This window comes from Agelaius phoeniceus, chromosome 9, assembly GCF_051311805.1.
Source record: "Agelaius phoeniceus isolate bAgePho1 chromosome 9, bAgePho1.hap1, whole genome shotgun sequence".
Taxonomy (NCBI): domain Eukaryota; kingdom Metazoa; phylum Chordata; class Aves; order Passeriformes; family Icteridae; genus Agelaius; species Agelaius phoeniceus.
Window position 1 is genome coordinate 7,319,759 of NC_135273.1, and position 576,716 is coordinate 7,896,474.

Below are 576,716 nucleotides of genomic sequence, written 5' to 3' on the forward strand. Positions count from 1 at the left end.
AAGGGTGCCAGGACCCTTGGTAAGTGTGACTGGTGCTGTCACAATGCAGAGGGCTCCTTGCTCTGTAGTTGAGATTCACGACACAACACCCACATTTGTGTGGCCATGCTTTGAAAATGCCCCTTGCAGAAGTGGGCAGCCAAAGCAGCTCTGAGGCTCAAATCAACTGCACAGTGGCATTTTCAGCACTGTCAAGAGCTGAGCCCTGAGTTTCCCCAAAGCCCACCCTCAGTACCCAGGGACTGCTGGAGATGCAGGCTCCATTCAGAGCTGGCAGTGGCTGGACAAAGGTTCAAAACACTAAAACTGGGCTTGGAAACTTACAGCACCAAGATGGGGATGAGTCTTAGCACACACATCTTTCAAAGAAGGAGCACAATCCTCTTGGGTGCAATGGGCAGGTCACAGAGCTGCTTTTTGTCCTTATGTAAAAGGAGATGATAAACACCATAGGCCTTTAATTGAAAGTTGTCACTGGCCATATGGTGACATCTGGCTGGGGGGGGTGAGATTATTCGACCAAGCAAGTGGTGCTGAGGCCAAGTCAGAGCTTGTTTCAAAGCTCATTCCTCACATTTGACAAGGGTTTGTGTTGCCAGCTTCATTGTTTCCTCTCTGTACCTTCATTTCTTTCTACTATTTTCATGGCTTTGTACTCAATTACTGGATGGCACAGTATCTCTAGCTTTAAAATAACAGTATATAAATGCTGTAAAATCACATTTTAGAACAGATTTCAAGTTATAATATTCCCTACACTTACCCAGAGAAAAAGCTCTATATTTTAATCCCCTTCAGTTTTGAAACACTTTCAGTCCATTAGAGCCACATAAATACAAGGCACAAAACAATAACAGGCTACAAATCAATACATTTGCACAGCCAGCTCTAAATAAATATGATCCAATCGCTGACTTGGAAAACTGAAAAGAGTCCAAAGTTTCCAGAGTGAAATGCTGGTGGTGAAACAACATTCAACTGCATTCAGGAGACCCCGACCCTCTTTTCAGGTGTACATTCAGTCCAAGGTATCAGAAGGTATTTACCAAAAAGGGGGGGCAGTTTTCTGAGAAAGTAATGGAGCATTTAAAATTTACCCTGTTGGGAAGTGTGTTCAGCATTACTGTGGACAATGTGCTGATAAAGTGGGTTGTTAAGTGGTATGAGACAGGTTCAGCTCAAATATTCAACAGTGATCTCTCCTGAAGCAAGCATTAGGCCTAGCAGGAACTTTATAAATAATACACAATAAAATCATGGTCTTCAGCTTGGAAATTGGTGCTAAGCATCCAGACATAATCATACTCACTGTAATCACACATGGTTGGTGTGGCTGCAAGGGCACCTCAGAAATCCTGCAGGAAGAGACAAACCAGAAAGGATGACAATCTTTATCAATTTTGCCTTGTACATCTCATGTTTCAGCTCTGCAGCTGCTTTTGTGATAAATAACAGAGGATGCTCCAAAAGATCTTGTTTCCAACACCTGAGGAAAAAACAAACAAAAACAGCAACAACAAAACAAAAAGAAACCAAACCAAAAACCAACCCAAGAAAAGAAAGCACTATTTTAATTTTCTAATTTCAAGCAATGAAGCCCATTGGATTTAAGCCTAAGTAAAAATTTAAACTTCAAGATATTTTACACCATGATATTCCTTTCTTTCTTGGAGTTAGGGCTTTCTAATCCTGCCACAAATGAAGAATTTATTCCTTTAACCAGGCACAAGCACAGTAAGTCCACACACAAGTAAAAGGCAAAAGACAAAGCGGGTGTGAGAGGAATGGCTTCTCTGTACCTCTGCTCTTGCATGAACAGCCAAAACTCATGTTTGCCCCTTCGTCAGTACAACAAATATGTTCTGCCCAAAAAGTAGATATTGCCATGTTTCACACTAGTCAGAGTCTACAAGCACATATCATGGTGTAATAATTGGTGGATTTGGATGAAATAATTTGTGTAAAAAACCATGATCGTTTTTTCTTCTCTCATTCAACCTTCTGTTTCTGTGGAACTATTCCATCACTTTTGGAATCCAAAGCCCAAAGACAGCAATCTGAGGCATCAGATCTCTCCTGAGTGCAGCTGACTCTACTAGACACTTCTTGCTGTGAAAAAAAAATGAAAATAAAATAAACCAAAATAAAATATAATAAAGCATTTTATACAGTAGTTCCTTAGCATGAACATCTTGGACTGCTGTATGCATATTTATGCATGCACCTTTATGTTTGATAGATTCTGGCCCCACTCTTTCCTACACAAAATGTAAAGGTTTCTACTGGAAAAAACCCCTCATAAGTGACCTTAGAGATTCAGTTATTTTCAGCAAAATGAAGAAAAGCCCCTGTATCATTTTAATCTAGATGATTCTCATTTACAGTACTCATAAGAGCTCATTAGTGTTAAGGCACATATCTTTGCATGCTTACCCAGCTGCCTTGAAAGGCAGGAAAATGCTGTTAAATCCATTTTATGGATGAGAACATAAAGATTCAAGCAGTCTAAATAGGGATTAAATTGAAGTTAGGAGCCAGCCTCTCAGATGGTGATGTACAGTATTTACTCTCTACACTGCATAGTCCCAAAGATGATTTAATTCAGTGAGCACCTTCATCCTGGGCTCCAGAGCTCATTAAGCACTTTTGCATGCTGGAAAATCTCCCTGGGTGGAGCAGAAGGGCGCCTGTCTCCAACCCAAAGTGCATCACATTCCAGGGTTAGATGGGAAAACACCTCAAGAGCCTGCCCAGGTTCTTGGTGCTGGGCTGGAGTGCTGAGCTCATGCTGCCTCCATTGCCTGATTTCCATTTCTTGAAGACATCTGCAAAATATGGGAAACCCAGAATCAGGCCCTGCTTGGCCCCTAAGGTGCCCTTCAGAGGAGTACAAAGCACAGGGCTGCAGCCAAAGCCAGGCTGGCTCCTGTTGTGCTCCTGTGCTGAAGCAATTCTGCCTGAGCTCGTTGTCTTTCCCTTGTAGCAGGTAACCCTCCATGAATTCCTCATCTGGCGCTTTCAGAATTCCCAGAAGCCCCATGGAATTTCCCCTGAAATCAGGCAGAACATGAACAAGTGTTAATCAGTGTTGTAAGTGTTGTACAAGCCACAGCAAGGTTAGAACCACTGCCTTTTGCCTTCTCCTGGGAGAAAGGATTCGGATACATTTAAAGTCGACTGACTGACGCCTTCAGTCTCACCTTGTTTTATTTCAGTTTGCATGACTACACATAAGGGATGGTTTGTCTGCTGTGAATTGTGTCTCTAAAAGATCCCCAGAGTGGCTATATCCTACAGAAGATGTAGTTAAAGTGTGTTCTAAAATGATAGTCCAGACAAAGAGCACAACTATCTCTGGTGTGCACTGCAACCACTTTAGGAAAATTATCTGGTAGCACATAACTCATGTTACATGACAGCATTTTGAAAAGGACAAGATAGAAGGTTAACTCATGAAAATCCATTATTAACAGACCTCTGAGAGTCTGACCCAGTGACAGATAGTTTCTCTCCTTTCTTCTAAGCTTTATACACCCCAGGCTCTCCCAGTTTACTCTTACCTTCTTGATACAGTAGAATTAACCTGACCCTTTCTAAATAATAATTTAAAAATCACAAGAATACATGTCTTTCATCAAGATAATGGCTGATGGCATCAAAGGCTGAGGAAGTCCCACTGTGTTTATTGATTAGTGCACAGCTACAATTCCCCAGTTGTCTTGGAAGAAACTGTACTGGATGATCAACAACTAAAATGCATTAAAATATTACATTTTCTTGTACAAATAATCTCTTAATGAATCTCCTAGGCTTGAGATACACTAAAATTTTTGCTCTATGTGGAGAAATTGCCCCATTTGTAGTGAACTGTTGTTACTACTGGAAAATCCCCTCTGTGAAAAGGGAAGGACACTGTGTTTAGTAGTAGAGCTCATCTTAATTTCAGAAAAGATGAGGTGTAGCAGCATGTCCATGCACTTAACTCTACAGAAAACAATGCATTGGAGTTCTGGGAAGTTCTCAGTGTTGTGTGAGGCTGTACTTTATTTCCCTATCCTTCCCCTTTTCAACAGAGAAAGTTTTCAGAAAAATTTCCCTTCTTTTCCTTTAATGAAACCACTCATCAGGAATAATTTGCTACAAATCCATACTTTGAACTCTCAAATTAGGAGCAAGAAAGGAATTCCAAACAGTTAAGCGCTCTCAGGAAATGAGGCGAGATGAAAGGACCACAGGCACGATGGGGAAATGCATTGTGAGAGGACCTGTGGGACAAATGAAGTCACCAGCCCAAAGAGAAGAGAGCACTCAATGAGCAAACTTCAGACTGAAGATAATTTTGGCTCAGGTTTGAGACATCTTAAATGCTTCTAAATCTTCAGAGGTTAGACAGACAAAGCTAGCTGAAAGCCAGATCTTCTTCTAGGCCCCTCTTATCATTAGTCTGTTCTGAGAATTCAGCCTTGTTCTGCTCTTTTTTTCCTGGCCTTTGATTCTGCCAGTTTTAGTCCCCATGTTCCACTGTGAGACTGTTAGGCACACCATTTGTCAGAATGGTGAGCAATTTTTCTGCTCAAAAAAAGCATGGATACATACATTTTCAAAGAGTCTGGAAGTTACTCTATTCACAATAGTCAAATCAAGTCTAGAAGCCCAGGATTAATGACATAACTGACAAAAAGTTCTTTCTACCCTTGCTGATGAAAGGAACTAGACAAATAGGCATACAATTCTATATAATTTGTAAGAGATTAAATGTTCTCCTAAATTTTCAACTAAGAAAGAGAAAATTAATACAAAGAGAAGCAGAAACAGAAAGTTGTTAATGGGCTTATCTCCACAGTTTTTGTTGGGAAGAATAAATTTATCAGTATTCTCCTTGTGAAGTTACTTCCTTCCTCCCTCCCTCTGATGGTAATTTTCATAGCATGTATCCCCAGGTATGCCTTTTTTTTCCTGATTAAAAAAGTGCTTGCTGGCATTGGCCAATCTGTTCATCAACAGGTGTATCCATAGTAGCTCACAGACTACTTTTCCTGCATGGAAACTGAGGTTCCATTATTCATTATCCATTCATTCTGATTCCAGGCAGCCCCAAATCTCAACCAGTTTGTCTATGGATACAAAACAAATGGATCTAAAAAGATGTGACCTTCATATATCAAAACAGCTGCCATCTGGAGACCATAAATGCTCTGCTTCTACCTAACATAAGCTTCTGCACAAGCATGCAAATTGAAGTCAAGTTTTGGTTACTCAGGCAAAATGAGGTTCAACAATGTTTTAGTAAGGTCACTGTCAAAATTGTCTCTTACAAGCCATAAATTGAGCCACCATCCCCATCCATTCACCCTCAAAAGAAGAACAAAAGGAAAATAAAAACTCGTGAAATGTCACCTCACATAGTTTTTCTTGTTTGATTCCCCTCACTATGATTTCTCAATGGTCTGTGTTAAATGCCCCCATTATCACAGTGTGTCACAAGTTTTACATTTCCCAGCATTGACTCAAACTCCTCCATACTGTGAGACAGACATTTGAATTAGCACATTCTCCCAAGGAGCGCTGCGCCACGAGGAACCTCGGGAATTCACTCCGCGCCCAGCTCCTTAGGAAAGCGCACACGCTCATTCCCACACAGTGCACAGGACACCAGGCTGCTCCCAGTGGGGCCTGGGTCACTGCACAGCAGCCTGGCACAGCAGCAAGCCCAGCCTGACCAGTCCCTGCTCCCAGCTGCACATCCCATCCCAACCCGCATCCCACACGCCTCGCTTGTGCCGCCAGGAGCGTGGGGCTGAGCCCCAGCCTGCACTCCTGAAGGGAATGTCTGAAAATGGTGTTAATAATAAACTGTTGTATCAACACAGCTGAGGGGCGATGAACTGCAAGGAGGAGGTGGGATTTGGCCGGGGGAAAACGCGTCCTTGGCCAGCTTTGCTGAGGAAATCCACATCTCTCTGATTGCTCCTTTCGGATACAGCAGGGGTGTGAGGGAAGTGGCATTGACAGGATATTAAGAAGCTGGTTCGTGGGGACTTTTAAACATTTTACTGCTGCTACAGCTGTGAATTTAAAGAGCATATCCTGTTCTGCTACATTTTCTTACAGTACCTTTGAGGACGACAGGGAATGCAATGGCAGATCACCCTGTGATCCCTGCAGTCCAGTGCCTTGTTGTAAACTCTGGCCAGCAAGACCTTCCTAAAGAAACTCCTTACCCAAAGCTGCAGTTGCAAGTGAACCTGCTGCTGGGAAGTTTCTTCCCATCTTCAGTGGTCTGAAAGTAGTTTATCACAAATTCCTGTTCTATACTAATGGGCTCATATTTTAAAATCCCAATTTTTAATGGATAAAGAAGGATACAAATAAGAAAAAGAATCAGTAACAGAGAGCAGATATACTGTGCTGATTTTGAAGCTCAGGAACAATCTTGCATGTTTGCATTCCTGTCATCATGCTTTGAGAGCCATAGGTGTGGGTGTGTTTGCATCCACACCTAATGCCAAGGCTTAAAGAGCTGACAAATAGACTAGGAAAAGGAAAAGAAATACCCTTATTTTACAGATAGAGATCTAAGACAGAGAGAAATGAGGGACCTACCTCAGGTCATGCAGGGAGTCAATAGCAGAAATTGAAAAAAGTTGTCTGAATCCTGCCCAGTGCACTAATACCTTGACCTTTCTACCAAGGCATTTCCACTTCCAAAAGAAAGAGCTGTACAGATGGCTCAGGGAAAGCAGGGCACAGACAATTAATTGCATTTTACCTGCCATTTTTCCTTCCACCCAGTTACCTCCTGGCCCTACAGCCTGAATCATGAATTCTTGAAGAATTTTGTTCATTCAGGGAATCTATACATAGATGATAAATAGAAGCTGGAGGAAAAATACCGAGATGATAGAGTAGGTGGAGGAGGTTTTCTGTGCTACTGATGTATTTCAATATAGCTCTCCCTGAGCTCTCTGCAGCTACTCTGAAGAAAGAGAGAAAAAGCCTGAATACTTGGCTTTTTACTCTAGGTGACAACTGCAGACAGTAGGTGTGAGAGAGTATCTCAGCTCTTTAAAGCATGACTGATAAAGAGTTTTGTTGAAAATAACAGGAGAAGAAAGACCTTCTGCTTCTTTTCTTGCCCTGAGAACTTCTAGGCATTTCCTGTAGGTGCAAAAGATTCCAGGTGACATGGGCAGTGGTAACTGCAATGGTTGAGGGGGCCAGTGAGGATTTTTTTTTAAAGCACTGATGGGATTTAAGAGCATAAGTCCCACTGACAGGTATTACATTCCTTAGCTTTGCCTGAAATGCCACACCACAAATAACACTTGGAACAGCAGATTTGCTGCATTATCCTTCATAACTGCAGGTGATGTTGGATTAGATTTAGGTTTTTTGTTACACTAAGAATCTTTTTCCTTCTGCTGGGAATGAAGATCTGCTTGGTCACCTCTTCCTGGCCTGGTGTTTCTGACAGTGCTTGGGCTCTGAAACAAGTTGTTCTGTCACAAGAAATTCACACTTCCAGCCTTCTTCCATATTTTCTCTCCCTGGTGATACCATCCCTCTAATGTCTCCCCCAAAGACATTGAACTGAATAACAACATATGCCACCCTCAGTACTCACTGTGCTGAATTTTGTTGGGTGCCGCTTTTTTGATTTACAACTTTGTGTAAATAAATTCAGCACAGGTTTTAGCCTGCACAACCTCTTTGTGTGCTCTCACTTGTGTGGATGGGAAGCAGGAGATCCACAAAGGCAGCCACCAGTGCCACTGACTAGAACAGCTTGTTAGAAAGTTCACATCTGGCACAAAGGCACACGTGCAAACTGCACTCTGTGCTCCTGGTAAAAAGCACATTTGGGAACAGAGAATGACTGAAACAGAAGAATGAGTGCTTAGTCAGAGTCTTGCCCTTCCCATAGGGAGCCACAACTCCTTCCTGCCAGCAGTCATCTGTACACTGGAGAAAGCTTTGAACAGCTACAACTCAGACACTGATCCTGCTTATCCTGCTAATCCCATGCCCTGGTGTGCTCCATTAGCCTGTGAAAGACTCAAACTTCCCCAAGCAGGGGCACTCTGAGCTTCAGAAAGGTGGCTCACACATCTCCTCAGGCCCAGCCAACGGGGAGCAGTAAACACAGCAGCCAAAGGACCTGCACAGCCATTGTGCCAAGCAAAAACAAACTCCTTGGAGACCCAAAGATGGTCTGGTTTGAATCCACACACCAAAAGTCACTGTTGGTCTCTGTACATCAGGTCTGGCCTTCACTTAATCCCACTGGCCTCAGCAACAGCTTTAACACACAGCCAAGAGAGCCAGGTACAGCAGCTACAGTAAAGGAGTGAGAAAAACATTTTCATTTCTCTTTTGTCCCTCAATCAGCACTGCCAAGAGCAAGTTTGTATTACCTTAGCACACAAATACGGCAAGCTTTCAATTAAAGATGACAACATCCACGTGGGAATAGTCACTGAAAGAATCCTCTAATCCTACAGAAACTTGTAGGTAGCTAAAAAAAGTGGCAAGATGGTGTGTGTGGATGCACACGTGTATGTCTGAGGAAAGGCACCCTTTGTACCAATAAACTTTAAAATATGATTTACGCTGTGCAGGCAGCAGCCTCAGACATCAAAGCTTCAGACTTAGTGCAGTGTCAAAAAACCATGAAGCTTTAAGGCTCGACCAAGCATCAACCCCAAGCTGAGGCAGAAGCTTTTACTCTTGAGACCGCTGACTGAATGGATTAGATTAAAAAAAAAAAAAAAATCACAAACTCCACAACTCTCTAAAACTGCTGGTAGAAAAATAAATTACTAAATGTATGTTTGCTCAAGTATGTCTTTATTCATCCTGCTGTATTCTACACGTAATGCTTAAACTCTCTGCATTTTAAATGGAGGCTAAAACCAGCTGTATATGCCCTAGCCAATGAATAGTGACACCAAATGCATCCAGAGGGACAAAGGTGTGCTTTTAATCAGAGAAATGAATAAAAAAAGACTGAGGTAATACTGTGTTAGGCATTTTGTGCCATGCTGCTGAGTGGCCTGGCTCTAGGCAGCAAGGTACAGCCCTTCCCTTCATGCACGTGTTTTTCCAGAGCCACGGGCAAGGCACCCAGGGGTGTTGTACCAGATGTGTGGTCAGGAGTGGATCCAACAGAGAGAAAGTGCTCTGCTGTGCTGAGGTAGATCCTGGTGACTCAAGGACTACAGCCTTTCTGTCCAGAGAGCAGAGCTGTGCCTAAAACTACTGTGGTGCCCAAAGATGGGATCTCCTTGCACTGGAAAAAGCTCATTCAGCAAGGAACTTATGGGTCTAAACAGGGAAAAAAAAAAAAAACCTGGAAGTTTTATAATTTCTCTTTTATATATCAAAAATATGTCATGACAGAGCTACTAAACAGTTATTTGAGGCCTCTCCCCCAGTTTCAGTGGGAGTTCCATACCTGAGTGGCTCACAGAAACTGTACCAGACACACCCATGGTCTGTGAGAGAGGGGAAATTACTACAAAGCCCTCTAGTGGGATTAAGGTCATATATTCCCCATATAAAGCCTTGTGGCTCCATCCTTAGATTTTGCCATGCTCTGGTTGCCAACACAACTGAACATTTCAGCTTTTTGAACTTGTGGCAGCCTCTGCTCCTACTGTTTCTGTCGAAAAAGGCACATGGAATCAGTCATCTGGATTCCATACTCGTCTGAGAAGGTGACTGGACTGCTGATGGGGGGACACTGCCTCACTTTCCACAGCACCCTCAGCTTTACAGCCTGCACCAGCTGGAGGGCTGCAGCTGAAATCACAGCTGGCATTAACACTGCTTGCACAGCTTATCTACAGGTCTACTTCAAGAAGATTTCATTATTTGGACCAGCATCAGGCTCCTCGTGTTCTGCTCAGAAAAGGATTCCCTTCTCTCCATCAGGATTTCACAGGCCCGTTTCCTGTTGAGGGATGCTGGTTACTGCTTCCCTCAGCTCCACTCCCCTCTCCATGTGCTCACAGACACCAACCCCTTTCTGTGTGTCTTTGTGGCAAATTTGCACACTTCAGAGCTCCTCACCCCCAGCCTGCCTGGGGCAAGTTGGCAACAAGAATAAAATGCAAACAACAACAGCAGTTGTTTTGTTACAATACAAAAAAGCAAACTGAATCTCCTCCTGTTGGTAGCTAAGCCCTGCTGCTGACAAGCAAGATGGAAGGAAAGACAATGAGAAAGATGCAGGATGGGATGAAGATCCCAGGTAGGAGGCTGAGGGGCTGCAAAACACCCTCTCTTCTGCCACTCATAAACACTAAGACCATTAAAGGAGCACTGCATTGTAATTTCAGTAACAGGGCAGCAAACCAAGTTTAGTGACATGGAACAAGTTGTCAATAGGCCTACAGATCTGCAGGAGGACTTTAATTGGGTGAGAACATATCTCAGGAGCAGGGGGGGAAGCTGAATTCTTTGCATGAGCAAAAGATGTTACTAGGTATGGTAGCTTTTGAGAAGGAAAAAACTTTTATTCCTTTTGTCTCTTTTATCATAAAAATCTACTAAACCACAAACTGTTCAGCTTTGCAATGAGAGTGCCTTTTGTGTCATTTATGTTACCCCACTGTGCTCTTATTATTAAAAGTCTTATGCTTAAGAACAGCACTTGGAAAAACATGTTCTTAAGAGCTTGAAAACACTCCCTGCAATGCTTTCTTCTTTTACTCCCACCCCAGAATCCCAACCAACAAGTGAATTTTGTATTCAGGCTCCCCGCTCCACCCACCCATTCACTTTTGTGAAATATTAATTCCTTCTCAGGTTCCAAAAAAAAGAAACCTAACAAACCAAAACAAAAAAAAAAACCCCAACCTATTGAAAAACAGCTTGAGACACTTTACTCCCTCTGGGAAATGCCATCCAAGACCCTTTGGGTGTCTGAGGAGCAGGAAAGTTCCAGGGTGAGAGGTAGGAAAAGCTATTGCCCTTTATAAAGGAATGGTGAATCTGAAAGACAGTCAAGAAAAGTCTGTCAGGACATGCAAATGTGCCTCAGCACACTGAAGTCTCTGAGAGGAGTGGGGACTATGGCAATCCTGACTCTTTTGGGAGGAGCTGCCTGAGCCTGTGTGCAGTTTGAGTTCCCAGATTCTGTGCAGCTGAGCAGGGTAAGCTGCCACAAGCTCTAGACCAGAGCAGACATCAGAGCACTCTAATTTAAATTATTATCATCAGTGAAAAGTGCTGGACTACCTGAACATCGTGGGATAGACCAAATTTGGGAGATCTACCCTAGGCCAAGAAACAGAGGGGGAAGAGGGTCCACAACTGGCAAGTGATGATCTCTACACATTAAAGATTCAAGTAAAAAAGAGTAGAAAGTTTTCCAATAGCATCCTACAAAGTACTCCTTAACAGAGCTGCTCCATTCAGTAAAGCAGGGCAGTTCTGAGCTGCTCAGTCTGTGGAGAAGTTTTGGTGCATGAAAGCTCCAGAGCTTTTGGAGGCAGCTAAATCTGAGGCTCTGGTCCAGCCACAGACCAGACATGGCCACCACTGAGGATGTGACAGTCTGCACCAACAGCAAGGCCTTGGAGAGATATTAACATCATCCTTGGTGGGAATTCCAGCCTAGGAGACACAGAAAGCATCCAAAGAAAAGCCCTCCAGCAGTGAACTGTGTAGAGCTTGTGGCTCACCTGACTCTGCCAGGTAAATCCTCTGGTCCATCTGCCCCAAGGAAGCCAAATTATTGTGGTACCCAAGGCCACAGCAACTCCCCTGTGGCAGGAAGGAAGCCTAAACATGAGGCTGTGTAGAGGACCATGCAGTCTCTGTGGGTTTTTCAGGCTGCAGATAGGGAAGCCAGATGCCAGCTGTCAGTCCTGTGCCACTTGAGACACTGAGGAGCAGTGGCTCTTGCCATGGTCTCCTCAGAGGACTGACAGAATTTCTAATCTGCCAGAAATGAATGCAAGCATATGAAAGTAGAATGAGCAAACACAGCTGCAATGAAAAGAGAACAGGAAAAGGATTGATGTCTTGGGGATCTCTCTTCTGATACTGTCCATCTCTCACTGAGAGTTTCATAGCAAATGATTTTTAATTTCCCAGATGTACATTCATTTCCCCTGAGAGTATCTTTTCAGAGACTCAGATAATACAAGCTCCTGTGTATCTCTGGGTAATATTTTGCCCTTTTTAGAAAGGACTTTAGACATGCAGATCTGAAGTCAAAATTGCATGCAACTGATCAATGTTCACAGTCAAATATAATCAAATAAGACATTTCTCCTCTGATTAATTTCAAGTGCATTGTCAAAGGTGGTACAGATAATATCAAATTCCCATTGCAAGTGGAAGGAGGCAGCACAATGTCTCCATACTTTTCAGCTGTCTGGCTTGATGAGAGGGTAAGGATTGCTCCACTCTTGGCAGGGAGGAGCACCTCTCACAAAGCCAGAAAAAAGGAGGTGGTTTTCTTCATGGTTCACCAATAGGGGACAGCCTTTTGCATATTCGTCAGATTAACATATTCTCGGATGGCATTTCCCAGGGGGAATAAAGTGTCTCAAGCTGTTTTTCAAGCTCCTGTGCACTGTCTGAACAGATAGTTATGAAATTGCATTGCTAATGCTTGCAGTGGAGAGGCTTCCTATTCTCTGCTACAATAAAAAACATTCAAGACATTGCTGCATGGCTGTCTCTAAAGGTAGAGAAGAGCTTGCTGTGTCCTAAGTAGAATGCCATGCACTTAAATGATGGGGCAGCAACCAGAGGATATTTCATGTGATGGAGGAGCCAAATTTCATTGTGAAAGCACATGCCAGCTCACCTCAGCCAAACTGGTTGTGGTGCACTCTGCTTACAGCACATCAGCAATACATCTGCTCTGTCTCTCTCAGAAATTTTCAAATCACCATCTCTGTCCCCCTCTCAGCTCATCTTCACTGTTTCCTTCCTCCCTCAAATGCTGCTTCCCAGCCTTTTGCAAAACATTGTAGTTCTGCACCAGGAAAAACAGAAACATTTCAGCCTCTCCAAAGCCATCCCCTCTCCCCCTGCTGCTTTCCCCTTTCCCTCCATCCTATTGGTATTTATGAAGGGGGGGTGGGAACACTCTCAGGTGGTGATATTAAAATGTTTAATGTTTGCTTGGGCAGATGGGTTTCACACCTTTAATCTGTCCCAAACTCAGAAGCTAATAGGGTGACAAAGATACCAGCCCAAGCTCCTCACAGGACAATTTCTCCTTCCCAGTTCCCCCAGCAGTGTAAATCTGTCCAAAATTCCTGTTTGTCATTCCTTAGTAACATGGCTCTTTCATTACAGCCATCACTTTCAATTTCTAAGTCATTTTGTTCAGAGGTCTGTTTACAGGCTCGACATGAATATAAAGGGACAAGGCTTAGTGCTTTAGTTTAGTATATATTTTTATGAAACCTATATGTCAGTAACAGTTGTTGCTTTGACTGATTAGACAACATCTAAGTAAAATGATTAAATATGAATAACACAGGATATTTATTCAGACTTAATCTCCCTCTCTCAATCCTCAAGACATTATCTGTTGAGTGTTGCTAATGCAGAAAATGTTGCTCCTATCATCCAGATAGCAATATGAGCTATCCCATGTAAAATTTGATGGATATACTTCCTCACACTGAGGTGGGAGGTGGGCAGAAGGCAGGGTTTCCAAAGAGCAGGTTTGAAACCCCATGCATCAGAGTTGTCAGCTAACTGCATATCAGATTTACTAACAGGACTTACCAGGGCAGGGATTTCTAATTTATCACTGTCTCACACTGGAAGGAATGCTCAAAATACATGACTATTTTAGGTAAGATCTGCAAATTAGTCTCCATCTTATTGCATCCCCCAGATCTGTACAGTGAAAACACCTGCAGTGTCTGAGGGTGACAAAAAGCTGCCTGCTTCAGATCTGCAAATAGCAAATAGTAACATCCCACTCCATTAGTCCAAACCTACCTTAATTTCATAATAGAAAATGGCCCATGTTTTGGACAATAAGCATCCACATCCATGATAGGTGCCCATTACGCTTTTCAGTGTAGTTCAGTTCAGCGCCCACCATTCTGTTTCTCAGACAAAAATGTTTACAGATCTCTTTGCCTAAAGGCTTCTTAGAGCAGGGTGGAAACTGTTATCCAGAAAGCTCCTGGCCAGAAGTTTTGTCCTGATTTCACAGCTCCTCACTGACACTCCTTCCTCAGAAACCTGGGGCTGGTCAATGTGCATTTAGGGTTTTGCAGATGCTTGCTTCCAGCCCCCAAAACAACCCTCAGAAGATAAACTGATAGAAACACAGGGAAGATGGCCCCTAAACACCCAAAATGCCTTAAAGTTGTGCTCAAATTCTCCCCCCAAGGGTATTAGCTGAGCCTCAAGCTCTAAGTGCAGCACAAGAGCCAGGTCTCCTGCTCCTTCTCACCGTGCTTCAGCAGCGGATCTTGGTGTTTGATCTCTTGTTGAGTGATTGAAGGCAGAAAAAATGTGGTCACCCTCATGTTATTTAATGCTGTTTTTCCTCAGTTTAGCAATTAGCACAGTCACTGAGCTGTTTTACAGCAGGTGTTACCACTCTGAATTGTTCTACAGCTGTGCAGGATCAAAGAGTCACAAAGGGAGCCCAGTGTGAAGATCTGCCACATGTTCCTTTAACTCGGCCTTGCTTGGTATTAATAGTTCTGATGTGGTCATTAACTCTCTTTCTCTGTAAGATTTTTTATTTCTTGCAACATATCTGAGAGCTTTGTTCCAGACTAGCAAGCCATGACAGTGAGCCAGGGAAGATGAGACTGATGGAATATAGCCAAGGCTGTGGCACTGTCCTGCAGAAATATTTTAGCCAAGAAAGGAAAGATCTCTCGCTGCTTCAGTTAACATTATCACTCGTGTACTTAAGAGCCCTTAAGGATGTTTTGCTTGTTTTCAAAAGTCTAAATATGACTACATAGCTAGGGAGCCTTAAGAATTATAATATATCCTAAGGAAGCATTAACAGAATTGGCCCAATAAGGAGAAAACAAGTCAAAACTGAAACTGTCAGCTGAGAAAAATAATAAAAGCCTCCTCCTCCCTCCCAGAAATATTACAGCTGTAGTTGTTCCCATGTTCCTCAAGTTTAAAATTTCCTCCTGTAATAAAGGTTTTGCATCAATAGCTCTATCTCAAATTGGTGTAAGCTTTCAAAGGCACCAGTGATAGATATGACATCCCAAAAGCTTTGGCAAAGGGCTTTCCAGAGCTTTATGAGCAGGTGCTGCTGCTTGTCTCTCAGAACTAGGACTCCAAAACATAACACACTCCACAGCCTATGGTGAGAGACAGGGAGGAACAGAAGGCAATGCTGAAGGGAGAGAGAGGGGAAGAAGAGGAAAACAGTGTCTCCAGTTACAAAAGAGAAGTGGGAGAGCAGTGGTTTGAGAGCACCAGCACACAGGGAGGACAAAGAAAACACACTAAAGTTACATAAGATAATATGCAGCAGATAGTGCATGAGTACAGCCATGAGCTACTGCTTTAATTGTTTTGTCAGCATAAAAATGAATACATATTTTACCCACTTAAGTGGCACTATTAAGACTTCATAGAACTCAGGCCTTCCTCAATTAACCCCATCAGGCAATATGCATTCCAACAGCAGCTTCAAAGGTATGGATTTCCACTCTATTAAACTCTATTAAGCTAGTACAGATCATAAAACTGTAAACCTGACAACCTGATGATAGTTCATTTTATTTTTCTCTTTCCCCTAAGCCACTATTCCTTTGCTCCTGTGTTTTGCCACTTGACATGATAGGCTTTGTTCTCTTACTTCAAGGCCTGACTTTTTAGAGATGCTCTATTGTCCTGAACATCTTGATAAGATTGGGAAATCCAGAGTCTGTGGCTGGGACTCAAAGACAGAAAGTGTCTGCTTGCAGTCTGTCCTCTCATGTAGCTCAAGAGGCACCTTTGATTGAGAAACAATTTCTTTAAACCTGAACAGTAATGAACACAGAAAAGGGTTGAGGGTTGTCTGGGAGTGATATAAAATTCTCTCAGCAGTAAGGCAGAGTGTAAATTAAAAATTGTAGGGATAAGTATTCTTTGGTTTAGGAAGGTTAATTCTTGTTTCTGTGGCACACCATGATTTCTCCCACAGAACATGCTCACAGTGAGACTCATGCCTTCCTTGGGGATGACTTGTCAAAGAGGATATGGATATGGATTCTATCATTTTTCCTCACTGTAAGGACAGATGCTTGCTCTGACTGGCAGATCTAAAGAATGAATTATTTTTCTCTCTGCTGAGATAGATATACTCCCTAGATAAATTTAAGCATGATCAACAGATATCTTCTTTAGAAGACTGACACAAAACTTGAAGAATGATGAACATGTCCCCTGGCAGGAACATCCTCTCTGCAAAGTAGTGACATAGAACTGGAAAAAAAAAATGATCTATGCTCCTTTCCCATTCCATCATTTTATTCTGTGCTCTACACCTCTATCAAGGCAATCATAAGATGAAGGCTTGAGACAAAGTAAAAATATGGTATATTGCCAAATAGTCTTTAATCGTATTTTTGGCTTCTCAGTTGTCCATTATTCCTTAGGAAGAACTTTGTTCCCTGGCAACTGGAGATTGAGTGTTATTTCCATGCTGTACAGGGAATTAAGACTTTTGTTTGTAACCTCTTCTTAACTCCACAGATTCAGGGCAGCTCAGAGAATAATGTTTCTTACATTGTAGAAACACCAGAGGAAATAAAACGTGGGCCAAATCCTTCTGTGCTCCCTATGAGCCAGGAGACCTTGCCAGAGCTCCACAGCCTGCCTGGGTTCTGCTCCTGAAGAGAAGAAATCAGCTGTGATAGGAATGGTCCCAGGAGCTCCTCCATGGTCACCATCCTCCACTGAAGAGGACATGGCCAAAAATTACATGGGAAATGTCACTTCAGCCATTCAACCTCCAGCACCTCCTTCCTAAACAGGACAGAACTTCCCCCTCCCACCACTAAAGGAAGGAAGGAGAGGTATTAATGAAACCCCAAAAAACCAAAACCAAGAGACTCCACCAAATCCCCTCAAGGCTATGACAGTGGACAAAATTATAAACCCTAAAAACAAGGAGGGAGGGAGGGAGGGAGAGATGAAAACCCAGTCAGATAATGGTCTGAAAATGGACTGATAATTCTCCTACTCCATTGCCTCCTTGGCCACCTGAGCACACACCTGGGCTCATGTTCAGCTGCTGGTCACCAGCACCCCCAAGGCCTTTTCTGCTGGGGCCACTTGCCAGCCACTGAAGATGTGATGCAGCAATACCACAGCAACCTGCACACTTTCAGCAGCCTCCCTGAAGCACTGGAGTACCACCAAAACCCTGGCTTAACAACCTCTCTCTTATGTTTTATTTGGTCATCATTTGCACTGATTTTCATCTGTTTCAATTCATATTGTAAATAGTTCTGAACATAAGATATCTTTATTTGTTTCTAACACTCACTGGGTGCCCAGCTCTAATGATCACCACAGCCATTAATGACTCAGAGGGTTCTGAGTTCTGGCTGTACTTAAAAGAACTTCAAATATCTCAAAGCACAGAAATTGATAGTTGGGGCTTTCAAAATATTAATTAATATCTATCCCACTGCTAACCCCTAACTTTGTCCATTCCCCCTTACTTTTTAAGGTGTGTTTATTCTCTCCAATAAGTGCCTTTGCTCTGGTTGTGTTGGAAGGCTGCAGCAATATACCAAGGATACATTCCACACAGAAAACCACTGTACTTGTACCAATTATTTGCGCACCACGGAGCTTCCCTTTTATAATTGACTTCATACATTCACGTCTTCAATGCTAAGTGTGTAGCTTCATCACTGCACTAAGCTATGTTCTGCTCAGAAAGCAAGGGCAATAATTTCCTGATCTGGGCCTGGGAGGTTCATTTGTGCAGAGTCCTGAAGCTGATGACATTTGTGTAACTGGGGGCCCGTGCAGAGGGAGCATCAGAGCTGCTGGAGCCCTGCACAGAGGCTGAGGTTTGAGCTCCTCTCTGCCTCACTCACTGTTTGCACAGCTTCCCAACCCAGCATGCTGATCCCAGCTCTCCCTCCTCCACGACCAGAAAGCTTCAGGAATCACCCCAACATCTCCCTCTCATTCTGTTCTGTGCAGAGTCCAGCAGGGAAGGAAATCTTGCTGAGCCCACTGCTTCACTGAAAGTGAATGTGGAGTGTATAGCACCTATTTTTCTTTGTTCTGCATCTGCCCATAAAGAAAATTAAGGTTGGCAGAACTCTACTACAAGATTTAAAGTAAGTCACTGATAAAACAAACCTGTTTGTAATGGAAATATGAGATTTAAAGTACATCACTGATAGATAAAATCAGTCTGTTTGTAATGGAGATAAAAGCTATTTATATTGCTGTGGTACAGGGTAAACATTTTTTTTTTTTTCAGTCAACAATAAACTCACCAAGAAATGCATTTTCTCTTGTCCAGAAGCTGTTCCTGAATTCAGGTCAAATTTCCTGATGGTTCCATCTGGAAAAAAAAAAAAAATGGAGCCAGGACTCTCAGAAGTGCTGTAGATGGTTCTGTTACCTTTGACCCAACAATTTCATGCAGACCACTTAATTATTTTTTACTGAGGTCCACTTCCTCTATGCAGAAAGCATGGAACTAAATAAATTACTGCATTCTGTAAATGTTGATGATTTTTCACATCGTTTGGTTCAATATTTCAATTTTGATTTCTTCTGCCTGACACAGCCCTACATTGCACTCATCTTGACATATTACTTCATTTTATACAGGGCTGGATGAATTACAGAGATGCTTTTAATAGCAGTTTTCACACTTCCAGTGTCTAAATTTTGGAACCATTCCCGATAATTAGCCTTACCTTTGAATTTTCTCATCTTACTGTTAACTGGAATCTTAAAAAACCCAAGCCATATAAAATCTGAAAAAGGTTTTTAAAACAATCTTGTCAGAAGGAGCATTATATTCTAGAGGGAATGTCAGGACAAGCTGCAGGGTTATGGCTTCCCAGTCTCTGTGAGTCATCTGGGATTCCTCTCACCTCTTCTCCAGTTCCATAACCAGCTGTTGCAAATGTAACAGCTCCAGAAGAGGTTGAAATACCACTAATAAAAAAATCTGCCAACAAAATCCACTCACCTGTGCTGACCAAACTCATATCAAGGTTTGGTCTCCCTTTCCAGTGAATTTTTCCAAAGTCTGTTTACTTGAAACATTTCTCCCAGCTTTTATTAAATGCCTAAGAAAGGGAGAGGCTGAGAACTGAGACAGGCAGGGAGAGCTCAAGAATGCCTAACTTTGGCTCTGCAGGTTTAGGTAATATTAGGTAAGGACAATACTGGAGAGCCTGAGTGGTCATCTGAGATCTAAGGCTGGGCTGAGCAGCAGCCACACAACAAAACCCTTTGAGTCCATTAGCCTGGAGCTGTGCATGAAGAATGCACTCAGCAAAACACTGAGCTCAGTGAAATGGGAGGGAAAAGTCCCCTTTTCCTCTGAAGGGGAACAAGCAGGTTACAGTGGTTCACCTGGGATATTGTATTGCCTGTGCTTTTCAGATGGGAGGCCCCTTTTGTTTTAAGACCAATGTGCAAGAGCTGAAATTGAGCTGGCAGAACCTGCCTGGGGAACAAACTCACCTTTTATTAAAACAAAAGAAAACTTGCCAGAGCTGCTAGGCTCAATGCAGCTTGATTAAAGACATTGGGGAATTTACCAATCAAGGAAAGGGCAGAGCATGGGAAAAATAAGAAGTTCTATACCAGTTAAAAGTAGCTAGAGCAAACCCTGAGGCTCTGCAGCTGGTCATTGCTGATGCAAGAGATAGGCTGCCTCGTGGAGAAGGGATGTGATGGGAGAAGAGGAACCCATTAATCTGCAGAGCTCGGCATTAGGGCTGACTAACCACACACAGCCCCTTCTTATGGCAGGGCTTGGCTGCAGATCCCTGTCTGCCATGGGAACACCATGTCTGTGAGCCCTAAACGAGGCAGCTCGCTCCCACCCTGCCATGCCACAGAGATTGGTGTGAAAAGCAGCTCCAAAATGTGCCCACACCCTCTGCAAGCCGCAGGTGCTGCAGTGAGTAGTGCAGGTTATCACCAGCCCTGCTGGAAACCATTATCACTGGAGAGGCTTCAGCGAAAAAATCCCTTCTAAAGGCACTTGAGTGCAACAATGTTAATTGCTGATTGTGATTCCCTGCCTCTGACAGGACAGCAGGAGAGAGGAGGTAAGGGGAGGATGCACCAAGTGAGCTCCCTGAGGCAGGTGAGCAACAGGTGTGTGTATTTATCTAGACAGAGATAAAGGCATAAAACATAGCCAAGTTCTTTTCACACTTTCATCAGTAGCACTGGGATAAGGAATCCAAGGTTTCACCACACAGAATCCATTTCTGCCTCGTTGAAGAACTGCCTGACTCACATTCAGGCTGTGAAGAAACTGATTAATAACAGGACTTTGGGGCATGTGGCTGCACACCAGGTCAGATCAGAGTTTCACCAGGCTTGCTGTATGAGAGAGAGAAAGAGCTGAGGCTCACCAGGGCCTCATATAACTCAGCCACTGTCCATGGAGACAGCTCTGCAATCTGTGGATGTGTTTTCAGGCCTGATCTCTGCTGCCAGGAAGAACCTGCACCAGTGTAAGCTCAGTGTAACCTGCCTCCTCCTCACAGCCAAGAAACCCTTGACTGTGCTAGAAAGCAATTAATTGATATTTTCCAGTGTATAACAATACAAAAGAATGGCAACAAATCTTTCGTGCCCTGCTGCACCTCAGAGCTTTGAACAAAAGTTTCTCCCCCTCCACCTCTCCTCCTGTCTGCCACGAGAAGTGACAGAAAACGTCAGATTCCAATGCCCAAATTAAATGTAGTAATCTGATCAGAATCAAATGCCAAATGAGTCATCTCTTGCAGCAGCCTCTGTGCCACCTGCCCTTTGCTCTGCCTCTTAGCTTTCATAGTTTGCTGCTCAATACAATGTCCAAGATAATAGAAAATGGCCCTGATAAAGAAGGAGCTAATGGATAAAAACACCATGAGACCTCTCAGGTGGAAGAGTGCACTCTAAGCAGATATAAGTGATGACATTTGTGGGGAACCTGCCCTATACTCTTCCTTTCTAGTGGAAAAAGTGATGTTGATAGAATAATTCTGAATTTTTCACCTCTCTTCTAAATGGCACATCAGTGAGACAGTGACAATGTCACCATTAAACCTGACAGAAAAATGTGTGTTCCCTGATTCCAGAAGGCTGCAATAATGTAAAAAGTGGTATGAATCTGAACCAGGTGACCAGATAGAGACCTGGACACAGAACAATGTGGCACCAATTGTTTTTAATACACTTGCTGAATTTGGTACCAGTTCTTGCTCCTGAAAATCAAAGAAAAAACTAATTTAAATAAGTTATCTTCTGCCTTTTTTTTTTTTTGCTTTTCCTTTTGCTTCTTAAAAAAGGTAACACACCCATGAACCCTGAGCTTGTGTCCTAACTGGGAAACAGAAGGAAAACTTCAGCCAAGGGCCATCTATAATTTCTTTACACTCTCATTCCATCAGCAAGGCAAAAGAAAGAGTTCTGCCCTAAAATTTAAGAGAAAACTCAAAGATAGGCTCTACCCCATCCTCCTATTCAACTACTTTTCTCCTTGTTTAAGGTCAGAGTAACTCACTGCTTAGGCTTCCTAAAGCAGGACATTCAGTCAGACACTAGCATGCCTCCCAGGCCATCCAAAAAAGCAGATCCCTGTTGAGAAGTTCTTCTTCCAAAGCAAGGTATATCCAAAATAACACAACCAAAATAAGCTCCCAATTCCTCAACTCTTAAACACTGGGGCTTTTCTGCTTAGCATACCTGTTCTCCATGACTGAGCCTCAAGTCCTCAACTCACATGGCCAACACCTTCCATGCCAATCAGATTTTATCAGCAATAACTTACCAAGGCTAAGATAAAAGGCAAAACAAGAAGAGGACTAAATAGTGGGAAAGTCTGTTGAAAGAAAAGATGGATCCAGTAGAAAAATGGGCTGTGTTAGGGGAAGATGAGCTGTTCACATTGCATACAGCAGTTTACCTTCTTTGTGTTCTTTGTCCTTTTCCTGTATCTGTCTGGCTTCCTAAGGCTTGAAACATCTGATAGCAGGAAGGTAAAACTGTCCTAAATGTCTCCAGAAATCTGCTTGCCTATTAGGAATTCCCTAGAGAAAATATAAAGAAAATCAAACACCAGACTTCACATCCTGAGCAAGCCTGGTTATGCATATTTAATAAAAGGAAACACACATTAAGATAAAACTGGGTGTCCATGGAAACTGCATATCTATCTTTTAAAAAAACCCCAAACAACCAAACATATGAAATTTTACATATGATTTTCTTTTACCTACAGTCTCCCTCTACCACTTTAGGTGTTATGTATTGGCTGTCAGAGATCATCCCTGCCTGCCTGTTGCTTTGGCATCTCCAGGATGATCTCAGCACTGTGCAGCTCTGAATCTGTCATGTACCATACACAGCTTGGGCTGCACACAGGCTTTTCTGCAAACAGGGGCTACAGCAAAACCCTGAGCAGGATGCCTTGCCTCCAGAATCTAGAGCTCTTCAGTAACTTCTTTTATTGGGGGTTAGAGGAGGGGAAAAAAGCCCAAAATGGAACAAAATGGCACGGGGAAGGCAGAAGCAACCTGCGCTGAGCAAAGTGAGAAGGAGGAGCTGTGCTCTGAGCTCTCTCTCGTCCTGGTCCTCACTCTCTGGAGGCACAGGGAATAGACAAGGAGTATGGATTTATGGCATGAGGATCATTCACAGGTTATTTAAAGCAGTACCATGAAGTCATGGTGCTGTAGCAGTTCAAAGCTACAACCAGCAGCTGTCCTGGTGCTTTGTGTGGGGTATCTGGGCTGCAGCTCTGAAAGCTGGGCTTCGTGCTCAGGACAGAGCATCAAGCCCTTGCATGTGGGGGATCAACAAACCCTGAATTATCCTGTGGTTCTCTGAGCCTCAGCTCCCAGAGCAGAGCTGAGCACCAAGCAGTGCTCAAAGAGCCTCTTTGTTCCCAGCACCAGCTGCTGGGCAATGTGATGAGATCTGCAGCAAGCAGAGGTTTGCAAGAGATGTGAGCATGGAGACAGCAAAAGAACAGTGCTACAATTAGCACAGGGTGTACAATCAAACTTCTATCAAAATGAAAGCAAAAGCTGGCTTCTTCAACATTTTACCCCTAACAAACAGGCAAATATGCCAAGTTTATCAGCTGGCACTAGTGCAGCTCTGGGAAAACAGTGAGTTGTACACACTGGGACGTGCTGAGTGATACTCAAAGGCACCACCTAATTTGTGGTGACAGCAAAGGTCACCATGGAATATCTGACCTCTTCCAGTGTGTTTCCATATGGATCCTCCTGTATAAATTGCCACAGCACTCAGCAGCTTTGAGGACCAAGACCTTACCAGAGAGAAGCAGTACCCTGAGCTGTCACCCTTATTACCATTGTTTCCAATGGAGTCGTGATGTTCTCCTCTTCAGGAACTGGGAAATTAAGTCCAGTCCCTACTGCATTTTTAATGGCAGTAAGAATTTCCACAATGGGATCAGACATTTAAACAAAGAGCAGTAGTTTCTCACCTCACTCCACAGAGCACTAGCAAACCTAACCTCAACCCACCTCATCCTCCTCTTCAAGTCTCTGCACACATTCTCTCTGTAGCTGCTGCCTTTCTTTTCACTTGCTCTCAAGGAAAGACATCCCAGTTAACCAATTTCTAGACAACCACACACAGCTAAACAATGCAAATATGTTCCCTGTTTCATCCAGTTCACTTACTCCAGGCTTCACTATGCACTCATGAGCACATCTGGTTTCCTCCCTCCTCCTCTTCTGTGTTACAAGAGAGATGTTCTATCCTGTTCCCATTATCACGCCAAGCATCCATAAATTCATTCCATGGCTTGGTTCTCCTTACATTCCTGACACAAGGCACCTGCAAAGTCTGCATGTTGAAGCTCCACTGCTGCAGGTGGAGCCATTCACGAGCAGACCTACAAGCTCAAGCAGCAAGCAGAGGCTGCCTGGCACTGTCCATTTCATCCTGCTGTAGTGCTCCCACTTGTGCTGCTCAGATCTCTGACTTCCACACTCTTTTCCAACAGTACTCTCAAGCTTTTCTGGAAAGTACTCTGGCCTGGAGAAGATGATGTGGCCCAGATAATTGCATGGGAAACCTGCATATTCCACACGCCATGGATTTCATGTCTGGCATCAAGCATCATACATGGACAAGGCTGATTGATAAGGGCTGCACAGTCAAAGCACAAACCTGTAGGTGGTTCCATGCATCAGGTGTGGGATCACCCACAGACCAAACACACTGGCCTGTTCCAGGAGGTGATGAGTCCCGTGGAAAACAGGGATCAAAATGCTTCAGTGCAGCAATACCAGATCTGCTCAAGTGAACGTGGTAGCTGAGGAGGATGGGAGCAGGAGGAAGGGAAGAATGTGCTATGTGGCCAGCAGCAAGGATACAAAAACACCCAGGAAGCTGCTGGGAATCCAGAATATTGAACCATGGGCTGGCAGGCACCTCATTCCAATTATTATTCCATTTGCAATTTTTTTGGTCATCTGTTTTGTCCCCAGCACTGAGTTCTTTCTATGTGACTTGCCAAGGACACATTCTAAATATATTTCTTCCTGCAAGGGTAAGAAATGGGTTAAGTGAGCTTAGAAGTAGGTTTATTCTCCAACCAGCATCTGTATGCCATTATAAAGTCAGATAACTGTATTACTGGGGTAGCTTGAAAACAGACAAAATCTGCTTTCTGTTTTTGCTAAATCCACAGCTAAATGATTTTTGAGGGGGATGTTTTCATGGGAGATAAAAGACTAAAATCAATGATAGGACTGTCTGAAGACTGAAGTTTCATCTTATCTCCACAAAAAATCAGGAGTCAGCTATTCCAGTCACTCTCTATTAAGTTTTGGTTCAAAAATGTCACTTGTACTCACAGCAGTGCTGAAAAGACTATTTATCTGAATCCAACTGTAGCATAAAGATTCTCTTGGAATCTTTTGTTTATTGAATGAGATAAGCATACGTAAGTAATGCCATTTATTGCAAAAAAAAGGACATGTAGGTGATATGAAACTGAAACTGTGATATGTGACAAAAATTAATAACAGTAATCATAAATGGTTATGAGAATGGTATGAGGTCTAAAGATAACACAGGCATGCACTTAGATATCAATCTGTGATTTAGAGAATTTAGGAGAAAAGTGCCTGACAGTTCAAAAAAGGAAAATGATCATCTCTTTCAAACACTTCAAGAATGGCAACCAGAGTTTAATGCTCTAAGTAATCAACTTTGCTGTCATAGCACGGTGATGGGTCTGTAGCACTTCTAAATCTGAGTAAGAACCCTGAGAAGTGAGAGAGCAGTACAAGATTAAACTTTACACAATCTAAATGTATGCATATTACAGAGTTTCACCTTCCTGATTTCACAATACTGTGATATTTTTTCCAGAAATAAAATCTTCTATAAAATGCCCTGAAGGACTTTGTTTTGGCCCAGGTAGGCAGTGAGTGGTTCCTCAGTTCTGTTTCCATGTGGCCATTGTAGCCCAAGAAGAGTTAACAAGGGTTGGGCAACGTCGCTGTCTATGGTACCTGGGTGACTGGAATAGACCCTCCTTGACATGCTAGTCCTAAAATCCTGATTTTCCAATCAGTCTTCCTTTGCAGCTGGCTCTGTCTAGAGCCTCCTGAGAGAGGAATTAGGATTAAATTTTTCTTTCTAGACACTATTCTCTTTAAACACAGATCTAGCTGTAAAGCGCAACTAAGTAGAAATGAACCCTCTCTCATTTTCTCTTTGTAACTAACTTCTTTTATAAAGAGCTTAGTCTCCAGTTCAGCTAAGCCTTTAATTGTGTGCTTAACTTTAAGTATGTGCTTAATGTCAATGGGACATATGGGTAAGTATGAAACTGTGTGTTTCATTGAATAGACTAACTTACCTCAAACACTTTAATGTTTTTGCTGAACTGAGGCCCTGGCAAACAGAACAAGAAAAAGCATTTAATGGGATATTGAAAAGTTTCCTAGTATCAGTTTGTAAAACTAGTATTTAAAGTTTTTTTCTCCTGAGTGGTATAATTACATCAATAACTCATTTCAGTTCAGCCTAGAAGGAAAGATTTCTTTGAACGTTAATTGAAATGTGGGAGCTTAAACTAAGCAACTGAACTCTTTGCTTTTGGGTGTCTTTGATCAGAATGTCAAAGATGCCTGGATAGTTACTGCTATTACATCAGTGCTCACGACCTTGCTATTAAAATATATAAACACATCCTCTCTCATTCACTGCATTTCTAGGATTACTCCATTCCTGTAGGTATTCAGCCAGAAAAGTGATTGAGTGTGTATCACACATCAGAATGCCATAAACCCAAGGCATGTGCTCACCAGGGTTCCAGGGCTGCTGTGAAGGCACCCTGCTGAGATCCTTGCCCCTGATTTATGTACACTCTCGTTACTGAGCAGTGTTAATCGTGGCTCTAAAGCAAAGGAGAGCTGTGAAATGATGAACACCCTCTCATTGCTGCTTCTGTTCTTGAGTTCAGGAAATTTATCTTTCATGAGTTTCTGTACTTAAGTACTTTCTTTCACAAGTAGTTCAGTCACTGCATTCAGCATCGTTTGCTCTGAAACCAACACTACCCTGAATCAACTGAGGTGAGCAGTTTCTGAAAAGCTATACCTGGCAGGCAAAAGCATTCTGCCTTTTGGCAGCTCTCTTTCCTTTCCTGTCCCTGAGCTCACCCTGAAGCAGAATGAGGTGTTACCCTGTAAAAAAGAATAAATGCTGTATGCAGGAAGAGTGTTTCTCTTCTCTCTTGCCTTATCCCAATGTGTCCTGCTCTTGTCTCTCCTATAGCTATTGCATCATATTCAGCCTCGGCTTGTCCTCTAAATCTTGCCAAAATCTACATTTTGCTCTTCAACTAAAATTAATGGCCACACCTATTCATCCTTCTGACATGTCTGTTCTCATTACTCCTCCATCCTTTGACCCTTCCTGGTGTCATTTCCATACTAATATCTTTTACCTTGTGTGTCTTCAGCGACGGGAGCTGTTCTCTCGCATGACTTAGTGCAGAGCAGTACTGGAGAGTCAAACATATTCTAATGGCTCACTAATATTTTTCTTCATTTCTTTCCCATGACAGGCCACAGAAATATAGAGCAGTTATTCCAATATTTCAAAAAAGCCTCAGCAACACTCTTTTATCTAATGGCTACAGTTTTATTTCACAATCTAGGCTACATTTCAGTGAAAAGAGAAAGTTAGTGGCAAGTTAAAAAGGACCATAAACAAGACCTATTATAAGCAATATGCCAATAATTATGCTATTACTGAATTCAGTTTTTAGTGCCGTGCCTTCCCTGTTTGTTTTCTTCAGCATTTTGGGACAGCTTAGACAGTTAGCAGAAACTCATGTCACTTCTCCTCTGTTTTCCCTTTTAAATTCTGATACTTATTATTTGTGTTGCAGCTCTCACTAGAGGTTTCTTGGTTCTTTTAAACACTTCTCTTGGAGATTTAAAATTGAATGAAGCACATATTCCTATAGGTCTTTCATTTTGTAAACATTTTCTTCTTCAAACAAAAATCTGCATTCTGGGTCATATTTGGAGATTTGTAATGTCTCTTTAATGGATTGTAGAACCAAAGGGATCATTACGATAATCTATTTTAAATTAACTTCTGTTTAAACAATAGTACATTTTTCAAAAAGATATTCAGAGGGGGAAAATACATTCTGATACTAGATAAATTGTTCTGGTAATCAATTACCCTGCCTTTTAAAACACTGAGGTTCTTTAAAGTCTGTATTTGTTTAGCTCCAGCTTCCATCCACAAGATCCTGTTAATCCTTTTAGTGATGTGTTCAGACATATTCAGAATTGTGAAACAGGTATTTTATGTAGATATTGAAGACTGGTATCAATTCACCTATTAACCCACTCTTAGATAAATTGGATAGATTAATTTTCTTAAATCACAGGTTATTGGAATTTCTTTTCCACAGGCTTAGAATCATTCCTTCGTTCCTCTCTGAACCTTTTATCTTTGCTGGTTTTTTTTTCCTTCAGATTTTTTCTTCATGTGAGACAACAAGATCTGGACAGAGAATGCAAGCAATTATCTCAGTCATGCCATGAACTCATCTCCCTCCTGCTTGACATTCACTGCTTACCCATTCAGAGCTAATGTTTTTCTCTCAGCCATTATATTGCACAGGGAGCTCACATTCAGACACCACCTATCACAAACTCTAAATCTTCATCACTATCACTGTATTTCAAGGGTACTTTTCTGCTCTTCTGTGTACATGTGACTGGAATTTTTTGTTCCCAGGCATATGACTTTGTATTTGTCTGTATTAAAATGCATATTGTTCAGATGAGCTCACCTTATGAAATGATGCAAATCCAGAACACTGAAATGATCTCTTCTGTCATTATTTACCACTCCACTAATTTTTATGTCACCTGCAGTATTTACTAGCAGAGATTTTGCATTTTCTTCCAGATTAGTATTAAAGAATAACTAGCATTAGGCCAAGAACAGATTACTGCAATAGGATGCAGATTTTCAGCCACAATACTTTTGAAATCCATCTACTAAGTACATCTTTCAGCCAAAGCATAAAATGGTTTAGAATGAGCTCAATATACTCTATAAAATGGTAGGGAAAGGTTAAGCTGTTTTAAACAATAAAAATCCAGCTGACCAGGCAATAGATTGCAAGCTATTGTTGCCATCTAATAACATTTTAGACTATCCAGTCATAAAGTTTGAATATCATCATGGGAATAAAGACAAAACCACATTGTGCAGCTAGAAAAAATCCAGTCCCTTAGAAATAATGCAAGACAGCTTTCTCCTTCAAATGCATTAATCTGAGCAGCTCTGTGATGAATGTGACATGGTAACATTCAGTTAAAACACTTTAAAATCCTATTTATTGAGTAGAGAGAGGCATCTGCCTACTTTGAGCCCAAAATACAAGCAAAACTTGGAGAGTGTTTTCACTCTGGATGCACAGAGGCAGCACCAGGGATGCATCTCTTATCCCAGGAATGGCCTAATATATATGGTAGCATCACAATAACCTAATTCTGTCCTTTCTTTTTCTTAGTCAGCACAGCCCACAGTAATCTCACATGAGCCTGCATCTTGCAAGTTGTGCAGGGGTTTGGCAGAACTGTCACTTCTCTTACAATACAATGCATTTGGGGCTTGTGTTCATTATTAAAGAAGCAGCATTTGTCCAGGATTAGTCAGTCCAAATGCAACGCTTTAGGTTTAATTTTTAGTGATATATCTGGGTCATATATCTTTGTGTGATATACAACAGAACTGTATATTTATCTAATCTTGTAGTAGGAGGGATAAAATTATTGTGATATCAGAATAACTCTTAGAAACTCTGTGTTTCCTCTGGCTCAGACACAACTATTTAGGAAGAAAAATCAGTTGAAAAAAATAATTGCCAGAGGTTTTGTATGGATTTCAGAAATGCTTGCCAAGAAACTCCTCTATTTCCACTCCTCCAGCCTTTCAGGCCGAGTCTCATCTTATTATCCAAGAAAGTAAAATACCCCGGATTCTTATTGCCTTCTATTTTAGTCACTTTAAATGGACAAATAAATATTATTTCCCTTTTTGGCTTTGCAGCAATTTAGTCAAATAGCTATGATCTGTCTTGCTTGTTATTGTGATCCACATGCTACAACCCAGACAAATCAATCTGCTCCCGTGGTACTGTTGCAAGAGAGGTCACAACTTGCTCTTTGTCTCAGTCCTCTGCATTGATGTAGGACCTGTCATAATGTATTTTAAACAGGGATCGAAGACCTAAGCCTTTGTACCTTAACACCATAGTTTTGTTCACAGACTCCTGAAGTTTTAACAGGTTAGATATATGCAATATTTCTTCCCTCTTCTATTTTTACTTGGTGTTACAGGATTCAGCCAGTAATCTATATGCTAAAAGGGGGAATACAGCATTTGTAACAGCTCTTTCCTTCCCATATAATGTACATCTAAAGAAAATTATTATCATGAATGAAAACATTTGAAATATGACTTGAGAGTCTCCTGCTCTTAAATATCACAGACTTTCTTATTGCCAATAACACGACGTAGGTATTTAAGTATTCTTCAACTTTACAAGCTTTTACTACATTAAATATTTTTGCTTAAGGCATATAATATATGTTTTAACAACTCCAGCATGTGCAAAAAACCATTTTATAGCCCAGAGCTTCACGGAAGTAATGAAGGTTTAAAGGTAATAAGTCTCATCCGTTTCATGAAGGGGAGAACTACCTTGACACGCTCACATTTTGCAGGTACTAGGGTTTCCAGGTGCAAACAGCATTAGACAGATGGGGTGGAACTGTTAAGAAAACTGACTGAATTTAGTCACACGAATTGGATTTTCTAAAAGGGGAAACATAAAATCACTCTTTCATTATCCTTGCATCTGACAAAATGCATTATCATATGCTTTTGCTTGAACAGTGTAAAGACCGCTCACAACAGATACAATTGCAAATCAGGAAAGATCACACTTATGTGGAGCCCTGACAACGTGATCTCATCAAGCTAGAACTTGAAATTGCAAGTGTCACTTCAGATAAGATCAGAGAACATTTCCTGTCCCAATGATGTGACATTATCAGGTTTGAGACTGGAGCAAAGGCACATGCACAATTTTGTGAACTAACAAGGCAGATTGAGAACACACTGGTTGGCAGGATATTTTAGATCCTGAGATTGCCTTGAGCTGGGCATAATTACAGCTCATTTTTTGCACATGGGAGAGCCATCTCGAAGAGGAAAAGAGCAGGGTATTCACTGAGGAAAGAAAAATGTTGATCTTTCAATTAGCATAAGTTCAAACATCTGAACTGTGCTTCACAGTGTACAGAGAGCTTTTGGTGAAAAAAGCCATCTTCTGCAAGGCAACTCTTCAGTGGCTGTGCTTCCATTTGTATGGGAATCATTTAACATACAGAATTCTACTTTAAACTGTTATATATTTAAGCTTGCTTGCAAGAAAAACCACAAACAAACAAACCCCTGCTGTTATTAAACTGCTTAAAGTTCACCCTTAAGATAAAGCATTAGGAATTTATTAGAAGGATTTTCTGTTCATTTCAACTTCTCAACTACAAAACAAACACACTGTTCACAGCCACAAAGGAAGGAGGGCAAAGAAGCCAGTTAGAGTTCTTGTCTCTCTGCCTATTTTTGGCACTGTTTAGAGCCAAGTAGACAGGTACTAAGAAGGTAGGTACCAGTCCAAAACAGGTTTCATGCATTAAAAGCAGTGATAGGGAAAATGCTGGAGGTCACATAAGAATCAGTAATCTGAAAATGTTTCCCAGCACTAAAAACCTCAAAGCCATTAAATGCCTCTCCTGATCTGAAAATTTCTTAGCACGTACAATTTACTTTTAATTGAATCGTTGCTAAAATACTGCTTGTTCAGGAAGATTCACTTTTTGGATTTAAGTGTTCTTCATGGCTTTAACTCCAGCACATGGCTAAAGATCCCTGGAAGTCCAGGCTTGGGAGCACCTCCACTCTTTTGAAGCTATAGGAGTAGAACACATTGGAATTTCCATGATGGAAGACACAAAGTCTATCATGGTAAAGCAGCTGGAGGAGACAGAACTGTAAAGTGCTTTTCCCTCAAAGCTATAAATAAATGTACTTAGGAATAAAACATTATTTTATGGAGCTTATACATGGTCTCCTCAGAAACCATGTCATTTCCTGTAGCATAGGCTGCAGCATTTGAAATACTAATTCCATGGGCAGAAGTTTACAGTAGGTTATTTTATCCAATGTATGCATGTAGTATGATACCAAAATAATTTTAAAATTAACATTTAAATGGAGAGCATCCAATCCCCCACAAACCCAGTGGTTTTTTCCAGTGACTCCCCAGCATATTAAAACCACAATGATTGACAACGTCCTATATAATGTTTGACAAAACAGAAAACTGTACTTCAGTGCATAACTAAAAAACCATGATGAATGTGTCTTAACATCATGGTTCTTATTTCAGCTCCTCATTTTAGCACAAATGTTTACGTCAGATGAAGAAAAAACCACTATGCATTCTTCATATTCACAAACTTTCTTGCATTGATTAACGCAACATTTTATGAGACCTGAAAGAACAAAGTTAAATGAACAAGAAGTGAAAACTTACGATGGATGTGTCCCTCATAGCATTTAGATCTTTTCCACTTGATTAAAAATTCCTAGTTCCTCTTCACTGAATTGTTTAGTTTTTTAGCAGTCTCTGTCCTGATTAAAACAAATTAGCATCAAAGATCCCCAGCTGAATGAGGAATCATTAATTGAGAAACATGCAATGCTCCTTAATTACCTCAGAACAGTCAGAGAACAAATAATCTTGGGTTTCAAAGGGGTTTGCATGCACTGTGCACCGTGGGCTTATTCTCTGTGTCTGCTGGAATAAAAGTAGACTTGCCTATACCACTGAGGGGTATCAGTACAAGCCTCAGTAAACACATTGTAGATTGTTTATCTAAAGTGGAGAAAAAACACAGCGAGGCAGTGGCTGACTGGAAGAGATAGATGTTTCCATTTATTATGTTGACCATAGCTTTTGATTTGCTTTGCATATTCCAGCATTGACTGGGAAAGAATGAAAGCTGTTCCTTATTGATACAAATTAGTAACGTGGGAGCTGGAGCAGGAGGGCTTTACTCAGAAGCACCTAACAAAATGTCAGACATGGAGGTGCAGAGGGTAACCATGTACTTTGAAACAGCAGGGGAAAAAGGCCAAAAAAATCAAGGAAGCTGGCTCAAAAGGAATCTAAGGATTATTTGCTCTGCCTTGGTCACTTGTTCTTTGTGATACAGTTCTGATTGTTGCTTTTTTAAGATATGACTCAGGCCAGTTAAAGACAGCCTTCACAGGAGAAGGAGTAACTGACTTTTTTAAGGGCACAATATACTTACTAATATGAATATCCTAACATTTGTTTTGCTTCACTGGCTCATAGAAGAAATCCTGCAGGAAAATGTCACTCAATGGCACTGAGTGTACTCCTGGAGTGGGGCTGTTATTTACATTGCTTTGGCACTAAAGGTAACTGAACAAGTGTTACTAACCTCAAAACTGGACAGGAAAATGAAATACTGTGCAGAGCTACCAGGCTCCTGTGCTCTCTCCTGGAGCTAATTAGCTCTGCAGAGCAGCCAGCAGGGGTGCAGGACAGTGCTGATGCTGCTGCACCCTTCTGGTACCCAGACTAACTCCCCTAGAATTAGCTGGAGAGATTTGCACCACACTACTGATGCTATCCAAGGGTACCCACACAGCCAAAGGGAAAACCAAAGGCAAAGGGAAACAAAACCCTGATGCAATGGAATATGTTTGCAGCTGACATAACAAGATGATCCCAGTAAATACAAACACCAGAGTAATAAGTTTAAAAAATGAGTCCCTACACCACAGGAAAGGTTTGGGCTTGCTCCCAGTTTCTATAAATCTGTGCCATTACTCTGGATTTCACAATGGCTTTTTGCTGATGTGGTACCTCAGAAGGGCAATTTTAACATAATTTGATCTCAATATCACATCCTGCTGCTGGCAGTCTAGAACCTGAGGGGCAGATGTGGCACATCCAGCCACTTACACTAAAACCACCTTGCTTGACCTCTTTTCAGTTCATAGACAGGAAATTTCTGTTCAACTGGGAGACTGAAAGTCTCAGAGATTTCACTGGGGCTCATTCTTCTCCTGATAAGGATAGTATCCACTCATAAAGCACAACCTCCTTCTAGCTATTTGATGTAAAACTAGAAAGGAAGGTTGGAAAACTCCTGAAGCCTTTAGAAGACACCACACTCTTTATGCAGAAAGACATTTTACATACTTGCAAGCAAGACCACTGACCTTAATCCAAACTAGTACTTTTATTGGTGAGATCCATATATATATATATATATATATATATATATATATATGTATGTTTTTGTGTGAGCACAAATGTACCATTTAGAGTAAATATGAGTTAGATAAGCACTTTATTTTGTCTCTTCTCCTGTGAAAAAGACCTTCACCTGTATATCACACTCCTAAGAGCCATGGGAGAAATCAGAAAGCTGAATATTCTGATGTTCCCTGGTTTAACTTTTACTTATTTAGAATTTAGTGATGCTGGTTTTGTTGTTGAAGTTGTAATCTTAATGGGTACATCTACTGATGCCCTTCCAGTTGGCCTTCATTTTTAGAGACTATAAACTGAACAGGTTGATATTCCCAGACAGCAAAACTATTGCTTGCACATTGCACCGTCACAGGAACACAAATTAAGAAACCTTTGCAGTCCTGTGATGTTTGCCATCAAAGCAAGGTTTTGCAAAGCAGGTGAAAGCCACCCAGGCCTCAAAGCACTCCTTGTGGGTTGGTAATTCTTATAAAAAATGCAGTTTGTTGTAACAGAAGGCTGAAAAATGACAAGGTAAATGGCAAGTTCTGAGTGCTTCCATTTCGAGGTACCATTAAGCTGCACAATTTTAAAGGCCTCTTTTGAAAAATTGATTAGTTTATTAAATAAACTAAATGATAACATAGTCCAACATTAGCAGTTTTAGTGTCTCAGTCATGAAGAGGGCACAAAGTTACATGTTTTCCTTTTTATGGGACTGGGTGAGGCACAGTGAGAGGCAAAACCTATGAAATGGCAATCTGGTTAAGTAATAAAAGAACACCTTTACAGTAATATGAATCATTGGCTTAAAATATTTCGATTTCTCAAACATTCCCCTCTAACCTTCCAAATATTGCAGAAAACAGCCCCCAGATCTATTGCACCACAGAAATTAGGCAATGACTTAGCACACCAGCTCTAGTTAGAGTTGCTTGGACCGTGGCATAAAGCAATACCTTGGACACACATTTGACTATTAAAGCTCTGCTGACTGTAAAATCCTGGGCAGGCTAAAGGAGTGGGGTCACATTAAAGCAATATTACTTGGAATTCAAGGCCTTTTCCTCATAAAGAAGAAGAAATTCTTAGAAAATGCTTGACTAAATCTCAGGGAGGCAGATAATAGAGAGGTCTCAGGAAAGGGTGGACCCTGAGGTCATGGAACACTTTGAGTGCATGTGGTACAAGAAAAGCCCCAAAACTGGGAGCAGCTGGCTAGATATAAACCTGTAAATGTCTCTGCAGGAGACAGCCTTGTCCCAGCAGAGACAAACATATATGCTACAAGTAAAACTAACACATTCTGAGAAATTAGAGAAACTGAGTAGCAACTAAGGACAGGTTTGAAGCTTTGGAAGATTTCTATTTGAGTGTGCAGATGAAGTGTAAGATGATTGGAGATGCTTTAGGAGAACTGCTGAAGAAACCAACAGTATTCTCCCAAGAGGCAAGATCAATGATTTTGGAAAGGAATCAGGACCAGAATGTGGAAAGGACTGCATGTCTTCAGAAGCTGGATCAGGTTCATGACGAGATTGAATCAAAAGGAAATGCCAAGAGACAAAGCCACTTCAAAACATTTGGAGGGCATGGTGGAGAGGGTGGGACAGAGAAAGAACATGAATGCCTGAGAAGAGAGCAGAATCTTCACCTGGAGCAAAGAGCATCATTCTTTTGCCAATCTGATGAACAATGCAAATCCTTTCTTTTCAAAGAAGTTACAAAGGGATGGGCCTGAGCTGTTTGTGGAGCTCAGCTCTGAAGGGATCCAAGAGGCAATTACAAGCCTTTGGGAAGAACTTGGCACCGTGTGTTGACAGGGTTGCCATTAAATTATTAAAAGCAGACGGAGGTAAACAAAGCCAAAGGCTGTACAGAATAATTCTGCTCATTTCAGATAGCTGAAAAAATTTCAGAGCCGTGGAAAGTGGTTTTCAGAAATGCAATGTAAAAGCCAGTGGAGAGAGTGCCTGTGTTTTCCTGAAAGATGAAAAAGCTTTCTCAGAAGGGTTTATATTTTTGGGGGGTTGTTTTTATTGGGTATTTTATTTGTTTGTGTTTTAATAAAGCAGGAACATTTCAGTAACACCAATTTGGATTCTGGAAAAAGAATTTTTCCAAGTATTGAATAATCATGATGTATTTGAAGACATTTAACACTATAGTCAGAATGAACACACACACTTCAAGATTTTAAGAAATCTTACAATGCTATATTGTGGCCTTTGAGCCACATTGGAGGCATTTATAACTCCATAAGACATTTTTTAACAGGCATAATCACAATTTGCAATGAAGAAGATGGAGCACGAAGAAGGTGTAAAATCTCTGGCCCATTTAATACAAATGAGGGATTAAGGCATGGAAATGCATTATCCCTGGTAGTCTTCAATATGATTAAAATGTTACATTCACTGACATTTCCAGACTACAGTGGACAAAATAGTGGAGCACCTTTGGGATCTTATGGTCTGGGCAGCTGGGAATGAAGCAGAAGGTGCTGAATAAAAAATGGCTACTTGAAGAAGAAAAACAAAGAAGAAATAATATAAAATCAGACATCTAATAAGCCCAAATAATAAAAATTACCAGTAAATTGAATAGACTAGTAAAACACTTACCCAGAAAAGGAAAATGACATTGATAAGCAGAACCAAGAACAAATTCTGTGACCATTGTTATATGAAAAGTCACAGAGTTGGAGTATCTGCCAGTAAATAATTTGGTTTGGTTGCTGTTTTTTAAAACTGTGCTTTTTAAAATTGTGTCTCGAGTTGTGGTATAAAACACTAACACCTAGCATTATAGAATGAACCTAATACTAAAAAACTTCGTAACTAAAATACACTCAGCACTCTTACAGTGACTGTTATTTTTAGATCAGTAAAGAGCTCTGAGTACTCTCTATACATTAATTCATTAATCTTAAATATTCCCATGTTATTAGGTTAATTTTAATTTTATTTTAATTTTATAATTTAATTTAAATTTAATTTAAATTTAATAAATTTAATAAATTTAAATTTAAATTTAATTAAGGTTAATTTTATCATGCCTACATATTCAGTTAGGAAACCTTTTCTGGCCATACCTCCACCCTCTATTTAGAAGAAGAAACAAATTTACCTGTATTCATATATTTAAAATATTTTCATCCCTGACTGTTTGACTCTTAGTGCTTTGGAAAGGGATGGGGAAGAGGAGACTTGCAGGAGTATTGACAAATTTCATGTCTGAGAGGAAGTTTTAGGAAACAGACAATTTGTGTAGAGTTCTTTCATGAAAACATCCATGCTGGTTATCCTAAATATTGTGTTCTAAAACTATGTTTATTTTTTCTCAATTATATTTTATAACTGAATGTCTTAAGAGACCATCAGGACTTCACATGAAAAAATAAATTTTGCTTCATGTCAATCTCTAAGAATCATAAAGTAAATATGACTTTTTACAAATACTGACCTTAGAATAATTGTTAAAAAGACACAAATCCTCAGCAGAATGTTTCTGATATCTTTTAGGAGTATTTGAAGAGCTTCATCTTACTTTTTTTCTTGCTTCTTATCCAATGAAAGGTCTTTTAGAAAAAGGCATTTACTAAAATTGGAAAATAGCATAGCTAAGCATTGTTTTGATAATATCATAGAAACACTTATTGTTAAGTGAATAGCAATTCTGTCAAAAATAATATTTTTTCTGTATCATTGACTCTGATCTTATCACATAAGAACTGCTACAGGCAAATAAACTAGAAAAGGAAGGATACAAAAGGACAGGAGTTGCCTCACCTCCTGCACTCAGTCTTGGACATTCTGAAAATACTGATACCCAATTGATAATAATTGATAACAACTGATAGTTGACAACATTTTCTATACAGTGTTTCAAGCACACTTCTATATCCTCATTCAGAAGGACTTAAGATTTTATTTCTGTAGAAAGGGCTGTTATTATGTACATAAATAGTCACTGAGTTAGCCTTCACATAATTCAATGTAATATGTGAGAATATGTGAGGAAACAGAGAATGTTCTGATTTAGGTCAGCTGTGAAACCAACTACACAATCCATTATATATAGATCTATATCTATATATATCTATAATATATACACATAGGCACACCCACACACGTAGATATGCTTCAAAAATAATTGTTTGGTTTCCCCATTGGTTCCACTCTTGCTTCCTCATTTTAGAAAGAGGCAGTCTTTAACATATCAGCCAGGGCACAGAAATGTTTCAAGACACAAACGAGTTTCAGCATAGATGACCAAGCCTGGGGTGACATTAGTCCCTTTTCAGCCTCACAGTAAATTTCAGAGAGCCACTAGAATTCCAGTTATATGTACAAGACGATGATTTTCCAGATCAGAAATACCTGCAGCCATGGAAATGGCCACATGTGGCCCTATAGGCAGTCATATAGAAATACAAACAATCCTTATGAAAATAAAATTGCATTAAATAAGGAAAAGCTAAAACAACATTTGTATGGCCCTGAGTTATACAAGCCCAGACTGTGCAAGGACTTTTTTTGCCATTTTTGTGCTCTGTTATTAGTATTTAATGAGGAAGTACAACCGAAGAGAGCACGGGAAGTTCTGGCCACCTGCAGACATCTCTGGGCTTGTTATTATTTGTTATAAGCACCTAAAATAGCCTTGGATATTCCATACTTTATTCTAGATCTGGAATAAGTATCAGGAAACTACAGTTTTTCAGGTAATTCTGCACCTTAGAGGGTGGAAAAAATACAGTTAATTTATTTAATTTTCCCCAGTAATGTTGAATATTCTGAACAGGACAACTTTGCTTATAAAAAAGAGGGATTGTCAAATCACCTTTAACAGAGAATTTTTCTTTATTGTCAAGAAACCTTTCAGATGCTTTTTAAAAAATTGGTAATGAAATTAGATACATAGTGATTTTATAATTTCTATGAATCCAGGAAAGTTATAATGCATGAAGATTGAACATCTGTTAAAGTGATCCCAAACTAAAATTCTTACCATCAGGATTCCAGCCTCTACATTAAATTATTTTGAAAATAATTATTGCTGCAGATTTTACACATAACAAATTCCATGCCCCAATCTGAAATTGCCAAAATGTTTTTGATTCGGGAAGATGAGAGAAAACTCTATGTATAAAAAGAGCAGTCAGCTGTGAAAATTCTCAAATCAGATGAATTTGAATGTTTCTTAATGGTATATTCATGCCTTAACACGTTAAAAAATTGACCTTTTTATTAAATAATTTCAATAGTGGCAACATACTGATAACCTTTTTTTTTTTTTGTACAGGTGAAAAAACATTTCATTACATTTCATAGGAATGTAATGAATGGAAACAAATATTCTGAAGTGTGCAAATTCAATTGAAGTCGTTTCAGGATTTTATATAAATACCGAAATACAAACCCATGTTACCATGGACAGGCTATCTCATATTTGGACAGTAATTTGTAGCTGCTGGATTTCCCTCAGCAGAATCCACAGACTGAGGAGGGGGAGGTTGAATCCTGACAATCAGAACTTCACTGGGCCTTCCTTACCAGAACAGCACTTATTTATTTTTCATCCAATATAAATCACATTAAGAGTAAAACAGGCCATTCAACACTTTCTGACTATAAGAAAGGGTTCCAAAGTTAAATTGGATAACAGGGTTTAAAAAAAATATGGCCTTTTCTTGACACAATCATAATGGGACTGTTCATAAAACATCTCATCTGATGTACAGTGGTCGTTACCAAAAAGTTTGCACTTGTCAACAACTAGCAAAATGTAGTTATCAGACATTTATGCTATTTATACCTTCCAAAAAGAAAGCTTTGGTATGTATTTGCAAACTCCTTGTTTTTAATTGTGGCCATTATATAAGTATTTTTATTTACTTCATTATTATATGAATTTACTAATTTGCATGCAATCAGGGATCCTGGGAGTAGAAAGACTCTTCAGAAAAAAATTCTCAAAGTGAAGGGAAATGCTGAATGATCCCATGACAAACATGCTTTTCTTGTACAGTAAAATAACATTTTTACCTGAAAACACAGTAAAATGGCTGATTGCTATTTGCCTATTTTCAGTGTGCAGTAAACTATTTTAATCCCTTTAAAACTCACACCTGATTTTCAAGTATTTTTCAAACTCTGCTTGAGACACAGAGGAATATAATCCTGTATGAGTGAGCACAGTCACAACTCTCCTACAGGACTGGATGGTCTTTCTGTGGATGGGGTTTCCAGTACATTCACAAAACACACTGTACAATTCTTATGTGAAATGCTTAGACTGAGGATTAACACAGAGTTTGGAATATATTCCAGACAAGTGGCTCTTTCTTTTTCCTAAGTGTTTGCATCATGTAAGCCAGTCCCATCAGTTTATATTCACTTGAACAGATTAACTTTAAAACTGGCAGAAAGGGCTGTTTTCAAAGGACAATTTTTTCACTAGGCTAAGTAGCACTGGTTCAAAGTTCCCAACAGAACCTTTAAAAATGAATTTTTAAAGTTTTAGGTTATATGAGGTCAGAATAGGCAATAAAAGTCACAAGATGGTATTATTTTAAGATAATAATCTTATTTTAAGATATGAAAATACTGAAACAATCATGCCAGTATAAGAAATAATTATACCATAATTCATAAGTGCATAATTTATCAAAACAATAGAGCAGTCATGGTTAGATGCAACCTAATACTCCTGTATAAGATATAACTACATACTGTACAATTGTTCCTTTTTTATAATTATTTTTTACATTTAGGCCTCATCCAAATTAAGCTGAGTACTTCTATGTATGAATGGCTTTAGGAAATAAACACAACTCACAACAGGGCTTTATTACTGCTACTGCACCACCATGGCATGCAAGTAACTATGTAGTCAACTATAAACAGTAAAATGTCATCGTCTTTCTGAAATAAAAAGAACATAAAAAATACAGATAAAGTAGTAAACATCAATTATCTTTTTTATATCTTTCATATTTACCAAAAGTCTATCATTACATGAGACATTTATACCTCTGTATCACTCTCCTGTACTAGGATGGTGGCAGATTTGGAGCTGAGAAACTATACTTTCAACAAGCTTGTACAAAACTACAGGTTTCATATTACACTCTGTCAGTGTGCAATGCATAAATGAGAATATGACACATCTGCTACCTGCCCCTTACATTCTCTTACTCTTTTCTGTGTGCATGATTTCTGAGTAAATAAGAAGACCAAGGGCCATTAAAGCTGGTTGCCAGGTTATCTGTTGTGGTTACTGAGCCCCCACAGGACCAAAGTCCTTCACAAAGGAAATTCTTTCATCTGGTTTTTGTTGTTGAGTACTGATTGTGAGAGGTTCCATACTGGTTGTGGAATTTGACAGCTAATGTTGGAAGCAAGATGGATTTTTAAACATTTATTTATTTATATAGGGTGCTGAAGTGGCAATGAGATGAAATTCTGCAGTTGTGAGGGAAAAAAATATCCATACTTTATTATAAAAACAAGAACCAAAGTGCTGACTGGGATTAATCTCTTCTGCTTACAGGTCAGGACAATGTATAGATACCAGCAAATTTCAATATTGGAAAGGGAGCAGGTCGAATAACAGCATGTTTAACTCTCCTTAGATTTGCAGTCTTGGAGACTCTTGGGAAAAAATATTGTAAAGCAGCTTTTCCATGCTTATTTAATTTTGCTGATCATTTAGCTGGCATGGAGAACCCTCTTTGTAAAATATCCTAATTCAGGACAAACTCTGAGGTTCAGAAAAGAAAGCCCACCCATCACTCTTCTGCAGTCCAAATTATGTTTATGAGGGTTTTTTCCAATGTAAAGAAAAATAATCATTAAATGCTCAAGTAATAGTATTTAATAGAATTATCTTTCAAATATTACATGTGGTGTTCTTGGGATACACCTTTGCTAAATTCAAAAGCTGCCTACCTCTTCTGGACAATGAAAAAACCACTTAAATCCAAATGATTCTCTTTAGTTTCTGCTTGCTGGAAAGAAATCTTAATGCCAATTACAAGGAAAGAACTGTACAATTCCCATTGTTACATTAAGCTATACAAAGATTTCCTTTAGATTCCTGGAATTTGCTCAGTTTTCAATTATACAATTTGTTTCCACATTACAAAAAAAATGTGAAGTTTCTCCTAGTCCTGTCCAAGGATTTTCCCTGGTCTGATATGTTCAGAATCGAGAATACTCGGTATTTTATTTTGTATTTTGTTGACACCAGGATCCACTCTTTATTAAAGCTCATCAAGCATGCTCATACCTAGCAGAAGTTAGTCTGCTTTGGGGGATAGCAGGCTGTGTGACTACAACAGAGCACAGTACCTCATGTGTTCATCCACAGATTTGCCTCCATAAAAACTGAGGCTGTAGTATAGCTTTCAATGGAAGCCATTTAAAAAGAAAACATTACAGAATATACAATTGTAGTTTTTGACTCTCAGACACAAGTTCCTTGACGTGTTGAAAGGTGATGTTTTCGATTTCTGACTCCTGAACTCTTATCTTTACAGTCCGCAGGCTTCTGTTGTGAAATGTCTATCAGAGCACTTGCAATTGCAAGACCTGCAAGGTAAATAAAAGAAAAACAAAATTTAATGCTCAGCTTTCCTGAGAAGAATTCCAGAGCAGCGTGATGGTTTCTTTCAAGGCAAGTTTATGTACTTTCCCAGAAGTGATCGGTTTCATTTCAAAGTCAGATAACAAGTTCTCACTTTCTTAAATGCCTCTTGGTAACAGTGAAGAGACAGTGGAAGGAAAAAAATGCAGTTAAGACACCAGACTGGAAATAAGGAGAACTGAGTTCCATTTGTGTCTCTTATTGATTTGCTGTGTGATCTTAACATGACCTCTCTTTATGACCATTTCCTGGTTATGTGGACCAGAAGCTTTCTGACATGAATTTTCTCATATTAAATGTATGTGCTTTGCATTTAGAAATTGATAAAATCAAAATCAAATCAGAAAATAAGAGAGAAACAGAAAGTGCACCTAGGATAACATTGAATATTTGCCTTTGTAATATATATATATATATATATATATGCCTCTTTAATTGGGGAATATCTAGAGGTTAGTATTTACCACAAAAAGATATGAAAATATCTTTCTAGAAAGCACAGATCTCTAAACAAGTAGTGAACCAAGATGGCCTGAGCACATTCTAAATGTTTTCAACTCACCAAAACTCTTCTGGTTTGGATTCTGGTTAATTTGTTGATATTTCATGACCTGTTGTAACCTTAACAGGGTATTGCCAAGGGCATAGACCAGCATGCTTAGGAATCACAGAAACACAGAATATTCTGAGTTGGAAAGGACCCACAAGGATCATCAAGCCCTACTTCTGGCCCAGAACAGGACAGTGCCGAGAACCCCACCATGTGCATTGTTCACATCCCTCTTGAACTGTCAGTGCTGTGACTACTGCCCTTGGGGAGCCTGTTCCAGTGCCAGCCATCCTCCAGATGAAGTATTTTTCTCTAATATCCAACCCAAAGCTCTCCTGACACAACTTCAGGCTGTTCCCTCAGGTCTTCCCCTCACAAGGAAGCTGGAACTGCAGTGAGGTCTCTCCACAGTCTCCTCCAGGCTGAACAGACTGGAGTGTGACCTCAGCCACTCCTCATTCAGCTTCCCTTCCAGACCTAAGAAGCTAATATTTTAAGAATTTACTCTTCCACTTCCTTGCTACTGCATCCTTTCTAGAAATTAGTGACTTCTGTGATTAACAACACACTTAATACAGGGCAGTTCTAGGCTTTTAAATTCACACAGGTGATACTGCAATCAAATAGATTGGGAGTATTCACATCATTTATATTTTCTACTGCAAACAAACCACAAATCCACATTTACATTTACCCAAAATGTAGATAAGGATGGTGCTGGTTCTCCATTCAGTCCAAAACTTTTCATTCTCCAACCAATAACACCACCACTGTCCCAGGAAACCTTTGAAAACACTTTTCACCATGTTTAACTCTCTATTCCTTATCTCAAGCCAATATCAAAGTCAATTTATCTATTGCACAGATTCCAATTTTGCAATACTTTTCATGCAATCCCTCATTACAGCTCTTATCTACTAAGAAACTGTGCAAAAATTGTTTTTCACTAACAAGTGTTGCTACAGTCTCCCTTCATAGTATTAGATTTATGGTCAGATTTAGTTCAGGTTTCCAGTATCCTGAAAAATCTATGCTATTGCACACTGGTAACATCACCTTTCTTAAGTCACAAAAAAGTTGCAAGCAGTAATTAATGAGCATCCAGATTTTAAAAATGCACGATGCTGTAAAACACTAAGTACAATTATCATTGATACATTTCAGGACGTGTAAGAGCCAAGATTAATCAAGTTGTTTTTTCTCACATACACAAATATTTTGTGGCATGAGCCAGTGATGCTTAAAATTGGACTCTGACAAATTAAATTGTTGAAATCTTTGAGGCACCTTTAAAGTTTAAGCAGTAAACTCAGGTATTAGCTAATTCAGGGATAAAACCTAAATATCTTTTGATGGTTGCTTATATGTTATCCCATCTTCAACAGATAGGCTTAGAGACTATGCTAAACAGAAGGAGTATTATTAGTAAACAGATTTTTTTAAATTTAATAAGCTGTTTGAAAACATATTTGGATGTATTAAGCTAACCTCACTTAATATACCAACTAACAAAAAGGAATCCTTAGGTCTAACACTGCATACTGGGATGTACTGGCATGTTGATAGAATCCCATTAAAATCAGGTTGCTACAGAAGATCATTTTTCAAAATGCCACACAAATCATCTGATGAAATTCATTTATTATGTTCTCTACGCCCAGCATAGTTCCTTGTTATCAAAGCAATACAATTAACTGGGGGAACAATTCATTATTCCAGACTGGCAGTCTAAAGGAATTTCATTTACCAAGTCAAGCTTGTGCACAGACACTTCGAGCAAGGAGAATTTACATCAAAATAAAACAGAAGAAAATGCTGTGGCTTAAATATTCATTAAAAAAACCCACCAAACCCAAAACATTCCCTTGATGTTACAGGTTTTTTATCTAAATAATAAATGTGAATACATTTAGAGTCATTGAAGTTGGAACTGTAAATTGTACAGTGCTCTATATGTGATACCTCAACTCCTAAGTTAATACATTTACGCTCCTTGTCTGAATGCTGCTGGTAAAGTATCCTACCTAACATCCAAACTGGTATTTTCCAAATCAGTACATGGTAAATTCCAAGTACATGGTCTCTGGTTGCTTCTGACTCTTGAGCAACATGGCAGAAAGGAACAGTGGAATCAGTAAGGTTCCCACATGGAGACTCAACAGGTCACCTCTAATTTCTCTAAATTCAATCTTAGTTGCAGAACCAGCACTATTTTTAAATTTAGTTTGTTTTTCTACAAAATGTTATAGAAATAACCTGACCTAGTTCTATGCAGCTCAAACAACCTCTAGCTGGCTTTAAGGATATGCACATACAAGTCATTAAGAAGTAAGCCCAGTCAAATTGTAAGTGGAAAGTATATTTTTGTAGGAGATAATTGCATCCACAATGAGGAAAACACCAGAGGAAGCAATATGAACTTGGTTATCTTTAGCAGAACTATTGTCTTTCCTAATGGAAGTTAAATGGTAACAGTTTATTCTCAGGAAGTCTCTAATCATAAAATTACTGGGGTGTGAATTTTTTCCCTTTATTTTTTTTTTACAATAATGCAAAGCTATTAATAAGTAGAGGGATAAAATACAGCAGATCAGAGATTACCTTGAAAAGCGCATTCACGGTTTATATACAAACAGCCCTTTAATCCTGCATTCAAACAACAGCATCTGAAAAAGTCATTCATTCTGAGATACTCTCCTCCCAGTCTCTGTAAAAACAGGCAGTACTATATATTTTAATTTTGCAGCAAAACAGCTTCATTAGGCGTGAAAGGTTAATTGCAGGTTTAAGTGCAGTTCGGGGAACAGTGCACGGGTCTGTGGTGAATAGCACAGTCTGCTACAGGAAGGCTGAGTGCTATAAACTGTTTGCCCTGCTGAAATGTTTTACTACCTCATTTACTAACTGTCTTCTTTTACTGCTTGTATTTGTAGTTCTTCTAAACCTTTAATAGCTACAGTTTTATTTCACTGTAATCAGATTTAAATGGAAATACCCATGCTGGGATGTTTAAACATTTTTCCTCTGATTGTATACAACTACATTTGAACTGATGTAAGGCTACACTATCTCTAAAAGTAGAAAAAAAACCCCTACATTGAAAAAATTAGTCTTACATAATGGTGTGCATATTTAAAACCTTTTTTTCCTCCTCTATTGTTCATTTTAATGAGAAATACATGGAATTCTTACTATCTCGTTTGTTAAAAGTAAGGGAACAAAGAATGACCTCAGATTAGGCAGGTAACTGGAAATGTTTCCTTTCAATTTGAATATGCATTATTCAGACATAACATTTGGATAGATGTCTTCATTTGATTAAATTTCTACACGTCATTGTTATGCAGAATCAGAACATTCAGAAACCTGAAGACAATAAAATAACTACGAGTCAGGTAGATCAATTAGATTTGTTTGACATTTCAACCAAAATTATAGTCATTGTTTAAGGTGACTTTAAGCAACGAAAATAAAATGCCAGCTGCCATACAGAGAGACTTAAACAGAAAAGACTGGGTAAACACTATATTATTAAAGTCACAGCTTCACCCTTCAGTGCCCACAAGTCTTTGTGTTCCTTCCATCTGTTAATTCTTTAAAGAGTGGCATTACTGTACATGCTCACCCCATTCTGGACACACTCCTTTTATCATAAAGGATCTCTCACTCAAAATATGGCCATTGTGGAAGACTTATTGCCCATGGAAGTCTGTAGAAATGGATCAGAGCTGTTTGAAGATGCACTTAGTGATGAGAATCACAGACTGTGGTGCCTCATGAAAGTCACCACAGCACACAGTGAAACCAATGAAGGCAATTTCATGCTCATCAATAAAACTATCAGTTATAATGTAGGGAATTTTAATGAATTCTGCCATTTATCAATATTTAAAGTCTATAAAAATACTGTTTGAAAAGTACACAATGTATATCATATGTGACTTAATGGTATATGCATATGTATATATATATATATATATATATATATATATATATATATATATATACCAAAATTATGTAATAATGTAACATAAATATGCCATTATGTAACAATTTTATATATATGCACACACACAAATTATATACAACCCCCCTAGTTAATAATGAAGTTTTGTATTACCTACTTCTTAATTTGAAGAAACAGATCACATAGACCATCATGTTTATGGAATGCACACATTTATTCGTCATAGAAAAAAATATGTTCATTATAATGTCTGTCATAGTGGGAGAGCATAGCATCCTAGAAGCAGCCTAACATTCTAGAAGATTGTTACTAGGCAGTGTTCTGAGTACCCATGGAAGAAATTCTCTCACTTTTCTGTGAGATACTGTGCTAGAAATAGTCATATTTGATTTAGTTGTTTAGCAATAGTTTCATGATTTTCTGGTTGTTCCTGTGTTCTCAACCAAACTGCCTCCAAGCAGACCAACTCAGGCTTCATTTTCATGACTGAAAAGGCCAGCCTGTTCTTTGTGCTGCATACTCCTCTGCTGTGAATCAAGGCATGCTGGGAGATATCCAAAAGGCACATAAAACAGAACCAGAACAAAATTTGGTATTTAAAAACTTCATGCACAGAGCCCCCTCCCAAGCAAGTACAAACCTGATACTCGAGTACTTTCCAGGAGAAAAATTAAGAGTCATCTGAAGTTCAAGACTGTATATGGCTAGAAGAACACAACAGATCTAAGTTCATTTCAAAGTCAGAAAATAGTCAAATCCTTCATGTGTATCAGAGTTTCCTGATCTGGCAGGTGTGCCTAGACAGTATCCAGAGATCGCAGACTTAGTCACAGAGAAAAATAATCATAAGCATCTGCCAAGAACAATAAGTGTCTTCATAGCCTGTCATATTGAATGTTTTTTTTATTTGAATTAGATTATTTTTAAAAGGACAAGCTGACAGCACCTCAAATTCACAGTCTTTTTATGGGCTTCTCTTCCTGTTTGGTGCAGGAATGTGTATTTTAAGTTGACACCGCTCTTACTTTCGGAAAGATATATTAAACAAACTAAACTAACTAGGAAATTACTTTGGGAAAGTAACCCCATCATTTTTTTTTTCAGTGATATTTTTTGCAAGATGGGAAGACAGCCAAGAGGCCAGGAGGTATGTTTTCCTTTTTTTTTGCATATAACTTAATTAAATAAGTAAAATATGAGACAGAGCTTAAACCATAACAATAATAACCTAAATAATGATTGTGTGGAATTAAATAGCCACACATAGTAGAGAGAAGATGTCATGCTCCTTTTTATTACACCTTTGCTACTTAGTAATAAGGGCTATCTATAAGGGACTAAGAAATTCTTATTCCCAGAATAGACTTATAAATTACGTGCTGTCAGTTTGTGGGAAATGCAGACTATACAATAAAGGATCCTACAAGAAATGTTCATCCTTTCCCAAATTTTCTCATTGTGAAAAGGAAATGGCCCTACATATTTGTGTGAAATATTTATATTCCACGGGGCCAATAGGGATTTTTTTTTTTTTTAATGCAGTCAGGCAGTTCTCCTTTCCTTTCAGAGTGAGATATCTGTAGTTTGGTCTGAAATCCAGGTCTGTACAACATCTGGTGCCTTTCAGCTATCCAGCCTGCCAGTGACTGAGAGCCAGCATGGGTTGCTTGGCCTCTCTGGATATGGACAAAGGGAAGGTGACAATGCACTCTGGGGTGCTTCAAAAGGCGTCCTGGTAAGTGGACCCAGTGGGGAGCTGGAGACTCTACAGTAATGGAATGGGGCAATCTGACATTGATTCACTGGAGCTTTTTTCTCCCACCCTCTTTTCTCAACTCAAGCCCTCCTGGAATACAAGAACCATGGGACCATTAAATTGTTTAGTTTGGAAAAGACCCTTATGATCATGGGGGTCCAACCATTAACACCGCAAAGCCCACCAATAAAACATGTCCCTGAGTGCCACATTCACACGTCTTTTAAACACCTCCAGCAATGGTGATTTCACCACTTCCCTGGGCAGCCTGCTCCAGGGTCTGACAACTCTTTGGGTGAAGAAGTTTTTCCTAATAGCCAATCTAAACCTCCCCTGGTGCAACCTGAGGTCAAATCTTCTTGTCACATTCTTTTAAACGGAATGATAATAAAAACGCCAAAAAAGGAATAATCCACTTAGAATATGTGCAAATCTCATGCAGATTAATTCCTTGCTGCTCTGCCACTGTATATTACACAACATGCATTAAAATGCAAGTAATTACACATTTTTCTACAATGGACAGTAATATTTGAAACATTTGGATTACATTTTCAGTTTGATTACATCTCACTTCCATTGAATCATTTATCCATATGCTATGAAAAACATCTCTATTCTTGTGATGTTGTGCAGCCGTTTAATTTGTTTTCAAGAAAATCACTATAAACTAATTTGCTCCTCTGCAAGAATTTGGTGAGATGCATTAATCATGCCAGAATCTAATTTGGTCTTGTAAACCTATTTCTGCAGAAGAGAGAAAGTCTACTCAGACTATTGAAGAAGCTCTATTTTCACTTACTTTTAGCAATACCTGGTTTAATACAAACAAAATCATAATTGGTTTTTTTATAGAAGTCAGTATCACAGTTATGGCCCAGGTGGGGTTAGTTTATGAAACCCTCTATAGTACTTAGACAAGTCTGGATTGCAAAAGTCTCCTCCAGCCTGGCACACTCAAGGTTGCCTGTATAGCATCATTTCACTCTTTGTCTCTATCTTCAGCAAACTCTTTTTACTTGGACCATGGATGCGAATCAGAGCAAAATGAAGATATGAAAGCTGTAAAAAATTGTGAGCATGAGTTACAACATTTTAAAAGCTCTTTACCCAAATCCATTCATGCAATTGGATGCTTTAACCGTTGTGATGAAAGTTAAAGCCTTACTATACATCATGAGAGGGATGAACACCTGTGGGACAGAGATTTATCATCCATATAAACAGAGTGTGATTGGCCATTATTACAGGGCTGAATTATATTTCATGCAATTCAGTAATCAGAATATCTGTGTGTGCCTGAGTATCTGGGAAACAGAGCAGGTTGGAACACAACTGAGCAATCAGGAGAACACTCAGAAGGAGAAAAGGCAGCAGTAGTCACTGGGGTTTGCTTCCCTCCAGAGGGGCCTTTCTGGCAGGGGGTGATTTAAAGCAGATCTCTTTCTGTCTGTAGAGGAAATCTGGGGTGATAAACCTCACCAGGTGAAATTCAGTTTTTATGAATACCTCCCTAATGTTTCATCTGGGTGATAACATACACTGTCAGATTTGCAGCTTTACTACTCTCCTCCTCAAGACAAAACACACCACCTTAAAGACAATAGGTTTAAGGGCCCAAAAGGGGCCAATTCTGCCCACACTGGAGATAAAACAATACTACTTACATTACCATTTGCTTTTAGGGAAGAAGATTAGAACAATAATCCTCTAAGATCCTTCTTCTCTCTCTTGCACCCTTTATGTTGCAGGTGCCAGGCTTTTTTTCCCCTTGTCAAAAATTTTATTTAAGCCAGAAAGTACTGAATATGTTAATGCAAAGAAATTATTGTAGTTCACCAGAAATTCAATAGGATTACAGCTTAATCGGCAGTAGGCATGATATATGCAGTACTCTTCTATAGAGAATTCTCATTTTAAAGTTTTGCTTTCAAAGTACTGGGCTTGTTTTCCATTTCCAACATACTGGTGCAATGTATCATCGCTCTAACCACTGCTTTGATACAAATTTGTTTCTGCCCAAATAGCAATGCTAATTTTTCAGTATTCTGCTGATGTCCAATTAGACATTTAGAACATCCCCAGCTACATAGCCAGGAGTCACTCTGACAAAACAAATGATCTTGGGAGGGAAACACAGAATTAAGTCAACGGGACAGAAAGTGTGCTGAGAATTTTGAACCATATTTTGAGTATCACCAAAGTGACAACTTCAGGGTCCTCAGGATCTCTAACAAGGTTATTTGTAGTTTCAGTAATATTAATGTTTGAGAACAATGAAAAAGAAAAGAAAAAGAAAAAAGAAAGATAAAGTCACAAATGCCCTGCTGTCAGTATTAGGTGGCTCCATTAGCAAATCTAGCAGCAGCATACATAGAAAATTGATTTTTGGCAAAAGGCTGAAAAGCTCACACCATAAAATAAACAATTTAACCCCCAAACATTTTGTACAAATAGCCCTACCACAATTATGGTCTGCACTGACAGAGAATAATTCTGTATGGGATTCCAGTATAGACAAGTAAGCTACACAGCTACTCATTTATTCTTTACTGAATCTTCTATTTTACATTGAAAGCACCATGTTCTGACTATAACAGGCAAAATTACACACTTAGACCTGTCAAATTGTATGGAAATAGGTTTCCATTTTAAACACTTCATTACATACACTTACTTGGTCCTGAGCAGTCAATATAGATAAATATCAGTAAAATGATAGTAGAAGAGCACTGTTGCTGCTTGTGTGACACATTCAGATACAGCAAATGCCTGAAACTGAGAGATAGTAATACAATGGCTGCATATCACTATAAATTATTATATTAAATGTCCTGGGCATGTGTCCTAGTTTGGAGAGGAAGCACTGGAAAACTGATAGTCCACAGTCACAGCTTGCCACCTACCTCTCTGTGTATCCCCAATCCAACAAGCGGCACTCACTGTATCATTCACCCATTAAATAAATTAAATTAAAAAAAAAATGAACCCACAACACCAAGACCCCAAAAATTCTTGCAAAAAAAGATTACCAAACTATAACTATTTTAAACAATTTAAAACATTTCTCTAAATGCCTGTGGAAAAAAATGAGAAAGATTCTGCTGGCACACCAAATTCAGATTCCACATTTCTCCTGTAAGGATCAACATCCTTCAGAAATACAGGAGCTATGAAAGATTCCTCTTGGGATCTCATTTGGCATAAATCTCAGCCTGATTTGCACACCTGTTTTTAATTCAACAAAATAAGATCTGTAACTCATGGTCTATTGAGCAGAACTCAGTACTAAATGGATGTGGGAAAAAAAAGGCAGAAACCAAGTGAAAGATACAGTCAAGAAAATCTCACAACATCCATTCTCAGCAATGTCAGGAACCTGAAGATGCACTCAATGAAAATTCACTTTCTGACACTAAAGGGTTACTGCAGCAGCCCATTCTCATTAATATTCATGTGAGCAACAAATGGAAGAAATGGAACCATGGACAAGAAGATGTAAGAGATACACAGAGCTTGGAGTTTTCCAATGTCAGGATGGTTCTTTTAGACAACAGCAAAATTCAGAGCAATTCTGTGCATTGTTCCCAAAATTTTCATCAGAAATAGCTGTGCTGTACAGAGCATCATGCTGTCTTTGTGTTTCTAGGATGTCATTAGGAGCTAGTTTTCATTTAAGCATTTTCAAAAAAGCTTTTACTATGTGATGAAGGAGAAACGAACCTTCAGCAGGACATTAGAACTCCCTCGCTGCAATTGTGCTAAATCTCCCATCTGTTTTTTAAAAGCAGAAATTGCATTGAGGCTTCTATTTGCTATTTAACTGCTGACCTTTTTCCCCCTCTATTTTTTCCCATATGCTTTTTGATCACATGTGAAAAACTTAGCTTTGGTTCTCTTATTTCCTGATTTTCTATATTTCAATTAGACTTTAATGGCTGTATATACAGTGATAATGATCCAAGAGTGTTTTGAATGAAATCTGTTTTGTATTTCCCAGCTTCTGAGAGCTGCCACAATTTGAGAAACTTTCTTCTGTAGCCCCTGAAGTGCCTTCTATAACATAATAACATAATAAACCATGGATCTGCTCTCCCTTTGCTGTGCATTCTGTTTCCTACAGCCTGCTGCAGTATGATTTGCCACTATAAATAATTATCCTAAGTTATAAAGATGTAATATAAAACTATAAAGCAATACCATTAGACGCCATACACTGGAGACTCTGAAGAAGCCATAAGAAAACATTGATTTTCATAAAGAATAAGAAAAAAGGTGACAATGAAAAATGTGGTTCATGCTTAGGATTAGCTCATTAAAAGCCTGCTGCAATTTTGGGTACAAAGAATGAAAATAGCAGGTAAACTACCTGCAGTGGCAAACTACCTTTTTTCTGAAAGGTGGGACTCCACGTTTTATGACATCTGTCTTAAAAGGTGAGAGGAAAACAAAAGCTGTGGTGGGAATGAGACTTGAATATGTGTGAAGTTCAGAATTATAAGGTATTATCCCCCAAAAGGGGAAGAGCCAGACTCCAGAGGGATTCATGTAAATCTCTGTAAGGTTTGTGTCCAGATGTGTGACCCTGTGAGTTGATTTTTGTTTGCTCTGTCTGGTCTGGACAATACAACAAGAGGCACATATAGGATTTCTGGCTTTTTCCCACATTATTTTCCAATGCCTTCCTTCCAAATAGCCCTTCATTTTCCATTCTTATTTTTGCTGCTTTTTTTTCTGTTGAGCTTCAGTCAGCATCATTTAACTGCCTTTACAAAGTATTCAGTATATAGACCTCCAATAATCATGGATTTTCTTTGTGAATCTGATGTTAGCAACTAAGACTAATCTAATTCCTCTCAACTTTCTTTTATCTCTTTGCATTGCACTGGTGTAAGAAGGTGGTATGGTAGTTTAAAAAGTTGCAAACATCCTCAAAATCATTTATATTACTTTTTCTTCTCATGACTTCTCATTTTAGTGGGCAATTCTTTTCTATGATACACACACCCGTTATTTGCAAAGAGAGATAAAAATAGATGTTCACATTTGAACTATGACCTAATCATTTCTTTGGGAGCAATGAAGTAGATTGTGAACAATCTAAATGCAGCCAGCCTTATTTCATTATTTGAGTCCCACTTGTGTTATAAGAAGAATATTTACATTCAAGATTTTAAAAACTTTATGCTAACTAGTACACATTTCTCATGCAACTTTTCATCTTTGATGTGTCTAACAGTGCTCTCTCTACTCGCACTGCAAAAGGGACAATAAAAATGTGTTTTCCTCACTGGGGTGGCCTCAAGGATGCAGCTATCCTTTGTGCCAGTGTAAGCTGTGCATGGAGCTGCTAAACATCCACAGGGGCTGAGGCAGTGGGGTTTAAATCCTCTCCAGATCCACTGGGATGGGTTGCAAGGGGAGGGAAGCAGGGCCAGGAGCCCTTTGCAAGAACAAACAGCCTGCAGAATGAGGTATGTCATTTCTGAGACTGTTAAGAGATCTAAAGATTGGTAGGAGAAATCTGAACCCCAGAATTCATGGTCTGACTTTAACAAGTGGAATTTTCACACTTTTTTTTCTCCTTCCAAACATTAGCTCTTTCAAGTCCTATTTTAGAGCTTTCATTTACAAAATCAATGTTTACTGACCTTTTCATAGTGGTTTAAAAATGAAGACAAGATATGGGTCCAGGGAAGAGAAACTGTATTAAAATATTGAGCTTGTTATCTCCAAAGTGCTACACACAAATTAACTAATACATGCTAATACAGTAATTAGATAGTTTGCCTAGCTTTAGTGCAATGACTGTGTTTCCTAAAGCCACCACTGAATGAGAGCTGGAGTGACATCACCCCATAGCCAACAGCTCTCCTCAAAACATAATGTGCTTAATCTGTGTGTATTTCTGTTTGAAAATAATGTAAGTCTATTTAGAGTACTGACACGATTTGCAAAAAAAACATTTCGAAATCAAGGTATGTTTTGAGTTATTGAAATACTGCAATATAGACCAAACCAGAATGGGTTGTTGTTGGCTGGCTGGGATGAGGATGAAGCTACAGACATTTCACCTGGAATGACTCCTGTGTTCTGCACATACATCACAGGCAATGACCCCTCACAGCTTCTTCTCTTCTCAGGAGCAAATAGCACAGAAAATACTTGAAAGTGTTAGAGGGCAGGGCCATCCCCTCCACAGGGCTGTCCACAGGCTCCCTCCTCCTTTGTGGAAAACCATAAGAGACCAAACAGGCTTCACCTGTGGCTTCCCAGAGCATCACACTCCATGGACACTTGACTTGCATGTCCAGGCTAGATTAGGTACATGTTTGTACACCTCTCAGTGTAATGAAGTCCCAGACACAGTGAGGACTCTAAAACCTTGAGAATAGGAATGACAAAAAACCCAGTCATGAAAAGAAATCAAACTGGTACCATCACAGGTACCCGTGGAGCTTTGGAATTATGACAAGAAAGCTGGCACAGGATCACTGGCATGATGCATTCTGAACCAGATTGGAAAAAGCAACCTGGAAAAAAACCAGTATGATTATAATGAATGAGCCTTTATTCCACATATGAAAGTGCTTCTGATGCTGACAAAAGGAGGAACAATATTTATCATTCTAGGATCTAAGGGGACAAAACAACAATATTAAATCATGAAAGGTTTTGCTTGTGAATTGGCATTGTTTTCTGTCCCTTGTGTTACCAGAATGATAAATGCTTTCCTTTGTGTAGGGAAGAAAGGATACTGCATGTTGTTTATACATATATTTATGCCATATTTTTTGAGATGGTTGGTTAGATTCTCATTAATAAAAATATTTATATTAAAGGTGCTAATAAACATTTGGGGGGGTGGGGGTAGTGGTTTCCTCATCTGCAGTTTTATTTGAGACTCTCCTTCATGACATTTTAGTTTCTAGGACAGATGTAACAAGATTCAGTTATCACAGTTCTTAGGAAAACTGGTGGGAATATTCCAGAAGCACAATGTGATCAAAGTGGATGGAAAAGCAATACCCAAATGACTAAAGGCAAAACTGTGCCAGTCCCAGAATTACAGAAAGAGATGATATGTATAAGACATACTAAACACTTGCATTTGAATTTTTAATATAGAAAATAAATGTCACAGCATTTTCATGAAGAATCTATTAGTCCTGAATGCAGCTCATCTGCTACTCATTGCTATGGCTTATACCTTGTACTTTTTATCCATCTTTAACTCCTGCTGAACACTCGAGCAATTGCAATGTCTGACAGGAGGTTATGGATTTTTTTTCATATTATCATATTTTTCTTACATTTTATATTTTCAAAGGCTAGCACAGAGCATTCCAGTGAGCACATGAGAATTAACACACTTTGTTGCCAATAATTTCAAATGCAAGCAGTATCTCCTGGTTTGCACAGTTCAGGATGAATATGGTGCATCACTGTGCCATCTAAAGTGACTCAGCTCTGAGAGCTTCAGGGCTTGGCTCTGCCTTCACTGCACTGAGAACACAAGGCTGAATTTTTTAGACGTTAAAAAAAAATGTAAATAAATTTATAACTAGTAATCTGGTCTGCAAAGATACATATGAGCATGACTCCAAGAAGGGATTACTTTTGAATGGTATAATTCTGTGCATGCTCTGAGTGCTGGGCAAAAGTTCCTAGAGCACAGCCAATTTTCCTGCACGGATTTCAATTGCTAGGTTAGATGCACTTCAAAATAATATTTAAAATTGCAGAGAAATGTGCTTTATGTCTGTTAGATATTACAGCGAGCATGGATAGAATGGCTCTTCAGAAGAGCATGACGGGTTTCATTTTCTTTTTGGGTGTAATTGCTGTTCCTGTTACTCAGCCCCCTCCCTGCCACCTCCATCAGGGACTCAGCTTCACTGCCTTGAGCCTGATGGGTGAGCACTGCCCCACAGAGCTCACAGCACAAACACTGAATTAAATGTCCAGGGGAACAGAAACATACTCTCAGACCTCCTTCACCCACAGACCTTTAAATTCAGCCCAAATATGCAGATTTTGGTGGATTTTTCTTTCATGCAATAATGGACTAAGCAATGAGAGCTCTGCAAATCACTACCAGCTCTCAGTTATGCTCTGTACTTCAGAGGTTTCAGGTGAGATTTCTGACACCCTGTTCCACAGCTATCACCAAGCAGCCCTTTGTGAATGGCTACATTAATGGTGTGTAATAAAGAACACCACCTACTTTACGCCTATCTACATTGGCAGCTCCCACACAAGTAAAAAATGATACAGCTTGATGTTAAAAACTGTCAATGCAAAAGCTTCATAGATCTATGGAGCAATAAGACTGCATTAACCAACTGGTTTGGATTGTTTGGGGTTTTTTGACAGAGACAACTGAGTTAAATTATTTTGAAAACTAATACATGAGTAAGCTGCAAAATTTAATTACTTGAATTAGAACAAAATTTTCAGGGAACTTATAACACATGTGCAAAGGTTTGTGTAGAAAATGACATGTACAGGCGTCAACGTTGAAAAGTCAGGAAGTTCACAGATTTTGATAGATTTCAGGTTGGATGTGTCAAAAGATAAGCCCTGATGCTGGCAGGCAGTCTCCCTTGAAAATTTAGATTCCATATACAGAGATTTCAGGTAAACCAATTTTTACTTTCACCTCTGCCTCCAAGTACTGGTCTCAAAGGACTTCATTTCAGCCAAGACCTGTCAAACCCCAAATGCTTTTCATTACTGAATTCCTTCTGTATGTTCTGTCAGCTGTGTTAAAATAATAAATTCACAAGCAATTGATTTTTGCAAAAGGAGAGAACCAATTGAACTCATCTCCTGATTTTGTTATTTCAGCAGGTAATTTTTTTCTTTACATATTTAAAATTGTAGTTTGAAGTCTTTCTTTTCTGTTCCCTTTATGGGGTTTAAAGTAGCAACAGGTTCAGAGAACTTGTAATAAAAAAAACCTTCTCAGTACAATGACTCTGAGACATCAGGGGCGTACTCCAGTCAGTACATACCCTCTCAAATCATTAATATTAATGATAATTCACTGACAAACATCCAGCACATACTAGGTGCCCTGGTGATCTTAACTGGTGCTATGAAATAATAAAATGATTTCTTACATTCTGATGTATGTGGGGAGAAATTGAGGACATTTCTGAAATTCCTTGCAGAGGTGAATTTGTACAGTTTTTGTCATTATTAAGTGAGGATAACAAAAAAGCCATAGTGATGGATTAAGAAAGCAACAATGGTTATTTCACCTAAAAAGTTGAAAAGAGTCTTTTCAAATTGTGTGTGTGGGGAAAAAGAGCACAGTTTGGATGAAGCATTTGTATGAACACCTTAATAGGGGACAAGAAAGCAATTAACAATGAAAAGTCACTGATGCAAAAGATAGTCCTAGAGATTAAAATCTTATTGAAACAAATGCTTCTCCATTTGATCATAATGAATTGAGCTGAAAGATCTGCAAAAGCAGTTCACTGAACACTAGAAGAAAATAATAATTTGTTACCCAATTATGGTACAAAGCTTTCTGACCAACATACTGCTTTACAGCATTACTTAAACAGAAATAAACTGAACAACACCATAGTAGAATTAGACATAATATTATTTGAAACTGCAATGTGATAATTAAGAAAAAAAAATACAGCTATATCAATTTTTAGAGGGCTCTAAAAACACAAGAAAATGCTTTATCCCAGTGGAAAAAAAAAATATTCAAGGGAAGAAGAGATGAAATGGGCATAGCAGGGACAGATGAAGCAAATAGTGCAGGGAAGAAAGGGGCAGTGGTGGAGCTAAGCTGTGCATGGGGCAACAGGGGAATAGTCTGAGATGAAATAAATTGCAGAGATGGAAGTGGGAAAGGTGGGGAGAGAACATTAAGAAGTGATGATTGAGAGAAGTACATTACAGTGTGGGAACAGATTGCTTAAATTAGAGAAATCCATCAGATCAAGGTAGATTGGGTTTTTGTGATGGGCATGAAGATCTCAAATTCATCCCACCTGACTTCAGACACTTAGCTGAGACATCCAAATGTGGAAGGGTTCCTGTCACAATTTGAAAAATCAGCAGAGAGGCCTGTCCAAAGAGGAATCAAGGCTCCCAGTGGGCTCAACTGCCCTCTGACAGAAGTGTTAAAGGATAGGAGTGATCACATTGGTAACACGTTTAAAAGAATATGCACAGATTCATGAAACGTTTGGATTTGATGGGACTATATAAAAGGGATTAAAGAAGGACAAAATAAACATAAACAACTGCCACAGGAATTGTTATTGAATAGGTTTTTTACAGGTCCCATATTTTTCAATCTTGCCATTTATGGGAAAATGTGGCAGTGATGGGGTGGGCACAACAGAATGGTCAGCAGTGGTGAGGATGGCACCCACAGGAAAAAAAAACCTCCTAAATTTTCATTTTCTTGCCAGTTGCTTTGCTACTGGAACAAAATATGAAGTCACATGTCTGGGACAACAATGTGGGATGTACCAGAATCAAAGCAATGGCTTCAGAAAGGCTCTCTACTTTATACTCGGGGAGGAGGAAAGGGTTTAATTACATTTTAGAAGTTCTGAGGAAAGAAAGATCATGTGCTAAAAACTCTCTTTCACCCTTTCAGTAAGACAGGTTTAACACACAAGTCTAAAGCCTGAACTCAGAAAACCTAAAGGACAGGAGCTTAAAGGAAATGTGATAAAAAAATCATCAGAGTAGGTAAATTAACAATTCACATCTTAAACTCTGTGAAAATAAGGAATTAAGCAGACAACCTGGAAAGACAACAAAGTTGGAGTCGGTTGTCAGAAAAACCAATATGACAGAAAGGCACTGGAAGGAACACACATAGGTGTGAGCAATTACAAAAACAAATTATCTGAAAATATGGATTTCTTCACTGTCTAGTAAATAAAGTAATTTTAGCAAATGAGACAAGCATCTAGATGAGAAAAACATCAAAATCATCAAACTGTCTATGTATTTTGTGTTTGTTGGTCTGTAAAAAAACAATAAAAAATCATATCTGAAATTAAGCTGTAAATACCATATTTTTTCAGATCATCATCTACTTGAATTTTAGTAACAAAATCTTGAAGAAATTCAGTTGTGTGTTCCCACTGCAACAATGTTTTCTAATAGTCCTAGTGGTGTGCTGAAAGCTGTGTGTAATTAGGCCTGATGAACCTTAGTAGGGACAAACCCAATGTGGTTTGAAACTTAAGTATGAACAAAAGACAGGGTAAAATGAAGCAGAAAATGTATTGCCTACAATAGGTCTTCCTAGACTTAAAATTATGGAGAAAAGCTTAAAATACACCTAAAGATGTAAAAAAAAAAAAAAAAAAAAAAAAATTATGTTTAAAAGAAAAAACCCTCAGGACTGCAGCCTTTCTGAGATCCTTTACCTTCCTGAGTGTTCTGCTGGGAAAAAAGCAGTGTTCTGCTCTTGTCATGCCAGGAGTGTACAAACCCTGCACAGGAACCAGACAGTGAACATACAGTCGGACACTGTGGTTCTTACTGCCTTAACGAAATTATGCTTTAGACATTTTCTGCATGACTAATCTCTCTTGATTACATTTTGAAGCTTTGCAGTGAATTGTGAATTATGGATGCACAAGGCCTCCTCTTTGTGGTTCTGCTGCTTCCAGTACAGAAGGACCACTGGACTTTGGTGCACAACTTCTGCTGTCTCCACCCAGCACTGTTAGATCATTCCTAGTCTTCCCTGGGAGGGATATGAGAGATCCAGAGAACCTCCACACTGGGCTCAGTGCCCTCCCCAGGTGAGCTCCATTTCCACCCTTGAACAGGGACACAGGGCTCTGGTGCTGTCCCAGACTAACATCACCCCCAACCTGCCACACCAAACAAATTGGGTTTTCAGCACTGAAGGAAAGGACAGGTCTCTGTAGATTTCCTATCTCTCAGACTTTTCCCTCTTGATTTCCAAAATATTCCTCATATTGCTAAGCTTTTCCTAAGGTGTCCACACACATGGCTACCCTCACATCAATGCACCCACTGCACCCTTCAATTTCTACTCAGATGTCTGGACTAGAACTTGGCAGAGACTCATCCTGTCAATAAGGAATGGTCTATCCCTTAATAGAAACATCTACTAACACTCATGGGAGCTTCATGTGATTTTTTTCTTTCCCTATGGTCGTCTTCCACAAAAATATTTGTGGAAAGAAAAGATGTGCCCGCAGGTTTCAGGACACTGAACACCAGAAGTGCAGAAAGGCTCCCAGACAGAGCAGGCATTGCTTCAAAGCAATTTTCCATCAGCCTTAGAGCAACTGTGCACACAATATTCTCTTTGCAAATCTCTTCCACAATCTGAGGCTAATACCTGCAGCATCTAGACCAGAGATGCACGACAAGGATGTGAAGCTCTTTATAAAATCTGACTGACGGGAAATCAATATTACAAACAAACCCACAACCAGGGATCCATTACTGCTACAACATATAAACCAGCTCTGTGCTATTCAGCAAACACTTGCAAAGTATGTGTTAGCAGTGGGAAATCCTTTTTTCAACTCTCTGGGAATACACAGTGACACAATATCCCTGAAACTAGGAAATATTGTAAACAAACCCATAGGCTCATAACCTTAAACAGAGTTATCCACTGCAGTATATTCTCCTGTGCTTTGGTCCTGTTATGGTAAGGTTTACTTTAGTCTTTTAATCTGATCATGCATACCCCAAATTGTTTAAACTATAATTATAGATGTAAAGTTGTTTTGCCTTCTACAAAAAAAAAAATGTGCTTTGGAGAGACCAAAACAGAAATTAAATGCATGGAAAATAATAGAACAATTTCAATGGCACTAATTGCAAAGCAGTTTAAGAAAGCATCTTTTGATTAAATAATTGTTTTAATTATACAGTATACTTAGGATTACCAACTATAAACACTTCAGCTTTTAGCATTAGGATAATTCCACATATACTTTTGCCAGACTTTCTTTCAGAGCATGAATAAACTAGAAATAGAAATCACTGTAAAAATACATCCAAAGAGAAGGAAAAAGGGTGATTTCTCCACAAATACCTGACATCTATCATAATACATTGTTAAAGGCTATAGCTAAATGCAAAAAGTCAATTCATGAATTGCTCAGGAGAAACCATTGTATTGGGGGAGACCAAACCTTGGGTCATTCAGAAATGATCTCTGCCCAGGGAGGGCTCTGAGCAGAGCTCAGCAATATCCCTCTATTGTAGAACTGCACCAAGGCACCTCCTCTGCCAGGGCATTTTCCAAGTGAAATCTTTGCAAAGGACAAGGTTCCCATGGCTGCCTGCCTTAAACTCACAGATTCATGGAGGGCTCCTTTCATGACCAAAACGAGATATTTCTTGACTTCACACTGTGGTAAACCACAAATTCACCATGGTGCATTATCCACCATCTCAAGAAAAAATAAACTCAATTATTCTTATCTACATGGCAGCAATTTTCCACTGAGTTGGTATTAAAGCTTTCTTTGAGAGTAAGATGCCTAGAAAAGGCGTTAAAAATCAAATACTGTTGTAGGGAAAAAATATTCTATTTTATCTATTTAATATTTATATTAATATAAAAATATTCTATATTATCTATTTTACTATCACTATTAAAGGCAATTAAATGATATCCTCAGACAAAACCCTCAAGTTTGCTACTGTTTTTATGGTCAAGGGGATGTAGACAGAGTAAATGTATTCTGACATTTGGTAGTAAGGGGAGGAGAGAGATTTGTGATACAGAATGGATGAGGAAAGGAGATGTTAGTGAGGCATTGCACATGCAGCCATGCTCTGACAGAATTGCAAAGATTTTTACAGCTATAAAACACTCAAATCTCTCCTCAGTTTAAAAATATGCCTGTAAACAAGTACTTTATATCATTCTGTGAAACAATGACAGTAACAACTGCTTGTACTCTGCCTGCAGTGAAGGGGCTCCTGCTCCAGTAAAAATCACAGTATTACCCTTATGAAATTTCAGAATTATTGGCCCTTCACAAGACAAAGAAAAATCTTTGCGTGCACTGACTGCAGGATCAGTGTAAATAAAACAAACCCAGCAGAACTGCTTGGCAGGAGTTTCAGCAGTCTCTTATCTCTACACTGCAGTTCTGCTTGTACTGCACCTCACTACATGCACAAGACTTTTGTGTTGGTCTTGCTCTCACCTTGTAATCCACCAATCAAACTGGTTGAAGGCTGCCAGAAACTTAACACATCTGTTTAAACTTTTCCACCTGGAAATTGCAATTCAATTTTTTTTTTTTTCTAGCTTAAAAATTCATTGCATTGATACTATTTCAAATATCATTACTGATTAAGTTGTATTTTCAACTCAATGAATTTTCACACTGCTCTCCAAATTTGTTCCATTATGAGGAAATATATTTTATTTTGAAAGATAATGTTGAAGTCTTCAGAAGAGCTGTGTGTCATATCTTCAACTGGTGTTAATGAATGGTCTCTTCCACGTGAAATAGGTTAATCAAAAATTTGGCTGTCTAAATTGGGTTCTGGTTCTCTTTCTCCCTGACTAGCAATATATGCAAATCCAATTGACATTACTTACAGTATGTTGGTATTAGAATTTTATATACACATATATATAAGACTAAACTTTGATAAGAAAATGTATCATTACTGTCTTTCACCTGTTTTCTTTAAGGATTATAATCCCAGAGAATTTGTGCCCCAAAGCTTTTTGACCTTTCAAATATTGTCAAATGTTTGTCAAATATTCCTTTTCTTGAATTATGTAACACTGGTCAAAAACACATAACAAAAATTTTGAAAAAGAAAAGTGTCCTAAGGCTGATACAATGTCTTTGCATAGACAAAAGCATCTGATCATTATGGGGCACATTTTCCCCACTAACGAAAGTTTATTGGCTGTATCTTTAAAACTGACAGTGTCTTTCAGGATCTATCAAATGTATCATAAGATAAGCCATCAAAATAAATAAAATATAAAGTGCATACTTCTTAGGGACATAATTTCCAAGTACATAAACTTTTATCTTACTTTTGAAAAAATGTCAAATCACTCGGAGCAGCACTTTAAAAATATGATTTATGAAAAAGTCTTCTTTTACAGGCTCTAAGAACTCTATAAAAAGTCTTTCAAACAGCAGGGCTCTAAGAACTTTTAACAGAAAGTTATAAAACAGATTATGGATGAGAGCAGGTGAGACAGAATCGTGGTTGCTGCACTCAATCAAATGCATCTGCATCTGGCAAGTAGCTCTAAGAATTAAATATGTTACATCTGAAGAAAGGCTCCTGCAAGTTCTCAGTTTGCATTCCCCAGATCCAACCTTTGCAACACAATAGATGCTGCCATGCTGCAGTCAGCAGGAACTTCAAGCACAGGAGATGCTTTGGGTACTCAGGTGAGGACCTCACGGATGAAGCAAAGAGATTGATATGAGAACAGTCCAGTCATGCAAAAAAAAACCAATTCTCCTTTTTTAAATAATGCCTCTTCTTTATGTCAGAATCCCTGCCTGTGAGACCATCAATTATTCACACAGCACTCAATACATGGCACTGGGGTTACCTGACACCAAACAGAGCTTCTCAAGGCTTTCCTGTTCCAGCTGGTGGTCACCGCTAGCCTGGGCAGCCCTGGAGCTGTGAGCCTGCCAGGGTAAGTGATGCAGCTATTCTGTCCTGGCTCTGCACAGACTCTCACTCTCCCCAGGCTTGCTGAGCAGAGATGTGTCTGTGAACTGCAGCACCATGGTATATTTGACAGCCTGAAATAAAAGGCAGTTCAGCTCAGGTTCTAAGGTTGTTTTTAATCTCCTCCAACTCCAGCTGCCTAGAGTGAGGTGAGGAGACTAAGCTAATCACCTAGGCTCCCTCTGTAGAAGAGGAACAAAGATACCTCAAGAGTGAGATTTAATAGATAATTTTATTTCAAAGTCATGTAATAGAACAGGACAAGATGTCCTGTCCAAGTGCTTCTGTTGACTCGCAAGGAAACTTGGATAAATTCAGATGAAAAACCTAACTTCTGGATGAATGTGAGACAGCTCCTGGTTATTTTGATATAGAATTGCTTAAGAGCAGCTGTGGGAGCACCCTTATACAGACAGCATTAAGGATAATTCTTGCTTCTGGCAATTCACAAATTAAGCTAAACTAAAATCCTATTTCAGCTATAAAACTGTTCTAAAAGATGCTTTCTGGGTTCATATTATACATCTTAATGGGAGAAGGGTGCCATATGGAGGGATTTCATTTTGTTAAGAGATACTCAGTGCTCTTATCTTCTTTATGTTCTGCACAGAAATTGAAAGCAAACAATGCTTATATATATTTTTTGAAAACAATTTTCATTTTAAATACAGAAAACTTTATTAATAAAGCAATGGGATACTGAAATACTGAAATACTAAAAGGAGAGATCTGAGTGCAAAGGATCTTTTAACTCAGCTAACACCATCTAGCTGTATGTAGCTATCTTGCATTTATTCATTTGCATATATGGACCATGGCACTTTAAAATGTCATGTATTATTTTCCAAGGATCATTTTCAAAGGGAAATTGTAATTTGCCAAATACAACTGCCATATAAAATAATAGCTAATGTAACCATAAGATGAAACTGCTGTCAAGTTGTTTACCAACTGTCCAGTACAATCAAACACGGTCTTGTGATTATTTTTCTGTTCTGTTTGAGAGGAAAAAAAAAATTATTTGACTTCCAAATCCAAGCTTTTGAATTCTGGGAGTTCAGAAGTGTTCTGTAGCCTCTATGCCCAAACAAAGTATTTTATGTGCTCAAAAGTGAATCTCATCAAATTCTCTGTGGCCAAGAAGTGTCTGCTGATACAATGGGGGAGAAGTCCTTCAGTGAGGATAAGAAGGAGCATTCTTCACAATCTTCCTCACTTACAAAATGGATCAAAGAAACCCAGCTTTAGCTCACTCCTACCTATACAGAATGCTGCTGCAAAAAAACCTCATGTACTTATCTAATATTTTTGGTGATATCGCCACTATCTGAGTGTTTTCTGCTTTATTTCCCGCTTTCTGTGCCCTAAAACACAAAATGTTTGTCTTTACTTCCAAAGCCCTTCCCCACCAAACTGCTTCATTCTGAGGAGGAGTTCCCTACAGCCATCTGCAAAGCTGTCTTAATTATCTCATTTCAGATCCTTCCTTTGCTATGTTGCTTATAGAAAGCTCATAGCTGGCCTGCTGCTCTCCCTTGAACACTGACTTTTTGGCTGCCCAGTACTGTCACATTGTTTCCTTATGCTCCCCCGTCTGTCTAGACCCATCTGTTGTCTCTTGTTTTATACTTAGATTATAAACTCTATGGCAGCAGAGCTGCCTCTTTGTTCTGAGTTCATTTAGTGCCTAAAACAATGCAGGCTTGACCCATGATTAAGGCTTCCCAGCATTAGGAAAAACACACAGAAAACAGCAAACATTCTAACAAATAACCCAGCTGGAGTGCCGGAAACAGACGCTGCCTTGCAGACATCACAACACAGAGGAATCAAATTCCACCAAAACTGAATTACTCAGCAATACTGCTCCATTTGATCACCACTGAAAAATAGCCTTCGTGCTTCTTTTGCTTTTCAATCTAGCTCACAGTTGTGGCTTTTAGCTGAATAATGTCTTCCCTGAATAAAACTTGTCAAACTTGCATTGTGTGCTTTAGGTACTAGGGCTCTGCTTACTTTGTCTTGGCTCCTCTAAGCAGGCTCAGAACTCCTGTTTCTCTCTTTTACCAGAAAAAGCTGGAGTTTGAAACCAGTTTCCTTGAAGCCAACTTGGGTGCAAGGAGATGCTCACCCACAGCTTCCCTGGTTTGAGGCATCATTGGCTCCTGGTGTGTTTTACTGTGCTGTGATCCATAGCTCATTCAAGAATCACAGAATATGCTGAGCTGGAAGGGACCCACAAAGATCATCGAGTCTAACTCAAGATCTCAAGGGTGGCCCTGCTCAACCCCAAGAGTCACACCATGTGCCCATGAGCGTTGTCCAAATGCTCTCTGAGCTCTGTCAGGCTTGGTGCTGTGACTTCTCTCCCTTGGGGGACTGTCCCAGTTCCCAGTATCCCAGCCCTCTGGGATAAGAAGATCCTTAGGAAGGAACAGCCTCAGGGGGTCCTGCTCTCTCTGCTCCAGCTCATGCACTGGATTTTGTCTATCTCTGGCCAGCTTGTATTCCAAGCTCCTCAGGTTCCTCCATCTAAATCCCCACAGCAGTGCAAAGAACGCTCATGATGACCCAGCCAGCTCTGCTGTGTGACAGGGGACATAAGGACTAAGAAAGCAACGTGGGCAGATCCCAGAGGAAAACAAACCACCACACATGTCTCTGGATACAGCAAATGATGAATCCTACAACATCTCCAAGGCTCCACAGATGCAGAATCTGAGTCCACTGAGACTGACCAGCACAACAGGAGAAGGTCACAATGCTCAGAGCACCCCCACAGGTCCCTGCAGATTCTGGCAAGGGACACAGTGTGGTAATGTCCTCATTCCCATTTCAAGGCTGTCTGTATACAGAATTTGGGACAGGATTTCTCTTGTGGTTCTTGAAGTGCTGATTAGTTTAATTAACTTTTCCATGAAAGTAAAATAGGGCATAAATTTTAGCTGTATTCTTTTGAGATTACTGACAGACTTCTTCAAGCACCTCTCTTTCATATTTTCAGGATTTTTGCTGATTTGATTACACAGAAGAGGTGGCAGCATGATGACTGCTAATTAGAACTCTCAACTTATTATCAGTCCATATATTTATAGGTTTCATATTAGCAGATCAATACAAAAACATAATCTGTGTACAGCTGCATTTACCTCTAACACTGAAATCACCCTAGTTCACCCATGTCACCTTTAAAATCTTTTAGCCTGAAGAATTGCATTTAAAAAAGGAAAAAGGAACATAAGAAAATCCAGCTCTAAAGGGGGGTTTTACTACAAATAAAGTTTTATAACTCTAGTGATCAGGAATGTCCTTGAGCTGGGAGTTTTTGATGATATCATTAACAAGCAGTGGCATTACTTCTATGAAGACATCAGCTATAAATTATGCTTTACATACAGTCACTGTATATTTCCCAGGGATCCAGGACCTCATCTAGGAGGTTTTGGAGATACTCGGCACCAATGGACTTGAGAATGAGCTGAGAATACTCAGCACTCTGCTCTACTATGACCACAAACCATAACTGTGCAGAGCATGCTGAAATAATCATGAGGTAAGTACCTGGTAATTTCTCTTTTCTAGCCAAAGTGCTCATTACACGTTAATTACAGTTAAGCCACCTAAGCATAATCGTCAAGTATTCTACAGAAACAGAAACGTGCAATTTCTATGCAGATTGCATTTGGCTGAAAACTCTATGAATCTACTGTGTTATTCTATCTTGCCATGTAGATGTGGACAATGCAAACCAAGCTATTAACAAAATAACCCTGAAAGAACAGGTAATTTTTACTGCTGCCAAAGACTCACCTTTTAAGAATGCCAAAGTAGCTCAAAGAATGGAAAAGGGTAGATTATGAAGGACATAAGGACACATTTCTTTATCTGACAACCACAATGCTTCAAGAAGCCAACTCCAATACTCTGGTTTCCCATCAGTTATTTCTGAATGTTACAATAAAATAGTAATGATATATCCAGGTGGCAAAATTCTGTTTTAACAGCTGCATCAACTGTATAAAACTCAAAAGCAGCATCTTAACAGATTAACAGCTCTCCATGATATTATCTTTGTAGCATGCAATTTGTTCCCAGTGATAATTAGGTATTTAGAGACATAACTAATTAGAGAAAAATGACTGGATGATTTTTCACTTGCTCAGAAATCTACTGTCAGGAATGAAGATCCACTATGGGGACTAATGTAATTCTGGTGCTAGAATTAGTGTCAGAAAGATAAGAGAAAATGTGGTTTAAACGATGTAGATGGTAAAATAATGTACCTTCACAGACCTCCACACTGTCAATATGTGCACTGATACACTTCTCCAAATGGAATGATTCTCTTCCTAATATGCATTTTTTAAGTGTGAGTGCTGAGGAGGGGAATATACAAGATTTAGTAAAAGATGAGCAGAATAGGTTTTTTTCCATTAAATAGATCTTTCCCAGTCTAATTTGGGATAACAGATAAAAGATTCAAGGGATCATTAGTTCTTGAAGGCATTTGTTTCCTCTTATTTTCATGTACTAACTGCAGGACTCTATCTCTGTTTGCCTTTGCTGCTGCATTGCCTGTCAGTAAAACACATCTTTAACTGTGTATCATTTTTCCTCTGGATTTTATTTACCATGTCACTCACCAGCTAGACTCATATAAGTATACCTCAAGCTACTAGAAAAGAGCATTCTCCACATTCACTACTAATATCATTCCACAGATTGAGTGGAGTGCTTTGTGAGAGATGCTGCTATCATCCAAAGACAAATCGTGTCTATGACATATTCAGCCAGCTTTTACCCAGGGCTTAAAGTCATACATCTACAGCACTAAAATGTTTAAACTGGCCCTACAGCATTCTTCTCCTGGGAAATTGATAGTTCTTTTTGTGCAGCACCAGAAAGCCCCTCATTTCCTCAATTCCAGGTGTACATGCATGTCTTTGCACACACATCCCCCACCCTTAAATGTGCATCCAACAGCATTCACATTCAGAAGAAAACCTTACAATATATGTGAGTGGCCAGAGCAAACCTTCAAACATTGCAGCTGTTTGTTCAAACATAATTTTATCCTTTCTTATGGTCCAGCCTGTGCAATGAACATGGCAGCTGTTCTGCATAAACACACAATATCACAGCACTGAGGTTTGTATGACAATGCACTCACCCAGGGGAAGGGAATAAGACAAATCTTGCAAACCATTACTTGCAAAAACTTACTGGTTTTTTTAATTTCCTCTTAAAATAATGCCTGAAGTAATTCCCCCCCCCCCCCCCCTCCATTTTTCTGTTTGTTTGCTTTAATGAATAGATTTAAAGGTTTGCTAGCTCAGCAGCAATGCTCTCCCCAGCTCCCAGTTGATACTGGACACAACCCTTCAACTTTATGTTCAGGACCAAATTGTCAGCAGTAATCCCATGGGTGAAAATTATATTTTCTATGGCCTCCCAGATGTGGCAAAGGGATAATGTTCCATGACAGATCTGGAGGGTGTGGCTGAGGAGCAGAACCTTGACTGCTCCTCCTCTTTCCCCACTGCTCCAGCAGCACCAACGCTTCACAGTGCAGCTGCTCTGGTTAGAAATCTGGACCTGAATTCTTAAAACTGTTTGAGCTCACCTATTATTTTGGCCTGCCACCAATTTTTTCTATGAAATGCAACTAAAAGAAAGAAAACTGTAATGTTCTACAGTTTATAAGTCCACCAAACTGGACTGAATTCAGGGAACAAAGAAATGGCATTTCTTCAGTTCATGGTTGGGTTTTTTTTTTAATTTTTTTTTAACTTTACCAGATTTAAAACTATTCTGTAAACAACTGAAGTGTGAGAAATTGCCTTTGAATGTAAACATATTTTTCTGCGAAAACCTTTCATTCCACTGAGCTGGGAAACTTAGCACATAGACCTAAGTTTGTCTGAATATATGTTTCATATCTAACTAGAGAAACACTTCAAAAACAAGGTTATAAATAGGACAAAATGGCCACCCATATGGCAGCAGTTACATTTAAACTTGTTAATTGCTTGAAATAGCTGCAGACACAGACAACCTTATGTATAGGCACCAATGCCTGATACACAGCCTGACTGAATCATTAGTAGTATTAGAAAATAAACGTCTCCTTGGTATCTAAGCAATCAGAATTTAGGTATAAATAAACTAGATCTTATATTTTAAATAACAGGGATAATTCCCACAGCAGGTTCAGATCAGCAAAGTTCACAGCCAATGTGTTTCTGACCATTTATTCTGAGCATTTCTCTCAAGTCTCTAAATTTTATTGTTGCATATCTCAAATTTCTTCATTTCCACCCAACTCCTATTTAAAAGACCAGCATCACAAACTATTTCAATCCCTTCTTCCCACTGTGGAAACTTATTGGCCAAGTTTGACAAGTCTTTATGTACAGTGAACAAAACTAAATCCTGCAGCACTTACATAATCAATGTTAAATATTTAATGATGCATCACAGTGATACATCACTGAATGACACTCTACAGAGAGATGGTATTGACCAGTTGATAAATTTGAAAAAACACAGATTTTCTTAAACAGCACCATTTCTACAGATTTGAACTTTCTAAAGAACGGTTCTCAAGCACGTTATATTCAGCTGACAAAAAACAATGAAATTTTATGCTCACACATGCACACAGAAACAGATTTAAAATACACTTAAAGGGCTCAACATTTCTAAAACATAAGTTATTTTGTGAGTAGCAAAAAAGCATAGAAGGAATGGCACAATGATATGCAAATAACTTCTAAAGTATCTGCTTAAGAGCTCTTAAAACTTCCTAACTTATTTTTTAGGGCCACATTTTCTATCATGTTCTCAAAAAAATATGCACATGCATTTTTTTCATATGCAAAAGACAGCTGTATATGTGGGAAGAACAGCTAACTCACTAATACCAAGTAACACTGTAAGAATCTTGTCTTTCCTTTTAAATAATAAAAATAACTGCTTCCACAAGCAAAATGTAGTAAATTACATTTTCCCATATGTTTACATGCAGCAGCATCTACCTCCTCAGAGGAGCAGTCATTTTCTTGTCATTTTCAAGTAATATGTCACACAGAACTTGCACAATCTCTTGAATGCTATTTTCCATAATCACACCTTGAAGTGTCCTAAAAGTCTGGGAGAAGTCAGAATATTCTGCGCTGTCATATCAGCACAGCACTCTATATGCAGACAATGAAGAATTAAATCTGCTCATAAAGGAATGGTACATACTGTAAGGTTGACTTCATTTTCCATTAATGCTTCTGGTTTTGTTGTTAAGAAATACAAGAGGCATTAGCTTGAAAAATATTTGTGAGTGCAGGACAGCATCAGAAGTTTCTCTCCAATTAAATATTTCTCAATACAACCATAATATTGACTTTGAAAAAACCCATAACAGCCTACGGCTTTCGATTGCACTGTTACACTCATGGGCAACCTCACAGTTAAAAAAGCTGTCTGCTCTAACAGTTTGAGACCATTTCAGCATCTCAACCTTTAAATGGGGTATTTGTTTTTCCAGCCTCATCTAACAACCCCCTCTCACTGAATCAAGGAGAGATCCAGGAAATCAAACTGTGGCATATCTGTCTTCCTTTGTGCAGTCAGTGCATGTCAGACTGGAGGCTTTTTTTAATCTTGACTAATAGGAAATGAAATTGGCTCCAACTGTATCTAGACTGAAACAAGCTACGAGCAGACCTGCAACTTCAATCAGGTTCGTTTCTTCCCATTTCAACCTCACCAGTCTGGAACAAGAAAACCTTATTACAGCATGCTCAGTCAGAGTTTACAAGAAAGGCACATAACTATGGAGACAAAACCAGCCAGTTCTTTCATTCATGGCTGGTCAGGTCATAAATGAGTGCAATTCACAGCCTTGCTTCCAAAACAAAGAACATGCTAAAGTAGGATTCCAGATAATGAATAGTCTGCTCTTATTTCTTTCATAGAGATCTATTTCTCTACACAAATTGTTTGGCTTGAAATGCTGAAAATGTTTTGAACAGGAAGAAAAGCTTCCTTTCGTAGCTCTGGCAACACAGCATTGCAGTCTGTAGGAAGATGGTATAAGTGGCATCCAAGAGCCAAGATCAGAATGTACTTCATGAAGCATTGCCAATAAGGTAACATCCCCACCTTTTTAAAACTTTTTTTCATTTCCTAATAGTTGATTTCTTGAGAAATCAATATTCCCTTCTCTTCCCTATACTTTGGAGAATGCTTACAACTACTGATTTGAAGTTGAGGCTTTTATTCACTACTGATTTTTCAATGAGGCCTTTGTATTGCAATCCAAAAGATATAAATAATAACAAAAGGAAAACAAAGCCAACAAACAGTTAAGAGCTCATAACTTGAAGTCATACTCAGTTCAATCTAACAAGTACAAAGCAGATTACGTGCTTGGACACGGATCTCCTCTTCATCTACAGATCATTACCATCTGATTATGAGCTTGATATGAATGTGGCGTTTTTTCCATTTCATTCTAATAGAAAATATATTACAAGAACCACGACAGCCCTCACCAACTTCCATATTTGCTAGCATTTTCTCTAGGAGCATTAAGGAGCAAGGGGAAACATCTCCCTTCAAAGTAAGGGAGCAGGCACTTCAGTGAGCCCTGCTGGGAAAACTGCACCACTCCTGCCAGTGCTCAGCTGAGTAAACAAAGTTTCAGCTCCCAGAGCAAGAAATGCAGCAGTAAAATTCAAACATGCAATTCGATATTAAAAGGAAAATAATTTGGGAAAGCAAAGTGTCTCAACTTTTGCTTTTCAAAATGTAAAAGAAAATGCATACAGTGGCTACTGAGGTTGGGTAGGGAAATTTGAAGAGGAGAAGGTAACAACTATTTTTATCAAAAGTACACAAGCAACACAGCACAAGGTAACCCAGACAGGTACTGGGATAAAAAGGATGTATTGAAAACACGGAACAAACACCAGGAGGAACAGACAGAAATAATTTGTTTTATGAAGTTTCTCGAGACTTCTTTCTCTAAGACCTTTCTGTCTTATGGCACTGGTATCACTGTAGTGATGCAATTCCTCACATGGAATAGGATCTGGAGGTGTATCCATAGATTTAAGTATGGCCATAGCACAATATTTTACTTCTGAAAAAGAAAGCTAATAATTTTTCTCAGTATATGGTGCATTTGCACACTTTTGTTCATACAGGCTGCACTGCAACTGGCGAGCAAAGATCTTTTGACTGGAATTAATATTTTCAATCATAATTGCTTTGTTAAATTATTGACAGTGTCCATGCTCAGCTTTCATTATTTTTGTACCATTAGTGAGTGTGAAAATAAACAACAATTTTCTTATAACTGTGTTCCATCTCTTAGACAGCTACAGGGGTTATGACTGAAGGGACATCAGCTTTTACTAGAACAACTGAAATAGGCCAAAAACCCACTCACAGGTACACCCATACATAGAAGATGAGCTTGGGAACTAATTTCATAATTTTCAGGCATCTAGACATCTTTCGTCGACTGAAATCACTGATTTAACCTGAGAGCACCCCTTTTCATCTGAATAAACTCACATTGACTTAATTCAGGACTGGGAACTAGAATTTGTAATGTATATTATTTTATTGGTAGCCAGGAATTTCTGTCCTTTGTGGATTGTAAGTTCACTCTGCTGCACTGGGGTGTTCTAGTAACACCTTTATGTACCCATACAAATAAATGGATTTAGAATATTTGAGGATATAAAAGCACAGAATATATGGAAGGTAATGACAGGAGCAGGGCATTTGCTGAAGTGAGATATTTCATGTTACCTGTACCTCCTAGAAAGTCACTGTCCTTGTATCAGTGTCCAGCTTGATGGCTAAGGGACAGCTACAGGCCTTGTGCAGCAATCAGTCAGACACTCCATTTCCATGCTTCCAAACTGGCATTTGCTAGCATGTCCAAGTTTGGACATTTTGGGCAGGATCTAATGAGGGAATTGCTGCCCAGCACCCCTCAGAGCTGCTGAGTGGGATTTGACTGTAATTGGTACAAAGGATGAGCTGCCTCTTCCCTGAGCTTTGTGTCAGGATGCCCTGTGCTATCAGCTGATGGAAACTCTCCCTGGGAGTTGGGCTGCACATTCTGAGTGGGACAGGCTGTGACTATGGGAGTGGTTGTTGATTGTTACAGCCTTCACACTCTATTCCTGCTGTAGCAATTTGTCTCAATTGGGATTAAAATCCTGCATAGCTTGAATTTTTCATAGGGTCTGTCACGGGCCAGAAGTGCAAAGTGGCCTCCCATAAATGTAGAAGAATTACCTATGCTAAGGATGGTAAAACAAAATTCTGTATCAGGTGAAAAAACCTGGATCTTAAACGCTTGACATGGTTTCTGATTGTTTATTTGAGTATCTGGAATATTTTCATGTACCTACCATCAAATAAAAAAACCAATAATTTATGATGAGATGATGCAGGAGAACAGTGCTTTCTAAAAATCTGTTTTCATATCACTATTGATCAATGGAGAAGAATCAGAAAAAGCATCACTGAAGCATAATATCAAGGAAACAGCATTTGAATAAAGCTCTAGTTGCACAATAACAAGTAGTGAAAGTTTATTACAGAATTTCTTAGTATTATCAGACAGAATAAATTATCAGATTATAAAGTTATATGAGCTTCTTAGGGGACAATATTTATCCCACAGGTAAGGATTACTTGAATAATTTACAAATTCCCTGGTGAATGAATTATGCATCCTTGTAAGCAAAATGCACATCACACACCCTAAACTGCCATGCACCACTTCTGCTGGGATGCAAGCCACACTTGATTCCTAAGACAAATTTCTCTTCATTAAAAGGAATTTCCATTGCACCTTGCTACAAAGTGCCACAACCCTGCAGGAAGAAATAACTGATCCCTGCTGGCTGAGTGTACCAGACGTGAATCATTGACTCCACTGTGGATGGAAAGAGATGGGCATGTGTGTGGGAAGAAGGAATTAAAGCTCAGGGCCAAGATCTCTGCAGGAAATCCTAAAAATAGCCAAACTTAGAAGAAGCATGGAGTAAGCTTTCTGGTTTCAGTATCAAGTCACTTAGTAAAATTAAGATTTGCTAAGGTGAAAATCTGAATCAACCACAGCTTTGATTTTCCTGTTACTCTACAGATCCTGCATATTGCCCAGGTTCAGAATTACAGTGCCCCATATCACACACCTCTCCTTTTAGGCATGCCAGCCTTTGACTGTAGCAGGGAACAGTAATTAACAGTGTAGGAAGGAAGGATATTGTGCATATATAAAGGGGAAATTGAAGAAGAGGCTGAAAGATAAAGTGGTACTCAAAAGAAAAAAAAAAGCTGCTGAATGATTGGTACAATTTCAGTAACATTTTCTTGTAAAATACTCAGTTTGCCCCTCCATCCCTCAGTATTCCACCCTCCTGCTGTACCTGTCTTTGCACAGGCATAATCTAGGGGACTAATACAAAGCAGTCAGGTCTACAAAACATGACCTTCACCAGTTTGGATGAACTGGGATTATTTTGATATAGAGAAAGGTGATAGAGTGTAAGCAGAAAAATATAAATGTCTGCAGAGAAAAGGAAGGAAGGAAATAATCTTTTTTTCCATGCTCATTTTGGGCATGATAAAAAGTAATGGGCTTAAAACCATAGCAGAGGAAATTTAGGTTAACCATTGGGAAAGCTTTTCTAACAGGAATGCATGGGGCAAAAAAATTTCCTAGGTAAAAAGCAGAAAGTCCATTTTTGTAGGCTTTTATGAACAGGTTAGGCAAACATCTGCCAGAAATAGTTTACATGCAGCTGATACTGCTATGAACAGGAGAGATGGGAGTAAATGATCTCTAAAAGTCCTTTCCAGCCTTATTTTTTTTATGATTCTGTAATCAACTTTGAAAGGAGCTTGGCATCACTCCTGTTGAAAATAATGGGAGATTGCAGAGTGTTCTGTAGTGGCATTCCAGATTTCCTCCGGTACAAACCAAGGTGGAACTGTGTTTCTGCATTTCAGTGGAGGGAAGGGGGACCTCGAGCTCCGGTAGCTGCAAGAAGGGTGGTAATTTATACCTAACTGCATTTGTCACACTCAGTATCTTGCATTGCCAAGGTCTTTAAAAAGCAGAAGGAATTTGATGCCTCTTTCAGGCCATTCTTCAGATTCTGTTCTGAACTAAAGCTGATGAGTAGCTGATAATGTTTCTTAGGTGGATGAGTAACTGCTTTTAATGCACTGTTTCACATAAATTAGAGCTTTCTCTACTCTGAATATTATTCTGAGCATATACTCTTAAATCATCAGAAAACAGTAAATTAAATGATAGATTTTAACTTTAATCTAAGGCACCATTTAAAGCTACACATAATTCTTCTCCCATTTCAGTGAGAACAATGCTCTGACACAGCTCAGGATGTGGCTCCCTGTGCTGCCAGCCATGGTTTGCTGTTTTCTAAAAAAACAACCCCCGGTTATTTTCATCCTCTACATAGACAAATAGAATTTATTCAAAGGCTATTTCTTCAGCATTTAACTTTGAAATGTAATAATTACAATCCAGAAATTGTGAAGAAAATTTCATCTGAAGTTCACATTTATACTTAGATAATTTTTTACTTTATGACCAGCATTCTTTGGTGGCTTCCTCAGGAAAAGATACAGCCTATTCTTGAATTGAATATGTTATACTGTAATAATTTGTAGTGTAACTTGTTACACTTTTTGCATATTGATACATTTTCAGGTAACCAAAATATCTCTACAAAAACTTCATTTTGTACTCCCAGCTGCAATGTGCTATCAAAGATTCTTTATCTATTCCATCATGATGACTAATCAGTATTTCTGCATTGTGGACAAAGATTCCTGCATGAGTATATTTGACAGGAATCATTTATCTGCAGAAAGAATAACAGATTAATCTGCTCTTCCCTGAGAAAAAAAACCAAACAAAAACAAACAACAAAACAGAACAACAGAGTATCTTATATATTTAGATACTGATCTGAAATTTCATCAACAAATAGTGAAGAAGAGTCCTTATCTTTGACTCAAACATTTCTGCTGAGGCAATGAAGGGATCTGGAAATTAATGAATAGTATTATGCACTAAACCGAGCTATGAACTATTGCTTGAAGTTTTTTCTATTACACTTAGAGCAATGAATCTGAGAGTAACTCAAACATTGTTCATTTATTCCCATAACATCCCCACGAAGTTGCATTCCCATTTTGCAGAGAGCATGAAGACCATGTATCCAAAACCACACGGGGATCTGGTTAGCAGCACAAGGGCTAAAATCTACTCTGGGTGCAAATTCCAGTAGATCCAAGGCCCCACAAGAATTTTCTCACTTTTTGGTAAGATTAACTACAATCAGCCACCTAAAACTTCCACCTCCAGTCAGTGAAATCGTTTCACTACGGAGTAAATTCTGCTGAATTTACTCAAATTCCACTGTTGTGTGAATTTGAGCCTAAGGAGCCAGATACAGCTGCAAACACTCAGGAAGAGGAAGGGCTATGGGGGAATGGACAACACAAGCCTGAAGCAGTTTTGTGCCTGGAAAAGTGTCCTGAATGATGCTCCCAGGGACAAGTCTGAAAGCCTTGAAGTGCAGTTATGGTTTCATGCTGCTACATCACTGTCAGAGGGCGAGGATAAGGAAGGTTACCCTTTGATCAATGCAATCCAACTTATTCTGCCTTCCAGGGTTTGCCCTGTGGCAAGGCACCAGATATTCTATGTCCCACTTATAGTCAGATGCACTCAAAAGAAGCTGAGGACACTGAGGACTTGATAGAAGACACTTCAGATTGTGTATCACTGGATCGTGAATTATAAGTAATAAATATATATATATATAAATAGTACAAATGAAGATAGATAGCTACACTGTCATTCTAAACTTTCCTTCATCATTTCATGTTGAGTCACTCTCAACCCTAAATATAGTTTGCCATTGTCATTTTCTTTTTAATTTTTCCCTTACACCCTAGCATGTTTTGAGCGCTCAAGACAACCTTCTTGAAATGAAAGACTTAAAGTGACAAGAGTATTTTTCAGCTACAGTTCAGATCCATACTTCCTGCTTAGGAATTTGGAGGATTCCCTTAGTACTAATGTTTTTCGGACCCAAACATTTTAGAAACAGTAGGTTTATCAAGAGGGGATTCTTTTAGAAGTGATTCACATACAGGTATTAGTTTAAAATGTCCCTCTTTTGGATGGATTATTTTGTCTGTCCTTTTCCAATATTAACAAGCTATCAGTAATTTTCGAGCTCATTTTCTCCAGTATGAAAAATATATGCAGTTTAGTGTGTGACTCACTTGCCAGGTCCAATAACATTCAGAGAAGCCTAATTTCATCTCATGTTATATTTTACTTATTTTCATGTTTTAAATAGGTTTAATTGATCCTTGGATTTTTACTTATTTTTTATTTTTAAATAATTCTTTTCAACAGACCGGTTTATTTTATGAACCTGCTAATTTTGTATTCCTTCTCATTGTTCCTGCAGCACTATATTTACTGTATTTTTAAGAAAGAGCAGAAGACAAATCAACTTCCAACTTTTTTGTTGTTGTTGTTATTATTATTATTATTATTATTATTATTATTATTATTATTATTATTATTATTATTATTTTTAACCTAAGGAATTGCAGATGTGATATGAGAGGAACCCACCCATCTAGTGCTAGTATAAGTAGTGCATCCTGCAGAAATTTTTTAAGTAGCTCTGGACTCAGGCATGATTCACCAGGCTGTACAAGTTCTGACAGCCTTGCTGGGATCCAAATCATTCCCTAAGCAGCATTTGGTAGTTTCCACACTGTTCCCCATTTCATGTCCCACAAAGACTTAGTCATGTGGATGCACCATTTAGCTGGTGCTGTGTGCGGGCACAGTGCCATTCTGAGATGCCAAAGGATGGTGCAGAGAGAAGCAGAACACAGCCCTGGGCTTGCACAGGCACCACTGACCTGCATCTACAGGACAGGAGCTGACATGTGGGTCTCTCTGGAATATATTCCCTATATCTCTCAGTTCCAAAATTATGAAGCAGAACTATGCAAGGCATACAAACAAGAGAAGCTGAGAATTTATCACAGTAAGAGATTTGTCACAACCAGCATTAACCCTTCTCTCATAGTCATGACCTAGTTAACACAAAGCCAGGGCTCTCAGCTACCTGTGGGTGCTCTGAGTTAAGATCTTTGCTGAGTTCAGACCAGTTCCTTCAAAAGGATTTCACTGACAGAGCAGTTCATCCACACACAGAAAGGATGTGGGCAATAATTGAGTTCACTGTTGCAAACTCATGGAACTGCAGGGACTGAAGTATCCCTTTAAGAGGCACAGTACCCCTAAAGTATTCCTTTAAGATGTATATCCTCATTTTGCTATTCAGTTTTATTAACAGAAAGATCTGAACTTTAAACCTTATTTCTATTCGTTTGTACTTGCAACAGTAATTGAATACATAGAGCACAAGAGGAGTTCATTCCCCATCCTTCACCTTAAAAATGTTTTATACTTACTAATAATATTAGTTCATTTGTGCCCATAAGCTCTAAATCCTTCTACAATAGTTGTGCAATATTGATTGAAAGGGGTTAGATCAAATTATTCCAGAAATTGAGCAGCTCCAAACTTTTAAGAGCTACTTTCAAGTAAGAACCGTCCCTATCATGCTTTTAAACTGCTAACAACAGAAAGCCCTGACATTCTTCTGTCAACATTTTCCTGAACCACAAATTGCTCATGCATTAGAAATTCACTTGAAATGGCATAAAAAGGCTGTGAAGTAAATGTATTCCTGAAGCCTGGGTCTGCAAGCCAGTGTAATTTCAGAAAACACCATACAGGCTGTAAAGACAGCAGATGCAAGGACTGAATTTAACTACATATGATAACTCAATTTATTTTCTCTGTAGTCTAGTAACTCAATAAGTCTTTAGCAGCTTTGTAAATAAACAGATGGATGCCATCAAACACCAAAGAATGATAAATCTGATTGGTCTCTGTATAATTTTGGACAGCTTTATCCCAAAAATAGGCAGTGGAAGCATCTTACTCCAAGAGTGTGATAAAACAAACATGGGAAGGTAGATTATGGGCAATTGCTCTGTCCCAATAATGAATGAAACTTTCCATGATGCCAGGACTAAGAATCAGGACAGATCTCAATGTAATTATTTTCAGTTGAAGATTGATTTCTATTGATTAAAGAAAAAAAAATCTGCTTTTCCAGGGATTCAATGTTAGAGTAAGGAGAAATAGGTGATGGGACCCCTGCTGAAAGATTTAATTCATATACAACTTTAACTTTGAAAGGTTTATGGTTCTAATTTAGCTGTAAGCCATCTGCTCCACATAGTATGTGTTGACAATACAAAACCAAACCACCAATTTCACATAGGAAGGACACTTATCATCCAGTGCACCACTTGTACAGGGATTTGTTCACTTTCCCTAATTTTGCACCTCTAAGTAGACATCTGTTGAATTCTCAAAGTTTAAGAGCACAGAATTGAAAAGGGGGCTCTGTTAGGTTGAGGTGTACATTCACATGGGCCCTCCTGCTGCCCATTTTCCCCATAAGAAACCCTGTGGTTTTGTGCCAGGAGAAGGAGAACAGGATGCTGCTTTACAGCATTATCTGAGCATCAATGTTTCCATTTGTGTAAAATATTAAAATATTTTTTCCCGTGAGATTTCCAGTAAAAGCTACATAAGTCTTGTACAACCTCTCGCAGCAAAATTCTGAAGTGAGAACTTCCCATGTTTGTTAGTTGCCTTTATAATTTTTTTTTTCTTTTCCTTTCCTTTGTCAACATCTGTATCATTCATATCAAAAGCAGAAAAGCATGCTATGATTTCTTTCAACCAGGGAAAGCTTAGCCTTCCAAAGGGCCTAAGGCTCTGCCTGGGAGACAATCAAATTTGAAGACCTAAGTTTATGGCTTTTTAAATTCAGAAAGCCTATGAAAATGGCTAAAAAGCATCAAGTAACAAAGTAGGCTGTCGTTTGCAGGCAAAGACATGAAAGAGCCAAATAAGAATTGTCAAAAGTCAAGATGAGTTACACCTGGCAGAGGTTTAGTGAAACAAACATCCAAGGACTTTCACTGCATATAACTGAGAGACCAACACAGGACAGAGTCATTACATAGAAAGAATGAAGAGAGATCAGGTATTTTCTAGATATTGTCCCAGGAGTGAATTTGGAGGTTTTCAAGGAGGGAGATAATGTTAATCAAAGAGGGTACCATCAATACGGATAATGGAATGAGGATATGGAAATAGACAAAACAGAAGTTTTATGAAATGACATTAGGGTAATCAGAACACTAATTCTGTAAGAATACCAGAAAACAAAGGCTGATAACAGGGAAATTTAATAATCTGTCATGTCAGATGCATACAAATTGAGAACAGTAACTGCTGTTTCTTTCAAACTAAATATTGTCTAGATTCAAGGAAAAATATATTCAGTTATTTACCGATCTATTAATCAGACTCTATGAGGTACTTTGCCAGAAGAAATAATTAAAGGCAGGTAAATGGAAATCAAGTCAAAATGCAACAACATTTCATCAAAGATTGTGCCAGAATCCCCTGATAGTTTTCTAGAATAAGTTAGATGATTTTCTTTGAAAGAGTATGCAGAATATTTTCTAGATTTCTGAGATCTTATAATGTGAAAATTTGTCAAGAGATAAATTATCAAAAAAGAAGGTTATGATAAAGGAGTTATGGAGAGTGAATAATGGCATGAAGGAGAGAAAAAATAGTTTTGAAGAGAAAGAAGGCTGATGAAGGTGTAACATGGAAACAAGAGTCATACTTTTTACTGTTAATTTTTGTGTTCATTAAAGAGCTAGGCATTAATGTAATTAAATTCAATCATGGCAAACATCACTATGTACCATCAATACAGAGAAGGCTTAGAATATAATCCAGAAACAGATGCATGACCCCAAGAACTTGAGGAATATACATGTACTCAGATTGAACAAGAAAATTCAAAGCCATGTATTTTGGAAAAAAAAAAGAAACTTATACTCTAAGAGTTTACAGTTCAAGGAAGAAAGTAAGTTGGCTGCAGAAATATCAAGTTGGAAAGGGGGAAAAATGTTTTTAAAAAGTAAATGTTAAAAGGAATAGAGTAACAAAATGTTAATGCCACAGGGCAATGCCAGATGGGCCTTCACATGGCTCTTTGAGTACAAACCTGGTCATGCAAGGTAAAAAGAGATGAGCTGAGGCTAAAACTGGGACAAAGCACTACAAAGGTGTTCAGAAGACTGAAGAGCAGGTTCAGAGCAGACCTCATTTACCTTGGCAAAATGAAGGTGGAGAAAATATCTGATTGCTGTGTTAAAGCACTGTGGGTGATGGATGAAAATAGCAGAGCCCCAAGTACTGCAGCTGATGGTGAGCAGGCAGGTATGGCTGAGGATGGTGCTTCTTTCCAGGTTAGAGCCTTTGATCAGAAGGTTTGGATCCTAGTGCATCTGTTTGTGGCCAGAAGCTTTGCATCATGAGCATTCATCATTGCTTCTGCATTCCCATGACAACAGGAGAGAGGAAACCACTAAATTGTCACCTGGATGCAACCTGACGACAGCTCAGACAACCTCCCCACACAGGGGAAGAGATGGACATGGCTGCACTTACACTTCACAGTGTTCAGAATTTTACAGCCTCTTCAGACATCCTTTGAGTTCCCCTTATCTGACTAAAACTGCAAAAACCCCAAAAGAAAAAAAGTATTTCTAATACTCTGAAGAAACAGTGACAGTTTTGGATTGAAAAATGAATAACTGGTTGTCAAAGAAATGTTCACAGTACTTAACAGTTTTTATTAATATGTCTCATTTTATTGAGTCCCTCTAGGGCAGCAAATCCAGTGATAAAGTTGTAAAACAACCATCTCCACCTCCTCTATTCTCCTGCTCTTTCTCTTTTTTTTCTTATCTTTTTACCTTTTTCAGCTGATGGCTCCACAGCATGCAGGTTTTACTGTCCAATCAATAAGTTACTTTTGCCAAGATGTGTGGAAGACACATTGCTAGCATTATACTGCATGTTCTTCATATTAAAATGTTTATGTCCTTTCCAAGTATATTCTTCAGAATTTAAAGGAATCAAATTTGTATGGCTAGAATGATGTAAAAGCTAATTCATTACAGAACCACCTAAAATTCTGTAAAAGAGCAGACAAAATCAATACCTCATTCTTCATCACTTACAAAGCCTTCTGTGCTAGGAACCTCTGTAGTTTTCAAGTAAACTTTATCCTGCACGTTGCAGAAGTAACTGCTCTGGCTTTGGGCTGGAGTAGGGGTGGTGGTGGCTAGCAGGTCTTATGATCTCCTTTGTTTTTGCTATTGCCATCAATATTTTTTAAGTAATCATTGGCACCATCTGCCACTTACCACTGTGTTCTTTTTACAGTGTCAATACTATAAACACAGTCTGCTCCCTCATTTGATGCAGTGCAGAAGGATGGAATTAGGCAGAAAATAGTCACTCCAAAAATAGGCCTTACTGCTCAAAAGGAAGCAACTCCTTCAGTAAAATGATCTTGGGAAGAGATGATTTTAGTTTACATCAAGTCTTAGAGCTATTTCCTTAAGCATCTCCAGCTAACTGAAAAGAACCCCAGATTTTACAGTCTCTCATTGCCAGTAAGTTGAAGATACTGCTTAATATACTAATTAGGAGTTTAGTTTGAGTTCTAGTCATTAAAACTCTTACAAAGACTATTTTGATTTTCTCCCACAATGTTAATGTTTTCTATTTTGTTTTCTTTTGAGCATTTAACTGGCATCATGTTCGTAACTAATATGGAATATCCCTCAACAAATTACCAAAACTACATTTCTATACAAAATGCTCTAGGTGTGCCTTAGATTAAAGAGAAAGATTAAATCCAGTCTTCACACAATCTAAAGAGTAAAAGGAAACTCAAATATTTCTGTTCCCCACTGAGTCTTTTATAATATTTCAGCTTATCTTTAGAGCTTCTGATCAAATGAACATGACTGTGCAACTTTGCATAATAAATAAAATGTCTGACTCACCCCTGTATTTTAACACAGGTTCTAGACATCTGCACCATTTTTGTGTAATATATAGTTTCACTTATTTCCAGTTGTATGTTGGGACTTCAGAGGAAATAAGAGAACTGAGATGTTTTTGTTTTGATATTTCATTATTTGAAAAATCTTGCTATTCATGATGGATGGAGGTGTCTCTTCTAGAGGTGTTGTAGTTACTTTTGCTCATGTTTTTATAATCTTTTCTCTGTTTACATGCCATTTTACCCTATCTGAACAGTACTTTTAGATTACAAATATAAAATGTACTTTGGTGAATCAATGTCCATAAAACAGCAAACAATGAAAGCAAGCCAAGTTCTGTCTCCAAAATTACAAAGGAGAGACAACATTCAATCTAGAGATGTGGATTGCTATGGAGCAAACAACAGCATGATGCACAGAAATAAGTTTGCTTAAATAAAAAGTAGGACCTTACTTTGTAGGGCCTAATAGGCCATCTGGGAAAAAACAGAATGCAGAAGTATGTTTATTCTGATCTAGACATCTATCACTTTTCAGAGTCCATTTTTCCTTTTGCAATACCAATTTTAGGTTTCTTTTTCAGATGTTTAGGAATCTAAATAATCAGTTGTGAATATCTTCCCGTTTCTATGTCTACCCTCACTTTTCTTCTCCCCCCTTTCAATATTTACAGTTTTTCTTCAATAAAGCAGAGATTCAACCCTCCTCTGTGTGTCTTAATGACAGTGTATTTTCTGCTACAACTTTTACTTATATTTTTCTACAGAAAAATCTATACTCATCCTTGTAGCACTACTGACTTTATTGGGTTATTTTGCAAGTATGAAAGGACTGTGCAAAGGAATGAGTTTTTAGGAGGTAGAAATTCATGAGACTTACATGCCCCAGTGTATGTCTGCAACCAGTTCTGCATACTGAGATAGGTACACATATGAAGCCATTCTACAAATGAAAAGCCATAAGCTACGGTTTTATTTCCAAGGGTCAGAAAAATTGAGCAATATAATTAAATATAATACTCTATAAAAACTATTAGTTAATTCATATTTATGTTAATGTGCCTCTTATGATATGCATTAGTTTTTTTGTATTTTAATCAGAGAAAATTATAAATACAATCAGGAAAGCCTTGTTACTGTTTTCAACCAGAGCTAATTGTCTTGTAGAACACTTAATGAGCCATTATTCATTATGATGGTGAGGACAGGGAAGGCAGATGGCATGGTAGTTTTATTGATTCTGTGATCCTACTGTAGCTTGCTGATTAAGTAGGATTGAACACCACAGTTAGTGTGTGTGGCCAGAATTACACAAAATTCTGTTTTGAGTCAAGGATATCAGACAGGAACTTTCAGACATCACTGTTTGGAGGCCTGCCATCCTAATTTGTATTGTAACAACGGAATATTGCACACAGTCTTCCATTTCAGCTTCCATTCAATTTCCAAGTGTTATTTTATGGCTTAAGTTAGATTCACCTCATCCTGTCACAGCCATGGAGGTGTTAAAAGATCTACTAAGGAAGAGACCATTCAGCTCACTGCCTCAATAGGGAATTTCCTCTACTGGGTGTTCTATCACTTTTACCCTCTTGGTAGACAGGCAAGTGCTGCTGTGTGAAAGTCAAATAACCTGTAAATAAGTCAGAAATTACACCCCTTGATTCTGAATTATTTTGAAATGGTTTAATATTCTCATTTCTCTTCGTGCTTTACAGCACAAAGTGGCCTTATCCCAGAATGATGCAAGCATTGTTTTATAAACTTATTGTACAATAACTCAATACCTCAAAGCATGAGATTTAGTTGGTTTTAGTAGTAATGATGACATGGTCACAGTTCTTTTAACAGAATTTATCACATTACCAAGCTATTCTTTCTGTATTGCCCAATATATCACCGGAGCTGTATGAAGACCTTGAAGGAATTATTTTTGGGCCTTCCACTGGTGATAATTCATAGGCACTTTTTTCTGCATTAAGGTGTATATTATCCTCTTTTTTTCTGGTCTAACTTGTTTTGTTCAATCCTCTTTACAATGTATAATTTAGTTCTTTCTAGAGAACTAAAGCAGCTGCTCTCATTATTAGATCTGCTTTGATATTAAGAAGAGTTTAAGCTATTTAAATCATGGGGTCAGACACTACAGCAATAAAAGATGATCTCAAGCTTCCAGTGCATCATAAAACTTGCAAGTCACATATGAACTACACTGATGCATTTGTACTGATAGACATGTGAACCCTACAGACAATTGCTATTTTTTGGACCCTCTAATTTTGTTTTCATTACACAGGTACAATGCAGTGAATGAGATAACTGAAGAATGAAGAAAGCACACGCTCTATCAGTCAATCCAAACTGAGAAATTTAACTTAATGTTTTGCATTGATCATTCTAATTTATACTTTGTCTCTAATTTCTTTCACTTAAAAACAATTACTTCAGTTATCTCAGAGAAGTATAATTGAATTGTTAGCTTGCACCCAAAAGAAAATGTAAGGTCTGCTATGAAACACCTAACCTACCATGATGACAATGTTCTGTGACTTTCCAGATCTTCAGGATATTTAATTCTAAAAATAGGTGGGTCATTGAAAATATCTCTTTTTAGGACACGAATCACAATGACTAGTGTTTATTTTCTTTTGCAATAAATTCATTTTTATCAATATTTTGACTGAGTCTACATGATCAATCTGTATAAAATCTATTTTAAATAACAGATTAATTTTAAGTTGTTTAACTGTTTAACTTACAGAACTAGGCCTGAGTGCTAAACAATGTTATTGAAAGTCTGTAAAGTTGTGAGTATTTTCTGCAGGAAGCAGAGAACACACAGACCTGCACTGGGACATATGGTCTCTCCTAGAGAAGGTTTTTGCCATGCATAGCCTTTGGCCAAAGCCCACCATCTGTAGCTTCAACTTTCTCTCCAGCTGCTGGTAAAGGTGAAGTATAGAACATATGCTGCACAAAGAGTAACCTTTACATTAGGGTTTAGTTTATTCTTTGGTTTGTTGGGTTGGTTTTTTTGTTTTGTTTTTGTCTTTTCTTTTTTTTTTTGAACATTCAGAGACATTTTTCAACAAAATATTTGTTAATGTAAAACTCAGAAAAGAAAACTCAAAATCAGAGCTTAAAAAGTTATGTATACACCTAAGAGCTCCAGTGGGGCATAGATTAGTTATTTATGTAAAGAATTTTCTTCCTCAGTTTTGGAGAAAATGCAGGACAATAAAAATACAGGCATTCCCTTCTTATGTTTGGGATGTATGCACAGAAGGAACAAATGTCACATTCTCCCAATGTGAACTGGGAATGAGCATCCTTGAGGTATGATTTAAACAAAGGTGCTTGACCCACTGTCATTTCTACCCTAGAACGATCCCAACGAGCTGGAAAATGGCTGTGTGCGAGTAATAGAGGATTCTAATATTACTTGGCAAGACATAATTACTGAACACACGACTTCCACCTCCATATCATTGGTTTTGTCTAACTTAGGTCATAAGGGAAGCCAACTGCATAGAGAACGTGTGTGTTGCCCAAAGTTTCCACATCATTTCCAAAAACTTGGCAGTGTTCACAGCATCTGCTCCCAGGCAGCCCAGGGTGCTTCAGGACAGCAATGGAGTGAGCAGAACTACAGCCATGCCAACAAACTCGCATAATAGCTCCTGCCCAGCCCAGGCATGGCTACAGAGAGCAATCCATGAGCACCAAAACTCACCATACACAAGAAAAAATGTACATAGCCACGTAATCTGATACACTCTACTGGCTGAACACCTCAAGCATTTCTATTTGCTTTTGACCCCAAACAAAGTGAAAGTTGTTGGACTAAATAATTTACGTATTTTGAAACACTAAGTGGCTGACAGGTACCATAATAGCACATGGAAGAACAGCATTCCAAATATATGCCTACACAGCTAGTGGAGGGTAAAGCAATGAGAAGACAGAACATAACAGGAGGATAAAACATGTTTAAAAAGAGGTGCATTCTTTCACAGGTTGAGAAACGTGCAGAGTGACACAACTGGTGCGTTGTTGAACCCAGGTCCTGTTTCTAAACACCCATACCTTCCATGATTTACACACAGCAAAGATCAGCAATTACTTTTCAAAGAGTTCTTTATATGGTAAATAGAAGCTGATTATAAAAACCTAAACGAATACATTTTTACTGTCAAGATGCACATCATAGGTAAATTTGAAAACAACAAAAATAGTCCCTCCAAAAACATTTTAAGCTTCAATTTCAACAATTACTTTTAATTTCCTTTCATAATGTTTTTTCTTGTTGCAAGACTATAAACACCTTCATTTCTTTTTCATTTCCTTGAAACATGAGCAGGGAATAAGCTAAACATCCTTACTCTCTCATTGCTCTCTTCAGAGCACTTACATTTATATATTTCTTCCAGGAAATGGATTTGACAAAGCATCAGTAACACTTTTATTTTCATAGCACTTCCAAAAATGATATTCCAAGCCATAAACAGCATTTTAAGAACTAAGTCCTCATCTCAGAACTCAGAGGGAAAAAATTTAACACCCCTCACCCTCAAAAAATGAACTAAAACTCCCAAATAAATAACAGATAGTGATCAGGCCAAAGGAAGAACACCCAGCTGAGCTTATTTCCAACATAAGTCAACTGAGTTTGCCCTCATCATTACTCAATACTTTTTAATCTCTTAAATGGATTTTTGAAGGTTAAAAGGATATCTTTTCTGGCTCTTAATGATAAAAGTTAGCCTGAAAGCATATTTTCTGGTTTATTCCTGCATTTCGGGCACATACCATGCAGTCTACTATTTCTTACAAAGGTGTTCATCTTGGCTGCAGCTGCAGTGAAGTCTGAATGAGTAAACTGCTCACATGTGCAGTGTCACATTACTGGCCACACTTTCTTGTCATGGCTCTTTTGTGTCACATCACTGTAGGCAGTTATTCAAAGAATTTTAAAGGTGCAGGTAGGTATCTCCTGTTTGGGAAGTATTTTATGAGAATGTTTTTGTACAATAATCTAGCAGTGAAGGTAGGTCACCACAAGAAGTGCTTCCAGATAATGCAAGTGCTACTTTAAAATGAGCTGGGATCACTTCCTAAGTGAACACCTCCCTATAGAAGCATTCACTCACACAATTCCAGTTTTTATCTGACAGGCATTCTGGGAAATAGTAGTATTTTAATTGAGTCCCAGCCAGCAAAGTGTTGGGATTTATGGTGTAAACTAGACTGCACTAAATTTTAGCCTGAAGTGAAAATACTCACTGGTATTCCCTGTACAGCCTCATTTACAGCAGCTTGAACTGAAACCATGGAAGTGGCTGCATATGAATTTTTTTTCCCTGAGAGACAATGTTGAAGCATATTGACATGCACAAGTACTGCTTCAGGAAGTCCTAATGAAATGTGGCTGGCTTAATCACTGGGCTTTTTATTTGGACACGACACCAAATTCCCATGAAAAATGAAGTTGGGGCTAAACTTAACATCGGCTTGACCAAGCAGCTCCTTGTGTCCATCTGCTGTGCCATTATTTTGGATCTGTGAGGGTGATTTTGCCCAGGCAGAGAGTGTAGGAGGAGACAGACACAACAGGCCCCCCAGCAGCCTTACCTGACTGCCCAGGTGGAGGAACCCCTGATGGTCCCCTGGGCAGGCACAAAAACACCGTCAGGACGGCGGCTCTGTTTCCTGAGCACGGCTCGATGGCAATCGGCTTAGGAGCACCCTGGAGAAGGAAAACACCCAGGTTAACCTTTGAGATCTCCATTCCATTTTCACTCATGCACCTTTAGGGTTTTTTAATGAACAGTGTAACAGTGGGAAGATATTTTTTCCGTTGCATTCCCACAGATTGTCTGAACCATGTTAATTGACTTAAAAATGGGTTCTGACAGCCCACGCTGCAGATCTAACCAAACAAAAAATAAAGCATCAGAAGGACAGCAAAATTTTACTGAATTTTATAGTCTGCTAAATGTAGTGATATCAAATTAAAGCTTAGGAAACAGCAAAACCTTTTGATATATACATCGGTATCTGAGAGTAGCCCACTTCCCCATCTCTATTAAGAAGTATCCATGTGAAAGAATTCTGCTTCAACAGCATCCATCACCTAGTCTGCCTAATGCCAAAACCATAAAATGAGTGCAAATATACACTATATACCAATAGCTAAAGGCACTCAATCCCTCTTGAGAGCCCCAGACCAGGAATTCTGCCTTCTCTTTGCCTGTCCTGCTAAGGAAATGATTTCTTCAAGGCAGAACCTTCCTGATTCTTTTTGCATATGCAAAAGATAGGTGCAGTGCAACTATATTTATATATGCTCAGAAACCATCTGAAAATGTTGCCTGTGTGACAATCACCCTGCTTTCTCTTCTGTAATCTATGACAGCAGTGGTGTTGATGGCAGGGGGTTTGTGCTGTTACCAAACTCTCATTAACTATATAGATAATTAAATTTGCAGCTAGCTTTCAACTAAATGGTTGCTAACTAATTGTTCTTGATTTACCAAGGACAGTAGGAGTTGGGAAAACAAAGCAAAGCCGTCCACAAAGGCATAGAATAGTAAGTTTTTAAGATGAAAATGTACAATGTATCCACATTTCCATGTTCCCAAGCTTTGTGTTCACTCAGAGATAGGCATTTCACTTCTGAGAGCTTAAACATTTAGTCAAGCACTAAAGATATTCCTAAAAACATTAGGTCAAAATCAGCATAATCATTTCTTTCTTTTTCTGTTTGCAAATTTTCTAAATGTCTGTCATGTTCCAAGGCAAAATATGAATTCAACATTTGGATTCAAAATTCAAAGCCAGAAAACTTTCTATTTACATAAAAAATGCAATGTATACATAAATGTCAACTGATTCCAGTATTCTAAGAAAAAAATGATAGTTTAGTCAAGTTAAATACACTGCAAAGTACTTGATATAAGGAAAACAAAGGCACTTCCATCATGTAAAGCAATAATAATTCTCTATTTTTCTACCTCCAAGTAACCAACATTTATTACTGCTCAGTGAAAAAAAAGGTAACTATACTTTTTTTTTTTTTTTTACTTCATGGTCATATTTAAAAGGCATTTCTGTAGATTCTTTTAAAGCTACACCATTAAAGAACTTAATTTAAAAATGCCATGTCATCGGGAATGACAACTTACATTCACCAAAACCTTTACCAAATGATAAAACAGAAAATGAAAACCCCAAAAGCTCCAGCTGGTGTTACTAATGCAAGCAATAGAGCCTTTAAGTCAACATTCCTGACTTGTCACAACAGCAAATCAAACAAATATTTGAAAACACAAAGGAAATGAAATCTTCATTGTAAAATGTAATTCAGAAAACTTTATGCAGACACACAACTGAGTAGAACAAATTCACTGCTATGACTTTTAATTTGGTGATTACTTTCTTATAAATCCACATGATGATATTTTCTTTTGCTGTATAATATGAACCCTTTGATCAACAGGCCCCATCCTTCTCTGTTTGAAGTTTATACTAATGCTCTTCAAAACACAATTGGAGGAAATGATTTCTGATAAATACTCTTTCAAAGGACTTCATCCAGAAATAAAATACAGTAAGAATTTTGTGCTTTTTTTTCTTTATAAAAAAATTAAGACTGCAGAAGCAAGATGTCTTATCTTAACTTCACATCATTCAGGTTCCCTAGCAAAATAACACAGTAGCATAGAGCAAATGATAATAATTTAGATAGCCTAAGGTTTGTCAGTTGTTTAAAGATAAATACATAACCATGAATCAAAGTTATTTCACAGGGACATAACATGTTCTCTGAAATGTGCCATTTATCATGCATTTTCCACGGGTTTTTTGGAGGAGATAAGGTACATGTTTGTTTGCCCAAAGCACTAAGCTACCATGATTTACTAGCTAGAATTATCTTTTTTTTCCCCCCTTGTACAGAAAGTGACTTATATTTTTTGTCAAAACCTCAAATGACAATCACAGATTAATAAAAGTTTATCAGTGGAAGACATAATAAACAAACACTTCTTTGATAAACTTTTACTCCTATCGTCCCTTTTTATACACACACTATGACAGAAAGAGGCATGTCAGCTGGGAAGGTGAAAAAGAAAGTGGCCCAGAACTATAAAGGATTAAAAGAGCATATATTATTAATATTGATAGGGAAAAAAGAAGAGTAACCCAGAGCATATAGAAAGAAGAAATAAGTGGAGGGGGTAGGGAATAAATCAGGTAACAAAAAAAAAAGTTTTATCCACAATTTAACTGTGTATTCATGCATTTATTCACAGAAAATAAGTATCAGGAGTCATCTTCACAGGTTCCTAGATTTTTATTAGAGAAAAGGTTCTACATTCTCCCAGTATTTTCCTGAAAGTCCTAAAAAGCCAAAGTTCAGCTGCCTGGTGAGTTTATGAGGAAATACCAAGCTGTGGGAAGATCCTTTTGGATCTGTTTCAATAAGAAATAGATTTGGGCTGAATAATTTATTTTCCTTCACACAACAGATGACAATATTACCATTGCTGGCAAAAAAACCATATGGCAGTGTATGCCATATTCATGCTTTATAAAAGAAAGCAGGAAAAGAGGTGAGTATATTTCTTTAAGCATTGACAACCTCTGCAAATCTTGCATTATTTTGTCTGTTTGGGAATAAAAGAGTTGATCAGCTTTAGGGATGCAGACCAAGGAGAAGCTGGGAAGTGGATTTTGTCCCCTTCGTGGTTGGGATGGGCAGCAGAGAGCAGGAGGATTTTAATGGTGCTGTGTGAACTTGTCCAGTGTCCAATCTCACATTCTAAGAGATCTCAAAAATGGCAAGCAATGACATGAGAGAGGAAAAACCTGAAGAGGTGAGAAGAGCAGGAGGACAATGACTGAGGGAATGTTCATGGAGCTGCTCTAAGTGCTCGGTATCTCCTTGGGCAAAATGCACTGAAACTTCAGCACTGATCTGAATCTATGAAAATATTTAATATTGTGAACATAGGAAGATGGAAAGTATAAAGAGTTTTGGTCTATCTGTATTCCAGGAAGTGGTGCCTCTCAGATGTGCTATAAAACTTCTGATTTTCAGTACTAAGTAATATCCCTCTATATATTTTCTGCAACAGTCTAAGTTAGGTGCATCCAATTTTTAAAAGTGCATTATTATACCATAAGACAAATACTTCACATAAGACTAAATGGCTGCAAACTCATGCCAAAAAAGCAATTAGAAAATTGAATCAAGGAATTAAGGATTAATGTGAGCATGTTACACCTGTCAGAAGCAATAAGTATTTTGACAAGAACAGAATAAAGTTTGACAGTGTGCACAAATACAGATCTGACATATAAATCAAGTATTAAAATGCAAACAGCTATGCATTAATCACTGTAATGTTTCCTAACTAAAATGGTCTTGGTAGTACTTACAAGAATTCATTATAAATAAAACTTCAGTTCTTAAGAAAAAGCTTGAATCATACTTCTTATTGTATTAATTATTTATGCCAATTTAAACTCAGTTTTTAATCATATTATTAAAACAGCATTAATCTGGTGAATTCCACACAAACTAAGCTAAATACCTTGGCAAATAAACAATCAAATCTGCTGTTGCAACAGGATTAGGACCAGACTCAGAATGTAAACAGCCACTTTTCTGGATTCTTAATGTGGAAGACTTCAGAGGAGAAAAAATGGGGGAAAAAAAAAAAAAGATTGTGTCCTCTGAAGAGGTAAGAGATGCAGAAAAGGAGGAAACATAAAATTCAAACTGTTATATTACAAGTATTCACATCTTCATTTGCTCTAAGCTTCTGGTGCTTTTCCTAAATTCATTGGTTATTTTCTGAATTACATGATTTATTTGGGATACAAAAGTCTCAGATTCCAAAATGCACTTGAGTACCCAGGTTGGATTTTGGTCAAATTAAGTTGTCTACATGCAAATCCAAAAGCTTCAAGAACCTGTTAGCTTTACTATTAGAATTAAAAGTTTCCCAAGATTTGAAAGTTGTCTCTACCTGCCAGGCACATTTTGGTCTCTTCAACGCCTGCTCAGGATTCACTGTCATTCCTGCACCTGCCCTGGCTTTAGAGCTTAATCAAAGTAGCTGTTCCCAAAACATTCTTATCAAATTAGGTTTTTAAATTGTAGTTGTGGCCACTTTCTTTTAAAACAGAATTGAAATCAGAGATTAACTCTGTTTTTTATGGTAAGAGGACAAACCCTGGTTACCCTGTTCTGCTTTTACTAAATGCATCTTTGAGGTGAAATTCTCTGGCCTATAATTAAAGATGAAGTCTCAAATGCTGTGACTGTTCTGACCATTTTCAGTGCAGCAAAGGCAGACTTCTCAGCAGTGCTAAGAAAAAAAAAAAAAGAAAATTCACCCTCTCAAAATCACAGAATTCCACTGATGTCACCTGGCTAGGGCTTTTTTGGCCATTTTCCTGAAGAGACTCCAGCTGTCCCTTATGCAGCTATCTTTCCAGGAGAAGGAGATGGCAGACTCCCCCTGCAGACAACCTCCATCCTCCCTCCACCTGATTCTCTCCATGGTCATTTACCAAGAGAATCAAACCCAGCAGTAACATCAGAGGAAAGAAGCAGCACTGTCTGCTCCTCCCAGCAAAATCCCACCACTTTCACAGCACCTGCTGCTGCTCCAAGGAGAACCTGACACTTCCAGAGTGCTGGAGCTAAGACAAAGCCAGGAACAAAGGCTGCCATCAGCACTGCTGGTTCTGTAGCCTGCCAGTTCTACACCACATTACTATTCTAAGTGTTGGGTGAACTAATGAACTAATGCTCATTAACATACTTTTGAGTATGAGCTTCCCACCCACCCACGAGTTTTGACAATTTTCTCCACAGATTTATTCAATGAGTAATGAGCTTTAATGATAGTGCAACCAAAAAAAGAAAAAAAAAGCTTTCACAAAACATCATTTGTGTAAGGGAGAAATCTACTTCAGGAAAACAGAGAGACAGAATAAATAAACAGGGCTGGGGCACTGAACATTGCCTGTGGCTGGTAGAGGAAACACCAGTTCTTCATATGACTCCAGGGTTTTACAGAAATTCTGAGCACCACTGAAGACTTTCATTCTTTCATTTAATGCATCACATAAAGTTCCTCTCTTGCAATTAGTGAGTGGAAAGCTTCACCTCATTTAAACCTGCAAGAATGGCCCAGAGCCCAAGTGTCCTCAGCACTCTGAGTTTCTACACTGCACCTTCTTTTGCCTGAGGATTGCTAAGTGATTTCTAGTTTTGGCTAATGAGGTCCCACTAACCTATTGGAAGAACAGAACCACATTACCAACAGCAGCAAAAGCTGGTGAACTTTTTGTTGTATCTCATAATTCTTCTACCTAAACTGTAAGAGACTTGAGGCAACCACCTTTGCATCTGTGACAGAGTGACTGAGTCATCCAGCTTCACCAACTCACTGGGAGGACTCCACCAACCCTACCAAACCTTCAAAATGAACAAGTTTTACCTGAAAACTTCTAGCATGCCAAATAAAGCTTTATTGATAATTAAATGCAACCCAACCAAAATTACACTAACATTTCTCATTGCTTTTTTAACAGCAAATTATCTTTCCATTGTAATTCTGCCCCACTATTTTTGCAGAACACAAATCACTAATTTCCTTGTTTCAAAATAGAAATGGAAATATCAGACTATACTGGAACATTATTTTCCATAAGAAAAGCAGTGGAAATGAACAATAAATAGAATACATTATGATTACCAAGCTGTTATTATGGCCCCAGTGCACAAACTGCATTGTTATCCTTCAATTTATTGTCTTGCTTCTCTGTCTCAGCTCTAACAATGATAGACTGCATTCTTTCATGAAGTCTTTTCTGAGTAGAATATGGTTGTTAGCTCTGTACTGATCTGAAATTTATATATTAGTCTTTAAGTGTTTATGCTCAGAAGAGTCATATTTTTAATATAAGAACTATGCTTCTTTGCAACAAAGTTACTCTCAGTTAATCTAGTAAAGGACCTCATTTCAAAACCTAATAATATGTCATGTGGCATTTCATTAGCAAGAGAATTATGAATTGACATTCTGATAAAAACTGATTTACTAAGACCAAGCTATGAGAAACACCTGCAGATACATTTATTTTCAGTGGGGTTTCCAGAAAGAGCTCCTTATCAGGTTTGCTATTCAGTTTTTGTCCTACTGCCTAGAGCTTGCTTTTCCTGAACTGTGCCATCAGTGTGCACCATCCTGGAATTTTCTTGCTTGTCACGGGTGGCTGCAAGGAACACTGATTGTATTTCTTTATCCATGTGCCTCTGTATGCAGTTCCCTGTGTCTTCATACTATTAAATAAACTTGGTTTTACTTTACTATTACATCTTGCCCATTAATGAGGGTAATTCCAGGTTAATATGGAAAATATTGAACATAACTTAGAGCGGATGGTGTGTAGTAGTTGGACTGGATTACTGCCAGAGATATTCCCTAGAGCTTCCAGAATATTCCCCTATTAAGTTCTATGAGTCTGATTAAAGGCTGGCAGTGACAGCGTCCAGTTTGTGAAAAGAAATTTATCTTGGCAGCATCCAGGTAGATCCTGTTGGGAAAAGCACCTGAGACTCTGTGTCTGTGGCATATACCAGGAATCATGCATCCCCAGGTACCTTCCTGTAAATTCTTCTGACTGCCATCCTGTAAGTCAAAGTGGTGCTGTGCAGTGAAGTGATGCTAATGGGCATTTGTTTCCCAGATGGGCATATCTGCTGGATCTCCAAGGATTAGAAATGAGAAGCAGAGAATTCTATTATTCCTTTACAATTCAGCCTTAAAGACTTACCTATGAAAACTCATTTCCCTGGGGATGAATAACTGACAGTCCATCACTGCTTGAGCTGGGGCTGATCACTTAAGAGCAGAGAGTCACTCCCATATGTCACAATGGGTTAATATTACCCTAGACTGCCTGTAAAAGAGGGCATGGTCCCCTCAGAGCCACTACTAACTTTCCAGGGTTGGGAAAGATAAAGTACAAGGCACAATTTAAACTCTGCCTCACTTGCAGGCTGACAGTGTGGCTGTGGTAATAGGGAGGGCTAAGTGTGAGCACAGCACAGGTTTCTTTCTCTAGGAACAAGCAAACTGAACCAGCTGCAGGCTTTTGAAATGTCCATGAGGAGCTCAGAAGGGCAGCCCTTTGCTCAGAGGGGGAATTATAAAGTTTCAATCTGTCATTGTGACAGTGAAACTCAGACAGAAGGCAGAAGCTCTGACTAACAGTTATCTTTTGTGATTGCAGAGATCTTATTCCTGTAGCTCTGCATCACCCCAGAGTCATAAAAGATAAGGTTTGATCATCATTTAGGAGATCAATGCCAGACGTGAGGGTTAGGGAAGGCAAATGTCCTAAAAGGATTATGCTGTATTTTGCATTTCTTGCAAAATTGGAAAGAAAAATATAGTACCCTGTATGTCATCCAAAATACAGTGTTAGTGAACTTTTCCTCAGCAATGCCTTTTCAAGTTCTATTTTAACCTCCTGGCCACATGCAGGATGCCTAGTGAATGATAAATTAAAACATTTCTACCTGGAATCGTAATAATAAAAAAGAGAACTAAATCAAGACATTGTGAAAACTAGCTGTCAGCAGAAGGGATTAAAGTGCAAACCTGGCAATATTCTTAATGCAGGAAAAAAATGTTAATGGCATCAGAATAACAAATTACTTTCAATCATGACAACTTACACAGATCACAGACTAGGGAATGTAGGGAGGACACGAGCAAACATCTGAAAGCGTGACGTAGTTTTTCTTTTCATTGTCCTTGCCATGGCCCAAGGACAGCTGTAAAGTGTGTACACCAGAGCCAAAACCATTCTGAAACAAATGATCCCTATTTAAGATTTGAAAGTCTATGGAAGTTTTCATCCCAGTGACTGCACGTGGACATTGTGGATCTGATCGCAGCCGCTCTGGCAGCTGGAGAGCAACGAGAAATAAAAGATTTCTGTTATCCAAGGAAAAGGAATGAGATGGCAGCAAAAGGGAGCCTGGTTTTGCTGTGTTATATGGTGGTAGCAGCAGCATGTGTTAAACTGCCTTGGCAGTGGCTGCTGCCAGCAGGGGAAAAGGGAGAGGGAAGGTTGGCAGGAGTGTGAAAGCTCAAACCAGACCTTGTCTAAGGTGTTGCAAGATGTGTCTCACTTTCCTCTCTTGAGGACCTCCATCACCTGCTCTGACCATTCACCAATTTGAAAACATAATTGAGTAGTTTTTCACTCTAATCTTATGAATTAATTCAAATCTGAAATATCAGCTGCTTAAATCAGCACAGCACAAGTAGCAGCAGAACTATTTTGATTTACACCAGCTGCAAATCTGACACTATGTTATTCATTTATTAATACTGTCCTTGAAAATCCTGCAAATAACTCAAGCTCAAGTATTATCACTTAATGTTGCTTACTAAGATGCTCCCCATCAAGATTGTTAGTACTCACTGTGCTCATATTCAGAATATCACTAAAAATGCACCAAAAAATGGAAGCTACAGGATCTAATCTGACATGAGAATAATTAGACACATGAGAATTAGTGCTTTGAGAAACTTTGCATTAAAGCAAACACGATTACTTGCATGAATGAAACTATTTATTCTTGTTACTCATGTTAGCTCAACATATCTGATGGAATACTTTTTTCTTAAAGAGACAGATTTTTTTATTATTAAAAAAAAAAAGAAAAAGACTGCTCCTTTAAAATATTACAAAACCTGTGTAATTTTTTAGTAATTCGGTACAGATCTACAGTATAAAGTATTTGCTGAATCCTATTTACATGGAAAGTAAGTGGATCTTTTTTGGGGGGTTTTGTGGGGGGTTTTTTGGATTGTTTTTGGTTTTGTTTTGTTGATTGGTTTGTTTTTTGGGGTTTTCTTTCTTGGCTTTTTGTTACTTTGTTTGGGGTTTTTTTGTTACCATATTCCAAGCTTGCTTACGCACTTGGGCATTGCTAACTGAAAATGAGTGCTAGGGAAATATAGCCCAGCTCAACTCACCCTTCTGCTCCAGTCATATTTCCCATGGCCCAGCAGCACTGCTAATTATGTCATATATTTATTATTCTCTTCATTACATTAAGGTGGTGCTCAGTCACCACCACCAAAAATTGTGGTTCACATTAAATTCTGTAGTCCCAATCCTTTTTGCATGAAAGTATTTATTTTGCTTCAGAAAATGTTGTCACTTTAAATTTGACACTGCAAAATTTAGCAGCAGTGATGATGATTTTAGCATCTTATCTTCAAAAGAAATATCATTTTCACAGCAGACTGACCACCTTTTTGAAAGTTTCCTCGAAAATTCACAAATTTGTGAACTTTTCATTGGAATTTCCTTCAGAGCCTTGCATTTGTTAAGGTTTGTACTCTGCCCATAGATTTTTCATATCTAACCAAATGATTTCTCTTCCCCTAGTTTATGCATGAAGTTGAAATCACTGACAAGACTAAAGCAGAGAAATGTTTGTCCTGTACATCAGTCAACAGAATAACACATTTACTTTTGGTCTCTATGTAAACTCTGATTTATTTTAGCGGTGACTAAAGTATAAAGAGGCAGATAACACATTTTACCATTATTTTCTGATTCCTCTTCCCCCTTCCCAATACCATTCCCAGTCCTATGAAAATAATGCTCTGTATCAAATGCCACTGGTTAACAAGAAGCAGGAGGAGCAGGAACTTATTTACTTCAGCAAGGGTTGAGATTTGAGATCAGTCACCAAGCAGATGTTATTTCTGAAGCGGAAAGTTTTCATGATGATTGTTACTATGGAAACCAAGCTTTGTAAAATATTCCAAACAAACACTTCTTTATTACCCTGGGCTGTAACTACAATGCTCTGCATTAAGGCTGCATCCCACGGTAAGTTTTCAACTGTGCACATTTTCTTTCTGGTTATTTGCTTTCAGTAGTAACCACAAGACAGGGTTTCTGTAGGTCTAAGAAGAGACTGTATCACAGTACCAGCCATCCATAAAATGACACACACTGTACCCATTCAGCACTAAACTCCTGTCTCTTTCATTTCCCCCCTCCTGTGGGCAGCCACTCAAATCAGTGTTTCCCTGTTCAGCAATGGTGAAAAACAGGAACCCACTGCTAATTCCTGTGGTTAGATCAGCAGCACAAAACCAGCAGTGGTTACTAAATGCCAGCCCCAGCCTCTTTAGCAATTAAACCATTCTTCATTCTTAGTAGACTTTGTGAAGCCCATGAGTCACCCAGAAGGCATCTCTCAGTGGCCTGTCATGCCACAACCATGAGCCTCAGACCTGCTGCTCTCTTTGCCAATTGTTGCGATTCACTGGAAAAGCGAAATTTTGGAGCCCAGTTCCAGTGAGGCAGTGGGGCTCCAGCACTGCAGGATCCCTGGCTCTGAGTGCATCCCCAGGGAGGGGGCACAGATGTCACTGCAGGGTGACCTGGAAGCACCATGGCCTGGGGGAAGGGGCAGGTGAAGCCTGTACCTGTGCTTGGTATTTTATGTATTGTATCTACCTTGCTACAATCCAGCAACCAGAGATGGGGAACAGGGCAAACTGCAGAGGTTAAGGAGTGGCAGCTGGCTTCTTATAACACAGGGAAAGGAAAACTGTACTGAAGGCTAAGCAAGGAAATAAAAAGCAATTTTGTTACAGAATGAATGTACCATGTGAACACCGGGAATATTCTTTGTCTGAGGCCTTCCTGTGTCCTTTTACAGAGAAGTCCTTATAAAGGATAAAATTATACTAATAATTTCAAAGTATAGGTTATGAAAATTAGAGACAGGTGTGGTCACAACTTCTGATTATTACAACTAAAATTACAAAGCCAATTTCATCCTCAACTGACTGCCATGTGCTCACAGTCTACTTTAACTTTTTATGCACTTTTTCGGTTCAAATAGGACAATTTTACCCAAATCTTTCAGAAACTTCTCAGTTATCTTTGAGATGTGTGACAATTACATTTTTCCCCTAATACCAGTTCCATCCAGAGCTTACAATTTAATTTAAAACTTGGCCTTGACTCAGGTAACATTAAGGATTCCTGCTTTTCATTATTGTAAAACAAATCGGTTTTAAAATACAGCGATGCAATCAGAGCACAATTAGATTTCCATAAGAATATACAGAACTATGGGACTTGGTGTGCCACTGGCATCTATTATAACACAGCAGAGCAGGAAAGCATTAAGCAAAAGAGTACAACTAAAGAGCTAGCTAAAGAGTTTTAGTTGTGGTGATTTGTTCTCTTGCAATAGTGTGCTGAAGATAATAATAAAATTAAAAATATTTATAAAAGATTTTAAGCGTGAGAAATGTGTGGCATAAGACACTCTGGAAAAAGGTCACAGAGAAAAGCAGGCATGTTTTATGAAGATAGAGTTACAATTTGGAAGTGACTGTGTGGGACAGAATACAGAGAATGCAATAAAGTCATGGCACATGTCCTGGTGGACCAATGCCCAGAGAGGAGAGTGCTGCAGCTCAGTGCTGTGGTTACAGGAAGGTTAAGGGTCCAGAGAACACAGAAGCTCTCTTTGGATACCCAGAACATCTTAAAAGATTTCCTGTCTGTGAAGTAGGGTGTGCTTTCTCCACGGAGGAGGAATTATGGATGGCTGGGCCTAATGTGGCCAAAGCCAAATCCTCTGGATGGGGGCACTCAAGGGGCCACAACAGCCATGCAAGAAATCCAACTGCCTCCTACTCCCCAGCTTGAGTCAGCTCCATTTAAGGCCACATTGACTTAAGGTGACCTTCCCCCAGCACATGGAACTGTACCTATGTGCAGGTAGGCTACCTACACACACAAACTGCCATTTCTTAGTATGCTCTCAGAAATCTCCGGGACACGATGTTGGAGGAAAAATTTAAGCATAATAAAAGCTACATCAATACCTTGAATGAAAAATCTTCTTGAAAACCTCCCCAGTCCCAGACACAGCAATTTCTCATAATTTCCCAAATGTCTATTGAAATGAGTTGCACTAAAAGGTTCTAGAGCCATCAATACATTTAAGAATTTAATAGACGTCTTTTAGGCCTCTTTGATCATAAATTGCCAGAATGGTTTCTACTCCCTCCAGTTTCCTTGTCCCTGATTTTCTGCTGTGACATTTCTGGATGACTTCCAGTTCTGATTGTTGTAAAGTCCTTGTTTTTGCAGAATCACCTAGTGTAGAAATTTGCAATTCCAAACACTATCTTTTTTGGTCTGTTTATCAGCTAACAGTCTTTGCTCAAGCAATCTTTGCCCTTCACATTCCAATTGGTTTTGTCCTTATTCAAACTTCTATGAATTTACCATAAGTAATGTAATTTAAAACATAGATTAGTATTTTTCTACATTAAAAAAATTTATCTTTGGGCAATCTTTAGTGATGAGAAGTATCTGAACATACACATAATGACAGACGTAATTTGCATCATTAACATTTCACCCATTCAATCTTTCTAATATTGAGGTTTATTTTTATATTTTCTCTATATATTTAAAACATTTTTTTATGTTCACATGAAAGGCCTCTTTGTATAGTTATAATTTTTCTCCAGCTTGCCTGGTTTTGTTCATTAGAGTTTCCTAATTTTCTGTGAACTGCTGAGCAAGCTGAAGATTTTAATTGGATATATCATTTTATTTTTTCTTGTAAGAGCCTTCTTATTAAAGGCTACTCATGTAGATGATATAGATGTTAATCAGCTTGCATCTGTCCTTCTAAAAGATTCAGTTAGGTCCCTAATTAACCATCTGTAAACAAACCCTTGCTCAATAACAGGGCTCAGGCATTTCTTGTGAGGTAGGAAAAGCTGGTGAGGGCTTCCTGCTACCTCTCAGCTCTGCTGTAAATATTTGACTCCTCTCAGTATACAGAAAGTAATTGGAAAAAGACAAGTGACTCACAGTCTAGATTGCAGATCACTGGATTCTCTCTAATTGAGTCATTGTTATTATGAGAAAGCTTTAAAAATTGCAGGTGTCTGTTGTTCCCAGGAGGTGTCAGGTGCTTTAGCAGCACTAAGAGTTGTGTATTCCAGAGCTGTAAGAAGCCAGGACAGAGAAGACCATACATTTCCTATGATGAAAGTCAGGAGAGCCAGTCTTTAAAAATAAAATTACTTCTGCAGATAAAAAATAGGTGTTTTTTTTCCCCTCCAGAAAGAAAGGCACATTATTCTTTGCATTTCCCAAGATCTTGGTCTTCCAGAACACCAATGGTCACTAGAAAATTCTTTCATATTTTTAATTTTTTAATCAATATCAGTCTCCTTTAAGACTGTTTTCAAAGCTCACATCTCCCTGACTTTACACTGTAGCACTTGGTGCACTCTGCAGTGATCACAGGAGTTTCTCACCAGCTTCAAGAAGGGTAACCAAGCACCCTAATAAATCTGGTCTCTCACAACCTCCTAGGGAGCACGTGGATACTTCATGTGCAATAAGGCTATCCTTTTTTCTTAGAACATATTTGGCATTATACACCTAAAGCACTCTATATTTATATCCATCCCATTCCAAGCATGCTGTTAAGGACCACATCTGCTCACAAAGACTTGATGCACACCCTGTAGCTCTTTTCTTATGGGATGCTCACAGCTGTGACAGAGACAGACACTGTTATTGTCCATGCTTAGGAGCAATTTCTAGTACAAAAGGAAACCATCTTCTCTGTTCTTACAAGCAGATAACTCACTGACGTGTGTCAGGAGGCATTATTCATTTTTACCACACAGAAGCACATCAAGGGTGCCACTCAATCACATGGAAGGGATTACAGCTACTCTGAGGCACTTCCAGTCCTGCCATCATATCTATTTCTCATCCTTCCCTCTTCTCTCCAGTACCTTACTATAAATTACAGGTATTACCTGCATTGCTGTTAATCCACACCTAAAATGTGTGATGACCACAAATACAGGACCATTTGCACAAAACACAAGGAAGGGACTGCTTTTCCACGGAAAGAGAGCAGGAAGCATGACAGAATCCACCTAATTTGGCACACATGACTTTAGAGGCAGATACTCATTTTGATTTAGTACTAATATTTCAGTGGTACTGTTTTATGCTTTCCACCAATATTTCAGCAAGGGATCATTGTGACTCTCATGTTCAAAGAACTTTATTTTATCTTTAATTCTCCAATTGATAGAGCTGTTTTCTGAACAGCACTTGTATGTAATTAGGTCCCTATTATATAGTGTTTAGGAGCTGAGAAGGATCATTAGGAGTTGAAAAGAAAATAAAGACATAAAATGAACTTGCTAATCATCAAAAGTTGAAAACAAAAATTTATGAAGGGAGAAAGCAGAGCCACAAATCAGAGATCTAACCTTTTTCTGCAGTTCTGTTTCTCTCAGTGATCTCCCTCAAGATCCAGATTTGTTATAGCACATCCATTTCATATTGATTGCAACAGATTGTGTAACACAAGACATCTTGTCTTTGCAATTTTCCAGATTCTTCTGAAAGTAAACTCATCAAATCATCTAAAAACATGTTACCAGAGCTCTTCAATATTGCATCTATCACATCTTTCCTTCCCATTACCATGTGCATGCAGATGATTAAATTAACACTCCCCTGTATCCCACACAGGCCATCATCACAGCTGTTGTGTCAGATATAATCCATTGCACCTCTGTTCACCTGTTCCACACTTGCAGGACAAAAAAAACTCCTCTTTGGGAGACATAGACTGATTTTAATACCTAAATATGTTTTGTAACAGTTTTTCCCAGCTCTAAATGTCAAGGCACTTCTCAGTTGCAAAGAACCTATCTAAAAGCTCATGGTATATACACTTGATATTTCACTTAGCACCAGTGAGCACTTTTGGGCGTCCTACCTAATGGTCCTAGGAGCTGGAAATTAAAAGGTTGGATAAATTCACTTGGGAGAGTCACAGCACTCCACTAGGATACAGAACACTTGCTTTGGGTCTTTATATTTAGGCTGAAACAAACAAAGGAATTAGCTTTATAATCTAAGAATACAAGAAGTAAACCCATAGCACAGTCTCTGATTTCCTTTTTTTCTGCCGTTAAACATGTACCATATGCATAATGTATGGCAATGGGATCTTATTGATGATTGTTTGGTGTGATCTATAACTCATATATTGCTCATTTGTGAGTAATGCAAGTCCTCCCAAACTCCTGCTCACACACATAGAAAAGATGAAAATGTTCAATGAACATCACTTTAGGAAGGCCACATTATTCCTGAATGTCACAGCTTATGCAAGTCCTGCTGAAAAAGGCAAAGAACTAACTGACATCACAAAATTACCCACTCTAAATGCATTATACATTTAAGAAAAAGTAATTTAGAAACATGAAATTCTTCCCCTCAGAAAAGTTTGGGTGTTCTTTTCTAAATCTTTGAATATAAAGCCACTTTCTATTAATTCAACTGCATAATCACAGAATAAATCTTTGAATATAAAGCCACTTTCTATTAATTCAACTGCATAATCACAGAATGGGCCAGGTTGGAAAGAACCACAGTGAGGTCCTGCTCAAGCAGGGTTATCCCCGAGCACATGGCACAGGATTATACTGAAAAACAGAAAATGGTGAAATTCCCAGATTTTATAATTTGCATCAAAAATTCACAATTTTTCTTGTTTGGGTTGCATTTGATAAATGAGAGTGATTTTACACAGCAGGTATTTTTAGTTCCTTGGGTTTTGGTACAAAGGTTCCATACACAGGCATCCAATGCCTTCACCATCAACATCTCTGCAGTACATAATGATTAGGGAAAGATTTTTTACATGCCTAATTTTTTCTGAATTTTGAAGAATTAAGGCCAAAAGATTATATGATTTTTTTTAATCTGTATTTGGTTACAACGATTTCTCTAAAAATTCCAAACATCCAAAATTTTAATAAGCTGCCCAAAAATCTGGGTGTAAGGGATGCTCTTCCACTAGAGTACATAATAAAAGCAGAACACAGGAATATGAAGCAAAAGAAAATAGATGTAATTACCTATTACAAGAAGAACAGATGTAAAAAAAAATGAAGTTAGGTCTTTAGAACTAAGGAAAATTAAATTTAAACCAACACTATTATACTGTATTCTGACAAAGAGTAAAATGATGGAATGTCACTTTTCTTTCAATGTCTATGTCAGCTTGAAATAAAGATAGCACTTTAATATCATTTACAAATACATGTTAGCTATTATAATATCATTTGTTTCATTCACTCATTACGAATACCTAAACACAAAGTAAAAGTTCAACAGCTCCGTTGACAGCATGATAAATTACAAGAAGCCAAATGAGTAAAACGTACTACACCTGCCATCACACAACCAGGGAGACTGTAAAAATAACAGAAATCTTTAATTAACTCAGGAAATTAAAAGGTGAGTTTAATAAAGAAGCTTAATAACAAGACACACTCAGATGAACTCACGAGCACATGTTAATCAAGAACAAGGAGCAATTTCAGGTGCATGACTAGATACTTATACACAGCTTAAATTACACTAAAGATAAATGTGCTAAAGTGGTACCCACATACTGATGGAACAATGATGTTAAAAACACAGGCACTGACCATAAGTGTCTAACAACAAAAAATGGGGAGCAGGGATGATTCCTCAAAGAGCACAAGTTAAATGAGAAACTACACTGACACTGACACTGTGGTTTATACCACTGAAGATTCTTATTGCCCTGTGTTTACATGTAGATAATAAAAACCATATATTTTGTAGGTAGAAGTTTTCAGAACATAACTGCACTAGCACTCAACTAACTACTGCAGCAAAGATGAGATCAGTATAAAGTCTTATTTCTGATAGCTGCCTAATTCCTTTGCTTTCAACAATCATATTTACTGAGTGTACACTATAAACACAGACAATAGATAGTACCTGTGGCAAACTCACTCTACATTTTCAATAGGTGTTTATATAGGAACAGAAGTATGGTTCTTTTCTATTCAAATATACTGAAAATTACCAACATTAGGAAGAAATGTATGTCCTGAAATATTTAATTTGAAAACACTAGAAAATTTTACAGTGTTTGAGGTGTTTAAGTACATAACATTGCTGCTTCAGTGATTTTCTTAATGGATAACAATTGAAAACAAGATATTTCAATTAAGAGTCCCTACAATCAATTGAACAACTTAACTACAAAGCCTCCCTATAAATAAGTTATGGCCTCCTGAAATTAGAGCATTTAAAACACAGAATAAAACATCAGTATCCTGAATTTAATGGACAAAACTATGTCTAAGTTATTCATTAAATAGCACCAAGTATTAGTATTGTCCTTCTTCAGCCATGTGGAAAATGTTTGGAAAGGTTCAGTCCCCCCAGAGCTAACACAACTTTCAGGAAGTAGCCACAGGCTCCAGCAGTTTTACACTTCCCTGGTAGATTTTCAGTTCCAAACAAAGGTAACTCTTGTCTAACCCAAGCCTTACAAAATTGTTATCAGCTGGAACATTCCAGATGCTGCTTTCAGTGACAAAATACAAATCCAATGAAAACAATAGGGTTTACATTGAAAAATGTGAATTATATCTGAAACGTATCTCAACATTGTATGTACATGTGGCTTTGAAAGTGATAAACCACCAAGTGAATTTTAATATGGGAGTACTCTTTTAATGAACGTTTTCAAATGATCTCTTGGCTTTTCTAATCTCAGTCCTTATTCATCTTGGAAACTCTGCTTTTGTTCTTCCTACAAAATATGTTCCATGGGCTACAGAATTGAACTTACTCCATTTATAACCCATGGTTCTTAACTCGTTCAAATGAATTTGGCAATGTGCAGTGGTGCCACATTTATTCTCAGCAGCCATGCCTCCCCCCTCCCCCACAACCCCCAGTTTATTCATTTCCTAGAGGAAATTGCAAGTTAATAGAAAAAGCAGCACTGGAACTGCCTCACATCCTATAGTTATTAATTAAGTAAAGTCTGGTTCAGTAACTCTGGATACTAAAAATACAGAGTTAAACAAACCCTAGTGCCTTTTTGAAATGGAGTTTCAACTTCGTCAGTCATTCTACAAAATTTATGCATTTAGACATATCTTTCCTTTAAGAAATTTTTCACAAAATCTCAGAGTTAAAAAAAACAAAAAACAAAAAAACAACAAAACTCAAACAGCTCTTGACCATTTCTTTTGAAGGAGTGAACTCCTTCAAAACATACCAAAGTTATCTTGCTGCTGTGTAAGAGCCACTACACTAGCTGGGTAATTCTCTTTTATTCTCCTTTACTCCTATTGCAGATTATTTCCCTGCAATTAATAAAACAAGAAGGTACACTACTGATTTTGTTGACAACGAACAGTAATTAGTAAAGCTTAAAATTCACTTGTGTGAGAAACTTTTAAGTGCTCCTGATATCTGAAAATCTTACAGGATAATTATAGTTGCAGTTGGTATTGAATGTTAAGTCAGTTAAGCTGGGAAAAATGCACATAAACTTAGGTTCTAACAAGCCTATTCCTTTAAAGTGAGCCTTTTCTTAAAAGTTAGCAGGCTATTATTAAAGTGATTTTTTGGAAATGAAGACAATAATGGCTTCAACAGCTATGTCAAATATTTTTAAAATTCTGAATGGAATGAAATACATAAAAAGCTTATGGCAAGTTTAAAGGTTGGGAACAAATGGTGTTATAAATGCAAGAGGAAGTAAGAAATATCGATGAATTTCATCTGTGAATATGCACATTACAGAGAATACTTGCAAACATATCAGTTTGCATCCTATGAAGGAATTGAGTCCCTTCTTCTCTCAGGGAAAGTAATGGATGTGAGCCTCTAACTGAAAAGCTATACCAAGGAAAAAGAAATGCCATAAAAGATAGGATTTTACAATAGATTAAATTAGATTGTTTATTATAGATGGCATTCACCTTTGATTAAACAGTTAGTATTTAGGTGGTTTTGCTCTCATATCTGCTTTTATACTCCAAACAAGACACTCGTGTCACAAGAGGAATTGTCTGTGTTTGCTCAAAGTTACTCAGCAAGTGATGTTTGCTGTGCTCTGCCTTCAGAGGCAGAACTGTGCCCTCAGTGCCACATCTCACACCCTGGGAAGGGGAAAGCTGAGGGGCTGCAGAGGAAGCATTCCTCCTTTCCTCAGAGGAGCATTTTGCTCCTCCTTTCCTCAGAGGAGCAAAAAATTACTGGCAAGGGACAGTGAGGCAGGTGAGAGGCAAACCTGCCACAGAAGCAGCACTGGCTTTTGAGCATTTCTCCTGCTCAGAAAGAGCTGCCAGCTTGAGCTCCTCTTCCTCAGCTCCAGGGCCTTGGTGGCTTTTTGTCTCAAGGAATAAGGAGCTTGTCCCCAGCCCTGTCTCTGGCTATTGGCACCTCCATCTGCTGATTCCTGCAACAGCAAAGGGTCTGTGCTGAGCTCCTGTGGAAACACAGCCCAGGGGCTGCCACCCCTCCAGGCAGCCACACACACCACACTGAACCAACTACACCACAGCAGAATCCACAGCAACAAGGAAAAAAAGGGAGGAATTAAAGATCACTCATAGAGATCACAGTAAAGAACAAAGGCTGTGGCTAGCCACCATCCAAGTTTTTTGATTATGACCTTAAATTGAAAAAACCCACAAAACCCACGAACGCCAACAACCTCTGAATCACTGAATAGAAACTCAAAGCAACAAATAGAATTGTTTTATGTACAAGTTTTCTTGTAGAGGTTTGAAATCTATTCCATCAACTTACCTGCACATAATATGAGTGACTGTAAAAAGGGCTGAGTGCTGAAGGACTGCTTTCCAGATTTGCTGTTGCTTTCCATGTATTAGGACAATTACCCCCCCCTTTTCTTTTCTTCCCCTCAAGTGGACACAAACAATCATGTTGTGCATCAGTAAATTTTCTCATAATTTATAGTGCCTTTTAGCTTATTGTCTCAAATGAAAAAGCTCTTATACTGAGCAGTAGATACACTGAATACTTCAAATAGTATGGGAGAAAGCCATTAAATTAATTCCATTTTTTCTAACAGACACTTTTGCTCTATTGCACCTGAGTTCCAGTTCTCTTCTTCCCTGCCAAACATATTCAGGACCTAAGGGCCTTGGATACTTTTGAAAATCTATTTTAATGACAGTGTTGAATTCTAGATTGGAGGCTAAAGGATATATCCCTCTCTGCAGCATATGCTATGGTAGCCCATTTCTGCTGCTGGTACTTTAGTGTAAAAATCACTAAATTATTTCATATGGAAGGAAAGATGGTGTTAAGATATCAGCTTTAGAGCACAGCACCTCCTTTAAAATTCCCTGTGCACTGACTGGTCACCTCTTGGGCTGAGGATTGGTTCTTCCTTTGTCATCTCTGCATCACAGCACACAGCCCTGCTAGATTTCCCAGCACAACCATTCACCCTGAAAGCTGCACTGCTGCAATGATTGACCTTAAAAATAACCCAGAAAAAGAAAAGAAAAAAAGCAAATGGAGGTATTTTTTAGAGTACAATACTTCCTCAATTCATTTCCCAGAGTTATTCTTCAAGCAGTTGGGGGGCACCAGTAAATGTGCAGAGGTAGAAGGTGTAAATGATAGAGCCTGATGCAGAGGACTGAAAATATTGAGAGGCAGTGGTGCTGCTAGCCAGCCAAGAACATCAAACTGCTCATTCCTTATCTAGTCTGCATTTCTCCTGATAGGAGCTAGTTTCACCAAAACTAACCATTTGTGTTATACTAATCAAACTTGTTTACAACCTCCATTTAACCAGGAGACTGTTCTTTCTTTTTTTTCAGACTTTGAGAGGTCTTTTTTTCCCTGACAGCTGGCTTGGTGTTTTATTTCAGAAATACATTAGTTAGTTTAATAAAATATATGGCTTTTCTGGGAAATCTTTCTATTCCTACAGAGTATGTGATTAACAGGCTGGTGAGTTAAATTTTACGTAAGCAGGATATATATCTCCAGCCTCTTAAGCATCTTGTCTCAGCTTTCTCTGGAAGACTAGGTCTGTTGCAGGAAAAATGACCACTACTTCCCTACCAGGGAGAGGCTTTTTAACATATCAGGCCTTTATCCTCCTTGATCTAAAAATCCCCTCAACTTTACCAATGAAGAAAACCAGGAGGCCAAAGTAACTCCTCTCACAACTTGCTCACAGCAAGGGAAAAGCTCCACGTGCCTCCAGAGCTCTGTGGCATTGCTCAGGTTTCTGCAGTCAGAACCAGGTTCCTAGGTCCTGCTGTTTTGGCAGAGATTGAATAATGCTGACACATTTAAGTAGGGAAATAAATCAGGCACAGCCTGCCATAATAACCTTCAGTTGTGAGTGACACAGGACTGGAAGGTTTCGTTGGCCTGGGACATGCTAGAACAGAAAGTGGAGAAATGAAACGAGATCTGTTTCTGAAATCATAAAATGTTCCTCTCAGTAAGTGTGTTAAGAAAAAGGAAGCTGTAACAATAAATTAATTCACCTGGATATGATACACAATTATTTGAAACAGCTGCTTGTGTACTTGAGTTACTGGCTTGCTGTGCTAAAACCCTAATTAAAAGTAGATTGAGAGAAGGTAGCACTGACATTTGCATTTCCTGCAAGGTCACTTCTGAAAATTATTACTGTAATCCAGGTAAGATGCACTGCTTAATGCTTTTTGGGCAGTGCGTTCACATTTTCTTATTTAATGAGAATGCTCAGCCCAGTATTATTTAACTCTTTCCTTCAGACATTATATAATATGCCATCGAAAAATATTACCATAATTTACACTTGTAAGAGGATTAAAACCAAAGTTGTTCTCTGCAAATTAATTTAGGTAAGTACACTAGATAAATAAATCAGCACCCTTCAGCTCTGAGAAAGCACTTCAAGCAATTTGAAGTCATTAAAAATACTTTTAGTTCCAACATTTTGGCTCTTAGAACAGTCTTAATGGTTATATGACAGTATGTTCTACTACTGGCAGTATGGCTTTTATTGCATGCCCTGATCTATTTGATGATCATGGCAGCTTTTTAGAGAACTACAAAGAAAAGCTGGAATAATGAATTATTTTTCAGACAAGACTAATAAAAGTGTTAATCAAAAATACCATAAATGTCAGAAGCTCTCATAAATTCTACGTTTTATATATTCCTCCTTCTAAACATTCAAGCAGAAGAAAAATCCTAAAAGGAGGATTAAAAAAAGAGAGGGTGCAAGCCAAGAAAGAGCACAGTACAGTCCATGTGCCTTAAGCAAATCTCAGCACTTCATTTAACTGATCTCATTTACTGATTTATGAAGTAGTATTATTCTCCTATGACTCAATTTCTGAGAGCTTATAAACATCTCCTATAGATTAATCTGATTATGTTTGATTTCTGGTTAGATTATAAGGTATTCCCATACGACAAGACACAGTCAATTATCCCCCCCTTATGCCACTATTATGAAATATTAGTGGGTTTTCATACACTTCTATCAATATAAGAAGCACTCCCCAACACATTTTCCAGTGACTTGCACATCACTGATCTTGAGACAACAAGAATTTCAAAGTACAGCGTGGAATGCATCTATTCCATTTATAATTACATGCTTCCTATTTTTTTTGGTGACATTTATCAAGATTAGATGATATTTGACCCTCTTTCAATCTACTTTTAAATAGGCCTCAAAAGGAAATTCTCACTGGCAATTGAGGAGAATAGAACTACATATGGCATTGTGGATTCGTTAGCAAAAATTCATTTTAAGATTTTATGAGGTTCCAAGAACATTATGCTGGAAAGTAAAATTATAGAGCTGTCAGTTATGTCTGTTGGATGGTGTACTTCTGTTAGTGCAATGCCAGGAAGGTTCAGTAATTTTGTTGAGGGGTTTCCATAGAGCTGTGCAGATGCTTTGTTCTACCTATGGTGCAAATACCTGCTAATTTCCTTCACTTTCTAACTGAAAGCAATGAATTAAAAAAAAATAAAAATAGGTACTGCTTAGACACATAATGAACAGGCAAAAAGATGGAGCTTTGTAAGAGAAATCAGAGAGGCTTCTGGATGCCTTGATAACAGTGGTGCAGTAGATGGCCATTCCCAGTCACAACATATATTTTCCTTTACCATGCACACAGACACATAAACACCTCTGGCAACAGCTGTAAAAATAAGCTGCCATTGACTCGAGCATGCATTAGCTATTGTTCCTCTCACAGTGCAGTCTCAAGCAAACACTGGCTATATATAAATATATCTCTCTATATGTTACATCTTACAGCAATTCCACAGAATTGTTCCATAACCTCCATGCCCAGAGGAGAGTCCACTTATTTAAAATGCATGATTCTTGGTGTGCAAAGTGGAATCTTTACAAAAAGTTCTATGGAGTACTTTTGGGAGCAGCAGTGTGACCCTTTGGAGAGTTCTAATACAGGATACATCAAAAGATATACACAGTCCCTCTGTTTGAAAACTGTGGTAGCAGATGCTTCTCTGCAGTTCCCTGTTTTATAAAATAACCAGTGACAGAAATTGTCAGCATATGCTTGATGTTTCATGAAACATCCAACCTGGCTCATTTTATATACTTGTATACTTTTTCAAAATGTGCAGATTTCTTCAAAATGTGTACATTTCTTAGCTTTATTCCTTTCCCCATATATTTCACACCATTAATATTATCAACCATATAAATTTTACTGGTAAATATTGTAAGAACACTGAAAAAATAAAATTGATTTTTTTTTCTCCCAAGTCTTTTTCATCATTATAGGCTTAATCTTTGAACAAGTGACTCTGATATGGGCAATTTTTAGTCTTTAGAAAGAAACACTATACTTATTGAAAGTGTTTTTGAAAACATTATTTTGGGAGAAAAGGGTGTGAGAATTCAGAGAATAATGCATTCCAATCTTGCATTACTTTCTCAAGTAGGAGAAATCTGTACTCATCACCTGATCAGTTGCATCCATACTTTATTAAGGTTTGATGGATTTAGAGCAACCAGATCAATATGTTTGGAGAAATCACTACATGAAGGGGCAATTGCAAACAAAACTTTCTGGATTGACTTAGTGCAGTCTTAAGCATGATTTTTTTTCCCAGTGTACGAAGAGCTATGACTAACCAAAAAAGCAGCTTGGTTTTGCAGATTGAAGCCTGGGCTGCTGTCAGCTGGGAGATGAAATGCTGTGCTTTAGGTCGGCACAACCCACGTTTCAGGGACTTCTCAACCCAAGCTTCACCTGCTGTATCTGCCACAACAGCAGCTCCAGTGGAATATGATCCTTTGAAGCTGAGATTTATTTCACTCCATTCTAATTAACCTGATTACTATCTAGCCATACACATCTGTTAACGTGAGACACCAAAAAACCCACACGTTTCTATCGTCATCTGCAGAAAATGCCATGACACTGTCTAAACATAGCATGCTGCCAGGGATTTGAAATGTCAGAGGAAGAGGGTGAATCAGACTATCTGATTAAAAGAGAGTGACATGAGTTAGGAAAAGGAGATTACTGAACAGTGCAGGGTTACTGAGTTCTGTTTAGATTATCGGAAAGAACCCAGCAGTTAAGTTTGACTAACACAGTACAAATAGATAATGGACAAGTTCACACATATTGATTGCAGCATTAGCCCAAAGAACAAAACACACACTTGAGCACAGAGATCATTAGCAAGATGCAATATTGACCTAAGTACTTGCTATCAAAATTCAGGTTTCACTTTCAATGAAGTACACAAATTAAGTTGATTTTTTTTTTGTGTGTGATTCAAACTTGGGGAAGGATCACACAAAAAAGCGTATCATATCTTGTGATTTGGTATAACCTTTGCCAAAAGCCTGGGAGGAAAGAACAGGGGAGGCTTTTATACCAATTTCAGCGATCTTAGTAGAAAACTAAGGTGGCAGTGGTGTCATAAGGGTATTATTAATTCAAATCTCAAGAGGTGCCAGTCAAGAATTAGAAGTAATTTGTCATTATCACTTTGGAACTGAAAATATGACTGGAGGAATTTTATATCTGGAAGCAATATGTGACTCTTACAAAGAGAAATAAAAATGGAGGAACAGAGAAACCAAGAGAGAGAATTCACTCTTATTTACTCAATCCGAGTCAGCGTTTTGCTCTGAGCAAACTTGCTTTTGTTTATCAGATCTCCACCTAAAGCAGAGGGAGAGATCACAGACTGCTGAGTTCAACCTCACATGACTGGATCATCTCAGGAAATCTTGCTGGGAAAATCTCTGCTGTGCCACTTAATTGTTCTGTGACCCTTGGTAAGTACCATCACCTCTGTGTGCTTCCATTTCCTTGCCCACTTCTGATCAGCTACAAAATAAACATGTCAGGGCAAGGACTCTTCCCACCACACACTTGTACTTGTCCCTTGGGAATTCTGATTTCACTGGAATTGCAATTGTGTAACAATCTAAATTGAGCAAAACAGTTCTTGAATTATGCAAAGATCAAGACATGAAAGACCAACAAGAGAAAGAATTAATAAATTTGTCTGATTTTTTTAAAACCCTATGAGAAGGTTTAGATAGTGCCATGAGTAGTGCTGAATAAATGTATTTAGCTGAAAAACTTATTTATTATTTGATTCTTATAACCAGAGATGCCACTTCTAAATGAATGGTTCCTTCCAAGATAACACAGGAAAAACTAGATTTTTTTTCTTTATTTTTATCCTAGTGACATTAGCCTCACCAGTATCTGTCCCAGATGGAGGTCTGGTAGCAGATGTCTGCCTGTATGCAGGGATCATTGACCTCTGAAATCTGTGCTCCATATTAAAGACTTTAAGAATGAATCTTTCTTTTAAAGGAGAAGATAACCTCTTTTTTTCTGAAAGAGGAAAGAAAAATCCATGACAACACAAGCTTTATTTTATTTTAATCCTAAACCTGTACAAGAATTAACTTCCACTCACTTCCCTTTGATAATAAAGTTTTACTGTTATTCTACAGAGTGTCCAGGCTACTGAATGCAAATTTGTACCTGAAAATTTAACAAAGTTTTATTTAAAATTTCTATTTTCACAAACCCAGATCTCAGCAAGATCAGAATTACAGTATTCTGTCTCAGACCTCTTGTGATTTAGAAAATCTAAAAGGTCTAACCAGCAACATTTCTAACTCATCATCCCTTGTTTGGTTCATCCTGTCTTTAAATCTGACAGTGATGAGGCTGCTGTGAAGGGGCTGCCATGAGATCATGCAAAATGCACCAGTGAAGCTTAATGTGTGCAATGACAGAGGTACAGGAAATAACTAATTTCTCATTTTCTGCCTCTTCCTCTCTTTCCTGTCAAAATTCTAATTACATTTAAAAAAATGCATTTTACTGACATTGTGTCAAGTAGTCATAACTATTACCCAATATAAGTGTTTGACTCTGGCTCCCAAATAATAATGTTAATGAGATAACACAGAGCAGAGGGAGTGTGGGCTGCCAAGCCTGTGCAGCAAGCTACAGAACACTTCTGATGCAAATTGTTTCCTCCTGGACACAACTGCATTTGATTTGAAGATTTCTTAGTGTATTCATTTTCAGGCTATATCATCCAACATGCTGCTTATATCATCATCACTTTGCACTGATCACAATCTTGCTTTCTGCCAAAAAGAAGTTTCAAAAATAACATAAAGTCCTGGTAGAAATCAGGCCATATTGACAGGCCACTTTAATGTTCTTTCAGCACTGCCTTGCTCCAGATTGCATATTCTCAACCATAATTTCCAACCTTCATCATTCACCTCTCTCCAACAGCAGTACTTACATTAATGGTCCTTGAAAACTATTCTACTGTATTGCACCATCATATCCAATATGCATTTTTACTCCTTAAAAAAAAAAAAAAGTGGGATTTGCCCTTTTAATGTCTTTGGATTAATTGTAGCACCATCCTCTGCTCTTTCACTGAAGAAAGGAACTAAAGTAGATCTTACTGGACAAAAGCAATCTCTCATCAGACCTCTCTTTCTAAAACCAGAAAAAAATAATTGTATTGCCTCCCATTCTACTTTAATTATACCCACACCAAATGTCTTCAAGTTAACCAGTTTAAGAAGAAAGGCTTTGTAGTAATTGCACACTCAGCTGGGCTCTTTGTAATTCTGTCTCTAATGGCCCTTGGAGGTCCCTTGACTCCTAGAATTCTGTAAAGGCATCAGGGACTGGATAAAAGGGATGCAATCCTGTTGGTGAAAATGCAAAACTGAACAGAATCAGTTCCTTGCCATCCTTTTTCAGAGGCTTTATATGTACGGGGGTCAAAAGAACAAACGACAAGTTGCACACTATTTGCATTCCTTAATGAACAGCTGGAGGCAATTGGGACATTGTAATAATGAAAACAACCTAAACAGAACATAATTTAAAAGAACTTTTTTGCTTGTGTTTTTTAATAGTGGGGTTAACACCAGAGACACAGAAACCATGCCCTTCTATTTTGAAAGTGCTTTTACAATGACCTTTCCATCCTCAAAGACACATTCTGCATGCCAGGCAACCTAGGCAAGGATCTAAGTTCTCTCTTTTGATTTACAATTAATTTGTCTTATTTTCAGGTAGGATAATATATTTATAACAGGCCTTATGATGTTCTCCTCCCTCTTGCATTTCAACATTCAGTAACCACAGGGATTTTGCAACTACCTTTCCCAGAGATTCTTCTTTCTAACTTTTCATTTCAGAGGCAGGAACTATACACCTGCAGTTAGGGTAAAAGTCAGCACTAAAAGCAGAAATTACATTTCTTTCTTCTACATGAATAATAAATAGAATAAATACAGGATTAATGTCACAGTGCTTTCCCTACTACTATGTCTGAATTTCCCCAGAGGCAAAATGAACTGTGATCTTTTTCCTTTAACAAAATAAGCCAAATAACACATCCCCCCTGAAAAAAAACCAAACCACAAAAACTCCACCAAAAATATCCTAAAAAAAATCCCCAAAAACCTAACCACAAACACCATGTAAAAAAACACCAAACATCCTCCAAAATGAGGATTTTTTTTAATGAGTTAAACCCTCGAGAAGTGGTCACAGCACTGAGCCTGACAGAGTTCAAGAAAATAAAACAAATTTCCTCCCACCACCCCCCAATATAATTTAAAATCTTCCAGTGTTGTGCTTATTTTTCTTTTGAATAGTGTTCTCTGGAGATAACAGTGGTTTCCCCACATAAATCTTTACAACTGATTTTTTTTTTTTTCCCTTTCAGTATTGCCAAATAGAACTGTTCTGCTCCAGAATGTACAGGAGGAACCACTCTGGATGCTCATGTGTCACTGCTCTCCCTGGAACTGAAACCAGGTGCTGACTGCAAGGGGCACTTAGAGAACGACTTTCATCTCCTCCAGCTCTCCCTGGAGCTGCTCCTGCCCCTGCTCAAAGCACAGGAGATCCCCCAGCTCGGGGCAATGCAACAAAAATCAAAGGTGGCTTTGCTAAAGGAGGACAATTCCTCATAAGCTTTTCAGACAGGCAAGTTTTTTATATTTTAGCCTTCCTTGACATATTTCTGACTCCTCTGTTTGGGAGTGACATGGCTGCTGAGCACAGGAATCATCCTGATGTGCCTATCAGGAACCTGACAACAGAAGGAATTAAAATAGGAATTAAAATTAAATTGTGTAGGACAAAACTGAACTGATAAAAAAGGGCATATCAGGTTGGAAATATTTTGCAAGGTACCAAGAAATTAATCAAAATTTTAAATGTAGATATATCTTTTGTTTTACAATAACAATGTAATACCAAAAAAAAAGAAACTATCCCCCCTCTGATTGAAGTTATTAACAATGATTCTTTATCAGCTTTCATTTTTAGCAAAGATGATCTTAAAAAATCTTTGTCATTTTTTTCTGCAGCTCTAGAGTGTAAACCAAGACAATTGAACCATTTTAGCAGCAAGGCTGGGTGCTCAGGGAGGAACTCTCAAGTACTATTATCCCTGATAGCATCAAACACTATAGTTTGTGCTGTGTGTAGCAGTTTTGAAATGTGTCACAGAGATGGAGTGATTCATACTTTGTATTTTTCTTGACAATAGATGTTAATATTTTCTGGTATTTAGAGTGTCAGCTTTTTGACAACTTATATTGCATTTTGGGCTTGTTGGCAGTTTTTCTTGTGTTATCTGAAAACTAAATTGTGTATGACTTGGTACAAAATGAAGCCAATCACTTGACTACCACTTCTAGCCTCTCTTCTTGTGGATGCTTTACACAAAGTAAATATTCTTGTGAGAAGGCAATGAAATCTTGGGGCTGGGGTGGGGGTGAGGGGATGAAAGAGAAAAATGGGGGGAAAAAAGGGATCACAAAAATGTTTGCATTTCAGTCTGAACAATGAATTTTGAAGGTGGTTTTCTTGAGGGGAGAAAAGCAACATCTGCTAAGTCATGGTCATTAAAGCACTTCACATCTTGTTTTCATGCTCACATCTATAAAAATCCTGCTATGCAAGATCTAAGTTGAGACATAAAATAACACAAAGTCTTCCTCTGGCATCTCACCTCAGAAAATTCAAAAGTAATGCTTAAATTGCTAGAACAATTCCTGAAAATTAGGTAAAAACTTCCATGGAAAAGTTGGGATAGAATTTATGTGGACATATGCTTTCCCTAAATTTTCATGTTAACTTCATGGTGCCCTCCAAGACCCCATGCAAATCTTCCAGATAACACTAAACTGTAACACTGAACACTTTACTGTGCCTGGGGAAAAAAAAAAAAAAATCACAATATTCAAGTTTGACTTCTGCTCTTTTAAAAGCTACACTTTACCCTTCTTGCTAGGAAGGAGCAAGACAAAGTCAGCTGTAAGGCTCTGAAGCACATACCTATTTTACCATAGCTAAGAACTTCTCATACAATGTTAAGGGGTTGGAAGCTTAAAGATTTTAGAAGCATTGTTGAAGAGCAAGACAATACGAAAGTTCATTACAAAGGAGAAGTGTCAAAATGTGACATTTCAATAACCAGGAGGGAGCATGGCTTGTTACCAAGCTCAACACACAAAGGAGAAGAATTACAGACCAATTCCAGAACTGCAGCCTGGTCTCACACCCCCTATAAGAATTTCCTTTCACAGCTGGCTGTGACATGCCAGGACCACATGGGACAAGAGAAGAAAGGGACAACGAGCCTGGCAGAGCTGCCGTGTTTGGTCCTGGTGTTAAGAGCCTTGCACAGGTCATGTTTTGCCTGCAGAAACTCTCCAGGAGCCAATTGCCTCTCTCAGGCTCTCACAGCACACCTGTTAATGTGGTGAAGGAAAATCTTTCCCTCAATCCCAAAGGAAAATTATCCCCTGCAGGTCCTTTTGCTCTTTCCCTCTCTCCCCTTCCTCCCACATCACATAGTGATAGCAGCTCATGAAAGCAGAGTGGCTGCTCCTATCAGAAGGAGGAGTATTGGACATTTACCAATAAAAGTTCATCGTGTGACCACATTTACAGTAACAGACTTCCACAACAAAAATACACACAGTAAAAGCAGGTAGCAACTTCTCCAGGAAGGAAAAGAGATCTAGTAGGACAAGAGATTATTACAAAAAAAGTTATAAGCTGGTGATTTCTCTGATATCTTTTCTCTAAAAGCTGATGCTGGAAAAGTGAAGATAAAGAGATGCAGGGTAAGTAACAACACTGCTTAAAAAATCAACCCCAAGATATTAATTAAATGAGGTCAAAATCATGGGAGAAGGTTAAGGGAAAGGCCTATAACATACTGACATAATCTCTGAAGCCTAAAAAGGTTTTCTGTTCCACAAAGACAAAAGATTATTGCAAAAGTTTTCCAGTTTCAGTTGTCTCTGCACAGGTCAGACACACAAACACACAGAAGAGAAAAAAAAAAAAAGCAAGATAAGATCTAGGGATCAGTGACCACTACATACCTTCAGGAAAGAAAAATAATTATTACCCAGAGCAGAAAAACACCTCTAGATCATCTCTGAAATTGTGGAAAACAACTGGAAATTAGATGAAGATAACTGTAAAAAACAAAATTTGAAAATAGCCTAATTTATGAAGTAGGCTCTGTAGATTGTAGAAAGATTCTCATTAACTACCTCCAGTAAAAAGAACTATGAAGAATAAGATGCCACAATGGGAAGACTGTGATTGCACACAAACATTCATAGGACATCTGTTTGCAAGAGTGATTCTGTAATTTGGCTAATTTAAAACCATCATTTCCAAAGGGAGTTGTTCTGTCCAGCATTAAGCTCATGCAGGGTCCAGGGCTGTAACATGTTTGCAGTCCAGCACTGGTGGTGATGATGCTGTGACTCAATCCTGCAACAGGCATCATGTGATAGCAGAGTTCTACTTAGTGGGAGTCCAGTGAACACATCCAGCTGAAGTCCAGGCAATTTAGCCTTTTCTTGGAGCATGGGTGCCACAGCTGTAGGTCTCAGCTGTCACTTCAGACAAAGCATGGCCCAAGCCTGGGGAGCAGCTTCCTCCACACCAAATACTGAACCAAAAGAAAAACGAACAAAAAACCCCAAATAAACCTCCCCTAAAAAAAAAAATAGCTCCAGAAGCAAAATCTCTTACTCTCTGCTTGCCAGCAGAGGTTGGTGTCCTAATTTCCAGTCTGCCAAGACTTTTTAGTCCTGCTGCACTTCTGACCACTGGCAACTACAGTGCCCCAGCAGCAAGTGAGGGACTGTGTCGTACTCACAACATCGGCATTGTCAAGGTAGCTGTGTCCCTCTCCTGACACCTACAGTTAAACCCTTCAGCCTGAAAAGGACCTAGAGCCCTCAAGTTTTTCAGGGTAACTGTTTCAGGCACCAAAGAAGAAATTCCACAGTAACATTACCCTGTGAACACATAGTTCTGACCTGTGAAGACAAAAGCTGTTGCAAATTTTTTTCCAAGTCTTCAGCCTTCATGAAGGCATCCATCTGCTTCATCAGACATTACTGAGATCACATGCACACAAGGTTACCCTTAAAATTAACTTTACTATTTGTCATACACATCCTCTGATGCCAGCAGCACAAGGTGCAGTTGCTTTAGGCTCTCTTGAAACAATTTTTTCCACGTGCCGCCTCTGTAGAAAAAGTCTAATCTTTTATACAAGAACTACTACTACCTGTGGCATTATGGCACCCATATCTGACTCATCCTGCATAAAGAAAAGGGCAAATCTCCCTCATTCAATAATTTCTGCATCAAGCTCAGCTGCTTGCTCTTGAGGCAGCTCCTCTTTTAGAAAGAGATGCAGTTTTGATCAAAGACTTCCACTAATGGAAAATGTATCATATTCCCTGAATGATGCATTCCAATAATAAAATACTTTGGCTTCTGAAAATGTGCATCATCTTTCCTGATCAAATTCTCTGACTTTCAGGCTCAGCCTCAGGATCTTGTTATGTTTTGTCTTCATGATAAATGAATCCCCAATACCAAGCATCTACTCTGTGTGGAGTAGATACGTCACCCCTTGCACTTGTCTTTGAGAAACAAAAGCAAACAGAACAAAACAGGAGCAAAAAGAAAGCCCCCATATAAATTTGTTTAAGGTTGGCTCAATGCTTTTAGATGAAAAACGAGTCTCATCTTGCATCATCTCCTAACCAAGAGTCAAGCACAGAAGTTCAGATTTAAAGTCAAAAGGGAGATTCTTTACATACCCACTCCTCCCCCCCTGCCAAAAAAAAAAAAACCAAACTAAAAACAAACAAATAAAAAAAGAAGATCTAATAGAAGACCTTTTTATCATGTCCCTTCTATTTGAAGATGGACCTATCAGAGCTGATTGAAGTAAAGAACTTCTGAGCACATCCCCCAAATGGGAAATACAAGGGGAGATCCTCACATGCAAATTATCTAGGAATTATTTTTCTAGTGTTCCTTCAGAATTATAGCATGGATTTACAATACTCTTAATTATGTAGAGTAGTAGTAAATAACCATGAGAACTTCTATCCAAGTGAGATGAAGTTACACAAGTGACCAAGGAGGTAAACACACAACATCATTTTGCCAACACAACAGCACTACTGATGCTTAGAACAAGATGAAAAAAGGTGGATATGAGGAATATCTGGAAAACACATGGAAAAGGAAACATCTTGTGGTCTAATTCTGACTGCTATTCACCTTTTGGGAGCAGCAACACATCTATAACACAGCATGGTAGCTCCAGCATCAGAGGAACAAAGCACTGAGCTGGACTGAAAGCCACATACCTGACCAGCAAACTTTTCCACTTCATATCTTCAGCAAAGTGTTCACTACAACCACACAGAAAATAACTCTGTAAAATGAGTAAATACTGGCCCAGAAACAGAGGAAGCCCCAGTCTTGGGAAAAGCTGCAGAGGCACACAAAAACATTATCTGACATGGATGAAATTTTCAAAATCAGAAATGCTGCACAATTTTAATGGTGGCCAACGGAAAGGAGAACTTAAGTTCACACAATTTCAAGTTAATTGATTACTGACTTGGTTTTGGGCATGATCACTGTAAAACCACATTACTTTGGTCAAGCCAGACATATCTCCTGGTATTTTGTCTTCTGTTTGAGAAATACCCTGGTCCTCTTCGCCACACACACACACTACTCAACAGCAAAGCATTGGTAAGGGTTTCTTTTATTTGGTCAGTAAGAAAACAGCATCAGTACATTAATAACCAATGATAAACAATGCAGTTTAACTGTCCAGCACCTAGTTATCTCATGTTCCAGCTTTCTTTATGTGTACACACATTCCAGTAGTCTCAATGCATTTTTACAAGTTGGTAGCAGCTTATGTTAACACTTTGCACACATAAACACACACACATGTATCTCAACAGGAATTATTTTGTATTATTCAGCCCAGCAAAGAAAACCTGCAGTAGCTGGCATTTCCAGTAGCCATGCACGATTTGTATGAACGGTTAAGGTCAGATAAGAGGGAGAGAGGAAGAGACACAGGGAGACACAAGGAGAAAAGCAAGCAAAGCCACAGCAAAGCCACAAGTTGAAGACAGGCTGTTGGCTCTCAGTTCTTTAGGTAAAAAACTAAGGGCTGGTAAGAGGCAGTTGTCCATATCATCATATGGAAAAGTCTCCTTGGCTAAAAACAGCTTCTAGAACTGCATTTGTAAAACTAGACCAGCTGGGAGGGAAAGAAAAAAAAATAGCTGATGAAGAAAAATTTTAAGTGGCAGAGCATATTCAGGAGAATTAATACGTCCTTCTCTGGGAAGTCTAGGCTCACCTAAGCTACCCTGGAGGAGGATGCACTTTTTGATGAAAGAGTTTCTGTTCAGGTCTGTCCTTTGACAATTGTGGTGACTACATGAGCTTGGGGTCACATTTAGAACAGAGACACTGTCAAGTCTTGCAGACCTACTAAGCAAGCCTAGATGGCACAAAAGGTACTGCGATGTGGGGTTTGGTGTGACAACAGGAGAATTACAAAATTACCCAGGACAGTGAAAATCACTAAACCTCTCTCCACGTGGACTGATTCAAGGAAAGACAAAGGCAAAGTGAGCCCTTTAACTTTGGTACAGTATTTCTCTGTATGCAGTAATTTTTTTTTACACATTAGCAGAATTACTTTGGCAACCAATGTGGTTAGGCAACGTGTCTTTATACAGACACACTTTGAAGGTCAACCTTAGCAAACACTGTGGTTCAAGTCATCCTAAGATATTAAACATAACTGGTCTAACAGAGCTGCAATTTATAATAAAGTGAAAATAAGGACACTTCAGGAGGTGAAATAATTAAATGTATAATCAAGTTTCAAGTATTGAATATTTAGTCAGGAAATGTACAAAGATATCCTCCTATTGACTTAACACAGAGGTTCAAGGTAGAAATCTGTTAGAATGCCCAGGCAGCTGTGGCTGACCACATTGTGAATGTCAGCTCATTGACTGAGGTACTGAACTCTTGCCATTTTAAACTTAGGCAAGTCATTAGCCATGAAGAAAAGCTAAGATTATTAGTTAACTGCCTGTTCAGTTGCAGGTACAAGCATGGTACAATCTGATCAACCAAGCATAAATATTTTCTGCATTTTAGAGCTACACATGACATACAGAAACCCCAGAGGTGCTAACATCATTGCAGAAACTATGTAATTAAAATTTACTAATATAACTTGCAAAAAAAAAAAAAAAAGGCAAAAAAACCATAAAAATGTGTGAGAGGCTTTTTGGGGAGTCCCAGGAGACAGGTAAGGGGTACAAGCACGTGACATTCCACAGTACTGAGGGAGGCTGGCTGTGTGCCAGTGTCAGCCACTTAACTGCACCCTGCAAGAATTCAGCTGCAAATCTTTGCTTCCTTTCTGTCTTTCATATCTTTGCAAGGCAAAAGGCAAAGACAAAGTCTTTCAGCTGGAGTTCTTTCATCCAAGAACATTCTTCATCCAAGGCCAAAGGTTCACCATATCCTAAAAGGCCTTTGGATCTGCATGTTCAGTCATCTTCATCCAAACGTATTTCTTTGGGAGCATTATTCAGTCCTTGTGGCCGATCCTAAAAGAACACCAATAAAAACTATCTTCATTCCTTCAAATACAATCTTCAATGGCTTTATCTCTAGGACCACTGTATGAGAGCATTGTGTCGAAGGTGAAAAATGGATGCAGAGGTATTTCAATTAAAACCACAGCACATTGAAACATTTTTCTATGGTTTTTGGAGGTTTAGTTTTGGTCAACTCTCTAGCTAAGTGTTCCCAAGGTGAAATAGGCTTTCTGGAAAACCACACATATAAACACAATATTTTTTCCCCTGTGCTGACAGCTGTTTAAAAATACTACCTGTTGGCTTTCCTGGGACAATATTTCTAAGGGGATAAGAATTGTGATATAAGATCCTATCAGTATATTACACAAGTACAAAGTACTTTGAATATAAAGCTCTAGAATATGAGGAAGTTTTGTATCCACTTAAATTGCTTTACTGGACTAGGAAGAAGTAAAGTTTTTTCTGGGAGGAAACAAGCCAGTTATTTAGTGGGGCATGATTATGCCATAGAACACAAAGCAAAACCCTGCAATTGTAACTTGTGACTGTCTAAAATAAAAAAGGTGCAAGCTAATCTTCGTTTCAAACAAATACCATTCTTTCACCTGTCCATTGTTATTCCACATCATCTAGCTCATTTCCTTACATTTCCTCCAGATTCTTTTATATATATATATATGTTTTCCAATCCTTTCCATAATTTTTTAAAAATATTTTTCCAGAGTCATCTATTAACCTCTTCTTTTTTTCCTTCTGTTGTTTTTCTCTTCAGGTAGCCTGTCCCTGCTACTCTTCTTTTCAATTCCATGAGGCCCTATAAGATTTTAGTCTTGGCCTTCCTCTCAGCATCACTCACAACTCTGTTTTGGTCTCCAGAGTCTCTCTGCCCATTTGGGATCTCCTGATCCTTTTCAGCCTAATTAATTCTCCACAGTCACCTCCAGTTCTTTGCTATATTATTTTTTGTATTCTTCACTTCTCTTCCTACCCCTCTTTCACCTAAAGCCGTTGTAACTTCAGTTTTATTTCTTCTTTTTTGGATGTCACCAAGCTTCTGCAATTGCAGCACCCTGCCAGACACAGTCATAAACTGTTTCTAAAATAAAGGGTCAATTGTGCCTTGTTCTAACAGCATGAAAAGACCTAACTGGAGGAGAGTCAATCTTCAGCATGTTGTTAAAAAAGAAACAAAACACCACAAAACCTTTTCCTTAAAAGCAATGTGTTCAGTTTTTGCTATTTTTTTACAAGACTTGAAATAATTAATTTTATTACTTCTGTATCTGTAGCTTCTGAAGGACTTCCATTAAAAAAACTCACTCCAAAGAAAACGACAAGTTTTGATGGCTACAAGAAAAGCATGAAACATGCTCCTGTCTTAGCTAAGTGAATCACAAGTGAGAAAAAGTATAATTCAACCCTAATATTTTAAAGCCCTCAATTTTCATGGCAACTGTGTAAGTATTGGCATTCTGACTCACAGGGGCAGACACAAACCTGATCTGAACAGAAGAGCAGACTGTGCAAGAGCTTAGATCTATACCTGATTTTGAACTACTCTGAGTTAACACTGTTTGGTCAGAATAGTAAAGGAAGGGAAGAAAAAAAAGGAAAGCCAATCTCAAGAAGTGACCACTTGAATGCCATTAAAATGCCACTCATTACACTAAAGATGTGAAAGCAGGCAGGAAGGTCATCTCGGTAACTTCTAAACAATTTTGGGTGGGAATGACCAGCAGCAACAAGTGTTTGGTACTTTGCAGATTTCAAACCAGTAGGAAATTGAGAAAATGCACTAAATTCTGCATCAGTTTGTATATTTGTTCCTATCAAAAGTAATTTCTTGATCTCAAATTAGAAGCCATTTCCCCTGTAATGGAAAATAGGTCAGATAAAGGATATTTATGACGATTACTTTTTCTTTGGATGGAATGTAATCAATACCCCTCATTATGTTAAAGCAACATGATGGGGAGGAAAAAGGTACTGAGGTGAATTTAAAGGCACTGAAGGGTTTAGAAATCTTTTATAAAATTAACTTTTTGAAAGATGTTAACAAGTCATACTAGCTCAAACAGAAGCTTCCTATTGACTCTATTCTGCCTTCAAGGCTCAACCAAAACAGATACCAGATTTTAGACCTGAAAAAACTCAAATGGGATTTGGTTTTTAAAGTTTATTAATTCTTTAGTATTCTTTGTTCTTTAGCTTTTAAAGTGTAAACTAGATGTCTGTGCACCAGAGTCAATAATAAACTTCTAGCTGAAAGGGGATAGTGATATAAGGTTCGATGTACCTTATTGTAATACCAAAAATCATAAGCTTGTTTTAACATCAAAATATATTTAAAAAGTGAAATTAAAGTAGACTGTGTTAGCAACAGGCTGAAGGAAGACTGAAGGCAAAATAAGAGAGCATGCTCCTAAATAATTTTTCACAACAAATTTGAGGCCTATCAGATTTTGAACCTAGTATAACATACAAGTAAGGATCATTTTCTGGATGCTAAGGCCTTTCTAAATTTATTCATAACCAGATCTAAGCTTTTGGTCTCTGTCCTGGCACTGACATTAAATAGTCCTTAGTTTTCCCCAGCTGACTTCTGAAAAACAATAAAATCAAAAGGTGCCAACAACAAGCTTGGTGCTGGGTCAGTGTTCTCCCTGCAGTGTAAAAACAAACTGTGAAATGCCATGAAGTACTTGGAAGCACTCACAAACAATTTTCTCAGTGTTCCCCCTTCAGCACTGGAGGTGGCTGTGGGTCAAGCCAGTGCTAAGACAAATCTGAGCTTTACAGCTGTTGAAATACTTAAAGCACACCAGATTTTTAAATTATGTCATAGCAGTGCAGTTATTACTTGCCTGCCACAGGATCTGCTGATGGCAGTTCAAGTTCTTATTCATCAAGGGGCCCAAATAATTGAAGCAATCCATCTGCTCCATGCACTCCCCCTCTGCCTACCCTGTGATTGCTTATTGCCATGTGTTTTTTGCCAGTGATGCCATACCTGAGCAATTGGTGGCCTGTTGGATCTCCTGAGAGCTGTGCTGTGATGGAGCAAAGGTAACTAAAATATTCCACCTGCTCCAAGCTCTCCCTTTGCAAAAACCTGATGGGATGTGAAATTTGGCAGCCACTGTCATAACTGATCAAGCATTTGCCAGACTCTTGCATATTTCCTGAAGGCTGCTGCTGTTTTTCATCATGAATTCCAGATAATTGAAATAATTGACCTGCTCTAAGGCCCTGCTTTGACTCCAGCATTCTCAGCATTGGGACATTTGCCTATTGTCATGTTTGGTTAGAGCAGCAGAGGCTTTAATAGCTCTTTCACAAGATGTCACAGCACCACAAAAGAATCTTTTTTGCACAGTTTGTGTTACTGAACTGCCAGACACCCTTCTGCTCTCTGCCCTCACCCCATGGCTCAAAAATGCACATGCAACATCCACCCAAGTGTTAGAAAAGTGTAGGAAGAGGAAATGAAGGAAAGCTTGCAAGCAGTTTTGCAAGCAGGCTGATCATGGGAGTCCTCTTACTGCTCCCATGTGATGAGTAATTTAAACACTCCAGTGCTCTGTTGCTCTGATGAACTTCCACTAAGATTTTTTTCAGTAGTTAAGGAGCCTACAAATGTTTTACAGAGGATCAAATACCCAAACTTACACTTTTCACCAGTTATTATGCTGCTAAAGGACAGACTTGCCTGTTGACTGATATACAGATTTTTAGAATAGTCCAATTAACTGGACTAGCCATAAAAACCTTTGATGTGTTCTTCTACTGAGGGGTATAGATCTTACTTGCAGTCAGATTATATTGCTCACTTTTATTTGAGAAGAACAAAAGTACCACATTCCCTCACTAGATCACATTCCACGCCTGAATTTACTGTATTCATTTCAAGGAGGGATGATCAATTGTGGTCATTGCTCTGCTCAGACCCTGAGCAGGTCACAGGCTGACTGACAGTGACTGTAGAAGTCTTTCCAACACTTACATTAAGATCTAACATTTCTGCAGCTCTACTTTGAGGCATTCTGTATTTTGCTCTGCACAAAATACAGATACAGACTTATTTTTAAAAGACCACTTCTGACACATCATCCACTTCTAACAATGTTCAACTTTTCTAAAGTCCAGGTTTCTTTATCTGTAGCCTTTTCTTTTCAGCTCTTTATCTTTAAACAGATAACACTGAAACAAACAAAGAGAAATGCTGTTTTTGAAGGGAAAAATCTGCCAAATCTTATACACATGTACAGCTAGTAATGATCTCAACATTGTTACAGTTATAATTATCTACTCACCTTAATAAAATTCTGTTTGTTTTTTTTTTTTAATTGAATGTAAATGAAACCAGTCCAGTAAGTCAAAATGATCTGTTAAGAATAACAGTTTACAGGTAAACTATGTGATACAAAGAATACTTTTTTCTTATCTTGCATCAAGCTTTTTAGACTAGGAACTGCTCATTGTTTCTTGAGTCAAAAGGCTTGATGTGTATTAGTATAAAGATGAATCCTGACATCCAGAAGAAATTTAGTTTTCTATCAAAAAAGACAGTGGATATATGCAGAGAGAGACAAAAAGTCAAGGCAGTTCTGTGGCCCAGAGAGAAGCTGAGACCTTCAGGGGGTCCCTTCTAAACTTCAAGTTCTTGTAGCAACACAACACAGTTTCCCATTGAGAAATACCTTAATTAAAAGAAGAAACTCACCTAGTGGTAAGTTTCAAATTTCAAATTTAGAGAGAACAGTTTCTCTAGGAAGACTCGATACCCTGCTCCAGTGAGTCTTTGTCAATCATCACATATTTGAGGTAAAAAAATGACAGAAAGGACACTGCTGTATTTATGTACACAACTGTGGGGTGAGAGAAATCCACCTTTTGATGAAATAGCTTTCTTTTTTTATGTACACTGGTGATGACTGATTGTAGAAAATTCAAAAGGGTGACTTTACAGATAATTGGCCCTGACTAACAAAAGCAAACAACATTGCAGCTTTTTGTCAGCAGTGGGATGCAATTATGCACCATTAATTAAACTGGCATGCCAATGAAAGGTCAGATAACACAACATGAAGAAGAAAGTAGTTCTGTTCTTTGAGATGTTATTGCTTGAAAATGTTTGTGCTTATATAGCACTCTTGGAGTGGGAGGAAACCATTCTTCATTTAAATAAGGTGAAAATTTGGAGTGAGATTCTGGTCTGGCTTAAATACAAGAACATAAAATAAAATAAAGGTGATGGAACTAAGCAAGGTGTTGCAAACTTTAAGGTATCCTTTCATCCTGCAGTGGCAGGTCTGCTCAGGAACGGGAACATCAGACAGAAGGCAGAACATTTTCACTTAGTAGGGGATCAGTAACCTTGCAATCACTAATTTAATTCAAAGCAGAAGACCTAACTTTCCTTATGACTGCATATGCTTTTATTAAGATAATCTGCTGCTCTCAATGTTATTTTTATTCCTTGCCTCCTCCCTGTCACCAATCTGATTGCTCTCAATGCCATCTCAGGAAGTAGATTTGCCATTTGTGATGCTATGCATCACAAAACTCGAGTCACAATTAAGAAAAAGAACCAAAAAAAAAAAAAATCTTTGTTAGCAGTAAATAATTTTTTTCCCAAGAGAAGTCACTTTTAGCTGGATTCTTCCCTGTCCATCAAGTTGCTTTCCCTCAGTTGCTTTATTTGCAGAGACTAATTTGGCAGTGAATGATAAATGGCAGCAAGCTTTGTGTCTTTGTACATGTATTCCAAATAACCCAGTAAATAAAAGACACAGTAACTTATGATATCATCTCTGCATGCAATATATATGGCTTTTCCTGATTCTTTCAATTTTTCTTAATTGATTAGAAATAAATATGCAACCTTGAAGGCCAAAAGCTTCTGAAGTAAAAGGCACACAGTGTTCTAATGTTTATCACTAATGGAGTCAACTGTGTCTCTTTGCCAGGATGAAAGAGACTTGCAAAGATATTCCAATACAGCTGCTTCCTCTCCCACAGCGGAATTGAGACTTGGCAACAGGTAAAAATGGGCAAAATTGTGCCAAAGAACAGCTCAGGGACGTGCCTTCACCTTGGCAGGCTGGAGTTGGGTTAGGTGATCTGAGCAACAGCCTTTGATTGCTGAAGTTTCTCAAGGCTAGAAAGTCTTGGGTCTTGGCAGGGATGGCAGCAGTGTTCTTTAAAAACAACAACAAAAAGCAAAACCAAGCACAAACCCCAACAAAACCCCAGCTAGTTTACCCTCATCTATCCATACTCAGATACATTATCCTTTCTTTCCAAAAAGAACAGCAGTTCTTTCCAAAAACAACAGTTAAACATTGAAGTGATTAGATTGTTGACAAAGAACATAAATGAATCAAAAATATTTTCATTTTCTTCCCAGCTTTTTTTTTTTTTAAGATTTCCCAGAGAAATCTTATTTTCATCACTTCCATTTCCCCTGACATACTAAAAAGCTTGATTCTGTGTCCTTTCCTCATGTTATTTTAACTTTTCACATAATTACAGAGAAATTGCTAATGGTCTTGCTGAGCACTTAAATCTAACTTATCAATAAGGCAAGTCAAACTTCCACACAAGTTAAGTTATGCAGGATACATATTTCAATGCAGCACTATACTATCACACTTGGTAACTTAAAGGCAAGCATCTAATTGCATGAAAATTTTTTGAGAGAAAGTGAGGGAATCAGTGTAATGAGGTTGTCTTTGAGCAAACTAAGTGGAGTAGGCATTGATAAAAATATCAAAGAATTGATGTTGAAAGTGAAATTAAGTCAGAATAAGGTAAGTCTCAATTCCTGGAGTTTAACTTGATGCAAAATCTAAGCAGAAGGGAACTTGAAAACTAGGTTAACCTTTCTTTCACTTTGCATTTCTTTCTACATTGAAGTTGTGGGCTATTTTAAACCTGTGGTTTTGTCTAACTGCACATCTCAAATGGTAAATATCTCTTTCTTTTCAAGTCTCTCTGAGTTGCTAGAGAACACCTTTGATACTATTCACTGAATCCAGCCCTGTGCTTAGGCAGGAATGCTACTCTTCGGTAATGGTTATCCTGAGTAGCTATAGCACCATTAACTTGTCTCAAATGTCCCATTTTTGGAGATTGTCCTTGTTAGGAGCAATTTTCAAAGAGTATAGAGCAGCTGAAAAGGACTGAGTATTTTAGATTAGACTATTATAGTAAAATTGAGTATCCCAATCAAGTTCTTCAGTATCTAAACTGATTTATCACATCCTAGCCCTCCTGTGTTAAAAGAGGTCTGAAAAAAGCACGCACCAGAAATTTTGTAGCATTTCATGTTAGGCTTCCTTCATCCCCACAGGTCAGATTCTGATTTAGATTAAATTATCTACCAGAAAAATAAAAAGTCCTCTACCTTAATATTATATTAGTATATCAAAGAGATGTGTCCGACATCTCTCAGGCTCAATCTAGTAGCCAGTAATTAGGAGACAATGGGAGTGATTTTGAGAGAATCCCTGATTGTTTCCAAGGTAAGGAAGCAACAAAGGAAAAGACATTTGGGGCATTCCTTCTGAGGCAGCTCAACTACCACAGCACCTCTTGCTCTGATACAAAGCCCAGATTTCCTTCCAGCTTCTCCTCCAGCCAGTCCCACAAGAAGCAAGCAGGCATTTGGATGACTTCTGTGTGCTTTTCACTTTCCTGAAACCATGATTCATAAGATGAAAAGGACCTTCTGCTCAACTGCTAAAATTCTTGTACTGTATTCAGTTATTCAGTGACCAAGTAAAGAGGCACCCACCACACACCATACATCATTAAGATATTTGAAAAAGCTTTCAAAATCAGAACACTCAGTACAAACTGCTGAAGAAAACCAGGGGTAAAAAGAACCATGCACAAATGTTACTAATGGACTTAAATAAAACATATAGCCCCTCCTGATTGCCACCTAGACAAGACTAATATTAGTTTTTAAATCTAGAGCTCTCTCAGAAGCAGAAAGTTCTACTTCTTACCATGAAAGAAAGGCTTTTATTCATATAAAGGTGGGTAGGGCCACTCTCCTAATTTGCAAGAGGAAGGCTGTGTTCACATGGGCAAAGCAGGGCTCTGGGCCAGGACTCATGTTTAATAAGACAAGAGTGCATCTAATGGAATTTAAGGGTGTAATATTATGTAATTAACTTTTTGTCAACACAAATCCAAACAGTTAATGCAGGTTCTGCTGCTGCAGTCAGAGGCAGGCGAGCAGGCCCTGGCTCTCCAGGGAAGAGAGAGCAACTCTTTCACTCCAAGGGGCCTCCAAGCTGATCAGTCCTGGCATTCTCTGCACTGTCACTGCAGTCACATCCTAGAGCATCTGTCCAGAATCAGCTGGCAGTGGGAGGGATTTGCTCCTTTCCAACACTGAATTCTAAGAAAGCCTTATTTAAATGTGAGGGAAGATGCAAATAGTTATTAGATAGCCTTAGAAGAACATGATCTGATGGTGCTTTTCATCATAATATTGCTGATGATTACTCCCTCAAGTCAATTCAGAAGAGGCTAGGACTTTTCACATGCAGCCAAGCAGCTTTCAAGAGGAAATGCAAGACTAAACATTCTGTTTTGAAATCCTGCATAATGATATGTATTATAGAATCATTTTTTGTTGTGTGTTTTTCAATTTAGCATGCATAATTTTCAGTTTTGCTAGTAATACAGAAGGCTTTAATGCTTACTTAATTAGTCTAAGCTTGGTAATTCAGCCAATGAAAACTAAAGTGTTTAAGTTATATTAATTGTAAACAATGTTAACAGTTAATTTTCTGAATGATGGAGCAACACAAAAACAAACTTGAGTAACACTAGGATTAATTAATTGATTAGCTAGTTTCTGTTGAGAATTATATTCAATAAGAGTCTGTCAATACAAATTGCTATCAATTGAAACTTTATGAAGTGCCAAGAATAATGGGTTCAGGTGCATACTATAACTAGTTGTCATGAATGCCAATTTACTGCAGAGAAATGGATTGTTTATCACCTAATTTAATTTCAGACAGCTAACTCACTTGTAATAACTCATTTTAGCATTGAATTTTCAAGAACTTGAGTGTTGTTAGAAGCAGCAGCTTGCTGCTGTAATAAGTTTGCAAATTTAAATTCTTCTGTAAATAATTTAAAGCAGACTGTAACTCAATTTTGCCATTGACTACTTGGAAAATATTTAGCAATGTTATTTACCATCCAGACACCCCTGTTCTTCCCACTGGCAGCATGTTTCATTACAAATGGCTGCCTACTGCTGCAGTATTAGACTTGAATCTGTGCTTTTAATAACACTGGCATGGATGCAGTGTCCTCTGTTGCTTCTGGCTGACTCAGCCAAAACACTCTGTGGAAGTACTTAATACACTTCAGGACATCTGGAGAGTTTGATGTCCAGATGTTGAAGAGGAAAATGCAGAGAAGGCTCACAGCAGACTGAAAGGACACCAAAGTCCTCTGGTTTGGGCCACAGGATGGGTTTAGTTCATCCTGTGCTTTCTCCATCCTCTCTCTGAAGTGTTATAGGGTATTTGATGGCACCTGGGAACAAGGAAAGTTAAGCAAAAAGTAGCTTATTTGGGGCCTTTGAAAAATTATGCAAAACATCAATTTCTTAAAGGCTCTGAGGAAGCTGCCAGCTAGAAATAATTTAATACTATGGAAACACCTTCCCTTCCAGATTTTCAACAGTCACTGAATTTCAGTTGCAATGCCCAAATAAAAACATGCAGTTACACTACAATGAAAAAGTGAGATGGCATAATAATTTAAGAGTTTATGAATCTGCATAAAGCTTTACATCCAGGAGCCATATCAGTCCATGCCTACCACTGTAAATATACATGCCTGGAAACACGATCAGCCTTTCTTCTCTTTACTTTGCAAACAAGGCATTGAAACAAATCACTGCTCCAGCACATCTGCAATAGGAATCTGACAGAGCCCAGCACCTTGTACTGACAGCTGTCAAACACCACTGAGTGTAAAAGTTCCTCCCAGCTTCATGCACTTACTGCAGGTACCTCACATCAGTGTGCAGCATGCTTGTTAGTCAAGGCAGATCACATTTCAACATCACCACTGTATTAACACTCTCCTGCAATCTGAGACTTCAAGGAAGATCAACCACACTTGCAAACAAGCAGCAATAAACTAAAATATTTAGAAATCCCTTTCAACTTTCCTTTAGTAACATAAGTTATTTTAATAAAATAAGAGGTCCAACAGCAAAAGCTTTGAAATGCCATCTCAAAAATAGGTCAGACTCTTACTTCCTATCTTCTCCCTTACAGCATGAAAAGCTGTCTGTGCTTTGCCTCATGACTTCTCTCCTTATGGGAGCTTCTATAAATCATTTCTGTTAGCAAAAAGTAATCCATGGACTAAGCCTGTCCTAGAGCTACAGACTGAGCTTCCACTGGGAAGATGCTGCAGGCTGAACACAGATGTTGACCAACCTAGTTAAAAATTGAACAGCACATAAGCAGTGCTACAGCAGCACCACTGTTTATCAGAAATCACTCAAAACATCTTCCTAAGCGAGGAACTATTTTAACTCTAGTTTCAAGTCAGACTAATAACATGACATTTTACTTCAACTCAGAAATCTTCTTTTCTAAAGTCTGATATTTCCCTCCCCAAGAACATTAAATGGATTTTCCGGATTCACAGCTACAGTGACACAAATGAGGAGGTAATCAGAGATTTAATTTAGGATCATTACCCAAGCTAACACCTCAGAAATCTCTGCTGACATGAATCAAATGGTTATTCTCACCTGTCAGCAAGAGTTTGATAGCTGAAAGGCAGGGGGAAATATGGTATTTGACATTTTCCTTCTAGCAAGAGGCTCAGTTATGAGTTTATAAATTTATTATAAACACACGAGGTCAAAAGAAAATTATCTATATTCAGTAAATCTAGATAATAGCTTAATAAATTTAAAATGTACTCCCCACCCCCTCAGTATGTTGGGAACTTAGAAAAAACTACTTACTGCTTCAGTTTTGAAATTGTTTTGAAGAAATTTTCTGTAAAGAAATATGTTCATACTTCATTAGTTAAACTGCTACAGCAACAGAATAAAAAAGGTCATATTTCAAAGTTGCAAGGCATTAGCACATGACTGAAAACCTATGAGTGGATCTTGCTTTCAGTTCAGCACCAGAACTGACTGATCCAAATAGGAGTATACATCAAAATACAGGCAGGTTATAACAAATTGTACTTGTGATGAAGTAAAAGCTACTATTTCTATTGCCATCCTATAACAACTGATACTTGAGCACATACAAGCCATTACTTAAATCATTACATGGGAATAAAGTCTTTCTAATAAAGCTTTCACATTATAAATGACATTGATCTGTATGAAATTGTTATTTACCATTGATGGACACTCTGTACAATGTTAAGGAAGATGTATGCATCACAACACAGCTGAAAGCAAGGTCCTACCTAAGCACAGAATGCCTTTATTCCTAAGGGGGAGCTGGGAAACAGCAGCAGACAAGTGCAGGGATGCTTTTACACAGATTTGTAACATTATGATGATTTTTGACCAGAACCTTACCAAGAATGAAGCCTTAAAAAATCCACAGCAGTTTATGATCAACTCTCAGATTTCATCCTTTGGTACCAGCACTGGTCCACAAAGTAGACAGAAAATGGGGAATTGCAGTGCATTCAGAGAAGAGCTCCAGAATAAACTGGAAATATGCTTTGAAGTGTCAAGAACTCTATTTGCTTTACTGAACAACTTTTAAAAGACTATTAAATCAAAATCTGCAAGTACCAGTAAAAGCTGAAGACTCTGAGACGTAATGGATGAAGGCAAGACAACTTTAAGTGGCTCTTAAATTTATGACAGCTCAAGTTAAGGCATGATTTTAAATAGACCATAAAAACAGGTGAAAAGTATTAACCACTGGAAGACTAGGAAAAAAAAAGCCCCAACACAACAAAACCAAAAAGCAAACAACTGTTATTTTACTGATACCTAAGTCCAAAACAAATAAATTCTTGTTGGTACACAAAGAAACTTGCACGCATTCAGAATTTACTGGAGTCTAAAAATAGTTAATGACTTCAGTGTTTCTCTCTTACAGAAGTACATGCAGGGAAACAAAAGTAAACATTCTTCTCCTCAACTTTCCTATGGACCAATGAAAAATTCAGGATTAATTAAACCTGGTCAAAGTATGGTTTTGTAACCTATTTCTATTCTATTTTTAGAGACACACAAAGTTTTTGATTCTGAGTTGAAGGGCAATTCATGAACTCCACATTTACTTCAGTATAACTGGATTAAAGGCTTGGACATCACTCAGTGCAGAGATTATAAAAGCCATCCCCATCTTCTGTCTCCCAGGACAGCAGCTGAGGTCACACGGCATTTTTCCACCAAATTTGTTGAGTTCAAGAACCCTTTTCTCTACAATAGCAGAGTCACAGTTATGGCAGAAAATGACAAGAGCACCCTATAGCCTCACATTTGGGTCACAGAAATGATTCTCTCCCTGCTGGCTGATGACGGCCTGGCACACCCATCTCTTCTTTTCAGGGACTGTCTGAGGCACTGCACAAAGGGGAAACGCAGCAGCCATCCACTGATTTTTGAGAGCAGAAGCACAAGCACAACTCCAGGAGATCATTTTCAGATGTAAATCCTGATTTGACAGAATCAGCTTTCTGCTGTGTTTGAGGTACTTTTGAAGAGGCATCCCTTTTCAGTATTCCCCCTTGGCTCTGCTCCACACATGGCTCTGGATTCAGTTCTGAGTCAGGCATCTAAAAATGGACTACTACAGCAATAGGCATTACAATAGCAAAATCTTCTGGGAGAAATGTATCCCAACACTTTATTTTGCATTTTTAAAATTGACAACATATTTCTGAATGAATTCTAGTTAAGCCTTGTATTTTTAGGAGAAGCTGCAGTAATTACTGGGTTATATTTTACTGCCTCTCTTAGGCTGAAAGCCATATCTAGATGGGAAGGACCAATATAAATACTGTCACTTATGAGTAGGTCACTGGATAAGGAGCAAAAAAACCTGGGCTTGCTTCCAATTTTTCTCTGTCAGTATTTCTGTGTGTAAAGTGGGATGGATATCTACTAACATATAAGAAGCATTTCTAAACCTAAACATGAAATAAACATCATTTACTATGGAATGTTTTAAATGGCTACAAGGCTACTGAAATACGATAATATTTGCTTTCCCTCAAAGGTTCTCATCTGCATTGTAAAGATTTTACTACTTAAATTATGCAAAGCCATCAATCAGCAAAAGCACATTCACACTTCAGGGAGCCTGACTCCATACCCCACAGACACTTCTCTGTTTATAAAAATTACTCTAAGATAATACTGGATTAACCTCACTTTGTTAATTATGACACTTTAGACAATCTGGAGCGTTGCAATCATTTCAAGCACTTTTGAAGCCACACCCTTAGAACAGTGATAACTCAGCTTCACATTGTAAGGAAGGAAAATGAACTGTAACGGTGTTAATTTTCTCTGAACATGCAAACACATCAATGGGATGCTTCAGATAGTATTCATACAACAGGGATATTTGTTCCAGTCCACAGTACATCTTTTATTCCTTCCAAATTGCTACTCTGACTCTGAGTCTGTCACCTGTAGAAATACCTATGACTCCATTTCAAGTACTGCTGAAGAAACTTACATATCTTTTCAAATATAATGTGTGTTTAAAAAGTATTGAAATTTATGAGGAAATTGAATTTCATGCATTAATTTTTATAAGAAACCTATATTTCTACAGAAGACTCTACTGATCATCTTTATGGAAACAGGTTGAAAAATACTTAAAAAAAGGAAAAAAGTTGAGTTTTCTCCTCAGAGTCAGTAACAAAGTCTTATGAACTTTAAGAGATTTCAGAATGCTAGAAATATTGATACTCTTCCCCCTTTATCCCACTTAAGTGTGAGATTCCTAGCAGACAATTGCTAAAGCACCACATGCAGAAACAGGCTTGACTGTTTTCAGTAAGATGCTCTTGAACATAGGTATGCACCAATTCTGCTTTTTAATCTAGAGTTTGAACACAAAATCCTAAACTGAGACACAAAATCACAAACATTTTCACATGAGAAATTAAAGAGGGTCACCATCTGTTTTTTCCTGTGAACGAGCCTCCATTGTGTGCTTTAAGGTGAGAGGATGCCTCGCTCCTGCACAAAGCAGCACAAGCTGGTTTGTGGCCACCTTTCCAAGCTGACAGCCATAGACTTCATCCACATGACACCTCACCTGTGTGCAGGTTCCCAGCACTGGGACAAAAGCTGCTCCACAGCCTTCTTGGGATCCATCCCCTCCAACATGCACCACTTTTCTCACTCACACACACATTTTGTGGTCAGAGGTGGGAACACTTTGCAAAAAGGGCAGGTACACTGAGGTTCCCCTTTCTGCTGCTTTCCTGGAGATGTCTCTATAAGTTAGTGCAGCTCCTGCAATGGGCAGGGTTTGGATTAAGTCACAGCTTTTACCCACTCCATTGATCATCATTTCCCAGCTTTCCATCCTTTTATTTATGATGGGTAAATTGAAACATTTTTATTTACCCAATACTCCCAGTTTTAGATATTGGGATGATTTAAATTCTGGTATCAATCAGCTACAGCCTATTGCACCTCACCACTGTAACATGGAAGAGAAAGATCTGGATTCTCCACTCAATGTGGGAAGCCTCATTCCATAGCTCATTTCCAAGCCCCCATATCACAGGGTCAGTGATGCATGGTAGGCTTTATAAGCAGCAAAGGACTTTTAGATACTTGAGAACAATTGTTTTATTTTTAGCCTTCTTAAAAAGACAAAGCTGGCACAGTTTGAGTCACTGTGGAAATGACCAGAGGGGAACCAAACTGCTTTTAATTCCAATGAGTATTCCACTAGTCCTTATAAAAATAAATATATATAAATATATATACTCTTGACTGTTCACTAAAGCTATCAATTTTCAAAAGTTTTCTCCATCTTAAAACTTACCTCAGAATGATCATTTTAATATTATATTCTGTGACAGAAGAGCTTATATAAGAGTGTAACATAAGAGTTCATTTGGCCCTACATCTCCCATAATGGGCACTTTATGAAATATGAACTTCCTTATCTGTGATATATTATCTTTTCCTTGAAATATGGCTAATTACTGTCATTCATTAGAGATGAGACATTTGAGTATCATTTCTTGTGTCACATTGACTTCAAGTTGCTTATGATTTCATTAAACTAGTGACAGGGAATTTCTGAATACAAATTTTAAAAGATTCACCATGTACCCCATAGTTATTAATGCACTGTCTTAACTGACATTTCCAGCTAAGGAACAGGGTACCAATACCAACACTTAATAACTTCAGTGTCACATTCACTGTGGATTAAAATATCTGTAAAAGTAGATCAGAATCTGCATTAGGAACATCACATCACAGACAGAGGACAGTTTCTCAGTTTGCAGGTTTGAGTATTTTTATACAACACTGTGGATTCACTTTCCAAGATAACCACTCCTCCAATTTCAAAAGCTGTTTTATATCACATACTTAAGGGTTTTCTCCCAAAAACCAGATACAACAATCACACAAGTAGTTCTGTTTGTAAATTCTGCCATAGTACAACCAACTATAAAATTGTTTGTTCTGAATTTTACTCCAAAGGACAGGACTGCAATGTGAACATGCTTGAAAGATTAGGACACGCATTACATTATTTGCAAACTACAAGTTAACATGTCACAAAGATTGTCATTGAACATGGTTTATCTGTTGGAAGAATTGAAAGAGAAGAAAGAGTTGAAATGAAGAGATGTTGATTACAAGGATACTCTAAACTAGAGGTCAGGCTCCATAACCACATCTGTTGTGAAAGCAATGAAAGCATATTCTTATCACACTGACTCTTCTGTCCATATGCCTTAGTAATCTAATATGCTTAGGAGAAAGGTATTTTGGATGATTCACTCCACAACACCTGGGAGCTCACAATTCCATCACCTCTCTTGGAAAACCAGAGCCATTACTAAGACACCCTACACACATCTGAATAATATAATCTCTATCAATTGTATTTGTTAGCACACCTGTTGACCTAAAATACACAGCCTAGACTCTCACAGACTGAACTGTATCAACAAATCACTGAAAGAAGATGGTGCCTTTATGATGGAATTGAGACTTTTTAATTAGTCAAATGAATGCACCTATTCCAAAAAGAAGGTACCATCTATTTACATAAAATTTTATTACAATTAAGAAGAGAGGTCAGGGTATTTCAGAGAAGATAGTAGCAAAGAAATCCTAGGACGCCCTTAAAAGAGATGATTTTTAACACTGGACTCTCCTAAAATGCAGCTGTCAAACACAAATATGAAGACTATAATTGACATAACACCAAGAAAAGAAAAAAAAAATCAAACAAAATCAGATGCAGAACAAAATTTCTTACTTACTCTTTGTAATAGGCACCTGAAATCTACTTTCTCTTTAGTTTCTTTTTTTAAGAACTAAAAGAGCATTACCAATTTGTACAGTACAGAACCCAGCTTTAGTATAGTTCCCCTTATCTTTAAATTGAACTACAGCCAAGGCATCTTGCATTAAAAAAAAAACAAACAAAAAAACCCCAAAACTTTTCCTTCCCTACCCATATTTGGGATGCTTTCTATGGTCAATGATTGCTCCACAAAAAGATCTTCTGCAAATTTCATGTTTATTGGGCTCTGAGCTTCAGTAAACTTTTCTGGGCTAGTATCATTTTGAACTGTGCCTAATTTACCACAAAGCTTGTAAAACTAAAAAAAAAAAAAAAAAAAAAAAAAAATAAAAAAAAAAAAAAAAAAAAAAAAAAAATCAAAAAACCCCACCCCAAACTTCTCTCACTACACAAATAGGTTAAAAATCCCAAGAGTGTTTTGTAACTGCACATGCACTGCCAAAACTTAAACACAAAATTTAAACACATTTTTTTAAAAAACACTGTATAGTATACAAAGGTACACATTGCAACTACTAAAATATAAAGGCCAGGAAAAAAAGGAAAGGAATTTAGGGGCTAGCATAAGAGAAAGAATTGGTAAATATTTCTTGCCAGTATCAGCAGAAAAACAGACACTGAGCATTCTTACATGATGCTACTGAAGTGCCTTTATAGCAGTTCTTTAATTAAATTAACATCAAAACTTCTCCAGCTCTTGCAAGAACTTTACAGCCAACTCTTTTCCACATACACAAAAGAACCTGAAATCCTGAGCAATACAGATTTTGGTTTTTGCTCATGTTTTACATATGGTTGAGTTAGCAGAGAAATGAGCTGGGGAATCACTTAAATTGGATACAGACAAGTCCCCAGGAGCAGCAGGGATACTGGGAACTGGGCAATGTCATTGAGAAGATGCTGCCATCTTTGACTGGTAAGAAGAAAGACTATGAAAGAAATCCCCCTAAAAGCCCTGTCCAGGCATGTGAAGGACAAGAACTTGGCAAGGAACAGCCAGCACGGATTTCTGAAAGACAAAGTTTGCCCCACTGACCTGGTAAATTTTGGAAATGGTGTGACAGACTCAGAGAAAGACAAGGCTGGATGGTGTTAACTTTGACTTTAGCAAAACTCAAAAAAATCTTCCATTGTATCTTTGCAAACAAAACAATGAGATAGAGGTGGCCTAAGCATTAGAAGAAAAGTCTGGTAGTAAGGGCTTTGTTCGGTCCAAAGAGAAACCTAAGTTGGGGTCTCTTGCTGACTCTGGTAATTCTATCCTTTTCTCACAAGAATAAGAAAATGGGCAGTAAAAAGAAATTTCAAGAAGGGAGGTTCTGGTGAGATATTAGTAAAGGCTTGTCACAGAGTAGCTGAACATTTGAACAGGACTCTGAGTTTTCAGAATCAGCTTCCTTAATAATATTCATAACCCCATCAAACAGGGCCCTAAACAATCTCACCATAGGGGGGTTTAACTCTGCTCAAGGGTTTGGCTCCTCCCCAGTCTCTTTGACTGATTATGACTACAAAAGATTCCTTCCAACCTAAGTTATCTATGATTCTATTGTGCATGATGAATGCTATTTTCTAAAGATTAGATTTACTGCCTAACTCAAATTCAGTAACTGAAAATATTGAATTTCAGCTTAACATGAGCTCTCCTAACAAGGATCAGTTCCCTGGCCCTATTAATGTGAAGTCTCTAAAACAGCTGATGAGAAGATGATCTCTAGTGCTGTAAATACCCAGCTAGCAAATAGCTGCATTTGTCTGTCACAAGTGCTCACCTTGCAACAGACTCAATGATTGTGATGTTAACAGAATGGTGCTCAGAGGAGATCTGCCTACTAGAGAAAAGCTGGTTAGTTGAAGATGGACAGACAGGTGAGCAGGGGGAAGACCCTACAATTACACAGCTGTACCATGCAATGATCAATTATAACCCATTGTAGAGAAGAGCTTTTGAATTTCTCCTTCAGTCCCAGCTCTCATTAACCACTTCCATGTAATGCTTTCTCCTTAAGCACTTCTGAATAATGCTTTCTGACTTTCCCAGCTGATTTAAAATTGTTGCCCCTCGTAATGAGTTGATTGCACTACTTTCACCTCTTAATGGCAGCTTCAGTTCTGTGATACACTTGGACATTTTAAGTCCTTTGAAAAACTGTCTGAAACAGAGTAATAGAGCACACCTCAGCAGCAAGAGCTATTATAAAGATTGCTGCAAAAACATCAGCTCTACCCTTTGCTTTCTGTGCTGGCTTTCTAAAGAATATAAATTCAAGGTTTTAGACCTTATCCTCAAGATACTCAGTGTCTAAGATGGCATATCTAAAACATGCCTAAAGTCTGTAATCAAACCTTTACCTATTTTTTTTTCCTCATCTTGCACAGTAGAACTTTTTGGAACAAAGCCAATTCCAAGTATTACAAGATATATAAGTTTTTTGGATTAGATCAATAATGTTCCTGAAATATTAGCTGGTTGGCAGACTTTCACAAACTCCCCTATCCTTCATCCCAAATCCTACACAAGTTTCTCTGACTTTGCCCTCTCACATAAATTCAAGCCCAAATAAATGTGTAAAAAAAAAAAGCCAAACCCAAAGCATGACATCACACACTAAATATATTGGATTTCTGCCATTTCCATCTGTGGATGCCAATGGCTGTGTGTAGTGCACGTGTACCTACACTGTCTGAGAATTCCTTTCAGTTCTCTTACTTCCTTTTCACCTTGAGCTATTACATCTTCACAAAATCAAATGTCATTAATGAGACAGACATCTGGATTAGTTACTTTAAACACTTCTTTAGCTATTTACTTTGCAAGGTAGTTGCAAACTGGTTATAAACAGTTGCTAGATCAAAACATGCTGCACATTGCTGCCATTTCAATGAATATAATTCATGAAAGTCCTAACAGAATGAAAAGAGATGCTTTAACTCTTCTGGAGGAAAAAAAATCAAATATTCAGATTGTAGCTGCTCTCCTACCATTTAATTAGGTAATGGGCAGGAAATGGGAAAATTAATACATTTTTTCCATTTAAAAAAAGTATATTTCTGCACTTACTCTGTATTTAACCATACACACAAATCCACTATTCCTCAATAAACCAACAGAGTTAAGTAGAGTATTTAACTACTTTCCTTCTAATGGTACACTGGAGGATGTATATTGTACTGCATTAGGACCTGGTGCAACTCTGCCTTGACTTCAACAAGTGATGGGAGAAAGCAATTCAAATAACATTCATGATCAATGCCTGAAAGAACACAGAAGTACATGACAGTTGGCTTTGGAGATTATATTTCATGTTTGTCTGACAATTTATAAGAAAGTGGTAATATTTATATATATATACACACACATATATATTCAATATTTCCTCCATGAAAAATAAATGACCAAGAAAGACACACTTTACAGCATCCATATACCCAGAGGGAAATGATCTCACTGGATCTCACTGCTAAAGTCATGTCAGTGACTCTTGGTGTATTTAGTGGTGATCTTAAAGATCATCCTGCATTTGTGTGCTCGGTGTTGCAAAACATAAATTATATTTGTGAGTCATTGGATAATGCTCTTTTCTGCACATAAAATGACATTTAAACACATTCAGAAGGGTATATTTTATTCCTTCTGATTCCTACAACTTGAAATTTTTCTCACTATAAAATAAATTGCTTCTCTACTTTTCCAACAGCCCAGTGACTTTTCCTTTAATAACCAATAAGTTGTTTGTAGAAAAGAGTAACTATTTATTAACTGCAGCTGGTTCAATATTTGTACATCATTTTTAAAGGCCTAAACAGTTGAGACAAGAAGGTGACAGCAAGTACCTCTATAAACTTTCTAGTCTCTTACTGAAAGCTGGATAATAAAGATAAGAAAAAGGTCATTTTGCCAAGGATATAGTACAAGGAATGGCACTCAAAGGCAAAAATTCTACTTTAAATAAAAATCTAGTAAGATTAAAATATACCAAAGATGAAAAAAGGGAAAATTTTATTTCTTATGTATCTGTTAAAAACTTTACTGCTTCACACTAATGAACAATAATGTTTTACAGTCTTTGTTACAGGAAGCTCTAACAGATTTATTTTATCTGGAAGTGATCACATATCACAAATACTGCTGATTTTTGAAGGAGATAACACTGATACAAACTCAATGTTCTCCCCAATTTCATTGCAGTCTAACTGCCTTTTTAACTTCTACTTTACTGCAGTGTTTAGTTTATTGCAGTGTACCATTCAGAATCTTTGATTTTCAGAAGTAATGGTCCAAGGAGAAGGTTCCTTCAGTACCATTAAAGAATCCTACTGTAAATCCTGATTGAGCCCATTCATTTTTCAAATTCCAATATTTTGCTGGTTTTCCTATTATGAAAAGATAATTCTTCAGATTATTACTGAAATTAACACCTTATAAAATGTTTCTACCTCTGCTTTGCCAAAGCCAGTGAATGGAATCCACACCCTGTAATTCAATAAACCAGCCTCACGGTTTATTTGAAAATTTGAGTTAGTCACACCTAAGTGATCCAGTCTGCCTGGAAGCACTCACACCCTCCTGAACAATCAGTGGAAAATCAGAAACTGCCTCTCACAATATGCAGGGGAACAAATGAGATGAATTTTCTACAGCACAGGAAGGACATGGACCTGTTAGAGTGGATCCAGGGGAGGGCCACCAAAATTGCCAGAGAGAAGGAACAGCTCTCCTGTGAGGAAAGGCTCTGAGAGCTGTGGTTGTTCAGTCTGGAGAAGAGAAGTCTCTGGGGGCAAGAGCTGATAAGGGAGCTGATAAGAAACATGGGGACAAACTTTAATAGGGCACATAGTGACAGCAGAACAGAGAGGGCTCATAGCCTACCTAAAAACTATAAAGCTTCAACCTTTTTGTTGAAATTGAGCCACCCTGCAACCAGAAACTGAAGAATTATGATGTCCAATGCACAGCAGACAGAACCAAGCAGTAAAGTGCTGCTGGGTTGGACAGTCATGGGAAACACATTGGATGTGTTGGATGGCACATGGGGTGGCTCTGAAGTTTGGGTGAGCTTTGAGTCATCCAGGGCAGGGGCCTTCTATGCAAATAATTCACATTCACTTCAGGCACAAAAACAGTTTGATAGGTGGTACAGAATGATAAAACTTCAGTGAAATGTAGCATAAACTTAAATATTGCCTGGCATAGAGGTTGCCAAGTTGTGTGAAGAAAAGCCCAGGCAGTGCTTTTGTCTTGTGTCTGCTGCAGTTTCAGTGACATTGTTGGAAGGCAGAGCTGAATCTTGAGTAGGGAGCTGGAAACAAGCATGAAGGTAAAGCCTCTGAATTAGAGCTAAGGACAACAAGTTGCCAAACATCAAAGAGAACCCTCCAGTACCCGGTTCTACCTGGAAACATGGGAAATGGCTGATGAAACATTATAGTTTCTGTACCTATTTCTTCTCCTCTTTCCTTTTAAGGACAGAAATGTCCTACTTTAAAGATAAGAAATGACTTCTGATCTAAAACCAAAAGAGGTACTAAGAAAACACACATAACTAAAAGAGCAGCCAGTCAGAGAATGGCATGTGCAAATCAGGTGTACAGAAAGGCCCAGTAAGCAGAGCAATATTCCCATCAATGTGCTTGTTAGTTATTCTGATAGCATAACTCTTTCCATGCTTTGGTATGTTCAGTTTAAATAATCCTGGAAATATCTCATTCTCATGGATTTCATATCCAAAGACAAGATTTCCATGACCAAGCCTTGTCTGAGGAGAATCCTAAGGGTACTTAAAAATATAAGTATATAAATTTGCGTTGCATTTGCTGAATTTTGTACCAGTCTACTTTATGAAATAAGATGTTGCAAAAACTGAATTCATTAAAAGGTAGAGTGTCATTATTCATAACATTTACAGAAACATATAAACACTTCTGCTTTAAAACAATCAGCACAATTACTTCGATACTCTGGATTTGCAATTATGCATAATACATTGATTTAAGAGTTCTATTCACAGCATGCCAATACCACTGAAACACCTACACTTTGCTTGTAAGCCAAAATTCCTCTATAATTGAGCATGAAATTTATTTGCAATTTTGTTCAACACAAATAATATATTTTTAGCCAAACAATTTCTGTAGTCATCTGATTATGCAGTATGTGTGCCAAACACACTCTGTGAAGTGGAAAGATACATTTTTATCAAAAACCTACACAAAATCAGGTTCTCAGAACTAATTGTGAATTTACAGATCCTACAGTTCATGTAGGTAATAAGCAAAGGCTTTACTCTCCTGTTAGGGTGAAATATTAGGAAATCAACCTCCACCTAGACAAACCTCCTCTACATCACGTCTAACGTTTTCTCACAACACCTGTTTGCCCATGAGGACAGAAATAAAGAAGCAGAGAAAAGAACATAGGGATTTAAAAAAAAAATTTGCACATTTAGAGACTGGGTACACTTTAGAATTGATATACAATTTTTAAAAACTTGAAGTTCAGGACTCAAGCAAAACATCAACAGGTTTTGAGGTGTTAGTGTATATTTTAGGAATAAACACACGCACACAAATATGGTCTTCATGAAAAAAACTGTGGCTTACTCCAGGCAGCATTTCTCAGGTTATTTTTAGCTTTCCCATATGCCAGAGAAGAAAAATGCTACTCAGAAATCTTAAAATATTGCTAATGTAATTCTGTGCAACAAATTGAACATCTATACCTTTTCCATTGATTTACTATACACAACACACAAAAATGATAGCTGTGACCAGTATGCATGAGCAGCTAGGTGAGATATTTGTTCTGAATCTTAGGCTCAGAACACTCACACATTTCTAGAGATACATTTTAGGTGAAGCCACAAAAATCTTACAGAAATGTAAAGATATTTAACTGGGCAGAGCAGCCCTGTTGTGTGTAACCACTGTATGAGGAGCAAAATAGTGTGAAATCTAAACATCTTATTTAATGAAAAACTTCATATAAGGAAGAAGGTAGTGCAAAGCAAACAATGCTGCTTTGGGGTAAATGCTTTTCTCTAGTGGAAGAACCACTGGATGTGAATTTTGGTGATATAACTTCCCTTGCACATCACATCACAAAAAAAACCACACACAATCTGCAGCAATCATTTACAAAAAAGGAAAAATGCTGGAAAGTGACATAAAGTGACTCAATAGCTCAGGAGAAAGTTTTCTGGATGAACAGTACTGAGGGAGGGGGCAGAGAAGGCAGTGAACCATCCAGGTTGAAGTGTAGCACAAAATAATGGAGTTCTTGAGGTAATGGACAGCAAATTTAACATGATCTTTGAGCAATACAGACCAGCAGAAAATGTAATCCAATAAAGATGTCTCCTCTTCAGTGTCAGGTGTGACATCTGACTACATCTCTCTGAGATCTAGTAGTCTAGGATGCACGGATTTTGAGAGACTATAAACATGGCAATGCACTTGTTAAGAAAAAAATAATTACATCATCAGTACAGACTTCAAGGAGAATATTGAAGCTATTCCAAATAGGATGGAGATCATGTTTGGCAGGCCTACAGTCAGGGAGAGGCTGGGGTCAGAGATGACTTAACAGTTTCTGATCTTGAGAGAAAATGGAGGATGTAAATCAATGAATAAAACAGCAAAAGTGAAAAGAAGGGTGATAAATATTCAGTAACAGAAAACTAACATTGCAGTGAAGGTAATTAAGGTGTTCAAACAATAGAAATGGAACATTTTCAGAGAGTCTGAAGAAGGAAGAGCTAGGCAGCAATCAGAATAACAATAAAGACAGAGCTGAAAGGAGGTATCTAATGCAGCTATGGTACATGGGACCTCAGAAATATTTGTCCATCCTGCTCTAAAAAGCTTCCAATAAAAGAAATTCCATCACCTCCCCAGGCAATTGCTTTCAGTGATTCAGCTTTATTATGAGAAGCTTTTCTTGATACCTTCCTAACCCTTCCCTCCTACAGTTTAAGTCCATTACACCTCTGCCACCTGCAGCACACCGAGGAAGATTTTGCCTTCCTGATTGCTGTTTCCCTTTTGCATATCTGCAAGTTATTATTTGGACTCCTTTAACTAGCCTACCCCATTTTCCTTGACTTTTCATTGTAGTTATAATTTCTAGGTCTCTGATTGCTCACATTGTTCTCATCTAGAGATTGTTCCCATCTCTTCTGGTCCCCCTTGAGGTACAGAGAGCAGCTCAAGACAATGACATGACTTTTCAGTAGGGAAGAAGGGCAACTATAATGGCCTCTGATAGCTCCTGTTGCCAAATACATGTTGCCTTTATGGTCACTGGAAACAAGGTGACCATTCAAGGGAAAATTTCAACATTATCTAAAATAAATTATTACTTTTTGCAAGGGCAGTAAAACTGATACTCTGATACTGAGACTAATATTAGGAACTGAGCATATCAAGAGGAAAGCTGATGCTCTAGGAGTTGGGAAGAGCCTGTTCCTTGGCTTTAGACATTATGTCATCAGCACAATGCAGGTGCAATGCTGATGAAGCATGCAACTAGGTGAATTTTGTTCAAAATAAGGTAGGCTGCATTTTCAAAAATTACTCACTGATTTAGTCAAATTAGATAAGAAAATTAACCCACCTTAACGAGATTTATTTGTAAATCAAGCAAAAAAGTTGCCTTATTGGCAAGAGAAGCCAGCAACACAGGTTATTAATATATACTACAATTACTTAAAAGTCCACAACTCTCTACTAAAGGATTTCAATGTGTTTTGATAAGTCACTCTATTTTCCAGCAGCCATTCTTTGTGTAAAATGACAGCTGCTTGTGTCAGTGCACACCTTCCAATTATTTACTCAAATAAATGACAAATAATGGCCAATATTTGCTTCATACCTATCAAAAGTGCCTGAAATTCAAAACTTATTTAATGCACCATAAATATTACTCACTAGAAAACATTATTTGCGAGAGAAAAAAACATAGATTTTATTAGAAATTCAAAACTTCTGACATCATCCTACCTTGTCAGAAGCAGAGGATGGTCTAATATCTATGACAACTCTAGGGAAAATGCAGTAATTTAACGGCAAAAGGACTGAAAGATCTACCGTGTGCTTTTCTGCAGAAATAATTGTGAAATAACATTGACTTGAAAAAAACAAATCCAAGTAATACCACAAATATATCAAATGGATGATCATCACAGCAGTAAATCTGCACTTGGCCCTTCTGCAGGCAATGACATGCCTGTCTTCACTCCAGCAGATGCAGCACAGGAAGATGCTGCTGTTCAGAGTCTTAGCATGATCAGATATGAAGTGTTTGCTTACAGCAGTGTCTACCTTGTCTTACCTAAAGAAATAATCTGTCCCCATGTCCAAAAGAAAAATATCCAGAAATTAGGCAAAGAGGGGGAAAAAAATTGTTTTACTTCTCAATTAATACATAGATTAACTGAAATGACTGTCAGCAGCACAGTAGAAGAAACTCTTCAAAAGTGATTTACATTTTAGGGAAAAAAATTGCCTAAAGGAGGTTTAGAATATGAAGATAGCCTAAATGATTTAGCTTTTGGTATATACTGGAAACTAAAAAGCAGCCAAGTCTGGAAATGGCTCAGATGTCTGGAAAAAAGAAATGAAAGGAATAAAACCCACTGTAACATTGAGGGCACTGAGTGCCAAGAAGCTCAGCAATGAGCATCTATTGATCTATGATGCTACTTTGATTTTTTTTTATGATTGTGGTACTGAAAAAAATTATGGTGGTATCACAAAAGAGCTAATATTCTCAAACTCTCTGGACAGGGCACTTCTGCTGTTTTCTGGCTCTGCTCTGAACAGCCTGAGCTATGTGCTACTGCTGGCAAGGGGCCCTTGGGAATTCTCTCTGTCCTTTTCCCTTCTCCTGGCTCACCAGTGAGCTCACCAGAGCTGCACTGGACTGTTCTCCTCTTGGGATCCAGAGGGTCAGTGCCTTCCAGACTTCCCTTCCCCCTCTCCACCACAGTAACTTGAGATTTCTCTTGTTCTGCCCAAGAGGGAGTGAGGGGTGTCCTGCCTCCAGCTTCACCTTCCCTGCAAGGGCTCACACGGACCTCATCAACTCCAAGCAGTGCAATGGAAATCATTACAGATGCAGATCAGGACTAGCATGGGTGAAATATCATTAATATCATGGCACAACAGGAATGGGTGTTGCTTGGTACATTTAGAATTGGGATAACATCCCAATTAACATTCTATCAGTATCATTACGAAGGCAATGGTTGGTGTGATTCAGCAAAGAAGGAGGGCAAGAGAAAAATGAAGTCTGCTTTCTTCTGTGTTAAGTTTAAACTGACAATAAAACATTAAAGAGTTGTAATAAAGCCAACACGACAGAATAGAAAACAAGATGAGACTTGTTCACGTAAAAGGTGGCCTGAGGAGGTAAAAACTGATAAATAATGTTGTTTAAATGGGTAAGAACAAAGGCTATTGCCAATGCCTAAAAACCCACTCAAGATAGGGAAGAGGAGGAATATGATGCAGAGGAAAGTTTTTTGAAGGAGTTAATATGGAGATACTGTCACTTTGTTGTCAAAACATTAAGAAAGATAGACTGATTGATGGAGACTCCAAAACTGAGGTTCAACTCTCCTCTGTAGTGTATTCAGGATTTTATTTTAATTTGTTGCAAATTGCTGCTAACTGAAAATAGACCCAAATATTATCAGTTATATTGTAAGTATCTAAACTAGACAACCATTTCAAGTACAGTATTTATACTGTTGGGGTTTTTTTAGCTTTTCTGAACACTGGGTAAAAAGTGCCTTACTACTGCAAACTAAACCTCTCCAGTGAAACAGCTACTATGGATATTTACAAATAAATGTAAAATACAGCTGTTAACCAAACAGTATCCTGGCATTACCATGTGCAGTCATGTGAATACTGCCTTTACCAGAACATCAGCATTAATGTAGAGCTCCAGCTGTACAAAAGCATCACCACAAGCACGAGAGGCAGGTGACCTTAATGAACAGCAGCTTTACAGTGCAGCTGAATGGGAGACTTGCAGCAATGTCTGGAAGAGTTCAGTGACATTACCCAGTGCCCAAAGGGCCCAGGGATCAATGTGGTGCCACTGGAAGTGTAGAGTTATTCCAACGTCAATAGAAGTGTAACAACAACGTCAAAGTATCAGCGAGTAACACATGATGCCAATAAAAGTGTGAGGAGAGGGAATGCAATGCACCATCATCAAAACTGGAACCCCTGGTATATCAGTGCAAGATCTCTGCAATGCCAGCAGAACATTTTGAAGTTACCGTATATTCTCATTTTTTCACAGAAGATCTTTAGCTTTCAGCCTCAGAAAGGGCCAATGGGCGTCAGATATGACATAATTTTTAATGTAGTTGAATGATTCTAAATTAATACAATAAAATGAAGTTTACAGGTATTTTATACTATTCTGTTCTTGAGCATTGTATCCTGGAAATGTGTTACCTGTATTGCCTTCAGTCCAAAAGAGCAGAATACAAAGAACAGAATGGCAACTAAAACTTTTAGTGTCCTTTCACAAAGAAGCTTAATATAGCCCCTTTATTTTTACAGAATATACCAAAGGACAATCAATACTTGAATCACATTCATTTAATCCTCAGTACAATGACTTTTTAAAGATGTAGGATCAGTATAATTCCAAGGAAATTTTGAATGGACTTTCTTCTGTGTATAACTATGTATTAATTAAGAAAAAACCACTATGGATGCTGAATTCTAAACAATTGCTAGAAAATGCTTAGCTAGGAAAATAAAAGAAGGTAATAAAAACTGTAAAATATAATTAAAATATTTTAGGATCTATCTCTTTTAGTGCTAAATAAAAAACACAAGAAAGAAAATGTACCAATTAAGTTGTGATGTTTACTTCTAAAGTTTAATTAAATAATCAGTATGTACAAAATTAGAGTATGGATGCCTCATCATCCATTCACTGCCTCAATTTGAAAACAAAACAGGAAAAATTTTCTCAGGTACCAGTGCAGAGACAATGAAATTACATTGCAAAAAAATTAACTTTTAACTGTAATGTCCTCAGCTTGGGGAGCTGGAGAGGTCTTCTTTTCCAAGATAAGAGACAGAAAGAAGGTGGTTTTGGTGAAGAATGCGAGGGGTTTAGTATTAAGTCAGAAAATAACACAGCTTCTTCAAAGAAGAAGCCACCTATTCCAAATATTTAAATTGTGACAGTGAGAAAAATTGGGATGACTTCCTGTTCAATAGCAGGACAGAGCACCTCACTTCGATAAGTACTCAATAGCTGAATCTTTTTCTTCCTGCTAAGCTTTTGTTTTTCACATAACTCATTCTCCATGAACCTTGGAGCTTTGACTGATTGTATTTAACCTTCCAATGAGATTGGTTATTGAGGAAAGTAAGAGAAGCTTTGAATTTAAGAAGAATTGGCAGCAATGAAGAGTACAGTCTTGAAAGATTTCAGAGCTAGCACACCTTGTTCCCAGGCCCCACCATACATAGGCTGAAGTAAAAACTGTAAATACAAATACACAATATTGTAAATAAAGTTAAAGGAGTAAAGGAGTAGAAGATCATCTCCCCAAGTCTGAACCTAGATTAGATATTGACTATTATCCACATATGGTAATTTCCCCTCTATTTTCAGGTGAAACTTCTAGAATCCATTTCATGCATTATTACATCATTCCAATATTATATTGCTTTACATATTACTATTTCTTTTCCAATGCACTGCAACTGCAATAAAAGAATGCAGTAATGTAGCAATCTCCTACAAACAGAACCATGCAGTACAGTCTGTATGCTTTTATGTTTTAAACCTCTGTGTATCAAGCAACACTGAATTTTTACTCTAAGGTGCTTTAGTTAGGTTGTTTGTTGTAATCTCTGTTAATTAAGATAGATGTTAACTAGATGGCACTGTGTACTTGAAGGACTGAGCATGACATTCGCTGCTGACTCCTGCCCGAGTCCTGCGTTCCTTCAGCTCACATCCATCACAACAGGACTGCCAGGTGAGCTGCCTGTCACCCCAGCCCAGGCTAATGGATTCTCCAGTGGTTTTAGGTACAGCTTATGTCATGAGATTAAAACTCTGTGCCTTGGAAATGACAAAACACACGTAGCTGAGACTTGTCAGCTCCAGGTAGTCAGATGCTGCTTGGTTTCAGAAGCAGATGCAGATGAGACTGGCAATATAAATATGCAAATCACAATGGTCCCTTGTCAGCACCACTGTTCCTACCTCTAATGGCCCTCGTAGAAAGTCTGTTTGCTCAGCTCCTACTTCCAGTGCTACATCGACAGAAGCAAAGGGGCGGCTGGCCATCTGCTGTCGCTCCCGCATAAGTTGCTGATGAGGAAAAAATGATGTTTTAACAAAACATTAAAAAATGCACCAGATATCAGTCTGTCCTACTATACCTCCCATTAAAACATAAGAATGCAAACAGCATGCACACAGCCACTTTTGTGATATCAAAGTGAGAAAGTTACACCAAATCATAATCATCACCATCTATATTCACTCGAGAAACAAGCACAGAAGGTTATGATGCCTACAAACGGCCTTTTAGCTTGAACTCTGACAAACTTTCCAAATGAAAGCTTCCCTAACTGACTGTTCTCTCTAAATAACTGCTATTTCTGTAAGTTACAAGCAAATATAGAAAATGGTTGGTAAAAATAGTTGAAGTCTAATTCCACTGATAATGCATGCATTAGAACACCTGCCAAAAACAAGTCCACTTGGCCTTTAAATTTTCATAATTCACAACTAAGCCAGATGGAGTTAATAGTGTCAGGACTCAATTTTATGCAGAATCTTTTCTGGTGTTACTTTCATATGAAGAATAACGTGCCAGGATTGGGAACTCTGCAGCAGTATATTAGAATACACTCAGCTATGCTCACAGAGCTTGTATAATCCCTTCCAATCATACCAGTGTGCACAGAAGTCCCAAGCAAAACCACAAAGTTAACTCATATTTCTTCCTCTGTCTGTAATTATAATGCTTATTAAACCACAATGAATAAAAATGATGACCAGCAGTAGATATTACAGATCTTACTCCACTGGTTCAGTGCAACTAATGAAAGCATTATTAAATATTTAAGGTGAATGAGTCGTGCAATTCAAGTGGTGTGTTCCTTCAGCTGAACAGGATGTCACAGAATCTTGAAGAGACAAAACGCTTGCAAAAATGATTTATTAGAAAAGATCTGTTTCATTTTCTTAACGTTTTTCTCCCTGTTATCTCTGGGAAGCTTAAAACATTAGAAAGTGATGCCTGAATGTAAATGACACTAGCACCGTGACATACTGCTAATAAAAGCCTTTGAAATAATAAAAGGTATGCAAGCAAATATTTGCTGGCAGCTTACTAATAAACACTGTTGATTTAAGATCTGTTACAAAGCAACAAACTCATTTTGTAGTGCTTCTTATGCATTTTGCCTCAGCTTGCATTTTAAGATTGTCTATAGAAATTTAAAGACACACTCGTAACGTTAAAATCAGACCAGAACCTCTCAGTGCACAGCCAGTACATTCCCAAGGCCTGGATTTTATAGCCAAGCAGTGTTTGTCAGCAAGCACCTGCACAAATGGGCTCCCAGTATATCACACCAAGAGGGCAATCAATATGTCTGTGGGCAAAACTGCATGTTTTATATTGAGAATAAATAAAAGCCAAGTATGAATATCTAGATGGTTAAGAATTATGTTTTTAACCCTTTACTTCAACATGAAACTGCTGGGCTCTGTCTAGGATTTACATCAGCATTGATTTACATCAATACAATTTACTAATACATTTTACAGCTGTAAAGAACTACTATGAGCCTCCAGTCCTACCAACAACTTGAGAAAGACCACAAAAACTTAAAGTATAAAATAATGAGTCCCTACATCCTAAAATTACTATATGTACCTCCTTTTCCTCTTAAAATAGCAAAAATTGAAGAAAACAGTGTAATTAGAACAGTCCTGCCACATGGAACTCATTACAGTATTCTAAGTCTGCAGAGCTATTGGCAAGTGCTTACTTTTTAATGGGAAACCAAACACTGTTTTAAACAAATAGAATTGCTTTGGGAAAATACTAAACAAGCAGAACAACCTATGTTCCAAGTGCACATATTACTATTTAAAAGATTTATTTAATGCAGATTAAAAAGAAATGTATTTTTTATATGTCCTCTGGTTTTTAAGGCCAGTAGGTTTCTCCCCCTCTTCTCCTGGTCAGGCATTCATCAGAACCTTTTCATTCACAAGACAGTCGCTGTAATTATGATAGTCTGCCATTTGAAAAGAGTGCTACAAAGATTCTTAATTAGCTCTGTAAACAAGAATGAAATCTTGAAAATGCTTGGTTGCCCATAAAGCGCTGCTGATTTTGGCAGCTGAGCACTTGCACATCAAAGTGTTTTACTCAAAACACTGCTGCTTTCCTTCATCATTTTAAAACTCTCTGCAAGGTGCAGGACACAAAAAAAAAAAAAAAAAAAACAAGATGCAATGAGGAGAAATACAGGAAGATATTATGATGTTTAAAATCAGTTTTGTGGCTGGAAAAGGTCACTGCCTCCCACCATTGGCAACTCTCCCTGTACCAATATTGGGACAAAGTTCTAGAGCTTCCAGTTATGGGGAATTAGTACCTCACCCACGGGGCAAGGACCATGGAAACTGTTTGAACAGACATTTCATGAGAAGAGTGAAAAGGCTCTTCCTTACCCTCTTGGCAAAGAGATAAAAAACCAAACAAAATCCCTCCACAGATTTCACCACAACTGAGGCAGAATAAACAGGGGATAGCGGAAAGTAAAAATATAATGCTGTTACTTTTATATACTCAATTCCAAAAAATATACTGGATTTTAAAAAATCACAGGAAAAAAAAACCCCAAACCCACACTTCTCCAGTAATTAGGGATATTCACTTGTAGACATCAGATAAACAGATAGTATTAACATGTAATATTTGAATATTTTATCACAAATTTGATCTATAGCATTTGGAATGCAGGCACATCTCTAAATATTCACTTTAAAGTATGGGAAATGAAAAATATTTTCTCAACATAGGGCTGAGAAATTCAATAAGCATTTATTTGACTGAGCAGACAAGCAATTTCAAGTTCTACCATAATTTTAAATCTCATTAAGTACAATACTATTGACAAGATTAATTTTTTTAGGCATCTCTATTATTTAGCAGCAATTCTAATGTATTAATTTATATCCTATTGAAGATTTTTTCATATAAAGTATAGAATTATAGGTGTCTTCAGTGAAGAACAGTAAGATGCTAGGACACTATAAATTAGGTCAATTTCTCGCTCAACACCCATGTAATATTAAAACATTTCTTCTAAACCCAACCATTTTGGCATAAGTATTTCCCCATCATGGGAATATGCATTTCACTGATTTTGCATGAACATGTAGACATCTTAGCCTGCAGATTATGATAATTTTGAGTTTTGGTGTCCTAGTGAAATAAAGATTTTGAAATGGGACCTGCTTTCCATCTAGAATTTTATCCTAAGAAAGCAGTTGCCCGAGAATACAATTAAATTTTACCATCGATCAAAAAAAATTTTGTGGGGGATACCACTCCTCTGATCAATGTAGTGTGGAGTAAATTAAAATGTTACATGGCATCGTGTATGCGCTACAATAAGGAAATTCATTCCTTGCATAGTTCTTATTTAGGTAGAAATGTTTTGATATTTTTTGCTCTTGGTTGATAACATCACATTCAAAATATTTTAATGACTATATTGTATTCACATACAATAAAACACTCAATGCCAAATACATATTATAGTGAGTTAACATTAACAGAATACAATATTTCAGCAAACTCAGGCTGACATGTTTCAAGTCTTGTATTTTAGGAGAGGTTACCATTTTGCTTCTTTTTTGTTTCTTTTTTTCTTTAAGATTTGCTCTCTCATGTGGAATTGGATACTGCTCTTCTGACTAGCACTGCTTTTCTACTCTGTTCACCTTCCAGCATAACTGCCCTGGAAAAGCCCTAATTGGAAAAAATCTAATAAAGTGCATGAGTTGTTAGGAACTAGGAGAGGTGTGCTTTCTCTTTGTTATAGCAGACATTCTATAGAGACTGAGAGATTAGGAGAGCTGAAAAGAATGAGGCCATTTTAGTGCCATAACAGGATGAACAGAGCAATCCTTTCAAAGATCTTTCTGTTGCTCTTGGGCACCTCTAACGAGCTCCTGTAGCCCACAGGCAACCAAAGGTACCCAGAGTGTGCCATAAAGGGGGCACAGACCAGCGTGCATGCCCAGGGTCATGGGGCAGCTGCACACTGGGGTAGGAGTAAGAGGTGGCAAACACCAGAAAAATGTTCAGGAGACTTCTGACTGCCAAACAGAGCCAGGAAGTCTCAGCACACTGTTCCAAAAATAAGGGTATGGCAGGTGGAAAAGATGTCTATTATCTTAGCAGCTGCCTAGATTTTCTAGTTTTTCTTCCTTCACACCTTAGATGGGTTTGGTTTTCTTCCTAGATGACACCACTATCAAAGTGGTACCTGGACATGTATGACTTTGTCAAGGTGAGCATTGAAAACCAGGAAAATGGTAATTCTGCAACTCTCTGCAAACTGCTGTCTAGCTCCGTGCTGCACAACCCTCCTAGAGACAAGGATTTTTCAAATGTCTAATTTGAAATTCCTGTTCTGCTTATTCATCCTGCAGCTCTCACTTGTCTGCAGTTACAACTTGGTCACCTCCTTTGCTGCTTCTGTACTGTCAACTGCTGATGTGAGTAACATCCAAAAGCTAGAACAGAAGCATTAACAATGCCATGCATTAAATCTGAGTTTTATAGGAAAAATATTTGCAAGGAGAAAAAAATGTAAAAACCTCACAGAGAGTTGCACTGACGAATTTCTGATCACACTGCATTTGACAAGCTCCAAGGCTTAAAAAAAATAAAGACTGAATGTAAATCGACAGCCCTGCAAAACCAGAGCCTCCCTAAACAACCAATTCACCCATTCATTGAATATTCTTGAAGGTTCTTACTGCCACATCCAATCAACACAAGTTACATGGACTTACACACATCTGCATGGAACACTGATATTTTAGTTAGAAACACAATTTAATTCTCTTCCTAATTCTTAAGTTTTCATTTTCAAACTGAATTATACATAGTGATATTGTAATGAAGCCCTGATTATTCACTTTAATTTGCACAAGACAAAGCTTGCCTTCTCTGTAAATTTTCTCATTGTAACTCTTGGTGTTGAAAATCTCTTCAGATTAAATTGGCTATTTATATGGCTGGAAAGGAGAGCAATTTCTCATTTAAATGTTGAATAAAATATTTGACTTGGTTAATTTCCAAATCAGCTGCTTTCACCGGAAAGCCGGATCACAGTCATTAAACCTTTTTGTTGGGTTTTAGGTGAAATAAGCTCGCTATTCCATGACTGCATGAGGTACACTGATTTTAAGAGATGGATAAAAGCTGGCATAGGAAACCAAGCAGCAGGAATAGCCATGGTTCTGACCGAATCTGACAATCTGAATTCAGTCATTCCCTCCACCATGAACTTCCTAAACAATCATTTCCCTCTGCCTCATTTCCCACCGTGCTAAGTGGAAAGTTCCCTGATACAAGAGTGCATTCAGGTAGGCAATGAGATATTACAATGATGGACATAGTATAACGTGCTATTTGCACTGCAAAATAGAGTCTGTGGAAACTTCCTGCGATACCAGGGCCTATTCCATATCACTTTCTTGTAAAATTGCCTGAAGAAAAGGTGCTCTCAGGCGTGTGCAAAGATCTGTCATGGGAAAAAAATAAGAGGAGTTATACTTTTTGTCCTAGCTTTATACTGAATAAAATGAAGGGCTATTTAAACTAGACATACTCCAGCAAACAACAGCTAAGACATACTTAAAATACAGTGTACACATCCCCAAAAAATAACAGTTCCAAAAGGTCAAGTTTTTATGTATCCCTTTTGGAAACCAAATACCAGTCGTCTGCAATTTCCCTTGAACAAATCAAAAATGAGAAAAAAAGATGAGCCCTGAAAAGGTCATTTTTTTGCTAGATCCAAGGAACAGATATTTAATGTATTGCACATTAGCAAGCAAAGAGCAAAATGTGAATCTGCTGTGACTTCAGCTTTTGGAACTTTGTGATACTGGAATAGAATTCCCATCTCTAGAACACTGAAAGTGGCACCCTGGGTGATGCTCATTTGCCAGCAATTTATGGGGGATTGTGTTACAACAAGGTTGTGTTTGATCCTTCATATTTTTCCCCTAAAGAATATTTTGGCATGGGGAGATTTTTTGGGTGCTAAGAATCAATAATAAACTCAAAATTCAACTCCCTGCTTTAAAATTTAAGAAGTGTTAAACACGACCAAATCCTATTATCACTTTCACTTGGAACACAGTGAATCCATGTAGCACATTTACACAGATCTGTAACCACTAACATTTTAAAGGTTCCTAAAGATGTACTTAAGACTTTCAGTAGGTTTTGCTAATGCCAGAATTTTGCTCTTATCCCAAATTGAGTGGTTTTAAAAATACCTTCAGCAAACTGTTGAATATTTTGCTCTTAGCTATCACAGCCATCGTCAGTTGACAGAAAAATTCTAAAAATGCTTGTTCTGCAAAGTAATTCTGTGCACAGAGAAGAGCCAGGTCAACTAATTGCAGATGTTGAAATGCTTCCACAAAAAACATTCGGTATTTGCCTAAGGACAGTTGTTTATAAGTGAATATATTAAAATATGTCTTCAAATTATTTCAGAATATGAAAGAGAGAGTCAAAAATTGTATGGTGCAAACTACCCCTTGGAACTCTGTCATCTACAATGGTGCCACATAAATACTGCTTTCAAAATGTTTTCTAAAGAACTGCTTAAAAATGTAACTACCATTTTTATGAGTGAAATAGCAACAGTGGGAAACTTCCTTAAAATAACAAAATCTCAGTCCTTCCTATCAACAGTTGTTAAGCAATGGCCTTTTGACACGAGGCACCATGAATATTACCCATCATTATCATAACTGTTAAAAAACAGCTCTAGTTCTTATCTTAAACAACAGATGACAAGCTGGTAATTTGCAGCTCTTCCTAAAGTAATTCAAATTGCTTTAAAGATAGCAAACATGTTCTGATAAAGGAAACTGGGTTTAAGTGGTGCCCCATGAGATCACTTGGTCCACACCCCTGTGCCTTGCTCCTACACAAGGGCAGTGTGATCATGATTCTTCTGGCAGATGTATGTTTTTAAAAAAAAAGGCCACAGTGGTTCCACAGTTCCTCCAGAAGTCCAGAACACTTAAATTAAATCTCCATGTTGAAATTTAAGCCAATGTCTGCAGTGGAGACCATTCTCTGTTTACAAGTGAGGAGAAATCTCCCCCAAAACTCCTGTGTGCTTTACAGGACTTCTTCATAAATCTGAAGTTTCCCTTCAGCCTTCTCAACTGTAAACAAATGTGGGTATGTAAATGTTATCTCACCACTCCTGCTCCCATCTTCAGTGCTCCCTTCTGTCTTTTAAACCAACACCAGAATCAGATTCCAGCAGAAACCCACCTGATGCACCTTTCCCTTACAATGAGCAACTTGTATCCAACAACTTCAAGAACACACTTTGACATTCACTTCCTATTTGTCTAAAAAGTCTGTTAATATCTGTTGTATCAAGAATTTGGGTTTGGCTTGACACAACTTGTGCTTGAAAAAAACATTAAATCCCTCACTTCATTTTTTTTTCTACATTCCTACAGATCATGTAAAAATTGTTTATCCCAATACTTTCCTAAGAATTCATGATAAATTGGCTGGTGCCTAATTGCCCAGCCCTTCCTTTGCCCTCTTCTTTTCTTAGATGGGAATTATCTCTGGTTGTACTTGAAATCTCAGAACCCTGGCATGCTCTGGAATCATGTATGTGCTTAGCTAATTCTCTACATATTCTAAAATATATTTAACTAGGTTTTTATAACTGAAAATATTTAGCAAGCATTCTCCTACACATTTTTCTACTTTACTGCTTGATATTGTACCCTATTTTCACTGCAGGTACTTAAGAACCTTTTTAAAGAGGCCATAACTAAAGAACTTTTAAAAAGAGACTATATCCTAGCACAGAGAAAGTCAGAAAAAAAGCAGTGTACATATTATTACTTTAAAGAGAAGCTAAAGTGCAGGACATGTATATCTTAATTTGCAAACAATGTCAATGCATTTTTTAACCTACATGACAAAAAAAGGGTAGCGACTGGATTTGTTTCTTTTGTGAAGTGATGTGAAAAGTTGCAGTCCAAATTTTAATGACTGAATTGGAGTTAGGCCAATTTATAAAAAGCTGAAGTGTCTGAAATGTACCTGGATGCCAGGCCCCAAAGTCACTTCAGGTGATCAAATATTCAGATTTTCTTTCCAGATGACATTGAATTCAAGGCCTATATTTATTTTTCTTCATTTTTAATGAAATTATAACACATACAAAAGTTAGAAAAGAAATAATAATGCTGAGTAGGAAAACTGGGCTGTATTCCAACAAAGATTAAGGTTGTCTTTATTATTACCTCCAATTCTTTAAAACCATCTATTATTTGAGATTACTGGTACACTGATAAAGTGACAATGTAAATTAAACTTTTTAGGTGCAGCACCACTGACAATCACAGTACTATCCTAAAGTGATCCTTTAGAAGCTCCTTAAAGCATAAATGATATCACCATTAAGGAAATTAAACAGGTGATGTACCATGACTGACTGATGCCTTTAAATGCTTTCAAGCTTTAATCTTTAGAGTATTTAGCTGAATAACCATCATTGTCCCTGCCTTGCAGAGGGGACCAAAAAGAGGTACCTTGACCAGTGTTCCTGCCTGTGTCAGGATGGAAATGCCCTGACTCACAGGAATCCCCAGTGTGAGGAGCTGAATGGTCAAGCTACAGTACCTGGTGCTACTGTCTTGGGGGAGTAAAGGCCTTCTATAAAATCCTTGCAAATTTTGACCCTGTGTTACAAGCTTGTTAAATCACTTTTCATTAAAAATGAGCCTCACTTTTAGCTCAACCACTGCATCCAGTAGAAGTTTTAATACCCAGTATTTTTCACGTCAGCCATTCAATCAAATCATTAGTAAAGTCATAGTTTTAAGTTATAGCCAAGACCAGAAATAAGTCTGGACGCTCCAAATGTACAGAAACAAATCTCACCCACTTGGCATTTTCAGCAAGAAGGGGTTTGAAACTAGGATGCCCATCTGAAATCTGGGTGCTAGCCAAAGAAATATTTCAAACTTCACCGATTTGCTCACCATACGTGGTACATTCAGGTCAGCAAGAATTTGGCACAAACTGCTGGGGGGAATGGCATGTGGGCAGAGCCAGCTCATGTTGTGCAGGGGAGCAAGAGGCTCTGAAACTGATGCAATTCTGCTGTTGGATCAGAGTAATAATGTGAGTTAAAGCAAGTCTCCTTTGTTCGTGTTGCTTCTGTTGGAAACAACTGATTTAGTAGATGTGAGATGCTACACTTCTAATGGGGGTTGCTCAAGAATACTTGAACAGTAAAAGCTGATGGAAAAGCTTTCCACTCCTGCTAGAGAACTAAAAAATCAAGGCCACTGAGCATCCCTTACCTTTGAAAGAAACCAAGGAACCAAGACAGTTTGCTCTGAGTTCAAATATCTTGAACAGGAAAGTACAAAAATCAAGAAACTGCTGAAACGTCTAACATTTCTGTGGAGAATTATTTTAAGAGTTGAGTTGCTACCTAGAAAGCTAAAGGGATGAGAACTTGTCTAATCTCCTAAAATATTTCAGCTACATCAGAATTTCAGAAATAGACGGCTTTCAAGCATAACTACACCAAAAAGTTTAAAATTCAGTTCTGAAATAAGAAGCACAACAGTAATTCCAAGAGACTACCTTGGCAATATCTGTAGCAGCAGAAGTCAGGTTGCTATTCTATTAATCTTAATAATTTTGTGCACAAACCAGCTGCATAAAAGGAAATCTGACTTTCCCAGTACTGCTCCTACAAGGGATTGCACCAGCCTGTGTGTGTGCATACTCTACAGATTAGAAAGAAATACTGTGAAGAAGTTAATCCCTCACTGCTGCTACACTGAGACTTTCAATATAAAAGTGACAGAGTGTAAATCAAAGCACCCTGGCATTTTGAGCTCCAGTCAGAATGTTTCAAGAGAGAGAAGTGGGACGATTTAGAGTTCATCAATTATATCACATCAAATTATCCTCTATCACAGGCTTGGCGCGACAGCTTTCATCTATTTTAATTTACAACAGAGAGGACAGCCAAGTACAGGATTGTGGCAATGACACAGTCAGAGGGAAGCACAGCACTTCTGTGTCACAGGAATGGAAGGCTTGTCTGAACAGCCACTTCAGCTGGGTCAAACACTCCAGCCACATTTCGTTTCTTCCATTTGCTTTGATCCAACACCCCTCATCCTCATTGAAGGAAGCCATGTACTCAACATATTTTTAGCAGTTCTGCAGCCACTGTCCTACAGACTCTGTTCTGTACACATCCACCTTACACAGTGATTTACCTTTGCAGTTAAATCCTCAAAATAGATAAGTAGACTCATGGAATGCTATTGTAACTGTATGTGGTTAGGACAGAGGCTAGCTACCTTAAAGTAAAATCACTATCAGTAAATTGTTAGAATTTGCCTTCCAACTGACAGACTTTAAATTTGAATTTGCCATGGTTATTCGAAGACACTGACAGTGCAATAACTTAAATCACAGAGAAGCACAGGAAAGCACTGAAGGACCTTGCACAGATGTAACATCACAAAACATTTTATATTAAGAATTCATCCTTTTGCTATGGATATGATCACAAGCACTGTGCATCATTTAAATTGTGGTTAAAGGCTTAGACACATCCAAACAGAAAATGGGTCTTGTGTTAGCACTGCATAGTGGAGAATTTGCACAACGACAATGAAAAGTCAGCTTTACTGTTTCTACCTACAGTAAATCCTAAGAAAGAAACAAAAAGAACAAGAAGACACTTTTCCACATAGCATTCAGTTTCCCTCGTCTCCTTTATTTTTTTTTTAACACAGGCAAATGAATGTAGGGATTTAAAAATGCATATATTGCAATGATTACTTCACCAGAATGAGCAGGCACTTCCAAAAGTATATTTCCACACAAGCTCTGTGCACATTGGAATTATGTGCACATCACTTTTACCTGCTTTCCTCTAATATGGCCCATTTCCAAATTAAATACTGCAAGCTTTAGGCAAGTCAAGGTCATCTTTCCCATTCCTTTACTTCCTCCCCAAGCTTGACTTTACTGGTAGGATTTTAAGTAGTGAATTACTAATAGGACTACTACTAATAGGTTTTTATGGCAGTCTTAAAGGGTTTTTTAAATAACTGTATCAGATTGAAATGCCTAGGGACAAATAAATTAACAGAATTTCTGACTGCTACTTTTTAGAAACTCTCATATGATATTAGGAGTGATGAGTTGAAACAAAAATGTAAGAGACAAGATTATTTTTTACCTGGAATCTTAATTGCCTCCTTTTTTATATGCAGTCTTGTATAGTTCGTATAAAGAGTAAATAAATACAACAAAATATATATTCATGACATTCCTCTCAGGAAACTGAAAACATCAGACATTTTTATATTGTGCAACAGTAAGTCACCTTTTGCATAGGAATCCTTTACCTGCATTAGAGAGAAACCTAAATTTTTCAACAATGTGGACTTGTCTCCTGCTATTGTTTCCAGCTGGATTGGTTTAAAATGTCAGGGAACCTGCTATGTGTTAACAGCTTTTGTATATGGGCATCTGCTAAATGCTTTCAAATCTACACCACCATAATATGAGAGACAGCTGGAATTTCATTAATTGAAATTTATTTACCAAGAATAAAAAAAAGCCAATAATATCCTTAATTGTGAGACAAAAGGAAACAGAGATATATATGAGTTAAAGGTGCCACACATCTCAATGATTTTCCTCAGCAGACTTATATTTATAAAAGTGCATGCAAAGCAAGGCCTTGCCCTCAGGAGCTCCTTAAAAAGAGCATGACAATGATGATTTGGCTAATTAATTTTCCCAACTTATTTGGAATGGAGGGAAGTTTCTAAAATGTAATGCTCAAACCATTCAACATGAGCTTTGACTGTCTTACTTGGGGCTGTGGTGGTTGGTTGATTATTAACAGGGAAAAAGATATTTCTTGATTATGTGAACTTTGAAATTTAAATAGATATGCTTTAACCAACAAATACGAATTTATGAATTTATATTCTCTCTCCTATTTAACTGAGGACCAGCAAACCTGCTCTATTTTCATCTGGGTGAGGATCCCACTCAATATCAGCTCTAGCACAGGTTCAAAATGCCAAATGACAGCAGGGAAGCCTGGGACCCGCAGAGGAGGCAGCTGCTTGCTGTGAAGCAAAGATCAGGCTCCTGTCAGTGAAGGTGAGCTGGAAGACCACAAAGGTGTGAAGTACAAGAGCATTGCTGGGATGTGATGCCCTGAAAGGATTCTCTGACCTTCCCTGCCACACATAAATGATGTGGGCTACAGAAGCCAATGAAGGTACTACAGGAGGCATTTCTGGACAATGCCCCCATTGCAGTTTCCCTGCACCTGGGGAGAACTTTCTCCACCTTGCTCACTGCTTAAGACAAACTATTGAAGACTGGGGATCTTGTACACTGCTAATAGGTGCCAAACCCTCAGCTAAGGCCACCAGGAGAAGAGAAGGATGTTTTTCCTCACCAGATTAGGAGGGGTTTGGAGCTTCTCATGGAGCAGGATCTTGCTTTGATTGCTCAATACAACCATTCTTTATGCCCACATTTCATACCAGTGTAGAAAATCCAGTTTATATAGAGACAGGCAGCTTGGCAGTGCTGGGATACAGGGCTGGAAGATCAGCATCTGCTGTGATTTTTCCTATGTGATTTTCCCCGAACATTTGTATTAGGAGAAGGAAACATGAAAATGCAGCAGCAAAGACACCTTGATGACAGGCAGAGGGAGACTGAACAGTCCCACTCAGTGGATTATTAAACTGTGTTACCAAATTAAAAATGTACACAGACACAGGTTACTTTAACCACATCTTGTCCTTCATGTCCTGTATGGCCATTTTTAAGGGTCAGTACACAGGAGCTACTCTTACTTGGGTAAGTAGCTCCAAGCAGGTCCCTACAAATAATTTGGATATTTTTGGTGATGGATTATATTAATTTTTTCAAAATTCTACCTGGTTCAAGATTCAAAGAACCATATTATCCCCACAGGTAATTTCTTCAACATTTTATGAATACTCAGGGGAATTAGAAAAAGTTCTTATATTTTTGGTTTTTGATAATTTATATTTTTAGCATGAAGTTAAAATTGCCAACATCCATGATTCAAATACAAAAATCCACTCTATATAAGAACTCCTAAGTGGCTGTTTGACATTTACTCTTTTGTCTGTGGTCAAACACAAAAGGTGGGCAAACAGCACTAAAAAATTTGGTTTCATACAGGGATACCCTTGCACCTACAAATTATTGATTGTAAGAATGCAGCCTTATAAGAAAATGATTAAATTTTTAAAGAGGATTTGAATATTTGCCTAATTTTCTAGTTTATCAGCATTTTGATTCCCTTCCATTTGAATTCTGATGAATGAGTCTTATGATTTCAACAGCAAAAGTTTGCTTGCAGTTATATTTCACTGGCCTTTAAAATAACGTGCTTTCATTCCTGTCCTACAGGCAAAAGTCATTTCTGAGTTTCTCAGTTTTTGATGGAGGGAAATTTTGACCTAATTTTCTGAAACTTTAAAGGCAAAAGATGTCAACAATTCTTAAACACTTTTTTTTAATGCAAGTGCAATAAAAGGTGTTTCAATAAAAATCAAGATATAAAAATAGTGGTTTATCAAATAATTTTCTTTGCAATTGGCACCTGTCACATCCAAAAATCCTCCCTTAGGCTGTACCAACATTTAAGATATACTGTGAATATATCTAATTATCAAAAAAAAATCAATTAAAATAATTTGGGACTATTTGTTTTTCTCTATTACATCAGAGTCCAAATTTCTAAAATATTCACTCTAAATTGTCTTCTTGTCTGTCATATCTCTGCCTCTGCTGAAAATAAAATAAGTCCCTTTTTGAAAACCCACTATTTCTGACAATCAGTTTACACATGCTCCAGCATGGTTTTAAAAATATGTTTTTATTTTAAAAACTCTGGCTTGATTACAAAAGTACAGGTTATATGGTTTAGTGCTCAGAAATGAGTGGTTTGTACCTGAATTAGTCAAGAGAAAAGAGAGAAAATTCATTGGAATTCACAGATGCTGAAACACAGCTTGAGCTACTTACTCCTCTTTTCTTCACTTATATTCAATGAATCAAGGCTTACTGCAGCTGAGTATCTCAATTATTATTATTATTATTAAGTCCCTGCATTCTAAACCACTTACATACCCAGCAGAGCTCAGGTCCTTCCCTAATCAGGTCCTTCAGAGTTTTCAGAAAACAGGAATCACGGCGTGACCCACACTGACAATGAGTTGACACCACTCAGACTGACAAGGTCCAAGTTATGCTAAACCAGGATGGCATTGCAGAACTTGTCAATGAAAAATCCCCCTTGTTTAGTTCTCATTTAATGAGAAATTCTGCTTTGTTTTTCTGATGCATTTAAAGTTCTGTGTCTGAAGATATTTTTGCCTTCAGTCATGCATAGACAACATGGAGACAAGTGGATTTTATTCTACAGTTTGATTCCCTCTCTCTTGAGCATTAACACAACAAAGTATTTAACTAGTTAGAGGGATTTGCATAAAGGAACACTCTGCAGTATTTAGGAGTGGATAAAACACAGTTAAATCTCATAGAATAAAAATGCTTCCTTTACATTTTCATCCACTACCTGTATTGCATAAATAAATAGCTTGATTTGGAGTAACTAAATTATTTTAAAATCCCTTGTATTCAATCTAATGCAAAATGTACATATGAATACAGTTATTTAAGCAGCCACACCAGCCCATATAATAGTTATACCAGCATTTGCTGCAACTACAAGTAGGAGAGGATGGCAGGATATTGGCATTTTCTTTCCCACAGTTTACAGTGGGTTGTTTCAGATACTGAGCTAGTTCAAACATATAAAACATGATTTTCTTCAGAAAGTTAAAGTAAGGCTTACACAGAATGAATGCAAATAATTTACATACATATAGGTGTCCCAAATTTCATGTATTCTATTTAATTCCAATGCATATTAGGCTTTTACAGCTGAGTGAAGAGGACTTTAATACAGCTGGAAAGTGAACTGAAGAATCATGCTGGCTACAGACTGCTGGACAAGCCAAGAGACCTGTAAGCCAGTTTCCTCTTCTGAAAAAGGTGTCAAAATACACAGCAGAGAGCCACCTGGAACTGCAGCACCTTCTGAACATTTCAGAGATCAATGCTCCCCTGGCCCAAAGCAAAATAATTCCATTTTTCACTCACTCATTGGAAAGCTTCCCTGAAATATCTCATTTCTCATACAAAGCTGACATTTAGATAAAGTAGTATTTTTGAAAAATATGCTATTTAGCCTTAGTAACAAATAATGAGAAACATTTAGCGTAGGCATCATTGCCATAATTTCAAGGATTTTACTAATTCTATACATAGCTTGAAGTCATTCAGAAATGTTTTTGATCCTACTGTACATCAAAGAAGTACATGATTTTTTAAGCAGAGAATAAACAAAACTGAATTGTGTGAAGCAAAACACAGCCACGATGAGAGATGACACACAGTTTACTCAATTTACTCTGGGATTTTTTTGCTAATCTCCTATTTCCAGACAATATTTTGGCCCTTCAACATACAAAACGCAGATTGGTAGCTGTGACTCAGCTGCACAAAGCAGCTCTTTTGTTTTTCTCTCCTGGGGCACTCCTTGTCCAGAAGCAAACTCATTTCACATCACCTCAGCTGCCATTGGCAAACTCACCAGCAGTGCAGAAGAATCAAGCTGTGATGTGCCATGAAGCAAAAATAGAGGCTGGACCTGCAGTTTACTATATGCAAAAAGGACTTCTAACACCACTTCACCTGGACATAAGTTATATTTACCCTTCAAAGAGTAAACCTCTATCTACCACCCTAATGTGGGCCATCCATCTCAGCTGCATTTCTCAAGGAAAATTTATTTCAGAGAAATGCCGCCAATGATAGTACTATAAATATATATACACACACACGTGGCTCAATACAGCATGCTTTTATAACAGTTTAATACAATTTCTAATAAAAGGTCCAATTTTTAGCCACTTTAACAAACCAACCTGCACACCAAGTGGCCACAAACTCCTCAAACAACTGGGCATTACTTGTGGGCATATTGCTATTTCTGCTAAAAAAACCCAAGGCTATATGATGAAAAACTCTGCAGACTTCAACAAGATTTAGGATATGTGAAAGCCTCCTTAAATATCTGGATTTCCACAGAGGTGGTTTTGGAGGGCTGTGCTTTGCTTGGTGCTGCAGACAATTGTACCAGTGCACAGAGCTTGGCTGCTGTGTTTCCTAATGCAAAATGACACGGTGCATTATTTGCCACATCAGGAAAAGCAGAAACTATGCCCTAAGGCAGAACATCCTGAGTCATAATTATTCAATTACCATGTTTAAGATCATCCACTGTTGTGTGAGCACTGTGAAAACGAGGCATAATGAAGTGGGTTACACCAGGCCTGACATTTCACCCTTCTGTCTGATCGTGCTCTCTTTGGGGATTTAATTCAGTTCTGTTGTATCATTCTGTGAGGCTTATTTCTAGCTCCATTTTAATATTAAACTAGAAAACATTTCTGCTTATACGTTATGGAAGTATTTCATGCTACATTAAAAAATATTTACAATCTATCCAAAGAGCACACTTAAAATATTTTTAAATATTTCAAATCTAGGGAGCTAGAGAAATAGAAAAATTATTAATTCATTATAATTATTATTATCAATGAAAACTGCACATAGTGATCTGTACAATATTGCACATTTTTATTACAACACACTACTGTGAATACAATCATTGGGGAATGCTATGAAGAAGAGAAATTATAGAAAAATTAATAAAAAAACTCCAACACAACAAGAAATATTATAACCACAAGAATGTTTCTGCAAAACAAAAGCAATAACAAATAAAAAAAGAATGGAAAATGTTTACAAGGTTATTTCTCAGCTGCCCAGTACTACAACAGCTGATTTAAAACACATTTAATATTGTAACAGAATCCATGGGTAGCAAGACCTCAGCTAACAGCCCTGCTGGAGCAGCCTGCAGGAAGGAACCCAAGTACAGCTCTGCAGCCACAGGGAGCTGGAGGGGCAGGAGCCCTTCCCTCTGTCCCTCCTGCCCTCCCTTCCATGCAGATTCCAGAGGAACATGGGCTTCTGCCATGATGTCTCCTCCCTGCCTCTTCTCCCTCAGAAGGGGGAGATTTGGGATGGTTTTGCTCTTTCCCTCAGAAATGGTGTAGGAACACCTCTTCCTGCACTCCTTCCCACCTCCACCTCCTGACAGTGCCCTCACAGCAGAGGCAGCAGGGGTAAAATCATGGAATCACAGAATATCCCAAGCTGGAAGAGACCAATAAAGATCATTGAGTCTGACTCCTGATCCTGCAGAGGACAGCCCCAAGAATCCACCACATTCCTCTTGTCCAAACTGTCCTTGAACTCTGGCAGCCCTGGGGCTGCCACCATTTCCTGGGGAGGTGTTCCAGCGCTCAGCCACACTCTGGGTGAAGGAGCTTTTCCTAATATCCAACCTAAACATTCCCTGACACAGCTTCAGGCCTTTATGGATGGCACAAGCTGTGCACTCAGTGGTGGCACACTCCTTGGATTGGTTCAGCAAATATTCCCTCAATTTTGGGGTAGAGACAACAAAAAGAGCATCCTGTGTTTGATACCACGTGGGAGCTGCCTGTTGGACCATGCTGGTGGCATACTCAGAACAAAAACACAGGAGATTGGTTCACCTTCATAAGAATGGATTAATAAGCAAAAAAATAGAAAAGCTAAAATTTCCCACTCTTTTCCTGAAACTACTGTGAGAAAACCAATACATATTATAAAAAATCATAATATTTTCTTCTTCATGGATAATTCTCAAATACAAAATAAAACCACTGAGAATATACAGAAGAATTCTAGAATGGCAAGATTTTTCCAGGATCCATATGCAGGCTATACCACAGCAGTAAATATTCCTCAGTGTACAGAGATATACACGCACACAGCACTAACTCTCTAAAGAAAGTAAGATTTTAGTAAATTTAATCTCGTTTCTTCATAGGTGTGGGGCAAAACCTATGTGTATTTTAATGGAATGCTAAGATAAGTTAAGACTAAATGTACATGTACTGGTAGATGTCTCTATATCAAAGTAGCACAAAGCAGAAAGCCAAAAAGGGGCTAAAAAGCAATTTAGCTGAAGAAGGAGGATCCCAGGTATTAATGCACTGCCACAGATACAAACCTACAACTAGCACAAGCACGGAAGAATTCCTATGCAAATAGGGAAGACAAGCTAGTCCTACTTTCCCTGCGTATAAAAGGCAAACATACCATCATGGGATGAGTAAAAACCTCCTCACCAATTTTTATAGCGAACGCTTTAAAAAATTCCCAGCATTTAAAATCCAGCACTCACGGTCCAGAGAAGCCAACTGGGACATGTTCTTAAACGTGACACGAGCCTTGCCTCTGACATTATCCTGTGAAACATTTACTCAGGGTTCGTGGCTTTTGATAACAGCTCAGCATACTGCTGCTCTTCTCCAATTTATTCTGCAAGTTTTTGATCTGCCTGCTGATTATCTCTGAGCCAGTGGTTCAGAATCGGAGCTTTTCCATCCTGTGTATTACCACCAGCAAATTCCTAAAGGAGAGAGGTCTCAGTGGATGATCCCTCAGCATCCTACGTGTTTCTAGCAAGACAGACTGCTACAGCAACACAACAAATAAAGGCTTATATGTTGGAATTCACTGCTTGCAGGGATGAAAAAACTGACAGTTTTTATATGCAACAGAGAAATGAGATTCTTCTGATACCCAACATTGCTTTTAGACACTGAACTAAGCACAGTGCACACATACTTGCCAAGGGACAGTGCTGCATCAGCAGGCAAAAGAGATGCAATCAAATTGAAGGCCTCCTTATTTTAGGACATCACACAAAAGCAGGGGGCTGGCTCAAACCCTACCTCTAAGAAAAAGATTGATTTGCATCTGCCTTAACTTTGGGAATGGGAGTGAACTCTGCCATGAAGTTGCAGATGCCCCCAGGTTGTTGAGGAACAAATTGAAAAGGGAGAAATACTGGAATTATATTCACATTATGGTGTTGTGTGAAGAACTTTAATAACCATGTGGATGGTGTGCCCTTTTACCACCCATTTTGTGGGACAATCAGTATTTATTTACACAGACTCTAGAGTAATTTGTGTGAAATGTAGTAATTCAAAAGAATTCAAAGCAGTAAAGGACAACAACTCAGAGGCATTCCTCACTCACATACTTGCAAATTCAAAAAAAAAAAAGGGAATATTTGTAAAAGTGGCATTAAAAAAGTGGATATTTGTAAAAGTAGGAGCAGCATCCTCCTACTTTTCAAAAACTGGAGTGCTAACACAAAGGCAGGCATCAGAAAAAGGAATAGACTAAGACTCCAATAATAGGTCAGTACTTTTTATTTTGGCAAAGCCTAATGATTACAATTTCTGCTGATCTCCACTGTATATTATCATTTGTTCTTTTTCATTAGCTTTGCCTCAACAGCAGTAGCAAAATGGGAAGCAAAGTGTGAAGGCAAGAGAAACACAGTTCTAATAAAATGAAAGTAATTTCCATTTCACCTAACGTGTCTGTTAACAAAGCCCCTCCTCATGGATGTTGACTGCACATCATCCATTTGCTGTAAAGTTGAATTTAATTGTATTATTATTTTTATACACAGTTTATTGCCTAAAAGCCATGAGCCAGGACTTCTTTGCATTAGCTGTTGTGCAAACAGAGGAAAGAAAAGAGGGGTTTATGGTCCAGAGAGTTTATATTATAATTTTTAATTTTTGATGAAGAGTAAAAGATAATCTGAATGAGGCATTCAGGCATTAAAAAAAAAATATTAAAAAAGCATTTAGCTATATAATGCAGCTCCTCTTACAATTCTCAGCAGCCTTCAGAAAATACCATTACCAGATATATTGAACATTGCTATAAAGTGACAGTAAAGAGGATGAAAATCTCTTTAGGTATAAGAGCCTGAACTACTAACCTCAAAGGAATAATGTCTATTTATCAGAGAAGTCCAATCTCCCACCAAAAAAGGTGGTATCAGGATAAAAAAAAAGTGCAGCCAAAAAAAAAACCCCACACACAGACAACAGACTGTAAATTACTAACATCCATTAAAATAAATGTTTTTTCCTATAACTGCAGAACTAATTTTACTCTAAACTGAAACAGAAGTAGTAATTACCATCACTGCTCAACTGCTATTTTCTGGACCCAGAATCTCCCTGAAGGTTGGGTTGGTAAAAAATAAATCTGGTGTTGTCTCTGTGCTTTTCCAAGAGTAGAAGTATTGATTCATTTCCCTTTGCCTTCCCAAGATCTTTATTTGCTGCCTTTAAAGAACAATTTGGAATTCAAAACACAATGAACTATCCCTGTATCAGCAATTTTCTAAGTTACTAAGAAGGTACTGAGGTAAAATACATCATCAAAAGTTCCATATTCTGACACACTATGTTTATATAATTTCTTGAAAACACCAAAAACAAGGTAGATGTTATTTTATAATAAAGTGTGATGGCAGCCATTACCCAGATCTATTTATTGTACTGATAGAGCTAAACAAGTATTCATCAATATTGAATTTTAAACATAGTACTGAATTTGGACTCTGCTAATCTGACCAATGACCAGATTCCCCAATGAATAACTGCTGCAGAAGGAAAATGCAACTACAGAAACCTTGCAACTCACGAGACTGAATTTTAAAAGTCTTTCATCAGAATTTAAAATTTTGACAGATTCAGTTTCAAAAATAACCCTGCTCTTAAAAGAAAATATTAATGGTCTGCTTCTGCTCCCTCATGATGAATATCAACATTTCTTTAAACTCATTAAAATATATCCTCAAGATTAATTTTTAGAGGGAGTAAATTGCTTACATGGTCACTATTTCCATTAAGTAATCCTTTGAACAAAAGAGGGAAATCAGAAATTCAGGAATTAATAATGTAATAGTAACTTTTAAAACTATGGAAGATAGAATTGGATCTATTACAAAAAAATATTATTTTAATAACCAACCATTTTTTCAGCATGAGTATACAATACTTTTGAGATTCATCTTTAAAATTACTTTAAGATTTAATAATTATATATAAATTAAAATGAACATGCCGAGTGCTGGGTGATATCATCCAAGTCTGTTATTCAGCAGAGCAGAAAAATATCAAGAAAAAATTGTCCTGAAAACTCCCATTTTAATTGCTCTGCACAGCCCTGGAAACTGAGTTTGATGCCTCTAATATTAATTCTGTTGAATTGAAGCAAAATGGATCAGGCTGATCATAAAGAAATTATAAGCACTGAGCCAGGTTATACTAAAACAACTTCAGAACAAATGGGAACAATTTTACTCTATCCAACGACAATGAAAGAAACACATCACATGTTTAGCACTAAACGAATATTTATGCTCAGGAGCGAGATGGGGGAAGTTGTTCAAGGTTGGAATTCAAGGCTGGAGTGGATCAGGAGAGCCATGAGAGCTGGGGGAGGCGTCAGGCAGTGAGGAACACTGGAACACACCACAGCTTTCAGTTTTTACAGAAGAGGATCTGTGCTCTGCTGCTTTCCACACCACAGGCATCGTTACAGATAACACCGGGCTGCCCTACACAGAGATTTTTCTAGCATCCCCTTTGGCACATTTTTCTCACCTCCCATCAACTTTTCACCTTATAGAAGCAGCTACAGCCAAGAGATACAAAGTCAATTCACATACACACAGGTTTTTTGTTTTTAAAAACATCCCATGAACTTTCCAAGATACCTCTTTAAGTGTCCCCTTATACCAAATTCTGGAGAAAAATTATTTTATAGACACCATTCCTCCCCAGGACCAGATTGATTTAAAACCCACCACAACCTCCCTTCAGAGTGCTCAGGTTGTAAACTTGCTTGTATTGGTTCTATCAAACGTCTCATGCCATGTCTAGTCTGTGATTTAAAAAGTATTTGACCAATTTTCATAAACTCAGCATCTCTGTGCTAATAAAGAGTTGTTTAAATCAATCAGTGCTGTAATGGAGGATGAGCATCAATGAGAACTTCAGGAGTGACTCTTGTCTCTATGCTATAATTACACATGTTCATTTCATTATATGTTGTTTGTCATGTCAGAATACAAGTTCTGGCTACAGAACAGTAAATCTGGGCCTGAGTGATTCATAAATGTGCTTTAAGTTTCACTGTGTGAGAAGTATTGTTGCATTTATTTTTTTCACTTGAGTGCTTGTTGTATAAAAGCTGATTTTGTATGTCTATAACCCTTGTAGAAAAAGCAGTTTTAACTTTATAATAGTTTCATAAAGGGAGAGAGGGAGAAATAAAAAGATACATTACACAAAAACCCCAGAGATCTCTTTTTTAAATACAGAAGACACCACCCTTTCTTTTCTTTTACAGCACGGCATAAAGTTGATTTAACAGATTTAATTTTAGACTGGAAATCATTTTAGATCCTAGACAAGGGACAGGTATTTTTTAAGCCCATTGGATAAAATGTACTGGGTATGGCGCCTTGAAAAAATAAAGGGGAAAGTGGATCTTGCCAGGAGGAACATATTACATTGGCATGAGAAACAGGACAGAACAATGCAGTTGACACCAGCTTAGCATCTGGGGTCAACTGCCAAAAACAATGCATTGCTTATTAGGATCTGACTGAAAAGCTGATCCTCTGTCCTGAGCCACATTATTCATTTGCTTAAGCCAAACAGGCTCCTCATCAGCTGTCCTGCCTTATGTTCTGATTTCCCTGGAAATGCATGGTAATGAAAGTCCTTCTAACAGATGTTTCTTCAGACTCATTAACTTCTGAATCTTCTTGTTCATTTTTTACACCAAAAGTTAGTTTATTAGAACAAACAATTAGGGGAAAATAGAAAAAACACAAAGAGCTTTTGTCACATTAGTTAACTCCAGGTACTGACACAGAGTGAATACATGCAGATGCTAATAAAGTATGAGACTCAGAAATTGTCTTGAGCAATGAGGGAGTTCCCCAAGTCTCAAGAGACAAAGATACCCTGTGTGGCCTCCAGCAAAACATCATAAATCATCCCTTCCCAAAGACTCCAGTAGAGACTGTCCTGGTTACTGGCAATAACTAAAGGCATCAAGCACTTTGATCATACTTCCTGAGGGAAAGTTATTTAGTGAGCTAAAATTACACTACAGGACTATATAAATAGTGCTACAGCAACCAGCTCTGAGGAAAATGTTAGTCTTGATGAATTCATGAACCATGACTGAAATAAAAAACCATCAGAAGAATGAAACACAGCTATGAACAGGATTTACTTTATGATACATAGAACATCATAAGTGGCAGACATTATTTTTATATATATATATTTACACATATATCTCTGTCAGCCAAGTGGTGATTCTTGGGGATGATGCTGTGCAGGGCCAGGAGCTGGACTCAACAATTCTTGTGAGTCCCTGCCAACTCAACTTATTTAGATTTACCTGTTGAATTATTAGCTGAAATTCTGATAATAAGGGATGATACATTAAAAAAAACAAAAACAACCAAAACATCTCTGCAAAGGTATGTCATGACTCTTCACTACCATGTACAAATTCTACATTGATCTAAGTTTTAAGGGTTTTCTAGTATTTTAATATAACAAGCGAGAGTAAATGAAATAATATTCTGACATGAAGCCGAATATTCTGATAATAATAATCTGATATTCTGATAAGAAACAGTATCTTCCCTAGCATGGAGATTTTTAAAATCACATTGTACTCCTATAAACCCCCAGATTAAAAAAAAATTTACATGATCTTACATGTCATCTCTGAAGACTGATGGTAACATGAAGCTATAAGCCACATAAACAAAAAGAAAAGGTATCTTTTCCAACCAATAGATTAAAAAAACCTAATTATTAAAAAAGAACTAATTATTAAAAAACTAATTATTAAAAAAGCTTTAAAATGTAAGATACCAACAGGTCAAAGGCAGCTACAAAAGCAACCTTTGTCACTGACTTCAGATCTTCTAATGGAAACCAACACTAGACACAGTTTATAAGTTCTAGTTCTAAAATAATGTACTGCCAATCAGGAATTCTTTCCATTCTGCTAAGAGATATTTATAAGTTGAGAAGAACAGCTTAAGGATATATCATCAGAGGTAACCTATGACCTCTGGTGAAAATATTCCACAGGCTTCTGAATTGATTGTCAGTCAAGTTTTTATCTGGATATAAAAAGTGAAAGAAAAAAGGCCTTTTCAACAAATAGTAACTTCCTTTTCTATCTTGTGTTTTGGTTTTGTTTACCATCTGGACTATCATACAATTGTATGTACCTGACAGTTTCCTAACATTTTATAATAATAAGCTGCTTTTAAGGAAATCCATTCACAGGAGCAGAAGCAGCTACAGGATGCACTTGCACCCACCAGCAGGGCAGCAGCTTACTGCATTTCTTTACAAAGCAAGCTGAAGTATTTTGCAAGCAAGAAACAGTTTTATGTATATCTGATAATCATGAGTAAAGGTGACAAAAGACTCTGTGGGTGAATGCTTGTGATGCATTTTGGAGTCACATCATAATTTCTGCATGTTTAAGTCTTGCTAAACAATCAGCACGGTTTGTTTTACACATTTACACGGGGTATGTGTTCCCACCCTGAACAAAGCAGCATTGTGTTACCCTCAGTTACTAAGAATCACATGCAGAAGAATTCTCACTTGAATGAGCTAGCAGGAGATGGTGGGCCACATGTTTTCCTTGGAAATACACACACTGATCACACAAAAATCCCAAATCTTTTACTGTCTTAGTTGATCATCAGCTCGCTGGTCAGATCACAGGGTAAACTTAAGACAAGGAAAACAAATGAGTTCTGTGTCCTGGGGCTTACTCACGCTCTCAAGACACCGAGTTAATGGAGTTACAAAACTGTTATGCCTGCCAATGACACTGCAGCATGTGAGCAGTGCTAAAAAGAAAGGCTGAAATAGCCCCTTCTTTCACCACTCCTGCAGAACATCTGACTGCTGCACTCACTATGCAAATCTGTGTCTGGTATTATATAGCTGTCAAACATCTTTGCAAGGACAGATGACTTATTTCAATTAGTTTGTCCCACCTTCTTTTCAACTAAAATAGAAAAAGGCATTCACATTTCATAGTTAAGAACAAAATTTCTATCACTTAAAAAAAATTAAAAAAAAAATCAAGCAGACTTCATTTTAAGGGCAATTATTACAAAATTATGTCTGTCTGATTAGCAACCCAAGCTTTTATGAGTGAAAATAATGGAAACACCAGTTGAAGTGCAACTCTGAATATCAAATGTCCACAAAGTAAAACATCCCTAGCACAGCATTGTAATGGCAGCACCTTTAAGTACCACTTAAATGGCCCAATTTAATGTCCTTAGCATCAAGTGCCTTACAGACACAGAAGTAAAAAACAAGTCCTGCCTGAAGGAGCTCCCAATACAGGTATAAATCCTAGAAAACAGGTGACTATCACAGGATGTTGGTAAAAGGATAACAGGTTGGCAGAGTTACCAGAACTGAGTCACAAAAGCATCAAAGTACACTGTTGCTAAAAATGCAAATTTAACATACATTGTGCCTAAGGGCTGTTCAGAAGAAACTCTTTCTGCTTTTTCTTACAGTAGAATAATTGTAGAGACTATGAAAACATATCAAATGTACATATTTGGGAATTCTTACTCTACTCAAAATGTCATCTTTGCTTGAATGTGAGTGCCACTGATCAGTCCCCAGACTAACATACACAGAATAAACAATGTAAAACAATGTAAACCTCACTACCACTAATACCACTACCATGTGCATGGCTATACAGAACAGAGAAGAAAAACATCTGTCTGCATTTTTTCCTCTTTTTATGCCATGTACTGGGCAAATGTGTGTGTTAAATTTCATTTTCACAGATAAATGTATAATATTAGGCTCTTAACTTCACTGCCTTACCAAAAAGTCCCTCATTGAAGGGCAAAAAATAAATGTAGGATTTTGCTTAAAATCAGGCTGTGAAAGCTGACAGAAACTTCCCTTTCAGCACACTTTGTATCAGTAGGTACTGTGCTTGCAAACTTATCTTGTCTGGATAACTTCTTTCCTAGTTGCAGAGAGATTAAATAAAAATGCACATTCCAGCTTCCAAAGTAAACAGCCAGATATTTTCTCAGCTATTTCATTAACCTAGAAACCTTGTAGAGGCATTTCTCAAAGGCATGGTTTAAATGGAAGTCATTTTAATGACAAAAGAAACTTTTCAGATCTGATATTTTAAGGACTAATTTTAAGCTATTCCTGGTATTTGTATAAGATCACAAAGACTTCTGTAATTAATGGTTGCTACGCCAAGAGAGGAATTATTTTAGATTATAGTGAGCCTGTTTATTAAACAAATTATTTGCATAGTATTTTAAAAAAAACTTTTACTGCAGCTTGCACTTTTTAACTCTTCTAAAATTATCTGGTAAACAGGTGTGGCAGTAATAGGATTAAACTGCACAGCACTTCCTTTTGGCTATCTCTAATCTCAGTTAAACCTTACTCCCCACTCATCTGTGCATGGGGGCACACGTTCATCTCTCAGATTAGCTGCATGAGGAGTTTTGAAGCCTAACTTCAGAAAATGAGGAGCATGTAGAGGTTGGTACGTTATTTGTGATGCCTGATTTGGTCAGAGGCCAAGGTACTACAGGGCTGGCCTTGAGCTAATTGCTATAGAAACTAAAAATTCTAGGAATCAAATGGGAAAGAAAATAATTGCAATTAACATGAACACAAGTGCAAACTTACTTCTAGAAGTATCTTACCTCACAAAATGCCAGACCACCAAGTAGTAGCACAAACACTGGTGTGTTGTACTGAAATTAGGTGCTACCATATATTTTTATCAAATAGTATTGTTAAATGTTTACAAATTAGTTACAAAACTAAGTACCGAAATAAACATTCAAATCCTTCATGTTTATTTGAAAATCAAGTTTACAAAATATTTAGTTTTAAAAATTACTAAATATTTACTTTGATAAAACTAACTGGTGACTAATTCTAAAGAAAACGTTGATATCTTGCAAACCATGTGGTGGAACAGCAAGACCAGCACAGAAATGCAAGTTATTTAAAATTAAATATTTTAAGACAAAGGTATACATGAAGAAAGTTCCATTAGCTTGAAAGATACAATCTGCAATGTTCTTTGCAGCCTCACCTGATAAATTTATGCTGTGTCAGTTTTCAGTCAACAGTTAATATTTGACCACACTAAATTAAATTACAGGATGATAGCTCATTCACACATCTTCTTGCCCTTATTTCTGTCTTAAAGCTGTCTCTTTCATCATGGTAAAAGAAGACAATTATTTTTCTACAGATCAATCCCTATTTTGTATACATCCCTGAGCATGCCTATCCCTTTACATGAATTGGAACAAAACAGATCTCCTTTTCTGATAAATTCCAGTAGAAGACTCTGCCTTACAATAAAACAGTATACTTGTACTTCCAATATTTCTTCAAATATCTAAATAGTATAAAAAGCAGGTAGGAATTAGGTGGCAGCTGCTAAAATAAGCGGGTCATCTATTATCTTCTTGCCTCCTATTTGCTCCATATGTGCATGATGCAGCCACAGGTTTGCAGGAACTGGGAATGCAAACTGTTATCCTCACAGCAGCTCTTTCCATGCTGCAGAGCACATCCTCAGTGCAGTAAAGAACTTGTAGTGAAGTCTTTAAGTCCATGAAGGTTTAAATTATATGCACTGTAAAGCCTGAAAATTAATCTTCATTTTGAGCTGAGATCTGTACTTTAAAAGTAAAAAAAAAAAAAAAATCTAAAGGAAGATCTATTCTTAATAGAAGCAACAGACACCTGCAGCACAGGTGGATTATGGAAAGGGAGAGCCCAAGACACTACATGGAAGAAAAAAATAATTTAATATGAGCCAGTAATTTGTTCTCATGGCTGACTTAGTTAAGGCCAAATTAATCATCTCATTTTACAATGTGAGCAGATTTGGGCTTGGTGCTACTGCAACTCAAGTGTATATTTGGGATATTTTGCTAATTGAAATAGAATTGGTTCTAGAGGAAAAAAAAGGTAGTGATGTCCAGTTAGGAAATTTTGATTTCATGTCATTTCAGAAAACTACTAAATATCATAGCACAGGTTATCTGTATAGTTTTGGATGTTTTTTACTTGCTGTGAGCTTAGAACCACAGGATGTAAATCTGGATGCCTCCCAGCTATTGTGCTGACAGAGCAAAGGAAGCAAAATGTATCTTAACTTTATTCAAAATTGTTGTGGTAAAATATGAGACAAAGACCGTTTAGAAAACAAAAAACCTACAACATCCAGGTCTACTACAAACTGTTTTCCTGAGGGAACTACACACAAAACATTAAAGAAAAAACAGCCTTTTATGTAGGAGTTAATGGGAAATAGCAGCCTTGTCTTAAAAAGAGGAGAGACAGATTATGATTTATGTCTTAAAAGATCATCATTCTTCCACTGAGAACATTCCCTTGCCACAACAAAGACATTTAACATAGAGCCAGGAGGAACAACAGGCTACAAAAAGATCTGTGTAGATAACAGGACCAAAATCATGTAAGATGCAAGGATCCACTTCAGACCCTGTATTTCTACAAAAAAAAAAAAAAAAACAACAACCAAAACACCCAAAAACAAACAAACAAAAAAAGCCACCACTCACAACTCAAAAACAAAAAAAAAAAACAGAACAAAACCAAAAAACAAAACAACAAAAAAACCCAAAAAAACCAAAACAAAACAAAAAACCAAAACAAAACCAAAAAAGCAAAACCAAAAAAAACCCAAAACAAAAACAAAAAAAGAAAAAAAAAAAAAACAAAAAACCAAACCCCAACAACCTGAAAAGCCCAGAGGCTGCAGGAGGACTTAGTGTCAAACACCACCCAACCTGTGTGACAGCCACATGGTTGCACTCTGCCTGTGCAGCAGTAACTGAGTGATCCCTCTGGCCTCAGGGAAAACAACAGGTAAGGTCCATGCAGCAACCAAGAGCAGCTACACAACCTTGCATTGGTGTGGCAAAGTACAAATCCCAGTGCAAAGCTTTGGATAACTACCCAAAAGCATGTCAAAACTCCACCAAGCCTTTTAGATCTCTAATCAGAGAACAAACTGAATCTTTCATGAAGATCCTTACAGATAAGGATGGATCTCAAGTTCCAAACAAGCAATGCTGCCTTTCCTAGACAGAGCATTACCCAGCTCATTGTCATCCAAATCCAATTTCACAGACACTCTGTGAAGGCAGAGACAAAGGAGACTTTCTACTGATAAAGTTTAATGAAAATAAATCCCAGAGTCCCAGGTCATCAGCACACTGATGAAAGCAGAGTCTACACCGCATGCACTCTTTCCTGCTGACATCATATTTTGTATATGATGGGTTTCACTAGACATTTGAGCAAGGAGGAAGGAAAATCCTTTCAAAATTACCCTTAAAATCTCAAAGAGAAACTAGGGATGTTCACTTAAAGAAAACAGTGTTACCCAGTCTGGTCCATGGCTAGATAATACAAAGAACAAATATTATGGTTGTGTCTCCTGAATAGGTCACTGCTTCAGAGCAGCAAGATCTGGATTTCTGTTTTTCCAAGGACATTTGATATACAGTCATGGACTATAAAAAACATCATGGAAGATATTTCATGTAATATTGTTCTCTGGATTTCCTGAAACCAGATTGCGCTTGGAATTGCAGAGCTCAGAAGTTACATAGGGGTCGTCTCATGAAACATGGCTAAGGTCAAGCAGAGGGGAAGAAGTATTTCAAGCCTTCTACAAGTCTTATTTATCAATAGATCAAGATCCTGCTTCCTGCATCTCCCCATCTTAACTTCTAATCAGTTTAATATTCACTATACTTGGACATCAATACATATTTCCCCCATTTTCCAAGACTATGATCTCCTTTTGCAATGCAGCTGCTGCCTCCTCCATCTTTCCTTGACAGTTTCCTGAAGAAAATACATTCCACATCTACTTCTTCCATATCCACAGTATCTCTTTACTTGTTACAGAAGGTGAAAAGTTTAATCTGCTCACTGGTGCAGTGGGAATTACCTCCCTCCTCTAGAAGGAGGTGAGCAGCTGAACAATTTTAAGGACCTCAGGCTTTCCAGATTTCAGAAAATTCCTGATAAGGCTGGCTCACAACACAATGGTGTAAACATTATTGCTTTAGGAAGAGAATGTTTGGGGTATCTAGTACCTAAGGCTACAACTTATAAAGCTTCAGATAAGGATCATAGGATTCAATTATCAACTTCCTTATTCATTACCCAGGTGATACGCAAAAGATTGAGCAGAAAGTGTGTACCTTCAAATGTTTAATTACAATACTTAAAGGAATTTTATGTATGTTTATATAAAGTCATTATTCATTATTATAGTCATCATCATAAATTTCCTCATAAGTCTTAAAATAAATACAAGTAACATTGAAATGCACATTATTCATTCTCAAATCGAGAAGCAAAACTCTTATTATTCATTGCAAATCTAACTGTATCATTTCTCATTTTGGTTTAAGTGAGAAACTTGTACTATTCTCTTAAAAAGGAAGTTACTTTTACAAGTATACTTAAAGCATGCTGCCAAACCTTTGCCGTAATCATGCAGAAGTATTTTATATATGATATGAAATTACTTTAAGCAGGTGACTTTAAGCACTTCCATTGGTATTTAAGAATAATCAGGAACACCTGATAACTGAAGACAACAAAGATTTGAAAACTGAATTTACATTTCTTTAATACTTCTTACTTGCTCCATCAGATCTCAGGTTAAATACAACAGCTAAATGTAGCATTAGATCAGGGTAATAGTCAAAGTTATTTTCAGTATTACAGATATTAACATAAACCAGTTTGATTTTCCTTATACACTATTTAGGAAAACCCACAGGTGAACTCATCACAGCTTTCCCAAAGAAAACCTGAAGTCCTTCTTCAATTTGATTAATCCTTACTCTTACACATCTCCCAGCGAAGCCCACTGCAGTCTCAGGGCTTTGATTTCTTTTTGAACACAAGCAAACACTAGAAAAGATTTTCTGTTTTGTTATAAACCACATGACCTTCCACTTCAGGGGGAGAAAAGATGGAATCACTGTTGGGAAAGGCATTGACTAAGCAAGTAAAAGCTGAGGGTTTGGGGCTTTTTTGGTATCTTCCTTCACTATATGAACTGAATATGACTTCATTTTTCCTAAATCATTACTATTCAGTCCTGATAGCATTTACATCACCAAATTTCCTGTAGATACTTGGAAATATTTAGACTTCTAGAGTAGCTGAGACAGGAAAACGTGCAGAGTCTGCAGCAGGAGGACAGGGAAAGGCTGTGCTGTTCCATACATTCTTCACTTAACCTAAATAAAGTCAAAGCACCACACTCACATGACAGAAATTATACAGGCCAGAGGGAACAAGGGCTGTCTGCAAATCATCACCTCTATGGGACAACTGGAAACTAGACACTGAGCCAAAATGTCACATGACACACTGTCCTGTTCAAAAGTAACTCAAGTTCTTCCATTTCTGTTTAATCAAATTTTCCTCATATATGGAAACTAACTACATCAGGCTCTTTCATGTTCCTGAACTTGGCCATAGAACCTTCTTTAAAACAACATATGTATTTCCTTTGTATTTTACATAAAAAGGCAAATTTCTCTACAGGGCAAGTCAAAATACCTGAATCCAGCTCCTGTTCTATGTGAACTTCTAGAGGAGTCTCTCAGCCATCACCAATTGTAGATTTAAAAAACACAAAAAAGCATAAAGAAACCTGCTAGTACAATCACCCCATAATTTTCCCAGTTACTTTTTTAATTTCTTTTTTTTTTCCTTGTATTTGTGCTAGCTTGAGATTTCATTTACTCTCCTCTTAAAGCCATTCCAATTCATATATCTATAATTAAATTATTCTTTGGCACAAAAAGAAAAAAAGGAACTTGGCATGACTGCCTGCTGCTGAGGGCAGTAGTCCTCATTTGCTGCTATTTGATCTAGATAATATTTACCCCCAGTGAGAACCATTAACAACACAGGCTCAGAGGGTGTGATGCTCCAGAAAGTACTAACTTTGTAATCAGGGCATGCTGCTCCAGATAAGACAGAGGAATTATTCCATTTGTAGTTTTCTATCTATCTTACTCATGCATCAGTCTTAAAAATTAAAAAAGGCACATGACTTAATAAAAAATCCTCTTCTAGACAGTGAATTGCACTGAAGTGTAAGATTCCAATTTTTCATTTTCAAGTTTTCTTTGCCTTTATTAAAAATACATGTCATGTTAAACTTTGCATTTAATTTCCCCTGATAGCTTATAAAAGTGAGAATCCAAGAGGAAAAAAAAAATCACTTGGGCCGACCCGAATAAATTTCTTCTCCATTTCTAGGAGCATCAATGAACAACAACAAAATTGACAATTTCAGTATTTCACAGAACAGTAATTAAAAAGGACTAGAACGATTAGTTGAGCTGAGTTCTAGCTTTGCAAATACCAGCAACACAGATTAAAACACAACCACAGAACTGTGTGAGCATATTGGATAACCCTCACAATTCTGTTTCTCACTAATGTGGTCAGCAGCTTTTAACTCCACCACTGCAGCTCTCTCACCTGCCTTAACAAATGCAATCCTGGCCCACTTCCATCTATTCAAGGCATTTCTGGAGAGATCATTATCTTGTCATCACTTTGATCATATCATCTTTATTTAACACCTGGTTCCTCGGTTTCCCTACCATTTCAAATACCTTTTACTTGCCTTCAATTTCAAAACCCCTTGAAATGTCTTCTCTCCTCTCTAGCACTTTTCATATGTTATCATTATGGGTACTGAATCATTAATGTTGCTTTCTGAAATTAGAAGACCATTTGCACCTTCCCCTACACTACCCCTAAGGCTACCCAAAAAACTTCACCCATTGAAACCTTCCCATCAATCATTAAACTTCATCTCTGACAATACTTTCCCAGAAAACTGGGATAACAAGGTCACTGGTGTGCTGAGCTGATTGAGCAGTATTGATTCCCACACCACCACAATCTTATCACAGAATCAGCAAGGTTGGACAAGATCAAGATCATTTCATACCAGTATGAACCCAGAACTGCCATAATTATCCCTAAAGCACACCCCCAAGTGCCACATCCCGACACCTCTAGAACACTTCCAGAGACAGTGACTCCACCACTGCCCTGGGCAACTTATCTCAGTGTCTGACTTCACATTCAGTGAGAAAAAAATTCATAATATCTAATCTGAACCTGCTGCAACTTCAGGCCATTTCCTCTCATCCCTTCACTTGAGACACGGCAGAAGAGAACAACATCCACCTCACTACATCCTCCTGTTGGAGTTGCAGAGAGCAAGAAGGTTCCCCCTGAGCATCCTGTTCTCCAGGCTACACAACCCCAGCTCCCTCAGCCACTCCTCAGATCTGAGTTCCAGGCCCTTCCCCAGCTCCATTGCCCTTCTTTGAGCACATTCCAGCACCTCAACGTATTTTTAGAAATGTGGGGTCCAAAACTGAACACAGCACTCAAGGTGGGGGCTTACTCAACAGAACACCTTCCCTCATAGCTCTTCAAAAACTATTCCATTTAAATGTTCTGTTGGACACAAACCAAGTTGATGCTACAGATTCATATTTAAAAACCAAAAATGCTGCGAATATTGATCTCTTCTTATTGATATTTCATTGTATCTTCATTCCACCAGATATTGAGACTTCATTGTCTGAAGAAACCCCCAGCCTTTAAACTCCTTTAGTACCTTGTATTTGTTTCCACGATTCAAGAATTGGCACAAAATACGTGAAGGTACAGCAAATCAAAAAATTCAAAACTACAACAGGTTGTTCACACAGAGATTGTTTTGAATTTTGTGTGATGTCTGTCTCTTAGCTCTAATGAATTTACTGCATGAAACCATGAAGCATATATTATTTTATGCAACAGCAGAGGAAAACACAGACAAACTGAAACACTTGTAAAATGAAAGCACATTTTAACCTAGTACCCGTAGAAGTAGAGGGCAGGACTTCCAGTCCACTATGAGACATTAATTTAAACACCTTGCAGCCTCGAGTTCCCATGACAGATCCTGCCCTTTAACAAAATCAAGTTATTCCTTTTAAATGTTATTGGCATTTTATGGGCTGCTAAAAGGAACAGAGCTCAGAATGTTTATATTGCTCTGAGTCTCCCTGATTGTGTCCCATTCTGATAACCACCTGCCTGATGAAGCTTTGATCAGGGATGCATCTTCTGCAAATAATTCAATAGGAAACAAACATGTTACTGTTGTATTAAAACCAGAATGTGTTCTGGGACCTAAGATTATTGGTCAGTGCAGGAATTTCCAGGCATCTGGTCTGTAGCTCACATTGCATGCAGTGAATTATATCCCAGTAATTGAGAATGATGAATGATTTGACTCTCTTAAATATATAATGAGGAAAAAACCAGAACAGTGAGAGCCCAGATTTAGGCAATTTTAGCCTCCAGGAAAAAAACAGTTGTAAACCAACACCACCTACAAATCTCAGCGGGTACTTTGGTGAGGTAGTATGTCATGTACCTTGAGTAATACATCTTGCATTGTGGGCACAAAGAAACACTAATATTGATCTTCTACACCATGAAAAACCACATGTAATGTCGAAGCATTTAGAGGTTTACACAATAAGGTTAAAAAACCCACTTAATCTATTGCTTGGAGACTTTTTTTTTTCTGCACAGCATTTTTATAAATCCCTATAAAAGGCAGAGGTATTAAAATAAGTGTTACAAAAGGTTGCTAAATTGGCCTGATACAATTTAATGTCACAATGGCAAGATAATACCTCTTCCTGCAAATATTTCTGTAGTACTATGGTGACATTACAAAAATACACAGTCAGCAGCATATCCTGAAGTTAAAAAGCAGGATAATTAGTAATTTCATGCTGGCATTTCACACTGGGATATCCTGCTGTGGTAAGAGACCGTCTGGGACCAACCTCCCATTCACACAGATCCTGGAGTCAGAGGTCAGCTCACTTCTGTTATGGTTTGTCTGTCTTCCCAGCTGGCCACCCTCCTTCCTGCTGCACTGAGTGGAAACAGCAAAATGCAGAATCTCTTGGGAGACTTTGGAAAAGACTGTCTGTAAAGCTGCAGAGTTCAGTACATGGATGACAAGGCAGCTTATGGAACTTGGGGGCATCAGCCTCAATTTATTTTGCAACACCAGATAAAAAGAGGGAAAGGGAGTGAAAGTTCATATACAGTCCTAAAAGTTTTATTTAAAAATACCATGCAATATTGTTTAAGTAATTTGGTTTGTATAGTAAGAGAGTGGAGTGGAAAGCAGAGAAATGGTAAACTGATTTTAAAAAAGCTAAAACTGAAAAGAGTTTTAAAATTGCTAAGGTGAAATCCCCCTGATAGTCTTTTCTTTTACCTATTGTGTTTATTTGGGTAACCAGTGGCTAAAAGCAGTTTCTGGTGAGTTTAACTGCTCATTACAGAAATTCACGTGTCTCTTTTGTTGGTGGCTCAGAGATGTGCATGCTTAGCACTGGAGAAGATGAGCTTGTGAACAGTTTGCTGTTCAGTTCTGGCACAAGGACTGGATTTAAATATGAATGGGCAGATCTCCTGCAGCTGACAGAAGTGCCCACTCACTCCACCACTGCTGCAGAGACGTTACCACCAGCTCCAGGGCCTCATTTTTCAGAGCAGCAATTCAGAAAATGCATATTTATAACATTTTAACAACCAAACAAGTTAAAGCACAAAACGCTGGAATTACAGAGGAAGTAGCAGACAGCAGCGGGCAGAGCCTTAATTCGATGTATCTGTATTGTGTTGTGGGCTCCATCCTGAAAGCCCTACATTTGTGCTCTGAAAGGCAGCAGCTGCTTCCCATCTCCCCCAACATGCGAAGAGAGTTTTACGTTCAGAGCACTCACAAGCCAAGAACACTCATCTCTGAGCTGGCTGAGGAGGTATCACAGGGATACATCTCTGATACTGGCTGATGGGGAGAGGATTTCTCTGCTCAGCTGAACTACTCCTCAAATGAGGGAGAATTTGCTAAGATACACTGTGCTGCAAAACAGATAGTCCAGTAGCAAGAGGCAGCACCAAAATTTACCAGTATTTCTAAATGCTGTGCTAGATTGGTGAAACTTGGTAGAGCACATCCATATTTTCAACAATGGGGACTAATTTCCCCAACCAGTATGATAGTTTTCTTCCAGAGCATTGTCCGATATGATAGGTAATACAAAACAAAAGAAAACAGGGAAAGTCATCTCTAAACTATTCTTATTCAATAAATCCTTATCCATTGTTATGGTAAGCTTTTTCTTGCAATTTCTGATTTGTAGTTAACTTTTTTTTAACAGATTTTACCCAAGTGTCTTGAAGGACACAGCTATGAATGAAACAAAGATACACCTCACTTTTCACTTTCTAGATGAGCCAACTCCTTCTGATCTTGAACCTTTGTGTTAATACCTTTCTTATTCATCCATTAATCAATTTCCCGCACAAATACCTCAGTTCTTTCTTCCCAGCTACCCCTGACACACATATCTATAGAAAATATTCAATATCTTCTGTAAACCCATCTCCATTTCCCAAAACTGCTTCTTGCAATGATTATAGAAAAATGGTGAAAAGAATGGCTGGAAAAGAGATGAAACAAGTATTTGGAACAAAATAGTGCACTAGTGTACTATCATGCACCATTTTCCCTCACACTTCCTCTGCTTTTTAAGAACATGCATGTTCATTTGTTGCTATATAGAACCTGGCACCATGGGACTTTCAAAGAAAAAGTGTGATACTTATTTACTACCAAAATGCAAACAAGGTTGATGATTGATTAAAACAAAACAGTTTATGCTGTATTTGCATTCCTGGTCCCAAATGTGGAATCTGCCAGTATTGTGCCTAAAGCCCTCTTAGAAACGAGCACTCCTGAGATGTTACTCACCAAAGTTAACCTAATAGCCAAATATTATAACTATGCTTTCAGCACATTATTTTGTATTTTGCTATTTACTGTTTTGTTATAAACACAAAAGCAATATTGTCCAGATGTGTGAAAAGAAAGTCAGATGCTAACAAACTCCACCAAACAAAAGCCTAAACAAAACCAACCACCTGGTAATTTACCCATTTGTGCATTTTTCCCAGAAGATTTTGTAATTCATAAATGAATGAGAAGCTACCAGAGTTCTATTTCTACAGGCTTTTATGCTAATTGAGCTTGCTCTAAACATTTCCATATATCACATCAAGTATTCAATGAGGTGCCAAAGCACTTTGTTAACAAACTTATTTCCCAGATGTGGCTAAAGCAGGGACAGAAGGCTTGAATGTTCTAACATACCTAACAATTCAATTACAGTTATCTTATGGTGCCATCACATATTTTTCTTCAACAATCAAACAACCTCAGCTGGAAACTCCAAGCAATAACACAAATAAAGGACCATCTGGCAAGAATAATTAAGGAAGGCTGGAAATAAAACATTAATTAGTTGTGTAGTCCAAATGACCTTCAAAGGCCTTATGATGAAATTATACCCAAAACAGATAATCATTCATTTCATGTTACAGTTATATTTAACTAAGCATGAATAAATAATAATATCATTTTAGGATGCGATTACTCTGTTATTGACTAAAACTGATTTTGTAACTGTCTTATTTTTCTATAACAATAAAATTAGCATGGAAAGCAACCTACATCAGTTTGGAATGGCAGCCTTGGTGTTCCCCTGTTTCATATCAACGAGACAGATAAATCAAGCTTGCCTCAAAATTTACATAGCAAAGGGATAGAATGGTTTGCCAGGACAATATGCATGCAGCTAATTGCTTTTAAATCATTTACATATTTTTTTCCCTTCAATTTTGGAAGAAAAAGAATGGAAGTCTACAACTACCTGCTTTCTGATCTATGAAATTAAATGAAATGCCAAATACTAGGGCTTCTTAAAATCTCTTCTGGACAGAAAGATACATGGTTATCACCAACTTAGGGAAGATAAGGTTCACACCTTTCAAAATCTTTGCTACTTTTACTGATGACAAGTTAGTTGCAATTAAAAGAAATCAGCATTTTCATACAGTGTGGAAAAGAATCTTTGAAAAAGATACAACCAAGTCATTGAAAAGGAGAAAAAAGTGCTCAGTATTTCCTCTGTTTTTGTACCTTATCCAAACTGCACTTAAAATGTGTGTATGAATTATTAACAAAGTTGCATCTGTATATTTTCTGGGTTTGGTTTTTTTAGTTGCACATCACTGGAAAAATACGCTAAGGCAATGGGTTTTTAAAGAGGACTATAATTAAGACACATTAATTATTTTATTATTGTACAGAATTGCCATCCAGCCAATAAGAATAGAGCCTTCATTATATGGTGGAGTCACCTTCTCCTCATCCCCAGGCTACAGGACATCGAGCAACTGAATGGATTACCCTGGAGCACAGCCAAGAGCACATCCTCTAGCCACAAGCCAGACCATGACAAAGCTCCTGGAAGCCTCAGACATCATCTGGATAAGCAGGCACAGGGGACAAAATCATCCTTTGGGAATCTGAAGACCAGATCCACTTATGAAGACCCATTACTGACAAAAGAACCACAGGAGTCCCCGAGGCCAAGGAAAGCCAGATGAATTTTTGCTGATATATTGTTGTTTCCACTACTGAGCTGTGTCTAGCACAGCATGCCTGGTACATCACTTGGTACAAAGAGTACCAAGATCAGAAAGAACTATAACAGTTTTAAGTAGCCCAGAAGTATATTCATTTACTCTAAATGCCTTTCTCTGCTGTCATTACCACGTAAGGAAGGCAAAAGCAACGTAGCAGTCAAACATGATATTGATAAAATTAAAACATACTTAATTTTTTTATGCAAAAGATGACGGTTCAGGAAAATGCCAAATATTTCACAACAGTCACTCAGTTCTGTCAGAAGAATACGAACTAGCAAGCCAAAGCTTGATGACTGGATCTCAAATGTGATATGGCTAAGGATTCCTTAGTATGGGGCAGTAACTCCACTGGGTTTAAGGGTACTCAATTGTAAGATTTTCTACATACTATTTTCTTACTAACCAGTGAATTAAATTCACTGTTCCAGGATGATTTCTAGGAGCACTAAATGACTGAGCTTAACTTCTAGGACAGTGGAAGTCAATCTAAATCCAAATACATGTATTGCTAAGCCTTTGAACCATCCAGTTAATAGGTCACTGCTTAATATGGTGGATTGAACATAAGCACTGCTAGAGGAGCTAAAAAACTGATTTTGTGCTGCATGAAATGGGAAAATCTGTCTAGGTGAAGTCCTCTGAGCACAGCAATGATCATTTGCCAAAAAGAATAAAAATTGATGGTAATTACAGCATACCACGCATCAAAAAATTGGAATTGTTAAATATGCTTTAATAGCTGAATTGTTCCAATAAAAAGTACAAAGTGGTTTTATGCATAACTTTTCCCTGACAAAACAGCTATTAAGCATTTTTCACACTTTTACTTCACATCTACACTCTGGGTGTCATTAGCAGTGACCTCGTAACAGGAAAACACTAAATGGCATTTGTCAGAGCTGACAGCAGAGTGGAAATAAGAGCAGCAGAGTTTTTACCCCTCTCTCAGCCCAGACTGAAGCTGGGAGCTGCAGTGTGGTATGAACACCCCAGACCTTATATTCTCCAGCTCTAACTGTAATGGCAGCTCTCATTTTTGTGCAGAAGTTTGAGATACTTGATTGGAAACTGGCACATACCAAATTCTTACTTTTCTTAATCTCTATACGATGTTGTAACTCTCTTGGGGAAAAAAAAAGATCCTATTTTGTATGACAAATATATACACACAGACGTAGATATAGGCACACCCTATAGTGATATTACAGTTATATATGGTACAAGATCAAGTGTCTTATGTCAATTTTCTGTCAGAGTTCCTCCACTGGCATCACCAAAGCTCTATTCTTTAAAGATTTTCCTCTTTTCCTTCTTACACATGAAGAATGAAAGGAAATCCAAAATGAACCCAAAAAATACTGGAAATTTTCCCTCTATTTATTACTTAATATTAAAAATGTTGATTTTTTTCAACATCTGGACATAAAATTCTGTAAATATTTCCATAGTACTTTGATTTTGAGAGATTAATGTCCAGAAAAGTTTCTCAAGTGAGAGTTATCTCAGTGATCTTAAATATTTTAGTATTCTAAACTAGAATTTCTGCAATCTCTTCTTCAGTAAGAATACAAATGGAAGTATCAGTAAAATAATTCACAAAATAACATTAGGCAAATATATCAAACTAGTCCCAACACATGCCCTTAAAATACTGTAACTGAACTAGAATGGTTGTGCTTTAAAAATAACAAAATTAATATAATTTCCTACTACTCTAGCATAATATTTATTGCACCTGCTGTCACAGAATTTCCCACTTTTGTAATGCATTTCTTTTACCTTAGAAAGTCACTGAGATGACAATGGGACTCTTTCACCCACATCCTCAAGGCTGCTAATTCTTTTTAGAAATACACATTTTGTGGGAAAAAAAAGATAACTATTTCCTCATAATGGAAAATACTACAGTTCTATATTCTATCCAAATGGAAAATATCACTATTTTTTTCAGTGTGAAACTATCATGCATCCATAATGGTATCAAAATATCCAAGAGGAATTAAATATGCAGACCGCAGCTAGAACATACTGAGAAATTTAAAAAAATTAACTCAAGGGCAGATGCTTAAACAGAACATGGTCCAAAACCAAATAGTTTGGGCCAGGTCCCTGTTAACTGTAAGTATTCTAATTACTGAGACAGATGATGTTTCAAATGAATGTAAGCCACTTTGGCTGAGGAACAATTCCTAAATGTTGCATATTTTTATTTTGCCTTTTTGCATCTACAACAAACAGTCACCACTAAAGAAAATTCTACCAAGAAGTATTAAGTAAAGCATTCCTATTGCAGGAAGAACAGCATATGCTTTGTGGTACTAAGCCTAGAGCACTGGTCTCCAGTTTGGGACCAAAAGCCAAGGTTATTCTCTGTATCCCACCACCTTCTCCCTCTCTCTCATCTCCTTTTTTCCCCCCCACTTTCATTTCAGTTTGGGTTTTGTTTTCTGGCCAAATAATTACCACATCAAGGAACCACAAGAGCTGCATTGCTCTCAACCAGTAAAGAGCATGGCCAAATCCAGAAGGGTCAGCTGGGATTCCAGGTGGGCCCCAATACAGCCCCACAGTCCAGCACAACAGGGTTTGAACCCAGAGGGACAAACCTGCCAGAGGGAAGGACTCATGGCCTTGTGTTTTCACAAAAGCTGCAGAGTTCTTCTTCAGATTGCCAGAAATGCTCTGGTTCTCTGCTCCAGCAAGGCAGGAAAGTGTTTCTCACCCACAGACACTGAATTAATTCAGCTGCTTAGACAACCAACAGGAACAGACCTTCTGGGCACCAGGGAAATGTACTCTTGTACTACAGGTGGGCAGTCAATACAGAATTCACTTACAAATGAATACATAACCCAGGAAATAGTGTCCACAACACTGGCCTAACTACAGGTTCACAGAGCTGATCAATGGTCACTAATTTTGTCTGTTGCCACTGAGACCAGGCTGCTGATATCCATACATGTCAACAGGAGCAAGAGAAACAGAGAAAGAAACCACTTTCCTGGCTATTGTGAGAAGATGTTAATCTCCCTCCAGAATGTTATCTGTCAGTCCACTAATTTCAATGAAATCCATTCTTGATGAAGTTACAGTTTCCTGAGATCTTGGATATCTTAGGTTTAGCCGTCATTTACTTCTGAGTCCTAACAGAATTCTCATGTTCAAAAGCAACTTCTTAAAATGTTCTATAAGCCTTTAAGTAGTTTTAATAACAGTATTTCACGTTGAGAATTGTGGAAAGAAAATTACTATTCAGCAAGAAAAATTAATATCTGGCACATTATCAGAAAGCCCACTGCAGGATCTGTGCAAGGTAATTTGGCACAATATTCCCTCTGGCTGGAAGAGTTGATGTGCTCTCTCTCATTAATGAGGGCACACGGATGGTGTGACACCTTGCAAAGAATTCTGTACTGACAGAAATCTGCAAGCCAATAAGCCACCCCAAAATTTCACTCTTCAGTTTTCACATTGTCCCCTTTGTAGAACTTTACAGAGCAGAGTAGCAGCCAAATTCCTGTCTGACTCATCTCGTTTCCTATTGGGATTTAATTATCTAATCTAATGCTTTATTTTGATTTTCAAGTGTCAGCCTGAAATGGGTTCAGCCCTCTTAAAAGTGGATGAGTCCACAAGCATTAAAATAGATAAATCATATCACAACTTGAAAATTTGATTCAGCTTTCTTATATTATTGGTCTGCATCAGAATTTGATACTTTCTGTTCTCATAACACATAAGCAGTAATTGCTTCATAAACTGGAAATACAAGCTATTTTGCTAATTTTACAGAAAAATTACCAAAACTGATATGTGTACTTGATAAAAGTGAGATAGTCACTGTATGCAAACTCTAACTCTGCATCTAAAAAACTTAGTTAATTGGGGTATTTTTAGTAAGTTACTTCCACAAATGAAAGTAAAGTTAAAAAAATTATATTAAAAAGTAAGCGCTTAACCATTTTCCTGCATAATGTAAAAAGCCTTGATCTTGTATGCTCTGAGTGGTCAGTTACATTCTCTAACTACTTTTCCCAAAGTAAAAGGATGGATGATCACTTGATTTTTCTTATTGCAAGGAAATTAAGTTTCTTATTCTCCATAATTTTATCAAATTTTAATTAAGGTCGATTTTTTTCCACATTTAACACTTCAAAGTGAATTTTTCCAAGAGTGCATACACTTCAGATAAAATGTGTTCTTTTTTCCTAAGAATTATAAATACACACTTTACCTGCACATTAGAAACAACCTATTTTTTATAGTCAAAGTGGATCCTGTACTTTAATACCTTAGGGATAAACTAAAAATTTGACAAAGGGGACATTAATATTATGACTTTTGCTTTTTCTTAAGAAAAAAGTTAAAATCTGTGATCAGATTATAAAAGTCTGTCTTAACACCAAAATAAAGGACATGAATTATGTAGGAGCTTGAGCAACCTAAATTCTGGAGTTCTCAGCTTTGGAAGAAGGTTCCTTGAGTCTTTTGAGGTCTTATAACATATGGGTCTGCATTAAACTCTCTCTTCAGCACCTGTGCTCAGCAGTACAACAGTGGCAGAGTGCCACGAGTCCTTCATGTCATGGTGACTCCTCTCTAATTGTAGATTATTTTGCAAAACAAAATGGTCACTCAGTTCACTTGTCTGCTACAAATTCCACTTTCTTTTCTCTTTCACACAACTTTCTTTCCAGACGGGTGTGCTAAGAGACTCTCAAATGTCTATCCAAGAGATAAAACATAATCTTCCAGAAATCTTAATACATATCCCTCTTGACTTTGTTACTATACTGCAGTAATATTCCCTTACTAAGAGATCCTGATTTTCTTTGCTTCTACTAAAACTACATGTCACAAGGCAGAGGGAAATTTGCACTTTTGGAGTGCACAGCACTTGAGGAAGATCAAGACCACGGTAGCAGACGTTTCCCTCAGATAAGATCGATATCAAGGATCCTCTGGAGCCCTGGCAGCATTTTAAAGTGTGGCTGTTAATGGTTGCCAAGAGAAGTATGAGGGAAGCATTCTCTTGGAGAGTAAATTCAGTGCAGCTTGTAACTCACTCTCCTGGTATATGAGAATATTTTGCCCTCTCTCAGCCAGAGGTAGAATCAACACCAACAAACAGGCAGGGAAAAACTGGAAGCGTGTGAGAGTTTCTAAGGGTGGAGAAGAGGGAAAAAAAATCTGTCCCATAAAGGGCCTTCTTGAATACCACATTTTATTATGAATGTCTTTACTTATACTCTATAATACTTTTCTGTCAGAAAAATTATATTAACATTTTTGAATTTACAGTTTTACCCGATTTATGCAAAACACATATGCCTGATTTTGATAACTTAATGAACTCATTCTAACAGCTGAAGAGCTGCTGTCATTTCATCTGAGTTTACTGAATTTTAAATAATTATTTGTAATGCTATGAATTTTATAGCTTTGCAATGTAATTCAATTCAAATGTACCCTGAGGTTTCAGAGTGATTACAGCACAACCCACCACATCCAACAGTCCCAAAGAGGGCAGAGAGAACAAACTCCTCAAAGTAAAATTTTTTCCCCAGCATCTCATATTTTGTCAAAGTAAACTCACATGATTAATCTGACTCGTGCACCACAGATATTTAACTCCAACTCATTCTGACTTTTCATTCCCACAAACATCAGTGCCAACACATCCAGCGCTCTCTGGTAAATCTAAGAACCTATTCATCTTATACAGTGCATTGGTAAAATGCTAATGACAATGAGTCAGATCCTCCTTGATGTAAACCATAAATGTCTTTCTGTTAACTTAGAATCCTGCAGAGTTTCTACTTGGAAAGCATTTTCATTGCTTGTTAATGCTGGTAGAATTCAAAATATGGTGAATTGATGAAACAGCTGTTTTCATGATTAACAAATTAAATTACTTTTAGTGTACGTTAGCCTAGAAAGGGACACTTGTGAAGAAACTTGTGAGTGTTAATTTACATGAAATAAGTCACTCTTACAGCAGACATCCCACATCAATTCTCATAAATCCAGAATACTGTGTAGGTCCTCCAAGTATCACACCTAGCTCACTACAAAACACAGAAGTAGAGAACATTTCATCAAATCAGCTACTTAGAAATCTGTTTCTAAAATTTAGTCGACATTGTTCCCAGAGGGACATTTTTTTAATGCTCAGGTGCTATTCAGCTGAAGTTCATTTTTTTTTACTTGCTTCCCTTCACTATTCAGCCAAGGACCAATCATTACAAAAATGCTTCCTAGTGAACTACTTTTTAGCCATTTTTCTCACAACCATCCAACAGTTTGTCCCTAATACAGCCTAAATTACAAAATACAAAATTCACAAAGTTACATAGACTTCCTAAGAGAAAAGGGTCTTTAGGAAAATTCTGACTGCAGAAAGCACAGAAGCCACCTTGGAAACAAGATAAATGAAGCAAACCAAGAATGATTTTCTTTCCCCCACTTACTGTCCAAACTTGCAGATGAACAACAACCACCACTATGCCCAGCGCCTTCCCAGACCATGCGAACACCATTGCACAAAGGTTTTGTGGAACACCCTTGTAGCTATCAAACTTCTCATGGGGATATGTGAGGTTGGTCAGAGCCAATATAATTTAAAGAAGTTGCCCCTCAGCACAATAACCAGCTGCTGCCCAGGGTCATCCTGAGGAGTCACTAAGTTGGGTGGAATACACAAGTAATGACAAGTTAAAGGTAGTAGCCACTTACTTTTTCCAGACATGGTGAAAGCCAACTCGATCAACTGACCCCTCTTCACCAAAAATAATTAGCCCCACCTTAGTCTCACTTACTTAAACAGTGCTTTGAAAGCCCTAGTGATTCTGATTGAAATGGGCTAAGTCCGCCCTGGCAACCCACTCAGCACAGCTGGGAGCAGGGTAACCCCAGCAGAGGCATGAGGAGCAGCTGGGCTTAGAAACAGGATTATAACCTTTCCACTGGCACAGCTGGACCAGAAAGAACAGGTACATTTACATCTGAAAGACAGACAATCCTTCTTAAATGAAGAATCAATACTGTGAGCATTCCTGATGTGGTCATCCAATTCTCAGTCAGCTGCTCACTCCGTATTTGTAAAATAAAATCAAAAATTCAACCTAAACTTTTCTCTATTATACCTACCAGGCATACCTATAGCGTCAGCCAAGCAATCTTTTAACTGCTCCGTGTCTTAAAATTCAAGCACATATTGTATGTACCTGAGTGAAATTTAAGGTATTGACAAACAACATTTATTTTGCTTCCTTCAACACAGATGTGAACTGTAAGCTTTCAAGCATACAGCATTGAGTGTAGAACAGTATAATTAAGAACTATATATTAGAAACGAAATTATTTTTGTGATCTCATATTACTTCTCTTTCTTGTGTTATTCAGTTTGTATTAGTCTGGTTATTTAACAACTCAATCTCATGGACAATTAAACAATACTCACAGAGGTATACGAATGTCCAACCCAATCAGTTCCACCTTATTAAACTCTTCTTTCATTGTTTTGTTGCATCCTGAATTACACAGTCAATACGGTCTCCTCAATAGGGCTACACTTCTGAACACATTTTAGAAATAAAATCTCAAACTTGATAGATTTCACTATCAGAATAAACTGCAGCTGCTCTTTTAAGCGTAAAGCAAGATTTTTAGTTGTTTGGGGTTTTTTTTCCCAGAACTTCCACAGTCTTTGCTTATTCCATTTCTGCAGTTTTAAAAATTGCAGAAATAGAATTCTTGAAATCACCGCTGTCACCTCAGAGGTATCAGAGTTTATGGTAAAACACAAACACACAATCTCTCTATCATCAGCTGCTGTAGCAAAGTTATTTACTGCACTATATGGAAGCAGTAATCTTGTTTTCCATATTCCTGTTGAAAGCTGGTGACATTCACTGTCTTCCCAACCACCACGGCATGACATGCAAGTCAGCATGAAAACCATCACAACACCTTGACAGCAACACAAACATTGATTCTTTCCAAAGGTAACAGCAGACAGAGACTAGAGAATACAACTTTTACTTTCCTTCAGAAAAGTCATAATTTCTTTTAGTTTCTGTCATTTCTATGGCAGAGACAGACACTCTCTTATTATATATTTATTTTGGCATACAACATTTCTGAATGATGAATCTCAGAATGAACTACATCTGGGAATGGTATTTCAAATAAAGTATCTTCAGCCATCACAAAAGAACAGGTTACAACCCAAGGAACTTAAAAGCTACTTTCCCTTTTCATTATGGACAAAGGGTTGTTTTTCTAAATTATTATAAGAACAATACCTAATCTCCTGATAGTCTTTATTTTGGGGAAAATCACCTAAATTTCTAAAACAAGAAACACAACAGCACAAAGCCAAATTAAATTCTTTATAACTTCTCCTACATTCCTCTCATTTTGTGCAGTAGATGAGTGATCTGAAATTTGTCAAAGGAAAGGTATAACTCTCATATTTTGTTATAGCAGCATACATCAGTGACAGGTCATGCCTCTTTGCAATAGAGACCTTTAAGTGATACTAAATGAAACTATTATATACATACCATATTTCAAGTGACTGCCAACATTAATGCATTGTTTCGGTAATAACCATGAATCTACTGTGACATATTTGGGCTATTTCTCTGTGTAGTTATAATAAACTTTTGTCCAAGAGCATTTAAGACTGTAGTTCTCATTATCCTTGTTGTGTGACCTAGAAGGGTCCTTGGCAATCAAAATTCTGACACAGAAGTTCACAGTTCAAATCTGCCTTTCAAGTTGTCCCTTGAGACCACTTGTACTGATCCCAAGTCTTTTCTGACAGCTGTGTTGAGGTTCCCTGATTATAAATTCCTATCTTCTAATCTTTTCACTGGAAAGGGCAGCTGCAAGTAATGGCAAGTTAATTGCAGCATATGACACAAATTCAAATAAATGCTTTAAAAGATTTGCAATCTATGCTTAAAAGAACAATTTGGTGGCAATAATTTCAGTGTAAATCTCCAAGTGCTGAAGGGGTCTAAGTTGTTCCTAAACAGTGCAGAAGGAGAAAAAAATTGAAGTACGTTTTATGGGATATAGGTCTCAGTAATTGTCATGGCATGACAGGGTTTTTGCTACACCAGTGAAAATGAAATTGTTCCAGACACAACCTGGCAGCCAATACACAGCTCACTCATGGAAGGAGACCAACTCAAACTAATGACAACCTACTGTTAAAATACATTTCAGTATTTTCCTTAGCTATGGGACTGCAAAGGTCTGTGATATTTGAAGCAAAATAGGTTATAATGTGGTACAATAAGGCAGAAAAACAGAAAAAAACCCTGCCCATACTGATTAGAGACATAATAGAAGCTATACAAACTTATTGTAGTTATTTGCACTTGCAATTATTTTCAAGTAAGCTATGACAACTGTAATAGAGACCTGTCAGCTGCTGTCCTACCTCATGATCAGACACATCAGATCTCATACACTAAGAAAATGCAAGAATAGATGGGTATGTGCATAAAAGAAGAATGATGCACACTTTTGGAGGAGGCGACATTTCAATGCCTAGAGAAGGACCAAACCAATGGCCCACCAAGGAGCCATTAGGATGATCCAGTTTGACTTGATCCGTAACACACCTTAAAGGATTGCCCCCAGTAGTTTATGCATCAACCACACAACATTTATTTAGTGAGAGAGAACCCCTGAAAACCTTTGAGAAATTCAATTTCTCATTATAGGATCTTGCTATACCGTTTCCTGCTACATTAAAGAACTCAACTTAGAGCTAGCAATTTTCTATCTAAAGATGAGATAAACTTTAACTAGCTCACCTTAACCTTCATTCTGTTAACTACATTGAGATCTTCAGCCTCTTATAAGCACTTTTCCAAACCTCAGACAAATTCTTGTCTCTCTTCTGTTGATCCCTTTACAATTATCCAGCCAAAGATATTTCAGATAAATATTTAAGGAAAGGAGCAGACATGATAACTTGACTATTGGACTGTTACAAAATTTTTAAGAACGTATGCTATGGATGCATTCTCTAAATTATTGCATGCTTTACTGTAGGAATTTAAGTTTTAGACCTAATATTACACATCTTTGTAGCTCTTTAGGTTTTTCTGTCTTAATGTTAAAAAGCAAAATAAATAATGGACATCGGGCTGCTTTTCAACAAACAAGACTAATGCTGAGGATAAGGGTAAAGTTTTAAGGGCTTAAAGCAGTTCTTAGTTCTTCAGCAAAATGTACACCTGAAACCAATTTTTGTAATTTCAGTAGCATATTTTAAAGTTATTCAGAAACTTCTGATAGCAATATCAACTGATGTATAGGTGAACTAACCTACATTACAGCCAAAAGCAAAAGTACACCAAAATCACTCTGTTTAATGACCTTTTCACAAGGCCTTTTGATGGCACCCACGCTTCCTTCTGTTACATAAGAAAGAAATGGATATTATTTTTTCACTCAAATCTGTGAAGGGAGCCTTGCTAGAAACTGAAGTTCTGGTCCCCTACACATCATTGCCCTGGAGGTTAAAGTGATATAAGAGAAGTCAAAACCTGGAGCAAGTAAGGGCACATTTCCCTGTTCCTGTCCTATGTGAGTGCCCAGAAAACAAACTGACCAAACTGGCTGCTGGCTTTATGAGTCTCAGGTCAGCTCTTTTTAAACCAGCAGATGTACTAGACTATACAGCATGTTTCAGTCTGGCCTCACTTCTCCTCTTTTATACTCAGTATAGTTAAAAAAACCAACAAACAAACAAGTCCCAAAACCACACAGCCAAAAAACCACAAACAAAAACCCCAAAACAGTGAGAATAACAAGATGTCTTCCTCTCAAACCTTGCAATGCAAGACAGGAGACAGATGATGACTAAAGCTATCAGGAGAGTCACACCCCCTCATTCCCCCAAGAAATGCCATGAGTTTTAACACTTGGAATGGAGTAGGATGCACAATAGTAGAGAGTCTACTCAGAGGATCTCAGCCACCTCAGCCTAGTTGAACCAGGGCACCTGCCACACTGATTCATTTGCAGGTTTGGAGAGTTATTACCCCGGAGCTTGGTGGAACAGCTTGTCCAAGGTGTGTACTCTTCAGAAAATGTACAAAACTTCTTCACTTTTTTTGTCATTTAAAGGTATTTTTTCGGTAACAACTTTCAGATTTTCAAAACTCCTTTCTTCTTGAAACTGTTCTGTGTGAAGGAATTATTCTATTGTGTGATTTGAACAGCATTTTTTTAAAAAAGAAAATGTTTCTCAAGTTTGCTGAGTTGTAGATCTTTAGCATAAAATTGAGATAGTTTTATGTATTTGTTTGGATGAAAGAAATACCTAAAAAGAAGCCTTTTGAAGGATCTAAACATCCCAATATGCCATTAGTAATGCAATTAGTCATATCTCCTTTATGGCCCTATAATTTCAAGGGAGCAGTGTGGGAGAAAGAAAGGTTCAGGACAATAGTGCAGCAACAGAACATCTGTAAATTAGCAAGTATATTTTATTAGATAATTAGCAACTGGAAAAGTAGCACATGCAAATATTCTAATGGAATAACTCCCACTAGCATGCATTTAAATGGCATTCACAAAATAAGCTAAGAGCACCTGAGGTGTAAAAGCCTGAAAATTGCGTATTTTAGCAAAACAGAAGAATAAGGCTAATGAGTTAGGTGTATATTATTCTTATATGCTTATAATAATCCCTTAGCTAGCAAGTTTTAATTTTTTTTCAAGGTGTTATAAAAATTACCAGAATAAGTATTAGTCAGAGGTACCTTTTCAGTTATATCTTCAAATACCAGCAGGACTAATCCTCAGGTAAAATAGCAAAAGCTTAATGCTATCGTATTTCATTTCAAAGGATTTGAGCAAGGAAATAATTTCAGATGATTAAATCAGTTCATTTTGAAAGAATTTCCATGGAAGAATTGCACTTGTTACAAAAGTTTGTTGCATTTCTCATAAACACCCAGAAATCTTTTCATCAATTTATAGGCATATTAAAGAAATTGGCCCTGAGTTCTAGAGCTCAGCAATTGATAAGTGAGTTTTTGAGCACCACAGATGAGTTTCTTTGTCCTGACCTTGAGCAAGGAGTCATTGTGAAGTATCATCACTGCATTTATACTGTGAGTAGTGTAGGAAGACTGTGTCCCTCACACTTCATCATGCATCACTGAACTGTAACAAACTCTGACAGGTATAGAGTGTATCTCTAAATATTATGACACTCTGCTAGTGACAGCTGGAAAAGAAAAGCTGGACACAATCACAGTTCTCACATTTACTGGAAAAGATGAGCTGCCATCCACAGCAAACATATTTCAGGAAATGCTAATGAATAAATTTTTAAAAATTTTTTTAAATGTCTCATTTCCTGACATTTTAAAATGCAGAGAAGCACCAGTTACAATTGCAGATGCTTTTACTGTCAGCAATTAGTCTTCATGTCTTCTGTGTAACATCGTCATAGAAACCACTGCTACAAAAACCAACAACCCCCTAAAAATCTAGAAAATTCAATAACTTGCTCAATTAAAAAACAAACCATGGTAAAGGTCACTTGCCAAGCAATAATGTTTGCATAATACTTGCATATGAGATTCAAGCTTGGAATGTCACAAAAAGTATTCCAAGAGTACACTTTTGGCAAATTGAGTTTTCTCATTAACCATAAGTATTTCTGAAGTAATTTAATTAGATATTCATTTCAAAATGAGAAAATTACATTCAAGTACTGCATCTCATATATATGACAAGTACACAAAGGAGAACTGCATCTTCCCACCACTGCTCACTTCAGCTTACAATTCCTCTTTAATTATTTTGATGAGGCTGTATTTAATTCAAAGCTTACAGTTCTGTAAGTTCAATCACTCTGTTCAAATATAAATGCTCTGAGATGTACAGACATCTACTCTTTTGTAGCTCAACAGAAGTACACTTCACCCAAAGAAATATTTTCATATTTTCCAAAATAACTTTAAAATCTCAGACATTACAATTTCTCTCACAGCCAATCAGGTATGTGCTACACACATCTGTTGAACTCAGTGCTCTCTTAAAAGCTGCTGCTTTACTTGCATGATAAAATATAGAGATTTTCCCTCATAAAAAAAAAGAATATTTATTTCTAAAAACAATGACTAAACCATAGTTTAATTCCAGAAACATAAGTTTTTAATGCAGCTATGCAATAAACCAGCATGCTGGAACAACCCTAATTTTTAATCATTACGAAGTGAGAAATGAGCATTCCAAAGGCTTCTATTTATGCTTTTTAATTTTTTTTTTTTTTTCCTAAATGCATTTTGGTTAGCATGGAGATACAGTTACAAAAAAATTATTCAGAAGTTAAAACAATTATGGGTATGTCGCTGCTGTAACTGATTTTTGCAGAATAAGGAAGAGCTTGGTTTAATAGTATCAGCTAATTCTATTATATTATTAGATGTATTGCTTTTAAATATTTTGATTTTAAAATGTTTAGTCTCAAATGTTTTTGTGTAATTTACATTATACTAAAAATTCTGCCAAATCATTACATTAGACGCTTCATAGATTTTACTCAGAACTTTCTAAAAAAAAATTCTTCTGGGATACCTTTTCTTCTATTTTATGAATGTGTGCAGTAAAAAAAAAGAAAAATAATTTAACTGCCCAGGCTGTTCCTTTGATTATTAGGCATTTAAAAGGAGATTAATTTCCTGAAAATTGCAATTCTGCTTTTTGGTTCTCTACTCAGAGAAGCTGAAGTTAAACGCTTGAAACTCCAATCTGACTTACTGACCTTGCCAAGAATGTTGAAACATCTCACCTTTGAAGAAAATCAGTTCAATTTTATTAACTTATGAACATTTCCAACAGGCAGACCAGAATATGTTTATAGCACATTTCATACTATTTGGGGCATGAGGTATTTTTACTTATAGCTATTTATAATCCTAATCTGCATGCAGGGAAAGAAATGGGATGGTTCATTTAATGTCTTCAGCAAAAGCAATGTCTAAAGGGATATTTATTAGGAATCCTTCATCTTAAGTTCCCTGAAAATCCATAGAATTTCATGGGTTTTTCTTTCCTTTTCCCATTTTTTACTAAACCTTCCTTATTCCTTAGCAAATTGAGTTAGGAGAGAATTAATAATAAAGTAACAGAGAGACAAATAAATCAAGTGTACATTAGAGGTAGCTGACAAAGTCAGTCCTGAATCTTTTCCAAGACCTTTAATTTTCTTTAAGTTCTTAATGCTAAACTTAAAATTCCCAACACAGGCTTTTCAAAAGTGTTCAGGATCCAACAAGTTGAACAAACAGGGGTAGATTAAGGTGGAAAGAAGTGAAGAGCAGAACAGTAGAAGAATGGAGGAGGATAAGAGGTAAAAATGTGAGTACAGAAATATGGAAACAGTAAGCAGGTAACACTCTGATCTTTACTCCAACTTACTGGATATCACATCTCTGTCTTCATCTGTTAAAAAATATGATACCTACTAATGCTTGAAAGGCTTTGAGTCTTATGGTTTAAAAGTTCCTAAAGAAAAATTGAACCCTGAGTCAACAAGAGCCAAAAAACGAGACTGTTAAACCCCCTGATTTTCCATTGCTTATTCATCTTTTCCATATGAATTAAACCCTAAATGAGGAATATTCAATTCACTTGTTGAGTGAATTCATACAAATTCAACAAACAGCAGTAGAACATCAAGAGAACTGTTTTTTTCAGACTCTATATGATAAATCTACATGCTTGACTGCTCTGAGTGTAACAACATTCTTAGCAATTAGATGGCCACATTCTCCTTAAGCAGATGGAACAGAGGTTAATGACACTTGAAACTGCCATATTAAAGGCATTTTTATGGTGACCACTTGTTTTACTCACTTCAGTGCAGTGGAAAATGGAGTTTGACAGAGGTGACAGGTGACCTGAGGTTCACTGGAAAGCTGCAGTTAGTATTGTGTGTTCTTGGTTTTCATTTCTGAGTGCTTCTTCCACTCAAGAGATCTTCAGAGAGGATTATGGATCAGAAATTAATTCAGCTCTCTTTTACAGCAAAAACCAGTATTTTTCCTTTTGAGAGTTCTCAAAAACTCAACATGTTAATTTAAATACTTAACAGTATCTTTCTGAGTATTACTTCATTTCAAATTTTAGCTTTTACATTGAATAAAGATGCAAGGCTGATTTTCAAGATCTATTTCTTGCACTTTAGGGTTGTATTTCACTCAAAGTAGGGGTGAAAAAATCCCCAAGATTTTTCTTTTGTTTAAGTCTGACCATACATGTGTTACAAACACTTGACTACCACACTTAAAACTCATATCACAGTGCACTGAAACTTTGTGAAAGGCAAGATCTCTGTGACATTAAAGCTATGCTTGATAGTACCCTGTACTTAATGATCTGTTAGATATCCTTTTATTTCTCTGTTTCAGAGGGTTTATAACTTCAGGACACATTCCTTGCAATCTGAAGCTAAGCGTATAGGATAGCAATCCAGGAAGAATTTTATTAGGCATATGCTCAAACCTCCTATAAAACTGATTTAAAATAAAGATCTCTTTTTATGCTTTTATCTAAAAGGGAAGATTAACAAGAATTTTGTTGGCACCTATCTATAACAATTTTTTCACAGTGAAATGATTTTGAATATGAAAAATGACTCTGTAGAATACAAAAAACCCAATATTTTTCTACAAAGAACTTAGTATGTATTGATCTTTCTTATTACTATTTAATTAAATGTTACAGCAGTGGTGAAAACCACAAAACTGAAATGAAGTTTATCTCATAAATAATTTCTGGGTCAAAAGAGGTACAGGTATGAAACCCAAGACTTTTCACTGTAGGTGCAATTGTGAATAAATACTTTGGATGGAAGTGTTGCACAAATTTCTGTAGGAGCTGAACAGAAGTGAATTGGCAAAGTAGAAAGAGGGGGACACATAAAATTCCATTTGCATTGGTCAAACACAGCAGCCTGGCTTTGAAGTTCATCCCCTACAGTCCCTGTCTGTCTTTGGCTACAGAGAAGTTTTGGTGCAATAATTTATCTTTGGAGGAAACCACACTAGAAACTCTGCTTCCTGTGTGCACCTGCAATCCCAGTGGGTGTGCAAGTGTCCTAAGACTTGTCTTTTGGAAAAACTGTACAGCTGTACACAGTAGGACTGTACATGAAAGTAAAGTAAATCTGCATTTCTAGTCCTGGCTAAAAGAAAAAAATATGTGAATCTTCACACAGAAATATTTTAAAATCCCTTAATTTTATCACCACCATTGAAGGATTATATAAACCTTTTCTGGGAATGGCAATTTTACCCCATGGATGCAAATTTCTCAAAAGCTTTCTAACTTCCTGCAAAATGCATTGCTTTATATTAGGTAATTTGACACAAATTACTGTAAACCGTTTTATCATGATGGAAAGAGTAATATTTTTCATGCATCTGAATCAGAAATACTTATGAAACATCCTGATCTTTTGAGTCACATAATGCAATGAATGAAATTTATAGAATTCAACCTATATAATCAGATAATTATGTATCCATAATTATCACTGCTATTGCAAAGAATGTTTATTTCAATCAAATAGAAGTTGTTTCTCCCTAAGGTGGTAGAGTGGCTGCTCTTCTGAATGTGCATTCCAGTGGGACACAGGGACTGCTTCGTTGTGCTTTGTTGCAGAATGATGAGTCTAAAATATATTTGTCAATATTTTGTTGAACTGAAGCCTGAAAATGCTCCAAGCTCCTGCTAAATAGTTTTTCATCAGAGACACAACATCATCTCTGGAAACAGTAACAGCAGCTGTTAGAGCCATCCCTGTGGCTTGGAAGACAGGAGTCCTCCAGTGAGAGGGCAGGAGTTCTCCTCTCAGCATTGCCACTGACTGCTATTGATTGCTCTGTCCACATCCAGCCCTTCACGTTGAAGAGATCTCATTTCTCCTGCCCTACAAAGCAGAAAGTTTGGATTGCACATTGTTCACTTCTGGCAACGCTGGCATCACAAACTCAATTTCCAGCACAGCAGTTCCAAGTTTTATTCACTTAGCCACTCAGAACAAACATTCCTCATTTATGAAATTGAACTTAAGGCACTTAGATAGCAGTACAGAGAGTTCTCTTTTGTACCAGTCAGAGTCTTCCTACATGATGCAAGGAAAAACATATTCATGTATATAGAAAAGGAAAAAAAAAAAAAAAAACAGGTTCATCACTTAAATGGGAATTTAGGAAATCCCAGAGATGCTGAGTTAGCAACTGCTTTTGTGAGTGTTGCCAATTTTCAGCTGACAAGCAGCATTGAAAACTGGAGTGGCAAACATTTGCAAAGCAGTATTTCTTTATGTAGGTTTAATGGGTATCAAAGCTCTGCTTTGACATCTTTTGAAGACCTGAGCCCCACTTCAGGAAAATTAAATTAATCATGGATCCATTTATAACTGAGCAAAATCTGTTAATGGTTTAATTATGTTACTGTATAAGGCTTTGCTTCTTTCCCTGTCACTTCAGGGCCTCCCTCTAGTTTGTCCTTTGTCAGACAAAAAACCCCAAAACAACCAACCTGTAGTTCTTTTAAAATACTTCCTTCTTAATAAACACATTGTTATGCTCAAGTGAATATTGCTTTCAAGTGTTTTCAAGGAAATTGAAAGCATACTTGGAAACTATGAATATATCATTTTCTGTAGGTACAATGTAAATCTGAATGCTTGTGGGAGCAAGACAAATGCTAGGGATTTAAATCCCTTTATTCCTTTATCCTAAAGTCCCACCATTCTTAGGCACAGCTACAGAAACATCTCTCTCTTGCAGCTCACAAAGAGAAGTGGAAGCCGGAGAGAGAAAAAACAAGCCAATAGATTTTTTTTTCTCAATTCTTCCCTAACCCTACAGCTTCATCACTCATAAGCCTTCCTCAAATCCACAGGTCTTCTAAAGTCTCTACACACTCACCTTTAAGGCCCCTCACATAGCCCTCAGCTTCACTCAATATCCCTAAAAGCTCCCTGGATAATCCCTTCTCCTCCCTCCTGTGCTCCCTGCCACACAGCTGGACAAACAGCCCGTGCTGCAGCCAGGTTTGGGTGACACGTCCCTGACTAGGGGGCTGCTTAGGGGACAGAACAGCTAAATATTCAGCTCTGCTGGCTTTTCTCTCACAAATCTGAGCTTCCTTGCTCTATGGGGGAAAAGTTACAACCTCTTGGTTGGAATAGTGAACTTTTGGACATGGTACCTAAGTACAATTGCAGTAGGCAGCCAGGCCCAGAAACAATTACTGACAGCCAGCACACAGAGTATTTGCATGAACGTATTTTTCAGGACACTAAGCTAAAATCTGATATTGGAAGCTGTGGAACTGCTTTAAAGGAAGGGAAATGAGCATAGTTATGAATTGTGGTGATTTTCAATATTGTGACAATGAAACTAAGTGCCAGCTTTCTCTCTTTGTATTGCATTCAAAACTGCTCAGCTGAGAAGTGAACTTTGCAGAGGATGGCAAGCTGCTGCAATAGAAGCCTCTCACTGTGCAAAAACTGTTGTTACTTTCTTGATGTTTCAGTTGTCTATCCAAATAAAATCACCCAGTGCAAATGTGCATTAGGAAGCATATGGTACGCAAATAAATAGCAGGAGGCCTATGCTAAACAAACTTCCATTTTCTCTGTCCCAATCTTTCATCCTTTCCAAGTTGACCTTAACCATATTAGGAATGAAAAACTGTTCCTCAATTATGTGTTTATACATGATAAGAGACAATCAGGCCTAGTCCAGTGAGGTCCAGTTAGCCATTGTTTTTATGAGTGACAGTTATCACAAATAATACTTCAGCCTCCTTGGCTCTTGTATCTTTCCCTAGGATGCAGATGTGCATAATTACTTGAGGTGAGACAAAAGAAGTCATACAGCATTGAGGGATTAGATCTCTCAGAAGGTCCCTTTTCACTGTCTCCTCCTGATTGCAGGCAATCGCAGAGAAGTTTAGTTTTAGTGAATCCTTTCTCCTTTGCCTGCCTGAGTGACAGTCAGGAAACTGTACAGGACTGCAAGGCTCTCTTAACTCATTTCAATCAGCTGAAGGAGGACACAGAATGAGCTAAAACAGCTTCTCCTCCTCTTCTCTGCTCCCAGTTCAGCAAAGCATATCCCTATCTTTATTTGCATGCCTAAGCTCTAATAAGGGCTGTGTGTGGACCAGAGTAACTGAGAAAGATTATCCCTGTCCTTCACATGCCACAAAGCATTAGTGCTGAAGCAAGTTCAGCAGTGATATCCCTCAGAGCCCAATGATTGTGAGAGAGCCAAGATGTGTGTTTGGCTGCCTAATAAACTGTACCTTTGAGGGCGTTTGCTCTATCACCATTTGCAGTATGGCTGTTGTAACACATGTCAGCTGGACATACCTTAAGAATGGTGCCTCACATTTAAAGTAGTGCTGCATGTTCAGAAGTTTTACAGGCTTCAGTCTAAGTAAAACACCATTGTCTGCGTTATCTCAATGTCAAAGAAGAAATACATTTTGTCACTCTAAGGACAAGGTCAACATCAAACTAGTCTCTTGCTGCCCTGTCTTTAAAAAAAAAAGGAAATAGCCTCTGTGCTGGGATGGAGAGCGGGAAGTGTCCTCAGAGTGTCAAGATGTCATAAGACATAGATCAGAAATGAAGATGTGTACAACCAATACAGAAGAGCCTAAAATAATCAAAGGTACAGCTCATCCAAGTCATACAGACATGCCCCAGTTAGATTTGAAGTTAAGAGTTAAGATTTTCACAATACTGATTTTCAGCAGTGTGGAAATCAGCTGAGCTGGAATAGCTGGCTGGTATTTGGGTAAATATTTTGGTAGCTCTCCTTAATGAACATCACGAGGCAGCAACTCTGTGGTTTGAAGACATGGATTAACAAATCTAACTTAGCATACCAAAAAACCACCTTCCACAGGATTTGAGGAGGAAAAAGACACGGAAAAGACTACAACAACATTCTGCACAAAGGAGGATTTCACTTACTAATAACTTGGAGTGTCAGGACTCAAAAAAAAAGGTAGGTCATATCTAACAACGTAAGCTCAGGACAGAAGAATACTATTAAAAAGTCCAACAGTTTAATGAGCTACTAACTAATTCATGGTTACAGACTCTTTTTCACATGTAACAGTAAGAAAATGTGGCCTTAGCTGGCCAGAGAGAACAATGCTTAATCTCATCATTGCATTTCCTCATCTGAGCCCCCTGAGAGGACATACACTCCAGCTTCCAGCTTCCAAAACTGAGACACTTCTTCATCCTCTCAAGCATCTCTCAAAACAAGCAACACACTTCAAGACAACTGGGTTCTACATTAATTATAAGAATTAGAAACCCATCACTAAATTGTTGATATAATTGAATGTATGAAAAACAAGATGAATCAGCTCACAAAAAATGTGAATCACAAATGTCACCCCTGGAAAAAACACTGGCTAATCTAAGGTTTCTAGTCCAGCCAGAAAAGATCTTGCTTAGGTTTACATCCCAGTGATTCATTTTGTGGAAGGAAAAATAATTGTTTCTGCTCTTTCACAAAAATGCAGTTTGTGCAGTGTCATCAGTACGTCAACAATTTATATTTGTTTTACTGCACAAAGGAGTTTCAAATCAATTTCAAAGGCTGTACATTTGAAAAGCAGCCAGCTGGCTATTCAGAACTTTCAATGTGGTTGCCTTTATGTTACCAAGCAAATAAATAGACAGCCAAACATAAAGGGAATTTACAGCAGTTAATTAGCAAATGCCATTGTCCTACTAAACAGAAGTTATTTCCACACATTTGGATACCACTCCCCTTAGCAGACCCTCTTCATGATACTTCTTTCATAAAATGTCTACATATTTCTGTACCCTTTTAGCATACTTGTTTGTTGCAAATCTGGCTTTCAGATGGCTATCTAAATGTGTCACAACAGGCAACATAAGGGAACAAAATGCTTAATTTCTTTCAAATGCTGTAATAAGGCATTTGCTAAAGTCTGGGAAAAAAGATCTAGAGATGTGCTTTATTCTGCAAGATGTGATAATAGCAGAGTGCAGCTTCACGAAAAGAAAATAAATCAGAATTAAATCTGTAGACCCATGTGAGCTATACCAAAACCTCTAAGATGTGTCTCATTATTGCCCCATCCAGGCTGCATTCCAAGCCTTGGAGGTTCTATCTTCAGTCACTCATGTGCCCATACATTTTTACACAAGACAAAGAGTATATAGGAACTCAACCGTTGTAATATAGAGAAATGTGAAGAAAGTAGGGTTTTAAACCTCCCCTTGCATTATTTTCCTTCATATGCTCAGCATTTGGCTTGCACTGTCCTATTCCACAATTTCCAATCCTCCTCCCACAGCGGAAGGACAAACAGCACTTTCATTCTAGTCAAGATAAGAACAGATTTTTGCAATCTCTTTGTCCCTAAAGCCATATCTGAAACCCCATTCTCCTGTGCAGAAAATGCCTTCCCTTTCTGAAGGCAAGAGTGCTACAGGATTCTTACCTAGACTAAAATTGGAATACCTGAGCTCAGAGCAAACATCAGCAGCCCTGGCAGGTGGCTGTGTGATCCTGAGACTGGAGTGCTGCTATGGCTAACAGGGATTTAGAACTACTCACAGTCTGTTTTAGCAGCTGTCTCTTCATCACAGACAAGTTTTACTGCTTGGATATGTTGATCCTCGTACATAAAAAACCACAGTGATAAAGTCAACAAAAATTTTGCTTTGCCGATTTCATGGATTAAAAAAAAACAAACACAAAGCAACCCACAAAGATGTGAACCTTATCTCACCTGTTACCTGCTATGGAGACAGCACCTCATCTCAAAATCAAGAGATTTTGCTGAGGTGGATCTACATTGACTGTTGGGTGATGTTCAGTGGTGGACCTGGAAGTGCCAGGTTAACAGAGGCTTTTTCCAACCTGAATGATTCCATGGCTCGATGTTGTTTGGCTCCTTTTTAATTACTATTTTTAATGCTGTTTCCAATACCTTGTATATTTTTTTTTACCTTATTTATTTCCCCCAATATGTTCTCCTGCACTATTTTGCCAGCTTGCTTCTTCCTTTACATTTCTTTTAAGGCACAAGATCCAGATTTCAATTTTTTTGAAGTCTGGCCAAGTAACAAAGGAGGAACTGTGTCAACAATAATAATAAAAACAGGGCAAAAGATCAGGAAATTTTGAAGGTATTCAAGACTTCAACTTGTATTCAAAGGAATGCAATTAAATGCAATCAAATGAACCTAATGCAAAAAATAATATCATATTATTAGTAATTGTAATCAACATGAAATATAGAAAACTTCTCTCCTATGAACTTTTCTGTAAAAATTGGGGTAAGATTTATTATTTTTTCCTTTGTATCTAAAGTCCATGAATTTTTAAATAATATAAGCAAATTATTTGCAGTTTTTCCAAAAGAATGTGGAAAGGAAATGAGAAATCATTGATCACCCAGACAATTTCATAACAGTAGGAAAAAAGCACATGTGGGCACATATACACAGATTTACACAAGTAAAGGTTTACATGCCGTGTGTAAAACAATTGTTACAGAGAAGCATTTCTTAGGTTCTGGAAACAAAAATCCACATTCATGACTGCTATTGCTACTGCTAAAAGTATGTGCAAATTGGTAAAAATACAAAGTGACACGGAAAGAGTGGTAAAAATACTAGTTACCCATATACTCACTGATCTAGGACATTTTTTTAAATTGATTTATTATATGAACAGGTGTTTTCAAAACACATTTAAAAAAATGAACTTTGCAATGCCTGTGAGGTGATGCATAATATACACTAGTCCTGAATTCAAAGGTGTGTTAGAAATGGAAAAATTTAAAATTAAGGAAAAAATCAAATTTCTTCAAAACAAATTATTTTTGGACCCTTAAAAATTGACCCATAATATATTACAGAATTTTTAATCCACCTAAATTTAAATAGGTACTACTGCTTTTAATATGATTTTTTCAGTCAGACTGCTTCATAAAACATAAAGAAGCACACTGTGTTTGCTCTTAGAAGCCAAAGAAATTTCAGAAGGACTGACTTTTTTAACATATATTTGCAGTAATCTAGTAATTTTTAATGTTTCACCACCAACAGATTGGCCAATGTATAGAATCAATCTTTAATTCCATGACAGGAAAAGAGAGTTCTTGGCTGCTTGCATAATTGCTGCAGAAATGGTGGCTACCCTAATGGCACCACAGAGGCTGTAGGACTGTAGCATGTGCTGCAGCACAGAAAATGCTGTTAAAAATGGATAATTTCCATTCCTTCATCGGCACAGTGTATCTAAACTATGACATCATTCTGCATTACACACAGAGTCGTTAGGAGAATAATGTGCTAAAAATAAAGAAAAATAAGCATAGAAAATGAAGAATTCAAGCTGAGCACTAACAGCAAAGGTCAGCATGAAAACGGGCAAAACCTCAGAGATCTAAGGTTAGAATAGTGAAAGAAAAGGAGTGAAAGTAGAGGCCTGCTTGAGACCTTGATCAAGCTCCAAGGGGCTCTGATGATACAAGCTTGTTTAACACGAGGAACAGAAGTGCAATTCATACGCCTGAATAAGCCAGCTAATCTTGTTAGGGCATGCATTCATGTAAAATTAGTCTCTGCATCTCTGTCTGAAAGAAACACTTGGATCTTTTTAATTTTTACAGCCTCCGGCAGTAAACGATTGTAATCATTTAACAATCGGACTCTTTGCAATTCAGAGCTGTTCTTGAGGGTGCTGCAGCCCACACTTCCAACCCAACAATGGCCAAGCTGAACTCATTTGGTTTGACTCCCTGTGTGCTGGGTTTCACATTCTCAGAGCTCATTTCTCTGCTAAGGCTTCCTGACAGAAGCCTAACACACAGGCTGTGCCAGCTGCAATCCTGCCCATCGCAGAAAAAACCCTGATAAACCGTGGCAAGAGAGAAAGCCTGCTGCCCCAAGTCCCAGCATGATCACATAATTATTGACCACGTTCTCTTGACCTTTCGATTGCTAGTTCAGGGCCTTGTCTTATGATTATTCAGTGATTCAGTTATAAAAGACTTCGGTACAAATTACACATTTTAAATAAAAACATTTATTCAAGAGCAGAGTATGTCACAGTAACTTAAAATAAAATCTGACTTGGGAATCTATGTGTTTATTATCACAGTAGCTATGCTGCTGGGCTTTTGTAGATTATCTGGCCCATGAGATTTCAGTAATGGGATGGCAAAAAAACCCTAAGTAGCAGAGTAAGCAAAATCTACCCCAAACTTCCAGAGAAATTTAAAACTAAACATAGTGAAACAAACTAAAACCTTGCAATTTTTCATTAAACGAGGCTACTTTGCATGCTTGCAAGACATGAAGTAAACTATACTGGCCATTAGAAGAGAGAATGTTTCCTAACAGGAATAAAGCAAACTATAAATAGAAAACTATATTACTCCAAGTGTTAGAAGCACTCTTTTGTATACTCACTGTGGATACTAAGATACAGATAATTATGATATGGAGGCTAATGCTGCTACTAATTTAAAGGAGCAGGTGAATACAGTGTAAATTTTCACTGATTTACCAAAGGGCTAAAATTTTCTAAACTGTTATACAATCTCTTTAGTAAAAAATCAACAGTGGCAGATGGGGGTCTCTCATAACATTGACCTCAAAGGAAACCCAAGACAATCTAAATCCACAGAAGCTGATGAAAGGATTCCTCAGTGAAAGAGGTCAATATTCCAACAACACAGAAAGACAGGAATTGTTCATTGAATAGTAAAACTTCCTTTTTCTACCCCCACTGGACTGAAATATGCTTCTTTATCCTCTACACTACTTGTGTAGACAGATATGAAACATCTCTGTCAACCAGTGTCAATATTGCTCAACTGTTATCTTGAAGATCTGGTAAGGGAGAAGTAGCACAGATTTAATCTCCCTTAAATCCATATTAACTATGACAGATATACTTTCCATGTGCAACAGTTCCATTTGGCAGTTGTTGTCTTTGGTCTGTTCTTGAACTTTCGACTCTTTTCCACTGTTTGTTGAAGAAAATTTTAACAAATGTAAAATAGCTGCATTGAGAGAGGAAGAGAATAAAACTGAGGCTCCAAACATTTAGGAAAATCTGACTGCATGGCAAATGGATGCATGATCAATAACAGAGAGCTGAAGAGAAACACATTATAGAAACACATTGAGAAATATTCCAGATGTCAGCAACGCTAAGCCTCAGACGTCAGATAACAACTGTAGGAATACACTCACACCCTGATGTTCAGCTCTACTTTGGGATGAAGATTGCTGCTATTCTCTTTTTAGCAAATAATATTTGCCAACATAAATTTGAATACTGTGGCTTTTTCCTATGGTTCTTTGCTAGTGACACAGAAAGTTAACTAAGTTAAAATTGGATGTTTTCTCACAAGTGCTCATTCCTGAAGGTAAAACTGAGTTGAAGGTGGCATAATTTTATGTTTGTTTACATCCTATTACAAAATTATATATTATCTACAAGGCTTGTGTATAGTTTTAGATATCTTGTTCAAATATTTTCTTGTGTTTTGTGTTCCAGATAGAAAAGAAAACGAATCTATTGTTAGCATTGTTAAAAGCTTTTATGGAAGCAAAATTCAATAGAACATTTAGTCCAAATATTTTATAGAGTCAAATTTGTCAAATCACATGAGTATTAAAAATGAACAGGTGAAATTAATGACAAGTTCTATACAATATTTTTATAATAGATCTTGTGGAATTTACATAGCAACTTAAAAGTTTCCAAAATATCCTATGCCAGTTTACTCAGCAATTTGATTTAATTCCAGATTCCTTCTGATCTTTCAGAGAAATAAGGGATGTCCCAGATGAATAAGCAAGAGGATGTCCTAGAACCTTGATGTATGCAAGGAAATCACAGCAGCAAGATAAACTCTCTGCGGTGGCTTTGATGCTGACAATGCCTTTCAGCAAAGGACTACCCAGACCACCAAGGAGATGCAGGCTAGGATCAACCCACAGCATCTGAAGCCCCAGAGGAAACCAAATTATGATGTCTCCATTGTTAAAACATGAAATTATTAGCATGCATTTCCATTAAAAACAGATTAAGTATTTTTGTTCACACAAATGGAAAGCACCTCTGTTAAAAAACTCAAAAGAATCTGTCCCATTCCAAGTCCTACTTATTGGAAGTGAAAAACCTATAAACACTTTCATCATTGCTATGCATGTTGTTAGACACACTTTAAAAATCTGGAAAGAAGGCCAGTTTTGCCACTTTCAGGAATATCTATTCTATCAAAAATCACAATATCCACATTTTTAAGATCCTGCTATTCAGACAGAATAAAATGTGTGACACATAAATTACATTCAAGCAGATTTAATGAAGTTTTGATTTGTGGGCTTTGTCCCCTGACACTTCATTTTCCTTCACTCATAAGGATATCAGATTCCCTTGGGTTCTCTTTGTGAGTCCTGATGTGTCAGGGATGGGTTATTGCATCTCTGCACAGAGTGGCTTGTTGGTTATTGCCAAACACAACATGAGGACTGAGACTCGTCCTCATGTTGTGTTTGGCAATAACCACAAATAGCCACTTAGTTTTCTCACATTTGTTGAAGCTCATTATCTTTGCTTCTTTGCTATTTCTCTCTTTTTTTTTTTTTTTTTTTTGTCCAGAAATTGTGATATTTATCAACAGCTTAAAAATTTTAGGAGGATATAGAAGACAGAGAAAAGTCACCCTGCTTCCCTAGTCAAAAATTTGTGAGAAGGTTCTCTGAAAACACACATTAGCCAATATTCCTCGAAGTGCTCATCGTTCCTCTCTCAGTCAGCAGTGACATTCCAGAGCTGGTCACTCAGAGTGACAGAAGTCCCTGAAGTAGGAGAGTGGCACTGACGGGCTGTGCAATGACACCAGCTCACGTCTGCACAGCAGCAAAGGTCCGAGCTGACAAAGCCTGACCCCTGTCACTGCCAGGCTGCAGGAGGCTACAGGACAGCTGTAACAGTCTGCTGCCATAAGAAAAGCCTTTCAATGCAAATCAGATGTTTCCTGGTAAAAGGCCACTTTTTGACCCTAATTATGAATGGAAATCTCTCAGCTTCTCTCTCTGCTACATCTGTATACTATGGAAAACCGATGGAAATCACAGAACAGAAACCTTTAATTTATTGTCAAGTATATTTGGCATTAACATTTGGTATTTAACACATTCATCCAATAATTTGTGTTCTAATCTTGCTAACATTGGTTTATCAAAAGGGTGAGAATTTGCAGATTTTGTTTTAACCATAAGAAACGCCCTTATACTACACTGTGCCACCAGTGTTCTTCTGCCTGTCTGGATTTATCAGAGAATGCAAGCTGGTAGCACTATTCCACATATGTTCACTTTGTATAAACCTCAAAAAACAAAGGAGCTCAGAACTGCAAACAAATTGAATTTAATTCCTTCATAGACCATTTGCAGTATTTCCTCTTTGTGGGTAGCAGGAGGAAACACTGGCTTTGCTTAGAGAATTTTGATAATATTTGGTAAAATCTTCATCATAATCTTGTACTTTTTGTATGTTTAAAGCATGTTTTTGATTACCACAACTATAGAAAACAGCAAAAGCAATATACCCAGCACAAGAGATACAGATTTACAGTGATATATTAATCCTTGTTTTTTCCTGATCTGAAACAATATTAAACTGACATACTGTGTCTCTATCCTGTGTATGTCTCTGAAAACAAGAGATACTTCAAGCTGTTCTGTCTCAAAACATGCGAAATGTGCTATACATAAATGAAAGGCAATTATTCATGTTTATGACAATACTAATTAAAAATTAAACAAATTGCAGAGTCATTCTGATGCAAGTAAGGTTACCTGAGTATCTGCTATGGCCACTGAAAGAACAGCAGCAGCACAGGCACAGCCACATTAGCATATGGCAGGTGGAGAAGGACAGAGGAAAGATCAGAGAGCACCTGAGAGAATTGGCTGTGAGTGAACACAATCTGATTCATGGAAAAAACAACCCTGTGGGTTTGCTTGACATAAAATTGAGCAAAAAATGGTAGATGCCTCTATGAGGATTCAACAATGAATAAAATAGATCTATCACCCTCGGTGAGCAAAGAGGTAAAAGGGTTTTTAGCCCCAAGCACACAAATTTCAGCAAGCTTTCACCTACAGTACACTGGAAAAAACATCCCCTTGCAAAATGCCTGAAGAGCAAATCACAGGTAGGGGTGGAGGAAGTATCAATGTAGCATTGTTGAAAAAAACAACCATTTTATCCCAACAGATGGCCAAGGGGCAATATAATGCTTTGTTAACTTTGTACCAAGGGCACCAAGCATTTGTGCCTTTCTACCCACCTGAAAGGAAAAAAAAAAAACCACCACACCCCAAACCCCTGAATCTATGAGCTATTTTTATATCAGGGAGAATTGTTGTTATCCCAGCCCTCTTACTAAGGTGTGTTTTATGAAACCCAGGTGATGACATTTCATTCCAGGCCAATGAAGGCATGCAGAGCACTGTAGCAGGTTCCATCCTGCCTAACAATGAATAACACAATCATTTGCAATTATGTCAATGTGCTGCTCTCACAGTGGTGCCATCTAAAGCATGTGTGGTATGGATGTTAAAGGTGATGAGGACATCAGTCCAGATATAAGGGCAGATTCAACTCTCCTGGAATTACCAGGACTTCATAAATTCAATGTGATTAGTTTTGGACCAAATCACTATACATAAATCCTCAAATAAACTTGCTACAATTGTAGGCAGTTTATAAAAAACAGAATAAAGGGACATGAACACTGCGTGCAAAGCAAATTTACTGGGAACTGTGGCTAAATATCTTAGCTGCCTTTGATATATCCCATTTTAAGGGTAAACAACTGTTCAGTTATCAGTGATGTCAATTTCTGAAGGTTTAAAGATTGTGTATCCAAAACTATCAATTTTTGAAGGACACAATCCAAAATATTATGTGATGCTGGTTAAGTCTATTTCTCTGTACTGAAAGAAAAATACCAATTAATACTGAACATAAAATCTTTAGAACTTCAAAACATCTCAAAGTTTCAAAATATCTGATAAATATGCATAATTTCTTTCTAATGTTTTAAAATCAGAACAAATGCCTGCCAAAAGCAATTCAGAACAGCACAAAATTTTGCTTCAGGTATTAAAATGCCTGCTGCACTAGTAACTTTCATTTGCACTTTTTAAAAAAAGCCATGCTATGAAAAAGCAAAAACAGACTTCTAAGGTGCATTGTAGAAATGTTCTGAACCTCTAAATCACCAGATAAAAGTTCTCAAAGATACAAAAAAAAAAAATCCCCTCTTAAAACAGGATCAGTGCTTATTTCTTTGTGGAATCTACAATGAAATTGAACATATAAATCATACCAATTACATAAAATATGGAGAGTGAATATGGTTACAGATGTAAAATGAGTATTTACCTATGAAGACTATTCAGATATTTTTAGTGCTACTGTTGAATAAAATTTCTCTGCAGTGGCAGAATTCACCACAGAGCTTACTCCCCTGACGTAAAGTTGGGTTTGAGACTTGCACTCCCAAAATTCATTTTAAAAGGATAAGAAAACACACAAAAGATGAAAAAAATATTAATAGAGTTAAAGTAGCAAATGGAAAGTTTAAAATCTAATTTGAAAGGGGAGCTGACTCTCTCCCAAGCTATTGAACATTTATTGGATACAATATGCAGTGAAATGGAATCAAACTTGATATTAAATTCAGGATGCAGCCTAGGTTGGGATATTAATAATCTCTTCCAAGAAAAGCAAATGAACCTATGGAACAGGGAAGGTTTTAAGGGTGAGGGTATGAAAAGGGTGAACAGTGCAGTTCATTTACCATGACCACTAACATAGCCCAGGGATCTCCCCAGGAGCCAAACTTCAGGAGCTCCTCCCACAGGGACACAAGCTGAAGGGCACAAGTATTTATAGATTTTTTTTTCAGTCCTTCAGTCCACTCTTGTGGTGTCTTTCTTGGGGGTGAGGGGTTGTGGATGGGGTGTTTTTTAGATTATGGCATAGCCATAAATGCCTATACAGAGACACATGGGTAAGCAGTTACGGTGAGAAATTTGCATCACTATTGCTCTCAGTTTATGCTACTTTCTATATTACAGGAGAACCCCTATGGGAATTTTAGGTATCTGAATCAAATTTCAGACCTCAGTGCAAAGGCTGCTGCTCCAGAGGGCAATGCAAGCCTCCTGCCAGCCCCAGCTGCCCCTTTCTTTTGCAAACAGACACTTTCTGTGTGTAGGACAGACACTGAGACACAGCAGGGGCAGATACATTTATATGTTCAAGTGGCTTAAGCTGCAGAAGCAAATAATAGTGGGAAGAGTATGTAGGGAACAAACTATAAATTTACCCCAACATCAAATAAAATTATGGGATGAGTGTTTCCTGCATTTTCCCATTCACCTGTATTCCTCCAGAAAATACATTGACTTGAAAGAAACAATCTTGCCAGCTATTACTGAAATTCATTTTAATAAGCTGCAACTTGGTGTTTTCTTATTTAAGTCATGTATTACAGTTTTCTTCTTCAATTTCTGCTTTGCTTCACATTCCACTGTATGTGTACCTCTAATGAGGAGACAACTTTTAAAATTAAAAGCATTAATAAAATGCAGCTTGTAGATATTTTTAAATTAAAAAAAAAAAAAGTCAGATGTGAATAAGCATCTGGGGATCTGAATAGTTATTTCTTTTATTCCAAAAGCTTCCAGCAAAAGAGTTGTTTCTGGAGAATTAAAGGTACAATCTTCTACCAATGCACTGACAGATACTTTATGGCTGGTGCCTTTTTTGATAGTATATGCTTTTAAGCCATCCAAAGCAGTAAGAAAATATAAGTTTCACATCCAAATGACATCAGTCTCTTTCTATTTGAACTTCCTTTTATTCCCTCCCTTTGAGTGGATAATAAACCATGGCTTACTGTGTAGCATAAATGAAACATGGAAACACCATTCCTTGTGGTCATATTCAACCCTTATTTTGATCCCTGTCAATAAGGAGAGCCCTAAGTACTCAAGTACAAATTTAAGGAGGTCAAGAGGCCTCTGTTTCCCACTGCCCTTCCTGCACTGATCCTCAGTAGTAAGGCAAGCGCTCTTCTGGCAGAAGAGCACAATATTGTGCTGCTGCATCCTCTCTTCTTCATTACACCAAGTTGCACTGTCCCTTTTGTCCTCTTAAACCTTTTGTATGGTGATTTTGACAGTCGAGAAGCAGTCTAATCTTTCATTATTATTGTGTACCAGCAATGCACTCAGGCAAAGGCAGTGCTTTCTCTAAAGAGTCATCAATCTAGAGAAATCATTTTGACAATTGAGTTCAAGCATAAAAGCCAAAAGGCAGAGGCCTTTTAGAAGTGCCAATTTTAACAAAAAACACAACACAGCTGAGATGTGTTTCATAAGAGCATATTCAGTACTAACAAAATAGAAAAGATAACTAATGATGAATAAGAGAAAGGAGAAACAGATGTATCTGATGGGAGAAGGAATGAGAACAGTGGAAAATTCAAAGATAACAGCAATACAATCAAAATCAGGAGGACAAGGAAAGAAAGATATAAGATCAATTAAATATGCTTATTAGAACCTCTTCCCATATTTCTGGCAGAGACTAACAGTATAAGAAAATGAGTACAGCTGCACAAGTTTGTCATTTACTTGGAGAGGCTCCTCGTGAAAAAGCTTTGTCATAGCTAATCTTTCTTCTGGGAGCTTTCTGAATAAGTGGCAGAAAGTGCATTTGAATTCTTGTGCAAGAAACAGTAAGGAGAACAGAATTACAGCTAAACACGAAAGTAGTGTTCTTACAGCATGATGATACAAATAAAGCAGTATTTCTAGAGAAATATTTCTTCTGGAAGAATGACATTTCATACCAATATCATGGAAAGACATGTGCCATTCTTAAAAAAACCTGGGGTTTTAGCATTATGTTCTTTCTATTAAAAGATAAAAACCAAACAGAGCCCCACTCAATTAAGGATGAGTTTCCATTTTGAATAGAATTATGATTACAAACTCCCTAAGACATCAGGAAGATGTATTTTTTCCCTTATCTAACCAGTGGGTCCCAGTGTACAAAGCCACACAATCTCTCCAGAGACTGGCACTAAGTATGCTGGCCTCACACCCTCAGAACAATGACCTGCTGCAAGACAGGACTGCACTCGAATTTGCAGAGTTACTCCCTTGTTATCACACACAGCAGCCATTCAGCATCAAAGGCACCTTCACTTAGGATTTAACAAACATTTATCTTGAAGAAGAAACTGTAAAGTACGTTAATGAGAGGTATTAAATATGCTCAACAGCTAAAATGGGAATGAAACTCTCCAGAACTTCAGAACTTTATTCATTATTATCAAAAGCACATAAGCACCACTTGACAAACTTTAATGTGAGCATGGGGGCGGGGGGAGGTGTCACTGTGTAATTTTGTTGAGCTAAAACATTACTCTAATTTAATCAGACAAAAAAGCCCTATTTATAATTTGATTCACTATCTTTCACAAACAATTTCACTTTCCTACCTTTTCCCTTTGTTCACTTAATTGCTAGATTGTTTTAAGAATGCATGAAGATCAAAAGCTGATTTTATGGCACTTTGAGGTGTGAAAATCAAAGACAATCACAAACAAAAGATGATTAAAAAATAGCTTTTTGCCCTCCAAAAATAAAATTTTTATTTTTAGATTGTGGATTTTTGGTTTTTTTTCCCTGCTTAAATATTTGTGAATGGTGTGAAGTACAAACTGCATTGGATTCTTCAAAGCAATCACATCCACCTGATGCAAAGCAGGTACAGAACAGCTGCAATATGAAGTCACAGTGCACACTGAACTGCATTGTGGCTCTTGTGTATCTCAATGTTTTTCAAATACTGGAAATCTTATATACAATTTACTGAGGGGGCATAACACTATCTGGATCAGAGCAGCTCAAATGATTGTAAAGGGCAAAGTTTTAACCTCACTAAATCAATGGGAAATCCAGTCACAGCTGCTGTAGGATTCCCCTTCTTGCAGACTTGTCTATTTAAAATTTTAGTCTGCCTCCTAGAACACGCAGAAAAAGCACTAAATGTAGGCAGTTATACCTGCATGTTCCTCATTTCCTTGTTACCCATTTGGGCCAATGTATTACAGCGACCTGGAGAATGGCACATGCTTTCTGTTTGTGATGTTTCAGGCTCATCCCTCAAGGCAAAACTCATTGGCAACAACAAATGCTTTGTTCAGTGACTGCTTACCTATATTCTGAAAATATTTATTGCATCTTATTTTTTAAACAGTAATGTGAGGGCACTGATGGGTAGGTAAAACTAGCTCTTAACATCAGCTCTGGGGAAAATACTGCCCTGAGTAAATCAGGCAAAAGTTTTTATACAGAAACAAATGTGTGAACAAATCAATGTTTTTCACATGAAATGGAAAAGAAAACAATTGATTTCCTAGAAACACCAATAACATGTCTTTGACAGACTTCAGCATCAAGTACCTACTTCAGCTGGTGCAGAGCAGTCCAGTGAACGCTGCTTTTGAAATTCAGTGCTTCCAAAACTGATAACAGAGGGCCAAGTCCCACTGGGGGACTAAGCCTACAAGAAGCTGAATCTCTGATCAGAGAAACATTTTGTAAACACACTACTTTCTCACCTGGAGGACACTGAGCAAGCAGTATGAAAGTGCTGCATGACAGCTGGCTGCCTGAGGCCTCCCTCCATCATGGGGAGAAAAACAAAGCCAGGATTTTTAGACATATATATATATCTATCTATATCTATATATATATATCTATCCTGCAGCTCATGTTGGTAAGAATCAAACAGGAAAAGAAAGGAATTTAAGCTCCCCCCTAGAAACAGATAATATTTCCCTTCTCTTGGAGTAAGGAGACCCATAAACTATGAATCTGTGTACTGGGATGCTGTGGGATTGAGCAGTAAATGGGCACTTACAGAGTGTAAGAATTGGGATGCAATGAAAAAGTGAATACTGTGCTCAACTCGGTAGCAGAAATAGCATCTGCAAAATGTATGGATTAGAGGAAGATCTCTCTAAGATAGCAGAAACTTTTCAAAATAATGTCAGTCTGACCTGAGCAGGATGGTAGCAAAATAGAGGGATATAAACTTTTCTTTGTAAGTCTTAGCTATGAATGTGAATTTTATGTGGGTTGACAGGGAATTTTGACTGTATCAACTACTAGAAAAACCTATTTACTGCTGAGATGATAGACTATATTTCTTCATATCTTATTTTGCTTGCAATCCAGCTAAATCACCTTATTTCTTTATGTTAGAGATATATATTTACTTGCTTCTTCCACCAAAAAAAAAAGTTTAATCTAAATGAAGCTGCTTACCTTCCACTAAAAGTGTGATTTTTTTCAGCCTGAAGAAAAATATCTTTGTCAAAAAGAAATGTTTTGTAATAGCTTTTATACCACAGTATTATTTCCAGTTAATAGCAGCCTTGTAAGTAGATATACAAAAAAATAGAAAAAAAGGTAATTGTGGGTGTTTTATTCATTTGCCATTTGCCTGCATTCCAGTTGATAAAAAAAAAAAAATAAAGAAATTAAATAAAGTTAGGATTTAGCTTTTGCATCACACTGTGCTTGATTCAAATATTTTACTCTAAACCATTTTTTAGGGACAAACAACATGGAAAAACTAATAGCAACAGGGAAAAACTAATATTCAAATATTTGTGATACCCTAAGCATTGCATTTCAGGAACACAATATTAATTTTAATTAGAATTTGCATTTGAGAGATTTTTTGCTCAATTTTGGCTTTATGATTTATGACTTTATGCAATTTTCTATCAATGATTCAAGATAAAAGGAAAGCCAAAGGTTATATGTAAAGTGGACATTATATAAGGGAAGAAAGCATGTTTAAATTATGTTAGTTGCATGTCAGAAAACAACCAGCCATTCTGAAACTACTGAAAATACACAGTATTTTCCATCTGTAGGATAGATATCATCTGTCACAGGATACAGGAAAGCAAGAAGAATGACTCACAAACATGCAGCAGCTACCTTTTATAAGAATTCTGTGCATGTGCTAAACAGTGCTGTTGCAAAAATGTGTATTTTAAAATACTGTTGAGACTTAAAGACAGTTAAAGATTCAGTTAGAGGAGAATCAGAATAATTGCAAAACTATGTATGACAAAAAAAAAAAAAATCAAACACCAAAACAAAACCCCAGGAAAACAACACAAAACTTGCTCAAGTTCTCATCTATGTGTGTTTCTCAACTTTAAGGTCAAATAAGCTGTCTTGCCTTGCCTGCCACTCATACAGGAAAAAAACCCAGTAAAATTACACAATGAAGGGGATGTAAGGTGCAAAACAAATAATCCAGCCCAAATAATGAAATGAAAAGTCAAAAATGAAAAAAAAAATCAATCCACAGGGTGACTCAGTCACTTGGATGGACATGAACTTAAATGGCACAAAAGGTAAGGGGCTATTTTTGACTCTGATTTTCTAGTATCTGAAGTTCTGTAAAGTTTAACCATGGTACATGACATCAATAACTTCAAAGGCTGCATTTATGCAAATGAGATTTGTAAAGAAGAAAGCAGCTCCTTAAAAGCCTTTTTAATGCAAAAAATATGATGGAATATCTGGATAATTACTTGCCTTTATTGCCATTTGGGACATAGTTTTGCAATGAAAGTATAAATATCAAATTAATGTAGATTTTTAAATAGTCTTTAATGAGGAGGTGCAGGTGCTATTAGAGCACTACTGTGGATTTTTGATGCTGCAATATCATATCATGTAGCTTTAGTCTAAGAGAAATCCTGGAGGCCTCATCCCTGGAAGGGCTAAGGCCAGGCTGGACAGGGCTTGGAGCACCCTGCCCATGGCACAGGAATTGAACTAGGTGATCTATAGAGATCTCTCCCAAACCAACCCATTCTGTGATTCCATAGCAAATAAAATGCTCCAGGTATGTACAAAATACTCTGACTTCAAGTGGGTTTTTTAAAACATAAGATCATAAGGTTAAAAGAGACCTACAGAGACTGCCAAGGGACTCCCCACCACCCTACAAAGGCATATCCAGGTCTTCTAATTTCTGTCCTGTATTTGCCCATCCCACTCCTAAAGGCTTACACTGACAAAGTGTCTGGAATGTTGGAGAATATCTATTGCAGAACCACACTACTAGTATCACTATAATTTATAAATTTTCTTTGTATCACCTGATTGTTCTTTGAACATGGGCACTTTGTTTCTCATCCTTTCTACAATAGAGAATTCAGATGAATGCATTATTCCATCCCCCACCTTCAAGGCTTTTATCACACCTCTCCATGATCTTTCATCCTATGCAACTATAAACAGACACACTTTCCCACTTCTCTCCTCTGAACAGTTCCAAATGTTCCACAGACTTTTTGAACTGCTGTGTCTAAGCTGTCCATGATGTCCAATTAATGCTATATTCAGTAAAGGACAAGAATTACATGTCTTAGAGGTACATATGCAAACCAGAAATATATTCCTTTTTTTGTAACTAGATTGCAGTTGACTTACATTCAGCTTGTGAACCTTTCTAAGCCATTGATCAGCTCTGAGGAATTGTAGCACAGTCAGCTTTTTTTTATTTGTGCTGTTTCTGTGAAGATGATTATTTCTACCAGATTATTTCTAAAACTTGCTTTCACCAGTATGGATATTGCTTCCATATTTCCAAAGGTTGTTTTGAAGCCTGACCCTACTAGGAACACACTCCTCACCCAGCTCCCCTTATGCAAATTGATTTGCATGCAACTGCAGGACTTAGGTCATTAAAAAACACTGATGAGTTCTGGAGCTAGGACAAAGCTTTGAAGGGGCTAATGCAGATAACTACAGTCCACACATAGTTAATCTTTCATTTCACTGATAAGGAACATCTGATTATGGGGTTCTGAGCAGTGTGGCACCTACTCCACAGCTATGTAATCATGACAATGCTTCCTTGCCTTCCCTATCAAAGTATCCTGGGATGGACTTTTTATAGTCTTTATAATGGCCAACTGTACAAGCACCAGATGTTCTCTCCTTCGTTCAAAAGGACTTTTATCCTACCTTGGAAGAAAAGTATACTCTTTTTGTGTGATTTGGTGAACGAAGAAAACATCCAGGCTTTTATTCTGTTTTTTTTCCACAGATGCTTACAAACAGCTTAGCTTTTATTGATGGATGTTTCTGGGAACTCACTGACTAATTCTCTGGCTCCTCTTTTCCTCCCTTTCCACTGAGATGATTTATGTCCATCGTTTTCTGTAAGCTGACAGCACACTGGATGCTCTAATCAGAGGTGGACATTTTGTGCATGGGTGATTTAGTCATTAACAGCATTAACACCGTGGACTTGCTTTCCATGCGAATGTAGAAAGGGACAAGTTCATTATATTATACTTAATAATATACACTATATTATATTAAATATACATAATATAATATATGATATTATACTGAATATTATTACTGGACACTGTGAAGGTATTAAGTCAAAACCTAGTGTGCTTGATACTTGTACATGGGTCACACATGCAGGGATACAGTATTTTTCTAACCTGCATGTTCCCACTCTTCTAGAAATATTATTCCTTAACTTCGTGAAGAGAAAAAATTATTATGGTAGGCAAAAAGCAGTGTAGGATCAGTATTGTCCATCATTAACTTATTCAGAAAGCATAAAATCCTAAGAAATGGGTGATTGGTTTTAATTAAGATGAAAATCAAACACATGCAACATATTTCATATCTTCATAATGTATTTTAGCAAATATTGAAATATGTACGAAATATAACACATTAAAGCAACAGACTATTTCACATCTTTGTATCTCTTCACCCAGAAAAAATTAGGAGAAAGATTTAGTGTCCATTTCACTCCTTCTTCCTGCCTAAATGAACAGAAACCTAAATAATTGCCAGGGACAAAAAGTTATTACAGAATAAAGGAAAGAGTCATCAAAGCCCCCCAATTAATACCAACAGAATCCTTAATGAAAAACTGTATCACCACCACTCAACTGTTTGTGTGCCACAGGTGAGGAACTGATGGCCCAGGCAGTGAAAGAACTGGCAAAAAGGCACCTACAACACCAGAAAGAAAAGGACTGACTTCCAAAGCCAAACTTCTCCAACTGGGAAATTGAATTTCCCTGCCTCCCTTAGTACTTCTGACCATGGCTGCACAAATATAAAAGGCTAAGAAGCTACAGCTATTTAAGTCTATGATAAGTCTTAATTAACTGGGATTTTCAAAATGTATGTGAAGCAGAAAAAAAACATAACAAGCTCAAGCTACAGGATTCATTGTGGTTTCAGTTTTGCTAATTGCATGTGGGTCAAATGACTGCCAAAGCAGTCTGGGCTAATTTACTGATGTGACAATTCAACTGCCATGGTGTACTCCATCCAACAAATCCCAAACAAAATATCAAATGATATTCTATTTTCCAAAATTTATTTGTGTAAAAATTGAATGGCATGGATAAAAATAATCATCTGTTCAAATATTCATATCCCTATATTACTTTTGCTACTATAGAACTGTACTAAAATAACATTACATTAATTTTAATTAGTTTTGCATTTCAAAGCATTTTTTCCACACATAGTATGTTTTTATGCGACTTCTGTCAATACTTGAAGATAAAAGGAAAGCCAAAGGTTATATGTTAATTATTAATTATCTGTTGAAAATAATGTAATGAGCTTGGTTTATATCAGGTCACACTAACTCTCAACTGTTGTTTGTGAACTGCTGGAGCAACAAAAAATATAGCTCCAGGAAGGATAAACATTGTATTGTTAGATCCTTGAAAAAGAATAACTACTCTACCTTTTTGTAGGCTGTGTCATATACCCATGGGGATTTTTTTAAAGTACTATTTGATTGTGTGGTTTTTTGGCTTTTGGTTTTTTTGGGGGGTTTGTTTGTTTGGGTTGTGTTTGCTTTTGTGGGGTTTTTTTGTTTGATTTGGTTTTGTGTGTTTGTTTTGGATTTTGGGGTGGGTGTTTCTGGGGCGGAGGAGGGGAGTTTGCTGGGTTTTTTTTCCAACCTAACCTTTCCCAGGTGTTTGCAGGTTCCTCCAGAAATAAGTATACTATGCAAATCCTGTCACCATGACCCTGCAATTATTTTGTCTTCTACCCAGAGAAGGGGAAGAAGCCTTGAAGGTGCCCAGATGAACTGCACAGCCAGCGTTTGCTCAAGAAGCATGACCCCAAGGAATGTTTGTGTGTACAAACATCTACAGAGAGTACAGAAGTCCCCCATGGAATTTGTTGATAGCAACAACACTGACACTCACAGCAGTGAACACATTCTGCTGACAGAGTAAACCAATTAATAGTGCAGGCACTGAAAAAATCAGTTGGTAAAGTTATTTAATTTCTAGCTGCATTGATCTTTGCATCTGCTTTGCATTGATTATTAAAGCTCTAAGTTTAGCAGGGGGTCATCCACATAGGAGAAACTTCAGTGCCTTCAAAATGTTTTTGAAGAAAGAAACAATTAGTCTGTATATTATCAACACTAACTTTAAGAGATAAAAAGGTGGATGTGCTTATTTTAGAAGGCAGCTACTATCCATACTGGGCAAAGTAAAATGCAAACACTTTGGAAGAGATTCAGGAATGATATGAATCCCACCTTACTGCTACTCAATTGCACACATATGTAAATGTACCTAAAACTCAGCTCTGAAAAAGAATCACGTATTTGCAAGGAAATGGATGTTTGTGGAGGCAGTAGCAAACGTTCTGTAAACTACAAGCAATAAAAGTTATTGTTTGCATGATTTAATGTAATTTTTAGAATACATGGCTAGCATTCAACTGTAAATAAACAAAACTTTAGGTAGAAAGGAAGAGCAGGGTAATAGAATGGAACTATGTTTTCCAGGCTTGCACTTTTGAGTTATTTCCCTGCTCTTTGGAGGAAGGACAGCTCAGACTAAGTTTCTTGTATTCTTCTCCCATTGCAGGGGACTCACCTGGGCCAAAGTTGCCCATCCAGTGCAACTAAAATTTCTGGAAACTCTGAGAAAAGCAATGGAGTATCTAGAGAGGAGTATTTGCACTTTTCTCTTCAAGACCTCTTACTGTAAATTGTCAAACTTTTTCATTCCCTCTTCATATCAGTTCTTGCAACACTTCTGTTGTTTGCAGCTAAATTCACTCTTTTCTTACACAGCTTTGAGAAACAGAAGGTTTGTTTGTGTTTTAATGGGGGAAAAATAATTGATGCTATGCTGCAAAGACACAGGAAATACAAACATAAAGAAGAGTCTCACCACTTTGGGCCAATATTCAACACCTGCTCTTTCTTTTTTGTTAGGAGACAGAAATGAATCATCTATTTTGGTGCAATCTTCTTTATTTACAAAGAACACATCCACCATACTCATTCCTTGAGCACTGTGGAAACCAATTCAAATTACTTTTCTTGTCATAAATTCTAACGGAGTTTTCTGGCTTCTTCCCAGGGTCCCACTAAGGACTGCCTTTCTCATTGTCTGCTGCTTTTTGCTGACAGCTAGTTTGCTAAAAATTCTGCTAATGCTCTTATGTTTACAACCAGTCCCATGGAAAACTCTCAGACCATGCAGCTCAAAGCACCCCCAGGTTCTGCCAAGTGGCCACTTGCCTCAGGCAGTCTTTTTCATTTGGGCCAGTTCCCCCTCTCTTTAAAATAACCTTAATTTTACCTTCCTGTTGCCTTGAAAACTTACCCCAGTACACTTGCAAGAGTTAACCAGGGAGTAGGATTTAATATCACCATTATAAAATTAGCATTATCTCCAGAAGCATTTTATATTCATATTTAGAAAGCTCAACTTTGATAATAAATTCCACTGAACAGAATATCACAACTATTAATTTTAAAGTACTGTTATCAGCAGTAAAAACTACATCCAAGCTTCCTTTCTCTGCATATCCCAGGAACCACATATAATGAAACTAATTTATTTTGATTATTGCCTTTTGGGAATCTTCAGGCTAACTCCACTACACAAATGTAAGAAGGAACTTTAGTTATTATGTTAAGAAAAGTGAACAGTTTTCTTCTCCTGGTCATAAGTACATATAATAGAACACTTACTTAGTTTCTTTTCCCTAATTTATTTTTTTTTATTAAAGAACTCACAATTTTAATTTTAAAATCTGTTGTTGTCTGTTATCTTCTTTACCTTCTGAATTTTTGTGGAATGAAGAAACAGATCTGTTAGCAAGCTCTCACAAATACTTTATATCAGCTTTGCTTAATTCACTCCCCAACAGAAATTTTTTCAATATAATATTGAATCTGTCACTGGCACCATTTAATACTTCTTTTTACAGAGAACATGCATGTTGCGAGCATTACCAATATAAGAATTAGTCAGATGCTTACTTTTATGAAATGACAGTATTATAAATACAACCTCAATTTTACAAAATGCAAGGAAAGAAAGTGAAGAATAACTCTCAGTATGGGACATTTGACTTGATGGGTTATTTGTATTGTTAACAAGAAGTCAGGTCCCCACAAGTATCAGAGTATAAAGAGTGAACACTGTGAAAATTGGGCAGGATAAATTGTCATTTGGAAGGGCCTTTTATACTGACTGCAGAGGCAGTCCTGAGACAAGATCTAGTGTCAGCTACCCAGGCATATTGCTTGAAAGGTTCACTCAGAGAGGAACCTAAATTTTAGGTAAGAGAGAATGCAGAAAACATCAACCTCAAAGAAATGCCCCGGTTATCCTCAGGAAAACTAGATCCACAGATGAAATAAGCAGTCATAGCTCTAGTGATTTCAGAGGAGCCTGAGCAATATAACAAGTTGAGATTCTGGTCCTATGAATAGCTCCTTTGACTTCAGTAGGATTACTCACATAGCCTATGAGTAACTACATACAGATGTGTAAGATATTTGCTAAGCAACAGACAAGAAAATAGCAAAAAAGAAAAATTATCTGTGAGCTTAACAACTTATAAACTATATAATCCTGTAGACCCCTACACACATGAATACTATTACACACTGGGGTACATTAATTATGCATGTCAGTATTTCTTGTTTTCCTTACATTTGCTGTTGTTGGTTCTTTGCTCACCCTGAAACACAAAGTATTGCTTTTGTTCCTTCAAAAGCTGTTGTTCAAGAATACACCATATTGTCTGTGTTTTAGTATTGCTAAAGTAAATGTGTTGCATCCCATAAGCAATATCATATACACCAAAAGCCATTACTGTCTTTTCTAAAGGAAATACTTTAAGAATTGTCATTTGAATAGAAAGCAAAAAAGCTCGAGCTGAAATGTTCATATTCTCCACATTCATTAGTGCTATTGACATAACTGAACTTCTTTGTTCTTATTAGAGTTACCATAGAAATGAGCCTAAAGCTATTACATGAATTGTTACTGCTATTAAGAAGTAGTCTACTTCAGTTTCATTTGTCTATTTGTAAGAACTTTTGAATATTTAAGAGAATAAAACTACCTTGGTAACAAAATCAAGGCAGAAAGGTGGAGGGTTTTTTGCACAAACATAAGCATATTTAATAAACAGAAGCAATAACTTGAGTGGCACCCACACACTGTATTGAAACAAGCATTTTCTACAATTCCATGTTTTTATGTTTGTATATGCTATTCCTTAAGACAGGCAAATGGTGCACAGCTGACTGTATAATGAGATGCTATATATAAATTATATTAACCTTTAAAGTTAGGTAAGCACTTTACACACACAATCCATGCTTTCAAGCATTTTTTACCTAAAAGGGCAATCATGCATTACTTCCTCATTGCTCAAGAGCTTTACAGTGTATCACATGAGGAAATAAGAATCTAAGTAATCTTTAAAGATATGCACTGTCTTTCTGGTGTGTAATTAAAATAATATATTTAAAAGTGATTTACATTAAAAAAAAGTACAAATCTATTTTAACTAACTGACTGATCCAATATACACAAATGCATATTTCAGACTAGATATAGGGAAGATATTTTTATGATCAGGGTGGTGAAACCTCCATGCCTGGGAACATTCAAGTTCAAGCTGGATGAGGCTCTGAGCAGCCTGTTCTGGTTGCTCATTGCAGGAGGGTGGGACTGGGTGACCTTTAAAGGTCCTTCCCAACTCAAACAATTCTATGTTTCTGTGATTCTAGATAACAACACATGACACATTGGCACATGTCTTTTGTGTGTCTGAGTGAAGGGAAGAAGGTGCTTTATGTACATCAGTGATTACAGGCTTTTGGATTAAAAGTAACAATTCCTTAAAACATCTGAGGGGACCAAGAGTACAAAAGGTGCACAAAAGGAAATCTGAGCAGCAACTGGTTTACCTTAGGAAGGGCAAATACTTTGCTAAAATAACTCAACTAGAAGCTTTGTGGTTTATAATCCCATCTGTGTGAGTTTGTTAGTGACCTCAGTGTAATCTTGTCAGCAAAAAGAAAAGTTTAATGCACTATTAAAAAGAAATCATTTGGATGCAGATTCTATCAGCAGCGTGATGCCTTTCAACCAGAAGTTCATGAGACAAAACCTTTGAGCCACTAAAACTCTGGCAGGCAACCGATCAAGTTTTCAGTAAAGTGATCTATGAATGGATTGTCTTGTACCTATTCTGAGCAGAAGACTGAATGAATATTTTATATATGAAACATGCAGAGAAAACAAATAATATTCTCTTCATATTTCTTATTTGGCAAATCTGGGTGATAGATCTTTTCTTGTATAAAGGAGGAAAACAGTCAGATTGGAGCTTCATGGATGGGCTCTTGTGTGAATTTAGGGTATAAAATGCAAGAGGCCCAACAAATCATTTGGGAGAAAATGACAGCTTTTGGTTTTTCATCCAGTGAACTAGAAAGTCAAATTTTACTGAGAAAGGTGCTAGTAGAAAGATTTGTGAGCCTTTGGAGTAAAAAGAAGGACGAAAGATGAAAACCAAGAATACCTATCTGATCTTTTAACATAGTGTAGGACTCTTCTAAAAAATGCTTTGCATTTCCTAAACCTTGCAATATTTAGGAACTCCTTTATTTGATATGCAAGTATATCTTTCCCTTTTACTAATCCTGCCTCAATTTCCATACTTACCTCTAAATGTTATCTTGCTCTGTCATGAATGTTCTAAATTCCTCCTGTTTTGTTTTTGTTTTCTTGGGACTTTGATGGTATTTTTATCAAGACTTTTGGGGTGTTCTTATCAAGATACTGCTATAAGAATTATGCTTTGGATATCATCTCGTTGTATTCTGTATTATTCTTTTCAAGGAAGGAGCTCCCTGAGATGAGCCATATTCCACTATCTTACTTCAGCCCTTCTTAAAAACCTTTTTTAAAATGTCACAAATCCATGGGAGGAATGGGTGGTGGAAGGTGTCAAGGGATGCCAGGCAGGAGGCTGTTCATGTTCTACTGCTCAAAGTTTCAACTGATCTTTTTGGAACTATAAAATAAAAGAATGATACTTTCCAATTTCCCTCAATGCAGAATGTGAATAACTTTGATGGTATAATGTAAGACAGTGTCTGCTGTCCCTTGCCCTTTCAGAAGGCAGGAGAGAAGAAGAGAAGCTCATCCAGGAGTTAAAGTATAAATATAGAGTTCAAAAACTTGAGATAAAATATATCTTAAGGGACAGGAATGTAAGTAAGAAAAAAATATGAACCAAAATTTTTATGAGCAAAAAAAAAAACAAAAAAAAACCAAAGCTCAAGGTCTTAACTTAGGGAAAAATTATTTCAACTAGATAAACTGAAAGACCAACAGATATGGGCAAAAGAAGTTAAATTCAGTGTAGAAAAACATCAGTTATTTATCCATTTTCATATATACACAATGTAACAGTTTCTTACGTGTACTTATGATAGAATCTAAATTTTAACTGCTCAGCAAGATATGGGCAGTGCTCTGAGCAGTGCAAAGCAAGTATTTGCTGAATGAGCAATGAATTAGGAAAGAAACTGGAGGGAAACTTTCTAAATTAATGGGATAACAGAGACATTCCCTCTTCACAATGCAAACAACTTGCTCCTGCTTTGTACTGGATTGGGGCCATGCTATGTTCAATTTGGAATCAATAACGTCCCAATTTAGCCAAGCATTGAAGTCAGAGGGCAAAACAGGACAAGGTTCTGAATTTTCAGCTACACATAGGGCTCTACAAATCTTTAAAAAAATTATTGGCTTAGCTCAAGAGCCTGATAAAATGCATTACTAAAAGATGACAAGAACTGGATGGTAATGTTCCTCCTCCTTCAGGGGAAAGAAAATCAGGAGGGACAATAAAAGGATGCACAGCTTTTAACAGCAAGCTTTTCTGTATTTGTTTGTGTTCTTGTTTTATTTCTATTACCATAGTTTGGGTCCATATTGAAGGTAACATCTAAAGAGTCAAACATTCCTGTCTCTAAAGAATGATGAAAGAGATTAAAAGCTCATCTGCCCAATGGGCTCTAAAGTAGATACTTCAGAAATCTTTTCAACAGTAGATTGTCTCTGTGTGCTATTCATACAATTTATTTGCAACACTTAATTGCAAAATCTTATATGTTACATATAAATAGAAGTTTTCTAGCTAGATTAAAGGAAAATATTGCATGGAATGTAATAAAAAACTTGTATTTTACATGAACTGAAGCTGGTGGTCAAGAGCAGATTGAAAATAAAGGAGACTTCTTTCAGCATTTACAATTCATAACTCTACTGAACTCTAGCTACAAGAGAAAACCAAGTTTCTCTAGCTATACTCAAGGAAAGCCAAGATTCAGAACCAGCCATGAAGCTCTGAGTTCATCCAGTTGCCAAGTATGTCCTTCTCTTTTGCTCTTCTAAAGAAGCTGCTTGATGTTTATGTTGCATTTATCAAACAGCTTATTTTAGCTTTCATAACAGTCTTTGAAGTACTTTTGATGACATTAGGAAAACAAAGCTTGGAAAACTTGAGAAACTTTTTGTATGAAAATGTTTTCATTATCAAATAATGCCTAAAGACCACATTAAAATATTATATTTCAAAAATCTAGGAAAGCAATCACAGAACATTAGACCAGATCCTCTAGATCTGGAAAGGGGTACATTCATATTTGTTCTTAAAAAGTAACAAACCAACCTCATTAACATCTGGAATTAAATCAATGAATTACTACATTCTATCACAATACAGTTTTGCACAGAACTATCAAAGTACTGAGACAAATTTAAATGAAATAATATTATGTTGAATGTAGTATGTAGAATGTTTATGTAGTTTACAGTAACCTTCATCTCTATTTTGCAAGAAATAAGAAATAGATGAGAATTTGCCCTCAGAAAATTTTTAACAATGTTCATATGAATTTAAAAAAAAAAAGTTCCAAAAGGAAACAAGTACCAATAACATACATTTTCCTTTGTAGCACCACTTGAAGCTAAACCTTGGCATTAGTACATTATAATTTCAGTGAAGGAAAATTATAAGTGCTAGTTACCTGGCACTTTTAAAGCATATATAAATTCACTGTAGATCTACAGAAAAAATTATTTAAACATTCATAGTGCCAGTATACTAAGAAAAAAAATCATTAAGTAGACCAAAGCTTGTCTTTAAAATAAACTCTTAAGATTATAGTACATTAAGCAAGTGCTTTTTCCAAAAATCATCAAGGTTAGAAGGTTCAAGAAGGGAAAACATGACTGTCTACAAATTTTAGATCTCATTTATGAGAGCAAAATGAAATATTACAACTACCAGTATACAATCATATATATGTAGCAGCATAGATAAAGTTTAACCTCATTTAACTGTAATAAATTGTTAAGCAGGTAAGAACAAAGATTTGGCCCAGATTTTTCAACATAGCTGTAAGAATTTAGACCACAAAAGAATAAGGTGATTTTATGTATGAATATTTACTGAAGATTTCAATTGTGCCACAGATTTAATGATGAAACTGATTCTAATAGAGAATTTTCCTCCTTTGAGGGGAGCTCCATGTTGGATATTAGGAAACATTTATTTACAGAGAAGGTGGTCAAACACTGGAACAGACTTCCTAGCAAGTGGTCAGTGCTCCAACCACATCAGTGTACATGAAATTATTATTTACTTGGACAATACTCTTAATAATATGGTTTAACCTTTGGTCAGCCCTGAAGTCGTCAGGCTGAATAATTCTTTGCAGGACCCTTTCAACTGAAATATTCTATTCAATTCTATTCTAAATATTTTAAATATGCCACCATAAGGAAATTTTAACTTTCTGCAGCCTAGTGCTGTAATTCCTTTAGTTTTGACAGGAGAAAGAAATAGATTTTTCTTCTTCAGCATAAAAAATTCAAGGGTATAAAATGACTGCATTTTATTTTTGCAGTGCTATTTTTTTTTTTTTTTTTTTTTGCAGTGCTAATTATTTGAATTGCATATACAGGAGAAAGGGAAGGAGTGACTGTTAATCAAAGTTCTCAACATATTCTGAAAGATAAAGTTATTGATACCTCTCTCCGTCGAGAAGCCCAACAGGTTTGTTTGATTTTCCACACGACAGCAGCTACCAGCAGTAAGGATAAGAAACAACTGCAATTACAAAAGAAAAAAAAAGAATTGTAACTTGTGAAAAGCTTATGTTTTTAGAGTATCAAAGGTAATGAAAAGGCATTCTAGCATGGGAAAATAAACCCCAAAAATTGGGGAAAACTAAAGTCTACCAGAATTACAAAGAGTCAACCATCCACGTTCAAAGTCAAAGCAAATGCACATCACATGCTCTGGTTTTCTCCTGGAAATGTTTCCATTAGCATGGGATAAGCTCCAGTACAACTTTCCACATACTCACAACAGTCTCAACAAATATGCACTGCATGTTCCATGTTTAGTAGATGAAAAAAGAGGACGAAGTATAGCAAAAAAAATTATAGCAATTTATATTTCTTTCACTTTGCAAATTCTGAGTAATTTCCTGGGATGCAGGAAGGGTAACTACACAAGGAGTTTAATTAGTTGAGGAGCTGGGTTTGCACATGGACAATAGGCCTGTGTTATCTTATTGAGTATTTCCATGAGTAATTGCCCAGGGAAAACATCTCCAAGGACATCACCACATTACAGTTCCAAAGACACACAGAAGAAGAAAAAAAAAAGACAATTAAACACCTGCAGTGCACAATCAGAGCATACACCTTCTCTCTTGCTTCAGTATCTTTGTATTGTAACATTTAATCCATGAAGTATTTTAGTAGAAAGATCATCAAACTCAACCTCTTTTAATGAGTTTCTGGATATTGAAAAAAGGCTTCTAAAGCTGGCACTTGTAATTACTCAGAAGATCTTTCAAGTTTTTAGACAGTTTTTTTTCTAATATGAGTATCTGGATTTACTAATTGTGTGAAGAACTTTCACACCATGTTAGCTCTTCTACTGTACCAAGTGGTTTCAACTAATCTAATACTAACTATTGAATTAACTACTAGACATCTACAATTTTTCTTTTCTGCCAAAAAGCTTCAAGATATATTCTTTAATATAGGAAATACCAAGATTTCTGGAAGTAGTATAGTTCAGAGTAGTACTGTGCATAAGTGCAAAGGAACACCAATGCCTTCCTTTAAATGCAAGTACAAGTGATTGTAAATTTATATTTGGTTGCCTATAGAAGAGCAGAACTAAAAAAACCCACTGACCACCAGAATAAATTCAGTTTTGCAGCAACATCTTTTAAGGTTTTTAAGTCAAGAAGGACCTATTAATAATATTTCCCAGAAATGTTCCCCCTCCTCTACAGTGCACTGTCCAGGTGGTACCTGCAACAGATGCTTTAGGGCAGCATCAGGGTACTGATGTGCTGCTAGAGACTGGCATACTGTGCATGAAGTAAGGGAAAGCCATCTCACTCTTCTCCTCCTCTACAGTCCTTCCAAAATCCACTAAATTACGGAAACAACAGCAACTCTGTTTGCAATTTTTAACTCTGTGCTCCTGGAATTTAGAAAAGGTTAATACATGCAAGGGAGCTGGACACAAGAAACTAAGAGAGAGCCTTGCACTGTGTGACTGATCTATTATGACCAGGAAGAGAATCTCTACCCTTAGAAAATTCTCTCCTTCACATTTATTAATTTCTTGAACAGTTCTCTTAAGTTAGTAGAATAAAAAAAATATTCCGAGTTCTGGCTGAAAGACTTCAGACAAATGCATCCTGTGCTCTGTACGTCAGTGGAGTGGGTCACACTGAATTTTCTTCTCATCAGTCAAAACATCAATTACTTATTTTATACATAATTACTTATTTTAGCAAAGCTAAAATCAGAAATTAGTGTCTTAAAGATGCACCCATAAGATACTATAAACCACTGGAAGTTACAGCATTTATAATGTGACTTTTGTATAATCTTTTCTTGGCAAGTAAATATTATATTCTTTTCCTCTTTTTTTTTTTTTAAGGGAGTGGTTTTTTAGAGGGTGAATTAAAATTCATGCTAAAGAATGAATGAAGAAAGAGATGGAAAATAGATTTTGTGAAATTAACCTAGTTCCAGGCTGTGGTGAGATAACATCCTTGCTTTATGTAGGGCAATAAAAATTAAAGCTGACTGCAAAGGATCTCACAATGTAGAGTGACTTAGCAATAAAATAAGAGAATGAAATTCAGTGACAATGAACTGAAGGCAATGTGCACAAGTAAAAAAAAAAAACACAACTAGCTACAAATACACAATGATAGGTTCTAAATTAGCAATTACCACTCAAGAGAATGATCATGAAGTCATTGCAGATAGTTCTTTGAACATATCAACTGAATGTTTAGTAGCAGTCAAAACAGAAAATAGGATGTTGAAAGAGATTAGAAAAGGAATAAAAAACAAATCAGAAAGCATTGGGATGTCAGTGCATAAATCTAGAGTGTGCCTGTATCTTGAAGCAACCATCATCTTATCTCTAAAAATTTAAGCTGAATGTAAAAGGTGTAAAAGAAAGCAGTCAGCTTGGCCAGGGGAATGAAATAGTAGAAGAAATAAGTTCTCTTTGGCTTTGAAACAATAGGTATTTGAAGGGAGCCATGATGAAGACATTAACATCACAAGCAAAAAATGTAAAAAAACAGCAGGATGGGTGTAGGTGGATGCTCTCCAGTCCCCCATTATACTTCTTATCTCCTCCTTATGACAGAGATATAAAAACAGAAAGTGCAGTGCAAATTAAATGAATTGAAAATTGGCCATCAGGCAGATAAAAAAGAAACTGTCAGCAGGGGACCAACATCAGAAAAGGGAACTTCTAGATGGGTTACAAAGTTCCCATCAGATCCACTCAGTTTTGATGGGACAAATATGTAATAGCTGAGAGATCTATGCATGACACAAAGACAAAAGTGGTTAATAATGCTTAATGGCACAGAGGTTAAAGAAATTGTACAATGGTCAATTTTTAGATTTTTTTTTTTATACACAATCATTGCTAAGTTGTATTTATGAGAACAAGCAAGTCAGACGTCATTTACATTGCAAATAATTTCTTTTTCCCTTGGAATGAAGCAGTTCCCAAACCAGCTTAGAGACCAGTGTGAATGACAATTCAGTATGAATTACTGTTGGGATGCTGAAACAAAAAGGGTTAAAACAACCTTAAATACTCAGGTGCACAATAGTAAGCAGCACTTGAGAGATAAATTTATCACCCTACAAGATTCTGCCAAAACAGATTCTATCAGACTTGTTCTTAAAGCTCTGCCATTGGCATTTTGTGAAAGGAGATTGGAAAACATGGAGAGAATACAGAGAAAAATCACAAAAAGTACTCAAAATCTGGACAAATCTTTTGCTGACAGTGACTTTACAAATAAATCATTTCACTTTTGGAAAAGACCAAGTGGCAACTTGCCTGCAGTTAATCGACATGATCATAGATTATGTGCACCATCTCTGATTCTCCAGTTGAGACTGAGCAACATCCAAATCAACAGACATTTGGATAAATGCCTTTGCAAAGCACATGGGTTATGAAATGCTAACCCCCAGTACAGAGTGAATGACTTTCTGTATTTATCAATGTAAATCCTCCCAATAAGACAATTGCCATACCAAGACACTCTTAAAACCACAGCAGCCCAAGCATTATCAAGATTTTGTGCTCTCCAGAGCAAAGAAAAAGTGCCAGAAGACAAGGATACAGCTTTGCACAGTTTCGCCTTCAAACAACGTGGAACAAAACAGGAGGAAACACTAAAAAGCATGCTTGAAAATGAGAAACCCATCACCAGAGCCCTGGATTACAGGTTGGTTGAAAGTTATTGTCCTAGCATGATTTTGGAGACAATAAACAATTGGAAAACCAATGAACTGCAGAGGAAGAAGCCTTGAACACAGTTTGTGTCCAGCACAGCAGAGGAAAGTGGCCAAGGAAAGGCTGCAAGAGAACACCAGGGCTAGCAGGGAGGTCTGGGCTATGCAGATGCTCTGCCCAGAAGGGCTCTGGGTAATATGAAAACAGAAATAGTGATTTAGTAGAAACAAAGAGAAGGGAAATTGCAAGGAACAATTACTGCTTGCATAACTATTTTTGCAAGCTACAGAGCAAATTTTTGACTTCCAGAGGTCACATTTAGGCATATTTAGTGCAGACCTGGCTGAGGAAACTAAAGTGTTTTCCATAACTCAGAAATTAGTTTCTCTGTGCTTCTTTAGGCGGCAAACTAAAAAGTGTTAGGGGAATTAGTGGATGTGTTGCTGCTTGGTCTGGGCAAACTGAAATAAAATGTGTAGATATCCTTAAAGAAATTTTAATTGCATGGATAAATAGAGGGGGAAATCTGTGAAATGTAATGGTCAGCATGTTTAGACCAGATGAATTAATGACACATTTGTGCCTTAAGCTCTATGAATGCATAATAAGTAAACTACAGAATTCCTTTTTTTATTATGTATTAATGCCTATAAATTGCATATTGTATCAAAGTAATACTTTAGTTAAAGTGAAATAATTTACTTATTTTTGCCGGGATGTAACAGGAACTAAGCATAAATATTTTAAGAATCAATACTGTAAATGGAAGGTAAACAAACCAAAACGAAATGTGCCATTCTTTGTTATTTCTTTTTTCATTCTCTAATTGTTTAACATACAAAGAGAATAATTGCTGTTTTTATGATTTTACTCAAGACAGTAATTTGCACAATAATTCAAATAAATTTCCACAAACCAATGAAAGCAAACACTTTTACAGAACTTTAACTTTCATCTAGTATACTTTTAAATCTACTAAAATGGAAAATTATGTGAGATTGTACTTTGAGCATCCATCACATTTACTCTTCTTACAGGACAAGGTAATGCAGCAGCCCACAGCTGAGCGTGGGGCAGCCACCCTGGGAGCAGCACAGCTGGGCCAGCTCAGGGAGTCAAGGCTGCTCTGCCAGCTGCCATCATCCTGTCCCCATGCTCCAAGGTGTGACAGACACATCCTTGTGTCCCAAGGGGAACTCCTGCAGGGCTGGCTTAGTGTGGGTCTGGAATGGGCTTTTGAACCAAGCCCTGAGTGCCCCTGTGGAGCAGCCCTGGAGCTCAATTAGAAGATGTGCAATGTTCACCCCAGAGCCAAAGGGGCTGTCAGTCCATGGAACTAAACTAGAGCTAGTTCCAAGACAAAAAAAAAAGCATTCAGTGTGGATGTCAGGCCCTCAGCACCATCTTGCCCAAGTGATGACCTCTTTGTTCACACTGCTCACCAACAGAGAGAGAAGCTCCCAAAATTCCTTTCACCAAGTTTGTTAGGGGCATAGCAGACTCATTTACTGGCCACATATATACATTTGCACATACTTTAAAGTCTTCTCCCAAGTCTTTTTGAACATAGGACTTGGGCCATCAAGACAATTATTACTCAATCACCTGAGTCTTGCTGAGCTGAGACAGTAATTAAATATTCTTCTGTATCCATCAACCTCCTGCCTGTTGATTTCTCTTTGACAAGGACACAAAAATGTACAGTTCCCCAGTTAGCAATCTAAAGAGTGACCCCACACTCTATTGTTTCTCTTCTAGTACTAACATGAATACAATTTAACACACTCAGTAAAACAAACTGATGGCAAAGAAACTTTTTAATGCAGATATATGCAAAGAACACAAGTCTCATACCTAAGTTAATATTTTCAAGGTAGTACTGCAAAAGTTTCCCAACAGATCACATTAACTGTTTTTCTAAGAACTGCTTTCCCAACACATTATTTACTATCTTTTTATTGGCAAATAGAGCCCATTTTAATTGATATTTTATAAAGCAAGCACAATTCTAAAATAAAAATAATTGAACAATTATTTTTCTAACACTGTGACTTCAAATAGCAATTATTGTCACAGCAATTGATTTCTTTCATTGTACTTGACAAGAACATTGTGTTTATGATTATGATGTGCTGGGTTCAGCCATCCTTGTGTTAACTGGTATACACATGACAAGCAGCTCCAAAGATTTCAACAGGATTATCTGAAGCACAAAGCATTGTAAACATAATATTAGAAGTCTGATGTGTATGACAGCAGTATATTTTTTAATGATTAATTAAATTGCTATGAATCAGAAAGTTTTATAAACATCATTATAAGTAGAACTATTTCAGTGATTAGCAATTTAAAATGATTCTGGGAATTAAGTGTTACAATTCCAAATTAAATTGTATAAGGATTAAGGGAAAAGTAGTCTTGGCTAGCAAGGAAGTAGGATATGCAAATTCCAGTTCATAGTAGCACAATGTGTGGGGTCAGGGAAATGAATCCTGGCTGTGGAGCCAAGACATTTCAGCCAGGAGTGCTGAATTCCTGCTCAGGGAGAGGCACAGCCAGTGAAAGGCATTGCCAACAAAGCCAGCATCCCCATCCAGGAGATTCAGGAATGTTCTTTTCCTATTCCTGCTTGTCATGACAACACCACCAGCAGCTCCATGCACTGCCTCCCATTTTCTGGAACGCTCCATTTTCTTGGCTCCATTGATAAGCCAAGAGCTGCAATCTTTCCCTCTTCAGCTACAAAATGTCATTGTTGCACAGCCCTAAATATGACAGGGCTTTTTCCATTCTTATCCCCCACAGCTTCTTTTTGAATTAAAGGAACCCAAGGAAAATGTGAACCCTGTAATCCAAAAGCCACACAGGGTTCAGGCACTGAGTTCTTGCTTTCCAAACTGCAAAGTTAAAGAAATGCCTGAATATGAGGCAAAGTATCTACGATGGTATTTAAAACTCAAAGTATTACCAAAAATCATTTAAATGCAAATTTGTATTTATTTGTGTCTCAAATGGAATTCACACAAGTTAAGCAACAAGTTTCAAGTTCATTTGAAACTAATTACACGGATAATTCTTCTTATCCAGATGACTGATTAAAATGTTATTTTTTGATGCAGTCCTGAAAATCCATATATCCCCAGAAATAATTCTTGCATAAAGTGATTCATGAAAGTCACATAACTTCCCTTAAAATTCTCTTCTCACACGTTCACAACTACCAAATTTATACAAAACAGATTAAGAGTTAATAAGAAATATATATCTGCCTTCTAATCTGGTCCTTCCAGACTCAACACTGTATTTGGAAAGAATGCATGGAAAAGAATATCCACATGAAATTTGTTTTACTTTGTCATGGTTAAAACCATGATACTACCAAAAGAATGCTGTAAGTCTCCAGAGCAGCACATTAAAAATTACTATTAGAAATATCGTGAAAATAATTTTCAGTCAGAAGAGCAGAATTAAGTAAAATGACAAACTAAGACTTCAATAATGGTATAAATAAAGCTTCACAATTTAAGCTCTGAATGCATAATGGGAAACAGGGAGATTGAACTATCAATGGTGTCAACTGCATTTTATATTAGTTAAATTTTAAAGTAAGCAGTAGCAATGAAATATAAATATAATATGTATTAATTTATTAGTCAGAATAGCTGCTATTTTTTGTGCTAAATAATTTATTAATATATATTCAATACAGAAGACCAAATTAATCCTTCTTCTCCCAAGGCATAAACTCCTATAACAGTTTAAAATCATCTCTGACAACTGCCTTTGCAAAGCCTGGGTTCATTGGTCTTTCCTGTGCAATGAAACATCAAAACTCTTCTTGAAAGTAAAGAAGAAAGAAATGTTTGAACAGGGAATTTGTAATTAGCAGAAAAATTATTATGAAAAAAAGTATATGTACGTGTGCCACAGTGTTATAGAGGATGGGGGGGAGCATTAAATAACTTTATTCAATAAAATAATTATTAAAAAATAACTACAAAATACATACACATACATTTTTTAGATTTCTATTTTCCTACATACATAATTCATGCATACATCCACAAAGCTGTGGGTTTCTGTTAAATATACCACAAGCTGCTATAGTGAAGTATGAATGAATGATCAATCACACGAACAGCCTTTATATTCAACTTAAAAGGGAAAATGCATGCAGTGTACACTAAGATGCTATTGAGAGATCAACATTCCCATTTAATCTGCCAATCCAATATCAGATTAAAGTGAACCATGTAAAAGGACTCTGAAATATATTACATAATAAAGCTCTAGATGTGAACCTTTTACCTTTTACCCTCTGTAGTTCTTCCTTTCACCTCTTTGAGGCAACAAATAAAAAAGATTTACAATCAAAACTATTTGATCTGGTGTAAAATGAAATTAATCTCCACTGAATAAATAGAATATCACACCCATGAAGCATGATTATGTTTCTTTAGTTATGGAAAATACTTTAATATGTCATATAATTTTATGTGTTTGCCCTTCTTGGGTGAAATACTCCATATTTCTCTCAATAAGTGATGTTGCATGTAAAAAAAACTTATAAAATTGATATATATTTGTCGACTGAAATTCTGTACAAATTATGAAATACAGAATTTAGTATTTTCTGCAGTAGCTTTCCAGAATAATTAGAAATTGAATATTGTGCTTCTATTACAAAATAATTGTGCTTTCACTTCTGCTTTTTTGCAATGGTCTTCCTGATTTATGCTAATTAAGGATTTAAAATTAAAGGGTGGGGAGGGGTGGGGGGGAGACCGAGAGAAAGAGTAATTTTTTCTAATCACTGTCAGCTAGTGAATTTTGGGAAGAATTGTCACCAGTGCTAAATTTCAGCCTCCCAAACCAAGAGATCCACATTATTTCAAGAATTTTTTTCAATACTTTTTCAATATTTTCACCCATTGTTATTTTTCACTGCTCTTTCTAGTACAGCTATTATTCTCCAATAATACATCACAGAAATATAAAATATGCCTAGAAAGCCACCACACCATGTCAGCATTGTTTAGCATGATGGACTGAAATATAATGAAGGAGTTTAACACAGTCCAAACAACTTTTCCCTTCCATCTGTAATCTTTCCAGTACTTTTTCCAAAGAGGCAAATACGCTAAAATGAGTAGGTGTAAAAAAGTAATAACTTTCCTTATTAAAAGTCCTGTTAAAATTAAATTTTCCTGAGAACAGAGCAAGGATTTTTAAATTTCCAGGCCAAAGAAGCATCAGTCAAGAAGAATACTAAAAATTCTGCAAATGTACTGGATAAAGAATAAAAACCCCTGATTACCCTCGACCTGATATTAGAATTTCAGCTACTGAAGACTGAAAACATATTAGGAAAGAAATATCATTTTCCAAGTGGTGAATGTTTTCCTAAAATATCACCAAAAATTATTGAAAACATAGAAAACCAGCTATGATATAGAACATGATTGGGCCATATATGAAGATTAAATTCAGATCAAAAAATTCAGATTAAAAAATTTAAATAGATTATATAACTAGTTTAGTTTTTACTTTGTGATTCTTAGTGTGGCTTTTGGAGTTCACAGAAAAATTTCCATAATTTTGCTTCTTATTGACAAAGCATAGCCATCCCTACCTTGGATTCCAACAGATAATTTAGAAAGACCACAAAATCTCCCACACAAAATACTTAATTTAGTACCAAGAAATGTTACTATAATATTTGCATTAATATTCCAATATAGAAGATGAATTCCTTTGATTTAAGATGTCTCTTCTAAAAAGGAATAATCAGATTTAATATTTTTGGACGTATGAAATTCACAGCATAGCACGCGGTCTAGCACTGTCTTTTCTCTCTCTCTGTGATTTATTTCAGCTGAGAACAGGGACCTGGAATATTTCTGCCCTGCCATGAGGAGATTGCTCATTTCTTGGCTGTCACTCAGTGCCCAGCCCATCACACCGCCCGCCTGCAGAGACAGACGGGCACGGGGCTTGACAAAGCTGCTTGTCACCCGCTGTAATGGACACTGACACCACTGCCTGAAGGAAAACACCAATGCTTCTACTTCCTTTAGTTCTTGTTATTGTTTCCCTTCATCAGCTTTCACCCCACTTCACCGTATTCCTCACATCTGGGAGCAAACTCCTGAAGTTAACTTTGCAACTGGTACATGTCATAAGAAGACTGAATTCCTTCTCTTTGGAATTAAAATGACAAAAGCAAAATTTCAAGTCCATTTATCACAGATGAAAACCTGTTTTAGTTCTTTTGCTTAAAGTACAGTGGACTGGAGTTTCATAAAAAAATGACCAGGAAGGATTAAGCACTCTGGAAGAAAAATTGCTGTGAGCCTTGATGCTGTTGAAATCTAAGAAAAAACCTGACTAACTGGATTTAAGAAAATACATCAGAAAATGTAGGGAATCAAAACATAAACGCAGTATGAATCATCTGTGATGCTTCTTAGGATACAAAATCCAATGCAGCTCTAGAAAGACACATCCCTGAAAGGAGAAAATGCCAGAGCTTCAGGAGGCACAATGAACACCTCTCACTGTATTTGCTACATAAAGGAAGAGAGACTTCCAAACTTTAACTGCACTGACTTTAAGGAAGGAAGAAGCCCATACCTGTTTTATACACAGGCACATAGGCCATCTTCAGATATCTGAGCCATTAATTCGTGTTTTGAGGAACAGTGTCTGTTGAAATCGAAGTATGGTGAGCACTCACACACACTTCCAAATGACTCAAAGGACAAACAGAAAGATGAAAACCAGGAAGAAAATAATGGAGAACAGTTCTGTTCACTGACAGATTAAGTGACTCATCCCTTGTTTTGAAGAGCAACTGATCCGGTGGCACTGGGGAATCTCCTTTGCCTGCAGGCCAATAACAAGTGGCTGCTTTCTCTGGAAATATGAACACACCAAATAACTCCAAAGTGATGACAAAGTTTCTGTGTGATTCAGAGAGCAGAAGACACAAAGCTACATTCAATCAACAATTCAAACCAAATATTTAAAGAAAGGAAACCCAACTCAAATTGCCCACCACAGTACAGATGTGCTTTTCCCAGTGGAAGTCAAACAGCTCTGTGCTTCTAAGTGAGGTGAAAACTTTTAATGCAGCACTAAGTAAAAATCAATTTTATTCTAGCCTCAAAAGTAAAATCCATTTTACTATGATAACTTGATTTTCATATTACTATAAAATATTCTAATTTGGGTTTATAAGAGTTCTGGATTTTCTGAGATCCCAGCCATGGTGGATGTGATCTGATCCCAACACACTGGTTTTTGTCTTTCTCACAGAGATCAATATTAGATCTGATAAAGATAAGTACTCCAAAATAAAGAATAGCATTAATTTCCCATCCTTCATTCTAAGAGGAACAAAACATGAAGGCAGGGTACAGATCAAAGGATGCTGGTAAAGAGCAGGAGTTCTCCCATGGCAAACTCACCCCCAGGGTGATGGATTCATCCACTGCAGCTCCCAGGAGCTCTGACACTGCTGAAATGCAGTCAACCCCTCCCACTGCAGGCAGCACACAGTCCTACATGTGGACTTAATAAATCTGGTTCTTCAGCATCTGCTGCAATTCCTCTTGTAGCTCATGCTCATCTTTACCAAAATACCCATCCTCTCGTTCTGCAATAAGCACTGGGTACATTTTGAATATTGTTTTCTCTCATGCAGCTCACAGAAAGATTTAATAGAAGGAATGCACCCCTGATCCTAAATGACTGTATTTTTTCACATTTCTTAAAGCACACACAAAAGAAGCATTTTCAAACTTTCAAAGAGTCCATATTGTTTAATATTGCTCTACTTAATAAAACCTGGAGATTCTGTAATTTATGACAGTAAGGAGATATGTTAGAAAAGTGGCTAAAATATTCTATTCAGTCAATCAGCTTCACCCAAAGTAGCAGAGACAAGTAATAGTTCTGGGAGCTCAGAGAACATGCCTGATGAGTTAGTAGTTGGTACAACGCATTTGAAAAAGGCTTTAAAAACATAGTTCTGGCACTTGCTAATCATTTCCTATCACGATTATATTAACTGTTAACCTTTGTCATCTGCACCAATTTCATGCTTGCCTGGTTTTTGATTATGAGATTTAACCACATTTCTTACCAGAACTTATGCTTCAGATTCTTAATACAAATAATTATCTGGGAATTGCTTGAGTACTGTTATAAATTCTGTTACACTGTTATAATTCTATTTAAAAGCAGGTATAAAAATCAAGTGTTTCTTAGCTCTCCAATCAGGATTAACTCAAATCAAAGATAATAAAAACAAAAAATTATTGAACAATCAATATACATGGTTGTTAGATGTGATCTACAGAAGTAAATAATGTTTTCATAAACTAAAGCTACTTATGAAATGTCTGAAATGTCCTAGCACCGATTTAGCTAAATCCATATATTCATGTAAGACTTGTAAACACTGCAAATTTCTTTATCCCTTAGAATTTCAAATAAAGTGCCATACTTTAGGATATTGTGGGTTTTAGTGGTCCAGGTAATACAGAAATATACTTTCTTTAACTGTGCATACTGCATTTCTTAGTGTAAGAAAGATCATTCACATTCGCTGCCTGTGAAATTTTCCCGTGAGATCTGTACTTCTTCAGAGAAGGTGGAAAGAAAAGAAGCCGCAGATTTCTCAATTTGTGTGATGGCTAAAAGTCTTCAAGGCACTCAGAACAGCAACACAGCTGCCACACTCTCTATAAGACAGTTTGGGATCTGTTACTACTCATATTGCATTTTTATTCCTAGAGAAAAGGTCACTGAACCAGTAGCTACAACAAAATATTCCAGCAAAAAAAGAATGAAATTGAATAGGGTGGAGGTTTTTAACAATGCATATCATGGTCTGAAGCACTACAGTTTCAAGAATATTCTGCTTATTTTTTTCAATATAACTTCTATTTATCTTTATCTTATCCTAGACTGTTTTTGTTCTAGGATATACAATATCAGTATCTTGGTAGATCAAGCATTAATTTCATCAAAATCATATATTTTGTGCTTTATTATGTATAGTTTTAAATAAATTCCTAACACAACAATGTTTTTAAAACAGTTCATCTTGATACAACAGGACAGTTCTAAAAACACCTGTTTTGATGCAGTAAAATGTTCATTTCATCTCTCAGTCTGGAACACAAAACCTACAAAGGAACAGTTTTAAACTATACTTTTGCCTGGTTGTTGAATAGCAGTTATTGTAGAATGGGGCTATTTGCTGCTCTGGCCAGGCAGGGTGAACAGCATTTTGTCACAACCTCAGAAATAGGAATATAATACTGGATGGGAGAAATGCAAAGGCAGGTTTATCAAAGCATGTTGAAGTATGTTTTGTTATCAAGTACATTCAAGTTGTCTTTAAACACCATTATTTTCTCTATCAACAATCTTTGTAAACATGGCCTGGGTTATTATTATTGTTACCACCATGATTTGCCACAGTCACAATACACCTAATTCCCATTCAGCAAACAAAACCAAACCCCACAAACAAACAAACTCAAACCCACACAAGACAAGAAACAAACAAACCCTTATTAAAATGATTCTTTTAGGCTGCAAACTGTTGACATCCTACCTGTGCATTTACCCAGAACAAACTGGATGAGACAATTCCATGTAGCCATAGAGATGGCTGCACCACCACAGAGCTTGAATTTCACCTTTTCTAAGGCTGCACCAGGGCAGAGAGCACCAACAAACTGCTCTTAGTTTACCTCTGCTATTTGTCACAGGATCCCTCTTGTCTGTTGTACTTGTACAGACTTTGCTTTCTTCTACATGGGTTTGTAATCTAAACGTTTGCATAATCATCCTAAGTTTTAGAGCTTGCTGTCTCCCCATGAAAAAAAGAGAATAAAACCCCAAAACACACACACACATACACACAAAAAAACAACCAAAAACCAAATACCCAAAACACCACTAGGTTGACCTTTAGGAAATTAGCATTTTATTGCTCTGTTTGTGGTGAAAGAGGAGAAATGGGATATTTTATATCACCTACTAAACTCCTCCCCATTAGCCAAAGCCCTTGGTATAGAAAACTTCAGGCTCTGCTCATTTCTGTGCCCTTTTTGGCAACAGAAATAAACAGAATTTGGACCATTCACAGTATTTAAGAGTCTGATTCTTTAGGTACAGTTCCTCAGAGCACAGTGATTAAAGTCAACAGAGAAGCCAAACTGTGAACTTGTGAAATAAAGTTATGGCCTAAAAATACAGAAATTCTGATGAACAGACATGTCTGTCACTGTTCATATTTTGTGTACAGTTCATGGTTATTGGGAAATATCTTCACAGCAAGATTTCAAAGCACTGTAACTAATCTGTGTATATTCAAGTTTGTGACATTTTATACGATAGCTGAACATTTAAGAAGCCTTTCAGTGGAGTTTTGTTCACATTCTAGAATAGTTGTTCATTTGCAGTTGCAGCCCATCCCTGCATTGCTGCCATAACCAAATCTCAGGCATCAGCTTCACAATCAATCTCTGACACATGAAAGCATTAGTAGTGACATGCTGTGTTTTGTTAAAAATAACAAGCTATTGAATAGAGCCATCATTTTAAATAATTCCATAAAAGTTTTTTAAGAAAAATCACACACATGAATTCGAGTTTAGCTGGCTTTTCTTAATCACTGTAATTCATGGTACAAACCCAGCTAATCTTCATGAGGTGTGAGGACTGTACCACTGAATATGAAATACACAATTATACAGTGCAAGATTCCAGCAGCTGCCTTTAACTGGCCTGGATCCTCCACTGGTGCAAATTAGGGACCACAGTTTGATGGCCTCATTTCAGGCATTTCTCAAGATTCAGAAGCTGGTTAAGATACTGGTTTGATGGCAAAGAGTCATCAGGATTTCAGTCAGAAGACAAAAAAAGCAATTTACCTGAAGAAGGTGACAAAGAACTGCACCAGATCCATGATAGTATTATGCTGTGAGAAGGCAATCTGCAAATAAAACAGAAGTAAATTACAACATTTTCAGACTCAACAGCTCTTTTTAGGCGAGGGCTTTATGGCTCCATGAATTATTACTTTCAAGTGTAATTTCAGTCTAGTCTGCACACACCTGCACTTATGATAAAGTGAGATGAGCACCTAATTCCCATATCCTTGCTGGTATCAAAACACAAACGATGGAATATAATACTTTTACTGAAGTAAACTTAATAGAAATATCCACTTACTATGAAGAATAAAAATATTAGGAAAAATATTAGGAAATCATATTAATTGTCTTGTTTATAGTCAACTGTTTTAACCAACACCATCTTCCATTTTAATAAAAACACTGAAACAAGGTTTTAGAGAAGACAAAAAACATATAGAGCTTAAAATTAATGCATTTAAAATATTTTAATTGTATAATATTAAAATTAATGCATATGTTAATTTAATTTTTATAATAGATAAATCCAGTGCATAATAAAACAGTTTCAAAGCATATTACTTTAAAGACAAAGTAATAAATATTCTTTTGGGCTACATTTTTATAGCCTCACCAGAACATGCATTAGTTCAGCTCCTTGCTGTAATTTTTGTGAATATTTAAGAATTATCTCTAAGACAGCATAGAGACACTCACACTTGCATGCAATACAGGCTATAATTATTTTTGTAAGTAATTTTTGCTAATGTTAAGAACAGTATTTAATATTTATGTTATATCTACAAATATCCATAAGTCCCTGTCTTGCTCAGTTTTTCAGTCTATATTTATCAAACTAAAGATACAGAGAACCTTCTACTTTGAATTGTACAAAGTGTTTATCTAACTATATTTACACTCTTTTCAAGTAATTGTTGGGTTTAGAAATCCTGGTGCATTTAAGATCTGATCTTGACTAGTAATTAAACCAAATTACTCTGAATCCCTTTCATAGCTTATTTGTGAACTTTTGAAATTATAATTCATGATACCGAAGAATTTATATTTTTAAAATTTATTTTATTTGATTTTTATTTTAGACCAAAGCTAGAATGCAAATTTTGGTAGTAATAGTGTTACTGTGCCTTGTGCCAGCCAAACACAGCTGAACAGATCAATTACCTAAAAGATAATATCTGAGAAAAGACCAGAAGACTTTGGCCCAGCATAAAGTGCATCCCAAGCATAAACTATTGTTTAAGTACAGCTTGAACAAAATGAAAGCTTTCCAAATTAATTTTTTTTAATTTTAAATACTGCTTGGATTTACTTCAAATTCCATTTAGCACTCAAATTCACTCCTGGTGTTTTCATTATGTTTTTTACAAGTACCATACTTTAGGCAATGAACTAGCACAAGGAGAAAAAAACATGCCAGTTTTGATAGAGTTCACCTTTTGTGACCTGTTGAAATGCTCTTTGTTGAAGGAGCATTTTGATTTTGCATTACTACAATTATTTTCATTCAAGGTGTCAGAATTTCTTAATGGCCCCTGTGAGTCTAGAAACAATTCCAGTCTGCAATCAAACCCTGCAATATGATCACAATCATACCAGGAAAGTTTCATCTTAAACTTTTTTAAGAAACTATAGTGCCTCTATTTCTCTTTTCCAACACACAACAAAAGTGAAGTAAGCAGATTTACAACATTTCAATGATTTTATATCATTAGCAATAGTTAAATGATAGTCTTTGGACTTTGCATAGTCCAAAGCTCAGGGACATAAAGTTTTTGCACAAGAATGGACACAAAAGGAATTTCCAACTTCTATTAATCTAATCATCTACTCAAGATAAGGGCAAAGTTCTACTGCTGGGGTCCATGTTTGCAAATTTATGGAAGAACTTCTGCCTGTGGGACTTGCTTGCTTGGTTGTATGGGATTTTTCTAAACGTACTCATACTTAAAAGCAGAAACACAGTTAGAAAGTTTCATCCCAAAAGTAATTTTCAATTTTAACCAAACATCTTCTAATGATTACACTGAAATTCATGTTTAAAAGATGAACTACAGTATTTTCTGAACAGTATCATGCATCTTTGACTAATTTCAACACAGAATATTAACAAAAAGAATACATATTTTAATTATAAGGAGACCACAAAGACGCAAGTAAATGTCATGAACCTAGGACTGATACAAAGAACCATAATACAATTAAAATGATTTATTTCCTTTGGGGTTTTATATAGATATGAATGCAATTGTCTTTTTGCTCGTGCCTATATAGATAAGGGACAAGAAAAGTTCTTTCAACCCAAGGTTTTCACTTTGGACTTAAGGATACTGGAGCCAAATATCTCCTTTGTTAATTTGTATCGTACCTTAATAAGTTTTCAGTTTCCCCAAAACATCTAAAATCTTTGTGGATCTTACAAACATTACCTGTTATAAATAAGGAAGAAGAGAAATATCCTTTCAATCATTTCCCGTGGACAGAACCAAGTACTGTGTGGAACATATTTTTTAATAGTAAAGGATACCTTTGATGAGTTATTGCTATTATTATCATTACTGCTATTGTTGTTGTTGTGAACTGCAATTGTATTCCATCAGATCAACATAACACCAATATACTACAGATTAAATGTAGAAAACTGCAACAGAATTAAAAGATTCCAAAGCCAAATGTGGGGTTTACATATACACATATACATGTGATCCAGCTCAACATCTTAGGTGATAGAAAAGCCTATGAAGAAAAGGCTGATGAGTGATAAACGAACTGTGGGGATTCTTCCAACAAACAAGACATATCTATCTTTTTCTTCTGCCACATTAAAGTTTGTGAAAAATACGTTTTTTAAAAAGCAAGCAAACAAACTTTTTTAACAATACTGGACAAATTGGAAGACAAGGCATTGTGACTGCTGGAAAATCCTTTTTAGCAATTAAGGATTCAAAAGTGAGATAAGCAGCAGAATATGCCAGAGAGCACCGACACAAGGATGCACTGCAATCAACATTTCAGGTACTTCTTAACTTTTCATGTTTTGGCTACACACATGATATAGGAAATACACTTTACACTGAATAATGATGGATGGAATAGGTTTGTTCAAAGAGGAACAACTTCTGAACAAAGATTTTTCCGGCCTTCAGAAGTTAATGCCTGCAGGAATGGATTCATTTTTTCCCATTGCTCCAGTTCATCTTTACCTTGACTATCACATCTAGCAGCAATAGAGTCCTACAGAACAATAGGTCAAGATCTGTTCCATGACAAAAATGAGACAATCTTGACAGTCTAACTCAGGGAGAACTTTCATATGGAAATAGCTAGTCTGCCCTTAGAACTTTGTGTTTTAGTTTAAAGATATAGGGTCAAAAAGCCATCTCCACAATTCCAAGACTACCAATTGTGCAAAAGGAAAAGGAAAACTAGGAACTAAATCCAAATTGCATATTTGCAGAAAACAAGAACCTAATCCACAAAATGTTCCATATATTCAAATAATGTACACAAAAAGCAATTATAATCTCTGCTCCATTTCATGACATTACCCACTAAAGCAAACTCCTATCTGCTCAGGCTCTCAAACCATGAACAAATACTTCCGTTAATACAATTTCTCCATCTTCCACTGTTAACAAATTAAAAATGAACAAATAAGAGAAACTAAAATAAATACATGGCAAAACTCTGATAGAAGGTCTAATTATTAAACCTTGAAACATAATGCAATAAGGTCAGACATAACCCAAACTAAACTGCCTGCACTGTGTTGATTATGCAGACTTAAACCCTGCAGAATTATTACTTCCTTCAGTATCATGAAAACCATAATTTAATTTCTTCTTGGATAAAACTATTATACCCTCCCACACTGGTGCTAGGTATGTACTGAAGCAGAAGAAATGGATACTGACTGAACATAAAGGCTGACATTTTGGTGTCCAACATCTTTCATACTTCCTTGAGGGACACCTTCTTACCGAGACAACTTCAGACAAAAAATATGAAAGTCAGCTGAGAAAAATTGTGTAGATTGCTACATTTCTGTGTATACACAATTTTTTTTTTTTTTGTGTATACACAAAAATTTTTTTAATAAGGAAAATGTAGAAGATCAAACACTGCGATAATATGGAATGAGGATGTTAGAAAATTTAAACATATAAATTCTTACATTTACATGTCACTGTACAAAGTGAAGTTTAGATATCTACTCTGCAGAAACATGACTGCAAAGACCCAAGTATAAACTGTTTTAAAGACATTATAATGTCTTTAAAGTATTACACAATAATTTTGGGGTGGGGAATGGTACCGATGGATATCCTCAAACTCAGTGAATACATGACTACTGAATAACCAGTAGTTACAAATGAAAGGACACTCTGATTTCTTCATTTAAATATAAATACAATTATAAGTACAATTATATACCGGGATATTAGAGAGAGTAAAAATGGTTCTGACTCTTCCTTCCCATTGGACTTCAGCTATGAAGAGTGGCCTGCCAAAGTGAGAGATGGATGGTAGGAAATTGTCCATTTCCCAATAGAAATATTTAACAGGCAAAACACAAAATTTCTTTTCCCTTGGAAAACAGAAATTCCAAGAGAACATGGTAAAGAAAGGACAAGATTACCAACAAATTACATCTAAATAATTATGTCTAAATAAGAGAAACATTAAACTCTTGCTGGCTAAAAGTGCCACACATTTATTCCATATACTGGCTTTCCTAGAACGCAAGAAATTTTGAAATGTATCTGAATTTTCCCATGTGGAGTATATCTGATCTCATCCCATGTGTGAACCTCATCTAAATTAGTCAGCTAACTTACAATCATCAGCAGAGATAGGAAGGCACTTCATAGGTGACTCTAAAATAGATGTGGAACTCTCATAAATTGGAAGGAATTGCCCTACGGAGCTGCCATTTCTCTCCACTACCAACACTGGGATTCTGTGATTAGTTTAGATTATAGACCTAATGTCAAACTTAGAATAAATAATATTAGGTGAGATAAATTTCTCCCATGGTTTGTAATTACTCACTGGGTATTTCTGTAAAACATTGTAATGATAAAATAGGCAAAAGCAATATTTATTGTTGGGATTAAAAGATCTGAGAAGCAATATGAAGCTAAGTGGCTGTTGCAGAATCCTACTTCCTTCTGCTGTGTTAATGCCTGTAAAGAATTCAGTCTGATGTTGACAAACAGTCCTCCCAGATGATAAGATTTAGTGATAAAGAAACTTTCATACTGATAACATAAACAGAAAATGAAAGATAACATAGAAATTCAGACTTCACATCAAGATTTGATAAACAGCTTCCTCAGATTATCTCTGCATGCTGCAGCCCTGTCTCTTATGCTGGCACACATTACATTATCAAAATATACACCCCTTCATTTCTCAAAAAATGTAATAATTACAGGATATTATTTCCACTATTCAGAGTCATCAGAGGCTGAAAGACAATCTAGTTTTGTATTCAAGTAAGATGAAAGACACTCCTAAATAAGGTTATAACAGCTGAACTTTTTTCCTACCTAAAAGGCACTTTATCTATTAAATTCAATATGCATATTCCACTTCTTTATTCAATTCTGTGCTTGTGTACACATATGAAGAAAGACATAGCACACAGAAAAACCCAACATTAATAAACTCCAGGAAGTGAAGGAGAGAATGTGGGGGAGGGAACTGTTATTTAACTTACAGTTTTACTCAACATGCAAAGCATTTTCATAATGATTCATATGGACATTATTAAGAAATTGAAATATTGAATATTGAAGTCAATGAAAGAATGGAAGAAAATTAAGAGACATAGACAAGAGACAAATTACATGTTTCAAAATTAAATTAAAAAAAAAAAGATTAAAAGTAATTGGCACAAAGACCTATAGTACTGGAAAGTAATTTTAGACATAAATCTTTGCAGGATTGAGTTATCCTACAAACTGTGTGAAACAGCAGATTTCTAGACAACATCTTTCAAAACTCTGATTTTTAAAAGCCTGCCTAGATTAAATGGACAGGAAGAAAAATTAGAAACAGAAGTGAAGGGAATGAGGTGAGAGAATTTGTCAGGAAGAGTTGAATGATTAAATTCTACTACAAAGAGAAGCATTGCATGACAATATGGTTTTGTTTGTCAAGCTACATTAAGGAAAAGCCATTTTTTGTCACTTGCTAGAATTGAATTTTCCTTTCAACCCCACGTTTCAGCCTTCTTAGTATGCCTTCTTCTGACATCTTATTATGACTTGATAAATTAAGGAGTTTCCCATTAGGAAAGCTGCACCTGTTACGGAAAGTGCTCTGATCATCACAGAGCCACAGAAATGGGGAGGAACATCACAAACTGAGGTTGTTCAACTTCCCACTCAAAGCCAGGCTACTGTCAGCCCCAGATCAGGCCACAGTGCCCTTTCCAGGGTAAGTTTTGTAAACCTCCAAGAGTGAGCATTCCACAGCCAGTCCAGAAAATTTGTTTCAACACACAATTGCAAACACAATGAATTTTTTCTAAGGTTCAATCTGAATCTCCCAAGGTGCAGATTCCATTTCTCCTTTCATTCTGAAGTTTATAAACAGAAAAATGTCCTGCATGCAAGACATTTTTCACCTTTCCTAAATAAATTAATAACTTTATACTGAGCTATTTGAATGACTGCAGAACTTAATATGATGTTCATGGCATTTACCATTCATGCCTATGTGTATAACAGATATATCAGAGACGGAAAATGTGCTGCTAAAACGATAAGATTTTTTCCAAATTTCTCTAAGTTTTTTATTTCTTACATCTACAGTAGAGCTGGTTTTGCTAGACAATCTACCAGTTAACCAACTGGCTGGTCTCCAGCCTAATAAAAATGATAATAAAATTTTTATAAGGCTACAAAAGCTGAATTGTTAAAACTTATGCAATGTTTTGTTCATTTTAGAAATCAAATACTTGGTTAGAGAAGGCAAAACATGCCCTGAATTTTGCATAAAGATCATGCCATTCAAAATAATGTATGCAAAACCCATTGTGAGATGACAAGAAAAGGGCAAAGCATTTTCTTAAACATGAAGAGAGTAATTTCCCAAAGTTTATTGTTATAAATGTAGAGCATGCTATAAAGCTGTTGGAGCTGTGAAATAAAAAATTTTGTATTTGCAATGGCACTTTTCTTGATTACTGTGGATTAGCATATTTATGAGGTTACTCAGCCTCAGGTTTAAACCCACAAATCAAAGGTTTATATCGGCATGGGTAATGGATTACACAGGAGTCTCTGGCCCACGATATCCCAGAGGTATCTGTCTTTCAGAAGATTTATGTATATAATACCACTTTGTAGAAATTACACTTTCTGATCTGTTGCGTGGTGCTCGGTGATTCCCCTCTCTAATGTCTAAAACAACCAAAAAGCAGCAGTCTCAGTCAGCAGAGGAATTCATTGATGCATTTTCTTGTTCTCCTCCTCACCTTTTGATAAGGCCATGAAAGACAGAGGCTCTAATTCCTTGATGTACATAGCACTGCTACAATGAGAGAAGTCACTGTGAGCATATTTAATGCAATTACTTCTGAAAAGAGGAAGGAATCTGCATTCCAGCAGTTACCCACAGCACAAATACCTGAATTTTGTTCATCCTGTGAACAGCTCTCTGATAGAATACAGATAAAATTTTTTAAAGTCTCACTTTTTTCTCCACAGGTGAGTACTGATTACATTACTATCAGTGGTAAATACCTACTGTCTTCCTTTTGGCTTCAGAGAAACCAGAATTTCAGTGCAGAATACTAAGACAAGAAATTTAAATGCTTAGTCCAGCCTCTTATTAAAGACTAGACAAAAGAGAAGTCAGATAAGCATTTTCAAGACTGTGTGTGCCCAAGTTAATCTTTTTGATCATCATTGAGAAATTATGACAATGGAAGACACCAAAATCTCTTTAAACTCTACAGAAAAAAATGGTCTTCAGCTCTATTACTTCAATCTTTTACTGAAGATCCACATCTCAAAGAAAAGAAAACCAAAGCATGCAAAGAAGGGTAAGGGAGTGGGGTTTACATATGCATGACAATGAAGAGGACATATAATAACTGATATAATTTAGAAGAGCCAACATAAAAAAGTATGAGGAAAAAACTCCAAGACAGATTAAGTTCTCTGTATTGAATGTTTATTCCACTGGAGGAGAAGTGTGGGGGTTTAGATGTAAGGCATGATGTTTACTTATCTATACAAGGGCAAGAACATTCTAACAGATTTTCTGCTGAAAGAACAAGAGACCACACTAACGTTAAAATACTAATTCTTTCAAATAAAGGGGAAGTGGTTGACTAACCTAAAAAGCATGCAGCATACCAAGAAACTATATAACATATAAGCAAGAAAATAGTTCTATGTTTCTCCTTGAAGAGGTGATAAAAATGCAGAAAGTGAGAACTGAGACTTTTACAAAATATTAAATTCTGAGGATTAACAGAATAAATTGTGATTCAATTTTTTAATGTTAATTTTACTCTCTTTCAGTTAACTTTTATCGATCCCTTGAAACTGCTATTATAGTTCAAGCTGTAATGAATTTGAAAAAAAAAAAGCAGATACAACTGTCAGCTTGAGACTTCACTCACCCTCATAGTACATTCTGTAGAGTCAGGATGATGGATCACTGACATATCACTGAGGATATGCTGTCACAGTCAGAAGAGTATTTGTAAAAAAGTGCAGAGAAATGTGTAATGGAAATGGCAGAAACCTTTTTAACAACTTGCAGGAATTAGGTTGGGAAAGGTGGATGAGTAACTGGGTTTCAGGAGGACTCAGAATGTTGTGAAACCGAAGAGCAGGGCCTGCTCAGCTGAAGCTGTTTTCCTAGAAACAAGCCCATGCTGCCTTTTTGGCAATGACATGCTGGACTACACTGATATGAACTGGCAACAGTCATTCCCAGGAAACTACAGCATTTGTACCAAAAGTTTTGAAATTGAAATGTAGAAATGAGAGTGAAATGAATGAATGCACCACCTAGAACTGTGATCTGGAGGCTCCCTGCAAAGCTCAGAATGAGCTCATGGACAAGCAGCAAGGAACTTCAGTCAGATTTATTTTGATTCATACAGGCCCTATTGTTGAAAAGAAAACAAATATTTAAAGTTGTCAGCACTGAGTGTAGTTTTTATTCTCACTTTTTAAAAACTGGATTTTCCAGTATAATTTCCAGAAGCTCTAACTGTTTAATCAGGCTTGTGTAAATCCACAATAACCATTTGTCTGTTGAACAGCTTTAACAAAATCAAAATCCAAAGAAAATAAACACTTTTGCAACTAGAGCACTCATGCCTTCAGAGAGGAAAATGGAAATACTTTTCAAGAGCCCTACGTAATTATGATGCTGGCCTGCACTCTGTCAAGACATAGGTTGTGCCTTTTCCTTTCTCATGGTCAGTACTTCATACCAGCTTAGGGCAGAAATGTTAAGATCTGCATTTGGGGGTGATTGTTCAGCTATCAAGATTTTTTTTCATTTGAGTGGGAAGAGAGAGGGTATCTGCATAGATGAATTTGATCTCAAAATAGTGAATATCATCTTCTGGCAAAACAAGTATATGAGTCAGGGCAAAGATCCTACGTGCAAAAAACTCACATTCAGAAAGATAAACTCAGTTTCTGTTTCACAAACATTCACTTTGGAATTCTGAAATGCCTCATTTGCTGTTCTGAATCTATATGGCAGGGGAGTAAGGCAATAAGTAAGAAATTTATTTAGAAGGGTAAGTCTAGTAAAGATCAGGTATCTTCCAGCCTTCCTCTACACCTCAGAAAAATGATTTCTTCTTTTAACTAAGGAAACATTTCCAAGTGCAATCTGGCAAATTCAAGGAAATCCTCTAACAAAAACTTTGTTTCCTAAACAATAAAAGCTATAGAACATAGCTCTGCATGTCCTGCATGGACAGCTGTGGGCTCAAAGACTGCTTTTAAAAACAGTGTCCAAAAGAGTTTTTAATAAGAGAACAAGGGACATGATCCCAGAATTTACCAGCTGAGGGAAAGACACATAAAAAAGTACCCGTGTTTTCAGACATCCCCAAAGGAAACAGAAGAAATTACTTATAAAAACATCAATTATTCACAATAATTTTAGACAAAATTTCAAATAAAATATGGGGGGTTCTGCAGAGAGCTAGGAAATTTGAGGTCTCTATTTTCTCCCATAGCTACCAGTTTTAAAAAATTGGATGAGCTGGCCCAAAGAACCATAAAATAGTTTTGATAAACCTTTAAAGGAAAAATTACTTTCCTAAAATTTGAAAAAAAAGTAAAAAGGTTCTGCTTAAAAACAAAACAAAAAAAATACGTGAACACTTGGTTTAACTCTGAAATGTTTTTTCTGCAAAGTTTTAGAAACTAAAACAATTTTTCTCCAAAACTTTACCCACAAAATCATCATATTTGACAAACTCCAATTATTTCACTCTATAAGCCTGACCAGGCGTTTTTAAGAGAGCTATGTGCAGGGCACAGAGGAACAAATACTTTAAAAGACAATTCTTACTAACTGGCTCCAAGTGCAGGAAGGTGTTGAAAAAGTGAAGTTAAGAAATTAAAATCATACTCTTTACTCCCTGCAGGGTGAACTTCTCACATAAAGATTTTAAAGGTATCTATCTTGCCAACAGTCATTTGTAAGAAATATCCTCAGAGTATTCCAGGAAAGATTTTCAGTATGTTTTCTGGGACAAAAATACAGCAGAAAGATGTCTTCACCTAAATGCAATGACCACAGTCAAAAAGAAGCATTGTTTTTTCTCCTCAATGATTACAGAAATTCCCCAGACCATTCCAACACCCCTTTTTCCAAATGAGAACACACTCATGGTTTTCACTGAGACAAGAACATACATATAAAAAATATAGATCTGTATATTTATTATTTCTGAGAACGAATGCTTAATTGGTTTCTAGCTGCAAGTAAGGGGTTTTTGCAATTATTTTATGCATCTGTAGAGGGCTTAATGCTGATTTATGTTGTTTACTGAAATCTTGACTTAGGCCTGGTGGGAAACAGTACAAGGAAACCACACAACAATATTCAAGGGTTACAAGTGATATCCACAAATGAGGTATTCTATACTGCAAAACTCTTTCAATACAAATCATTCTCAGCAAGATTTTTTTTAAAAAACACTAAGTTAAAAGTGGTTTATGTACCAATTGTCTTTTTAAACTTCAACCTAAACCCATTCAAAGTGAAAGGCAGGAAACTCCATTTAAACATAAGAAATATTTTTTACAGCAAGGAGGATCAAAGATTGCAGCAGGCTGCTCAGACAGGTTGGGTATTGATCCTTAATCCTTGGAGATATTCAAAACCTGACTCAACAAAGCCCTGGACAACTTGCTCCAGCTGACCCTGCTTTGAGGGGTCAGACAATCTCCAGATGGTCCTTTCCAACTCCAGTCATTCTGTGATTCCAGAATAAGCATGATTATTTCCCATCTCACGGGTGTTAGTACAGGTTATTAGTCCTCTGTGTCAGTAAAGGAAGAAAAGACAGAAAAAGGATTTCTGAAAGATTTAATTTCCTCTCCATTGTTCCAAGGCTGGCAAGCCTAAAAGTGCTTACTTGAAACAACAAATGCTATCTAGTTCAATGCATTGTACCAGACAGTATTATGCTTTTTCTTAATTTTAAAGCTTAAATTACATCTTGCAAATGTCTGTTTATATCACAAGGAAAGAAAAAAGGTAGCAACTGACAGACACTCAAAATTTGCTACACCAAGAGTTCCTGAGATAAATGCCCTGATTCTGGTAATGATGACAAACACTTTGATTTAATATAAGCTATATATTCACTGCAGCACACTATTACAGTAGCACCAGTCTAATGTTTATAGTTGGTGAAGAGCACTTCTCTGCCTTTTCATTACTGGCCTGAAGAACTGCACTGAGAAGTGTTATCTACTCAATGATTCTATCTTTGGACAATGCCATTCATTTCATCTTCCAGAGCTTCCTTCCAGCCTCAACCACTGTGTGAGATAGTACAATAATAAGCCAGAGTTATTACAGTTTTTAAACGATCTTTCAAAAAAAAAGTTTATTCATTCTTAATTGCTACATTTCCAATCCTGGTCTTAAAAAAAAACAAAACCAATTGTTCAAATCTGCTTAATATGCTTCCAAAATTAACCAGCTGAGAGATTTTAAGTGTTCTGAAATTGAAGCTTAATGAATGTATTACAAAAAAAATCTCTGTTTTCCCAATCTTTTCACTAAAAACTATATAAAATACAAATTGCTGTCTGCTATAGTATTTATTTTATTAATTTTTTACTATTTATTAACTTTTTCTTTACTGTGATGAAAAATCTTAATGCCAACATTCAATCAAGTCTCTACCATAAACATTCCTGATGCCTTTTTCCTATGCAATGAAGAAATTCTCCTTATTTTCCCTTACATCTTATCTAATGAAATACTATCCATAGGTTTTAGTGACTTTTCAAGGTCACCAAATATTTGTTGTGCCACAATTTAAAAACCTGATAGGAATCAAAGATACCAGAACTCCAGGGCAATTTCAGGTCAACCTCTTCTTTATTGAAGGTTGATAGGTTTTGATCTGTTTCATGGGCGAAGACATTAGACCAATATTTCATCTGAACACCCCTTAAAGATGTTGGTATGAAATGTAAGAATTTCAATGGAAGTGAAAGGCAATTGAAACTCTCAAACTGAGGGAAAACCTTAATAATTTTCCATAATTTTTTCAACATAATTTAGCATGAATGTGTTTCCTACTTAAAACTCAAACTGCTGACAAATTCCAAGATCAAGTATTTAAGAACAATTAATATATTGTTTGGGATCCAAACTTTGAACAGATAAGAAAAATATTTGAATAAATTGTAATAAAATTGCATAATACACTCTTAAAAATACTCAAAACCTGATGTGTTTCCCGTAGATAACTGATATTCCCAGTTTCAGACTTTTATCCTACTAAATATTATTACGTCTAAGTACTTGTAGTTCATCCATAGGCAAAAATGATCTACTAAAGAACAGAAAATCTCTCAGGAATCTTTACTGCTGTGGATTGGACTGTCATAAAAAGCTGATTTTCTGAGAGTAGGTCTTGCACATTTTAATTATAATTGGAGATTTGCTTTGAGGAGCAAAGCCTGAGTTCAAAGATGAGGCTGCAGTCTGTAAGCACATCAACAATTACAAACTGAGACTAGAGTTAAAAACCTCAGTTCTGGAACACTTAAAATTAACTTTTTAAATCTGCACTTTGTATAATCTCCAAAGCACTAGCAGCTCCATCAGACTGGAAGAATGAGAAACTGCATCAATTTGGCCAAGAGCAGAGCTCTAATCCATCTGTCTGGGAGTAAAAGTCTCACTTGATGGGTCAAGAAACACCTTACACCTGAGTACCTATTTCAGATGCAAAATTGCTGGGTTTATATATATTTTTCTATTAGACATCCAAAGGAGAAGCTCACTGTTTTATAAAGAATAAAGATAATAGCTACATAAATGTTACAATATTTAACTTGTTGAAAGAAAAATTGCACCTTTATTTTTTGAAGTCTGTTCCAATGCTGCACTTATGTCATATAACTGAGCTTGGTTTAAAGTATAAGTATCCATAAAAAGGTGATATGATAATATCTTGTGCTAATGGTGCCATTATCAAGCTATAAAATGATGCCATTATTTTGCCCAACTGTGTGGCTTCATGCCCAAGGCCGTTGTTCCAGCTGGGAAGAACAACTCACAGTAATATGGCATATTATGAAATTTCCCTAAATATGTAAGAGGTTCCATAAATGGAATGCATTTATGCAAGCCACACTATTATGTAATAAAACAGTCTCCTGATTTATGTCTGAGAGTAGGAAATCATGTCAATCCATCCCTTTCTAGGACTCAAAAAACGAAATTTACATTTTGAAAGCTAACTAAAAGGGAAATATAAGTTGATATGGACCTCATCCTCAAATACCTGCTATAAAAATTATTTCCCACACATTCTGGAAGCAAGCCAGTTGTCAGAACTTAGGGTGACAAATGAGAAACAGGTCAGTGGTCAAAAACCAAAATTCCTTAAAACTCTTAAGGCAGCGTTCAATGCATAAAAACCCAGTGATTATAAATACAGCTAAATATGCCATCTGCAACATTTCTCCTTCATCTTGGCTCCTGTCTGGTTTATGTACACAAACCATAAGACACCTCTTTGAGCATTCTTGAGAGTAACCGAGTCCCAGCTTTGTCTCTCAAGCTCAAGAAAAGATGAGCTGACAGACCTGCAATGGCATCTTTACAAATTCATTATTAACATCTGGCCAGTTACTAGTTTTGTACTTCAAGCATGATCATTATTCTTCATGCTCACAAATTGAAACTGCAAAGGGAAGAATAATTCTTGGCATCATTCTCACATAAGAGGCAAATCTAAATTATGACATCAGTTGCAGATTGACTCAGTAGTAAATTACCAAATCCAATTTACTCAGGACCTTGTAATTTAGTTTCAATCTAATTTAATTTAATTTTAGCTGTGATATATAAATGTTGATTAGTAGACTATTGCATAAGAATGCAAAGTATTTAAGTTTCTTAAGTTACTAATATTTAAGCTACAGTAGTTTTGGGGAGGGGGGTTGGCATGCTTTTTTTTTCCCAAAGGCAGAACTGAACAATATTAGGAACCACACAAGCAAATGTTAATAAAATTAAATCTGCTATCCACGCCAATTAACTCTACAACATAAGTTTCTAGAATTGAAAATAATTCTCCCTTTGCAAATAAACTGAGCTAGAAATGCACTCCATAATTTATACACCAGGCCATACTGACATGGACTTATCCTTGTCAAAGATACAGCTACAACTACTGCTCTTCAGAAGTGATGGATACTTATGTTTGAAATTTAGATATTTTTATCATGTGACTATCACTCAGAGATCTTACAGAGTTCTCTGATCTTTTTGCTTTTGAGATCTTCCAGCACTGAATGAAAGCACAATGAAAGGACACTCTAAGGAACCATGCAAACATACACCAAAATGTCACCTGTTTTATTCCCCACTTTTGCTATGTTGTACTTCCTGGTCTTTACTTCAAGTCAGATGAACAGTAAAAACTAAGCTATGAGAAGCTGTACTTAACACATTTTCACAAATAAAAGAATGATAAAAATCAGGATAAACCTATCAGAAACTGTCATTTGCTAATTACATGGCTGTACTTACACTAAAGCTATAAAGGTCGATTAAAATAATTAATCTGGCAACTTAGCTAGAATTTTATGCTGCAATATTCACTAAAAAATTAAAAATTGCCATGAAAACAGTATAAATTCTGCCCCTGGGCCACCTCCCTTGACCTGCTGGCAGCACCCTGCCTAACTCAGCCCAGGTCACCTTTCCCTTTGCAGAGCACGTTGCTGGCGCATGGCTTTTCCTCCCCAGGTGCAAGATTTTGCAGTTCCCTTTGCTGAGCTCCATGAGGCTCCTGTCAGCCCATTTCTCCAGCCCCTCCAGGATGGCAGCACAGCCCCTTGGCATAGCTCAGCCTCCTCCTGGCTTTGTGTCCCCAAAGAACTTGCTGTCTCATTATCCAGATGAGTCCATAAAACATCACAGCACTTTTCCACAAATTATTATTTCACTAACAAAGTGTTCCATAGGGACAACCCAAATGGACAGACCTAACTTTACCTTTGGACTAATAGAACTGTTACAATCTACTGCTCTGACACTGAGGTAATTCTGACTTGTACAGGGAAATGAATATGGATATGTATGGAAATAATTATGTAAAGGAATATACTCCTTACATATTTATATATACATATATATATATACTTACATATATAAATGAAAAGTAAATGGCATCAGGAAAATGTACTACCAGGCCATATTCAGATTGAGATATCTGTATCTGCCACTCAGTTTATCTCTTCTCAATTTATTATCTTCCTAAGCCTACCACCAATTTCCTGACATATTTTATTTCTAGTACAATAGAATAGGCAAGGGGAAGGTATTAAATAAAATAGATTTAATATTGTTGAACAAGTTTATTTGAATACTGATGCAGTCCTTGTAAAAAATTAGTTCAGCCTTACAGTTAAATCTTTTTTGTAACTACATGAAATCTGGTTATGGTGAAAGAAGGATTAGCAAATTCCTATTGCAGAAAACTGATGCTACTTTGCAGCCAATTTTTATGGTTGTGTGATGAGGAAAACCAGTTCTAAATGTATACTTTTAGTGTCATATGAATCTAATTTTTCTGGCAGACATGTCTCATACAAGGCCAGTAGATAAGCATTTTCTCAAAATGTCTTATAAGCTTCCTAAATCCATACAGTTTCGTTTTTTCCAACTGAACAAACATCAACTATCTTTTTTCTTGAGAGAATAAAAAGAACAATAATTCCATAGACCATTTTTTTCTATTAACTGCACTCAACCCTTTATAAAAGATAATAGACCTTCTGCAGCATCACAAAGCAAAAATAAGGAGATCACATATAAAGTGATCTGTGAGTAATCAATATGCAATATTCAGGCTACTTATCAGAGCCCCCAACCAGAGGAAGAATTTGGTTACATTGTGACATAAATACTAAGTCAATGATATGGGTTTGAAAACAAAATACACAAGAGACAGGAAGAAATAACCCTAAATTAACAGATCTCTAATGCTAAAGCTAGATTTTCTACAAAAACATACAATAATGCTTTTAAAAGCTGAGTTAAAAGGTTTGAATTACACATTTCCCAAGCGAAAGAACTTCTACTCAATTCTAAATAACAAGATTAAAAAATCCCTTTAAAAGGAAGAGAAAAAAAATCCCTTTAAGGGGGAGGAACAGAAAAAACCCCAGCATTCCAATGCTGCTCCAGCAGAAGCCAAAGCAGCAGATGCTGTGGATGCTGTACCTGGCACACCCTGCAGAGCAGCACTGCTGACGTGTGGGCACCACCCAGAACAGCAGCTGCTGAAAGGCAGCTTGGATTCCTAACAGGGAAAAAAGCTGAGAAAGAGGAAATAATTTCCTTTTCTTGACTGTTTACAGGTTTGATTCAGGAAAGGAGGGCATCACAGTTATTCTTATGAATGGAATAATACTAAAAAGATGTTCATGTTTAACAGCCTTTGCTTGTGTGAAAGGGGAACTCTCTAAAGAAAATGGTTGGAAGTGAGACTGTTGATGGAATGGGAAGAGAAAAAGGCTCATTTGACAGCAGGAAAATAATACAAAGTCTACAAAGTTTTTTTCTTGAGAAGATTTTAGCATGTAACTTCAGATTAGAAAAAGTAGATATGTAACTACACACGGTACAATGATGTGTAAATAAACCAGAGCCATTACAAATATTCTGTTTGTACAGACAAGGGATTATTCAAAGGGAAACAAAATAATCAAAAAGGATATTTTTTTACACTAAACATCTACAACTGCTGCTCAGAAGATTAAAGAGACTTCTGTTCTGGAAGGCAAAAAGACTGATGAAGACAGAAAATTCCTTTGTTCTTCCTGTTCCTGAATATTGGAATGCTTCGTTGAGGGAATAAATGTGTACATAAATATGGGACCACGTTATTACAGAAACACAGAATTAGAACATGGAATTTTAAGTACTTAAGCTTTGCTTTGAAAATTTCCTTGAGGCTCTGAGGTGCCAATAGATCACTCTGACTATTGTGCAAGATGGAGCCCAATGGTACCAACCCCTGAAATTGAAACAAAAATAAAATTACCTCCTAATTAGGTAATTTAGGATTTAAAATTCTGATATATACTACACTCAGTATATAAATATATTATACTACACTCAGTTATATAAAAGTAATACTAGCTCTGATTTTGATGGCAACAAATTTTGGGTCAGTTCAAGGCTTTTCACAAGGTGTTTTATATGCACTTCATACCAGCTATCTTTGCAGAAAAAGGATGAAACAGAGCAACAGTTTACACCGTTAGGCAGTAAAGCTGTCAACATACATGAAAACCAAAATAGACAAGGACATAAGAAAAAGAATGTTCTATTTGAAAGTCACATTTGGTAGAAACACAGCACTCTTTTGCTTATCATGAATTTTCCTCACAGCTGCACTTTCACTAACCCCAAAACTGAATTTCACCAATATATAAGTTTAAGAGTTGAAATTAGACTTCTAAGATATTTCATTATAAAAACTGCCATCAATAAAATTATAATAATTCTTATCAACACTCATAAAATTTCTTCTACATGTTTCCATGTCTTTCCTTTTCTTCCATTAGTTTTTTCAGGACAAGAGCAACCTCAGCATAAGACCTGAAGGAGTCTCCACTCTAGTTCTCTTGAAACCTCTTAGCTTTAACCTCAGAGAGCTTTTGTTTCTCTTTTGAGTTCTAGTGTGCAATTCTGAATCTCCTTCAACAACATTCTTATCTTCTCAGAGCACAGTAAAAGCCCAGTGAAGCAAAGATTTTCGAGGCACGGTGAAACAGTTTAACACTGCTTTTGTATATCCTGATGGACACAGTTATTTCTGGTCAGAGGTTAATCAAATATTACCCCTTGCAGCAGCTGGATATTTGCCATTTAACTCCCTAAAATGTCTGCTACCTTAGAAAAGCACAAGGGCAGTTTTCCTCAGATTAAATACCCACTTTAAAATTTGCTGGAAAACATGTTTGTTTCATGCAAAGACAGATGAAAGTTTACTTACACAGTAAGTAATAGGGGGAGAATAAGTAGGGGCTTAATGGGGGGGGGGGGGGAAACCATAAGAAACTGAGAAAAGCAATTAAAGCTATTCCTTCATTTTCAGCAGCATAACATAGCTTCTCTTCTTTGAGAATAGGCTCCTTTACATCGCTTACTAAGTCATGGTTTTATGCTGACTTGTATAAGGTTTTGACTAATAACTAAAAAACTATTTACATACTGAGATTAAAATAAATTAAAAAATCATAAAGGTAGGTCTCTATGTAAATTTTGCAGTGTGGCACTGAATCCCCCAGTACAACCCTGCCATGGATTCAGCACCAGAGGACACACAAACCCAGAGAGCTCTCTGAAACTTCTCTCTCTATGAAGCAAATGAGGGTGGTCCCTTTGCACTTCCCAAGTGTATGTCTTCAGGGAAAGCAACCCCTTGAATTTTCTCCACTGCTTTATAATAGCTGTAAAGAATTTATTCATAACAGGATATGAAATAAAATCGAAGATAAATAATGGCTGATATCACAAAAGTCATTCAGAGTACCCAGATGCCCCAACCTCTTCTGAAAACTAGCACCCAAATATCCAGATGACTTAAAAATGCTACATTTATGATCTGTAACTTACAGAATCTGGTAAGTGGGGATTTTGTTTTTCGGGTAATTTGTGAAAAAGAAGGGGGTGGGCCATTAGCAATTATCAACAGAAATATTGATTTTGTTGAAAAAAACAACCTACTGTCATAATTTCTTGTACTGTCATAATTTCTTGATTAAATAACTTCAGGAATTTCCTTTAATCTGTTTGGTAACAAAATGTCATTCATTTTGTGTCTGCTGGTCAACTACATTTTACAGAAACATTAATGTACAAATGTTCACATTAAGCGGTCAAGAAAAAGATTCTCCTTAGCAATATTTTCAGATCAAAGAAATAATTTTGCTACTGAAAGTTCAAAACACATAGTTATATTTTACCACAAGTGGCATATTGAATATGAAAGTTTATTTTATCTGCATGATTAAACCAAAAAAGAAGTGACAGTAACCACTGATTAATTTCTAAAATATTTCACAGAACTAAGACTGCAATAATATAATTAGTCAAAACAAATTCAGGGATCTCTTACCACTTCCGAATACTATTCTTTCATACTTTCTTTCTATTCCTAAAACAAAAGACAAAAACCCCCCACTAACTTTCAGAACAGAAGGTTGTAGCAATTTATCAATTCCCTGAACAGCAGGGCAAAGTAGTCAATTCAATTAAAGACCATGTACTAGACCAATTCTATTCTCGTTCCTTGTGGAGCAAAGAGCTCTAAGTGTCAACAAACTGGCAGTGAAAGAAGAGTCAATTGGTAAAAGACCAATTTCATTTGTTTTTAAACTGTTCACAGGAAACTTACAAAGCTGAAAATGGACCTGTTTAATCCTCCTTTTCTGAAGCCCATTAACTGCTTTGTAGTAATCACTGCTTCTATGAAACTGTTAAATTGTCAATTCTTGATCCTTCATAACAATGTCAGAGATAATTGTAAACACTCCTCATCCCCACTACTATTTTCCCTCCACAATCCTTCAGGATGGCTTGTAGGACACCTATGTGTCATATCACAAAAAGGATGATTTCAATTATTTCCTAAGATGTCATCAGTGGATTCACTTTACTTTTGTTGTTAGAAATTGTTCACATCAAAAAATGTTCACTTCAAAAAGGAAAAAAAAGCCAAGGAATATTGAAAGAGGAAAATAATATCACAGAAAACATAACAAAAGCACATCAAGTACAGCAGATGGGACATATCTGCTTCCCCAAAGAGAATCAAATCTGTCCAGAGAGGTGGTTATACAATTCCTTTCTTAAAATGTTTGGTTTCAGAGACTTTAAAAACTGCCTGTGCCACCTTTCCTTTTAGCTTGTCTAAACTATCTCCCACTGATAGTCAGTCCTGTTTGTTCTTCCTCCCATTCTCCATCTCCTTCCCCCATCATCACTCAAACAACCTCAGCTGCAGTATCACCCTTTAAGATTTCTTAACAAGTGAACTCACTTCAGGATTGTCTCAAGTCGTTTTTTCTAAACCTCTTTGCAATTTTTACTACCCTCTGAACTCTCAAGTTGAAACCAGGAAGAGCTGAGTAGAACAAAAGGACACTTTAAAAATTTTATTTAAAACACATTTATTTGTTCTTCACGACAACAAATCCTGGTTTATGTCTTTGTATACCTTTTCATTTTGTTCTCTTTATATCCTGAGTTCCTCTTTGAACACTATTAATACAAGAGGTGTCAGCTTAGCAGTAAAATTTTCAAAGTATAATATTATTTAGTACGATCATTTAAATAACTTGCTTTCACTATGTTGTAGGTTTAAAAAGCCTTTAAAAACCATAGCATTAGCATTGTATATAATTAATAACAACTGAATCTTTCCCTTTAGAAACCCTGAAAATGTTATTGCAATGATGGAGCATTTCCCATTAAGGCCTTTCTGTTAAAAAACACAATTAACCTTAGCACACCTAATATCATACTGTTAGCAAATTGTCACTACTGTATCTTCCATAATTATCAGTTTAAACTAAAAATACTAAAATAAAAGAATCCTTTCCACCACAATTAGCTTCATTACACCACACTGACTGGGGTTGAACAAAGGTAATGTTTAAATATCATTAAAAGACCCCTAAAACAGTTTAAAAAATATGAGCAAGAATTTAAGCATAGGTTATTTTAGAAAAATAAAAAATCACTCACAAAGTACTTTGCACATAGTAAATGCAACTGCAGTAACTCAGTATTTGTGACAATAGAGACAGCATGTGAATGGACCTGAACAGAAATTGTTGGTTCAATACCAAGATATCATGCAATTTATCACTGTGAATGATAAACCATGCAAAAACATCCCACAAATGAAACATCAGTTAATGATCCTATAGAGTATTTGCACACTCAGGAGTATAAATTCACATTGGCACTCCTATGACAAAGCATCTACACATTGCAATTAGGCACTCAGATTTCACTGGTTTCCTTAACTGATTAAATTCTATGATACTAGAATATAATTTGAATTTGTCACTTCAACCAAAATAAGTTTATTATTTCAGGTTGAATTTATTATTATTATTATTATTATCATCATCATCATCATCATTATTACTACTACTACTATTTTAAATTAAGTCCTGCCCCTTTTCCATCTGGCTACAACAGGTGTAGAATAAACAGCACTGAAGCAATTTCCTTGAACCACACCAGCCAAGCATAAAGAAAAATACAAATGGAATGTGAGGCATCTTAATGGAGTAACCAAAATTGTAACAGTAACAATGGTGCCGTGCAATTTAATCTTCTGACTGCAAAAGGATGTTTTGACAGACTAATAACTGTACCCTGCACTGTCATTCTACTGAAAGACTCAAGCAGAAGGTGAAGAGCCATTAGGGTGGCTGGGAGGGGACAGAAGATGAATTTAAACACAAAGAACAGAGCTTGCTTAGCCAGCTGAAAGCCTGACAGGCAATAGGATTGCCATGTATAAATACAAAAAAGGGAATATACATTAGGAAGAATGAAGAGCTACTGATGTTATAGACAATGGTTGCACAATAACAAATGTGTCTAAACAGAATGATTATATAAGGAAAAAAAGGAATTGTGAAACTATTTTAAGTTCAAAGCATGAGGAAATCTAGTTTTTTTAAACAGATATATTAGGTTATGAAAACATTTGCTTAAACAGTTTCAGGTTTAACACATCCTTATAATGGAAAAGATTACTGTCAGTTCTGAGCCTATACAGATATTATGTCAAAAAACCACTTAATTGTTCCATGTGTATTTGCAAGACTTGAAGCCCAGCAGATAAAGATTATAGCCCTTCACTTTTTGTGAATTACTAGTTAGTAAAAATAAGTAAAATTTCTTTTAATTAAAATATTAATAATGGAATCAAATCTTGGATAGAACAATATTTATTATGCAGAAAAAAAATGACTGAGAAGTTACTGTTTCCTTCCCTTTCATAAAGTACTTTAAACACATAATTTTAGACACTGTTCAGGTACAAATAATGTCTACAGAAAATGAATCAAAGTGAAACCAAAATAAGACCAAAAAAGACAAAGTACTGTCAAAAGAACAGGGTGATTATATCCATGTTCAAGATGTCTTCAAGTATCCCTTATCTATGTGAACTTTAAACAAAATTCAAAGGAAGTGGATGTAAGGAGATGAGTATCAGTCTTCACAAGGAAACAAAGATCCAAACATATCAGATTACTGTAATTTTCCCAGCTCCTCAGGATGCCTCTTCTAGTTAGAATGGAGAAGTGAATTGATTACATTGCAAATAATACAGCTGCAATTGATTTTTCTTTTCCACTACTTGCCTTACCACAGATGAATACAGCTAAAAAAGATTTTCAAAACAAATCAAGTTTTGTGTTTAATGCTCACAGAATAGAAATGAAGTATCAATTAAAAAAAAACCAAACCAAGCAACAACAAACCAACAACGTAATCACTTTACAAAAAAAGCATTATCAGCTTATAGTAATGAATACAGGTATGATGTGAATAAAATAGCTTTTTGTCTTTTCTAATGCCTAAAGAGAGGACAAGAGAAAAGGAAAAATCTATTCTGGTGCACGTGCATCTTAATCACAAGAGTGCTGATACATCTGTGACTTAGGCATATCTGTTGTTGAATCCTCACCCAAAAGCTGACAGGAGCACTTCAGAATGTCACTGAATGCCTTCACTTTGGCATGGATGCACTGACACATTCACACCAGGCTCATGCTCAGCAGTGGAACAATAATGCATCCCCAATGAGAAAGCCAAAAAGTTCCTTTTAAATCTCTGAATAAACATTTTATGAATCCTTTCTCCACTGACATCTCACCTCCTACACTGCAAAGTCTAACAGTAACAATAAAAAATTGTACATTTCTACCCTTATATTTCAGTTTAAGTACAGTTTTGCACTCTTTCCCCCCTTTTTACCCTTGCTGCTACTGAATAATGCTCATGGAGTCTTTTAGGTTGGAAAACACCTCTAAGATAATTGATGTGAACCATTAAGAGATGTAGTCCATCCTTGCTCTTTCCAATCTCTGGTCTGGACACAAGCACAGTCAAATTTTCAATCTGGGAATGTATATTTAAGAAACCATGCCAAAACAGGGGAAAAAAGGAGACTATCCAGATCTCATTTAAGAATTATTTTTTCTTTATGAAGGCATATATAAATACTTAGCTCAAAATGACCAACAGCTGAATTAATACCAAAAGAAAATATCTTGCATTTGTATTACACAACTTATTATTGAAAAGAAATATCTCAAATTTATAACTATTTTCATTATTTTTAAAGCCTGGGGGTTGGAGGGACTCTCAAGGAGAATGCAATGAATTGCACTGAATTCCTGGTATGGATCTTAACATCTTCTGCAAATTCATTGAATTCACATTTTACTACACAGAGAAGTCATTAACTTTGAATGTTTTAAAGACAGGGCAAAGAAAGGATGGTTAAGTTGCAGAGAAAATGACTCAGACTCTTCTCAGAGGTGCACAGAAAGAGGATTAGATACAATGGACAGAACCTCCAACAGATGCAGGAAAGAAAATTACTCGACAAGGATCTGAGCAATCAGACCTTACTTTGAAGTTTGCCCTGATCTGAGCAGAGAGCTGGACCCGAGACCTTGAGAGGTTCATCTATAAACTGTTCTGCTTCCCTGAGTCAGAAATTCTGACACTTCCACCAGGGATAACTGAAACAAAACTTTTATCCATGAAAATCAGTCATTTCTGCAAACCTCTCATATGTACGCAGCAGAGAATTTCTCAGACCCTACCACTGAGAACAGAACAAAACCAAAATTACCTTAAATGAAAACAATTCAAAGCCTGCACTAAGATGGTATTAGGAGACAAAGGAGTAATGATGATTCCACACACATACAAACAGCTTTTATTTCAGTCATTTGAGAATATCTGACAGCTTGAATGGGTTTTCACTACCTGGACTCGTAGTTAATATGGCAATTTTAACAAGACTGCAATCTGTAACAATGTCAGTCTTGTGTATTTTTCTTGTCACTGTAAGGAATAAGAATGAAAAGACAAGAAAGTAAAATGAGGACATCATGAAACAAAAACAAAAAAGGAAGGAAAGAAACACACAAGATTAATCTTCCCCTGTTTTTTTGTGAAGGATGTTAATGAAAAGCTAGCAATGAAAGATGAGAGCAATGAATAAAAATCACATAAGATAAATAATAATGTAGTAGTAGAATAGAAAAATCTGTAGAGCATGTTGGTCTAAAAAATAATTAATCAGCTTTAAGAATATATGTGTTCCAAACAAGTATTCTACAACCAGCAGGTCTTACACGTTTTCACAGGAGATTGCTTCACTCCAATTCATGTCTACATCTCCAAACCCATTCCTAACACATCCACAGAAATATGAGTAACAGAACTTGCAGTAATTGTGGATATTTTCCTGTTTCTACATATAAAGAGATTGTATTAATCCTTCTGACAAAACCCCCACTTTGAGGAACTAGAATAAAAATTCAGCATGACACTTAATAAACTTTTAACTAATGTAAAATGCAATTGCAAATAAAGATTCACATTTGTACAAATGTGTTTCTAATGCAAGGCACAGCATGATTCTTAGATCTTAGTTTTCTAGTGCTATTTAAAGCTTCTGTCAATAACTTGCAATAAAACAGTATTATCATTAATATGTTTGATTTGGCATGCTGAGGAAAGGAAGTGAAAATAATAGGTCACTTACAAAGCCATGTGTATAGGAGGATAAGGGAAAGGTAAGAGTAGTATTGGATTTGGTAGTATAAATGTGGAATCAAAGAATGAAGATCATTCTCAAGGATGTTATTCTGGACTTAGTGACATTAAAGAACATTTGGGGTCATGGTAGGACTTAGTGACATTAAAGAACATTTGGGGTCATGGTAGATAATCATTAAATTCCCAGTGCTGTGATGAAGGGGCTATGGTACTCCTGGGTGTTTGGAGGAAAATACTGAATGCAGCAAAAAGGATTGTGATTGGAGTCACAAGAAGAAAGAGGAGGAAAGATGGAGCTAAGGCTGCTCTGCTTCCCTCAGAAGCACAGTGTGTCCATGGGGGAGCTGCTGAAAACCCCCTTTTCCTGTCCCAACTACATCATTAACTCTACATCCAAAGCAGATCCAATCACTTGGAAAAGCACACCCAATTCTGGCTCCCAGAGCTCCCAAGGGATACTGAAACACTGGAGGGTTCAGAGAAAAGCCAAAAAACCAGCAAAAGAGTATATAGTATTTGCAACAACATCATATCCTTTATAGGAGGAAGCTCTCCTTTCTAGCACAAAATTATATTTCAAGAGTGGCCCTTGGAAAGCTACACTTACCATGAATCAAAATTTTTGAACAGTGGCAATAATTGACAGTCAGAAGTCAAGTGTACATCCCCTTCTTAGAAACATTTAGGCCAAGATTTTTTTCCCCCCAGTATATGGTCTAGTTCAAACTGCAATTAATTTATGAAAGCCTATGCTTTAGTTTATGTCTCATTTCAAATTATATGACCAAAGCAGCCCCTTCTGGATTTATCATCTATGAGATGTAACACCTAGGTAGCAATGAAATCAAGTGCTTACATGAAAAAGTAATGACAAGTAACTAATGTACTTAAAGCCAGATTTTAAAAGAAGCAGATGGCCTGCAAGCTCTCTACCCTCTTGTTTAATATGTTTATCTGGCTATCTATGTCTGATAATTGTACTGTCTCCCTCAAGGCACAAAATATATTTGTTTAACATAGAACAAGCAGTTTATGTTTGTTTGTTTGGGTTTTTTTTATTTTCTTCAAAATACATTAAATTAGCTTCCTGGTAATAAAGAATTCAAGAGATTTTTTAAAATGCCATCATTATCACAATTTAAAGGTCCTTAAAGCATTAAAAAATAAAAATCAGCATTTCATAATAAAACTGAACTGAATTGTGACCCTATAATCCTTTTCCACAGTCTGAAGAAGAGAGCACTCACACTATAATCTAACAGAGACCACAGCACCTCCCCAGAATTTGCCCAATTATCAGCCAAGTTTGCAGGTCTGAGCTTGTCTTCTTGATAAACAGAGCTTGGGACTCTACTCAGTTTTGTGCTGTTCCTTCTGCATTTCTCAGGAAAAGCATTTGTCAGCTGTGACTTCCTCATACATTCATACTGGTTAGCTCAGTTCAACCCATTTATGCATTAGTTAGTCCATGAGGAACCACAGAGTGGCTTTGGTTTTTTAAATCCTAGAGTCTCACTGAGTAATATTCTCATTTTGTTATTTCATCACAGAAATTATTACACTGGCCAAATGGTTCAGAGATTAATATCAAGCTTTTTTAAAAAATCGAAATAAAATATCACCACAAGAAAAATACCCTGAAGAGCTCCTAAAGGTCAATATATGGCAACTATTTTCCATTCTCAAGGATTGTTTCTAGCAGCAGATATGAAATTCAACTTCTTGCATCTGTGACTGCAATAACTCTTACACATTACAGTGCCACCAAAAATACTGGTTCACTAAAATAACCATTCTTAAGTGTGAATGTCTGCTTAATCTTAATTAAAAAAAAAAAATTGCCCTAAGGATGCTGGTGACACCTGAGCTCACTCCTGAGAATGCTCCTGCACATAAAACAGTCTCACCTGTTGAAGCTTCAGTGCTTTTGGAAAACTGGGACTTAGAGAGCCCTGCAAACTCAGCTGTAAGCATTCCTACAGTCTTCAGCTATTTTGCCATGGCCTGAGGAATTAAGCTCTGAAGCTTTAAGCAAAATCCCAGAACTGTATTTGCAGCCAGTGTTGTCAATGCTGCCTAGCACTGAAAAGTTCTTTTTTCCAGATTTACTGGCTCAGAGCTCACCATCAGCTTGTTGGCTCAGTGCCCAGAGGTCACACTCAGCCTCCAGGTCATGGCACAAGTGCCCACATGCTGCTGTTGCAGGACAATCCCAGGATGCACACGAGCACCTGGAGCCAGAGGAGCTCAGAAGATACAAGAGCTGCTCCTCCTAACCCTGGAACTCCTGTCCATGTCAGGACATGAGCACCTGGAGCCAAAGGAGCTCAGGAGACACAAGAGCTGCTCCTCCTCACCTGAAACTCCTGTCCATGTCAGGACCACCATGGTATCAGTGATGCTCATCATCATCATCATCACTGCTCAGCAGATGTGGGGATCTCAAGAAGTCTTCCTCACAAAGCCCCTACACTGAAGTTTTTAATCTGATTTCTGGCCATTGATATTTTGTTTACTAAGAAAAGTTGAAAAACATGGATTTGGCAGAAATCCAAATTTAAGCAAATATATAAGAAACACAAAGCCTGTACATTGCCCACATTTTTCTATAAAATCCTGATCACAGAGGGCAACTAAGGTTGTATTAATCCTTCTGACATAGGAGTTTCTGACAGTCACAATAAATAGTTTGAAAATACCTATTCTCTCCCACCAGCTTCCTATCTCCATTCTGAGCCCTTATGAGCCAAACATTTACTTTCAAATAATTCTGAAGCCACTGTGTATGACCTTTATAGGCTTCTGCAGTTCAGCAAGGCATAGATGTTTTCTTCAGGGAGAATCTTAATATTTCAAAGTGGTTTTTTCTTATTATTGAACAAAAGGTTTTTATACCCCACCATTTGTTCCCACCCCAAATCCCAAGATGAAGAATTGATTTATTTTTTCTATACCTAATCAAAAGTCTTGAAAAAACATAAGCTATCTGAAAGCAAACATTTTCTTTATTGCATTCTAAACTTTCTAACTAAAATTTACTTCAGTAAGTATATAAGAAAAATGGAGATTACAGGGGGAAAAAACATCAATATCTACTTGCTAAACCTATTAGGGAGATAATTTTTATTAGCAAATACAGTATCTATACATCTCTATTGTGTTATACAACCACCAGTAGATGAAGCCTTGGTCTGGAAAAGAAAGCCCTGCACAACTGGCACATCAGTAACACGAGTTCTTATCTCAGACATTCAAATTATACACCAATTAAAACTATGCATCACTGAGGACTAATTATCTCTTAATTACGTATTTTGGTTCCCTTAAATCATCAGCTGAACTATTAACAGGGCTTCTGTTTTCTCAGAGATACATCAACTATGTTAAATATTTACAGATATTCTGGTGGCTCATATTGGTCCTTTTCTAAGGTGATTGGGAAAAGAAATGCACCAGGAAGAATAATGAATATCTACATTTATTGGAGTGGTGTGGGAGTTGGCATGATATGGTTGGCAACCTCATTCTGGTACATTTTAAGACTAATGTTAACTGCTTTGGCATTATTTAAAGTAAAAAAGCTATAATCTAATAATCAGAAAATACCTTCTCATTTTAGCAACACTTTAGGATTCATGGGAAGCATTTTGGAACACCCTGTATTGGATTTGGGCACATTAAGCCATTGGGGAATATCATACAGCCTTGGGATTTATTCTCCACACAACTGACCTCAAAATTCCAAGAAAATAAATTATAGATATTATAGATAGTCCACTTTCCAAGGCAAGAACTCGTGGGTTTCTGGCATTACATTTGATTGCCTAAGAAAGAAAAAAGGACCCATAATTACTGTAGCAGTCTCAATTTGGGTGGTAATTTTCAAGTACTTTCTAAAGTGTAATAATTGTACATGTAACAGATATACCTGTAATAATGTAACTATGACTGAGAATTTTAACAATGTTATTTAATGTGTTGAAAAACAGAATAGAGTTTAGCTTTAGAAACTAGCAATGAAGCAAATGGAACTTTACCTTCAGGCTGCTGTCCTGATTTCAATTTTAAAATAATTTTATATTTCTCCACTTATAGTAGTTTTGGGGTTTTTTTCCTACAAATAACTATAGAGCAAAAATTCCACTTAACACATTTTAATCATGTATAAAAAACGATGCTATGGAAGATATAAACCTGAATTTCCAGACTTCTTGCTGTGTAACAACCTAAATGCCATGAGCAAACAGATTAGATGAGCCACTTTGACAGAATATTGAAGCACAAATGTATCATGAGCAGCCTTGTGATCTCTTATGGGGACCCCTGCTTATTTAGATGTACATTCTTTCATTCTAATTCCCTGCATAACTTAATGCCTATATTCAATGAATAAAACCTGACAAAATACTAAAGACTATAACAACCTTCCTTCAAAGCACTGTAGTTTGCTAAATCTCTTGTTACTTAGATCATTTCCCTCTAACATACAGATGGGAACTTGCATTTGCACTTCTTCAGTGTCATGTTCCCACCCCTCCTGCTTTTGGCACTGCAATTTCTCTTCCTTCAGAGCCCAGGGCTGATATGACCTGATGCATAATGTGAGGACATTGAACGTAAATTTTGCATCCAGCTTTGTTGAAGATAATTTTCACAGCAAAAGAGGAGGAGAACAAATGGCCTCAAGTTGAAAATGGGGATGTTCACATTGGATGTTAGGAAAAATGTCTTCACAGAAAGGGTTGTGAGGCATTGGAACAGGCTGCCCAGGGCAATGGTGGAGTCACCACCCCTGGAGGCATTTCCAAGACGTGTAGATGTGGCAGTGGGGGACGTGGTTTAGAGCTGGACTTGGAAGTGTAAGGTTAAATGTTGGAGAAAATTATCTTAGAGGCCTTTTCCAACCAGAATGATTCTACTTTTCATAGAGATCAATATCATCATCCTTACTAAAAACTGAAACTACACATATATATCTCCATTTTAGACTATACCTCAGTCATCTATAAACAAATCCACTCTGTACTGCAGGTTGCCTTCTATTCTTGTTATTTCTTCTGTTCTGACAGAACTGTCACTATATGATAGTTCAATGGATTTCCCAGGGTTTTGTTCTTGGTATACTACTTCCAAACCTACTTTAATAGAGGGATTTTACATTTACTGTAAGAAAACATCGAAGTTGTTTGGAAGTTAATGCATCCACTTCATCATCAATACCAGTTTAGTGTCTCAGGAATTACAGTGTCTCCATACATTGCTATATGCAGTTACTCAGCAGCCTCTATGAGAACCATTAAGGCACTTAGAAATGGAATTGTTCACCATAAATCATAGGGATTAAATTTAGGCATGCAATCACAGGTGGCACAGCTACAAACACAGCTACGTGTCGATAAATACACAGCAAAGGGTCCACAATCATGACCTGAGCAAAGATCAGGAAGGCCTTAAAACCCAAAAAGATCTGACCTTTACTTTTAATTTAGTTATTAGGTTTGTGATATGCTGTGATATGTTGTAACTTCTAATGGCAGTGACTGACAAGTTTTACTTCTTGGAGCTTTTAGAACATGTAAGTCACACATGAATGTTAAAAATTCAAATGAAGCCCAAAACAAAACCAAAAAAGCTGAAATAAATTATACTACGCAGTAAATTTTATTACAAGGGTAGATATGCTTCTTGATTTACATTACACTCCTCCTTCAGTTGCTACACTCAGGCTATTAAGAGGGGAAAAAATCAATTCTGAAACAGGAGCCAGTGAACTGAAAGAACACAAGTTTCAGCTTTAAAAAAAAAATCACTTGAAGATTTATATATGAAGTAGTTTTAATTATCTGTTGTGCTACATACAAATAAAATGTAAATCTTTACCATAATTCATTATTCTGTTCTGGTATACAATCTAATACAGGGTGCCAAAGACAGTTTTCATCAGAAACCACAGTGCAGACAAAAATGGAATTCCAAGTAGGCTTGCTTAAAAAGATTAAACTTCTTCAAACACATCAGGGTATTCTACATGTACACCAACATCCTGTCTAACTTCACTGCGACAGTAATTGTTTTATGCTGTGGAAACATGTTAGTTTAACTAGGCTATGTTCAAAAATGTATAACAAGATTTTTTTTTTCATTATACACAAACCTAATTTTGCCAGACAGTGCTTTGCTGCTGAGGCTGAACCTCACAATTTAAACTGACCCTCCCAATTAAAACTCAGACACTTGTGAATTTTTCATTTACAGTTCAGGGAAGAAAGGAAATAACTAGTAGAACAGTTATTATTATCTTCAGATTCAGCTTTAAAATTGGTAAAAAATTTTGCTGCTCAGGCACAAGTTGCAATCAGACTTAAAAGTTTGACAGTTATAAAGAGATACAGGTGCAGGAATGCAGCTGATCCTAAAGCAGGAATGTCACTGCTGTCCTTAGGGACAGTGATCAGACCAATAGCCAGGACAGCATTTTAAGGGTATTTGCTTTTTCATACGCAGGCACTGCTTTCCAGAATATGGGAGAAAATGATGGGGAAAAAAAATACATCTGTTACCAGCTTAAATTACAAAAATCCCTTGTCATAAAATTAGTTTCCTGAGACTGAAGAACATGTTGTGACTGCTGTTATTAATATTTGCATAGCTGTCAGAAGCCCAAGCTTTATGACTGCTTACTACTTCAGGGACCATTGACCACTATTTGAGGTGCTGCCTACAGCCTGAGTTACTGCTTCTCAATAAATGTTACAGCCTTCAAATTCCATTATCAGTGGAGTCTGAATTATACTGACTCTCAAAATAAAATAAAAATGAAACAAGTTATGGGGCTTTATCATATATTCTGTTCAGAAATCTAGCCTATTTTAAGGCAAGAGCATTTTCTCATGGAGTCCTGCTTAACTGATACATAAGACACAATACACCTAGAGGTTTGGGACTGTCAAAGACAGTCAAACATATGTGTGGATGCTACTCACATCCTCTTACTTGGACACTTCTGTTAACATCTGTTAACAAAGATAATTTATAGAGATTTCCTCTGAAAAGATGTAGAAACTACTGTTGTTTATGAAAGCCTCACCAGTTAAATTTAAGGGTCTTTATCCATTCTTACTCACCAGCAACTCTGAATTACAGGAAATGGAGAAAAAGTGTGGTATAAGCTGTTAGAGTAATTCAACAGGGAAATATTCAACATTTGTGTGCCAGTGTATAACTATTACATACTTCTGAGGAAAAACTGGCACCTGCCCATTTCACAGCCAGGCCAATAGATCTATTTGTGGAAACAGCTCTAAGCTGAAGATGTCCCACAACACCACCTTTCTAATGACCCCCTACACAACTATGTCACATTTCTGCTTCTTTTCTCAAGGAAGAAGAGATTTTTCAGTTAAATAAATTGCCTTTAGCATCAGGAAATTTAAATGCAGTGTTTTCCCCTGAGGGCTGCAGAGATCACCCAGCTGTGTGCCCATGGACAGGAGAGTGATGGGAACCTGCAGAACTTTTCAATAGAGAGCAGCAGCACAGCTGAAAGAAACTCAGAATTTCCTACATAGTTTCTATGTTTGGCAAGTAATTCACTGCTATCCAGTGCTGAAGAATTTGTATTCTGAGGTGATTGGGATCACCAGTGACAACAATGAAATGGGTCACTGCCTATCACAGACCAGTACACCTTAAAGAGCTGTTTTTATTGACACTAATCATGACATACCATTTTTTCAAAGCCAACAAAACATATTTCTAAAGAAGATATTTTGTTTTAGAGCCACCAGGGATTTATTACCATTTTGGAAAAAAAATCCCAGCTTGCTGAATAGGTAATATGAATAATGAAAGTATCTGAGGAAGCAGCTGTGAGCCATTGATCCCAATAAACAATCACCTGCTGGGATGGACAGATTTTTTCCTTATAGTCATGAAAATCTTGGAGATAAATGAATGCAAAACCAGAGATAATACAGGTGACTTTAACAGAAAGTGAACCTACATGTCTTGTATAATGAGGAGGGCTGCTTCTTTTCCTATAGAAAAAGAAAAGAGCAGTAACTCCAACACCCAAACCCTCCCAATGAAAGAGCCCAGAAATCTTAGCTCCAGTGCCAGCATAACAGGAGGCACAAGAGCAGAGAGGTGAAATGCATACCAATAACACCAGAGGTAATAACATCAATAACACAACTTCAAATACCAGTTTAAAAGGAAGTAAGGTCACTAGCTCTGCCTCCTTAGGAACTCATGTTTTATATAATGTATTCTCAACAAGTTGTGATGAATAATGGAAATACAGCAGGGCTGGTACTCAGACTGTACTTGAAAAATGCTCAGTGTGCTGGAGTACATAGTCCTCCACAAAAGCATTGTGTAAAAGGCATGTGTCAAATTTCATGTTCCTACCTTACTTATTAAATGAACAGAATACCTGTCAAGGAAGCCAAAATAGTTTCCTTAGGATTAAATAAAGCCTTCTGCACTGAGTTAACACAAAATACCAGGTTTTTCCCAGCATGGTATGACCACTGCAGTGTGGCCATTGCAGTGAAAAGGACTGCAGTGCAAATAGACAAATATCAACCACTTTTGCCTGTTACGAAGGTGAAAACTGGTATGCTACGAGATGAAGATGTAGAAGATCATAACTATTAGACCTGATTTAGTACTGGCCTTGGAAAGTTTAGCCTCTGATTGGAATGAACCATGTCTTCCTTCTCCTAACCCAAAGTCACAGGAGGTTTCATATATTTTTTAAATTTCTACTACATGCAGAATTATAAAGTTAGCATATAAAACAAAACTTGTTTTCTCTGAAAAGCTCCCTGCTTCATTTATCATTTGAAGATTTTATCTACTGCTAGAGCACCAAACACAAGAAACATATACTGGTAATGTTGACTTCAGATATTTTCTCAGAAAAGAACAAATTACAGCATAAAAAAGGCTGAGAGCTAAATAATAGTCTCATTAATTTAGGAAGGCAAATACAGAGGAAAAAGTTAAAATCCCAAACCAGTTTCCCTGATTGGACCTCAGTATTCCTTCTCGGCGCATAAAATTGAGTAACTTAATTTCTAGATGGAGTACGGACAGGACAGGAATGCAATAATCAAGCACCACCACATCTGAGGCAGAACTGTCTAGACTGTTGAATATCAATGTGCCTCTAAAAGAAGCACAAAAAAACCCCCAAAACAAAAACTGTGTAACCATGGCAGAGAATGAAAATTCTGATTAAAAAAAAAAGAGGAAGGATGTAACCAGTGATCAGGGATTCCCTTCATCTGGGTGTTTTGCTGCAGGGGAAACAGCACAAGGAGGAGCTGAGATCTGCCAACATCTGCCACAGAGCTGCACGTCTCAGGAATGCATCACCTTAATAATGTTTGTCTTACAATGATGATACAGGCACCTTGCAGTCGTAAAGGTGAGAGGAGAGTGTAATGCATTTACAGCTGATATTGCTCCCTGGATTTGTTTAAGGAGCCTGTTTGGCAGCTGAACTTGTTCTAGCCTTAGGAAGTGGGAGAGAGTGTAAAACACCCCTAATATGAAGACTAAAAGAAAGAAAATAGTCTTCAGGGTTTGTTTGGACTTTTTAATAAACTAGTAAGTCATAAATGTTAGTAAACTTAATAAATTCATCCTCTGACACTGTTAACACACATTTACAGTCACTGTTCAGGTATAATGAAGACAACTCTAGCTTTTCTTAACACAAGAAAAACATTTCTTTGACATTTTAGTCAGAAGATGACTGCTTTAATCCAGAACACTTTATCATACATATCTAGACATATAGATAGAATACATTTTTGTATTTATTATATATATATATATATATATATATATATATATATATATATACATGTCTGTGTATGTGTGTGTATTTTTATACACAGATTATAAAGTAAGGTTCAGTATTTTAGAAAAATCTGGAAGGTTTTTTTCCCACCAAAATGGAAATCTTGGAGGGTATTTGTATGGTTAAGTGCAAAGTATTTTGAGCTTGTACTTGATTAATGATGAAGTAAATCATCAGGATTTCCTGATGAAGTAAATCATCAGGAATTATGAAATTATCATTTTAACAACTTCATTTTTAAGACTTAATTCTGTAAGGGCATTATAGTCAAATCCACTCATCCACATAAGAAACTCTTTCATTGATGCAGGGCATGCTGTGTTCACAAGTGCAGCCATAGTAATTATTAGTATAAATATTGCTGGAACATCACAGGTCAAGGAGGAATCATGACTGCATTGGTTTTTTTTTGAGTCTGCTACTGTAGAGTATCTCAGTGCTCCAGAAAATACTGAATGAAATTGATTCCAATGAAGTCAAAGAAGAAGATAAATTCTAATAAACCATACTTAGTCCTAACTGAAGTCTGTGATATTGCAATCTGATACAGTCACTCAACATTTAAAAAGTCAAAGGCTCCAAAAGCCAATTATTAACATCCAAATACCCAGGTACATCCAGATTTGTATACCATTTTCTGTGTTTACATCTAAATGCTGAAGTTATATTACAATTAAACACGTATGCTCAACAATTTAAATTCAGATTTTAAAATTGACTGAAGTCTGACTCACTACTAAAAGCTAAAGCACAGCATCATGGAATGGTTTGGAAGGAATCTTAAAGAGCACCTCATTTCAACTCCCCTGCTATGGGCAGCACCACCTCCCATCAGGCCATGCTGCTCAAAGCCTCATCCAGCCCAAACTTAAAATCACACTATGACTGCCATCATAACATAATTATTATAGACAGAAAATACAACATGCAAATAACTCTATTTGTATACTTACTGCATGAGTGAAATCATGAAATTCAATGTAAAGCTGAAATAAAAATGTCTCTAAAAGCACAAAGAAGTCACTAACCTGTATTTTGATTGGCCAGGAGAAATTGCTGACATAGACATAGAAAGTGATGTTTGGGTTGCTTCGAAAGTTAAATTTTTCACAGGAAAAGCTGTCTCTGTATTCCTTAATATTAACCTTGGAAACAACAGGAATCTCTTCTCCAGATATTGTTCCAGCTAAAAATTTTTAAAAGCTCAGGTGTAAATATATATATTTGAGAAAAATATTAATCATCATTAAAGATGCCAAAGTAAATTTGCATAAGAAACATAAATTCTTAACTGCTTTTGGTGTCTTCCTCTAAAACAACCTCTTATTATAGTTTAAATGGCACATTAGGTATATTTAATATACATACAGATAATTCACAGAAATTTTTAGTTTGGTTTCAAAAATTATATACAAACTGGAAAAGTGACAGAAGAAACATAATTTTACAAGATAGTTATTATGGTCAGCTTAACAGATAATATGCTTTCCTCCATAATTTATGTTTCATTTCAATAAACAGCTCAATAAAATCTGTAAGGGAATTTGTCTACATCTTACACTTTTGCAATCAAGTTTTAATTGTTCATGAAAGCGTTAATAACGTAACTAGTAATAAACATTTATTAGTTTTTGCAAATAAATGAGTGACTGAGCTAAATTAAAATAATGGAATAAATAGAGTTTACTAACTGTAGCATGGTAAAGTACTTCAGAAATGCATTGATGAAGAAATTCATGAATTTAAGAGAAACTCTGAATCTTCTTTAAAAAGATTTTTTTTAGTTATTTCATTTTAAGCATCATGCCTCTCCTTGGATGTGTTTTCAGAAAGTCAATAGAACCAATTCAGAAAAACTGTCTTAATTAAAACAAAGAAGAGTAATGGGGTTCAAAGTTGGAGAAAAAATAGATAAGCAGCTCCTTTTATCAGCATACACAGAAGAACTTTATTGTTTGATATCAATGTAAAGGTTAATAATTAAATTTTTAGCTTGAACACTGAAACAAAGAAATAAAATCTCAGTCTCTGCAGTAGTTAAGGAAGCAATTTATCTTAATTAAAATCACAGCATTTCATAACACTGTCATTTTAAAAATTTAAATATGCTACAAGCTTTTCTTACCAATGCAATTTTAATTGAATAGGAGAGAAAGTCAACATATTAATGAAGCTTTATTCAGATTGCAAATTATCATCTGAGGTTTAAATAATATAATTAATAACAGCATAATGATAATGGCAAAAGAACACATTTGGCAAAGTTTTATTATCAAAATTAGCAACAAAGAGACAATCAGGTTAAAATAACTCAAAGGATCATGAAATCATTTGGGGGAAAATCTCATCATAGCAAAATTCATTCTCACCTGTAGAACCAATAGACCATGTAATATTGAGGTTAAAGTTGTTTGATGCATTAATTGATATATCCAAATTTTTATTTGACTAGAGAAAAAAAAAAAAGGAAAGTTAACAAAACATATCAGAATGTACTGCATATAACTGTACTGTACATAGAGCCTTTCAATCATTTTCCAGTTTTCATTTTAAACATATCTAGAAATGGCAATGTTTCACAGCCAAAGGCAATTCTCTGTTTTGCTTTGGTAAGAACATGGTATTTCGCATAACATAACATACAATTTAACATAACCAGTTTTGTTTGTATTTTGTCCTAAGTATAACAAAATATTTGTCTTTAAAAAATAAAAAAAAAAAACAACATGGCAAATGCCTACATTTTAATCACAAGCCAAAAACTTTACTTTCTGTGACTGAAAATGTTTTCTCAACAGAAGGGTATACCCCTTCAATTCATCTCAGGAAGATATTAAACTTGTTATTCATGGGAGCAACAATAAAATCAACCAACTGATAAATTTTCAGAGTATTGATTAAGCTGAAGTACATCTACCATTTAGAAAGGGTTCTCAATGAAGGCACTGGACTAATTTTGCAGCTCTAAAACTTTATAGACACTTCAAAAACCTTTAATCAACATCAAAATACAATGGAAATCTTAATTCTGAGTCTCGAAAACTTTAGTAAAATTATTAACATTTTCTTACCTGTTCTGGATTTGCTATAAAGTTTATGGCAGTGTGATGACGATCGTCCTCTTGTAATAAGCTGAAGGTAAACTGATAATCAATCAAAAGGCTGTCTGTAGGCAAAACAAAAAATATAAAATAATAAAATAAAGTGTATAAGTGTACACATATTAGTTCTATATTATGCAAGTACCTCAAAGTTTACCATTCACATTGATTTTAAAAGTCATGGAGAAATCTACAAGTCAGAATTATTGACATGCATTTCACTGTTTGAGTGTTTGCATTATAAAGTCTTGAAATGATTAAAACTAAAATTAACTTAACAAAAAAACTAAATTAAGAAAAAAACTTCTAAATTTTTTACCATTACAGTTCTACAGGGATCAAAAGCTTCTATTTTTCCCTCTCTCACAGGAAATAAGGAGGTGACTTATAAGTGTACATGATTCTGATTATTATTTTATGCATGTTAAAATATGGCAAGTCATCTCTGGTGTTACAACCCAGTGAATAATTGTAAAGCATTATTTTGATCCCTGGTCTGCTGACATTCTGCTACCAACACCACACAAACTGCGTTACAAATAAAAAATATGTGATCATAAAAACAAAATCAGTAAATACAAAGAGAGTGAAAGATTAAGTCAAAGCAGAAGAAAAGCTGTGTCAGCCTTTTGTTGGATTTAATAGTTTGCTTACTGCTGACAATCACCTTTTCTGCAGCAACACATCATCTGAAAAAAATACACTCTGTTGTATCCTATGGGAAGGCTGCCTTAGAAAGAGAAAAAAGCCCACTATATTGTCTTAATAGTTAAACAAAATTGTTTTGGTTGGTTTTGTTCAGGGTTTTTGGGATTATTTTTTATAGTGAGTGTGGAAGGAAAAGTAGAAAATAAAGGTTCATAGAATATCCTGAATTGGGAGGAACCCAAAAAGGAGTTGCATGAAAGGAATCACCATGACATTCAAAGGTGAGAAGTTCGCTTTCTCTATCATTAGCCACCACAGTTCTGTTATGAATAAATATGAAATTAAATGCCCCATGAATTTATTGATAGTACTCTACACTTCTATAGTTACGCAAATCTAATTAATAAATCTCATTGACTATTGTGCCATATGTCCATGCTTAACAATAAGATGACCATGGTACCAGAACATCTTTAAATGTAACAGGACAGGAAAAGAAGGCAAGTAAAGATTGACCCCTATTAAATGGATTAATAAACCCTTTAATAATCATGAGTAGAAAGGGGAAAAGGTTAGGAATAATGTTCAGAAATGCTCAATCTCCTGATCTGGTCAACTTGGAGCTCCTCAAAATGCAGACAACTGCTTCAGCATCAATCTTTGCAAACAGAGTTACTGTAAAGGTGTGGTAGACCAGCACCACAGAAAGCACTACTACAGAAATTCTGGCTACAGCAAGGGCTTCAAGATGCAAGAAGCAGCACTGACAACCAGGACAAGATAACATTGATTTGCTCATAAGATATGGAAAATTACCACTTCAATATGTCACAGTCTTTTTCCAAGCACAAATTGTGTCCTCTTAGGGATGCAGAGTATCAGCCAAAAAACCAGAAGTTGTATATAGATAATATCCCATCATAAGATAACAGTGGAAATAGACATAGGACTCTGGTCTCCCAGTCATGAAGGAACAGCTCGTCTGCATACAAGTTTTAAAAAAATTACAGTAATTTACTTTTACAACAATATGAGGTTTTTTCCCCCTGGGGTTTGTTGCTGCTGGTGGTGTTGTTGTTTAGTTCTTTGTTCTTGGTTAATTTTAAAATAATTTTTAAATTTATGTTTTACTTCTTAAAAGCCAACAAACTGATGTTTCAAGGAATGCAGGAAAAATCCTGACACTTATGAAAGTTAAACTAGACGTTTCCTCTTAAATTTACCATCTGTAACAAATCAGAAAATTAATTCCACTTCTTATATTGCATTCTTACATACAATACAGTTGATAGTGAATTGTGAAAAACAGGAAGAGTTAATTATGTGTAGAGGCTCTCCTTTTGTATCCAAGATATCCCATAGTTTTTTATTGTTTTATTAATGACTCTATTATTTAATGGTTGATCAATTTGATACTTCATTAATAGCAGGAAAGTTCAGTAGGAAGTCCCACGCATTATCTTCTCTGTAGCACTCAAGAGTCTTGAACAACACAGCTTCAAGAGCAGCTCTGAGAGCCAACACAAGAACTCTCCTTGGGGTTCTTCAGAGTTGCCAAAGGATCTCTAAATTGCAGCAATTCCACAGAGATCTGCCACAGGATAAACCATTATATCCCTGCCTCGGCCATGGCTGGGTGCTGTAGAGCAGAAACATTTATCCCTTCAGAGACAAATCCAGCTCAGGGGAGGTACCTGAGGTGAGCATGACTCGAATGAAGCAGACAGCAGGGCCAAAGTGCAGTTGGGTGATTCAACAGCACAAATGAACTCAGGTGCAAATGAAAGAACTGACACTGAGCAAACACTCCTTCCCATCTTTCTGAGGACTGCAGAGGTTTGCTGAAGAAATTTCATAGGTTGGAGAAAGGTTCACAAAACTTCAAGGAAGATTTGTCTGGACCTATTCTGAAGGCGAAGATTCCAAATCTTTGAAAGTCTCTAAAGTTAGATTTTATTAGAATATAAATTAGCAGAACCAATTTAAGAAGAAACTCAGAGTAGAAATTAAAAGGGATTGTAAAGAAGACTCTACCCATTGCACCCTGCTGCTGCCCCACTATCTTTCCTCACTCTCTCCATCTGCTTCATTCTGTAACTTAGGAGACTCTTCCCCCACAAGTATTCAGCAGCTCCCAGGGAAAATATCACCTCCCTCTCCTCCAGAAAGCTCCACCTTCTGCAGACTGAAGCAGGCAGAACAGCTTTCTATCCTACTGCCAAACCTCTTCCTAAACATAATATATGCCACTGCATCATAAGTGCACATAAACTAAGCAGTTACTCAGTACATCACACCATATTTCCTAATTCATAGTGCCACTCAAACTAGAGAGCTTAGCCTCAAAAGCAGTACAAAATTCAAACTAAAAGTCAGTTCTAAGACTATGACCTGTTCTGAACAGCTAAATGTAAAAGTAGCCACATATATAATAACTAAATGTAGAAATAGATATTTAAAGTACATTCAAGTATACCCTGTTGATATATATGTATATGTTGCGCATATTTATATCAGGAATTTGGAGAAGCCTAAGATTCCACTCCATGTAGAAACCCCCATGTGGGTTTGTTTCTACTTTAAACCTTTATGAAGCCACCATAAGTAATTTTACCCTTTATATAACAAATAAGACAAAAAACACAACAAATCTACTCAAGCAGGTGACTCAAAGCAGCAGGCAGACAGAATTTAAAGAGCCATTTTCTAGCCTATAATCTCCTGAACTTTCATAACTCCCTGAACTTTTATGTCTAAAGTTCCATGGGAAAAGTTTGTGAGAACGTGGAAACCTCTCACAAACTTAGAGCTCAGCTCACAGCTCAGATCTTAATTCCCCAGCACACAACACAGTATTTGGAATCCACAAGCTCGGTTTTTTGAGGCAGGAGTCAGCCCAGAACAGTCTAATATCCATGTTTCCAGGTATTTTGTTTCACTTTATCTTAGAAATCATTGATTAAAGTACAAAAAAAAAGTGTTGGGAGATAGGACCACAATAGCACCCTGACATCATCAACAGTCAAATATTACAAAGACATATGGTTATTGAGCTTTTTCACATCGCCATTTTGATTTTTTCAAAACCCTTGACTGCTTTCACAGTCAAAAGGAGTCATTAAAATCAATTCAAAATGCCAGTAATGAGCATGTGTGAGAACATAACAATAATTAGGTAAAGAAAGATATTTAATGAAATAGGAAAAATGAATTTCAAAGCAATCCTTTAACCCTAGTATCATTGTTAATTTTCAAGAAACCTCTCTGTTTCATTAATAAAGGTCAATGACTTCTGATAAGAATTATATGGTTTAATATGAAAGTTTTGTACTCATATCCAAAAAGGAACAGACCAATTCCCATACTCAAAATTTGTATTGGAAGAAAACTCCGATTTTTAAAACTACAGAATACTCCCAAAAGAACAAAGGCCAGAAAGAAGTTCTTCAGTATTTCTATAGTGCCTCCATACTCTGTGAGAATATATAATTACAATGGAAATTACTTTTAAAAAAGGTGATTAGATTGAATATGTTTAGTATAAATTAGTGACAAATTTATATACGAAAAGGTATGTTACAGGGGAATTTTAAGACTGTAAAAGGAACCACTATAAATCAAAGGTGCCTGTAAATTATTTTTGGGTGAGTGCTCCCCTAATGGGCAGCTTTCAACACTTTGTTCCATGTTCAGTACTCAATGTTGGGCCCATGCCTCATTTACTACGTGCTATACAAGCCCTTTTCTCAAGATGGAATTAATTTCTAATGTGGCTTTCTATAGTATTCATCACTATAATTTTCTAAGTTCTTCACAAAAGTTAATGAATTTGTTACAACATTACTGAAGATGAGAAGGCATTTGAGTGCCATTTTATAGGACAGGAAATGAAACAAAGAGACCAAGGACAAAACCACCTATTAAAAATGAGCAGCCAATCTGAAATACCTTGACTTTGATTTTTCATAATACTTTGAATTATATAACACTATGTATGGACACTGTTATTTGGCAGCTCCTTCCATCATTCATTGTAATTCTTTCCACTTTTTCAACAAAACAGGAAAGGAACACACATTCAACTTTCCATTACATTATCACTGACTCGTTCCCTACAAATTCATTCAGTGCATTGTGGAGTGAAAGTTCCTTGGGAACTGGTATATAGCAATATTATTAAAAACTGTACAATCATGCTCTAATAAAAAAGCAAATATAAAATTATTGTGACAGCAACCTTCGTTCTTCCACCATCCTGCACCCACTGCCTATGCAGCATATTTCAATAAAGGGGGTTTATTAAGTAATTTAAGAATCAGGCTGGAATAAATTTTAGAGAACCACTTCTGAGCTATCTTTTACCTTTGAACAAATCATTCCAAGAGAGTATCCCAGTTCACTGCATCTCTCAGCAGGAGGGAAGAATGAACCTAGGTTCCCAAAAAGGGAGCAAGAACATTCCCAACTGGACACACTCAGGGCTTTTCTAACTTTGGTCACTGGCCATTCTCCCCTGGTTCCTCTCACACAGTTTCTAAACACATTTTTAAAGCTGAACAAAATGGCAAAACAGTTTCATACATATACAGAATTTCTGAGAAATGTCTATTCATTTTAACTCCAAAAGTTTAAGTTTAGCAAAAGATCTAAGCCAAAAGTACTGCAATGTATATCAGCCAGATTTACAAAAAGAGCATGGAACTAGACCCACCCACCCACAATATAATCTCATTCTCAGCTCCAACCTAATTATCCCATTTTTGAAATATTAGGTGAGGATCACATGATCTTTACTCAATCAATGACTAAAATAGGTTTTTTTCACTTTTTTTTCTGATAACTAATAACTTCTATTTTGTGAATAAACCCCTCAAAAATCTAGTGCTGTTTTATTTTTGCTTGACATCACTTAAAGTTGTAAGAACCTCCATCATGATTGCAACTTCAGACTCGTCACAGTCTTCCCACACTCTTCTATTTAAGGATCTGTCTATTCATGCTGATTCTAAAATTCATACTCTCACCTCTTCATTGCACAGGCAGTTCGTCTCTCTCCTCCTCTTTCTAGTGATTGGTCTCTATTTTCAGCTAGATTTTGTTGAGAACAGAACTATTCATATTCCTCTCTATCAGTACAAATGCTGCTTTTGAAACCAAGTACCATTATCAAATGCTATAAATCATATTCATCTGTGACCAAAATGAAATTCTCCTTGTATTACATCAAAGTTGGGGGTTACCACCAGACCTATTTTCTGTCAGGATAATTATTTTGAACTTTCAGAGCAGCTGCCTGATTCATTCCACTGTCATCTGTATCTAGCAGTCATCCACTGCCTCATTGTCATTTTTATATTGAATATGTTTGTGTCTGACATTACTTGTCCATTGTGATAAAACAAAAAGTCATTTACTGTGAAGTCTTTACTAAAAACTTGCATTTTATTATATGTAATCAGAGCACAATGAACTTCAAAAAAACCCAGCATTTACTATTTATATGCCTTTTTCCATTTCAAGAAAGAGCATGGGAGAATGTATTTCACATAAGTTCAAAGTCTTTAAAAACATACAGCAATAGCAAGTCATTGTTCCTTTTACTATACTTTACAAAAATGTACTGGTCTAAAAAGCCCACAAAAAAACTGAGGGATTAGTGTCATAATCAGAAAACTGGGTAACTAAATTTTATTTTAAATATAAATTTTTTATCTTATTAACTTCTCCACTGCTATTTGGAAAGGTCTAATAAGTTGTCAGTTTTGATCCTAAGGGAGGGCCAGAAAAATCTACCTGTATTAGAATTTCACTCAGCTAAATTTTGCTTATTTTCTCAGGCCACTCTGTATTGACTAAAACTTTCAGTGGATGACAGAAATGCATCATGTTCAGAAGGGTCACTCTTGATTTTCATTACTGAAAATAGAAAGACCTAGAAGGTTCATTAAGTCTGGACATTTAAGTTTTACAAGGCTAATTAGGTGAGATGTATCTTGCCATAGCTGTCACAGAAGTAAAAGTGCAGGTAGGAAAATGTCATGGTAAACAAGGCTGGGCTTGTGGCTGAGATCTAAAAACTGAGGTACAGATAGAGTCACCTGGGGCCTTTTAAGCATGCAACCTCAAGATGATGCTCCTAAAGTTTTTAAATCCCAGACCACAGTCAATTATTATTTTTCCTAGATATTTCATTAAACTCTTTACTGGAAATGCTGTAACAACTGATGAGAGCAGCTGCAGACCCTTCTCCAGCTCTGTGGAAGAACATGGTCTATAAACAAAGTGTGGAAAGCAATGGCTTCGGAATTATGAGCAAAATATTAGCAAAAGAAGCAGCCACAAAGAAAAGTAAGTGCACCAATCAGCAGGTATCCAAATGTCAGTTGTAGGAAAAGGTCTGGGGTCTCCAATGATGGAACATTTCAGAAATCACAGCACAGTCTTGTCAGAAGTGTGTTATTACTTGACAGCAAGGAGTACTCAATAAATGTACTTTTGTTTTGTCACACTGGACCGTCTTTGTAATCCCTTAACTCTTGTAGTATTCATAAGTGTTAGAAGAGTGAGAAAAAAAAACAAAACAAATAAAAAGCCAGGAAAAAAAAGTCATTAAAATTATTATGGAAGAAATTTTAATTTCTCTCTCCATGATTTTTTTTCATATTGATCTAAATGCATCACCACCTTTGTAACACTCATATTAATATTACAACTCTAACATGTATTTTTCAATATACCAGCATCAATACCCACTAACCTGATTCTAATTTACTGCTTTCATTATATAGTCTCTACACACTGAGGAGATCTCTGATCTGCTTGTTCTGACAACAGAAGTGGCACATCTAAGAAACAACAATGTTAAATTATTGTTTGCCTTAGTGTATTATTGCCAAAGAGGGATGTTTCTTGTCTAGGAAAGTACTAAATGAAAGCAGTCAGATTTTCATGCTATTTTAAATCTTGCTCTCATAACTTTCAGTTTATTGTATAATCCCTGAAAGTCTACTACATCTCCTTTTAGAAATGATTTTTTGAGAAGCTTCTATTTATACATGGATCAATGCTGAAAATATGGGCATGGCAGAAGTACAAATGTAATTTTTAAATTGTTTATGCTTTTATACACGCATATACTCAAGCTTTGCTATAAACTGGGAACAGTCAGAAGTTAATCAGACAATAACTTCTACATCTTTATTAGCAGAGCTTTTATCCTGCTTCTCAAATAACCAAACACAGATCTTAACAATTAAAGAACAACCTCTTGTTACTCAGGTCTTCCAAGGAGACAGAACACACACTTTATAAATTGTCTATAAATATACATGGATAAATAGGTGCTCCTGCAATATCCCAACATTTTCAAAATTCTTTTCTTTCCCTTTTCTCATTATTTAGTTGAACTTTGCTTAAGAAACCCTAAATCCACAACCCAAATGTCAGAACCCACCCCATGTTGCTTGACTCCGTATGACTTGTACAAACTGCACAATATAACTCCAAGTTGAGATGTTTCCACTTTGCTGTATTCTCAAACCCTGTTAATACATTAGTTCTGATAAGTAAAATCTCTCATAGCAAATAAATCCAGATCAGGAAAATTGCACTTCATACTGGATAGAAATTACGTCATATACCTCACTGAGCAGTGTCCTCTGTTTTAAAGTCACAAATTACAACAAGTACTTGTACTGTAATAAATATAAAATGCTACATCTCCATGCAGTAGAAACACAATTGCGTTACAACTTTGAAAAGAAGAAGAACACAAGCACTTTTTCCTTTAAAACACCATTAGGTATTTTTAGAGTAAAATCTGTTGATTTCATTAATAACATTCTCACTCAATAACATTGCTCATGCTAAGAACTGAGTGCCAATTCAGCAAAAAATATTGATAGAATATTAAAATTCCAAACACTCACAAATGAAATTATATATCTGTAATATTGACTAATACATTTTACACAGCCTTTAAAACAGATAGGAGGAAATATCTCAACCCTAGTATGGAATAAAATACAGAGTGAAAAAAAATAAAAATAGAAATAATAAACATTCCCCTACTTGCTACAAGTTTGATTTGTAGGACTGGCAGTCAGGTACAGAAAATAATAAACAGTTTGGTTAAAATAAGCAAATTGAAATAACGAAGGAAGGAAAAATGGAGCCCCAAAGGCTGTTTTCCTCAACCCCAGTGCAGTCACCCATCCTTCAGAGGAGATTTATTCTTTGCCTCAGAGAGGAAACATTGGTCACCATGGCAGGGCTCACTGACTCCTTTCTGAAAGTGACTTGGAAAACTCAATTTCCACCCGAAACAGCTGCCAGCCATTAAAAGAAATATTATATTTTCCTGGTGTTATTTTTTTCTATAAACCAGGAACTAAATACAGCTGTGCTTTCATTATTCTTTTTTTTTCTTTATTTGGCCATGGAAAGAAATTACTGTGAACCAAAATGTGCAAATAGAATAAATCTCTTCTTTTATTGTTATGGTTTGGTTGGCTTTTTTCAAAATAGCTTAATACAGACCAATTGATACATACCATTACTCATTGATATACATCAAGCACAAACTTTTTGACACAGATTCTCTGAGAACTGAATTAGCATGTAAAAAGGAACAGCAAACTGTAGCAAATACTGACAGTCTGTTTGTTCTTGGTATTTGAAAAGCAGTAATTGTTCATATCACTGCAAGTGACCTTCACAGGCCAGAGGCTGTGGCAGGCAGTCCTTGCCAACAGACATGAAGTGACACATTTGCATGACGTAGCCATGCACTGCCTTCCTCAGAAGTTTTCCATTTTTCTCTTTCCACCATTTATTCTGTTGTTCATTCTAGCAATGACCTCTCCATGTTCTCTTCCATTAGCCATTCCCAACATCAGAAAAGGCTCTAGCACTTTAAAATCTGTCTGGCCACATTTTCAAAAACAAGTACAGAAGCGGTATGTATTTCTATTCAACAGAAGTAGAAATCTAAAATTCTCATATCATTGATGAAAAGAAGCGTGATATTGTTGCCCTTTTAAGACTTTTCTTCCCACATTTTGCATAGCTTGTCATTTTTATAAAATTATTCTGATGGCCGTGGCATTTCCTTAAGGGGCTAACACAGTAAAGTACATTTATTTCCCCATAACATAAAAAGACAAATCAAATACATATATATTACTTCTTTACCAGTGTATCTTCATACTCTTTGACAGATACATTTTTCAACTTTCCCTTAATGTCTAGTTTGCTATTGTATCTATTTCCTAGCATACACTGCTGCTTTTTGACCTCACATAGTTCGCTCTTCCATTTCATGTCAGCATTACCCTTTATATCAAGTGACTTCCAAATTACACTTTGCTGTCAATGAGTTATATTTCTGGAACATATTTTAAAATAATATTCACAATTCAAGCTAAGAAAAAGTGACAATAAATTAATATCAAAGACTCACAGGCTACTTTGCAATATGCTGAAATGGAGCTGAGTTATCGAGTCAGAAAGCTGAATTTGACAATGTCCACATTTAACCTAGTTTACATTTTCCTTAAGTTTATATAATACAAGGTTTTATCATTCTCTTGAGATAGAAATGACCCCTAATTTATTTAAATGATGGCACAAAAGTCCCTCAAATACCCTGTAAGGGCTTCCCAGCCCTTATTCTATAGCTGGAAACATCCCTGCCTGCTCTCAGGACCTTACAGATACATGTGCCAGGATTAGGTGGTTCAGGACCCACACCTGAACAGTGGAACTCACACTACAGGACATTTGCATTAATGGAAGAGGCTCAGCTGTCCTCCAGTGCTCCATGTTTGCCAGCAGAGAAAAACACCCCAGCTGACTTGGAATAACGCACTTGTTTGACCAAGAACTCCCGAAAGAACCAACTCAAAATCTCCCACATACCACAAGACACTTACTGAAGTCAGGGTGTGTTTTTTCCCTTTTTCAACTGGTTCAAGATTTCACTATAGATCTTCCTTGAAGTTCTGCTGATCAAGAATTCTCTTTTCCCTGGGCAGTCAGCATGGGAAGCAATGCAACTGCAAAAGCACCACAGGTGTTTTCCCTTGACTGTCAGAAGGTAAAGCCAAGGGACCCTGAGGGATCCTTTCCCAAGGCATTTATTTCTTACAGCTCCAGGATCAGGGAGCTCCAAGGCCTCCAGGTGTCTGAGGAGTGACAGCTCCTGTCCCCTGGGAAATGTTCAGGAATCTCTCACACACACAGCACAATGAACACACAGCACAATGAACACACAGCACAAGGATTCAGAAAGTATCCATCCCTGTGAACACAAGCTCAGTATATCAACAAAATCAAACATTGTGTATTTGTAGATACTTGCACTGGTTTCCTTCTCATTTAAAACACTGCTTCATACAAGGGCTAAGGTCCCCTACAAAGCAAAGGATGTCCTCTGAATGAGATCCTGCTGCTCTTGCCTCATCAAGATCTATAAATACTCACATTTTATACCTATAGCTATTTTACTGTAATATTATATATTACACTGCAAGAAAAATAATACAAAAAATAATGATGGCACCTGTGGAACAGTCCTCTAATTCAGGCCTTTAACTGCATGCAATACAAGGTATGATTTTTCTTCTTTTTAGCAGTTAGAAAGTTCGTTTCACCACTGTTAGTTTGTCCTACTTCTTTGAGTTAGGGTAGCATACTTGCTATTATTGATGAATAATTACTAAATTACTTTGTCTGCTTTGACAAAAGGTATTAAATAGTAACTGTAAGAGGATGCCAGTTGTTAAATTCACTAGTATATAAGCAGAAGCTACCAGAGAATGCAAATAATCTTCATTTCAAAAATAACACATAGCTTGTTAAGCAAAGAAAATCCACAACATTAAAACACATTAATTACAAAAATGAGAAATAAATACATACATGGAAAAATTCTCCAACTCAAAGTAAAAGCTGAAAATGATTGGCAGCAAATCCGTTTCCTCAGCCTGCCCAACAAAGCTGCAAGCCAAGCTAGCATTTGGCAAATGAGTACACAGAGCCTGGGGTGAGATCATAATACTTTATTAGGAGCTTCAGCTTCAGATGTGGTTATTGTTTTAATTCTCTGCAAGGCGACAGTTGGTTTCTGCAGTTATTTTAGCTCAGGGCAAAGACTATGTTTGTCTGCTGCTCTTTATAAGTTCTGAGTTGGTAGGTTTGCTGAGGCTAATCTTTTATCAAGCCACCCTAGAATTGTCTGATTTAAACAATAATCTGTTCCACTAGACTCTTTAAACACTAAGATTTCATTTTAAATAGAATTTTTTCGTATAAGTCCATATATTCAAAAGACAATGTCAGTCCTTACTTTGACTGTATTTATAAATAATATAGATTTTTTCAGTCTGTATCAAAGTCAATCAATGTTAGATATAATTGGTGGAACTCATTATTTTAAGTCAAGCATGACAGTTTTACAATTACAATATGTATTTAGTTGAAATTAATGTTGTCCCAAAAGGAAACACGAATTGCTCAAATCAGTAGTGAAGCTGGTGGCTGCTGGTATACATCTCCCAACTCAGCTAAAGCAAGCACGTTTTCAAGAGCTAAAATTTATTGTTTATGCCCTTTAAGTTTCAACATAATTTTTAAATATCTGGAAAATCCCTGCTAACAGTTTTACTTATAGTGCTACTTGCTATTTATCTTCTAAAACACTCTCCTTGGAATGTTCTTGAGTTTAATTTTCCTCTAAGTATAACAAGTCTGCCACCTAGTGCTTTATGGTACCTCTAGTACACGTTTTACTTGACAATTATTTTTTTACAATTTTATTGATAAAAGAGGTCATGTTCTGAGTTCCTGAATGCATCAACATGCATGATTTTAGTATTTAAAGAGATTTCTTTCAAAAATTTTAATTCTCCTTTTTATTAAATGATAACATTGGTAACATAATAAATGTTACTAAAAATTGGCTTATATTAAAACTTTGACTGTGACTAAGCCCAGAAAAGAAAGAAAAAAATACATACTAATAATAAAGAGAACAGGTTGGATGAACTATCAGACCATGTCAATAGGTCTAGAAAGCTTAAACTGCATTCTGACAACAGAAATAAGGGTGTATTATCCTTTTGCTCTGAAACAATATTGAACTGATATTTCTAAAAATTCATTGGAAGTTGTCATAAATTATCTACATTTAATAATTAAACAATCTTTCTAGTTACTACTACTAGGAAAAAAAGAAATCAGGACTTACAAAGTCTTTAGTCCAAAGATCAGATATGAAAAAGTAATTAGACTTCTTATTTTTTAGCAAGTAAGGCAAATTTTTAATAAAGCAGATAAAAGAAATAAGTGCTTGAGGTTATTTCTTTTCAGGCACCACATACAGTGCATAAAAATATGGTTTAAAAGTTTTAAATTAAAATAAAAATTTACTATAAGAAATGGTATAGAGAATAGGTACAGACTAGCACTTTTCTTTACTTTTCCCTTTTTGAAATCCTGGTGTGTCAGCACTAGTGGGGCTAATACAGCTTCAGGACTGGACTAGAATCCTTATGAGGCTCTTCACCAGAAGCAAAATTTGCTTTTTTGTCCCCAGCTCCCTGCACAGACACCAGACATTATCTTGAGAGTTTTTACTGAACGTACATTTCATAGTTTCTCACCAATTTTGCACATGAAAGTATCATTCTTCATCTTTGTGAGCTGCTGACATACTGAGGGAATTGCTTATTGCTATCCTGTCTGTATTTATACCAAGGAAAGAAGCAATAGTCTTATAAGCTATAATGATTTTATGGCTCAGAGTTAAGAATGGCAGAGCAAAGCCATAAACCAATTATTCAGGTCAATCCCAAAAAAGTCGTGGCAAAATGTTTAGTAGAGCACATATTCATGCCTGTGGTTTACTTTAGGTAGAAAAAGAGTAACTAATAAAATTGAGCCATTAAGAATCAAACAAACAAACAAAAAGCTATGACTACTGTTTTCCTGCTTGTAATAATGTTGGGGATTTTTATATATAAGCTAAACTTTGCAGTGTCCTCTCTGGTTTTCTATTTCCTCCTTGTATGTCCAGGAGACTGAGTGGAAAACTCAGAGGTGCCAGTGGAATGTGTACACCTGACCCCTAAGGCTCCTGCAGATGGGCCCAGCACCTTCCTTCCCTGTATGTTCCATCCCAGAAAAACAGCTGAGAATGGTGGTCAGTCACTGTGTAAAGCCACCCACAAATGGCATTTCATGAAACACTAAGGCAAGAGAAAAAAGGAAGAGCTCTGGAAGGAAACACCTAGAAAACAGTTAAAATAAAATTGCACATTCTTTCAACCTTTTTATATATAGATATTAAGACCTAGTCTTTTTTTGAAGGCTATAAACCCAACAAATATCTGGATCAGGAGCATATGATTAATAAATAGGTTTTAATTCCACAAAAAGCTGCAAGTTGTTCAGTCCCACCCCGGTTTAATTCTCTTTGCAAATGACCCATCCCTCGTGACCTCTTAAGTTTTGGGTTCTCTAATCCTTCTCAAAGGTCAGGTTCTAATCCCTAAAAGCAGGCCTGCTCTGCAGCATGGGAAACTCTACAGTGTTACACTGGATCTATAATACATACATACATATATTTATATTTATATATATATATATATATATATATATAATGCAAAGGCAAGCTTCACCTGATTTTTATTTGCATTCACAAATATCCCAGACCCATAAAACTGCCTGTCCAGCCAAAAGATGAGCACTGGATTAATTAAAATTGTTCACTTATAGCAATTTTTTTACACTGTGACCACATTCTGGCTATATATTGCTGAGGAAATCTTCTGGAATGCCTGAAACTTTCCCACTCCAAAGTGTGTTGCCTTGTAATTCACTATTGCTGCCTGTTTTAAAACAGCAACCAGTCTGCAGGAGCAAATGGAAAAGCTCTTCACTGTCAATGGTGGTACCCAGAAATAATCCAAAAATTATTCTAAACACTTTTTTAAAAGAATAAAATGGAAAAAAAGCTAAGGTATCAAAATCCATGTGTATTTTTTCAACTTCATTGTCTTGGCTAGGAATTTTCTTAGTGGACGAATGGGAAAATCTTGAGTGCTCAGCTCATGAAAATTCTAACTATATGCAGGCAAACAATGTGATTTACACTGGCAGGACTGATTTGTTGTAAGCTTTTATGCTTCTGCATGTAGCAGTATTAGAAACAGTTGTACTTCTTGTTTGATATGTTGCATTGGAACTCAAAATAATGTACATAAGCCACACATTTTGGAAAGATTTTGACCTTAGAATTATGGCTATCTACGAGAGGTTTATGGTGGAAAGTATCACATCCTCTCAAAACAAGTGATTGTTAGCATGCCTATAATTCAAACCTTGCATTGTAACACATCATGAATTGTAAATTTAAACTTTCATTTTCTCTGGAACACTGGATTAACCACTTCTCCATCTATGATTTAAAGCTTTGTGTCTGTATACAACCCAAGTGAAGATCACAGAAGTGGCATTCATCCCAGTGATTCCTCCCAATCTGTCTAAAACCATCTGGTTTTGCTGTGTGTTCCCTTGCACCCAGGAGCTCTGACTCTGACAGCAATGCATTCCTAATGCTGATGTGTGAGGAACTAATGCAGCCATTTGGATGCACACTTTGCTATCGAGGTGTCACTGCCATCCATCACGCTGGCCCAGACACCACGGAGCAAAAACAACAGCCAATACAAATGTATCACGACAAAATGTTGTATTTATGGTTTGTGTACATGCATAAGTCAGCTGCACAAGCATCTCTGGCCTCCACTCAGGATTCATTTCTATGGATTGAGTCAGCTTCTGATCATTCATGGCAAGATTGGCTCCCAACAGACAGGCCTAGGGATACAGAGCCTCCCTAACAGAAATACAGAGACAATCCAGAAGCAGACCTGTCCTCAGCTAACAAGGATGTTTACATGGCCAAACAAGACTGTAGCTTCTAAAATCACAAAGCTTTCTTTTGCATTAATACTGTTTTTATTTTGTATAAGAAATCTTTGATAAGGTCTCCTCTGATATACCTAAGCCATGGCACATTGAACACTTTCAGCTCAAAAAATCCTCCCTCTCATGAAGTTCTAAGCTGCAAATTGTTGCATGTGAAGAGAGAATTACCACTGTATGTTTGTCCATTTGCTATGCTCTTCCCATGGCATTTGTGTGCAGCCACTCCTGACAACAGGGTGCTAGACTAGATAGATCATCATACAGCTGCTCACACATTCTTATACATTCAGTACTTTTCTAATTTCTGTATCTGTGAGGCTTGCTCTCATTCTCTTGCTCTCCAAGATGCTGTGCTTTTTCAATTACACAATTCAGTTACAAAGAATGATATTAAAATAATTTTTAAAAGCCATGTACAGTTATTTTCACACAATCTGGATAATATGGTACTGCATACCCCATTACACATTTCTTATTCCATTCTATTAAGTTTTCATAAATTAAAGCAGAAAAACTACTCTTGTCCAGTGCTGCTGTGTTTGGAATTGCCATATGAGAATGAAATCTGATGTTTAAAGCACTGTTCCTCAGATCTCTCTTCTTCATCCTTTGGCATAGTATCTGTATTTAGATAAAGTCCCTGCAATGTTTCAGCGTGTTGCCTCCTACATAAATTTCATTGTTTTCAATCATGCCAGACCCATCCAAAATCTTCCTGTGTTTTTATCTGTGCTCAGATCACTTCTTCAACCACAACACCATCCATGTACAGAATTAAAATTCTGTTTACTCTCCTATATCATTATGAAAGGAAACAAATAATGAAGAGAATAAAACAACCTGTGCTCTCCCAGTGGCAAACTCTGTTTTCATTTACCCTCTTAATCAGTCCATTGATGTCAATACCTGCACCAACACCAGCCTGTTCCCCCTTCCTAGGCTCAAGCATGGCAATGACAGGCAAGAGGGGGCAGAGGACTAGGCAAGGACTAGGTGAGATGGGCAGAGATGAAACCAGCTGAGATTCTACAGGGCAGAGAATATTCACAGCATCCTAAGCTGCAGAAAGGTCTCTAAAGTAACAAGCATTCCTCACTCCACATCCTGCTGCTGAAGAGAAATAAAGAGAGATCCAGGTCATCCAGTACCACAGGAAAGTTATCTAGGCACTTGGGATTAAATCCTGAAGTTTTGCTCAGAAGAGCATTCCAGTTTAGGGTAATGTTTCCACAAGTGAAAAAAAGGGCAAAATTTAAATACTAAAACTGATCATTTTAAGATGGCCAAACTCAAGTATGTGACCAAAAGTTTTCCTGATGAAGATCCTAACCATACAGCAAGTTATTACCTGCATTCACTGATTTTGATTCAAAGTAATAGAAACAGATGTGCCTAGAATTTTAATTTCTGACAATCTTATGCTGCTCATAAATATATACAATTTATTTTTCTCTCCTCTTGAGCAATAATATTCATGTGTTGTAAAAACTACACTTCAAGGAAAGGTAAAGTGGTATTTTAAGGATCTAAGAGAAAGTTTCTTAATGAGGAGTGAAATAAAGCACAGAAAAAATACCATCCAAATGCCTGTCTTGTACAAAACTGAAACATAGTATGGCCATATTTTAGAATATAGATAACAAATTAGAGAATCTCTTCATGGTGTGTGTACATATATATTTTTTAATACATGATTTAGCAGGAAACAGACTGTGCTGATAAGAAACTGTCATTGAAATCTTAGGCCAGTCAGTTATCCACAAATTGACTGATTATTTCCCATTATGATGCACCATCCAGCAAATACAGAATTCCGTTATTATTTATCAGTGCAATCTCCCTATTACTACAATAAAGTAACTCTGAGAATTGTTTATATCGGGTACTTTAAATGGCTGGAAGTATTAAAAGAAAATTTATTGTTCCAAAACAACAAGATTTTTAAAATATTTTGAAATCTGACAGAAGACAAATAACAGTAGTGAGTTAAAGGTGAAAGGGCATCTTGAATATAGTACAATTTGTCTCCAATATGATTTATAGACCCAGCCTGAAACATGATAGCAAAAAAATAAGGTTTTTTCATGGAGGTGCCTGAGGTCTACAAATCTCATTACTGTCATTTCTTTTCAATCCCTTAAATTTAATAACATTTATTTTTAAAGGACAAAACAAACGTTGACACACATATCCAAAATATCCTATATATAATTGTGTTCAAAGCATGAACTTCTCATGTACTCACTCTAAACCTAAAAAGAATATTTATTTAATTTTTATACAGATACAGAACATTATTCTTCTAAATACTGATATTTCTGTTTTAAAGTAAGACACTTTTCTTATGCAAAAAACAACAAATGGAATGAAATTTACTGATCAAGAGTATCTTAAAGACACAGCTTTCAAGAGTATTTTCAACTTGGTCTACACCATTTAAAATTTATGTTCCAGCTTAAAGTATTAAATTCAAACTTATGTTGTCTGAGAGAAAAAAAAAATAAAAAAAACCCCACACCAATGTTCTTTAATAGCTGGCAGGAGGAATAAATGTTTTAGGCCTAGAGATATGTCAACATGTGTAATATAGTATGTAATTTACTATTTTGTTCTGTAAAACATACCTTGCAGATGCAAACCATTTAAGGTAAGAAAGACAGATTAGCAAAGAAAATAAACATTCCTTTATTAGGTAAATGATGCCTTAAAGACACACTAAAATAAAGTTGTTGTGTATGTTGTAAAATAAAATGCTAAGAAACAAGGCCAAAAATCAGAAGAGAGGTTATAAGTATGTTCAGACATCTGTCTTTATGTACAAATTCAAGTTTGAAGTAGGGATGATGTTAGAAACAACAGACAAATGGATCCAATTGTCTGACACAGAGCAGGTACGTGCAAAAGTCACAAAAGTTAAAACAGTGTTCATCCCATCTGTTTTTATGATGATTAAAATTACTATTGAACTTGATATTGGCATAGTAAAATTGGCACAGCTCACTAAGGGATTTCTGCACATGGGTAATAAGCATTCTCATCCCTTCAGGTCCTTCACTAAGACTATCAAAACTGCAATGCTTCAGAGTAAATTTGCCAGAGGCACCTTTTCTACGACATTAAGAACATGGAGACAACACACAGCCTCCTTTTATGACACTGTGGAGAGCAGCTGTGTCTCATGTCCCTGGGAGGCAGACTGGCTAAACCACTCAGAAAGTCCCAGGGAATAGTGCTGTTCACACTATTTGCATTTCTCCACCACAAAGTCTGTCTTTAAAGCATTGACACAATTACTATTCCTTTCATTCACTTATGATGAGATACAGAAAATAACCCAGTGGCTTGGTCAGTCCCTCTAAGCCAGATGGAAGGAATCAACTTTCAGTAGACTTTAATTTGTGTTCTTGTAGACAAAGTAAGAGAAGCCCAGTAGGGCATTTTATTTTTCAGTCAAAATATCAATGTGCTCAGTTTTGGAAAATCTCCAGGAACTTATTTTGTTTTTCCAAGGAAATGAAATTATCATATAATATGTAATCAACATTTCAGTATGTAGCATTAAAAATACAAGTACTCACAGTAGCACGTTCCCCTAAGTGGATTTCCAAGATACCTATTTTCAGAGTCACAGCTGCAGGGGGAAAAAAAGACAAAACCAAACATTCCCATTAAACATCGTACAGCTTCAATAAAAACGCAGCTAGAATATTTATTCAAATATCATGACTTTCAGTACTACCAACACAAATCCATGCAAATAACAAGTATTTAACATAGTTCTTAATGAGGGTGTGCTACTGTCTGGAGGCAGCTCTCTGTCATATAAGAAAGCCAGAGTGACCAAGAGTTGAATAAAGAGCTTCAGTCACCTGCCTGAAGTCGGTGCCTGCTGTAGGACTCAGGGCAGGAATTCTGGGCTCTCTGCCCTCTAATGAGCAAAGGAGAGCCAGGCAGCCACCCCAAGCACTCATCTCCTTATCCCTGTCCCCCCAGTCAGAGCTGATTCCCTCCCTGGTTTTGATCTGGCACAGCAGCATCTCAGCTACTGAACTTCCATGAACTCCAGTGGCAATTGCTCCTCTTCACTGACCACCCAGGGCACCAGGTGAAATTCAAACTGAGTATGATGTACTGATGCTGCTGACAAGATGTGCACATGAGAAGGGCTGGAGAAATAGCTTTTTTATTGAGTAAGATAAGATATATAGCTATTTTCAGAGACATTAAATTTCCTACAGAAATTCAGTTCAAATTCAGTTGTATACCATTACTCTACAAATGCCAAATATCTTAATAGAAAATGATTAATCTGCTTTAGGTTTCCTTGGCTATTTCATGGAAGTCTCCAGCAAGATTATAGTTTTCCCTTAAATATACAGAAAGATTCACAAAACAAAGAGAAAGCTAATCACTGACTATTAAATTTCATACAAATATTTTCCCAGAGGTAATCTGAATCATTTAGTATCTTGGACTAACTTTTCATTACTTTATTCTAACAAACTTAATTTGGAAGGAGATATTTTTGCTGTTATTTTATTTGTGATTGGTATTAAAAATACATTCTAACTTGGATGTCATATCATTTAACAAGTTTCAGACTTTAAAATATTTTGATGTTTGTATTTCTGCTGGTTTCTTCAATAGTTTCTAACTGGTGATTCCTAATTCATTTTTGTTTAAAAAATAAGCAGAGAATCTCCTTGACCGTTTGTTACAATACCATAAAGAAAATAATAAGCAGTAGCAACAAAATCAAAAAAAGTAGAAAAAACATGTTCTGGACTCTGCCCTTGTGCACTCCTGATCCCACATTAGCATGAGAACTCTTTACAGGGTCAACTATACAGAAATTCAACACTTTTTTAATATAATAATTTTCATGATTAATCTCCAAGAAAACAAACCCCCCTATGCCTAAAGTCTAACTGCAGAACACAATTTGTGATCTTGTTCACAAAGTCACTCTCACCCCACAGTCCTTTGCACAGAATTTAGAAGTGCGAATTTAGAATTTAGAAGAGAGTCTGATCCTGAAGTAACTCTTGCATGTACTTGGAAAGGAGAAAATCTCTCAAATAGTAACATTGGTCTGCTTGAAACAGTTTTTTTCTAAACATCACAAACATTCTACAAAGAACAGCCTGCTACTGAAACAATAAAAAACATATTCATGTCTGAAAGGGCTTTTAGGTTCAGAATTCTGAAAGAGAGCTACAAGAAAGGGACCATGTTTAAAGTAAGGGTTTAAAAGAATTCACTTTTCTTTATGTAAGATTGCCACATAAATGAGACAATGTATCATGTAGAAAATAATAATAACATTGTAAGAGGACTATTTTTCCTCTTGAATTGTTTCAAACTTAAAGTAGATTAAATGTAGCCAGTATTTAGAATATGCTGAGGTTTTATACCTGAAGGAAAAAAATATAAAAAATAACTCTCTACTTAGAGTCTTAGGATGAAGGCAAGAAACTTCCCCTGCTGCTCACTGCTAATGAGTGTGTGTGACATGGAAGAGCATTCCAACTCCCAACAACAATAACTTTTCCATGGGGAGAAAATAAACAAATTTCTCTCTGACCTCTTGCCCAGTCAAAGCACTCACCTGTGGTGCTTTGACACTGAGAATAAAGGTTCAGGGTCTTTTTTTTTAATCTTGAAAATCTTAATGAAAAAAGACAGCTGTTTCCACACAGCTTCCCTTCTCCATTCAGCTGCCCTTTTAATCAGATGCAACCATCTCCTGTGGATCAATAAGTGCCAGAACCCAGGGATTTCCAGCATCACATATTCCTTCCTTGCATTTTTACTTCTATTTATATCACAGAAAAAACCCAAACATGAATACATGAAATAAAAATATCTATAAACTCCATCTAACATAAGACAGGCTTCACAACTTACAAGAATATACAAAGGATTGGTTAACACAAAAATTACTGGGTTCGAAATATGTTGCGACATACAAGTATTCATAAGTATGCATTCAAATCCAAATAATTACCAATTCCCTGACAATTACAGAAGTGACCTTCACACATCTTGAGAACAAAAAAGCAATGCAATTTTACAGCCATCTCAGTTGTTTCAGCATCACGTGTGATGGAATGATAAAATATGCACAATGAGAAAAGAACAGGGAATGACACCACAGCGAAGTATTTGGATGTATTATCATAGATATTATACTCTCTGTGTTGGGAGCCTCATGGAAGTACTGAAGGATGGAATGATTTTGGGCAGGAGAGAGCCCTGGTGGGTGCTCTCCCAGAGAAGCTCCCAGTCTGACAGGAGCAGACACATGGCTCTGCCTGGGCTCAGGATAAAAGGCACCATGGATATGAGGGAGGAGGAACATCTCCATGGACAGCACAGAGGGAAAATCCAGGTTCATCCAGTGCTGCAGGCACACAGGAACCCCAGTAACTGAAGGGGGGTGAGATTTACCTGTTATCTGTGTTCTTTTTATGCCCTCTCATGAAAACAGCTGGTTTATTACACCATTTGTAGCCAGGTCTTTCATGCAGAACACTTCCATAATGTATATCAAGAATAACATGAGGTGGAGTTTTTACTAGTTAGGGAAGCCTGTTTTAATTTAAATGGAAGATACTGCTTAAACACTTGGTTTTCAGTGGAGGGAAAAAATGAAACTAATAGGATTAAGAATATATCTGAAATTATTCACACGAGCATGTATGGTGGGTTTCGATTAAATTTAGTTTTGTCTTTTAATCCTCTCCTATTTTATTAGCATACATATTGCTCTGCATTAGTCACTGATTATGGTTCCAATTACAAAATTTCCTATTCGCTGAATTGTTTCCTTATGAGCTTTACTCATTGTAGTAATTTTTGTACCTTTTCCAAAAGCCAGCACATATTGGACCATATGTGAAGCATAATATATGCCTCAGATCTGAGAAATGGGAGCTACACTCATTATTTTATGTGCCATAGGGCCATGATCATTTGCTTTAAGTGGTCATAATGAATGAGCAGTTCCACTCTGGCAGGACTCCAAAGACACAGCTCCCATTTACAAGGACAAATGGAGGAAGGCTCCTATTAGGTTATACACAAGTTCTATGGTTTGTTCCAATACAGAAGTATTCAATTCATCAAGCTCACTGACCTTTGGATGGCCTGCTATTAGCACTTATTTCCCAACTTCTCCCTCAATTATCCTTTCAAAACTGAACCACTTTCTTCACTTTTTTTTATCCCCCTGGATTTTCTGGAAGTTCAAAATAGAAGTTATTGACAAATGCATTCAAAAAATAATTATTCTCATGTTTCTGACCAAGATAATGTCTCTCCTTCTCTTTAAATACAATAAATGTATGTAAATGAGTACACGTTTACAGTAAGACTGACAGATTTGGGGGGATGTTTAATGAATGAAAGGCTTCTTTGTAAGACAGAGTTTACAAACAACCTTTTGTTGAAGCTTAGCAATGTTGACATTCATGTGTTCTCTACCTTGCAGACTTAAGAAAGCAAAGGAACTGAAAGGACGGGAATATTTATATGTCCACACCTAATTTTATTGTCCTGAATGGCCCTTAAGGAAGGGCAAACGTTCAAGCTTCTCACGTGAGGAAAACTATCAATACAACACCAACCTAGATCAACAGCTTTCTAGGCAAGTGATTTGATCACGTGGAAATCTTGCTAGAACAGCTCATTTAACCTTTCATGGTGAAGGCAGAAGATTCTGCAGCTGAGGTTGTAACTGGTCCAGAGCAGTGAGTGGCTGATACCTGAAAGCTCAGTTCACACTTAGATGTGGTCAAGACTTAGGTCTTGATTTAGGCCTGCCTGGCATCCATACCTCTGTCACAGAAATGCCCAAGAACAACCACATCTTCTGACCATCCACAAGAGACATGGTCAGTAGCAAGGAAAAGTGAGTAACCTCACAACCAGCACCTACAATACAGCAGCCAGTGTTATGTTTTGGAAGTTAAAGCAAGTTTAAAAGATTCAGAAACAGCATCATCCTTCCACCAAAGGGCTAAGATTTAGATGCAATAGTTGAGCTCAGATGACATATTTAATGAAAAAGAGGCATTGTAAGCAATGCTAAAGACTGCTTTGTGATTTTCAGAGAATAGGTTCATTTGCTAATTATTATTGAATTTTTATCCTGCAACATAATCTTTATTTTGCTAAAGTGAAATATGTGAAGTAGACAAACTTCATCATCCATAAATGCAAATGTATGCCTCTTACAGATAAAGGTCTGCTTCTTGACTGCATTGACATTGTACTCTGTACTACATTGTCCCAAAGCTATCCATTAATACTGCAGTACACTCAGACAGACAGACCTCTCAGATCTTGGTTCTAATGTAAAAATTGGACACTTTCACTTCTCACACTGCCAAGATCCTTCCAGTCATGAGTAACTTCAGATAAAAAGAATTATCAGCCTACCTCTTAAGATAATGATAACCTAAAAGGGTAAAAGGTACTGGGATTTATGTTTCCAGTTAGAACTTTTTAATAATGTGGGGAAATGATTTATTTGTTTCTTTCTTGTAAGTGCATATAACAATGTCTTGAGACAATGTTTCTTCTGTAGATCAATTTGTCTCTTCCTCACATAATTCATGAAAAAGGCCTAGGCCAGCAATACTTTTGTTTTTTAATCTAGGCTGATCTCACCAGAAGAAAAAAGTAAAACATTCTAATGTCATAAGAAGTTTTCCATATCCAGACCCCTCATGCTATTTAAATCTTCCCTGCAAGATCAAAAATAATTATTATTATAGAGTTCTTATATACTCTTTGAAGTAATAATATTTCAAATCACAAAATCCATTTCACTCCAGGACAAAATAAGTTTTCAATGAGGTGTCACTTATCATATAATTATATAAGAGAAATCTTTAAGAGAATATAAAGATTAATATGAAAAATAAGAGTTTTCTAATAAAGTCTGGTTTCTATTTAGTTCTTCTATACAAGAATAAAGTGGCCTACAGCCCTGATTTGGAATAGCTGGATAACTCCCTGTTAATCTTAATGAATAAGACAGCAAATGGATTTTGTATGCAAATTATTTGATGCTGCTTACTCTGAACAAGAAAAATCTCATGTCCATGGCCTTACCCTTTACCTCTGGCACTCCTTTCTCTACAAATGGCCGTGTTTTTTGGCAGTGATGCACGAACTTGAATATATGCAAAAAGGTGAACTTGGAAAAGCAGAGTTCCCTCTTATCAGTCACTGTTCTTTCAAAGTCAGGGAGGAGAAATACCCACATTTCTTCTCTCACATTTTGACCTACATCAGACACTTCATCCAGCCCTTAGAAAGTAAATGTTAGAATATCTCATAACTCAAAATAAGAGGCTCTGTTTACACTGAACTGAACCACAACTCTGAGAAATATTAGTATGAGTTTCTCAACTACTTCTTTCCTTTTAGAGGGAAGAATTAGATAAGAAGCAATGGCAAAATAACTGTGAAAACTTATTACTGCTTAAACTGAAATGCAGCTCCTCCTGAATGTTTACTTTTCAAAAACCAGTGAACAGTTCACAAAATTCACGTATGTTTAATCCTTTCAGAAGATAAATATTGATGAAATGTTCATCAACAATAGAGTATTCATAGAATCATAGAATGGTTTGGAAGGGATCTTAAAGACCATATGGAATAAATACATGCAAGTCAGTGTGCACTGGAACAGGTTGCCCAGAGAGGTTGTGGGGTTTCCCTCACTGGAGATATTCCAGAACCATCTGGACACAATCCTGTCCCCTTGCTCTGGGATGGCTCCATTCTGTGATTCTGTGATCAGCTATTCACTGCCTGCTCTGGCACTTTCCAAGAGTGTTTGTATATTGCTCTTGTTTAGAAATCGTTTCTCAAAAAGAGCAGGAGAGGCAGCACATCAGAACATTAAATATTTTAACAGGCCCTGACAGTCAGAGCAAATGCATTGTAAATGGCTTCATCAAGTAGACCACATGAAAAAGAAATAAATATACAAACACTAAATCCCAAGTGGTTTACTGCATTTTCATTAGTCATTACTGAATTGTAAAATTTTACTATTACTAAGTGTGTTTGTAGTAAGTATATTTAACTATTAAACAGTTCCTGGCTTGTTTTTAAAAAAAATGTGCATTATAACATTACTCTTTTATTATTGTTGAATTTAATCTATGGTTTATAATTCGACTATTTTATTACCATTGAATTTAATCTATGGTCAGTCTCTGAGGGAAATTATTGCAAAGAACTACTCAGTTACAATCTCAGTGCAGAAAGTTCAGTGCTGTGGTATTACAGAGGGCTATGGAGTTCTCAGCTGTTTGCATTTGATCTTTCTTGCATTCATTTCATTTTGTTTTCAAGATTCTGGGATGGGTTTTGTTTGTTTGTTTTTGTTGTGCTGAGGATTTTTTAACAAAATCACTATTTATATAAGACTATAATTTCAAGGATTTTTAACAAAATCACTATTTATATAAGACTATAATTTCAAGGCAATTTAAGGAAAAGGCAATTTCAGAGATATGTATTTCAGGATGCCATACAGACACTATAATTTCCAGAAAATGGTACAAAGACAAGCAAGTTACTTTTTGTCTTTCTACTTCAAATTATGTGTGGTAACTTTGGTCATTTTCCTGTCATTTAGGACAACAATCTAGCACAATATGGCAATTAATATTTCCAAAAATATGGGAAATTCTGACTAAGCCAAGACAAAAATGACAATTCAGAAGCAATGCATATCACACATTTTGGACTTGACATTGCAGCTCAGCAATGGCCAAGTGCTGCTTATACGTGGATGTTCAAGAACAGCAAATACAAAATGAAGACAAAGGTATGAATAAATCAGAGTGCCATGGCTTTCTCTAGGCTGTCAGCTATACAGTATTAGGGAATTTTAGAAAATAGTCATGTTATCTGAATTATTGCTCTACTTGCAACAACTTCCACAGTGCTAACAACAAGTTATAATATAAACATGATGAACAAATACCACAGATGTTTATGTATAATACATACTGCAATTGGCAAACTGTCATCCTTACCCTTAAGGAGCAAAAACTCTACCCATTACATTTTCAAGTAACTTTCATTATTCCTAGATGACTTAGGTGTTTCTGAGGAGATATTCAGAACTTCTACTTCCCATAGGTGTTTCCTATGGCATCAACAGAAATTCCCAGAGAATCACCAGAAAGCAAACATGGACGCATCACAGTTTCCAGACTTGAAGCTTCCTTCTTGATCTTTACCACCATATTTTTGTCTATCAGATCATTCCAATATCTATACACCTATCCACTATGTTGTTCTGATAAGTTCTCCTCCTGCCTAAAAGAACTTTTTTTACCCCACCCTTGCATAGCAGTCCATCAAATCCATGTGTTATTGCCTACCATCATTCCATTTGGGCATATCTGGCCTTTTTTGAAGTCCTTTTTAATATCTAGGATATCAATCCCATCTAACCTGCACCATCTTTTATTTGACTTTATTAAAAAAATATATCAATCCAAGAGATAGAGAAATATCTATTAAGAATAGAGCACAGAAAAACGTCTGGGTGGCTGGAGAAAGGATCAAGTCAGATACACACATCTGCTTTTCCCTGGCCTCTTGCCTATGAAGAGCCCAAACCCCCATTAGCTCATTATAGCACATAACCTCATGAATTTCCTGGAGCAGAGATGACACTGATACTTCTTTATGAAGTGCCAAAGAAGTGTAAATAAGTGTTTCTGTCTGTGGTGCAGCAACAATACTGAAACTGTCAACACTTCCAGTCTTGGCCAGCTCTCCTCGAAGTTATTGGACACTTAAGAAGAAAACTTAAAAGGAATGGCTATAAAAGGAAAAAAAGCTGGCCAAAATGAGACTATAGCCTCATGGTAGGGGACTGTGAAGCATTTCATAACAGGAGTTTTGCTCTACCAGCCCTGATCTGTTCAGACTATGTTTCTATGGGGTTTGATGGGCAGGCTGCACAGGACTGCCATGGAAAGCAGCGCTTGCTTCTATGTGAGTACAGCACTGAACAGAGTCTTTAAATAATCCCAAAGACTTCCCAAAGGGCAATTCACAGAATACAGCATTTTTCAAATGCACAAAGTCTTATCCTAAACAATGTCAGAAGGAGAAAAGAAAATAAATTTTTTAGCTACTGTAAGAGCTCTGGTGAAACTACTCGCAGTGGGTGAGAGAAATCTGGCATTCCAGCTGGGAGTGACTGGGAAATCAAACTCCAGCACTCCCCTAAAAGATATTTTATCATTCCATCCCATGTGCCTCGAAGACTCAATCCCTCTGCAAAGAGGCCATAAAACAGCAGCCTTAGTGGGACCAGTGATCAGTAATCGATCTCCTGCATTTTGTAAGCATCACACTTGATGCTTGAACTAGTTATTGCTAGAATTACCTCAGACATATGTATTACACTGGGTACAATCAGTTTCTTTACAGAAAAAAATGTTCTTTCTTTGCTTTATGGGCTAAAACAAGGGTGACAAAACTATTGAATTAGTTTTGTGATTAACATGCTTCGAACTACATTTTAGCACCTTTCTCTATGTATTCTGAGGAGACCAAGACATGCGTTTTCAATTTTTAAAAGATTGCAGTGCAAAATATGTAGGTATTAAAAAATATTTCTCTTACTGAACAATGAAATGGAATAATAAAAGCCAGGTAATCTGCCAGAACACAGTCCTAATCTGATTCCCATGTGATCACCTAAAATATGGAAAACTATATTCAAAGGGCTATGCAATAAAACCACTCTTACAGTTGAAAAACCTGAGTTGACTATTTATTACTTTTTAACTCAATACACTAATAAAAATAACAGTTTTCGCTAGTCCCTTAGATAGACTTAGGATCAAAGACTAACTAGTTATGTGGCCAACTACTTTCCTATCACTCTGTATGATAACAAAGAAAAAGTGCTTAGAAAGAAAAGAAAACTGAATGCTTTATGGCATGCCCAGGAAAAACCCTGATTACAAAGTCATGAAATTTACTAAACCAGGACCTTTTTTGACGTCAGAGAGAAATAAAGAGAATGCAGGAGGCATACAAAAATCCTGTTTAGTAATCCAAACATAGAGTAGAGGTGGGATATTACTGATGCAGAGATTATGTGGGAACAGCTATGGCATAATCCCTTCACAAGTCTCTATTTCACCAGCCTTGAGCATTTCTGTTTTCTATCCATCATTTTCTGACTGTCTGTTGGTTTGCTTCTTAACTCAAGCCTGCATAGGATAATAGGCTACAATTACATTAACCGCCTTTCATCTCAGTTTGAATTAAATTTGTTCTGCGTGCCAGCATGAAAATCTGTCCCCAGTCATTTTGCTTAAGTCAAGGAATAATAAACTTTCTCAGTCCAATAATTTAGCCAATGGTTTATAATATGAAATATTTTTTAACTGATAGATAGTATCAAAATTAGTATTTAAGAGGAAAGATTCAGTTACAATATTTATCAGTTATGTGTATATATTTTGCATAATAGAGAGTGATTTCTAAAATATTTAAAATACAATCCTTTCCTTGGTTGTTTTCACATTCCTAAGGTCTTTTTTCTCACTTGTTTTCTGACTGGGTTTCTAAGTTATGCAGAAGTTATGCTACAATCTGTAACATTAACCATAACTTAGAAATGCAAAATATTTTAATGCCAATTGAAAAAGAATTCTGGTGACTGAAATGATCCATCATGTCAGAAAAACAAAGTACTCATTGCATTTTCCATAAATAAGAGAAAGAAATCAACTGAGAGCACAGTGGAGAGATGCACTCTGAGGTGAATCCCCTTTTGGGACTATCAGAGTGGAAAAAAAAAATCCAACTAATTTACTCTCCATTCTAAGTTTCTCTTCTGGATTTTTGTTTTTAAAGAAAATATAACCGGGATGACCCTCTGATTTCAAAGTTCTTCTTCAGGAGTGACTTCAGAGAAGCGTTTTGAGCACCATATCAGTTTTGAAATCACAGAATATTTTATAAGCTATCCTGAATTCATTGATTCATAATATTCATATTATTAGTAAGAATGAGCATACATTCAAAAGGCAAAATATTAAATTGACAAACATCCCATAAGAAAAAGACAAGAACTATAGTGAAATGTCCTGTTTTAAAATCAACCTGTGCACAATATGACTTACTGCCAAATGGAAGAAATTTTTGATAATCAGGTTTGGATTCTGGAATCAGAAAGCACAATTTTCTGTAAGGAATACCCACAAATTTTAGCAATGACTTCTAAATTTGCAGAAAACCACATTCATGCAAAATGTTACCGGGCAGTTTTTATTACAGTGTGATAATAGAATGCATGACAATTTACTGCATTATAAGGACTTAAAATATCAAATATGATACACTATTTAGAAACACAGAAAGCTGGATATATCTGGAATTAAGGTCAATAAATTACTATGAAGGAATAAGATATATTAGAATAATCTTTGGGCTGTACTGCTGAATGCTTCTTTTCCATTTCTAGGCCTGTATATAACTGGAATAGTTCAATTAGAACTTCTACAATGTTTATCAAAAAAGCTACATTGGTCACCATTTCTTTCATTCTTTCTTTTCCCTGTGAAAGAAGTACTGCTTGCTGAATAATTATTATCGTTTATTTTAAGGCCAGTACTTAAATGACACCTGTTGCAGAAAATTTCATTTGATACAAACATAATTAAAACAAGACACAAGAGATTCTTAGGCTGAGGAAATTGTCAAAGGCTGAGGACACATAGGGAGAATGCGCAGGTTCAAATATTTCAATTAAAAGAATCAACCTCCTCTGGCATAACAACTAAGTCTAAAACCAGCCTGTAATGATATCAGAACTTTAACTACATTGAAATATTCTAAGAATATTGAGCAGACAATGAAAAACAGGCCAATGCAACTAAATAAAACTGAGCACAGACAAAGCTCAAACAAAAGCTTCTGAAGGGCAAATATCAAACGACTTATAAAGTCACATATTTAGCTATTTTCAAAAATGTAACAGCAAAAGCAAAAAAGTACAGGAAATGGTACAGGAAATGTTTCATAAAAGTGTAGGACAAAAAGATAAAAGAATTAAGAAAACAAAAACATCCCAAAGGTTTTTTTCTACCCTAAAAACAGGGTGGAAAATGCATTTAATTTTATTCACATCAGGGTGGTATAAATAGAACTGAAAATAAAATGGGAAAAAAATCCTACAGTACAATTCAACAAAAAATTGTATTTTCTTAAAAAAAAATCTTTCACAAATAATGTATTTACATTATTCCCACTTATGAATCTCAGAGTCATTTAACTTACATGTGGTTGGCACTGAACAGCAGTGGAGCTGTTCATCTGCTTAGATGTGCTGCTACCTCTTTTATTCATAACTATAGAGGAGGCAACCCTTCTGTTCAACATGAAGCATTGATTTATACATTTTTCATTTCTTACAATCACCATTGGTCACCTTCAACTTTACCTTTCCTGATTAAAAAAACCTCTTTATTTACCAAGTACAAAAAACATCTAAAAACATAATGAAGGCAAATGAACGAATTAAAAGAAGCAAAGTATTAGGAGTGAAAAAAACTTTGTGGACTTGTTTTGTGAAACTCCAGCTGCTATTCCATAGTGACATTTTACAATTAGCCTCCCAAGAGCAGGGGAAACAAAAGTAAACCATATGTTCCCAATTCTCACCAACCAGGGAATATCCCCTCTTAAACCTAAGGAACAAGGTGTTATCATGTATTAAAATATTTATCTGAATTGGGGCCCAAATCTGTGATTAAATCAAGACTCTACGTAAGAGAGGATAAAATGACCTAAAGGAGAACAAGATGAGATTTTGTAGCAGCTGTTAGAAAGTAATTGCTGCCCTTATCTCCTTACGGATCTTGTAAGAACTCATTTCCAGGACAAATATTTTATTTTAAGTCTTCTTTATGAAATCTGATTTATTAAATCTCTTTCAGCCTGACTGTTCCTTTACCCTTTAATTCTTATCACTTCTCTGTGAGCAATCCAAAAGTTTTTTCTTGCAGGACAATGAGCCCTTTTTGACACATTCTGTATGTTGGTTTGCCAATCTTGCTGCTCTCACTTTGGCCTCCTGCTGTAATCCAGTATTCCTAAATTTATCTTTGCTCTGTGCAACACTGAAAAAAAAAAAGTTTTGTGGCAGATCAAATTTTCAAATGTGATTATAAGTTTGCTTTGATTCTAAATCAGACTCCTGACAGCATTTAAAACAGCTTTCCTAGCTAAGTTTTTACTCAGCCTTCTAGTACTTTGTTCTTTTCTTAAATTGCTGAAAAATTCCTTTTTTCTAATATAGAAATAATAGATAGAGATGGAGAACTAAATCTTTAAGCCAATCCTTCTGAAGTGATAATCTAAGCCACTCAGGCTGCACTGCTGAAGTTTAGCATATCATCAGGTTCTTGGATTGATTTATGGCCTTGTAATCAAGCTCCCCAGCCCCATTATCTAGTCAGCTGATAAATACCACTTATTTTTCAATACATCCACAAGAATAGAAAGCTCAAAACATGCAAAGGTTGGGCAGCTTAATTTATATTTTATACTTTCTAGTGGTGATTACTCAGTACAGAAGAAGAAAAGAATAAGGGAGTATTTCTAATATTAAGACATTATTTTCTTTCAGCTGGTGAAGGCAGATAGAATTGCTCCTCTGTTATTTCTTCTTGCCTTATCAGTTATCAGTTCCTGTAAATACCTTGCATGTGATGGAGAATTTACTTTTTGTATCAAATGTTGTGAGTTTACCTTATAAGGGGTAAAATATTACATATATTTTTCAGTAATGTTTATTGTAACTTGCTGTCTTTTCAAGTCTGCATTATTCCAGGTCATTCACGTGAAAATGCAGGATAACAATGAAGGCAAAGAAAAAAGGATGTTTATGTAGCAAATGTGCTTATATATGTTCTGCCTGCAGAATTCATTATCTCAGGCAGCCCACCTCCCAGTTTTTAAACAGGAGTGAAAATAATATTCCTCTTAAATAGACAAAGCTGCAGCAAGGAAGAATATCAGTACAGGGAATCACAATAGATTCCAGTGACCAAATAAAGCATAGGACTTCAACCACACTTCTGAAGCAGCACAGTATTCACAGCCTCCTATTCTTCATTATGTTAATTGTTAAAGTACAACTCGGATATCTACAGCTTTCCAAGCAACTCTAAAATGTTGTATGCTGTCCCCTTATCTACCCAACCATTCCAAGAATGGAATTTTTATTTCATTTCAGTTACCCATCATTAATGCAGGAGGTGGCACAGAAAGCCTCTGTGGCAGCACTGTACTTGGGCCATGGGGAAGCAGGAGAACACGGCCTCTCCTGCAGCAAGGGCACAGACAGGGCTGGGATGGAAAGAAGATTCAATAGATAAGAAAACCTGCTTGACTGCCAGATGTCTGCACATGCAGCTGCAGCAGAATGCAAGTTTGTTGGCAGGCAGGAGTCCTCGGGGTGAGGACTGCTTAAGCACAATTTAGCACTGTGTAATTGATGTGCACAGTCTACATAATTAGCAGGAAAAAAAAAAAGAGGACTAATGCATTTCTCACTCCCATGTCTTAATACCAGAACACATTTCTTAGTTCTCTCTCTGCATAGCTTTAATCTTTCATGTGCATTCTTCTAATACTCTTGGCAACTACTGAAGCAATTTAAAACTAATAACTAGCAACAATGTCTTAACTTTGAAACAAAAATTGAAACCAGAAATAAAACTATTCCAGCTAAATTTTCATCTAAATGTAAAGGTATGCAATTGGCTGAAAGAGGAAAAAGAAAATGAAAATGGCAGTAGGAAGATGCATATTTCATCTATTAGAGACCATAAGAGGAAAAGAAATGCAATCTTTCCATCACCAGGAGATTTTTATCAAATAGTGCCTGTAGTACCCACCTGACCTAGCCTTTCCTTATTGCTCTATAAAAAATTATTTTCTTCCCTTTCTCAGTAAATAAAAATATATGAATATCACAAGCTGAAGTTGATGGATATATCTATCAATGAGTTTTCATCACAGCATAGCTTCATTTCTTTTAGTTATTTGTAAGGTTTTGAAAATAGACTTTAAAATATAAACAGGGCGTGGTATTTTGGGCAAGTTGAGCACTGAGCAATCCATAACAAGCAAGAGAAAGAGGCATTAATCCAATTTCAAACTTAGCTTTGTGTTGATAGCTCAGAGAGAGCTCTGAGCTCTCACACTGGTCTTTTCTTTTCCCATTACTACCTCTACACTTGCACTTCCTTAATGACAAATTGATTAAACCAGATGTCTATTTCAACTTTAACAACTCTTGTACCAATTACTAATTACCATACTAATGGCCTATCAGGTGTGCATTATAAGCCCAGATCTATGCTGCACAATAGGTATTTTATCTGAGAGTTAAGAACTGAGAATAATTAAGAGATTTTCAGCAGCTTTGAAAAATCATGAGAATTGTAGATCTACCGAGAAGAATTTGAGATTCAAAAAACCTGTATTTTTAAACTCACAATTTAAAAAGAATCAAATGTTTGGATTACTATATACATTGAATTTGTGTACAGATAATAAGAAAACATGGGTATTTTGGATGGATCTACCTTAGAAAACTGCTTTTCCTTCAAATAAAAACTAGATCCTCCACGATGTATTGACTTGGATAGCACAAACCCTGAGAGCAGACACGGAGAGTCCCTTCAGCCTTTGCTCAGTCCTCATCAAAATTCCATCATCAATTGGCTGCAATAAGCAGCAATAGCAACATGACCAATTTAAAGCCACTCAACACTCACTGTACTATTTCAAACCTGGTTTTCAACAGAAAACAATTCTACAATAGGCAATATTTCAGTTAACAATCAATAAAATCAGTATCACCTTCAAATCATTCAACCTGTTTTTATTTTTAATGCCAAACTTAATACAGATTCTATTGAAAAACTATTTTCATTGTAAATTCTCCTTGCACACTTTCTCTGCCCAGTGCTAAAAAAAGGAAAGCCTGGAGTGCAAGAGGACTTTGTTATATCAGTTCAACTCAGGAGAGAAATACAGTGTTGGTTAAATTCAAATTCACCTTCCATTCCATATATACTCTGAATTTTGTACACAGTGAAATAGTAAGGGAAATACTAATTTTGACAGGCGATATCCTAATGCTTTATTTTATTTCCATAGTGTCCTGATAATTCAAGAGAAAACTATTCTGAAGTAATTCCTATATATACTTCCCACTGGATTTAATTATGAAGTGATTTTATAACTTTCAAAAAATCCATTTTAATGGATTAAAAAGTTCAGACTACATTCAATCAAGTATCTCAGAAAATGATGGATATTAATAATATTCAAACATATTAAGTATAGATCAGGTCAAATAATCACTCATTTCTATCTAAAAGGATTTTTCCTTAAAACAGAAAAAAATGTTTTCAGTCATTTAAAAGGCATAAGTGCTATTCATCACTTACTAAGAACTGATGCTTTGTGCCTCACTAATTGGGGTCATTTCAGGAAGTTACAACTTCATTTAAAAACAAACAAACAAAAAAAAAGAAAACCCAACAAAAATGGAAAAGGTGATTTTTGGGGGACAGCCAATACTATTTAATAAGCTCACCATAGAATCTTTCCCACCACAAATCTCAAAAAAGGTCAGAATTTAAATGAACATGCACAATATACTATTTTCAGAAACAGCTGGGGTTCCTTTGAAATCATCTCAATTTTACAGACCACTTTCAAATCAGAAGAAACCACATTATCTGTCTCAAAACTCAATATATCTATGGCCCACAACAATTTTTACTGTTTTTTCTCACAAGTGGAGTTTCCATTACTGAGTACTTAAAGTCTAGCAGTACATAATGAAATACCAGTTTTGTGTATTGAAATCAATGTCTGTAACTAAATCATAATTCTCTTTACAATATAACTCCATTCTCTCTAAACTTCAGCCAGCCAAACCTCATTTGTTCAGATAATCAGTTAAGAAAAATGAACCAATTCTTCTTTCTCTCTAATAAAATACTGTAGAAAAATCTTACTATTTACTCAATACAGTGGTACCATGAGTGACTCAGGGAAAGAATTTAATGAAGTGTTTTTACTAGAATATATTTAAATGCTTCTACCAGAGAAGGTTAAACATCTATTTTATCCTTGGTGGAAACCACAGAAGAAAGGGGAAGCTTTACAAAGAAGCTCAAACAATTAATACATCTCCAGCTGTAGCAATCCAATAGTCAATCAGTATTGATTGATTTATCTTACCCTAAATTGAAAACTAATAAAAAAGAACCTACTTGCTTATGAAACAATTGAAAAGTGATGGCTTTACATAGCAAAAACAATTAAAAAAAAAAAAAAAAGTTTCTTGAAGGACACAGTAATACTGCTCTAAGTCCCTTTCTTCAGTTATTTCCCTTCTTTCCACAGAACTGACAAACTGCCCCTGTCTGTGATGCTACAATGATCAGCATGGATGGGGACATGTCAGAGCACTTTGGTTTTCCTCCTCAGCTCTTTTCCACCACAAAGGACCAACAATGATACATAACATTTTGATAAGCCATTTTTAAATATGATCTGTATTTTCTATAGTAGCCAAGATCCCCTTAAAAAACCCCCAAAAAATTAAGAGACCACTGAGAACTCTGAGAACATTGATTTTGGAAATGTTTACATGTACTGAAACTGACCAGTGTTTATGTGTCATGAAGGCAAAAGTAATAAAATATGTCAAATTCTTTGTTCTAGATAGCAAGTCTATAATAAAACTGTAGTAGCAACATTTGTTTTCTGGAAGATGATCACCTTGAAAAGGTTTTGTCCTCCATAAAGTTTTGTAGGACTGTTTATTCTCAATTTTTTTTTAATCTCCTTAAATATTTGCCTTCCACAAAGGAAATATCACTTTCCTCCCTTCTGCTCCATAGTTAATTGTCCACAGCTGACTGCAGTAGCAGTAGCCAGCAATAATAATAGTGATGTAGAGGGTTGTTACTGTAACACAGCACATATTGAATTTAATCAGTTACAACAGAGCAGTATATAATAGAATTTTTTAAAAGAACTCCCTGAAATATCTGGTTTTGTCAGTCACAACTCAGCTGATGGATTTTTTCTGATGACAGCAGGAAGAGTAGCCAGAAAAGCCATCAATTATTTTCTTTTCCTTCTCTAAAGTGAACTACTTATCTTTAACCAAAGTAGTAGGAAGGGTAAAACAAATTCATACTGTACTGGAAATCTGTGTTCTTTCTCCCCCTACCTGCAGAGTAATTCACAGATCCTATCCTACACGTAGCAATTTCTGATTGAGAGAAATTAATTATGGTGAGATTAATTATGGCTCCCACGAACAATGACAGTTTATAATCCAACCCCAGCAATGTGAAGGAACAGAATAATTGTATTAATGGTGAACAGAGGTGGTGACCAGGATAATCAAGCTGCATGTATTTATGTTTTGTGGAGACCCCAGCACTGTACCTGGCAGAAAGGACAGACTGCAGTGCTGGGGGTATTTGGTTCATGCAGGTGAGAAAAGACAAATGCCTGGTGAAGCCACATGTTGAAAAGAAGATTGTCTTCACTGTCAGCAGCTTCCTGTAAGTGTTTTCTGGAATTTAAACACTCTATTGGCTGTCTTATAAGAAATTCTCCAGTCTCCTTTTTCATTTTCTCAAAGCAGCAATGCCAGGAGATGCTGTAACTGCAAACACCTCTCCCACGGGGCTGGTGCTTCACAAGAGCTCTTCATACTGAGTTCTGGCTTATGTGACTGATGCTACTCAGCATCCCTAACTCTTAACTGGGTTCCAGTCCTGGCCACAGAGCAGCATTCCCAGGTGCCTCCATGGCACATCCTGAGAGATGCAATGCAGCACAGCCCCATCATTTTCAACTGCTTGAACTGGGGTTAAAAAAGACAAACTCAAATTGTAAGTCTTTGCAACCTATTCTGACCCTGCCTGAGACTAAGAAAAAGCACTGGCTATGCAGATATGTGGAATTCTGCTTTAAAGCTAGCCCTAAGCAAGATGTAAAGCCAGCCCAATGCACAAAGCCCTCTGACCTCCTCCTTTCCAAAAACAAGCACAGAAACTAAAGCTACAACTTTGCTGGGTAAGAAAAAATCAGACTCAATAATAAAGCAATTTTATGGCATCCATAACCCCCACTTTTTCTCTTGCTCCCAGTAATTCTTCCATGGGGCACAGTCTATGCTTTTTTCTCTTTTTCCTGCATGAGTATACATCAGCATCACTCCTAATTTCATCTCAGTCTGAACTCAGTACCTAACTAATTAAAGGTAGAATTAGTGTCTTCATCTTATATTTAGCTTTAAATCTTTATGAGTCTATTTCAGACATAAAGAAAATGCAAACTTCTCTGTTCTTTTCAGCTGTGCTATTCTATTTTAATAAAAATAGCACGTGGAAGCATTGCCTTAACTGTACATCTCTAGACAATTGACAGTTTGCACCAAAAATCACTAGCATTTTATATAAAGAGGTTGGCCTTACTACAAATGCATCCTGAGCAATGGAATTCAAAACAGATCTCACTGGCATGGGATCTGTGAAAGGCTTGGGCAGCCTGCCCTGTTCCACTGCTTCACTGATATAACCTGCACTGAGCAAAACAGATTATTCACATGCCAGTCCCTCAGTGACACGATCATGGCATTCAAAGAACAGTTGTTCAGAAAATGAGATTCACTTCTTTTGAAAGAAAACCCAGCACCACATATTTTTCGAATAGGAAGCCAAAAAGATATTAATTAAATCTCTATCCAGTACACATCCAAACATAAACCAAGTGGGCACAAGAGACAAGGACAGTGCTGGCATTCCTTCTTTAGCCAGGAGGGTTTGAACAATTGTAAAACAATACCTGTTTTCCTCTGCACTTAGCATTTTTGGAGGTAGCCTGAAGAGGAAGTAATGACTATAAAACATCTTAGAAAACAGCTAAAGCCCAGTGGTAAGAGGATTCTCCTCTGTTGAACTTGCCAAACCAAAAGTCATTTTTATATATGTGCACACAGCCAGTTATGGAAGATCCTAACTTAGAAACCAAAGCAAAATTACTTCATTCTCGTGAAAGAGAAACTCTCATGCTGAAACCGCTCCCCATTTTTCAGACAATTAGTACTAAACTCAGAAAGACAAAAGGCATAGGGACAGAACACAGTGAAGTCCCAAGGTACAAAGCTCTTTGCAAGGTGCTTTGCACCAGCTCATCCTCACTTATGCTCTGAGGCCACTGTCTTCTAGGAATGATACATGACATTCCAACTCTCATTCCTTATTTCTGCAAAACTGAACAATTTCTTGAATAAAATGTAATGTTTGGATGTAACAATGCTTAACAAAGTGTAGTTTCACTTACAGAGAGCCGGCAACTCTGAAAGATCCCAGAGAGCCTCATGAACTTTACATATAATATACTGAATATACCAAAGCAGACAAAGTGAGCCTCCTGCAGAACAAAAAAAATCAACAGAAAGGCCAAGAGTGACATACAATACTGCCAAAACCCGTATTTTCCTTTTCTTCAAATTTTAGATCTCAAATCTTTCAAGTGCCTTCTGAGGGTTTGAGCCATTAGAGTGCATTTGGGTCATGCTCTGAAGCTTTGATATTAGACATATTTTTTAAATGAAAGCTGCAATTTAAGAAAAAATGATTGATGCAAGAAACATGAATTAAAAGAAAAAAAATAGCTCAAATCCTTGAAAGATCTGACAATAATTACTACATGTAGAGCAGAAAATGAGTACATTTAAAACATAAATGTACTCATAAATGTTGAAGTAGGAGTTTTATTTTATTGTTCTCCTTAGAAACCTAATGATCCAGCACAGTGAGAACTAGCTGAGAGCATGAACCTGTCCTTACAGAGGCAAGCTGAAATTTTCAGGCAGTTAAATAAGAAGAGAGGCAGTTGCTAAACCCACCAACATTGCTAAACTCACCAGCAGCTACATGACAGATTTTGCTGTAATTCTCCACCAAACGTCACAGGTAATGGAGTAACATGCATTAGCATGTCAAACTTTCCTCTTAAACTAAAAAAATCAAGGTCTGGACTCAGCAGGAATAGGTAGAAAACACCTCCTATCAAATACAATCAAATATGTTAAACTAATGGTGAAATATTATCAAATGACAGAAATACAGGGAAAAGTGTTGAAATCAGGAAAAAAACCAACAAAATCCTGTTCATGTAATTTAAACCACTAAATATTATACTTTTAAACTTTACTTTAGAAAACCACCAACCACCATGGTAACCAGTATTAAATGGATTATACCCTCAATCAGGAAAAGACACTTTCTCAATAGAGTAAGGGGTTTTTTATTAAATTTCCAGCAATAAGAATTCCTTTTTGTCTATTTGGCTTTGTGATTTGTGTGTGTGTGTGTCTGTGATAAAGGAAGTTCAAATCAAGTGAATTTATTATATGATTGCTGCCAATTCTTCTCCTACTGAAAAGCAGCAAGAGAAGCTCTGTGTGGAAATAATTGGGAAAAGATTTACTCTGATATCTGCAAATAAAGCTGCAGTGATATCAATAGAATAGTGAATTTGACTCTTAACCCAGTATATTTTTTACCTGTAAGATGAATTTTACCATTCTGTGAAGGGGAATTATACAGAAGAGTATGGCTGGATACTTTAAAATCTTATTCTTATGTACAGCAGACTATAAATAAGTGTTTATTTTTTATGCACAGATCCTTACATTATTAAATAGCTATTTAAAGCTTACATACAGGAAAGATTTTTACCAAATAAATACCGTATATTTTAATAAATAAAATAGCATTTCTTCCACTTTTACGTAAGAGGTATGTCTAAGAAATTAATGGTGTGGACATTTATTAGAACTAAAATGAGCAATACATTTTATAATCTTGAATTTATCCTTCTTACAACTATATAAAATATACTATGAAATGTGAGATTTAAAATAATACTTTTCCCCCAGTATTTTCCTTCCAACAAGTAGTGCTTCATTACAGAGGTTTTGAAGCCCAATTTTAGCCCAGTTCTTACATGGTGATGAGGAAAGCTACAGACACATCACCAAGTGAAGGCTTTCACTTGCAAGAGCCCAGATTTACTGAAACTTCTCAAAGAATTATTTAATTAATCACTTGATCACATCATTTTCATAGTTTTCTTCCTTGCCTCCAGCAAAATTTCTCTCATTTAATATCAAAATTTGAACTTTGAAACACCCCCTTTGCATATTCTGCACATTCCTACAAGCCTATTCCCTGAGAAGGTCCCTGTACATAATCCTGCATATGGATACATCAAAACATGGAATTTTGAAAACCTCTGTCAACAGAATTTGATGAGAAAATAAAATCAGCAGCTAGTAAATCAAATGTTAGAGAAAATTAAATAAAACAACTACCTTGAAGCAATAGTTTTCCCTAAAAATATGGTTTAAGTCACCATGATTTTTCTGTTACTACCAATTGCATATTTCATTTTCAAAAAATTAAGGGGAAAAACAAGAAATCAAGAATTTATATTTGTATCTGGTTTTAATGTTTACAGTCTAGTTACTTAGAATAATCCAACCATTACAATTTCCTCATGATCAGGTGATTACGAAAAGTTTTTACCAACTGAAACGACCAACTTAACAGAAACAAAAAAAATAACATTTGACAAATATATGATCATGTGATCATGAGTGGTCATTTAAGAAACATAGTAAAACAGAATGAGAATTTGTTCTCCAAGCTGCTTTAGAACAATAATTTTAATTTCAAATGGCACTGTGCTGCATGCCATCCAACACCACAATCAAGAAATTAATGCAACTGAGAGATGGGTATGCTAAAAAAAATACACAAATAAATAAGATCTTCCATAAAAGCATACAGTTGATAAAGTAGGGAGGGAAAACTAAAAGAAAAATAAAAAATGTTGTAAACTTTCCTGCATTTCATAAAACCTCTGCCCACAAGGCATTGTGGTACACAACAGAGCCCTGCAGCTATGACTTCCTAATCAATAGGATTCTTGACAGAAATATCAATCTATCCTTCTCACTGAACAGCCAGAGTTTGGAATTTTCATTGAAATACTTATTTTAGCAAACCACAAGGTTGTAGATTTGCTGCTGAGGGTGTACGTTTTTAGCCTAACTAGTCAGTAGCAAAATAACCCCAAAACATTCATCCAGAGCAATGGAGAGCAGTATTCCCACTTTGAATCAAGTTTCAGATTATTTATACAGAATATAATAAAGTAATAAATACAAGTAAAGCATTGAGCTGATTTTAGTTTCTCCTTATCTTCTAGAAAATGACTGCATATATCTCTTATGATACATTCAGGAGAGGTTGTGAGGGTACAAATTATTTTTAAAGATTAAATAGTTTTCTATTTCTTAAGCATAATACAAAATAAATCAAGTTCATATTTTTCATATTAAGTTTAGAATGAGTATGGGACTGCATTCAGTGACTCATTAGTGATTGGTTTTTTAAATTATTTTTTAATGCTCTTCATCTCCTGATGTTATAAGGGAAATAGTTAAAAAACCATTTGATTGAAACTTCCATACATGAGTGGATCACTCTCTCATAACAACCATAAGAGTAAAATGACACATTCTAACTTATTTCCTCCAACTCAAAATCTGGGGCTATTTGCTTGAGTACCCATGAACCCAACAGATGTAATTTCATCCCCAAAAAAACTCACCAACACTTAAAATATCAAATGCTTAAACACCATAGCTTGCCCTGGACAAGCCTTGGGTTTGTGTATGAATCTAGAACAGGAATGCATTACATGTGACTAAAAAAGGGATTTTCAGTCTGAAACTGCAATGTTAAGTTTACTTGTGAAAAGTCAAAATTCAAATTTCTATTTCATCTGTGTTGTGGCATTGCTGTAACTTCTGAGGAGGGACATCCACAACTAGGAAAACCTTTTCTCTTCTAGTCCAGTAAGCAGGATAAAAGAACCTTTTAGGATAGACAAACTCAGGACAGCAGACTGATATAGTTAAGCAGCACAACCAATCACATGAGAAAAAAGTTCCAAATCAGAGTGGAAAAAACAATGAAACAGAGGACAAAGGACACCAACAACCACAGAGATACATGAAAGACAGGCTGGGGTGAAGGCCTGAAAAGGGTGCCTTATATGGAGGGTAGCCAGTAAAGAATTGGCATTTTCAGCACTGAAACTGTTTTCTGTGGTTCAGGTGTTAAAAAGGATAGAGGAGAAATTGTTGTCTTTTTCTTCCTATTCTTTGTATAGTCAGAATGGCACCAATTCAAGTCCAGAGCTGATAGCTGATAATCAGATCACTCATTAACACCTAGAACTGATTAATTGTGTGGGCACAAAAAGAGGGGGAAAAAGACTTCTCAGTGAAGACTTAATTCAGAGCTTAAAGATATCATCATTCCAGCTTTTGTCATGATAAAATTTCATCACTTAGTCCTAATCTTGACTTCCCATCTCATCCTGAGAGTCTTCAATTAGCTGGACACAAAGTCCCAGAGGTAGCAGGGGAGCAGTGCAGCTGCCAGCACAGCTCTTTCTCACGGATATACACAGATCCTCTGCATCAGAAATCTTTGTTCTTTACAATTTATCAAGCAAAGTGTTATAGGTAGGATCCAAGCCAGTTCATTGACTATATCAAAGACAAATTCACAAATCTGGTGTAAGTGGATGTCCTGTGGCAGGCAGAGCAGAAGCTCCTGGCAGCTCTCCCTGCTGGGGAGGAGTCAGCTGGATTCATGTGCGTTCCCCCCAGTTCCAAACAAAGCTGCTAAGGTAAGTTTGTTGCCAGACACTATTACAATAATTATAACTGCAAAATGAATAAAGTTCCTATTAAATAACACAGTGTATCTGATAGAACAGACTGAAAGAAGCATCTTAAATTTAAGGCTATTTACAATTAACTTCAATGTGCTATTTGTCCTATTTGATAAGTTACTCCACTTCAGCACTTGATTGTTCTTAGGACTCCATTTGTTGTGAAGGTGCAAACTCTTCCTCTAAACACAAGAGGCTATTCCAGTCCAAAAAAAAAAAGAGTACTTTCCATGACAGGTCTACACATTCCTATAGTCTTGATTTTATGATGTGGGAAAATGTCTAAAACACCTTAGTAAGGTTCCAAAATCCTAGAATCACTGTAGATTCCCATCAAAATAAGTGACAAAAGTAATGAATGTAATTACCAACTCATATGTATTTTTTTCTTCACACTAATGTTTTAAAAACTTAAGAAAAAGGAAGACAAATAGAAGTAATTCAAGTTTGTTCTTGGAAAAAAATGGATTTTGAAAAAGTCTTCAGTACCCTCAAAACATTACTAAAATTCTTTTAACTAAAGTCTAAGTAATAGTGAAATTTCCTGAGAAATGTAGGGAACACTATATCCACCACCAAAACATTAGCAGGTCAATCAAAAAACCAGTACTAAAACAAGGATATGAAATGGGAAAAATAGTGATTATTCACTAATCAAGGATTGCAATAACTTTAGGCTACATTTAATTGTACTCACAGTTGACACTGGTCTCCTTTGATTCCTTTGGTTGTGCAGAAACATTTTCCTGTTTGCATGTGACAGATATTTGCATGTCCACTGCATGTGCAAGCTGTAAAAACAAAAAGGAAAAATGAGATTTCCTCACTCATACTTAATTTGATAATTAAGTGAATATTCATAGATTTTAATACTTCATCCCAAACACATTTCCTACAAGCTGTATTGAAATATATATCTAGTACTACTTCAAATATAATATTTTTCAAAAAAAATTCACTAGCATATCCCTTCCTTTATTTTCTGCAGAGTTAAAAACTATTCCTGTATCATTAGAGGCTGTCCTCCACACTTTAAGTAACAGCAGTTTGAGAAAAGCAATTAAAACCTACCATTTCAATGTGCAACGCAGAAAATTATTCATAATTCATCTTTGCTACACAGGGTGAAATCCTGACCAATAACAAAGTCCATTTAGCTTGAAATGTCTAATTAAAGTGTTATTGCAGATGTTTGGCAAAAGATCTAATATAATTGGAACTCTCGCTATTGACAAAAGTGAACAAAAAGAAATCTCAGAAACCATTTGAACAAAGGCAGAGCAAACACTACAAGTATAGTCCACAAGAAGAGTTTTCTAGAAGCTGGAAGCAGGCAACTTTAAAAGCTCCTGGAATCTGAAGGAGAATCACAGGAACTGAAGGAGAATCACAGGATCATCATCATCATCATCCCTCCACTCCTTTAAGGCCAAAGAAATTCTCTCCACATTGGTCTGCTCACTGCCACTCTTGCTGCCTGATAGATTCTCACCTCAAAAACATTTTCCTATTCTTGTTCTTGAGCTCTCTTCTTCCTTTTCCTTTCCATGTTTATTTGAATTACCATCTTGCTTAGGCAGCTATTTTTAATTCCTAATCAAGTGTACCAAATTTTCTAATCTCTCCCTGGTAAATGTGTCAATACATCCCCACATCAATGGAATGACTCCCTGCTAATATTCACACCACACCCAAAGTCTTTGTTTAATCCAAAGTAATTCTGAACCTACCAAGATGTTCATATTAGGCTTTCACTGAAGTCTTAATTATGACTAAGATAAAGGATTTAATATATGAGGTCCTGCTTGGGAACAGATATGGTACCAAGTGGTGACCTGTATAAGATAAAAGTTTATTCTCTATTTTATAATCTCATATTGAATTCCTATCACAGACTGAGTTTTAAACTTCCCTTATACTGATAAGGAATAACACACAATAAATCCTCCTTTGACAGTGTCCCATCCCATACACATTCTCACCTCTCTGCCACAGCCTAAGATGAATAGAGAAAAAGGTACTAGACAAAGTAAAAACCTAATTAAATCTAAATTATTATTGAAATAATATGTCCATTTCAGGACTCCAATGGTTTGTTCAGCCCTCAGAGGGCTCATTAAATAGCCAGCTAACTTAAGGAAGAATTCTTACTAAGGAGATGCCAGGCATTTAATCTGTCTGCAAGAAACACCAGAAATTTCTATGCAGCACATAGTGATGTGTGATGTTCTTCTCTGTTTCATAACACAACACTTCTGAAAAATACCTGCAGTTACCACAAAATACTACATGTTGTAATTCTGCTATCCTCTTGACACTCTACATTAAATGTTCATTGAAGTGCTGCCACTACATTATCAGAAAGGTTTTTCCAAATCCATTCATGTTTTCCACTCCACATTTATAGAATTATTATTTAGGCAATTTAAGCTGGAAAAGCCTCTTCACAAAAGTTAATTTTAATTGTGTAAATCTTTGCAATGCTTTCAGTGAAAAATACAGGAATATATTTTTAGTATCTTATTCTGCTTATAGTTAAGTACTCTTAACAGTGATGCTCCATAACAGGACAGCACCAAAGTTATAAAGGAGCTAAAAGGGTGAATTCTGAAGCACATTCCAAAAGCTGTCAGTGTTTTGACAAATATAAAAGCTATTGCAAACTAACCTTAATTGATTGCTCCCACAATTATTGCTCATTTAATAGGAAGTAGATCACAAATGTGAAAGTGGAAAACATAAGTGATTATACAGTAGCAGCAGCAGCAGTTCAGTGAACATTACTCTTATTCAGCAAGCTCCTATTAACCTCCCTGTTCCTAGATAATACCAGGGGAAAAGCCAACACCTTTGCATTTACACTTTTTAAATCTAGAAAAAATCTGTTTCACAGCAATGAAAGCATATATTGATATGCTTTTTATATGCTGTCAATTACCTAGGATTTGCAAGTGTGTGATGAAAAATTGACTCCTACCAATCTGTGGATCTCTATGTGGGGGTAACCCCAAAAAAATCATTTTAGCCATTGCTGCTGTTACTGAAGCAAATGTGAATGTATGTGATCAAAGAAATGCAATAGCAGAGCAGGACAAGATGGTAGGAAATTGGAAGAAGACTGACATTCTTCCATTACCCCAATATTTCTGTACTCCTCTATACATATTTTCTTTCTTATTTTCTATTTGTTTCTCTCTGCTTAACCACTCTCAGTGAATGATTTTTCCTGGGATAATAATGCAGCCAATAATTAAAACTGCAGCTAAGGTAGGATCCTTCCCAGCTTAATGCTACCAGTTTTGCTACCTTGAAATTTAACAAGTCTTGGGATCAGTTTTAAATCATATTTTGTACCAATCATTGTCAGCTGGCAGAAATCAGGAAAAGAGATTCAATTTATATTTTCCATACTTTTTTGAGGCCAACACTTGAGTTCATTCACTGAAAGGGGTGTCAAGAACTGGAACAGGCTGCCCAGGGAAGTGGTGAATTCACTGTTCCTGGAGGGATTTAGGATGTGTGGATGTGGCACCTGGGGATGGGGGTTTGTGATGGGCTTGGCACTGCTGGGGTAATGGTTGGACCGGGTGAGCTTAGAGGTTTGTCCCAAACTAAATGGTTCCATGATTCTGTGTACTTTGTGCTACACCCTTGGACAGAAACAAGTTCAGCCCAACTGCAGCTCTTCCCATCCTACTCTTCATCTTCAGCTTGGGTTTATATCATGCACACCTGCTTTTGTTTAAACAGTTATTTTAAATACTTAATTACCACGCTTTTTACCAAGAATTAAATATTTAAAATAAATAATCTATGGCTCAGAATAAAAACCTACTTAAAAGATAGAATTTAAACCTTTGTTTGTTATTTTTAACATAATAAGTGAAATTATGACATTAGAGCTTTAAAAACAACAAGAAAAAAAAAACCTCACCCTTGCAATATCTACTCTATTTTTAGGGAAATAGCAGCTCAAAATACTCTTTTGTACAACATGCAGATTTTAAGTGGAACAGAAAGATTATATGAAAACAATATAATTCAGTAGAGCAAATCCATGCTGCAAAATCACAACCCTATAGAATTTATTAAATAACAAATCCACTGTATGATTGATTCCAAGTTGCCAGCTCAGCATATAAATGTTCTTGCTGACAACAAAAGAATACCCATCACTATTTCCATGCAGTATGCATTTTAAACAATTGAATTTAAAAACACTTATTGCTTAGCCCCCATCTCCAACATACAGCTGCAAGAGCATTTTTTCTCTCAAATGGAGCTCACTACAGATGGTGATTTAAGTAAATATGTTTGCTTACATGAAAGGTTGCTAAACCAGAGCTGCACGTGGATAATCACCATAAGACACCTTGCTGATGTTTTTTAAAGGAAAGCTATGACAATGCCATTAAATACTGAGATGTGCTACTTTGTTAATTTTGCTAACATTCAAGGCATATGTTAAATCAAAAGAAAAGGAAATAGAGCATTTCTTGTAGATTAGGCTAAGTAAGAGACAGCAACTATAAACTTTTATTAGATGCAAAATTTTAATGCTCAGTTTCCCTATAAATGTTCACCTATGTAATCTATTAGTGTGCTCATATGGCAACTGCCCTACAGAGACTATTTTCTACATTAGGAATATTGCAATATTTGTTGTTGAATATTGCAAAATATTGCAAAGTCTAGTCACTTAATTCTCTAGAAAAGTGTATTTAGCCAGAAGCCCCTAATACCCTTTTCCCATTCAACAATTGCTTTTATAGGAAATACGTCAACTCAAACTTTGAGACAGGAAATGTAAAAGCAAAAAGATGTGCCCAATAACACTTCTGCAATATCACCAAGCAGTATTAAAATTAAGCTAAAGAACTGCTGTGAAGGCAATGACCAATAAAACCAGGAATTAAAAAAAAAAAAAAAAGAAAAAGAAAAAGGCAAAAAGATGGTATTAGAACATACTGCTGTACATGCAGAAATGGAATTGTCATTTTACAGTGACATGATTATCCTCCAAAATAAATCAGTCTTAATAGAATAATTAACACATATAGTACTAATTTTATTTTCCTCTTTCTTGTTTTACCTTGTGATTTATACTTCTTTGGTCTCAAATTAATTTATTTTTATAGCCTAATAGCAAAAAAAGAAAAAGCACAGGTGTACTAACACAGTGCTAAGGACTGTGAGACAGAGAGAAAAGGTAAACAAAATAGACAAATATTTTGGGCTCCTGTCCCTCAGATATGGAACTTACAGTCATATTAAAACACAGACAATTTCACTCGAGCTTGAACACTACTGAGATTGTGTGACCACTGGTAAGGCAATTATTTTTTTCTGAAAAGCAACAGTCAACAATCTGGAAATCACAGCCCTCTTAGCTTTCAGGACTAAACATACATTCCAGAAGTGGGATATTTATCCTAATAAACCCAGAAACAACAAACAGACTGATTATCTGTGGAAGAAATCAAAATTTAGTTTGGTTCCACTTAAAGACAACCTTCATCAATTAAAGGCTTGTATTTGTTCTTTAGCCATTTTTGTTCTCGTAAAATAGCCCTGCAGTGTTTCTATTTCATTATTCCTCCTGTTCAAAGCATTCATCCTGAAAAGTGAACTGATTTCTTTTGTTTATTTGTAATAAATACCTCTCAAGCAATCACAGTAGAGCTGTCTTTAATCATCAGCAACTAACAGTATAAAGACAGCTTGGAAAATCATAATTTTGCTTTATACAAGTAGATAATGAAAATGCAACACACGAGATTAACACTGAAAGACAGACAGGATCTTTTTTCTTGTTAGGAACTGAGCAGAATCTTTAACAATTAACAAGAGTAATGCTGTTCCTGAATCTCTCATGTCAATACTGAGCCACTGTACAGAATTTTTACAGCTTGCTGTTGGAATAATATGCATTTTCTGCCAAAAAACATGCTGAAGAAAAACACTGTCACATGAACTCACAGAATACAGTAGCAGCAATTTCATGTTTTCCATGTTAATCTGTTCAAAAAACAGAAACTTTTACACTCGCTTTGAACATAGAAAAATGAAAAATTCCAAGTGAAATCATTAATACTACTTTATTTGGAGATAAGTTTAACATGTCATACTTATCAGTTTCCTTTTCATTCTTTCCACTTATTCATTTCATTTCTAAACATAATATTAATATTAGTTACCAAAAACTAAATTGCCTACAAATTTAGACTGGGCTAACTTACAGATTTTAAGAGTTCAACGAAAAACTGAAGTCTGTATCTGATGTATGGGACAGTTTTTTACGTATCCAAGCATTTAAAGAGACCTTTCACAAGATTCAAAATATTTTTTCTTAAATTACTCTTAGTTTTCCTCAGCTGTGAAGAGATTTCTCACATGAAAACACAAGAGAAAACTAGAATTACTTAAAAAGGAAGTAATTTCAGATCTGACAGACAAACTTTTACCAGCTTTAGTAAAAACTAAAACAGTGAGTCTTGATAGTTATTTGCAAAGCAAAAACATAAAGTGAAGATTTTGGATACCTTCGTGGTCTAATGTCCATACTGAGATGTGTTTTAGACTTTTTCAGACAATAAAAGGCCCAGTACCTACTATTATTATTGTTGTTGTTGCTGCTATTATGTCTTTTTAAATTTTCTTAAGACAGCAGCTTCTGTACTACTTTGGAAATTTTGGTCAAAATGTTCCTTTCATCAAAAGGCTGTTAGCTTTCCCCCCATTCTCTCTAAAGAGAACACTGGAAGTTATAACAAAAAAAAAATCAGAAAGATTATTATAAGGCAGTATACAATGCAAAAGTATTTAAAAGCATTCAAATGTTATTCATAGCAGCCTTAAAGGTCAGAAAAAATTCCAATCTAAGGTGAAAAACATCTGAAGTCAACAACTGGTGATTGCAACTATTTGTGTGTATTTGGTCATTCAGAGTAAAAGCCCAAAGAAAAGAAATGATTTCTACAATTTATCAAGCAAAAATGCCACAAAATGTAAAGAAGTCAGCAAATCATTTCCCTCCCTTAGCCATTAGGATGTACAAAATACAACTGATTTTTAATGTATTCCATTGCAAGGGAGGCTTTTTTTTTCCCCCTAAATAACTAATGTGGTCTGGCATTATAATCTATTTCATTTAGCACTCAGAAAATGAAGACAGAATCAACTGCAATCAAACTGAAATGCCATTACAAGTTTTTTTGAGGATCTTCATTTGATCAGTTGAGGAATGAGCTGCACAATGCCTCAAAATCTATTTTCTCACCAGCTATGGGGGGTCCCAGGCCCCCTTAGGAAAGGGGTGACCATTTCAATCCAAACCACAAGTAGAAAGGGAGATGCAGAAATTAGAAACAAGCAAAACTCCTGCTTTTTCTATTGCATTTGGGATGAGGAGACTGGCTTTAGTCAAAGGCTTATTTGAGGATCAAGTAACAGTGATTTAAGAAAATGTCATCTTCAGCTTGCAGCTGCCTGCCCCCAGTGCCCCCTGAGCCAGACACAACATCTACGTGAGCTCTTGACATCACCTTCAATACAGGGTAAAATATGTTTGTTTATCAGAGGCTGACAAAATCAGTACATTTCTAGACAGCTGAAAGTTTCTAAATCATGTCCTGCCTATCTCCTCTAGGAACATCATTTGGAAACCAATGGATTTACACATTTCATTAGGAAGGTGAACATGATACAAAGCTCAGACAGCACATCAGAAATACATTTTGTGAGTATTCCTTACCACATAAAATAAATTTATGGCATGTAAACCTGAAAAAAACCCACAAAAATAAGAATGCAGAGCAACTGGTTCATCATTGTCAGAAACTGTGCTCCACAAGAGCATGCAGGAGGACTTGATCACTAACAGCAGTGAGAGCAAGAGAATTGTCATTAATCATTGCAAGTAGATTAAATAAGCACAGAGATAAAGGAATATAATATAAATCAAACTGCTGCATCTCTTCAATATCTGTAAAAGCTATAAGTGGTGATCAATTAAAGGATGCCTGAATTCAAAGTTCTCAGGATAAGATGCTGAACAAGCACAAAATGCCTGCTACTTACACAGATTAAGATAGCACAAGTTGTTCTTATTCTTTTTACTATTTCAGATATTTTTGTTGCATAGTAGACCTCAGGAACAGTTTAAATTAAGGTCTTTTCATTTTTCTTTTTAAAAAAGCTGCCTTGTTCACACTCCACTTGAGTAAATTAGAACTAACTTTGCTGGATGGAGAAGTTACACAAAGCAGCCTAGTGTAGCCACCAGGCTTAAGGAACAAAATTGTAGTTGATAAAATTGGTTACTAGTGATTTAACTACATAATTCCACTGTAATTGTTCAGGTTGGAAAGAAAACTTTCTTAGGCAAGAAAAAAAAGTCAGTGGTTCTCCACAGCCAACCATTCCAACAGCAATCCTAAGGTGATGCTTGAACCAGTTGTTTGCCCTGCTGACTGCTCCTAAAATCACATAATTCTGCAATGAGAACACACATCCTGGTTCAGGAAGTAAAGGCAGATTTGGAGAAACAAGAGGTAGCTTAAAACAGTTGTACTTGACAGAAACTTTATAAAAATCTGTATGCAATCAAGGAAAAACATCAAAAATGTTAAACATGTTGAACAGGCATCCTGTCAAAACCTTTTGAAATCCCACAGCCACACAAATAATCTCTCTCTGGAGGTTAATCATGCTACATTCAACAGTTTTCCTCTTTTTAACTCTCATAAAATTATGAGCATCTGAATGTCTATTGATAGTTGACAATGATACTTCCCCTGAAGTGCAACTCCAGGTCCTTCACTTAACATTATTTTAAGTAAGTTATGGAATACAAATGTATCTATAAAAAGTTTCCTAATTTTAGTTTGAGTTTTTTGTTTGAACTTACAATTAATTGTGCTAGAAATCATACTTTATAATATAGCTCTAATGTACAAAAAAAAAGAAATCAAAAAGAAAATTATCTGTGTACACAAGAATTAACAGCATATTGAGAAGTTTGTTTAGCGCATTTTGCTTGGCAGTCAAAAAAAATGGAACAGTAATTTTAAAAGATTTTCCAAGTTCCTCAACAAAGTTTTTCCTATGGCAATCCACTTCTGGTTTAGTAGCACAGGACTGATTTTGAATACATTCTGATTGAAGTGAACCTAATTTAAATTCATAACTAAACCCAAAACCAGGCTTCACTCAGTGTTCAGACTATCTTGGATACTGTTCAATAAACAGCATTCATTAAAGAAAGGAAAATAAATTTTCAAATCACCTTTGGGGAAAAAGGTCTTCTTAAAAGAGTGTTTATTCTGACTGCTCAAAATCTGCAAAAAGCAACATGAGGCTTTTCTTGAATAGATTATTGTGCTAGAATCCCTTTTCTTTGTGTTTCATATGAACCAAGAAGCCCTTTTCCTTCTACTAAAACCAAATTCCAGTATTTTAGTTAATACTAAACACTTTTATTCTATGATAAGGTATTTCATTTTGAAAAACCAAGGGATTGGTGTCATCTCTATTCAATACTGAATGGTAAAAAACAAATTAGGGAAAACAAAACAAAATACCACTACTACTGCAAAATGGGATTTCTTGACAGTCCCTTCATTCATCAAAGCCTTCTGCTATTTTGTTTGTACAGCATGAACAAAATCATGTTATCTGCTGGAACTTAGCATGTGAGATTCTCTTTGTCTGAATAATCTTAAATTATAGCTTCTTATCACAGAGTTTTGCTGTGAACTTGTGACACACTGTTTCTTATAAACCAAGGCACAAGCAAACAGGTTTTTTAAATTTAGTTCCATATTAAAGTACCTGAAGACAGTACAGAGCACACTATACTCTTTCTTCCACCAACTTCCAATATTTACCTGTTTTAATACAAAATGTCTTAATTCACATAGGCTCCTGTGGTCTTGTGTCATAAGCATCCAATCCACTGAAAATCCTTTTTTTCTGTGACTAACCTTGAAGTGCCTGGACTAAAAGATACTTGTGATTTTTAATTTCATAGTTAGTCACTGTGAAAAGAGGGCTTCTAGAATACAATATTTAACCTGATATACAGTTTCCTGTAAATTTTGCTAAAGATGGAATGCCAAATGTGTGATCTTGCACCAGTGAAGTCCACAAATACAATTCCCTACATGCTAGACATTAAAACAGCTAAGCAGAAAAACTATATAAAACCTCTTATCCCAAGCTGCCATTTCATACCCTAAGAGAGTCAAAACTCCTATTTGGACATTAGTTCTACTTTAGGAAGATGCAGAAGTAAATGCTTTTGCTGACATTTATACTGCTAATTGAGGATATTCATGCTTCCTACATTTCTGGTTTTTTCCAGCAGATGTCAATTAAAAGCTCTTTGCTCCTCATTGTTAGTCCTACCTTAAACAGGATTCACAGCCCTAGAATATAAGATTTTGGACCAGAAACCTTTTTGAAACAGACCTGCGTGTTGTAGAAGGAAAAAAGTCCAAGTTTACAGCTGTCTCTTGATGAAGTTTTAAATGCAAGTCTTTTTCTCTGCTTTTTGGACTCCAAAAAGTCACTTCTCAGGCCAACAACCCCTGCCCAGCTTTTCCTGTTGAAATAGCATCATCCATCAGCTGCTAAAGCTCTTAGTCTCCAGGTGTTTTAAGGCCAAAACTCATAGGAAAATGGCAGCATATTTGACATTTACTAAACAAAACTATTCTTAAGGAAACAATTAACTCCATATTTAGGTTTACTGTCTTAAATAAAGTCATACAAATTTATATTCAGATGCTTTATATTTGATGCTTCTCTACCTGCCCTATGCAATCCCAAACTATAGGTAATTCTAAAGCTACATAGCAATAGTGTTAAAGTGAAAAATTAAGACTGCTGCTTTCTGTTCCCTCATTGCTTAAATAACTTTTTGGAACCTTGAAATATAAGTCTAAATGTAAATTAGCAGATACCTTTCTAACACAACAATTTGTAAAAAAAAAAGAAGTAAATAAAAAACTGTTTTCCTTGTCATGTTATCAACTTTTTCCTTTATGAAAGACAGGTTGCTTTTGGTAATGTATGAAATTCTGTAATCTGATGTCCATCAAATTTCATATACAAATGCTGTGTATATATTCATACATACATGTGCAACTACGTTCTAAGAATATGGCTGGGAAGCAAAGGCATCTTGGTTACATCATCCTGGGCTCTGTGGGCCAATTTTCCTGGGATCTATTTTCAATCGGTTTTCCTTAGCACATTTCTCATATTTTTCCATAGATAGCCTAATTCAAATTGATTCTTTTGTTGCTAAAAACTCAGAATGGATATTACTTTAAAGTACGTGCATTAGAGTGGGTTTTGGTGTAGGCACCCCATCTAAGGAACCCCACAATTAATTTAAGGTAATCAAACTGGATTCTTTTTTTAAACATCTGACACACTGATTGCCCTCTGTGCACGACAGAAAGAGAGCTCTGTCTGTTCTTGAGGGTGCTCATGGCAGCTTTTAACAGTCTTTCTTTTGGAGAAGAAAGGAAGGAAATCAGAATCAGCTCCGCCACAGAGGGTCATGATGAAAACACATTATGAAGGTTTCCACTGCTGAATATGTAAAAGTTATAGAAATAGTGCCAGAGAAAAAAATTTGTAAAGTCATCCATTAGGCATTTTTAAAAGTTAAATAGAACCCAAAATCCAAGGAGAACATTGTCAATCTGCTGCCAGGATGAGTTTAACATCTTTCTCATGTCTCTCTTTCACAGGCACTTGAAGTAATGGCTTGTGGCACCCTTGGCCTCTTCTCTCAAAACCCCACATCTCAGCTGTCAGTAACTCAGCAGAATAATCACATTTTCTGAAGAACAAGATTTGAACACCATGGAAGAGCATTCTTCAGATATAACTTCAGTGACAACACATCACTAATAAGTTTTAGTTTTTATTCTTTTAACCAACACAAATAATCACAAATATGTATCTATACAACTAATCTACTGGGTTAAATTTTACCAAAATCCTTCAACCTAAGGTACTTTTAAGTAATTCTGACAACTTAGTCTTTTATTGATACTTGTCTGATTTACTTTTTTCATGTCTTGAGGCATTTCCTGTAGTTACATGCCAGCTGGGTGGCTCATGTCTAGATGCCAAAGTTTACGTGGAATGCTTTCAAGCAGCAGCACGTGTAGATGCATGCACATAGGTTTACAAATACAGGTGATGCACACATGGTGTATATTTGCCAAAAACATACTGCCTTTTGATAATGGTTTGAACACCTCATAAAAAATCAGATGTTTCCAGTAAAAGGTTAACTTTACCTTTCCAAACAGAATGATTACAAAGCAAACATGGGGGGAAGCTGCTGCCTTTGGTATTGCAAGTGTCCAATGTGTGATAACAGAGAAAGGAAAAGATCTATAAAGACAACAGAAATGCTTCAGATTTGCTTAAAAAATGTCACCCCAACAGCCTGTGTGGTTGGAAGCTTTTACAGGATGGTCATCAGTGTCTCAGGTGCCTTTAAGGGCTGCTTAGAGAACAATCAGTGCAAGATAAGACAATTCTCCTGCTGTGCTGGGACTCACAGTCTCCTTCTCCTGCAAAAGCAACAATGGCAGCACAATTCTGGGAAAACTGGATGCTGCTAGGAGTGTTATCCCATTATTAAAGAAAATGACAATACAGCAAAATGCTTACATTATCTTATTATTATTAAATATATTATACATTCATTGCGTGTGTCATTAGTTACCGTAAAGAATTTTTTCTTGGCAACTCATAAATTGTAAGGATAATTTTTTTAAAATACCATGCATAAAGAAAATGTCAAGGTGATAAGCAGCTAGAGCAATTTTGTTAACACTGACAACTAAGTAGTGATTAATAAATTTGAAAATAATACTAAAAAACATCACTAAGATGAAACAAAAATTGTTCCAAGAAATCTCCCATAGTGGGGGTTTTTTGGTACTTTATGTGCAGTTTGTAGTACACATACAAATCTATTTTTTTCTAGAATTTCTATTTAAAAACTGCATATTTCCCAGAAATGCAGCATGTAACAGAGCAAGACCCTGAAGAAAACAAGAGAAATCATCAAGACAGCAAGCCAGGACCTGTTCCCACCTACAGTCAAAGCTGGTTTACTTCCAAAATCCAATAATATTCAATAATGAATTTTCTGTTAACTGAATTTCAATATTCATACCTTCAAAATCATCCCTCAAATAGGACTTGAGCAAAATTTAGGAAAAAATCAATCAAAGTGATTAAGAATATCTGCTTTCAAGCTCTTCAACACCTCAGACTGAAAGGCTGCCGAGGTGTCCCAGGAACAGACAAGGCCGAGCTGTGAATTTCTCATCTAATCTTTACCACAACACAGAATGTGCCTTATGCTGTTCAAGACAGGGATTGAATACTTAAATATTTCTGGCACAGGCTGACAGCACTGAAATTAGCCCTCCAAGGACTGCCCATGGATTTGCTTGTCCTGGAAACCCAAACCTGTCTCTTCCCAGAGCACCCTATTCCCTCATGCTCACAATTCACCTCTGCCCTCCCTCTTGTTTTCTTGCACATTGAGATAACTCTTAAAAAGGATGCTGTAACTTGACCTGGTAACTTGGGTGGTATCCTCTTCATGCTTTCTTTGCTAGACAGGGAGTTTAGATGACAAACCTTAAGCATATGCACAGGGTCTGGACTTAATAATTTGTGCACTAAGATTTGTTTCCAAAAAGGAAGGCAAATCTTATTGTACAACTTAAAATATTTCATAGTTTAAGGTAAGAAATCAATTTCATTTTCTATTGTGGCTACCTATTTGACACCACAGACTCCCTGAAACCATTTTAATTAGTATAAGAACAGATAACTAATAGATTACAGTCACAGAACTTCCCTTATCATAAAAGACCCCTGCAATTTATTACTGATTTTTGTACAGAATGCAGCAATGAATTAAATATAAAATAATTCAAACTATATATTTGTACAATGAAATGTCAGAAAGAACTGAAGGAGCACATATATCTTCACTGCAAGCCATATCTTAGGACAACTGAATATAAAGCTCATTTTTACACCAAGAATACAAATTCTAATTCTCATTCTCTGTACTGAAAAGAGACTTCAAGTGACAGAATTTAAATGAGTAATTGGTATTAGGTATGGTTATTTCAAGAAAAAGAACAGTAATGATTTCTTAGAAATATGACTATTGACAAACTACTGGCCATCAGCAGCCACAATACCACATTTCTGACACAAATAAACCAGAGTCTCAGCTACAGGGGAAACCTGCATAGGATGGAAAGCTTTTTAACTCCACAGTAACTAAAATGCTACAGATGCAAAAATAAGTAGTATACAACTTAGTAATATCTTAGTAACATTAAGGACCCAAAATATGGTAAATATCCATAGCCATATGGCTATACACAGCTCATTTTCCTATATAATCAGAATACTTTATCTTTACCCAATACCTCCCTGCTTTCTAGATCTCAGACTCCAAGACACTACAGAATATTAGGGCTGGAGAAAAATGTGTGGAATCAGCTAATTCCCTACCCATTTCCAAAGCCTGAGACATTTGAAAATTTAAAAGGGATAGTGTAAGTGGTAATGCAGATTTCATAGCATATTTAGGTAATCTTTCACAGTTTAACCAGTAGAAATTTTCCCTTGTATTCCACCTTAATCTTTCTTGTTGCAACCTAATCCCATTACTTCCTCCTTAACCAAAATGGGGATGTGGGGGAAGGCTCTTTATCATGTCCCTCTCTTTTCAGCTTCCCTTCATGCATTTGAAGCCTGCTATTGTGCCTCCATCTTTTCTTTGTCCTTCTGCAAGGTTTGTCACATTTACTAAGCCTGCATAATATCAGAATGCAAAGCAAGTCCTTAGATCTGTTTTAAAGCTATTGAAATGTCAGCAATTATAGTGAGTGAAAATCTCAAAGTCTTTTTTTTTTACCCAGTCTTTAATCACAACTATTCAAAACCTTTTGGAATCTGAATTATATCTTTTTTCTATAACAACTGTTACTCATTCCATAGTAATTTAACACCATAACACTATACAATACTACTATAAATGTATCAGTTATTTGATGACAGTTGTAAAGCCACCATTAGTACCAGAGTAGAAAAAAATAATTTTAACAGAATTTGCCATCCTTGGACAAAGGTCAGAACAGAATTGATCACTCAGAGGTGGACAGTCATTTCTTTTAGAGCTTTCTGAATTACCTCCTTGGAGTATAAACAGAAAGGATTTAGGAAACTATTGGCACAGTTAAGGAAAAAAGATAAAAGTTTTCCAAGGACTTCAAGGCTTGCTATGCATGTCCTCCTTCCTGAGGGCTAATGAACCTATATAAAAAAGGAAGGTTTTCTTACAAATCATTTTAGCCTGTATCACCTACAGCCAAACTAAGAGCTCAGATTTTACCTATAAGTACATATACCAAGACAGCAGGAAATGTAATGTGTGTACTAAATGCGTACATCAGTACTTTCCTCAAAACACTGGGAAAAAGTTACTTTATGTCATGAGTGTGCTATGGAAATGACCTGCAGATTTTGTCCCAGAGCACACGACTTCACCTCTGCACTGCAGAGATCAAGTACATCCTCTGTCCCCAGCTTTGACTGCTCTCCCATTCAAAGCCAGCTGTGCCCTTGTAACTATAGCAACTTGAGCCATGAAGAATATTACAACATTACAGATGTACTTTCAGAGTTATAGTCATCATCTTGTCATGCCTTTACAAAGTTTTCAGCCTGCATCCTCAAAGATTTTTACTCAGGAGCTCCAAGGCAAAAACACACCATGTGCTCAGGCAGCCATGGAACCAAAGGCTGAGTCTCAGTGGAAAAGCAAAGTTGGTGGGGTCCAGCCAGAAAGTCAGCTGGCAGCAGCAACCTGACACAGGATGCAACTCTAAAGATGACTGGGTTGGGTGGTTTTTTAGTTCCTTGTGATTCTTCTGTCCTCTGACTGGCTTTTTCATATAATTTCCTGCCTTATTTTCTTCTCATTTCAGTCACACTTAAGCTCAGCTTCTAACTGGGTTGCCCTTTCTTCAACTGGTATTTTTCTCCATATATTTCAATTTTAATTATGGTTTTAATTTCCAGCCAACTTTAATTTTTTTTTTCTGCATTACCAATAGCATTAGCAGAATGAAGAAGATATATAGAACCATTACTTACTTTATATTTGTACTGTGCCTGATCCCAGCTATGGTTCCAAGATCCTCTTAATTCCCAGTAACATTGATTTGAGTTATCTATGGATCCCTGGTACTTTTTCCTGCAGAAATCCTTGGCCCACAGTTTGGGCACTTCTATCACAGTACTCATGATACTGTAGAAAACCTTACAGTTCACAATTACTACATCCTTCAAAATATCCTAAGGATGTAAACATTTATTATGCACTCTATACTAAAAATACAACACAGCATAGTAGATAAAGCATTGAAATAATTACCATTTTTATTTTTTAAAGCATTCTCTAGTCAAAATGGCTCCTGTTAAAATCATGTCTACCAATAAAAATATACATTTTTACAGACTAGGACTGAAAAAACAAGCTGTAAAATTTATAATTTTACTAGTCTTATAAATTGATTTCAGCCATTATTGCACCACGCATATTTCACTAAAGGTGATGGAATGCTTATTTGGTTGATAGCTAATGTATCCCTGAAGAATAAAAGCTGTATGAATACATCATTTTGCCATAAAGGTGATACAGACAGCAAAAGAACATTTTGTCAACTTCAGGAGAAAAACTGAACTATTAAGAATTATTTAAAGCATCATAAAGCCTCAGCAAAATGTTCAATTGTCAATAAAGGTAGACATTAATCTTTCTATCCCCTTGAACACAATTTTTACATATTGTGCTTGAGTGTACCAGATGTGAATCTTTATGCATTGCCTACTGCACATTAGAGTGCTGAGGAACCAACAAGGTCTTTAAATTAAGAAATACTGCTTGAGAAGCAAAGGTCTGGTTAAAGAAATATCAGTAATGAAGAAGAAAAAGGCATGGGGCAAAACCTTCCAGCATCCTCGTAGATTCAAAGCCAACCTTATTAAGCTTCCATATTGAATATGTTCCTCCTTCCACCATTCAACCATTCAGTTTTAAGGCAAGGAGTTCCTGTAGCCCCACAGCAATATACAAAAACCACTTGAGTATCTGACTTCATTCTCTCCTTCACTTCAAGGAGAATCTTCCACTGCAGCAGTTTAAAAACTACATTTTTAATAGGTCTGGGTGCCTTGCCAACCTCAGCACACCAGGACTTTTTGTTTCATCTGTACATGAGTAAGACCTGTTAGTCTGTTAAATGTGTAATTCCTCCACTAGCATCACAAATTTACACAAATCAGTGTTACAAGACATGCTGGCAGATACTGAAGTTTATTTATAAGCACTGCCTCTAACAGGATTGTTACATGGAATTTAAAGACATCGCTCTGAAATAATTTGAGGTGTTGCTCCAACGAGGAAGTTTCTTCCTCCCCCTGAGAGAGAAACAATTGCAAAATAATGACTCTGAATGAGTTTTTCTTTAAGTATATTAATCTAATTTTGAATCATTAATTTAGCTGATCAGCTCATCTGTACTATAAAATAAACTTTTAACCTTTAAAGAAAAGTTAATTTCACGTTACATTAAAGACATTAAATTCACATTACATAAAATGTCATTTTGCTATTTTTCTTTTTCCTTCCAATAGAAGAACTTACCTGTACACTGTCCTCCATTTGTGGGATCCCCATAATATCCTGGCATGCAGGTCTCACACTGTTTTCCTGTTGTTAGGTTTCTACACTGATCACAGACATTGCTGTTGATGCAGGTGCTGTGGCCATTACACTGGCAAGCTGGAATACAACGTTTTTAAAGCTTCATTAGTAAATTTCTCTTTGGAACAAAATCATCTCTTTGTGATTATGAAATTGTAGTACAATGTGATTCTGAGGAGTTTAGTCCTGACTAATAACCAGCATAAATATATTTGCACTTTGACACAGAACCTCTTCAAAACAGCATTGCAATACAAGATGGATTCACACAAAAATTGACTGTGTTGTGACATCTGAGTTTTAAGGGGGGGGGGGTTTATGAGAAAGGGTTTTTTTTTTTACTATTGGAATGATTTAATTAGTCCTTACAGCTTTAAAACGCTGTCCAGGCATTTCAGAAATCTTTGAAGAGGTAGTAAGTCACTAACTGAGACTCCATGAAAACCCCAATACCTACAAACATGAGGCATTTGAAAACCTACTGTGATGGAGAACATGAACTCACAGCTGATCAAATCTAGTGGGCAGAGAGAAATTCCAAAATAAATTAACTAAATATTATCTTATTTTAAATGTCCTGACCCTCATAAGCTTTGACATACAAAGCAATTTTAAGGATATCAGGACCACATCAAACAGCTCCAGTCTGTTCTCTCTACAGCCTATTTTGGTGAAAGTGAAAAAACTTGCATTCCTGTTGACATAATTTTTTCACACGTGACCTTGAAAGCATAAAATTGCTTTTTGTCAAATAACACCACTATAAACCACTGATCTTGCAGCAGAGCTCCACTCCAGAGCTTCACATTTTGGGAAATTCAGAAAGTACTGATCACTCCTGCAGCAAAATCACAATGTGAATCCTGCCAGCAGCATTGATCCTGCTGCCAAGTTTTGAAGGATGACCTCTCTATAGAGTAGAGCTTCAGAGCTCATGGTGTCCAGCAGATTAGTAATTTGTCAATTATAGCAGCTTATCAAATGTCAAACCATGTCAGACCTGTCGATTCCTCAGTGCCAAAGTGGGTGGAAGACTTGGAAGAGGACAGCTATCACAGTAAGATTTTTTTTAAAATTTGGATTTTTTAATTTAAATGTCACAGTGATTGGTGTCTTGGCTAGGGAAAAAAAGGGACTCTCACTGCATGATTTAAAAGTTTCTAGAGCTGTTTTATAATTTAGTAACAATATATTTATAGCCATTGCCAGACTTGGCTCATAAACCATTAAAACCTCCCAAGTTGACAATCTCTTCTTTCTTCTGTAACTACGCCTTGACAATCTTCCAAACAAGTATTAAACATTTCTGTACCATTAGGTTTTCTCACTATCTGGACTAAATCTCTAGAAATCACAAGACTTATTCTTCCCAAGAATACTTGATTTTTAGACACCTTTGTGGTGTCTCCCTCTTGTTCAGTTTGTTGCCATTCTCAGGAAAATCTACACAAAAGCACCATGAGCTGCAGCTCTATTTTGAGGTTTGTGTACATGTTTTACACATTAAATTACTTAAAGCAAATGTAAAAAAAATACAGCCCAATAAGCAAAAATTAAAAACAGAGAGTACATTAAAGAGGTATTCTATTGAAGTAAGATTGCCTAGTTAAGAGTATATCATAGTGTAGGACAAATGCTTAATATTAATATTCTCTAACTAGTGAGCCATTTATTTATAAATTATCTATTCTTGCTAATGCTTAGTTTTGTATTTCTTAATTTTTTTGCTACACAGGGTGATGAAAGTAACCTTAATTGTAAAGTTTAGATTTTTCCATGTCATATTATTATCTGGTCATACATGACAGCTCTGAATTCTTACATTTTGTTGAGTCAAAGTAAATGGAAGAGATCTTACAACAAATTCAAAAACATATATATAGACAATAAGAAGGCAATCCACAACTGATATGACACACCATGGAAAAATTACATTATATATTTGCTGGTTTCCCTAAAAATATGCATCTCCTTGGAAAAAGTCAGAAGTGCAAGTTCAATAAATTTCTAAGTTGGTTCAGTGCAATCAAACTGGAGGCATCAGTATTAAATAATTTTAAAAGTCATTAAATTAATGAGCCATGGTAATGAGTAATTAAGTAAGAATTAGGAGTTAAATGTGTAAAAGTTCTTTTTTCCTTAAGTCCTTTTAATGTACATCACTGGCACCAACAAAGTCATTTTCCTCACACACAAAAATGTGCTTCAGCTGAATCCTCAGGCAGGCTGCCCTGGAGAGAAGCAATTTTATGTCTAATTTGCTTTGGACCTCTGTGTTGAAATAGCTGATGAAGCTGACAATTGTGGGTAATTATAGATTTAAGAAAATAGTTGAAACCAGGAAAATTTATGAAAAGGGTGTCTTCATTACAATCTGGATCTAGTGTAAAGATACTTCATTTAGTTCTAAACAAACTAGTTAGAATCTACTCACATGGCTTTTCAGAGGAGAAAATTAGACTTTAAAGAAAAACTTGGGCTTGCATCCTACCTAAACTTTTCTTCTCACAAGGTGAATGTCAAAGCTATTTTTCTTTGCTTTTTATACATATGTTATTTGCAATTTTATTTATAACAGCAGTTCAATTAAACTAAGAATCCAATGAAAATAAAACTGTATTCCTATCAAAAGAAATACTATGACAGCTTATTTGAAGCCTGTTGATTACAAAGTGACCAGTCACAAAAATAAACATTTTCTATACTGCCTGATGAACAGAAATCTTGAAGTTTTGAACAAACAGAAAATGAGAAGGAATTTAAAATCTGTATCAGCAGCATAATTGCCCAGATTATAAGGAGGATGGATATGGACTACAAGGAAAAATAAGTTCATGCCTGAATGACCACGAATGATTCAGACAACTATTCATCAATGTGGCAGAATAATCTCCAAACTGCATGGTATAAACTATCTATTTATATTTTCATCCTAACTGCAAACTGTTCAGTAGGCTTACATAGACTTAGTCTAATTCTATCTTGTTTCAAGTACATCAAATGATTGTTGTGCTAAGAATAACTGTGTTAGTATAATCCACTACAGAAAATATTTATGAAAATGAAAACAAAAATCTTAGGAACCAAACCTCCAGCCTAAACAGATCAAAAAAGAAATTTCGCATCAATTGAAGTTTTAATGCTATGACTTCTGTACTATTTGTCCCCTAAACTCATAAAACCAGGGAATCTTAAACTGCAGAGGAACTTCAGTAAATTCTTGATCAGAACATAAAATGAATACAGAATTTTATCCATCAAGAATAAATATTAAACACAGCTGTTTAGACTAGCACTATATTTACCTATTACAATTTCACTATATTTACCTATTACAATTTCACTAGTGGCAGAAATTATGCATTGCACTGAAGGGTTAACAATCCTTCAATATCAATATATAGACTAAGTAATGAAATTTCTATACAACAACAGAATGTCATTCTACTGTTTCCAGAAATGTACTAGAAGCTTCTTTATTCAGGAAGTAACATTAGATGATGTGGAAGGTTTCTTTGGTTTTAACTAAAAATATGCAATAGTGTTTACTGGGGTTTATATATTTCATTTCATTTTTCTAAGACTTGAAAACACCCTCACTCTATATATATGCATACACAACAGAGAGAATAAATTGAGGAAAAAAACAGACAAGAAGGCAAACACAGCTGCATGTACCCATAAAATTATTGATCCTACAGAAGCTCCAGCTTCCAAAACTATCAGCAATAGACTATTTCCTGAAAAAATAACTGTAGAACAGTTACACTATTTATTCTTAAAAAAAAAAAAAAACAACAACAAAAAAAACACACCACAAAGTTTTCAAGTTGTCTTTTAAACTGTATTATTTATTATAAATGACTTCTGGAGGGCTGTCACAGTCCCTAGTGTGCTTTTCATTTGCCTGCAGTCCTCCACAGCTGCTCCCCACTCTGCTGTCAGGGTTGGAGGATTTCCACACAGGAGGCTGCACCAGCACAGCTTTCACTGTCACAGCACATGCTATCTTCCTTAGTATTCCAATGAACTCAAAAATTAATACTGTAATCAGACTGGTGTGGCTTAAATTAAGACTTCAGAGATTCTCTTTAAGGACACATAAGCACATATTCTATTCAGTCTGAGTGTCTAAAAGGTCAGCTGGAAGCACAGCTCAGGTTTTGGCAGGCCCCCATTCTGACAGTCAGCTGGACTTGGAAGAGCAAGAGGGAATTTTGTGTCCGTCAGTCTTCCCCTATGGATAATTTCTCCCCAGTTCCACTCCTTGATGGATGCAAAAGCCAGAAGAAAGCAAGAGCTGAAGAAAATTCATATGCTTTCATTTCTAATTGTGGAGGGATAGGGTGGGTGAAAACTTATCTACAAATTAATGGCAATTTTGTCTAAACTTCTTGCACTGCATTTCACAAGTCAACCTATACTTGTGTTCAGTAGACAAACAAACTCTATATTTAGGAAATATTTTGTAAAAAATTAGTTTTCCATGAAAATGCTATTTGCATTACTTAGAACAATCACGTTATTTTGGTGTGCTTAAACTCTTATTTCATATATAAGAGAGAATGGAAGCAAACCTTACCTGGACACTGGATAAAAGACCACTCATAATTTTTTTCTTTTGGGCAAAGAGTAGCATCAAGCACCATTTCATTGGAGTGGACACTGACAGGTTTCATTGGGCCTCTGGAGGAGCCTTCCAAGCACTGTCCTTTGCCAGTGTTACTGGGATCATTGCACCATCCACACCCTGGCTGCTCCAAACACTGTCCACAGGTCCTCAGCCCAGAGCAGTTTTGAGCTTTAATACATGGAATACAATATTAATGCATTATTTTTTAAATAAGATGCTTGGATTTTACAACAGAAAATGGAGAATTAACTTTTCCTTGTGCAAATTAAAAAAAAATACCAGTAATACTAGTAAGAATATCTCAGTTTTCATTAAAAGTTGTGCAACCTTAAAGATCACACAGCAGGTGTATGTTATACCACAGTGCAATAATAAAAACTTCAAATCAACGAAGAAAATTAAGCAGAACAAGAATATTGCACATTTTCATTAAACAGAAAAGAAAATATTTTCCTTCCTTATTAGTAGTATATAATGCATTTATTACAAATTTTACTGAGATAAACAGCCCTTCCAAAGGAAAAACTAGAGTTCAATACAAGGTCAATAAACCAAGTAAGAGTGATAATATTTATAAACATAAAAAACTACAGGATCATTCAAATTCAAACCAAAAATTATTTTGGGCACAAAGTAGCCCTGGATGTCACCTGAGTATTCACCTACAAATATGACTTGGCCTTCTCACATACAGTTTTTGAAACAAGCTAGCAAACCACACATCAAGCAACAAGTCATAATTCAGACCCACTTAAATTAACTATATCTTAAGGTTCTCATCAGTCAGTCAGGTTTCATTTTTAAAACTGCATTTTAAAATCTAAATAAACCTTTAGATCTTTTATACTCTATTATTTAAAATTATTAAACAGTCTTCCTCATATTTCAAATCTGTTTAGAACCAAATAAAATTCCTATTCTGAAGTTATTGTCATTTTTTATTAATAAGTAATTAACATTTTAGTAACTTCAAGAACACCATTAAAGTTCCCAAGCTTCTTTAAGCTTTTTCTGACACATCTTAGTTTCTTTAATTAGTGTTGTAACACTGGATCAAATTAACGTCAGACTCATTCAAACATTGATCACCATGGGTTCCTGTCTCTCCTCACATTAACTTTACAGGCTTTCAAAATTAAATTTTAAAAGCACGCATGAAGGTAAGCTCCTGCTGTGAAGCCAGAATTATCCAAGTTTATTTTTAAAAAGAAGAAAGTAATTTAAAGATTCCCAGAGTTATTCGAAGGACACACAAATGGCTTCTACGTGAGGGGAACCTCTCAATTTGGCTCAGCTGCAGCCAGAACACTGCATCCAAATAATGCCCACAGTTACCTGGGCTCCTCTGGTCCACAAAAGGAATACTAAGCAGAATGATTTCACTGCTAAATAAATTAACTGAGACCAGAATAAAGCTAGCTCCTCTGCCTTCAGCAACTATTAAAATTGTTTTAAAGTAATGAAAGCTGTAAAAAGAAAAAATCCTGCACAGTCTAAAGATACCTGCTGATACCAGGAAAACAGGCAGTGAAGAGTCTGAGTGAATCTCAAAAGGATTTTAAGAGCACAGAAAGCTGAAGCAAGAGCTCTTCAAAAGACTTGGAGGAATCCAAACAGGAGGAAATGTTTCAAGTTTCCCAAATATGGAAAATAGCAGGGATGGGAAAAGGCCAACAGTTGTTGCAAATTGTCAAATGTGAAAAATCAGTTTTAAACAATCAGAGCTGAAACTGAATGATACAAATCTGTGCTTTTGAATACATTAGAAGATCAGCAGAAAAATAAAGACCATCATTCTGCACGGGCTGGCTTGCCCTTTCAGAGATGCACTCCAAACAATCCAAATAAATCTCATGCTGCTATTTATACTCATGCTGCTATTTATAAAGCCCTGAAGTATCAGCTGCACTATCTTTACAGAGGCGAAAGCAGAACCAAAAGTGAAAATCCTCAGCTATTATCTGTAGTGACATTCAGCTGAAAAACTGGAGAGCTGAGAAGCAATTGTTGATGGAAGAAGGGGATATTCAAGCAGCAATTTTGTTTTCTTTGAAATTCTAGAGGTGGTCCAAGATTGTTCAACTGTCAGCTATTCAATCAAAAGTCATAATGGATGGAAGATGTAGGGAAGAGCGGAAATGCAAGTTTTTGGCAAGTAGGCATTAAAATGACAATATGTCACCAATAAAACAGCATTCCTCATTTTTATTTCCAAGTTGTGAAAATAAATGTGAAGTTCTCAGGTTTGCTTTTTTTTAATTTTAAATCATACATGCTTGCCTGATTTTTTTTCATTCAGAGCAAAACATCCAAAAGCTTGGAAATTAGTCATTCAAAATAAAAATAAAATTTTAAATGCAAGGAGGATTTTTTTAAAGGTATAGTTCCAGTCTGTTCTTCAAGTAGAAACACTATCCCTTGATAAGGGTATCCACTTAATAATTCATTACTCCAGCAGCAATAATGATATATTTACCTAATAAAATTTTCAAGTCATTTTAGACTAACAAAATATCTGAACCATGCTTCATTTGAACATGCATTTTCTTGTTTAAATGCAAAATATCTGATGCTAAAAAACTCTGGGAAAACTGCTTACAGCCACAGAAACTTGTTTTTTTCTAATTTGTTGAATATAAAGTACATTTTCATACAAAATTGTCTTTACATAATGTTGAACTGGCATATAGCAAATCCCTTTTGCCTTATTTAATATTAACTTTTACAGACCTGACAAAAATGACAATCAAATTAAAAACAATTTCTTAGGTTCCCCAAACAAATTGAATCAGCATGATATGCAAACACTACACAAAGAGAAAAACTGAACTGAAAGTTCACGTTAACATAATATCTGCTAGTTCAAAAACATAAGCATCATTTTTGTGGTGTTCTGTCAATTTTATCTCCAGATTTGCAATCTATTTAAGTTCTGCCACAACTCACTATCAATATTTTATAAGTTAAAAAATTGATTCCTATACAGGAGAGGAGAACAAAAGTTCTGTGAATGGTTATAGGAAAGAAACATTTATATAACTACAGAATTATTATTCCAAACATATTGACAGGAGATTAAATGTTCCTATTACCTGTTACACTGAACCTGGAATAATACCTCAAATTTACTAACTTAGGCAAAAAGTTTACCAGAAAAGCTCAACGTGGTCCTGGTTCATTGCATTCTATGATTATTAAGGATGAAGAAGGAACCTCAATTAGAGGAATATGGGCTCTTGGCCAGTTTAGCCTGAAGGAAAAGCTTTCCTATGCCTTATTTCCCTTTAACCCAGATAGGTTGTGGCCTGGTACAATCAGCTCTTTTTCTCTCCTAAGACTAGAATATATCAATGGTTCCTTTTACAGATACATCAAGAACTTGTTTAACCTAGTATTTTCCTAAGTTTTAGGTGAAAGTAAGTAACTGCCTTCTCTGATCTTTGGGGTTTTTTTAATTTGTATCCATAACCTCTCAAACAGAATCATGATCTAAGTATAATCCTGAAAGAAAGTTGCTTGTTGTTGTCGTCAAGATCATTAATGCTGTCACAAGATATCCACAAATAAAAGATTCCAATGGCTTTGATATCAAAAGACCCTTATGGAGAGAGAAAGGAAATCAGAAGTAACCAGAAAAACTCTCTCAGAGTAGAGCAATAAGGAGAGTCCAAAGTACCCTTCAGAAATCCTGAAAAATTTTAAGAACCAGTCTTCTCAACAACAGTGACTGAGGAATTGTTCTGAACAAACCTCAACTAAAACACAGGCAGCTCACTCCAGCATCTACATCAATTACGGCACCAATAAACCCTGGGATGCTGGAACTGCATGGGGCTGACTCCAGTCACTCCCAGCTTGGCAAGGAGCATCTGTGCCTGATTCACTGAAAGGGACTTGGAGGAGATTGCTCCCAGAGACACTGCATCAAGCTCTGATGAAATGTGCTTCCAAAGGGGACATCCAGGGAGTAACCTGGCTCCTTGACAAAGTAAGAAATCACTTGCTTCTTGTCCCCAAAGGATGAAATGGGCAACCTTGAACATTAACGCAGCCTGACCCAGTCTGGTCACACAGGACAGAAGTTTTCTGTACCTCCTCTACCTGCCTGATGGCCTAATAGAATTCCTTCTACTTCCATAGAGAGGATGAACAATCTGCAAGAGTTAATTACAGATCAAGGTTAATAATCCCCATCTGCAAGGGAGAGGAATCTAAGGAAGACCAAGATCATTTCTTTTGCATTTGTGTTACAATATTCTCAAGACTACTACTATCCTTACTAAAACTTTGGTTTTTATCTTTGCATGTTAGGAAAATGGCATAGCCTGAATCTGAAAAAAAGTAAATCAGAACACTTAAACCTTTAAAAATTCAGCACACTTCTTACTAACTTGATATTGTGTAAGTCTAAGTTTTACATATTGGTTATCTAATTTTAACAGTATCTTGTTCCAGCTCATGGATCTTGTTGGTCATACAAACAATCATGACAATTTTTCTTTACTTGAAAGGAATAAGTACTTTTCACAGTTTCAAAAGATTAAATACATTTCATCATTAAAGAATTTCCATCCATCAAAGAATCATCTGTATCTAAGAAATGCATACTCAGCACTGACTTCTCACATTAGTAGCCATATAACGTCATTCACTTGAAAATCTTTTCATCTCTAGAGAATGTGCTGAATCTCTCCAGCTCTTTTGAGTGAAAAAGAAATGTAACCATACATTTAGTAAGATGAACATTCACTAAGATACTCACGGGAGCAGGTGGCAGTTTGCCACTCCAGACACTGCCCATATGGGAAGGAGATGATGTAGGCATTGGAGTCCACGCATCGCTTGGTGCTGCTGCACCACATGCACTCCATGCCATTGCTCGTGCAGTTGGAACAGGTTGTCCTCAGGGAGCAGGGCTTTTTGCAGGGCCTGGCATTCTGGTTGGGACTGACTGGAAAAGGATCACAAATATTTTATCATTTCAAACACAAGTTCAATCTACTTTTTCTTTCACCATTTATTCCATTAGAAAAATGCCTGCTGAAGTGGTTGCTTCCTTAATTAGTCATAAATATTTTGCCCCAAATTTATGGTTTTGTATATAAATAAAATCATATTTTACAAAATTTAATATGCAAAACTGAGCATGACTCATATGACAGCTCACAGAGTCCATTTTAGTAGATGTTAACTAGAACAGTCAAATGACTCTCACAGTAAATTTTATACACAAACAAACCTAAAAGGCAGAAACCAGGATTTTGGATTTGTCTGTCTTTTACAACTTTAAGATAATGTTCAGCAAGATTCAGAAAGAACACATCAGCATTACTGGATATCTCCACATGTAGTTACAGATACTGTTACCATTGACTATTACTGATTGAGAGGCAAACAATAGGATTTCTGGTGTAATGCAAAAAAAGCCACATGACCTAATTCTCAAATAAATATTTGCTGCTTTAGGAATTTTAATAGATTACAGCTGTTTCCAAAAAAAACCTGAAAAATATATATATTTTTGTAATTATTTAATCCAAATTGTCCCCAGACCCCTCTTAGGCAAATGAAACCCCAAAGAGCTTGTTTATTCACCACGGCATCAGTTCTTGGGAGAAAGAGGCTCCTTACCAACGGGTTTTTCACACACAAGGCCATCTGCCATGGCAGTGCAGGGATTTGCCTTCAGCCCTGCCACCTCTGCTCTCTCCAGGTAGGCACAGAAGCCAGAGTCGTTGGGCTCTCCAGGGAGCCACTGCAGGGTGGTGTTGGTGAAAGGGGACATGTCATCCCAGCCCCAGTAGGAGATGTTGATCTTGCGCAAACCCACCCAGGGGGAAATTTTCTAGGGATGAAAATGAAACAAATGGAAGAGAATCATTTAAAATGCTTTTTGTCTTGATAAAAAAATTTCAAAAAGTAGTTCAACAGCAACAACTTCACACTTTCAAAATTCACCATGTTTTTTATCTTACTTTATCATCTCATCAATCATTGTCGACACAGGTTTTATCCTAATTTTTCTATCTTGCTGAACATCCAAAAAAACCCAAAAAAACCTCTACTCCCTATATGCTTCTCTTCAACTAAAACCCTGCATTCTGTTCAAAGACAATTCTGATTTCTTTTATTGGTCATAATGAAATTGTTTGGTTTTTTCCCAGTGGCTACTGTACAATTACTAATTGCTAGGCCACTGTGGATAATGAAATACACATATCTTAACAGTAATTCAGAGAAATCAAATTTCAGGAAAAAGTAGGATCAATATTACATCCTCTGAAGTCCATAATGCTGATACTGATCAACTTTAGGCAATTCAGAGACAGAGATAAAAGTGGCACATTTACATTTCCAATGCTGTTAAATACACATTGAATATACTTTCATTATGATTTATAAGTTATAAAACATAGCCCAGAAAAAACTAAAAGCACACATTTTTAAAAAATATTTAGGATGTATCAGTAAAACTGCATCACAAATTCTACTGATTTTTATCATTTCATCTTTACACTCCTAGCAAGCGAAAAAGCAGATTTTAAGGAAAAAAGGCATTTGCTTGTTCCAGGATAAATCTACATGCATTACTTGCCACCATTGGTGTTAAAATCTCCAGATACCCAAACCAAACACATTTCCACATGTAATCTCTGTGCAGGCAGTTTTCATTAAGCCCAGTTTAAACACACAGAAGAGAGATACAGAGAGACAACTGGGCTGTGACAGGTACATGATGGCAGGTGGGTGCCAGAATACCAAACCCAGCTGCCCTGCCCAGGCAGAGGATACACATTGTCAGCTCCAAAGCAGAGATATTGATCTGATTGTGAATTAGGTTCACAACTGGTTTAATTTATAAGGTAAGTAAAGGTAATTTACAAGGTAAGTAAAAGACTATAATACATCTAAAGGGAATCTGCCATTGTTAAAGAGCTATGTATTCCACAAGTGAACCAAGAGTTACTGCCATTCTCTATCACTGATCTTTCACCTTTGATCTCACATTTTCTCTGGCCACTCAGGTTTAACCCATGGCTGAAAAGAAAATCTTTCAGTACTCTTAATTCTACACACTATCAGAGCATTCCTTCTTTTTTCCCCGTCTTGTTAGAGCAAATTGAAATATGAAGGATTATTAATTTTGTTTCAAAAATACCAGTGGTAAATACCTTTTAAAAGAATCAGTAGGTAGATAGTTGGTATTCCTGACCTCCCTAATATGTACTCCCTATGCTCTCTTCTGGTTCTGTACTACAAAAATTGCTTTACCTACTAACACTTGGGGACACAACAATTTTAAATAAACCAGAAAATGACTAAGAAATGTTCCATTCCATAAGATGTGTTCTGGGAGACTCTTGAACAGCAACAAGAACATTCAGCAAATTTACCACTTTGTGTCTTACTTCAGTATTTACTTCCTAATTCCATTGCTACCCCAGGTGATCAACTTTCCAGGTGTATGTGAGGACTGTGAGGACTCACATGTCCTCAACACCAGAAAGAACATGATGCAAGCAGTAAAAGTGGAACTTGGGCACCTGGAAAATGGTAGATAATACATCTGTTGTCTTATTTGTTGTTTAGTTGGCTAGATTCCTGTTTTTTATGTGGTCCACATGGACCAGAAGACCTTAAATACTTACACTTAGATCTACACAGGTCCCTGTAGATGCTGAGTGTGCACACCAAGCACATGAATAATGTCAAGGGCTTAGGCAGGATAAATTGCTGACAAACACACACATAAACCAACCCTACATGCCTACTTTGGGATTGAGGGATTCCAGCCAAAAGAATCTTTAACATATTACTGACTGTTTCAATTGCTCTGCCAAATAATTTGGCCTCAGCATCAGTATATAAAAAAACCAGGGATCATATTCTAGCTATGGTGAAAAAGTATGTGAGCCAATAATGAAAACTGACAGTGCAGCAGTGATATTTGGAAATAAATTCTTCCATTTGAGTAGGAGACTGTCTTGGAACCCCTTTAATGATGACAAAGTCCCAGGGAGAATCATGAAAGCCAAAGCAGCCACAGGAGATAAAAGCAGCATCCCTGAAATGAAAGACTTCCAGCAAAAGCAACACATATCCAGTCATAATCATTCTTAATAGCAGGACTATCTGGACAGCTTACAGTCATCATGTCAGGGATCTCAAATTCCATATGTACCATCTCTGGCTCTCTACTAGGATAAAGCATCAAAGTACAGACCCAAATGCTGATGAGCACGTTATCAAATGCACACCATGGAAACTGTGACCTTGCAGGCCCACTCAGGCTGTGCTGTTAGGATGCCAAGCACAGATTATCCAAGTAAGGCCTCCCAAATGTTCCAATGATGTGCTTAACATGCATATTCAATTATGTGGCATCAATTCCATCATGTGGTGGGCCACAGGTGAAGACTGCTGGCAACAGCAGAGAGTGTGTGTGGACATCATCAAAGTTTATCACCAAAAATGATTGCTGCTGCACTGCATGGAAGCCAACAGGAAAAATCAAATCACAACAAGAGCATTCAGCAAGTTCTATGTGATATACCTGCAGCCAACCAGGGCTCTGTGACTATCAAATTAATTTCTTTAAAAAAAAAAACGCATAAATCATCTCTCAAATTGATGAAAGGTTTAGTCAGAATAGGTGGGAATCTCAAGATACTTGAAACAACCAAGGGACTTCAAATGTGTTGACTGAAAATGCCAAAATGTGTTGACAGAAAATGCCAATCTAGTTTCTTCTTCAGGCTTAAGAAATAATGGGTGTTGAGCTTCCTTCACTTGAACTCTATGGTTGTTTCATTTAATGCAAAATGAGTGTAGAAAACGGATTCCTTTACTTTGAATATCTTGCCAAAGATACCTCTGAAGAGGATCAGACAGGAAGGAAATGAAACTGCTAGTTCTCTGGAACCAGAACTTGCTGATGCAAGATTCCAGCTTCCAGGCCTCTTGAAAAATGTTCTTTACCAAATCAGATGAGTGAAAAATACAGTGCAAACCAACTCATTTATTGGAAGTTCAGGTGATCTTTACTCAACATATAAGTGGGAAGAACATTACTCCTCCAGAGAGTACTCTCCTCCTTCAGAGAGTTCTGAAGATCTGTTCCTTATTTCTATATACGCATATCTATAAAAACTCCCTTGACATATAATATACAATTCATTTTAAAACAACATCAATAACTCAAAAGCTCACAAAAGAGCATTCTAGGCAAGTTTAAAAATCAGTTCAAAAAACAGAACAAAAAATAAAAATCAAAAAACAAAACAATGCAATACACAGCAGGTGCTCAACTCCATCTTGGGAAAATTTGTCATGAGCCTTACTAATGTTGCGGTGGATAACACAATCAAATATATATTGTGAAATATTGTATAGCTTTATCCCACTACACTATTTAAAATTTGGAATTGCCTCTAGAATATGTTTGTCCTCCCGTCCATATCATTCTGTATATATTTTAGAATCCACAGCCCATCTTAGAAACTTTATATTTGTGCTTGAAATACAGCTAGTCATAGCTTACCTGTTTTCACAGAATCACCTTTTATAGCACTGAAAACAAGTTACCAAAAAACCTTTTTAAATGAGACATGAAATATTTGAGAATTATTAAATTCTGAGAAAAATTGCTAGGCAAGGCTTTATTTTTCATCTGACAGAGGAACAAAATTGCAATCATATAATGCATACTAACAGAACATTCTGTAACCTCATCTACAGATATTAAGATGAACATTAGATCAACTTTTGGCCATAACATGAATCTATAAAAAACTGATCAATAATAACTTAAAGAATATGTTCTTCTCTCTTTCTAAATCAGACTATTTAATTTGTTTTTAAATAGTAATCACGTAACTATGTTAGAAAGAAAAATTGTGTAACCTTAACTAGAAAGCTAATAGTTCATGTTAAATCCACTGTTTAGTCAGAGAATTTAAATGAGATTAAGTTGCTTTGAGATCTAAAGTGAAAGGGATCATTTCTACTGATGACACATTTTTTCAGGTACTACTGCTGAATCAGCACTAAACTAATGAGGGCTGAATAATTTGCAGATGAGTGAAGTGAGCAAGACTACCTTTACTGAATAGCCAAATACCACTGAGGCTCAAAAACCTCCCCTGTTTCTTAATTATGCAAATTACTGAGGAATTATATATCTCTTTCAAAAAATGTATATGCACTTTTATTTAAATTCCTTTTATTTTGGATCTCAAATTGTCCTGAAAGTATATAATACACTACTGTCTCATTTTCTGTAATGTGCCCCACAACACCTTATAAACAAAATTCAACAAACTTCTCAGGAATTGTTTGAATTCCTGGATTTATTGCTCTAGGATGAAACATACAATTAAACTTTGAAAATACTGTGGCCTCTCAGTGCTCATATTTCCATAACATTCACAATTTGGAGAAATTGCTTGCAGTTAATTTGACTCTTTTCTGCACCATTCTGAACAAAAAACCTACTTCCTGAAAAAGCAGCTCTGTGAAGAGAAACAACGTGTGTTCTATGGAGGGTTTTTCATTCCTTAACTGCAGCAATTCTGACTATGTCAGATACCAGCACACTCCATGTTTTGTAAATATATACCCAGTGATTGACACATTTTAAGCAGTGGAAGAAAGATTTATAAGTGTCTCTGGATCTATTGGACACATGTGATGCAACCTGGATGAAATTAATAGTAGGAGTCATGTGTCAGGTCACCTTATTCTCCTACTCTTTTTAAACTTTTCTGTAGTCCAATAGGTTAAAAAAACCCATGAAATCTGTGAAACTGATAAAACTAGAAATTCCCCAATTTCTATCTACAGAGATTCTAGCTAGTATTTCAGTGAGACTTTGGTTTCTTCTTGGAATTTCTTCTTTATAGGGGACAATTTTAAGGCATTTTCAGGCATCCAAAGTGAGTTGAGCTCCCCCAATGCTGGATGTAGGAAAACAGTTAAACTAGAGGTGAGCTAATGGACAGCCAATGCAACAACTGTAAAATAGAGACAAAGTGCTAAAATAATTTATTAGACTTCTAAAACCACAATAGGAAAGTGAGACTGGTAGAAACTGTTCTAAAGGGAGTAATTCAGAAACCAAGAGTAGATGTCAACTTCACCACAATCACACACATTATCAAACCACAGAAACATAGAGCCCTCAGAGAATACTTGGAGCTAACAAGGAATAACATTGCTATGCAAAGCTCACTAATTAACTGCAACCTACACTCAAGTGTAATTTATAAAAAGATGCTTAGCCTTGTGAGCCCAGAGTCAAAGGAAAAGTTGCAACCAGTTTATATAATGAAAAGCTTTGTGTATAACTGTTCTCTTCTTCCTTTGTGCTTACTACACCAAAACTAAATCTTCTCAGAATTTATTGCATGCTAACAAGAAAATTATTATTTTTAGTTAAATCCCACAGTAGCAAGCAAACTCCCAAGAGAGCTAATTGCACTTTTAAATGAATATACAACATTTGAATATTAGCAGGAACAATAAATTAACCTCATATTGCTGTTTCATCTATTTTTCAGAGAAATTCAAATCTTCCTTTTCATAATATTTTGCTTACTAGGTCAATAAAAGCATGTAAGAAAAAAACATTAAGTGTAATTTTTCTTTAGTGTGGGAATCTGCAGCCTATCCATTGTGTTTACTTTGGCATTCTTTGACAAAATTTAATTTCTTTTTCATAAACAATACAAACTTGACTTTAAACTGCTGGTGAGAATTTTAAAATACATTTGCAAATTCAACAGTGTTTTGAGTTCATACCACACAGAACTTTGTTTTGTCCCTTTCTTTAGTACCAAATGAATCTTCTCCTTATCCTTTAAAAGGAGGCAACCTATTGATTTCCAGTTTAGTATTGGGATTAGGAGAAATTATTTATACACAATGAGGTTTGGAAAGGGTATGGAGACAATGGCAGCCCCCTCCCTCTGAATCTTCCCAACACATCAATGTATTATTCTAAACATGATAAAGAAATTGTCCTAAATTTGTCCCAGAGGAGGGACTTTGTGTATTAGGAAACAATCTACAAAATCACATGATGTTTCTATTAACAATAAAGAATGCTGAAGTCCTCCCAGGCTGTAGATTTACTGATACTATTTGACAGTTTGTAAAATACACAACAGCTACCTAAGTTGCTTTCCATTTCTCAGCGTAAGAATACCAAATAACAAGGAGATAAAGTCAGAATCATATTCTTATTTCCAAATGCTGCTCTGACACATTCATTAATCCTGAAAAGTTTTTTTTTTTGTTTTCAGGTGAAACTGAAACTTTTTTTCTTTCCCAGGCTAAAGATTTTAAAGCCTTCAACATTTACCCACCCAAGTCAAACTCTACTGCAGATAATAGAGATTTAAACCACCGTGTTCACCTTACAGCAGCTCTGACTCCATTTGTGAACTCCCCACCAACACCTGTTACAGAAAAAAGCCATCTAAAATGAAATCTCACTCTTTAAATCATTATGATTGCAGTTGGAGAGGGAAAGGCAGGCAAAAGAAGATCAAGAAGTTTCAGAGAGCCTCTGTCACACCTGATAACACATTTAGGATGTATCACACTGAGTAAATGCAGCTGGACAGATAGATATGAATGAAAAAAGATCTTTTCCTTTCCAAGTGCCACTGAAAACACCAGGATAATTCATGGCAGAATTTCATTAGAGGTTCTGACAGCTAAATGATTGTTTAATCCAAGATAGATTTTTTAAAGTGAATAAATTTGTCTACAATTGCTTAAACTATATTTGAGGTATCTCAAATTTACATCACCACGCTGGCTCAGGATGTACTTCATTTAAATAAAGATATGCTCAGGAGGATGTCACCTTGCAGAAGTTCTAAGCTCTGAAATGTAAGAAAAATCTTGCTTCCAAACACTACAACAAGCTTTTTCTCATCCACACCTCAAGCCAGTCAGTCATAACAATAATCTATCACACTTTATTAGATTTGAAGGCATCCTGTGCAGTATTTTAATAGGAATCAGGGGAAAGGAAAGCAAAAAGGAAAAAAGGTGGTAAAATAAATAACCATAGCAATCATGTTGCCAACATCATTCTGTTGTTGCTTTTGTTTCAATTACATTTTCAACATTGACTCATCAAAGAGTGGACAGACAAAATGTGTCTCAAGGCTGCAGTAAATACAGTATCAGAGAACTTCTGACACAGAATGATTTCTCTCCTTCATTAGCAAAAAAATAGGAAAAAAAGTTTATTTCTAGTAAAAAATACTTCCTCTGTCCAGTTCCTTTATTGACTTGGGAAAAAACATAAAAACCTCAAGTACATAACCTATGTTTGAATCTGCATTTTGCAGTGGAATGCTAAAAAGGATAAAAGACTACTTTTGTCCAGAATGTGTGTCCCTAAGCTCTTGCTCTCAGATTCAGAAAGAACATAAAGGCAATCCTTAACTGCTATTTCCTTGGAATGATCTCAATTCCTCTGCAGTGAAACAACTTCATAAATCACATACTAGTTTGATATAAGCTTTAATTAGTATCCACAATTATCTTTCATTTTCCTGTAACTTTAAAAATCTCAAGCTACTTAAAAATTTGAAGATTTTATACGGACAAAGTGCTGCATGTTCTACAAAACTAAATACACACTCCCAAAAATGTCCCTTGCTAAGAACAACTCATTTGCTTGAAAAATCCAAATCATATTCTGCTAAGACACCCCATCTGAGTGTGCACTGCTGGGTTTCACATTTCTGAGCATTTTTACATTTCATATACTTTAACCAGTGATGTTTAAACATCACAAAAAGTATTTGAATATTTAATTGCCAAAAAATTGAACCTGACCACCCAGTGAGAGATGATTTTTCTTCTCTTCTCTAGTTCCGCACTTCACAAAAGTAATATGGATCACTTTTTTTAAGGAATATTCTGGTGTATTGCTGTATTTGCCAGAGGCATGGAAGAGTTTTCAACTCTCTCTCTCTCCCCCCACCATCATTAGAGAAAGCTAATTAGCTCCAGCTAATTCCAGTACTGCTAGGAATTGCTCCATGTTTTGCACACTAGTGCAGCTTCTCTGTGACCTTTTGATCCCACAAACCAGTTACAGAGCAAACTGCCTTTTCTGGAGAAGTCACACCTGCACTGGTGCATGGAGGTTATGCATCCCTATTGCTGGGGACTGCCTTTGCCTGTGTTGAATTTCAGGATTACCTCTATCACAGCTGAAACCAGGACACAAAGTCAGTGTTCCAGGCATTCTCTTGAGCAAATACTCTCTTCCAAGTAAACGGAAACTTTTAGCATTTCAATCTGGTAAGGGGAAACCTTGGGAGCTGCTGTGTGATTTGTTTTAAATCTTAAGATTTTTTCAAACCTTAATATGCTACATGTGACTTATACCAGTCTTTAGCACCATTTAGCACATTTCTTTGAAGGCATAAACTTTGCTCTGTTTGGACGATACCCTAGAAGAGATTTCTCAAAGCCAATTTGTTTCACATAAACACCAATTACAGTTCCTCAAGTTACCTGAAGTGTATACTTCTGTATTTCATCCAGAACAAATTCCACTTCTTTTGAGGTTGTTAATGAGGCGAGATTTCCACTCAAATTGTAGCAGTACAGTTTGGCATTGTCGTAGCTTTCCCGACTGGAATTTATGTGGAGGCAGGCATCTCCAATGTGATTCCATCTCTCCCCACACAGGTGAGCTGGTGCAAAAAGCATACAATTAAAACTGATTCAGAAAAAACTTTTAAAAAACCCAAGGGAGTCTGAATTTTATCTTCCTGAGATCATAAATCTAAATTGCATCCCACACTCAATTTCCCTTCTCACATCACGTAAATTCTGAAATAGCAAGTATCATCAGACAGAATACTGTATTGTTACAGAAAGAAGCCTCTAAGAATTTAAAAAATTATTTTTAGATATTTGCTAAGTTTCAGCATAATATTTTTATGCCACTATTTCTTCCCTGTATTCAGAACTGAGCATAACTAAATATTAAGATAAGATTATGTACATAAATAATAGTTTTAGCAACTCCTTTTATTTAAGTGTTATGTAAATTTTGAAATCTAACTGTCCTAGAATTAAGAAATCACAACTTTACACTATCCTTGCTTTATCATACCTTTGCATTTTCTATTTGCCTAAATACCAATGCAATCCAAATGATAGAAAATTCAGATAACATCTCTCTTCAACATTTTACAGCATTACTCAGACTCAGATAACTATTAAAAGATAAGTAAGAGCAACTGTTATAGTCAATCTACAGAGATTACATAAAGAGAGTTTTGAACTGCAGAGAATTGTTATTTAATGAATCATCTCTGTAAAAAAAAGTATTCATTAACTTCATCTGGACATAAAGATCAAATGGAAAAGGTTCTGACATCTAACTTTATATATGTAGTTATGAATACAAAATAAATACTACTTCAGAATGTTAACAGTCACCTTCTGAGAATATTTCACATTAGCATTTTAATATTCACTGCTTTTATATTAGTACCAACATTAGACAACTAAGAAACTAGATCTTGGGCTCTATCTGCACAGGAAAATTGAAGCATAATTGAATGATAATTTTTCAGGTAAAACCCCAGCTAGCAAAAGGAGCAATGTCAGTGTCCAAGGAGCAGTAAGGCCCCAGAATGGCCATTCAGCTCTGCACTCAGTGCTCCCTGCAGGCCAGGGCTCATCTCTGCCTGTGCAGAGGCACAGTCATTGTGCCTTCACTAATGCCATTATCTGCCTGACACAATTAAAGGTAGCACTGACACCCCAGAGTCAGGGCTGAAATCACATCTGGGTTCACCTGCACAGGCACAGACAGGCAAGAGAAGCGAGCACAAATAAAACAAACCCATGGCTGCTTATGAACAAACATTCTCTGCAAGAACAGAGGAGGCTTTCCCAGGTTTGCAAGCAGCTGTGAGCAGCAGTGGCCCCTTACCAGGCAGTGCCTGGCACTCCTGCTGCCGCTGGTCCCACTGGCAGTTGAGGTGCAGGGAGCAGCTCTTGCAGCTCGTCAGTTTATTGCAGATCTGCTCATTCCTCACGTGACATTTCGTGTAGTTTTTAACCGACTGCAAAAACAAGCAGACAAAGCAGCATCTCAAGCAGACATCTATGAAAACAATACAAGTCAAAATGGAAATACAGAGCAGGTAGATCCTTCCCAGAAAGTCATGGCCACCTAAAAGCTGGGCTGAATTTAAGCTCTTTATCTAGAATCCTTTACCAGAGCCAGAATGCAACACTAGAGTACAAACCACCCCACTTGTTGTACACAACTGAGTGTCAAATTGAAGAGGCCAATTCCCTGTACAGAGAGCAGGAAGAGCTTAAAAAACTAAACTAAATATTTATTTCTTAGATACTTTAAGGTCATACTTTCCCTAAATTATTTCATCCTATGCAGGTTAAAGCAAGAAAAATAGTCAAACAGAACATAAAAAATGGCACAAGGTGCAAAATAATTACATATAACTGACTGAAGGTGCAAGAATATGCTCCACACACAATATAAAACCAGGGATAACTTTATTCCTGTGGTACCTTAGCATAGAAGGAAAGCAGTAAACACTGAAAGAATTATTACCTGGGGGCTTTTATTGGATTTGGTCAGTGTTTGGTTTTTTTCCTGAGAACTGAGGTCTTCCAAGTTAGACATTTTGAATACAAATCTTTCTTCCCTCTGCATAGTACTTTTAATTAAGACATTGTATTGATACCTGATTTAATGAACTGCCCTAAATCCTCAGCCAATTCATCAGCTCACCTATAAGGCTCTCTCTACCAACTTAATTTCAAGGTAATAATTAAAAGTAAGTCCTAATGCAAGACAGCTTTATACTCACAGAACAGTTGAGATTGGAAGGGACCTCTGGGAGTCCCTCGTGTCAAACCCTAACAAGTCTTGTCTCTCTTAAACAACAAAAGATTAAAATAATACATGGCAGCAATAATGGATTGTACTTGGATAGCAAATGCATGATTTATTGAAAATGTTGGTTACTTTCCTTTCTATTACTCTCCAGGAGTATGATTAAACAACTTAGAGAGGGACTGCATGACAATAAGTTACACAGTGGTTGGTACTGGAATATGGCAGTGATAGGGCAGGGGGGAGAAAAGCTGTCTCCTTTTATTTCTGTTTTTTTTTTAAAGTCCTGAAATAATGCATTTGTGAAAGTGAATTCTCAATCTCACACAAAACCAGCTTCACTCCAGTTGAACAACACTGCTGTTGAGGCCTTTTATTTTATTTTTATTTTTTGCCTTGAATGGATCAGATGCCTACCAGTAAGTTTGTTTTCAGAGGTCCTGACTTTCTTCTGTTCTATAGGGAAGGCTACTTTGAAAGCAAAAAGAACCAGAGAAGCAGGTCTAGGTGCAGGCATCTGCACCAGAACACGAAACAGAGCCAAAGGCAATGCCAGCAAGTAACAGACTTGTTACTATCTAGGCCAAAAATGCACACAACAGTAAAGCACAAAAAAAAAACTTCGGTACAAACCCAAAATTTAGTTTCCCTCAGTCATGAAACATATTCACAAAACTTCCTGAGAGATGCTTTAAAGTGAATTTTAGAGCACAAGTAACCACCATCTGCTCCTTTACATCTGCTCAACTAATACTCACTTTTAACATTTCGTTTTTACATACCCTTAAGCATTCAGATTTCTTTTTTAAATTATATACTCTTCAGTAGTATTACATACAGATTACAATTTTCCACCTAAGCTGAGATATTTGTTCTATTTCTTTCTAATCATGAAGCTTGTAGTGTGCTGGTTATTTCATGTTTAAAATAAAATTCAAAGTACTAGTGACTGTTCTATAATAATATTCTTTGTTGTATTCCCTTATTCCCAGCATTTATTTCCCTTAAATCCAATTTAAACACTGTTTGCCTGAAAATCTCATTAGTTCAATGTAGATGTGACTCCAATAGGTAATTCACATTAACACAATATTAAGGTTATAACTTAAACTACCAAACCCAATGAAATTCAGAAAGATGACAGTCCATCTGTTACAGAACTTCTATATTGCTGTAGGATATTTATAATGTTTACACTCCAAAGCATGAGTAAATCATGTTATGTATAAAGCCTCCCTCATGTCTGATTTACTTAGATTTTTTTAAGTACTGATCCTGATATGGTAGTATATAGACAGACTTATGAACTGCAGTGATTTTCTAGTGATTTTCTGAATATTTACTGGAGAATGAAAATACTACAGTAGTTTATCTTAGAATTTCAGAAATCACTATTAAATTATGTACCTCTCTCCTCCTCCTGGATTTTTTCAGGTTAACAGTATAACCTTGTCTAGTTTTCCTAGTGTAAATGTAAATTATCAATTTATAGATTCACTATTATTTCCCTGAAGCTACTCCCAGAACTTGCTATTGGGTACTTCTTACTCATAAATTTTCTCTGTTTCCTCCAAGATAAATTTGATTCTATTCATATTTCCTTCTATTACTTTATATATTTTCTCTTGACTATTCTTTGAATTCCTCAAATGTAGGCAGATTACCATGATTACTATTCTTGGTATTAGTGTATCATCCAAGGACTCCTATTGTGAAAGAAGGAGCTTTCTGGAAGCAATGCAAACATGAAAAAAAAACCCAGGGATTCTTGTCTTTAAGGCACTGTGTAAAAATATTTATTAATGTAGGATGATAGGTCTCTTTGAAGCCTCCTCTAGTATCCAATTTCCTTGGCAAAATGCTCTTTATCATCCCCTTCATGGATTTGACAATGTTTGTTTTATGTTGCCACACTCAGATAAAGAACTCTTAAATCACACACCATTCTAGGCTGTGTTTAGGTAACTGTCACCAACGGGGCTTTACTGTATTGCACGTCTCCACATGAACCAACACACAAGAAATTCAGTCAAAGAGGAAACATGCCCCCCTTATAGGAACATGCCCCCCATTGGAGCTTTTGAAGGCAATGACATTTTCAAAAATGCAATACTGGGTGGAGGCAGAAATAAAATAATTCAGCTATGCCTCAACATACTAAGGCTCTCTTTAAGGCTACTTAATCAATTCTTTTTTTCTCCTCAGAAATTAAACAAAATCGATGAAGTAAATTTTTTTACTCTGAAATTCAATCTCTCTCTGGTCTTCCTCAGTAGAGAAAACTGCATTTTATTGCAATCAGTCAGGCCTCTCCAGCAATTTACCATTTTATTTGGTAAAGTACAAGAAGATTCTGCCTTTATGGAGCTTACTCCTCCACGGTACTACTTCATGAAAAATGACATCTTGTAAAGGAGCAGCAATCTAAAATGAAATTAATCTCTCCCACAAAGCCTTTTCTTTTTTTTCTCCTTTTTTTTGGTAAAGACTTGTTTCCATTAAAAAATATAGTCCATTTTCTGCACAACATGATCAGCAGCAAGGGAGTATCATTTTCATAGGATGCAAGATAAAGCATTTTATGTGCAGACATAGAGGGTGAATACAGTTTCATAAACATATTAAGCAGATTCAGATCAACCAGGCATTGCAAGCTTCTGCTTGCAATGACATCAGATATGAATGTGACATACATACATTATCTGTATGATCTATACCTTGATGATGCATGAGTCTGCACAGGAGGGGAATACAGTGTCCTGCTAATGTGCTGGCTCACATCAGAGGGTGAGCACAGGCAGGTGAATGTGCATCATCAACACATTAGCACTAATCACAAAGTCCATCTGTCCAACTAGAGTTACTTCAGGGAAATGTCCATATTTTACAGGCCTTCCAACCAGCAGAGTAGCCACACTTTGCAGTGTCTGCTTTGCATCTATCTGTGACCATGAGGCCAATGCCAAACTGGTTGACAGCACATCTTTAGTAAACTGGCCAGTTTCCTTGAGGCAGCAGCAGATTTTTATAAAAGATTATTGTCATTCTCATCTGGAGTTCTATGATCTAAGTCATAAATCAAGGCCTTTGTACAGCTGCAAAGGCTCCTTGTGATGTTCCTAAGTCTACAGCTTGTTATCCCATATTACCATCACAGTGCTGTCACAACATTTCCATTTGTGGGCCTAGTCCAGAAGTAGCAGTCTATGAAAATGGATAATCAGCCTGATCCATTCTGGTTTTCCACATGGTGCCATTCTGTTGATGCTATTTTGGTGGGTTTTATTGAAGCTGCAAAATTCTGCTTCCATCATCTCACGGCCAATAGAGTAATTTTGCAACAGCCACTTCCCATTTATGATAGCACCTCTTTCCAGAAGTCATTTTGATGATTTTTTGCTACCCCATTCTTTAGTAACTACACTAACAGCCTTTGCTATCCACTTCAAACCCTAAATAAAAGACAGGAAATGATACAGAGCAGACTGGAGCATCGTTTGCTAATAAAGCTGACAATCTTAGTCATGAAAGGTTGTCAAAGAAGGACACTGAAACAAGAAGTTTGTGCTAAAATACCTAGTGCTCCACATTTATTAGGGATCATTTATTAGGAATGAAGATGGTCTGCTCCTTAGCAACTATTCCTTGTTCAAGAGCCGAAAACCACAGTTAGAAAATTAGCACCTAATGGAGAACAATGTGTCAGGAAAAGAAGGGCCCTTGAAGATCACAAAGGAAACTAACCATTAGTGCCTGGAATGTGAAATCCCTCTGACAGACTTATAACATGACTACTGATGAATTTGTGTCTGCATTGCTTTTATTAGTAGTGACTAGCTACAAATGCCAGTGATTAGAGCTGGCTGTGCTCACCCTGAACGGGCAAGATTTGAGTCACAATCAATCCAACTCACACCTTAATTTGTCTGGAGAACAAGATTGATTTGCATCAGGTTCAAGCCAGAGAGCAAGATACTTTTACTAATGAAAGTGTGTCAAGAAAGGATTTTGAACTCAAGTACAGCCAGGTGTCTGTGGACAGCTGAAAAGTGTAAGGAGGCAGAATTTATAATGCTAAAACACTGTTGTAAGCTTGACAAAAATCAAATGAACAAGCAAGAGATGAAGCAGCTGGTGAACAACAACATAAAGTATAAAACATGGCACTAGGCAATATGAAAAAGAGAAAACTATAAACTTGCACGAATCTATGTGATCTGATGGCTTGTAGTTAAAAAGATCAGAACCAAATTATCACAAGCCAATGGACCTCACGGTTACAGAAGCTCATATTCCTTTTATGAGATGACAAGTGACTCCATAACAAAGAAAACCATTTTTATGATGATCAATGATCAGAAGACCATGACTAATGAGACTGGTGTGGTCGTGTTTGAAAGGGGAAAAACCAAACAGCACCCTTGATGGGATTCCATGGTTTCTGCCTGTCTACTGTACACCACAAAAGCACAAAATCCAAGTTAACAATGGCTCTGACTTTTTGAATGTTATTAATTAGGGGATAAAAGTATTTGTCTTCAGAAATATATAGTAGGCAACACACCCCTGAAAAATATTTGTTTTACTCTGAAATAGATTTTTTTGCTGCAGTCCAACTCTGCCTTCCACAACACTTTTAGCTCAAAAGCCTGGAAAACAACTTTGTTTGCGCTGAAAACAAGCAACTACTAATCTACTAGACCTGGGAAAGGAAAAGTACTGCTAACATGCTCAGATTTGCCAGGACTCACCATGCTGCAGTTGCTGTTTGCTGAAATGCACTTCTTGTCGTCGCACCACTGGCAGCCGTTGGTGTTGGCGGTGCAGCTGGCGCAATCCGCGTACCGGTAACATCTGTCGTCGGCAGCAGCTGCCACACAAACCAAACAGAGAAAAGGAGAATAACGCCACATTTCTGACACTTCCTCAGAGCTTTTCCTGTTACGGCCTTCATTTGAACTCTAGCCATTCATAAGGGTTTAAGTTACTGTAGGAAATGAATTCTATTCAGTTAATAGGATTTGCTCCTTTAAAAATTCCTTCAGCACCAACTTTATTTGAAGGTTCGTAAGTCTCATATCAACTAACGGAATATTCACTGATTTACAGCATGAAAGCTCTCCTAGCACAATGCAGAAATTAAGAGTATGAAAAACTTTTTTCAAGTGTTTTTCCTTCACTCTTTTAACATGGAATAAAGATTTTCTTCAAATGTAGGATTCTATAAAAATATTAGATGGCTATGCAAGAAGACGAGATAAAAGCAGTAAATAAAACAATTTAAGACAGATATGAACAAGACATGGACATTTTAAATCTTTGTAAATTAATTTATAAACCTAATAATGACTGGTAAGTTAAAGCTCTGTCCTTTAGCTACAAAAAGTATTTGAAAAAGAGTTAATGTTATATTCTTAATAATGGGACTTGGACTAAAATTTAGGTTATGTAAAATCATTTAAGAAAAAAACTATTACTTCAGTTTAAAGGAGGCAAGGTTTTAAAATTCATCATAATGCAAAATAGGAGAATTTGTATCATCTCCTATGCTGATTACTATGTTTAATTCCTGTTTGGTTTGGCTCCTTTAGTTTCAGGTTCATGCAAGCTTAAAAGATTCTCTTGCCAGGAAAGTCTTGTCATCCAAGAATTAATCTTTTGAAAACCACTAAAATTTCTGCTTATCCTTTAAATATTGACCATCAGCAGTTTCGCAGATGATACTCTCAACCAGGTAACAACTGAGCCAAGTAATGTAAAAGAATATATGAAAAATTCACGTTTGGCAAAAAATTACCACCTGAAACTGGAAGAGTATGACAGCAGTGAAACAGTGCTGTCCATACAACTTCTTCAGAACTGGAATTATACAGACCTCATCTCTTCCAAGTTGAGTTGTACTTTATTTCCACTGCAGAACCTGGACTTGAGAAACTGCTCCAAATTTTTAATTTTCCTTCAGCCTGTCTGTGCTTTGTTTTGTTTGGCTTTTATAAACACCTGTTGCTATGATCAGCTTTTTATAAAATCCACTTTTATCTGTATTACTTTTGAATATAATGCCACAAGGCTTATTTGCCTCTTTTATATAGATGAAACTTTCTAGACTGTAGATCTCTAAAAGTTCTGTACAAAAGCCATTTTCCAGAAAACTGTACCTGGATAATGTTTTTGTTATATCACGTACCTTTTTTTTTCCTGAGTTTGAGACTTTATAGCCAGTCTAGAAACAAGTACAAGCTATCAGAAAAATAAAATGTCTTGAAGTGTTGATTAATAGCAGTGCTAGTAACTTTTCAACAAACATTAAACACAGACTGGCAGTTTAATTGTATGGCAGTTTGTACACACAGCACACAGCCAAAGTCTGGGAAGCAATTTTACACTGTGCTGAAAGGAAAGATGCACAGAAAAAATAGTAGGTGCATGTAGCAGGGATAAATATTCTGTTCATGTGACATATAAGAACAACACTTTCACAACCAATTTATTTGTGACAAGCCAAAATGCTTAGGAATAGGTTGGAACAGTTATTCATAACAGTAAATTGCTGTTTCAAACAATACAGCCATCACAATGCCACAGAGAAATTCATATGACAAACTTGAACTCATCTGACACACTGCAAAGGGCTTGTTTGCCTCAGGTTTTTTTTCCAGCTGTGCCTGCACTATATTCTTCTGAACAAATGCTTCTGTTTCATAGGTAATCTGCTTGAAGCAGTGATGCTTTCATCTCTTACTGGGATGCTTTCCTCTCTTACTGGCACTGGCACACACAGGTATAGGAGTGCCATGTGGCCATAACACCAGGTATCACTTGCAGTGCCCATTTGTGCTCTCACTGTTCTGCTCTGCCTTAGCACCTTAAACTTGTGCTCTTTTGCATCTACTTCTCTGCATAAAAAACACAAAAGGATTGCAGAACTGAATTTTCTTTCTAAAAAACAGATCTCTTGCACTGGCTATTCTCACAGGAGAACACTCTTAACATTTCAGTCACCACTTCCATGTGGTTACTTCTTTGGGGGTTGCCCACCCCCATCTCCTACATTGCATTACAAACCTGACTAGAATTCACTTACCTGTTTTCTTGGGACATTTTGCTCTAAGGATATTATTAGCATGTCCAGATTCCCAAGATTCACAATGTTTCTTGTTCCACAGACACCTTATTCCTGGACGAGCATTTTTGCACAGCTCTTCATCTCTGAATGCTTCACAGTTGGGAGGCTTGTACACGAGGATGTCATTCAACAGAACACTTGAAAAACCCCCAAATATATACATGGACCTATTGGAGAAAAGCAAGGAAATTTAACTGTTATTGTAGACACATTTTCTTGATTTCTTATCTTCTTGATGCACAATTAAAAACCCACATACAATCATTAAAAATATCATATTCTTTCTCTAATAAAGACTCTATCAGTGGCTCCTTTATTGGTTACATTTTCAATTTATTTCTCCATGGAAGTTGAGAGTTTAAAAAAATTGCTGAAAGCTCCCTGTGCTGCATTTATTATGGAGTGGCATATCCAAATATCTGGGAAAAAAAATGAAGAGCTTTGAAAGAATTTTTGCAGTTAGATATTGAGAATAAAGCATGAAATACTGGCCTGCTGAAAACAAGAACATTCTTTTCAAGACAGGCAGCAACAGTTGGCAAGATGGATATTTGTTTTTGGTAACATTTCTGGTGCAGTAGCTGCTGACACAGGAAGCAAAAGACTAAACCTGAACCCTCACCCTTCTCATTAAAACTAAGAACTGTCTCAGGTAAAAGATAGTAATAGAAAGCCTCTATATTTCTTGTATGATATACTCTTAAAACAGAATTAATCACAGAGTTACCAATAGCAGAAATCTGGAGAGTGTCTTGTATTGCACTGTTCTGGTACCAAAAACCCTTCCAAAAATACCACTATGTTCTTAAAAAACAAATACATTTTTAATGTAATTAATAGAAAGTGACAGTTCTCAAAGTATCAGACATGGCTTAGATGGCATAAAACACAAAAATCATAATGAAAAACTATCAGTTGCTGAATTCATTAATTCCAAGTAATTTTGTCTTAATAAATAAATCTGTTCATTGATTAATGTCAAGTGCTCTGTGTACATACTTACAATTTAGTGTTATTTTTGCTAAAAGCAGTAACACTCTTATTTGTAGCATTACTCATTACCTCATTTCTGACCTATACAGGATCCTTTTATAGAGGATCCTTAAGTTGCCCACAAATATTTCAGTACTGACTTTATTAGTGTGATGCATAATGTAGAAGAGGTACAATGATCTATAGTACTGCAACTTCAGATACTGGGCCAGTTGGCAACCAGCAAAACAAAAGCTGACAAGGTAAAAATATACATTTCTTTAATTAAACAATATACATTTCTTTAAACCTGACTATTGTTTTCTACAACTTTTCCAACTTAATATCATCTAGTTGCTGGTAGGCTTTTCCTCCTTCAGGTAGTAGAGATGATGACTGTATCAGTATCATCAAAATCTTCCCTTTTTCCCAGCAAATTTTAGTTACATGGTTATACATGGTTATTTTATGACTGTAGAAGAATTATAGCATACTGCAAAGAGAAAAATATTTCTTCCATCACGCCTAAGTGAGGCTTATAGTTGATACCAAATATGAAATTCAGTGTAGCCTTCCAAGCTGAGAAAACACCTCAGTGCCCTGGAACATTCACCTAAAATGTCACTGAACAGATCCCCAGCAGACTGGGGATTCGCTGTACTGATTACCTGATGAGCACTACTTTCTTTCCCTTTTAATAAGTTATATCAGTTCTGTTATTGAACCATACTTCACTTAAATGTGACTTCTTCTACAGGTTTTTCCTTCAGAAAAATGGCAAGCAAAATTTAAGAGACACTTCATTTACCCATTACTGACAACAGCAGTGTGACCAAATCTGTTGACATCTCGATGCAGATTAGGTTTTGGTAAAATCTTCCATTCATCACAAGCTGAAAGACAAAACACCAAGCATATATCAAATAATTTGAAAAGTTTTCAGCAAAATACATGTGAAGTATATTTTAACCACTCAAGGATAAATCAACTCTACTCCTTTTAGATGCATTTGTAAGTAGATGCTTCAAGAACCTGTCAGCAACACTGATCTATCCTAACATTTATCAAGACCATAGGACATTCACAGAAGAGTCCCTTTATTACAGCTACAGTTGTCTGCCTTCACAGCCAGTTTCAACACCCACAGGACCGAGCCCTGGCCATTGTTGCTATCAAGGGATCAGTCATATTGCCCTCACATTTACACATTCTCAAATTAGCTAAAGGGTTTCAATTTATAAGTATTTAATGGAATATCTATGGCAGTGAACTCGGTTCTTTTCTTAAGTGTTTTAAGATAAACTATCACTCCTCCAGATGCGCAACCCATCTCATTATTGTCTTACTTTTGGTATCTTGATTTAAGTATGCTGCTAACTACTTTTCACATACTTGAGAGGAATGCTGAATCAGGATCTCCATGTCAAATTAATTATTCAAGCACATTTCTTTTGGAACTGCTGTACACAAATGAGGTTTCAGTGTGGTTTATTTTTTCTTTCCTGACTAGAGTTTTAGTTCTTTAGAATAATTACTCTTTTCTTCATTATTTCCAACTTAAACTTTACTGACTTCATATATTCAAATCCCACAGTAAAAGAAATAGGGAGCACCTACAGATTGAAGCCTCAAGGAAAGTGAAGGGTTTTTGCACCTTAATTTGGGTAGAAGCATCTCTCAGTAGTCAGATCATAACACCTCACTCCTCAGCTTAAGAAACCAGAAATGGATAAATCCAGGAGGAACAAACTGTCTTCCAAGCTGGTCTCATTCGCAGTGTCAGAACAGCTCAACTCTGCCAGTGCTGCTGTTCTGGCACTTCTAATGCAGAAAATCGTTCACTGCAGAAAATTATAGACAGCAGCACCTTGTGCAGCCAGCATCCTGTTAGCAAAGCACACTGGAACACCCTGTGCAAGGTCACACAAGGATGGACTCGGCACCCAGGAGGGGATAGCGTGGCACAGCTATGGCAGCAACACCACTAAGTCAACTCGGGCTTCCACCAACCACAGCCTGAACCCATTAAGAGAGCCAGTGTGAGACCATGGCTGTGATAAATAAATCAATTACACCTCTTTATAAACTGGAAACAGAACCTAAAAGCACATTATTACTGGAGTAATGCAGATGGCTCAAAGAGCAATAATTTTGACATCAGGTGGTGGACTCCATGGAATTAGCAGTGTGAAGAAAGTATAGCAAGTTTCATGCATGGTCTTAGCAATACATCCCAAAATTCTTACTTCTTTCTCAACTCCTACCTTCTATCACTATCATTGTTAACATTATGTTATCATAACACTATGGAATTATTAATACACTTCATCTTTCACACTTGTTATTTTCTTATTTTCTCTACTTAAACAGAGTGGTGAAAGTATGCACAATGCCAGAGAGATATTCCTGAAGCAGTTTCAACCAAAAAACAAGCATTTTAACGATTGACCAGCAAAATCTTACTGTTACACTTTAAAATCAAGTCCTTGATGCTCTTAAGTGACTGCACATTAACAGACACAGCACGTGCGAGCTCATGTGCCTTTGATGGTAAAGGAAACAATTTAGGAAACCCACACTAAATTTCCATCTGATTTTAAAACTCACACTAAATTTTCATCTCATCTTAGGAAGTGTTGACATTTATTTTCTTATTTTTACAAACATACACATTATGAACATATAGTCTTTCCTGTACTTAGAAATTTATTTTAGAAAAAGTGGGATTTAACACCAAGGGAAGATCATAAAACCATATTAAAGGCTGATTTTCAGATGAGGAACCCCTGAGGGCTGGAGATATAATAATTCCTTTCTTACTGATGGTATTTTTCAAACTGGCAGGTCTTTTCAATAGAGTACAAGAAAAAAAAGAGGGAGGAAAGCTTATTACAAATAGCCTCCCCTCTTATCTTCTCCTAGACTTCTCAATAACTACTGAACACTGAACAGAGCACTGTGCAAGAAAAATTCTTTTGCTCAGCTTTTAATTCGTGATGTGAGTTTCTCTGTACAGTTGATTAATACAAAATACAGATAGCTAGCCAACTGATTTCTGGTGGTTTTCAGTAAAGAATCAAATAGAACTCATCCCTGCCCATCATCTTCAAACTCTCTTTGAACCACTCTAAGCACCCAAATTTCCAGACTTCACTGTACTGTTCCAAAAAAAAAGACAAATGGCAAATGTAATATGATTTACAACATGACTTATCAATATTACAGCATTCTGTGTGTTGTGTGCATTATATTAAGTCTAATAATGATGGTAAACTGTGTAGCAAAGAATAACATCTTTTCCTCCATAAAATGTTATGCCCTCAAGGCATTTTACTGATAGAAAATGGAAGATAGTTGTATCTGTTCTGTCTGTAACTAGGTACAACACATAGCACATGGAAACACACTCTGCTTTTAATAGAACCAGTTACTAAGCAGATGAAGTAACAATACTAATAAGTTTGGAATAAACTTATTAGCAGAATTTTTAGCCACTGAAAAGTACAAGGAGAAATAAAGGAGTTTTTTTCTTTCTATTACAAAGGCTTCTGCTTTAAGAAAAAGCTGTACCACATTATAACATTAAAAGACAAAGTTTCATCCTCCTCCCTGCTGTAGATTAAACAGTTCCCAGATGATACAGGAGTGGCTCTGACAGTGAATAGCCAGTCACACACATTTCTGTGATGAAACACCACAGAAATGCACTGGATTTGAAGCAATCCAGCTGAGAAAATCCCCACTTGAACTTTGCACAGGGTACTGCTCTCCAGAGCCCTCACTCCAACAGGTCAGGCCTCAGCACATCTCATCTACAACCTACTGGCCACATTGCATTACTGATACCAGAAAGGATGACCTGGACATTTCACAGGAAAGTTTTCAATGCTGCAACAGTAACCATACATTACTGGAAGGTTTCTCAGTCTGATTTTATAGGGAAAAAAAGCAAAAAACAAAACAAACCCCAAGCAGAAAACAACCAAATAATTTCTAATGAACATTATAGTGTCAGTAAAATACTTGAACACAGAATTTGATTTTTAAAGTTTAACTAATTAGGCTTACCAAAATGTGACTGAACGGAAGAATAAAAAAATAATAGAAAAATAAAAATAAGAAGAAAAGGTTGTTAGGATAGTCTTTAAAAAAGAGGTAACCAATGTTCCATACTTCACCTCCAGGATCACATTATTATTTTGGCATTGGCAGACTGATTTAGTGACAACCTATTACTGCATTCAGAGCTTTGTTTTAAGAGAAGGTATAGGAAACCTTAAGGTAGTTAATGCTTACATTTATCAAATCATTTCTAAATTTCAAACTATATAAATAGTTTGAACTGCCAATGTATTTATTCTGCTCAATCACACTGCAACAATGCAGTGCAGCTTTATGTGCTACATAGAATCCAATGTCAGCTTATGTTTCTATTTTCTTTACATATTTCTAATAATTATTAAGTTCATTTTTCTTTTGTAAAAGTAGCAAAGCTGGTTCACAACATATGGACACCATTATACCTCTGTCTGGTTCTCGTTTATGACTCTGGATGACCAAACACTGAACATAAACAGCTAAAACATCATGAAAGTTATGTACTAGGAGAAAACTTATTTTCTGCATTTTTCCACACTTCATAAATATTTTTCTTTAATCAGATAATAAAAATCTCCTTACTCTCAGGAAAACACAATAGCAAGTATGTTCAAAACAGCATGAATTGAATTTAAACTCTAGAGCTAACATCTACAACAGAGTCTGTACATATAACAGTGACTCCCCAAGCAGTAAAAAGAAATCAACAACCTCATGCTTTGCTATTAAAGGGAGCAATTAGTGCATTATATTATTATGGCTTTGCTCTTCTAATAGCACAGCAATATGGAAGTAATTGCTGTTACAAACTGCACCAAAACTGCAATTATAACTTAAGGGTTTAGGAACTCATAAAACTTAATCTTTCACAGGCACTGATTTACACTTTCTTTGTGATAGCACATCGATATCCATTTGTAACTCCAGAAAGAGGGAGAACTGCAAAAATAGATGTGTTCATATTGGGAAAAAAAATAATTCACAGATATTAAAACTACTTCATTTTGTTAATGGCAAAGAGTAAAGATGAAACAATTTACTTTACAAGCAAACAATTTATGAATAAACAATTCATTTTTATTACAAAATACAAGCAATAGGTTTGATTACAAGTGGAACTAAAGTCAATCTCATGAAATCATTTTGAATTTTTTTTTTCAAAATAGGAAAATGTTTCTAAGCTTTGTTTGAATATCCTAGAAGAAACTTAGTACTTCACATGCAATATTGTCTTTCATAAGCAATTGAATTTGCATACAATTTAATCCATAATAATAAACTGAAATCCAGATAGTAACAAAAGAAATATTATGGAGTATATTATTAGTGTAAACATATGGGTTATTGCACTTCTCCCACAGATCCAAACAATGCAGAAACCCAACCACCACTAAGAGAAAGCACAGAAACAGCTGCCATGTTCCCAGGATTTCAGGTTTTGGCTTTTATAGAGATTCCCTGACCATAATTCTCTGTACATATCAAGGGTATCCAGACACCTTAGCAACTGTCAAATGTGGAACAAAAGGACTAAGACTGAATACTTCATAAACTCAAACTTAAGGAACTTAGGCATGCAGAGATCTATTTACTAACTGCACCATTTTAGCCAGAAACTAAAATAAATATCCTAAGTCTTTTAAAAAAAGCTTTTATTTAATTGTATTTTAATACTGGTCTCAGTAGTTAGAATTGCTTTAAACTCTGATTCTGTGTGTCTAATAATCTATTTTTATCTGCAAATTTTGCATGTGAATACTCATAAAATATAATATAATTATTTTTCTAAGTTCTGCTTGGAACAGAAATCTAAGTTTTAAGCATATGGGGGCCCTTGTAAAGAAAAGCCATAACCATCATTCAGAAAACTGCAGGTCAATCCCAGCATTCAAGACTGTCCCCACTGCCAAGCTTCCTCTTCCAGAATAATGAAGCAATTACAGCACAGCTGGAAAATACCTGACCTCTACAAGAATGACCCTCTGTGTTTTTTTAAGGGGCTTCCAGAGCAACCCAGGGGCAACCTGGTGGTAAAAACAATCAAAGCAGAACAGAAGTATACCAAGACCAGATTTCTAAAGCTCATTTTCTTAATGCAGCAGTCTTCCCATCATGTATTTACTGCTATATAAGTAAATATATCAAGTCACATTAAACTATGAAAATCACAGCATCATAGCAGTTTTTATAATGTCTCCCATCTCTGTGTCTTCACCTTTGACAAATTTGCAGTAGGTATTTCAAATTACTGAACTGAGCTCTTGACTCATGACACATTTAAAAGTCTAAAACTTGTTGCAGACTAAGCTCAGAACTTAGAGAGCAATGAAAAGCAGAGGGGGAAAAGGGAACTCTGTCCCAAGCTTGGTAAAATGGATTGCTCTCTGGAGAGACTTCTCTCTGTGCCTGGACTAGAGGAGGAGTGGGGATTACCAAACTGCATTAGAAGCCAACCTTTCAGAAAGCTAAGCTTGGCTGAGATGAAGCCACATGAACAGTTATTCCACATTAATATGAAAAGCAGTGTTTTCATGGGTAATAAAAAGCTGGAGCAATCTATCCAGAGGACTATGTCACATATAATAAGAGAGATAATCAAAAGTACTCTCTAGCCCAACTTGAACATAAATAGCATAGGCTCTATCTCCAGGATTCAGCTGGTTTCCAGACAGCACCCATTTTTTACAAGACAAGGCTAATACTCCATCACTTGCAAGGTATCTAGGAAATGTGATGCTGATAGCATCATATATATTTTTTCTTCCAAGCATTGTTCAAAAACTCATGATACAAAGTAAATAAGATTCTGAAATATACCTATTGCATAATTATTTAATTCTTTATAAAATATTTCAAGTTTTCTGAAAAATATGTCTTTATCAAATATGTGCTGTGAGATTTGTTTCTAAGTTGGTAAAATGAATATTACAGAAGAGTAAGTCTGAATCAAATGTCTTCATATAGTCCATCTTTTAAGATTAATTACTACATCCAAAGAGTGATTACTACATCCACTTCTTTTGTACTTCATCAGTTTCCTAACACATGGAGAGTGTGACTTGCAAGAGAATACAAATACCAAATTAAATACAACCAACTAGACAAACCAAAATATCGTTCTACATAAGAAAAAATACTACAAAGCATTTTCATGAGGATGATAAAAAACTATCAGTGTGTGAAAGTCAGAAAGTTACATTAATTCAGATCTTATGACTCACACTATTGATCTGTAAGTGCACATTTACAAATAAATGCAGACCAATAAATAATACTATGCTCCAAAATGAGAAAGGAGCCCTGTTTCATTAAAAATTAAATCCACATGTAGACTGAAGTGAGAACAAAATCAATAGCTCACAGCATCAGATGCCTATAAGAAGGTATGGAATATGCAATAGAGGGTTACAGTAAAAACAAATCAGCTGTTTTATTTATTTTATTTATTTTATTTTCAGCTAAGGCATTATTTGCACACCCATTAAAAATAGCAGGAATTAACCCATATATGTTCCATGTACTGAAATTAGTCATTATTCTTGTTTTAAAGCAAAGACATTGCATTGATATCTACAGTGAATGCCATAAAGAGCCACTAACTAGTCCTGAAAGAAGGATCATGTCTCAGCCTCTTCCACCACTGTAGGCAGCTGATAAACACTTGCCAAAAGCAGATCCAGGCAATATCCACAGGCTATGCTCACCAGGAGCATGCATGAGTGCATTTCCCAGGCTGCTCTGACACATTTCCCTTTTTTTGGCTCTCAGGACAAGAGACTGTGCTTTTTGGCCCCAATGTGTGCTGTATGATTATATTTAAAGCCCAAATACAAAGTATATGTTTATATTTAAAGCCTATGCATAAAATATGAACATGAACATGAGGGAAGGGAAAAACTATTTATGGTAAGAACAGCAGTGACACGAGATAGGAAAAAGATTATGGACTCATTAAATTCTCTTCTATTTATAGCCTCCACAATCCTATAGGGAGGCTTTTCCATAAGTGTACAGCTCAAAGGGTTGGAACCACTCACCAGAATGAAAGCTGACACCCACCCAGTCTTGTCTTATCACACAGTTTTCCTCCAAACTGTATTCTTATCATATATTTACAAACAACAGTCTTTTTTGCTCTCAGCCACCCTTGTGAAATTAAATGTAACACATCCTTTTATCATCTCCTAAAGGCTCCTCATGCTTCACTCAGCTCTAATACCAGCTGCCATGTAGTGCCTTTTTTCAGTTTGTCTTCCTTAAAAGTGTGTTGCCAAAATACTAAAAAATATTCAGGGCCTTGAGAATGGCATGGATGCTGCTACACCTTGCCCCACAAACCAAAATCTTTAGACAAAATGGAACAAAAATCTGTAAAATTTATAAATAACTTGAAGGTGTTTGGGATCAAACTATAAAGAATCACATTAGCTGGACTTGAGAAAGTAAAATTGTGGCATTTAAAACAAAAATGAGAAAAAACCAGCAGAACACATACCTATATCATATGAAAGAAAGTCAGCAGAAAAACACTTTGCACCGTTGCTCAGGGAAGTATCATTATGAGTGTTTCCACCAAAAATGAGCATAGCTCCATTGATTAAGACAGCTGAATGAAGGTATCTTGCAAAGCCACTCTCTTTCAAAATAGTCCTACAAAACATAAGAACAAATACATACTAACACATGGAAAACTGGATATGGGCATCCAGAAAATTTGTACATGAAAGCAACACAAAATAAGAAAAACAGTAAACTACAGTTATTACTCAGTAAATACAATGACATTTAATCAGATTGCTTCTAGCACTACTCATTTTCTCATGACACAAAATATATATACATTTAGTTAAAATATGACACTTTTAGTTAAAATAAAACAGTTTGCCAAATAATATAGCTGAAATTAGTTTTAACATGTTTATTTTCCTCAGAAATGATTACTGATATGGTAAATTTTACTCAAAACTGAATGAAAACTCATTCATAGCATTAATTCCTATTCTTATATATGCTTAGCCATGTTAGCTTTTTGCTCAAGAAATGCAATAAAAAATTCTTTGGACAGCTAAAATAAGCCAAAAAGCACAGTCTCTTTAGACCATCCTTAAATTACAAAAGGAAAAAAAAAAATCCTAATTAATTGAACACAGAAAAAGAAACGGTAGAAGGCATTCTAGGTACATTAAAAACACTTGCACTGCTTCATAAACTTATTCAGACTGGTAAACTCTAACATAGCAAACTTCAGTGCTAAAAAAAAACAACTGTCCAGGCAATTGAGGCTTTGATCTCTGTCTTCATTCACTTCAGCCTCTGTGTGTGTGGTCTGCTTTGTGCCAGAGCAGTGGCACAGCCCCAACAGTAGCCAAGAGCTATCAATGCCACAGTTTGAAAGGGGCAGATGTGGGGCCAGTAGAAAGAACAGAATACAAACTTGATTCAATCCCAGCAAATAAATCTTACCAAGGAAGAGAGTAACCATCTGTGGGTTTTGCCAGATGAATTAGTTAAGCAGACCAGCTGTAGACATGTTTGTGAAGGGCTGATTAGATCACCAGTACAAAATACCTTCTACATTCTCCTAATAACCTTTCATTGTTTCAGTAATCTAAGTTTACAAGTTTAGACTCTCATTTTCATTTATGTTACTACACACTGCTCCAATCTACAATTAAGCTGTTAGTCATTAATTTCCTCTAAGAAACTGACTCAACAATCTTTCCTTATGAGTGAATAATACTGTCTCTCTTGAACCACTCTCATATTTGTTCAGTATTTTTACATCATCATCATGTTTGAGAGAAAAGGTTTAAAGTACATCTCATTTTTCTTACATAATAACATAAATCAATCAACAAACTTGAAATATTTTAAGTGATAAAAGATTGCATAATTAAACAAGTTGAAAGGAAAGCATCAAACCTGAATTCTCATATTATTATTGAAAAAAATTCCCCCCTAGCCCTGGAAAGTAACATCAAAAGAAATACCAAAGACTAAATGAAAATAAATGAGCTTTTTTATTGCTTAAAAATGTGACAATTCCTTCAATCCACTTACATACCCACGTATGTGCTTCTGCTTTTGACCTCTTTCTTTTTTTCTTTCCTATTAAGCCACTTGCTTTTCTCTAGTGCATTTCTGATTTACATACTTTGAAAACTGAGCACCAAATAAGTGTGTTTTTCTAACCACGAATTGGCTTGATACAGGATACTTATGGTACCCCCAGATAAATGTGGTATTTGGGTTCAACTCATCAGTTAGCAATACAGAAAGTTAGAATTACATGCAAGTAGAACAAGACATTATTTTTAAGTTATTTTCAACTGGCCATGGAGGAATTCTGCTGCTATGACTTGAAAGAATGATAATATCCTAAGAACATGTTATCTTTGTCCATTTAGACTACAGAGACCTTCCTGTCTTTTGCTTCTCCAGTTTTCTACGGCCCCTATTGCCTAATTTGCACTAATTGCTATACACTAGGCTCTGCCTTGATGATCTGCCTCGCAGCTGTCTACAAATAGTTGTGTTGATCACTAAAGGCCTGAAGAGACATACACTGTTCTGGGGCTAACTAAGCCCCAGAACACACAGTAGACATTGGAAAAAATCTCCACAGGTTTCTTTTTTGGGCTACTCACTTTTCTACTTGTGACCCAACTCCTGGTCCCTACCACAGCGTGGAGATTTTTTCCCTGTAATTTTTGCATATTGTGTGCTGAGTTTCATCCCTCCAAGTAACAGCAACTTTTCCTCAAGATTCAGCAGAACTGGAAGTTTGTTAATTTGGCCATGATTTTCGGTATTCATTAGCATCACTAATGAGGGCAATCTAGAGAACTCTCCAACACATATCAACCCCATGCAAATTCTGTGAGAGTCTCAGCAGGTTTCCCCTGAATCCATTATTTATGCACATATTCGTGTATCTGCAAACATTAGTCCCGTTAACTATGGCAGTGCCAAGTGCTGCAAGCAGCAGCACCACTCTGGAATGGTAACAGAAACACCCAGAAGCCAGCAGGTGCTTCCAGCTTCAGGCCATTATCCAAGCCCAGCTCCACATTGTGCCCCAGCTGCAGCAGCAGGGCAGTAATGCAAAGCAATGCAGGTATTGCCAGCACTGTAATACCCCATCGTGTATTAGGAATAAAAATATTGCCCTCTCACATTCCAAGAAACATAAAGCTTGTTTATTTGATATTAAGGAATTAAAACCTACATGGAACTGAGTTGAACAGGTAATCATATTTGTGTACCTCAACTTACTGAAGCCTATGAACATCTGCCAGATCAGCCACTGAAATGGAAGGAGTGCCAGAGACAGTGAGGATCAGCAAATGGCATGGACATGGGTATGAGAGAGCCATCAAAATTCCAACTCCTCCTCATACCACACTTATCCAGTGCCACATTCAGTCTCTTACCTCCCCAAGTGCTTTGAATGCTAATCATAAGGTGTCACAGATAGAGTAAACAAAGATTCAGATTTTATTACTGTATGTCATTATTCCATCCTCATGCCCATTTGAGCCCATTTTCAGTGCCATAGTAAAATTCACTTGCAGTGTAAATCTCACAAAATAAAGACTTGAGTTCTCTACAAGCTGCAGAGAATGCTACATTAGTATAGAGTCAAATGAAGTATTCTTTATTAGTTTTTATATGAATAATGCATAAAAATATTCCAGCAATTATTATTATTATTTTCTTTTCTAACAGACCATCAAAGGAAAAAATATCACTTTGTTCCAAAAATAGAATAAGAAAGCATTAAAATTCCAGGAACTCATAAATACATTAAAAGGAAAAAAAATTATTGTATTAATGTTTCCAAATGCCATGAGTTAATGGTATTAGAACCTCAGTAAAATCAAACCCATGTTTCCAACATCTGAGACAAAGTTTTGGGTGCTTAAAGTGAAGCCATTAGAACTCTAAACAAATATTAAATTGCAAGAATAAAATGTTCCAAGAAATAGTTCTTGATCTCAAATAATTTCTAAGGTAAGAAAAAACATTCAAGGTCACTTTCTGAACATAACATACAAGTAGCCTTCATAAATTACAATAAACTTGAGGAACAAGGAACTGATAGAAATAGAAACACCAAGAGCATTCATAACTAAGGATTCCTACATAGTACCAGAGGTCTTCTTATTTCTGATAGTTTTGTGAAAAATAACCTTCCACAGTTCTTAGGGTTTTCTCCTTCTTTAAATAACAGCCACTGTAATGTACACCAGCATGAATATACTTATCATACCTTGAGGAAACAGTTCACATGTGCTATTTCTGCACAGGGGCTGTGTGTGGCAAGGAGAACCTTTTCCCCATTTGTAGAACATGCACAAAGCTTCCTCCCTGCCATCCTTTCAATGAATAGCTCCACTAATCCATTGAATCAAGTGTAGTCCCTCACTACAATTCTTCCATTTTGCTGCAGAGAATGTGTTCTGAAATGTGCAAAGGGTATAGAGGTACCTGATGACTTTGCTAGAACCTTACTCTACACTTCTGTTCTCTTCAGTAACCTACAACTTGGTTTCCTACATTAGAAATCCAACTTACCATGTCCGAGTATTAACTTCATATCTGTAAAGATCATCCACCAATCCATATTTATTGCCAGGCAATGCTTTGTATCCACCATGGACATAAATAGATTTTGTCAGTTCATCATAGACACTGGTATGGCCATATCCACCTTGAACAATTGCTCCTTTTGTTTCTGGGACAAGCCAAGAGTTAGACCCTTGAAGAGACATTAAAAAAAACAACATAATTTAAAGGCTTAGTACTGCTAAATCACAATAGTAGGAGTTTTAAAGATATAAAAGAATTTCCAGTATAATTCTAAATACAGCAATAACTATGGGGATTCATTTTAAGAAGTAGTTTTATACCAATGTATCAAAATATCTGCAATTAGATAATGTTGTCAGACTATTACCTGCTATTCACAATCAAATCAAAAATACATCATTGTTACAGCTGCCAGGCAGTATCTCATCCTCTCCCACATGTGACTTCAGCACTCACACAAACAACCAAAAAGCCCAGAACTTTTTGAAAATATGAAATTAGGAGTTATGATTAATTCTCACCAGAGATGGCTGATGAGAATTCAGTGCTCCAGCTCCTTCAGATTCATTAGGAACACCTGTGCTCAGTCACAGGGAGTCTGAGGAGCCTGGCAGACACTGAGCTGCAGTGAGTCGTGAGAAGCACGTAACATAAGGCAGCTCCAAGTGTGCATGGATATGGGCAGACACTTTGGGAGCAACAATAAAATTATTGAGCTAAAATCCATTTCTAACTGCTGTTTCTTAGTTCTTTAACTGCAAATATACCCATTCAGTTGCAGAAGACTCACAAAAGAATAATTTGATAGCAGCTCATTCAATTGGCATTTAAATCCATGTTTTACATCACATGATTAATAACTGCAAAGAGACACCAAATAAAACCAGCCACAATAGCTGTTAAGACTGAAGAAGAGAATACAACTGGAAAATATTTTACCATTGGAAAAAAAAAAAAAAGAAAGACACCTATTAAATTCCTGCAGCCTGTAGCCCCAAAATGTCTTTTTCCTCCACTCCATCTTCCCAGATGATGATGTAAGTCACAAAAAGAGCAAGCCAGGAGGTATTTCCTGCACAAGGCAGCCTATACAGAAGAGCCTGTGATGGCTGGGAGTCAGTGCTATAGATGTGAAACAAGAAGTAATTCACTTCCAGGCTTGTGGAGACTGGCAGAACAGAGAGCCTGGACAAGGACATCCAAAGTGGAGCCATCTCCCAGTTCTTAACCTCAACTGGCTACCATTATAGAGTTACTTATCCAAGGCCAGCACACACCACCATACACCTTGCTTCCTCTGAAAATTAGGCTAAATCTCATTCTTATTTTTTATCTGATATTATGTAGGTAGCTTAGATTAACTCTTTTCCCTCTCATGAAGAGGCTCATGATTTTCAGTTATTACTTTTGCTAGCATACTTGCCTTAAATAGTTTCCAGGCATTGCCTCTATAAGTTACATTTTTTTCAGTAACAAGTACTTATGGCAAGTTATAAAGTATAGATTCTGAGGAAGAATTGTGATGATTTTTGTGTATAAGAATGCTGGTATTTGTGGTAATACACTATTTATAACTGACACGGAATATTTACATTATTTATGTTTAGTGTAATGTAAGCAGTATTTTATTTCAATCCCCATGTTAGATATTATCAAGCCATGAAGAAGTGCAATTCTGAACACAAAGATCAAATTTGTACTGATAATACTGTACATTACATACATATTACTTTGATAACTAATAGATTTACTTGATAGAATTTCTGTAAGAGGGTTGGTGAGAAGTCAGCCTGGAGATACACATTTCTATTGCCAAGAATATCTTCATTTATTTATTTAATGATCAGTCCTAGAGATTGGCATATTTGCTTTTCAGGGAAAAAGAACTATTTCTCCCCATAAATTGGCACAATGCTGTTGATAATATGCATAATAGAATATTTTGCATTTCTATCTGAATGGTTCATGTGGCATTAATGGAGCATTATGGTTTATGTAGCAATGCTGTATTTGATGATTCTGAGGTCTTTTCCAACCTAAATGTGTCTGTGATTCTGTGTAGCATTTAGAACACTGTCACAGTAACACTGCATATTGCATCACTTTACATGACTTGGGCAGAAATATGAAAACCTGTTCCTTCTTGAATAAAAAAAAAAAAGCTATGAATAACTACAGAAATTCAAGGAAAGTGGTCCAGCAACACCTTTCTGAAATAAAAGCCAAAAGCTGTGTTATGTTGCTCTTTGTACCTCCCATTCTAAAATTTAGCTGAGTTGTCTGAATTTCAAATACTGAAATGTGTATGTACAGTTTTGATATCATTCACACTTCAGCATCTCTAGTATTGCATCACTCATACAAAAATACAATCTTGTCTATATTTAAAGACATTACTATGCATAAGATCTCACCTTTTGAAGCAGCTTATTGACATGAATCTTCACCAAGCTTTTTTTCAACAAAAATTCAATTTTTATTGAGGATGTTTACATAACTCCTCATACTCAGAGATTCCTCTCTTTTCTATCATTATATCATAAGAATATTGAAATACATATAAGAATAAGAAGTACTTGATTGACCAAACTAGTAATTGAAATTGCATTCTCAACAGCGTACAAATTCAAATGCAAAGAGAGCTTCATGAACAAGCATGCCAGAAATAAGGAAATAGGAGGTTTTAATTTTTTTTTTCCAGATTTAAATTTCAAGTCTAGTACACAATGTAAAAATGAGGAAGATACATTGGTCTAATCTGTCCTTATCATAATACAATATTCAGATAGATCAGGTAAAAAGAACAAAATGTCCAAAAAGCACCTTGGTGTGCCACTTTCATTTTATCACAGTGACAAACTTGAAAATTTTACAAGCAACAAGGAAGCTTATGTTAACTTTAACAAAAAAGAGGAGGCATGTTACATCATGGGGCCACTTTTTTTATATTATTTCAAAGAAATGCTTTTAACCAAAAGCAATCTATAACCCACTTCTAAAGCCACTAAAAAAATTGGGCTAAAATACCATGATATTATATTAATCCAAAGAAATCTCTGTATTGTAAAAGAAATAAAATAAAATCACAGAAGACTTATTCAGAAGTTTCTTAATATATAAGGAGCCTTTATAAACCTCAGCTAAACCAAAACAACATTATTATATTCACCTTGAGACTCACATTGAGATTCTTAGAAGGTTTATGAGGTATTGCTAACCTAAAGGGAAATAAATTTCCCTGGGGAGTAACCCAGAAAAGCTTTATGGTTCAAGTTAGTAAAATCATTCACATAATTCCCATATCAGGATTTACTGGCTCCTCAGAAGTCGTAAGTCTGGGTGCAGCAAGAAAGGACAACAGGAAGCTCTTTTCTTCCTGCAGCAACCACCACACCTTTGGAGTGGAAATAAATTCACGTGTCTTTGCATGGTGAAAATCTGCTGCAAACCCTGTCCAATTATTCCAGAATTTATTTTACTCTCATAGAAATTACTTTCTCCCCTAATGCAACAATGCCAGAGACGTTTTGAGATTGGCTACACCTTTGATTGGTATGTTTTATTAACAAGAACTACATCCTGCATGAAAAGCTAGTGATTTCCACAATTATTTAAAACCTCTTCAGGTGTTTGCTAATCTAGACCTCATGGAAATCATGGCCACAGCAACTAAATAAGGCTTTAGCACCAGAATTCCATGTACCAACTTCATCAAAGTACTGGATCCTAGAGGTTTCAGTTCATATGAACCAAAGGACAAACTGCCTCTATATCTCTTTCTAGGCATGTAGCAAATGCTTGAAAAAATAGCTTTCATTAGGACTAAAACTGATAACATGTAGAGACAATAACAGTACAATTTGAAATGTTAAAGTAATATGCTTTTAAAACCAGCAGAGAAAGAAAAATAAGAACCTGATTTTTTCTTTCTATAATATCAGAAGCCCTTATTTTTATGAAATTGCCTTTCCTATTCGGGTGAATTCAAAGGAATGCTTCTCACTTCCTGTGTCTTTTAAGTTTGGATCCTGAACTGCAAAAATCCTCCAAAAAGTCAGCAATTCTTAATTCAAACCACCAGCTGGAATTTTATGGTTAAAAATGTGTTGCTACAGCTGCAAAACTGTAGATAAATGACACAGCCAACACAAAATTCAGGAAAATTTACCATAAAATTCACTTAACTTAGAGGGGAGGGCAAGGAGGGAGATGCAGTGAGGTGAAATGAAACAGGAGAATTCTCTGTGGCAGCAATGGTTCAGGTGGCCCATGTTCTGCAAAGCACTGGGCCAGCAATCAATCTTTCATCAGATGAGGAGACTCACTGAAGGCAATGGGTTTCCACAGTAATACCCAAGACTGTTAAAAGTTTTCTTTGTGTTTGATGCAAGTGAAGCACATTTTCTCTAATAAACTAAATCTCTCAGTAGAATACAACAAAAATATACTCTTAAAAAGGAGACATTAAAAACTGGGATTAATTGACACACAACTGACAGAGAACTGCTTTCTCTTACTCCAAACTTATCCCCATGGTAGGGAAGGTCTGAGGTTTTTCTTTGTTTCTGTGTGTTATATATGCTTAACTACACTGTTTTATTAATCCTCCACAAACATAGCTGTAACATTAAAAAAAATAGGAACAAGCTGTCCATTTCAACCATAAGGCCATCAATAAAATCAGCCAGGCAGAAAATTTTACAATACAAATCGTGTACCCTTCTTCCTAATTAAAGTAACAACAATAATAGGTGAGAATAAAATTGGTACTTCTAGTCCATATTAAATTAGCAGCATGAGAAGAAGCAAATAACTTAAAGTTCCAACAGAAGAAGCAAATAATTTAAAGTTTTCCAATAAACATTACAGTGAATGAGCATTCAGAAACTAGAACAACATATTGTTTCCTTCACAGAAAAAAAATCATCTCTGATATGTCAAAAAAAACAACTTTCTGAAAGTCAGTTTTTCTAAAAAATGGCCTTTAATACTTAAGAAATATTAGAATTCTATTGTAAAACATCATTCTAAGACCAGAGTTTTATAGTAGATTTTATGCAGTTAAATTGGAATTTTTCAGTGTGACTAAAGAACATTATGGTGCTCTTCCTCTTACTGCCATTCACTTTTATCCTTTTTCAACACTGTTATATAATTTTGACACTGCCATCAGAGATAATGCCAGAGAGCATAAGAACCATCTGACTTTTGAAGGGATTTCCTGAACCTATAAATCTGTTTAAGCAGTGATTATATAAATATGCATGTATGAAAAAAAAGTTAAATGGAACAATTAAAAACAATTACCATCCCTTAGCATGTAGGTATTACTTTGAAATTTTGTATTATGTCTTCTGCATATTTATTTATTGCATAAATAACTGAGACTCAGATAAACTCAATAGGAAAATGAATTAAACAAAAGTAGAAGACTATAAATTTAATTAGTAGGCATATAAATATACCTAAGAATTTATCAGGTGTAGATTTTCAATATTATTCCATTGAAATGGTATCTTAACTGCACCATGGACAGGATTAGAAGATTTCTCGTTGTTTATTTAATTTCAGCATTTAAAATCACCTCAGAAACAGCTTGCATTTCACAAGGGGAATCCCAGACAGACATGGTAGCTTATTTAGAGAAAATGAGAGCTCATTTTCAATTATTACCTCTAACAGGAACATGTATATCTTCAAGAGAGAACCTTATGTATAATGATGAACTAAGTTATTACATTTAAAAACAATACAATAGAAAGATAAAAATATACCAGCATTAAAGAATCTTTAAATTAACTAAATTATTGTTGGTTTTTCTCTTCTACTAAGTGGTATAAACAGCAAGTCTGTGTTGAAAAACTATGTTTCATCACAATTATCACAGTGAAGAATTTCTGGTTTCAATTTTTATCCTATTTAGGGTACCACAACCACATACAAAAATGGAAAATATCATGGTGCTCCAAAAACACATGAAACACTATTACTGGACAAGAAATCTTATGTACATAACTTGAAGGAAAAAAGGTGAGGCTTTATTTAAATTGGAAAATATAAATTTTTCTTTCTGGAAAAAGAAAAATCACTTTTTTTCACTTAAAAAAAACCAGCACTTTTCATATCAGTTTGTAATCAAAGTTATTTGAAAGTGACTTACTGATGTAGTATTCCTGCACAATGCTTGTGTAACCATATATGGAAGAATATCCAAAAATTACAATCATAACCACATCTCTGCTGTCCAGCTCTACTATGTGTGCTGAATGACCTTCCACAGCATATTGCTGTCCATGGACAAGGACTGCAGGAATTCTGGTACTCCATGTTTGACTGGGTATGTTGAAAACCCACAGCTCATCAGTGACATTGCCATAACTCGTTTCAATTTTGCCTCCATACATGTAGATGTCTTCCTGTAAAAATGGGAAGGGAGAGAGGAGAAAGCAAATAATGGATTACAGAAAGATAACATCTGAACTGCATACTCCTCTGCTGAGCAGTATTTCATAACTGAGCAATCTGATTTAAATCTTCACATTTAATCTTACATTAACCAGCTCAATATCAGACACTAATCCCAGACAATGATACTTAAACTAAACCAACAATGATAAGGAGTCTATTTCTCTGAAAAATAAACCTAGCCATGAAAATGACACCAAAATGAATCTCAAAGAGATTATTTCATCCAGAAAACCTTTAATTACATGGCACTTCTAATCCATATTGAAGCATTCTTCTTTAAAAAAAGCTAAACAGAAAGGATATTATATTGTTTTCTTAAAGAACAGTTCACAGAATTAAAATATGATTTTCCACACACTCAGTCTTTGAGGATTTCACTCAGCACATGCACAAGAGCGCACATTCTCTCCTACTAGCAAAGTAACTTAACTTCTGAGAAAATCCAGTCACTAGAACCCAAAGAAAAGGGAAAATGCATATATGCAATCATAGAAGGGTTGGAAGGTATCCTAAAGATCATCTTCTCCCACCCCTACCACCACGGGCTGGGACACCTTCCACTATCCCAGGTTGCTCCAAGCAATCTTCCACTATCCCAGGTTGTCCAACCTCATCTTGGACACTTTCAGGGATGGGGCAGCCACAGCTTCTCTGGACAACTGTGCCAGGGCCCCACCCCCCTCACACTGAAGAACTCCTTACCAGTATCTAAACCAAACCAAAACCCAAACTAAATCTGCCCTTTGACAGTTTGAAGCCATGTCCCTTGTCCAGCCACTCCATGCCCTTGTAAAACATCACCTTCCAGCTCTCTTGTAGCCCCTTTAAGGTGCTACACGGTGTCACCAGAGCCTTCTCCTCTCCAGGCTGAACAACCCCAACTCCCCCAGCCTGTCCTCTTGGAGAGGTGCTTCACACATCTGATCACCTTGGTGGCCCCTCCTCAGGACTTGCTCCAACAGTGCTTCTTCTGCAGGGTGTCCCAGAGCTGGACACAAGGCTCCATGAGAGCAGAGCAGAGGGGCACAATCACCTCCCTCTACCTGCTGGTTGTGCTGCTTTTGATGCAGCCCAGGATCTGGCTGGCTCCTCCTGAGCACACTTACTAAAATCAAATCACATAGGGGAGTACTTTGAGTTCTTTTTAAGGAATGCAAAACAGAGATTCCAGCCATCATGAACCACACACCTTAAACAGCAGGGCCATCTGTTCTGGTAAGTAATGAGTGATTTACTTAAATATTGCCTGAAAGCAAATCCTACTGAATTTCACTTCATCTGGATTTGTAAGCCAAGGTATGCAAAGTCACAGAATAAATTCCAGATTGTTGGCTTCACAGATTTGCTCAAGGACAGTTTATACTGGGTGGAAAAAACTTCCTTTGGTTCTGAGATTGATACTCAGTCTTTGCTAGGACATAACCACCCCGTACACTCTGTGTCCCATTTGCATGCTCACAGTTGGCAGCTATCTTCTGCATTCTCCAATGTAACATTTAGGGCTTACCCTAAACTCAGCCTTATCAAGTTTAAATTAGAAGGAAAAAAAAAAGTTTGACTTGGCATGAAATACTCAGAAAAAGAGGCAGCATGACCAGCCAAACTGGTCTTTTAAAGACCAAACTCCCTGATGCACTTACATAGTACACTTGAAATTTCTGCAAAAATTTCAACTATTTTTTTTTCTTCATATGAGGCGGGTGAACATTTCTTGATTTAGAATTTAAATCTTTTTTGTGCAGGGATACTCTGTGCTACTGGTGATGTTTGAACAAAAGATGTTCACAGGAGGAATTTGTAGTAGGATTAGAGAGATATGTATCTGAACCCATTCTTCTCCTAGGAGATAAAACATTTCAAAGAGCTTGGTAAAGACCCACAAAAACTGAAGAAGGTTGTGCACTGATCCAAAGGAATGGTTTGAAAAAATATTCTTCTTGAAAGGATCCTATATGGCTCATTCCTTGCAATACCACATAGATCTCCAAAGTCAAATCAGCATCACTAAAATTGTGAACTACTTATTTTCAAATGCTGATAACTGACTATAGCATAAAGAGAAAGCTAATTAGGGAGCTGCAGGGGCTGTACAACAGTATTTGGAAAAAAAATATTTCTGACACTGAGAAAAGACACTTAAAAAAAGAAAAAAAAAGGTGACCTAAAGAGCTGCATGAACTTTGAAAGTATTTCTCAGACAGCTGACAATAGCAATGTCCTCCTCACAGTTCTGCTTAAATGATTCAAAGTTGAGATAAAAGAACAGTTCTGTGAGGAGTAATCTTTTAGGTGACATAGCAGATCCTGTATACAAGAATATTCACAGAGAAAAAGACAAGAAGGTCATGACAACTGCTTTATCAGCCACAAAACCAGATTTAACTAAGCTTTGCTAAGGGCTATTTCTGAGATTAGGAAGCTCCTAGAGCTGGTGAAAAATGCTTTAAAAGTAAGTGATGATCAGCTGAACACAGAGAAAAACAAGCTGAGAGACCAAAGTCAGTGGAAGAAATACAGAACTGAAATTAAAAAAATGTTACATGCATACTTATACATGGAAAAAACCAACCTCCTAAGCACAAGATAGACACTTATTTGGAAAGCCTTAACAGGAATGGGTTGTAGGAATGATACGAGTGCCAGTGGTCTCATGCAGCATAAAAATTGTGACAGAATAGAAGGAACCCCTTTATTAATTTTATACTACCTTTATAAATGATTTATATAGTAAATATAAGTCAAGGTATATGCTAAAGGTGAGGCTTTCTGGAAGACACAATACCTAAGATACAGAGTTTAAAGTATGCTGGTGCACAAACAATGCTGACCTTTACCTGAATTAAGCATAGTAGATATTTGTTTATAAGACAGCAAACCAAGCAGGACTGCAAAGTAAAATAATATATTTTTTTAAAAGGCAACAAAAAATATAAACTTGAGAGCTTTTGTGAAATTAGTGCAAAAAAGTGTGAAGAATTTGGCCCAAATTAAGGATCTTAAAAACTGTCCTCAGTCTAGAGGAGAGAGTAGGACAAGAAGCAGATTTTTCCATGGAAGAGATAACAAAACAGGTAGATAAGCACCAAGAAGATACAAGGCCTCCAACACATTCATATTTTAAAGTTCTGATACGAGGTATCAAAACAAACGCCTTCAATTACAGTATGAGATAGAAAAATTGATCATTTACTCAATAAATTGACCTTGGCCATATTAGATATGTTTAATAATATGAGTAACATTCTCTGAGAAGTTATGGGAACCTTGAAAGACCTTGTGGTTTTTAAACCAAAATTTCATATAAGTATTACTTTATGCAAATTGAAGTACAGAAAAATACATTGTTTATTGAACTTCAGAGCTCCTGCTCAGTAGGGAATTAGAGAAAAAACGAGAAATTTCTTTCTGTAAACAGAGCAGGTCGACAGCTCACTCAATCATGACATTCCCACCTACAGATGCCATCAGTTGGTTTCTTGGCAGGTGTTCAGGTCCAAGCCAACAAAACAGCCAGTGCAGCTCCTGTTTGCTTCAATGGAACCAAAACTTTTCAATAAATGTTTCCATTTTTTCAAATCACATTTTTTCCCTGAGAAAACTACTTCAGTGGAAAATTCTGATGAACCATAATGATAAAAAAGATGAAAAAAGGCATATGATCTGTAAATAGTTGAGTGTGCATATTGGACAGAGAAGATGACAGCAGAAGGCAGGAATGATAAGACCAAAGCCAGGATTTGAACAAAATAGTTAAATCCCATTTTTCAAGAGAAGAAAACATTCATTGAATCTAGGATTTCTCTTATAGAGCAATGAATGACATGCACATTTTTGACTGGACAAAATAAGACCAAGAGAATACCTCATATATAGGAGAAAAAGTAAACTGTCACAATTTGAGTGTTACAAGAATCAATACAACTTACAGCCATAAAATTCCTCTTAATTTCTTCATCTTATTGGTACCGTCATCATCTTTGGAGATGATGTTTGTTAAATAACCAGATAATTCAAATAAAATTAAATGCCTGGTGGGAGAGATTAAAAAAGAGGGAGCCAGACTCTTCCCAAGGTAATCCAGCAAATAAACCAGATGTGATGTGCACAATTTGGATTACAAGAAACTCAATTTCAATATAAGAATAAACATTTCTCTTTTCTCATTGAGAATGCTCAAGACTGGAAGAGGTTGCTCAAAGATCCTTGACAGAGGAGCATTCTACAGTGAGGAAATATGAAACAGATCAAGGAGGATATTTTAAAAGATCACCAAAAGACCAGGAGCACTCACTTGTCCCTTAAGTCCCAATTAACAGACTGTACACCAGAGCAGAGTAACATTTGCACACACTTCACATTGAATCCTGAACAGCCAAAAATCATTTGCTCGATTGACCTTGGACATGTTCTCTTCACTACACCTTATCTCAGTGTTAATATTGATTTTATATTTCATATAAATGCAGTCATTCAAGACTTCTAAAACTTAACATTTTTTTATTCCTAAGACTTCACAATTTTTCTTTTTCCTAAAGGAACAATACTTAGCTGCTCAGGCTGTACCTTGGAATAACACACTCTTATGCAAATCCTGCCTGCATTCCAAAAGAATCTTATCTGGTAGATACCACTAAAAAAAATGTAAAAAAAAAAAAACCCATGCAACAAAGGGATAATTAATAATCCATTTCTAATGAATGGGAAGGAAGTTAATCACATTAAAATAACACATAATTTTCATTTTGCATTTCTGAACTACATCATGGCTACACAGAAAAGTTGCTCTCTCAGAAATTAGTTTTCTGCCTTAATTCCTATAGAAATCTAAACTGTTCCTGAAGAATTGGCTAAAGAAATGCTACTCATAAACCACATGAAGTCATCCTCTATTTTCTTGAAACAAGAACATCAATCTTTTTTCTCCCCTAGATTGTATCTACACCTTGATATTGAAATTAATTTTATGTAAACTAACAGAACTCTAGCATTTATTACCATTTCTGTTCTCTGTACTTCTACCCAAAATTTTTAAAACTTTAGTGAAATCAGTACATCATTAAAGAAATTCTCCTTTTTTTGTTTCCCCAAGCAAAATACAAGTCTCACAAAATGTTACCTAGCAATAGCTCAACCTCCACAAGCCTGTTTTTTGCATTCAACACGTACCACCTGGTTTAGGACTGTCTAATACTACCTCTTCTTTTCCACAAACTGTTATCTCCTTTAATTTGGTTAACAGTATCAAGAACATCCTATGTGTTATATCAAAATTAAAAATTAGTTACATTTCTACTTTATCCAGTAATCCATTAGACTGTGGAAAGTAGTCTTCACTTAACTCTTCTTCCTGAAGCCTGATTACTAATTCTCATTTTTTCGAGGGACTATATTCTCTCTGAATAGGAACCTGAATAAGTTCCTGGAGAGGGACATTTTAACATTTAACTGTTCCCAACAGGACCCAGTTCAAGATCAAGACAATACTGCACCACATTATATGTCAGGGGGTCAACTTAATCAAGATTGCTGTCACTTTATTTCCTCAGTATTTGCAGTTTTCCAATGGTTGCTGGGTTTAGTCAAAGCTATTAATTAAAGTGACCTTACTTGGACTTCACTTTCAAACCAGCTGGGATATAACATTGAAACAAGGAATGAAAAATATGACACTTCTACACAAAGAACCAATCTCTTGATGAATTAGGGCCACTTCATAGAAGGGAACTCTGAAGAGGCTTTTCTCAAGACTATGTGCAAAAAGCGTGGGGCAGCTCATCTCACCTACTTCTCACACTTCTGAGATCTGCAAATCAGAATTAAGAGAGCAAGTTGTGCATAAGATGTAATTCAGAGTTACAGAACAATAAAACTACAGAAATTGCTGGTACAGCCTACCAATAGCTACTTAATAGAATAGTTAGAAAATACTTTTGTATTTCCAGTGCTATTCAAATTATACTACAATAGCCAACAAAACTAGGCATTAAAAGAATAACAATAAACCAACTGGTGAAAGATTTTATCTAGTTGTTCATAATAAAGTAGGAAAAGTTTTTTACTCTTTTTTGCTTTGTTAACACTAGCTTTTGATAAGACTAATAAAAAAACCAGGAGATATATACAGACTCAACATCAACACTAATTAATTTGTGAAAAGAATCAAAATAATTACCCTTTCTTAATAAACTTTTAAAAGTGGAAGTAATATTCATAAAACTCAAATGAGCTAAATTAAATTTGACTATATATAAAATGGTCTGTGTACTTTATGGTTACTACTACATCAGCTTGCCTGCTTCATCTCTATAGCCAGTCTCAAAGAAAACAAACCTCCAAGCCCAAGCATCCTTCCACCGCCTTGGGACCAGCACCAACAGCTCAATTATGAGGCAAAATGCAACCAATTTTAGTGATACTGCCAAAAACTAAGTCCCAAAGGCGACGACATATACACCTTGCAGGCACCTCCCTTTCTGCTGAATTCCAGTGATCTAGTGTTTTGGAATTTACTCCAACTCCCTACCTAGGCATGTTTATCAAAGCTATATGTACCTACTCTCTTGTAAAACCTCACAAGTCATTTCTTCCAGTCTCTTTATAAGCCTATTTCTTATATATATTATTTCAAAGTACATTGATATTTTCAGTATCAAGGTGCCAGAAATTACATACAATTTATGAGATGCAGCAGAACCACTTGCTAACAGCACCTTTCCAGTAATCAGCGTGAAAACTATTTAACAGTTTAGTTGGTTTAAAAGCAAGAGCTCTTTTATGCTCTCTCCTCTATAAATGCATAAAAAGTTTTGAGGATTTGTTATAACTATACATCAGTGGGAGTCCTCAGATCTTTTTTTCTTCAGAATAAAGAAGAACAGTACTTCAGTTTTTACCAAAGAAGCTTTCTGAGGGAAATGGACACAGTAACTTACTTCATTCTCCAGAAAGTCAATCACACAGCTGCAATTTATCTTGCACCACAATCAGGCAATGCTGGCTCTGGGCTCTCACTCCAGCCAAGCACTAGGCTTTAAAATCTCAGAAGCTCAAGTCAAAAACTTAATCTAATTTCTTTTCTGTGGATATTTTTTCCTATCAACCATAAAGGAAACATTACACAATTACTGGTACAGAGCTGAAAACACAGCTCAAAGCTGCCATCTCTAGGTATTATGTTCTACTGCTCTTCACTCTAAATTACTTTTTCTGTTTTTCCAAGAGACTGAAGATCTAAAAAAAAATATCATAACTATATCCTAACAAGTTAATGTAAGAAATTGCTTCAGAAGGGAGTTCATTTCCCCCTTGAAATTTCTATGATTTGCATGATCAGCTTCTTTTGGCCCATGTAACTTCTGACATTTGACATAATCACTAGTACAAGCAGCATAGTAGTTAATTATTTCATATAGGTTCATTATTAGTGAATCCTAATTGCTAATTAACATCCATCTTCAACAACAGCCACAGCTTCTTCACTATACCTTTGCTTTGCAGCTTTCATTATCATTAACATGGGTTGCACTTCACTGAGATCCAAAGAGATGTCTGAATTAACACAGACCACATTTAATATTTGCTGGTGAAAGGACTTCTAAAACAGTTACCCTTTAGTTTGGAATGTCTCAAGAAAATATTAGCACTGTCAAATAAAAAGGTTAAATTATATTTTAAGCCTTTATTCTGTACTGCTAAATGATACATTACTGAAATGTTTCTTGACTAAAATCTCCACATTCTACAGGAACTGTAATAATCAAAGTCACTGGTCAAAAAGATCTGACCTTTCAAAGAACAGATAATACATTAGTAATGAATCAGGGAACTGACAGGAAGAAAGGCAAGCTTGGAGTTAGGGCATGCACAAAACCTAGTTTATATTACTACTGAAAACACCTCTACAATATTCACCATGCCACACACAGATTCAACATCTCTGTAAGAACAGATGCCAGGAAAACAAGACAAAACAAAATATCAGCCCATGCCCTGAATTCCTCTTAACTTGGGGGAAGCACTCACTATATAAAAGGAGCCCAAACATAAAAAGGAACTAAAATGCACAAATAAAAGGGTAAAGTCTTTAAAAGAAAAACACGAAAAATGTGAAAAAATTAAATGTAAGACATTGTAAGACATTTTTGCTCAGATTACAAGAACACATCCTATTTCAAAAAGAAAACAAAACTTTCCATTAAAAATAACAAAATAAAGTTTAACTTGATAGAAGGATAATGGAAAATTCATAGAAAAAGTACAGCTCAAAACAAAGTTCGGTAAATCCACCAGATTAAAACAAAGACTCACACCAAAGCAAGCTATGAAATACCTTAATGAGATGCCCACAGAATTTATATATGAAGTACTATGACATCACTTTTCAAATGCATTAGCAATACACCTAACTAGATACTTAGTGGTGCCAACAGACTGTCTGAAGGAGTATTCTGAGAAGTCAAAGCCATAGCAATAAAATGAGGTTATAATTGTCCCTTCATGGTAGACTTCACAGGTATTTCCATAGCAAAAACTAAAAACAGATAGTTCATGTAGGGAGAAAAAAAAAAACCCCAAACAACAACCTGGCAGAGAAAGTCCCTAGAATTAGTTCTGAAAAAATTAAAGAGGTAACCCCTATCTGTAGTATCTAAATTCCTGCTTAAAAATGTGTCTATACCAAAAGACTGATAAGGGAGAGGCAGAAAGGACAGAATTCACTGAGTGAAACAGACAAACAGATAAAGAAAAATTCTATGAAGTTTTGAAAAGGGAAGTTTTATCTTGCAAATAAAGCATTGGCTTTTTCTGAAGAAATCAAAGGTCCAGATGATACATGTACCTGAAATTTCAGAAAGGTGCTTGATAATATTCCTCATGCCCTAAAGGAACTAAGATGTTCTGGAACAAGGAAAGCAGACAACACAAGGCTAATTAAGTCTATAAAGTAAAGTTTGGGGGAAAAAATAGTCACTTCTTAAATTAATAAAGATCATTAGTGGTGTTTCACAGAAATGTGCAGCTGGGATTTGCTTGTTCAATATGTTAAAAAAACAAGCTGACTTAGGGATGAGTGGAAAAACAGCAGTACTGTTTGACTATACTATGTTATTTAAAATAGCTGAGACAATGGTCAAAGGCAAATAATTGCAGAGGAATCTCCTAATATTGCATGTGCAATACAAGAAAAAATTAAAGACTAAATAAATGCTCACATGCATAACAATGAAAAAACCTTTTTTCACCCTATGTGAAAAAATAATTTAAACATATGGGGATGGGTTTTGAATTGCCCAGAATGAGATCCTGAGGCTGTAACTGGCAGTTCTATAAAAATACCAGTTCAAAGGCAACAGTAGATTTTTAAAATGCTAAAGCACCCTAAAGAATTAATAGGAAAAAAATTAGACCCTGAATTACATCAATCTCTGAGGTAAGAACACACTAAAGACTGTGATTCCTCCTTTTTCAAAAGGGAAATACCAGAATTAGAAGAAGCAAAGGCAATAGTACAACATTACTCAATGTATGAAATATCTTCCTTATAGAGGATTATTAAAAACACAGAAGTATGAAAAAGAAATGGTGGAGTGCATGATGGCCTTACAGAAAATCATGAGTAGTATGAGGAAATCAGTAGAGAATAAGAAGTAGGGATTATCAAAATTAAACCAGCTAGTACCAGTTCCTGAAAAGGTTTTATTTCTTAAAAAAATATTCTGGAATTCTTAGGCACAAGATGATGTCAATGTTAAAATAAATACATGATCCAAAAATTGAAAAAAAACCAATAAACAACGGGATTCATAATTTTTCCACCATGATACTACCCTATTTTAGGAAATCCCAGCTGCAAAGTAGGACAGTATTCTGAGGAAGCTTCTGTAAGTTCCTGTCATTTTTTCTCATATTCTTCCCTAGGCATGCACTGTTACCATTATTCAAGAGGTGTTACCAGGCGAGATGAACACTCTGGTCTGACTTGATGCAATCCTGTTTGTCCTGCCCTGCTGGCAGTGCTTTATGCAAACAAAGGAAAATTTGTGACAGCAATTCTTTATTTCTCTGTCACAGTTAACAAGCCTGTCACCCTCTGTAGCTTGTCTCCCTGATAGCCCCCTCAGGAATAAGTTGGAGCCTTCTCTCCAGTCCTGTCTGCTTGTGCTCCTGGATTCCCTGAGCAGTCCCCAGACCTGGGCCATCACTTGCCATGGCACTGCCAAAGCTCCCTGCTACCAGCAATTGGCTCTGCCTGTGGGGCTCAGCCCCTGGGGATGGTGCCTGCTGAGCAAGAGCACTGCCCACAACCCCAATTACATCTCATACACACCTCTGCCTTTATTGGCAGCTTTAGCTCAGAAGATTTATGGTCAGCAAAGTGATTGAGAAGTATTGAACAATCTCTGTTCCAAAAACCATGCAATAAACCTAAGTACTGAAGAAGAAAACATTAATACAAAATATTTAGAAATTAAATTATCCTCAAGTCTCCGTTCATGGTGACTCATTTCAAGATCACTAACAGCACACAGATATAAATTTATCATACAGAACACTGAAGAGTCCAAACCTGATACAAAGCAAGAGTATGTCCATATCTCTGAAGTGGCCCTTTGGATACAGGCACTACATTCCATATACTGCTTTCCAAATTGTAGCTAGAAAAGAAACAGAAAAAGAAACATTTTCGACCTGTAGACAAAACAGAAGGGCTTGTATGTTCAAACTAACTCCAACATGGTTATTTGTTAGTGGGGCAACACAATCCTTTGAACTATTACAAGAGTGCAGTAACTTGTGACAGTGCACTAAATTTACCTCAAGCAGAACAGGAGCATCTCTTTAAGGAATTCATCAACAACCTCAGACAACAGGAGTAACTAATAAAAATCACAAGACTTGTTCTGTTATCAGTCACACAAAAAACCCACCCCACAGAACTGCTCATGCCCCCTGCTTTTGCACTACTCTGAAGATTTACTGCTGGGAACCCTCTTAAATATATGGTTGATTTTAATTTCCATTACATTTTCATTCATTAATTAATGCATAACATTAGATGAGAGAGAGGTAAAAAAAAGATTACAAAGGTAGAAAAGAAAAATCCAAAAGATTATGGGATTTGTTTTGTATGATTGCAAATGTGGGGAAGAAAGCAATAGGTAGACAACAATAGAAGAGGTAAACATGCTAATAATATGCTAATAAATAGAACCTAACACTTGCATTTGCCACATTTAGAGCCTCTACAGATCAAGTTACCATCCAAATCACCTGGTTCCTATTTACAGCTGTTTCAACTTTGCTTGTGTATTTGTGGTCAAATATACACACAAACTGCCATAAGTATAAAAAAGTGGAATACAGGTGACCTGCCTGACCCTACTGGCATGGCACCAGCAGCAAAGTGCGAGCACTAAATACAAATGTCCTGTAACCATAAATTAACATCAATAATGAACATGGCTTTCAAAATGTATGAAAATATCAGCAGAGAACTTCTTTCACTATTTTATCACAACAAAGCTCCTTATGTTTTGCAGTTTTTCAAACTGAACTACATATAAATATCACCTACGGTTTGATGCTGCCCATATTTTCACTTTCTATAATCGTAAGAAAATCACAAGCATAAAATAAGACCATTAATAAAGAATCTAACAGAGATAGAAACCTTTCAGCTCAATTAGAAGACAGAAGCTCCCTCCCTGGTAAGATCTGTTTTCCCTAAGCCCCCCGAGAAAGGAGAAACCACTCACTTCAACACCATTTGGAAGGAGCTGTAGTTGAAGGTGTAGCCACCGATCACCCACATGAACTTCCCGTGGAGGACGGCCTTGTGGGACGCACGGCCCACAGAGGGGCTGAAGGGCTTCACGTTGGGCAGGATCCAGTAGGACTCCGTGGAGGGGACGTTCAGAGAACAATCTGGGCCTGTTTTGTAAACAAACGTGCAATTTGTGCAATCTGTTAGATGGGGATGTTAAAGCCAATAAAGCAGAAACAGGGGAGGCTTAATTACAGATGTCAGGATTGCTCATTCTGATAAAATATGGTGTACACTTTTATGTTTAACAGATGCTCAATGAAAAAATTGACAACATGGGATGTCAATCTAATTGAAAGCATTAGATTAGCTCAAATAATAACAATTCATTTCCACATTCTTCTCAGAAAAGAGACTGTGAGTCACAAATTGAAAGAAAGGCACAAAGCATCACATTTTTAAATGACCTATTATTTATGTCTAAAACTTTTAGCACTGTAGGTTACCTTTGGAGAAAAACTATACTGTAGTTGAACCAGAATAAGTGTATATCAAAGCAAATAATATTATAGTAAATTAAGTTACAAAATGCATTATACTATATTAAATCTTAGAAGTAAAAATTTGCCTTTGGCAAATGCCATTCTGCATCATTTTTCAAGAGGAAAATACACTATCATGTACTTTATCAAAATAATTATTTGAATAATTAAATTTTATAACATTTTATAGACAAATATACAAAGCCACCAAACCCACAACTACTACATATGACTTTCAAATCTATTTCTGCCAATCATTTTTGTCAAAGAAAGAAAAGTCAGAAAAATGCATTGTTTTTTTAGCTATAGGACTATTACAATCGTGAACAGCAAAACCAATTTTTTATTTGTTCCATGATAACAAAAATGTGATCTCTTCATCATCAATTTATGCTCTAGATCTTATGTAAAACCTGAATATATATGTATATGTGTGCGTGTATATATATATATATACACACATATACATATATATACATATATATATATACACGTATATATATATATATATATATATCTCTAAATATTGCTGATAAAGCTTATTATTTCAGGGCCTTTGAAGAACCACAGAAGAAGTTCCTGTCCAACCATGTTACTGAACAATAAAACAATCCACAAAATTCAACACAGTTAAATTGAAAATTAAGTAAGGTACATTTTAGGATCATCTCAGGACATCTCATAAAAATATTACATCACCACTCAGCAATGGTCAAAATAAAGAATTGTGTCAGAATCAAGAATCCTGTTACCCCACTGCATAAATCTGTGGCTTGTGTAACCTTAGAAAACTGTGTCCTACTTAAAAAGAAGAGATTAGTGCTGGACGCTGTTTACAGAAGTGTAATAAGGATGTTTCAATTACAGAAACCACTGAATTCCTTTGAACCACTGCCTTTTTCACTTGGAAAAACACAAAATTTGGAAGTGAATTATAAATGTCTATAAAATAAGTAACAAAGAGAGGGTGGATATGAGGAGCCCACAGTCTCTCTGAATATAAAGAGCTGAGTTTTATGAAATGCAGCTTGAAGAAGCCATGTTCAAAGCAAACAAGAGGAGACAGCTCTTCGTGTAAAAAGTATCAGATCTCTTTGGCAAGGATACTCCCCTGGCAAAGGGTGCTCCAGATGCAAATATTTACATGTGTCAAGGAGAGATCAGACAATTTTAGAATACAGAGATGCTGAAGTTTACTAAGTATGCTAAATAAGTAATAAGCAAGTTTACAATAATTTTAAAACATTATCTTGGGGAATGGGAGCGCAGGGAGATAATGTTTTTCCAATGTTTATTGTCATTTTGGGGGCAAATTGTTACAGTTACTTCCTATGCACAACAACCAGACATCCAAAGTGTACATAACCAGCTGTCAACTTTTCCTAGTATACTACAGAAGAATGATGTCCACTTGTATCCAAATTACCTTCCATTCACTAAGCGATGGAGACCCTCAATTCCCATAGTCCATTATACCTTCTCCTCAGAAAAGATTAATGGTATCTGAATGAGTTCTAATGAGAGCATGAACAATTCAGTGTATTATTTCTTAAGCATTAATAATTGATACTATAATAGAGTTGTAACGTCAGCAAAATCGCGATTTTGGTAAATCACTGGAGGAAACACTTAATTTGAATATAAAAGGGCTTTAAAATAAACATTTGATTAAGTGTTCTTTGATCAGGGAAGAGCTGAAAATGATGGGAACGGTGCCTGCAGGTCAGGAGGAGCAGCCGGGTCCCTGCCGGCTGTCACCGCGGGCCCTCGGGCCCCGGGATGTCGCGGCCAGCAGGGACCCCTGGTGGCGAGCGGCGAGCGGAGCCGCAATTCCTGCGGCACATCCCGACACAGATACCGGCACCGACTGCAAAAAAATGAACGCAGGAAAACCGCCTCATACTCAGTCAAGAATGCAAAAATCTTAGCCAGATCAGCGATGGAAGGAATGTCACAGACAGCCCTCTTCCAGCCTCAGCGCTCCGTGAGACCTGAACGACAGGAAAGGTGAGAGGGAAGCAGAAACACCACTGTGCCACAGAGTCACAGAAAACCTCGGGCTGGAAGGAGCCTTAGAGATCGTCTGGCTCCAGCCCCTCTGCCATGGGCAAGGGCTGACCACGTTATCTATCAACCGGGACAAAAATGGAATCTACAGCTGCAGAAAGGCAAAACAATAGAATAGTGCTGGCCTCTATCAAAACATCATTTAAAAATCCAATTCTTTTGTATGGCTATTGCTTTATAAAAACAAGGTAAATGTAGGATTTATGAATAGCATTTATAGATTTTCCTACTTGAATACATACGCTATTATTTCAGCAAAAATACATATTCTCTTCAGAAACGTTACATTCACTAAATACGTGCCTTCTGTGCAACAAAGAGCAACTACAGCCGCAGAACAAAGATAATGAAAAATATGGTTTGTTATGTTTTATGCAAATATGATTTTTCTCCATTCATTTAAAATTGAGTTTCTTTCTTATCTTCCTAATGTGTCAGTCAATCCACTGGGGGTGGAGGGGGGAATGCTTTAAAAACAGCAAACAACTTTATAAACCTGAACTAGAAGTCAATTACGTTATCCTCTAAGGTAGGGAAAAAACTCTATAGGTTTAAAAAGGCGATTTATCCCCACCACACAAAAGACATAATCTAATTTCTATTTATTGAGGAGTTTCATGAAAAGCCATAGTAACAATCTGTTCCAGTAGTTTAAGTCATAAGATCAATTTCCACCTAAATGACTCAACATCATCCACTGTCTTCAGACCAAATCTTTTCCTTTGGGAGCACAGAAGAAAAAAGCAGAAGTGTTGATGTGTTGAATATAAATTTCACGGTGCTCTTCATGCAATCTAATCAAAGCAATTTTAAAAGTATTTGTTGTTTATTCTGGTTTTGTTTGTCTGATCATTTGAATTGAGAATTATTACATTAATATAATTTTTCAACCACCACAGCTCAGTGGTTGAAACCAGTCCTACAGTCAGACCAGTTGTGCTGGAATGGCTCAGTAATTCCTTCTAGGCATTTTACGGTAGGTGCACCCATTTATCCCTACAGTGCCCCTGCACAGCTCTGCAATATCATACTGGATGTGAGTATTTCTCCTATCCTGCAAACAGCCTTGCTGAAAATGAGACTCAATGGCAGGCAGAGAGGTCCTGGTGAGGTGTTCAGCTAAAGCAGCAGGGCAGCAAGCTGTGCTCCTCCCGGAATGACACAGAAATCCTAATGCACACGAGCTGATGCAGCTCTTGAAATGCCCCTGGGTGCTGCTCCTCAGCTCTGTTTGTCTCCTCAGGCAGGAAGAGGGGATCAGCCAAGGCAACCCGGCCATGGGGGATGCCTAGGCTCAGTTTGAGCAGGGGAGCCAGAAGGGCTGCAGGGCCTGCCATGGGTGGGTACAGCTCCACTGCATCCTTTAACAGCTCAGCTCCAGATCCCACACTCATATCAACAAGACTGGCACAGGAGATAAGGCCAGATGTCACAGCATTGTCTACTAGAAGCAGGGAAAGCTCTCCTAGTCTTCCATGACTGAGAACAAGTACAGTCTCTGGTAGACACCACGTGAGATTTATCACCTTAAACAAAAACAGGTTTTGCTCCTCAGACTCTAAAAGAAGAAGGGACTTCCAGATCAGCTGTAGCTGACAATACCCATTGGACTAGAGATTCTGAGACTCCATCCTAATGCAGAGACTCCATCCTCTGCAAGGTACCAAGCTCCAGTATCTCTGCTAACTACTTCTAGAAAACTTCACAACTCTAAGACAAAAGCCTCCTCCCAATTCTTAAATGGTGTATTGATGACCAGTTTATCCTAATTTTTCTTCTACCAGTGTTGCTATCACTGTACTTAAAGACCTGGTCTGTCTATATACCCCACAAATGTTTATAAACAGCAACACTTCCCTCCCAGCTTTGATTATACTTGTTTAAACAAACCATGCTCTGTTAGTGCCTTCCATAGCCCTGTCCATCCTAATGGTTCTCCCTCTGAGTCTGTTTCTATTTGTATTCAAGAAACTGTTGTAAGAAAACATGAAGCATACTACCAATGCTTTGACATATTTAACTGGAACTTCTATGAGTGATCATCCTACCAGTGTTCTTGGCACTCTGGAGTTTGCAGAGCATATAAAAGTAATAATGTTAATTAGTTCATGTTCTAATTGAGATAGACAAGCAAGTTTTCTCCCACGTCACTTTCTACATTTCAATCCAAGACTATAACACAAATTCTTAATGCTCTTAGTCTCTAAATGTATTAATTTACAATTTATACTGAAGTAATTAAATCCTACACATTATTTGCAGACTTTTTTGCAGGATATTCTGGTTCTCCTTCATATTTTAAGTACCTTCCACTTCCGTATTACCAGATTTCATTAGCAGCATTATAGGTAGATTACAAAAATTATGTAACATTATCAGTCCCAAGATCAGCCTTCAAGGAGCATTGATACCTTTCCATATGTGTTCAATACACCCACTCCCATTTCATGATGAAGCAGCTGAGTTCCCCTTAGTGTTTCCTTGTGTATGCACTGCACTCTTCATTTTCAATGATTTCCTGTCATCAAATGCTGAGGTTCAGATAAAATATACTGCATTTTCATGTCAATTTTCTTACAGACTATCTTTGTATGAACTACATTGATAAATTCAGATTTCAACTGGTTTGTTATTAATCACAATATATGTTTCAGAATTTCTTTCCTCAAGTTATGGTCTAGAACAGTGCTGAAATGAAGTTAACAGGTTTTGAGCTGCATTAATCACTTTCATCCTAATCTTAAATGAAGGTGCTACAGATAATAAAGTTAATTTTGTATCTTACCTTATCAGAGAGGTCAGCACTATCTACTTCTTGTATTCAGGACAAAGTATTGCGTGTGATCATTATTTTAATCGAGTTCTATTTTCATACATTTAAGTGTATGCCTTTTAAATAAATATTTAGGTCATAGATTTATTCTAAATGGATTACATTTTTCATTAAAACTCACAAATAGCAGGGGACTCCCTTCCTAAATCTCATCCTAATTAGACATAGAGAGCATTATCAACCCCATTAATGCAGCCATTTAGTGAAACAAATCAAATAAATTCTGCTAAATTTGCTTTCACTAATTGTCAGATGACACCATAAAGGTATTTAAAACTGGAGCTGGCTCTTCATTTACCTGTGATGTTCTTTCCCTTGCAATAAGGACTTGACTTTTCTCACACAATTTTCAGACATTAAATTTCTAATTACAATATCTATACTTTGTTTACAAACTCCATAGTCCTCCAAGAAGGCTTATCAAATTGTTAAATTCCACCTGAAGATAAATCTGAAGAACATTTCCAGTACATATGAGATAACCATTCATTACAATTCCTTCCTACCAATTCTATAGACAAACTTTTCTTAGACAGCTCTCATTTCTATGATCAACATTAAAAAAAATCTACAAACATGGAGCACAGAAATAGGATTTTAACTTAAAATTGGGGGACAAAAATGTTCCTTGGATATGTGTCTTTATATGCATATACAGTATAAATGCACATATATTTAAGAGGACATTTCCCAGACTGTAAAATTGCAGTTTCTCATTTCTGATTTGATACTTGGCCAGGAGACAACCTGAAAAGTAAAACTGAGACAAAAAGGACATTATCACAGGGCAGAAGAGTTATAAGAAACCTGCTTCTATTTTATTTTTCCTTCCAAAAACAGGTCTGTCCAAAGCAAATGTTACATCACAGGTCCTCATCTCTGAAGACACCCAGACCTGTGTGCTTTCTGTTCAAGAACATCCAGGCCCAACAGCCCAAAATCTCAGATTTCAGATCTCCAGGCATTTGGCACAAGCTTTTCCCAGTGCTGCGTTTCACCTGCTGCTGCCTGAGCCTCCATCTCAAACCTTCCCCACCAGTTTCACTAACCCAGCACCACAGAAGCACAGCTTTGCTCAGTTTCAACAATGGGGAATAAGGCAGGCCAAACCAGAGAGTTTGACATCCAAGCCTTCCACTGAAAAGTGGGAGTAAACCCAAATCCAGTGAGTCTTTTCAGGAAAATCTGAGTTAGACAGAGTTTGACAGAGCTGTTCTGGCCACACTCATGATGCCATACTACAAAGCAAGCAAAACACTGATTTTACACTGCAGTAGTCATAGCTCCTTTTATACTTTCATTGTTTACTCTTCTCCTTACAGAAAGACTCATTTTTCCCTGGAGAGATGTTATAAAATTCAAGCTGCCTCAATTGCTAATGGATTTATTTCAAAGTTAATTAGTTTAATTTCAGAATCTGGTCTTCTGCTACATCTCTATCTGCTAGGAGCAGCTCTGCAGGGAGAACCCACTAACTATACATGTTCCAGAAATTTTATTGGTGTTTTAACTTTGGATTAGGGCTAAATGCCTGTTTGGGGCTGGTGTGCATTATGTGCAACCCTAGAGCCCATTTTTGGTGTAGTTCCTTATAAAAGGAAAGTACTTCCTCTGTTTCCAAACCACCACACAATGCAATCCAAAACATAATAAACATGAAGTACCAGATTTGCCTTGAAGGTACCCTACTCATTCTCTTTAAATGAATGTAAAGACAGTCTGTAATTCCTCCCTAATAGATTCCCCTTTTGCTTGCAGTGCTGATGTTCAGTGATCAAAGTATCAATAAAGTTTCTCAACTTCAGGAGCCTTCAACTCTTTTTTTTCCCTGTCTACACCTAGGAGTCAGCAATGTTTTCAGCAATTTCAAAGACAGTCCATTTAATCCTCTTTAAAGTATCCTTTCAGTCATCCTGAATTTTTTCACCTGTCACAGAAGTTTTTAACTGTTTGGAAATCTCTCTTCTCCTTTATAGCTTGAAACAATCCAAGACATGGTGTTCGTGGTATCAAAGAGAATCTTTTGGCTGTGAAAACATATTTAGCAAAAGCATTTTTCTATAAAATTCTTAAATAGGTCAAATTGTACAAATTGGTCTCAGCCAAAGAGAGATTTCTCTTTTACATATGCCTAGCAAAGAAAGAGAGAGCAAGTCAGTAGTTTTGAGGCGTTATTTTTTTCCTCCCTGAATTACATCCACAGCCTTTTGTTAGATAATATCAAGACAGATTAACCAGGAATGGGATGCTGTATTATGGTACAGAACTCAAGAAAATATTCCTTAGTATTATACTTAGTCTGAAAAGTTCAGACTCCCTTATGTTGAAAATGAAATGAAAATTTTAAATTAACCAGATTTTCTGTAAATACTAAATTTTGTTCTTGCACCAACCACTTCAGAAATATTTAAAAATACTAGCATTATTAAAAATACTTTGATTTAAAAAAAACAATATATTCAACTAGTGCATGTTTTGTTAAATGAAACATATATTAAAAATAAAAATTATGCCAATTATTTGTCTTCAAAGTCTAAAAGTTTTTATGGAAGATTTATTCCATGTTCATACAACCAAGTACAAATATAGAATAAAGCAAGTATCTACAAGATCCTTGTATTCAATTCCACAAGACATATCTAATAATCAGGGGATCCTACTTTTTATTCAAAAAAGTTATTCTATCCCTAAGAATACCCTAAAGTATTCTCTTTTCTCAGGATACTTTTTTAAAATGTGTATGTTCTTCAGAGCTGCTTCTTCACCGACAACCACAAGATGTCGCCATTGTAAAAGAAACTCTATGCAGTAAACTAGGAAATTCGGACATTTATATTCTGAATCAGGGGTTCTAATTATCATACATCCAAATCAATGCACCTCAATGATTTTTTTTAATACAGACACTAAAGTTACTCAACAGAAGATAAAAAGAATATATTAATAAAAAATGAAACATTAAATTCTCTCCTAAAGCATACAAATCAAGACCCTTCAGCCACTCGGTTTGAATTACCAAACACAAAAAAAACTTGTCAGACAGCAAGAGAAAAATTTATTATTTCAACATTGCAAATAATCTGCACAGAAGATAGTATCAGTATAGAAAGTGCAGAATATACAGGAATAAATAAATTAAGAAATAAAGCAGAGATGAAAGTCATCTCCCAGAGCTTAAGGAAAGTTTGGTATTTAGTAAGGAAAAATAATTATATATCCAAGCCATCTCATCTGTGACAGAATTACAAAAAAAAAAAATTGAAATCTATGTAGATTCAGTGAAAATCCAAGGAATGATGAAGGAAATTCTCTTTATATGATCTGTAGGAAAGAGTGAGAAACTAGTATGTACAGAAATGCCAGGTGAAAGGAAGGCACTAGCAGCGGTAGTCAGATTTCTAATTTTATTTTGTGCTTAAAACTTCTAATGAATTTCATAGCACTATATCTGAAGGTATAGCCTAAAAGCATTTCCAAACATTTGTGACATTTCCCATTTTGTACTCAGCAATTTGACACTGCAAGGAATTCATGCACAACTAAAAGGGTGATAGTCTTGCTGCAAATTCTATTCACAACTTCTCAACAGAGATTAAGCCTTCAGGATCTTTTTGTGTACTACAGTCCTGGAAGGTTTTAAAGGACTCAGTAATAATAAGTCTACACTATTTCCATTCAATGACCATATTGCTAAACCACTTCCCTTCTGTGGATGCACAGACTGCCTTTGAATGATCAACTCATTAATTATTAAGAAGTGAAATGTATTAGATCTCATCATGACTGTGAAGTAATAGGTGTGACAGCTAATAGGAGTTAAAAAGTCATTTCCTTTGTCATGCCAAAAGAAACAGCAATAAAACAGAACTGAGGCAGGAAGTCATGGGAAGAGGGCATATCAGCTAAGTAATCTGGAGGGATTTTAATATTTCTGTTAAGAGAATGGCAATTTCTAAGCATAGCAAGCTAAGCCAATTGAGAATGTAACAGAAGTGGTAAACAATAAAAACAAAAATCCACAAGCATCTAGCATAATTATAGCAAGTGAATTAAACATTTAGGATCCTAAATAATTTATCTGTAATGAGAAACAATGATCTATGGTACTGGGAGAAAAACTGCACCACATGCTTACAGTACATCCATTAGCCCACAGACAGTCTTGCACCATTATAACAAAGCAGTTCACCTTCCTTTTTCATTGAGAGGCTGCTACAAATTATACCCAACAAAAAGCAGACAGTGGCTACTTTACTTCAGGAAACACTAAAAATATGATGAAATGATGTGACAATAAAAGGAGGGCAGGGAGAAAATCAAATCACCTAGACACTAAACTAAGCAAAGCTTACCTTGCCAGCTGTCATTGCAGACACAGAGCTTCTCTCCTGTCAGGTCACAGTAGCCATGATCTGGACTCCCACAGTTGGCTTTGCAATAGGGAATGTCACAGGCCTCTCCTTTCCAGTACTTGTCACATTCACAATACACCCGGCTCGGTACAGACAGACTGGTTGTGCACTTGCCATGTTCTGAGCAGTTATTAGGGCAAGAGTTAATTCTGAAAAAACAAAAAAAAGTAAGATATCTCACAGTACTCCAGCAGTATTTTTTAGATAAAGTATGTTTTATCATGAAAAATTTCTATTTACTGATAAAATTCAAGTTTAATGATGATTTTACAGGCAAATGAGCTCAAAAGGTGTTGATCCAATCTTAAATACAAAGTCTGATGCACTCAGGATCACAAATACCTTGCACTGCAACAAACATTGACATGAAGCAAAAGGACAGGCCCTGCTTGGACAGATCTATTTTTCTCCTATATTCCAGAATAAGCACTCAGTCCTTTCAATGCTTGTTATCTCTAGAAACAACAACACTGGAAGCAATTGAGCTTAAACTCTCCACACAGGCCTACAGTTAAAGGGTTTTCTGGAGTAGCTTTGGTCTATACTATAAACAGTGCGCCTAACATCTGGGGAGAATAAAAGAGGGAAAAACAAGTAAGGAAAAATACAAGATGGCTAATATCCTGTAAACTACTTAGAGGTAGCACTTCATTCTTTGAATCCTTAATAAAAGAGCCACCTTAACTCTGCAGTCCAAGAGGCAAAAATAGGACAGCCTAGGCTGAAAGTCTATGACTGTCCTGGGAGTTTGCATTTCTCTGATACACCCTACCAAACACTGAGATCACAGGCAATGGGAGTGCAAAATTAAGCAAAGTGGTTCCAGAAATGCAGGCAACTCCTTGAAATGAGGGAAGATGGAGGACATGGAATATGTGGGTCCAAGAGTTTCCATGAACTCAGGCAGTATGTGCCTGATGAAGTCCAAACAGGATTTGAAACTCTTTTCGATGACTCACCGCAAACTCAGAATAAAGTGTTACTACAATCCTCTGATGATAATACAGACCACTCCCTGCAGATGGGAGATGGATACTGTTCACAGTCTTCCTTACTGAATGAAGCTCTAACTGAATGAAGAAAGAGCTGTTAAAATTTAACAAATAATTGTTCAAGGCTGGCCTTTGAAAAGATACAATTGTGGTAGGACAGTGAGGAGACATTTTTGTCTTCTAAAGACTCACTTCTCAAAGGACTGATTCCGTTACGCTGCTAAAATAGAAAATTCCACATCTGACCATCATTCAAAATCTCCTGGGGGTTTTAGCTGGTAACACACATGGCATTAAAGCCATTGATGGCATTAATAACAGCTGTATGCTACAGCTGGGAGGAACCTCTCCTCCAACCTCACAGGCAGTGCTCTGCAGGAAGGTGAACAGTTAAGTTTTTCCACCAGGAGAGGTTAGTTGGAAAGCAGACCATTTCCCACTCCAACTGGTTCATCAAGGATTCAAACAAAATGACGAAAACTGGATCAGCAGAATTAGAAGAAAGTTGCCTGACTTGAAGGAACAGAAAATTTACTCAGACTGTTCTGAAGTAATTACAGTTGTTTCCTATTGAAATGGCACTTTGGTCACAGATTTTGTGTTTCTGTCTTCCCCAAAATAAAGGAATACAAGTGGTCCATGAAGATGAAGTCAAAAAGTAAGGAAGAGGATAAGAGAAGCAGAGTACAATAGACTAGTGACAGAAGCAAAGTTAATGCAGCCATAAAAAGTAATTGTAGGTACTTCTTTATCATAAAAATGTTACTGTTGGTTCATTAAAAATGGTTTAAAAGTATCCCTTGCAATAAAAGACACAGAAGAACGGAGTACATAGAATTTCATGAGTTATATATGTAATGGAATTAAAAACTGGCAAGTTTTTTTATTTATTTTAAATTTACAAAAAAAATTATGTAATGATATGCAGCATGCACGGCATTACCAAGTAATGAAAGAATGCACATACACCCATTTCTTAAGAATGCCAAGTCTAATTGCCATTTGCTCCCAAGACAAATAAAAACGTGCAATAAAAGCTTCAGGGATAACTGAAAAATATAACTAATTACAACAGAAAGTCTGCCAGGTGATTGCATTTTACTGATGTCAACTGACAAAAATCAAAAATACTCAGTGGTCTAGGCTGCTATTTCCAATGCAATATATATAGTGAGGTTTCCCAAACTTTGAATAGCCACTTATTATCTGGCCAAAGGTGGGCAATCTACTGCAAATTACAGCAACAATCTTCCCACAGACAATATACCAAGTATTGTGCCAAGAGCAAAGTTATGGTCAGAAACACAAATAGGAATTTTAAACTAATAAAGAATATGACAAAAGTGTTGCATGTCAACTTCAACATAAGAAATGCAGTGCTGGCCACCATATCCCAATAACTGCTATTTCAGAATCTGAAGGGATTGAGGGAGAGCAACAGGCATATCTTCAATCATTGAAAAACTCACATGAAAAAACAGGTCCAACAGGACCAAGCAATTCCCTCTTGAGCCAAGGCAAGCAATATAAAGAGATGCTGCATTGTGTAACATGAACATCCCAAATGAGACAGAAGTTGCAAACAACTGGTGCATATAAAAAGGAAAAGGCTCAGGTCTGCCAGATGCATCTTTGGAGCTGCTGACACAGAAAAGGAGGCTGGACAAAAGCAATCGTGGTCATATCAGATTAGACTTTGCCATCACAGAAACTAAAAGATGCACAGTGCAGTTAAGATCCACAAAGGCAGAGTGTAGACTGAGATGGAAAATAGGAGGGGAAATACCCAAGAAGAGGAAAAGAAATGGAATAAAATCTTTGTGGCTGGCACAAAAATTCAAGTGGAACTGTTTGGAAGGTTTCAAAAGCCATAGTATATTCAGCAAGAGAAATCAAGCAACAGATGATCCCAGTTCAAGAGAAGGAAATTTATATGACAGCAGATATAATCTCCCTTCTAGTCCATATGACAACTATATGTGTTGGATAAACACTGGAGGGGATACATTCTAGTTCCATATGGCACAGGAAAAACTACTCTGGGAATGGCCATGTGACTTCGCTCAAAAAAACCATAGGAGTCTGTAGGAGTTTTTTTCCCCTAACTCATACCTCAATAATTGATTACAAGCCCAGCCCCCTGGTTTTAGACACTAAGCACTGAGTATGACTTATGCTATTGAAAAAAAACAACCAAACAATTACTTAGTACAAAAACACTTACGAATAAAAAATGTTAAATCCTGTTAGGTTATAAGCAGCATCACTAAAGAAGTGTAGCAATGCATAGCCAGATGTAGTAACCACCTCAGGAACAGTTTCATTTCCGCGCACTTCAGGGACTATCAGACCACTGGAAAAAGAAAAGAAGAAAAATATTTTTAAGCAATCTTTGGTATATTTAGGGGGAAAAAAAGGAAAGAAGAAGTTTGGTATTCTGCTGGTTAATTATAGAAACAAGATGACATAAATAAAAATTTAAAACTTTTTTTAATAAAAGGTATACAAGGTATATACAACTTGTATATGTATCTGCAAGGTAAGTCAGGTGTTTCCAGGAAAGTGCCTGTGTGTAAACATTAACAGTCCATTCAATGCCAGCAGTAAGTACCCAAATAATGTATTTCTGCTATGATTATCTAACCAAAACTGTAACATTTTGGAATGCATTCTAATACAACTTTACATACATGTTCCCATAATATTAAGATAAGAAAGCACTCTAACTAACATACTAAAGTCTCTAATGTTACTTTTTCCTCCAATAACTGAAAATGTCCATACATGACTATATGGACAGTAATATTAGTAAATACACTCACCTAAATACAGCTATTAAAGGTGCATATATAGAATCTCCATCATATACATACATATGGTCCCAGCTACATTCTGTGGCAAAGTGATTAAATCTTAATCTTAGTATCGCATTTGGGCTGAAAAAAAAAAACATTGATATAACACATTTACAGAATTACTGAGATCATAAGATCAAGAGCTCACAGTAGAATTGATTATGCCAACATAACTCTGTTAAAACATTTTGAGTAGTAATTAAATATTACAAAGTGTTAAATAACAAAAGCCAGGGCAAGCAAATATTTCCCTTTATCTTAGAAAACTTAAAAATAACATATTCAGTCCACAGCTAATAATCCCTAAAGTTAATGAGAAGTGTAACTTCACCAGATTTTATCAGTGTTCAGAACCACAAATTTAGAGCAATTAAAATGTCTCATTTTAATAGACTAAATTTACTTTACAATGTCAGGACTATGAACTTTAAAGAATCCTTCAAGATGAAATCACCTACACATCCTCTTCCCAGTATTACACTAATTATTGAAAATAAAAATTTAAAATTGCAACCAATATTAGTGCAAGTGCCTGCCTCTGACCCTCTGCCAACATGTAGGAAATGTCACTAGTGACATTTTGGCTGAGGTCCAAATGGATCTGTAAACTTTTTGAAAGGAGAATTTTTACATACCACAGAATTACCAGACATACATATATATATATATATGTATTTCCTGAAACATAATGATTATTTTCTTGTAGTTCTCCTTGCTACTGACAGGCTTGAGTACAATTTGTCAGTCTGGAAAACATGTGGGGTTTTGTGACAGATCCTTTGGAGAAAGCTCTTTGTTCATTTTTTAAGACACAGTATTACACACATATGTGACTTCCTTGTGCGCTGACATTTGGACACTTGGTTGCTTTACTCCTCCCCAGACTGTGCAGCACATTGATTTCTCCAGCTTCCCACTCTGCCATCTCCTGAGAGCAGGAGGAATGGAGTGAGGAACAGCTTCAAAGCAGAGTTTGCCTGTGGGGCTGAGGTGTGTTTCCACTTTAGTGCAGTGCAGTGCAAATATTCCTGAGCAAAAAGAGAAGCCTAGCTAGGTTCAGACACATATTCAGCTATAGCTTGGTCTTCTAGATAATAAAATTTACATGATTTTGCAAACAATCATAACTTCACTGCTGCTCTGTTTAAAATACTGTCTGCATATAAGCAGACCAAAGTCAGAGCAGACACATCATTTCTGAACCGCAGCAGCAGAGCATCCAGCATTATCCAAGATAATTGAGATTATGACAACATGGAAATACAGAAGGAGCTAATTTTGTTCTAGAATTGTGAACTAGAGTCAGCAAAATCCTAACCCATATCCTGGAGGGGCGGAATCCTCCTGAAATGTAACCAATTTGTGCCATTAACACTTAGCCACACTAATTTATGTGTCTCATTATTTCTTCAGGCATGTCTGTGTGTTTCTGTGCTGCATAATCTGGAAAATTAGCAACAGGCATGAGGAACCTAAACTGTAGGCATAAAACTATTTCAAAACTAAGTATGTGAGGAACTGTAGAATGCAAAAGAAAATACTTTATAGAAGCACTAACTTTTGAGAAACACTTAACTGAATAAGCATTCTGTACTTGAGGCCATTGCTGATTTATCATTGACATGAGTTAAGTCAGGTAATGAGTTAAATAAAGGGATTCTGTAACTACTTTTGGATCTTATGCAAAGGTACTCAAACATGCAACAAATTTATCACAGGATTTTGAGGGCCTGCAGCACCAGCCATATATCCATGTCAGCCTAATTTTTGCCAGCAATTTGAACGGGAGTGGAATTTGGCCAACTGTAAGCAATCCTGAAAATCCTAATACCTTATTTTTTAAATTCCATATAATAGTTAAACAAAACCAAAGCAAACTAACAAAACACCAAACTGTTCATATTATACCCTCATGCAGTCTCTACGTCAGGAGTTCTTTTGATCTCTAGAACACAAAGTACCAAACTGTTTAGAAAATTTAGGCTATGAAAATAGATACTTACTATCCTTCAATTAACCATGTGCATTTAGTTTTATATTTGTAATTTATAGGTCCATCTGTTAAATATCCAGAAGGTTCTGTTAACCTGCAAGAGGAAAAACAGGGCTGTAATAAACCAGACACCAGAACATGAATCATCGACATGCCAATAGAATCTTTCTTGATGAAAAGAAAATGGGGGTGGGGAAAACAGTCAAGTCTCTCTTCATATTTCTCATCACACTATTTGTGCTCACAAAAACTTGAATTCTGACTCTTCTAATATTGATTTGCTTTCTTCCTCCAGGCATTCACTTGTATGCTTTCTAGTTCAGTAGCAAATAATTTAAATTATCCTTTACACGAAATGGATCCAAGCCAATGTAAGGGGGATTTGTTTAAGAGCATTTTGGTTTGCTTTGCTTATTTGCTTTGCCATTGCCTTACAACTTACTTCTGAAATTAGACAACGCCAGCCATAAAAAAACTCTCCTAGATCAAGACAAATGAAGATATAAATTTGAATAAGCACATCTGGCAGGCAGCTGCTCTGTTATTCCTACTCAGTACCCTGTCTCTGCACAGTGCTCCCCAGTCATTATCCAGAAGGATGAATCCCTGCAGATTCTCCACACAGCATCACACCACCTTCAATGACTTAGAGCTCAGGGACACTTTCAGTCCACAGCTGTGCCTCTGGGTTCATGCTTTATACCACTCAAAATGTAATGATCTGTGTTTTATTTCCCTTCTTTCCCTCCTCCGCCCCTTTTCCAACCTGAGAATTCCTTGCTCACTGCCTTTAATAAATCTTTTGTATTCTCCTAGAGCCTGCTGAGATGCAACAGAGATCAGCATATTGTATCCAAGATGCAAGTGAACCATGAATCTGTACAGTAGCATATTATTACAGTAGCAATATTATTTCCATTTTATTCTCTATTCCCATTTAAGATTTTATTTGCTCTTTCAACAACTACCATTCAGACATTTGAAACAGAAATATCTGCTGTAACTTTTTTTGAGTGTTAATAGCTCAATATTCATCACATATAGAAATTCCTTTTATGTAGAAAAAGAATCTTTTTCATCCATTCATATTTATTACATTGTATTAATCTATGTGGTGATGAAACAGCAGACGAAATTCAATAATCTATTAACATAAAAGCTTTCTAAAAGAGCCTGGTATCTTCAGCACATTGTATCTTCACTAATCCATTCTACTTTCTGCATCCTTTATGATTATCTTCAAGCCTTAACACACGTCTCCAGTGGCCTTACTCCACTAGGGAAACAGATCATCTCACTCTTTAATAACAAATAACAACAAATATAAAAACATCCTCAGAAACACTCATTTCTTTCACTATATTGTAGAAAGAAAATCATTAAGAATAAGTATCACTAAATAAGAAAAGCTTTCACCTGTTTTGTGTGCTTTTTTTTTAATAAAAGGCATGAATATGTAATATTCCAATGAAAATAATTTCAGTGCTGTCATATGATTTATATATAGAAGTAAAGTCTTATTTAGCTATCCACAGAACATAGATTTTCCTGGCAGAAGTATGAAATATTAGAAGTACTCATTTGCAGTCATGACCATTGCCTTCTTAGTAGTTGCATAGTGCAATGGAGGTGACTTACAAGAGTTGTTTTTATTAGATCAGCCCTTTGGTACTGGCAAAGTACAAACAATTTCCCTTGTCTCCTAGAATGGTAATTTTTTGATAAGTAGTTTCTTTTGGAAGAGTAGATAGCCTTTGAAACAGACATTTCACTTTGTTGGCAAAAAAAGTAAATAAATAAGAGCACAGCATTACCTTGCAATAATGTTTGTAGAAAATTGTAAGATAAGGGCTTGTTCTATTTAAAATAAATACATAGCAAGACAGATGGAAATTACTGTAAGTTTCTTGAGTCATACCAAGAATTGTTCTGTATTATTTTTCTTTCCAAGTGTTATCAAATCCCAAATCCCATAACACAAAGATAAGCAGTACCACTTTCAGGTAAGCCCTTGCCCAGTCAAGGGCAATATTCTCTTTTATATGAAGCAAGGTGCTCATCAGCAGCTTTCCTCTGTGGCTACCGGTGATTCTGTCAAATAACCACAATCCAGATGAGCCACCCTGACTATGCACTCATGAGTCACAGAGGTGCCTCCATCGCACCCCACTCCTTGCTCCCCACTGAGAAAGCTTCAGTGAGAAGACAGAACAATTTGTGTGGCCTGCCCAGGCACCACAGGTTAATCCCACCCACACTCCAACCTCCTAAACAGAACACACAGGGGAGTAGCTGATGCTGTGTATTGTCATTTGAAATCCCACATCAGCTTTCATAATATTCTCAACAATATTTTTTCCTAGTTGGCAGGGTTATAATCAAAGCCCGTAAAGAATTAGAGGGTGCATGCCAAAAGAACATTTCCCATCTCAGTATCTGTAAAAAAGATCTACCAAACAACAGAAAGACATCAGGATGCTGCACATTTAAAAGTATTCAGAAGCACCAGTGACAGAACAGTCACTCACCAAGATAATCAGTCAGCAAAAGATTCCCTGAAATCTGTGACACTACAGGGTTTCACCAAGCAGACAGACACACCAGAAATGCAAGGGCTAAAGCCAACACAGGGCAACCAAAGGGATGTCTCCATTCACCTGGAATAGTACCACTGCTATAAAATAATGGCAAATAAAGAATGTACAGTGGCAATATCTACCACTGCAGAGACTTTAAACCAAGACTGATGCGTTTCAAGGAAAAAAGTACACTCTAGTTCAGTCAAAAATTATTGGTCCAAAGTGAAGGAGCAGTCAGATGAAATCTACGCCTGCAATACATAAGACGTCAGAGCAGGTTATTAAAATGGCCCTTCCTGCTGTAATATTTATAGAGCTGTGAAAAATGCAGTCTTGTCATCTCCTGCATCCTCCTGCAAAAAATAATACCACCAAATCTTTTAGAGAGGGACACTAATTTAAACCAGAAAAGTTATTGGCTATTTTCTGAACATGAAGATCCACAAAACTGCTGGTAGATGGACAGAGGTCTGATTTATAATATCCGTGCTTTAGGAGAAACAAAGCATAAGCTACATTCATAATATTACAAATATTCACTATTAAATAAGGAGTTATAAAAAAAATTCATTTATGTCTATGTTACTTAGTGTCACATTTCTACTGATAATTTTAAGAAATGTTGGATTACTTTGCAATTCCTACTTCAGATGTATCTGAATATACAATATAGAGCATATTTTGCTGCACGGATCCACCTCAATATCAGTACTGGTGTGTCAGTCAAGAGCCCCTTTTTCCATTGCTGAAAAATTTTGCTCCATCTCCTTTTCATCTTTTATGAAAATATGTTTTATTAAAAAGAAATAAAAATCAATAACTGTGCTTCAAAGTTAAAAGATCAAGTTCTTCATAAATAGAAGTACTGGCAACCTTTCTAGTTGAGATCTTGTGTCTAACATTTACAGCAGGGAAAGAGACTGCACAGATCTGAATATATTAATAAAGAAGGGGAAAAAAATTCCAACCACCTGACAGTACAAGCCTGAATCAGTGAGAAAGAAATGCAGAAGTGATCAAGAGGCCATTTCTCATACCACAATATTGAATGACAGACTAAGGTTTTCCAGTATTTTTTCAAAAGAATATCTGAAAAACAGTATGTTCTAAAAAACCCACAAAGGCAGATTTTTCTTTTCCAGGCATAAAGCATTGACTAGCACCTAACAAATTTTCAAAGAATTTGCATTTGATTTTCCTGCATTTTTACATTCATTGTATAACTTGCTGCTGGGGTTTTTTTTCACATATGAAAAAAGGATGTACTGAACATACTGTAGCTCTAATTTTTCTTCAATGACTAATGAAGAGGATTAAATATTCAATACATTAAGGAAATATTTGCATATGCCAATCACACTCCTCTACTTGTTACATACTGCTTTGCAGTAATAGAAGAAGTTATATTTAGAAACACAAAGGACACTCATGACAACTTCTCACATGCTAAGTAATCACAGGCCTGCTCTTAAAGAGGTTTCAGTTTATTCATTGACAAAGTAGTAGTTTCTGTTGCAAAAGTGAAAACCCTAGTGATTAATTCAGTTCATCCTGAGTCCATCTTTCTACATTATTTTAAACAAAACCATGCTCCAAAACAATCCAAAAATCCCAGAAAAGTAAAATCAAGATTAGAACACAATTTTTTCCCAGGAAGAGATATCCTGTATTTCAAGAAGCTTAACACTTATGTTAAAAAAAAAACCAAAAACCTAAATTAGCTGGAATATAAACTCTGATTGGTGCCAAACATTAATTAAGGTTAATTCTGGCATGTGCTCTGTTTCTGAAAAACAACTATGTTGTTCCATAGTGCATTTTTGCAATAGTCCCAATACAACAAAGGATTCTGCATAGGAGTAGATGTTGCTTTCAAAGTCCAAACTCATATGGCATCTTACTTCTGCAATGCATTTTCAATTACATAAATGAAATCTGTTCCCTTGCTCAGGCTGCACAACATTATATAAACTCACAGAACATAGACCAGGACAGCTTGTTTAGAATAGGATATCTGAATATGTGACTCTGAGGGAATCCACAAACAGACTAGAAATGTGGGCACAGTTTTATAAAGACATGGTAAACAAACCAGATGCAGAAGATAAAAATAGTATTATAATAGTAAATGTAATATTTATTCTATTTTAAAATAAAACGTGAAAACACTGCATTAACTACTCAAGAATTTTCTTCTACCTCCTCATAAAGTGGTACTTGACTTTTTTTTTTTACCAAAAGCTCTATAAATTGCCATTTCATTTACAACATGCCCTAACACCTATCCCAACTATACTATATTATTATAATTCAGATTATACTGAAATCTTTTTTCAATTATTTGTCTAATCTGATTTTAATAATTCCAATGATAGAAGTCTACAACCTTCCTAGGCAATCTATTTTAGTAATTACTTATTAGAAAGTATTTCTAAATGTCTATTTCACCTTTTTTTCTTACTTACACATATTTCCTGAATGTAGACCTGGAAATCACCTAAAATTCTTCCTCTTTCTTTTGAAAAGAGGAATAAAGCAATTTAATCTAGCAACCTCATGAATAATTTTCTAGACTTCCTTCTAGGATTTTTCCTTCTAGAATCTGCACCACAAAATGGTACCTACTTCTCCAACTGTACTCTGACCAGCAAAGCAACCAGAGAATTATTTATTATACTTAATGTTCATAATCCAGTTCTCCTGAATGCAAGTAGTAGAAGAACTCTTTTATGCTGATTTGTGTGCAACCAGTAATTCCCCAAGATTGCCCACTTCCTCCACAGGAGGAACTAAATGATATTACTCCAGTTCACCTCACTGAGGTTCATCACACCCGCTCAAGTGTAGAAATTCAAATCCAATTCTGTCCCTATCAGGCTACATTATATGGGATCAATGCAGCTCACATCAGCTGGAAATTGCTGCATGGAAAATTTCATTTATAATCACTTGCTCAGTAGGAAAACCTAGTTTTCTTTCTCTGATATAAGTGTTTACTTAAAAGATAGTAACTTCTGGTCACACTGCATAGTGAGGAACCCTACTCAAACAGCAGTGAACTCCACAAGAAAAGAAAATAATTCTATTTGTGTATATTTGTGATAAAGGTCTTCATAAAAACTCCTGCATCTTTCATAACAGCCCTTTTTCTATTACTCAACTACATCAACAGCTTCTGAATATTCATATTCATTATTCATTCACCTTACAAAGCATAGCATACCACTAGCATAAAGGCAGAACTAGCAAAAATTAAAACTCCTCTGCACCCATGGTCTCCATTGTGACAGCTGCATTAATTTTGTATACTATAATGCAAGCCATTCAAGCCATTACGACATGGCACCATTTTTTGTGTTGGCTAAAACTAAGCAGTTGCCAGATACCAGCACCATGAAAGAGGCACTAAAGCAAAGTTTTCTTCCACCTGACATTTCTAAATATTAAGTCCAAAGAAAAGTAGTCATGAACAAAGAGCCTTCTACTTTTCCTTCATGTAAAGAAATTTTCTCCTTTAGTTTCCAGTAATAGCACATGTCAGAATGATCCATTTCAAGCTTTTTGGACAAAAATGATTCACAGAATTACAGATGAATAGTCCAAGAGATAAGGTGAATAACAGACACAGTAATCTCTCCCACTGCACAAATGATTGGAGTATTTTATTTAAAAGCTTGATACAAAAAGGGAGAAAATAATTCTACTGAAAGTACAGCTGCATAGAATGGACCTTGAAAAAATCCATCCTGACTTTTGTCTTCAGATCTTTCTTTAGATTAGATGCATATATATTCCTAAAATATGTGAGTATAAGCCACAACTATCTAAAAAACCCAATCCAAATGTTGATTGCCTGAATCTAAGCAAAGAAATACACCACTACTAAGAACTGTGTCACCCACTCCCAAACATTCACAATTTAACAATAAAAAGTTTTTACGCTACTTAGTTTTACACATGGATGGATTTACACATAATATTTATGAAAACTTCCTATAAAATTGAGTGGAGTTGAGTCAATCTACAGAGTTCAACAGCAAGCTCCATGTTTTCTACAGAACCACTACACCAATTAACAGTTCATATCTTGCCAATATTTTCCAGGTGGCAGTGGTTCTCCATCTCAACTTAGAGATCAGTGCCTTTTAAAAGATACTGCAAATAGCACAATATCCTCCACTGACCTGGAAAAAACTTAGTGAAAAGAAATGAAGTGAAAGAAATGTAGCTTCACCTCTCTTATCTGGAATACTACAGGCATTTCATATTTCCTATTTTAATATCATGGTTGGACAAAATCATATGAGACAAGCACATATTCTATTAGGAATGCTCAGGCTAGTTCATAGATGGCATCCAAAATTCTGCCTATAAATAGGCCTGGCACCATGCTTAAATTAAAAATTGATAGAAAATCAAGTTGGCATTTGATACAAAAACAAAACATGATATAATACCCCATAACACTATCTCATTTAAGTATGGCTGTAAATGCTACTCCACATATAAAATCCCAGAGGTCAAAAAGCTGTATAAAAATAATTCCTGTTTTGAGTAAGAGACAGACCACCTACCCAATCCCCTGGCTGAACTTCTTGCACTCAATTTCCTGTCATATTTACCAATTTTCTCAAAAAAAGAGCAAGGTTTGAAATATTCAAAGTTCTGACAATTCAGTCCTGATTCACAAGAATATTAACAGTAATCCCAAAGGTTTCTCCTGTATGCAGATAGTTGCTATTAGAAGCAAATAGGAATTCAAAAAGAATCTGCCAGGAAGCAAGAAGACACCCCACTGCTCTAACATTTTACAGTGTTCACTTCAGCCAAGAGTTATTTTTATGGCCAAATGTTGCCAAGATAATGAAGAAATTAATTAAAAAAAAACCACATTCCACCAGACTGAAGTGGTCCTCTTACTTACTTTTTCCTACCACATTAACAATGTTATTATTTCATTTAGAAAAGTTCTGTACCTTCATAGACTGTGTTACTTGAAGATCACCCTTATGTTACTTTAAGATCACTTGGAGTAACACATTATCCTTATGTTACTCCTCTTGATGAAAATAAACAAAAATAAGTTATACTTTAGGTTTCTTTAACAGCAAGAGATTTTTATTTTCTAGTCTTTACTTTCCACAAGGCAGCCTCCATTTCCAAAAGTGGTTAAGTGTATGTTCTGGCATTTTTCTGTTAACATCTCTAAACTCTGTCAGGGTACAACTTCATCCCATCTTCCAGATCTCCACTTGTTGGGCCCAATATTGATCCCAGGGAGATCCCACTCATGACAGGAGCTCTTTACACATGACCAGGCAGACAGCTCCTCACTCACTGCACAGATCCCTGTCTAGACCCCAACAAATCCACTTCTGTACCAGGAGGGTGTGGGAACCCATACCCAAAGCCCTGGAGAAATTGAGGTAGACAATGTCTCAGCCCACATCAGCAAGCAGGTTACTTTGTCATAGAAAGCAATCAGGTGTGTCAAGCACATTCTGACCTTGGTGAACCTCTGCTGACTTTTCCCACTCATGTTCTTCATCCGATTTGTAATAGGCCAGGAGAAATCATTCCATTCCAAGTTTCCCAAAAACAAAAGTAAGACTGATGGGTCTATAATTTCCTGGACCCTCCTTTCAGCCCCCTTTGAAGATGGAGTTTTCATGAGCTTTCTTCCAAGTCTTCTCAAACATCCCCCAGTCTCCACAACTTCTCAGACATGACAGAGCAGCCCCATAACATGAACCAGCATTCTGCTCAGCCTCAGGTGGATTTTGTCAGGGCCCATTGATTTATAGGGGTCAAATTCCTGTAACTGTTCCCACACCAACTCCTTCACTGACAGTGGGTCTGTGTTTGCATCAACCTGGATTTTCTCTCCCAGGGCCTGGGGCTCAAAGCACCAGCAAAGAGAGATGTGAACCAAGTGCTGAGAATCTCTGTCTTCTCACATTGTTGGTGACTAATTCACCTCTGCTGTTTAACAACAGGCAATATTGTGCTCTGTTTCTCCTGTTTCCATACTTGAAGAACATTTTTCTTGTAGTTTTCAATACCTCTGGTCAATCTCAATTTAAGCTGAGCTTCTGCTTTCCTGACTGCATCTCTACACAGCCTGGGAATGTCCTTGTAGTCCTCACCAGGTATTTCTCTGCTTTCCCATCTCTGGTACAGTTCTCATTTCAGCAGACTCAGAAGCTCACAGTTAAGCCAAGGGGGTCTCTTGTTCCACCGACTTCCCTTACCTTTAAATAGAATTCAATCTCAGTAGTGTCTACATTAAAGTAAGATTGGCTACAGGTTTTGATCTAATCACAGGATTAACATGAGTGAAGGATAAAGTTGTTTATGAATTTTTATCCATTTGTGTATAAACTTTCAACAGATGTATGTATATATTTATATAATGAGCCACATGTATATGTATTTTATAAGACTTCTATAATTAATCAAACATGCTACAGTACTTTAAAATGTGGAGCAAAAAGCATATGGGCAAGGCAGACTGAGGTACTTGGCAACAAGGTAATGCACTGTGCCAATTTTTCACTGTACATCACCATAAATCTCATTTTCACTTGTGACCTAGTTCAGGGTTTTAACTTAAGCTTCCTGAGGTAACAGGCAAATGCTCTAAATCCAGTGTGTCACCAACTCCTAAATTTCTCCTTGACTATTTAAATCAAGTTTCTATGCTCACCAAGAGGCACCTCTCTCTACCTTTCAATCATTTAGAGTGATTAATATCTAACCATCAGATTTCATATCTGTTAAGGACAGAATTCTCATGGCAGGAAACTATCTCATATCAGAAGGCTGCAAGCACCAGCTCCCAAAAGCTATATTAGTTTTGAAAACATAAAAATGCACTAAAATTTGACACACATACACTTTCCAAAGGAAAAAAGTATCATTTTCTCTTAGCATCTAAGATTTCTCAAGACTTTTTAAAATCCATATATATATAAAGCCAGTAACAACTCCTTCCTCTCTTCCCTTTCCCATCAGCACACATACACACTTACAGCCTCCTAAGAGGTTCCCAGTCCCTGAACACAACCTCAGTACAAATGTTGAGATAAGAAGAGATAATAGTTCTTTTAAAAACTTAATTGATTAATAAATTCAAAGGGCTGGTTAGTGGGTAGATTTCAAGTACTGTCTTTCAGATAATTATATAGATAATCACTTACTTCCAACTTCTCTGGCTGTAGCAATTATCAAGACATTACACTATAAAGCACATCCCTCTGTTTGCTGTAAAGAAATGGAATAATGGCATTCATGTCTCTAGGGTATTACAAAGCTTTCTTGTTTGGGGATATGAAAGATTCTTACTAGTCATAAAATAGTATCATTTCAGAATACATTTTACTCATGTGGCAGGTGTCATTTTACTCATATTTTATGCTTGACTTCATAATTTATGGGTATGTCACAACACTGTTAGCAACTTCCAACACTCCCTCTAGAAGTGGATGAAGAGGTATAAGAAAGAGAGACTATGATATTTTCATTTTTAACTATGACAGCTCCAAGTTTCCCAGAATCAATCATTTTATATGTTGGTAGAGGGCTTTGGGAATGTTTCTGATTGTATGGGTGGGTTTTTTTTGCTTTAGTCATCTCTCTCAACAAGCCATCCATCAGTCAATGCACAGTTAATTTCCTGGCAATGGTGGAATTCTTACAAAAAGACCTTTGAAAGATACAACAAATATAGAGTAATTATTGCTTTATATGAGTGGCTTAAACAAACTGGAAAACATAGCAAATTCAGAAAGAAGTGCACTGGTTCACATATAGAAGAGACAGACATCTGAAAGGATATTACTCAGCTGAAGGAAGATTATTATTGCAAGGATGCCAATTAAAACTAATCCTGTTTAAAAATAAAATTTTCTTTCCTTGCCTACATGATCTACTGGACAGTTCCGTGAGTACCTTTCCAGTCCACTATTCCAAATTACAGGCATGCACTGACATAAGCAGAACCTTCTATATCATCAATAATTCAATCATAAACATTTTTGCTTGTTTGTTTTTAATTGTGAACAAAAATCATTGATTTTTAAATGTTTTGGATGCTTGGTTTTGCTTTTCAGAAAGTTCTACTACAGGTAAAAATAAGTGAGTAGATTTGAAAACTAACAAAACTAATTTTCCTTCTAAATCCTAGAAAAATCACACAAACTGCAATAAATTCTTAATATTTATTGGAGAAAACTCATCAAATATTCCTTGAAAGACTCTTATTGACATGGTCTGAAAGCACTATTCATCCAGAATTTCAAAACTGGTTTAGTATCCAGATCAAAAGAAACCTCTCACAATAATGGAAGTCTTAATACTGCTTTTATTCAGTTCTCAATTTGTGGACTTTGAATATGGCATTTGTAGACTAGAATTTAGCATTTGTGCTATGATCTCAGATAATGTATGGCTCTAAAGCTTCCTTCATATCACTGTTAGATGATCAAAACTGATTCTATGCTTATCAATACAAAAATAATTTCTCTTGTAAAGAAAATGTTTTGAAAGATTAATTCCTGCAACATTAACAGCTTAATACCAGCAACAAGTCACAAAAAAGGAAACAAATTTCCTTAAACTTTCCATTGACCCTAAAGCCTTTCAACACTGCTGCAATAAATAAATAGCCTTCTTTCAACATATGACTATTTCTACACCAAGGTCTTGCCAGAATCAAAGATGGCAGAAATCAAAACAAGAGCAAGTGAAGTTACGGACAAAAGAACATTCCCTGTATCAGGAAAAATCTGCATTACCTAAGACCACAGCTGAACCTCAGTTTCTAACAGAGTTTCTGGTTGTTGCTACTCTTTTGTTAGATCTTATCTGCATAAGCATCTGTTCAGCAATGCTTAAAAAGAGATTAAGAGCTGAGGGAGGAGGGGGGAAGCTTCAAGAGCAGAGAGGCTAATATATGGGTATATTCAGCTGTAAAATGAATCAAAGCTGTTTTCAGGACATACTTCTAGGTGCATCTCTAAATGCTCATCCCACAGTCAAAACAAAGTTTTCTTTTTGGCCTTTGATTAGTCACCAGAAGGTGCTCTTAAATCATTAATATGAACTTCAATCACTCCTGACCTCAGCTCTCTGAGGACAGCGTTGTGCCCAGGACTCTTAGTAGGTGATTAAACTGGAACCTAGTACAGTTAAAGCAAAATTCAAACCAATTCTGGCAGGGCTTGCTTTTCACTAAGGAAGCTGAGGGTTATCATCAGCCTAAAAAGAGCCAAAGGGCTTGATGAATCATTCCCAAAATAAGCTTTTATTTAATATATTTAATATTTATTGAAATAAATATTAAATATTATAAATATATATTTATATATTTATATATATATAAATATATATATATATATAATTATATATATTAAATATTATAAATAAATATTAAATATTTATATATTTAATATTTATTGAAAAAACACCTAAAACACACTTCTATGGATGTATGCTCTCAAATGGGAAAAAAAATTTACAGAAATTCCAAAGAGAAGAGATTTAGTTATTTTACACCATCTCAAACTAGACAATTAGGAAGCTTCAGTCAGAGCTTTAAGAGGAAAAGGTTTAAGATTTAGGATTTATAAATATAGCTATTTTGATAAATCATTAGGGGAAGAATTGAAAGGGAAAAACATGTTCATCAAAACATGTGACATCTTAGTTTCAGTGATTATATAAATTAAACCAAATAAAATACATAAACTATAAGCTTGTGGAAAGAGTTTTACTTTGATCTGTGAATTGGCCCATTTTTGTCAGCTGTTCATAAAATCCACACCTGCATTTATACTTTACCATATGTACTCCCTCCCAAAATAGGTGCCAGGTCCAGATCAGGCTGTATGAACCACCAACAGCCACAGAGGCAGAACAAGGCACAATCTTGTACAGAAGTTATTTTGCACCATCTTTACCTCCCAGCTAGCTAAAAATGAAGCAGAGCCCCTTGAGTTTTCTGTCCAGAATGGAAGGCAGGCACAAGCTGCAATGTGAACACACTGACCTGGCCAGCTGTGAGTGACCAGCACAGCAGAGGCTGCACCCTCCCACCAATGAGTACTCACCAGCCTGGGGAGCCTGGAGTCACATCTGGAGTGACAATCACCAGGATCCACCTCCTGACCAACAGAGACTCTAGTTCAGGGTGATTTTTGTCTCACTTTCCCACCCTCAAATACCTATCTTAATAAAATTGCTACTTTTGAAACACCAACTCTAAAAGTTATCTGAATATACAAGACTGAGATGGCTTCTTCAGCCTGAGACTAGGAATTGCCAGGCTAATGTCAGCTTTTGCATTTAGTTAGAAAATAAGCTAAATCTTTGCTTACAAAATCACCAGGAATACAATTTTTAATCCCTTTACATTTTAAAATGCTTTTTCTTGAATAAGCCTAAGGATCTGAGCGTTCCAATTCATAGAAGTTCTTAGGCTGTAAATCCATTTACTAAAGATAGGATTATAGAGTACATGTATATCATTTTACATATGATACTTTTAGGGAGTTTAAACTGTCAGGACTGCTTTAAAAAGCTTTCAGTTGAAAAGTGAGCTTTAAGGAAGTATTTACTCATATTTCTTGAATTTCAATACATACCCTCTACTATCACGAAAAAAACTGAAGGGATCTAAAAATTTTACTAAACATAAAAATGGACACAGTCCTTGTCTCAGGTGCTTTGGTGTAAATCTGCAAGAGTTGCCTGTTGTATATAACAGGGATACAGGACTGGGTATTACAGGCAAGAGAGGGCAAAGCCCAGCTTCAGAAACCTGTTGGAAGGCTTTCAACACTTTTAAGATGTAGTTCCACATATTCTCCTCATTAGAGGAGAGTGGTGTAAACACAAAACTAACATTGCACATGCCAGGAGAGTGAAGAAGGATCCTTTAGGTAACAACTGGGGAAACTGGAGAAATTAAGCTAAATGAATTGTCCCTTGAATGGGTAGCTAAATTGCAAACAAAGATATTTAAGAGACAAAGCATCAGTCTCCAGAAGTGAATTTAAGCTACCAAGCAGACAATATATGCCTGGGGAGGGGAGCAAACATGCCTTGTGGTAAGTTTACCAAGTCATTTTTATAGATGGACATTTTACCTTTTTTTTTTTTTTTGTATTTTGGACAGCCATTCAGATCTGTGCTACTCATCTGTTTCTGGATTTCCTCAGCATCACACTGCATAAAAGATTGATACATTTGCTGCATATACTAGATCAGGCAACATCCCAAATGAGGTAAGTGACATCCACCTGCTTCAAACCAGAAAGAACCCTCTCTAATGTCTTGACACAGGCAAATACTGGGACATATGAATAAGTCATATGGAAGCTCTAAGTAGCCACCTGCTATTCTATCAGAAAATAGGATGGCTACATATTGTCAAGGTCTAAGGTTACCTTGCATAAGTGTCTGCACAAAAAGAATTTAACAGTTTTAAGCAGTCCCTGGTGATAGACCAGACCAGAAGGCACAGCTATGTCTCTTATGAATAAGGTTGAATAGAGTTGTATTCATTCATTGATTTAAAAATAAAACTTACACATTAATTGAGTCAGTTGGTGAGGTATGGTAACCACTCATCAGGGAGCCCTCTCCTCAGCATTCACTACAAAGGATGCCTCTTGAAGGTTTTTTTTACAAAGAATATCTGAATGACTAGTTTTTCCTATGTCTATATGCAGATTTTTGCCTCTTGAACTGTGTACTCATATGGCAATAAAAAAAAATTTTGCCTTAAAGATGCAAGAGTTGGATTAATTTACAGGGAAAACAGTGTACTAAGACTCCATCTCAATGACATCTAAGAGAGTTGCAAGAAATATTAAATACCCTAGTGAATTGTTGGACATTTAGGGTCACAGAGCCTTTTAAAAATGTTTAATTATCTCAGGAGGTGAATGAACAAGATTATTTAAAGAGTTAGAAGAATGTATTTTAAAATCAGGAGCAAGACAGTTTGCAGACAAGCAATCAAGTCGAGAATGACAGCTAAAAAAGATAAAGAGTAGTTGTTTCAATGGTTTTTCTACTCCTTAGTAAGGAAAATAGATCAGCTAGACTCTGGAGGAGCAGTTAAAGTAGTTGAGAGTCCCAAGTTAAGACCAGTACCATGAAAGTCAAGAGAGAAAAAACATTCAAGGAAACCACACAACAGTGAAGGCAGAAAAACAAAATGAAAAACCACCCTTAAGACTTCTTTTGAAAGAGCAGCATCGAAGACAGATCAAATAAAACATCCATCTTATTAGAAGATGAATGCTCTAATTTCGGTCAACACTGAATGTCCCAGTTGCAACACTGTTGCACAAGGGCCAACAAGTTCCCATCTCCAAGGTCTGCAGCAATGAACATGGAAAGAGGTGCCAAATACAGCATCTAGTACCTGTTGACTCACAAAAACATATGTCTGCATTTGCTTTTCTCATCTCAAAACCAAAGCATTCCTTAAAAAATGTTAAAGACTAAAATAATTATAAATTGAACTCAACTATATAATGAAGTTTCAGAAATCTTCAAGTATGGCCTGTTTGGGGCTGTGACAAGCAGATTATGTCACAGATCACCTACAGGCTGCAAAGCTTTGCAGGTGCTGTTGAACCCAAGCTAACATGGCAATATTTAACCAGGAGACTGTGCATTCTCTACCCAACACTGGTATTTCCAAAAGGGAATTCTGCATGGGAAGTATGTTGCAAGCAAAAAAACAAATAAACAAACAAAAATTATCTAATCAGAGAAATGGACCCCAAAGGATCAAGAAAGGGTAATCACTCTGCTTAAATAAAGCCATGTGGTACAGTCAGCCCAGCCCTCTCATTTCAGGAAAAAGATGAACATTCTTGCTAATACTTCAATAAATTGATCATGGAGGGATACTTGATCTAGAGATTTGATGAGAATTAATCCAGCTGTTTTCAGATTGGGCTCTATTCAAAAAGTTGTCAAGACTCAAAATGTTAAGTTCCCAGCGGATGCTCAGCTGCTGTACTTATTTCACACTGAGCAGGAACAGCTCTTCCCTGGCTCAAGCACCCAGCAGCAGTCAACTTTCACAAGGAGACAAATAATATAAATCCATAATATCCTAGTCTTCTCTGTATTTGGGGCTCTCCCTTTTAGAATGAGCTAGAGCTATCAGAATGACAGACATCTTAGGACTCACAGTGACATTGCTGCTGAGCCAAACCCACGAGTCATCATCATCATCATCATCATCGTCCAGAATGCTGCCTGCTAGGCACAGCTCTAAGTGACACACTACTTAGTCTCACAAAAACAAAAAAAAAAGCCACAAAATACTACTAACCCACTAATTTTAACATCACAGTTAATAAGCATGCAAAATACATCAACATCAAATTCTAAAAACTCTCCAAAGCTGATTTATTTTCTCCTCACAACTGTGAATGAAGTGTTCTTTCTGCAGTAATGTTGTATCTCTTTGCTTTTGACAGGAAATCAAGATTGAAATGAACAGAAAAACACAGAAGTGATAAGATTGTATTTCAGCTGTGCAGTGATTTTAAAACTTCCATTTTCTTTGGGTTACAGAGCATATTGGTTTGTTTGGTTTTCTTAATTACTTGTGAGTAAACACAGAAGAACCTCTCTTGAAAACCTTTTAATTTATCATACAAAAAGCCTGGGGTATGGAAGGATTATGCAAGTTTATTTTTGTTTCACTCATATATTTTCAAGAGAGGGATGTTCATGAAAATCAGGTACCTGTGAGCAGTACTGTTGGATACATACAGGATTGACTACATTCTCCTGAATTAACACTACTGTGCTCAGGGAGGGATTTGCTCAAAGTCTTCTAATTCATTATAAATCTTTCCTCCACCAAACAATTACAGGAAAAATTCTTATTTTGACACCATATCTACCAGAGATGCTAAATCAGACGTACCAGGTGTATTAAATATTTAACAATAAGACCATCACTGGAACATAGCAGAGCACCTTTTCATACTGGGCAAATTGAATAATTACTCTGAATGCCAAGAGTAACTAATTAGCACATCTTAAGCCAGGATGTATGATCCTAAAGTCTTAGATATTTCCATTTAAATTTTTCATCAGTGACTACTTTTTTACTGCAGGGAAAAGAGAACAGAGAGGATGGAAGACTATTCTATACATGCATTATGTACTGGTATCAATTTGAAAATCCATATGGACATAATAGAAAAGTCAAAGCAGTTCTACATACTCATTATCACTTCAGATGTAATTTGAGATGGAGATCAGTCACTGATTAAATTGTTACCTTTAATAACTTGATAAGCACAGAAATAATTCATCTTTACAAACTACTGTGTAAAATACATGCCATGGGATTGTAAACTTACTAGAAGTAGATATTATTTCATTGTTATTGCCAGTTAGAATGTACTCTGAGTGACAGTCAGTATTCACATAAATGGAAGGATTTCATACTTTCATTTATGCAATTAATAATTAAGATAATTGATAGAAGGTAAATAGGGAATATGAAATGTGCATTCTAGTAGTATTCAGCAGAACTGAGTTTATTTTCTACATAGTGGAAATTTATGAAGAAACAGAGATGAATCTTCTGCTCTTTACCTTAAAGCATGAAAATTACTATGAGGTGCAAATTCCAGTCAGAATTAAAATACTGCCCAACCTCCAAGTGAGGTTAAAATGACCAAGAATTCTAGACAAATCTTAAATTACTAAATATCTAATTACATCTTATAAAATAAATTGAGTTAATGTGAATATAATCTGTAAGTGGGTCAGCATTACCTCCTGTTCTATTTCCACTTTGGCTTTGTAAGAAATATATACATGACAAGGCAATTAACCATAATACCAAAATATCTGAGCTGTAATGTATAACATTAATTGCACTAGAGCAACAAGTTCCCGTTCAATTTTTTTTTTAATAGTTTCCTCAGCTAAGGAAATTTGTTAGATCAAGTGCTTGTATGAGTACATATTTATATGGCTACAAACTTGTCTAACAAATTTGCAAAAACATAAAAAACATCAGGAAACATGAGGCAACAGAAACAGCAGATAGCACAAAACAAAGAAAATGTTCTGTGATTTTGACTCAAGATGATGATGCAAAGCATTACCTTGCAAAAGCAAGGCAGCTCATGAACAAAGCAACTTGAGTTGGATAATATCACATTTTTAATAGGAAAAAATTCAAAGAACTTATTGTCCTACCAGAATCTCTGGTAGAGAGACAAGAATCTCTACACAAGAGCCCTAGGAAACAAAAGAACCAATACATTAACTTGCAAGTTACACAGCAGGCACTTTATTATATCTATTAAATTATAGCATTTGTCATATTCTAGCAAATATTGTACCTAAATTTAATGCAAAAAAGAAGAGAATTAATAGAACCTATTAGTCTAGCTTTTCATTATTCTATATTCATAGTTTAATCTAAAAATATGGATGTGAGGGGAAAGAAGAATTAAATGCATCATAAATTTATTAATATATCACACTATCTTTGATAAAGCAACTATAAAGAAAATTACCATTATAAGAGGGCTTGATAATAAGCTGTTCAATTAAAGCTGGAAACCAAGTTAATATGAGAATCATAATGAAAGTAACAAGTTGGATAGAAATGGGACCAACAGGTTGTGCAGAAGAAAAAAATTTAACGCTATAGGGGAATGAATACTGGATAATGGAGACAGTCAAAAACCGGCCTTAAAAATACACCTAACAATGATGGCACAAATGTGCTAATGGAATTTATTGATGGCATGAAATTGCTCATATTATTAGAGATTATTATATCCCATGCAGAGTACTGGTGATGGTAATGCTACACTAAGAACAGAGAAAATTCAGTAATTTAGTCTGGAAAGTCATGGACTTAGTGAGGGAAATACTTTTAACTAGTCCATTGGAGAAGGGAGATAATTAAAATAGCAAGAGAATGACTATGCCACCAATGGAACACTTCCAGAAAAAGAAAAATGATCCTACAGTGTGGGATTTCCAGAGATCAGGCAGTGATCCAGATGTGGGATTTCCAGAAGCAAGCAGGCAGAAACAGTATCACAGCACAGGAGCCAGGCAAAGCCATATCCAGGAAACAGAAGAGGAAAGATTAAACTGGAACAGAGAATGATATTTGAATGACTAGATGAAATAAGAGCCTAGCAAGAACACGCTTGCTTATCCCAGCATAATGAAATCTGAGGCAAAAATATGACTCTATACATAAAGAGGACAAAAAGAAAAGCAAATGGGGAGAAAACAGCTCTTCTGGCTAAGTGGCTGTGCACACAAAAATGTATAAAGGAAACTGCATGAACAAATTCAGAGTGACAGTCCAAATCCAGGCAGTCAGAAATCACAGAATCACAGTATCAGTGAGGCTGGAAACTTCTGAGATCCCCGAGTCCAAGCTGTGACAAACACCACCCTGTCCATCAGACCATGGCACTGAGGGCCACACCCTCAAACACCTCCAGGGACCACGACTCCACCACCTCCCTGGGCAGCCCATTTCCATGCCCAAATGTGAGAGTCAAGAAGCTTGAATGCATTTATAGCATTTTTCATTACATAATACTGCCATTTCTCTCCACAGAGTTTGGGAGTATGGCATAAAGACCTCAATAAATATTCTTTAAATCATGTATACGACGGCATGGCTCTAAGAGATACTTGCTCAAGTTTCAAATTGTTCTGCAAGAGGTGATTGTAGGGCTTTGTGCTGATGTTTTGTCCTTTATTTATTTTTTCAAACATAAAATATCCCCCCCATACAAATATGTCTCTGAGTATAATGATGGGGAACCATATATTTGCCACATACAGGTAGCCAAGAATTTCTTTGAACACGATAATTAAAAAACCAGAAGTATACAATGTTTTCACACAGTTCTTAGATCAATAACTGATGCCTTTGCCTCTCAAATAGTGTACACAGACTAGGGTAGTAATCCTTCAAGAGTTGGGGAACAGGAAAGGGAAAAATAGGAGAGAGATGAACCCTCTGCAGAGATGTCAGCAGCCAGAAATTTCAATCCCTCTGTCTGCTAACATCAGACAGAAATCTGGAGGGAAATGAAGATGATGGTAACTTGTAGACTGAAGTAGGGTAAAAGCAGTATTCAAGCCTAAATTGCAAATCAAAATGCTCAGCTTTGCAGCTGTCCTGAGGTAGCTATTCTTCACAGGAACCTGAATTTTTTTCCACACTGCAGCTTGTGAGCTCCTCAGCAGCCTCACTCCCAGGCACCCATAAAAGGCTGTAATTGCTTGGATGAAGCTGGATGTCACATCACCACAGACATATGAATCTACCTAGCTACCTCCTCAGAGATCCTGATGGGCAATCTGGGAGCACAGCTCACAGGAATGCTCTGGCAGTGATTTTATATTAAAATATGAGCCCATAAGGAGAAGATGAAACTCTTCCTCCTTCTCACTCCCACTGTCATTCAGCTGCACAGTGATTAGAGTCACTGGCCCCACATAAGGGAAGGTTTGCAGTAATCCTGTAGCTGCTTCAAGTCAAAGAACCACCAGCATGGAGCCTCTACTTTCATGCAGACTCTGGATAATTCTATTTTCAAGCATAATTTTATATATATATAGATATAAAAGTAGATACATACACTCACATGTACATACAGGCCTATCTGGTTTAGAAAAATTTTCTTTTTATATGTAAGACTTCACCTTTAACTCATACAAATCCCTGCTGCTTTATAAGCATGCCTTCTTAATTAATCCCAATTTGCCAGAATGTTGAGGAGGCAGGCAAGTCATTAGAAAATAATCAAAGCACTTGAAAAGGGAAAAAAATAAAAAAGAAATACCAAAAAAAAATACAATACTTCAGGAACATCATCAGGAAGTTTCATGTTAAACTAAAAAATTCAGAAGTTGAGGCAAATGCTCATATCAACTTTAAAAACTCACATTTAGATAATAGAAAATTACAATACTCTAGTAATGGCAACTATAAATTAACAGACATGGGGAGTCAATTTTCATTTATCTCACAAGAATGCAACAATAATTGCTATTTGCAATTTCTAATAAAGTCGTAGGAAGGCTGAACCATAAGGGAAATAATAAAAGAAACTTAAAACATTTATGTTCATTCAAATTTCACAGCTCTAGTATTTAATGTTGACCCTCAGTGTTGGTAATTTTCCTTTTCTTTTTTTTATTTTTTTAATTAGAACTCCCTGCTCCCTTCTCCATAAAGCCCAGACCTCTCTACCTCATTGTTCAGGGCTGTAATGTTTTAGCAGTTTCAGACAACTGCAACGTTCATCTAGAGAAGAAAAAAAATATTAAAATGAAATTACCAGAACATTGACAATACCTGGAGCATTATAAGTTAGAAACATATTTCAGAAATCCTACCTATTTTTCCTATTAATAATTTAAGTAATAAATTTAATGTTACTAATAATAGTTCAGCCATTAATTAAATCTATCATTTTTCTCCAATAACTGTGCACTGGTGGTGAAAGACCATCATGAGCAGTGTGGTGATTCACACCTGCAAACTCATATCCAGAGTGAGCACATTCCACTATCACAGAACTCCATTGATTTAAAAAAAAAATACAGCACACACACACAAGTCATAGCTCCAGGATTAGAGGTTAGAAATAATCTAAAGAATACTGTCAGTCTCCTAAATTGTGAGGAACTGAAATTAAAATTGACCTCAAATGTGACTGCACAGTATCTTTTCCTCCCATTTTGGAGAGAGCTGAGCTGAGCAGGAGTCCTTATATGAGATTCACAAGTGATTTATAGAAATCTAAATCATAAACAAAGCAAAGCCTTTTATTTCTGAAGATACAAACACCAGGGAGGACACAGCTCAAAACACAAAACTGCAGTAGTTAAGATGGAAAATGAACCTTAAAGATCAATGAAGTTTTAAGCTATGCTAGGAAGGGTTCTACCAAGTCTCCTGTCATTTATACTTTTTTTCCTGATATATAAATTGTCATTTACCATTATGATCTAGGTTAAAATGAAAAGAAAATAACTATTTGCTTCTGCATTTCATAAGCACTCAATTGCTTTATAGCTTAGTAACAAAATTTTGTCTTCTCCTATCTGTTAATTTCTCATGCTATTTATGTTTCCTCCCCTTCTTCAATCCACCTCCCCTCTCCCATTAGATTATGCAATTACATCTATTTATTATCTAATAAGCTGTTTCATCAACAAATGTGCAACACAGCAATATGAAACAAATTCATAACCTCTCTGCTGATTTATAGAGCAGTAAAAAGATATAGGAAAAGAGAGCATATAATTTATTGTAAAGGCAGTAAGAAAACCTCTAGAGCATTTTTCAGAGAAATTAAATTCTCAAACTCCCTATCACAAGGCAGCTTTTAAATAGGGACAATCACTAAATACTCACTCCAAAGCTTTCAAAAAAAAAATCAATTTGATGATCATTATTTTGCAACAAAATTTAATGCAGACTCACAAGTGAGTGTTATCCATTGCAACTTGGTCTGTGCAGTGCCTTAAGAACAACACAGTTGTGTATGGGAACAAAACACAACCAGCACATGAAAACCCTGCCTGAGGCTTTTGGTCCAGAATAAAATAAACTACAGCTTCTTCCACAGCTGGGGAAAGTCCATCACTCTGAAAGGCTGGCTGGTGCAGAGCCACAGGACTCTGGTGAAGACCTTCCCTCAGCCTTTGAGCTGGACAGAGAAACCCCCCTCAGTGGAGTTCTTCCAAACAGAATGAGAACCCTTGGGTGGCTCCTTCTGCCAAAGATGCCAAAGATGGCAGTTCCACAACACAGACAGCAGAATTCAAAGCACAAATTTATATATGAAAAAGCAATGCTGAACAAATCTATTGGTCTTCATAAGCATCACTTTTTTGCCTGTTTGGGTTTTGTTTGATTTGTCACTGCTGTTGTTTTTCACCACAACACAGACAAACTTGAAATCCTTGGAAGATGTTCAGTGACCACACATTGCAATCAGAAATGCCCCTCTACTTATAATTACAAGCTTCCTGATTTCATGCTTTAACTGCTGATACTTGCTGGTCAGATGCATTTGCCAAATTACTGAATACAAAAGGCCTTTCTACTCATACAGTCATGCAAATTTAGTCCACACAACACAAGCAACAAAAGTCTGCTTCAGACATGGTCCTAAATCAGAAAAAAATGCACTTTGATAACATTTTTGAACACTTACAAAAGACTGTTGCTCGATTCCTACAACATCAAGTATGTCTAGTACCAATAACAGAAAATATTAGTTGAGGAATAAGTATCTCCCATGACACCAATAACTTCAGACATTCCTGACAAAGACACCACTACTGAGCAATCAGACACCAGGTTTTTTTACTGAAAACAGAAAGCTAATTATTAAGATGCTGCATTAGTTCAATGAAACGACAGAAACAGGCTTAAATAGCTACAGAATCAAATACCCAGATTTTTTACTAGTTGTACAAAAACATCTGCACACTTACTCAGTTTTTCCTCCTACCTCTCAGCATATAACTCAACACCAAAAAAATTCATCCTGAGCATTTTTCTCTGTGATCTTTAACATAAATTCAAAACCCAACTGCTCCAAAATAATAGTCACACACTGTAGTCCAGTTATTGTTTTGCTTTTAATGTGCCCATTGCACAGTAAGATTCTGGTTTCTCTTCTGCACCCAAACACAGTAAGGCTCCCAGAGATTTCAGAAGAGCATCTCTCCTTATTTTTCTCAAGAATCCTCTGACAAGGATAAGCTAAAAATATTTTAAGAGAGGAGAGGGAATTCTACTTGAACAAAAGCTAGCATTTCACTTTCTTCACATGGATAAAACATGTTTTAGGAGAACATTCCCTTGGACATCTGTAACTCAAGCAAAATATTTGAAACCACAATCCTAACTAAAAACAGATAGAAGGGAAAATAATTACTGAGTGCCATACTAACATAATTAAATTCATTCAGAGGAGAACTGTTTGTAATATATAGACATTCTTAGCATGAGACACACCTTAACAGCTTGATTCTAAAAGTACCAGGACATAAAATACTGACCCCTAACAGTTCATTAGGTGAAAAGATTATTTCATCAACTTATTTATATCATTTAACAATCTCTCTAAAAGGATTGATTCTATCCAGCCACACAAATGCCAGAAGCATGTAACACCAACACTGATTATCAATGTCATTCCTCCCTGGTATCCAGACATTCTTTCACTGGGAATTTTTTTTAATTCAGTGCGCTGTAATTTTAAAAGAAAATGAAACCAAACACAATAGGCAAAATAAATCAGGATTCTAAAACTTAAAGCAATATATATGCACACCCACACACATTATGTATTAAAAACCTGCAGGATAACAACCATTTCACCACCTATACTTGAGGGACACACTTTTGTCATATACACCTGATTTTTAAGAGTCTGATTATCCGTTTCATTCAATGAGCTTCCTGAAGTTTACCTTCATATTAAAGAACAAATCCTAAACAGATGAAATACAACAATTTAAGATTATGGCAATTGAAAGTCAGACCTGCAGTCTACTTTCAAGTGTAAAATTATGAACAGCCTCATTATTCCTTCTTATCCCATAAATATTAATTTAATGGAGAAAATATAAATTTAATGTAATTTTAGGTCTGTATATATTATTATTAACTATCTTGTTATTAATTAAGTAGTGAATAAAATATTAATTTTTTATCCTACAACTACTGCCAAGTCCATGTTGGCGTATGCCTTCATAAAAGTTAACCTCTCCACAAAACCAAGAGATGTTTCCCATCCTGGATCAATTACAAGCCCCAAATCTTACTCTGTGGACATCATCAAATCTCACCTGTTTCCACAACACTCCTTACTTTGCATAGAGTGACCTCCTTAGAGAGTGTTTCTTTCAAATCCTGCCTCAAGCAAATTCTTCAGCAAGTACGAGCAACCTCTGAACCGAGCTCATTATCCACACAGCTCCTGAAAATTACTTTCTGGACAAGCCTATTTCCCCCTCCCAAAGCTCAACATGATTAATTAGATGAGCAAACACACAGTATTTCTGATCTGCAGACATCATGCACGCACACACAGCTATGCCATTTTCTCTTTGCTGCTCGAGCGAATAATTTAAGAGTCAAAAATCAGACATGCACACAAAACCCTGAAGAACAACACAGGCAAATTGAGACTAAGTATAATTCAACATTAGGGAAAACAAAAATCCTTCTGATAGTCTTAAGCACAGACAATTGTTGCCAAGAGAAGTTGTGGACTCCCCATCCCTGTGTTAAAGACCAGGCTGGATGGAGCATCTCCCACCAGAGATGCTCTGGTGGGAAGCATCTCTGTCCATGGCAGGGGGTTGGAATGAGATGCTCCATGGTCCATAGCAAGCAGCAGGTCAGATTTATGCAGCCTGTAACCCAAGTTAGCACTGAAATCAAGTACAGAGATGCCCTGAACTATATCACCATCTTAGCAGAAAAAGAACCACCTCATGCCTGTGTGTGTTGAGCAGTAAATGCAGCTCGTCCTGCACTGCAGCAGCCCCACACACAAACCTGCTAAACCACAGGTCATAACTCCCTTCAGAGCCATGGTTTGCAGGCTCCCAGGCATTTCCATACAGATTTTTCACAACATTTTTCACTTCCCTGTGGAAGCAATGACAAGATCTTTTAGACTAGAGAAACCTTAACTATAAAGCAAATACATCCTACCAAGAAGAACATAATGTGCAAAGAACAGAGAATTCAACAACAGTGATCAAAGTAACTCTTAAAAGCAGAAACACACAAAATAAAGGCATCCTATCATTTAAACTACATGACCAGAATACATATACTTCGTGAGTTTGCAAAAAATCCTATCTTAGAGTGTGACATCAACACAGCCAGCCTCCTCAGTACTTCTGGTCTGCTAAAAACAAACAAAATAAAACAAAGAAAAAAGGAAAAAAAGGCCTTAATAGAGATGACAACCCCAAAAGTTGCTGCTACTTAAAAAACTGTAGATTCCTAAACAGAGGATGCCTGCAAATTTCCTTCATCAATAATGTAGGTTTTTTTAAAAAGCATGCTTTTAAGTAGCCCCAGAATAAGAGATATGATACACTGAAATCTAGGCCTGCAACAGCATAATTATGAGAACAAAGAAGAATATTTCTTCCACTAAAGATCAAGTGTGACTACGCTCATACTCACCAAAATTTGCATATTTATTTTTGTCATTCTCCCAGCCTTGAAGCACAATAATTTTTATGCACATCCAGTGACTTACATAAAGGAAAGTTGTAGACTCCAAAGTAACAACGTAAACTAGAATATCACACATTGCACAGTGCTCTCCTGGATCATCAGAAAACCAGACTAAAGCTCAATTTCTGTACTTAATAGTGAGAACTAAGGTTAAGTGTGTTCTTCATCTGCTTTGGTTTTCATTAGCAGATGGAAATAAAAGGACACATTTATCAGGATGATTAAAAAATAGCGACTGAAGAGCTACAGGTGATGTGTGAAAAAGAGCTGATCAGCCACAGGGGGTTTTATTAATAACAGGTAGGGCTTTTTAAGATCTTTATTGAGCACGAGCTCAAAACTCTCACAGCAACTCAAAGGAAAATGTCAGAGGAAGATGTTCTCAAATTCCATTTCAGTGTAGCATTGCAAGCTTTCATCATGCTAAGAGAAGCTAATATGCACTGGCTCTGCTTTTCAGTCCAATTGCTACTTAGAAATGCAGCCAATCTAAATTGGAAAACCCACATCTAACTTTAAAGGAATATTCTGCATACATTCAGCTGTCTGCCACTTCAGAGTTTTATGTTAGAGAACAGATTTCCAAATGCCTACAAAGCCCAAATACAGTAAGCACACTTCAAGGATGTATATAAAATTGAAAATAAAATTATCCAGCAACACTGCTGATTATGAACACATTTTGTAAAGTTAATATATTAAGCTGTGGCTTGCTTGTTCCCTGTCTCCACCCTCTTTAAAAAATGAAAACCAGAGATCAACTACAAACTCATTCCATCTTTCATGTCCTGGGTCCACCTTTTCAAGATCAATTCTCTAAGTACCCATCAACCTCTAACCTATTGGCATTTATACCTGCATTAACAGAGGCCCCCCTATATACTTACTGAATGACATACAGTAGGCGTTTGAAACAGTCAGTGTAAAATACCATCATGAAACTCCTCAGTTATGAATAATATATATTTTTTATATATATATTAATAGTAAACTTCATATTCTCTCTTATGCTACATAGTAGAAGTCTCTGAGAAAACAAAGAACTTCAAACTATATTTTATATTTGCAGGGGAAAAAAAACCTGTACAAACTGAAAACAGTTCAGTCTTCCAAAACTGAGGACTGATACAGACTTACAGAAAATTTTATTTATTCTCAAGCTTCCATTTCAATTCAGACACTTACTTGTTATTTTACTTTAGACAAGCACACAACTTCAGGTTTCTTACATGTAAAAGAGCTCAAAAAAACACGTGTTTGTCTCCCAAGGCCATTGTGACAAGCAGCTACCCAGTGCTTAAATAAGATATCCAAGTAAAGTATGATACAGATGAGTGAAGGTAAGTCCTTCCTTGAATATAGATTGGGATTTTTAGCCCTGTGAAAGCTGAAATAGTATAAGCACTTCAGAGGTTAAAAACTCTAGAAAAATTGTGCCATTTTTAGTTTAAAATAGATGCTTGCTCCTACAAAGTGCTACAGGACTAAAACAACTGAGGTGGTGAGGGGCAACAGGGTGTGGATTTTAAATACACATATTCTGATTTTAATACTTATATCAGCATTAGGGTTTAGAAAACATCTGCAAAAATATTTTCTAAAAAAATTGTCTTTATGATAGTACAGCTGTGCACAGAAGTGCAAATTCATATGTTTTCAAAAGCAGCCATTTGTTTGTTCAGGATTTTTCATTTTACAGGATTACCTTCCAGCTCCTGTCCAATGTTTTGGTTTCAGTTACCTACTGGAGCAGACTCAGGACACAAACAAAGCAGATCTGCTGCTAATGAGAGAAGCACAAATGCACCCAGCTTCATTACAGCAGCTCTGGGATGCTTCCCATGAAACAGTCACAGTTCATTTCCCTCTCCCCATGCTTGCTTTGGGACACCCTGAATGTAGCACATCAACATTTGATTAGCAAGAGTCCTCCAAAGTATCTTCATCAACTGGGTTTGCACACACAAACATGGCTGTGAGTTGTGTTTGGGTTTTTCTTGTGAGAAATACGTACCTTTACATACACACACCCTTACTTTATAGATTATTAAAAAAAAAAAGAACAATTAAGGGTGCAAATTATCCTACAGTTGGATTAATCAGCATTTCACTTTTACTAATAGAGCTGAAATTATCAAAATATTCCTTTATAGATGTCAGAATGTATCCAAGTCTTCTTGAGTTTCTAAAACTGAGATTAATTAACAAGAAAATTAAGCTCACCATATTTTAGTCACTTCTATCCATTACAAGAAGGAAAGTACTTTAAACTGCAGCATGATTGGAAAGATACTTTCCTGACTAATTTATCTTTGTCCCAGGATTGTGGGTGGCAATGAAAGAAGCCCATTTGTCTTCTTGTTCCACAGTGCTTTGTGGTTTGCTTGCACCTTGAATAAAGTTTCTGCAAAGCTTGCCAGAATATTTAGAGACATTCTAACCCCAGATCTCCTCCTAGGATTTTGACCAAAATCACTGCTGCTCATATTATACTGCCACAACTGGTAACAGACATTAGCTAAAGTCTAGTCCTTTTGTGACACAGTCAACATGAACCATTTTTTTCATAGAAGGCAAGTTATCAACCCTCAAGATAACAGAGAAGTGGCTGAAAACTCAAACACATGGGAATAAACAAAAACCTATACACAAAAATACATGTCTGTAATAAAAATCTACATTTAAAGACTGGATTCTGTAATAACATAAATGCCATCAACCTACAAATTAGGAATGTGTGATTCTTTGATACTGGCATAGGAAGGAGATTGCTAATGTAGAACACTGTATTCCTACAAGTAAAGCAGTAACTCTTCAAAATACCCATTAAGTACTGCATGCAGCATTTTGCAATATTTTGTTTGTAATATTTAATCCAGGGTTAGGGGTTAGGTCTTTGGGAGTCTTACTTTTGAAACCAAATCTTATCAGTGACAGCCAATGTACAATTTTTTTCCAGTAAGTCTGTAAAATGAGACTATTATTCTGCAATAACACAGGCTGCAAGGTTTTGCTCCATCTGACCTAATGAGGAGGTGATTTTACGCATCTGTTTCAGATACACAGCACAGTTTGGACAACAGCACTTCATGCCCTAATATTTATCACATTCCAGGAACAAATGCAATCTCTAACATTTTATCTAGCTTATCAACTGTGCCTCATGGGTCACCTCAAGTCTTGTAAGCTTACAGGAAGTGTTATTTCCTTTTTACAGATGAAATACTGAAGCACATAAATTATGGAAGAAATCCATAAGAAAATGTAGACATTGAGTGTCTGTCATCTTGGGTGTCTGCATCCAATCTTTAAGTAATTCAGTACCTGTTTTGTTGCCAGGTAATCCTAGAATACCCTGGATTCAAAACTCCCTGCCCAATTCAAGGTTATCAGATATGTGCTGCTTAAAACTTGGAAATATTCTACAGCTAGGTTGTTTTTAAATACCACTAGCAAGAACAGAGTAGATATTTTGCCATCAGAGATGGAAGCAGCCCATTTCCATCCTTAGCTAAGAAATATAAAATTACTGATTCAAACAGATCCTAGAATCCATTCCTTACAGATGAGTAACATGAGCTTTGAATTTTGGAAGAGATTGTCTCATGGAATTTTTTTTTTAATGCTGTTGCATTAACAGAGTTTAACATGCTTACCCTGGAATATTCTATAGCTGGTGGCCAAATTATTTTTTAGAGGTCAAGAAAATTTAGGTTTTTCTCTATGGAGCAAACTTAAAAGTCAAATCCAGGTCTTGCACCTTGGGAACAAACACTAAGTAAAAAACTCTGTTAAGCTTAGTTCCATCATTTCTCAGTAAGGTCTTGATCCTCATGCAGCTCTTGAACCAATGCAACACTTTTTCCACTCATTAGGTTTTTAAGATTTAGAGGACAACCTATAAAACTGGCATGAAAATTCCCACTACTCACTCACCTCACATTAAAACATCTATTTTGCTTACAGTTTACTGGTTTACTTTTATTACTGTTAGCAGCTGCAATTCACTGGAGTGCTCATGTTTTCAGGTATCATCATCATCATTTATTTCTCCTTACAGGAACTTCATAGCATGTTTTTCAGGCTTAGACTATACAGCAAATAATAATTATCTGTCAATGTCTATGAAATTTATTCTTCAGTACTGCAGGAGTTTTCCAATGCATTTTTGTTGTCTATGTAGTAATGTTTCAAAATAAGGTCTTTTCTCAGCAGCATTTGTTAGGATGTGTAGAAATATCCCAAGGGTATTCCTGTAATATCTCATATTTACCTCCTACCTTTTCTGCCTACATTTTGATACAATTAAATCAATTTCTAGTGCAGTGTGATAGACTGAGTTCTCAAAAACTACTCAAACTCATTTTAAAAAGATGACATGAACTATGGTAATGCCTTCCAAAATATGATCATCATGCCTGCCCCTTGATTAAAGGAACTAAGAGAAACAGTGTGAGACTAAATTTATTTGCCAAAATAAATTTAAAACATACTAAGAGTACTAAATGCTATAACCTGTACAGCTATTTATGTATTATTTATGGATAGACTTAAGCATGCATTGGTATAACTGAGTTTTTTACCCACCCATAGCAATTGCAACCAGCCTTTGATGCTGTCTGAAGGGCTGGCAGGGTCATCAACCATCTGTTCCCACACTACTTTGCCTAAATAACAAACTGCTTAGCCTGCAGACAACCCAGGCTTCAGAACACACCAGCCCTGCAGACAAACCAGGCTTCAGAACCCACCAGTCCTGCAGACAACCCAGGCTTCAGAACCCACCAGCCCTGCAGACAACCCAGGCTTCAGAACCCACCAGCCCTTGCCTAACTTGTATTTGGTTTCACTCCTATGGATGGCTGCAGATTTACACAGAGGAAGGCATGCTATACACATTTAATTATCTATTGCTTTGGGGTAGAGGAGTGTTTCTAAAAGGGCATAGCTCCATCCCAAAGGTGTTTGCAGCCCCACAACTACTTGTCACTCCAAGCAGGGGAGGATGTGTTCAGTTCACAGACTGGTTTGAGAAAAGCAGGGCCTCGATACTGAGGATGCAGCAGCTCCAAGAGGATTTGGAGGTAGAAAATCAGAGTGCTAAGCTGAGAAGCACTGGCTGCAGCTGCACAGCAGGACCCCAGGCAGCAGGGGAGAAGCTACTCTGCATCTACATTCCACCAGCAGGACCATTACCAAAAGCATCTAATTCTGGCACTCATAGCTCAAGAGCACTGATAAAATAGGGGAGGCTGTAAACCAAGAGAGTAGTCAGGGAGGAAAAACTTTGTTTTATGTTGAGATAACTCAAGGAACTTTCCATTCTCAGTGAGGAAAAGGTGGCCATATCTCCACCTGCACAGAAGACCTCTCCTACTAAAGGTTCTACAATGAAGACCTGACTCAAAACATGAGAAAACAGGGTAACTAAAAGAGACAAAAAATAAGGTACATTAGATCTGTCTATTAGCAATTCCTGCATTTGGTTATAGAACACAGTGAGGATAACTAACCAATGAAAGGAGTTTGAAAGTCTGTAAGGGGCTTTGAGTCAGTGGAGGTGTTTTCAGACGTGTACAGGTGCTTTCTAAAGCATGGGTTCAACTCACACAGGCATTAATTCAGAGTTAGCCTAAAACCTGAAAAAGGCAAGAGGTAATAAGTAATCAGAGCTCATTTCTGGTCTTCTCTATAAAACCCTTAAAAACCACTGAAATGGCTACAGTTAGGACAGTGGCCGGACTCTGATTTTAAGGGTATTTTCCAATCTAAAAGATTTCATGTAGCAAGTACCAAGCAGTCAATAAAACACATCACAATAAAATTAAATTTTGAAGTTTGCAAAAAGACTGCTTTCCTTTCAAAAAGCACATTTCAGTGCAGATTGCTTAGCTCAGGAGGCATTTAATATGGTTTTATGGCTCCATGTTTAATGTTTCTACACTCAAAACAAGATTTACCATAAAAAATTGTTCTTTAGAAATCAAAAATATCTTGCTAATATAAGCTATAATTGTATTCTTGAATTTTAATATAGACAGAGAGAAGAAAACACATTGAAATAGTTTTTCAGAGCATCCTAACTAAAATAACTTAAATAAAGACCACTTGATAAGACTAAAATCATAATCAATTATGCTTTTCCAGAGGTTTAATTTTACTACCATTTACATGCTGAGTTTTAAAAAGGCAGTTTGCAGGTGCAAAATCTCACACTCAATTGCACTGATGTCAATAAGAGCAATTATTTCTTGGATTAGGTACAGGCCACTCTGATGACAAAGACAGTGCTGCAACTTACAGCATGACTCAGGGATTTCACCCCGTGAAACAGAAGTTGCACTTTGATGGTGATGTCGTTTTACTTTTAAGTTCTGGAAAACTAAGTCTGGACCAATTCTAAAAGTAACAAATTTTTTCTCCTATCTACACCTGCTGATGCTGCCAACTCCTTTGGATCAGCAGGAGCCTTATGTAAGTGAAGTGACTTGAGGAAACTGAGCTAGCTTAAAAAAAACTGGCTGGGAGGTGGGGAGATCTGTTCCTGTTGATACTTTTCAACTCTCAGCAGGAATATTAATGCTTACATAAGAACCAGCAAGATGTAATCAAAGAGAAGCGTGAAGGATAAAGTCAGCCCCTTTCACAGCACTCTGAACTTCAGCTGGCTGCAGCTAAAGCTAACTTCTTTTCTTAAGATCTCTTCTTACACAACATTATCACTCATTTACAATCTGCAATTTAAGGACACTTTCTTTGCATGAGTCATTCTGCAGACAGCATAATTCAGAGTTTTAGATAGAGATAAGGATTTTGCATGGAATAACAAAATTTGATACCCTTCAAACATTTCAGTTGTGAATGTACTTGTACTTAGAAATTGTTCTGTCCTTGAAGAATGCACAATCTTTTCTAGGAGCTCTAGAAATTAAGGAGAGCATGCAGGAGGTAATTTCAAAGTACAATAAGAACATCTGGAGGCAAGGTTTAATAATCAAACAAATCCATTTGCTCTTACTCTCTCCATAACAACTGCATATCTAGGACTAGGTAAAGCAGATTAACTGAAGTGTAGGTCCTCAAAGGTGCTCACCTGTCCTCTTCTGCTTCATTACACACCACACTCAGAGCTATCAAATAAATAACCATAAACCTCTGAAGACACAACCTAATTTTTCAAAGGCAGCATATTACAGTGGGTATTTCTAGTCCTCAAAAACTTTAGAGGAACATAAATTCCATGCACAAAGTTTTCTCAAATGCTCTTCCACAAACCAGTGCAAAGCAGAGCACATTTTGGAGATAGTGAAACTTTTTGCTCCAACCTGAAGGAATTTTTTTTTTTTTCTTCTAAGAAATCATTCTGTGAGTAGCAAAACTAATGAAACCTGTTTTCCTGCACTGCTGCATCTCAAGACTATTGACTTTGACATCTAACTACATAGAAGCTGTGACAGCAGTTTTCACTGCAGTTGGGCCATTCATAATGTTTGTGTCCCTGAACTCCCTGGAGTCTTGTAACATAACTGATTTAGGCAGCCCTTCCCTCTCCCTTCTGCCCAAACTCGTACCAGCAGGAAAAGTACAAGTGACCAACAAATTCAAAGGCACAGAGAAGGGGAAGAATGAATGGCAGATGTAGCATTAAAAGCATCACTTCTTTAATAAATCAACCTTGCAAAACAAAACTGTCCACTGCCCTTTAATGCTTGTGGTTTAGTTCATACCTTGGGAACTGTGCTGCTTGAAGCTCCCTGCTATAAAAACAGAACCTGCTCACCCACTGGCTTTCCTGTCTTTCACCAGGAAAAATTCCTTTCCCTTTTCTTTTTATAACCAAATTTCCCTTTTTTTTTGGTTAAAAAAAGGTTTTGCATTATTTTGCAGTAGAGGTGAAGGGATGAAGGAAAAAAAAAAGTTGAAAGATGAAAGTAAGGCAGAAAGTCAGAGCTGCATTCAGATATGCAATCTGGACAGAGAGTAAAATATTTTACCACCAGGCAGACATGAGGCCTAAATCTTTCTGAATAGTGACTGACAGGATTGTGAATGCCCTGCAGTAAGAATAACAACATCTGCATTTTTACATGATTTACCACAGGCTTCACAATAACAAGAGTAAATTCAAAATTTGGTAAATAAGAGAAATAAAATGGCAAAATGGTGCTAGACAGTCTCTTGGCCTATATTCCCCACCCACCTTTCTTTCATCCAGTGCAGAGCAACATTTGCAAAGCAGTTTACTTACTCAGTAGTTCTCCTACAGGGAAAAGGCAAGGTTACCATAGTATTGTCAATTAATTTTGACACCTGCTTATGAAGATTGATCAATTATTTTTGATGTCTCTCTGCTGTGTTGCTGTTAGAAGAGAAATAAAACAAAGCCAAAAATACTACACATCTCTCACCAAAGAATTAATGGTCCCAAGACACCCTCAGGCAGATCATTTCTCCTCTTACCACAATGTTCCTGGTACTTGCTAATGCAAGTCACTCCTTCCCAGAGAGTAAAAACCATACCTCACTTACATGAAAAAAAGGAAAAAATCTTATTTTCAAGTGTTTTAAGCCTAGCCTTGAAAATCTGTTTTTTCTCAAATACTGTAGTGACAGGTTTTATACATGTCAAACTTAGGTCATTAAAAGTTCAATTTTCATCTGGGGTAACAGGGACACAGGCAGGCACTTCAAACAGCTGCGACTTGGAAACCCTGTAAATGTTTAGAGGAATACACAAGGTTCTATTAACATTTCTACAGATCGTATCTACAACCTCCGAACTGGCTGTTCGTGCAGCTCGAACAGCCTAACCCACTTTTCAGTCTTTACCATTCTGAAACGATCTTCATGATAATCCTTAATGGCAGAAGTGATGTACACCCGACAGGACCTGACAAACCACTGCTGCAGAAGTCCAGCCGTGGCTACTTAAGGGTAAAAGCACATAGGAAATAAACGCCAATGTTCCTCGGCAATAAGGCAAAGCATCGGTTGCCACAGAGATGGGGAAGGTCTTTAATCACCCAGCCATCGGGCAGAGTAACATTCTTTTTCCAACTCTTCAGGTGGAAATACACGGAGCTCATCGCCCATTCCACACCCATCTGAATTATCAGGATTCAAAATACAACCGCTCCGAGCTGCTGCTTGCAGCAGTGTAAGACACGTTTAACATATTTCACTCCATCCCCAACTCCCAGGGCTTGAAAAGCTTTAAATCTTAGGATGCTTATTTTCAGTGCAGAGTATACTTTGCTTCCAAGAATAAAGATTAAAGATGAGCTGTCAAAGACACTGCTATGAAAAGTGTCCTCAGTAAAAAATAGCTCTCCAACAGCTTACTCCCGTGAGAAAAATCATAATGCAAATGTCACTGTCACTCCTAAAGCGAAGCATGTAAAAACACAGAGGAGTTAATGAGAAATCTCTTCCGATTTCACCAAAACCCCTAACAGCAGTTCAATTAAACACTGTGTGAGCTCAGCTCAGAAGAGGAGCCCTTCCAACATTCAGACAGAACTTCCTCTAGGTGGGGATGGATTATTAACTTTCTACCAGAAGGGAAAATGTAACCACTGTGCTTCCTCACTTGACAAACACAACCAAGGTAAAAAAAAACTAGATGTCTTAAAAGATGACAAAGATAATGCCTGTAAGGATAGGATAACGGCCCAGTAACAGCTCAGAATACACTCATTCACAACAAGCTTGGAAATTTGAAAAATTACCATTAGCTTTGGTCCTGGCACTGTTAGTTAGGGTCTGTTATGAGTAGCACCAATACAAAGGACACAAGTAATCTCTTTAGCCAGGAAAAAAGAGCTCTGCAGATCCACATACACAAAAAAGATTCATCTGGGCCTCCTCTCATCACTCTCCAAAATTAGCCCATTGTTCCACAGCAGGACAAGCCCCAAACATCCAAAACACACACGCAACAAATGGCCAACTTTAAAACCTTATTATCAAGGTCACAGGCAAAAAAAAAAAAAAAAAAAAAAAAAAAAAAAAAAAAAAAAAAAAAAAGAAATGCACTATTTGCCTTGTATTAGTTTTATTGCTAGGTTATAATCTTACTGCTGCAATATCCACCAAATATCAGTAACTTGGCTCTTTCTCTGCACTGTGTACATCACTTCTGCCAACATGTCTGACTTCAACTACTCCTTAACTTCCCAGGCTAACAAGTTGCTGGATTTACTTTTTGTTTATTTAGGAATGAGTGACCTAGTATTAAATCTTTAAAAGAGATGTAAATTGTACAGCTTAATTAACTCCAGAGGAAAAAAATCTGAATTTAAACACAATTTTAAAACAGACAGTTATTGATATTTAATCTATAAAAAGTAGTTTCCCAAAGACAGAAGGAACTTGACTTCTCTAAGACACAGTGTCACCAGTGAATTGCTATTAGTTAGATATTAGAACACTTTCCAGCTATGTATGTCAACATACTTAATAAATGGAGTTCCTGCTTATAAGGGGTGTTTTACAGGGAATGAAATGAGATGCCCTGTCCAAGATTATATAGCGAAATAACAGCAAACAGTATTCTTCATAGCCAGTCTTTACACTGATACCAAAGGGGGCGGGAGAAAAGTGACAGCCCTATAAATTAAGTCTTCTTTCCCACTCCATAGAGAAAAGCAAGTGTCAGGGTAGGCTTCCTTCTCACTGATCAATGACTCGGTATCACAGTGACTTTTAAGAATGAGAAGGTAGTTAGACCTTGACTGAGTACTCCTTCCCTGGCAAAAATATGTTACTGTTTCATGTGTCCCACTCTCTCCTGCAAACCTTGTCACCAGGGATGTACCTTTCACTCAGTTGCACTTGTGCTGTCCTGAACGAAACTGACTAATGCCCACTTAGCTTCAACAATTGAAAGAAAAGAAGGCTGGAAGGAGCTAAACCTTTCACTCTTCAGGAGGAAAAAGTAATTAAAATCCACTACTAATCCTTGTTCCCTGGACAGCCCCATGAAGTGCACATGTCATTTCCATGACATTTCCAGAAGGGACAGCAGCGACACAGCTTTAGGCCGATTTCTCCCGGCTCTCAGTTCCCACGAAGTGGAGCAGCCTATTTTCAGCGATAAGTCAGCCGGCGCTGTGTCCTGTGCTCTTAAGAGCTGGAGGAGCCTATTTTATCCGTAACTTCTGCCACATACTTCCACCACACACGAACAAAATCATAGCAGACACAAGCAAACCAAAACAAACAAAAAAAGGCAAGTGAAAGTGACAGGAAAAGGACGTAGGGATGAGAAGAAATTCACAATAAGCAGAACCTTACTTGAACCTGCCCTGGCAGTGTTGGCACTGGTCTCCCACCCAGCCCTGGTCGCAGACGCAGGTGGAATTGACACAATGACCCGAGAAGCAGGAAATTTTGTCGCAGGACTTGGACTGGGACACCTGGGCATAGAGGGCCAGGTAGAGGAAGCCGTAGAAGAGCAGCCAGCTGTTCACATCCAGGAGCGAGGCGAAGCAGCAGCAGCAGGCGGAGGGGAAAGGTCTCCAAGCGGCCGGGCCCGCGGGGGCAGCTCCCGCTCTCCGGCCGGCGCTGCCCAGGTCCATCTTGGCCGCGGGGGCCGCGGGCCGAGGCGCGGCCGGCGATGGCAGCTTCCCCTGAGGGGAGTTAATCCAGCCAGGGAGATTCAAACCCCCCGCTTCCTCCTCGCCTTCCTCTCCTCCCTCCCGACCCCAGCGCTGCCTCCTCCGGCCCCTTCAGCCCTCCGCGCCCCGTCACTCCCGAGGGGAAGCCCGGCAGCGGCAGCCCTCAGCCATCCGCCCCTTCTCCTCGTCGTCCTCCTCAGGGCTCATCGCTCCCGTCTTCTTCCATGGAGGAGGAGAGCTGCCTCTTGACCTTGTGTTTTCTCCTCGCCGGATATGCCCCCACGGCCGCGCACACGCCACCCTGGACCATGTATCCCGCGGCTCCCCCTTCTCCTTTGTATCCCGGTGCCCGCGGCACACACGCAGCGGCGGCGAGGAGGAGCGCGGGAGGCGGGGGCCGCCGTCCTCCCGCCAGGCAGCCAGCTGGGAAGTGAGGGCGGCCGGGCCCGGAGCCGCTACGGCATCGCGCTCCGGCGGGGCGGGGAAAGGCTGGAGAGCTCTTATCCCCGCTCCGTTATTAGCCCTGCGGGGAAGGGAGGCGGGAGGCAGCGAGAGGAGGGTTAGCAGCCCCTCCGCGTCCCAGCTGACAGCTTCCAAGCAGCCATTTTTAAAGGCTAATTGTCACCGCCGCTCGGAGCCGCCTCCCGCCCCTCGGCCCGCGTGGATCCGTCCCTCTCTGGGAGGGGGGTCCGGCGGGGTGACCGCCCTCCCGAGGCCCCCGCGGCCGCCTCTGCCGCCCACGCTTCCAGAACAGGAGCCGGGGGGAGCTGGAGCTGCACTGGGAATGCAGCTCGGACCCCCAAGGAGAGCCCGCCCCGTCCCGTCCCGTGCTCCATGGAGGGAGCGGCCCCGCTCCCCTGGCAGAGCGGCCGGAGGCTCGGATCTTCCCCGCTCTGCTCCCTTGGCTCCTCTGCTCGCCTCAGGTCCTGCAAAGTTCAGAGGCGGTTTGCCTTGAACTCCTCCCGGCTGCTAGCGGGGGAGATGGTACAGCTTGTTTGGGGAACATCACCTTCCTAAGGTTTGCTCTGTACAGAAAATCACGCTATGAAAAGCCAGTGTCCATAAAGGAGACAGAGGAGTCCTGCAACTTTCTTCCATTAAAGGATGAGAGGTTCTCTCTCTCGAGGTTTCGAAGCGCGCAGGCTCCTTTTCCTTTTATCCTAAACTCCCGGCCGCTTTGTGCCCTTTTTTGCTTTCCCCATCGGTTGAGGTACTAGGAAGGTCCAGCCTTCCCGAACCGCCTACCCCACATCCCCCCTTGAACCTGTTATTCTACCCCAAAGTTCAGAAACTCGGGTTGGTACAGACACTTGTCTGCTTCAGGAGCCAAACTGGCTGGGTCTGCAACAAACCTGCTGCCCAAAGTTAATGGACGTGTTAAGCTCCATTCCAAAGAAGTTAACACTCATACTTTCACCCATCGAATTGTTTGTAAAGACATTAGCACACATTTTCCCTCTCGACTCCATCCTCCAAATTTAAGGTTCGAATCAAGACCTTGCCTCCTGCTTACAGCATGATGAGCAGTCATGAAATTGCTGCCTTTGTAAATGGAGCAATACGAAAGTAATCCTTGTGTTAAAGTTGCCGAAAATGTCCTTTTGGGTTTTTTCAGTGTTCCTTCCACAGCCTTTTTCAACTCTACTGTAACCTGTTTTCATTTTATGAGCAGTCAAACACTCAGAAACTTTTTCCTAACCCTGAAATTGCGAATGCATGTTGTGATGTCTCTGTTCCAAGCAGATGAAGAAAGGGTATTTAATTTAATCTCCTTGTACCCTCTCTAAATAGGTCCAATGTAACCCCATTAGTCTGGAATCATATCCAAATCGACCCCTCCCCAGATTCTTAAATGTTTACCCTTGAAGCCCATAAGAATTTGTTTGGGTTTTTGTTTAAACCTGTTTTCCCAAGCACACCATTAAACCTTAATCTGACTTTCCAAAGTCCATCCGTACTCCTGTAAGGGACAGAATAACATCCAGCAGCATCCATTTGAGCTTTGTGTGAAAAAAAAGTCAGGTTGTCAAAGTCAAACACAAAGTACAGACATCACAGAGTCTATGCCTTAAGGAGTTTACAGTCTTAATGGAGGGAATAGCTCCATCAAGTACGTGGGGAAAACCGAGATGAAAAGCGTTTTTCCCAGTTTAATTCCGGAGGGTTTAAGGAGGTCCACAAGTTGCTCTCAGCCCAGGAGTACATTGTCTTCCTACCAGAGCTGAGATAGATTGTTTCATTGTCCTGCATCAGACACGTTTCTTAGCTATTAGACATCTCTTTGTATGTGTTTGGTAATGAATTGGTGAGTTCATGCAAAGAGAGGAAAGGGAAATTGTGTTACTGCTTTATATTTTATGATAAAAAGCCGAGTCTGAAGCCTTTGTGAACAGTCTGCTAATTGTACAATATCACATGTGATTAAGGCTGCTGAACAACTGTCCTCTGTTCAATACTATTATGGGACCAGAAATGCAGTTAAAAGGAGATCACAGTCCAAGACATAAAGTCAGTTCAAGAATATTCTTTAATACAGAAACACTTTAAGAAATAGTTTTGCTCACCATGACAGGGAGATACATTCCTTCTCCACTTTCTCAATTCCTTTAAACCAACCAAAAAAGTTCTAAAGCCATCTGAGACATTTTTTCCCTCAGACTGAAGGAAGATTTTGTTTCAAATCTACAGAAATCAGCCAAGTTTTTGAAAATGTTTGAAATTAACTTTCAAAACTTTTGAAATTACCATTCACAGCAAAGCTAAGATCTCAATAATCCTTTACCAGGCAAGAGATCTATTCAAAAGCATAAAACTAAAACCAAAACCAAACAGAACAACCCAAACAGGCCAACAGAAAAGGACTAGTGTGGTTGTAAGAGGGGCAGAGAATAGCATGATAGTACTTTTACTGCATAAATAATCATAAATAAAAATCTAAACACAACCAGAAAGGTTTCTAGATTTAGAGCATCAAGGAAGAAACATTGCACCACTGATTCCTGGCTAAGAACTAACATGCTATGAAAATGAAGGAAAGCAAAACTTTTGGCTGCTGTATGCCACAGCAATGCAGTAGAAACTTCATAAATCTAGGAAAGGAATTACGTACAGATGCCAATATTGGTTCTCTTCTGTGCTCATTTTGATGGGATTTTTTTGGTGTCAGATGAAGTTAACAAATCTGGCTGAGAGAAGTCAGATCTGTCAATCCTTTCATCTTTATATGCATATCTGTAAGTTCCACTTTTCTTGCAAGTGTAACATTTTACACCTTTCATCCTTTCAGTTCTTGACACAGAAATCATTTACACTTTTAAAGAACTAATGTACTGAACCATCTTGGGTAGATTTAGAACTTCAAAGCATTTGAATAAGTTCTCAAAAGTTGCAAGTTATTGAATAAAAACATAATGAGATTACAAGGTAATGGTGTAGAAGGCTGTGTGAACAAAGCCTTCCAAAAATATATCCATTGTAGAAGGAAAGCAAAAAAAAAATAGAATAAGTATAAAGTATTATATAAATTATATTATATATTTCTATTATACAGTATTTATATTATAATAAAGTATATTATATATTATAGTAAAGTATAAAGCTTCTAGGCTATTACTATCAAAACTTAAGCCCCTGTATTTTAGGAGAAAAATGCTGATACATTTACATTCATTAGGTAAAACAGTATATTTAAAGTTCTCTGTGGTTGCTGTTGTGAGAGAGTGGAACAGATAAAGCAAAACAGCCCCCAAACACAGACTTCTCCAGCTGCTCAGAATATCTGCAAAACTCTGAGGACAAGAATAAAGCAGAAACCATGCTCTCCTCCCTCCCCCATGCACACACACAGAGGCACCTTCCCTGCTCTGCCGGCCCTCTCCTGCAGGCTGAGATCAATGAAGCCTTGCTGCAGGCATCCCCCTCACTTAAGGATGCTCGGTGCTATTTACAGCATCCAGCCCAGTGGTTCTGCAGTTATGTTGAGAACAATGTAAGTGGCTGAAGAGCAGAGGGAGAAAAAAAGAAAACCATTGGGCTTGACCTCTTTGCAAGGATATTAAGAGAAACAAATGCTTCCTATGCCCTTTCCTTTCTCCTTGGGACAGATATTACTGGGCTCATTAAGTGTAAGGGGCCAAGCTCTGCACTGCTTCTGGACAGGGATATATAGACCTGCCTTGGCCTTCTGACACATTGGTGAAACAGGAGTGTAGGCAGGAGGAAATGGCTGCACAGAGTGATTTGACAGCTTCAGGAGCTGCCCTACCTCACACATCAGAGCAGTGCACAGGGTACAGGTTTCCTACCGAGCCTGACAGGGAACCTGAGTGCAGCCTTCCCCTTTGCTTTCCAAATATGCACCCAACACTTTGTATAGAGGACAGCAAAAGGCTTTTTTTTTTTTTTTTCATAAATCCACACTAATTTTTCATTGAGAAAGACTGAGCCACCTGAGCCACTCCAGAAAAAAATTCTGATGTAATGGAAACCATCAGTCTCTTTCCTGAGGTAAAAGAAACTTGTCCCTACTTATTGGATTCCAGTGCTAACAGAATAATGCATGTTACAATTTTCTGTTCCTATTGTCTTATCTGGTAAGTCAGCTCTTGGGAGGTATCAATTTTATAAGATTAAAAGTATAAGCCTCCACTCACCTACTCATTTTTTCAATATTTAGAAAGAAATATAAGCCTTCCCTTGCCTAGTTATTTTTTCTAAACTTAGAAAGAAATAAAATTCACAGAAAATTCACTGGCACACTTCTAAAGTGAAACCTTTATAGAAAAATCTTACCTTTCTTAACACCCATGTGTGTATTTTGCTGCAGTAGTCACATTTGTTACCATCATCTACAAGAAAACTGCCATATAGTAAGGACTGTAAGTGCTGTAAGAAGTTTACCAAACTCAGAAACATCTACAAAACAACAGAGGTGGAAATTAATGCTTATGTTATTTTTTCCATTTTTTTCCATTTTTTTATGTGGAGAAAAAATTTAGAGTCAGATCTGTATTTTTTATGCATATGCATGAGCTGAGGTGTAAAATCTATCCTACAAAGAAAGAGCAAGAGCCAGATTTCTATTGGAATGTTTATTCTTCTGTAGAATTTTTTCAGGAAGAAAAAAAGTAATGATATTTTTTGCACTCTTTTTTTTAAATTGTAGGCTGTGGATGAAGAATAACAGGATAAATTACAATTTGGCTTCAGGTCCATTTAAAGGTGAAAGATACTTCAGAAAAACAGAGACCAGACAACACCAAGTTCTATCAGCTCTGATAATGACATCTTTGCTACTTGAAACACCTCTCTACTTTCAAATAAAAATCTACCAAGCCACAGAATAAAATCATGTTACATTTTTCTATATTTTTCTACATTCTTTCTGCACAAAAAAAAAAAAATTTAATAGACAATCTGATAGCGTTTCTGTCTATGACAGAACCAATCTGCTGACATTGATCTTGACTTTGAGTATGAACCTCTTATTTTTTAAAGTACAAAGTCTTTAAAAGTCTTCCTACTGAATAGATGTGTAATTGTATGACATGCTGAAACCTTGATGCATCTTGCACTGACATTTCCCACTACAAATGTCGCTTCTGCTGAGGTTTTTTACTGCATTCATTCAGCTGCCTTTTATTTTCCCTGCTATTCCTTCTGGAGTTTTTCACAATCCTGGTTAATCTTGGCTAAGCTAGGGCATTTTTTCCTTGTCAGCAAAGCTCCATCTCACAATTCAACCTTTCTTACACATCATTAGTAGGTGTACTGAATTTATCCAATACCCTTTAATGATCCCAAAGGGACACTGCTATTAGACTTTTTCTAGCTGAGAAAGCATTTACTTTGAGTTATTTTCTCTCATTCTTTTCTAAATTAGGACATGATCTTTGAGATTCAAACTATTGTTGCCTTTATTTCTGTATTTGTTCTTTTTATTCATAGATTCAAGAAAATACTGAAAACATTATTAGAAGATAATGAAATTCTATTGACCTTACCGGGATTTACACCCTTCCTTCAGAATTTAGCAGAGGTTTCCACATTTTTCTGGCTAGTTTGCTGAATGATATATTACAAAAAACCTTACTAAAAGATTTTGAAAATAAAAATAAATCATCTGCTCCATTTTCTCCTATCCACTATTTTTCCTTTACAAGGCTTATGAAGAATGCATTTATTATTGGTGGCTTACTGGTTCTTACTCATCACATTATACTTTACCCAGGAGCTTTTTAAGTCTTACACCAATTTCTTCTGAGGCTATTTAAGCGTGACTTCTCTCTTCATGTTGTCAGGCTGACGAATTTAATCTCTTTTGAAATAAATTAAAAAAAAGAAAACCAAAACAAAAAGTAAATTGTTGGGTAACTGTTAAATCAGCAGTGTAATCAGTATTTTGATTAATACAATTTTTATCTCAATATCACAGTTCATCTCCTTCAGAGTGGTGCTGCCTAGTCCTAGTGATGCTACTTCAAAATAATCTCATGTAGGTTTCTTACTCTTCTTCTAAAAAAACCCCAACCTTCTAATAATGGCTACATTGGTAGCCTAATACTTTAACACTTAATTTTACAGTATGTTTTTTATTACTGCAATGAAATTATTTGCTTTTCCTGAAATTACCTTTTCCTTTCTAGTTGCTACTTTTGGAGCCTACTTAATTTTCCTGTTTTTTCCTTTTGTGTATTTAAAAAATTACATCTTTCTTTTTTCAGTCAATACTTGAATAGTTGTACTATTAGACTCTGAAAAGTGATACTTGCAAAAAGTGGAAAAACAAGTACATCAAGTAGTCCGCAACAAGGATAATGAAACAATAATTGTACTAGGCATAATGGAATAATGGAACAAAATTATGCTCATTTTTTGCCATTTGATTTGCATAAAATTGGCAAAAATGAGAGGCTATGCATGCATTGATCCCTGTCTTGTCTTCTAGATGTCATAAAAGAATTGAGTAGATTAAATTTTCCCTCAGTATTAATGTTGAAACAGACATTATATGCCAAGAATCTAAGTGGCATATTGTATTCATTCAATGCAACTATTTTCAGTCATTTGAAGAAATAACTCTCTTGCATAAATATAACACTTTGTCAAGCACACAACAGTTATTTAATTAGCTGAAGACATTAATTTCCATAGCTTCAGATAACAGTAGAAATAATAATTATTAAGAATTACATTATTTCCCTGAAGTAACAAGGTTTATTGCCCCAGAGGAGCACAGAGATGCGTGTGGCACCTCCTGTTTGTGTACCTGGCCACTGGTGGTGCTGCAGGGGGAGGCTGAAGAAGCTGTGAGTTGAGATGCTGAACCTATCCATGGCCTCAGCCAGGGATAAAGGCTCAGGATGTGCCATGGGCAGGTCTGGCTGTACAGGTGGATGTGCAGGATAGTTCTCTCTGGGTGCTGAGGGAAACCTTCTCACTGCTTGGCGAGTGGTTCTTTGTGAGCAAGGCTTTGGACCAGTTTTAAAAGGTGCCAGAGAAAAAAGTCTGCAGGCCTTTCTCCCTCCTCTTTTCAGGTTACAGATTTAGAATCTGTGTGATCAAAGCCAAGGAGAGAGCGAGAGAACTGAAAAGGTTCTAAGAAAGGGAGGATGCAAAGTGAGCCATCAAACACGTGCAGCACAGATCCACAGGCAGAAACGCAGAATAATTTGGGTGGAAAAACCTCTGAGATCATCGAGTTCAACCTATGACCCAACAGCACCTTGTGAACCACACCATGGCCATGTCCAGTTTTTCCTTAAACACCTCCAGGGATGGTGACTCCACCCCTCTGGGCAGCCCATCCCAAAATCACCTTTTACATAATGAAATTCTTCCTGATGTCCCAAACTGGTGCAGCTCAAGACTTTATCCCCTTGTCCTGTCACCGTTTGTCTGGGAGAAGAGGCTGAACCCCCACCTGGCTCCAGCCTCCTGCCAGGGAGTTGTAGAGAGGACAAGGTCATCCCTGAGCCTCTTTTTCTCCAAGCTAAACAGCCCCAGCTCCCTCACTGCTCCTCAAAGAACATGTACTCCAGACACTGACAAAATATCTGGCAAACACCAGTTGAAAAATGGGAGAGACAAAGTGCACATAATGACAGGTTTGAACAAATGATTCTTCTGACCAGAAGGCTCCTTCAATACAGAAGCTACTGGAGGTATCCAAGGGGCAGAAACTGGAAAGACCTAAAGCTCAGGACCTCATGGGAATGGGAATACATTCTCTAGCAGGATGAGAAAACAACTATCTGAGGCTCTCTTTGAAAAAGCATTAAGGCAGGACATAGTTGTCTATTCAGTTCTTCAGATGTGCTAGGGACTGCTTTTTTATTTCATGAAGTGGAGGAAATTACACAGAAAGTAGCTATTTCAGATTTAATTCTAATTCTTTAGAAGGAAGTGGTTGAGAATCTTAAAGTGGAAGTTAATTCAAGAGAAAAAGATAATAAAAATGATAAGTCTTCCATTCTTCCTTTAAATTGCAACTAACAAAATAAGGCTAATGGACTTCAAATAGCTCAGGGAAATACAAGTATCTAGCAGGCATAAGGAACAAAAAAGAATACAAGAGATAAAGACAGGACAGCAAATTATCCTAACATGGAAAAAAGATTAGAAGTACATCAAAAATTAAGATGATTGCATCAAGAATTCTTTAACAATCTGAAAATCTAAAAGAAAAACATAAAATATAGAAAAAGTATACATATATAATGGCAAGTATAAAGAAACAGCACAAGCAAGCCAGAATAAAATGAAAAAATGCTGAAGCACAGAATATGCTTGAAGCCACAAGTAGCATGATGATATTCATACTCAGCTCAAATGGCACAGATCTGTGCTGGAAATAATAGTAACTTCAACTGTTTTCCACAAGGATTATACCACATTAAAATGCCTTGTCAATCGTTTTTGACCCATTTGCCTCTCCAAATTCTCCATCTCATACCAATCTGTAGCTTTTAAATTCCTCTAAAAGCAATTTCACAACTTGAAGCAAAGACAGATGCTGGAGTTTCATTTTCTCAGGTGCCTTTGCCAGTCACGTTGACTTTAACTGTCCACTCTCATCACAGGATGAGACATAAACCTGGCCCACTGAAATTAATCCCATGTATCACAGTTTATATGTGTCAGAGTCACACGTGGTCATATTAAATATCAAAATGATGTTCAAAACAAGATTATGAAATATGATTTTCGACTGTGTCTCACAGAGAATATCTGTGGCTCATCACTGCTAAAATAAAGTTATTACCTGTGCAGTATCAGGAGAGCCACACACTGAAAAGTAATACTGCAGATGGGTTATACTTCTAAGTACAAGTAGTGTTGTTATGCCATGAAGACAAACAGCTTCAGGCTATAAAAAAGCCTGAGAAAAGGAAGGTTTAATAAAATCTTGTGGAAAAAAAAATTGATGCAAAATATCCTTACTTCACAATGCCCTTTTACACTGCAATATAAATATCTGTATTTTGTGCTTCTGTAATTTTTCCTCCTTTCCCTCTGTTTTCTAGCCTATGGGAAGATTGCTTGGTCATTTACCCAAAAATAAAGTGAGAAAAATCCTAATTTGGTCCGAGTTGCTTCCCATCCATTTAACTAATTCAAATGTCTAATTACACTGACAGATATTTTTTTCTAATAAACTTTGTCTCTATAATTTACTGGCTGAAAAGCCAGTATAACTTAAGGCATATTATAAAGTTTCATCCTAATGTTAAAAGGTTAACATACCTGTGCAAACACATGAACATGAATGTGCACATAACACACACATAGTAGAAGACTTTTAAAATTTTTTAATTGTTCTAGGATTTTTTTTAGTTCATCTTACCTCACCTACATACACACCTTATTCTACACTCTGCCTTTATGAAATAGAAATATCCAGGTGTTACTTCCCTTGCTGAAAGGGACTGTCTTCAGCAAATACCAATAATGCCTCAAATAAAAAGGCTGTTTGATGTCCAAGGTTGGGTATGAACACCTGCCAAATATAAAACAAATGGCAAATTTATAAATAACTGATAGTATTCCTGTGAGTATTTTGAGCAAAAATTAATGCTCACATCTCTCTGAAGAATGTCAGAAAATTGCACTGCAGAACAACAGCACATCATGTAAAGGATAGGTTTAGACCCTGAGCTTTCACAAGCTTGTATGGTCTAGAATTAAAGAGAATAAACTCAGGAATTTCAGCAAGGCCTCGAGGGAAAACTGTTTTATGTGCATTCTGCCTCTTAACTAGAAGAAAATGCCTGCAGTACAGTCAGCTTGCTAAAGGAAAGAATGCAGAAACCTCTCTGTGGAATGGTGGTAGCAATTCACACCTGAGGAATTCTAAATCCAGCAAAGCCCCAAGTAACTCTGAGCAGCTGGTGCTGTCTCCACCTCCAGAGGTAGCATAAAAACAGAGGTGATGAAATCCATGTGGGAGATAAAAAATTCTTCATGTTTAGTGACCTCAAAAAGAAGATGAACATTGAAAAGACAGACCTCATCTGAGCATGGAAATGTGACATTGTCTTTAGCAAGCATTCAGCCAAACCGGTGAAAAGCTGGAGCTTTTCTCTTGGTTCCTCCAAAAGAAGACATTTCACATACAAAATTGATTTGTAAAGGCTTACAGTAAAAACGCTCATTTAAGAAATGAATTTTTCCTTTTTTCCTTTCTTGATTACCCATTTGGGATCAAGAATCAGAGCAGAGAATCCTCCTCCATGTCCATTTATTTGCATCAGGAGTTAAGATCTGATTATGTAGTGGAGAGCAAGGGGGTAGCTCTGGAAAAAAGTTAGGAAACTTTTAGAAAAAGAATTATGGAAGGGAAAAAGTATGTAAACAAATGAGTACATTACTTGAACTCTGGGCAAAAATAGAGTCTACAATCTCCAAACCTCAAGAACGTCCTTGTTTTGCAAATTTGGTGTTTTTCTTTGCCTAATGACTGCTCTCTGGACTTACTTCCAAAACTTTTGACATTGTGTCTGTGCAAAACCACCCCACTGTGTTTTGTACAAGGGCTGTCTCTCACGTGCCTGTGTCAGAGGACATCTGCATCATGAAGCAAGACCAGAACAGCCCCCAAATTAAGGGAGAAAGAGGGAGGGAAGGCAAAAGTCTGTCACACTCTCTATTATGGCAGCTGATTTCCACATCTGCAGAGAAATAAAAGTGTAATTCAGATGGTTTGTCAAGGGAAATATGATTGAATTATCTCTATAGCCCAGCTGAAAGGTGAAATGATGAGCAACCTGGAATTAAATTAAAAACCTAAACCCATTAAAGTATTCAGATTTCCCAGACTAAGATAAAAGTGAAAACCTTTGAAATTAAGCAGTCTTCCTACCCTTATCTCTGAAGCTGAAGACGCTGCTGCTTTGGATAACACAAAGGAAGCCAGACTGGATTATTGCTCATTTGAACACTGGTTCTCAAATGCACCATATTTTCCTCAAGAAATGAACATTATTCATTTCAGCTTATGCTGGATATCAAAGTAGCTGTAGAAAAGGACACAAAATAAATTACCAACCATCCTTTGATCCCAACACACTCCCACTGCTCCACTTCCCCACTCCAGAGAACAATGTGAAGGAACCAAATCTCCCTTATTCTCAGCACAGAGCTGCACATTCTGAATCTTTCAAAGCTCCTTCCTTTTCTGAAGAATGTCTTTATTCTTAATAAATTTGAAACTATGCACAAGATTTCCTCAAATGACAGTTTTCTCACATGATTTCTCCCTTGCCCTCAAAGTGATTCCTCCTAAAATATAGATTTTAAGTCTCCCCTTGTCTGGCTTGAAGAGACAAACAGATAGTTCTCTTTGAGGAATCAAACTCTGTTCATCCATCCCATCACAAGGAAGTACATTTCTGTACAGATGCATTCCATTCTTATGTGCAGTATAAACAAGAAAACAAATGTGGTTTTTTTGTTTAAACTCCTTTTCATGTTGGGGCAGTTACACTTTTTCCACATGTGAAATAAATTCTTGTCTGCTTTCATAAAGGCATTTAGAGAATAATAATGAATAAAAAAAACACCATCCAACCTTTATTCTCACAAGTGCAGTTAAAGGCTGAGTCACAGCCTGACAACTTAAATTAATGCAAAAACTTATAATATGCCTATATAATCTCACAAAACCATATTGCTTCAAGTGTAACAAATTGAGACCCATCCTTCTGTGTATTTATTTATTCAGGTGATGCACCTACATCCCTTTCCTTCTGTCTGTTTACAAAGACTTCAGGCCAGGCACTTTTCCTTTGAAACTTGCATGGCATTAACATAATGAACCCCAATCCCAACAAGGATCAGTGGAAAGAACATTAATAGAAGTACTTGCTTATATTATTTTATACTAACAGTTATAGTTATTGGGAAAAAGCTGTTGCTTTTCAGCTCCATTTTGAATGCAAGAAAGATTGAAGGCAAAACTGTTTCATAGCTCCTGATCCCTTCTACCTCCACAATGGAACCAGCTCCGTTCTTCAGTGACTGAGGAGCAATAGCTAACTTGCCCTACATCAAAGGGCACAGAATTACCAGGAGGAAGCTAAAGGAAGAAATAATCATTATGATCATGCTTCTACTATCAAAATTTTCCAGTAATATTTTTACAGCCTTCAGAAACTCTTCAGTGGAGAAAAGTCATTACTGTACTTTGGTATTATTCCTCAAGCATTTGCCTATATGCCAGATAACAATGTGGATATCAATGGAGATTCCCTTAATAAACATTTTTAAAAATTAAACTTTAAATATAAAACATCTAAAATGGTATTACTTCTTCCATCATCAAAATATTATGCTGGTGCAGTTAAATTTCCCTTTAGCCTTGGGTTTGGATTCTACAAAATTAAATATTCCATCTCAAACCACATATGGTAGTTCAGTGATTTACACCTCATCTAATTTTGCCAGACATCAGAAACCCTTTTAATGAGTGCTTGGAGGGTTTCATTCCATTATAGTTCCAAAGAAGCTGATGCTGCATTTTCTTTCAAATTCAAAAATTTAGTTGGCTGACATCCAGCTTGCAATCAAATAATAATGAATTTTTAAAACAACTCCTTCCCAGGAAGAACCTCAAGAATAAAATGGAAAAAAATTACAAGAACAAATGTCTCAGATTTATACACGTCTTTGCAGCAACTGTCCAGAGGATGAAGCACATTGCTAGAATCTCCCAGAAATAGAACCAGTAAGATTTTGAATGTTTCTTCATCTAAAAAATAATAACAATTTCACATGTTCACTGTTCCTGCTTGATTCAAAAGAATAAGCTAAAAGCAAACACAATCTGAAAAAAACATCTATTTAAAACCTTCTATACTGTTAACTGTTCATTGCACTTGACAGAAGGAAATCACAGCAGAAACCTAAATATATATATACAATCAAGGAAGATAGACAGGATTGATTTTGAGTAACCATGGCAGAAAATAAACACTAAACAAGAGATTCAAGTACTAGGCTCAATTCTACCATTGGTTTTCTATATGGGCAAGTCAGAGAATTCCATTTATCTGCATTTAATTTCAAACCCTAAAACAGCCTTTGCAATGCACCCTTTCTTCTACTCATCCTCCCCCTCCTCTGCTACCTGTTCTCACAACATCAGGTATGGAAAACCCCCTCCCACCTAAAAAGAAAAGGCACCTCTGTACATTCCTGCAAGCAAAGCAAAAAAAAAAAAGGACCCTGAATGTTACCACAGACTGTTTGGACTGTTTGGAGAACAGTGAACAGAGAATTTCCCAATTTGTTCATCCCAGGTTTGAATGAGCTCCCTTTCCTCTCCCTTTCATCTTTCATCTGATGGTTTGTAAGAGTCCTCTCCCCATTATAAAGATAATTTTCATAAAGGAAAACACCATTCATTATCCCAGTGAAAAGTACATGTCCCATTGGAATATACTGCATGTGTGTAATTGATGAGCAGTCTTGGTAAAAAGTTGGGATGTCAAGAGCTGCTGAGGTGGCCAGGTGCTCTTTGTGATGATATTTGTAAAAACATCTACCACCAACTGTTAAAAACCAGATATTTATTTACTGTTTTAATACCATAAACTTCCAAGTATCATCTGATCTGGTAGCTAAATATTTCTATAATAAATATTAACAAAACAACAAAACATCAAAGATCATTCTAGCCAGACTTTAATCAAAACCCCACTCTCCTGCATATAAAAAAAAAATCTTGCCATCCCATGCACGTTGCTTTCCTGCTTTTTCTGGGAGTAAAAGGAGACTAATTTCCCCTTATTTCTTCATGTAAGCCTGTAGGTTAGGTGGCAGTTCAACTTTTATACAGAAGCAATTTTTATTTCCTGAAAGATAGGATTATGTCTTTGGAAGCAGTGACCCTACTTCAGATCCTTTTATTTCCATAGAAATATAAAGCTGGAAGGGAGGTCACCTAGTCCTGGCTTTCTCTTTTTTAATCTAAAAGAGTCCCAGTTCACACAGTCATTCTTCAGAGACCATATTTTCTAGACCTCTGACTGGTCTCTAACATCTCTCACAACTCTGTTCCAAAACCCACTTTGACAGTTATTCCTTTATTCTAAAAGGGAATTGATTCTAAGGCAAAATTAAATTATGATTAAACTTTCCTATTCTCTTTTCCTTTGTCCCTTTTTTTTTTTTCCAAATTTCTTCACTGGTAAATGCAACCCAGGTGAAGATTCTTTTCCAGTTATAACATGTCCTAAGTGTCATAGCAACTTCTTCCTCAGTTGCTGAGCATGCTCCCTTTTTATATGTGTGCATTATTTACTAGCACATTACTAACATTATTTAGAGTTTAATATTCATCAACACACTAAGTATTTCCTTTGTGAATAGCCCCAAAAGATGTTTTTCATTATTTCAAAGTGCACTCCTTTACTGTGGACTGGAATTTCCTTGACAGAAAGCATTTTGCAAAGTGTTTTTTCTATGTTATTACATGCACTAAAGATTAAGAAATTGAGCAATATAATTTTTACTATTGGATAACTGAGATAAATATTTTCTTATGACTGGCTGAAGAGATTAATGCACTAACTCAGTACATTTCTACTATTTCCATGAAACGAATATAATAATCAGCCCTGGAATTTTCATAAACATCCTAAAACACAGGCAAAAATCAGGCCACCATGGAATACTGGGATCATTTCTATGCAAATGCCTTGCAGTTCTTTCTGATGTTGCATTTTTTAGGATGTTATCTTGGAAAGTTCTTGAAAATATTCCTCTTGTGGAGATATTCAGGACATAGTGACCCTATGGACTTCTCTTTTTTAGTGAACATGCTGCAGAGTAAGGATTGGTCTTGTTCTCAGCTGCATGGCTGAGTAGATGTGGAAGCAATAAATGTTCCTGAAGGTCCCAGAGGAAGTCATAGACTGGTTAGGGCAGGGAGGGACCTTAAAAACCATCCCAAAAGTTCCAAGCCCCTGCCATGGACAGGGACACTTTCCACTAGACCAAGTAGAAGCAAAAGACAGCAGCTAAGTTAAGTAGCTGGGTGGAAGGAATGTTTGCAGATAAATGCCCTCACACTGCTGGAAACAGAACTTCCAGAGCAGCACATTTTTGAGACTCTGCAGAAGTTCACAGGTGCTGCCTGACTCTCCTTTCATTCTGTCTCATTGAAGGAATTTTGTCTCTAAGGCTCTCAAGCTAGAGTTGGATTTTTCACTTTTGGTTTTAATCAAAAGGTATTGGTGCACTTTGTAAATAGCAGAACAATTTTTTAACAGCCTCACTGCAGGAATTTGATCTTTTCCCTCTTCTTTAAAGCAATTTTTTAGCTTAGAAAACAAAAAAACCTCACCCCATATTTACTGAACTATTTTACCAAAAAATTAGTGATGATGAAAAGTGGGTAGCAAACCCAATAATGTAGGCAGTGGCTATGTTATTGCACATTACAAAAAATTCCAAATGTTTCACCTGGTAGAAATCACCATTATTTTAGAAGAAAAAAGCATATCAGCAGAACCCCTGTAATGAAATTACTCCTGGAAGTCTGGAGAGTTCATCTGTTGGCATAGCAGGTTTTCAACATGTGAGGACTGTCAATTTTTCTTAGATTGAAAGGTATGAACTTGTTATATATATATATATATATTTGTTCCTAATGGCCAGAGAAAAGTACCAAGGCGGGATTTTAAATGCAACCTACTGGTTTAAAAATGAACACTGGATCTTCTGATGGTTTCTTTTTTTCCTTCCAAACTGCATCTCCTGCTTCCAAGAACCCTGAAGCCAGTAACCTTCCATCCCCTGGAATTAAGGATGCACTATCTAACACTGTTGGACATGGGTACCTTTCTTTGGATTTCAAACCAAAGTTATGATATTCTGACTCTTAAGTAATAGTATAAAATATCCACTTTCAGTGCAGTTTACAAGAAAGGCTTTTTAACAAATTACCTTTACATTTAGGGTTTTCTGTCTACCTACCAGATAATAAAAGCTTAGCACAAGGAGCTCTGCAATCAGCAGCATTGAGCAAATTTGTCCACTTATCTCTTCATGATTCTCTGAACCCATATTCCTGTATCTGCTGCATTAACAGATTCAGAACCAGTAATGTGGAACAAAACCTGGCTCAACCACTTGGCTCAGGAAGTCAGTAATTTTACCAGGAAAAAGAACAAAATAAACCCAACAAAGCACAACCCAGATCAGTGCCCCCATGTAATTCAGAATACAGTTGCCATATTTTCAGTAACACAATTGCTAGAACCACTCAGTTAATCAGTCCTACAGACTGCCAGTCATGCTAGATAGCCTTGTTTTGTAAATACCCATATTCTCACTTTGGCACTGGACAAATTCAGATACAAAACCAGTCACACATTTTCCAAGTTGTTGGGAAATAGCCCAAGTGAGATTATAAACAATGGAATCTGAGAAACTGGCTGGATGCCTTTGCAAAGGCTTTGATACGGGCTGCTGGCTCGCTCCAGAATTTTGAAAACAGTTAAACATATTTTCCTGGTAGCAATATTTTTCCATTGTTGTGCTGTCCCAGCATGGGATCATAGCAGAGAGTGACTCTTTTTAGACATAAAATAGAGTCTGACCAACCAGAAATGGGGTGTGAGTGTGACAGGAGTACAGAAAGGGGAAGAGGGAGGGTGTGAGTTGTTCAGCACAGAAGGTTTATATCTTCTCCAGAAGTGGATTGCTTTTGAACTGGTGGAGTAAGCAATCACTGTTTTGAGGAGCTGTAAAATCACCTGCTGAAATTACTACATGTCTTGGGAGTGAGAAATAAACTGTAAATTAAAGAGAGCACAAGACTGGAGCTTTGGAAAGGACCATGGATATGCACTATGGGTATCTTTAAGAAGGCTGCTTTGTGTCTGAGAGGAAGGGGAAATTTTATGGATTCTAGACCCAGAAAACACCATGACAATTCAGGGGATTATGGCTCCAATTCAGAGCAATGGAAACTTCAATGAAATCTGAATCTGGGCTATAAGCAGATATTCAAATTGCTCCTTATTAAGCAAAGGGCTTAGCTGTTTGTTTAATTTATATCCAGTCAAAATGAAATTTCATCATATGCTTAAATGCTTTTTTAAATTAGAGATTCACAACCTTTTTCTGGAAACTGATAAGGAATATTTCCAACAGCATGGACATGGTGTAGCATTTTTCCATATTTCAGTGTAGCCACAGTTCTACAGCCACTAAATGCAGTCTTTGTCTACTTTTAAAAATTAATTAATCCTGTGGGAGCTTTATTAATAGTCAGAACTTAATTGCTTTACAATGCCTTTCACTCCAATCAAGAGCATTTCTAGCAGCTTCCTGGACTGTAGCAGTGACAAATCATTCATCCCAGCAGTGAGGGATTATCCACAACTGTAGCGTAGCACTGGAAAAGGTTTTCCTCCAACAGAGTTTATGTTGTGGATTTTGTTACTGTGTTTGCTTCTACCTTACCTCACCTTTATGTATGAGAAAAACTGAAGTAAATCAATATTTTCCCTGGTTTGTCTTTCTGAATTTAACTACAGCTTGACCTTTCTTGTCCTTGTCAAATCTATTCAGTGCAGTAAGAAGGGAATTCACTTAGTTCTTGCCCAGCTGAAGGTAAGACTTTTAACTAGCTGAATAAACAAAATACAATAGGCAATTTTTTTCCCCTCTAGATAAGCAATTCTTTTTAAAACTGTCTGTTCTTGGTTTTACAGAGTGAAACACTTGAAAAATCTGACTTACCACTCACTGCAGTAACTAAGAACCTTTTCTTAACTCCAGCGGCCTTTGGATCATGATCTAAATGAAACCATGGTTTTCTGTTTTAAGAAAAATAAGAAAACAGAATTTAAAGGGACACATTGTTTCAAACAGACACATTCAATTCCTTAGCTGCAATTTAAGAAGTCACAAGGGAAATGAGTTTTCATGGTCTCATCATTTCTTTGAAGTAAAAGTGCACACTCCATCTTTTTGGCATTTTGTTCAACAGCAGAGCACATGAAAAAAGAGCCCCACTGTGCATAAAGAGAATAAAATATGTCCAAGAAGAAACAGGAAAAGAAATTCAGGTTAATATGAAGGTCAACCTTTTTCTGTGTTTCAAATCTGCACTTTGCTGAGATCATAAGGAGAAATAAAAAAAGCTTTAATCTTCATTGCTGTCATCCCTTGGCTGGAGAAAAATTAAAATCCAAACAGAGATGTTTTGGCTGATGTTAGGGTGGTAAATTACTCTTAGATTTTTAATTGTCTGTCCCTGAAATACCAGACCTTATATGGCACACACTTATATGGCACACACTTTATATAAAATAAAGGCAATACCTCATTAAGGGTATTAACAAACTCCCAGGCCATTTTTACATTCTGCTCACCTCTTTCAGCACAGCAGGGCAGTGCAGCAGCCACAGCAGAACCACTCTGGATGAACCATCTCCCATGCCCATCTCTCTGACTGTCCCCACACCCCATCTGAACTGAGCCCAGGAACCAGCTGGAGTCTGATGGGGTCCCTTTAAAGGTCCCTTCCAACCCAAATCATTCAATAAATCCACAACTCTAAGCCCAGGACACTCATTCTCCCCAGGCTCAGGTATTTTAGGTTTGGGGTAAGGTTTCTTTTACTTAAAAAACCCAACCAAACACAAAAAACCCAACCAGGACAGGTGATGACTTGGAGCATGAGCTGACAAGGCTGCTAGAGAAATATTTCATCAGCTACTTTAAAATTTAACTGAAAATGGTTTTTTAATGACAATATTTTATTAATCTACTCAGTTAGCTCTCCTTTGCAGGAGAACTGCTAGACAATGACAATGCCTTCTATTTATAACCTATCAGAGCTGAAAGGCAATTCTCTCAATCATGTACTGGGAGTATGTTTTAACAGTAGTGGTGGAAAGAGTGAAAATTGTCTCTTCTGCCTAACTGCATTCTTTTCCTCCTTAAAAGTGAAACAATAATACAAAAAATGGTAGTGACCAATTAAAAAAACCCCACAAACCTGTCTTCCATGTATTGTACTATCTGGTTGCATTATATGAGATAAAATACAGGCAGGCAAGAATCTGTACTTGAGGTATGACAAGGATGAGGGAAAAGGTTTCCACACAAATAAGAATTTCCTTGTCATTTAAAACTATGAACATGTAACTTGGACATGCTAATTGGAGGTGTTGGGAAAAAAACAAGAATAACTCTTAGGTGTGATACTCTTTAATGGCTAAATGTTAATAATTGTAATAAATCAGAGGAAGCTGTTTGGCAGTTTCTTGGAGAGAAGACAATAAATACAGCATATTTTTCTGATGGTTTTGCATATTTACTTTTAGCAGTACTCCCTAGGAATAGCCCCCTGAACAGGGAAGCTGGTTTCCATGTTCTTCTTCTGCTCTCTAACCACAGCTGGTTTTTTCTTTTTCCCTTTTCATACAATCACATGGGAAAGAGTTCATATTTCAAAAATTAAGATTTTGGTCCTGTATCTTTCTTTCCTACACTACAGTCTTCCATTATAGTTCACTGGAGGACAAAATGGTCCATTTTTCCACTTTTTAATGGGAGGATCCATAATTAACAAAATATTAAAAATTTAACTACTACTGGAAGCATAGCTTAGGGCATCCCCAGAATGAAAAAAAAGACAGAGACTTCATAGATGTCTCTGTTTTGCACCTCATAAAAAGAGCTGTTTCAACTCTTACTCATGGAGCAGGAAGCACTTTAAATGGACCTGGAAAGGTGAATAACTGTGTCTACTTCTACCCCATAGCTGGCCCTACTGTGCCCCAAACAGCCCCCCAGCAGCTAATTAAAAAGATTATAGAGAATATCCCTATCTGATAGCCAAATGGTGAAGAGGAGTGAGAAAACACAGCCATTCTGTTTTATGAAAGCCATGCTACAGCACCAGTGGCTGCTATATTCCTCACCATTTGTTCAAGGGAAAAAACCAAGCAGTATGAAGATTTTCCTACCTCTGATCCAGATGTAAAACACGTTTTATTTAGCCTGCCTGAGGCCAGCAGCTCTCTGTGAGAGCACAGAGCTCAGCGTTGTGCTACGTTAGCCTGGAGTAGCTTTGAAATATAATTCTGTTCCCTTTGATTTTTTTTTTTTTTATTGTGTTAATCTTCCCTGTTGAAAATGGTGGTATTTAACTGGGGGAATTCACCAGCTGAAGTGTTTCATGGGAATATGCTCCCTTATTTGGCATCATCTAGGAAAGAGGGTGATTGAATGCACCACCAGCTTCATGATTTTTAGAAGAGAAGAGGGAATAAGCAAAGTCACAAGTTGAGTTAAACAGCAGCATGAGATTACAGCATGAGGAAGAAATTTATTTGCGATAGAAAACAAGAAATAAATATTTTTCTCTCCACGGTGAACAAACTCTTCATTTCAATTCTCTGGCCTAGTGCCTTTAGCTCTCATTTTAGCCTTCTTGTTCTGCTGAATAATTTTGCATCAGAATTCTAAAATCTAATGTTTTTCCAGTACCAATTTAAAGCTTTTCTTCCCACTTTCATCCCTTAGTAACAAGCACAGACACAAACATACCTGTTCTACTTTTTGTTCTTCAGTAGCTCAAGTGCAATTTATGCTTTTCCTTGTTCAGTCTTCAGTCCCTCAAGCATATTTAAATGATGTAGCTGACTGGACTCTTTATGAAGAATTTTGAAACTATTTCTGAGCAGAATATTTATTCAGTGACTAGAGAAAATCTCCCCAGTATTTTTATACAAAATATTTGCATGTGAGAGTGGGACATTTAAACTATGCAGAGATCATGTCCCTCCAGTTAAAAAATTCATGGGTGCTCTGCAAAAAATATAAACCAGTCCTTCTCTGTAGCTGTAGTAAATCCATCTTTTGTAGGGCTATGGGGGTATTAAAAATATGCTCTTTATAACCATGGACACTGGAACTGATGTGAAAAATGGACTTAGAAGTGGCTGCAGAATCTGCTGCCTCACCCTGGGGATTGCACCATTATTGATTTCCTGCCCATGACCCCTCTCCCTTGCCCTTCAACCCCTCCACAGTGGCTGCACTCATGAAGGATATCCAGCTGAGAGCCCCTCATGCTCAGACTGAAGCTGCACAGCAGCAGGAATATGCAGATAACTGTTTGTGCATTTGGGGCTTCTTTTTGTTTTCTAAATCAAAATGCTCCCCAGGATTTCTGTTTTCCATCCATACCCACACTTTCCTCTGCCTGTGGGCATTGCAGGGATGCACTGGGCAGCCTGACAGGTTGTAATTCCACTGCCCTGGGAATGTTCCATGGGCCACTTTGGCATTGATTCCTGGCCAAGTTTTGAAGAAGGTCACTGCAAACTACTGCTTGCTATTACATCACCACAAACTGTGCTGGTTTTGGCTTTGAGACTCACTAGTGGAAGGCAGAGTTGTGCCAAGTGTCAGAGAAAGTAGATTTCTTTAGAGATGATACCTATCAACACTGCAGTGAGTGCCAAAATTCCTTCTCTGTAAAAATAAAGAAAATATCCTGGAAGAGACTGACTACAATTAACAATACACAAGCAGAATCACTGAAAAGAGTTCCCCAAACCTCCCAGTTAGAGCACATCTACATTGATTTGGCAAAGCAGATAATAGCTTTTCTCATACTTGTTAAGAAGAAAAATTGTCAAGAACACATTTAACAGTTACTAACATATAAACTGCAATTTTATAATGCTTTAATAATGGTGATGAAAATTAGAGACACAACTGGCACAGGAGAAAGAAGGAAAACCATCATCTTAAAAGTGAAATTGGTACAAAGCCAAAGAACAATATTATTTTAATAAGAATGCTGAGGAATATCACCCTTCTAGAATTTTGTACAAATTATCTGTCAAACTATTTAGGAATAGATGTCGTGTCTTAGCTAGAAATATACATTCAGGGGAAAAAAAACCTAACCAGCTGCCAATCCCCTGACTTATTGTCAATCAAATGGTTATAAATGAGAGAGAGATTATTGTCAGGCCAGTCACAATGAGGAGTTCAAATCACAGTTCCCTGACTTATTGTCAGTCAAATTGTATTATAAACAAGAAAGATATGGCTGTCAAACCAGCCACAGTAGGATAGCCCTTAATACAGAGTGCAAGACAAAGGAAAAAATTATATCTAGCTTATTATAAGAGAAAATCCATGTGAAATGGAGAAAATGCTGACTCTCATATACAGATGGATTTCTCCATTTTGGATTTAAATGTGTCTCCCCTATTTGCCAGGTGGAGGAAAAGGGGAACCACCTTTCCCACCGCTCACCCTGGAGTAGAAACTTGTCCCCATCAAGCGCTGTGGGGAAGAGATTGTTGCATCCACTGCAACCAAAATAGCATCACTGATCTGTCTGCACCCTGGGAATCCTTGACAGGTGCTTCTCAGCCATCTGCATTTCTGTTTTCCCTTTTAGATTCTTCTCCCTTTGCCAGCACGCTGGCCAAATTCTGGCTCCTGTGTGTGCCCAGGCTGTCTGGAGAGGAGCAGAGCACCAACAGGAGGTCAAGGCAGGGGAACAGATGAGAATCTCTTGCTTGGGTAATTAGTTCTGATCCTTGCAAGGCTAAGCAGAAATTTGGCCAGCAGGGCATGAGCACCCAGATGGATGAAGTCTAATTTGGGACTGAAAGAGAAATAAGAAGCAAAAGCAGGATCACAACCAATACATCCATTCACAATTTAGTCCATTCACTCTTTCTGCTGTTGCCTTTTTTTTTCCTACATTTGTATAGAGATTCCTCTGGGTCACTCTTTCAGCCTCCCTCCATCCTTGTCTTTTCCTAAGATGTTATTTGGCTTGACAGTAATGCTGCCTTTAAAACATTAGTGTAATTGAACAAAAATATTACATCCTCTCCTTCATACTTAACATTTAAAGGACACATTTATTCAAAAATACTCATCAAGGCCCCACTTTTGACTTTCTGGCTGAATACACCTGCAGGATTCCCCAAATTTATCATTATAATGCAGGAATGAAAAATATGATAATGCTTGGTCTATTTTTACATTTTAGCTGAAAATGTAGTGTTCATTTGTGGAAAAGGTCAGGATACTCCTTAGGTTTTTTATGTTCAGTGCAACAGTTTTCACAGTTTCTTGTATACTAGTTATACAAAGAAGATGTAGTTTAATCTGGTTTTCACCCAGAAAAAAAAAGTTAAGGAATCAAGACTGGCCTGTGAAACAGGAGGAGTCTTTGACTTGTTGGGCAAGGAGATTGAGACTAATTTCTACATAGGGAAAGTAGGAGTTCAGTGGCTCTGGGAAATTATATTTTTGATTAAAAAAAAAAAGAAAAAAGAAGATGGAAAGAAATTAATTTTGAGGCTGGGCAGGCAAAAGGACGAGAATTTTAGATTTAATGTTTATGATGATACCATGGCTGCAGAGGTTTCAGTACCAGAGTAACAGCAGTGGAGTAATTCAGGAGATGCTGAAGAAAAAGGAGATTGCTGGGATTAAGGGAAAACCTCTCCTTTGCAATTGTCTCAGCCTGGAATGTTCTCTCTCCCAGTGCCAGTCACTGTCCTGCACACAGAGCTGAATCACCATCCAGCCAGAGGCACTGGGTGGGGTTTTTTCCTGCTAAAGGCAAACTAATTAATGTTTGCAAACCCTTTGCAATCTGCTGGTATCACTGCAACATATCAGCAGTTTAAATGTATTTTAAGTACATAGAGGATTGCCATGCTGCCAGCCTGATAAATATCAGAGGATTAAATTTGCTTAGAAAACTGAAGTAGTTGAAAATTAATTTAGTATATTTAACCTGCATTTAGAAGAAGGAAAACCTCTTCATTTTAATATTGAAGCTCCATAAGATTTTATGTGCATATCATTTAAGTCTGTTCCTAAGTACATAAGAGGCAAGTAATGCTGTTTCTTTGGGCAGATGGATACATCACTAAAAATCACAAACCCATTAGATCAACAAGGACTATCTAATTATGATGGGGAAATACAGCAAATAAATCTATCTGGTATAAATTATGGGCTTATGAAGTCATACATAATGAAATAAATATTTAATTTTTCTGAAATCCAAAATCTCGCTTTAGAAACAGGAATATTAAAAATTAATTTCCATTTCTTGTGATGGGTACAGTGTGGTTGAGTGGTTTCAGCATGTGCATGTACTCCCAGGAGCTGCTGAATCCTATTCCTGGTTCTGACAGTGATTCATACCCTGGACCGAGACAAATCATTCAACCTCTCTGTACTCCGTGCCCATCTGTAAAGCTGAGATAATGCTGACCTGCTTCACAGAACCATTAGAAGAATTAAGAAACATCTGTTCTGCATCTTGAAGACATTAAATGCTTTAAAAATGCAAAATACTTTTATTCCAGGGCTTGGAGACTTTTTGTGTTGTCACCAAAGTTCTTAGCACCTGGCAGGAGTGATTTCTCCTTCAATGATTTGGCCAGCTCCCTGTTTCTGTAGGATTTATTATTTCACTCTCCTGAATAGGTCTGTCACCATTTAGAGAGAGATGTTTACTGTGAGGTGGCTCTTCCCTGCAAATAATGGGCAGTGAGTTCCTTGTGGAGGCACAGCAGAGACTCATCCTCTGCAAAGGGCTCCAGCCCTGACAAGGCAGGTCCTGCTCTGCCAGCACAGGCTCAAACAGAGCCTTCCTCCTCACTGTGGGGAAAACATGAAGCAAAAACCCATGGAGGGACAGAACCAATGGGAGCACACTCTGAGAGAGGAAAGGTTTGATAATTAGAACATTCCTTGTGCATCTCAATGGGAGCAGCTTCTCCACAAGGGATGAAAAAAATATTTCTTTTCATCAAGAATTTTGCAAGCTGCATGGAATAGTGGAGAGCAAATCTATGAATAAGACTGCAAGATTTGTATTTCAAAACAGAAGTGTAATTGGCCTCCTTTTTAAACAATCACATTTTATGCTATGTTTCATATTCAATCTACTCATTCTATGGAACAGGCTTCCAAGATTATTTCTCTCTGTTTTCCTGCCTACTCAGGCAGTATCTATTTATCTCACTTCAGTATTTATTTAGTTTTCTGAAGGAAGAGTTAAACAAACTTAACAATTCCATATTTTTTAACTGACACAATTTCAAGTAAATTCTGTTTGTATGCCTGAAATTCCAGTAAAATATTTTAGATGTGTAGGAATGGGTCTTATATTCTAAAGCAGATATTCCTTTAAAAAAATGAGAACATCTGTACAGCTGACAAAAATAACACATTTTTAAATTGACTAGTTAGAAAGATAAGATTTGCAAGTCATTTTAATCAGAGGTGGTTTAGAGGTGGCTTTACCTGTCTGCTGTGCTTGAGTGACATTAGCAATGACCTTTGCATGATTAACTGGAAAGCCTAACCTGGAAAGATAGCCAGCTCTACCTTAATTGCCATTATTATGGTATTCACTTTGGCCTTGAAGTCTTTAGTAGGCTGTAAAATAATGTCTATTCCAAATAAGCTCTGTTCTCTGCTACCTATCCATCTCCCTTACACAGTCACAGATTACAAGGGCAGAAGTAATTGTTGTCATCTCACCCCCTCCTTCAGACTGATCTTTTGGATGTCCTTGCTGCTCAGTGTCCTTTAGCCCTCAGCAGGCTCTGCTGGAGCTAAGTTCATCCTTTAGGAAGCCAATGGTCTTGAATCAAAGATTTCAAGTATCCATTCTGCTTTTGGACAGTTATCTATTTACCTATCCAATTAGAAATATTGTTTCTTATTTTCAAGAGTAGTTTGGCTGGATGTTGTTATGCTTTTGTGGGAAAGAGAAAGGAGCTGTCACTAGGAATGACAAAGTAAGTATTTGTAGGCTGATCAGATCACATGGTAATTTTCTTTTAAAGAAGAGTGAGCTAATTAAGCCTCTAAATACATGGCAGGTTTTCCAAACCCTGAATCATTTTCGTAGCCCTGTAGTGAACCCTCTCCATTCTGTCAGCTTACTTTCTGAAAAACTCTATTTTAAGATGAACTTAATCATTTCACTGCAGCTTCAGCTAGAAGGCAAACGTTTCTAGAAATCATAATTCTCCCCTGCTCTTTCTGTGGATATGTAAATCTGTGCTCACAGGAGAAGGATAAAGTGACAATAGCTGAAATAATCATTTTACCATCCAGCAACCAAACTAATTCCCTCTAAGGATGTCACACACAGAACTATTTCCAGCAAATAATTGAAAATGCACAGGCTAAGCTTTGACCACCCATAACCAAATCTGACCTGAAGCTGTGTGGGCCAGAAAATCACTTCAAAAGCAGCTGCCTCTGCTGCAGCAATGTCCTTTCTTTTTGGGCAGCTCCCAGCATTTCACCAACACCATGTCAGAATTCACCTACCCAGGCATTTCAAAGGGGCTCACAGGTGCTGTGCTTCAGGTCTGGATGCAGGATTGTGCTGCTGTGGCCCAGGGAGCTCAGCTCTGAAGATGCTGCTGGGCAGGCTTGGATGAACAGGGTCACAGGGCAGCTGGAATCCAGCAGAATCTGAATTTACAGGAGCTGTAAAGGATGGGACAGCCCACCAGAGCACAAGTGTGGGCTGTCAAACCTCAAAGCAAGGAGATGGTATTACAAAAGTGATATTTTTTTTCTGTGCATTGAACATTCTGTATGCTACTGTACAGACATTCCTCTATTGCTGCTTGTCTTTATATTCTGCCTTTCTCAGTGCCAATACAGTGCCCCAAACAAGTCATAGTTTCTAAAATATGCAAGTGTTCCAGCTGACCTTATGAACAGCTATGAAATTGTAATGTAAGGGTTTGAAACCATACACAAAATGGCAATATCTGAGAAGTCCTGCTATTGTTGTTTCTTTCCATAAAGAAAAAAATTAAAAAGACAAAAATATCTAAATCCCCCAGAAAAAAATTTCACAGCCTAGAAAAAGCAGAGTTCATATGGAAGCCATTCCCAAATTTACCATCATTGCCAGCAATAAATGTGCTTTAGGTAAATTTTTCAATTTCCTTTTGCTCCATTCTCTGGGAGTATTTCACATTCTGCCTTGGGCACAGACCTCAACACCAGGGGCTGGATAATGCAGCCCCAATTGATGCCAGAATGTATCTGTGCAGTGAAACCCCCACTGCCTTCAGTGAGATATTGGTGCATCTGAGGCACACCAATATGTGCAAGAGTTGATGACTAACATGAGCATCTGCTTCAAAAATACCCCAGCTTGAGCTAAGATATGATTATAGACAGTCTATTGTACTTGCAAAAGACAAGTAAAGAGTTCCTGGTTGAGAATACATGTCAGAAAAATGACATGTTTTCATCACTCCCAGCCATAGTTAAAAGACTCTGAATACATTAACCAGCTGAAGGAAAAATACTTTCAGCTTTTGTATCACAGTGGGAATCCGTTAATGCAAGTTATGATGTAACAGACAATTACTGTGAATTCAACTGTTCATCATTTCTAAAAAGCTAATAATTTATTTTTTCTAATGTACACAAAGGAAGGTGATGTTTTTCACCAAGTTTACAATGCTCCAAGCTAGGGAAAGGAGTTTAAGGTGGGCAGGGCTGACTCAGTAACTGCAGCTGAATAGTTGTTTAATACAAAGCTTTAAATCATTAGATAGCTCCAGTACATGCTCCTGCATCACTTTTCAAAATGATCCAAGTCCTTTTGATGAAAATCTGCTGGATAATTCAGCCTGCCAACTGGCATGGGATCCCAGGCTCTGCTTGCAATAATTTCTTATCAGTAATAGCTGTTTCTTCTGGTTCCTCTCCTAAACCAGACTTATTTCCTTTATGCAGAGGGCTTCAGCCACGCTCCAGGGACCAAATTCCAAGAATGCACAGCTGGTTGTGCTAGCTCTAGGAATGCACAGCATTGATTCTGAAAGGGATTTCCTGGGCTGGCACCTGCAGGCACCTGAGGATTACGGGTTTGAATGAAGTTTGCAGTCGTGTCCTGGCCCTTTGTGTGCCCAGGAGGAAGAACAGCCAGCTCCTCCTCACTGCCCAGCCCTGGGGCTCTGGAGCTGACCTGGAATCTTCCCTGAATCCATTCCAGCCACACCCTTTGACAGAGTGCACTGCCTTTGCACTGCAGGAGGGAACAAAAGTACAGGCTGCAGCCTTTAGGCAATTTAGACTTTCAAATAAAATTCTGACTTAAGAACTGAGCATTATTATGGGCCAGTTGTAAAGAAAATTTATTATTTTTTATTTGTTATTATTATTTATATTAATTATAATATTTATTATTTTATCTATTATTATATTATTAGTATTTTATTCGTATTTTATTATAATTATATTATCTTTATTTATTATTATATATTTATTATTATGTATTTATTATTATATATTTATTATTATATATTTATTATTGTATTTATTGTACTATTTATATTTATTATTTATATTTATTATTATTATGGGCCAGTTGTAAGCAAAATTTTAAAAAAGGAAATTACTTTTTGCTCACTTGTAAGAAGAAAAGCAGGAAAAGAAAAAAAAGTAAGGAAATATGTGGCCATGCAAGGAAAAGGTGTGTGCTCCCCTCAGGCCTCTGTGAAAGGCACAGGCACAGCCATGAGCATTACTGCAATGGCTCAAGGGAAGCACAAAGGGATTTGTACCACAGAAAGTCTGGAAACATGAGTATGTGTATCATCTTTACCCAGGAAGAAAAACAGCAATTTTCAAGTTTATATAGAAAAAGAGAGAGAGGAAATTGAAACCTTTACATGACCAAGTTTTGCTTGTTCCATTTAAATTCTGATGGAAAAAAAGGGGAACCAGATCCCTGAAAATGTTTCTGTACCTGTGCAGATCCTTATCCATCCTATCCATGTTGGTACAGTCCTCTGCTGAGCTTTACCTTCCTGTCACAATTCTCATTTTTTCTCATGCATTTAAAGCAGCACCAATGTCACTATGACATACAAAAAGAAGAAGAAGAAAAATGTTAATGTAAATATGGGACTATGAGCAGACCCTTGTCATGCCTTCCATCAGCCAGCCTTTTCCTTTCTCCCACTGTATCCCTGCAACACCCCTAAAAATGAGACAAAATTTAATATAACATTTGAAATGGCCAAATTAACTGGCATTTCCAGGCCACCTCAGCTGTCAGTGCCTGTGATGGCAGGGGATGTTTTGCCAGCTCTTTGATGAAAAGATATATATTTATACACATATATATAGCCAAGAACAGTGTGGGAGCTGCTTCCAAAAAAATGCTGAAAATCACTAGTGACATAAAAGTTATTAGAATGCATGATTTCTACAGTGTCAAATAAAAGAAATAATGAAAATAAAAGAAAAAGTGCTTGCCTGGAAAGTAAATGTTATAAAGCTGTTTAATTAATATGATGGCTTAGTGGGTGCCATTAAGCACCTCTTTAGGTTAATTTTAGTCTCAGCAGGGGTGTGGATAAATAGGAAGTAATTTTACCTTGTTCCAGATATAGCATCACTTTATTAAATCAGAAGGGACCAGGCTTTCCCAGTCATTGCATTTATTTGAACTGCATTATATGGTAACAAATTCTCTCTCTGTTTTAAGCATTACAGTAGAATTAAGACCATTATTAAGAACAAAACAAAACAAAAAATCCCAAGAAATAAATAATAAATAAATCCTGTACTGTCCACTTCCACATTACACACTAAAAAATGTGTGAATTTGAGGCCAAACTTGAAGCCAAAATGTGCTGTCCATCTCTGGAGCAGAACTATATTTCTGACCACTCTTCTGCTCTCAGCCAAAGCCAGATCAGCTCATTTTTGTTTAAGTCCACAGCATGCAAGAAAGGACAGCAGAAAATACAGAGATTCATCCAAAGATGGTGTTTCCAGTGAAGAGCTCTATCAGAGCTTGTTGTCTCCTAATCCAATTTCTATGTGGGACACAGAGACACACCTCTAGTAATGCTTCCACAGTGGTGTTCCCTGAGCAAGCAAACTTGACATATTGCTGTTATTTCACAGATAAACCCATATCTTTTAATAAATCCTACAGACTTTTTCGAGCCTTTCTTAAATATGCAGAAGCTGAGAGCACCCTTGGTGCTCTCCCAGATTGCCTTTCTAGCAAGGAGAGCTATTTCATATGAATTTGCATCATGAAACAAGTAAAGAAACACTTTACAGAAGTTCAGCAATTGATTGTGACAGAAGTGAAATGCTGAAGCTCAAGTGCAGGGTAAATCAGATGGCACAACCTGCCTGACCTTACCTTACAGCCTGACTGACAAACAGATTCACAGGGCTGCAAATTCATGCATTCATTTTCTGATACTTAGAAGTTTAAATATTTAAATCTGGATTTACTTGTTATCCTAAGCAGCCTCCTGCAGGTTTACAGGCCTAAGTTCTTCAGATCTGCCTAATTCCAGTCTGTCTTTTCCTGACACTTGGAGCAGGTTTCAGCCAACACATTTGTTTCTGAGCTGCTGCAGCACCTTCAGGGTGCTCTAAAATGAGTGTGTGGTTCATCCTGGGCAATGCTAAGGAATCTTTAGAGTACAAACCTCAGCTGCCCCAAGGTTTTTTGATATGAAAGTTAAAACATTAATTGAGAAATATGTCCAGTAGTACCCAGGACTTGGCACCTGCCTGTTCCCATTCCCAGAACCACAAGGAAGTGGAAGAGAGAAGTAAAGAACAAACAAATAAATAAACAGCAACAATAAACAAACAAAAAATCCACAACAAAAAACCTCCCCACCTTTTAAAAAATAATTAATTTCCTTGTTATCTCCAGCATCTCAGAACTGGAATACAACAGTATAGCAAAGCATCCCAATACATCAGAAGGAATAAACAGTGTATGAGATCATCTTAATAACACACCCAGTGTAAGAGACAATGAAGTGATAAGAATTTTAGGAATGTGTTTATAATAATCAAAATAAAAGGAGGGCAGAGATAAGAGCACAACCTAATACACATTATTAGCATTATCTACAGTCCATGCCAGTGTCAGCTCTGCTAAATGCTTTTGCTGCTCTCTTACTATCAGGCACTTCTGTGCTATTGGTTGTGTCCCTTTCCCCCCTGCAGTGTGAGAGTTTAATATAGAAGATAATATCAGTGTTCAAAGCCCTGCCACTCTCTCTCTGAGGCTGTACCTGCTGTGATAGGATGTTGCTTTCCAGTTCTGAGGAAGACTCTTTGTCAGCCCATTCCCAGAATTTCTTCACTCATTGTCATTGTGAGTAGATCACAGTGATAAAGCAGCCCCTGCTCACATTCACACTCCTCTTGCTGGCCCTGATCAAGAAACTCCTGCCTTGTTCATCTCTTGGAACCATGCACTGGTTTTTATTTTGATGCTGTAACTGTTTATTCATTAACTTCATTGTGTCTCATGACATGACAACATTTGGGGGAACAGGGGGGGAGGCTGATTCCACACTGCACCCTAAAGAGCCTTAAAAGTGTCTTTATACACTATAAAATCTGATTTTTCATCCTGAAAGAATGGCTGCCTGCAAGCCCAGCCAAGCAATACAGCAGTCAAAGATGATGTTATCAAGCCTCCCCTTCAGAGCAACTTTTTTTCAAAGCTTGAGCACCATTAAAAGAAACTTGAATTTACACCTGAACATGTGTCAGTCGGGTGTTTCTCTTCTTAGATTTAAATATATTTCAATCACGTATCACCATAGTGCTGGTTACCAGCAGGGTTACTGGGATAGCTTATTTGTATTGGAGGGAAATGGCAGCTGAGGAAATGAAGATAGGATGCAGGAAGCTATAAATTATTTCAGCATCATTTTAAAATCCTTGTGTTGGCAGTTATTAAAAATAAATATATATTTTTATCCTTCTTTCCCCCTTTATTCCACGAGACAGCAGACAGCTTGTGACAGAACCTGAACTCTGTAAATACCACATTACCAAAATTCAGGATCTACCTCCCCCAGCACAAAGCTTTGATTTTTAACAGTTACATGAGATGCAAGACTTCTGGAGACTGAGAACTGAACAGGCAGCTGAGTCTCAGCCTGGCTGCCTGCACCTGCAGGAGAAATGCCCTAAAACCCCAGTGCCCATTCACCACAGCCAGTCTGACATCTGCCCAGGCACTTTCCTCTTGCTATTGCCATTATAAATCTATTTGCAAAGCCAAAGTCTTCTTTAAAATCAATAAAATGTCATTAAAAATAATTTTAAAATGTCTCATTTGCACCCTGGCTGTAGCTGGGGCACGTGGCTGTAGCTCAGCACTGGAGCCTGTGATCTGCTCTGCCTCCAATGCTTTCTGACATTCCCTGGCATTTTCTCCTCTTCCCCACAATTCCTTCCTGGCTATCAATATCCACATTCCTCTGACTTGACTTCACTAAGATGGACAATCCAAGCTCTCAGGTTTGATTTTCTGGGCCCAGCTTTTCTAAGCTGAAGACATATATCTATGTCATGAATTTCTGAGGTGGAATCAATCCCAGTTTTTCAATGTAAAATCTTGCAGGCCAATTTTCTGAAGTGTAACACTGTCTGCTGGATGTCTCCTTGAGCACTCAAGCTCAATAGAATTGAAGAAAAGCAACGATCACCCCTTGACAAAAGAAATTAATGTTAAGCAAATATTCTTAACAATTTATTGAAACAAGTCCTTGAAAATTAGCTTTAACACCAAGGGGAACCCAAAACCTTAGGGAGTTCCTTTAAAAATATTAATGGAGGAAAATACAGAATTTTAATGAATATATGCTAAATATCTTATGACTTGAAGCACTTAAGATGCAATTGATCTCACCACAGTGGTGACAAGTTAGGGAGCAGTGAGAACAGAGACTTATCATCAGATAAGAAGCTCAAAACAGAATTACATTCTTTGCTTGTCACCAAAGCACTAATACTGAGAGGGTGTGGGAAGGCAATTTACATACAAAATTGGAGCCACATAGCTAATGTACTCTGATTTTTCACTTGAACTACACGTCACTGACAGAAGGGTCTTTTTCTGTAGGAAAAAAAGGGGTGATTGTGTTCTGCATGCACTACCCCATTTTCTATAGCACTAGAGAATTATTTTGTGTTCTGCTGAAAATTGTAAGGTAATCTAATGAAAACTGGCCATCATTTCTTCTCATCATTTCAAAGCCCCTAAAAATACTATTTACAAAGTATGCAACTGGAAAGATACACTGAATAATGTATAAAGAACACATTTCTTTGAATTTCATAGCCTTTTGATGGCAAAAACTTGACAGACTTGAAGGATGTTATTCTGTCATGTGGCAAGCTAGATGAGGAGATGTGTAAAGTTTTCTTTCTTCTAAGCACATCCATCTTAGATGTAAGTACCTGGAAGTGCATTTATGTGGCTTTTTGTTGGTTTGGTGGGGGTTTGATGGGGTTTTTTATGATTTTGTCGTTGGTGGTGGTTCGTTGCTCCTTTTGTTGTTTTTTTTTAATATATACATTTGGTAGCCAATTTTGAAATCTTTTCCTGAATTTTTGGGAAGGATGGAAGTTTGACAAGAAAGTCTCACAGCTATGTGTGCTTAGCAGAAAGATTTTTAAATGTAGAGTCTGGTGAAGGAATAGAGATGGAAGCAAGTTTTGATATAGAAGAAGAGAATTGCTGTGCCAGTCTGACTGGCTAACCAAGGAGGCAAAGGCTGTGTTAGTTAGAAGGGGTTTTTATGGCTTAGAGCAAAGGATAAACCCACCTCAAACAAGATGTTTTTACCAAGCAGAAAGAGAGCACAGGCAAACAAGTCAGCAAAGCTGCAAGTAGAAAAAAGGTCTCAGAATTTTCCCCTGCAAGAAAACTGAAAAACAACTTCTAGCTTAAACTGTAATGTACTGACTTTGAGTGATTGGAGAACAGTAACATGAATATGGTAATTATAGGAGTTATGATAGGCTATAGATAATAGTTAAGGTATAGATTGGTTCTACTGTATTAAGATGCTCAGCAAAGAAAAGTTTATAATGCAATGTAACCAAAAGAAAAGTATAGAATGCATTGTAACCTAAAGAAAAGTCTAGAATGCATTGTAACCAAAAGAAAGTATAGAATGCATTGTAACCAAAAGAAAGTCTATAATACACTGTAACCAAAACCAAAGGGTCTCCAGGGCTGCCTGCAGCTGGGGCTGACAGCTGTGGGCTCAGGCTCTGTCACCCACACCCCTGGACTGCTGTAACATCTTGGATGGAACAAATTGCATTTTGGAGAGCCACCTGGAGTCCCACATCTCTCATTTAGGCTCTTACACTGAATGTTGAACTAGAATCACCCCTTCTTCTCTACCATGTGAAATCCTTGCCTTGATGACTCATAGCTGATAGCACAACTGAGTGATCTTCTAAATCCCAAGGAACTCTTCTGCTTCCCCCTGTGATGCTCCATGGCAATAACTCACCTGCTGCTCCTGGGTCCTGGCTCTGACAGCAGAGGGATTTTACAGGGCTGGGGGCAAGGCCATGCCCAGGAACAGGCTGGATATGCTGGACTCAGCCTGGCACTGAGGAACAATGCAGCCAACAGGCACACAGAGGGACAGGGAATGTTTGTGTGCAAACACCTGCCCTGGGAGAGCAACTTCACTCTCTCATGGATTGATTTTCCTCCTCGCCTGTTCCTGCACAGCCACGAGGCAGGAAAATCTCCTCAGCATGAGCAAGTATTACTGCACACTTCATTCCACAGTTCCAGGAAATTCCTCAACAGCTCTCTCTGCTAACAGGCATGCTATTACCTGTGCTTTATTCCCACTGAAAGAATTAGTCACCCTGCACCAGCTGCTTTCCCCTTTAGTCAGCAGCCAGTACACAGCACTGTGCACAGAGCATCAGGCCATTCTTTCAAGGTGCAGATATATTTTTAGAGATCATTTTGACTTTTTCATTTGTAGAAAAGCAGATTTCTCCCTCTTCAAGGATGATTGTTATGTTGTGCTTTTTCTGAGAAAGCAGAATTATTAATTTAACCCCTGCGGCAGACTCAGTTACAAAATGCACATTGCATATGAGATATTCAATGTGCACAGCTGGTGTGACCATTTTAAAAAAATTAGGAAGAAAATAGCTTCTTGGTTTTCAATTTCTTCCCCAAAAGAATTTTAAAAAGGCACATTTTGTTCTGCTCTAATTAGTATGTGTGCCAGTGCATGACTTCCAAAGCAGGCAGATGCTTTGAATGAAGTGTAATGTAGATTTTCATTAATCTTCTTTGGCACAAGACTTTTCTTCTGCTATGTGTATGCAGGAAGTAATGACTAGAAAAGATGAGCAATCACAGGCATTTCTAACCAACTTAAGCTGGCTTTTATAAAGGGCAAGACAGGGTCATAAAAGAATATGGTTTCCTCAGTGTCTGACATCTCTCAGTTTCTGGTTTTTCATAATAATGAAGGGTTGGGGGTAATTCCTTTTTAATACAAAATATCAAATTCAGATATGGGGACTCTAAAGAAATTAAATATCAATGCACTGACAAATGCATGCATTTCAATCAGTTCTGGGACCAACACAAGAGAAAACCACAGATATATTTTCCTGACAGCAAGCAGAGAATTCAAAATTGCATTTCCTGAAACCAGTTTTTCTGTTTAAAATGGAGTAAGGAGAATTTTTGCATTTTGCTGGAAATGAAAGCCTATCAGTGAACAGTTTCAGAGTAAAGCTGGAATTACTTTCATCTTTTCCCACCTCAGTTTAGGGATATTCCATTGCTTTGGATATGGCTAAAGCAGAAAAAAGCTTGAAGAGGACTGTGCATGTTTCTTCTTATTAAGCAGCACAGCTGGGTTATTCTTGCAAAGACAAAGATCCATTTTGGGATGAGAGAGGTCCACATGCCATGATGAGAAATGATGCTGCTTCAGACTCATCTGCCAGCAGCAAAACCCACTCTTGTCAGGAGAAGACTGACATGGAAAGTCAGACATAAACAACTCTGAATACAGAGATACTCTCTTAATTTTGAGCACATCCCGAGGCATGAGTTTTCCACTCTTGTGTTCTCTCATTGAGCAGAATTAATTTATTTTTTAATCTGCTGTTATTACCTTTTCATTTCTGCTGTCTCTTCCATGCCTTCTCTTTTTCTTCCATGATCCAATCACTGATTCCCTCTGCACTTCTTGCCCTCACTCATGAGCTTTGCATCTTAGCACTTCCCTACACTTGTAAGAAGAGACTGAGCAGATTCTGATCGACACATGAGATTTGGGGGTGAGCTCCTGAACTGGAATAGTGGGACTGGGAAGTTCATGCTCCCTCAGAAATGTTGGCTTGGGCAAAGGCTGCTGCTCAGCTCTTTGATTTCCACCTTGAGAAGAGCCTTTCTCACAATCATGAGGTCAAAAATGTAACTTCTTACCTGAAAGCCTCAACTTTCTCCCCAACAAGAAACAGGCCCCTAAACAAAGTCTGCTGGATAGCTCTGGGCTAAAGATAGCATGTTTGACAGCTATGCACAAGAGAAATTAAATTAAAGGGGAAAAAAAATGTTCCTATAATAACAAAATCATTAATTACACAAATGGATTTCTATTTACAGTGCAAGTGAAATGATGACTTAAGAAGATTACAGAGCCACGTGCAATACAGAACATTGCTTTCAGGAAGAGCACAAGCCAAAAAAGGAATGAAAATTAAATGCAATAATTTCAGATAATACACAGGGGATACAAAAGCAAGTTCTAAAAATGGAAGGAAATGTAGTTCTTTCTGACCTCTGTAAAACAGTCAAAACCATTAAGCAATGGCACAGGAGCATTAACATTTCCTGACAAGACCTTAAAATAACAAAAAGAGGGAAACTTGGATTTAATCTACTTTAAGTACTACCTTCTACAAAGGCCACACTTAATAAAACAACACTTTTTCCCTAAGACAAGAGGCCTAAGTGGTGAGTACTTCTAGGAAAAAAGGAAAGGAAAGCCATGTTTGGGAAAGGCACCTGCTTTAGGTTGCAGGTTATGATGGTAGAACTGGGGAAAAATATTTTTTGGTTTCCCAGAAGCAGCAGGATTCAGAAGTTTTATAATATACATTTCATTTTCTCTTTGCAGAGCAGAATCAGTTCAGCTTTTCCTTCTTTTTCTTTATTATGAGTTAACAGGTACACCTACCTCACTGGGGACACAAGGTCTCATTCTGCTCTCAGATTTGCAGCCTTCTGATGGAACCACCCACCTGAGGCTGCAACACCTGTCAGGGCTCCCTGTGAGCACTTGTCTGAATGCACACTGCTCAGCTATAAAACATTTCAAGGCTCTTCAGTCCTTGCTTTTTCTTCAAGGGGAAATTTTAGAGATGAGAGATAGGCAGGCTGATAGAGGGAAGAGGACTGGCAAGCTGTCTGGCCTCAGATCTCCTCTGTTTCTCTGTCTATTTGTCTAAACTCTTAAATAGATGACACCTCTCTACCTCTCCCCACTGGCAACGCTGCTGCAGGAGCTGAAACATCACTTACTGCCCAGAATTTATAAACACACTGCAAGCTGCATTTTGTGTTCACTCCACTGCCTGTCAACAGTTACTCTAGCACACACTGAAGCTGGGCATGATACCATTTATCAAATAAAGGATTGAAATGCAAAAGAAAAAAAAGCTCTCAAAAGTTAAGGCCCAGCTGGAGTTCCTCTGGTTCATTCAAACAGTAAAAATGATCACATTGTACCTTGGTCTGCAGGGCTGTTTTGTGAAGCTGGTCCTGTTGGCATCTGGACACCCTGGCAGAGCCAAGGACAATTTGATCTCTTCCTTTAAATATTCTGTTTTGGGATGTTCGGGGTTTTCTGTAAAATTTTTCACTATGAAAAATTGTGTTAGTCCATTAGTGGTTCATTGTATTGTATGCATCTGTATCTATTTATCTATTTGTGTAAAGTGATGATAAATCTGTCCATTTCATCAGTTAACATTGAAAGTAGACACATAAATCAGCATAAAATGACCAGATTCAACCTAAATAAATTGACTGCTCAAGCTCAGAGAATATATTTAATATCTGAAGAGAAAAAAAGAATCTTCTGCAGGAACAGTTCACAACTTTCCTGCAGGTACCTTCACTGATATCAGTCTCTACTAAAAAAATTACTTTAGGTAACACCAATTTCATAACTTAGGCATTAAAAACCCCTGTTAATGACAGTAGATGCATGAATGTCTACTTTAGCTTTAAACTAATTTATAGAAACTACAGATTCAGTCGATTACTCTGGAACAGAACACACTGAGACTGGGTTTCCCTTATGGATCTTACCAAACTGAAATGATGTAACCAACTAATTAAAGCAAAATAAAGCAAAAACACAATTAGGTTTCTCTTGAGGTTTGAGCCCCCTATACTGTAATATCTCATAAATAATTACAATAATGAAAGGACATACACTACTGTGTATCTAAGTGGATGTGGTTATAAAGGAGAAACCTTGCTTTTAAAGCTGACACTGTAACAGTGAAGTGGCTCAGACAAATTATATTTCTTTAGCAAAAAAACCACCAAAACCACTCTACAAATAACCTTTGTTTCATAAGGAAAGTATTATATACAACCTTACAGGCAGGAGAGAGACTCATATGAGCTAAAAGCTCCAAGGCAGATCAGTCAGGAGAGGAGCAGGGCATGGGCAGGAAGCAATGCCAGGCTGACAGCTCTCTTCTTCCAGGAGTATTTTCAATTGTTTCAGTTGTCATTACCTTAAGGAAGTTTTCATTTTGACAGCATAAATATTAAATATTTTTTTAAAGATGAAAGTTCCAAATAAACTGTGTGGAATTCTTTTTTTTCTCTCCCATATAAAAGCAGTAGTCACTAACTAGACTGCTCAGGGGTACAAAGAGATAAACAAACCTGCACAATGTGACCCTTGAAATGATCAGCTGTGGATTGCATTAATGGGACTCTAAGCTGAGCCCTAAGAATTTTAGCTCTGACCCTTTGTAATGTCAAATATTTTGGCTATGAGGCCTCCTTAGAGCAGTCCATGTATAAATACCTTTAATGTGCCAAGAAAAAGAGCCAGTCATAACTAAGCAAACAATCAAGAATAACCAAAGCACAACAACAACCAGAAAAACCTTCACATGCCATGTGTTCAGTTATCTGTATTTAAAACACCATTAGGGCAAAATCTTTTAAAGACTCAACATAAATTTCATTTTTAAAGTGATACTTAGGCTATGCAATAACATTCAGGGCAGCAAATGGTGCCCAATTGAAGGGTGAAAGAGAGTAAATAAATATCCTTCTCTGAAGAGTGCAGGATGTCATTATCCCAGGGCTTTTTGCAAACAAGTGGGAGATTGAGCACCCATATTCTACCTGAATGTTATTTTCCACCCAAAGGCTGATAAAATACTTAAAAGCACTTGTTAGACTCCCAGAATGAAGCTGGGGCAGAACATAGAATAAACAGGAGATAGAATTGCTCTCCTGGGAGGAAGAAAGGTGGGACAGATTTGCTGAGCCCAGCTGCTCCTGAGCAGGAGGATCCTTCCCTGCACACCTTGTACAAGCTCAGCTCCTTCCTGCCAGGCTAAAAGACTCATCCCTGCAAAACCCCCTCCAATAACCACACCACTCCCCATTAAAAATACCACTTTCCATTAAAAATACCACTTTCCATTAAAAACACCACTCCCCATTAAAAATACCACTTTCCATTAAAAATACCACTTTCCATTAAAATAACTGCCCTGATGGTAACAGCCCTAGGCATCGCTTTAGCCCTAGAAATTTCAAAAATAGCCCAAACACCCATCCTTACAAAACAAGCTCCTCTCTCAAACTTCTCCACATTCCTAGGATACTTTAACCCTTTAATCCACCACCTAAGCATAACCAACTTCCTCAATGGAGGACCAAACATTGCCTCCCATCTAAGTGACCTCTCCTGATGCAAAATACTAGGCCCAGAAGGACCAGCCAACCTGCAACTAATAGCAACCAAAAACTCATTGCAACAAAGCAGAGAGCTCCTGAGAGGGGCTCTCCTGCTGAAACACCAGACCAGAGTGTGGAAAGCAGAGGACAGCAAAACAGATGAAGCTGCCAGCATCACAGCTGGGCTCAGGGGTGCTTAAGGAAGCAGCGTGGAAGGGAATCCTTGTCCTGTGGGAGCAAAAAAAAGCCCAGAGATAACATGGGATGGCCTAAAATACAACTTCAGCAGGGACAGCTCTGCCTTCCCCAGCAAACACTGAGCAGTGCCTCAGCTGCTGATCCTGCTGCCCTGCAGGAGGCTCTGTCAGGGGCCAGATTTAACCCAGCACGATGAGGAGAACCCAGAAACGTATCAGGGACAGGTGAGAGAGGAGCTGGAGATGGGTGCTGGCATCAGAGCCCCCAGAGCAGGAGGCAGGAAGGGTTCATGGATCCATTCCCCTGGCTGCCAGCCCCTGCTGAGGGCTGCTGTCCTCAGGAAAAGCCAAGGCTGCTTGTGCCTGCCAGGAGAATGGGCCTGGTTTGAGGACAAGGTCTGAGGAAAGCCTCCCACCAGAAATCTGAGCTTGGAGACGGAGAGGAGCAGTCAGAAATCTCACACATCTCACGTGTGGGTAGCCTTGTTTCTGCAGTCAGATCAACCAGTAGAAACCCACAGATTTCAGTAAAATCATGGTTTTGCAAACACTGAGAATGAATAGAAATTTGTGCTGTAAAAATGTAAAAAAAAATCTATAAAAATGCAAACTGACAATTTTTATTACTCAGGGGCAATAAAGTTATATTTCAAGCATAAGAAATGACAATTTATCAAAGTCCCAACCCCAGTTGGAGAATTCGTGATTTCTGGAATACAAACAGTAAAATCCTTAATGAGACAAGTTCCACAGCCAGAGCTGCTGCTTCAGAAACACCCTGAGCAGCCACACTTACCCAATTAGTGATCTGGCAGCAAAGTGAGCACATTCCCCCATTCAGACCTACAGAAGAAAAATAAATATTTAATGTATGTAAACTCAGTCACTGACTGATCATTAAACATTACCCTAAAGAAACAGGAATATCTTATATACTCACACACATTTTTTTACAGCTTTTCTCCACATCTCTGTGAAGATTAAAGAACATTTGTAGGTTTTAAATTAAGAGCGCCGATTTTTCATGAAATAGCTTTGTGTGGTTATTGTCTACATTAGAATGCTGCAAATAATTATACATAAAATATAATTTATGAGTGAGAAAAAAAAAATCGCTTGTGATGAAAATCCTTGCATTTCCTACAGGGTTTTCTGGGGAGCTGGGAAAAACATTCTCCTTTTCAGAGGAAAAGGAACATTTCCCTTGCACTGTCTCTGCCCTGCAGCTAAGGAAGGAGAGAGCACGGGCAGTGGTGGCTCAGGACAGCGTGGAGCCAGGGCAGGCAGGGCTGGGCAGCTCTGCCCACCCCAGCCAGCAGAGCAGAGGCCAGCCCCAGGGGCTGCCCCTTCCCCATGGGGTGCCAGCCTGCAAGCTGTGCCCAAACGCTGCACAGCTCATTAAATGTTCCCACAGCTTCAGAACTGCTGAGCTGTGTGTCAGCTCTGCTCCTCGGGAAAGAGAGGCTGCATCATTAGTGCCTTTCTGCTACAGAAAGGAAAAAAAAAGATTGTAACACCCCTTCAGCGCAGACATGACTCAAAACGCTGAAGTTTTCAGGACACCAGCTTTTCACACGGAGAATGAAAAATGTGTTCCCGGTGAAACAATAAGAAACATAAAGAAATGGCATCAAGAGGTCAACATATACTCCTGAGGTGGCTCCAACAACCACCCACTCTCACTGTACCTCAGCACTCATCCTCAGAGCCACCCTCCCACCAGCTCTGCAGGACTACACTGCCATAACATCCTCTGCCTGCAGATGCTGTCACACCAAAGCCTAAACCCCAACCATTTTGTGCAGACAAAATCAAAACAGATCTTTTATTAATATTTTTGAATTAATATTATCTTCAGTCATCACCAAGTGTATATGTCCCAAGTGTATTATCCCCATTATCATCTTCTCCTATATCAGGGTGTCCATGGCACCACCTACTCCCACCCAGCTCAGAGAGCCAGGGCAGCCACCCACAGCCCAGCAGCCAAACTGCTCTGCAGGCTGCAGCAGCCACAGCACCTTCCTGACAGCCCAGGAGGGTTTGCTACTTGAGGCTCTTTCTGTTTCATCCAGAGCACGACGAGCTTTTGATTAATCATATGGTGATTAATTACTTGCACTGTTTCTGGTGTGGATCCAGCACAGCAATCAGCTCCTCCCAGCAGCATCCCTGAGCTCTGAAGGTGGGGATTACCTGTCACTGGCTGCACAGGGAGCCCTCTGCACATTCCTCATGTGCTTGGGTTCTGGTCCTGGAGCACTTGCATGGAAGAGGCAAAAGTCATCCCATTAAAGAAGCATCAGCACTCTGCAGCCAGCACCACGCAACAAGAGATATTTTTAACACTATTAAAATGTAACTGCAACTTTTCACCAATGTTATTGAATCAAGAGGCTGGCCCAACAACATTTGTTATAAATAATAAATGCATGTGGCCAGACAATGTATTTTGAAAGGAAAATTTTTATACACAAAAATCTATTTTAGATGAAAATATTTCATATCATCGAGCAGAGGCCTGTATGGGTGAAGACAAAAATAAAATTATGTCCAACTTAGACATGCAATATGTGGGACATACTGCTTGTACCTGAGGCTCAGCTATAGAAAAATTCCCATTTTTCAGCTACAGAAAAATTCCCTCTGCACAGGCAGAGGGTACCAGGCCCATCCTTCCAAGGAGCAGTGGACTGACAGCTCCAGGAAGGACAGATGTTTGTCAGGTCATACCCAAGACCATCAAACCCAATAAATGACCTTTGGCCATCCTCCAAAAAGTAATCAAAACGAAGAACCAGCATAGGGAAATGAGGGAATGATTAAAGTACTGTCCCAATCTCCAGTAGCTTGTGGCTCAGACCAGCTCAGCCAGAGAAGGTTTAACAGCATTCAGGTGGAGAACCTGCAATTGTAACTCTGCCTTTTATGGGTTTCTGACAGTTGCTTAAATCCCAAATGTTATTTCTAATTAGCATGTATTTAAATATGCATGATCCATCTACACTCTTGCCTTGTTTGGGGCCTTGGGGGTGGCAGAGTGCAGGGTGGCTTCTCCCATTAGTAGGAAGTTACCATTTTTGAGAATTATCTGTTAGAAGCAATTCTCTTTTTAGTGCTGAAAACAAAACCCAAAATGGAGGTTACCTACAAACCTATGAAATCTATTGTCTGATTGACATTTTAAGAAAACCACTGCTTTTTTACTTCATTCATGCTCTTTTCCAGGTTTAGGACTGCAGAGCTGGGGACCCTGCATCAGCACAAAGCTTTACATTTTAGTTTTATTTGTAGGTAAAGCATCGTTGAGTCTTACACAGAGACACTTTCCCAATGTATCTCCGCCTGCTCACTCGGTGCCATTTCCCCGAGATCTGATACAGTATTTGAGCAGAGACATTGCCAGAGTAATTTTAGAAGTTTCCCTGGTAACCACTGCTGACATCTCTAACTCAAAATTTAAGAGTACAGCTCTCTGCAGCACCCTTACATGGCAAAGTGCCTCACATCAGCTCAGCCCAGGAACCTGGCAAACGACAATCCGATTCCTTCTGCTGTTCACAGAGCTAAGGTGCATGCCCACGGACTTTCCTTTCACTTAGAGAAAGCTGCTCCCACCTGCCCCAGGTTGCAGAGAGGGAAAAGGCACAGATGAAACCCTCAGAAAGTGATTCAAAGGAGGGAAAGTGAGGCTGGAAAGAGGGAGATGCTGGAGAGAGCTGGTGAGAGACACAAGGGAAGGGAGCAGCTTAGAAGCAGCAGCATTTAGAAGGCAACAGGAACACCTGAAATGTGTTGAGCTGGCAAGAGAGAACTGAAAACAAATGATTTTACAGAAATGAAGAAAACAATGAAAAGAGGAGGAATAGTATTTCTTTAATCAGTCCTTCAGTGTATTTTCTGGAGGATGCTCACCTTCCTCTCCAGGTCTGAGAGGGAGGTAAAAGGAAAAGGGGGTCACAGTTGAGGGACCCTGTGTGCCTCAGTGTTTTATCTCTGGGCATGGATGGTCTCCTTCCAGTGTCTCCTTACAGACAGCCAGGCCACATCCCTACCCTGCACATCATTTTCTAAGTAATACCTTTAATGATCAGCACTGCCATGCCTGCCTAGACCCTGCAGGCCCTTTCTGTGCCCCTGGGAGCTTTCCCCTCTCCTGTCCATCCCAAGGGCTCCTCCTGCCCCTGTGCCCCTGCCCATTGCCCAGGGCCCTGAGAGGCTCTGGCTCTGAGCTTATCCATCATCTCATGCTGTGGAATTCTGGTCCACAGCAGGCTCCTACTGATACATGATCCTAGGTCAGGGTGAGACAAAGAGAAGGATGAATACCAAGAGACATGAATAAAGAACCAGGGGAAAAATCACTTTGAATAGAGAATATTGCCTTGTCTTCATTCTCCCATTTTCCCAGGTACATGAGTGCATATTGGAAGAAATCTCTAGGAATATATTTTCCCCCTCACACATCTTATTGCTTTTGTTTTAACTCCTCAGGGACTGGAGGGCTGTGATTCAGCACAGGAGATTTCTTGGGCACCACTCACCACTCTGGGTCCCATCTTTCTTCCCATCCTTCATCTCCCAAGTTTCGGTTTCTTGGACATAGAACCTCTCCCTCTATTTGTGTATTGCTTATCACAAATGAAGTCCAGTTTCTTGTTTTGGAGCTGACAATGAAGGGAAAGAAAAAGCAGTAAATAATACAGCTAAGGGCAGGATTATTTAAGAAAATGCTGGAGAATCCCTGTTGATTAACCTGCATTGTACAGGAAACCTAGGGAGTGTGGTGCTCATTAAGGTGCAAGGAAAAATAGACAATTCAAAGGGATAGAGGAAAGGAGAAATCCAGCTGTTTGGGCCCTTACTACAGCAAAAACAACAACAAAAAATCTCAGAAGTCAAACCACAGTGCCAATCAAGGACAGGGAAAAAAAAAAGAAACAACAAAAAAATAAAGAATGTGTATAGAAACAGTAGAGGGGGGTGAAGTAGAGACCAGAGAGCTCTAACCCATTATAAAAAGAAAATGCTGAGGTAGGGAACTTACACAGAGGTCACCAGGAAACTGCTGGGGGAGGGGAAGGAGGAGTGAGGGGGCATCCCTGAGACAGAATTCACCCTGGAAGGGTCAAGAATAGCTCCTGCCAAAGCAGGTTAGCTATAATTGGTGCATGGGAACAGACAGTGAAAGGATTGTGATGCTAATGTCTGGGACTTTCGAAGTATTCAGAAAGCTTTTTGTTCTCCACCACTTGAAGCCCCTCATTGTCTTTGCACCCCGGGTTATTGATGGTTTCAAGCACAATTTGAATGCAGAAGAAACACAGACCTGATCATCTCTGGCTGCTGTGGCTGAGCTCACAGCCCTTCAGAGTGAGAAGCAGGCAGAGTCTCCACGGATGAACATTTCCCCTCTAAAATCTCTGAGCCGTGTACCACAGCCCCAAGCTTCCAGCATTCCCCCAGAATCCTTTAACATGTTTTTCCTCAGATGACTAGATGTGAAAATGTGCTTTCCACTCTTATTATTACATGGCTGTGCCTTCTTTCCCTCCACTCCTTTATTTTCTAACTGCTTTAACATGTTTGAGAACAAGCAGTGCATGAGAGTGCAACTTGCACTTGAACAGGCTTCCATAAATTTCGACTTGAATTACACTGCTGGTGCCATGCTGTGCAGCTGCTGGGGGGAAACTAGGCCAGAAGAGAGTGGTTACTGACAGAAGAGATTTTCCTGTAATGGTACTGTTAGCTACAATTCAAGGGTCAGCATCTCCACTTTCCAAATGCCTCTGAAGAGGCACAAACCCCCTCAGTCTAGCTGCATTCCAATATTGCATTAAATGAAAACCAAGTAATTTATCTTCCAGAAAACCTAGACTCATCACCTGAACTTCATGGGATACAACTCCCTCGGCTGCAACACCACAAACTTGCCCATGAGCATTTGGAAAATCAAAGTTTTACTTTCTGCAGTTCCTACATTATTGGATGTGTCTCTCCTTCCTCCTGCACCAGCCTAAAACCAACCCAAACCTTCCAACAGCATCTGACAGGGCTAAGGGAGCCACAGGTTAGGACCTGAACTGAAAGAGATCTAAGCTAGCCTGACATTTAACTCTGCTTGCAGGTGGCATCTGCAGAGTCTAAATCAAATCTTCCTAACAGAAGATGCAATCCTGCAACCTTGGCAGTGAAAGTACAAGAAATTTTGGCTTTTCCCCCAGGATAATGGATAAACTTGCTCCAGGCTTTAAATCCCTGTCTGTGGCAGGGAGAAGGCAGGAGAAGGTCCTCAGGGTCTTCAGAGCAGATCCCATCAGGAACCACCCATGAGGATGATAAGGAACAAAGCACAAATTTCCAGCCATGAAGTTTCTGGTCCATATTCTGATGAGTGGAATCTGCAGCTGCACATGGAACAGTTTACCTTTCATCACCAGCACAATTTCCATCGTTTCTTAACATTTTCTCACAGGGCCTGATGCTCCAGGGCATCACAGCTCCTATAGGTCTTCAACATTTCCCAAAATGCAGGTGACTGCAAGGCTGTGGATGAGCTGCTCTGTCAGGGTGGGCAGCACAAGCAAGGGCTGGGTGATAGAGTTTGTCCTGTTTCCTCTTCAGAGCTGGGAATTGCTCAGTGTCTTCCCACCCTGGGAAGCTGCCACCCCAGAAATCTGCCCAAGCTGCAGTGGTGGCACAGCAGAGCTGTCTCGTGCAGGTACAAGAGAGGATTTTTAAATAACACAGTCCTTCACTATCCTTCCTCTCTGCTCAGCAGAATTTACTACCTGCTAATCAGGAGCTGATGAGAAGGTTTTCCTTAGGCTGCTGGAAAAGCCAGCAGGGTGAGTGGGCCATTTTTCAGTGCTCATTGGGCACACAGCATCACAGCAGGACACAGACAGAGGTGGGACTGCAGGGGCTGAGTTTGCTGCCAGCTGCTCAAAACTCCCCCTGGATTCTGCAGCTGCAGAGCTGAGGGTACCTCACCCCAGATGCTCCAGGTGTCCCCAGCCCTTGTTTGACCTGCAGCTCCCCTTCCCAAGGAGAAAGGAGGCTGTGCAGGCACCTGGGGATGCCAGAGATGGAGGGAAGGCACAGCTCCATGGCACCCACCCTCTTTGCACAGCAAATGTGACACAAAGCTCAGGCACAGCTTTGCTGGCCCACGAGCTGCTCCTTTTCATGGATCCACCAGCAGATACACTGAGCCCCCAAGCATAAACCCATTTATGTTACGGTGTTCCTAAAGCCCAGAATGAAAAAGGGGCTTTTTTTGTGGGCTTTCCCACACTGGGAAGATATTTTTGCCATAAACCACTTCAGAACAAAGCAGCAGGTAAAGGAAGGGCAAAGACAGAGCAGTCAGGAGAGGCCAAGGTCAGTGAGATGGAACACAGGACCCTGCACTGCTCACCAGCCTTCTCCTAACTCATTATTTTCCCAGAGAAAATCTCTGTCAGTGCCTTACCACTTGACTAAGGTGGAACCCTTAATTAACATTTGCAAATTATTTTCATATCCCCAGGTAAGAGGTGCAATACAAATATGTGGCATTATAAAAGAACAGCCCTTATGCCTGAACTCCTTTAGTAGTGCTGAGTAAAAGGAATTACTTAGAGAATAAAGAAAATAGTAAAACCCTGACTTTCAAATGCCATCTGCATTTGTGACCTCAGAAATATAAAAGTATATTTAGCTGGGACATTTAAAGAATGCCAGAACCTTCCATGTTAGCTTTATCTCTACCCAAAAAAGGACAGAGGTCATTGTTCACTGCATCAGAAGATGACTTGTTAAAGTGCAAAGCCCTTCTCAGAAAGCTCAGCGCTTTGAACACAACATCCTCGATTACATTTGAAAGTAGCCAGTTAAACAGGGCTCAGATAACAGCTCAGGCAACCGGCAAAGCCACAGGACAGGCTGATCTAAAGGGGCTCCCAGCAGCGACCTCAGAGATCAGCCCTGCCCACAAGAGACTCCCGGGGGCACAGGAACCAGGTCTGAGCTGGCAGCTAATGGCAGAGCCTCCCTGCATTCCTCCTTTATAACTAGGGACAAGCAAACGGGAGACAATGACAAATGACATTCAACTGTAACATCTTCTTTTTGTGTTCTTATTAAAAAATGGCTTTTGTGAATGCCTTTGGGGTTCCACATTCTCCAGGGCAGATTTCTGCTCTACATCACACAAGTATTAATCTGGAAAAGTGTCAGTGAAGTCAGAGGAAATATTTGGGCATTACACAGACAATTTTGAGCTGAAGTGGTTAAGACTGATCTAATTACAAGACGGGGCAAGCAGATATTCTGCCATTAGTGAAGGGGTGAGGGGAGCACAGCAGGTTGCACGTGTTGTTTTGATCAAATTTGACTTTATCATATGCAAGCTGGAGGCTTTAAGGCACATAAAACTACTCCCCAAAATATGAAAAAATAGTTTTATACATTTTATACATTTTTTGCATATCCTGCCCTAAGGGACCAGTTTATAACCAATAACCATATGTACATGAATCCTAAATTATATGGCAAGCAGAATTTCAGTTTGGTGGAACAAGCCACGATCCAGGTAACTTCTAATCTCAGACTGACTAAGAGATCTGTTGATCTTAATTGCTGTTAAGAGTTCACACCCATAAACATGGATGTTTATTTCCTCTCCTCATGATTTGTCTGGCATATCCTACTTCAACTGGGAAACATATGGAGAGGTAAAACATCATCTGCTGTGATACACACACTGTCTGGGAAGAACTCTAATGTTTCACATTAATGCTGTCTCATTCACAAGCCAGATCCTATTCCAAGTGAACTAAAATCCTCAATAATTGCCTTAAAGCCCTGCTTGACACCCTTGTGACCGTGAGTCAACAGTCCTGAGTCTACCATTTGCTTATGAAATTAAAGCATATTAATACCTACATTTCCTGGACTCATCCTCTGTGAAGCATCACTGGGCAGATGAAGAACTTCCAGATGTGCAAGACAAGCAGGTAAATATTAAGTAATACCCAAAAATGCCCTTACATGACACAACCTTAAGACACTGACAGTTCTGCAATTAGCAATAACAGTTCTGACCTGGAGAATTCTGTGAATTTGGAGCTTCTTTTCATTCTACCTGCAGCCTGCCATAGACTGCATAGACTAATCTAAGTTTGAATAAACCAAATCCAAATAAATTCTAATAAAATAGAGTTGTAAAGCAAAAGAAAACCAAAAAAATTCCCTCCTCCTCACAGTTTCCCCTGCATACATTATGCCTACTCCAACTTTTGCTCCTTCATACAATGCATTTTTCCACAAAGTTAATTCTGATCACTTGGACTCAGCCAGCTGTGTGGAAGCTTTCAAGCTTTGATGCACCAGGCTGTAACTTTGACAGAGCAGCCAACAAACTGACCAAGCTGGCACGACAGAAACACAAGCTCAAATTAAATCCTGTTGACTTAGCAGGAGCCTGTGAGGAGCAGCCCCTGAGCTGGCAGTCAGGCCTGAGCAGCTCCCTGAACCCACTGACCAGAATATTCAACAGCTTGTCTAAGAATCCTCCTCTCTAAACAGACATTAATCCCTGCTTTGGAAAAGTTCCCTGCTAACCCTGAGATTACTGACAGGTTTATTTGCCAAAATAAGTATTTCAAAATACAAATATTTTTTTCCTCTTTTGAATCATTCTTAATACTCACTCTCTTTTTAAAGATTTTCATACTCAATGAAATAACAAGATCTTGGTTGAAGCTCTCTGTGTTCACCATTCAGTTCCAGCAGATTTTAGAGGCAAGAATCAGATGTCTCTCTGCAGCCATACACTGGGATGCACACAGCAATGGGGTTAAATTATAATAATTGCAGAATTAAAGTAATCCCCCATAATGAGAGAACATCCCAGGACATGAAATAAGCTGACACAACAGAAAGTTTTTATTCCTTTATGAAAATGAATTCAGGTAACCGTAGCCTAAAATTTCTTCCATTGTGGGCACACATCTGGTATTTCATCAGTTTGGAGAAATAAAGTGTTTTCTTCCCTTGGCTGCAGCCTCTCACTGGTCTCTCTGGGTCAAATAAATCTCCAGAATGGAAGATGAAGCCTGTGGCTTGGGTTATATATAACAGACAAGTCACTGGGCTGACCTTACCTCCAAACAAACACTGAAAGACATTTTTCTAACTGAAGGGTAAAATACACTAACACGGAGGCCAAAGATTTCTTTTTCTTCCCAGCTGAAGAAAATTCCCTGAAAATGCCTGAACCTTCATGAGCAATGACTCTGCACCCCACAGAATGGAGCCACAGGGCCCCCTGACTCCTCCAGAGCTGCTCCTTGGAAGTGCACTGGAATTCACTGGAAAGGAAGGTTGAATTCCAGCTTTGCTGACAACCTATTGCATTTTACTGAAGGATTTACATATACAGAAAAGTCTGCCAGAAAATAAACAAATTCTGTATCAACAGAGCTTCCCAAACCTGCAGCAGTGTGACTGGATACCAACAATCCCACTTTTCTGAGTGTTGTTACATTGCTGAGAAAGAACAAAGCCAAATGCTGTAAAACACCTCGGAAAGCCGAATCCCATTTTTTTGCAGCCTTGTACCACACCAGTGTTTTCAGACACCAGCCATTTTTCTTGATTTACCAAGACCTCTCAGGTGTTTCTGCCATTCAACAATTACTTGCTCCTGGCCAATTTTTTTTCTCCCTTCCAGACCACAGTCAGCAGCATCCCCAGACTGTAACTTTGCTTTATAGCCTCGGGCCAGTTATGAAACCAGCTCATTGTTGCAGTGAGAGATAAATGATTCCAAGGTACCAAGCAGGAGAAGGCCTTGGGAAAAGCTGTCCAACTCTGAAAAAAACCCCCAAGCATGCACATGATCCAGAAGTGATGGGAGAAAGGTGTATTTTTCTTACACAGGGAGGGAGTCATGGGATGCCCTCTCCTGTGCCAGGTTTACCTGACAGGCACAAAGCAAAAAGCCTGGGCCTGAAACAGAAATGCTGCCAGGCATTCCTTTTTTTTTTTTTTTTTTTTTTTCTCTAAACTAAACAGGTGAAAATTTAAAAAATGCAGTGTCAAGAGCTGCTCTCTGAATTACATCTGGTGTGTACAGAGTCACAGAACACTGCAGGAATTTTGAGAGCTGACCAAAGAGCTTGAAAACTCGCCTTGAAATGTGAGAGTCAAACAGAACAAGTGAGCTCCTTTAGCAAAGGAGAGGTGAGAGTTCACCCAATTACTCTGATAATCCCACAGAGAAAAGGTGTGAGCTTTACTCCTGTGATCCTGTACTCCTGGTGCTCTTCTACAAGATGAACTTCCTTGGAAAATCTCTCTCGTGTGGTGTGTTCAGGATCAAAATGCCGATTCATGGGATAGGCAATCCTGCTGAGTTCTCTCTTTGCCCCCATGAAACATGCTCTGCTTCCACAAAATTTCATCTCCTGCAATCCTAATCATTGCTTTCTCTGTGGCAAGATGGCTTAGTTCTGGGTTGCTTCTATAAAATTCTGAAGGACCAACTTGGATTTGTTAAGGCAGGGGAGCAAAGTGGGGATATGCACTCCCTGTTTCCACTGCTGGAAAGGGATGGCTGAACAGCAGCTTGGATTGTACCACTGTGTTCTCTCCAGGAATTCACATCTATGGTACAGCAAAGAAAAACAGACAAAACTGATGCAGGAACATGGCACACAATTCAACAAAAATGTTCCTAACTCTAGAAACAGATCACCAACACACTCAAATAAGTTTCTCCACTCTGTGCAGCCTATAATAGTACTCCCTAGAGAAATTAATTTCCTAGATAAACACATTTTTTTAAAAAATAGCACTAATTCTATTCTGACAATTTTTGTGTTTAAGTAGAAAATAGAACTGCTACATATTCATTAGACATGGAACAACTCTAAATGTTGTGCCACACCATTAATATTTATTTTAGTCTCTTTTTTCTCTTGTAGAAGCAATATAATTTTTCAAACCATCAGTTCACATTACTAAAATGGGAAAAAAAACCCCCAAAACTTGATAGGTGAAAATGAAACACACAAGGCTTTAATTCAGTGAGTAATAACTTACATAATTTAATAATACAGGACAAGAGTCTTCTCATTGGGGTCAAAAGAAATAATCACATGCTTTAAGTGAGCTCTGTACCCACAGACCTCGCTGCCGTTTCCCATTGATTCTTACTTGGAGGGAGAATGACTGGAAAATTGTTGTCCCCTGTTGCTCTCTCAATCTTTTGCTGGAGGTTATCAGGACAACAGAGTGAGACAGAGGGTCTTCTCCCAACATTCTGGTTTATTTGCACCATGAACACGTCACACAGCAGCCTATGGCTGGCACAGGGGAGGTGACCACGCGCTCCTTTCTGCCGGAGCTGCGCCGACCTTGGGAATCCTACGGAGCAAATGGAGAGGTTAAAGCCAGGAATGTCTCTGTGTATGCAGCAGCTGGGTGAAATTAATCACCTGGACAAGAAATCAACAGCCTGCCAGTGCCCTTTGTGAAATTAAGAGTAAAAAACTGTACACAAAGCAACTCAGCACAGCAGCAGCGAGGTTTAACGCAGCCTGGATGTTATTTTACCAAAAGAGCAATCTGCATAGCAAAGATTGCTGAGAATTTGTCCTGTTTCCTAAATACATTTGGTGTTTGTACAAAATGTTCCATTTCCACTGGGAATGCCTCCTAGGTACCTGCAGAACTTGAAACAGTTTTGTGATCCCCAGGACAGCCAGCTGCGGGAAATGATTTACTGTGAACACACCACTCACAAGAGGAAGTTATGCCAAGGATTTACTGTAATTTCATAGAAGCAAAAGAAAACACTGCCTTTTGAAGGGCATCACAGAAAACTATCTTTTCAACTGCTGAAATGAAAATAAATGCCTTTTTTCACATCAGCACACAGTAACAATCTCTCAAGCATTTCCACATAAAAGCTTCTTAAGCTTTGAAATGGCATATTTAAGCTAATTGTTCTGTGCTAAAAGAAACAGAAAAGGCAGTAAAAACGTGTTCCTTCTCTTTACTTTTTCTCCATTATAACACTTGATGTCTTTTCTTACATAATTACCAAAACTGAGTTCATCTACTTTAAAAATATAAGAACTGAAATATGCATTTACCTTTTGCTGTTCCTTTTCTACCCCCCTCCTTTTAAGCTGTAAAATCATGCTCTGAAGCCACTGAAAGTAGCGTGACATCTGTGAAATGATGCATTTTGTTTCTAATGCATGCACTCAGCTGCAGATTTGACTTTGAAGTACTTAAATCTGAAATATCTAAAATAATCCCATGTCCCAGGGAAATGGCACTAAAGCATTCAGAACCACGTCTTTCTTACAAAAAGGGTCATGGTGAGAAAAGGACCAGACACACCTCATCCTTTTCAGTTCTGCTTTGTTACCAGTTTTCCTGTCCCCCAGAAACCACACAGCCCCCTTGCTCCACACAGCCCCAAGGCTCCCATGTCTCCAGAGAGGAATTCAAAAGATGGGATAAGAAAAGTTTCAGGCTGAACTGTCTCAGACAGTAGATAAGGTAATGGGATGCAGAATGGAAAGGCCAGACACAGAGCTGTGACCTAAAATGAATATGTCTGGCTAGAAGAAAGCTATTTTGTGTTTATATTTCAATTTCCATTGCCTCATTTTTTGCCCTCCCTATTCTGTTCCTGTTAACTTCTGGACAAGCCACACAATCCCCTTTAGAGCCCGGAGTTTGAGCAGAAGATTGCTCCAGCATCCTCATGGAACAATGTGACATGGAGAAGTTGGGGAGAGGCTGCAGCTTTGATTTAACCCACTAGAGGTGAGGATTAAAGGATTAAAGTCCCAGACATTCACACCCATAACAAAACCATAAGGTGTTTCTCAGGCAGCCATGCTATGACTTTCTCTGAACCATGGCATTGTTTCCAATATTTCCCCAAAACAATTGCAAAAGATGGGTTTTTTCTTACAATACAGTCCTTTTCTTCTGCAGCACTGCAACCACCCACTGCCAATTACCAACTTCTTGCTTTGCCTGTTTGCACCTATATGATCTTGGCAGCTGAGGCAGAGGTGTGGCATCTCCTCACCCAGAGCAGACATAAGCATTCACATGATAAACCTGCTTGCCTCACATGCCTTTAACTATTGATGATTTACTTAATCAGGTCTCACAAAGAAGAGAATTAAACCCGTGGCTATTAGAAACAATGACTGCTTTTTAATAGAGACAATAATTTTGCCCAGGCTGGCTGAATCCATTCACTGTCTCTGTGATTTCCCTCTGGCTGTATATTGCAGTCACACCCTCACACACTCACTTTGCTTCTGTAAGGCCTTTTTAATCAAATTAACACCTCTGCAAACTCACTCCTTGACTCTGCCAAGCAAACAGCATGACCCTACTCATTAGTTAGGGAGCCATTCATACAGAGCAGCAAATTCACACACAGAGTAGCAAATTCACCATCTATAAAAAAATAAGGTATCCCAAAATTGGGGGAGTTACTCAAAGTTTTACTTTGCTGGTAGCAGAAATATATTATGAAGTGAAAATTACCATTTAAATAAGGCAGAAAGGCACCAGCTAGGCAGAGACATTAAAGGGAGACAAATTCTGAAGCCTTGTCAAACTCACCAAAGCAGCAGCAGCAGCAGCACTGGAGCACTCAGGGCCAGGCCATGGTACCACACTGCCATGGAGACAGCAAGTCCACACTGAGGACAGGCAATACTCAGCTCAAAAAGCAGGACACACTTTGGCATCAGGACTTTCCCCATGAACAACATTCATTTAAATCAGACAAATCTTTCAATCTGTGTCATGGGTATATTTGAAATGGTAAATCACAGACACATTTTCTGGCCAAAGTACCATAAAATTTCTATTAACTACCATTTGCTTCAGCTGTGATCTCAGTACTAACTCTAAATCCCAGAAACTCTTCTCACAGTACTAACTCTAAATCTCAGAAATATTGTATACACATTTTTCCTCTTTAATGTTATCATGACTGTCAGTAACCAAATCCAGGATCATGGGATATTTTCTTCTAACAAGAATACATTTTGCTGTGGATATACCTCAATTCTGAAGTCTGGTAGCTCTGGGATGAGCATGCTAGTAAGAATAAGGAAGTTTAAACAAGTATTTCCCTAGTTCCCATGGGAACATAACACAACATGTCCAAATCTGGATAGTTTCAAGATACTGGGTTAAACACTTATTAAAACATAACTAAAAATGCTATTCCTGAACTTTTCAGCAGCCTCCCAGTAACTATTCACTGAACTACAGGCTCAGGGCACAGAGAACCATTAAAGCATGGAGGAACTTGGGATAAAGCACACAAGTGAGGCCCAGCACACAGGGAAAGCACTGGGAAGGAGCCTGAGGAGTTGGAATGTTTGAACAGATAGCTCAAGTGTTTAGGAATGGAATGGGAGTGACACTCATCAGTGCTTATTGCATAATGTGTTCATGACTTTATTGCACTCTTCACACTGTGTTTTCTGAGAACACTTCCTGCTGCCTGCCATGGGCTTGTCCAGCCACTCACAACTCCAGCCAAACACACCTGCTACCCAGCTGCTGAGGGAAATACCTTCTGTACTGCAATAGTTGTGTGGAGAGAAGTTTGTCATTAACTTGAGATAAAGAAATTCTGCCTTGATTTCTGATGCACTGGGGAAGAGGATTCCAGGAAAAAAGGCTAAAGCTGGTGAATTGGTGGACTTGGCACTGCTGGGGTAATGGTCAGGTCTGATGGTCTTAAAGGTCTTTTCCAGCCTGAATGATTCTGTGCAGATTCCTGAACATGAACAACTGCATTCCATCTCTCCCTATGCTTTCCATATGCATCAGGACTTGCAGCCTAAACCAGAACTTGTTGATGTCCACAAGATGCTTTTTTTAATTACCATTTCATTCCTCTCCAGTGACTAGACTATGGAGCAGATCCTGTCTTCTCAGGATCACAGATCTGTTAGCAATAATTACAGCAGACCAGTTGCAAGCTAACCAAAAGGCTGATGGAAATAGAATTCTTTTGAAACTAAAAATATCAGGAGCTCTTAAATGGAATAGCAAGAAAGGCTTGGTGAGCATTAAACAAACAGATGAGATTAGGAATGTGTTAGACACTTACAACACTGTATCCAAATGTACCCTATTAATAGAGACATTTCTCAATTGCACTGATTTTTAAAGAAATCCCTGAAGATGAAAGAAGGAGACTAATAGAATTATATCTACTGTGCTGTTTTTCAAAAATCAGGAAGATAAATGAGAACTTAATCTAGAAAACCACTGGGATAACATAAACTAGGAAAATACAGATTCGGACAGTAAGAGAAGCTGTGTTTCAATGAAAGGCTTTGATGATTCAAGATAAGTATACTGGAAAATTAAATTTTCTGCTTTTTTTTATTTCTTTAGGAAATAATCTTTCTTCTCTGTTTCTACCCAAAGCACCCCAAAAATAAACAAAAATCTCCCACTGCTACCTCACTGGACACAAGCTTTTCTCCCACCCTTGAAATCAGAATTTCTTGTATGCATTACTTCATCCATATTGTACCTTAAATATGCTGCTGCTATAGTGCTCTACCATTTCAATTTGCTTGTGCTATTTTCAACATTTCCTTTAAGTTCTTTACAAGAATATACAAAGGAAGAAAGCTGTTTACTGAATAAAACAAAGTCTATCCTCCTTCTAAATAAAACCTTCATTATTCTTCCATAGACTTCAGTTTCTTATTGTATAGAAAACAAAAATAAATCCTATAGATTTCTGGAAGGGTATCCTGCAATGAGGAACTTCACAATATTAATTTAATTTCTTAGAATGAAAATAAGTTTGGAACCAACACTTAATGTACCACCTTTTTGTAAGATGCAGGCACAAACCCATCATCTTCAGAGATTGTTTGTACTTAAAACTATTCCCTTAACTTAAAATATTAGCACCCTCATATACTGCATTCTAGGAATATTTGACTGGGGAACAACCTGCATAGGAAAAACTCTGGTAAAATGGATATATCCTAAAATGAATTTCAAGAAAGCAAATTGCCACACCACATTCTTGGGTCCTTTAGGCTATGAGGGACTTGTCACCATGGTATTCCAGGATTTCATTACCAGCTGCAAAGAAAGAGAAACATTTTCTGGAACACATTTATCAGACCTTATTTTATATAATTTTTTTATTGATGAATTCTTAACAGCAGCCATCTTGCACCCCGAAAGTTCTTTAAAAGTCTATAAAAATTTGGCATCAGTTATAGTGTGCAAGAAGGAAAGTAAACAATCAAGAAACACTTAGCACTGAATATTTTCAGTGCACATTCTAACCCCAGGAAACAAAAGAACCATTTCTCTTCAGTTGCAGTTTGTCACCTTCCCAGCAGAGACTTGTAGATTTACACAGGAGGCGAGACAATCCCAATCCAATCTTAAAACATCTCAATCATCCAGTCTTTTTCCTTGATCCAACTTATCACTTATCCTCACAGATCACAGCAGTTTCACCAGGATGCTCTGTCTTCAATTTTTTCCGAGCTGGCTCTCCCAGGAGCAGGGCTGTGCAGCGCTCCAAGGACTGAGCAATTTCATCAATTGTCCACTTGTCCTCGCGCAGGGCGTGCTCCTCCAGCGTGAACGGCCCCTGCTTGGTGCGCGTCAGCTCCTGCACCGAGGCGCAGGTGGAGAGCTCTGCAGCAAAGGAGGAAACAGGGATTGGATAAGCACATGGATAAACACTTCCAGCTCACTTAAAATGTATTTTTGTATGTATGCCTTTTACATTATTCTGCTTTGTTTGACAAGGAAGGTCATGAAGATTCATCGCTCATTTGTATCTTCTTCAATTTGACCCAAGGATGTCCTTTGATTTCAGTAACTGTCCAGTGTAGCAAAGAGTTCAGAATCTGACAGAAAGCTGTCAAGAGTTTTCCCAGATTTAGATCAGAATGGAAAGTGAGGAAAAAATGTTGTAAGATGTAAGCAGAACATTCTGCATTCTCAAGTGACCTTGAACTATTTCTCTACACATTTTGAGGCCTTAGCACTTCTTGCCTTCAAGAGGTATTTTTAACATTTTTATTCTGTGCTGCCTACTGGGATAACAGAAACTAAGATAAGGAAAAATAAAAAAATATATACAAATGCTCTCCTATGTTAAATAAATACCAGCAGGACATAATTGCATATCAAGAAGCTACAAAACATAACAGCAACAAGCACTGACTTGTAAGCACACAGGTACACTAAAATATTCTCTCCCATCCTTTCTGATGCAGGAAGGTTTTTATTTCATTTTCAATTTTTGAAAAGAAGCCAGCCATGGACAGACTTTATCTTGGTTTTCATTAATGGGCTAAACATAAGCCAGTATGCTCAGAAGGCAGTAACAGAAACTTGGACTTGCCTAAGCACAAATAACAACATTGAAATTCATAGGGTTATCCCACATTCCTTGCCTTCCTACAAATGTATCATTAAAAAAAAAAAAAACCCAAGAAGTTAGAAATGGATTATCTATTCTCCATCATGCAGTTTGATAGATACAGAGCACAAGACAAATAACCCTGTGGGAAAGCAAAACTATTCACTGTTCAGGCAGAGGAGAAAGAAAACACTCGAAAAATCATCACCAGTGTGGAAGCCTTTCCAGCAGATAGGGTTTATTATGTGCATGGTAATGTTCTGTGCAATCTGTTTTCAAAATGTGATGAATAATGTTTAAAAAGACAGTATCTTTCTTCTTCTCATCCTTAATCTGAGTTAGCTTTAACACATGAAAGAGAGGGGAAAAAACGTCCCCCCCTTGCCTTGCATTATCTTGCTCAGTGCTATTGCTTGCTCCATTTTTATCAGCTCGCCCCCAAGGTCCCTGGCAATTATTTAGCCATCATTCCCCCATGCCCCTAAGGAAATTACCTGAGTATATAAAAACAAGTGATAGCACTACAGTTCTGCAAAATAACACACAGGTCTAGTTACTTGAGATATACAGAATGACAAATTTTTTCCATAAACACACACTTGTTCCTTACATTGTCATGCAGTTTTTTTTTCATGCCTACCTTTGCCAATGTCATTGACCAGGCTCCTGACATAAAAGCCACCACCACATTCAACATCTGGAATGTTAAAAGTGACATGGTAAATTGCCAGTGCCACGTGAAATCCACATAGAAGCCATGCCTCCACATAAATGTAAAAATGCGCTAAGCAAACAACCCAGTGATAAAATATTTATAGGATGCAACATCAATTATTCATCCTGGAACATATGTGAGGGTGAAATTGCTAAGCTAGACAGGAGGGAAAGCAAATAAAATGGCAACTGTACTAACTCACCAGAATTTAAGAACCTGCTATGGTATGTTAAGAAATGTTTCACTCCTATTCATTTTAAGCACTTCAGGTTGATTCCATATTTCTAATGATGAAAGCAAGTTATTTCAAGTATAGCCTAAACTGACTGTCAGTGCTGCAGACAGGCAGCTCCATTAAAATTTTAAAATTCACCTTTAACTTTCCCTGCTCTCTCAGCCCTTCCCTTCCCCCTCTGCCAGTGATCAGCTCCTTGTCACCCAACCATAAAGGGCTGAAGTCACACAGCACTGAGTTCTGTCACTCATACCTGCTCATCATAAAACATCTGGTCCATCACAGGACTGGGGATAAACTGGGCAGACAGATCAATTCAAGGCATCATCCTGACCTTACAGTACCATTAAACATTTACAAGAGTATTTTCTGGTTTATTTATTAATATGCTTCTTAATGTACTACCCAAGTTTCTTGATGAATGACAGAAGGAAGGATAAGAACCTGCCTCCTCAACAAGAAAGGGGTCTGACAATAACTGAAACTGGTCCTGAGAGAGATGCCAGCAGGTCTGGGAATCTGTGTGAAAGAATGGCAAAGTGAAGTAAGCAGACCTGAGAGAGGAATGAGCTGGAGGTTGCAAAATCATGGACAGATGCAAATAATCCCCTGACCAGTCTCTCAGAATTTTGCCTCACTGAGAGATTAGATATAATCAGCTTAACTTAAACCAAAACACGGTGCTTTTAATACAAAGTGAAAGTCTCTGCACATGGGCTCACACCAAAATAAGTAGCTGAGTGAAATGAAACCCATTTCACTCTGTTAGTCCCATTCTGAGTGTAAATAAACATTAACAAGCTGGGAGCATTGCTCTATGTAATAATCTTTGACCTTTACCCAGCGTGAACAGTGGTGGCTGGAACTGCTGGAGAGAAAGGCTGTACACTCTCACTGGCCGAGCAGGCTTTGCTTCCACTGCTTCCCCTCTCTTCATCAGAGTTGAAAGCCTTTCTCCATCCTTCTTCAAAGCAGAATAGCTGATCAGACAGAGCATGAAAACGTGTGTCATATGGCTGTAATGGAACAGGCTTCCCATTCTCCAGATCCTGGTAATATTGTACTAGGCTAGCACACATTTTACAACTCTCCAAGTACTCACAAAAACCCACAAAAACCCAGCGAGTGCTGCTGAAATCTCTTGGACACAGAATCATCCTATTTACCAGTAGCTACATAAACCAGAAAACAAGAGATGGCCTTGTATTTCTCTCTTGCTGTACGGACTTAAAAGCATTTTATCACTCACTTTGCAGTTCATGAAATAAAAGGGTTTCTATAAGGGTTACAACACTTGCAGCTGCCTCTAGCATGCTGTGCTCAGCAGTGAGCAGGGCATCCTCTGTTTCAGTGTTATATTGAGCTGAGCACTGGGAGTCACTCAGGCAACTCCTGTAATTCTACATTGCCCCTTTCCTTGTCCCACACCAGGGTCTTTCCTGAACTGTAGCTGCCACGTTCCAGGATGTTTAGGGAACCACTACAGAAGCACAGAGACTGGTTTCACTGATTACATGGAACTTTATCCAAAGCTCCAACTTTGGTCACGACAGAATGATGACCATAAAAAAATCCAAAAGGGTCTTACTCACAATATTAAAGGGCAATTTGAAACAGGTGACATGAAGCAGAACACGTGGGGCATTACTGACCTTACAGGGCTCCCACTGGAACCACAGTAAGTGACACATGGCAAATGCAAAGGAAAGCAGGCTGGCTTAAACCACCATAAAAGCCATCTGTCACAAGCTAAGTCATGCACACTGCCAGCTACTATGGCTCACCTGACCAGATGAAATTTGCTAAGCTACAGAAGCTCAGTCATTAATCACTCATTCATACTCTAAGTTTTCAAAAAACTAATTCAAAGTCATTTAAGACACTTCCACAGAGATGTCAGTGAGATTGGAAGACAGAAGACAAGCCCTGCAAAGCTGTTTAAGACTTTGGCTACTTTACATTTACCCAAAACACCCACAGACTCCAGGTCACCATTTGTGCTGGATCTTCAAATGGGCATGACCTGCACTTGCAAATGTTAAACTCCTGACTGCCTGGCCTCTATCCTCTTGTCAAAATGTGTCTTAATACTTCTGAGAGAGCTGACTTCTGTTGGCAAGTCCTGACAGCCAAACACAACTGTCAAGGGTGAGTGAGTATCATGGAACTTACAGTGGGGGAACTTGCATGATGTCCCCTGTGAACTTTTGCAGAACATTTTCAAGATCTCCTTTTGTTACCTGGTCTGTGGAAAGAAAACAGTCAGTATCTTAGTATTGATTATTCACATGGCACTAATGGCATCAATCACATTCTGCAAGCAGACACAACTAAGAGTTCCCTCTCTTCAGAATTTAGATGGGGTGAAAAACACCAAGGAAAAGAGATAAAAAACAGATTGTAGGCAGGAATGTGAATTATCACAAAAGGAGTGGAACAAACTGTCCAAAGTGATCAGGACAATCTGGATACTTTCAGAAGGGCACAAATCCTCCCTAATGTTTTCTTTTGTAATTCCCCTCTCTTAAGGCTGCAAACTCATCTTTCTTGGAAACTATATAAAAGCTACAACATTTGGAATATTCTTATTTTTTAAAAAAGCACCAAAAGGAATAAAATGCTCATCTAACCCTGGGAACTTCTCTCTAAGAGAACCTAACTGCAGGGAAAAATACAACAGATTATTAGAGAACAAAACCACTGGTGTAGAAAAAGACTTTATCTGAAACAACACATCAAAATTTCCCTGTCAAACAAGTACCCTGCAAATGTACTCTGGGGTATAGTTATATATTAAGGCAATTTTACTAACAAAATTCTGTAAAAGAAAGACAGCTGGTTTAGGTAATGTACTTTCTTTTAAGAGTACACATAGACATCTGTCCCACTTTTATTGGAAGACTATAACCTAAGTAGCTGATTGCACTGGTCTTCTGAAGTTCTATTCAACAGAAATTACATTCATCCCTAATTGTTTTAGAGAGTGCAAACATAAGATCTGCAATCACAATGCACTTCAGTGCATTTCTACTGTCTAGGGTTTGACTAGCCCTGTTTCTCTTAAATAATATTTAATTAGTATCATCCCTGCTAAGTCAACAGCATTCTGGAACATAAACCGACCAAATTTATTTTTCAAGCCTTTGTTGTATTTTGAAACAGATATTTACTTGCAAACATTAAAAGCCAGATATACTTCATGCTGTAAGTAAAAAAGATGAGATTTCTTTTCACAGCAGCTCTGGGAGATGATCCTGGGGTTCCTCACTTCTATAAAGCACACTCTGCAGCCTCAATGGCCCAAGCAGCTGTCCCAAAATGTGTTATTAACAGCAAGGTTGCAAAGCACAAGGCACAAAACTCCAAGATGCTGAGAGAGACCAATTTACATCAGAATACAGGCTAGGAACAACAAAATCAACTGTACAATAACCCTGAATCTTCTGGAGAGTTTCTTACACTGTTATTTCAATCTTGTTTCTATTTAGCAACATATCACAATAAAACTACATGGTGGAAAGTCAGCATGACCTGGCCCCATGACAGTGATCCTTCTTGTGAACCCCAGGCTGCTTCAGGTTAAAATTCAGTATCTAAGAAGTCAGCATAAGTGCACCTTGGAGTTCTCCTTCCAATCTTCACCCCATGAACTGCATTTGTGGCTAGGGCATTTAATGAGACACCTGAGTTCAGTTCTGGCTCTGATCTCATATTCCCTTGACTGAGAGGTTACATGTGGCCTCTGAGGAAGTCACCTATGATACAGGCAAGCTCTGTCTCAGGAGAAAAAAAAAATCCCCATGTGAGGAATGATGCATTAAGCCATTAACAAACAAGAGTTGTGTCATGTGTTATCAAAATAAATATTTACAGATGCATTTGCTAAGATCTGGTGTGCTTTTGAGCACTGGTGAGCACTGGTGACTATTGACTGATTTTCCTGCTACAAAGGAAGGAAAATAAAGTTACCAAACCAAAAGGTGCCATTTTGCCACAACCTCAAAAAGCCTTCACTGAAGGGTGATTTTGCCCTGTGCTTGTTAACAAACTACTCCAAAAGAGAACACAAGAATTATCCATGACAGTGTACCAAAAGTTCAGCAAATGACCTCAATTCAGTCTGACCCAGCACAAATTATTTGAAAACAGACAAACAGAATCCTGAAAGGCCTATACTTTTCAAATTATTCAGGTAGCTCTATTAAACATATATTTCAGCATAATCATCAGAGACCTGAGAAAAGTCTCATTAATTTTGTTCTCCGTGTCTGGATATAGCCTGTAGGCAGCTGGGAGGAAGTGGCTTTCAGAACACACATTCCTGTACACAGTTACAAATATTAAAAAAGGCCTACCAACATTAATGTGCTCAAAAAAGCATCTGAGGAATACTAAATGCTACTTGCTTCCAAAGTCAGCATCTGACAGCCTGGCAGCAGTATGAAACTTTAACCTCATTTCATGTGGAAATGCAAACTCCTTGTCTGGTAAGAAACAAAAAGCTCTGAGAAGTTCAGAAGGGGTTAAAAGCAAGGAGCTCTCTTCAGCACATCCTGACACTGTGACTAACTGTACAGTTTGCTTCCTAAGCTGCTGTCTAGGGACACTTTGAGGACTAAAATGTAACACTTCCTTACAGTTAATATAGCTGGCAACTTTCTGCAGGCACTTTCCTCTTATGTTCCAATGAAGTCACTCAAGAAGAGTTTTATACATTTTACAAACTGGTTTAGTGCCCTTTCTCTGCACTAAGGCCCAATCCTGGATGATGTTGGCACTGCAGGATTTATATTCCTTTGCTCTGCTTCTCCAAGGAACCTTGTAGGTGTCAAAAGAAGACTGAAATTCAACTCAAATATCTGGTTTGCCTTCTCTTAGAGTACCTGTCAGGGTTAGAAATTAGGGATGGTGGGCCAAAGTGAGTATCCTGCAGAAAACCAAATTGTTTTGGAGAAGACACTGGAAAAGATGAGGAATACAAAACATGTAGGTACCATGGAGAGCAATAAAGGAGTATCCATGCTCTTCTCTTTCTGAAGAAATCACATCTGACTGATTTGCACCAACATGGAAAGCAACTGAGACCAATGTCACAAGCATTTCTTTCAGCCATCACTTTAGGCAAAAGGAAACTGCAGCTCAAACAGCACTGCCTCAGCAATGCCAATGCTGCTCTTCATCAGACCATGTGATGAACTGGATCATCCAACTGATCTCAGTTTAAAATGTCAAGCAACTCAAAAAAAGGGATGTTTTCATGCCAAATCAGTTCCCAAGTACACAGCCTAACAGAAAGGTGGTGCACAGAAAGCACACACCACAACAGAGGTGGGAACTGCTGTAACAGGAGCTGCCAGGGAGAGAAACACACACAAAAACAACACTAAATTCTGTCTGCAGTAAACAGCACAAAATGAAAAAAGCAAAATTAGTGTTTCAAAAAATGGATTTTTATACAGATAAATACCAAGAAAGTGAATCATCACTTCATTCAAGCACTGTGAGGTATTGGCAACTCTAACACCATGTGGATGCTCAGGCCTCCAGAAGCTTAGACACTTAGAGCTTGATCCTGAAGCATAAATAAATGATCCAACATCTCTGAATAACACTGCCTAGTAATTAACACTATAAGAAACTATGCTTGCCAGCCTCATGAGAAAAGGAAAACTGCAAACGAAAGGAGATTGGAAGTGAGAAATGAAATCCAGGCTTTTCATCACACCACTAAAAAAGATTATTTACTTCATGTACCTATTACCAGAATATCAGACGTGTAGAGTTGCTAAGCAACTGGTTACCTATTATTTTTTAATTTCTTTCCCCAGGGTTGTGAAAGAACTAATAACAAATACATTTACTGTGTTACTACACTGTTTCTAAGATGCCCAGCAAAGCCAGAGTCAGGATGAGTTCTGAAGCTTTATACCCTTGCCCTGTGCTCTGTCAGTCAGAAAATTTCATTTATTGAAGATGTAAGCAAGATCAAGATCTGGAAGATAGCCATATGTAGAATGTAGTTTATGTCATCCTCATTAAATGTTAAGCAGTCTATAGGTGAAATGGTGTCCTAGAGGGAAGATCCAAGTACTTTATTCCTCCACTGGCCTTAAAGGGTTTTACTAAAAGAGGACTCCTGGGACTACACTGTGAGAGAGGAAAATGTTACTGGACACAGCACGTCATTTGTCAGCTTGTCAAAGATTTAAAATGACACAGTCCTGCCCAATTCTATTTCCTCCCTCCTAATCTAATGCCTGGTTTGTTTTTTTTTTCCAGCAGAAATGAACACTTGTGTTGGGCATAATTGCATGAAGCTGGTTTGAATTATATGAGCACTGAAGTTGAAAATGAAATAATCTTAGTTTAATTTCACATTTAAACTTAATTCAGAGTCCCAAACATCTCTTCTGCTTTCCTAGGACAGAAACCACTTATGCCTTCAAATTACATTGAGTGTATAGATACATTTATGCTTACCATAAGGTTTTTCTTCAGTGACTTTTCCTGTAGCATCTAATGTATCAGTAGCCTTGCCCAGCATTCCAATGGCAGTGTACTTCTGGGAAGGAATAAGAGAGATTACTGAGTCAAGTCTTCAAGGTTATTTCTTAGCAGTTTTTTCTTATTTTTTTAAGATAAAGACTGCAACTACCAATTGCTTCAATTCAGAACAGGAAGAATACTGCCTAAGTGGTGAATCCAGCACCTCTGGGTAAGCAGAAGTCAAGATGAAAAAACATGGAATCAAACAAAAAGTAAATCCTGTGTTATGTGTGCCTGTGATTTCAGTTTTAGAAACCCAAGGAAGAAGCAACATGGAATCTAATTTTTACTATAAATGCATCAATACCACAAAGAAAATAATAGGGTATAACATCAAAGTCTCTGTGGGGTGTCATGTCACGGCTGAAGCCAGGCACAGAAAGGTACCTTCCACAGACAATTTTTCTGTTCCTTTGCACACTAAAAAAAAAAAAAAAAAAAAAAAAAAAAAAAAAAAAAAAAAAAAGACAAAAAGACACAAAGACCTTCACTTGTGAAAGCAAAACACCCACTGCCAAGACAAAGCAATGGCTCTGCCATGAAATGCAGGGATTTGCAGCAGCTTGAAGCTGCAGTTTTGAACTCCTGGGATCTGGTAAGGACCTTGTGACCAGCACAAGGAGTTCAAGGTCATTGAGTAACATTTCTGTTCATTTTGACTTCTCTGAATATTTGTTTCAGGGTTCTTCTCTAAAAAATTCTTCAGTGTGTCTGTAGTTTGCAAGAAGGAATCAATCTGACTCCAGGTCAGCAGCTCTTGTCCTTACATTTCACCTGATGCCCTCCTTTCCCACGTTTTCACCCTAAGAGCTGCCATGCTCTGAGCATACAGCACAACCAGCTGAGGCTGACAGAGGCTCCCCCTGGAGCAGCTACTCCATGACTTGTCACAAGGCTGTCAGCACACCAAGTGACCATGTCACTCTGTAACATGAGTCTGAGTCTAGTTTAGGGATACCATCAGGATTACATCAGTGGTTGGACCCATTGCCTATCCCATTCCTCACCTCAACTTCCCTATGGTAAGTCCAGAAGCCTTCAAACAAAGCCTGGGAGAGAAAAATTGAAATGTTCTGCTATTTCTTAGTAAGGTTCCTGTGAACTTACTCCCACCTGAACTAATACAAATCTGAGGATGCATCTTTTAGAAGCTGGCTGACCAAACTCCACTGGAACACATCCAAACAGGCATAAGCAGTAACATTTTACTGTGAGAAGCAATGCATCCTGCTTCATGTACTTGCAAAGTACAAACAAGCTCAAGTAATAGCAGCGTAGGCATATAAATCACACCCACACCACTGGACTAGTAAGACATGCCTTGATTTTGTTCCATGTGACAACCTGCCACTTCAATGTATTTCTTCAAGCAACTGCTGCAAAATGGAAGCAGCAGATATAGTCAGACAAAAGGCAGCAGAATGCAGACTTTAACATAAAAATAACTGTATTCTTGGCTTACTTCATGTGCTAGGTTAGGCTGGGAATACAGAGAATTTTCTTCATAGCAGCTGGTATGAGACTATGCTTTGGATTTATGCTGAAAACAGTGCTGATAACACAGATGTTTCCATTACACTTATTAAACTGCCTTTATCACATCCTATGAGTTTCACCTTTTTTCTGATTCTGTCCCCATCCCACTCCAAGGAGTGAGCAAACAGCTGTGGGGTGTTTTAGCTGCCTGCCAGATTCAACCACAACACCACACTGGGGCTACGTTTTCCCTAAATATTGCAGATGTCTGATAACTCTGCAAAATTTGGTATTTTACAATAAAATTCATCAAGTTAACACACTTCTGGAATGCATGAAAGAATAAATGAAAGAAAGAATGGATGAATGCTGCTCCACAACAAATATTTAAATAAACTTTAAGATATATTATCTTTTACTACTATATTAGCTGTTAGGACCATAAAATTGACTGCTTCCTGAGACATTTAATGATCTGGTTCTGAACATTTAATTGCACTGCCAGAAATACACTATTCAGCACCTAACCTAGAGGTTAATAAAAACACGTGAGCAGATCATCATTATACTAAGCATGATGAATGACCTTAGCAGTTCAGTAAAATTCTAAATCTGAAAACTTAAAAAGTCTCACTCTGTCTTCTGATGTTTCCAAATCAAAATACTCATACTACTTCAGTTTAAAAATTCTTTCTTTTCCTTTAATTCTGGTTTTGGTTATCTTGCTTTAGGCTATCTGTTACAATAACATGTTGTATTTGATCTGCCAGCAACAGAGAGACAATGTTCTCATCTGTTAATATGTAAACATGAATGGCATGAACAATACAATCCAAATCTCAATATTTCCCTTTTAATTTCTGCAAAAGAGCAAAAGGGTTTACAGTTTGTAAAAAGAATGCCCTTAAATGTTAGTCACAAATCCCCATTCCTTACAGGAGCCTTTAAAGAGTCACAAAATACTCAAGCCAGAAATGCAATAATCCACAAAGGAGGCTGTAAACAGTGTAGGAAATTAAGAATTACAGTTGGTTTATGATCAGTCTCTGGAGTGCCCTTGGTTACCTACAATTATATATCATAATTCTTACTTGCCACTGGATAAGGTTTACTTCCTCCCCTTTGATAGGGTGCAAAACCTGGAGGTTGTAGGAGAAGATACGAGTCCAGAATTATTTGTGTCAAAATTCAGTATTAACACTCTTTACACTCTCACTCACGCTGCCCTCAGAAGCACCAGTGGATTCTGAGTCATTTAATAAGTGTTCAGTGACCTTTTCTCACCTGTGTTGGCAATCATTTATTTCTTCCAGTTTTATGAAATACATCTAGGGGCATTCTCCCTGTACTCTCAAATTACAAATCACTGCAGGAACACAGACAGAAACTGCTCACAACACTCTGCCTTCAACCCACTCAACCCAAAACAAAAAAAGCAAGGTAGTAGGTGTTGCAGGCAGTGGCAAAGCCTGGCAAGTGCAGACTGTGACAGAAAGCACCCCTAAATTGCAGTTCCTCAGAGGACATCCTGCCAGCTCACAGCCCCTACATCTTTGCCCTCTACTCAACTCAAGAGGTCAGGACCCAAATCATTTAAAGATTGAAAGCAGCATCTCAACTTCCCTATGGACTGCACAACATGCCATTGCAGCACATTAAAAGCTGAGATCCAGCGTCCCCAGTCACGACTTCCAAGTGCTGCAGCATTAATTCCAACACAGAAAGCTGGGCTGGTCCCAAAGCAGAGCCTCACAAGTGTACAACAGCACCCTGAGGACAAACAGACCTTTCCAAAACTATCCTGCAGCAGGGAATGGCTGTACCTCTCAGCCAATCAGAAAACCACTTTATTGAAAAAAAGAAAACCATTATGGCAAGTGAAACAAAAGGCAGCAAAGTGACCAGAAGCCTTGAGTATAAGCAGCTCCACCATTCACAGCAGTGAGAAGAAAGCCTTAAGGAGATGCTTTACAGTGACAATCCACTGCACCCTGTCAATGCTAATGCACAAACTCTGTCACACTGACTGGGGGATGTGCTGGCTGCAACCCCAGCAAGACCAGACACACACTGAAATGCTTGGGTGGTTGTGCATGTGCACCATACCCATGACCAGAAAGAAATACACCATAAAAAGCCAGCACTGGATAAAAAAAATAGGATTTCAGGAATCTATAAAAACAAATTACAAACCTCTAATAAATCTCACAGGTCTTGGGAAGAGGAATTTTGTTTTAGTGTCACAACCACAGGGCACAGTCAACATTCTCACAAATAACAAACCATATGTTTACCATAATATTTTTAGTAAGAGAGTAGCTATAATTTGGCTTTTTTATTTTCATACCCAGTTTCAGAGAAATGCTTAGCCTAGCACAGACAGAGAAAGAATATCCATAAAAAGAGAGAGAATAAAGGCAAGACTTTATCAGCATGCATATTGAAGTGGGAAAGAGGAGGAGGAGAAGGAGGAAGAATCCCCTCCCATTTCAGGGGCTGCACAGGCAGCAGAGCTTTCAGCTGCACAACCCCACCCAGGGGGGCTCCAGGAGGCTGAAGCCCCTGGGCTGACTGCCAGGCATGTCTGCCCCACTTATCAGTGCAAATGCCAGACAGACCAGGCAACAGAGCTTCTCAGTTTTAACTGTTGAGACATCAAGGTTTTATTTGGAAAGAAGCCAGAGACTGGAAATCTAAATTATAATGTGTTTTAAAAGCTTTTTCATACATGGAGAAGCAACACTTTAGAAGAGCTAGACAGAAACACAAGTAATTACAAAACAAGGTCACCAGTAGCTGTCAGGAAGATTTTAAGATGGCTCCCACTACAAGAATTTCCCAGGCAAGCAAGCTCTCTGGAAGAGGCAGTTCATAAGAGTTCATCCAAGGATGACCCATTTTCTAATCACAGCAGCAACTGAACACAGAAGTGTAAAAGAAAAATAAATAAATTAAGGCTACAATCCCCTGTGCAAGAGACTGAAAGCTGGGAAAGAGAAGTCATATTCAAGAGAAACAGAAATTCAATTTATGTAAACTGATGTCTGCGTGTGGTTAACAAGTTTGAACATAAACAAACATAAAACAAGTGCTCTAGAGAACCTGATGGAAATCAGGGGGAGCACACAGCAGGCAAGCACTGATCAGAATTAGTGCTCCTGTGCCAAAACCATTTGCTCTGCACTTACAGATTTGTAGACTTAGGCCACTGAGATAGTGAAGAGGCCTTAAACTCTCAGTTTTAATGACATTCAGTTTGTGTTCAATGATTTCTAAAGCACAAATAAACAGTTCTGGATTTAATATTTACAGAACTTATTTTGCTGTTTGTATAACATGAGCAGCTACCAGTGGTTTCCAGTATGCTAATCATCCACCAAAGTGGAGAAGTGCATGAGGTAGACAAATAAGCTGGAAAAAACCCCAAGGGTTGCCATAGTTTCAATTATTTTCCAAAACAAAGCACTCTCACTAAGCAGATTCCAATATATTAAAAGCACAGAGCCCTAATCTCTTAAAAGCAGGTTGCACAGAGGGCAAAATAAAGACTGCAGGATGAGGGAGGAGTTTCATGTTTTACAATAGAGTAAATTCAAAATTATCAAACACCAAGCATGACCTTTTGATATACATAAACATTTACAACTTCTCTACCATTCATTTTTTTCTCCTAAAAGAAAAAGCTGACTTTGTGCTAAGCCTGCACTAAATTGCATTTAGTGCTGGATGCTGTAATTGCACTGTCACTGCTGAAGAACTATCTGATCTTTACTTTGTGGACTAACAGGATTTTCTGATCTCTTATGTCAGCTTATTTTAAGGAGTTCAAACATTATGGGATGACTAGACTTTCCATGAGAAGGAAGGACCAGAACCCCCTCTAACAGGAACCCAACAGAAGATACTTTGCCTGTAGCTCAGAGAAGCTTTAAGGCCTTAGCTAAAAACTGTATCAAATTTATATTTAGGAGTCAAAAGGAGTGCAGGAAAGGGGGCAGGTGAGAGAACAGTGCCAACAGTCACGGGAACACTGCATCACCTGAGACAGCACCAGGCCACACATCACCTACAAACACAGAGCAGGCTCACAACATCCTAGAGGGGATGCAGGTTAATGTGCAAAGGTGGCTGTTTGAAACCAGTTTCTTTATGCAAACCCTTCTGGCAACTGCTCTCTGTGCAAACCTCCCTCACTCATCAAAATGTCTCATGTTGGCTCTTAAATATCATCCTCAGCTTTAGTATCTTTATACTATTATATTTAGTTCCCATCATTCTAGTACCCATATCACAGATAAAACAAAATAAAGAAAGATGACCTCCAAATTTTCCAGGGAAACAGAGTTTTAAGGAAATAGATAATTCTCTGTCCAGAAATAGAGGACAGTCCTTCCATAAGGGTAAGACTTTATAGCTACATACAAAATCACAGATAAAACTGAATGCATGAAAGTCTTTGGCTGAATTCAGAAGCATTGATAAGGCCAATATGCAGCAAATTTTAAAAGGCAGTGCTAAGAGCATCTCCAAATTACTAGAAATGAACACTAGAGAAAACAGTGTAGAATGGCTAATTTAAATTGGTTACCATTCTTTTTATTTTCTGTTATTTTTGTGAAGAATGAGAAAAAAGCCTTGCCATGTTGCAGTCTTGATTTTATTAATGAATCCAAGCTAGAACTGCACATGAAGCGCAGTCATATGCACAATTATAGAAAGGTCAAGACAGAAGAAAGCACCACTGACCTCGTGAATGGAAGAACAGGAAAATCACACCAGAATATGCTCTTAAAATATTCAGCATTTGGGGAGGAAAGAGCAGCACAATAGGTGCAGTCTCCTCAAGATTTTCAACAGTTTAAAAAAGAGTGTGAATATTAATAGAGCATGAAGCTGAGCTATTAATAGATTAGGCCTCTGGGGTGAGCATAAAAGAGACTTGAGCACTACACAGCATGTTCAGCCAGCTTACTAACAGTATTACTGCAGTACAGGATGGAGCTATGCTATTCAACAGCTTCTTCTTCCACAACTTTGTTTCAGAGAAATTGGGCAGGGCAGAAAAGACAAGATATTAAAATCAGCCCCTTCTCCTATGATTTGTTACCAAAAAAAGCAGGTTAAAAAATGTATCATATGTTTTGCAGTGATGGGTAATTGAAGATGTTGACAGTGTGTAAGGCTATTCCATCCCTAACATTTCAGCCCTTCCCAATTCCTGCATCCCCCACTGTGCAGGCTTAGCATTCTCTCAGTGCAACTTCTTTTGTGCAGACACAACTTCAAGTTTTGCTAACACCTTCTACACATTTTCAAAAACATCAAAACCAACTTCATTCATGCATTTTCCCAGCCTTCCTTCTTGTAAGCATTTTCCTTTTGACAAAATAAGGAAGACAATCACATCGTCTTCAATGTGATTTCAAAAACTGACACTGATCTAATATATGCAGGCATTTGGGGAACAAGAAATTCATTGTCAATAATGTAAAATAACACACAAGACAGAAACCAGTGCCAAGTCTGCATACACAACAATGGGTCTCTGAACAAATCTCCTCTGCTCTAGAGAGCTCATGGAGTTATAGTACAAAGTTCTGGTTCTGCAAAAACCTTCTCAGGTGCCAGTAGTGGTTAAAAAACCCCACCAAACTATAACAGCAATTCCTAGATGTAGCTGTTAAAGGCTACACACATTAAGTAGGACAAGTTTTATTAATAGACATCTTTGCACTGAGCTGTGCAAACATATGAGGAAGTATTCTTGAATGTTTGCACAATAATAACAAATACCAGAACAGAAATGTCAAGACTTCTCTGTCCTATACCTACATTTCAGGATGTAATATACTTCTTCAAAACAGTAACTAAATGGGTGAAATTAAGCAACCAGTATGTGTCAGGAAGAACTCACCTAGCCAGTCTACAAGGGCTGAAACATATCCATCTGCCCATGGGTCAACATCTCTCATAAAACAGTAACTCCAGCTCTAATCTGCCAGTCCTGCTCCTCAAGGAAAACCCATAAAACATCTTTCAAAACAAGCCTGGGAACTAAAATTCATAACTCCACTGGGTTCAAAAAAAACCTATGGACTCTAACAGAGATATTGGATTTCAGGCACACTGTGGTGTTATCTCACATTAACCCCTCCATGTGCCACAACATATCATTTACCAGGCTCTCTCCTTCCCCTAGAAAGGATGATAACCTTATCATCTCCTTCTTCCCTCCTCTACCTCTCTTGTAAGAAAACAGGAATTTCTTTGGGCTTGAGCAAAGGCAAAGTAGTAACATTTTGTGTAGCTACAATCCATTTTCTTTAAATAAGCAAGTCACATTCTGCATTTTATTTGTTACCTCTCCCATCTCACTACAAAAAGAAATTCAGTCAGACCCTTGGTTATTCTGGATGGGATACCATGAACAAAGAGGTGTGAGAAGGTAAACCTGTGGCATAAACCAGAGTCAAAAATGACAAGGTGCTGCAGATGAAAAATTTCTGAGGGAAAAGGTTAAAGAGCAAATAAACAAAAAAAGACAAATACTATAATTTGAAAGCAAAAGCAGATGAACATAAGCATGGTGGATTTGAAGAATCATCAAGCTAGCAGTAAATCCTCCTTGCCTTGTGCCTGGGAGGTTGGCTGGTCCATTGTGAACAAACCCTTGCTGCCCAACTCAGGAAATAAAAGTGTTTTCTTAATGTGTTTTATTAAAGCAGGTAATAAAATGTAGCCTATCTTTGTGGAGGAGTCTTGGGATATTACCTATATAACTGCTTGCTCACACAGAACTGTTTGTAAACCATACACACAAGCATTACCTACTTTTTATTTCAGAAGTGGTCTGAAAGATACCTATTCCACTAAGCTCTAAACAAATCTGAAATATGATTAGTTTTAAAATCTATGGCTTCTATTTTAGATCTGAGAGAGGGCTTGCATATCCAAACACCTAGTTTTCTGTACCATAACAATTACTCTAATTAAATTATTATCTCTTCCCAAAAATCCTGTCCTTCCAAGACAATGTTAAAAATATCAGAATCTGATAAAGAAAACAGGACATATCCCTATGCACTATATAAATAAGTGGGTTTGGTTTCACCAACTCCAAAAGAAAGCACAACAAAGGACAGAGCTCAGCTGGTGATAGTCTAGAGACATTTTTAAGACTAAAAGTAAGAGCACACACCACCAAGAGGATCCTTTGAAAGGAAAGTCAACTCAATTTTCTTGCACTTGCAACTCAAAAATGAACTGGAGCACAAATACTGAAATACACTAAAAAGAAAAAGCAACAAACCAGCACATTAAGGCTATTTAAAATGAAAATTAGAATTTCAAAAGAAATAGCACTTTCACCATCATGGTGTGCATGTCAATGTGCAAACACACAAATGTTGGCAGAAGAATAGAGGTCTCAGAGATGCCGAGTTCTTATAAGCCTCCTGAAAACAGACAGATAGAGGAAATAAATCTATTGCAGCTTCTACTAAGAAGGGTCCAGAGGGAGCCCCACTGAATTACTGGATACCAAAAAGTCCACATGGGGCTTTGGTGTCTAACGAGCTGTAAACAAATGAAGTCACAAGCAAAGGCTTCATTAGTTTTGCTGCTTGTAGAACCACTGGATGTGCTTTCTGATGTGTTATTAATTCACTGGACTCACTGCCAAAAGATGCAAGCAAAGGACTTAATTAAAAAAAAAAGAATTCATGGAGAAAGCCTTAAGTATAAGAAGTTAAGGGATAATAAGTAAAAGCTTGATTTTAGGACAGTAAGTTAATCACAGGAGTTAAAGAAATAACCTTATTTATGGACACTTTGTTCTGCAGGATCTGATGCCACCCCTCCAGGGAAACAATTTTGCAATACACAGGCTCTAATCCCAGACTCACACTGCAAAAATGTCTCAGAAATTCTGCTAGGTGATTTGAACCAACTCCTGCTCAGACAAGCCCTCTCTCACACCATGCAAGTGTGACAGGCAAGATTTAAAACCTAATCACTGATCTAGCACTCATTTTCTATCCAGGATTCACAAGAACATAAATTTTAACTATTATATGAAATGAAAGTTGTCACATATCAGGTCACAGATGTATCTTCATTCTGCCTATAATCTCTTCTTCCTTTTCTAGGCTTTGAGAACACTTGGAGCTTGGGTTTTACTCTACCCAGAGGTTTGGGTTTTTTTTTTTGGACAGATTCATTCTGGAGAAGCCACAACTTTTGAGACTAAATTTTCTATTTTAATCAGTCATTGTCCAAGCTTGTGCCACTACCACAAAGTACTCAGGGAATTTCCTTCACACTGAGCACTTGGGGAGGGATTTTGTATGTGGACCATGACAATAAGTTGCATCCTCAGATAAAACCAATATACTACTCCAAGCTTTCCACTCATGGAGAGGCAAGGGCTGCAAGGAGAGTTTGATGGATGGTGAAGATCTTCATTCACACTATGACTAAAACACTCTTAGGCTGAACCCAGGTGCTATGTCACTGAAAAATAAGCAAATTAAGCACAGAACTGAAGTCTGAAAGTTTCAGTTATCCATAAAGGCTCAATGTGTTGGGAGACATCTCCTCCCCATGGAAAGTATTAGATAAATGAAGAAGTATTAGATAAATTCATTGCTTAGTGCTTCTCATTTTTTATTCTCTGATTAGCCCATGATTATTTCCCTCATTGGTTCTATGTAACAGCACATTCTCATAGATGAGACATTTTAAATGGGACTGCCACTTTGGAAACTGTGCTTCCATTTTCTAAACCATTTCCTTCCAGAAAAACCACATTTCTGCATTGTCTTTGAGACAGACAAGTCATACCTAGGACTGAATTGTTCAGAAACAATTTATCATAATAAATATTGGTCTACCCCCATCATGTTGATTTTACTGGTGAAGCATGAGATTTTTTTCTCATTCTACTCTATTTTGCCAACATGGTAAAAAAACCAAATATTTAAAAATCTTGAAGTGCAAAACATCCCAACAAGACCAAGTGCAAGTCCCAGAACAAGAAGAAAAAGTGATTCTCCCATGGAACATCTGTTAAATGTTCAGTATTTAAATTCCAGATCCAAGAGAATTCAGCTTCTCCCTCTTACTTGGAACATTTGAAACAACAAAAAGCAAACAAACAAATGCTAAGCCAGCTTGTACATGTTTTTATTTCTAGACAAATAGAATTCAATGAGAAATCTGGAACACTAAGCAGGTATTGCCCTTGGCTGTACATTTCTGTTTGTCTTGAGTTAATTCCTAAGGAGGTCAAACCATGAAGAACTCATTTTACACATCAAGAGTAAATCTCTTTGCAGGACATGTGTGAGTTGCACACCAAGGGATAATGCTCAGAGCTGCCACACTGAGTCAGGAAAGTTTCACACAATGTTTGGGAAAAAGTCAGAGCCAGTCCAACTCCTGGCAGAGTCACCATATGGAGTTTACTGCAGTATCATACATTTTGGCCACTCCACATAGCTCTGCTGCCAGCAATGATAGACTGAACTGTTTCTTTACAACTGCATTCCTAGAAGCAAACAGTAAATCCTGGCCAGAGAGGGTCAGACAGCTCCTCTGAATCTTTATAACAACAGGAATAAAAGAAAAACATCACATTTCAACAAACACTTCAGCATCCAAAATAGTGGAAAAAAATTAAAGAAGAGTATAAATTCTAAGCACATGGCATGGAAAGCAAAAATATACTCAAACCTATTTAGTCATGAATGTATCTCTTGATTCATTATGACTTGTCAGTGTGGTCAAAAAACCCAACAGGCAGACATCTGTGAGAGATCCTTCAACCTCCTTAAGCCTCAGACATTACTGCATGCCTAATTTATTGAAGTACAAATAGAAAATAGGAAGGCAAAGACAGGAAATAATAAATGCTGCAGATTCCATACTTGGCATGGATGTCAGGTACCTCATACAGGAACAGCTGCAGTGGAAGAGCTGCTGAGCTCTGAGAAGATCCATCTTTGCTCACTGAAGGCCCAGAGCCATGTAAGGCCAGGGATAGATCTGCCTGGGGTGGCTCACCAGGCTGCCCCACTGCACATTGTCCCCTCCCTTGTCCCTCAGGAGGGGCTCTAAGCCCCTGTGAGCCACCTGGGAACCAGGTTTGGCTGGATAACCCTGTTATGGGCTACAGGAACTCACAGTGAAGTTGTCAAGGAACCTGAGCATACCCTCTTCTGCCAAAAAGGCTGCAAGTACTTCATCCACCACAGCTGTTTCCACTGTGAACCTCAGCTTAAGAGCTAATTCAACTGCTTTACATGTTTTTAAATCAACAGTTCACACATTTAGCTGTGATGACTTAATTTAGCTGAAGTAAATCTATGATTTCTTTTAAAGTTCTTTCAAAGGAGGTGTCAGGTGGTAACTGTTCACATTCCCAGTGTAAGTCCAGCTGTTTACTGCACATTGCAAAACACAGATGCCTCTGAAATGCACTCATGTAAACCACATGCAAACCCATTACAGCCAGAGCAGAGACTGGCACTGCCTACCTTGAGTTTGGGATCAGACTCTACAGCTATGTCCTTTTATCCTTGTTGTTTTCTGTTATCCTGGTTGCTTTCTTTTCTGTCAAATTATTTGCCTCTGAGTTGAACTGAAGACTGTCAAACAAATTCTACCTTTAAGCTATCAGCTCAGCAACTGTAACAGATCTTAAGTGACCAGACTAGAAGAGAATGGGAAAAATGGCAGAACACAATGCATTATTGACTTTTCCTGCATTTAAGATGAAATTTGGAAGGTTTAATTGATTTCTACATCTGTCATTCTTATCTAAACTTCTCATGTAAAAATAATGGCTAAACCCACAGGATTTGACTTGTGAGGATGGAATCAACACTGGGACATTAATCTTGGGAGTACTTGCACTTTTTTCTGTATGTAACACCTACAGTCTGAGGGGTCACCAAAGTAAAATTAACACAGTAAAATTAATCAAAACCAGCAATGAACAAAATTTCTATCTGTCAAGGCTCTGGTCTGCATTCTCTCCTGCAGCCATGGGGCTTTTGCTGCCTTTGGCTTCTCACATGTGTCTGTTTTTGGGTTTGTAGAGCATCCCTCTACAGCACCAGCAATGCAATCCAAAACACTCTAAATTCTAAAAAGTGCCTCTTAAGGCCTCATGGTTTTTAAGAAGACAGAAAAGAAACAAAGACCATCTGTTACTTCAAGCTAAATAACAATGAAGTTATCTACACATAAGGAAAATTACCAAAAATTGAACTGTCATCCACAACTACATCCCCAAAACATCAGTTTCAGTGCCATCTTCATTAGTTTTTCTTTCTTTTTTTTTTTAATACACTAAATAGTATAGAAATCTTCCTTTAAATGGTAATTTGGTATTTATTAACACTTCTTAGAAAACCGAGACAAACAAAGTTTTTTAAACAACCATTCTGGACATGAAAGTCTGACTAACACATTTCTGACTAACTGCAAAAAGGAGCTGAAGTGTACATCTGAGCTAAATATGCAGCATGGCTGACATATTTGCATGTTGGTTCAGCTCTTCACTGACAGAAAAAAAGAAAACCAGCAAACAAAACCCCCTGCTAATACAAGATATTTTGCATTCCTTACCTTGGAACCTGCCAACATAGTCCCCAGCATTTTTGTTCCTTTTCCAATACCAACGACTGCAAAGAGAGAAGAAGAAATGCTACTTCAAAACAGCCCTGCAGTTCCCTTTTTCAACACCATTCAATACTAAATATTATGCTAGTCAGAAACTCAGCCTTTCATGCTCTGTTAGCATATGAAGAGAGTCAACACTTTTTTGAGAAAGCATCTCTGATGTTCAAACAACATAGAACTAGTGAAAGGAAAAAAAGTCTAAAGCAAAAGATAAATAACCTTCATCTATTGTTAAAATACTTTAATTCAACTGCTACATTTATTTATCTTTTAATCACCAAAGAAATGAAGAGTGCTATTAACATTGCCTCTGGTTTGATGAAGGTTATGGCTCACCAGTAATGAATGAACCCTTCATAGTAACCAAATAGTCCTTTTAAAGGTTGACAGTGACCAAGAGTAATACAGCCAAGACAGCATCACAGAATTGTTTATCAGACTTGCAGGAAGAAAGTAAAATAATCAAAAGGTCCAACTGCCTCTTACTGTGCATGTACAGATTACAGTTATTTCAATCTTAACACCAGTATTTTAAAAAACAGCATCAGTCAGCTTTTCATAAAAGAAAGACAGAAAAAGAGCTCTATTTTATATTTTACTTTAAAGCTTTTTACAAGATGCTTGCCTTTAAAATGCTTTCCTATTGATTTTTCCACATACAGCAATCCGAAGAAAATTTTAGAAGGAAATTAGTTTTGTGTACAACTCATAGAATGTGTAACAGCTTATGTACTTTATTTTAATAAAACCAGAGGAGTGAAGGGAGCTTTCAGGAAATCAGCTTCATGTTCATCAAGAGCCAGGATGGAAAACATCAAACTGAAAATGAACTTCGAAAAAAAATTTTTTTTACTTGTGTTCTAATGCTTCTCAGTTTTTATGCTCTGAGACCCATTAGATTCCTCCTTGTTCTCATTACCACTCCTCTTATTCCTGAGGGCTTTCAGTCACACATGTGCTTGTGCTCTCATGCATCTTCAGTTCAACCTGTTCCTGTTATTTGCCAGATAGGAAAGAGCTGCAAGAAGGCTGAGAAAAGGAGATAAGCACACAGATAAGACTTTCTAACCAAGCACTTTTCTTGCAACACGATGACATAACTGAACATAACTTCAACAGCTGAGCTGAAATTTGCTGGAGAGTGTCAAGAGAATCAATGGAATAATTTTAAAGAGACACTGAATGCTTTTGTGAACAAGATACTAACAATCTTCTCCATTAATCATCAGCTTATGGAGAATGTGTTATTGAACAGTGACATAAACCCCACATGAGAGACTACACTGAATGTAGAAAGATTTAACTGAATTTTTATTTTTTTATACTTCATGTTTTCTTCTACTGTGGAAGCATAATTCATTACTGCCATATAAAAAAAAACCAAACAAAATTCTCATTACACACCAAGAAACAGCAAGCTGGAACCACAGCCCTAGAATAACACCAAAAGAAGATATTCACCAAGACCTGACCTTGCCTTTCTCTCACATGTCATAGATCACTGACCTCTGCCTCCAAAGCCCTTCCTCATCTACATTTGCTGTCAGTAAGAGAAGAAATATAAAAGTATATTTTCTGATAAAGACCACTGCTCACCTGGCACACTAAGCAGGACTCTGTATCAATTAATTCCCAGGACAAACTTACAGACATGCAGTACATAAAACCTGGGAAACAGCAGTACAGATCATGAAGGGTATTCAGAAAATTTAATACTTCTGTCATGCTCCTGTCCATGAGGAAGGAAAGCTTCCTGCTCCACCACTCCATCCTGAAAAGCAGCACACATATTCTGAATAACTTGTTTCTCTTGTATCCTTCCCTCTCTCCTCATTACCTTACCTGAACACACAAGAAATCTGGGCACATTCCCTTTCCCACTCCTCTCCAGTTTTGTCCCTTCCAATGTAGCTACCATTGATTTTTTTTCCTGTATGTTTTGTATGGCAGTGGAATGAAAGATCCCGTGCATTTTTTCAATCCACCCACAGCTAATTAAGGTGATGTGCTTCTCTATCTACACCAAACACATCAAGCCCAAACACTTTTTGTCATGCCACAGAAGCAGGCTTTGGAGACTGCTGGGTATCAGAGCAGCTGGAGAAGCAATTAAAAAAGCACAAGTGATTTTGCTTTTCCTATGGATCAATGCTGTTGACTTTGCACAATGAGAAGCAGCATGCTCAAAGGGAACACCTGTGTAAAAGGAAAATGTCTGCTTCAGGAATGCACACTGAATTCTCTAGTGAGCAGCCACAGAGTACAGGAAATCCAAACCAAACCAGGCAGTGCTCCATTCTGACCCAAGAATGTCACATTCTGCCAGGCTCACAAATGACAATTACCAGCTACAGACCTCTGGCAACACTTGTAGCAACCAACCTCCCCTTGAAACTGAATTCTTCCTGAGAGGAGTCACTCATGAAAACTCAGAGCATTCACTTTCAGGGTACACTCAAAGTTGTAGCTGTTTATTTTCAACAGCAAAAATGTATTGCTGTTATTTCTCCAAGCCAAGGAGAGCTACAAGGTTATGATCTGAGCAAGCTGTAGTCTCCATGTTACTTATCAATCAAACTGCTGGTGACAAAGTATGATGTGGGACCAATCACACCCACAGCTGAGGTTTTAACAGCAGCAATTGACACATCCTGTTCTTTACAAAACAAAAAAATTCAATATATGGATTGCTATCCAAATTAAAATTAAAAAAATATCTTTAAAGATTCTTTTTTATGAAGACAGGACAGGTACCCAAGTTCTTCTGTGCTGAGCTTCAAAAAAGCAGTAGCTGAATTGTTCTTATACATCTTTTTTTTGGTAAGTATTAGCAGCCCTAAAATCTCCCTCAAAATCCCACAATAGCATTACTTTGAGACAAAATAATTCAACAGATTATGATGACTATAAATCCCCAGCTTAAGTTAAAAAAGCCATCAATTTCTCAGGTGCTTTACAATTCATTACACAAGAGTTTGTATTTTACCACATGCAATAACCCAGAAATTAATTGAGGATTTGGAAGAGAGGAGAGAAGGCAGGGAGGAAGAACACTGCCTTCTGTTAAGAAACATGTTACATGCATGTAGAAGTACATGCACAGGAAATTTAACCTAGAGCATTCTTCCACTGTAATCAGTCCTTCCCCCAGAACCTGCCATGTGTATCCCAAATTGTTCCTCCACCTGACTTCATGCAGGCATGAAAATGTCTCCTGAAATCACATTTTGATGACTATAATTATGTTTTTCATTACCCAGAACTCCTGTGGCTGCGCTGTCCAAAGTTCCTCCATGTCCAATTTTCAAAACCTGATTTCTTTTGTTCCCTTTTGTTTGCACACCAGCTTCTGCAAATAGAAATTAAAAGGAAGCATTATAAAATAACCTCAGAATGTAGGAAAAATGGCACACATTTCCAGACTGCTAAAGAAAATAAAAATCAAATATTTAAACTATTAATTAGCAGTGTAGAAATTACTATACTGCTGAAGACCAATGATTCATTTAGATTTACTCCTGTAAAGGTATTTGCAAGGTATTTTCACTTACATGCTAAAGAAGTCCCACACACCATTACAAACAGATTTTTGGAAAGTACCGGTAGCAAACCTGTGAAGTTCCATTGACAAAGCATGGAAGAACCAGCAGCAGAGTTCCCAAAACATCTACTACACACAAATTTTATGCTATATAATCTGAGCCAATTCTTCATGTATTTACTGCCTTATACTGGGACGTGTTCATTTGCATATTCACAGCCCTATGGCAACTCTGCAGTGGACTGAACTTATTCACTGCTGCTTTCAAGCTGTCAGTGTCCCAACCCAGCAAACTTCTTATACAGCTGGTGACCCCAGGGATTTTGCAGAGTCCAATAACCCTTCCCATATTTATTAGTATTAAATATGACAACTGGTCTAAGCTCCTTTATCCATATCTATTATCTCTCCATTCGGGGAACCTGATTCTTCCTGCCTACACTACAGTTCACTACAGAGTAAATCAGGCTAAGCACTCACTAGTCTGAAAGTATGTTCTCACTTCATCAGCAAGTGCCCAAAAGCCCAGACTAGATGATCAATTCTCCATACCCATTATAAAAAAAAATCTAGGCCACAGTCGCTCACACCTTTGCAATGATCTCACTTTTCTTTTTTCCTTAATACTTGACTGCTCAGAAAGAGCAGTTTCTGCAGACTTTGTCCAGGACTCTCAAACTTTTTGAAACACTATGGTTTTCCCTCCTTTGGCAATATATTTTAATGGCAATAGGCAGGGGGACTGCAGCAGAACGTCCTGGCGGTGCTGTGCTGCAGAGATGCTGCTGGCACCGTTCTGTAGGATGGGCACACGCTGTCCCTGGGACCCTGCCCCACTCTACAAGCAGCCCGGGACCCCCTGCACTGTGCCCCGCAGGACTGGAGCTCCCTGCTGGGCCAAACCTCATCCCAACCAGCCTCAGGGCTCCGTCCTGCTCTACCCTGGGCGGCAGCAGGGGCCTGCCACAAGCGGCGTGTGGTGAACATGGTGTGACAGCTCACCGAGCAGTGTGACCAACGCTGCCTGCCTGGGACAGTCTTTCCTTAAAGGCCTCCAAGGACACAACTCCAGCACATCCCTGCGCCACCCATCCCAATGCCTAATCGCGCTTTCTGTGAATAAACTCCTCCTAATGTCCAACCTGAACCTCCCCTGGCGCAGCGTGCCCAGGAACGGCTCCATTCTCCAAGGTGGGCCATGCCATGGCTGTGAACTACTACCAAAACAAACAAACAAAAAACGCACAAAGAGAAACTAAACCCCGCTCGCTCCGGTTTCCTGAGCGCTGAGCAGAGGGTGGAGTGGTTTGCCGAGTGTAGTGGTTTGCCGGGAGTTGCAGCTCCCGCTCCCCAAGGACCGCACACACCCGGCCCCATCCCACTGCCGCGCCGGGCAGGGCGCGCCTGGCCCGCACTCTCCGGAGCTGGCGGCCCGGCCGCCGCCGCTCACCTGCCAGCAGCCTCTCCTTGAGCAGGTTGAGCACGGCGGCCGAGGTGGGTCCCTTGGGCTTGCAGACGGCGAAGAGCCCGCTGAGCGAGAAGAGCTTGTCGGCCGCGCGGCCCAGCGCGGCGCCGCCCGCCTCCCCCGCCATGCAGCCGGCAGCGCGCCCGCCCGGGGCCGCCGGGAGCCGCGGCCGCGCGGGCGGGACTCGAGGGAGGAGCCGTGAGGGAGAGCTTTAAGGTCGCTTGGAGAGTCGCCGACGAGGGCATCGGCAGATGTTTAATGTGAAAGCGAAACTAAATTCGTTGCTAAAATCTAAAATCAGTCAATCTAAAATCTAAACCAAAAAGCAACCCCAAAATTATCTGGGGGCGGCTCCACCAGACACAGAGCGATTTGCAGGCGTCGCTGGGGAAGTTCGCTGACCAGCGTGTTGCCGTACCTTCCATGCCCAAATGGAAAGAATTGTATTCTGACTGGACAAGAGGACACAGTTTCAAGCTGAGCCAGGGATGGTTTAGTTTGGGTGTTAGGAAGAATTTCTTTGTAGAAAGGGTGATTATACACTGGAACAGACAGCGCAGGGAGGTGGTGGAGTCACCGTCCCTGAGGTTGAGGAAAAGCTGGATGTGGCACTCAGTGCCACGGTCTGGTTGACACAGTGATGTTCTGTCACAGGTTGGACTCGATGATCTCCAAGGCCTTTTCCAACCTAATTGATTCGGTGATATTCTGCTGACTGGTTGCTGTGTCCATTAATCTTCCTGCCTCTGTAGGTGTTTTAATGTAAAGAGAGCATTGGGAAGGCTTCTCTCGGATCTCTCGCCTCCATTCATAAGTACAGTGTGTGGGTTTTCCTCTCCACGTCTGATTTGTACAGACTCGTTTCTCTGACAACACTCCCAAGGCATTTAAACAAGTCATGCTTGAGCAAGGCACCAAGAGCTTGGATGCTTCATTCATGGATTTAATTTATTCATTTGCAAGAGCCTGCTGATGAAACCATGAAGAAGCATCTAAAAAAATACATGCCTAACTAAGGGCTGTGCATGTTCCCAGACCATTCCAGAGCTTGAGAGAAGCAAATCTTCCTGCTGAAGTCAATGGCTGTCTCTGTGCAGAGCAGGATCAAGGTCCCTGTGTGGGTTTTCGGCCTGTGCTGGAGTCACTGGTTCATTCCATGCCTTCCTCAGCTGCACCGGGCACAGAGCTTCCAGCTGCAGCTGCCACCACTTTGTCCATGAGATGGGGAACGGCTTCCTGCCTCCAGCAATGCCAACCAGCCTCCCCTGCACTTCTCTTGTGCATATTATTATCCAGGCAGCTTATTTGCTTGGATCTCATCTGCAGAGCTGTAATGTGGCTGTGGAAATATTCCCTGTTACCATAAGCTGCGAGGGTGGATTCCCTGGTGAGTGGTGCAGGTCTTTGCAGGACATCGAAGTGAGGTGTGAGAATCCTTCTCTGGAAGATAAAATGGCAAAGCCACACTAGGGAAAGAATTCAACAGGAAAATCACTACTGATTTACATGGAGTTAAAATCTAAGCACTGTGTGGAAGGCATATTGTAAATGGTGATGGAGCTTTTGTTGCAGGCATGGTTTAATCAGGTTGTTTGAAAACCAATTCTAGCCAATTCCCTGCTAAAAAGCTCTTGAACATAGATTGCTCTGTAAGTGGGCTCCAGCAAAACTATTTAAACATGACCATTAAGAGATGGTGTTAGTGAGCTTCCAGGCAGGGAGATTGCAGCACAAGGACTGAAATGCAAACCTGTCACACTGTCATGGCCAGCAATATTGTTGGGCAAGCAGACTGCTCTGAACACATCACAGAGGATCAGAGGGAGATGATATGGAAATGAGAGCTCCACTCTTGGCATAAAGTTGTTCTTAATGCATCTCAACTTTCCAAAAACGCGGTTGCAGACAGGCTCTGTGAAAAAACTCCCAGTGCTGCCTTCTCAGGATTGACCTAAGCTGAGAAAGTCTAAAATGAGACCATTAACCTGACACAGGCACAGGCTATGAGCTGAGGGCAGTGTCTGACCCCCAGCACTCTTTCAGCAAATGGCTAGTAACTCTTCTGGGATTTTTGTTTGTTTATTTGGATTTGTTTGGTTTGGTTTGGTTTTATTTGGTTTTGGGGTGTTTGTTTGTTTGTGTTGGGGTTTTTTCTAAGGGAAAGATTTCAGGTGTCTAAAGAAACTACCCCCACTCTTGTTTTCAGTATTGAGCAGGAAGCTCTTGTAGGTCTCCCAGACTTCTGCATCCGCAATTAAAACACAACACTTTGTAATTGCAGCAGATGGAGTCTTTGAAGGCTTAGAAAGAAGAGGTTTGGTTTAACTTCAGTGGGCATTGGATAAGGGCCCAAAATAAAAATTGTGAAAAACAATTAATGACTGCCAGTGTTTTAGTTTGCTGGAAGTGTATGTGTACATAAATGTCAAATGGCTCTTTGTGGGGCAAGGTTATTCAGCATTCAAAATGGTGGGAATGATGTACCAAACTGCTCATCTCAAGGGCTTTATTTCAGATTTTCCTTGTGTTGCTTGTGATTAAAAGTCATTACCATCTGCTCAGTAGCTTATTTGAAATGAGATGTTTATTTCCAACGATTCCCAGCCAAGCCAGGATTCACAATGACCAAAAGCATGATTAGAGTTATTGACTTTATTTGCAACCCTAATAAAGTGGCTCAGTAAATGGCTGAAAGGATGATGTTGTTTTGTGCATGGAACATGACAGGTCTGGTAGAGGCAGCCCAAATCCTCCACTCAGGTCACTGGAACTGCACAAAGCAATGCCTTGAGGACCTGGTGCAATTGTAGGGAAGAGATAATGGGTAGTAGCTGCTGTACATGCAAACAGCAGATGAGTGCTATTGCAGGAGAGGAGAAATCCCTGACCTGCTTGTGCAGAACAGATGCAACACTTCCTTCTACTTCCCCCAGCAAGATGTTCCCTGCTTTGTGTGCCTTCAGACTGGCTTTGGATGAAGTACCGCTCACAGACCACAACGCAGAAGAAGCTGGTGCTGCATTACAGCTTTGGAAGCAGACTCAGCAGCAAGAGCCCATTCCTGTGTTTGTGCTCATTTCATGATTCCAGCTTCATCATCTGAACCCAAACAACTGCAAGGAGGTCAATCACAGCTCAGGGTCTCCTGTAAAACAAAGACTTGCAGCTGTTTGAAAGGTCAGGTCACAGTCACGTAAACAGCTCCCTTGTCAGAGAGAGGGATTCTGTCTGGAATAGGGACTATCAAAGCCTGAAATATTTAATTTTTTTCCCTTTAACTGTTCCATGTATTTGGATAAGAAGTTGTAGATAAATAACAGCAATTTGTTTGTTCATTCAGTCCCATTCAGACAGGCATGAAGCACATCATTCGTCGTGTGTGAGCAGTTCTTCTGAACAAAGGCAGGTTCTTCAGGATCTTGTTGAACTGCAGCAGGTTTGAAAAAAGAATGTCAGCTACAGAATGTGAGGGTAAAATAGAACTACCCACAGCAATCCTAGGTTTGGCAATTAGTCAGTCTCCCCATGAAAACAGATTCCCAAACTGCAAGTATGTAATGAGCAGATTTTTACATTTTGTCCAGAAGATCAGCAGTCAATGTTTACACCAATCTGGATTTTAAGTCTAGACCTATTATTTATAGAAATATTTTCTTTGGATTTTTATGCTGGATTCTCTGTTATTAGTGGGATTCTTTTTCATTGAGAATAGTTTAGACAAGAGGAAGTTTTGAGCTGATTCAATGCAGACTTAGAGTGCCAATTTGAATTGGACTGGACAGCAGGATCCAAATGTTTTTAGCTATTTCTTCTTTATGTGAAATGCAGTTTTGGCAGTCAGCTAAACAAGGAAACAGCAATTTTTCCTGACCACTGGTACACGTAGTGATACAGAAAAATATGACAGGGTTTTCAATTTCTCCTTGTGGACCCTTTATAAACATATTGCATTAGTGATGATAGATCTGGAAAGTTACTTTTAATTTCTGATATGTGCCCAGGTCTGTCTGTAATGACAGAGGACTATACATGCTCTGGAATCAGAAGATTCAGTGATGCTGAGGGGGGAAAAAAAAAGAAAATACATTTTGCAGATCTTTGATTTTTCTGCTAATAAAAGTCTCAGTGGGATTCTCAATTCTTGTTTAAATTCACACCATCTCTTGCTACAGATTCTGTCAAAGAAGTAATTTTCCATCAACCTGCATCATAATTAGATATGATGAAGAACTCACCAGATGTGCATGTGGAAGAAGGCAGCATATGAGAGATTGTTTATATAGACAATTTAAGTCCAACCTGCCCCTCTGTAAATTCAGAACATAAGGTTAAAAGGACTAAACACTTTTACAGCTGAGAAGCTGTAATGCCACAGCTATGAAATAAATTCAGCAATGAGTTGATCTGGAGTGTGTTTTCTTAAAAAATACTCAATCTTGATTTAGAGATTCTGGGAGACAGGGAAAAAATTAGATCTGTATCTTCACTAGCAGTTCAAATTTATACTTGTTTTCTCAACTGGCTTTGTACAATTTCAGCATTCAGATAAATGTGTTAATTATCAGCCCTTTGGCAACTCTTTCTCATCTTGTGAGCACACATACAGACTCTGATTAATGGTTTATGATTAATGTGCAGAAAAGAACACACCTGAGCTCCTCAAGTGACCTCTTTTCCTCACCTATTCACTCGAGGGAAGGAGGAGATTGTACCTCCAGGAAAAAACAAAAAAAACAAAAAAAAACCACAAACCACCTTCTACATCTACCATTAAACTCATGGTAAAGTTAAATAAATGTTGTGCAATTCTCTTGGCACAAGAAGGCTGAAGTCTATTGAGGCCCCACCTGTGGAGAGTGCAAAGCTTCCCTCCCAGAGCACTCCTGCAGGTCCAGGTTCAATGGGCTGTCCCTGCAGTGGTGGCAGAGCCACCTCCTCTGCAGAAACAGGGGCAGCTTAGGTCCCAGTGCCACTGCTGGAAGCCTGAGAAATGGCTGGGGAAACAAGAATGGCACTGCTAGGAGTTTCCTTCTCCCCTGACATAACCCCCCAGCTTTTTGTGCTCAGCAGCTGGAGGTATTTTTAGCCAAAGCTGGAACATGGGCCATTATATTTTCCCCTTATCCACAGGTCTTCGAGCTGTTGTCTGCTCTGCCTAATTGCTCTGAGGCCATTAGTGCATTCAGCTTTTACTCTGTGCTGTGACTTTCTCCAGTCAGGCAGTTGGAGGCTCTATGAAGGAGTGCTATTTATTTTGGCCTCTATTTTCAGCTCCCTTGACTTGCACTAAGTACTTCCCAGTGCTAGTACAATAAAAAATGAAAAATTCACACATTCACTTCCTCCATCTCTTTCATGACTTGAAAGGTCTTAAATCATATCTTGCTCATCCCCATCTGTCTCCTCTCAATATGAAGAATCCTATTAATTCTTTCTGAAGTTTCCTATTGAGTTGCTCCTTGGACAGAGGATATTCTTTGTCTTATATTCTTCATGATTATATCTTCTCCATCTATTTTTAGATTTTACAACATCCTTCTTGATATGGGGTGGCCAGTATTTCACTATGCAGGTAAATCTGGCCATGCTCTGGTTTTATAGCATGACCTTCTGTTGTGATTTATGTTCCTTCCCCAAATTCTCAACACCCAATTTAATTTTTTTATCTCTTTATGAGGTGCAGATCTTGACCTCCTGGGCAAAGCTCTTGAGCCTCTTTCTGCACCTGGAGCATCATTAACAGAGCAGGGCATGGATGGTTACAATGTCCCTGGCCCTCACCCCACTTCCTGACTGCCTGACACTTCAGGGATTGCAGAGGAAGCTCTGATCCCTGAGAGCTGTTCTCTTCCTCCCTGCATCCTCCATCTTCCATTGCATGGATGCTTTTAGGGGGACAACACACAAATTATTGGGGGAAGGTATAATTCTCTGCAGAAGTAGGATATCACATATCATTATTTTTTAATAAGTCTTCCCTCCCAGTCTGCCAAGCCTTCACACTCTTCCCAAGAATGGCTTGCCCTGGGTGGCTCCCAGCAAGGAAGTGAACAGCCAGGTGAAAACATTTCTGCTTGAGGCAGCCAGAGGAAGCACAGAGATTAAGGTTCACTCCACATGAAGGTCCTGGAGTTACAGCCCAAAATGTAACATTGCTTAAGAGCTCTGGTCAACCATATGCTCATAGGAAGAAAGAAATCTCTCTCCACACACTGAAGAGGAAGAGCTGTCCAGAAACCCTACAAAGGGCAATAGTTAAGCATCTCAGGTTCCTCCTGCCAAAAAGAGCAGGAACATAAAAGTAGATGACCAACCCCTAGACATGGCCTCAATCAACAAATCTCTCCAGAGACAACCCCCACATCAGTCATCCCACACATGGGCACAAACTGGCCTTTCTCAGCCTCACTCTACCCTGGCAGCTTTTTTCCAAGCCACCTTTTTGGTATATTCCCTGTAAGTATTCAATCCTTTTGACCCTCTTTCAAAGACAGACAGTTCCCATATTCATCCATCTGACCATTTATCCCTTACAGTTGCTTCCTATTCTCTGCCCAGCTAAACATCTTTGCTGTGAATGTCTTATAAACATCACCACCAGCTACCTAGGATAATAAACTCAAAGCTGTGGATTTGCTGCCCATTGTCCCCAGAATGAACGTGGAGCTGAGGAAGTTTCTGCTGCGTTCCCTGGCCAGAGGAGTCAGTGGCCGTTCCAGCAGGTTTGGCCTGGAAGATTCTGTCCTGGCATGGGGGCAGCCAAAGCCCACTTCCTCCACCCCCTTTTATTGTCACAATCTCCCCTGAATAAGCATAAGTAACCACAACTTAGTCACAATTAATTCAGAAGTGCAGGCAAACAGAAGTAGCCATTGCCCAGGGGCAGGGGCAGCAATTGCATCACTAATGAGAACTCCAGGATCAATCATCGAGCAGCTCCAGGCAGTGAAGCATACTTCAAATGCATGTTACAATACTGTTGACAGAAATGGCTCCATTTGCCATAAATTATTCAACTTTTAATTGTTTAGGCTTCAGAGTCTGTAAAGATGCTAATTGCCAACTGTAGGATTAAATTGACAATGACTGCTTTTTATTTTCATAAAGTTGCACTTAAAATTGCAGAGAGAAGAAAGACTGATTTTACATGTAACTTGTTAAAAACAAGGAGATCAAAAAGTTGATGAGTTCTGCTTTTCTATTCTGGGTTGCAATCATTAAAATTATGTTCCATATTTATCATGTCTGTGTGAACAAAGTAATAAATATTTTGACCAGCACACATACCTAAATCAATATTCCACTCACTCTGGGTTATCCCATCCCATATCTTGATCAGGTGCAATGAGCACCCTGAGACTATATTTTTACCTGTCACATCTGAAGACCTATACTTTTCTTTGAAATAGGAAAGTAAAATGGAGTCAAGTATTTCCCAGTTTTCTGGCATCTCTTCCAGGTTGTCATGTATTTTTATCATTCTTTCATTGGCTATTTTATCTTGCAGGATTAGTAAGGATATTTTCTAGACAGCTGACAAAGAGAAGGTTTGGGGTTTGTAGTAATCACTGTGGGGAAATGGTAATGAAAGTTTATTCAGAAATATTTTTGTTCAGGAAAAAGCCAATTTGCTAGAACTGCAAAACTAGAAAGTCAGTAAATTTTAAATTTTTTTGTTTAATTTGAATCTCTGTTTGAACTGTTTCATGAAGGAAAGAAGGAATTGCTGTTCTGGTATCCTGATTCACATTCCACTTCTGAAAGGAACATCAGTGTATCTAATCTCAAACACACAAAAATAAGCTGAAGCATCTTTTCCTCTGTTAGATGTTGAAAACCCCTTCCTGGAAAGCTGAAAAAAGGCCGAAGTATTTTTTTTTTCATTTAGCTCAGAATTTCCCTTTGAAGCAGTATTCACTTACACAGCTGAAGAGCTTGATCCCAGGAGTGCTATCTGTTGAAGTCAGTGAGAGGTAAAGGATGCTGAAAATCATGCCCTAATTGCCAGCTTGGCTTGAAGGTACGTGCTCTGTCCTACTAAGGAGCAGCAATCACCCTCGGCAGGCTGTGGTGGCTGAGTTTACCAGGGAATAAACACAGCATCCAAAAGAGGCACTAAACAGGGCCACCATGGCAGGGCTGTTTTGACAAAAGATAATCAAGAGGGATGTACAAAAGATGATCTACTTGAGTCAGAGCTTGGATGAGGGTACTCTGCTTGAGAACCCGTTTGCTTTAAGGCCCATCATTCATAGGAAGGTCATTAAATTACTTTCTTTCTGGAGTATATTTATTACTTTTAAATCCAGTGCAGTCTATTTAGTCTTTCATGATGGTGAATCATTAATGAGAAGCTCCTGCACACAGTCATAGAATTTGTCTGATTACTCCATTCATATTTAATAAGCTTGCTGCTTACACTTCAGAGTAACAACAGAAATTAGATAGTGCAATACTTTAGTCCTGGAGTGCCCCTAAATTTGGCTCTAAATTATTCATTATACTGGCTGAAGGCAAGAGAACTGTTGCAACCCTAAATTTATCTAAATCCTACATTGTCTAATCTGTGCCTCTTTGTTGTTATTCTCACTTTAAAAAATAACTAATTTTTATTGAAACAGAAAACATCCAGGTTTTGTCTGTTGTAGATTTATCATCATTCTCTGCAAAACCACTGCAGTCAGCTAAAAACAAAGATCCCTTACTTGGACTTCAGCTGTATAGATAAAATGTGAGCCCTGCAATCAAGTAGGACTGTGAAGATGTGTTTTGTTAAAGCAGGGATTGTATTTTCTGGCTAAGACAGTATTTTTTTTTAACTGTCAATTAGACAAGAACACAGAGATTAACCAGCTGCACTCCCACATTTTTTAGGGTTTTATTGTTTCATTCTATAAACTAAATGTCTCTTTTGTATGGGTTATATCTAGAAACACACTATCAATGTAATATTTTTAAAGTCTTTAAAATAAATAAACCTTGTAAGATAAAAGATCTAATCTAAGCCTAGGTGGGCCCTCAAGCAGAGTCTAAAATCATAATGTAAATTTTGATGTGCTCATAACTGATTTAGCTAAACAGACAGAATCTGCCCTACTTTCAGATTTATCACTGGGAATGTCCCAGTCTTAAAAGTCATATCTGAAAACTAGTCCACAAAATATGTACCCCAACTTTGTCAAAAGCAGAAATTTCATAAAAACAGCTCACCTAAGGAAAGGACTTGTGTCCTCTGCTGCCATCTTCTAGTAGATATTTCCTGTTCTCATGGGAATCATTCATAAACCACTTCTAAGTTTAAACCTTTTATGGGTTCTGTACAGCTGCTCAGCATCAAAATGGATCAGGTGTTTATGGCACTGGCTCTGAGGTTTGTCTGTCAGTGTTACTCAAGTCCAGCTGTCTAACACTGTGGCAAAAACAGGCTCATGGGGAGGGGTACTGAGCATCAGAGAAATACCAGCTCCTCTCAAAACACCTTGGAGGAAAATAAATATGAAAAATAAAGTGGGATTTGACCAAATTACACACAACCAAGAAGCAGTGCAGCTACCACACTTCTTCCTCAATGGCTGCACTGCTGAGTGAAATGGCTCCACTGTGGAAAGCCCCAGCCCGGATTAGTGGCAGCACAAAACCCAATCATTCATCTCACACCTCAGCTTGACCAAACAACGTGGTCTAATAGGCCAAAATGAGGAAATAGCATAGAAAATGTTGTTACACATAGAAAATACACAAAGTCTGCATTAAAAGGTTGGAACCTCCTTTTACTCATTGCCTGTAAAATGACGTGCAGCATAAATGTGTCATTGTCATCACCTGGTCTTAAGAAATAAAGTAACACATGTAAGAATTGCATTTTATCACATCTCCAGTACTGTCTCAGTGGAACACTCACAGAGACAGATTGCATAGCCTGACAGCAGTCCAAGGGGGAAAAAAAAACAACTTTAGGAAGGCAGCACAATCTAAATTTCTTAGAGTTCCTGCCAACAGACAGATGGCAGGAACTGAACGTCCTTAAAAAAATCCCACGGCCGTGGTTGTCCTGGCATCAGTCTGATACTCTGCCAAAGTGAGAGCCCCAATGAATGAACTACAAAGAGTTTACAGTTGTTTCAGTCAAAATCAGCTTAAGGAGTAAGAGTTGGAATAGATGAACTGCTGCAAATGACATCAACTCAGAAAGTCAGTGTGGGAACCTGCCCATTCAATACTGGCAGTGGGAGAGAGAGAGACACTAAAAGAAATCTGTGATTTGACAGTCAAATTAATAAGCTACTTTTCAGAAATAGTAGATCAGTTATTGTAACTGCTCCATGGGCAGCAGCTCCAGCTGCTGGAAGCTTACTCTTGTGCAGAAAACAAGGACAAGGCTTTTCCCCACTTAAATCCTCAAAAATAAAGCTTAAATTAGATTTGTCTTGGATATAGCAGAGACAGATTTATGAAACAACAACCTCTCTGCTTTCACTCTCCAGGACTGTTTGCACAGCACACACCCCTGGGCAGGTATCAGCCATGCAGCTCCCCCAGCCACCCCTGCTTCTAGAGCCATAGCAGAGCTTAAAGATTTCTCTTTCAGAGAAATCCCATTAAATAATGCCTTAGCTTTCCCCTATGTCTCGCAGAGCAGGAAATACCAGCTGGGGGAGGAATGAAATCTAGAATAGCAGCTTGTATTAAACAAGACTTTTGAGACCTTTCCCTCATTCTTTTAAGTACAGCTTAATGGTTCAGACACTAAAAGGATCTGCTTTCCTCCTCAGAAACATTCATCTGGGTTTAGCTTTGAAGTCCAATAGTTTTAACACTGAAAACTGTGGGTTTGTGAGATTCAGCAGCACAGTACACTTGATTTCTCTCAAGGGATCTCTACATTGTCTGACCAGCATGAAACAAGAGTGGAGCCATAGGAGATGCTCACAGGAAGATGTTTGTGTGTCAGAGAATCTCCATCACGTCTCTGAAATCAGCTCTGCTTTATGCTTGGGCTTGGCAGCCAAAACAACAGCCTTGTATGATGCTGGTAGGCCACGCTTCAGTTCATAGGCACACAACTCCAAATGTTTCTGAAAATCTTCTGAGCTTGTTTCAGAGGCTTCATGGGGCAGGGAACAGATAGAAAAGATGGCCTTCCCTCAGAAGTCCTCCCCTCAATGGGCAGACTTGGCATCACCTCCCACTCGTAATTCATATTTCCATCTGTCCTCTCATTGAAGGATGAGGGTGAGCACATTCCTGGGGGAAGGCTGGCCACAGAGCTATGATTGGTTTTCCTTTTCCCTGCATCATTGCTGTCCAAAGTGAAGGAGACATCCTGGCCAGTGGCAGGCAGGCAGAAGGGGCTGCAAACACTTACAAACCACAGAGCTGATTAAACTGGCTTTGATCATCACAGTAATTCTGCATCAAAGATGCTGTGTGGCAAATCACTGCATTGCACAGATCACTGTGCTGGAGCCATTCCTGGGTGAATGCTTTTCTCCCCAGTGCCTGAAAATGGGCTCTTTATTCCACAGAAAAGGGAAAGATTGAAGCAAACTATGGGCACAATGAGCAAACTGCAGGGTCTTCTCATTTTCACTGGGGCCAGTCTTACCCAGCCTGTCCAGGAGCAAAGAGGACACTTACAGCCACTTTTCTTCTTTCTGGTTTTGATTGCTGTGTGCTTCTTGCCTGGGGATCCAGGCCTTTGCTGTTCTGTTTACCCTTCCCAGAAGTGCACTTAGCCATTAATGGAAGATTCGAATTCAGGCACTCACTCTGGGGAAAACATAGGTTACAATAAATAATGGTCACAGGTTAAGTCATCCAGGTATTGTGTATGCTCTTAATGGGTATCTAAGAAAAAATATGACATAATGCTTGCAAATAAATTTCCCCCATCACACCACCATCCATTTTAAATTATATCTCTTGAGAGTTTTCAGTTATTTTCTTTTCTTTCAAACACGGCTTCCCTGTGTGTCTCGACTCTGAAGTAGAGGGCTGAATTCAAACTGCAGAGAAATCTGTTAGAAAATGCCTGGGGGGTATATGTGGCACAAAGACACAGGAACTTTATCTTCTTTTCTGGCTGCTCTGAACTGATTGTGGGGATTAATGATTTATCTCTCTTTAAAGAACTCCTTGGAGCTACATAGTCTCAAATCAGATAAAGTATATACTATTCCTCAATCAGGCACCTGCCAATTTAGGTTCAGCCTTTAATCTGGGCAGTTGTAGTTTTACAAAGATTTGACTTCAAGAAAAGTTTCCTGAGAGATATCATCAGTGTTCATCACTTTTCCAAAACCTCTATGATATTCCTTCTGTTAGCCTGGAATAATTGTGAGAAGAAAGGAGAAATCTACCTTTGTGCTGAGAACAATGCACAGCCACACCTCTGTCCTGGGTAAATTCCTTGAACAGTGTGTGGGGCTTGGCTCCTGACACCAGGACAGAGGTTGCCTTGGAGGGTTTCACAGGCACATTTCCTCCTGCCCTCAGGACCAGGTTGGTCACCCCTAGGGTTGGTTTCCAGCAGGCACAGGGAAAGCAGGGAGCTCTCTCATCCAACCAGTTTCAGTTTGCTGCAGATTCACACTTCTGTGCAGAAGGGGAGCAAGGGATTAGTCAGAAGCAGAAATACACAATATTGGTCCAGAGACAAGTGTTGCAGAGCTCAGCATGGGTTTTTGTGGAAATGCACCCTTGTGGCTCGGTGACATTAAATCTGATTATTGACTCCCTTGTAACGAAGTCAGTGGGAGTCATCTTGTTGAAAGCATGTTTGGACCAGATACTTGTCTGATTCATGTCCTTATTTACATGAATCCAAAGTGGGATTTGCTATCTGTGGTAAAAAAGAAAACTAGCTGTTTATCCACATATACAATAAAAGAGAATTCACACACAGTCAGAGGTCTGCCAAATGCAAGACAGCTCCAGAGAAAAATGGCATTGTAAACCACTTCATAGCTTAAAAGAAAATAAGCTGGGTGTACAACAAGGTAGGAGCCATCTGCTTGGCTTCAGTGGGAATTTCCCCAGAGTAATCATTACAGGGGTAGATAGATCATGAAATAAAGGAATTTTTTTCCTATCTCTCATAATTAAATTTACAGGGTTTGTCCAGAACAGTTCCTGGCACAGAGTAAGACATGTAGATGCAATACCTTATCATTGTAAAGCTACATAATTACAGTGATAAACAAGCCCATTTAGTTTAGCAGAGCCTCACATTTCGTCTGACTGACAGACCTGAATTTTCTACACATCATGAGCCCATTTTTTGTAGTCATGTCAGATTTCCCATTCAGCCACTGCTCCACACCTCTCCTCCTCACAGCATCCAAGACAAGTATCTGCTTGATGTAGTACCAGTTCTAGGAAGCTGAAATTTGAAGAGGTGACCTTATTTGCTTCATTCTTCTTCACGACATTCAGACGAAGCAGTTCACCTCTACACAGGTCTTCTGTGAAGTTAGGAGCAGAGAACATGAATCAAGAAGGTGGAGGTCTGTATGACCTTGTAATAAATTAATATTGTCCTTAGAGTTGACGCTTTTGGCCCTGCACAATAAATTCTTGATCAGGATGTAAGTTCAGACCTGCTCCTGGTTTGCTTCTGCTGTGGAATCTGGAATTATTATTGCAGGTAGTGATTGTGCTATAATGCAATTGGAATTAAATATTGCTGTCAATCCAAGAACATTTAATTAAGCAATATTTACAGAGCAGTTGAATGCTCTGAGGACTACAGTGCAGTGACCTGGAATTGTTCAAGTCTTCCTTTTCTTTCTTTTTTATTGTCATACTTCAGCATTTTAGCTTCTTTTGCCCTGGTAATTTGACACTGTGTCACATCCTCACAGCTGACCTTTAGAGGACAAGAAGCTGGGACCATTGTGTTGATTCTGTGCTTTTCCCCTTACAGTTTCATATAACACATATTAGATTTACTTTTATTTTCTATGTGAAATGAAACCAATCTTGAGACTTACACTCTCAAGAGTCAGAAATAACATTTTGTTGAATCATTTTGAATATGCTAAGCTTTATTTTTTCAGCTTCTATGCTAAATGGAAAAGGCCAAAAGAAGTAACAATAATTGTCCAGTCTTGTCTGTACTATTAATTAAAAATTAATAGATTACATGTTAAAAGAAAGATGAATAATTTATCTCCAAGAAGTGGGCCTGACTAGGAAAATCCACATTCTGGCTGTATTTTCTCAAAATAAGTCAAATACAGAAAGTAATTATCTCCCACAAAAGAGTTTAAAATTATATTGATTATATATCTTGAATGAAAATATAGTCAGGTGAGTTTACAGAGACAGACAGAAAAAAATAGAAATAAGGAAATATTTTTAGAATAGGTGCCTTTTTTTTTTTTTGCAATGTTTAATTGACTTTCTAATGTTCTGTTTAGCAATATCATTCTCTGTAATCAGAACCAGAGGAAGAATTATCAATAAGCAAGAAGCCAGCTTTTCTAAGATGTCCCATTCTCCATGAGCAAAGTCTTTGAACCTCAGGGCTCTGGCAGCATTTTTCCTTCCAGGAGCACAATGAGGACTTTTTGCCTTGTGGTTGCAGGGCTGAGAGTCAGTGGGGCTGTCTGAGCTCTGAAGGGCACAAGAGGAACCCACAAGCCCTCAGATGAACCCAGAACTCGAGATTTTGCTCTACTTCTTTTTCTCCAGGCATCCTGATTGTTCCACATTTAGAAAACATAAATGATAGATGAATTTGAGTTGGACCATGAAAAACCTGCTTATTCACAGGGCAGTCCTACCACTTGAACCCTTGACTCTGCTTGAATCCAGTCACAGAGGATTCCCAAGCTGGCATCTACCCTGATCCACACAGCTTGAGTGGTTTAAAGATGCTTCTGTGTACACAATATTTGGGTCTGATGTGACTTTCAGGGTGACAGCCCACAGCCTTTAGTAATTTCCTGAGTTCTTTATCAGTCTTTACAAACATGATATTTTGCACTAAGAGGCTGCTTAATAGGCTCAGAGTGCAGCTCTCACTAGAATTCAGCAGTTCCCACCTTCTCGGAAAGCTGAGAGCCCGGCTGCCTGTGCTGCAGCATCCGTGGCTGAGATCAGCTCTGCGGGATGTCCCAGATGTGTTCGGGGCAGGAGCTGGCCCGGGGGCTGAGCAGCAGATGCATCATCCCCTCCTGCTCTTGGGACAGATCCCCTGGGGCCGTGGGGGCAGAGCAGCCTCTTGGAGCAGCACAGCAGAAACCCCAGGGAGCGCTGGATCTGCGCTTTGGGTCCTTAGGGCAGGGCGGTACGGATTTTTCCTCCATAGTGCGCATTTTGAGATAAATACCAGCTGCAGTGAAGCGTTTTCCGTGAACCAGTCTGTTCGGAAAGGGTCAGGCTGCTGATGTGCCCAGTGCCGAGATGACCCAGGGCTGGCGGAGCAGGAGCCGCCGCAATTCCCGGGGAGCCCCCGGGGCTCCTGGGGCTGCCCTGAGCATCGGCAGCGACCGGGGCTGGCAGCCCCCGCTGATGGGGAACCGGCCATGGTGCGAGCTTTGATTAGCCAGCGACAAGGCACAATTACAAACCACGTTTTACGAGCACAAAGTAAATACTCGCTCCCCTGCTTTGGCCATCCCTGGGATTTATTGGGCGCTTGGATGTGTCCATGCCTCAGAGCCAGGGAGGCAGGGGGAGTGAGGAAGAGGCTTTTGCAACCTGACCCCTGAGGAGGAATATCTGCAGCCAAGCGTTTTATGCTGGCACATTTTTCTGAAATATTTATGCCCGATCACCCGTTGTTGTTTACCTCAGTGCCTCCTCTCCTTGCTCACCGCGGGCTGCCTCATCAGACAGTCTCTGCTATTTAGGGAGCACAGAAAAAAAAAGTTAGGAGACTGAAATTAGAGGAAAACCTTTTTGGCACACACTGAAGCTTCCACTAAGAGAGCTGTGGGGAATTAATTGCCGGGCAGGAAAGGCTGGGAGTGGGGACCGGCGGGTGCCCCAGCAGTGTGGTGCAATCATGTGAAGGGCAGAATTCCCTCATCTCGGCAGGCTGTGACTGCTGTGGATTTAGGTAGGAGCTGCTTTTCAGGACCAGCTATTGTTGTTTCAGCCAATCCATGCTGGATGCCTTCCCCTTGGCTGCTCGCAGAAAGGGCAGCTGCAGCCTCAGAGCAGCCACAGCAGCCACCCGCAGCAGGGAGATGGGGAAAAGCCTCAGAGCAGGAGGCAGAAAGTAGGTTAACCTGAAAGATGAGAGCGGGAGCACTGCTCTGTAGACATCTTTCTTCCAGGATTTGATATATTCACTTTTTGGTGTCTCAGAAGCAGAGGGTGTTGCTTTGCATGGCTGTCAGTGAGGAGGAGCTGAGCTCCCTCCCTCCGTGCTCCCCTCTGTGACCTGTGTGATTGCTGCAGCAGAAGGGAAGCCCAAAGAAAGTCAATATGGATAAACCCCTGTTGAATTCTGGTATTGGTCAGACTGCTGGTGGAAGGGTACAGCCTCCCCTGGGTCACAGATTTAGCTGAGAATAGCTGATTTGTCCTTTTCAACAGTTTTGCAAGACAAGGTACTTTTGCTGTGGGATTTTGGGGTTGCTTTGATCAGTTTGGGGTTGTTTTTTCCTTACTGCATCTAGATCCAGGCTGCCTGAAGATAACCATGTGTTTGCCAGCGATTTTAGTGAAATAGGAATTTGACCTTGAAATATGCTGAGTTCACAGGCTATGTAAACTAAAATATTTTGTATGTTTGCTCTAAATCCAGACAGCCAGAGCTGATGGTACCTTTCCTCACTGCAAACAGACCTGCTGAAAAGCATGAACCTTGATTTAAAGGAAAGCCACCATTGCTGATTGTGTGTCGTATCTGAGATGGAGAGTGGAAGGAGAATTGAGATCAAATACAGTTTATTGACTTTATTCCTTCCTTAACTAACAGGCGAACTTCTGAAAATGTGCACAGTAGCCTTTTTATGAAATATGAAAGCGAGCACTAAATTACAATCCTCAAATCACCAATTCAGAGCCCACAGAAATATTTTTTTTTTCCATTTCTTCATCTATAATTTCCGGGCTGGAGCTCTAGCCATTAATAGCAGCTACATCATTGCAGTGCCGACACTCCAGCAGCACCCTCATCCATTTCAGTCATTGATCCACTAATGTGTGCCGGATGAGAAAGGAAAGGGCGGCTCATTCATCCTCCCCCTCCTTCCTCCTCCTCTCACCAGGTGGCAACCACTCACCCTTTGCTTTAAATCCCTATCAGATTTCAGAGGCTCAGTGTTAATTGTCCCTGTACAAGGACTGACCCCAGACAGTGAAACGAAAATTAAAGTAAAGGGGCCGTGGAAGTGGGTGAAATGCTGCGGGAGGGGATGGATCTGCACCTGCTTTCCTTGGCCCACTACTGCAGACAGCACTGGAAATGACAACAGAGCTGGAGCTGCAAAGCACACTTGTAGGCTTTGGGATCTTCCTGGAATATGAAGCCAAACAAGGAAAAGAGTAGGGGAAAGGCTGAAGAATTTAAGCAATAAGATTAAAGGTACAGCAAAGAAATGGCACTTTGAGTAGCATCAGCTGCACAAGTAATGTTGTAATTCCAGTTGCATTTGGAGCAAAAAAATATTCTTCCCATGGACATCCATGGGTAATCCGTATTGGAGCCCTCTTTGGATGCTTTTCTGACTTACAGAAATACTGAGCTGAAAGATATACTGCTTATGCCTGTAGCTTGCTGGGATTTTCTGATCTAGAAACCTGATTTCAAAATTTTTAGTTTTTAATCAATCCAACTAACCTATAGGCACATTCTTCTTTCCCTTTCCACTCTGCTTGGTACTTCTACTCTTTTGTTCTCATGTTCCTTATCTTTATGTTGCTCATTTTGGGGATCAAAGTGCAAAGGAAATAAAAATCCTGTTAGTTTTCAAAGGTCCACACAGCAGTAGATAATTGGTTTCCAATCAAGCCCAGGCTTCTTTGATCTCCAAAGTCCTCACAAAGAACATTTTGCTAAGACACAAGCATGTGTTAGGTAGCACTACCAGGAGATCTAATTCTGTAAGTCTGTGATTACCTGAGCAGTGACACTCATAAAGATGAGAGGGCCTGATTACAATGCTGTGTTCTTACACCATCTTCCATTACTCTTGCATTAATGAGACATAACTACCCCTTCTGAAGAAATACTGTCAGTGATAGTTCTCTCATGCTGTACTAACAGAGGTGATGGGCCATGCAGCAGGGTCAGGAACAGAAACCAGCTTCTTCCAGCTCCCCAGACCATGGCTCAGCCCCATAAACACCCTTCCTTCTCAGATTGCTGCTCTTTCCAGTTCTGCCCATGGAGACAAATGGAAATGTGCTGCCCATTCCCACCTTGGCTCACATTTCCACCTCTGCAGCAGTTTACAACCTTTGCCTGTGCTGGTTGAACTTTCTGGGCTGTGGTGCAGTGACCAGTGTAATGTTGTTTATGTAACACAATGCCCAGCAGCTAAGGACATGAACTTTTCAAAACCAGCTTTGCCACCAGAAAAACCATGATGTGAATCTACACCCTTGTTCATCTTTGCAAGGACTTAATCCCTTCTGTCACTTTGGATCTCAGTGACCTTCACCTCGACTTCCCTTATTCACTTAATGCCTTTCTCTCTCCACCCACACCTAAACCCAACAAAACATGGGTGGGGTTGGTCTTTTCTCCTAGGTGACAAGAGGAAATGGACTCAAGTTGCATCAGGGGAGCTTTAGATTGGATATTAGGAAAAAAATCTTCACTGAAAGGCTGGTGAGGCATTGAACAGGCTGCCCAGGGAACTGCTGGAGTGACCATCCCCTGGGTGGTGGATTTAAAGATGTGTAGATGTGGCAATGGGGGACATGGTTTAGTGGTGGTCTTGACACCACTAGTGCTGGGTTAATGGCTGGACTTGATGATCTTTTAATAAATCTTAAAGATCTTAAAGACTTATTAAAAGGTCTTGATGATCTTTAAATAAACAGAGGTCCTTTGCAACCAAAACTATTCTGTTATTCTGAATGAAAAGGCAAAATGTGTTCATGCTACAAAAACATGAGATATGGTTAAATGACTGATCTTGGGTTTGTAGGAATCTCTCTGTTTTTTATTTTTCCCTTTCTCTTTTCCTTTTGTTTATTTTTTCTTTTCCTTTTTTCTTTCTTTCCTAGTCTTCATGCCAGGGCTCCCCAGCAGCAGACATTTTTAATGTATCAAGGCAGCATTATTTTGTGCAGTCTGGAGAGGCAGAGTGCACAAGATGCACAGGTGTATACTTGTGCATGCATACCAAAATCTAGAACTGACTCTGCTTCTTTAAATAAACAGAATACATTCATTTAGCTTAAAATAGGACTCCTGTCAAGCTCCTGCCCTAGAGCAACTACCAATTGCACTGTCAAAATCACTCTCTGTGGTTCTGAATAGGTTTCTTAATGAAAGAGCAACATTAGCTCTTTAGAACATTTTGTCCCTGAAGGATGCAGCAGCAACAGCCACAGAATGGTTCCTGGCTCAGACATGCTTATAAATGGTGAAAAACATAATGGTTCCAATCGTGATTATCATCTCCCTGGAAATGCTTCACAACAGTGATTCAGGGAGCCAAGAGACAAATGGACACTAAGAGTGGTCCCCACTGGGGAGAGAGATCTTTGTTCCCCACATGCACACTGACCCCCTTAAGAATAATTGTGGTGTGAGTAGGTTGTCACTGAAACAATGCAAAAACCAGGGAATGAAATTATTTGGGCCCAATCCAAAGAAAAATATGTTCTGCTTAAATGAAATTTTAGTATTTGCTGGATTAAATAATGATGATCCTCTGAATGAAATTCCATGTTTCTATTTTAGCAGTCTGGTCATACTGACTGTCACAGTAACAATTTTTTATTCTGGATAAACCTGGAGGCAGCAGTGGAGTAGAATATGACTTGAGTAGATATGTTTATATTCAAACCAAAGAAAAAGAGCTTTTCTTATAAAATGTATGGTTGGAGACAGGACTTGAGTGTTCTCTTGTTTCTTTAATAGGGCTGGTGTGGCTGCACTCAGCTAAAGTCTCCCAATTGGAGCTACAGCACCATTTAAATGTTGAAGAATGGTATTTACCAACAGCCTCATGCATATCCCCAGTCTGGGCTTCAGACAGATTTCAGATCAAATGTCACTGACTCAGGCAGGAAAAGCCCTCAAGCAGCTTTTCCACAGCATGGAGGGTATCAGGATCAAAACCAACAACAAAACAGATGACATTTTTCATCAGAAGATGGAAGTATTTGTCCCTGCTTTGTTAGTCTTCTCCCTGGCAGCAGGAGACTAAACTTCTCCTGGTGTGTTTTATTCTTTTACCTCCTATACTTGCAGCCTGTTCCAAGAGCCACATCAGCCCAGATGTATTTATCACAGAAAGAAGCAGCTTTTTCTAGACACAAAAAATTGCAGTGCCAATAATAAAACAGTTAAAAGTGCCCTTCCTGTGTTTTACCCCATTTTCTGATGTTGTGGTCCCTCTCCCTGCTCCTCAGGGCTTGGTGGTCATGCTGGTGCTGGTGCTGGTGCTGAAGGTCATTGGGTCTGGAACCTTTTCCCAGGAGGACTGTGATGTTCATGGTGATGCTTTTGTCTCAGTCTAAGACCTATTTGGGTTCATTTCTACATTTGCTAACCCATTTTGTACCTTG

The 576,716-nt window shown here is 37.5% G+C and overlaps 2 protein-coding genes and 1 long non-coding RNA gene across 7 annotated transcripts; all 3 read right to left on the bottom strand.

The window, feature by feature from the left end:
* Positions 1–38,949: 38,949 nt before the first annotated feature.
* Positions 38,950–471,964, bottom strand: ATRNL1 (attractin like 1). Of its 4 annotated transcripts, none has more exons than XM_077182833.1 (29): positions 471,017–471,964; positions 433,830–433,913; positions 431,794–431,907; positions 431,196–431,324; positions 427,920–428,128; positions 418,118–418,292; positions 416,929–417,016; positions 406,054–406,309; positions 399,879–400,062; positions 395,797–395,951; positions 388,012–388,096; positions 386,190–386,398; positions 383,857–383,975; positions 378,176–378,305; positions 376,738–376,922; positions 367,825–368,038; positions 366,956–367,144; positions 362,143–362,361; positions 357,501–357,638; positions 340,422–340,515; positions 315,370–315,422; positions 296,123–296,217; positions 295,421–295,499; positions 294,080–294,237; positions 257,585–257,646; positions 242,852–242,930; positions 156,215–156,322; positions 90,496–90,610; positions 38,950–42,705 (listed from the first exon to the last, which is right to left on the bottom strand). In XM_077182833.1, the coding sequence occupies exons 1-29, from the start codon at positions 471,298–471,300 to the stop codon at positions 42,581–42,583; spliced, it is 4,134 nt and encodes a 1,377-aa protein (XP_077038948.1). In that variant the 5' UTR covers positions 471,301–471,964; the 3' UTR covers positions 38,950–42,580. The 4 variants fall into 4 exon arrangements, with proteins under 4 accessions (XP_077038948.1, XP_054493498.2, XP_077038950.1 ...); XM_054637523.2 differs by having other exon boundaries at positions 376,738–376,919; positions 378,173–378,305; positions 471,017–471,963; XM_077182835.1 differs by lacking the exon at positions 156,215–156,322 and having other exon boundaries at positions 376,738–376,919; positions 378,173–378,305.
* A 28,735-nt stretch (positions 471,965–500,699) lies between these two features.
* Positions 500,700–513,318, bottom strand: LOC143694829 (uncharacterized). The gene is made up of 3 exons (XR_013183547.1): positions 512,828–513,318; positions 512,684–512,730; positions 500,700–500,764 (listed from the first exon to the last, which is right to left on the bottom strand). It is a non-coding gene; the product is annotated as an uncharacterized LOC143694829 (long non-coding RNA).
* A 15,758-nt stretch (positions 513,319–529,076) lies between these two features.
* On the bottom strand, positions 529,077–556,210 carry TRUB1 (TruB pseudouridine synthase family member 1). Of its 2 annotated transcripts, none has more exons than XM_054637283.2 (8): positions 555,999–556,210; positions 554,264–554,356; positions 550,954–551,009; positions 537,781–537,862; positions 533,473–533,545; positions 532,135–532,280; positions 530,991–531,047; positions 529,077–529,617 (listed from the first exon to the last, which is right to left on the bottom strand). In XM_054637283.2, exons 1-8 carry the CDS (start codon positions 556,138–556,140, stop codon positions 529,403–529,405), a joined length of 864 nt encoding a protein of 287 aa, XP_054493258.1. In that variant the 5' UTR covers positions 556,141–556,210; the 3' UTR covers positions 529,077–529,402. The 2 variants fall into 2 exon arrangements, with proteins under 2 accessions (XP_054493258.1, XP_054493259.1); XM_054637284.2 differs by having other exon boundaries at positions 532,141–532,280; positions 555,999–556,208.
* Positions 556,211–576,716: the final 20,506 nt, after the last annotated feature.

What these genes read in the sequence shown, in the direction of transcription:
- TRUB1 (XM_054637283.2), bottom strand. Translation starts at nt 556,140, where the DNA reads ATGGCGGGGGAGGCGGGCGGCGCCGCGCTGGGCCGCGCGGCCGACAAG. An exon ending in CAAGGAGAGGCTGCTGGCAG is followed by an intron (nt 554,357 to 555,998) that starts GTGAGCGGCGGC and finishes TTCTATTTGCAG; the next exon opens with AAGCTGGTGTGCAAACAAAA. An exon ending in CGCAGCCACAGGAGTTCTGG is followed by an intron (nt 551,010 to 554,263) that starts GTAATGAAAAAC and finishes CTCTCTTTGCAG; the next exon opens with TCGTTGGTATTGGAAAAGGA.
- ATRNL1 (XM_077182833.1), bottom strand. Translation starts at nt 471,300, where the DNA reads ATGGACCTGGGCAGCGCCGGCCGGAGAGCGGGAGCTGCCCCCGCGGGC. An exon ending in GCAGGAGTGCCAGGCACTGC is followed by an intron (nt 376,923 to 378,175) that starts CTGGTAAGGGGC and finishes TGCTTTTTGCAC; the next exon opens with CAGCTCACCTGTGTGGGGAG. An exon ending in ATGGTCTATTGGTTCTACAG is followed by an intron (nt 294,238 to 295,420) that starts GTGAGAATGAAT and finishes AAAAATTTTTAG; the next exon opens with CTGGAACAATATCTGGAGAA.